The following is a 576,716-nucleotide window of genomic DNA, read 5'->3' on the forward strand; positions in this document are numbered from 1 at the left end:
GATCTCTCAGTGCTCAGCATAGAGATCTCTCAGTGCCAAGTATGGTGATCTCTCCGTACCCCAGCATGGTGATCTCTCAGTGCCCAGCGTCGTGATCTCTCAGTGTCCCAGAATGGTGACCTCTCAGTGACCAGCATAGAGGCATCTCAGTGCCAAGCAAAGAGATCTCTCAATGTCCCAGCATGGTGATCTCTCAGTGCACAGCATAGAGATCTCTCAGTGTCCCAGCATGGTGATCTCTCAGTGTCCCAGCATTGTGATCTTGCAGGATCCCAGCAATGTGATCTCTCAGTGCCCAGCATGGTGATCTCTCAGTGCCCAGCATGGTGATCTCTCAGTGTACCAGCATAGAGATCTCTCAGTACCAAGTATGGTGATCTCTCAGTGCCCCAGCATGGTGATCTCTCAGTGTCCCAGCATGGTGATCTCTCCATGCCCCAGCATGGTGATCTCTCAGTGTCCCAGCATGGTGATCTCTGTGTCCCAGCGTCGTGATCTCTCAGTGTCCCAGTATGGTGATCTCTCCGTGCCCCAGCATGGTGATCTCTCAGTGTCGCAGCGTCGTGATCTCTCAGTGTCCCAGCATGGAGATCTCTCAGTGTCCCAGCATGGTGATCTCTCAGTGTCCCAGCATGGTGATCTCTCAGTGTCCCAGCATGGAGACATCTCAGTACCAAGCAAAGAGATCTCTCAATGTCCCAGCATGGTGATCTCTCAGTGCCCAGCATAGAGAGCTTTCAGTGCCCAGCATGGTCATCTCTCAGTGCCCAGCATGGTGATCTCTCAGTGCCCAGCATGGTGATCTTTCAGTGTCCCAGCATGGTGATCTCTCAGTGTCCCCACATGGCGATCTCTCAGTGTCCCAGCATGGTGATCTCTCAGTGCCCCCGGCATGGTGATCTCTCAGTGTTCCAGCATGGTGAACTCTCAGTTTCCCAGTATGGTGATATCTCAGTGTCCCAGAGTCGTGATCTCTCAGTGTCCCGGTATGGTGATCTCTCAGTGTCCCAGCGCGGTGATCTCTCAGTGCCCAGCATAGAGATCTCACAGTGCCAAGTATGGTGATCTCTCAGTGCCCAGCATGGTGATCTCTCATTGTCCCAGCATGGTGATCTCTCATTGCCCAGCATAGAGATCTCACAGTGCCAAGTATGGTGATCTCCCATTGTCCCAGCACTGTGATCTCTCAGTGCTCAGCATAGAGGTCTCTCAGTGCCAAGTATGGTGATCTCCCAGTGCCCAGCGTTGTGATCTCTCAGTGACCCAGCATGGTGATCTCTCAGTATCCCAGCAAGGTGATCTCTCAGTGTCCCAGCATGGTGATTTCTCAATATCCTAGCATGGTGATCTCTCAGTGACCCAGCACAGTGATCTCTCAGTGCACAGCATAGAGATCTAACAGTGCCAAGTATGGTGATCTCTCATTGCGCAGCGTGGTGATCTCTCATTGTCCCACCACGGTGATCTCTCAGTGTCCCAGCATAGAGATCTCTCAGTGCCCCAGCATGGTGATCTCTCGGTGTCACAGCATGGTGATCCCTCGGTGTCACAGCATGGTGATCTCTCGGTGTCACAGCATGGTGATTTCACAATGTCCTAGCATGGTGATCGCTCAGTGTCCCAGCATGGTGATTTCTCAATGTCCTAGTATGGTGATCTCTCAGTGTCCTAGTATGGTGATCTCTCAGTGCGCAGAGTGGAGATCTCTCAGTGTCCCAGCATGGTGATCTTTCAGTGCCCAGCACCGTGATCTGTCAGTGTCCCATATGGTGATCTCTCAGTGTCCCAGCGTCGTGATCTCTCAGTGTCCCAGCATGGTGATATCTCAGTGTCCCAGCATGGTGATCTCTCGGTGTCCCAGCGTCGTGATGTCTCAGGGTCCCAGCATGGTGATCTCTCAGTGTCCCAGCATGGTGATCTCTCAGTGTCCCAGTATGGTGATCTCTCAGTGCTAAGTATGGTGATCTCTCAGTGTCCCAGCATGGTGATCTCTCAGTGCTAAGTATGGTGATCTCTCAGTGTCCCAGCATGGTGATCTCTCAGTGCTAAGTATGGTGATCTCTCAGTGTCCCAGCATGGTGATCTCTCCGTCCTAAGTATGGTGATCTCTCAGTGTCCCAGCATGGTGATCTCTCAGTGTCCTAGCACGGTGATCTCTCGGTGTCCCAGCATGGTGATCTCTCAGTGTCCCAGCATGGTGATCTCTCGGTGTCCCAGCATGGTGATCTCTCAGTGTCCCAGCATGGTGATCTCTCAGTGCTAAGTATGGTGATCTCTCAGTGTCCCAGCATGGTGATCTCTCCCTGCTAAGTATGGTGATCTCTCAGTGTCCCAGCATGGTGATCTCTCAGTGTTCCAGCACGGTGATCTCTCAGTGTCCCAGCATGGTGATCTCTCAGTGCTAAGCATGGTGATCTCTCAGTGCCCAGCATTGTGATCTTTCAGTGCCCAGCATAGAGATCCCTCAGTGTCCCACATGGTGATCTCTCAGTGCCCAGTGCAGTGATCTCTCAGTGCCCTGCATAGAGATCTCTCAGTGCCCACCATGGTGATCTCGCAATGCCCAGCATGGTGATCTCTCAGTGTCCTAGCATAGAGGTCTCTCAGTGCCCAGTGTCATGATCTCTCAGTGCTCAGCATAGAGATCTCTCAGTGCCCAGCATGGTGATCTCTCAGTGCCCAGCATGGTGATCTCTCAGTGTCCTAGCATAGAGATCTCTCAGTGCCCAGTGTCATGATCTCTCAGTGCTCAGCATAGAGATCTCTCAGTGCCCAGCATGGTGATCTCTCAGTGCCCAGCATGTTGATCTCTCAGTGCCCAGAATAGTGATCTCTCAGTGGCCAGCATGGTGATCTCTCAGTGTCCAGCACAGAGACCTCTCAGTGCCAAGCAGAGAGATATCTCAGTGCCAAGCAAAGCGATCTCTGAATGTCCCAGCATGGTGATCTCTCAGTGCCCAGCATAGAGATCTTTCAGTGCCCAGCATGGTAAACTCTCAGTTTCCCAGCATGGTGATCTCTCGGTGTCCCAGCATGGTGATCTCTCAGTGTCCCAGCATGGTGATCTCTCAGTGTCCCAGCGTCGAGATCTCTCAGTGTCCCAGCATGGTGATCTCTCAGTGTCCCAGCATGGTGATCTCTCGGTGTCCCAGCATGGTGATCTCTCAGTGTCCCAGCATGGTGATCTCTCTGTGTCCCAGCGTCGTGATCTCTCAGTGTCCCAGCATGGTGATCTCTCAGTGTCCCAGCATGGTGATCTCTCGGTGTCCCAGCGTCGTGATCTCTCAGTGTCCCAGCTGGTGATCTCGCAGTGTCCCAGCATGGTGATCTCTCCGTGCTAAGTATGGTGATCTCTCAGTGTCCCAGGATGGTGATCTCTCAGTGTCCCAGCACGGTGATCTCTCGGTGTCCCAGCATGGTGATCTCTCAGTGTCCCAGAATGGTGATCTCTCAGTGTCCCAGCATGGTGATCTCTCGGTGTCCCAGCGTCATGATCTCTCGGTGTCCCAGCATGGTGATCTCTCAGTGTCCCAGCATGGTGATCTCTCCGTGCCCCAGCATGGTGATCTCTCAGTGCCCAGTACGGTCATCTCTCAGTGCTCAGCATAAAGGTTTCTCAGTGCCAAGTATGGTGATCTCTCGGTGTCCCAGCATGGTGATCTCTCAGTGTCCCAGCATGGTGATCTCTCGGTGTCCCAGCGTCGTGATGTCTCAGTGTCCCAGCATGGTGATCTCTCAGTATCGCAGCATGGTGATCTCTCAGTGTCCCAGCATGGTGATCTCTCCGTGCTAAGTATGGTGATCTCTCAGTGTCCCAGCATGGTGATCTCTCAGTGTCCCAGCACGGTGATCTCTCGGTGTCCCAGCATGGTGATCTCTCAGTGTCCCAGAATGGTGATCTCTCAGTGTCCCAGCGTGGTGATCTCTCAGTGTCCCAGCACGGTGATCTCTCGGTGTCCCAGCATGGTGATCTCTCAGTGTCCCAGCATGGTGATCTCTCAGTGTCCCAGCACGGTGATCTCTCGGTGTCCCAGAATGGTGATCTCTCGGTGTCCCAGCGTCGTGATCTCTCGGTGTCCCAGCATGGTGATCTCTCCATGCCCCAGCATGGTGATCTCTCAGTGCCCAGTACGGTCATCTCTCAGTGCCCAGCATAGAGGTTTCTCAGTGCCAAGTACGGTGATCTCTCCGTGCCCCAGCATGGTGATCTCTCGGTGCCCCAGCATGGTGATCTCTCCGTGCCCCAGCATGGTGATCTCTCAGTGTCCGAGCATGGTGATCTCTCAGTGTCCCAGCATAGAGATCTCTCAGTGCCCAGTGTGGTGATCTCTCAGTATCCCAGCATAGAGATCTCTCAGTGCCCAGCGTCATGATCTCTCAGTGTCCCAGCATGGTGATCTCTCAGTGTCCCAGCATAGAGGCATCTCAGTGCCAAGCAAAGAGATCTCTCAATGTCCCAGCATGGTGATCTCTAAGTGCACAGCATAGAGATCTTTCCGTGCCCAGCATGGTCATCTCTCAGTGCCCAGCATGGTGATCTCTCAGTGCCCAGCATAGAGATCTCTCAGTGTCCCAGCATGGTGATCTCTCAGTGTCCCAGCGTCGTGATCTTGCAGGGTCCCAGCATGGTGATCTCTCAGTGTCCCAGCCTCGTGATCTTGCAGGGTCCCAGCATTGTGATCTCTCAATGCCCAGCATGGTGATCTCTCAGTGCCCAGCATAGAGATCTCTCAGTGCCCAGTACGGTCATCTCTCAGTGCTCAGCATAGAGGTTTCTCAGTGCCAAGTATGGTGATCTCTCCGTGCCCCAGCATGGTGATCTCTCCGTGCCCCAGCATGGTGATCTCTCAGTGCCCTGTACGGTGATCTCTCAGTGCTCAGCATAGAGGTTTCTCAGTGCTAAGTATGGTGATCTCTCAGTGTCCCAGCATGGTGATCTCGCAGTGTCCCAGCATGGTGATCTCACAGTGCCAAGTATGTTGATCTCTCAGTGCGCAGCGTTGTGATCTCTCATTGTCCCAGCACGGTGACCTCTCAGTGCCCAGCATAGAGATCTTTCAGTGCCCACCATGGTGCTCTCACAGTGTACCAGCATGGTGATCTCACTGTGTCCCAGCATGGTGATCTCTCAGTGCCCAGCATGGCGATATCTCAGTGCCCAGCGTCGTGGTCTCTCAGTGCCCACCTTGGTGATCTCTCAGTGTTCCAGCGTGGTGATCTCTCAGTGTCCCAGCATGGTGATCTCTCAGTGCCCAGCGTCGTGATCTCTCAGTGTTCCAGCGTGGTGATCTCTCAGTGTCCGAGCATGGTGATCTCTCAGTGTCCCAGCATAGAGATCTCTCAGTGCCCAGTGTGGTGATCTCTCAGTATCCCAGCATAGAGATCTCTCAGTGCCCAGCGTCATGATCTCTCAGTGTCCCAGCATGGTGATCTCTCAGTGTCCCAGCATAGAGGCATCTCAGTGCCAAGCAAAGAGATCTCTCAATGTCCCAGCATGGTGATCTCTAAGTGCACAGCATAGAGATCTTTCCGTGCCCAGCATGGTCATCTCTCAGTGCCCAGCATGGTGATCTCTCAGTGCCCAGCATAGAGATCTCTCAGTGTCCCAGCATGGTGATCTCTCAGTGTCCCAGCGTCGTGATCTTGCAGGGTCCCAGCATGGTGATCTCTCAGTGTCCCAGCCTCGTGATCTTGCAGGGTCCCAGCATTGTGATCTCTCAATGCCCAGCATGGTGATCTCTCAGTGCCCAGCATAGAGATCTCTCAGTGTCCCAGCATGGTGATCTCTCAGTGTCCCAGCATAGAGATCTCTCAGTGCCCAGCCTGGTCATCTCTCAGTGCCCAGCATGGTGATCTCTCAGTGCCCAGCATAGAGATCTCTCAGTGTCCCAGCATGGTGATCTCTTAGTGTCCCAGCATAGAGATCTCTCAGTGCCCAGCCTGGTCATCTCTCGGTGTCCCAGCATGGTGATCTCTCAGTGTTCTAGCATGGTGATCTCTCAGTGTTCCTGCATGGTGATCTCTCAGTGCCCAGCGTGGTGATCTCTCAGTGTCCCAGCGCGGTGATCTATCAGTGCACAGCATAGAGATCTCACAGTGCCAAGTATGGTGATCTCTCAGTGCTCAGCATAGAGGTTTCTCAGTGCCAAGTATGGTGATCTCTCAGTGCCCAGCATAGAGATCTAACAGTGCCAAGTATGGTGATCTGTCAGTGCCCAGCGTCGTGATCTCTCAGTGTCCCAGCACGATGATCTCTCATTGCCCAGCATAGAGGTTTCTCAGTGCCAATTATGGTGATCTCTCCGTGCCCAGCGTTGTGATCTCTCAGTGTCCCAGCATGGTGATCTCTCAGTGTCCCAGCATGGTGATCTCTCAGTGCTCAGCGTTGTGATCTCTATGTGTCCCAGTATGGTGATCTCTCAGTGTCCCAGCATGGTGATCTCTCTGTGTCCCAGCGTCGTGATCTCTCTGTGTCCCTGTATGGTGATCTCTCAGTGTCCCAGCATAGAGATCTCTCAGTGCCCAGTGTGGTGATCTCTCAGTATCCCAGCATAGAGATCTCTCAGTGCCCAGCGTCATGATCTCTCAGTGTCCCAGCATGGTGATCTCTCAGTGTCCCAGCATAGAGGCATCTCAGTGCCAAGCAAAGAGATCTCTCAATGTCCCAGCATGGTGATCTCTAAGTGCACAGCATAGAGATCTTTCCGTGCCCAGCATGGTCATCTCTCAGTGCCCAGCATGTTGATCTCTCAGTGCCCAGCATAGAGATCTCTCAGTGTCCCAGCATGGTGATCTCTCAGTGTCCCAGCGTCGTGATCTTGCAGGGTCCCAGCATGGTGATCTCTCAGTGTCCCAGCCTCGTGATCTTGCAGGGTCCCAGCATTGTGATCTCTCAATGCCCAGCATGGTGATCTCTCAGTGCCCAGCATAGAGATCTCTCAGTGTCCCAGCATGGTGATCTCTCAGTGTCCCAGCATAGAGATCTCTCAGTGCCCAGCCTGGTCATCTCTCAGTGCCCAGCATGGTGATCTCTCAGTGCCCAGCATAGAGATCTCTCAGTGTCCCAGCATGGTGATCTCTTAGTGTCCCAGCATAGAGATCTCTCAGTGCCCAGCCTGGTCATCTCTCGGTGTCCCAGCATGGTGATCTCTCAGTGTTCTAGCATGGTGATCTCTCAGTGTTCCTGCATGGTGATCTCTCAGTGCCCAGCGTGGTGATCTCTCAGTGTCCCAGCGCGGTGATCTATCAGTGCACAGCATAGAGATCTCACAGTGCCAAGTATGGTGATCTCTCAGTGCTCAGCATAGAGGTTTCTCAGTGCCAAGTATGGTGATCTCTCAGTGCCCAGCATAGAGATCTAACAGTGCCAAGTATGGTGATCTGTCAGTGCCCAGCGTCGTGATCTCTCAGTGTCCCAGCACGATGATCTCTCATTGCCCAGCATAGAGGTTTCTCAGTGCCAATTATGGTGATCTCTCCGTGCCCAGCGTTGTGATCTCTCAGTGTCCCAGCATGGTGATCTCTCAGTGTCCCAGCATGGTGATCTCTCAGTGCTCAGCGTCGTGATCTCTATGTGTCCCAGTATGGTGATCTCTCTGTGTCCCAGCATGGTGATCTCTCTGTGTCCCAGCGTCGTGATTTCTCTGTGTCCCTGTATGGTGATCTCTCAGTGTCCCAAGGTCGTGATCTCTCAGTGTCCCAGTATGGTGATCTCTCAGTGCCCCAGCATGGAGATCTCTCAGTGTCCCAGCGTGGTGATCTCTCAGTGTCCCAGCATGGTGATCTTTCAGTGCCAAGCATCGTGATCTCTCAGTGCCCAGCGTCGTGGTCTCTCAGTGCCCACCATGGTGATCTCTCAGTGTTCCAGCGTGGTGATCTCTCAGTGTCCCAGCATGGTGATCTCTCAGTGCCCAGCGTCGTGATCTCTCAGTATCCAGCACGGTGATATCTCAGTGTCCGAGCATGGTGATCTCTCAGTGCCCAACATGGTGATCTCTCAGTGTCCCAGCATGGTGATCTTTCAGTGCCAAGCATCGTGATCTCTCAGTGCCCAGCGTCGTGGTCTCTCAGTGCCCAGCATGGTGATCTCTCAGTGTTCCAGCATGGTGATCTCTCAGTGCCCAGCGTCGTGATCGCTCAGTATCCAGCATGGTGATCTCTCAGTGTCCCAGCATAGAGATCTCTCAGTGTCCCAGCATGGTGATCTCTCAGTGCACAGCATAGAGATCTTTCAATGCCCAGCATGGTCATCTCTCAGTGCCCAGCATGGTGATCTCTCAGTGCCCAGCATGGTGATCTCTCAGTGTCCCAGCATGGTGATCTCTCCGTGCCCCATCATGGTGATCTTTCAGTGTCCCAGCATGGTGATCTCTCAGTGTCCCCACATTGCGATCTCTCAGTGTCCCAGCATGGTGATCTCTCAGTGTTCCAGCATGGTGATCTTTCAGTGCCCCGGCATGGTGATCTCTCAGTGACCCAGTATGGTGATCTCTCAGTGTCCCAGCGCGGTGATCTCTCAATGCCCAGCATAGAGATCTCACAGTGCCAAGTATGGTGATCTCTCAGTGCCCAGCATGGTGATCTCTCATTGTCCCAGCATGGTGATCTCTCATTGCCCAGCATAGAGATCTCACAGTGCCAAGTATGGTGATCTCTCAGTGCTCACTGTGGTGATCTCCCAATGTCCCAGCACCGTGATCTCTCAGTGCTCAGCATAGAGGTCTCTCAGTGCCAAGTATGGTGATCTCCCAGTGCCCAGCATGGTGATTTCTCAATGTCCTAGCATGGTGATCTCTCAGTGTCCCAGCACAGTGATCTCTCAGTGCCCAGCATAGAGATCTAACAGTGCCAGGTATGGTGATCTCTCAGTGCCCAACGTGGTGATCCCTCATTGTCCCAGCATGATGATCTCTCAGTGTCCCAGCAAGGTGATCTCTCATTGTCCCAGCACGGTGATCTCTCAGTGCTCAGCATAGAGGTCTCTCAGTGCCAAGTATGCTGATCTCTCAGTGCCCAGAGTGGTGATCTCTCCGTTCCCCAGCATGGTGATCTCTCAGTGTCCCAGAGTCGTGATCTCTCAGTGTCCCAGCATCGTGATCTCGCAGTGTCCCAGCATCGTGATCTCTCAGTGTCCCAGCGCGGTGATCTCTCAGTGCCCAGCATAGAGATTTCACAGTGCCAAGTATGTTGATCTCTCAGTGCGCAGCGTGGTGATTTCTCATTGTCCCAGCATCGTGATCTCTCAGTGTCCCAGCATAGAGATCTCTCAGTGCCCCAGCATGGTGATCTCTCAGTGTCCCAGCATGGTGATTTCTCAATGTCCTAGCATGGTGATCTCTCAGTGTCCCAGCATAGAGATCTCTCAGTTCCCAGCATGGTGATCTCTCAGTGCCCAGCATAGAGATCTCTCAGTGCCCAGAATGGTCATCTCTCAGTGTCCCAGCATGGTGATCTCTCAGTGCCCAGTACGGTGATCTCTCCGTGCCCCAGCATGGTGATCTCTCAGTGCCCAGTACGGTGATCTCTCAGTGCTCAGTACGGTGATCTCTCAGTGCTCAGCATAGAGGTTTCTCAGTGCCAAGTATGGTGATCTCTCAGTGCCCCAGCATGGTGATCTCTCAGTGTCCCAGCATCGTGATCTCTCCGTGCCCCAGCATGGTGATCTCTCAGTGCCCAGTACGGTGATCTCTCAGTGTCCCAGTATGGAGACATCTCAGTACCAAGCAAAGAGATCTCACAATGTCCCAGCATGGTGATCTCTCAGTGCACAGCATAGAGATCTTTCAATGCCCAGCATGGTCATCTCTCAGTGCCCAGCATGGTGATCTCTCAGTGCCCAGCATGGTGATCTTTCAGTGTCCCAGCATGGTGATCTCTCAGTGTCCCCACATGGCGATCTCTCAGTGTCCCAGCATGGTGATCTCTCATTGCCCAGCATGGTGATCTCTCATTGCCCAGCATGGTGATATCTCAGTGTCCCAGAGTCGTGATCTCTCAGTGCCCCGGCATGGTGATATCTCAGTGTTCCAGAGTCGTGATCTCTCAGTGACCCAGCATGGTGATCTCTCAATGCCCAGCATAGAGATCTCACAGTGCCAAGTATGGTGATCTCTCAGTGCCCAGCATGGTGATCTCTCATTGTCCCAGCATGGTGATCTCTCATTGCCCAGCATAGAGATCTCACAGTGCCAGGTATGGTGATCTCTCAGTGCTCACCGTGGTGATCTCCCATTGTCCCAGCACCGTGATCTCACAGTGCTCAGCATAGAGGTCTCTCAGTGCCAAGTATGGTGATCTCCCAGTGCCCAGCATAGTGATTTCTCAATGTCCTAGCATGGTGATCTCTCAGTGTCCCAGCACAGTGATCTCTCAGTGCCCAGCATAGAGATCTAACAGTGCCAGGTATGGTGATCTCTCAGTGCCCAACGTGGTGATCCCTCATTGTCCCAGCATGATGATCTCTCAGTGTCCCAGCAAGGTGATCTCTCATTGTCCCAGCACGGTGATCTCTCAGTGTCCCAGCATGGTGATCTCTCCGTGCTAAGTATGGTGATCTCTCAGTGTCCCAGCATGGTGATCTCTCAGTGTCCCAGCACGGTGATCTCTCAGTGTCCCAGCATGGTGATCTCTCCGTGCTAAGTATGGTGATCTCTCAGTGTCCCAGCATGGTGATCTCTCAGTGTCCCAGCACGGTGATCTCTCGGTGTCCCAGCATGGTGATCTCTCAGTGTCCCAGCGCGGTGATCTCTCCGTGCCCCAGCATGGTGATCTCTCAGTGCCCAGTACGGTGATCTCTCAGTGCCCAGTACGGTCATCTCTCAGTGCTCAGCATAGAGGTTTCTCAGTGCCAAGTATGGTGATCTCTCTGTGCCCCAGCATGGTGATCTCTCAGTGTCCCAGCATGGTGATCTCTCAGTGCCCAGTACGGTGATCTCTCAGTGCCCAGTACGGTGATCTCTCAGTGCCCAGTACGGTCATCTCTCAGTGCTCAGCATAGAGGTTTCTCAGTGCCAAGTATGGTGATCTCTCTGTGCCCCAGCATGGTGATCTCTCAGTGTCCCAGCATGGTGATCTCTCCGTGCCCCAGCATGGTGATCTCTCAGTGCCCTTTACGGTGATCTCTCAGTGCTCAGCATAGAGGTTTCTCAGTGCTACGTATGGTGATCTCTCAGTGTCCCAGCATGGTGATCTCTCAGTGTTCCAGCATGATGATCTCTCAGTGCCCAGCATGGTGATCTCTCAGTGTCCCAGCGCGGTGATCTCTCAGTGCACAGCATAGAGATCTCACAGTGCCAGGTATGGTGATCTCTCAGTGCGCAGCGTTGTGATCTCTCAATGTCCCAGCACGGTGACCTCTCAGTGCCCAGCATAGAGATCTCTCAGTGCCCAGCATGGCGATATCTCAGTGCCCAGAGTCGTGGTCTCTCAGTGCCCACCATGGTGATCTCTCAGTGTTCCAGCGTGGTGATCTCTCAGTGTCCCAGTATGGTGATCTCTCAGCGTCCCAGCATGGTGATCTCTCAGTGTCCCAGCATGGTGATCTCTCAGTGCCCAGCGTCGTGATCTCTCAGTGTCCAGCACGGTGATATCTCCGTGTCCGAGCATGGTGATCTCTCAGTGTCCCAGCATAGAGATCTCTCAGTGCCCAGTCTGGTGATCTCTCAGTATCCCAGCATAGAGATCTCTCAGTGCCCAGTCTGGTGATCTCTCAGTATCCCAGCATAGAGATCTCTCAGTGCCCAGCGTCATGATTTCTCAGTGCTCAGCATGGAGATCTCTCAGTGCCAAGTATGGTGATCTCTCCGTACCCCAGCATGGTGATCTCTCAGTGCCCAGCATCGTGATCTCTCAGTGTCCCAGAATGGTGACCTCTCAGTGCCCAGCATAGAGGCATCTCAGTGCCAAGCAAAGAGATCTCTCAATGTCCCAGCATGGTGATCTCTAAGTGCACAGCATAGAGATCTTTCCGTGCCCAGCATGGTCATCTCTCAGTGCGCAGCATGGTGATCTCTCAGTGCCTAGCATAGAGATCTCTCAGTGTCCCAGCATGGTGATCTCTCAGTGTCCCAGCGTCGTGATCTTGCAGGGCCCCAGCATTGTGATCTCTCAGTGTCCCAGCATGGTGATCTCTCCGTGCTAAGTATGGTGATCTCTCAGTGTCCCAGCATGGTCATCTCTCAGTGCCCAGCATGGTGATCTCTCAGTGTTCCAGCGTAGTGATCTCTCAGTGTCCCAGTATGGTGATCTCTCAGTGCCCAGCGTCGTGATCTCTCAGTGTCCAGCACGGTGATATCTCCGTGTCCGAGCATGGTGATCTCTCAGTGTCCCAGCATAGAGATCTCTCAGTGCCCAGTCTGGTGATCTCTCAGTATCCCAGCATAGAGATCTCTCAGTGCCCAGTCTGGTGATCTCTCAGTATCCCAGCATAGAGATCTCTCAGTGCCCAGCGTCATGATTTCTCAGTGCTCAGCATGGAGATCTCTCAGTGCCAAGTATGGTGATCTCTCCGTACCCCAGCATGGTGATCTCTCAGTGCCCAGCATCGTGATCTCTCAGTGTCCCAGAATGGTGACCTCTCAGTGCCCAGCATAGAGGCATCTCAGTGCCAAGCAAAGAGATCTCTCAATGTCCCAGCATGGTCATCTCTCAGTGCACAGCATAGAGATCTTTCCGTGCCCAGCATGGTCATCTCTCAGTGCCCAGCATGGTGATCTCTCAGTGCCTAGCATAGAGATCTCTCAGTGTCCCAGCATGGTGATCTCTCAGTGTCCCAGCGTCGTGATCTTGCAGGGTCCCAGCATTGTGATCTCTCAGTGTCCCAGCATGGTGATCTCTCCGTGCTAAGTATGGTGATCTCTCAGTGTCCCAGCATGGTCATCTCTCAGTGCCCAGCATGGTGATCTCTCAGTGCCCAGCATAGAGATCTCTCAGTGCCCAGAATGGTCATCTCTCAGTGCCCAGCACAGAGATCTCTCAGTGTCCCAGTATGGTGATCTCTCAGTGTCCCAGCATGGTGATCTCTCAGTGCCCAGTACGGTGATCTCTCAGTGCTCAGTACGGTGATCTCTCAGTGCTCAGCATAGAGGTTTCTCAGTGCCAAGTATGGTGATCTCTCAGTGTCCCAGCATGGTGATCTCTCAGTGCCCAGTACGGTGATCTCTCAGTGCTCAGTACGGTGATCTCTCAGTGCTCAGCATAGAGGTTTCTCAGTGCCAAGTATGGTGATCTCTCAGTGCCCCAGTATGGTGATCTCTCCGTGCCCCAGCATGGTGATCTCTCAGTGTCCCAGCGTCGTGATCTCACTGTGCCCCAGCATGGTGATCTCTCAGTGCCCAGTACGGTGATCTCTCAGTGCTAAGTATGGTGATCTCTCAGTGTCCCAGCATGGTGATCTCTCAGTGCCCCAGCATGGTGATCTCTCAGTGCCCCAGCATGGTGATCTCTCAGTGTCCCAGCATGGTGATCTCTCCGTCCTAAGTATGGTGATCTCTCAGTGTCCCAGCATGGTGATCTCTCAGTGTCCCAGCACGGTGATCTCTCGGTGTCCCAGCATGGTGATCTCTCAGTGTCCCAGCATGGTGATCTCTCGGTGTCCCAGCATGGTGATCTCTCAGTGTCCCAGCATGGTGATCTCTCAGTGCTAAGTATGGTGATCTCTCGGTGTCCCAGCATGGTGATCTCTCAGTGCTAAGTATGGTGATCTCTCAGTGTCCCAGCATGGTGATCTCTCCGTACTAAGTATGGTGATCTCTCGGTGTCCCAGCATGGTGATCTCTCAGTGCTAAGTATGGTGATCTCTCAGTGTCCCAGCATGGTGATCTCTCCGTGTCCCAGCATGGTGATCTCTCAGTGTTCCAGCACGGTGATCTCTCAGTGTCCCAGCATGGTGATCTCTCAGTGCTAAGTATGGTGATCTCTCAGTGTCCCAGCATGGTGATCTCTCCGTGCTAAGTATGGTGATCTCTCAGTGCCCAGCATCGTGATCTTTCAGTGCCCAGCATAGAGATCCCTCAGTGTCCCACATGGTGATCTCTCAGTGCCCAGTGCAGTGATCTCTCAGTGCCCTGCATAGAGATCTCTCAGTGCCCACCACGGTGATCTCGCAATGCCCAGCATGGTGATCTCTCAGTGTCCTAGCATAGAGATCTCAGTGCCCCGTGTCATGATCTCTCAGTGCTCAGCATAGAGATCTCTCAGTGCCCAGCATGGTGATCTCTCAGTGCCCAGCATGGTGATCTCTCAGTGCCCAGCTCGGTGATATCTCAGTGTACCAGCATAGAAATCACTCAGTGCCCAGCATGTTGATCTCTCAGTGCCCAGAATAGTGATCTCTCAGTGGCTAGCATGGTGATCTCTCAGTGTCCAGCATAGAGACCTCTCAGTGCCAAGCAGAGAGATATCTCAGTGCCAAGCAAAGCGATCACTCAATGTCCCAGCATGGTATTCTCTCAGTGCCCAGCATAGAGATCTTTCAGTGCCCAGTATGGTAAACTCTCAGTTTCCCAGCATGGTGATCTCTCGGTGTCCCAGTATGGTGATCTCTCAGTGTCCCAGCATGGTGATCTCTCTGTGTCCCAGCGTCGTGATCTCTCAGTGTCCCAGCATGGTGATCTCTCAGTGTCCCAGCATGGTGATCTCTCGGTGTCCCAGCGTCGTGATCTCTCAGTGTCCCAGCATGGTGATCTCTCAGTGTCCCAGCATGGTGATCTCTCCGTGCTAAGTATGGTGATCTCTCAGTGTCCCAGCATGGTGATCTCTCAGTGTCCCAGCACGGTGATCTCTCGGTGTCCCAGAATGGTGATCTCTCAGTGTCCCAGAATGGTGATCTCTCAGTGTCCCAGCATGGTGATCTCTCGGTGTCCCAGCGTCATGATCTCTCGGTGTCCCAGCATGGTGATCTCTCAGTGTCCCAGCATGGTGATCTCTCCGTGCCCCAGCATGGTGATCTCTCAGTGCCCAGTACGGTGATCTCTCAGTGCCCAGTACGGTCATCTGTCAGTGCTCAGCATAGAGGTTTCTCAGTGTCCCAGCACGGTGATCTCTCGGTGTCCCAGAATGGTGATCTCTCAGTGTCCCAGCATGGTGATCTCTCAGTGCTCAGTACGGTGATCTCTCAGTGCTCAGCATAGAGGTTTCTCAGTGCCAAGTATGGTGATCTCTCAGTGCCCCAGTATGGTGATCTCTCCGTGCCCCAGCATGGTGATCTCTCAGTGTCCCAGCGTCGTGATCTCACTGTGCCCCAGCATGGTGATCTCTCAGTGCCCAGTACGGTGATCTCTCAGTGCTAAGTATGGTGATCTCTCAGTGTCCCAGCATGGTGATCTCTCAGTGCCCCAGCATGGTGATCTCTCAGTGCCCAGCATGGTGATCTCTCAGTGTCCCAGCATGGTGATCTCTCCGTCCTAAGTATGGTGATCTCTCAGTGTCCCAGCATGGTGATCTCTCGGTGTCCCAGCATGGTGATCTCTCAGTGTCCCAGCATGGTGATCTCTCGGTGTCCCAGCATGGTGATCTCTCAGTGTCCCAGCATGGTGATCTCTCAGTGCTAAGTATGGTGATCTCTCGGTGTCCCAGCATGGTGATCTCTCAGTGCTAAGTATGGTGATCTCTCAGTGTCCCAGCATGGTGATCTCTCCGTACTAAGTATGGTGATCTCTCGGTGTCCCAGCATGGTGATCTCTCAGTGCTAAGTATGGTGATCTCTCAGTGTCCCAGCATGGTGATCTCTCCGTGCTAAGTATGGTGATCTCTCAGTGTCCCAGCATGGTGATCTCTCAGTGTTCCAGCACGGTGATCTCTCAGTGTCCCAGCATGGTGATCTCTCAGTGCTAAGTATGGTGATCTCTCAGTGTCCCAGCATGGTGATCTCTCCGTGCTAAGTATGGTGATCTCTCAGTGCCCAGCATCGTGATCTTTCAGTGCCCAGCATAGAGATCCCTCAGTGTCCCACATGGTGATCTCTCAGTGCCCAGTGCAGTGATCTCTCAGTGCCCTGCATAGAGATCTCTCAGTGCCCACCACGGTGATCTCGCAATGCCCAGCATGGTGATCTCTCAGTGTCCTAGCATAGAGATCTCTCAGTGCCCAGTGTCATGATCTCTCAGTGCTCAGCATAGAGATCTCTCAGTGCCCAGCATGGTGATCTCTCAGTGCCCAGCATGGTGATCTCTCAGTGCCCAGCTCGGTGATATCTCAGTGTACCAGCATAGAAATCACTCAGTGCCCAGCATGTTGATCTCTCAGTGCCCAGAATAGTGATCTCTCAGTGGCTAGCATGGTGATCTCTCAGTGTCCAGCATAGAGACCTCTCAGTGCCAAGCAGAGAGATATCTCAGTGCCAAGCAAAGCGATCTCTCAATGTCCCAGCATGGTATTCTCTCAGTGCCCAGCATAGAGATCTTTCAGTGCCCAGTATGGTAAACTCTCAGTTTCCCAGCATGGTGATCTCTCGGTGTCCCAGTATGGTGATCTCTCAGTGTCCCAGCATGGTGATCTCTCTGTGTCCCAGCGTCGTGATCTCTCAGTGTCCCAGCATGGTGATCTCTCAGTGTCCCAGCATGGTGATCTCTCGGTGTCCCAGCGTCGTGATCTCTCAGTGTCCCAGCATGGTGATCTCTCAGTGTCCCAGCATGGTGATCTCTCCGTGCTAAGTATGGTGATCTCTCAGTGTCCCAGCATGGTGATCTCTCGGTGTCCCAGCGTCATGATCTCTCGGTGTCCCAGCATGGTGATCTCTCAATGTCCCAGCATGGTGATCTCTCTGTGTCCCCAGCGTCGTGATCTCTCAGTGTCCCAGCATGGTGATCTCTCATTGTCCCAGCATGGTGATCTCTCGGTGTCCCAGCGTCGTGATCTCTCAGTGTCCCAGCATGGTGATCTCTCAGTGTCCCAGCATGGTGATCTCTCCGTGCTAAGTATGGTGATCTCTCAGTGTCCCAGCATGGTGATCTCTCAGTGTCCCAGCACGGTGATCTCTCGGTGTCCCAGAATGGTGATCTCTCAGTGTCCCAGAATGGTGATCTCTCAGTGTCCCAGCATGGTGATCTCTCGGTGTCCCAGCGTCATGATCTCTCGGTGTCCCAGCATGGTGATCTCTCAGTGTCCCAGCATGGTGATCTCTCGGTGTCCCAGCATGGTGATCTCTCAGTGTCCCAACATGGTGATCTCTCCGTGCCCCAGCATGGTGATCTCTCAGTGCCCAGTACGGTCATCTCTCAGTGCTCAGCATAGAGGTTTCTCAGTGCCAAGTATGGTGTTCTCTCCGTGCCACAGCATGGTGATCTCTCGGTGTCCCAGCATGGTGATCTCTCAGTGTCCCAGCATGGTGATCTCTCGGTGTCCCAGTATGGTGACCTCTCAGTGTCCCAGCATGGTGATCTCTCAGTGCTAAGTATGGTGATCTCTCAGTGTCCCAATATGGTGATCTCTCCGTGCTAAGTATGGTGATCTCTCAGTGTCCCAGCATGGTGATCTCTCCGTGCTAAGTATGGTGATCTCTCAGTGTCCCAGCATGGTGATCTCTCCGTGCTAAGTATGGTGATCTCTCAGTGTCCCAGCATGGTGATCTCTCAGTGTCCCAGCACGGTGATCTCTCGGTGTCCCAGCATGGTGATCTCTCAGTGTCCCAGCATGGTGATCTCTCGGTGTCCCAGCGTCGTGATCTCTCGGTGTCCCAGCATGGTGATCTCTCAGTGTCCCAGTATGGTGATCTCTCGGTGTCCCAGCATGGTGATCTCTCAGTGTCCCAGCATGGTGATCTCTCGGTGTCCCAGCATGGTGATCTCTCAGTGTCCCAGCATGGTGATCTCTCGGTGTCCCAGCATGGTGATCTCTCAGTGTCCCAGCATGGTGATCTCTCGGTGTCCCAGCGTCGTGATCTCTCGGTGTCCCAATATGGTGATCTCTCCGTGCCCCAGCATGGTGATCTCTCAGTGTCCCAGCATGGTGATCTCTCCGTGCCCCAGCATGGTGATCTCTCAGTGCCCAGTACGGTGATCGCTCAGTGCTCAGCATAGAGGTTTCTCAGTGCTAAGTATGGTGATCTCTCAGTGCCCAGCATGGTGATCTCTCAGTGTTCCAGCATGGTGATCTCTCAGTGTCCCAGCGCGGTGATCTCTCAGTGCGCAGCGTTGTGATCTCTCATTGTCCCAGCACGGTGACCTCTCAGTGCCCAGCATAGAGATCGCTCAGTGCCCACCATGGTGATCTCACAGTGTACCAGCATGGTGATCTCTCAGTGCCCAGCATGGCGATATCTCAGTGCCCAGCGTCGTGGTCTCTCAGTGCCCACCATGGTGATCTCTCAGTGTTCCAGCATGGTGATCTCTCAGCGCCCAGCGTCGTGATCTCTCAGTGTCCAGCACGGTGATATCTCAGTGTCCGAGCATGGTGATCTCTCAGTGTCCCAGCATAGAGATCTCTCAGTGCCCAGTGTGGTGATCTCTCAGTATCCCAGCATAGAGATCTCTCAGTGCCCAGCGTCATGATTTCTCAGTGCTCAGCATAGAGATCTCTCAGTGCCAAGTATGGTGATCTCTCCGTACCCCAGCATGGTGATCTCTCAGTGCCCAGCGTCGTGATCTCTCAGTGTCCCAGAATGGTGACCTCTCAGTGCCCAGCATAGAGGCATCTCAGTGCCAAGCAAAGAGATCTCTCAATGTCCCAGCATGGTGATCTCTAAGTGCACAGCATAGAGATCTTTCCGTGCCCAGCATGGTCATCTCTCAGTGCCCAGCATGGTGATCTCTCAGTGCCCAGCATAGAGATCTCTCAATGTCCCAGCATGGTGATCTCTCAGTGTCCCAGCATCGTGATCTTGCAGGGTCCCAGCATTGTGATCTCTCAGTGTCCCAGCATGGTGATCTCTCAGTGTCCCAGCATAGAGATCTCTCAGTTCCCAGCATGGTCATCCCTCAGTGCCCAGCATGGTGATCTCTCAGTGCCCAGCATAGAGATCTCTCAGTGTCCCAGTATGGTGATCTCTCAGTGTCCCAGTATGGTGATCTCTCAGTGCCCAGCATAGAGATCTCTCAGTGTCCCAGTATGGTGATCTCTCAGTGCCCAGTACGGTGATCTCTCAGTGCTCAGTATGGTGATCTCTCAGTGCTCAGCATAGAGGTTTCTCAGTGCCAAGTATGGTGATCTCTCAGTGCCCAGCATAGAGATCTCTCAGTGTCCCAGTATGGTGATCTCTCAGTGTCCCAGCATGGTGATCTCTCAGTGTCCAGCATAGAGATCTCTCAGTGTCCCAGTATGGTGATCTCTCAGTGTCCCAGTATGGTGATCTCTCAGTGCCCAGCATAGAGATCTCTCAGTGTCCCAGTATGGTGATCTCTCAGTGCCCAGTACGGTGATCTCTCAGTGCTCAGTACGGTGGTCTCTCAGTGCTCAGCATAGAGGTTTCTCAGTGCCAAGTATGGTGATCTCTCAGTGCCCCAGTATGGTGATCTCTCAGTGCCCCAGCATGGTGATCTCTCAGTGTTCCAGCATGGTGATCTCTCCGTGCCCCAGCATGGTGATCTCTCCGTGCCCCAGCATGGTGATCTCTCAGTGTCCCAGCGTCGTGATCTCTCAGTGTCCCAGTATGGTGATCTCTCCGTGCCCCAGCATGGTGATCTCTCCGTGCCCCAGCATGGTGATCTCTCTGTGTCCCAGCGTCGTGATCTCTCAGTGTCCCAGTATGGTGATCTCTCGGTGTCCCAGCATGGTGATCTCTCCGTGCCCCAGCATGGTGATCTCTCTGTGTCCCAGCGTCGTGATCTCTCAGTGTCCCAGCATGGAGATCTCTCAGTGTCCCTGCGTGGTGATCTCTCAGTGTCCCAGCATGGTGATCTTTCAGTGCCAGCATCGTGATCTCTCAGTGTCCCAGAATGGTGACCTCTCAGTGCTAAGTATGGTGATCTCTCAGTGTCCCAGCATGGTGATCTCTCCGTACTAAGTATGGTGATCTCTCGGTGTCCCAGCATGGTGATCTCTCAGTGCTAAGTATGGTGATCTCTCAGTGTCCCAGCATGGTGATCTCTAAGTGCACAGCATAGAGATCTTTCCGTGCCCAGCATGGTCATCTCTCAGTGCCCAGCATGGTGATCTCTCAGTGCCCAGCATAGAGATCTCTCAATGTCCCAGCATGGTGATCTCTCAGTGTCCCAGCATCGTGATCTTGCAGGGTCCCAGCATTGTGATCTCTCAGTGTCCCAGCATGGTGATCTCTCAGTGTCCCAGCATAGAGATCTCTCAGTGTCCCAGTATGGTGATCTCTCAGTGTCCCAGTATGGTGATCTCTCAGTGCCCAGCATAGAGATCTCTCAGTGTCCCAGTATGGTGATCTCTCAGTGCCCAGTACGGTGATCTCTCAGTGCTCAGTATGGTGATCTCTCAGTGCTCAGCATAGAGGTTTCTCAGTGCCAAGTATGGTGATCTCTCAGTGCCCAGCATAGAGATCTCTCAGTGTCCCAGTATGGTGATCTCTCAGTGTCCCAGCATGGTGATCTCTCAGTGTCCAGCATAGAGATCTCTCAGTGTCCCAGTATGGTGATCTCTCAGTGTCCCAGTATGGTGATCTCTCAGTGCCCAGCATAGAGATCTCTCAGTGTCCCAGTATGGTGATCTCTCAGTGCCCAGTACGGTGATCTCTCAGTGCTCAGTACGGTGGTCTCTCAGTGCTCAGCATAGAGGTTTCTCAGTGCCAAGTATGGTGATCTCTCAGTGCCCCAGTATGGTGATCTCTCAGTGCCCCAGCATGGTGATCTCTCAGTGTTCCAGCATGGTGATCTCTCCGTGCCCCAGCATGGTGATCTCTCCGTGCCCCAGCATGGTGATCTCTCAGTGTCCCAGCGTCGTGATCTCTCAGTGTCCCAGTATGGTGATCTCTCCGTGCCCCAGCATGGTGATCTCTCCGTGCCCCAGCATGGTGATCTCTCTGTGTCCCAGCGTCGTGATCTCTCAGTGTCCCAGCATGGAGATCTCTCAGTGTCCCAGCGTGGTGATCTCTCAGTGTCCCAGCATGGTGATCTTTCAGTGCCAGCATCGTGATCTCTCAGTGTCCCAGAATGGTGACCTCTCAGTGCTAAGTATGGTGATCTCTCAGTGCCCCAGCATGGTGATCTCTCAGTGTCCCAGCATGGTGATCTCTCAGTGTCCCAGCATGGAGACATCTCAGTACCAAGCAAAGAGATCTCTCAGTGTCCCAGCATGGTGATCTCTCAGTGTCCCAGCATGGAGACATCTCAGTACCAAGCAAAGAGATCTCTCAGTGTCCCAGCATGGTGATCTCTCAGTGCACAGCATAGAGATCTTTCAATGCCCAGCATGGTCATCTCTCAGTGCCCAGCATGGTGATCTCTCAGTGCCCAGCATGGTGATCTCTCAGTGTCCCAGCATGGTGATCTCTCAGTGCACAGCATAGAGATCTTTCAATGCCCAGCATGGTCATCTCTCAGTGCCCAGCATGGTGATCTCTCAGTGCCCAGCATGGTGATCTCTCAGTGTCCCAGCATGGTGATCTCTCCGTGCCCCAGCATGGTGATCTTTCAGTGTCCCAGCATGGTGATCTCTCAGTGTCCCCACATCGCGATCTCTCAGTGTCCCAGCATGGTGATCTCTCAGTGTTCCAGCATGGTGATCTTTCAGTGCCCCGGCATGGTGATCTCTCAGTGACCCAGTATGGTGATCTCTCAGTGTCCCAGCGCGGTGATCTCTCAATGCCCAGCATAGAGATCTCACAGTGCCAAGTATGGTGATCTCTCAGTGCCCAGCATGGTGATCTCTCATTGTCCCAGCATGGTGATCTCTCATTGCCCAGCATAGAGATCTCACAGTGCCAAGTATGGTGATCTCTCAGTGCTCACTGTGGTGATCTCCCAATGTCCCAGCACCGTGATCTCTCAGTGCTCAGCATAGAGGTCTCTCAGTGCCAAGTATGGTGATCTCCCAGTGCCCAGCATGGTGATTTCTCAATGTCCTAGCATGGTGATCTCTCAGTGTCCCAGCACAGTGATCTCTCAGTGCCCAGCATAGAGATCTAACAGTGCCAGGTATGGTGATCTCTCAGTGCCCAACGTGGTGATCCCTCATTGTCCCAGCATGATGATCTCTCAGTGTCCCAGCAAGGTGATCTCTCAATGCCCAGCATAGAGATCTCACAGTGCCAAGTATGGTGATCTCTCAGTGCCCAGCATGGTGATCTCTCATTGTCCCAGCATGGTGATCTCTCATTGCCCAGCATAGAGATCTCACAGTGCCAAGTATGGTGATCTCTCAGTGCTCACTGTGGTGATCTCCCAATGTCCCAGCACCGTGATCTCTCAGTGCTCAGCATAGAGGTCTCTCAGTGCCAAGTATGGTGATCTCCCAGTGCCCAGCATGGTGATTTCTCAATGTCCTAGCATGGTGATCTCTCAGTGTCCCAGCACAGTGATCTCTCAGTGCCCAGCATAGAGATCTAACAGTGCCAGGTATGGTGATCTCTCAGTGCCCAACGTGGTGATCCCTCATTGTCCCAGCATGATGATCTCTCAGTGTCCCAGCAAGGTGATCTCTCATTGTCCCAGCACGGTGATCTCTCAGTGCTCAGCATAGAGGTCTCTCAGTGCCAAGTATGCTGATCTCTCAGTGCCCAGAGTGGTGATCTCTCCGTTCCCCAGCATGGTGATCTCTCAGTGTCCCAGAGTCGTGATCTCTCAGTGTCCCAGCATCGTGATCTCGCAGTGTCCCAGCATCGTGATCTCTCAGTGTCCCAGCGCGGTGATCTCTCAGTGCCCAGCATAGAGATTTCACAGTGCCAAGTATGTTGATCTCTCAGTGCGCAGCGTGGTGATTTCTCAATGTCCCAGCATCGTGATCTCTCAGTGTCCCAGCATAGAGATCTCTCAGTGCCCCAGCATGGTGATCTCCCAGTGTCCCAGCATGGTGATTTCTCAATGTCCTAGCATGGTGATCTCTCAGTGTCCCAGCATGGTGATTTCTCAATGTCCCAGCATGGTGATTTCTCAATGTCCTAGCATGGTGATCTCTCAGTGTCCCAGCATAGAGATCTCTCAGTTCCCAGCATGGTGATCTCTCAGTGCCCAGCATAGAGATCTCTCAGTGCCCAGAATGGTCATCTCTCAGTGTCCCAGCATGGTGATCTCTCAGTGCCCAGTACGGTGATCTCTCAGTGCTCAGTACGGTGATCTCTCAGTGCTCAGCATAGAGGTTTCTCAGTGCCAAGTAAGGTGATCTCTCAGTGCCCCGGCATGGTGATCTCTCAGTGTCCCAGCATCGTGATCTCTCCGTGCCCCAGCATGGTGATCTCTCAGTGCCCAGTACGGTGATCTCTCAGTGCTCAGTACGGTGATCTCTCAGTGCTCAGCATAGAGGTTTCTCAGTGCCAAGTATGGTGATCTCTCAGTACCCCAGCATGGTGATCTCTCAGTGTCCCAGCATCGTGATCTCTCCGTGCCCCAGCATGGTGATCTCTCAGTGCCCAGTACGGTGATCTCTCAGTGTCCCAGTATGGAGACATCTCAGTACCAAGCAAAGAGATCTCACAATGTCCCAGCATGGTGATCTCTCAGTGCACAGCATAGAGATCTTTCAATGCCCAGCATGGTCATCTCTCAGTGCCCAGCATGGTGATCTCTCAGTGCCCAGCATGGTGATCTTTCAGTGTCCCAGCATGGTGATCTCTCAGTGTCCCCACATGGCGATCTCTCAGTGTCCCAGCATGGTGATCTCTCATTGCCCAGCATGGTGATCTCTCATTGCCCAGCATGGTGATATCTCAGTGTCCCAGAGTCGTGATCTCTCAGTGCCCCGGCATGGTGATATCTCAGTGTTCCAGAGTCGTGATCTCTCAGTGACCCAGCATGGTGATCTCTCAATGCCCAGCATAGAGATCTCACAGTGCCAAGTATGGTGATCTCTCAGTGCCCAGCATGGTGATCTCTCATTGTCCCAGCATGGTGATCTCTCATTGCCCAGCATAGAGATCTCACAGTGCCAAGTATGGTGATCTCTCAGTGCTCACCGTGGTGATCTCCCATTGTCCCAGCACCGTGATCTCACAGTGCTCAGCATAGAGGTCTCTCAGTGCCAAGTATGGTGATCTCCCAGTGCCCAGCATAGTGATTTCTCAATGTCCTAGCATGGTGATCTCTCAGTGTCCCAGCACAGTGATCTCTCAGTGCCCAGCATAGAGATCTAACAGTGCCAGGTATGGTGATCTCTCAGTGCCCAACGTGGTGATCCCTCATTGTCCCAGCATGATGATCTCTCAGTGTCCCAGCAAGGTGATCTCTCATTGTCCCAGCACGGTGATCTCTCAGTGCTCAGCATAGAGGTCTCTCAGTGCCAAGTGTGCTGATCTCTCAGTGCCCAGAGTGGTGATCTCTCCATTCCCCAGCATAGAGATCTCTCAGTGCCCCAGCATGGTGAACTCTCGGTGTCCCAGCATGGTGATTTCTCAATGTCCTAGCATGGTGATCTCTCAGTGTCCCAGCATGGTGATTTCTCAATGTCCCAGCATGGGGATTTCTCAATGTCCTAGCATGGTGATCTCTCAGTGTCCCAGCGCGGTAATATCTCAGTGTCCCAGCGCGGTGATCTCTCAATGCCCAGCATGGTGATCTCTCAGTGTCCCAGCACAGTGATCTCTCAGAGCCCACTGTGGTGATATCTCATTGTCCCAGCACGATGAACTCTCATTGGCCAGCATAGAGATCTCACAGTGCCAAGTATGGTGATCTCTCAGTGCCCAATGTGGTGATCTCTCATTGTCCCAGCACGGTGATCTCTCAGTGCCCAGCATAGAGATTTCATAGTGCCAAGTATGGTGATCTCTCAGTGCCCAACGTGGTGATCTCTCATTGTCCCAGCACGGTCATCTCTCAGTGCTCAGCATAGAGGTCTCTCAGTGCCAAGTATGGTGATCTCTCAGTGCGCAGAGTGGTGATCTCTCCGTGCCCCAGCATGGTGATCTCTCAGTGCTCAGCGTCGTGATCTCTCAGTGTCCCAGCATGGTGATCTCCCAGTGCCCAGCACCGTGATCTGTCAGTGTCCCAGTATGGTGATCTCTCAGTGTCCCAGCATGGAGATCTCTCAGTGTCCCAGCGTCGTGATCTCTCAGTGTCCCAGCATGGTGATCTCTCAGTGTCCCAGCATTGTGGTCTCTCAATGTCCCAGCATGGTGATCTCTCAATGTCCCAGCATGGTGATCTCTCAATGTCCCAGTATGGTGATCTCTCAGTGTTCCAGCGTCGTGATCTCTTAGTGTCCCAGCGTCATGATCTCTCAGTGCCCAGTACGGTGATCTCTCAGTACTCAGCATAGAGGTTTCTCAGTGCCAAGTATGGTGATCTCTCAGTGCCCAGCGTCGTGATCTCTCAGTATCCCAGCATCGTGATCTGTCAGTGTCCCAGCATGGTGACCTCTCGGTGTCCCAGCATGGTGGTCTCTCGGTGTCCCAGCATGGTGATCTCTCGGTGTCCCAGCATGGTGGTCTCTCGGTGTCCCAGCATGGTGATCTCTCGGTGTCCCAGCATGGTGATCTCTCAGTGTCCCAGCATGGTGATCTCTCCGTGCTAAGTATGGTGATCTCTCAGTGTCCCAGCATGGTGATCTCTCAGTGTCCCAGCATGGTGATCTCTCAGTGCTAAGTATGGTGATCTCTCAGTGTCCCAGCATGGTGATCTCTCCGTGCTAAGTATGGTGATCTCTCAGTGTCCCAGCATGGTGATCTCTCAGTGTCCCAGCACGGTGATCTCTCAGTGTCCCAGCATGGTGATCTCTCAGTGCTAAGTATGGTGATCTCTCAGTGCCCAGCATCGTGATCTTTCAGTGCCCAGCATAGAGATCCCTCAGTGTCCCACATGGTGATCTCTCAGTGCCCAGCGCAGTGATCTCTCAGTGCCCAGCATGGTGATCTGGCATTGCCCAGCATGGTGATCTCTCAGTGTCCTAGCATAGAGATCTCTCAGTGCCCAGTGTCATTATCTCTCAGTGCTCAGCATAGAGATCTCTCAGTGTCCCAGCACGGTGATCCCTCAGTGTCCCAGCATGGTGATCTCTCAGTGTCCTAGCATTGAGATCTCTCAGTGCCCAGCATCGTGATCTTTCAGTGCCCAGCATAGAGATCCCTCAGTGTCCCACATGGTGATCTCTCAGTGCCCAGCTCGGTGATATCTCAGTGTACCAGCATAGAAATCTCTCAGTGCCCAGCATGGTGATCTCTCAGTGCCCAGAATAGTGATCTCTCAGTGGCCAGCATGGTGAACTCTCAGTGTCCAGCATAGAGATCTCTCAGTGCCAAGCAGAGAGATATCTCAGTGCCAAGCAAAGCGATCTCTCAATGTCCCAGCATGGTGATCTCTCATTGTCCCAGCACGGTCATCTCTCAGTGCTCAGCATAGAGGTCTCTCAGTGCCAAGTATGGTGATCTCTCAGTGCGCAGAGTGGTGATCTCTCCGTGCCCCAGCATGGTGATCTCTCAGTGCCCAGCGTCGTGATCTCTCAGTGTCCCAGCATGGTGATCTCCCAGTGCCCAGCACCGTGATCTGTCAGTGTCCCAGTATGGTGATCTCTCAGTGTCCCAGCATGGAGATCTCTCAGTGTCCCAGCGTCGTGATCTCTCAGTGTCCCAGCACGGTGATCTCTCAGTGCCCAGCATAGAGATTTCATAGTGCCAAGTATGGTGATCTCTCAGTGCCCAACGTGGTGATCTCTCATTGTCCCAGCACGGTCATCTCTCAGTGCTCAGCATAGAGGTCTCTCAGTGCCAAGTATGGTGATCTCTCAGTGCGCAGAGTGGTGATCTCTCCATTCCCCAGCATAGAGATCTCTCAGTGCCCCAGCATGGTGAACTCTCGGTGTCCCAGCATGGTGATTTCTCAATGTCCTAGCATGGTGATCTCTCAGTGTCCCAGCATGGTGATTTCTCAATGTCCCAGCATGGGGATTTCTCAATGTCCTAGCATGGTGATCTCTCAGTGTCCCAGCGCGGTAATATCTCAGTGTCCCAGCGCGGTGATCTCTCAATGCCCAGCATGGTGATCTCTCAGTGTCCCAGCACAGTGATCTCTCAGAGCCCACTGTGGTGATATCTCATTGTCCCAGCACGATGAACTCTCATTGGCCAGCATAGAGATCTCACAGTGCCAAGTATGGTGATCTCTCAGTGCCCAATGTGGTGATCTCTCATTGTCCCAGCACGGTGATCTCTCAGTGCCCAGCATAGAGATTTCATAGTGCCAAGTATGGTGATCTCTCAGTGCCCAACGTGGTGATCTCTCATTGTCCCAGCACGGTCATCTCTCAGTGCTCAGCATAGAGGTCTCTCAGTGCCAAGTATGGTGATCTCTCAGTGCGCAGAGTGGTGATCTCTCCGTGCCCCAGCATGGTGATCTCTCAGTGCCCAGCGTCGTGATCTCTCAGTGTCCCAGCATGGTGATCTCCCAGTGCCCAGCACCGTGATCTGTCAGTGTCCCAGTATGGTGATCTCTCAGTGTCCCACATGGTGATCTCTCAGTGCCCAGCGCAGTGATCTCTCAGTGCCCAGCATGGTGATCTGGCATTGCCCAGCATGGTGATCTCTCAGTGTCCTAGCATAGAGATCTCTCAGTGCCCAGTGTCATTATCTCTCAGTGCTCAGCATAGAGATCTCTCAGTGTCCCAGCACGGTGATCCCTCAGTGTCCCAGCATGGTGATCTCTCAGTGTCCTAGCATTGAGATCTCTCAGTGCCCAGCATCGTGATCTTTCAGTGCCCAGCATAGAGATCCCTCAGTGTCCCACATGGTGATCTCTCAGTGCCCAGCTCGGTGATATCTCAGTGTACCAGCATAGAAATCTCTCAGTGCCCAGCATGGTGATCTCTCAGTGCCCAGAATAGTGATCTCTCAGTGGCCAGCATGGTGAACTCTCAGTGTCCAGCATAGAGATCTCTCAGTGCCAAGCAGAGAGATATCTCAGTGCCAAGCAAAGCGATCTCTCAATGTCCCAGCATGGTGATCTCTCATTGTCCCAGCACGGTCATCTCTCAGTGCTCAGCATAGAGGTCTCTCAGTGCCAAGTATGGTGATCTCTCAGTGCGCAGAGTGGTGATCTCTCCGTGCCCCAGCATGGTGATCTCTCAGTGCCCAGCGTCGTGATCTCTCAGTGTCCCAGCATGGTGATCTCCCAGTGCCCAGCACCGTGATCTGTCAGTGTCCCAGTATGGTGATCTCTCAGTGTCCCAGCATGGAGATCTCTCAGTGTCCCAGCGTCGTGATCTCTCAGTGTCCCAGCACGGTGATCTCTCAGTGCCCAGCATAGAGATTTCATAGTGCCAAGTATGGTGATCTCTCAGTGCCCAACGTGGTGATCTCTCATTGTCCCAGCACGGTCATCTCTCAGTGCTCAGCATAGAGGTCTCTCAGTGCCAAGTATGGTGATCTCTCAGTGCGCAGAGTGGTGATCTCTCCATTCCCCAGCATAGAGATCTCTCAGTGCCCCAGCATGGTGAACTCTCGGTGTCCCAGCATGGTGATTTCTCAATGTCCTAGCATGGTGATCTCTCAGTGTCCCAGCATGGTGATTTCTCAATGTCCCAGCATGGGGATTTCTCAATGTCCTAGCATGGTGATCTCTCAGTGTCCCAGCGCGGTAATATCTCAGTGTCCCAGCGCGGTGATCTCTCAATGCCCAGCATGGTGATCTCTCAGTGTCCCAGCACAGTGATCTCTCAGAGCCCACTGTGGTGATATCTCATTGTCCCAGCACGATGAACTCTCATTGGCCAGCATAGAGATCTCACAGTGCCAAGTATGGTGATCTCTCAGTGCCCAATGTGGTGATCTCTCATTGTCCCAGCACGGTGATCTCTCAGTGCCCAGCATAGAGATTTCATAGTGCCAAGTATGGTGATCTCTCAGTGCCCAACGTGGTGATCTCTCATTGTCCCAGCACGGTCATCTCTCAGTGCTCAGCATAGAGGTCTCTCAGTGCCAAGTATGGTGATCTCTCAGTGCGCAGAGTGGTGATCTCTCCGTGCCCCAGCATGGTGATCTCTCAGTGCCCAGCGTCGTGATCTCTCAGTGTCCCAGCATGGTGATCTCCCAGTGCCCAGCACCGTGATCTGTCAGTGTCCCAGTATGGTGATCTCTCAGTGTCCCAGCATGGAGATCTCTCAGTGTCCCAGCGTCGTGATCTCTCAGTGTCCCAGCATGGTGATCTCTCAGTGTCCCAGCATTGTGGTCTCTCAATGTCCCAGCATGGTGATCTCTCAATGTCCCAGCATGGTGATCTCTCAATGTCCCAGTATGGTGATCTCTCAGTGTTCCAGCGTCGTGATCTCTTAGTGTCCCAGCGTCATGATCTCTCAGTGCCCAGTACGGTGATCTCTCAGTACTCAGCATAGAGGTTTCTCAGTGCCAAGTATGGTGATCTCTCAGTGCCCAGCGTCGTGATCTCTCAGTATCCCAGCATCGTGATCTGTCAGTGTCCCAGCATGGTGACCTCTCGGTGTCCCAGCATGGTGGTCTCTCGGTGTCCCAGCATGGTGATCTCTCGGTGTCCCAGCATGGTGGTCTCTCGGTGTCCCAGCATGGTGATCTCTCGGTGTCCCAGCATGGTGATCTCTCAGTGTCCCAGCATGGTGATCTCTTGGTGTTCCAGCATGATGATCTCTCAGTGTCCCAGCATGGTGATCTCTTGGTGTCCCAGCATGGTGATCTCTCGGTGTCCCAGCGTCGCAATGTCTCAGTGTCCCAGCATGGTGATCTCTCAGTGTCCCAGCATGGTGATCTCTCAGTGCTAAGTATGGTGATCTCTCAGTGTCCCAGCATGGTGATCTCTCCGTGCTAAGTATGGTGATCTCTCAGTGTCCCAGCATGGTGATCTCTCAGTGTCCCAGCACGGTGATCTCTCAGTGTCCCAGCATGGTGATCTCTCAGTGCTAAGTATGGTGATCTCTCAGTGCCCAGCATCGTGATCTTTCAGTGCCCAGCATAGAGATCCCTCAGTGTCCCACATGGTGATCTCTCAGTGCCCAGCGCAGTGATCTCTTAGTGCCCAGCATGGTGATCTGGCATTGCCCAGCATGGTGATCTCTCAGTGTCCTAGCATAGAGATCTCTCAGTGCCCAGTGTCATTATCTCTCAGTGCTCAGCATAGAGATCTCTCAGTGTCCCAGCACGGTGATCCCTCAGTGTCCCAGCATGGTGATCTCTCAGTGTCCTAGCATTGAGATCTCTCAGTGCCCAGCATCGTGATCTTTCAGTGCCCAGCATAGAGATCCCTCAGTGTCCCACATGGTGATCTCTCAGTGCCCAGCTCGGTGATATCTCAGTGTACCAGCATAGAAATCTCTCAGTGCCCAGCATGGTGATCTCTCAGTGCCCAGAATAGTGATCTCTCAGTGGCCAGCATGGTGAACTCTCAGTGTCCAGCATAGAGATCTCTCAGTGCCAAGCAGAGAGATATCTCAGTGCCAAGCAAAGCGATCTCTCAATGTCCCAGCATGGTGATCTCTCAGTGCCCAGCATAGAGATCTTTCAGTGCCCAGCATGGTGATCTCTCAGTGTCCCAGCATGGTGATCTCTCGGTGTCCCAGTATGGTGATCTCTCAGTGTCCCAGCATGGTGATCTCTCAGTGTCCCAGCATGGTGGTCTCTCGGTGTCCCAGTGTCGTGATGTCTCAGTGTCCCAGCATGGTGATCTCTCAGTGTCCCAGCATGGTGATCTCTCAGTGCTAAGTATGGTGATCTCTCAGTGTCCCAGCATGGTGATCTCTCCGTGCTAAGTATGGTGATCTCTCAGTGTCCCAGCATGGTGATCTCTCAGTGTCCCAGCACGGTGATCTCTCAGTGTCCCAGCACGGTGATCTCTCGGTGTCCCAGCACGGTGATCTCTCCGTGCCCCAGCACGGTGATCTCTCGGTGTCCCAGCGTCGTGATTTCTCGGTGTCCCAGCATAGTGATCTCTCAGTGTCCCAGCATGATGATCTCTCAGTATCCGAGCATAGAGATCTCTCAGTGCCCAGTGTGGTGATATCTCAGTGCCCAGAATAGAGATTCTCAAGTGCCCAGCACGGTGATCTCTGAGTGTCCCAGCATAGAGATTTCTCAGTGCCCAGCCTGGTCATCTCTCAGTGCCCAGCACGGTGATCTCTCAGTGCCCAGCGTTGTGATCTTTCAGTGCCCAGCATAGAGATCCCTCAGTGTCCCACATGGTGATCTCTCAGTGTCCAGCATAGAAATCTCTCAGTGCCCAGCATGGTGATCTCTCAGTGCCCAGCATGGTGATCTCTCAGTGCCCAGAATAGTGATCTCTCAGTGGCCAGCATGGTGATCTCTCAGTGTCCAGCATAGAGACCTCTCAGTGCCAAGCATAGAGATATCTCAGTGCCAAGCAAAGCGATCTCTCAATGTCCCAGCACGGTGAACTCTCAGTGTCCCAGCATAGAGATTTCTCAGTGCCCAGCATGGTGAACTCACAGTGTCCCAGCACGGTGATCTCTCAGTGCCCAGCGTCGTGATCTTTCAGTGCCCAGCATAGAGATCCCTCAGTGTCCCACATGGTGATCTCTCAGTGTCCAGCATAGAAATCTCTCAGTGCCCAGCATGGTGAACTCTCAGTGTCCCAGCGTCGTGATCTCGCAGTGTCCCAGCATGGTGATCTTTCAGTGCCCAGCATAGAGATCTTTCAGTGCCCAGCATGGTGATCTCTCAGTGCCCAGCATAGAGATCTCTCAGTGTCCCAGCATGGTGATCTCTCAGTGTCCCAGCGTCGTGATCTCGCAGTGTCCCAGCATGGTGATCTTTCAGTGTCCCAGCATGGTGATCTCTCAGTGCTAAGTATGGTGATCTCTCAGTGCCCAGCATCGTGATCTTTCAGTGCCCAGCATAGAGATCCCTCAGTGTCCCACATGGTGATCTCTCAGTGCCCAGCGCAGTGATCTCTCAGTGCCCAGCATGGTGATCTCGCATTGCCCAGCATGGTGATCTCTCAGTGTCCTAGCATAGAGATCTCTCAGTGCCCAGTGTCATGATCTCTCAGTGCTCAGCATAGAGATCTCTCAGTGCCCAGCATGGTGATCTCTCAGTGTCCCAGCATGTTGATCTCTCAGTGCCCAGCATTGTGATCTCTCAGTGCCCAGCTCGGTGATATCTCAGTGTACCAACATAGAAATCTCTCAGTGCCCAGCATGGTGATCTCTCAGTGCCCAGAACAGTGATCTCTCAGTGGCCAGCATGGTGATCTCTCAGTGTCCAGCATAGAGACCTCTCAGTGCCAAGCATAGAGATATCTCAGTGCCAAGCAAAGCGATCTCTCAATGTCCCAGCATAGAGATCTCTCAGTGTCCCAGCATGGTGATCTCTCAGTGTCCCAGCGTCGTGATCTCGCAGTGTCCCAGCATGGTGATCTTTCAGTGCCCAGCATAGAGATCTTTCAGTGCCCAGCATGGTGATCTCTCAGTGCCCAGCATAGTGATCTCTCAGTGTCCCAGCATAGAGATCTCTCAGTGTCCCAGCGTACAGATCTCTCAGTGTCCCAGCATGGTGATCTCTCAGTGTTCCAGCGTCGTGATCTCGCAGTGTCCCAGCATGGTGATCTTTCAGTGCCCAGCATAGAGATCTCTCAGTGTCCCAGCATGGTGATCTTTCAGTGCCCAGCATAGAGATCTCACAGTGTCCCAGCATGGTGATCTCTCAGTGCCCAGCGTCGTGATCTTTCAGTGCCCAGCATAGAGATCCCTCAGTGTCCCACATGGTGATCTCTAAGTGTCCAGCTTAGAAATCTCTCAGTGCCCAGCATGGTGATCTCTCAGTGCCCAGCATGGTGATCTCTCAGTGCCCAGCTCGGTGATATCTCAGTGTCCAGCATAGAAATCTCTCAGTGCCCAGCATGGTGATCTCTCAGTGCCCAGAATAGTGATCTCTCAGTGGCCAGCATGGTGATCTCTCAGTGTCCAGCATAGATACCTCTCAGTGCCAAGCAAAGCGATCTCTCAATGTCCCAGCATGGTGATCTCTCAATGTCCCAGCATGGTGAACTCTCAGTGTCCCAGCGTCGTGATCTCGCAGTGTCCCAGCATGGTGATCTTTCAGTGCCCAGCATAGAGATTTTTCAATGCCCAGCATGGTGATCTCTCAGTGCCCAGCATAGAGATCTCTCAGTGTCCCAGCATAGAGATCTCTCAGTGTCCCAGCATAGAGATCTCTCAGTGTCCCAGCATGGTGATCTCTCAGTGTCCCAGCGTCGTGATCTCGCAGTGTCCCAGCATGGTGATCTTTCAGTGTCCCAGCATGGTGATCTCTCAGTGCTAAGTATGGTGATCTCTCAGTGCCCAGCATCGTGATCTTTCAGTGCCCAGCATAGAGATCCCTCAGTGTCCCACATGGTGATCTCTCAGTGCCCAGCGCAGTGATCTCTCAGTGCCCAGCATGGTGATCTCGCATTGCCCAGCATGGTGATCTCTCAGTGTCCTAGCACAGAGATCTCTCAGTGCCCAGTGTCATGATCTCTCAGTGCTCAGCATAGAGATCTCTCAGTGCCCAGCATGGTGATCTCTCAGTGTCCCAGCATGTTGATCTCTCAGTGCCCAGCATGGTGATCTCTCAGTGCCCAGCTCGGTGATATCTCAGTGTACCAACATAGAAATCTCTCAGTGCCCAGCATGGTGATCTCTCAGTGCCCAGAACAGTGATCTCTCAGTGGCCAGCATGGTGATCTCTCAGTGTCCAGCATAGAGACCTCTCAGTGCCAAGCATAGAGATATCTCAGTGCCAAGCAAAGCGATCTCTCAATGTCCCAGCATAGAGATCTCTCAGTGTCCCAGCATGGTGATCTCTCAGTGTCCCAGCGTCGTGATCTCGCAGTGTCCCAGCATGGTGATCTTTCAGTGCCCAGCATAGAGATCTTTCAGTGCCCAGCATGGTGATCTCTCAGTGTCCCAGCATAGAGATCTCTCAGTGTCCCAGCATAGAGATCTCTCAGTGTCCCAGCATGGTGATCTCTCAGTGTTCCAGCGTCGTGATCTCGCAGTGTCCCAGCATGGTGATCTTTCAGTGCCCAGCATAGAGATCTCTCAGTGTCCCAGCATGGTGATCTTTCAGTGCCCAGCATAGAGATCTCACAGTGTCCCAGCATGGTGATCTCTCAGTGCCCAGCGTCATGATCTTTCAGTGCCCAGCATAGAGATCCCTCAGTGTCCCACATGGTGATCTCTCAGTGTCCAGCATAGCAATCTCTCAGTGCCCAGCATGGTGATCTCTCAGTGCCCAGCATGGTGATCTCTCAGTGGCCAGCATGGTGATCTCTCAGTGTCCAGCATAGAGACCTCTCAGTGCCAAGCAAAGCGATCTCTCAGTATCCCAGCATAGAGATCTCTCAGTGTCCCAGCATAGAGATCTCTCAGTGTCCCAGCATGGTGATCTCTCAGTGCCCAGCATAGAGATCTTTCAGTGCCCAGCATGGTGATCTCTCAGTGTCCCAGCATAGAGATCTCTCAGTGTCCCAGCGTACAGATCTCTCAGTGTCCCAGCATGGTGATCTCTCAGTGTTCCAGCGTCGTGATCTCGCAGTGTCCCAGCATGGTGATCTTTCAGTGCCCAGCATAGAGATCTCTCAGTGTCCCAGCATGGTGATCTTTCAGTGCCCAGCATAGAGATCTCACAGTGTCCCAGCATGGTGATCTCTCAGTGCCCAGCATCGTGATCTTTCAGTGCCCAGCATAGAGATCCCTCAGTGTCCCACATGGTGATCTCTCAGTGTCCAGCATAGCAATCTCTCAGTGCCCAGCATGGTGATCTCTCAGTGCCCAGCATGGTGATCTCTCAGTGCCCAGCTCGGTGATATCTCAGTGTCCAGCATAGAAATCTCTCAGTGCCCAGCATGGTGATCTCTCAGTGCCCAGAATAGTGATCTCTCAGTGGCCAGCATGGTGATCTCTCAGTGTCCAGCATAGAGACCTCTCAGTGCCAAGCAAAGCGATCTCTCAGTATCCCAGCATAGAGATCTCTCAGTGTCCCAGCATAGAGATCTCTCAGTGTCCCAGCATGGTGATCTCTCAGTGTCCCAGCGTCGTGATCTCGCAGTGTCCCAGCATGGTGATCTTTCAGTGCCCAGCATGGTGATCTTTCAGTGCCCAGCATGGTGATCTCTCAGTGCCCAGCATAGTGATCTCTCAGTGTCCCAGCATAGAGATCTCTCAGTGTCCCAGCGTAGAGATCTCTCAGTGTCCCAGCATGGTGATCTCTCAGTGTTCCAGCGTCGTGATCTCGCAGTGTCCCAGCATGGTGATCTTTCAGTGCCCAGCATAGAGATCTCTCAATGTCCCAGCATGGTGATCTTTCAGTGCCCAGCATAGAGATCTCACAGTGTCCCAGCATGGTGATCTCTCAGTGCCCAGCATGGTGATCTCTCAGTGCCCAGCATGGTGATCTCTCAGTGTCCAGCATAGAGATCTTTCAGTGCCCAGCATGGTGATCTCTCAGTGTCTCAGCGTCGTGATCTCGCAGTGTCCCAGCATGGTGATCTTTCAGTGCCCAGCATGGTGATCTCTCAGTGCCCAGCATAGAGATCTCTCAGTGTCCCAGCATGGTGATCTCTCAGTGTCCAGCATGGTGATCTCTCAGTGTCTCAGCATGGTGATCTCGCAGTGTCCCAGCATGGTGATCTCTCAGTGTCCAGCATGGTGATCTCTCCGTGCCCCAGCATGGTGATCTCTCAGTGCCCAGTACAGTGATCTCTCAGTGCTCAGCATAGAGGTTTCTCAGTGCCAAGTATGGTGATCTCTCCGTGCCCAGCATCATGATCTCTCAGTGTCTCAGCGTCATGATCTCTTAGTGCCCAGCACCGTGATCTCTCCGTGTCTCAGCATGGTGATCTCTCAGTGCCCAGCGTCGTGATCTCTCAGTGTCTCAGCATGGCGATCTCTCAGTGCCCAGCACGGTGATCTCTCGGTGTCCCAGCATGGTGATCTCTCAGTGCCCAGCGTCGTGATCTCTCAGTGTCTCAGCATGGCGATCTCTCAGTGCCCAGCACCGTGATCTCTCCGTGTCTCAGCGTCGTGTTCTCTCAGTGCCCAGCGTCGTGATCTCTCAGTGTCTCAGCATGGCGATCTCTCAGTGCCCAGCACCGTGATCTCTCCGTGTCTCAGCGTCGTGATCTCTGTGTGTCTCAACGTCGTGATTGCTCAGTGTCCGTGCGCTGGTCTTTTGGTGGCATATTGTGGTTATCTTTCAGCGGTACATAGTAGTATTTCAGCGTGATGTGGCCTCAGCATGGACGTCTGATCTCTCAGGATGTGTCGATATTGGTGTCCCAGCCTCAGGAATCTACGGTGCTGGACTTTTTAGCTTTTGTATTTTTCTGAAGTTTTTTCCTGACAACTTCTACTGAAGAACTGTACCTCGGTACCTTGTGCCTTAAGATGGTGCTGTACGTGGGAACATATAAATCTTTCACTGTATTCACGAGTACATGTGACAATAAAGCTAATTCAGAATCACTGTGTAAAAGATGTCTCCGAATCTCCCCCAGCACTCAGGTTTTTTTTGCCAATTGCTTTGAACCTGTGTACTTTGGTAACTGACCCTACTACATCTGGAATAATTGCTCTCCATGTATCCTATCAAAACCCTTCATTATTTCAACAGCTTCATTAAACCTCCCTTGCTCATTTCAGCTCTAAGACAAAGAACCCCAGCTGCCTGGTGTCCCCATATTGTTGAATTCCCTCATACTGTGAAATGTCCAGTGTATTTTCTCCAAAAGCTTAATATCCTTCTCGAAGTATTTCATTCAGACACAAGCCCCTGGCGGAGGCCAAACCAGGATTTAATTTGCTGGGACTATTTTTCAATCTCTCATTACCTGAGGCTTCGTCTCCTGTTTAAATTGTTCTATTTTGTAATGAGCAGGCTTTTCAATTTCGTCGGGAATAAATGAAGTGGAATGATTTAACGTGTAATTGACTGCAGAGGGTAATCAACAGATTAGAATTCCCCATTCATAGTTACTCTCTTAAAATGCTGCGCTCTGTGTGCAACTGATATGAAAGACAGAGCTTTCCCTGCCCGTTTGGGTGGAGCAGGGTTCCACAGAATCCTGGTTTGCAGTTTACAGCTCCACTCATTTCAGGCAGCAGTATGGGAGGGATCTCCCTCGGACAGGGTCAGGGGGTGGTGTTGCATGTATGGGACTTAGGGTTGAATGGAGCTGACTGGGTGTCATATGTCGGGCCAGGATCCAATCCGCATTTCGGTGTGGGGGTGGGAGGGTGGAGGTGTGCTTGTTCTTCAAACTGTCCCCTTTACATCTGCACAGGATAAAGGTGGTCTCGGCCTGGCATGTGGAGGTCTTCTTTGTCTTTGGTGTCCAGGTATTCCAGCAGCCCAGTGTGGGGGTCTCGGCCCAGCCTGGCTGTTTTCACCAGCGGAGGCGTCTGGCCCAGTGTGGGGGTCTCGGCCAAGCCTGGCTGTTTTCTCTAGTGGAGGCTTCTGGCCCAGTGTGGGGGTCTCGGCCCAGCCTGGATGTTTTCTCTAGTGGAGGCGTCTGGCCCAGTGTGGGGGTCTCAGCCCAGCCTGGCTGTTTTCTCTAGTGGAGGCTTCTGGCCCAGTGTGAGGGTCTCGGCCCAGCCTGGCTGTTCTCTCTAGTGGAGGCTTCTCGCCCAGTGTGGCGGGTCTCAGCCCAGCCTGGCTGTTTTCTCTAGTGGAGGCTTCTGGCCCAGTGTGGCGGGTCTCAGCCCGGCCTGGCTGTTTTCTCTAGTGGGGCTTCTGGCCCAGTGTGAGGGTCTCAGCCCAGCCTGGTTGTTTTCTCTAGTGGAGGTTTCTGGCCCAGTGTGGGGGTCTCGGCCCAGCCTGGCTGTTTTCTCTAGTGGAGGCGTCTGGCCCAGTGTGAGGGTCTCAGCCCGGCCTGGCTGTTTTCTCTAGTGGGGGCTTCTGGCCTAGTATGGGGGTCTCGGCCCAGCCTGGCTGTTTTCTCTAGTGGAGGTTTCTGGCCCAGTGTGCGGGTCTCGGCCCAGCCTGGATGTTTTCTCTAGTGGAGGTTTCTGGCCCAGTGTGGGGGTCTCAGCCCAGCCTGGCTGTTTTCTCTAGTGGGGGCTTCTGGCCCAGTGTGAGGGTCTCAGCCCGGCCTGGCTGTTTTCTCTAGTGGGGATTCTGGCCCAGTGTGGGGGTCTCAGCCCAGCCTGGCAGTTTTCTCTAGTGGAGGCGTCTGGCCCAGTGTGAGGGTCTCAGCCCGGCCTGGCTGTTTTCTCTAGTGGGGCTTCTCGCCCAGTGTGAGGGTCTTGGCCCAGCCTGGCTGTTTTCTCTAGTGGAGGTTTCTGGCCCAGTGTGGGGGTGTCGACCCAACCTGGCTGTTTTCTCTAGTGGGGGTTCTGGCCCAGTGTGAGGGTCTCAGCCCAGCCTGGCTGTTTTCTCTAGTGGAGGCTTCTGTCCCAGTGTGGGGGTCTTGTTCCGGGCTGGTGGTCTTCTCCAGCAAAGGCTTCTGGCCCAGTGTGGAGGTCTCGGCCTGGCCTGGTGGACTCTTCTGGGCTCCTGTCCTCAAGGTATTCCATCATTTCTAAATCAGCTTTCCCTAAACCCAGTAGCCGTTAACTGAACTGTGATGAGCGCTGTCTTAATTTTACTTTTTTAAAATTGTTATGTATGACTTCTGGCATCGATGTAGGTGCCATTGATGGTGGGGGTGACTTATAAAACTTCTGTTTTTCATGTTAAAGTACACACGATAATAAATTTCTACTCTATTCTACTTGGTCCTATCTCCTCTCCCTCCCTCCCCCTTTCCCTGCACCACCTCAACAAGGTAACTGTTGTTGCAACACTGTAGCAGGGAATGAACCGATCCCACCACACCCATCCTCCCACTTCCCCAGTGGGATTAGACTTTGACATTGGTGGCAATGAGGAAATGTCTGAGTTGCCAGGCCCTTCCTTGACACAATTTGAATGTGAGAAAGTGAGGACTGCAGATGTTGGAGATCAGAGACAAGAGTGTGGTGCTGGAAAAGCACAGCAGGTCAGGCACCATCCGAGGACCAGGAGAATTGATGTTTCGGGCATAAGGTCTTCATCAGGAATGTGGGGAAGGGAGGAGGGAGCTAAGAGATAAATGGGAGAGGGTGTGGCTAGGGGGAAGGTAACTGGGAAGGCTATAGGTAGATGCAGGGGGGTGATGGTGATAGGTTGGAGCAGGGGATGGAGCGGATAGGTGGGAAGGAAGATGGACAGGTAGGACAGTCCAAGAGGATGGTGAAAGATTGGATCTGGGATAATGTGGGGGGAGGGGAGATGAGGAAACTGGTGAAATCAATGTTGATGCCGTGTGGTTGGAGGGTCCCAAGGTCGAAGATGAGGCGTTCTCCCTCCAGGCATCAGGTGGGTTGGATTTGGCGGTGGAGGAGACCCAGGACTTGTGTGTCTTTGGCGGAGTGGGAGAGGGAGTTGATGCGGTCAGTTATAGGGCAATGGGGCTGTTTAGTGTGTGCATCCCAGAGACGTTCCCTGAAACGTTCTGCGAATTGGCGTCCTGTCTCCCCGATGTAGAGGAGACCACATCGAGAGCAGCAGGTCCAGTGGAAGAGGTGTTTGGATGTGCAGGAAAATCTCTGCAGGCACATTAATGATTTGGGAATATGGGTTCAAATCCCACCCCAAACATTCATTCAATAAAATCTGGAGTTAAAAAAATCTCATGATACTTGTCATTAAAAACCACCTGGGAAACTAATGCCCTTTAAGGAGGAAAATCTGTTTCCCTTACCTGGGCCACTCCACAGCAACACGAATGACTTTTAACTGTCTTATAGAGTCATAGAGGTGTACAGCACGGAAACAGACCCTTCGGTCCAAACCGTCCATGCCGACCAGATATCCCAACCCAATCTAGTCCCACCTGCCAGCACCCGGACTATATCCCCCAAACCCTTCCTATTCATATACCCATCCAAATGCCTTTTAAATGCTGCAATTGTACCAGCCTCCACCACTTCCTCTGGCAGCTTATTCCATACATGTACCACCCTCTGCCTGAAAACGTTGCCCGTTAGATCCCTTTCATATCTTTCCTCTCTCACCCTAAACCTATGCCCTCTAGTTCTGGACATCCCATCCCAGGGAAGAGACTTAGTCTATTTATCCTATCCACGCTCCTCATGATTTTATAAACCTCTATAAGGTCACCCCTCAGCCTCCGACGCTCCAGTGAAAACAACCCCAGCCTGTTCAGCCTCTCCCTGTAGCTCAAATCCTCCAACCCTGGCAACCTCCTTGTAAATCTTTTCTGAACCCTTTCAAGTCTCATAACCTTCTGATAGGAAGGAGACCTGAATTGCACGTAATATTCCAAAAGTGGCTTAATCCTGTACAGCCACAACATGACCTCCCAACTCCTGTAACTCAATACTCTGACCAATAAAGGAAAGCATACCAAACACCTTCTTCACTATCCTATCTACCTGAGACTCTACTTTCAAGGAACTATATCTTCCTCCAACAACTCTCCACTGTTAATGAGCTGTCAGAATGTTCATGTGGCTGCATATTTCTGAGGGAGCCCTGAACAGAATCTTTTCTCAAAAATGCAGTATTCTCTTCCTATGTAATAAAATTGGTGATTCTAGACCTATGTTTCAAGTGTATGTTTCAGCACTGTGTTCAACGTAAGGACTTTATTGAATTGAAGTTTAAGATGGCTGCCTCGGAGGGTGTGAAATCATAGTTAGAAGCCAAATGACAATAGTAAACTAGGACAGAAACTTGTACATGATTGCCTTTCATTCCAAACAGAATGTGGAATATTGGGCAAGGCAAGCTGTGAGAAGATGCATTACATGTTAAGATTAGATTAGATTCCCTACCGTGTGGAAACAGGCCCTTCGGCCCAACAAGCCCACACCGACCCGCCGAAGAGCAACCCACCCAGACCCATTCCCCTACATTTACCCCTTCATCTAACACTATGGGCAATTTAGCACAGCCAATTCACCTGACCTGCACATCTTTGGACTGTGGGAGGAAACCGGAGCACCCGGAGGAAACCCACGCAGACACGGGGAGAATGTGCAAACTCCACACAGTCAGTTGCCTGAGGCGGGAATTGAACATGGGTCGCTGACGCTGCGAGGCAGCAGTGCTAGCCACTGAGCCACCGTTAACCTTCTTACTGTTGGCCACAACTTCAAGGGAGCGTTCAAAAACCTCAGAGCCTGCACTTGCCCCCTCCTTCACAGTTTCCCAGGTTACAGTCTCTTTCTGCATGACTGCTATCTCCAGCTTCACCCACAGGACTGGTGTTACCTACACATGATCTGTGCCCTCTGCTGATGTGTGTCCGACCATTGCACAGTGTATTTAACGATGATTAAATGCTGGAATGGTTACTCTGTTTCCTTGCTGTACCGCTCGATGGCTCTGTAACAGTCAGCGTGAAGATGATGTGCAATCTGCATCACAATTAGGAGGTGAGTGTTCATTAATTCTCTTGGTCATTTTCAGGACCTATCTAATTTATCATGCGTCCTCACTATAGCTAATGGAAGTGGAGACAACTCATTCAAGGTGACTTTGTTGATGTCATGCATTATCAGAATCGAGTTGACTCATTTTATGGAAGTCAAAAGCATTATGTTGACAGATTACTTTAAACCTACTCCCAGATATTTTCGTTTCTGTGTAATATGTGACCCGTGGTTTTGTGACGCTTCTTGAAATCTTCAGATGAAGGAACTGGCTCTGGACCTGAGTGCCCACGCTCGAATTGTTTCTGATATTGGGCCTCACATTCCCTTTCTATGGAGTGGATGGGAAATGGAGACCAAGTTTCAAAGCATCTCACCAAGCAAAGCTTACTAGGGCTGTCAGGGGAGGGTACAAAGGAAGCTAACCGGGGTGGGCGTTTGGTGACAAGGGAGGGGCAGGGTCCGTAGCAGGTCAGGGGGAAATGTATCCTTTTAGTATAAGGATTTGGGAGGATCACCTCTTGTAAACTGAATTAATCTTGTGGTTCTCTTCTGACCCCTCTCACTAATAGTAATTCCACACATTAGTCAAAAGCAGACTTGTATACAGTAACTGAGTGCATGATTTCTCTGTTCCCCTTGTGTTACAAGACAGTTGCATTCCATGGGGTGAAATTGTGTGAGATTGCTGTTATCATTGTTAAAAGACCGATTCCATTGAAGAGAAGCTTATTCAGAGTTTGCTGACCTGCCTGATCCCTCATCCATGTGTGCGTGTACATTTCACTGCTTCCCTCTCAGAAGTACAAGCGTTGTGCGGCAGGGAACACAACACTATCAATTCTCTCTGGGATAAAACGGAGAGCACCCCAGTGAGTTGTTAACCTTTTAGACCGTTACTCCTGCTGTCAAATACTTGCTTTACAATCTCCTATTGGAATCCATTTTATTGGAAGCTCTCTGCTGAGGTCAAGGCGGGGAGTACAGTTTAAACAGATAACTTACATTTTATGAAGAACCAATTATGCAACTTATTGTCACTCTGGGAATGCTAGAGAATCTATCATTCTTTGAAGGTGCAGATATCACGGTGGCACAGTGGTTAACACTGCTGCCTCACAGCGCCAGAGACCCGGGTTCAATTCCCGCCTCAGGCGACTGACTGTGTGGAGTTTGCATGTTCTCCCCGTGTCTGCGTGGGTTTCCTCTGGTTTCCTCCCACAATCCAAAAGATGTGCAGGTAAGGTGAATTGGCCATGCTAAGTTGCCCGTAGTGTTAGGTAAGGGGTAAACGTGGGGGTATGGGTGGGTTACGCTTCGGCGGGTCGGTGTGGACTTGTTGGGCCGAAGGGCCTGTTTCCACACTGTAATGTAATGTAAAATATATCACAGTTGCTTTTTGGAATTTGTGGGAGTGTACAGTCATTCCTGATTAGTTGTCCCTTTCTATTGAACACTGTGAAATGTTGTACAGGAAGGATCATGTGGCTACTGTCAATCATGTTGCGCTCTTATAATGCCACAGTTATTGCAAATTCAGGAAGCTTGTAAGCCCCTCCTACTGGTATTTGTCATGGAGTAACCAAATAGACTCAGCCAATGGTGCAATTTGGAAATGTATTCCTTCATCAGTTTTGACCCACTTTCACTTCACCTTGGTCTCAGCAAAATAGCTCTGTCAATGCCAACGTACTTTTACCCAGTGGGAGCCTGTCCTTGTGGCTTTGGGTTTCCTTAGCGCTAGCCTGACCTAACAAGTTCAGTGTGGTGGTACATTCTAATGTTTTTATGCTGTTGAATGGATCAGTCATTTCAATGCCTCTCCCTCTTATACCATTTGTGAGTCCCCTCCAATGCCTAATTGTCAACTGCTGCAGTGAATTCTTGAAGTGATTCAGATGCAATGGTGAGCCTGCAATGAGTATTTTCAAAAGTCATCTGAACAAGAAAGTATGTGTGGATTTTTGGTCTTAGCTTCAGTAGTTTATACATGTAGCTGGGACTGTAGAAAATGTTTCCTTTGTGTTTAATCCTCCTCATTTAGCCTGGACTACAGCTTTATTGGAAATGACAACTGGGAGTGGAATCCTCCCAGCCCTGAAGCGAGTGGGTGTTGGTGAGAAGACTATTAGATTCCCTACAGTATGGAAACAGGCTCTTTGGCCCAACAAATCCACACTGACCCTCCAGAGACTAACCCACCCAGACCCATCCCGCCCCCCCATTTACCCCTAACTAATGTACCTAACACTATGGACAATCTGGCATGGCCGATTCACCTGACCTGCACATCGTTGGACTGTGGGAGGAAACAGACACAAGGAGAAACTCCACACGGACAGTCACCTGAGGCTGGAATTGAACCCGGGTCCCTGGTGCTGTGAAGGAGCAGTGCTAACCACTGTGCCACCCCCAATGGCATTAGGGAAATCACTTGTGAGGGCCAGTGAGTTTCTTGTTGATGATGAGAGTCCCATTTTCCAACTAAATCTTGAACAATGAGGTGAGATTCTTACTAATGAGCAGCAGGAGGTCTATTTACATCAAGATTTGAGAGGAGTTCTTATGGAGATTTATAAAATCATGAGGGGTACAGAAAGGGGAATGGCAGGTGTCTTTTCCTGAGGGTGGAGGATTTCAAGACTGGGGTCATATTTTTAAGGTGAGAGGAGAAAGGTTTAAAAAAGACTTGAAGGCAACTTTTTTACACAGAGAGTGGTTCGTGTGCGGAATGAACTGCCAGAGGAAGTGGCAGATGCGGGTATAGTTACAACATTTAAAAACATTTAGATAAATACATGAATAAGAAATGTTTGGAGCGATATGGGCCAAGTGAAGGCAGGTGGGATCAGTTGAGTTTGGGATTATGTTCAGTATGGACCCGTTGGGCTGAAGGGTCTATTTTTGTGCTGTAAAACCCGGTGACTCTAGTCCTTGTGGTCCAATGGGTAATCTCCCTGCCACTGAGCCGGAAAGTCAGGTTGGAGCCCCTCTTGTTACATTACATTACTTACAGTGTGGAAACAGGCCCTTCGGCCCAACAGGTCCACACCGACCCGCCAAAGCACAACCCACCCAGACCCTTAACCTAACACTACAGGCAATTTAGCCTTTGGCATTTAGCATGGCCAATTCACCTAACCTACACATTTTTGGACTGTGGGAGGAAACCGGAGCACCCGGAGGAAACCCACGCAGACACGGGGAGAATGTGCAAACTCCACACAGTCAGTCGCCTGAGGCAGGAATTGAACCCGGGTCTCTGGCACTGTGAGGCAGCAGTGCTAACCACTGTGCCACCCACAAAGTCTTGGAGCCCCACTCCAAGACTTGTTGACCAAGGAAGCTGTGTACATAACATGACCAAACAGGCTGATTTCCTCGTCTTGTATTCTTTCACAGAATGTGAATACAAGGCCAGCAATTATTGCCCATTCCTAGATGCCCTTGAACTGAGAGACGAGAAGACCATTTCAGAGGGCAGTAAACAGTCAAGCGCATTGCTGTGCATCTGGAGTCACACGTAAGCCAGCTCAGGTAAAGACAACAGATTTCTTTACCTAAAAGTGATGAGAAATCCTTATTGGGTTTTTATCATGGTTGTCATGGTCACCATGATTGAGACAAGCTTTCAATTCCTGATTTACTAATCAAGTTTAAATTCCATCAGCTCCATAAAAGTTTGAACCCACCTCCCCAGAACATTGGCCTAGGCCTTTGGATTACTTACCCACTGACATAACCATAAGGCCACCAATTCTGCTCATTTGGTAGCTGGGTCTAACCTGTCTAACCGCTGGTGGTAAGAACAGAGAGAGACTGCCAATGGGTCAACTACATTTAGAGTCATAGAAATGTACAGCACGGAAACAGACCCTTCAGTTCAACTCATCCATGTCAACCAGAGATCCTAACCCAATCTAGTCCCATTTGCCTGCACTTGCCCCATATCCTTCTAACCTTTCCTATTCATATACCCATCCAGATGTCTTTTAAATGCTATAATTGTACTAGCCTCCACCACTTCCTCTGGCAGCACATTCCATACACACACCACCCCCATGTGAAAAAGTTCTTTAGGTTCCTTTTATAAACTTATCCTCTCACCTTAAACCTGCACCCTCTAGTTCTGGACTCCCCCACCCCAGGGAAAATACCTTGTCTATTTATCCTATCCATGCTCATCATGATTTATAAACCTCAATAAGGTCACCCCCTCAGCCTCCGACGCTCAAGGGAAAACATCCGCAGCCTATTCAGCCTCTCCCAATAGCTCAAATCCTCCAACTCTGGCAACATCCTTGAAAATCTTTTCTGAGCCCTTTCAAGTTTCACAACATCCTTCTGATAGGCCTAGTCAATGTACTGTACAGCCGCAACATGACCTCCCAACTCCTATACTCTATATTCTGACCAATAAAGGAAAGCATACCAAACGCCTTCTTCACTATCCTATCTACCTGCGACTATTTTCAAGGAGCTATGAACCTGCACTCCAAGGTCTCTTTATTCAGCAACACTCCCCAGAACCTTACCATTAAGTGTATAAGTCCTGCTCTGATTTGCTTTCCCAAAATGCAGCACCTCGCATTTATCTAAATGAAACTCCATCTGCCACTTCTCAGCTCATTGGCTCATCTGATCAAGATCAAATTGTATTCTGAGGTAACCCTCTTCACTGTCTAATTTTGGTGTCATTTGCAAACTTACTAACTCTGCCTCTTATGCTCACATCCAAATCATTTATATAAATGATCAAAAGTAGTGGACCCAGCACCAATCCTTGTGACACTCCACTGGTCACAGGCCTCCAGGCTGAAAAGCAACCCTCCACCACCACCCTCTGTCTTCTATTTTCGAGTCAGTTCTGTATCCAAATGGCTAGACTTCCCTGTATTCCATGAGATCTAATCTTGCTAACCAGTCTTCCATGAGGAATCTTGTCAAATGCCTTACTGAAGTCTATATAGATCACATCTACCACTCTGCTCTCATCAATCCTCTTTGTTACTTCTTCAAAAATCTCAGTCAAGTTAGTGAGACATGATTTCTCACGCACAAAGCCATGCTGACTATTCCTAACTCTGCGTGTGTGTGTGTGTGGAACAAACTCACTCTGAAGAGGAATTTCAGGAGTTTGAACATAAGAACTGCTCAAAGTTTTCAGTTTGTATTCTTTCAAACACACAAAGCATCTCAACTATTGACTGTTAACTGAGGATTGAAAATATGAGATTTGACAATAAATTACTAAAAAGCTAAGAAAAACTTGGTGCAAAGGTTTCACAGAATTAGTCCTTGCCATTTCCAAATACATATCCCTCAGGATTCCCTGCAACAACCTGCCCGCCACTGATGTCAGGCTCACTGGTCTATAGTTCCCTGGCTTGTCTTTACCACCCTTCGTAAACAGTGGCACCACGTTAGCCAATATCCAGTCTTCCAGCACCTCACCTGTGACTATCGATGATACAAATATCTCAGTAAGATGCCCAGCAGTCATTTCTCTAGCTTCTCACAGAGTTCTAGGGTACACCCGATCAGGTCCTGGGGATTTATCCATTTTTGTATGTTTCAAGACATCCAGCACTTCCTCCTCTGCAACATGGACATTTTTCAAGATGTCACCATGTATTTCCCTACATTCTATATCCTCCATGTCCTTTTCCACAGTAAACACTGATGCAAATTACTCATTTAGTATCTCCCCTATCTCCTGTGACTCCACACATAGGCTACCTTACTGATCTTTGAGGGGCCCTATTCTTTCCCAAGTTACCCTTTTGTCCTTAATGTATTATAACAACCCTTTGGATTACCCTTAAACCTATTTGCCAAAGCTATCTCATGTCCCCTTTTTGCCTTCCTGATTTTCCTCAAGTATACTCCGACTGCCTTTATACTCTTCTAAGGATTCATTTGATTTCTCCTGGTTATACCTGACAAATGCTTCCTTCTTTTTCTTAACCAAAACCTCAATTTCTCTAGTCATCCAGCTTTCCCAATCAGAGAATTTTATTGTACAGACTTAACAAATTCCTCTCCATCTAAACCCTTAACACTATGGCAGTCTCAGTCTATGTTTGGAAAATTAAAATCCCCTACCATAACTACCCTTTTATTCTTACAGATAACTGAAATCTCCTTACAAATTTATTTCTCAATTTCTCGTTGATTATTTGGAGGTCTGTAATACAATTCCAACAAGGTGATCATCTCTTTCTTATTTCTCAGTTCCACCCAAATAACTTCCTTGAATGTATTCCAAGGAATATCATCCTTAATCACAGCTGTAATGCTATCAATTATCAAAAATGCCACTTCCCCTCCTCTCTTGCCTCCCTTTCTGTCCTTCCTGTAGCATTTGTCTCCTGGATGAAACATTAAGCTGCCAGTCCTGCCCATCCCTGAGCCATGTTTCTGTAATTGCTATGATATCCCAGTCCCATGTTCCTAACCATGTCCTGAATTCATCTGCCTTCCCTGTTAGGCCCCTTGTATTGAAGTAAATGCTGTTTAATTTATCAGTCGAGAGGGTGGTGCTGGAAAAGCACCGCAGGTCAGGCAGCATCTGAGGGGCAGGAGAATTAACGTTTCAGGCATAAGCCCTCCATCAGGGATGGACTGTTCTACATACTCGACAAAGAGGCAGGTATGGCTGGGTCCCATGCCAGTGCCCATGGCTAACCCTTTGGTTTGGGGGTGGTGGGAGGATTGGAAGAACAACTTTTTAAGGGTGAGGACCAGTTCAGCCAGTTGGACGGGGGTGTCAGTGGAAGGGTACTGGTTGTGACAGCGTGAGAGGAAGAAATGGAAGACTTGGAGACCTTTGTCGTGGCGGATCGATGTGTACAGGGACTGGATGTTCATGGTGCAGATGAGGCATTGGGGTCTGGGGAAATGAAAATCTTGGAGAGGTGAAGCGTGTGGATGGTGTTCTGAATGTAGTTGGCGATTTCCTGGACTAAGGAGGACAGGGGTCGACTGTTCCACGTACCCAACAAAAAGGCAGGCATAGCTGGCTCATTCCTGATGAAGAGCTTATGCCCGAAACGCCGATGTCCCTGGTCCTTGGATGCTGCCTGACCTGCTGTGCTTTTCCAGCACCACACCCTTGACTCTGATCTCCAGCAACTGCAGTCCTCATTTTCTCCTAGTATAATTTATCAGTCCTGCCTTGTTCTCTACTTTGTTCCTTCCTGCCCCTGCCCTGACTGTTTGACTCTCTCCTTTTCCCAACTGTACCAGTCTCAGATTGATCTCTTTCCTCACTATCTCTCTGGGTCCCTCTTCCCCACCTTAATAGTTTAAATCTTCCTGAGCAGATCTAGCAAATCTCCCCGCATATATTAGTCCCCTTCCAATTCAGGTGCAATCTGTCCTTCTTATACAGGTAACCTCTACACCAGAAGAGATTCCAATGATCCAAAAATGTGAATCCTTTTCCCCTGCACTAGCTCCTCAGCTACACATTCATCTGCTCTATCCTCCAATTTCTACCCTCACTAGCTCATAGTACTGGGAGTAATCCAGATATTACTATCCTCGAGGACCTCCTTTTTAAATTCCTGCCTAACTCCCTGTCATCTCCCTTCAGAATCTCAACCTTTTCCCTTCCTATGTCGTTGGTTCCAATGTGTACAATGACCTCCTGCTGGTCCCTCTCCCCTTTGAGACCATTCTGCACCCTCTCTGAGACATCCTTGATCCTGGCACCAGGGAAGCAACACACCAATCTGATTTTTCACTGCTGGCCACAGAAATAACTATCTGTGCCTCTGACTAGATAGTCCCCGATCACAACCGATTTCTTAAAACCCGACATACCCTCATTACGTTACAGCCAGTCTCGACACCAGAAACTTGGCTGTTCGTGCTACGTTCCCCTGAGAGTCCATCACCCCCTACATTTTCTAAAAACAGTATACTTGTTTGAAATAGGGATAGCCACAGAAGTCTCATGAACTACATGCCTACACCTCCTACCTTTCCTGGAGGTAACCCATCTATCTGACTATATCTGCAGCTTTTCTCCCTTCCTATAACTACCATCCATCACACTCCCTAGCTCTTGTAAATTCCTTAATGCCTCTAACTGCTGCTCCAAATGATCCATGCAATCTGATAGGCTTCGCAACCAAAGACACCTCCTGCAGACATAATCATCAGTAAAACAGAAACTACCTAAACTCTCACATTCAACAGGAAGAGCATATGCAGAGTAGCAGGCCTCAGGCTACAACCTCTAACTTCAGATGGATGATCTGTTCCAGCAAAAATGAACAAAGGACACAGAAGTAAATTGGTGATTTTTCTGCCTCATGTGACTTTAGATGTGAAGCAGAAAGTGAATTGTTAACTCTGTGTGTGTGTGTGCGCGTGTGTGTAACAAACTCACTCTGAAGAGGAATTTCAAGAGTTTGACATAAGAACTGCACCAAGTTTTCAGTTTGTATTCTTTCAAACACACAAAACATCTCAACTATTGACTGTTAACTGAGGATTGAAAATATGAGATTTGACCATAAATTAATAAAAAGCTAAGAAAAGGCAGAATAATAAACTTTATTATCATACAAGCTGAGGAACCCAAACGAAGATCATCTTGATGATTTAACAACATGTCCTGTAATTATTGATATCCCAGTACTCATTATTAATACTGCACCTTGGAAATGGGGAATCTCACCTAAACGTTAAAGGTCATAATGACTTTTCTGATAGAAAGTGTAATGATGGACCCATTAACAGTATTGATCTGAATGTGCATTAAATAAAATTGCTCCCTTTTAAACCTGCAGATATTGTTTTAAATATACATAACAGTATATTGTAAGGATCAGGAATAACTTGGTGCAAAGGTTTCACAGAATTTTCATCTCCATCCAGCAGCTGATGTGAACAAGCTCCTGTGAAACTGTTGTCGATATTAGGGGTACTTTATAGTGATATCTTGGGTGATATCAAGAGTGATATTAGCAGTTATATTTGGAGTTATATTAGCTGTGATATTAAGGATGATAATAGCTGTGATATTATGGTCATCTGTTGTAGTTGGACTTCTAGAAAGCATTCAACAAGATACCTCACAAACGTTAAGTCATGTGATAAGAGCTCAGGGTTTTGGGAGGTAGTATATTAGCACAGATAGAGAATTGGCTAATGGACAGGAAACAGCACGTGAGGACAAAGGGTTCTTTTTCAGATTGGCAGCCCATGACTAGTGGCATTCTACAGAGATCAATACTGGGAGCATAGCAGTTTACAGTGTATTATAATGACTTTGAGGAAGGAGGCAAATGTAATGTAGCAAACTTTACAAATGACACAAAAGTAGGTGGAAGGCAAGTTGCAAGAGGGTGCAAACAATTGACAAAGAGGTTAAGTAAGTGGGCAAAAAGTTGGCCAGTGGAGTTGTTCATTTTGGAGTTGTTCATTTTGGAACGGAGGTCAAAAGAACACTATTATTTAAATGGAGAAAATATGCAGAAAGCTGCAACACAAAGGGACTTCGATGTACTTGCGTATGAAACACAGAAAGCTAGCATACAAGGGCAGCAGGTAACCATGAAGGCTAGTGGAATTTTGACCTTGTTTGCAGGGGGTTGGAATATAAGAGAAGGGAAGGCTTCCTACAACTGAACAAAATACTGGTGAGACTGCATCTGAAGTACTGTGAGCAGGTTTGCTCCCCTTATTTAAGGAAATGCATTGTTTCATTGGAGGCAGTTCAGAGAAAGTTCACTAGGATGATCCCTGGGATAAAGGATATGGTTTTATGAGCAAAGGCTGAACAGGTTGGGACTCTATCCACTGGAGTTCAGAAGGATAAAAAATCATCTCATTGAAGCATCCAGGATTCTTAATGGGCTTGACAGGATAAACGCTGAGAGAATGTTTCTCTTCATGGGAGAGTCTAGGACCCAAAGACATAGTTTCAGATTAAAAGGCCATCAAGGTAAATGTAGGGGTATGGGTGGGTTGCGCTTCGGCGGGGCGGTATGGACTTGTTGGGCCGAAGGGCCTGTTTCCACACTATAAGTAATCTAATCTAATCAATTTAAGACTGAGATGAGGAGGATTTCTTTTTCTCCCAAAGGGTTATGAGTCTTTGGAGCTCATTGCAATCGAGAGCTATGGGGGCAGAGATCTTGTGTATATTTAAGGCTGAGTTAAGATGGATTCGTGATCATTAGAGGAGTCAATGGTTCTGGGAAAGTGGACATGAGGAATGTCAGATCAGCCATTTTCCTATTGAAAGGCAGAGTAGGTTTGAGGAGCCAAATGGCTTACTCCAGTTCCTATTTCTTGTGGTCTTATTAAGAATGATATGGGCGTTGACATTAACAGTGCTATTAGGGGTGATTCTGCAATCTGGTGCACCCTGCGAGAGTGGCATTCTTAGATACTACAACTTGGGAAACTGTAGACATCTCTAAAACCTCTAAAAGCAGCATATTGGAGATACTGGGAATTTGCAGTAAAAATCAGAAAGTGCTGAAGAAACTCAGCAAGTCTGGCAGCATCTGTGCGGGAAGAAACAAAGCTAAGGTTTCAAGTTGAATATCGTTTGATTTTGATATTCTTTGAGGAGTTAATGTTGGCCAGGGCACAGCGAGGAGAATTCTCATGCCCTTCCTCAAATATTCCAATGGGATCTTTCATGTCAGCTGCAGAACAGGTTGAAACATATAAGATTCTTGTCATGCTACAGTCTCCCTAATTTTACTTACTGCTGTACACTCCTCTGTGTGAGGCTGTGACTTCCAGAACCATTTGCATGTGTGGAACCTAGGTGCAGCTCCGTGACCACACGACTGCTCAGCGTAGAGGGAGTGCAGTTGGAGAGAGATGGTGGCGTAGTGTTAATGCCCTTGGACATCGAGAGGCGCCAGGACATATGATTCAATCCCACCATGTCAGCTGGTCGGATTTAAATTTAATTCATGAAAAGATACGGAATTGACAATTAGTTTCTGTAATGGTGACCGTGACAACAATTGCCAATCGTTGCTCAAACCTGTCTGGGTCAATCAGGAGCTTTAGGGAAGAAATCTGCTGTCATTTCCTGGTCTGGCCTACATGACTCCAGATCAACAGCAATATGCTTGACTCTTAAGAATGGCAGAGTAAGCCACTTGGGTGAAGGAATATTAGACATAGGAGGGCGACCTGGTGGCTTGTTGGTTAGCACTGCTGCCTCACAGTGCAGGGCTCTGGGCTCAATTTCACCTTCAGGTGACTGTATGTGTGGAGTTTGCACATTCTCCCCGTGTCTGCGTGGGTTTCCTCCGGGAATAAATAAATAAATAAATATTCTATGAATAAATGCTGGCCTTACTTGTGATGCACACATCCCATGAAAGAATTCAGAAATAAAAATTTCCTCACTCAAGTGACACATTGTCGGAACGAAAATCTCTCTGCACATTGAGCCACTGCTATCTCTCAAAGTTGAACAACTTTGCTTTCTCACACATTGATGAACATCCTGTCTGATTTTCCATTGTTATGCTGGCCCAGATCCCTATTTCATTCATCAGTTCTTGGGTCTGTGTTTTTTCCAAAGTTTGTTTGAAGAAATATCCAGAACTGCAGGTGGGATTATTGTAAAGAAAGTTTATTTGACTCTGTTACAGTATTTTGTGGGTGAAGGTAATCATTCAGTGTTTAAATGGTAGATTCTTTACTGAGAGGATCAGGAGGTTGCCTGGATAATTAACAATTGCACAAAATGTTCATTAATAATCAGAATGAGCATAATTCAAACAAAAAGTTCAGTCACTGATTAAAAACTGTAGTTAGAATCATTACAGTGCAAAAGCAGGCCATTCAGCCCACACCAAGCCTCCTAGGAGCATCCCACCCAGACCCAACCTTCTCTCTGTAACCCCTAATCCACACACCCCTGGACACTATGGGCAATTTAGCAAGGCCAATCCATCTAATCTGCATAAGTTTGGACTGTGGGAGGAAACCCATGCAGACATGGGGAGAAAATGCAAACTCTACACAGACAGTCATCCAAGGGTGGAATCAAACCTAGGTCCCTGGCGCTGTGAGGGAAGCAGTGCAAACCACTGAGCCACCATGCCACCCACCAATCAGACCTCCTTGCAAAACTCCCGAGACACTGTTAAATGGCACCAGGTTCAACCTGCTCCATCTCTGTCCTTGGTTTGATATGAACTTAGTGCTGCCCAGAATCTGAGCAACAGACTGTTTAGGAGTGAAGACAATGGAGGGAAGCAGTAACAAGGTAACGTGTGTGTAACATGTATGTATTTGGTCATGCACCAAACCCTTTGCCAATGTTTTTTTCCTTCAGTTTGTCCTAAAACATCCCCAACAACCAAAAACACCTGACATTAAAATCCATGTTTTATGGTTCATGATCACTTCAGTAATAGCAACCCACCTCCCCTCCGAGCTCACATTTATGACAATAGGTATTTGAATCAATCAGTGTGGTTTGCTGATATGTTTTGGCATATTGATCAATCTCATGCATGTTAGTTAATCGCCTAATTTCCACAGATGTTTCTGTTGAAGAGGACTACACTGCAGATAGATCCCCATGTAAAACAGACCTATTTAAAAAATACATCCTTTTTTAATTCACTCATGGGATGTGGACATCACTGGCCAGGTCAGTTCCTACTTGAGAATTCTAGCTGCCTTTGTAAAGGTGGTGATGAGCTGAACCACTGCAATCCATGTGCTGTAGGTTGACCCACAAAGCCATTAGGGAGGAAATTCCAAGACTCTGTCTATTGACACTGAAGGAACAGTGATAGCTTTCCAAGTCAAGGTGCTAAGTGGCTTGGAGGGGAACTTTCATTGGACCTTGTGATGTTCCCATCTACCCTAGCCCTTCTAAAAGGAAGTGGTCATGGGTTTGGAACATTTTGTCTAAGAAGCCTTGGAAATTGTTGGCCAACCCACTTCAGTTTCTGATCAATGACAATTCTAAGGATGTGGATAGTGGAGGATACTATCCACATCCTTAGATGGTAATGCTGTTGAATGTTAAGATGATTTGATTCTCTCTTATTGGAGATGGTCATTGCCTGGTACGAATGTTACTTGCCACTTTTCAGACCAAGCCTGGATATTGCCCAGATCATGTTGCATTTGAACATAAACTGCTTCAGTATCTGAGGAGAAATAATTATAAAGATTGCGCAATCATCGATGAAGATCCCCTTTTCTGATCTTATAATGAAGGGTAAGTCATTGATGAGGCAGCTGAAGATGATTGGGCTTAGGGAACTACTCCAAGGAACTCCTCCAGAGAGATCCTGGCGCTGAGATGACTGATCTCCAATAACCACAGCCATCTTCCTATGTGCCAGGTCTGACTCCAACCAGTGGAGAGCTTTCTCCCAATACACACCGATTCCAGTTCTGCTAGAGCTTCTTTTTGTCACAGTCAGTCAAATGCAGTCTTGATCAAGCACTCTCACTCTCGTCTCACCTCTGGAATTCAGCTCTTTTGTCCATGTGTGTTTGAACCAAGGCTGTAATGAGGTCAGGAGCTGAGTGACCCTGGCAGACCCCAAACTGGATTTCAGTGAGTAGGTTATTGCTGAGCAGGTGCTGCTTAACAACTTCCGTCATCGAGTGTCGACTGATGAAGCAGTAATTGGCCAGGTTGCGTTTTGTGTACACGACATACTTGGGCAATTTTCCATATTGTTGGGTAGACGCCAATGTTGTAACTGTACTGGAACAGTTTGGCTAGGGGAACGGCAACTTCTGGAGCACATTCTATTGCCAGAATGTTGTCAGGGCTCATAACCTTTACAGCATCCAGTACCTCCAGTCGTTTCTTGATATTGCATGGAGTGAATCAAATTGCTTGAAGACTGGTATCTATGATGTCATCTGTGAGGCCAAGATGAATCATCGACTTGGCAGTGCTGGCTGAAGATTGCTTCATCCCTATCTTTTGCACTGATGCAAAGAGCTTATCCATCATTGAGGATGGGGATATTTGTGGAGCCTCCTTCTCCAATGAGTTGTTTAATTGTCCACCACCATTCATGACTGGATATGGCAGGATTGCAGCGCTTAGATCTGATCCATTGGCTATGGGATTTATTAGCTCTGTCTAGCTTTTGCTGTTTGGTCTGCAAGTAGCCCTGTTTGGTGGCTTCACCAGGCTGACACCTCATCGTCAGGAATGCCTGGTGTTGCTCCTGGCATGCCCTCCTGCACTCTACATTGAACCAAGGTTGATCACCTGGCTTGATGGTAATGATTGAGTGGGGTATATGTCAGGCCATGAGGTTACAGATTGTGCTGGAGTACAATCCTACTGCTGCTGGTAGCTCACAACGCCTCATGGATGCCTAGTTTTGAATTGCTCAACCTGTTTGAAATCTATCCCATTGAGCATGGTGATAGTTCCACATGATAGAGGATATGCTCAATGTGAAAACAGGACTGTGTGGTAATCGTTGTTACCAATACTGTCAATGCAAGATCTGTCCCTGATGGAACAGAGATAGAGACAGACAGAGACCATGGGTAGAGGGAGCTGGGAGCAGCTGGAATGGTGAGTATGGACTCCTTACCCTCTCCATGTTTCTCCTTCCCTCACCCTTGTCTCTACCTCACTTTTCCCCTCGACCTCACTTTCCCTCTACCCCTCTCTTTCTCTCTCTGTCCCTTAGATGGAGAGGAATTTGTTAAGTGTGTACAAGACAATTTTCTGATTCAGTATGTGGATGTACCTACTAGAGAAGGTGCAAAACTTGACCTACTCTTGGGAAATAAGGCAGGGCAGGTGACTGAGGTGTCAGTGGGGGCCAACGACCATAATTCTATTCGTTTTAAAATAGTGATGGAAAAGATAGACCAGATCTAAAAGTTGAAGTTCTAAATTGGAGAAAGGCCAATTTTGACGGTATTAGGCAACAATTTTCTAAAGCTGATTGGGCGCAATGTTCACAGGTAAAGGGACGGCTGGAAAATGGGAAGCCTTCAGAAATGAGATAACGAGAGTCCCGAGAAAGTATATTCCTGTCAGGGTGAAAGGAAAGGCAGGTAGGTATAGGGAATGCTGGATGACTAAAGAAATTGAGGTTTTGGTTAAGAAAAAGAAGGAAGTATATGTCAGGTATAGACAAGATAGATCGAGTGAATCCTTAGAAGAGTATAAAGGCAGTAGGAGTATACTTAAGAGAGAAATCAGGAGGGCAAAAAGGGGACATGGGATAGCTTTGGCAAATAGAGTTAAGGAGAATCCAAAGGGTTTTTACAAATACATGAAGGACAAAATGGTAACTAGGGAGAGAATAGGGCCCCTCAAAGATCAGCAAGGCGGCCTTTGTGTGGAGCCACAGAAAATGGGGGAGATACTAAATGAGTATTTTGCATTAGTATTTACTGTGGGAAAGGATATGGAAGATATAGAATGTAGGGAAATAGATGGTGACATCTTGAAAAATGTCCATATTACAGAGGAGGAAGTGCTGGATGTCTTGAAATGCATAAAAATGGATAAATCCCCAGGACCTGGTCAGGTGTACCCCAGAACTCTATGGGAAACTAGTGAAGTGATTGCTGGGCATCTTACTGAGATATTTGTATCATTGATAGTCGCAGGTGAGGTGCCAGAAGACTGGAGGTTGGCAAACGTGGTGCCACTATTTAAAAAAGGAGGTAAGGACAGCCCAGGGAAGTATAGACCAGTGAGCCTGATGTAGGTGTTGGCAAGTTGTTGGAGGGAATCCTGAGGGACAGGATGTACATGTATTTGGAAAGGCAAGGACTGATTAGGGATAGTCAACATGGCTTTGTGTGTGGGAAATCATGTCTCACAAACTTGATTGAGTTTTTATGCTGGAGCTGAGTGTCACAGCATCGAAACAGACCCTTCAGTCCAACTAATCCACACCGACCATGTTCCCAAACTACACTAGTCCCACCTGCCTGTGTCTGACCACACCCCTCCAAACCTTTCCTATTCATGTACTAATCCAAATGTCTTTTCAATGTTGTAACTGCACCTGCATCCACCACCTCCTCTGGCAATTTGAAACACTCTCTGTATAAAAAAAATCGCCCCCATGTCCTTTTTAAAACTTTCTCCTCTTGCCTTAAAAATATGACCCCTCGTTTTGAACTTCCCACCCTATGTAAAAGATCTTTGCTATTCACCCATTTTGATTTTATAAACCTCTATAAGGTCACCCCTCGACCTTGAACGGTCCAATGGAAAATGTCCCTGCCCACCCAGCATCTTCTTATAACCCAAACCCACCAATCTTGGCAACGTCTTGGAAAATGTCCTGAAGCCTTTCCGATCCTTCCTGTTGCATTGTGACCAGAACTGGATACAGTGCTCCAGAAGAGGCCTCACCAACATCCTGTGTAACCTCAACATAACATCCCAACTCCTATATTCAAGGGTCTGAGCAATGAAGGCAAACTTGCTAACTGCCTTCTTAACCACCCAGTCTACCTGTGACGCAAGCTTCAACGAATTATGTACCTGAACCCCTAGGTCTATGCTCCCCACTGAGTTGTGACAGAACTAGGTTGGAACATAGATCAGCTTCATGATAGTACCTGGGGTGGCACAGTGGCTCAGTGGTTAGCACTGCTGCCTCACAGCATCAACGGTATGATTCCAGCCTCGGGTGGCTGTCTGTGTGGTGTTTGCACATTCTCCCTGTGTCTGCGTGGGTTTCTTCCAACAATCCAAAGATGTGCAGGTCAGGTGAATTGGCTGCGCTAAATTGTCCATAGTGTCCAGAGATGTGTAGGCTAAGTGCATTAGTCAGGGGTAAATGTAGGGTAGGGGGAATGGGTCTGGGTGGGTTACTCTTTGGAGGGTTGGTATGGACTGGATGGGCCGAAGGGCCTGTTTCCACAGTGTAGGGATTCTATGACAGCACCTCAGATGATGTTCTGAAGACCTTTGGATTAATTATTGCTGAGGAAACTAATAGGAAACTATTGATAACAAATGAAAGGTGATTCTGACGAGGGAGATCAGGGGAGGGGTGAACTTTCCAACTCAGTACACAGGAGGAGCATGGTTTGAAGATCACTGTCTGGTAAAACTGTTGAGTCCCAGTGCACGCAAGCCGAAAAGTTGCGCGTCACATGCGGTTTTAAAAAGAAGGCCCAATAAATATTTAACAGGTCCAGAGCCCCCTCATCGAGACACGAGCACACTCCCAGAAGTCCGAGCGGTAGAAGGGGGGGAGGGGGAGTTGGGTCACATGACTGTACACCGGTTCCGCCGCAGGGCTCCCTGGAAACGGATAGCAGCGTGCACGTGCCTGCAGCGCACGCACCCAACAGTCTTTAAGAGTTCGTTAAACAGCATGAGGATGTGCCAGTTATATTTGGCCGAGCACTCGATGTAGCCGCACTTCCACGTCTTCTTCACGAGGTTGGAAACGTTCCGCCTGGGAATAACGCGGCCCCTCTGCAAGTCCCGCTTGTTGCCGACGATGATGATGGGGATCTCGTTGGTCCCGATCATCCTGAGAGGAGAGAGTAGACAGAGAAGGTCAAAGAAACAAGTGAGTTTTGAGAAGATTTGTAGCTCAGGTTGAGGTTTTGGATGTAGGTTTGCTCGCTGAGCAGGAAAGTTCATTTCCAGACATTTTGTTACCCTACTAGGTAACATTTTCAGTGGGCCTCAGGCGAAGCAATGCTGAAAATTCCTGCTTTGTATTTACAGGTTTCTTTGGGTTGATGATGTCATTTCCTGTGGTGATGTTATTCCCTGTGGTGAAGTCACTTCCTGTTCGTTATCTCAGGGGGTAGTAGATGGGGTCTAACTCGATGTGTTTGTTGATAGAGTTCCGATTGGAATGCCATGTTTCTAGGAATTCTTGTGCGTGTCTTTGTTTGGCTTGTCCTAGGATGGATGTGTTGTCCCAGTCGAAGAGGTATCCTTCCTTATCTGTATGTAAGGATATTAGTGAGAGAGGGTCATGTCTTTTATGGCTAGTTGGTGTACATGTATCTTGGTGGCTAGTTTTCTGCCTGTTTGTAGTGTTTGTTACAGTTATTGCACGATATTTTGTAAATGACATTAGTTTTGCTCATTGTCTGTATAGAGTCTTTCAAGTTCATTAGCTGCTGTTTTAGTGTGTTGGTGGGTTTGTGGGCTACCATGATGCCAAGGGGTCTGAGTACATTGGACGAAGACATGCACGAGAATTCCTAGAAGCATGGCATTCCAACTGGAACTCTATCAACCAACACATCAAGTTAGACCCCATCTACCACCCCTTGAGATAAGGAACAGAAAGTGACTTCACCACAGGAAATGACATCATCAACCCAAAGAAACCCAAACATATAAATACAAAGCAGGAATTTTCAGCATTGCTTTGCCTGAGGCCCACTGAAGATGTTACCTAGTAGGGTAACGAAACATCTGGAAATGAACCTTCCTGCTCAGCGAGCAAACCTACATCCAAAAGAAATAAGTGGTTGAGTACACAAGATAGTGGGCTGCGCTTCCCAAAGCGGTTTCCCCATTGCCACCCCAAATGTCCTGATCCCTCTTCATCCCACCTTGCCCTATTCAGTGAAAACTAGACCATTGGCCTGAGGAGGGGTTGTGAGGGCTGGTGGGGTGGGGAGAAGACCCCATAGGGGTGTATGGGATGGAGAGCAGCCAGGACAGTGGATGGAATGGAGAGCACCCATAGAACAGAGGAAGGGGGGGTCTCAGATGATGTTGCTTTAGAACTGGAAATGACCAAATTTTGCAACACCATTTGGGATTATAACCCCCACTTCGGCCATCCTGATGTAAAATTTACAGAACAGAAACAGTCCATTCAGCCCAGCCTCTCAATGCTGTCCTTGACCTGTTCCATGGGGTCATCGCATCCTACTTTATCCAACCCTGCTACCCCAGCTTTCCATCTTTCTTCCTCATCTGGTTTTCTACATTCCTCTTAAATGCAGCTTAATTTCAACTATTGCTGGTAATACAGAAATCCACATTGTCACTATTTGAAAAAAGATGTTCAAATTTTTTCTTCAAATTTTTATGGGATTTACAAGTGATTTTTTTTGTATTTACAACTGTCCATTTTTACTCCCCCACCAAATGGCAACAACATAAGACCACAGGGTATAAGAGCAGAAGTAGACCATTTGCCCTTTGTGGTCTGCTCCACCATTTGATCATGGCTGATACTTTTCTCAACCCCATTCTCCTGCCTTCTCCCTGTAACCTTTGATCTCTTTATTCATCAATAACTTCTGTCTCAAATGACTCCGTGACTTGTCCTCCACAGCCCCTATGGCAGTGGGTTCCACAGATTCACCACCCTTTGGCTGAAGAAATTCCTCCTCATTTCAGTTCTAAAGTGTCGTCCCTTCACCCCGAGGCTGCGCCTTCAGATCCTAGTCTCTCCTACTCGTGAAAACATCTCCACGTTCACTCTATCCAGGCCTCTCAGTATTCTGTAAGTTTCAATGAGAGAGAATCATACAGCATGGAAACAGACCCTTTAGTCCAACTAGTCCACTCTGACCATTTTCTCAAACTAAACCATCCCACTTGCTTGTGTTTGGTCCATATCTCACCAAACTTTTCCTATTCATGTAGATTAGATTAGATTCCTTACAGTATGGAAACAGGCCCTTTGGCCCAACAAGTCCACACCGACCCTTCGAAGAGTAACCCACCCAGACCCATTCCCCTCCCCTATCTTTGCCCCTGACTAATGCACCGAACACTACGGGCAATTTAGCATGGCCAATTCACCTGACCTGCACATCTTTGGACTGTGGGAGGAAACCGGAGCACCTGGAGGAAACCCACGCAGACACGGGGAGAATGTGCAAACTCCACACAGTCAGTCGCTGAGGTGGAACTCGACCCCGAGTCCCTGGCACTGTGAGGTAGCAATGCTACCTCACTTATTTAAATGTCTTTTAAATGTTGTAATTGTACGCACATTCATACTTCCTCTATCAATTCATTCCACAATTGAACTATTCCCTGTTTAAACAAAAGTTACCCCTCAATACCTTTTTAAAATGTTCTCCTTTCATCTTAAAAATAGGTCCCCTAGTTTCTAACTCACCCACCCTCAGGAAAAGAGCTTTGCTATTCACCTTATCTTTGACCCTCATGATTTTATAAACCTCTGTAAGGTCACCCCTGAGCCTCCTATGCTCCAGTGAGAAAAGTCCCAGCCTATTTAACCTATTTTTATATCTCAATCCCTCCAATTGTGACACCATCCTGGTAAATATTTTCTGAACCTTTTCCAGCTTAATAATATCCTTCCTATCACAGGACAACCAGAACTGAACACAGTACTGCAGAAGAGGCCTCACCAGTGTCCATAAGACCATAAGACATAGGAGTGGAAGTAAGGCCATTCGGCCCATCGAGTTCACTCCGCCATTCAATCATGGCTGATGGGCATTTCAACTCCACTTACCCACATTCTCCCCGTAGCCCCTAATTCCTTGTGACATCAAGAATTTATCAATCTCTGCCTTGAAGACATTTAGCGTCCCGGCCTCTACTGCACTCCGCGGCAATGAATTCCACAGGCCCACCACTCTCTGGCTGAAGAAATGTCTCCGCATTTCTGTTCTGAATTTACCCCTCTAATTCTAAGGCTGTGTCCACGGGTCCTAGTCTCCTCGCCTAACGGAAACAATTTCCTAGCATCCACCCCCTCCAAGCCATGTATTATCTTGTAAGTTTCTATTAGATCTCCCCTTAATCTTCTAAACTCCAATGAATACAATCCCAGGATCCCCAGCCGTTCCTCATATGTTAGACCTACCATTCCAGGGATCATTCGTGTGAATCTCCACTGGACACGCTCCAGTGCCAGTATGTCCTTCCTGAAGTGTGGGGACCAAAACTGGACACAGTACTCCAAATGGGGCCTAACCAGATCTGTGCAGAGTCCTAACCAGAGTCCTGTACAATCTCAACATAACGTCCCAACTCCTACACTCAAAGGTTTGAGCAATTGAAGTCAAGCGTGCTAAATGCCTTCATAAGCACCCCGTCCACCTTGAGTAAGCCCAGCATGCAGACTCATGGCACTGACATCAGAGGCTAGACTGGGTTTCTGGTGGCTTCTGCATTGTCGAGGCAGTAGCAGAGCCAATCGATCATCAAGTTCATCCGACCTTCTTTTGGTGTTTTTGGGTGAGGAAGGAGGTTCCGGGAGGTTGCTGCAGCGGAGAATATGGTGTGGATCCGGCTGTTCCTCATGGCTGCTCCGGTGGTGGTTGGGCCCGGCATTTCAATGGTTTTCCCTGAGGCTTGTACAGTGTCTTTGCAGTACGGTGGGTCTGGTCTGGTCTAGGAGTTCTTTTAGCGACTTCGGTGGTGCGCTCGTTGGCATCGATCAGGGTCTCCTCCTGACGGCTTCAGTCAGTCTGTGATCCCATGCAGCATTTTCTTCAGCATCGTGGAGGGTCCAGTCAGGGTTCCACCAGCAAGCAGTGGGGGGGTGGGGTTGAGTCCTTGAGCCCAGAGGTATGAAACGGACTAAGTGGACTTGGTCTCAAACTCTCTTCTTTTTAAATTTATTTTTCTTTAATATCGTGGAGCATCAGTTATATATTTCTTTCTTTATTAGAATCCCTACAGTGTGGAAAAGGCCCTTCGGCCCAACAAGTCCACACCGAGCCTCTGGAGAGCCATTTCCCTAATCCTATATTTGCCCCTGACTAATGTACCTAACCTACACATCCCTGGACACTATGGACAATTTAGCACCGCCAATTTACCTAACCTGCAAATCTTTGGAGGAAACCGGAGCACCCGGAGGAAACCCACGCAGACACGGGGAGAATGTGTAAATATATTTAATATATTACCATGATTTCGTATGTTTGAAGGTCTGTAATGCTGGACTTTTATTTCCTTGTTTTTCTAACGTTTTTTCCTCAGAATTTGTACCAAGAATCTGTACCTTGGTATCTTTATACCTGAAGTGGTGCTGTAAGTGGTGATTGTAAACTTTTCACTGTGTTCATGTGAATACGTACAACAACAAAGCTAATTCAATTCAATTCAATACCTGTGACGCAAATTTCAAAGAATAATTTACCTGAACCACTGGTCTCTGTGTTCTACAGCACTATCCAGGGCCCTATCATTAACAGTAAAAGTCCTGCTCTTGATATGATATCCCCTCACCCTCCTAATCTCCATTGAATACAAACGCAGAGTCCTCAACCGCTCCTCATATGACGAGCCCTTCATTCCCGGATCATTCTTGTAAGCCTTCTCTGGACCCCCTCCAATGCCAGCACATCCTTCTTTCAATATGGGGCTAAAAACTTCTGGTAATATTCCAAATGCAGTCTGACCAGAGCCTTGTACAGCCACAGCAGTACATCTCTGCTCTTGCATTCTGCCCTCTTGAAATGAATGATAACATTGCATGTGCCTTCCAAACTACCAACTGAAACCTGCATGCTAAACATAAGAGAATCCTGAACTAGGACTCCAAAGTTCTTTTGTGTTTCAGACGTCTGAAGCCTTTCCCTATTTAGAAAATAGTGAATGCCTCTACTCTTGCTATGAAAGTGCCTAACACACACTTCCTTTATCCCATCTGCTACTTCTTTGACCTAACCCCTGTCTAAGTCCTCTGCCACCTCACCACCTCCTCAACACTACCTATCCCTCTACCTCTGTTTGGGTCACCTGCAAACTTAGTAATGATGCCCTCAGTTCCTTCTTCCAGACTGTTGATGTGTAATGTGAATAGTTGTGGTTCCAACGTGGCCCCTGTGGAACTCTACTAGTTACTGGCTACCATTTCAAAAAAGACCCCTTCATCCCTTCTTTCTGCCTTCTGCCAGTCAACCAAACTTCTATCCATACCTGTACCTTCCCCAATACCATGGGCTCTTATCTTATTTACAGCTTCCTGTGTTACACCTTTTCAAAGGCCTTCCAGAAATCCAAACAGATCATGTCCATTGGCTCTCCTTTGTCTACCTTGCTTGTTACCTCATTATCTTGTCAAGTTCACTTGACAAGAAAACGCTAAACATACTCAGCAGCTCTGCCAGCATCTATGGAGAGAGATTAAGAATTAACATCTCACAATTGTGACTATTCATCAGAAAGTTCTCAAAGTCTCCCACAACACCAATGTTCCCAAACCTGCTAAGAATTTACAGCATTTGCTATTCTCATTTCAGATTTCCGACATCCGCAACACTTTGCTCTTATAATAATATATTTTCATTTACCATGTCAAACTCCTTCATAAACTTATCAGGTCACCTCTTAGACTTTGCTGAAAGTTCTGACATGATTCTTACAAATCTATTTTGCACCTTCTGTAGTGTTTCCATTTAATTGGGGATCAGAGCTGTGATGGTTCCCTAAGATTTAAGATTAAGGTTTAACACTTAAAGTTTTGAAATTCTGCTTATCTAGAACCTGAACGTTTTGCTTACACTTGTGATGGCTCTGCCAATCTATTATCGCTACCCTTGAGCTGTTCAGGGAGAGGTGGGCACCGCAGAGAGTGGAGTGTTTTATTTTCCCCTCCAACTCTATTTTGATTTAATACCTGCCCTCTCCTTCACTGTTTGACCATGCAACTTGCCGTCTAAGAAGGGCACTGCTTGTCACTGGCCACTTGGGTGTTTCCTTTCTTCCTAATGATGGAAACTGAATAAAGATTTGTGCACCTTGTGTCTTTCACTGTGTCTCACACCTACATACACCATGGGTACTCAAAAGAAAAAAAAAATTATTGCTACTTCCAGTGACTCTACCGACCCAAGTTATTATGGTTAATGATTTGAGAATCTACAATTCTTTGTCCTTTAACTCTCAATATGAGCTTTGGGAAATGCTGAGCTCACTCAGAAGTTAGTCATTTATAAATGAAATGTGATGGGGTATATTTTACAAGGAAAAATGGAGATGTGGCAATATTAATGAGATAGTTGGCAATTTTAAAGCAGTGTGGAAATGATAGTTTCACTTCTTTCATGTGTAAATCACAAAACCTTTATTTTAAAAAGTTGCATTCTCGGGTTAGCTGTCAACAATGGTGATAGCTAGACAATATGTTGAAGGTGTTGGTCCCCTGTGTTCTCTGTCTATGCCATGATGTTTAGGTTGATTCTAATCTAAAAAAATTAAAGTGTCATGTATTAACGCAGCCTTAGAGGGAGATTGTGGAGATCTACTGCAGTGATTTCAGGGATTAGATTAGATTACATTACAGTATGGAAACAGGCCCTTTGGCCCAACAAGTCCACACCGCCCCGCCGAAGCACAACCCACCCATACCCCTACATTTACCCCTACATTTACCCCTTACTTAACACTACGGGCAATTTAGCATGGCCAATTCACCTGACCCGCACATCTTTGGACTGTGGGAGGAAACCGGAGCAAACCCATGCAGACACGGGGAGAACGTGCAAACTCCACACAGTCAGTCGCCTGAGGCGGGAATTGAACCTGGGTCTTCGGTGCTGTGAGGCAGCAGTGCTAACCACCGTGCCACCGTGCCGCCAGAGGAACTTCAATCTTGTTCAGAGACTGGGGTTAGAGCGGCGAAGGTTATTGGGATATTTAACGGATGTTCTCAAGATGACACAACATCTGTTTCCACTGGAAGAAGCATCATTAAGCAGAGGAGAAGATTTAAAACAATTAATAAAAAAAAACTTGGGAGGACACGAGGAATAAAATGGTGGATATGATCCAGAATGTCTGCCTGAGAAAACTTTGGAACTTTCAAAAGGAGTTGGGAGCATATTTAAAGAACATTTTTATAGGGCTATAGAGAAACAGACAGCATTTAGGGGCCACTAATTGAAAGCTCCTCCAATGAGCCAATAAGGCATGATGGGTTGCATGGTCCCCTTTTATGCTATAGGATGAAATAGAAGTCAGAAGTTCTCTGCTTATTTCAGAAAGGGAAGCCAAAAGTGGTGGTCCAATTTCCTTTGGCACTTCTGGGTTTTTCTTTTAGATTAGATTCCCAACAGGATGGAAACAGGCCCTTCGGCCCAACATCGACCGTCCAAAGAGTAACCCACCCAGACTCATTTCTTTCCTCTATATTTACCCCAAACTGATGCACATATAACAGTATGGCCAATTTACCTGATCTGCACATCTTTGGAGGTTTGAGGGGTACAGGAAGTGGTCGTGGTTAGAGTGCCTGCTCTGTTTTGTACCAGAACACCATGGTGTGCAGAAACGGTGAAAGATCGGGGGGGCAAGCTCATCTGACTCAGCTCCCCCTCCCCCAGATTCTGAGCACTTGCTGCCAAGCAGCAGCTGACAATCAACAGCCACCCACAAAACAAAGTTTGCATCGAAACCTATTCTGGCATCAGATGAAAGGAAAATTTTCACTTGGAGCAAACATCAGGAGGCAGCAGTAAATGCTTTATTAAATATACTCATTTGAAAGATAGAATGTGAATATCCTGTTTCATTTTGGCTCCAGTTTGATTATAAACAGGTTTTTTTTGGCATTGCAATGTTACTTCCTTCATGACGGTGAACTTTTCAATCTTCATGTCATGAAGGTTTTGATTAAGTCACGAAAATCATTTTTGCTTAAGCTAAGAACAAGGCATTTAGCTAATGACGAGCATCATTTGAACACAGCCTCCTGAGCTAGCTCTGGCAGTCAATTAGATTCCAGCCAATCCGTATCTGTCTCAATTTCATTTACATGTCATTGCTCCCCAAACCTCGAGCTCTTATGAAAGTACTCAGCCTTGAAAGTTCCATAGAGATTTGTGGGAAAGGGAGGTCCAGATTTCACAGCATTGTGGAACGGAAGGATGCTATTTGGCCCATTGTGCCCACACCAATGTGAAATTTCTTTCTTAATGTGAAAAAGTCCCTGTTGAATCTTAAGAGTCTGTCCCCATTTTCTTCAATCTCCAACTGGACAAAATATCTTCTCTAGTCTCCTCCTATTGGATCCATTCACCATTTCTTTAAACATCTCAATCCAACCACCTTACAATCTTCCACATCTAGAGACCACAAGGCTAATTTATGCAACCTGTCCTGATAATTTCACTCTGGTATTTTTCTGGTGACTCTGCTCCCCATTTTCTCTAAGAATTCTCCATCCTGAGGTGCTGGTGCTCAGAAGTGAAGCGTTAACTACCTCCCTTTACAATTCAGCTCCCTCACAATTAAGGCCAATATTACTTCCCCACTGGTTGCTTTTTACTCCTGACTGGTAGCTTTCAAATGTCAAGTGGCATATATATAATACGAATTTGAAAAGTGTGGTGCTGGAAAAGCACAGCAGATCAGGCAGCTTCTGAGGGGCAGGAGAGTCGACGTTTCGGGCATAAGCCCTTCATCAGGCATTGACGTTCCTGATGAAGGACTTATGCCCAAAACATTGACTCTGCTGCTCCTCGGACGCTGCCTGACCTGCTGCGCTTTTCCAGCACCACATTTTTCGACTCTGATCTCCAGCATCTACAGTCCTCACTTTCTCCTACATGTGTAGAAATACAAAGTATATTCATTAATCAGTTGTGCTGGGACCAAATCATGAGATTCAGTTCCAGAATGATAAATATCTGAGAAAGAATCACCACAGAATAGAAAAGAAAGTTTTAAGTCAGTGATGGTAAGTAAAGTAGACAGTAGCAACCTGAGTACAGATTGACTGATGGTAAACCGAGTAATGGGTATTTTCCAGGGAGGAGGAAGGTTTGGAGTGAAATTCCTCAGGGGTTGGTATTGGGATCCTTGCCTTTCCTGATCTATATTATCTATGTTGGTGTGCAGGAGGCAGGTACAACGTTTGCAGGTCACACAGAACTTGGAGAAATTATAAACATTCGGCCCATTGGGTTTATGCCTATCAAAAACTGCCACCTAATTATTCTAATCCCATTTTCTAGCAGTGTAGACCCCAAAAGGATATAGACAAGGTGGTGGAGTGGGTCCTGCTCCTCGGATGCTGCCTGACCTGCTGTGCTTTTCCAGCACCACTCTAATCTTGAGGTAGCAGGTGAGGTTTAATTCAGAAAAGTGTGAGGTGACACACTTTTGGTTGGGAGAAAAAGTAACATAAGATGGGGGCTACAATTCTAAAAGGGGGTGCACGAGCAGAGGGAAGTGCAGGGATGTGAGCATAGACCGGACAGGTAGAGAGAGCAGTAGGTAAAGCATACAGTGTCCACAGCATCATTATTAGCAGCTTAGACAACAAGAACAAGTTGTACAGGACGCTTGTAAGACCTCAGCTGGAGTATAGTGTATAGTTGAGGGCAGCACATTATAGGGAAGATGTGCTTGCATTGGAGAGAGTGCAGAATGGTTCCAGGAATAAGAAACCTTAGTTATGAGGATCAGATGAAGAAGGTGGGGCTGTTCTCCTTTGAGAACAAGGCTAACAGGAGCTTTTCAAAATCATGAGTGATTGTGTAGATGGGGAGAAACTGTTCCCGTTTGTAAAAGGATCACGAACCGATCCCAGTGACCACATGGAGAGTACAGAACAGGCAGGTCCTCAGATCGAACCTACGGCATTGGGAGCTGACCCACTTTCGTCGAGGGACAGGGTTCATGGGGCTGCGAGTTCAGCCAGGGCCTGTGAAGGGATTCTGCTGGATGGCATCCTGCTCGAAGACCAGTGGGAGTCCCAGACCCTAATAATATCCATTGACGCACTCACAAAACAGGAAGGAGAGTGATTTGAGCAGGCAATACAATTGTGTCTTTTTCTTTCCTCACAGCATTGAAGCAGAAAAGAGGAAGTGATGAACAAAACAGCAAATATGAAATGAGAAACAGAAAAGCTATTCTCTGATTTGAGTGGGCATTATTGTAATTAGTAATTAGCACAAACATCAATTTCCACTTTTTCTAGTCTAGAAGCCAACCCCAGCTCATGATATTTTTTAATCTAGCTGTTATGGGATGTGATTACATACCTCTGGATCAGGTGGAATTAAAACCTGGGCCTCCTGGGTCAGCAGTAGGGACATTACCACTGCATCACAAGAGTGCACTGACTGGCTGACTAGGTATTATATATGAAATTGACTAATGCAAAAGTCATTTTCTTGAGAGTGAGAATAGTCTGGAATCCAATCAAATGATTCCGTTAATTTAAATATAGAATAATCGATCCCTCTAAAGAGGTAAAGACTCAAATCTAATTGAACTGCTCTGATTGTGTACTTCCCTTAACAATTAAAGACCTTTCTCAATGTGTCCCACTGCAAGGAATCCGACGTCAGCAGGATAAGAAATTACTGCTGCCTCAAATACTCACTCATCTGTTAGGGATTTAATCAACCACCCAATTAATTTCATGGAAATCAAAAGGTAGCGATGAAAAGCAAAATAGCTTTAACAGGGAAAATGTCGAGCATCAAAAACCAGTAACCAAATCCCTCTAGTTCACGAATATATAATCATAGGAAAACTGGCCAATTACTAATTTATTAAGACTGTTTTTATCCACCATTTACCTTAGACAATTCTATATGACAAATATTTAATTATGGGTACATAATAAAAGAAGATCTTGAATGGATGCTTGTGTGCATGGGTCTGAAAGGGTTAATACCCAAGGTGCACCATGAGAACTACCCTCTACACTGATGTCACATGGGCAGAAAAACTTAGGTTCTCGTCTGGTCTTCCTCAAAATCTCTAATAGTCTCTATCCTATCGACGTAATCTGTCACTAACTGCTAACATCCAACAAACTATATCTTGTTGAATTTAGAAAATGAGAGCAGGAATAGGCCATTCGGCCCTTTGAGGCTGCTCTGTCATTCTACATGACCATTGTTGATCCTTTGTCGCTGCCGTTCTCTTGCATTCTCCCCAAACCCCTTGATGCTTTTAAGATCTAGAAATATCTGTCTTGTTTTTATACATATATTCAGTGGCTTGGTCTCCACAGCCTTGTGTAGTAAAGAAATCCATAGGATCACCATTCTTTGAGATAGAAAATGTTTTCCTTATTGCAGTTATAAATGACCTGCCCCATTTCCTGACTCTGTTCACTGATTCTAAACACTCTTCCATGTATCCAGCCTGTCCAACTCTGTTAAAATTTATACATCTCAATCAGATTCTCCGTCTTCCTTCTAAGCTCTTGTGAATATAGGCTCATTTGAATCAATCTCTCTTCACAAAACACTCTTGACATCCCTGATATTAGCTGAGTAAAGCTCTGCTGCACTCTGTCTATGATAAGTATATCCTTTCTTAGGCAGGGAGACCAAAATTGTATACAGTACTCCAGGTGTGGCCTCACCAACGCCCTGTTTAACTGCAGCAAGACATCTCTCCTTCTGAACTCACATCCTCTTTCAATAAAAGCCACCTTAATTAGTTGCTGCCCCTGCCTGTCTACTTTTATTGATTTGTGTACAAGAACACCCAGATTCCCTTGTACTCCCATTTAAATACTATGTTTTTTCACACTGAAGTGTGTAAATTTGTAGTTTAAACACTTTGTGCGGCATCTGCTATGGTTTGTCCAATCACACAATTTCTCAAAATCACTTTGAAGCCTCCTTGCTTTCTCCTCACAACTTACTATTCTGCACAGTTTTGTATTATTAGCAAACTTGGAAATGTTGACTTGTTATTGCTTACCACTTGGAAAAAGAGCCATTTATTCCCACTGTTTCATGTCTGTCAATTAATTCTGAATCCACCCCAATATATTAACCCCTAACCTGTGCAGTTTAATTTTTCCCATCAGCCACTTTTGTGAGACATTTATCCAAAGCCTTCTGAAAATGCAAACGTACCACATACAACTGGTTCTCCCTCAACTATGCTGCTATTGCATACTCAGAATTCTAGTAGATTCATTAAGCATGATTTATATCTCACAAATCCATGCTGGCTTTGTCCAATCCCATTAATGGGTGGCACGATGGCTTAGTGGTTAGCACTGCTGACTCTCAGTGCGAGGGACCCCAGGTTTGACTCCGCCCTCGGGCGACTGTCGGTGTGGAGTTTGTATATTCTCCCTATGTCTATGTGGGTTTCTGCCAGGTGCTCAGCTTTCCTCCCACAGTCCAAAGATGTGCAGGATAGGTGGATTGGCCATGCTAGGGGAATGCAAGGTTATAGAAATAGGATAGGCAGGTGGGTCTGGGTGTGATACTCCTCGCAGTTGAGTATGGACTTGATGGGCAAAATGCTTTCAACTGTAGCAATCCTATGATTCTTTCCAACTGCTCTGTTATCATGTCTTTTATGATAGTCTTCTGTGAAGTCTTCTGTCTTTAGTTCACACACTATGTGTTCAATTATTCTGCCATTTCTTTGTTCTCCATGATAATTTTCATTGCTTCTGACTGTAAAATACATACTAATTAGTCTTTGCTAATATTTTTTCTCTTGACACATTTTTTGAAGCTCTTACAGTCTGTTTTTATGTTCACTGCAATCTCATAACAAGTTTTATGCAATAACATAACCTCCATTTAACTATCGTAGCCTCTTCTAGTTAGACTAGAAAATGGTTTTCCTCTACCACACTAGATTAAGTAGGCCTGTTGTTTTCTACACTTAAAGGATGATGGCAGCAACATTGATCATAAACAGTAAGCAGCTCAGACAGTGTAGTGAGCTGGTATGCCTATGCAACAAATATTATTAAATATACCTTCATAACAGGTTTATTAAGTCTTCAAAGCTCCCAGTTAAATCTGTTATTTAATCTGAAAGCTTGGTTTTGACCTTGGGCTTTCACCTTAGTCCAACATGTCTCCAGATCCTGGAGGGCCCCTGTACATTGCACAAGTTACAGTTTCGATCCTGTGGAATCATAAGTTCTAGACTGCATTCAGCAGAGAAACAGACAACTCGAATGTCGGTGTTTTATTTTAAGGCAACAAAATAAAAGTCCTGAACCAGCAAGGACGTTTAGAATTAAGTATTCAGTGTCATTGAGAGTGCTTGACATCTGCTGATAGGATTGGATGGAAATGTGCAAGGCATATGATGCTGAATTAGTCACAGTGGCCAGAGGCAGTCAGCTAGACCTGGACTACAATGATTAATGTTTCCCCTTCTTTGGAAGTGGAAAATCTGTTACATCATGATTCCATGGTGGGAACCAAAAGTCAAAGATATCTTTGATAATAATGGAACTGTAGCTGAGAAAACAAAGCATCTTGAGAAACGTGGGAAGAATAAACAAACAAACAGAAGAACTGACATCTTGAGCAAGCACCGAAAATCATTGTAAATTGAGCATAAAATATTTTTATAAGCATTTAGGAATTAAAGTTACCAGACCATAGGGCTGCTCTTTTATGAGAGCTGGATGACCAGTGGTGGTTTAACCTGGAGGTCACCACACCTCAGGTAAAGGGAGAATACTTCATGGTAACTTCACTCTGTTGACATCATGCTACATTACAAGCTGGCTGTCTAGCCAACTTAACTAACTAGCTAAAAGCTGTTACTAGGTAGGTTTTTAAAACCCAAAGGCACCTAATGTCTCCTTGTCTCAAGGCATCAAATCTCATTTCTCCAAACGTTGCATGGCCTTGTGTAATCAATAAGAGAACAACACACAGTTCCACACTTAACTGTTGGGAAAAAAAGCAGTTATTTTCCTTTGCAACAGAACAGTGTCCAAACATTCATCTTCTCAGCTTTATTCCAAATGAAATATAAATAGTGCTTGCATGTCTCCACCTTTGAAGGAGATGAAATGATGTTTTTTTAATGTGTTACATCACAAGATAAACATGTCATAATCAATAAAACCCAAAGTTATATAGATTCATCCTCACCTGTTGTTTTGCAGAATTTATACAATTTCTCATTTATTTTATTTTCAAATTTACAACCTATTCTAGGAGCATTTCACTCTTGATAATGCGACTGCAATTTCATTAACTTTGCCCAAGATGAAAAGGATTCTTGCATTGTAAGATTGAATTAACAAGCTAAATCTTGCTGTTAACGATGTAAATCTCTCTATAAGGCTGTGCCCCAGGGCAGGTCTGAAGACCTCCTCGTGGGTCTGCTCCTGGGCCTGGCCAAACTGGCCATAAACAGGTCCAGGCAGGGGGCCGTGGAGGGGGTCATTAGGGCTGACTCCCTTCGGTTACGTTAGGGCCCGGGTGTCCTTGGAGAAGGAGCACGCGGTGTCGACCAACACCCTGGAGTTGTTCAGGGAGAGGTGGGTGCCGCAGGGAGTGGAGTGCATCATTTCCCCCTCCAACTCTATTTTGATTTAGTCCCTACCCTCCCCTTCACTGTTTGATTGCACAGCACTGCCCTTTGATGTGAGGGGCACTGCTTGTCACTGGCCACCCGGGTGTTTCCTTTCTTCCTGGTGGTGGAAACCGAATAAAGATTCGTACACCTTGTGTCTCTCACTGTGTCTCACACCTGCACACATTCAACATAGGTGTTGGGGGGAAAAAAATAAGCACTACCACAGTTAGGCGGTAGTGTGGGTGTTAAAAAGAAAGAAAAAATAGATAAACAGGAGTGTCAAAGGTCCTGTTCCCTCTGAGAGCTGGCTCTGAGGGAGCTGTAATCAGTGTGCGAAGGAGTCTCCTCTTGATTACTTCAGGAGAAGGCGGAACTGGCTGGCCCACAGGCAGTAAGAGAAAAGAAGAAAAAAAAAAGAAAAAAAAAATAAGGCTGTGCCCATGGGTCCTAGTCTCCCCACCTAATGGAAACAACTTCCAGCGTTCACCCTTTCTAAGCCATGCATTATCTTGTAAATTTATATTAGATCTCCCCTTAACCTTCTAAACTCCAATGAATAAAATGCCAGGATCCTCAGCCGTTCATCGTATGTTAGGCTTACCATTCCAGGGATCATCCAGATCATGCACTAGTGCCAGTATATCCTTCCTGAGGTGTGGGACCCAAACTTGGACACAGTATTCTAAATGGGGCCGAACAAGAGCTTTATAAAGTCTCAGTAGCACATCGCTGCTTTTGTATTCCGAAATGACAACATTACATTTGCTTTCTTAATCACTGACTCAACCAGCAAGTTGACCTTTAGAGAATCCTGTACTAGCACTCCTAGAACCCTTTGTATTTGGGCTTTATGAACTTTCTCACTGTTTAGAAAATAGTCCATGCCTGTATTTTTTTTTTCCAAACTGCGGGACTTCGCATTTGCTCACATTGAATTTCATCAGCCATTTCCTGGACCACTCTCCTAAACTGTCTAAATCTTTCAGGATTCGCAGTAAGGTTAAAATCAACTAGGCAAAAGCGAGGACTGCAGATGCTGGAAACCAGAGTTTCTGCAGCCTCCCCACCTCCTCAGTATGACCTGCCTGTCCACCTAACTGGGGGCATTCTGGTAAACTTCACCAGAATGCCTCCAGTCCCTTCATCCAGATCATTAATATATAAAGTGAACAGCTGCCCCAACACTGAAACCAGCAGGACACCACTTGTCGCCTGCTGCCATCCTGAAAAATAACCTTTAATCCCAACTCGTAACCTTCTGTTCGGCAGCCAATCCTCAATCCATGTCAGTAGCTCACCTCAAACACCATGGGCCCTCACCTTACTCAGCAGCCTCCTGTGAGGCCCCTTATCAAAGGCCTTTTGGAAGTCTAGATAAATAACATCCACTGGGTTTCCTTGGTCTAACCTACTTGTTACCTCTTCAAAGAATTCTAACAGGTTTGACAGGCACAACCTCCCCTTACTAGATCCATGCTGACTTGTTCTAATCTGACTCTACACTTCCAAGAATTTAGAAATCTCATCCTTAACAATGGATTCTAAATTTTACCAACCACCAAGGTCAGGCTAATTAGCCTGTAATTTTTGATCTTTTATCTTGATCCTTTCTTGAACAAGGGGGTTGCAATTGTGATTTTCCAATCATCTGGGACTTTCCCTGACTCCAGTGACTTTTGAAAGCTCTCAACCAACGCCTTCACTATTTCCTCAGCCATCTCCCTCAGAACTCCAGGATGTAGCCCATTGGGGCCAAGAGATTTATCAATTTTTTTGACTTTTAGCTTTTCTAGCACTTTCTCTTTTGTAGTGGCTACCATACTTAACTCTGCCCTCTGACTCTCCTTAATTGTTGGGATATTACTCATGTCTTCCACTGTGAAGACTGATACAAAGTACTTATTAAGTTCTGCAGCTATTTCCTTATCTCCCATCACTAGCCTTCCAGCATCAATTTGGAGCAGCTCAATGTCTACTTTTGCCTCTGATTTGTTTCTTATGTATTGAAATAACCTTCCTATCATTTCTAATATTACTGGCCAGCCTACCTTCATATTTGATTCTGGATTAGTGGTGCTGGAAGAGCACAGCAGTTCAGGCAGCATCCAAGGAGCTGGTCCTCGGATGCTGCCTGAACTGCTGTGCTCTTCCAGCAGCACTAATCCAGAATCTGGTTTCCAGCATCTGCAGTCATTCTTTTTACCTACCTTCATATTTGATCCTCTCCTTCCTTATTTCTCTCTTTGTTATCCTCTGTTTGTTGTTGTAGCCTTCTCAATCTTCTGATTTCCCAGTGCTCTTGGCCACCTCGTAGACTCTCTCTTTTTCTTTGATACATTTCCTGACTTCTTTTGTCAGTTATGGCTGTCTAATCAACACACACCCTTCCCCCTGGGATAATCTTTCATTTCTTTGGGATGAACCTCTGTACTGTGTCCTCAATTAAACCCAGAAACTCCTGCCATTGTTGCTCTACTGTCTTCCCCGCTAGGCTCTGCTTCCAATCAATGTTCATCAGTTCCTCTCTCATGCCCCTGTAATTTCCTTTATTTAACTGTAACACCGTTACATCTGATGTTGCCGTCTCTCTTTCAAACTGCAGGCTGAACTCTACCATATTATGATCACTGCCTCCTAAGTGTTCCCTTACTTTCAGAATTTTTATAAAGTCTGACTCATTACATAGCCATCCCATATTCCCAATTCCTTCGTTTACTACAAACCGACTGACTCCCACAGCTACCTAGATTACACCTCCTCCCACCCTGCCCCCTGTAAAAACGACATCCCATATTCCCAATTCCTTCGCCTCCGCCGCATCTATTTCCAGGAGGACCAATTCCACTTGCCCTGAACCTCATTACATAGCACTAAGTCCAGAATAGCCTGCTCCCTTGTGGGTTCCAGCACAAGCTGTTGCAAAACATTGTCCTGTAAGCATTCCGTGAATTCCCTATCTTTGGATCTACCGGCAATATTATTCAGCCAGTTCACCTGCATATTGAAGTCCCCCATGATCACCGTGACCTTGCCTTTCTGACATGTCCTATCTATTTCCTGCGTCCCTGGTCCTGACCACTGCTGAGAGGTCTGCACATAACTCCCATTATGGTTTTTTTGCCTTTGTCATTTAGTGCCATAGATTTAATTTCATTCTTAACTAACAAGGCAACTCTGCCCACCTCCCTGTCTTTTCAATTAGCTGTAAATCCTTGGATGTTCATCTGCCAGTACTGAACCCCATGTAAACACAGATTGCGCCATGATTTTCCATCTTGCAATAACATGAATGCACCCACAAGGCACTGGAAACAATTTACTATTTTAAAGGTTTAGGTTCTCATTCCTGAAACCATTCTTGTAAATCACTTTGCAACTGTCTCCAATGCATCTACATCTTTCCTATAACTTTGCCCACAAATGTATACTATATTCCACTTGAGTTCTAACAAGTACTTTGCATGTCCAACATCACTTCTTATGCTCTATGCCTCTGATGCTCTGTGCCCCTGATAATAAAGCCAATAAACGTTATGCTTTATTAACTGCTCTCTCCATCTGTCTTGCCACCTACAATGATCAGTGCACGTATGCACCCAGCATCCTCTGCTCCTGTAGCCCCTTTCAAACTGTGCCCCCTATTTCATACTGCCTTTCAATAAATGGGTAGATTCTATCTTGCTAGTGATGGTCATTGGCTTGTTTCTGTTTGTTTCTTATGAAATACTATATGTGTAATACAGTAATGAAATGTACAACCATTCAAGAAGATCTGCTCCCCCAAGCCTGGTCTCCATAGTAAGTGCTCACTGGGTCCCCGATTAACTGAGCAAGCAACATTGATTTGCATTTATCTGGTGTTTTATATATTCTGCGGAGCTCACAAAGGGTTTCAAATTCAATGGTCGTATCCTAAGAAAAAGGGGAAGAAGGCCATTCAGCCCGTCAAGTCTTTAATTGCCATTCAGATATATTTTGATTTTGATTGTGGCATTAACTCTACTTTACTGCCTATACCCACCAAACCTTTGACTCCCTTGGACATTGAAACTTTTCCCTAACCAGTCTACATTGCTCTCTGGGTTAGAGAATTCCCAAAATATGCCAGTGGGAGAAGTAATTCCTTTTCTTCTCCGTCTTAAATGTATCACCCCTATTTTTTACCTTGTGGTCTCTAGTTCTACATTTTCCCATGAGTAGAAATATCATCTCAGCACCCGCCACTATCAAGTCCTGCACAATCTTATATGTTTCAATAGAATCATCTCCCATTCTTCTAAATCCTAATGAACATAGCCCTGACCCAGCTCAATCTTTCTTCATAAGGCAAACTCTTCACTCTGAGAATCAGCCAAATAAAGCATCATTGAACTGCTTCCAATACAAGTATGTTCCTCAAGGAAACCAAAGCTGTACACAGTAATCCAGGTACGGAGTCATCAAAATGTGCTGTCTGGTTTTAACATTACCTCCCTACTTTTCTATTTCATCACCCTTGCGATTAAAGTCAAAGTTTCATTTGCCTTCCTAATCTCTGCCTTTATGCTAGAATCTGGAATTCATGTCATAGGACTTGCAGATCCCTCTGTACCACAGCATTCTGCAGTCTCCATTTAAATGATGTGCTGCTTCTCTATTCGTCATGCCAAAGTGGCCAGTTCACATTTCCCCACATTATATTCCATCTGCCAATTCCTTGCTCACTCGCTCTTGCTATCTGTATTCTTCAGGAAACTCTTTAGAACCTCCTCACAACTTATTTTCCTGCATACCTTTGTGTCATCAGCAAACATGGTTGGAAAATAGTCCGTCTCTTCTTTCAAGTCATTAATAATTGATTGCACACTGTTGAGCTCACAGCACTGATCCCTGTGGCACTCTACTTGATACAGTTTGCCAACAGGAAAATAATCATTTCACCAGACTATCTTTGCTGCAGGTTAGCCAATTGTGTATCCATCAACTCCAACATGATGAGCTCTTATCTTGCGCAGTGACTTCTACATCATCTTATCAAATGACTATTGAAAATCCAAATACAGTACACTGACTAGTTTTCCTTCATCCACTCTGCTTGCCACACCCTCAAGATATTCTAATTATTTTGTCAAACCACAGTGTTCCATTTACAAAACTATGTTAACTTTGTATTACATCATTACTATTTTCTGAATGCTCTGCTACTACCACCTTTAAGAGGGGGTCAATTAGCTCAGTTGTCTGGTTGGCTGGTTTGCAATATGGCGTGCTATCAGCATGCCAACAGCATGGGGACAATTCCTGTAACAATTGAAGTTACGTGAAGGACTCTCCTTCTCACCCTCCCCCCCCCCCCCCCCCCCTTGCCTGGGGCATGGTGACCCTCAGGTTAAACTGCCACTAGTCAGCTCACTGTCTCACTAATGAGAGAGCAGCCCTATGGTCCAGTGGGACTATGGCAACATTTCCTACTTCCTCCTTCATAATGAATTACAGCATTTTCACAATGAGTTAGGCTAAATGGACTACCATTCCTTGCTTCCTTTCTTTAATCTGTCTTGAATAACGAAGTATTTTCAATCCTCCGGGTTCTTTCCAGAATCTTGGAAATTTTGAAAGACTATAACCAGTGCATCCTTCATTCTGCATCCAATTCTTCAATGCAGATCATCAGGTCTAGGGGACAACTTTTAATCCCATTAGTTTTCCCAGTACTTCTTTTCTGGTGATCATGGTTAAGTTCTTCGCTCCCTTTTGATTCAACTTTCTACTCATCCTGAGATGCTTTTTGTCCCTTCCACTATAAACAGAGAATCAAAATCCTTGTTCAGTATCTGCCATTTCATTTTTTTTCCATTATTAATTCCCCAGTCTTGCTCCCCAGATGAGCAATGCTCATTTTGGCTACTCTCCTCCTTTTTAGGTGTCACACCTCCCAGTCAGTCAACTATCTATAAAGAGCTCATGGTAACTAATAGTTGTTGATAGTTTTGAGTGTTCAAAAATATCCTTTACAGGTATCAGTTTTTATGCAGACAGTTTCTAACAACAGTTACTCAAGAACAAATCCACCTACAATTTTTGTGCAATGTCACTATTTGATACTGCTTAAACACCATCTTTTTTTTTGCTGCAGTCTTAAAGGAGGACTCATACAGAAGGGTCCTAGAGTGATAGAGGTGTACAGCCTGGAAACAGTCCCTTCAGTCCAACTTGTCCATGTCGACCAGATATTCTGAATTAATCTAATGCAACATTTAAACTATATTGCTAAGGAGTTGACTGAACTTCACTGGTTCGTGTAGTTGGGTTTAATGAGACATTATAAGCAATTAGATAGCTCTGTGCAGTCAGAACTCAGGAAATAATTCACGGAGTCAGTAGCTAAGTAACAGTTGGAGTAAGGAATCAGGAGAAGGTATCTGTCACTAATAGTCAAGTGCAGCACAAGATGAGGCCTGAAAGCACACACTCAGTAAGTGATCCAATTGAGCAAGACTATAGCTCAGAAAAACAAAATCACAGGAAGTACTATCTTGCTGAAGTTACCTGCCAGTGGGAAAAACTGAGTTTGTGCCAATGAGTAACTTCTGGAGTAGTTTTCTGAATCCAGGGAGTGTCATCTCTGGAAAAGAAGGTGAACATCCTTTACAATGCTTTTGTGTTCCTGTCTTATAAGACCATAAGACATAGGAGTGGAAGTAAGGCTATTCGGCCCATCGAGTCCACTCCGCCATTCAATCATGGCTGATGGGCATTTCAACTCCACTTACCGGCATTTTCCCCGTAGCCCTTAATTCCTTGTGACATCAAGAATTTCTCAATTTCTGCCTTGAAGACATTTAGCGTCCCAGCCTCCACTGCACTCTGTGGCAATGAATTCCACAGGCCCACCACTCTCTGGCTGAAGAAATGTCTCTGCATTTCTGTTCTGAATTTACCCCCTCTAATTCTAAGGCTGTGTCCACGGGTCCTAGTCTCCTCACCTAACAGAAACATTTTCCTAGCGTCCACCCTCTCCAAGCCATGTATTATCTTGTAAGTTTCTATTAGATCTCCCCTTAATCTTCTAAACTCCAATGAATACAATCCCAGGATCCTCAGCCGTTCCTCATATGTTAGACCTACCATTCCAGGGATCATCATGTTCTCATTTATAAAATCTAGGTCTGCACAGAAGCATTTCCAAACCAACCATTATACCATCCGGCTTCAATTACCTGGAATATCCCACACCTGTGGTTGGAAAAAAGTAAAAGTAAGCAGAGAATAAAGGTAGCCTCATCCCAATTTGAGTTAAATAAAAGGATACGGTAAGTGTTCTCAAAGTGTGCTAAGGAATTAACTGCATTTTACAAATCTGATAACCTTGTAGTCCTGCAGTTTATTATATTAACTTAACTTTCCAATAAGATTATATTCTTGGAATTTTTCCGAGGTAACTATTCTATTTGCAACATAAAAAATATTATAATAGATCTCATTGATCTCATCAAAAAATATTTCTTCATACAAAAGGTGGTGAAATCTGGAATTCTAATCTCCAACTCAGGCCAGGTTAATTGAATTTCAAGAATTGAGATTAACAGATTTTGTTATGTACAAGTGTTAAGGGTTTGAGTCAGGAGAGGTTAATGGAGTTGCGATACAGATCAGCTAAGATTTATTTTGAATGGTCGATCAGTGTCAAGGAGCTGAACTGGCCTGATTCTATTTCCATCTTGTTTTTAGTAAAGGTAACATTTTTTAAATGGGATTGTTGACCGGAGCATGGATGGAACCTGATATTCAGTTCAACATTAGTTTAGTATCCAGTGCACCTACAGAGAACAAGCTGATTCAACACTGGGCATTGAAGATAATGGCGAGGATTTTCTGCAGATTTACTCTTGCATACCTACGTTTTACCACCTCTTTGGTGAAACTGTCTCATTTGAGCAAGAGTTACTCCAAAGACATCTTCAGTCAGAATGTGTAGGATGTAAATTTACAGATTAAAAGTTCTTCTGAAGGATATTAAAGGAACAGCTCTGGTTATTTAAGCAGAGCAAACTGTAGAGATGCCTTTTTTTTTAAACAGGAATCATGCACAACCAGCTGCATTTTCTATCAAGGAATACTGGACAAATCATAAAATAGGAAGCTTTAATGACAAGGTACATAGGAACTGCAGGAGACCATTCAGCCCCTTGAGCCTATTTCACAATCTAATTGGATCTTGCCTGATCTATACCCCAAAAATTACAATTCAACTTAAACATCTTATTTACAACACTGAGGCTGCACAACTTATTCAAACCATGTCATTCTCTATATCCCACATGAACCACCTTGACTCATCTTCATCTGATCCTATCAAAAAATCCTTTTATTCCTTTGACCTATATGTGATTACCTAGTTTCCCTTGAATGAATCGAAAATATTTGCCCCAATTATTCTCAGGGTGGGAGTTCCAAACTCTCACCATTCTTTGGGTAAAGACATTTCTCTTGAGTCTACTGAGGTATTTGTTTGAGACAATTTGATATTCCTGACCACTAGATCTGATACTGCCTGAAAGTGGTGATGAAAGGTGTACAATACATATTATAGCTGCTGTATTTTTGGAAGTTGGATTTCAAAATGGAAGTAGAGTGACTTTGGTTGATCCTGTGAAGGACTTTTTAAAACAGTCAGAAAGTCTTTCTTTCACAATGATCAAAAAGACATCATTGCCAAGAAAGCATGTGACTGTAGTCAGTGTCTGAGAGAACGCCTGTAGTGTTAATGGATGGAATGTTTATACTGCTGGATCTACGGCAAGCAGAGTAGACAGAACCAACCCCTCAGTTTTGCTTTGGTTTCAGCAGAAGAATCAAGTTTCACAATTCAGAAGAAACCAAGAGTGTAGATCATTTCAGGGAACTAAGTGCCTTTAGCAGAAATGTTTTCTAATCTGTTAAGTTTCCAAGCCAGGAGAGCTTGGCATTGAAACTTTCAAGTTGTCAGAAAAAACAACTGAACTGAAAAAGCTAAGGAGATCAGGATTATGAAAAGTTCATGCCACCAGATTCTGAAAGCAATCGTAAAATTCAAGAAGATGAAACTGGAAGCAGTTCGGTAAAAATACACTTTCACTGGACTTGAGCTTGTTTTCCAGATTATGTTGGGGGAATCTTTATTTTTAGGTTAAGATCTATTAAAACTGCTGTCTATAACAAGGGGTGGCATGGTGGCTCAGTTGGTAGCACTGCTACTTCACAGCACCTGGGTTCGATTCCACCCTTAGGTGACTGTCTGTGTGGAGTTTGCACATTTTACAGGTGTTTGTGTGGGTTTCCTCCAGGTACTCATGGAATAAATTTGCATTCTGTTTTTAAAGAATCTTTGTGAATATGCAGCGGTGATTAAACGCCAAGAAAAGTAAGCCAATAAAATGTTGGGATCATAATCTGGAAACATCTGCTTTGCATTTGACCTATCAAACTGTCTCCTAATATAGAAGGTGTCTATCTGATCATCAATTAATTCCCCTTTATGGACTTTGAGGGGAATTATTTTATAAATGGGGAAAGGCTGTGAAAATCTGAAAAACAAAGAGACTTGGGAGTCTTACTTTGGAATTCTCTTAAGACTAGCAAGCAAGTTCAGTTGGCAGTTAGGAAGGCAAATGCAGTGTTAGCATTCATTTTGAGAGGGCTAGAATACAAGAGCAGAGATGTACTGCTCAGGGTGTATAAAGCTCTGGTCAGACTGCATTTGGCACATTGTGAGCAATTTTGGGCCCAGTATCTAAGGAAGGATGTGCTGACTTTGGAGGAATCTAGGGGAGGTTTGCAAGAATGACTCCGGGGTGAAAAGCTTGTCATATGAGGAGCAGTTGAGGACTGTGGGTCTGTACGCCATGGAGTTTAGAAGGATGAAGAGGGATCTGATTGAAACTTACGGAATACTGAGAGGTCTGGATAGAGTGATGTGGAGAAGATGTTTGCATTAGTAGGAGAGACTAGGACCCAAAGGCACAGCCTCAGAGTGAAGGGATGACCCTTTAGAGCTGAGATGAAGAGGAATTTCTTCAGCCAGAGGTAGTGAATCCAAGGAACTCATTACCACAGAGGGCTGTGGAGGCCAAGTCATTGACTGTTTTATCAACAAGTTCTTGATTGGTAAAGGGATCAAAGGTTACATGGAGAAGGCAGGAGAATGGGTTTGAGATACATATCAGCCATGATCGAATGGTGGAGCAGACTTGGAGGGCTGAATAGCCCAATTCGGCTCCTTTATCTTGTGGTTTTACAGAAATCTTTAACAAAAACAGAAATTGTTGGAGAGAGAAAGCAGAGTCACCATTTTGGGTCCATTGACCTTTCCAGTGAACTAATCTCTGAAGAAGGGTCACTGGACCTGAAACATTAACTCCTGATAAATATAACCTTTCAGTTCTGGTGTCATATTGAAGAACAAATTTGTGGCTTTTCCAATACCACTCTGTAATTTTTGTTATAGTCATCATTCCAATCACTGGAATGTTGTCTGGGGCTATAATATCCAATACCTTCAAGCTGTTTCTTGATGTGAAATGGAATGAATTCATTTGGCTGAAGACTGGCATCTGTGATAATGGAGTCCACAGGAAGAAGCTGAGATGGATCATTCACTTGGCACTTCCGGCTGAAGGTATTTGCAATTTCTTCAGCCTTATCTTTGCATTGATGTGCTGGATATCCCAGTCAGTGGAATTTGTGAACACACATCCCCTTGTTATTTGTTAGATGTTTAGATTGTTCATTACCACTCACAACTTGAACTGGTGACTGCTGACCTTATAGCTGATCCGTTCATTGTGGGAGATGCTTAACTCTGTCTATCACTTGCTGTTTTTGCTGTTTGACACACAGGTTTGGTTGCTTCACCAGGTTGACATCTCATCTTCAGGTTTGCCTGGTGCTGTGCTGGCATGCCCTCCTGCACTCTCCAATGAACCAGGCTGACCTCCCAGTCTGACGGTCATTGTAAATTGGAGATTATTCCAGGCCAACAGGTTAAAGATTAAGGTTGGATACAAGGTTAAAGCTTTCTAAACTACATTGCTCCTTTTTTCAAGCTTATATCTGTTTCCTCAGATCCTTTTGTTCCTCTGTCCTTTTTAGACAGTTCATTTTCAAAGAGTCTTTGGCCTCCTTACTCTTTCTACCAAACGATACTGCCTTGCATTTTACTATATTTATTGAATTAAAAATCACACAACACCAGGTTATAGTCCAACAGGTTTAATTGGAAGCACACTAGCTTTCGGAGCAACGCTCCTTCATCAGATGATAGTCATGAAGGAGCGTTGCTCCGAAAGCTAGTGTGCTTCCAATTAAACCTGTTGGACTATAACCTGGTGTTGTGCGATTTTTAACTTTGTACACCCCAGTCCAACACCGGCATCTCCGAATCATGATTATATTTATTGAGGTTCACTTACCAATTACATGTCCGGTCTGCACTATTAATAATCTCTTGTATATTAAAATAAACAGGGAACTGTGGATGCTGGAAGTCTGAAACAAACAAAACAAAACTACTGGTGAAACTCAGCAGGTCTGGCAGCATCTGTGGAAAGATCTCTTCCCAAATATTGCCAGACCTGCTGAGTTTCTCCACCAATTTCTCCTCTTCTACATTACCACCTTTCTTCTCTGTATTAGTTTTACTTCCCAAATTGCTGCCAACAAAAACTAAGAAATTTGATTTTGATTTTGATTTACCTTATTGCATCCTTTTGTCATTTATCCTTTCCTCAATCAAAAGAGTGCAGACCTTGATTATGTAAACTACACTCCAAACTTAGCCTTTAAGCAAAGGCATTTTTCTACTGAATGGATGTTGTATCTCCTCCAATTTATCCTTCTGGAGTTGCAGTGCCGAGAGCTGTACACGGTATTTCAGAGGAGGTTTGACGAACGTTTAGCAGAATTTAAACAGAATTCCCTTCCATTGATTAGCAAGCCCTCAGTATTCCATTACCCTTTTTAGTTGCTGTTCGAAGCTGTCCACAAGCTTTAAAAAGTTGTGAACTAAGGACACCCAAATCTCTTTGCTCTGCCAGAGTTCCTGGGTTGTCACCATTTACAAAATAGAATAAAGAACAAGGAACAATACAGCACAGGAACAGGCCCTTCAGCCCTCTAGGGCTGGGCTGACACATTCTGCCCTTCCATATTAAAACTGTCTTCATTTATGGACCCATATCCCTCTATCCCTTCCACCTTTTGTCCAGGTACTTCTTGGATGCTGCTATTGTGTCTGCTTTCACCACCCCCTCTCCATTCTTTGTGTGAAAAACCTGCCTTGCATATCTCTTTTCAACTTTCTCCTTAGCAACTTGAACCTGTTTCCCCTAGTAATTGACCCCTCTACCCTGGGAGAAAGCCTCATACTTTCCACTCTATCCATGCTATTCCCAATCTTATAAACTTCTATCAGGTTGCTCCACAACTTTCTGTGTTCGAGTGAGTACAAGCCCAATCTATCCAACCTTTCTTCATAGCTAAAATCCTGGTAAACATTTTCTGTAACCTCTCCAAAGCATCCACATCCGTCTGATAGTGTGGTGACCAGAACAGTACGCAATATTCCAAGTGTGGCCTGACTACAGTTCTGTAAAGCTGCAGCATAACTTGTCTATCCTTATACTCATTGCCCTTCCAATGAAGGCAAGCAATCTTCAGTGATCTGTGGACCTGCACACCCAGGTTCCTCTGCATATCAATACTCCTAAGGGTTCTGCCATTTGCTGTATAATTTCCACTATTACCCTAACTTATCTTTCTTGTTTACAAACTGAATGGCCTTCTACACTGTTTGCCATCTGTCAATGTTTTACCCACTCCAAACTCCCAATTAGATTCATATTGGACATGAAATATTAACTCTATTTCTCTCTCCACTGACCTGCTGAGTTTCTTCAGCACTGTCTTTTTTTTGTTAAATCCAGGCTTTCATTTGGCATATGTTTTTGCCCTTTTATCAAAATAAATTTCACAGCTTTAATTATACATTATACAAGCTTGGCTGCAGGCCCAGAATTATAAAAGTATTATCTCAGCAGGGTTTCTGTTATGAGAACTAGAGAAAACTGTTGACTTTGTTTGATTGACAACTTTAAGTTGTTTTAATAAATGGTTCTTCTGTGACCTCTTTTTTTAATGTTTATATGCACAACAAAAGAGATATGAAGTGTTTGTAACCTCTGTTATTGATCATTCAATCATCTGTTTGACACTTATTGGGTTTGTAGGAAAAGCAGTTTTGCTTTTTAAAAGATTTATGAATGTTTTTTTTATTAAACAGCTCCATATGTTGTTATGTTTATTACAGGGTTCAATGACTCTGTGCTTAGTCTCTTCAATGACTATGTGAAGAGACATGGCAGGCAATGAATTGGCATAGATGTTCTGAGGAACCATGGAGGGTAGGGGGGGCAAATGCTTTACCATGAAAGATATGAAGGATGTAGAGAGTGGATGCAGGGTACAAGGGCTAGATGGCCTATCACCTTTATGACAACTGGAAGACAGTCCAAGAGAACCAGGGTGGGTCTTCTAACCGGTTCACTTTGTAAGTTGGTCACCCTTGTGGCTTCCTCCCATTTTCTCCCTGCGACATCAGAAGGAAAATTCCACCATATGTGGGACTTGTTACAGAGAAAGTCCAGTGAGTCAGGAGATTGTCCAACTTATCCATATGTCTCTCCATTGTTTCAAATCCAGGCCATAACATAACCCTGGCATCCCAAATCATCATAATGAGTGCTTTTCTGAAAGCAGATTCTTGGCTTCTTTCTGACTCCATCTTGTCATTTTCCAATAACTTGCTTATCTTTCCTTGAAACCTCTGCCTTTTCCTGACTCCATTCAGTGAATGGCTCTGATTGTTCTCTCTCCTCAGCCTTTTTTCATTTGTTAACTCTCCCTGTCCAGTTGATCTTTTCCATTTCCTTCCAAATGCCTCCTGTATGATGTTAGTGCCACGTAAACTATCAGTTTGATTTTTACTCATATCTAGCAACAGTCAAAATACATAGATTAGATTACTTACAGTGTGAAAACAGGCCCTTCGGCCCAACAAGTCCACACCGACCCGCCGAAGCGCACCCACCCAGACCCATTCCCCTACGTTTACCCCTGCACCTAACACTACGGGCAATTTAGCGTGGCCAATTCACCTAACCTGCACATTTTTGGACTGTGGGAGGAAACCAGAGCACCCGGAGGAAACCCACGCAGACACGGGGAGAATGAGGCAGGAATTGAACCCAGGTCTCTGGCGCTGTGAGGCAGCAGTGCTAACAACTGTGCCACCGGGCCACCCATAGGGCTGGTATTTGCTACCAAAACAATTGAATACTGGGGGTGGGGGTGACCACCAGAAAAATGCCCCTCCTGCCAATAGACAATAGACAATAGACAATAGGTGCAGGAGTAGGCCATTCAGCCCTTCGAGCCTGCACCGCCATTCAATATAATCATGGCTGATCATTCCTAATCAGTATCCTGTTCCTGCCTTATCTCCATAACCCTTGATTCCACTATCTTTGAGAGCTCTATCCAACTCCTTCTTAAATGAATCCAGAGAGTGGGCCTCCACTGCCCCCTGTGGCAGAGCATTCCACACAGCCACCACTCTCTGGGTGAAGAAGTTTCTCCTGAGCTCTGTCCTAAATGGTCTACCCCGTATTTTTAAGCTGTGTCCTCTGGTTCGGCACTCACCCATCAGTGGAAATATGTTTCCTACTGCCAGAGTGTCCAATCCTTTCATAATCTTATACGTCTCAATCAGATCCCCTCTCAATCTTCGAAACTCAAGGGTGTACAAGCCCAGTCGCTTCAGTCTTTCAGTGTAAGGTAATCCTGCCATTCCAGGAATTGACCTCGTGAACCTACGCTGCACTCCCTCAATAGCCAGAATGTCTTTTCTCAAATTTGGAGACCAGAACTGCACACAGTACTCCAGGTGTGGTCGCACCATGGCCCTGTACAGCTGCAGAAGCACCTCTTTGCTTCTATACTCAATTCCTCTTGTTATGAAGGCCAGCATGCTATTAGCCTTCTTCACTACCTGCTGTACCTGCATGCTTGCCTTCATTGACTGGTGTACAAGAACACCCAGATCCCTCTGTACTGCCCCTTTACATAAATTGATTCCATTGAGGTAGTAGTCTGCCTTCCTGTTCTTGCTACCAAAGTGGATAACCATACATTTATCCACATTAAACTGCATCTGCCATGCATCTGCCCACTCACCTAACTTGTCCAGGTCACCCTGTAATCTCCTAACATCCTCATCACTTTTCACCCTGCCACCCAGCTTTGTATCATCAGCAAATTTGCAAATGTTATTGCTGATACTATTTTCTATATCATTAACATATATTGTAAAAAGCTGTGGTCCCAGCACGGATCCCTGCGGTACCCCACTGGTCACTGCCTGCCATTCCGAAATGGAGCCGTTTATCACTACCCTTTGTTTCCTATTAGCCAACCAATTCTCAATCCAATCTAGTACTTTGCCCCCAATACCATGCACCCTAATTTTACTCACTAACCTCCTGTGTGGGACGTTATCAAAAGCTTTCTGAAAGTCCAGGTACACTACATCTACTGGATTTCCCTCGTCCAACTTCATAGTTACATCCTCAAAAAATTCAAGAAGATTAGTCAAGCATGATTTCCCCTTCATAAATCCATGCTGACTCTGTCCTATCCTGTTATTACTATCCAGATGTGCAGAATTTCATCCTTTATAATAGACTCCAGCATCTTTCCCACCACTGAGGTCAGACTAACTGGTCTATAATTACCTGCTTTCTCTCGCCCACCCTTCTTAAAAAGTGGTATAACATTTGCCACCCTCCAATCCTCAGGAACCGACCCCGAATCTATTGAACTCTGGAAAATAATCACCAACGCATCCACGATTTCCCGAGCCACCTCCTTCAGTACCCTGGGATGCAGACCATCAGGCCCCGGAGACTTATCAACCTTCAGACCTAACAGCTTCTCCAACACCAAATCCTGGCAAATATAAATTCCCTTAAGTTCAGGTCCTTCAGCCACTGTTACCTCAGGGAGATTGCTTGTGTCTTCCCAAGTGAACACAGATCTGAAGTACCCATTTAATTCCTCTGCCATTTCTTTGTTCCTAGTAATATATTCCCCTGTTTCTGTCTTCAAGGGCCCAATTTTTGTCCTAACCATTTTTTTGCCTTGTACATACCTAAAAAAGCTTTTACTATCCTCCTTAATATTCTTGGCCAGTTTACCTTCGTACCTCATTTTTCCTCTGCGTATTTCCTTCTTAGTAATCCTCTGTTGCTCTTTAAAAGCTTCCCAGTCCTCAGTTTTCCCACTTATCTTAGCTATGTTATACTTTTTCTCTTTTAACTTTATATGTTTCTTTACTTCCCTCGTCAGCCACGGCCGCCCATGCCTCCTCCTGGGATCTTTCTTCCTTTTAGGAATGAACTGATCCTGCAACTTCTGCATTATACACAGAAATATCCGCCATTGTTCCTCCACGGTCATCCCTGCTAAGGTATTGCACCATTGAACTTTGGCCAGCTCCTCCCTCATAGCTCCATAATTCCCTTTATTCAACAGAAGTACTGTCACTTCCGACTGTACCCTCTCCCTCTCAAATTGCAGATTGAAGCTTATTGTATTATGGTCACTACTTCCCAATGGCTCCTTCACTTCGAGGTCTCTGACCTATTCTGGTTCGTTGCACAATACCAGATCCAGAATTGCCTTCTCCCTGGTCGGCTCCAGCACCAGCTGCTCTAAGAATCCGTCTCTGAGGCACTCCACAAAGTCTCTTTCTTGTGGCCCAATACCATCCTGATTCTCCCAGTCTACCTGCATGTTAAAATCCCCCATAACAACTGTAGTGACATCTTTGCGACAGGCCAATTTCAGCTCCTGATTTAACTTACATCTGACATCCAGACTACTGTTTGGGGGCCTGTAGATGACTCCCAAAAGGGTCTTTTTACCCTTGGTATTTCGAAGCTCTATCCACACTGAACATGCACTGCCCTCTGGAACATGACACTGAGAAATTTTGAAGGGGCTACTGGTTCCATTAAGGGTCACTTCTGATCCATGTTTGCTGATAGGTTTACTAGTGAGTAGCAGAATAACAGCCTATGACTAGAGGAACATGAGAAGGCTAAGATGGGTGGTGAACATGTTTGGTGAGGCCAGGGTGGAGGAGGCAGGGAATATCGGGGGCAGTGCATGTGCCAGGTATGGAAGTGGGGGAAGCAGACAATTTGTTGGGTGAGGCAGGAGGTGAGTGCTTAGAAAGAGGAGGGGAAAATAAGTGGCTTCACAGAGGAAAGGGGGCAGGTGCAAGTGACTGCAAAAGTGGGGAGAGGTGATGGAAGGAAGCCAGTGACTGTGAAGAGGAGCGGATGTGGATGGAGAATCCAATAGCTACATAAGGAGAAAGAGAGCAGAGAGGGAGCCTGTCAACAAAGAATACCTTGCTAACTGGGAGTCAGGAAAACCTGCTGTCACAGATAGTTAATTCCTTGCAAATTAATGTGCTTTTTATAAAGTGTCTGTCAGATATTGATAAAAATCTTATTGCTAACTTATGGCTGTTGTCTTGTGCCAATTCAATTAATGAGGTTTTTATGAAATTTTAACATTCCTTGTGCTTTAAATTTAATGGAGAGTGCCTAATAATTGGGGATATTAATGACTTCCTTTAATTCTACTTTTGAGAGTCCAAATGATCCTAGAACACAGAGCCTAATTGATCCAGTATTTCTGTGATGGCTAATTGAATTGTAGGAGGTTCACTTGGAGACATTCTCAATCTACCTCTCTTTTATTGTTTCTGTCATCTTCCAGTACACTTATCTCCTGACCCACTTGCTCTTCCTTACAATGATACTGTTTCAACAAACAAGGATCAAGGGTAGACCCCTTGGCCCTTCACACCCGCTCCGTCATTCAATAAGATCACGGCTGATCTGATTTTAGCCTCAATGCTACATTTCTGCATACCCCATAAGTCAGGCATCAATTCCAATATATCACCTCCTAATTGAAACCTACTAGTTGTATTCTTTCACTTGTGGACCTTTCAAATGTTTTTGTGCTATCCTACCTGCTTGTGTGAGGCTTCCTAGAAATGTGTTAATCTGATACAACATTGTGAATTCAACTTTTATTTCAAGAACTGCTCCCTAATCAATTTTAATGGACCTCTAATCTCATGATCCCATAGCCAATCCAATAGACTAAACTCTGTAGATGTCACACTGCAAATAATCAGAAATCTAAGCCTTTGTTCTAATCCTGTGGGTTTTTATGGCCGGGTGCTTTAATTATAGTTTTAAGAGTCTGATGGTATCTCTCCAAAACTCACTATTTTACAGACGATATTCAATTATTTCATACACAAACTGCTGATGCCCTGGAAAGCTTTAGAACATGATCAGATTTTGTCTCCACTGGTAGTCCACAATGACTAAAAGACTGAATTATTGTTTCCACCACGATCTTACCTGTAACCATTCTTTAAAGGAGGTATCTTCCCATTAGACAAAAATCCTTTTATATCTCTTATCTACCCTATGTACCTCATTCACAGCAGTAATTACTCCAGTTACTTACTTGTAGTTAAATTTGATCTGCAGCATTTTCCTTTTGATTTCGCTTTTCTGACTCATTCTTACTCCAGTATGTCTCCTGGAATTCCCTCACAGCCTCCAGCATTCTGAGTGAAGGTGTCCCCCTTGTTACTATGGAAACACTTCAGCCTTTGATTTTCACCTCACCTTCAGGACTTTCCCTTCAGTGACTTGGCCTCCATTACACTCAGTGGGAGAGAACTCAGTAGCCTTTTTGAGATTTATGTATTTCTTTTCATCTCAGTTCTAAATGGCCTATACCATATCCTGAGACTGGGACTCTTGGTTCTAGAATCCCCAACCAGGATAAATATCCTCCCTGCATCCAGTCCTGTCAGAATTTTATGTTTCAGTCAGATCCCCTCTCATTCTTCTAAATTCTATGAATACAAGCTCAGTCGAACCAATCTCCCCTCACAGGACTGTGCTTCCATTCCTGATATCAGCCGAGTAAACCTTCACTGCCATACCCCTCTGTGGCAGATACAACCTTCCTTGGATAGGGAGATCTATCCTGCACACAGTACTCCAGCTGTGGTCTCACCAAGGCCCTGTATAACTGGTTAATGCTACATTTTCCTTTCTCACTGCTTGATTCCTGATGAAGGGCTGATGCCCGAAACATCGATTCTCCTGCTTCTCAGATGCTGCCTGATCTGCTGTGCTTTTCCAGCACCACACTCTTGACTCTGATCTCCAGCATCTGCTGTCCTCACTTTCTCCTGTTTGCTGCATCTGCCTACTTAACATTGATAAATACGCAGGGACACCCAGATCTCTTTGTATATCCACACTTATTGATAACTCACCAATTAAATAATACTCTTCCTTTGTTTCACGCTGAAGAGGACAACTTCACATTTAGCCATGTTGTACTGCATCTGCCCTATGTTTTCTCCACTCACTCCACTTAGAGTCATAGAGACATACAGCATGGAAACAGACTCTTTGGTCCAACTCATCCATGCCAGCCACTAACCTCCTACAGAGTCATAGAGTCGTAGAGATGTACAGCACAGAAACAGACCCTTCGGTCCAACTCAATCATGCTGACCAGATATCCTAAATTTATCTAGTCCCATTTGCCAGCACTTGGCCCATATCCCTCTAAACCCTTCCTATTTATACACCCATCCAGATGCCTTTTAAATGTTGTAATTGTACCAGCCTCCATCACTTCATCTGGCAGCTCATTCCATACATGCACCATGCTCTGCGTGAAAACATTGCCCCTTAGATCCCTTTTAAATCTTTTCCCCCTTACCTTAAACTGATGCCCAGTAATTTTGGACACCCCTACCCTGGGAAAAGACTTTATCCATCTACCCTATCCATGTCCCTCATGATTTTATACACTCCAAGGAAAATAGCCCAAGCCTATTCAGCTTCTCCCTATAGCTCAAACCCTCCAACTTTGGAAACATACTTGTTTCAAGTTTCACAATGTCTTTCCTATAGCTGGGGGACTAGACGGTATTCCAAAAGTGGCCTCACCAATGTCCTGTATATAATATCCCAATATAACATCTGAATATAACATCCCAACTCCTATACTCAGTGTACTGACCAATAAAGGAGAGCATTCCAAACGCCTTCTTCACTATCCTATCTACCTGTGACTCCACTTTCAAAGAACGAGGAACCTCTGCACTCCAAGGTCTCTTTGCCTAAATCAACTTGAAGCCTAACACAGATACATAGAAAATTGGAGCAGGTTTAGGCCATTTGGCCCTTTGAATCTGCTCCATTATTCAATACAATTGTGGCTGATTATCAATAGCCTGTACCTGCTTTTCACTCATATCCCTTTAGCCCCATGAGCTATATCCAAATCCTCCTTGAAATCAAACAATGTTTTCACTTCCACTGCTTTCTGTGGCAGCAGATTGCACAGGTTCACCATGCTCTGAGTGAAGAAATTACTCCTCATCTCAGTCCTACATGGTTTTTCCTGTATCTTTAGGCTGTGATCTCTCATTCTGGGCTCCCGTGCCATTGGGAACATCTGCGTCTATCCTGTCTAGTCTTGTTATAATTTTATAGGTTTCGATGAGATTTCCATTAATCTTCTGAACTCCAGCAAATATAATCCTAACTGATAGAGCCTCTCCTCAAAGGTCAGTCCTGCTATCACAATAATCCGTCTACTAAACCTTTGATGCACTCTCATCTTTGTCAGATAGGAGACCAAATGTTCTTGGTGTAGAGTCACTAAGACCTTGTGTAATGACACCAAGGCATCCCCCCCATACTCAAATCCTCTCATTATGAAAGCGAACATACCATTTCCCTTCTTTACTGCCTGCTGCGCCCACCTACAGCTACAAAGACATCCAGGCCTCATTATACACAGCCCTCTCTCAATTTATAACCATTCAGATAATAATCTGCCTTCCTGTTTTTCTATGAAACCTCCTCACTTCCTCCCTCACGATGCATAATGCTCCCAGTTTCGTTGTTAGCAAATCTGGAAATGTTGCATTTGGTTCTCTCATCCAGGTCAATTCTGTATTTTGTGAATAGCTTGGGCCCAAGCACTGATCCTTGAGAGATCCCATTAATCATTGCCTGCTACCTGGGAAAAGGCCCATTTATTCCCAGTCCGTGTTCTGTCCGTCGAACAATTCTTGACCTACGCCAATACACCATCCCCAACCCATTTGCTTTACTTTTGCCCACTAACCTCTTAAGGAATCTAGAGTCATAGAGATGTGTCATTGTGGGCGGCACAGTGGCACAGTGGTTAGCACTGCTGCCTCACAGCGCCAGAGACCCGGGTTCAATTCCCGCCTCAGGTGACTGACTGTGTGGAGTTTGCACATTCTCCCCGTGTCTGCGTGGGTTTCCTTCAGGTGCTCTGGTTTCCTCCCACAGTCCGAAGATGTGCAGGTCAGGTAAATTGGCCATGCTAAATTGCCCGTAGTGTTAGGTAAGGGGTAAATGCAGGGGTATGGGTGGGTTGCGCTTCGGCGGGGCGGTGTGGACTTGTTGGGCCGAAGGGCCAACACTGTAAGTAACCTAATCTAACAGATGTACAGCACAGAAACAGACCCTTCAGTCCAACTCAAGCATGCTGACCAAATATCCTAAATTAATCAAGTCCCATTTGCCAGCACTTGGCCAGTATCCATCTAAACCCTTCCTATTCATATACCCATCCAGATGCCTTTTAAATGCTGTAATTGTACCATCCTCCACCACTTCCTCCGGCAGCTCATTCCATACATGCACCACCATTTGCATGAAAAAGTTGTCCCTTAGATCCCTTTTATATCTTTCTCCTCTCATTCTAAACCTATGCCCTCTACTTCTGGACTCCCCCACTCCAGGGAGAAGACCTTGCCAATTTACCCTATCCATGTGCCTCATGATTTTATAAACCTCGATTAGATCATCTCTCAGCCTCCAATGCTCCAGGGAAAACAGCCCCAGCCTGTTCAGCCTCTCCCAATAGCTCAAATCCTCCAACCCTAGCAACATCCTTGTAAATCTTTTCTGAACCTTTTCAGGTTTCACAACATTTTCCTATAGGAGGGAGACCAGAATTGTATGCAATATTCCAAAAGTGGCCAAACCAGTGTCTTGTACATTTGCAACATGACCTCTGAACTCCTGTACTCAATGCCCTGACCAATAAAGGAAAGCATACCAAATATCTTCTTCACTATCCTATCTACCTGCAATTCCACTTTCAAGGAGCTATGAACCTGCACAAAGCCTTTTGAAAACCAAATACACCAAAACCACTGGTTCTCCCTGATCTATTCCACTAATTACATCCTTAACAGACTCCAGTTGATTTGTTAAGCCTGATTTCTCTTTTATAAACCAATGCTGGCTCTATGCAATCCTATTAATGCTTTCCAAGTGTTCTATTATAGAGTCATAGCATCATGCAGCACGGAAACAGACCTTTCAGTCCAACCAGCCTATGCCGAATGTAATCCTAAACTAACCTAGTCCCACCTACCTGCTCCTGGCCCATATCCCTCCAAACCTTTCCTATTCATGTATCTATCCGAATGTTTTTTAAATGTTGTAATTGGACCCACCACTTCTTCAGGAAGTCCATTGAACACGCAAACCACCCACTTTACAAAAGATTTGCCTCTCATGTCTCTCCTCTCAACTTAAAAATGCTCCCTCAGTCTTGAAATCCCCCGCCCTAGGGAAAAGACATTCACCATTAACTCTATCTGTACCTTTTCATTATTTTATTAACTTCTGTCAGGTTGCCTCTCAACGTCTTACGCTCCAGTGAAAAAAGACCTAGCCTATCCAGCCTTTCTTTATAACCTTCCGTACCTGGCAACATCCTGGTAAATCTCTTCTGAACCCTCTCCAGCTTAATAATATCCTTTCTGTAACTGGATGACCAAATGGGGAGGCGATTACCTCATGGTATTATCACTGGACTGTTAATCCAGAGATGAAAATGTGTTGCTGGAACAGAAGAAGGGCTTATGCCCGAAACGTCGATTCTCCTGTTCCCTGGATGCTGCCTGACCTGCTGCGCTGTTCCAGCAACACATTTTCAGCTCTGATCTCCAGCATCTGCAGACCTCACTTTCTCCTGTTAATCCAGAGACCCAGGCAATGTTTTGGGGACCTGGGTTTGAATCCCACCATGGCAGATGGTTGAATTTGAATTCAACAAAAAAGCTGGAATTAAGGGTTGAATGATGACCATAAATCTATTGTCGAATGTTGGAAAAACCCATCTGGTTCACTAATGTCCTTACCTGGTCTGGCCTACATGTGACTCCAGACCCACAACAATGTGGTTGACTCTTAACTGCCCTCTGGGGAATTAGGGATGGGCAATAAATGTTGGCCCAGCCAATGATGCCCTCATCCCATGAATGAATAAAAAAAAACTGGACACAGTATTCCAGAAGAGGCCTCACCAATGTCCTGTACAACCTCAACATGACGTTCCAACTCCTATACTCAAAGGACTGAACAATAAAGGCAAGTGTGCTAAACGCCTTTTTAATCAACCTGTCTATACATGATACAAACTTCAAAGAATTATGTACCTGCACCCCTCGGTCCCTCTGTTATTCTGTCTTTTGTAGTAAACGTTAGCATTTTCCTGAGTACTGGTGTTCGGCTAATTCTTTTTACTTTCTCCCTCCTTTTTTAAACAGTGGGCTTGCATTAGCTACTCACCAATCCATAGGAACTGCTCCAGAGCCTATACAATTTTGGAAGATGATTCTCAATGCACCCATTATTCCCAGTCCACTTCCTTTAAGACTCAGCGTGTAGATTATCAGACTGTGGGCATTTGTCAGTGTTTAACCCCATTCATTTCCCCTATGCACCATTTTCTCACGAATACTGATTTCCTTCAATGTCTTAGCCCAAGATGGTGGGCATTCTCTGCTATTCATGCCTTACCTTGGTTAACTGCCTTCCTTTCACACTCCTGCTTTCTAATCCTTTCGAATTTATGGGGCTGACAGAAAAACGGCTCAGTTTTGTGGAGCAACTCATAATTGTCAGCCATTATTGCTTACCGTCTAGCAGTTGCCACCCTTGGTTCCTCAACATCAGTTCTTATTACAGATGGCAGTGAGGATTTTAAATACCTCTAAGAGAGTCATCTCTCTAAGGATTTTGTGTGTAGATTCAACAGATAATGCTCGTTTCCACCTGTTTAAAATTACTTTGCTTAACTCTTTCAAATTCAGTGCAGGTTTGCCAAGGCTGTTTCCTCACATTCTGAATTGATTGCTTCCGCTTCCAGCACTCATATGCAGCCAAATCTTTTGTAAGACACGTCATAATCCCTAGAAACCTCCTCTGCCATTGAAGCATAAATTTCCTGTGCTTTACCTGTCAACTTAGACTGGGAAATCTCTTTATACAATTATTTTGTCACGCCATTTTGTCAAAAGATATAAAAAAATGCCTTCACATCCTTTTTCTCAAATTTTGGCATGGAATATACAGACTTAAACATTTCTTACTGAACTTTCAATTATAGACTCAGATTCTTCTTATAATTTTAAGCTAAATAATTTTAAGCTAATTATAATTTTAAGCTAAACTTCCTTATAGCTGTTTACCTGCGATTATAATTTACTTATTTGCAATAAACAATAGATCTGGTTAAGCATGGAAACCTGGTTAATGTTTTCTGTTCACTTGGAGACTTTCCACTCTTTGGTTAAATCTTTACCTTTTGTGGTAAAGATCTCTTCCTTTTTCTCTGCATTATAATTTTCTTATCTTCATTCCCTGTCCTTTTAATTCAATCTTCTTAGTTTTTAATCTGCCTTTCCTTCATCCTCTTCCTTTTGGAATTCATCTCCAGCTTTTTTTAATCTCTAGTTGCTTTAATTTTTCCTCAGACTCCAATTGCTTCAACTGTAACTGAATATCACCTGATTTTGATGTTTCACTACCTGGTGTCTCTGGTATTTCTGCTTAGTCCAACTTCGATGCTAATACTTCAACTTTGTCTGTCTTCTTAGTTCTAGCCATCCCCAATATATGTATGTACCAATTGAAATTACATGATGTTTAGAAGTTCTTTAAGACTGTCAGGAGCACCTTAAGAAACCAAGACCTAGAAATAGAGAGGCGAGACATACCACCAGCGCTTCATCAGAGATTCTCACTGCTGATGTTAGCAAGTATGGTGACAAAACGTCTGAAAACAATTCTTCCGGCTCAGTGAGCTAACTTATATACTTATCATCAACCTGAGCTACAAATCTTCTTCAAAATCACTATTCGGAGCAGTTCAGCTACCTGCAGCAAGTCCTTTGTAATTTTGTATTCACACAACCAAACCAGGTATTTTCGCTATATTTATCAATGACTATTACCAACTCAAATTCTTGTCTCTTTCAAACTAATTCCAGATGGACCCTCAATTCCTTGTTCCCATTCATTTGACATCCATTCTCAAACCTTACGGTAGCTGGAATAACCACAAAAATTAAAGATTTAACCAAAGTATGCAAAGTCTCCAAGTGAACAGAAAACATTAACCAGGTTTCCATGCTTAACCAGATCTATTGTTTCTTGCAAACAAGTAAATTATAATCACAAGTAAACAGCTATAAACTATCAATGTACGGCTTTGTTGTATAAAATTCTAACCTCCTTTTAAATTCGCTACACACACATACAGGTCAATACAGACAAAGAAAATGGGTTGTCTGAGTGAAGGGAAAAATTATGGGAACCACAGTTCAATAGCTCCAGTCTACATAATTCGCAGAGATAATCTTTTGGCTTGCCAAGACTTTCTGTCCTTAAATCTCTTTCCTTCAGTTTCCTTCAATATTTTGTGGGAGGCATAGGATGAATGATACATTCATTGCAAAGTCTCTTATTTACTGGCTAAGAGTAACAGCTTAAAGCAATTGGTGGGAGAAAGTAATTGTCTTTTTCAGGTATTTTGCCATAAGGAGACACAGCACGTTCCTTTCCAGAGGTCCAAAGGCTTCTCACTGTATCATTCACACCCACAAACTGTTCTATCTCCCAGGAATCAGAGAATTGTTGTCAGGCTAATGGCCTTTTGGCATCCATAACTGATCACAATTGCACAAATCAATTAGCTGCTGATCTGTCTATATGGAAATCTATTTTCCACAGTTCTCTCTATATTTGCCTGACCAATTAATATCCCTGGGTAATATCTATGTTGCCTCCTATCTTTGTAACATTGACGAACTTGGATTTGTGGTGTTTCATCCCAGATCAAAATTGTTGGTAAGTGTAATGAACAGTTGAAGTCCCAACACAGATGCTAGCTTCTCACAACTTGTCAGGTGCAATTAGATTAATGAACCTTTATTCCTACTTGTCATCTCCAGCTGCTCAGTTAGTTTCCTAGCCAGGTCAGTAATTTATCTAAGGCTTCAAATTTATCTGACAGTCTTATCATAGAATCTTATATTCCCTACAGCGAGGAAGCAGGCCATTTAGCCAATCGAGTCTACACCAATCCTTCGATAGCATCCCATCCAGACCCACCCCATCCCTGTAACCCTGTATTTCCTATGGCTAATCCACCTAGTCCGCACATCTCTGGACACTGTGGACAATTTAGCATGGCCAATACCCCTAATTTGTACATCTTTGGAAGGAAAGCAGAGCATCTGGAAGAAACCCATGCAGAGACGAGGCAATGTGCAAACTCCACACAATCACCTGAGGGTGCAATTGAACCCTGGTCCCTGTACTGTGAGGCAGCAGTGCTAACCACTGAGCCACCGTGCCTGTGCAAATCCACACAAGAAACAGCCATCGATTCCTCTGTCTGCAACTTTGAACATCTCTTCAAAAAATTCAATCAGATTAATCAGACTTCCCTTTACAAATCCCAGCTGGTTCACTCTGATCGACTGAAAGTTTCAGATATTCTGTAATCCTGTCTTTAATTATTGACTTTCAGCAACAGATGTTAGACATACTGACCAATATTTTCCCAATCTTTCTCTCTCTCTCACACACATATTGCTGCGATTTGTGCTATTTTCCAATCCAAATGGATGGTTTCAGTACAGAACAGCTCCAAATGTAACAGAGCTTCAATGTTCTCAAATGTCGTTCTTAAAATTCTGGGAGAAAATTATTATTCCTTATTGCCAATATTCTCATCATTTCTGTTACTCGGGGCATACTCATTTTGAGGAGTCCATAGAGTCTCTCTGGGGCATTTCGGATACCACACTGCCCTTCGACTTGAACATGTCTGCCATTTCCTTCTGTTCATTGACAACATCATTGTTAGCAGTTTCCAAGGGGCCCCTGACCTTTCACCTATATATCTGTGTTGTCCTTCCTAGTTCTTGGCGTTATGTTCCATTTTACTCTGATCCACGCTTTTCCTCTTGCATTCTTGTACATTATTTTTTACGATATTCCTTGTCTTTTTTGTCATTCAGGGCTTTTTTTTTGGCAAGTGGTACTCTTTCCCCCCTTGAACATCTCCCTATGATCTTCTAAAATAAGACAGACATTGGGAGTCTGAAATAATACTCCAGGGTGCTTCTTTTGCTTTTTCAGTTCTAAAGAAGAGTCTTACTGGACTTGAAGCATTAACTCTATTTCCCTCTCTGCAGATGCTTTTCATTCAGCACTTTTCATCCCTCTGATTGGTTTGTTTTTTCCATTAACTGCTTTGACCAGTTTACAATTGACATTCCCTATCTCATTTCATTGAAGTCATCCTTTCCTTATGACAAAATGTCACCCTGATATGAGGCCGTGATGGAGTAGCAAAAGGGGAGCTGGCAGGTGTGGGGTAAAGGGTTAACCGCCAAACCTCAGGATTGATAATATCATGATGACTTGATGGTCACATGATGAGGAGACTCTAGCATGAGCAGGAATGTGAGCTTAAACCCAGCACCAAAATGGTGGGTTGGTGTGAATGAATAATGATTGAAGAAAGACCCAGGAGTATAGTTATATGTTTACCTTAGAGTGAGGTTTCACAACCATCATCCAGAATGCAACCCGATAACAGTAGTGAGCTGATTGGCTCACTGGCCTGAAACAGTTTGCCCTTGTGCGATTTTCCCACAGATGGAGGCAAAATAGTTAACCACCTGTAAGTGGCAGATCAGCAATTAAGGATGTAAAAGGAGATTTAAGGCTAATTATCACAGACTAGTTGGAATTTCCCACAGGCTGTGACTTCCCTTGCATGGCATCTGGGCACTAGGCCAAAGAAAGAGGCCTTTTCCATCAGGTCCTGGCTAAGTTATAATCCTGTCAGGTTCTGAGGCCTTTCTGGTTATACCTGGCCAGGGTCCAGCTATAATTTGCCTTGACAAGGGTTTCTGACTTCTATAATGATGGCTCGGTGACTGTGACCGTTGGTCCAACTCGTCCATACCAACCAGATATCCTAAATGAACCTCGTCCCATTTGCCAGCACTTGGCCCATATCTCTCTAAATCCTTCCTCTTCATATACCTATCCAGATGCCTTTTAAATATTGCAATTGTACCAGCCTCCACCACTTCTTCTGGCAGCTCACTCCATCCACATACCATCCTCTGTGTGATAGAGTTGTCCCTCAGGTCCCTTTTAGATCTTTCCCCTCTCACCATAAACCCTCTAGTTTTGGACTTCCGAACCCCAGGGAAAAAGACCTTGTCAAATTCACCCTATCTATGCTCCTCATGGTTTTATAAACTTCTATAATTCACCCTCAGCCTCCAAGGGAAAACAGCCCCAGTCTATTCTGCTTCTCCCTACAGCTTAAACCCTCAAACCCTGGCAACATCCTTCTAAATTTTTTCTGAACCCTTTCGAGTTTCACAACATCCTTTGTGTAGGAGGAAGACAAGAATTGCATGCAGTATTCCAAAAGTGGCACAGCTGCAACATGACCTCCCAACTCCTATACTCAATGCACTGACCAACAAAGACAAGCATACCAAATGCCTTCTTCACTATCCTGTCTAACCAGAACTCCACTTTCAATGTACCTGCACTACAAGGTCTCTTTGTTCAGCAACATTCCCCAGGGCTTCACCATTGGTGGCTCAGTGGTTAGCACTGCTACCTCACAATGTCAGGGACCCAGGTCGATCTCAGCGTTGGGTAACAGTATGTTTGCACATTCTCCCTCTGCCTGCTTAGGTTTCCTCCGGGTGCTCCGGTTTCCTCCCATGGGCCAAAGATGTGCAGGTTAGGTGAATTGGCCATGCTAAATTGTCCATATTGCTTTGGGATGTGTAGGTTAGGGGCATTAGTCATGGGTAAATGTAGAGGAATGGATCTGGGTGAGATACTGGTTGGATGGTTTTGGTGTGGACTTGTTGGGCTAAATGGCCTGTTTCCACACTGTAGGGATTCTATAATTAAGTCCTGCTCTGAATTGCCTTTCCAAAATGCAACATTTATTTAAATTAAACTCCATCTGCCACTGCTCGGCCCATTAGCCCATCCAATTAAGATCCCGTTGTACAAAGAACAAAGAACATTACAGCACAGGAAGAGGCCCTTCAGTCCTCCAAGCCTGCGCCGATTCATATTCTCCGTCTAAATCTGCTGCCTATTTTCTAAGGCTCTGCATCCCTTTCTTCCCTGCCCACTCATGTATCTGTATAGATGCATCTTAACTGATGCTATTATTCCCACCCCTACCATCTCTGCTGGCAATGTATTCCAGACACCCAACACCCTCTGCGTGAAGAACTTTCCCCTAAATTTTTCCCCTCTCACTTTGAACTTGTGACCCCTGGTAATTGAGTCCTCCGGTCTGGGAAAAAGCTTCTTGCTATCCACCCTGTCTACACCCCTCATGATTTTGTAGGCCTCAATCAGGTCCCCTTCTGTAATCGGAGGTAACCTTCTTCGCTGCCCACTACACCTCCAATTTTGGTGTCATCTGCAAATGCATACTGTGGTTTTTTTGTGGTTTGGGAGACCTTCTATTGATCCTCCAGCTTTAACAGCCTGCACTGAGCTCACCCTCTTGGACCATTCATTGGCCAATTCAAAGATAAGGGCTGCCTGGCACCTCCTGCCAACTCACTGAGAGGTTGGGGGTGGGCCCGATTGACTCCAATGTTAGGGTCCCCATCCAAAATCCAAAATACTGCTCTCAGTAGCTCCTTCACATTTCGCCTTTCAAACCCTACCTTGAACTCGACCATTTTGCAATCACTATTAGATGTGAATTCACACACTGGCGCAGCGTTAACTAGATCTGTCTAGTTGTTCATTACTAAATCTAATATCCCCTACCTCCTTCTTAGTTCTTCATATGCTGTCACAGAAAACCCTCCTTACAATATGCAGTCAGGGTGGCCCCATTTGCTGCAGGCTTTTCAAATTGGATTGAGATAATACAATCACCAACTGGTTTACCAAGAGTCCCAGGCTCAAGTCCCACCTGCTCCAGAGATGTGGAATAACATCTCTGAATGGGTTGATGAGAAACATAGGTTTTTTTTTTAAAAAAAGCAAACCCTTGGGGCCTTCTTGTGGTGCAGTGGTAGTGTCCCTACCCTGGACCAAGAAACTTAGGTTCAAGTCCACCTACTCCAGAGGTGTGTCATAACATCTCTGAACAGGTTGCTTAGAAAAACAGGTGAGAAAAATTGACAGCACCAGCTTTATTTAACTTATCGTGTGCCAGCGAGCAGCTGGAGAATTCCTCATTATTACTTATGGTACTCTCTGACTTGCTTCGTTATTGTCCTTCCTTTGAATGCCTACCTTCCTGCAATCCTGGCCTCTTACACCCCTGTTGTATTTGTCCTGTCATTGATGCTGTGCTTTCAAATGCAACGGGGCTAGATTCTAGGATTCTTGTCCAAAACCCTTCCTACTCCCTGTCTCCCTTCACTCTTTGAAGCCACTCCTCAAATCCCACCTCTGGTCGAGCATTTAATCGGCTGTTTCACTGCCCTGGATCTCCCTATGACCAGACAGTCGTTATTCCGAGGGAAATGGAAATTGCTTTTGCGGAATCTCCATCACAGCAGATTGAGAGAATCGCCAGGGAAACTGATGGTTCAGCAATTTCTCTCTGTCTGAAACCCCCTGAAAGTCTCCATTTAGCTCAGAGGGTTCAGATAAAATTAAGTACGTAGTTACTCAGACAAATTTAAATATAAAATACATAGTCAAACTCATGAGTTAGCTGATGCCACATTGCTAATTATACCTCCCTAGACCCTGACTCAGCACACAGCCTGCCTCCCCCCACCCCTGGGATCCTATCTGCTTCACCCTTCTCCGGATCTGACCCACTTTTAGCACTCTGCCCTTGAACACCCCCTTCCCCAGTGCTTGACACATTCCCTCCTTCTCCCAAATATTTGGACCCAAATGCTCACCGCCCACCCCAATAGACCAGATCCGACTACACTCCCCAATCAGCCTCTGGACCCATCCCCACCCCACTCTGCTGCAACTAGACCAGTACCAACGTTCCCACTACTGGACCCAAAGACCCCAGACTTGACACTGAACCTCCCCTGCCTCTGCTGGACCCTATTTCCCTCTCTGGCCTGACATATTCTGAACACTGCATTGCTTACATTCCAGCTCACACATTTGACATTCTATCTTCTTTCCACTTGGCATCCTATCCATCTGGTACTCAACCTCCTACCCAGGTAGATCTCTACCTACCTGGCACCTTGACACTCTACAACCTGGCACCCTAACCCCAGCAACATTCCAAGATGCCATCCTATCTATCTGGCATCCTAATTATCTGGGATTTTGCCACCTCACTCACCTGGCATACTAGTATCCTACCCAAACACATTTGGTATCTTAATACTGGTACCTTATCTACCTGGCATCTTGGCACTCTACCCACCCGGCACTCTCAGTTGACTAGACAGCTGGCATCTGATGCATAGTAATGCCACCAGCAGGTTCAATTCCTGTACCAGCTAAGGTTGCCCTAAAGGTTCCACCTTCTCATCTTTGCCCTCACCTGAGAATGTGGTGACCCTCAAGTTAAACCACCACCAGACCCCTCTCTCTGATGAAAGAGCAGGAGTATGACTATGGACTCAATGCCCTTACCCACTTGGCACCTTACCCCCTTACCCATCAGGTCCCCTACCCTCTCAGCATCCTGAGACCGCACTTACCTTATGGACTTGCTTTTTGACAGCAGCTGTCAAAGTGTCTGACTAGGATGTTAGACTTCAGAATACAAAGGTTGACTGCTGTGTAAAGGGGCAGGGAGGGTAGAGGATGGTGTGGGAGCAAATTACTGCAGATGCCGGAATCCATACTGAAAACAAAAAATGCTGGAGATCACAGTGAGCCAGATAGCACCAGGGCGACAGCAAGCTAATGTTTAGAGTCTAGATGACTCTTCATCAGAGCCGGTGCTGTATCTTGCCTTCCTCTGACAGTCCTGAGCCATGAAAGAGCTGTCAGAAGGGAAGCACAGCTCCATATTTCTGAGGGAGCCCTGAGCAGAATCTCCTCTCAGAAATGCTGAGCGTTCTCCTTTCATGACAAAGGAGTGAGGTTGAATCAGAAAATCCAGCCTCATGTCTTCACATATTCCTGTGTCAATTTTTTTCTGACACTTCTCTGTGAAGTACCCTACAAAGTTTTGTCACGTTCAAGCTGCTAGGTTATTCCTAGCCATCCCTGATTTAATATTTCACAAACAAATTGGGTTTATTGAAGATTCAGCAAACATTCTCAGAGTGTGAAAGCTACCAGAAGTCTTGGGTCATGGACAAAGATTCCTCCTCCTGTATCCCACCTGCATCCTCCCTCAGCTCATGTTCAGCCCTCCTCCATGTCGAACACTACCTGAAGGGCGTACCGAGGGTGGGAAAGGCTGGCCATGCTAGTGACAGTAACACGCCTGGAATGAACTAGTTATGTCTGTCATCACCTGCGGATTCTATCAACTTACGAACGGCCTATAACTGGACTAACATGGAGAAAGGGCTGGTTGAAGACAAAGAACAATACAGCACAGGAACAGGCCATTCGGCCCACCAAGACTGCACTGACACATGCTGTCTTTCTAAACTAAAAACCTCTTGCCTCTCCGTATCCCTCCCTTCCCTGTCTATTCATATATCAATGGTAGCCATGATGTGGAGATGCTGGTGTTGGATTGTGGTGGACAGAGTCTGAAGTCACATGACACCAGTCAAACAGGTTAATTTAAAATCACAAGCTTTTTGGAGAACTGGTCCTTTGTCAGGTTTTGACTTCTGACTTTCTTCATGTATCAGTCAAAATGCCTTTTAAATGTTGTTACTGTATCTGCCTCCTTGTGGGTGGAGTCTGTCTCCATGTGGGTGGAGTCTGTCTCTATGTGGGTGGAGTCTGCCTCCATGTGGGTGGAGTCTGTCTCCATGTGGGCGGAGTCTGTCTCCATGTGGGCGAAGTCTGCCTCCATGTGGGCGGAGTCTGTCTCCATGTGGGTGGACTCTGTCTCCATGTGGGTGGAGTCTGTCTCGATGTGGGCAGAGTCTGTCGACATGTGGGTGGAGTCTGTCTCCATGTGGGTGGAGTCTGTCTCAATGTGGGCGGAGTCTGTCTCCATGTGGGCGGAGTTTGTCTCCATGTGGGTGGAGTCTGCCTCCATGTGGGTGGAGTCTGCCTCCATGTGGGTGGGGTCTGTCTCCATGTGGGCGGAGCCTGTCTCCATGTGGGTGGAGTCTGCCTCCATGTGGGTGGAGACTGTCTCCATGTGGGTGGACTCTGTCTCCATGTGGGTGGACTCTGTCTCCATGTGGGTGGAGTCTGTCTCCATGTGGGTGGGGTCTGTCTCCATGTGGGTGGAGCCTGTCTCCATGTGGGTGGAGTCTGCCTCCATGTGGGTGGAGCCTGTCTCCATGTGGGTGGAGCCTGTCTCCATGTGGGTGGAGTCTGCCTCCATGTGGGTGGAGACTGTCTCCATGTGGGTGGAGTCTGTCTCCATGTGGGTGGAGTCTGTCTCCATGTGGGTGGGGTCTGTCTCCATGTGGGTGGAGTCTGTCTCCATGTGGGTGGGGTCTGCCTCATGTGGGCGGAGTCTGTCTCCATGTGGGTGGAGTCTGCCTCCATGTGGGTGGAGTCTGTCTCCATGTGGGTGGAGTCTGTCTCCATGTGAGTGGAGACTGTCTTCATGTGGGTGGACTCTGTCTCCATGTGGGTAGAGTCTGCCTCCATGTGGGTGGAGTCTGTCTCCATGTGGGTGGAGTCTGTCTCCATGTGGGTGGAGTCTGCCTCCATGTGGGTGGGGTCTGTCTCCATGTGGGTGGAGTCTGCCTCCATGTGGGCGGAGTCTGCCTCCATGTGGGTGGGGTCTGCCTCCATGTGGGTAGAGTCTGCCTCCATGTGGGTGGAGTCTGTCTCCATGTGGGTGGAGTCTGTCTCCATGTGGGTGGAGTCTGCCTCCATGTGGGTGGGGTCTGTCTCCATGTGGGTGGAGTCTGTCTCCATGTGGGTGGAGTCTGCCTCCATGTGGGTGGAGTTTGCCTCCATGTGGGCGGAGTCTGTCTCCATGTGGGTGGACTCTGCCTCCATGTGGGCGGAGTTTGCCTCCATGTGGGCGGAGTCTGCCTCCATGTGGGTGGAGTCTGTCTCCATGTGGGTGGAGTCTGCCTCCATGTGGGTGGAATGGAGGCTCAGTGTAAAAGCTCATTAACCCAATCAGCTACTTGGATAGCATCCCACAGTGCTATTTGGAAGATGAGCCAGAGAGGTTCTTCACGGTATCCTGACCAGGATATTACTCTCTGACCAATATCACTAAAACCAGATTATTCTATCCTTACCACTTTGCTGTTTGTGGCATCTTGCTGCAGCGGTGACAACAGCATTTCAAAAGTCTTCACGGTCTGTAAAGAAACTTTGGATGTCCCTGTGATCACGAAAGGCATGAAATAATGTAGATCTGCAGTCAGTTACTCAGACAATTCCATTACAAATCCTTGTTTTCCCCACAGGCTAGTTAGACCTCGTGAAATTGTGTAACATCTGTCGAAGCTGGCTTCTATGTGAGATGTGTGAGGGATGAACAGTGCTCTCTCTTCATTCTTGTCACATGTCTCTAATCTCGAGATTTCCAAACAAAACCAAAACATGGGTTTCTCAGGGGCAGGAATGGTTGCTTGATGTTCCAGGGTTAAGAGCATTTAAAAAGAATAGGGAGGGGGGAAAAAGAGGAGGGGGTGTAGTACTACTAATCAGAGAGGGTATCACCGCTACAGAAGCTTCCATTGTCAAGGAAGATCTGCCTACCGAGTCAGTATGGGTGGAAATTAGGAACAGCAAGGGAGCAGTCACCTCGTTAGGGGTTTACTACAGGCCCCCCCAATAGCAGCAGGGAGATGGAAGAAAGCATAGGTCGGCAGATTTTGGAAAAGTGTGGACGTAGTAGGGTTGTTGTAATGGGTGACTTTAACTTTCCCAATATTGATTGGAACCTCCTTCGAGCAGAAGATTTGAATGGAGCTGTTTTTGTAAGGTGTGTTCAGGAGGGTTTCCTAACTCAGTACGTTGACAGGCTGACGAGGGGAGAGGCCATTCTAAACTTGGTGCTCAGAAACGAGCTGGGGCAGGTATCAGATCTTGTAGTGGGAGAGCATTTTGGTGATGGTGACCACAACTGCCTCACATTCTACATAGCTATGGAGAAGGAGAGGATTAGGCAAAATGGGAGGATATTTAATTGGGGAAGAGGAAACTATGATGTGATTAGACCTGAGTTAGGAAGCATGGATTGGGAGCAATTGGTCCATGGTAAAGACACTATAGACATGTGGAGACTGTTTAAGGAACAGTTGTTGCAAGTGATGAATAAATATGTCCCTCTGAGACAGGCAAGAAGTGGTAAGATAAAGGAACCTTGGATGACGAGAGCGGTGGAGCTTCTCGTCAAAAGGAAAAAGGTAGCTTACATAAGGTGGAGGAAGCTAGGGTCAAGCACAGCTCTACAGGATTACAGGCAGGCAAGGAAGGAGCTTAAAAATGGTCTGAGGAGAGCCAGGAGGGGGCACGAGAAAGGCTTGGCAGAACGGATTAGGGAGAACACAAAGGCATTTTACACTTATGTGAGGAATAAGAGAATGGTCAAAGAAAGAGTAGGGCTGTTGAAACTTTATTGCTGGAACAGCACAGCAGGTCAGGCAGCATCCAGGGAACAGGAGATTCGACGTTTCGGGCACAGGCCCTTCTTCAGGAAGGGCCTGTGCCCGAAACGTCGAATCTCCTGTTCCCTGGATGCTGCCTGACCTGCTGTGCTGTTCCAGCAATAAAGTTTCAACTTTGATCTCCAGCATCTGCAGACCTCACTTTCTCCTCAAAGAGTAGGGCTAATCAGGGATAGCATAGAGAATTTGTGTGTGAGTCTGAGGAGGTAGGGGAAGCCCTAAATGAGTTTTTTGCTTCTGTCTTTACGAAAGAAACAAACTTTGTAGTGAATGAAACCTTTGAAGAGCAGGTGTGCATGCTGGAATGGATAGAGATTGAGGAAGCTGATGTGCTGAAAATTTTATCAAACATTAAGATTGACAAGTCGCCAGGCCCAGACCAGATTTGTCCTCGGCTGCGTTGGGAAACGAGAAATACAATTGCTTCACCACTTGCGAAGATCTTTTCATCCTCGCTCTTCACTGGAGTCGTACCCGAGGACTGGAGAGAGGCAAATGTAATTCCTCTCTTCAAGAAAGGAAATAGGGAAATCCCCGGCAATTACAGACCAGTAAGTCTCACATCTGTCGTCTGCAAGGTGTTAGAAAGGATTCTGAGGGATAGGATTTATGGCCATCTGGAAGAGCATGGCTTGATTAAATTCAGTCAACACAGCTTTGTGAGGGGCAGGTCATGCCTCACAAACCTTATCAAGTTCTTTGAGGATGTGACTAGAAAAGTTGATGAGGGTCGAGCTGTGGATGTGGTGTATATGGACTTCAGCAAGGCAGTGGATAAGGTTCTCCATGGTAGGCTTATTCAGAAGGTCAGGAGGAATGGGATTCAGGGGAACATAGCTGTTGGATACAGAATTGGCTGGCCAACAGAAGACAGCGAGTGGTAGTAGAAGGAAAATGTTCTGCCTGGAAGTCAGTGGTGAGTGGTGTTCCACAGGGCTCTGTCCTTGGGCCTCAATTGTTTGTAATTTTTATTAATGACTTGGATGAGGGGATTGAAAGATGGGTCAGCAAGTTTGCAGATGACACAAAGGTTGGAGGTATCCTTGACAGTATAGAGGGCTGTTGTAGGCTGCAGCGGGACATTGACAGGATGCAGAGATGGGCTGAGAGGTGGCAGATGGAGTTCAACCTGGATAAATGCGAGGTGATGCATTTTGGAAGGTCGAATCTGAACGCTGAGTACAGGATTAAGGATAGGATTCTTGGCAGTGTGGAGGAACAGAGGGATCTTGGTGTGCAGGTACATAGATCCCTTAAAATGGCCACCCAAGTGAACAGGGTTGTTAAGAAAGCATATGCTGTTTTGGCTTTCATTAACAGGGGGATTGAGTTTAAGAGTCGTGAGATCTTGTTGCAGCTCTATAAAACTTTGGTTAGACCGCACTTGGAATGCTGCATCCAGTTCTGGTCGCCCTATTATAAGAAAGATGTGGATGCTTTGGAGAGGGTTCAGAGGAGGTTTACCAGGATGCTGTCTGGACTGGAGGGCTTATCTTATGAGGAGAGGTTGACTGACCTCGGACTTTTTTCATTGGAGAAAAGGAGGAGAAGAGGGGACCTAATTGAGGTATACAAGATAATGAGAGGCATAGATAGAGTTGATAGCCAGAGACTATTTCCCAGGGCAGAAATGACTAACACAAGGGGTCATAGTTTTAAGCTGGTTGGAGGAAAGTATAGAGGGGATGTCAGAGACGGGTTCTTTACACAGAGAGTTGTGAGAGCATGGAATGTGTTGCCAGCAGCAGTTGTGGAGGCAAGGTCAATGGGGACATTTAAGAGACTACTGGACATGCATTTGGTCACAGAAATTTGAGGGTGCATACATGAGGATCAGTGGTCGGCACAACATCGTGGGCTGAAGGGCCTGTTCTGTGCTCTACTGTTCTATGTCCTATGTTCTAGGGACAGGATGCATCCATATGTCAGAATCTAACTGTACATGAATCAAAAGAAGCTGGAGTTTTTCGATTGGCAAAAGGTTCAGGGAATATATTTGGTTCCCAGAGATCAACCACTCAACAGTGATCTTTTTCCCCATATGATTGAAAGTTGTAAAATCTTGAAAAGGAATGTGGAGATGCTTTACAAAGACAAGCCAGATGTTGCTCAATTTCACCAGGCTCTCACCTTCTGCTGTAATTGCCCTGTGGGGTTTTTATGCTAAAAGAAGTACTTCAGGAGTTGAGAGCAGCCCTGCAGAATATACCATTAAGATTACAAACAAAAGGGAATGTTTGCCACAAGGAGATACACTTAACAGATGACAAATTTCTGGTTTAGTGCAATCAGATTGGAATTTTGATAGAATCATTTTGCCAAAGACCATGCTACCGCTCTGTTTGAGTTATAGATTCATTCATTCCCTCCTGCCTTTTATATATATATATATATATATCCTCCCTGCTTTGTTCTTTATCTTTTATGATCCTCCCCAGGCTGAGAGCAGAGAATATTGTCAAGTGACTACATCTCCACTCTCTCAATGCACACCACACTACAACACTTGCATTGTGATTATCCATTCAGTGGGTTTCACTGGCTGGGCCAGCATTTATTGCCCATCACTAATTGCCCTTGGGGAAGGGGGTGGTGAGCTGTACCTATCCGACAATATGGAAAAATGGGTAGGTATGGCCTGGGCATGAAAGGCAGAAAAACCTCATTCATCTACTCTCAATCTTCAGCAAAGTAATGAAAGGAGTCTTCAACAGTACCGACAAATGGCATTTGCAAAGTAATACCCTGTTCAGTGATGCCCAGTTTGGGTTCTACCAGGACCACCCAGCTCCTGATCTTAGCACAGGCTTGGTTCAGACACGGACAAATGTGCTGAATTCCAGAGATGAGGTGAGAATGAGGCCATATTTGACTGAGTGTGGCACCAAGGAGACTGGGCAAAATTAGATTAGATTAATTATAGTGCGGAAACAGGCCTTTCGGCTCAACAAGTCCACACCGACCCTCTGATGAGCAATCCACCCAGACCCATTCTCCTATATTTACCCCTACACCTACGGGCAATTTAGCGTGGCCAATTCACCTGATCTGCACATTTTTGGACTGTGGGAGGAAACCGGAGCACCCGGAGGAAACCCACACAGACACGGGGAGAATGTGCAAACTCCACACAGTCAGTCGCCTGAGGCGGGTATTGAACCCGGGTCTCTGGCGCTGTGAGGCAGCACCGCTAACCACTGTGCCACCGTGCCGCCCTTAAAGTGTGGGAACCAGATGAAAAGTTGCCGGTGATTGGAATCATGCACAGGTCATAAGAAAATGGTTGTTTTTGATGGAGGTAGGTCATCTCAGCTCCAGGATGGCTCTGCAAGAGTTCCTCAATGACCTGGAGTGTTGGATGGTGAAGGGTGACCTTATAGAGGTTTATAAAGTCAGGGGGGCATGGATTGGATGAAGGGCCAAAGTCTTTTTCCCAGGGTAAGGGGATCCAAAACTAGAAGGGCATAGGTTTAAGATGAGGGAATAAAGATTTAAGAGGGACCTAAAGGGCAACTTTTTCCATACAGAAGGTGGTGTGTGTATGGAATGAGCTGCCAGAGGAAGTAGTGGAGGCTAGCACAATTACAGCATTTAAAAGGCATCCAGATGGCATGAATAGGAAGGGTTTAGAGGGATATGGGAGTTGAAAAATATGGTGCTGGAAAAACACAGCAGGCCAGGCAGCATCCGAGGAGCAGGAGAATCGACGTTTCCGGCATAAGCCCACCCGAAACGTCGATTCTCCTGCTCCTCGGATGCTGCCTGGCCTGCTGTGTTTTTCCAGCACCACATTTTTCTACTCTGGTGCTCCAGCATCTGCAGTCCTCACCTTCTCCTTTAGAGGGATATCGGCCAAGTGCTGGTAAATGTGACTAAATTAATTGAGGGTATCTGGTTGGCATGGACGAATTGGAATGAAGGGACTGTTTCCGTGCTGTACAGCTGTATAACACTGCTCACTATCATCCAGAACAAAGCATTGCATTTAATTGGCACCGCAAGCACCATCTTCAACAAGATGTCCTCTACTACCAATGGACAGTGGCAGCTATGTTCTATCTAGAAAATGCAGTGCAGTGAAGCACCTTCTACAGCACTTTCCAAATCTGGAACATCTACCATCTAGAAAAACCAAGGCAGCAGATGGCATGGGAACAATGCTACCTGCAAGTTCCTCTCCAAACCACACACCGACTTCATTTGGAAATATATCACCGTTTCTTTGCTGTCACTGGGTCAAAACCCTGGAACACTTTCCCTAACAGCACTGTGGGTGACCCTACACCAAATGGACTGCAGTACTTCAAGAAGACAGCCCATCACCACCACCTTCTCACGGTCCATTAGGGATGAGCAATGAATACTCATCCAATCAGTCTCAACCACATCCCATACTGGCTACAGGCAAGCATGCTCCTGGGTCAACGTGCCCTCCAATTTCCTCATTTTTCTTATAATGAAGCAGCTTGGTCCTGACAAGGGTCCCTCCCTCAGAAGTGAGATTATAAAACAAGATGTCTAAAGATGTGCAGATTGACCATGCTAAATTGCCCATCGTGTCCAGGACTGTGCTAGATAGGTGGGTTAGCCATGGGAAATGCAGATTTACAGGAATAGGGTTGGTAGTGGAGGGGTTGGGGGGGATCTAGATGAGGTGGGTCAGTGCGGACTCAATGGGCCGAATAGCCTGCTTCCACACTGGAGGGATTCCATGATTCTATGTGATTATAACTGAGATTCTTTGCAGCTAACACCCTGATAAATCAACTGGAAGTTATTTGTATAATGTACCTGTAGCTAATGAAGAACTGTTGCAGTTTGAGAGAGGCTGTTTGTGTACAAGCTGTTCTGGCTTCAGGCCTATCACGTTGAGTCTCCAGCTGGTACTGAGCCTTTATCTTCTGTTGAGTGTCAGCTCAGTTGGCATCCAGAAGGAGAAAGGATGCTAGACTTTGCTCAGATGAATGTTTCCAACAGGAGGCAGACTGAGTTCATTCCAACTGGGATAGTTAACACAGAAGCCCCACTATGTTTTCCTCGAGATGTAAAGTGCGCATTGTCTCCTCACAGAGGGCTTTATTTTAAGATGTTTTCTTGATGCATGATTTTACCCCATCAATGAGTGGCAGTTCCCTAGATGCATTCATCACGGATCACAGCAGCTCACTGTGAAACAACAACATTTCATAAAACGTCTTTAGATGCTTCGTAGCAAGATCACCAGGGAAAATGTGAGATGTTAGCACAGGTGTTAAGAGTTGAGTCAAGGAGTAACTCAAAAGAGGAGGGAGAAACAGAGCGGAAATATTCTATGGTAGGTTTTACAATCTTCTAATAGGAGATGCCCCACCCTGTGAACTGTTTTATCAATCCTGACTCACCTCCTCTCGACTGAGACTTGGGGGGGCAGGGGGGGGGGGGGTCCACACAACCCACTGAAGAATTAGGAACACAGCAGAGATAGACTAATCCCATGGAGCACCTTCTTCCAGGCTGGGAACCCTTGTACTAGTTATATGTTTTATGGAGACTTCTGGATTCCTTTCCATCTTAGCTGCCAACGTCCTTCCAAACAGTCTCTTCGCCTTCCTCATTTTCTTTATTCATTTCCCTTTGAAATGTTTCGCATTCAGCCTTGATCTCATTTGATTTATCGGTTAGATAGCTGTCGCACAGATCCCTGATCAGTTTCAAGTTATTCTTTCACTATTTTTGATCATTTTGTTTGTTACACCTTTTTAAAAAGGCAGCCTATGATAATGTTGTCAACTTGCCTGTCAATCATTAATTCTGTTCTTGTCATACCAAAAATTTACCATCCTCCAATTAATTAGCTTTCTGCTGGATTGCTCCTTTTATTTGGTGCAATGCCCAATCGTATAATATTGTAATTATTGCCCCCCAAGTCTTCCTCTATTGACTCTTGATTGAGCTAATTCTCCAGCACCAGATCCAGCAATTCTTCCTTCCTTGTTAGCCCAGAAACATGGGGTTGAATCGTATATTGGCTGAGTATCAATGGAGCCAGGGGCCCCTGGTTGTAGTAGGCCTGGAGCCGGGGACAGCTGGTTATCGGTGAACTGGCAGTGGCAGCAGAACCACAAGTTCCTGGTTTCGGGGCGAGGTTGGCCGAGTGATAAAGAGCTGGTGTCTGAAGAGTGGCAACTCCAACGTCGATTTCCCTGCTCCTCGGATGCTGCCTGACCTGCTGTGCTTTTCCAGCACCACTCTAATCTAGACTCTGATCCCCAGCATCTGCAGTCCTCGCTTTCGCCTTGCCAATCTTCCTTCCCACCTATCTACCCCACTCTCCACTCCGATCTATCACCTTCACCCCCACGCCCATCCACCTATTGCACTCTCAGCTACCTTCTCCCCAGCCCCACACCCTCCCATTTATCTCTCCACCCCGGAGGCTCCTAGCCTCATTCCTGATGAAGGGCTTTTGCCCGAAACGTGGATTTTCCTGTTCCTCGGATGCTGCCTGACCTGCTGTGCTTTTCTAGCACCACTCCAATCCAGTCTCCATTCACCCTCCCAAGCCAGATCACCATCCATTCCTTTGTCTGCCCAATTGTTCTTCTCTCTCTTGGGGCTCTATCCCCACCTACCATTTACTCCTTACCCCCTCTCCCTCCCGATCTTCTGCATATAAACCAACACTTTTCGAGCTATCATCAGTTCTGAGGAAGGGTCACTCGATCTGAAATGCTAACTCTGATTTCTCTCCACAGATGCTGCCAGACCTGCTGAGTTTCTTCAGCAATCTCTGTTTTTGTTTCTGATTTACAGCAGCTGCAGGTCTTTTGGTTTTTTTATGAAAGAATGTGGTGACAAAATAATAGGGCACTCATTTAAAACTGAGATACCAAGGAATTTCTTCTGTCAGAGGGTAGTGAATGTTTGGCATTCTCTACCCTAGACAGTTGTGGGGGCTTGGTCACTGGAAGTATTTAACAGGGAGGTAGATACATTTTAGAAATTGAGGAGTTGAGGGCCATCATGAGCTGGCACTAAAGAGGAATTGAGGTCTTGGGCACACCAGCCATGTCCTTATTGAATGGCAGAGCAAGCTGGTGGGGCTGAATGGTCTATTGATGCTCCTGTTTCTAATTTTGTCATGTTGTTATTGTGAACCTGATAGTTCTGGATGAGGAGCAAAGCACAAGGTAGCAAGGCAAGGGAAGGCAAGGATGTTGTAAGCACCCAGGTAGGCTGAACTGAGTTAGCACCAAGTCAGCAAGCAAACAGCTCTGAGATGTAGCATGGTCCACTTCATGAGCTGGGTGCTGGGTATATTTATTGGAGCCAGGAAGGACCAAGCAGCAAGGTGGGGTGTACAGGTACCCTCTGAGTTTCATATCCAGAGGGATCTTGGAGTCTAGCTTGCATCTAATGGGTGGAAAGATTTATACCTGCATTGTGATAAGCGAGATTACTGAGTAATGCAGGTGAAGGTGAGCGATATCCACATTAATAGGCCTCTCATTCTCCCAGTGAGAATCTAGTGTCAGCCTCCATAACTCTGGTGGAATATCTGACTGGTTGCTCTTGCCCCTCTGTCCCACCTGTCTCACAATAGACCAATTATTCAGATTCCATCCATTCTGATAGGAAGAATACTTTTGCATCTGTACAATTCCCCAGGAAATTTGCTCCGCTATGTATTGTAAATCGCAGCAAATGAGTCGATCCAACATTTAAAATGGCCCCTTTTGGTTAGCCCCAAAGTCACACCATTTGTATGATCTTTTGATCTCTCTGATTGTAAATTCACTGCCTGAGTACTTCATTTCACCTGATGAAGCGGCAATGCTCTGACAGCTTATGATTTCAAATAAAGTTACTGGACTACAACCAGGCATTATGTGATTTATGACCATAGGATTTTAAGGTGCGCCTACCCTCTGGGTTGGATCCTGATGACATTTCATGGCAATCACCCACACTCATACCAACAGCTCACTTTGATACTTGGCACATAATTCAACTCCATTTTGGAAGGCATTTTTAGAAAGCTTCAAATGTCAATTTGCATGCAAGTATCTATAGCATTCAGCATTAGCTGGTGGTCTGCCGAATACACTCAGTAGTGTAATGGTACCTGAAACAACTCCACAGAGATGAGTATCCCATCACCCAGTCATCCTTTACTTACATGTACTTGACATTGGTTTGACTTCCTCGGAGTTGTCTTCTAGAGTGAACAGAACCCCTGGTCCTCCTGCTTATATTTGTCAGCCAGGGCTCCCTGATTGAAACAGATTAATAGCCTCAATCAGGGAACTCATATTCTATGAGGTCCCCCTGCCTGACCTCGTTACAATCACTGCAGTTCAATCAGCTCTACTATAACATGATGAATGAATTCTTGTGCAACCCTGCATTATAGAAAAATTGTGCTTTAGAAATAGCACTTAAAGTGTTGGTGCTTTAATCACATTATAGCCAACACACATTTTAAAATATTTACCTTTTAGAAACTGCATCCTCAATTCATCAATCGCGTTACAGCGAAATCACGTGTTATAATAGAATGACCCGTACCTCTATGATTTGTCATAGTAATGTAAAATGTGGAGCATTCATTTTCAAATTCCACATTTGATTTTAAGCCTTTCACAGCTTTTAAAAGTGACCAAACACACTGACTTAAAATTGCTGGGGATATCACCTGACCACCTAGTGACCAAGTTTCAAAGCAGCTTAGATAAACTAGCAAACTCCACTGGGGAGCCCTGGGAAGACTTCAGACAATAGACAATAGGTGAGGAGTAGGCCATTCGGCCCATCGAGCCAGCACCACCATTCATTATAATCATGGCTGATCATCCACAATCAGTATCCTGTTGCTGTCTTATCCCCATAACCCTTGATTCCACTACCTCTAAGAGCTCTATCCATCTCTTTCTTGAAAGTATCCAGAGACTTGGCCTCCACTGTCTTCTGGGGCAGAGCATTCCATACACCCACCACTCTCTGGGTGAGGAAGTTTCTCCTCAACTCTGTTCTAAATGGCCTATCCCTTATTTTTAAACTGTGTCCTCTGGTTCTGGACTCACCCATCAGCAGAAACATGTTTCCTGCCTCCAGAGTGTCCAATCCATTAATAATTTTATATGTCTCAATCAGCTCCCCTCTTGTCCTTCCAAACTCAAGCATATACAAGCCCAGTTGCTCCAATCTTTCAACATATGATAGTCCTGCCATTCTGGGAATTGATCTCGTGAACCTACGCTGCACTCCCCTCAATAGCCAGAATGTCCTTCCTCAAATTTGGAGACCAAAACTGCACACAATATTCCAGGTGCGGTCTCACCATGGCCCTGTACAGCTGCAGAACGACCTCTTTCCGTCTATACTCAATTCCTCTTGTTATGAAGGCCAGCATGCCATTAGCCTTCTTCAATACCTGCGGTACCTGCATTCTTGCTTTCATTGACTCTTATCTCCTATTTTATTTTATTTATATTTTTATTTTATTTAAACCTACATTTCACATGTTGGAGAGGAATCCATCATCTGCATTTACCAAGCTTGGAGACAATGAACCCGGAAATATGCAAATAAGTTAGTAATTCAGTCAGCTGGGGCAGAAGTAAAAGGATTTTGTTTTGACTGCAGAACTTGAAAGACTGTGGAAATCTCTCTGTCTCACAAGAAGAAGAAAATTACCTGGTGACAATATGGATTAAGAAGAAATGCCAGAAAACGGAGCTCAAAGAATACCTGCAGTGGTCACCAGCTGGTGAATCAGGAAACTAACTAAACAATTGTGGTCTCTCATGAAAATGTTTCATTTCAGGGACACCCAAAGGACTTAAAGCTGTATATTCTCATTATCTTCCTTTTCTACTGGACAATGTCCAATTCAGTTTTGCTTTTGTGCGTTTGTGCTTGATGTTGTGACTTTTGAGGGGTTGGCAGGTAATAAAATTCTTCTTTCTTTCAGTACCTTGAAATTGATTCCTGATTGTTTCTGGTGAAAACATTTTAATTGGGGAAAGATATAAGCAATGTGCGAAAAAGAACTTCAATCTTTGTTGCAGCCAATGAGGAAGGTTAAGAAGAAGGGAAAGGATTCAGCCCTTATCATCTGGTCATAATATGTTCATAACTCTTGATTATGTCCCAGACCCCTTAAGAATATACTATTTCTCCACACTGAAAGTGGAGTCTCCAGTAGATAGAATCGTGAAGAAGGCGTTTAGTACGCTTTCCTTTATTGGTCAGTGCATTGAGTACAGGAGTTGGGAGATCATGTTGCAGCTGTATGGGACATTGGTTAAGCCACTTTTGGAATACTGTGTTCAGTTCTGATCTTCCTGCTATAGGAATGATGTTGAAAGGGTTCAGAAAAGATTTACAAGGATGTTACCGGTTTGAGCCATAGAGAGAGACTGAACAGGCTGGGGCTACTTTCTCTGGAGCATTGGAGGCTGAAGGGTGACCATATAGCGTTTTATAAAATCATGAGGGCATGGATGAAGAGAATAGCCAGATTCTTATTCCCGGAGCAGGGGAGTCGAAAACTAGAGGGCGTAGGTTTAAGGTGGGAGGGGAGAGGTTTTAAAGGGACCTAAGAGGCACCTTTTTATGCAGAGGGGGCTGCGTGTATGGAATGAAATTCCACAGGAAATGGTGGAGACTGGTACAATTACATTTAAAAGCCTCTGGATAGGTATATGAGCAGGAAGGGTTTAGAGGGATATAAACCAAATGCTGGCAAATGGGACTAAATTAGGATATCTGGTCGGCATGGATGAGCTGGACCGAAGGGTCTGTTTCCACACTATACATCTCTATGACACTGTTGTATTTTCCTTAATTAATATTACCACCTTTTCTCCTTACTCCCTTTGCCTGTGTTCCCTGGACACCTTTATGGGCGGCATGGTAGCACAGTGGTTAGCACTGTTGCTTCACAGCGCCAGAGACCCGGGTTCAATTCCCGCCTCAGGCGACTCTCTGTGTGGAGTTTGCACATTCTCCCCGTGTCTGCGTGGGTTTCCTCCGGGTGCTCCGGTTTCCTCCCACAATCCAAAAAAAAAATGTGCAGGGGTTAGGTGAATTGGCCATGCTAAATTGCCCGTAGTGTTAGGTGAAGGGGTAAATGTAGGAGAATGGGTCTGGGTGGGTTACGCTTCGGCGGGTCGGTGTGGACTTGTTGGGCCGAAGGGCCTGTTTCCACACTGTAAGTAATCTAATCTAATCTGAACCTTGTATGAGGTGCATTTCGAACCCAGGTCTGTCTGTTTTTTTGAACCAAGTCTTTGGTGTCATTGTGATCCATGTGACTCTTTGTGTCTATAATGCACCAACCTCTTGAATAACTCTGATATGATAGGGGTCATCACTTGGGCAAATTAATCCCCAGAGCTCTGTAGCCAGGTAGTTCGGTGGACATATAAGGGGCCAAATGGACTCGTCCTGTTCCTATTTTTAATGATCCAAACCGAGAGAATATTCTGCAGTGGGGCAATGGTTGGAGCAGAGTCAGACATGCTCACTGTCTCTAAGATTGATATAATCTCCAGCAAAATTAGGAATTGCCAGCACCATTGCCCCTGCAGGAATGGCCTGGCCAAGTACAAGGAGATTCTGTGGACCAGCATAAATGGAGAAAATGCCACTTGAATCCTATGTGACTCCAGCCTAGAGCTAGTTGATAGATACTTTATGAATCTTCAGATGGGACGATGCCTAGAATGAGCACTAGAATAGAATATGGAGGACACATCGAATACTAAGAGGAATAGTAGTACCGGACACAGTCACTGACAGAAAAATAAATGAGTTCAACTGCATTAATGTTAGCTCCAGAGAATCTATCTCAAAGGAGAGAGGCCTGTGGAGGAGAATAGGTTCTTGATAGACAAGGGAGATGAAGGGTATTGGGATAAATGAGAATAAGAAATTTGAAGGATTAACAGATCACAAACAGCAGAGCAGGTATAAGTGGTCAAATAGCCTACTTCTGCCACTAAGTTGTGCAGTAACTGAGGTATTTTGGAAAGTGTGTTAACATTCAGTTTTGCTCTCCAACGTATTGATCATGTGGCTGATTCATAATTGAACAAATGTGTCCTCTGTGGTTGTAGTTAGGGGGAGGAAAAAAGAAACTCCCAAAGCCAAGATCCAACATTAAAACAGAGTTCAAAGGATAAACTGAAAGGAAAGAAATTTAATGTAAATCTTGGGAGACCCCAGATAAAAAGCTAGAAAAGGAATCAATTCTGAAAGCAGAAAAAAAGTCTTTAGAAGACTCCAGAAGATTTATAGGGGATGAGTCAAACAGTGTCAAAACAGATTGTGGAACACCGAAGTGAAGGTACAAGGCTTTAAAACAGAATTTAAATTCGACTCAGGAGCAGGATTCCGACACTGGCAGACAGCTCACTGTGACTGAGGACTGTGAGGGTCAGACTAGGAAAATTAAAACTCCAAGAGGCACAGACCTTCAGTACCATAATCAAATCACTGCAAAGCTTAATCACAGAGAAGAGTCAGTGAAATACACTGAGGAATCAGAACACTTACACTGTTAAGCAGAAATACATGTAATAGAGAGTGGAAACGTACTTCAGAATGAAGACAGTAACGAATTTAAAGGCTTTAGCCAAATTGAAACAGGGAGTACCACATCACTCTGCAAGAAGTTGCTCAACTCTTCTGCTTTGCCCACCTTCAGGAAAATTCCTCACCCTTTTACAAGAAAGGCAAAATCTCAGTTCAATTGTATCATGGGTGACAGAATCAATGGGTGCTCAGGACTAGTAATTGCTCCCTACATGAATGGAGAACAAAGAGTGTGTGCGGATCTCATTCGGTCAAATAAAGGAGCTAGGTGAGACATCTACCCGACTTGACTCTACCAGAGAGCTCTTTTTGATAACTTACAACATATAAATGCAAACATTGGAGCATTACAGAGCATAAAGAGTTGAAAAGCCTTAGTAAGAAGCAGGAAGCAGCTTCAGCACCAAGCACCCACAGCTGAGATAGTTCAGACTTGTGCAGGGAGCAGGGTTGGCTTAAAACAAGCAGGCTGTAACATGAGCATTGCACCCACTCCCATTAGTTTCACATTGCCTCCCAATATTCTTGGGGTCAAAAGATTATGTTACTACCACCCAACGTCCACTCTCCCCACCTCAGTCTGTCCAAATCTGGACCTGAAGTGTCATTCAAAGATATTTTCAGAATCACCCTTCACTGACCACAGGTCTTATCCCATTACATGGTAGATAATTGCATGCACTGAACTGGAAACCTGGCTAAATGGGTAATTCAAGCAAATGTCCTCACTTACAAGGAGTTAACAGCTAAGGTAATTGATCTGTCAGAGGGACAGGACGTGGAAAGAAATAGCCTTGGACTTTCAATTTCAAGCTACCTCGGACAAAGATATTAATTTGTCTTCTATTATTGATGCAGTGTTGCGGAGGATCAGGTCAGAAGAATTCTGACAAGCCTTAATTCAAAAATGCAGAAAGGTGACAGGGACTGCTTCTAGCGCTGGGGGGATTGTTTAACAAAGCAGATGCTTGTGATTAATAAGGCTAACAGAACGTTGAAGCAAAACTCAATGTTATCAGCTTGGCCTGAGAAAGAGGATGCGTTTCAGCCTCTCCAGTCTGTTCTCCTGTGCATTCACATCATGACTACTGACCTAGGCCTCAACTCTCTTTATTTGCCTTTGATCCACTTCCCCTGCCAACCTTAACCAATGAAAATATATTCATCGCTGCCTTCTTAGCACTGATTGTCTCAATGACCAGGGGCTATTGGGGATTACAGCAATGCAAAAGTGATTCCTGATTCCCCTCCTGAATGGTCTGGTTCTAATCTTAAAATTTCATGCCTTCATTCTTGACATTCTAACTGTAGGAAATATTTCTCTGTGTCTAAATCCTTGTAACATTTAAAAGACTTTGATCAGATCACTCCTCAACCTTCTATCAGTGCAGAATGTAAGTCAGACTTTTTCATAAGTGAACCCTCCAGGTTGATGGTGGGTCTTGCTTTATTTCATTCATTCACAAAATGAGGGTTACCCTGACTAAGCCAGCATTTATTGCCCATCCCTAATCGTCCAGAGGGCAGTTAAGAGTCAATCACATTGTCAGTCACACATAAGCCAGAGCAGATAAGAATGGCAGTTTCCTTCCCTAGAGGATGTTAGTGAACCAGATGGGTTTTTCCTGACAATGGTCATCATTAGACTCTTCATTCCAGTTTTTAAAAAAAATTAAATTCAAATTCCATCATCTGCCATGGCAGGATGTAAACCTGGGTCCCCCAAACATCAGCTGGGTGTCTGTATTAAGAGGCCAGTGATAATACTGCCAGGCCATCGCCTCCTCAGTGTTTGTAGAACCAGGACCAATCTGCTGTTAGCTTCAGCAGAATGTCGAGGTAGACATTTCAGGAAGGAAGTGCTTCCTCTTGAAAATCAGAGGATGAACTGAGAGCCTGTCTGCCTGCTCAATTGTATGTGAAAGATATAATGGTACCAATTCCAAGGAAAGCAAAGAGCTCTCTCAATTTCCTACAGAGCTGACATGTCTCCATAATGAGAGTGGATTACCATACTTTCCACCTTCAGGGTAGCCTGAGGAAGTATTAAGGGATCCATCAAAAAGAGTTCATTTGTAGAAGGCGGTGATCAATTGCTGAATCAATTTGGACAGTCACAAGGCAGAATTAACTACATCTAGCAAGCATAAAGTTCTGCTGATTCACAGTTTCCGGGTGTCTGATAAAGATAGAGAAGGATTCTGAGGTATTTATAGCTTGTATCCCCTTCGGCAGTGTCAGCTGTTCAAGCTCTGGGAAAAGGCTGCTACTTTGATTTCAAATGTATGCTTTTGTGAGCAACAGTGAAGTAAATATGTCAGAATTTTGCCTGAGGAAACTCAGGGCAAGAGTCAAACTTCATTCCTGGAGGATCTATCAACTTTTCAATGTGAATGAAAAATGTTTCCTTTTCTTTGAAATGCTAACTGACACTCTTGACAGGCAAGTTTTTTTTAAAAAAATTCATTTACAGAATGACAGTGTTGCTGGCTCGGCCAGCATTTATTGCCCATCCCTAATAGCCCAGAGGGCAGTTAAAAGTCCACCACATTGCTGTGGGTCTGGAATCACATATAGGCCAGACTGGGTAAGGATGGCAGTTTCCTTCCCTAAAGGGCATTAGTGAATCAGATTAGTTTTTTCTAATAATTGGCAAAGGATTTATGGTCATCATTCGACTCTTAATTCCAAATATTAATTGAATTCAAATTCCACCATCTGCCGTGGTGGGATTCGAGCCCAAGGTGTTACTTGGGTCTCTGGAGTAACAATGCAGCACTAATATCACTTCCCCCTAAATCCAGAGTTTAGGATGAAAATCCAGTGCAGTACTGAGAGAATGTTGGTTTGTAGGAGGTGCTGTCTTCTTGGGTGGGTGTAAAACAATTGTAGACAAAATCTGAAATTCTCCTCAGTGGCCGGGTCAATATTTTTCCCTCAACTGACATTGCTGCAACTAGGCAAGATCTCATTGCTGGTTATGGGATCTTGCTGTGTGCATTTCCAGCAAAGACTGGGCTTCACACCAGATATATATTAGCTACAAAGCACTTTAGGCTGTCCTGAGATCGGAACAGGTGTGAGATAAATACAAGTCTTTATGTCTTTTTCAGCCAAAAATGAACATCTCCAGGTGAACTAGGGGAAGAGAGGATGTAACATACTGAAGATACCAATCACATGAGGTTCGCATGAAGTCTCCAGTGCCACGGACTTGTATGTGTTTCCTGTGATTGTGCCTTCACTTCAAAGAATGGGCCACCACCAGTTCTTTCTGGGGGGAGTCTCAGGAGAAGAGGAAATGAGCTGAGTAGGAATAAAAGCTCAGATGAAATGCTAAACATTTTTCAGTTCTTCCAATTCCCTTCAGCTAACCATTGGGAAAGCACAGCCACAGACTGCAGTCTGAATTTCACAGTCAGCTCTGTAAGTAAGTGCCTTGGATGGTCATTCCAGGGAAGAGGCTGGTGTTAATAGAAATCAAACATGGCCCAGTCATCCTCCCACTGGCATCAGGGCAAGGAGTGGCACAGGGGCTGCTGGGAGTGGAGCTAGGATGTCTATAAGACTAGCCTTGATGATCTGCAGATTGTATTAGGGGAGAGAGGACCAGTGAAATTTGGAAGAAAAGTCAAAACAGTAACTCTCTCCACAGATGCTGCCACATCTTTTGAGTTTCTCCGGCATTTTCTGTTTTTATTTCAGGTCTCCAATGTTTTGACTATTTTGCTTTTATTTCATGACATTTATCAAACTTCAACAAGTGAATCCCTCCTAAAAGTCACGCATTTGCATTTACTGTCCCATATCGAAACCTTTATAATCACTTGGAGCTGCCAATCAAACTAAGAAATGACAGGCAACCCCACTGTGACAATCAGTCATGCAGCACTGGTCCTGCATAGTGTCAGGCAATTCTTAGAGAAGGTGCAACAAAATCTTCACTAGAATGATTCCTGGGATGAAGAAATTGTCCTCTGAGGAGAGATTGATTAAGCTAGGCCTCTATTCCCTGAAGTTTAGAGGAATGATCTCATTGGACACATTGGGACCAGGAGCAGGTTATTTTACCCCCATTCAATAAGACCATTGCCAATTCAATAGTGACCTCAACTTCATTTTACCTGCCTGATCTCATAATCCTCAACTCTTTCATCAGTCACAGGTTGATCTACCTCGAGCTTAAAAAATGTTCAAGAGCCCTGCCTCCAACATTCTCTGGGAAAGAGAATTGTCCAGACTAATCAACCCCCAGGGTTCATCTCTGGTGGTCCTTAGCCTTTACCTGGTGTCATTCATTTTAATCTCATTTACATCTCTTAAGAAGCTTGACGGGGTGCATATTTCTAGATTAGAGTGGTGCTGGAAAAGCACAGCAGGTCAGGCAGCATCAAAGGAACATATTTCCCCTGGCTGGACAGTATAGAACGAAGGGTGACAATCTCAGGATGTGGGGCTCAGCAGTTTTTGACTGAGATGAGGAGAAATGTCGTCATTCAAAAAGTGGAACTGTCTAACTCAGAGGATTATGGCCGCTCCAGTTGCAATAATCCATTTATGGCTGCGATGAATAGACTTTTGGGCGTTAGGGAGATTAAGGGAGTATTCCTGGAACATCAGCCACAAATTTGTTTTAGTCCCCTGAACCGAGGAGATTTTAAATCCCCTGTTTATATATTTTTATATGTTCCTGTTATTCCCACATAACGTTTGCTTATTTTTCTGTTGTATGTGTATGTAGATGCAGGATGTCAGTGAAAACACCATGTGGAAATCATTTCATTCAATATTTCCACCACCAGGAAAAACACCCATGTGGCCAGGGCACCAGTAACAAGCAGAGCCGAACAAGGTCAATGATTACGTCAAGAAAGCGAAGGGGGAGGGTCAGGATTAAACCAAAATAGAATAGGAGGGGGAAATAAAACATTCCACACCCCTGCCACAGTGCCAATCTCTCCCGAAAGGTATTGAGAGTGTTAGTGGACACTGTGTGCTCCCTCTGCAAGGACCCCTAGGCTTGAATATATCCATGGAAAAATGAGTCCCTCCAAAGTCCACTGCCTAGTCCTGTTCATAGCCAACCTGGCCAGGCCCACTGCCTGGTCCTGTTCATAGCCAACCTGGCCAGGCCCACTGCCTGGTCCTGTTCATAGCCAACCTGGCCAGGCCCACTGCCTGGTCCTGTTCATAGCCTGGTGGCCAGGCCCAGGAGCAGACCCACGAGGAGATCCTTTGACCTGCCCATACCCCTCCGCACTGGATCCCAAAGATCAGGAGCATGGGGCTGAAGTGCAACCAAAACATAGCAACATGCTCTTTAGGTAAATAAATATTGAATGATGGGTGAGCTGTATGATCTGAAAGATGCAGTGGGAATGTACCGTTCCTGTCATTCTGATTTGACGCACACTCCAGCTCCTTCATTGCTGCTGGAAAATCAATGTGGAACTTCCTCCCTCAGAGAGAGAGAGCACTGTGGCATTTCTAACCATGCCGACTGCAGTCCTTCAAGAAGGTGCTAGTCAAAGGTAGCCCAAGAGGGTTTGCAAGAAATGCTTGACTTGTCTGAATGCGTAATGAAGTTTACAATGTCAGCAGCCAAGCAAGGTTGACCTTGGTTTAACGTTAAAATACAATCTGCACAGCAGCTCTATTTGCCAGCTGTAATAGTCATTCACTGTCATAGGGCAATGGTTTACAGCACAAATTAAATCACAAAGTTTGGCTTTGTACAAGTTGATCTAGTCCTGACTCCCGAGACACACATTGCAATGAGACACGTGCTTAGCAAACAGTTGATTTATAAGCCTACAGTACTCTGCTGAGCAAACAGGGAGTTATGTGATTGAGCAGCAAGGGCTGACTCTGTACAGAGAGCTAATTTACTGAGCCCGCTGCGCATTACCTTGAATTGCTTTAGTTCTGGTTGACCAATAACAGTTACACAGTAATTTTGCAGCATAAACGGAAAACAAGCAATGAAATGGGATTCATAGCAGTGACTGTGCAGATCAGCAGCAGAACTGTGCTCCAGCACAATCTGCAACCTCACGGCCTGGCATATCCCCTACTCAACCATTACCATCAAGCCAGGGGACCAACCCTGGTTCAATGGAGAGTGCAGGAGGGCATGCCAGGAGCAGCAGCAGGCACACTTAAAAATGAGGTGTCAACCTGGTGGAGCTATCAACCAGGACTACTTGCATACTAAGCAGCATTAGCAATAAGTGATAGATAGAGCCAAGTGATCCCACAACCAACAGATCAGATCCGAGCTCTGCAGTCCTTCCACACCCAGTTGTGAATGGTGGAGGACAATTAAATAACTCACTGGGGGAGTAGGCTCAAATACCCCCATCGTTTATGATGGAGGAGCCCAGCAGATTAGTGCAAAAGGTAAGACTGATGCATTCACAACAATCTTTAGTCAGAAGTGCTGAGTGGATGATCCATCTCGGGCTCCTCCAATGGTCCCCAGCATCACAGATACCAGTCTCCAGCCAATTCGATTCATTTCACGTGATATCAAGAAATGATGGAGGCACTGGATACTGCAAAGGCAATGGGCCCTGATAACATTCCGGCAATAATAGTGAAGATGTGTGCGCCAGAACCTGCCACTCCCCGAGCCAAGCTCTTCCAGTACAGTTACAACACTGGCAACTACTCGACAAATTGCCCAGGTATATCCTGTACACAAAAAGCAGGACAAATCCAACCCGGCCAATTACCGCCCCATCAGTCTACTCTCCATCATCAGTAAAGTGATGGAAGGGGTCATCAACAGTGCTACCAAGCAGCATCTGCTCAGCAATAACCTACTCAGTGACACCCAGTTTGGGTTCCGCCAGGGTCACTCAGCTCCTGACTTCATTACAGCCTTGGTTCAAACCTGGACAAAAGAGCTGAATTCCAGAGATGAGGTGAGTGTGGCCACATTTGACTGAGTATGGCATCAAGGAGCCCTGGCAAAAACTGGAATCAGTGGGTATCAGGGGACAAACACTCCCCTGGTTAGAGTCATACCTGGTACAAAGGAAGATGTTTGTGGTTGTGAAGGGTCAGTCATCTCAGCTCCAGGACATTTCTGCAGGAGTTCCTCAGGGTAGTGTTCTAGACCAAACCATTTTCAGTTGCTTCATCAATGGCCTGCCCTCCATCATAAGGTCAGAAATGGGGATGTTCGATGATTGCAAGGTTCAGCACCATTCATGCCTCCTCAGATACTGAAGCAGTCCATGCTCAAATGCAACAAGATCTGGACAATATCCAGGCTTGGGCCGACAAGTGGTAAGTAACATTTGCACCACACAAATGCAAGACAATGACCATCACCAATAACAGACACTCTAATCACTGCCCCTCGACATTCAACAGTATCACTATCACTGAAGCCCCCACTGTCAACATCCTTGGGGTTACCATTGACCAGAAACTCAACTGTGCTCACCACATAAACACAATGCTCCAAGAGCAGGTCAGAAGCTGGGGATACTGCAGTGAGTAATTCACCTCCTGACACCTCAAAGTCAATTCACCATCTGCAAGGCACAAGTCAGGAGTGTGACGGAATACTCCCCACTTGCTTGGATGGGTACAGCTCCAACAACACTCAAGAAGCTTGACAACATCCAAGACAAAGCAACTCGCTCGACTGGCAACACATCTATAAACATTCAATCCCTCCTCCACAGTGCTCAGTAGCAGCAGTGTGTACTGTCTACAAGATGCACTGCAGAAATTCACCACATAGATCCTTAGACAGCACCTTCCAAACCCACGACCACTTCCATCTAGAAGGACAAGCGCAGCAGATACTTGGGAATCCCACCACCTGCAAGTTCCCCTCCAAGCCACTCACTAGCCTGACTTGGAAATGTATACTGTTCCTTCAGAGTCATTGGGTCAAAATCCTGGAATTCCCTCCCTACTGGCATTGGGGGTCAACCATTGAATAAAAATCAATTTAACAAAGATACAGTCTGCCACCAATAACGTTGTACTAGGATCACTGAAGGAAATTCTTTCAACTCAGAGACAGATTTGTGGGTAATCTGGACTAATTGTATTCAAATATGGAGGAATTGAGGCCTGGGTTGTAAAGACCAGTTAAAACCTAAAGATCAGACCAGGGACAGGGCCTAGAGATTAAAACCATATGATCATAGGGGAGCAGAGTCGAGAGTGTATTGCTGGAAAAGCACAGCAGGTCAGGCAGCATCCGAGGAGCAGGGGAATCGATGTTTCGGGCTTTCTGATCAGGAATTCCTGATGAAGGTCTTATGCTCAAAACGTCAATTCTCCTGCCCCTCAGATGCTGCCTGACCTGCTGTGCTTTTCCAGCACCACACTCTCGACTCTGATCTCCAACATCTGCAGTCCTCACTTTCTCCTACATCATAGGAGAGCAGTAGGCCATTCAGCCCCTCAAGCCAACATTCAATTAGAACATAGCTGATCTGATTGTAATCTCTTTGAACAAAATAGTTACATTTTATTTTATTTTAAAATGGGACCATCACTGAATCAAGGGAGGTTGGAAACGTAAAAACCAATGTATCAACTAGCTCATTCGTGACTTCATCTCAGACACTAGGATAAAAAGCCTTGCACTTCTCAGCCTCCAGCTCCAGCTATTTACTCAGGGCCACTTCTCTGATGACTCGGAGTTCCGTCCTCCCTTCCCATTCCTGATTTATCACTGTTTCTGGGATGTTACTTGTATCCTTTATTGTGAAGACTGATGCATAATGCCTGCTTAACTAATCTACCATCTCCTTATTTTCTGTTATTTTTTTCCTCCAGTCTCTCTACGAATATACCCAGTGTTCACTTTGTCAATTCTTGTACTTTTTAAAAGATTTTATTATCTGTTTTTATTTTTCTGGTTAGCTTTCACTCAATTTTACCCTCATTAATTTCTTGGCCAATCTTTATTACTTTTTATAATCAGTCCAATCTTCTGACCTGTCACTGTACAATGATATGCTTTACCTTTAAGTTTCATGCCATCTTTCTAATTAACTATGGATGGTCAGTCTGTCCCTTGCAATTTTTCTTACTCATTGGAATTTATCTATTCTACCCATTCTGAAATATTCCTTTAAGTGTTGTCCCATAAGACCATAAAACACAGGAGCAGAAATTAGGCCATTCAGCCCATTGAGTCTGCTCTGCCATTCAATCATGGCTGATAGGTTTCTCAACCTCATTCTCCCCCTTTCCCCCTGTAACCCTTGAACCCCTTGATTCTCAAGAAACTATCTATCTCCGTCTTAAATATACTCAATGACCTGGCCTCCAAGCCTTCTGTGGCAATGAATTCCGTAGATTCACCACGCTCTGGCTGAAGAAGTTTCTCTGTCTCCATTTCAAAGGTTCTTCCCTTTACTCTAAGGCTGTGTCCTCAAGTCATAGTCTCTCCTACCAATGGAAATATCTTCCCAACATTCACTCTGTCCAGGCCATTCAGTATTCTGTATGTTTCAATTAGATCCCCCCTCATCCTTTTAAACTCCATCGAGTATAGACCCAGAGTTCTCAAACGTTAAGCTTTCTATTCCTGGACCCATTCTCGTGAACCTCCTCTGAACACGCTCCAAGGGCAGAATGTCCTTCCTGAGAAATGGTGCCCAAAACTGCTCACAATACTCCAAAAGTGGTCTGACCATATCCTTATAGAGCCTCAGAAGTATATCCTTGCTTTTATCTTCAAATTCTCTCAAAATAAATGCATTTGTCTTCCTAACTATTGACTCAACCTGTAACTTTACCTTGAGAGAATCTTCAAGTTTCTTTGCACTTCAGATTACTGAATTTTCTCCCCATTTAAAAAATAGTCCATGCCTCTATTCTTCCGACCAAAGTGCATGGCCTCACATTTTCCCACTGTGAGAAACAAAGCTCACTCACTTCAATAATTTCAGTCCGAGACAAGATCTGAATAAGTAGTGTCATTTATTTTACTCTTGCAAGAGGGTGCGATGTCCACTGTCTACAAGACAGGGACACACACACACTGAATTCAACGAATACACGATATTTATGTAATTTGGTTCCTTTTTTTTATCCCATTGCTCCTCCCACTTCTCTAAGACCGACACCCATTACTCCTGTTTATCTCTTGCCTTATCTGGCCTTGTCTATGACAAAATGCTTATTTCTGGCCTCACAAGGCCGTTTGACCACACCCTGCTATGGCCCATTGTTAGGTATTATCTACTCCCTCCATCTGTGCTTTCCCAAATCATACTGATCCTTATGACCTTCTAATTGGGATTTGTTCCTGTGTTTCTGTAAAAGTGGGAAACAGATGCTTATAACTACTGCTTGTACAAGCATATCTGGCTTAACCTACATCCTCACATCACCTTATCTATTTGTCTGTAACATTTGTCTGCAGTCATGTTTCATTCTTGCATACAATTTTAGCTAATACAAAAACAATTATGTATTTCCTCCACATAGTTTGCATTCTTGTTGACTCAGCTCTTAGTTGAAACAATTACACACTGGTGTGAGTTCAGTTACCTTGCATAAGTAATTATAATTGCAGAAGTAACACTACTTTACCTATATCCCACACCACGCTGTACTCCATCCGCCACTTCTTTGCCCACTCTCCTAAATTATCCAAATCCTTCGGCAGCCTCCTTACCTCCTCAAAGTTACCTGTCCCTTTACATACCTTTGTATCATCTGCAAATTTAGCCAGAATGCCCTCAGTTCCTGCAGCTAGATCATTAATGCATAAAATGAAAAGTTGTGGTCCCAACATCGAGCCTTGCGAAATACCAAATCTCATCCTTCACAGTGGATTCCAGGATCTTACCCATGACCGGGGTTAGTAATCAGTCTATAATTTTCCATCTTTTGCTTCACTCCATTTTTAAAAAGAGGTGTCACGTTAGCAATTTTCCAGCCCGCTGGGATCCTTCCTGACTCTAGTAATTCCTGAAAGGTCACCACTAACGCTTCCACTATCTCTTTAGCTATCTCCCTTAGAACTCTGGAGTGTAGTCCACCTGGTCCAGGTGATTTATCCACCTTCTCCTTAGTGATGGCTGCCATACTCATCTCTGCCCCAACACTTGCTTGAATTTTTGGAATATTACTCATGTCTTCCCTCATGAAGACCCACATGAAGTAATTATTCAGTTCCTCAGCCACTTCCTTGTTCCCCACAACTATCTTTCCAGTGTCATTTTCCAGTGGCTGAATAGCCACTTTTGCCTCTCTTTTGACCTTTATATATCTAAAGAAACTCTTAAGTCTTCCGTTATATTCCTGGCTATCTTACTTCCATATTTAATCTTCTCCCTCCTTTTTTTGTTGCCCTCTGTTGGTCTTTGTAAGCTTCCCAATCCTCTGGTTTCCCACTGCCCTTCACCACATTATATGCTTTCTCTGTCACTGTTATGCTATCCCTGACTTCCCTCGTCAGCCACGATTGCCTCATCCTCCCTGTACCATGCTTCTTTTTCCTCGAGATGAATCTCTGCTGTGTCTCCTGAATTACTCCCAGAAACTCCTGCCATTGTTGTTTCATTGTCTTTCCTACTGGGCTCCTCTCCCAGTCAATTCTACCCAGCTTCTCCCTCATGCCTCTGTAGTTGCCTTTATTCAGCTGTAATAACGTTACCTCTGATTTTATTGTCTCCCTCTCAAATTGCAGAGTAAATTCATTCATCACTGCCTCCTATGGGTTCCCTCACCTTAAACTCCCTTATCAAGTCTGCCTCATTGAACATCACTAAATCCAGTATTGCCTATTCTCTAGTGGGCTCTACCACAAGCTGCTCCAAAAAGCCATCTCATAGACATTCCACAAATTCCTTTCCTTGCAATCCACTACCAACCTGATTTTCCCAGTCCACCTGCAAATTGAAATCCCCCATGATCACTGTGTTTTTGCCTTTCCTACACATCTTTTCTATTCCTTGTGCCCCAGCTCCTGACTACTGTTTGGAGGCCTGTACATGACTCCAACTATGTTTTTTTTTACCTTTGTGGTTTCTCAATTCTACCCATACAGATTCTACACCATCTGACCCTACTTCATTTCTTACTATTGTTTTAATTTCATTTTTTACTAATAAGGCAACTCTACCCACTCTGCCCACATCTCTATCTTTTCAGTCGGATGTATTTCTTTGAATATTTAGCTCCCATTCCTGATCCCCTTGCAGCCATGTCTCTATGATGCCCACCACTTCATACCTCATGTCAATCTGCACCACAAACTCATTCTCCTTATTCCTTATATTGCATGCATTCAGATATAACACCTTCTGTCCTGTATTAACCGTCCCTCTTCTCATTATCACTCATTTATCCTGTATGATTGAAGTTTGAGTGTTAATCCTTAAATCTCTAAGCGAATTTGTGATATCAATTTAGCCAGCTTTATTTTCACGCCCTCAAAATAGTCTCAAACCCACTTTCTCTCCCTCAAACTAAACATAATATTTATTCATAATATGGTTGGTGTACCTTCACTATGAAGTTATTAATTAACCCAATCCTTTTGCACAATACCAACTCTAGTATATCCTGCTTTCAGATTGGCTCCAGAGCATGCTATTCTAAGAAACTATCCTGAAAATATTTTATGAACTCTTCAGCTAGGCTATTTTTCCAGTATTAAAATCACCCATAATTATTGCTGTGACTATCTGGCAAACTCCCATTAAGTTCCACCCTGTCATGTAGTTATTGTGAGGGATCTGTACAACACTCTTAAAGTGATTTCTCGCCTTTATCATTTCTCCCTTCCTCTCAAATCATTTACATGTTTTTATTTCCTGAACTTAAGTCATCCTTCTCTATTGTGCTAAGATTGTTATTAACTAACAGAGCCACCCCTCCACCTTTTCCTAGCTTTCTGTTATTCCTACATGTTCTGTATCCTTCAAAATTAAAGCCCCAATTCATGTCATCCTGCAACTATGTACCTGTAATGGCTTCTAGATCAAACTTATTCATATCTATTTGGGCTCCCAGTTCCTCAGTTTTGTTTCAAAAGCTATGAGCATTCAGATGTAGAGTCTTTAGTTTTATCCTTTTATTCTTTTTCTGGTTCTTATTCTGGTTATATCTTTTGGTTGACTCTTAGATTTGTGCTCTCCTGTCATGATCTGTTTATTGTTTCTCATATTAATATCTTCCACATTGGCCTTGACTTTAGGTCTTTGATTTATTATGTCTTTCCAAATTTGATCACTTGCCAGGAGTATTTAGTTTAAAATCCTCTCTACTTCTCAATTTTGCAATTGTTAAGAACGTTGGCCCAGCATGGTTTAGGTGGAGGCTATCCCATCAGCTCAGATCTCACTCTCCCCACTAATGATGCTCGTCCCCCACAAATCGAAACCTACTTCTCCTACAACAGTCTTTGAACTTTGTGTTCATCTCTCTAAGCTGATTTTCCCTGCCAATTTGCCCACTATTTAGATAATAATCCGGAGATTATGATTTGTGAAGTTTTGTTTTTCAGTTTGGCACCTAGCTCCTGAAACTGATTATCCAAAACGCTTTCTTTGTCCTGTCAATGTCATTTAGATTAGATTAGATTCCTTACAGTATGGAAACAGGCCCTTTGGCCCAACCAGTCCTAACAGATCCTCCGAAGAGTAACCCACCCAGTCCCATTTCCCTCTGACTAATGTACCTAACACTGAGGGCAATTTAGAATGGCCAATTCAACTGATCTGCACGTCTTTGGACTGTGGGAGGAAACCGGAGCACCCGGAGGAAACCCATGCAGACATGGGGAGAATGTGCAAACTCCACACAGACAGTTGGCTGAGGCTGGAATCAAACCTGGGACCCTGGTGCTGTGAGGCAGCAGTGCTAACCACTGAGCCACTGTGCTACCCCTAAGAACAAACCACACACTCATATGTTTATACATATGTGGACCACAATAACTGGATCCTTCCCCTCATACCGCAAGATCCTCTCCTGCCCTGAGTAGATGCCCCAAATCCTGGCACTGGGGGCAGGCAACACAGCTGTCTGGACCCATGCTCTTTGCTGCAGTGAACAGCGTCAATCCTTCTCATTGTACTGTTCCCTACTCCATTACATTCCTTTATACTCCCACCTGTACAATGGCTTCCTGTACACAGTGTAATAGTCAGATAATTCAGCCACTCTGCAGCCCTCACTCTCATTCAGATATTCTGAAAATACATTAAGCCTGCTGTGTAGCTGCAAAGGTTAAGGTTCCTGTGTTCCTGCCTTCTGGGTCCCTTTACCTGCCTCACTCTCAGTCAAATGTGCCTATCCTTGAACGATGACCGAATTAGACAGCCCAAACCTGAGAGCTGTGACTGCTTCCTGGTCCGAGGAATCCAGCTATCATTCCCCTTTCCTGTTGTACCACAGTATTTGTAGTTCAGCCTCCAGCTCACAAACTGACAGCCAAAACTGGCTGAACTACAAACACGTGCTGTAGATGTGTTTGCTCTGAACCAAACTGCCATTCTTAAACTTCAATATGCTGCAGTTATGACACATCACCTGCCCTGCTGTTCTTGATGTGTTGTAAGAAACTACTCAACTATCTTATTCAATTATATCTTTATTTATGTTTTATGTGTTTTATTGACCTTACCACTTAGTGCCATACAATATTGAACAATGGAAATTAAATAAATTAGATTTTCACCAAATAACTTTGTGTATAACAGAATAAGAATCAATTCCTGAGCCTAAAAGAGTTTAGATAAAGCAAAACCAACAGAATGTCTCTTTCTCTTCCTACCCCATCCTCCCTTAATCCCTTAAATCGGAAATTCAAATACCCTTCTGTCCCTTCCTGTTAGTCATTGTATGAATGTCTGCTTGTTTCTCTCCCATATTTCAGAACATATGGGAGCACATGAGAACACATGAGGGTGGCACAATGGTTAGCACTGCTGCCTCACAGCACCAGGAACCCGGGTTCAACTCCAACCTTTGGTGACTGTCTCTGTGGAGTTTGCACATCCTCCCCGTGTTTGCGTGGGTTTCCTCTGAGTGCTCTGGTTTCCTCCCATAGTCCAAAGATGTGCAGGTCAGGTGAACTGGCCATGCTAAATTTCCCGTAGTGTCCAGGGATGTGTAGATTAGGTGTATTAGTCAGGAGCGATAATTGGGTAGGGGAATGGGTCTGGGTAATCTTTGGAGAAATGGTGTGGACTTGTTGGACAGAAAGGCCTGTCCCCACACTGTAGGGATTCTATGTTACAAACTCCAGCGTACTATTGTAGGTCGCTCTCGAGTGCTAAGTCATACTAAGTTGGTGAGTTTTATTTTCTCCTAAAATAACAGGCCTTGGTGCCTCATTTATTCAGTTTTAGCTGCTTCTTAATTAAGCTGCCCTTTCTGTGGGGACCTTGTCAAAGCCCTGTTAAGCCTGGCAACTATAGAATTTAAACTGTATATTTCAAACCTAAATAAAAAGATACAGCCAGGGCCGACAGATTAAAATTCAGAGCGAGGGGCTGGAGTTGAAAATACAGGGAACAGAGAGTCAGAGCTCTCTCTCTCCCCCCCCCAAGTGTGTATCTATCTATACCTTTGTGTGTGTGTGTGAACAGTTCTGTACATATGTGTAAGTAAGGGTATATTTTTGGCTCTTTACAAATGTACAATTGTTTGTATATGTGCAAGGTCTGCCTAACTCCTTGCAAGTATGTAAGTTGTACCTTAGCAAGAGGACTCTTAACAAAGCAAGTGAAGCATCAAAGTGAGGAAAAAGGATGTACATTGTTCAGCTGCAAACAGTAGCTATTGCTATCGAATTAAGGTAAAACAAGACATTTATGCTAATGCTGCATTACAGAAGGCCAAGAATGCAGGTCACCTAGGCAACAACACCATTTTAAAGCCATCATCTCTGATCTACTGCCAGGATCAGATCAGACAGAACATTATTGGTTAAAATTACAAATGATTTCAGGATTCTTCTCTGAAAACCGGCAATCAACCAGTAATAATGAAGAGGCATTGGGCTGTAATTGAGGGCAGGCAATTTGATTAAAACACAAGTCCATTTGTATCGTCCTTCAATCAACTAAGCTGTCCTCTCCAGCACATTTATTATTCAATTGTAACACTGATAATGGAATAAACACAACTATGTAAGCATCAATAAGTAGACTTGTCTGGTCTCTGTGTCAGTCTGTCGTACCTGGTGCCATCCATATAAATTGTGACACTATTTATATCAGTGCACGTACTACATTTTATCCAGTCTTTTCTCTCAATGAGATTCATATGGTGGTTAGGAGATCATTTCAACATTTTCTCATTAAACTATACAATGAGCTATAGAGATAAGGATAATGCAGAAGTTAAATGTCTAAGCTTGGAGAAGGCCAATTTCAATATCATCAGATAGGATCTGGCAAACATAGACTGGGAGAAGCTCCTGGCAGGTAAGTCGACATTTGGAAAATGGGAATCTTTTAAAAGTAGTACAGTGAGAATTCAGGGCCAGCGTGTTCCTCTAAAGGTGACGGGCAAGTACAGCAAGTCCAGGAAAGCCTAGATGTCAAGGGACATCGAGTGGTTGATAAAGAAAAGAAGGCAGCATATGTCATGTACAGCACGTTAACAACAGGGGAGGCCCTTCCAAGCTATGTAGTGGGTGACACAGGTGGCACGGTGGCTCAGTGGTTAGCACTGCAGCCTCACAGTGCCAGGGACGTGGGTTCGATTCCTACCTTGGGTGACTAACTGTGTGGAGTTTGCACATTCTCTCCGGGTGCTCCGGTTTCCTCCCACAATCCAAAGATGTGCAGGTTAGGTGCCAAGCTAAATTGCCCATAACGTTCAGGGATGTGTAGGTTAGGTGCATTAGTCAGGGGTAAATATAGAGTATTAGAGTAGGGAAATGGGTCTGGGTGGATCACTCTTCAGAGGGTTGGTGTGAACTTGATGGACCAAAGGGCCTGTTTCCACATTGTAGGGAATCTATGATTAATCAATCCTTGGAAAGGCAGGAATTGATCAGGGAGAGTCAGCATGGATTTGTTAGAGGCAGCCCCTGTTTGACTAGTTTAATTGAGTTTTTTAAAAAGGTGACTAAATATATTGATGAGAGTTGGGCAGTTGACGTGGTTTACCTGGGCTTCAATAAGACCGTTGGCAAGGTCCCACATGAAAGGTTGGTGTCCAAAAGGTAAGAGCCCATGGGGTCCAAGGCAAGTTGACAAACTGGATCTAAAATTATCTTAGAAATAGGAGACAAAGGGTATTGGTGGAGGATTGTTTTTGGAATAGAAAGCCTATGACCAGTGCTGTACCAGCAAGGTGCTGGGACCCTTGCTGTTTGTTATGTATATTAATGACCTGGATGTGAATGTAGAAGGTAAAATTAGTGAATCAGCAGATGACACAAAAATTGATGGCACTGTTGATAGTGAGGAGGATGGTCTCAGGCTATAGTCTGATATCGATCAGCTGGTAAAGTGGGCAGAGCAATGGTAGATGGAATTAAATCCTGATAAATGTGAAGTGCTGCATTTTAGAAGTTCTAATGAGGGCCAGACATACATAATGATAGATCCCTAGGGAGTACTGAGAAACAAAGGGACCTTAGCGTTCAAGTTCCGTAGACTCCTGAAGGTGTCAGGTGTCAGATAGACAGTATGGTGAAGAAAGCAAACAGAGTGTTCGCATTTATTAGCTGGGTGTGAAATAAAAGAGCAGGGAAGGACCTTATGAAACACTGGGTAGGCCACAGATGGAATACTGTGTACAATTCTGGTCACCACACTATTGGAAGGATGTGATTGCATTGGAGAGGGTGCACAGGAGATATTGCGTGGGATGGAAAGTTTCAGGTATGAGGAGTGAATGAATAAGGTGAGTCTGTTTTCCCCGGGGCAGAGGAGGCTGAGGGGCGATCTGATTAAGGGATACAAAATTATGAGGTGCATAGACAGTACAACTCATGAGAATCTCTTCCCCATGGCAGACGTGTCTAAGATCCGAGGGCGTAAGTTTAAGGTGAGGAGCAAATGGCTTAGAGAAGATCTGAGGAAGCATTTTTTCCTTCTGACGCTGGTAGAAATATGGAAAGCACTGACTCTTGCAACATTGCAGAGTCTGAATAAGCAGTTAAAACACCAGGGTAAATAAACTATAGACCAAGGTACAGGGAAAATTGGATTAGTGTAGATTGGTTTTTGTTAGTCAGCATAAACATGCTGGGCCGAAGAGCCTGTTTCAATGCTGTGTGACTATATGGCTGTAATGTACAGTCCTCACCACCTAGAGGCAACCATGTTTAGATTAGATTGTTAGTTGAACTGAACAGATTAAAAGTCTGAACCATTAGCTGTTCATATTAAAGTCAATGGAGTGTTGCCATTTGTATGGTGCCCCATGTTCGGTTTATTTTGGGCAGGAACACTGGCGTCACTGACCTGTTCAAACCTGATTAAGACGCACTGAATGCAAAAACTACAGGGAAACAATAATCCAGACAGGAAGCACTGTTAGTGAACAGCAGCTTGCAATTTTGAAGCTCAATAGGAACAGCTATTAGGAACAGCACTTTACAGCTTTCGAGAGTCAACATGGAGTTCAACAATTTCAGACCATGAACATAGCCCCTATTTTGTTTCCTTCACCTTTGCGGAGTTCGGACTCACTCATATTTTCCTCTTCTTTTATTTTTTGCGTTGTAGCAGCAGCTGGCCATCATTCTGCCTCCTGGACTCCCACCCCAGTCCAACACCGGCACCTCCACACTCCTGGACTTTACCAGTTCCATTCCCATTGCATCTGGATTTCACCTCGTCATTTCATCCCTTCTGTCTTCCACCCTGTCACAGACTCTTCCTTTGTTCCTTTTGACACCTTCCCATTTTCACCACCTTAAGGCCTGACACATTTCTAACATTCCCCAGTTCTGAAACATTGGGCGGAGTGTTCCCAGGGCTTCAGCGCATGGGTAAGGTGTGAGAAAATATGAGGAGATTGTAAAATACTGGAACTCCTCGATGTTGATATTTCCTCTTAATGTTTCAATGACAAGTTCTGAACCTTGCTAAGAGGCAGTGATTAGCTTGTTTCTATGCATTTGTGTCTCATTATTAGCTGGTCTCCTCATGTTTATTTTGTATTTACTTTTATTGCCCACCCCTAATTGCCCATCAGAGCCAACCACATTTCTGTGGGTCTGGAGACACATGGAGGTCAGACCAAATAGGATAGCACTCACTTTCCCTAAAGGACAATAGTGAACCAGATGGGCTTTTCCTGACACTGATTCATGGTCATCATTAGACTCGTAATTCCAAACTTTTATTGAATTCAAATTCCACCATCGGTCATGGCAAGATTCAAACGTGGGTCCCGAGATTGTCACCTGGGTCTCTGGATTAAAAGTCCAACAATAATACCACTAGGCCATCAACTCCCCTTCAAAGGGAGAATATGCAACTTGCAATTCTTGCTTCCTCTCCAGAGAAAATAGATGGCTACAAGTCCTGTTTTGAGAGTCAGAGTGGTTCCCTGGATAATGCAGCTCACTGTTTGCTTCTCGAACCCTCCATTTTAACACCCCTCCACCAATGTGTCTTGAACACTCCATGGACAGTGTTATCATCCACATTTCATCAACACAATTTAGCATCAGCAAACCATCAGCCTCGGCACATTACCATGGGCTGGTCTTAGAGCAATTCAGAATCAACTTCAGCTCTTCAGGACTTCACTCTGGAGTTCGGGGATGCCTTTATCTTGTCAAGTTGTGACATTAGGACATCGCATGCATCTACACATTGGTCTTAACTTCATTTCTGAGCACTCACTCACTCCGCACTTACTGGAGGGTTGTCAACCTCTGTGGATTGCACAGCTTAGCCAAAAGGCGATGGTTAGCAGATAGCAGAGATGGTAGCTATGGAAGCTGAGGTTGGTGAGAGCCATTCAGTGGAGATATAGCATACGACAGTGACATTGGTCATCCATTAGTATTAGTGAGGTTTGCTTGCAGTGGCAGAGGTAAAGGGAGTCTGCAGTAACAGAGAGAAGATGGTGGAGAGTAGAAGGTCATAAAACTTTTCCTGTGTATTTTGTCTGACCTGGAGACAGCACTGACCTGGGCCACTATCTGTGTCCAGGCCGGCTGTGTGTGGTTAGATTAGAGTGGTGCTGGAAAGGCACAGCAGGTCAGGCAGCATCCGAGGAACAGGAAAATCGACGTTTCGGGCAAAAGCCCTTCATCCGGAATGAAGACAGGGAACTTCCAGGGTGGAGAGATAAATGGGAGGGGGGGGGGTGGGGGGTGGGGCTGGGGAGAAGATAGCCAAGAGTACAATAGATGGATGGAGGTGGGGATGAATCGATTTTACTCCCTGCTGGAGTGCAGCAAATTGTCCACTCTCTTCCTACACAGCATCCGGCTACTGTTATACACACCACGGGCACTGACCTGCAATGCAGCCTCACTCCAAACCTCACCGGACGCAATGGGAAGGCTTCCTGCTGCCATTCCTGATAAACTTCCTTGCCATGACAGCCTGGAGCAGATCCTGCAGTTAGTGGGGCCTCACTGAAACATGGGCCGTGGGGATGAGTCGACTTTCCTGCTCCTCGGATGCTGCCTGACCTGCTGTGCTTTTCCAGCACCACTCTGATCTCCAGCATCCACAGTCCTCACTGTTGCCTGGCTGTGTGTGGTGCTCTGCTAGATAGAGGATGGCTCTCCTCTTGACCACTCCATCCACCTCCAGGTCCCGATCTGAAAATGATGTGCCACTTTGCCTTTCTGGGACATTTCCATTTCCAAAGAGAATAAAGTATAAGGTTGTTCCTGGCTTGAAGCAACTGAACTGCAGCTGGGCTTTAAATGTGGTCCCAGCAGTTTGTATTCCGGATGGTCGCAGTGAACTGAGGGAAATTCACCTCTCCTGCTACATGATCACATGAGGGATGTCAAAGAGGCTGAATGCATAATTCTTTAGTTGAGGAACAGAAAATAGCTTAAGATGAGTAACAGTTAACTACAACCAGGTACCCATTGTGAAAATCCCTGAAAATAATATATAGCCTAAAAGAGAGAGAATCCACTTAATGCTATCTCTGTGACTGGGATCTTCCATTTTGAGAATTAGAATTAGGTTTATTGCCTCGTATCTTCAAGGTACAAAAGTACAGAAGTACTTTGAAAAGTGTACAATGTTGCCAACACACAGTTCCATCTTAGGGACATAGTGCTTAGGTACAAATCTTAGGTAGAAAAATAGGGGGAAATATAGAAGGAATGTACACTACATTACAGGTATACATAGTATAAGTAGGAAAATAAGAAATAAAGCTAAAAAGAATAGACGTTACAGTCTTTCTGTAAGGGCTTCCACATGGTCTGACCAGGCTCCACCCATTCCCAATCAGCAGCCATCTTTACTCGGGGGCCCACTGGCTGCCTCCTATCAGAGCCTCCTGGCATTGGATAAACAAGAGGTCCTCACTCCCACTGGGACTGGGCTCGGGATTTCTCACACAATCGATTGCTTTGCAGTTCATTTGTTTATCATAAATAAAGGCCATCCAGGTCACCACAAACCGAGCACACCACCCAGGTCATCCCCCTTCCGGAGCAGACAACAGCACAGGGCCCATGTTTCAGTGAGGCCTCACTAACTGCAGGATCTGCTCCAGACTGTCCTGGCAAGGAAGTTCATCGAGAATGGCAGCAGGAAGCCTTCCCATTGCACCTGGTGAGGTTTGGAGTGAGGCTGCATTGCAGGTCGGTGCCCATGGTGTGTATAACAGAAGCTGGATGCTGTGTAGGAAGAGGGTGAGCAATTTGCTGCACTCCAGCAGGGAGTAAATTGCACAGACCTCTCATTGCAGGTTCACCCTGGGAAAGGTATTTGTCTGTGCCCCTCATGGGCATAGCACATCAGGACACGAACTGCCAGCCTCAGCCTCACAGACATGATGTACAGCGAAGAACACACAGGACTCTTGTGCTGCCAACATTCTAACACTGCCCAGTGGTGGCATCCCATCATCACTTCCTGGGGAGAGCCTGGCACCTTGTGTAGGATTGAGCAAATCATCTAAAATAGTGGACCAAAACCCTAGACTATTCAAAAACTTTCAAAAGTAAAGGAGCAGCTGGGCTGAGCTCTGGGAAAAATACATGGCTGCTTGGAACCATTGTTCAGCCTGGATGAGGGGATTTTGCCTGAAACGTTGATTCTTCTGCTCCACGGATGCTGCCTGACCCGCTGTGCTTTTCCAGCACCACACTCTCGACTCAGATCTCCAGCATCTGCAGCCCTCACTTTCACCTCTTCCAATTTATGCCTTGATTCTCAGAGAACAATCAACCAAACTTAACACTCTAGACTGAGTTAAAATCATACAACACCAGGTTATAGTCTAACAGGTTTGTTTGGAAGCACTAGCTTTCGGAGCGACGCTCCTTCATCAGGTGGTGAAGGAGAAGTGCTCTGAAAGCTAGTGTTTCCAAATAAACCTGTTGGACTATAACCTGGTGTTGCGTGATTTTTAACTTCATCCACCCCAGTCCAACACTGGCTCCTTCAACTCTCGACTGAAACTAACTTTTACACCTCTGGTTACCCAACATAGACAGTGTGGAACCTGTACAGATACCAGACATTCAACTTCTATCAATATTCATTCACAGAAATATCAGACTTTCAACTTCAATCAAAATCCATTTCCACATGCTCTTAACTATTGAGAAGCCAACTGACTTCAAAGAGAGCACCAGCAGCACAACACCAAGTGTAGATTTGGCACAAAGATAAGATGCCCACAATTACTATAATTGCAAGCCCCAATCTCACCTGAAGGTGTTAACCCCAAAGCTATCTCCAGAAGAGGGATCTTAACCAGCTATCTCCCCACAAGCTATTCCCCTGGCAGCTAATCCCCCAGGAAGTGTTCCAAATTGCGATCCCCAGAAGAAGAATGCCAACAGTTAATTCCAGCGGCTATTTTCCAAGAGCTATTTCTGGAAGGGAGGATCCCAACAGCAATTCCCAAAACTACTGACACAGACCTGTCCTGTACTGGGGGAACCAACAGCAACTGACCACTACCAACAGACCTGAGAACTGACAACCTTAGAAAACTACTCATCTGACCGACACTGCAAGGCCTCAGACAGCTCCTGAGGTGAAAACCAGCCTGCAAAAACCCCCAGAAAGTCAGGAAAACCAAGGACTCACCCGATAAATCCAATACGCGTCCTACTGCATCAGCAGATTCAATCAAGGGCTTAAGGCCTACACAGTTGGAAGTCTTCGTTGAGGCACTGGGTACAGAAGCGGAAACAGCCAGCTGGTACTTCAAAATCATGATTGTTTTCCCTAGTGGTGAGCTGAAACTCCCGAGAGCCCGAAGTTTCCATCCCAGCTAGCAGGGAGGTGAAGGTGGGTGGTGACATTGCAGGGAACCCCAAGGGGAGGAAGCCCGATTAAAGTTTGTGATTAAAACTGCTATTTAGCTTCTAATAGTGTTTAACCTGTGTCTAATTTAATAACGTATTTAATTAGTATCCTCCTGTTTAGTTGATTGTGTCAATTTCACTGTTTAGTAGATTTGCCATAATTTCTTGTATTATACTTCCCCCTTGTATTTAAAAAATGCAAAGATTCTTTTGCCCTGAAACACCCGTCTACTGCTTTCTTCACTTCACATTCCTAAATAAATTCTGTCCAAACCAGAGTGTCCAAAGCTGAGGGTGACTCGAACACCTGAAAATCAGCAAATTACTGATCGCAAACCAGAAACCCAACACTTGTCTGGAAAGGAATATGCATCCTTTGCCATCACACTCAATCTTTCTCTTTCTCTCTCGGCAGGATAAGATGGTTCACAAGAGCAGGGGCAGGGTCCTCATCTGCGGAAGGGTGCCTGATATTCTCAGCCTCACCCCTTCTGAAGAACGGGTGGTGAAATTGCCAGGGAAGGACCTTAGCTATTCCTGTGCCAATAGGGAGATGACCATGATCCAAAAGCTCAGATGTGTGGTCAGTCCCACATTGGTCTATGTCCGAGGAGGAGGAGGACAGTCAACATTTCGGGTGTATGCCCATCACCAGGAATGAGGGCATTCCTGATGAAGAGCTTATGCCCAAAACGTCGATTCTCCTGCTCCTCGGATGCTGCTTGACCTGTTGTGCTTTTCCACAACAGGTCAAGCATTCTGATCTTCAGCATCTGCATTCCTCACTTTCTCCCATTGTCTATTTCACCAATTAACCAGCAGTTCATTCCTTCTCCTCCACTGCAGGGACCTGTGGCCACCAGATGCATCAGCACAGGGTTCACACACACATTACAGTGGAATGAATTGCCAGAAGGAGTGATGCATGCAGGTACAGTTACAATGTTTAAAAGATATTTAGATAATTACATGAATAGGAAAAGTTTGGAGGGAAATCGGCCAGGATCAGGCAGGTGGGACTAGTTTAGTTTGGGATTATGGTCAGCATGGACTGGTTGGACCGAAGGGTCTGTTTCCGTGCTGTTTGACTCTATGACTCCATCTCCACCGAACCACACGAACGCAACTTGGTTGTAGCAAGGTTTACATGGCGTAACGGGCTACAACGCGAAATCAAACAGAAACACGGGCAAACTCATCTCTAAACTCCGAGACCGAGGTCTCAGTTCCCCTCTCTATAACTGGACCCTCGACCTCCTGACTCGCAGACTGCACTCAGTAAGGACAGACAACAAAACCTCCTCCACCATAATCCTCAACACCAGTGCTCTGCAAGGCTGCAGACTCAGCCCACTCCTACACTCCTCATACACTCACCACTGTGCGGCCAAATTCCGGTCCGACTCCATTTACAAGTGTGCTGACGACACCACCATTGTAGGATCTCAAAGAACAACAAGACAAGATACAGGAAGGAGATGGGGTACTTAGTGGCGTGGTATAAAGATAACAATCTCTCCATCAATGTCAGTAAAATAAAGGAGCTGGTCACTGAATTCAGGAATTGTAGTGGAGGACATCAATGGTGCTGTCTGCATCAATGGTGCTGAGGTGGAGATGGTTGAGATTGTCAAGTTCCTGGGAGTGATGATCTTTAACAATCTGTCCTAGTCTATCCATATCAACATGGCGGTCAAGAAAGCACAACAATGCCTCTATTTCCTCAGGAGGCTAAGGAAATTCAGCATGTCCACAAAGAGTATTATCAGTTTTTATGGTGCAGCATAGAGAGCATTCTATCTGGATGCATCACAGCATAGTATGGCAACTCCTCTTCCCAAGCCCACAAGAAACTACAGAGAGTGGTGAACACAGCCCAGTCCATCACACAAAACAGCCTTCCATCCATTGCCTCCATCTATATTTCCTGATGCCTCAGGAAAGCAACCAATATAATCAAAGACCCTTCCCACCCTGGCTATATTCTCATTCAACCTCTTTCCTCGGGTGGAAGATATAAAAGTGTGAATACGTGTACGAACAGATTCAAGAACAGCTTCTTCCCCGCTGTTACCAGACTAATGAACAGACCTCTCAAATGTTAATGTTGATCTCTCTCTCTCCGCACCTTCTCTGCAGCTGTAACACTGTATTCTGCCCTCTGTTCTGCTATCCTGATGCACTCTGTATGGTATGATCTGCCTGTAGAGCATGCAAAACAACACTTTTCACTGTGTCTCAGAGGGTGTGACAACAATAAATCAAGCTCAAACTCAAACCCCAGTGACCCCATCACCTGCAGAAGCACAGGCCAAGGAAGGTGCATCGCTGTAAGACCCTGGCTTCAGGCTGGGGTCCTCTAAGCTCTAAACTCCAAGCCCCCAGAGGATGCTACCAGGGTGTACCAACCAGCAGGCTCCCTCCACCACAGTAGTAGGTATTAGGGTGGCACTTTGACACAGAGGAAGGTAAAGAAAACAAAAGCCTTTTGAAGACCTCTGGGTGGCATGGGCATTGAATCAACAAATGTAGTCTTCAGTTATGTAAGTCTATCATTACTTTCACTGCTCTAGCCTCTGCTGTGCTCTCAATGACCCATTAGATGCTGACACGACTGAAGTGAAAGGAATGGTATGTCATCCACATGAAGATGCTGCATGAAGTTATGGAATTCTCCTTAGCAAAAACAAGTCAATTCCTGATCTTTCTAACTGAAAGCAGGTTAATGATCTCCACTGCTTACTCTTCCACTCATAAAACTCTCCCACAATGCAAACAAATTCCCATTAATACCTCTGGAACTCACTCTGTCATACTGTATTTTTAAAAACCGTGGCTCGAGAAATACGGAGAAATTAATCAATAAATCCCCTCATACACATGGATCAAAGCATGCTTGTCACCAGTTAAAAATCCAAACTCTAAAACAATTATATTAATGTATAGATAAATCGACAGAGAGTGGCTCAGTGGTTAGCACATCTGCCTCACAGCACCAGGGTTTCAGGTTCAATTCCGCCCGCGGGTGACTGTCTGTGTGGAGTTTGCTTGTACTCCCTGTGTCTGAAAATGTTCAGGTTAGGTGGATTGACCATGCAAAATTACCTACACTGTAAAGGGATGTACAGGCTAGGTGGACTAATCATGGGAATTGCATGGCTATAGATAGAGGGATGGGTCTGTGTGGGATTCTGTTCAGAGGATTGGTGTGAATTCAAAGGGCTTACTTCCACACCGTAAAGATTCTAGATATGTAACATGGAAGAGATCAGCAAGAGTAAATCTGGGATGTTAGGAGGCAGAGTCAGGAGAAATAATGGTGTGGGTGAGATGTTAAACAAATGTTGCTAGTTTTCATGGCATAAGACACTTAGCAAGTTCTGGATTTAGTGGCAGGGATCAGAGATTTGGGAAAGTTAGTAGGTTAAAATTAATATTATTGCATAAAATGATGATGTAGAAATGAATGGGACTAAAACCTACAAAATCCCTTGGTCTGTCAGTCAACATTGTAAGATTATAAAAGAGGTAGTTTGATAAATCATGAATACATTGGCTTTGATGTTTCATAATTCCCTAGATCTAGAATTCTGTGAATTGGATACAGCAAGAATTATCCTCATACGCATGGAAGGAAGGAGATAGCAAACAGAGAATTGTAGGCCTGGTATTGTCTTCAGGAAAATATTAGCATCTTTTTAGGAACATAGCTTAGAAGATCATGACATATTGTGTGGAGTGAACAAGGATTCATGATTAGGGGAATTGAGCAACCTGTTAGAATCTTATGAGGATAAGGGTAATGTAGTGGATGTAGTGTATTTGCATTTTCCAAAAGCGTTTGATAATGTTGGATTGTGTGGTAAGGTATAGCTCAGATAGAAGATTAGTCATGTGACTTTGCAAATATGTGTATTAGGAGGAGGAGGAGGCCATTTGGCCCATTAAGCCTGCTCTACCATAAATAAGACCATGTATAATCTGTTAGTGTTTCAAACTCCATATTCTCATCTATCATTGGAGACCTTTGATGCCTTTGCCTAACAAGAAGTTATCTACTGAAATAAAATAAAGATACTGTAGATGCTGGAGATCTGAGGGAAAATGCTAGGTTTCAGAGTTAACTGCGAAACTAAGTTATTGTTTCAAGTCTTTCTTTGGAACCGAAGGTGGGGTGGACAATAAGAAGAGAAAGCAGTGCGGCTGCTGGAAGTCAGAAACAAAAACAGAAATTACTGGAAAAGCTCAGCAGGTCAGGCAACACCTGTGGAGAAAAATCATAGTTAACGCGTTGGGCCCAGTGACACTTCCTCAGAACCGGACAATGATGGATTTTATGCTATTGATACCATGTGAGAACAAGCGAGTGTAAAGATGATTAGGGTACCCAGAGCAAGAGACAAAGGGAGTGCTAATGGTAATAAGGGAGATGTTGAGATGCAAAATCGGTGTTAATTGTGAGTGTAAATAGTAGAAAATAGGTCAGCTCTGCTGAAAGCAAACCCATGCCAACAAGATATAGGGAGAAGGGAGGGCTGAGGATGTGTACTCAAAATAGAGGGCACTGTTGATGCTCTGAGGCTGGTGAACTCAGTGGTATGTCCTGAAAGCTGTGAAGTGTGTAATTGGAAAATGAGGTGCTGCTCCTCCAGCTGGCATGAAGCACTGCTGGAATACTGCACAGAAAGGTTAGCTTGAGAGCAAGGAAATGGCAAGCAGCTGGAAGCTCAGGGAGGAGATGTTTCGAAAAGTGCTCACCCATCTACGTTTGGCCTCACCACTGTAAAGAAAAACGTACTGTGAGCAATGAATACAGTGGACTCAACTAAAAGAAACATAAGTAATACGTTGCTTCATCTGGAATGTGTGTGTGGGGACTGAAACAGTGACGAAGGAGGAGAAGGTGTCCCTCCTGTGAATGCACTGTAAGCTTCCTTTGGGGAGTGAGGGAGTGTAGGAGTGTGAGAGAAGTGGGTCAAGAGTACGGGCCCTGTGGAAGCTGAAAATGGAGGTGACTGAAAGAGAACTCTACATAAACCACACTCAGGGAGCCTCTATCAGTATTGGGGTAGGGTAGACCCTGTCCTCACTCTCCACCCCAGCAGCTTCCACATTCAAATTATTCTTTTCCTAATAGCAACATGCCACCCACAAATACATCTTCCTGCCCCTTCCCTGACAGCGCTCCACAGGGATTCATTTCACTACAACAGACTGGCGTGCTCCTCAATCTAACAAACTACCTCCAACACACATCTTTTCTTGAATCATCACACATTATTCTAGATGTGGTTATAGAGTCAGACAGCATAGAAACAGGACCTTTGATCCACAGTGTCTATGCTGACCAACAAACCACCAAATCTCACTAATCCCATGTACCTGCCCTTGGTCCATTGCCTACTACAGCCTGGCATTTTAAGTATTCATCCAGATACTTCATAAAATTGGTGAGGGTACTTGCCTCCATTACCCTCTCAGGCAGCGGGTTCCATATTTATACCACCCTCTGGCTGAAATAAAAATTCCTCAGATCTCCCCTAAGCCACTTACTCCTCACCTTAACCTTGTGCCCTCTGGTCTTAGTCATGTCTGCCATAGGGAACAGATTCTCACAATCTATCCTGCTTGTTCCTCTCATAGTTTTGTATACCTCAATCAGATCCCACCCTGAGCCTCCTCTACCCCAGGAAAAAATAAACCCAGTCTCTCCTCATAACAGAGACTTTCCACACCAAGTTTCACAGTGCTTTGTATAACTGAAACATGACACCAAGTCCCCAAGGTGTGGAAACAGGGTTCTCTGCCCAACATGTTCACACAACCCTCCGAAGAGTAACCCACCCAGACCCATTTCCCTAACCTATATTTACCCCTGACTAATGCACCTAACCTACACATCCTTGAACACTATGGACAACTTAGCACAGCTAATTCACCTAACCTGCACATCTTTGGACTGTGGGAGGAAACTGGAGTACCTGGAGGAAACCCACGCAGAGAATGTGCAAACTCCACACAGACAGTCGCTCGAGGCTGGAATCGAACTCAAGTGTGGCACTGTGAGGCAGCAGTGATAAGCACTGAGCCACCATGCCTCCCTTCTGGATCATTACCATGACAGACAAGATTTTCATCAATGAATATATGGATAAATGGGTAAATTCCTGAAATATTAGAAATCTAATGTGATCTTAATACTTCACTAGTCATCATAGATTCTGACAACATTTATTAGTGAATCAGTTCAGCAAGCTCTTTACGCTGTGGATCGAAGGTCCTGTTTCTATGCTGTCTGACTCTATAACCACATCTAGAACAATGTGTGCTGATTCAAGAAAAGATGTATGTCAGAGGTAGTTTGTTAGATTGAGGAGTATACCAGACTGTTGTAGTGGAATGAATCCCTGTGGAGCGCTGTCAGGGAACGGGCAGGAAGATGTATTTGTGGGTGGCATGTAGCTATAAGGGGTGAAAATAGTAGGAAAAGACCATTTGAATGTGAAAGCTACTGGGGTGGAGAATGAGGACAGGGTGTAGTCTACCCCAATACTGATAGAGGCCCTCTGCGTGTGGGTTAGGTAGAGTTGTCCGATAAACCTTTCAGTCATATACAGCGGCATTAATATCACTTGGAAGACAACAATTTTAAGTCATATGCAAGTTTCAGGAAAGGTAGATGCGCAGGATTCTAACTGTCAGACCACATATCCATCTTGCCAGCAGCTTGAAGCTGTTTGGATCTTGTTACCTCTTTTGGTACAATTACCTAAAGGCTAATTACCATCTATGTACAGAAAAAATGTACAGTAATGTTGTGCTTATTTTTCTGGACTAGTAATCCGTGGGCCTGAATTTAATAACAGAATTTAATCAAAATGTCATGAGAATTTGAATTCAGTTTCAAAATTTGGTTAAAAAAAAGACATAACATACTTGTTTGACTAATATCCTTCAGTGAAGGAAATTTGAAATCCTTGCCTTATCTGGCCTGTATGCAACTGCTGACCAATTAAGGTGGCAACTAGGAGTTACTTTAACTAGCTGAACAATCCAATCAGCTGCATTAAATCACTCACCTTGAGATAGCTACCAGTACCTTGGGTTCAAATCCTCCTTGCTCCAGAGATTTGTAAAATGCTGAGGGTGTGCATGTATGGAATGTTATGAAGAGGAAGGGTTTAGAGGGATATGGGCTAAATGCTGGCAAACGGGTCTAGATTAATTTAGGATATCTGGCTGGCATGGACAAATTGGACCGAAGAATCTGTTTGCGTGCTGTACAGCTCTATGACTCTGCACCTGGGAATTCTGCAGTCATTCTCCATTTAATTAATTCTCTGCTATTACTATTACTTATTTTATTACTATTATTTATTTTCTTACATTATGCTTCATCTGCCACAGTTTTGCACAACACTCAATTTATCTATTTCCATCTACAAATTTGTTATAACATGTTGTCCTGTTTATGTTGTCATGATCGAATTGACCGGTGGAGCATACATGAGGGATTAATTTGTTGTTTAAATTTTGTTCATGGATGTGCGTAACACTGGTTGAACCAGCATTTTTTTGCCCATCTTGAACTGAGTGGCTTGTTCGGGCAATGTCAGAGGGACAGTTATGAGTTGAGCACGGAGCTGGAAGCCAGATCAGGAAATGATGACTGATCTCATACCCTAAATAATATTGGTGAACCAAATGGCACTTTACAACAATGGTTACAATTTGTTTTTGTTTTATATATTGAATTCTAATTCCACAATGTGGTGGGATTCAAACCCATGCCCCTCAAAGCATCAGCTTGGGTTTCTAAGATACTAGCCCAGTGACATTGCCAATGCACCACCATCTCCCACTAATGTGCTAATGTTCCTATTTCTTATGTTCCTATAAATATTATCTTCACTGGTTTTATACAGTTTTATACACTCCAAGAAATGGATTAGTGCTTGGAAAATTGCAGAATCTTTGCTGTTTAAGTGGAGCTCACCAGCTGCTTGAGGTTTATAATGCAAATAAAACCATTTACACGACTTCTGGCATTTATTTTTTGAATAGTTGCATGTGTGGAATCATGGATCAAGCAGAGTTCTCTAGATTCTAAATAAACTCACTGTATGGCCTGGGGAATTCTGAACTTGTATTTCACCCTGAATCACCAACAGTCTGATTAAGCTATTAGACTCGGGAATCATCTACCTTATGAAGCAACATTATTCCCAGTTAAAGAGAAGATCCTGCAAGAGATGGACAGTGATGCTGATTTGCTTGCCGTACAGAGTGTGAAGAAAGTCTCTTTGCTGGATGGAGCTAATCAGTTGAAAGATGTCGAGGACACGGACAATCAGCAGCTGATTGTCAGAAATGGAGAGTGTGATAGCCCTGGATGGAAGATAAGCATCCTCTCAGCAGTGTCACCATCATCAGAAACTGATAGGTAGCATCAGGAAGGCGGTGATTGCAATGCGAACTCAAAATGAAGAAGAGGGAGTTGGGAAATAGGATCTCCAGAGCAGCAAACAGATTTTGCTCATGGCAGCCCAGGTCTGTCCTGTGGTTCTCACGTTATGACATTGTGTGGAATATTTTTCAAATAACAAACCAGATTAGAAAGCCACAGAAAGTGTGGCCTAGTCTGGCATCTACACCACCTGCGAAAGTGGCCAGATTAGGACACTTGGATTTTGGTGGAGACATACAGATTTGGTACACAATTCTTTTACCAATTATGTCATTTTTATTGCAGATCTATTTTATTTTTCGAACTCTTTTCTCATTTGCCCTTGTTTTACTCTTTCTTTGACTTTGTGGTTTAATTGAAGCTGATTGCAATACACGCAGTGTTCAATATGAATCTGCAGCATTGTTACACACAAATAGAATGATGTCATCACAGCACCCCATGATTTGAGCAGACCACATTAGTCTTTTCAGATCTGACATTTACACCATTTACAGCAAGACTCCAAGGGGCAAAATCTGTGTTATGTTTTAGACTAAACTTCAGCTGAATTCAATTGCAAGGCATAGAGTTGAACACTTTTCCTCGGGCTGATAATTGAAACACATTTGTCACAATTAGTTCTGTGTCTTTGCCCAATTGCTTCTTGTTTTTACTCACAGGAGGATTTCTCACACTCTTAACATTATCTTATGCATCCATCTGATTGTTGTTTACTTTCCTGCTGTCCTATCAGTATCCATGGCTTCCCATTCCTCGGTTGTATAATGTTACAACCTCCCTTACTGACATGAAGTTTCCCTGGAGTGGGATGTTACATACGTTCTCATATGATCCCTTCATAGTCATGTTTTTGCCATTCTTTCTTCTGCTGTCCCTCAACATTGAGTCATACATCACGGAAACGGACGCTTTGGTCCAACCAGTCCATGCTGAACATAATCCCAAACTAAACTAGTCCCATCTGCCTGCTTCCGGCCCATGTGTCCCTCCAGACCTTTCCTACTCATGTATTTATCCAAATGTCTTTTAAATGTTGTAATTGTACCCACATCCACCAGCTCCTCCAGAAATTCATTCCACGCGCGAACCACCCTCTGTGGTCGCAGGTAGATAGGACAGTGAGGAAGGCATTTGGTATGCTTTCTTTGATTGGTCAGAATATTGAGTACAGGAGTTGGGTCATGTTGCAGATGTACAGGACATTGGTTAGGCCACTATTGGAATATTGCATGCAATTCTGGTCTCCTTCCTATCTGACAGATGTTGTGAAACTTGAAAGAATTCAGAAAAGATTTACAAGGATGTTGCCAGGGTTGGAGGATCTAGCTACAGGGAGAGGCTGAACAGGCTGGGTCTGTTTTCCCTGGAGCGTTGGAGGCTGAGGGGTGACGTTATGGAGATTTACAAAATTATGAGGGACATGGATAGGATAAATAGACAAAGTCTTTTCCTTGGGGTTGGGGAGTCCAGAACTAGAGGGCATAGGTTTAGGGTGAGAGGGGAAAGATATAAAAGAGACCTAAGGGGCAACTTTTTCACGCAGAGGGTGGTACGTGTATGGAATGAGCTGCCAGAGGATGTGGTGGAGGCTGGTACAATTGCAACATTTAAGAGGCATTTGGATGGGTATATGAATAGGAAGGGTTTGGAGGGATATGGGCCGGGTGCTGGCAGGTGGGACTCGATTGGATTGGGATATCTGGTCGGCATGGACGGGTTGGACCGAAGGGTCTGTTTCCATGCTGTAAATCTCCGTGACTCTATGACTCTATATCCAGCCCCTCTTTGTAATTCAAACCTTCCATACCCATCGATATTCTGGTACATCTCTTCTGAACCCTCTCCAGTTTAATAATATCCTTCCTATAACTGGGCAACTAGTTCTAGACACAGTATTCTAGAAGAGGCCTCATCAATGTCCTGTACATCCTCAACATGACTTCCCAACAAACATAATCACTGTAAGCTTTTAAACTGTATTATACTGAGGTTTTAGAAGGAAGACTTGCATTTATATAGTACCTTTCACAATCTCTAGGCATGTTGAAGTGCTTCAAACCAAACTGTTACTGTTCTATGCTGATCAATTTGCACACACCAAGGTCTCAAATGTAGGAACGAGTCAAATGACCGAACAATCTGTTTTGGATGTTATGAGTCAGGATGCTGCGAAAGCTCCCTTGTTCCATTGTGCCATGGAACCTGATACATAGCTCAAAGATGGAAGAAGAGTCGGATGGGGCCTTGCTTAGACATCACACCATGAAACAGCAACCTCTAGCAACAGGGTACTTCTTCAGCCCTGCTCTGAAGTTTGAGCTCAAGGCTTTGAGGCAGTCTCAAAGTCTCAACCTTCCAATAGAGCCAAGAGGGATGTCAGGCAAGCCTGGAGCACCACTATTGATTTCTAATGACCAGAATCCATTTGAAGAAAATTAATGTTATATCCATATATATCCTGGACTACGGGGTTTTATCTCTGGAATGAAGAAATATGAGAGTTGACCTAATAGATTTTTTCTTTTTACTGAAAGATAGCAACTCAATATATCTGATATCTCTGCTTATTGCTCCTGGGAAATGTTACATTGTGCCATGTCCTCCTACCCTTCCCCATTCCATGTAAGGTCACACACTCTAAAAGCTCCCGTATATTTGAAACAAACAATGAAATATCCATCAACTTAGGCTGTTCCTCTGGCTGTTCCTGGGGCTGAGCAAACTGTACACTTACATTGTGGGTTGCAAAAAGCTTCTGACCTGGTAATCTGCTAAAGCATTTGAAAGTGTTGGAAGTGTTCAGAGTTGATTGGAAAGTTGAGAGGATCATTGCGGACTATACATGGGGCAGACAGTTACAAACAGGATTGCATTTGGTGAAACTGAGACTGGTGTATGTGGGCGCAGGGTATGATAAGTATCTCCACTGACACCATCGTTTTTTATTCACAGTAAAAGAAACTTCATTGAAATACAGGAAAGTGTCAAAGTAGGAGATCAATTGAGGCAGGTTGTGTGATTTATAGACAACCAGATCAGAAGGACAAGCTCTGCAGAAGATCCACAAATACTAACAAACAGGGTGAGCGGTAAAAGCTTATGGAATGAAAATGAATGTTAGAAAATTGAAAGTTATGAAGATTGGAAGAAATGTGGCGAAAAAGTCAAATGATGGAGATAGCAATTTTAGTGGCAAGAATCATAGACCCTCTATAACGTGGGATCATTCAGCCCACTGGGTCCACACCAATCCACCAAAGAGCATTCTACCCACCTTATCCCCATAGCCCTACATTTACCATGGGTAATCCACCTATGCTGGACATCCCTGGGCAGTAGGGGCAATTTAGCATGGCCAGTCCACCTAAGTTGCACACCTTTGGACTGTGGGAGGAAACCCAAGCAGACACAGGGACAATGTACAAACTCCACACAAACAGCTGCTGAGGGTGGAAGCAAACTCAAGTCCTTGTTGCTATGAGGCAGCTGTGGTAACCACTGAGCCACTGTGCTACCCCAGACAGTAGGCCATTCAGCCCTTCCAAGTCCACTTTGCTACTCAATGAGACCATGGCTGTTCTTCAACAACAACATGATTTGCTCACATTATTCCATATCCCTTGATGTTTTCAATATGTAGAAATCTGTCGACCTCTGTCTTGAAAGGACTCAATAGTTGAGCCTCCGCAGCACGCTGGAGCAGAGAATTCCCAAGATTCACCACTTTTCGAGTGAAGAAATTCCTCATCAACTTATCCTTCAGTAAAAGCTCAGGATGATATCAGTTCGCTGCAAGATGATCATCTATAATTGGAAAATTGGTAGGACCAAAGTGTGTTGGCTTTAATTACCAAAGATTGCTGTGTCATGTTGTATTACCAACAAAAACAATCCTGTACTAGATAACTTTAAGTTCTGTAATCCAATTTTCCAATGGGTAACCACAGAAACTTAACTGGAAATTTGTCTTTTAAACAAATTTCAATTGGGAATCCACATTTAGCAGAATTGTTTTAATCATTCATAGGATTAGGGCATTGCTGGCTAGACCAGCACTTATTGCCCATCCCTTATTGCCCAGAGATAACATGCAAAATAAACACAGCCCTCAGATTTCTGAGGAGGAATCTTCAGTGTTTGCAACAAGACCACCAGCTCTCTATGGACATCAAAGATCCCATGGCAATATTCAAAGAAAAGCTGGAGCATTCTCTGAGTGACTTGCTCAACATGTGTAACTGAACTGACCACTAAAACAGATTCAGATGTCACCTGACACCAGGTTATAGTCCAACAGATTTATTTGATATCACAAGCTTTCAGAGCGCTGCTCCTTCATCAGATGAAGTCAGGACGAAAGCTTATGATTTCAAACAAACCTGTTGGATTACAACCCGGTGTCATTTGACTTCTGACTTTGTCCACCCCAGTCTAACACAAGCCCCTCCACATCATTACTAAAACAGGTGGCCTTCCATGACATTGTTGTTGTGAAACCTTACAGAGCACACATTGTACATTACAATATGATCGCACCTGACTGGTGTAAAACATTTGGGATGCTCTGTGATTACTATATATCATGTTTTCTGATTGTTGGCAAAACCAAGCTTTTTTGCCTTCTCTTCACAAGACAGAACCAAATCAATTAATCCCCAAAAGAAAACTGCATCATCAAAATGAGATGCAACTGGTATACAATTTATCAGCTTACATTCCTGTGATCAATATCTTTTAGATTGTCCCTGGCCTCACTGACTGCTGCCTCCATCACATGAACAATGGGTATAACCTTTGGGTTCCTCCATTGGTTGCAGGGAAGTACAGGTATAGCTACAGTGAAGGCCCTCGTTTACGAGAATCATAATAATCGCAGGCCATCTCTTCCTCTTTACTATTATGTGCAGCCTCTCAATGTTCTGTGAGAAGTGAACTCTCAGAATAAGAAACTGGATGATTGTTACCTCTTAAAAGTGCTGCGGAAGGTTACGGTTTGATGTTGGCCCTCATTAAAATTGGATTTACCCAGTCTCTGTCATTACATCATACAGCTGAAGGTTCTGAAATGAAGCTTAGAATTTGCCACAATCCGAGCAAGAATTAAGTTGTCTTGCAGGAGCAGATTGATTCTTCCTGTCTGTCTGTCAGTCTGTCTGTCTCTTTGTCAGTCATCAGGGCTAGGATACATGGGGAAGGCTTGAAGGAATGGATTGGACAGATACTGTATCTGACCATCTCCCACTCCTTCCGGCTTTACAGGGATTTGTACAGAGACAATGCCTTATATCGGAAATTACAAAATAAGGATAGAAACAACGTCAGGAGTAGCACTACTGCCTCAGTGCGCCCAGGTTCGATTCCAGCCTCGGGTGACTGTCTGTTGGAGTTTACACATTCTCCCCGTGTCTGTGTGGGTTTCCTCCCACAATCCAAAGATGTGCATGGTGGACTGGCCATGCTAGATTGTCCAGGGATGTGCAGCTTAGGTAGAATGGCCATGGGGAATGCAGGCTTACAGGGATTGGCTAGTGGAAAGGATCTGGGTGGGGATGCTCTTTGGAGGGTCAGTGTGGACTCAAGTGGCGTACTTCCACATGGTAAGGATTTTATGATCAGGTGTCCCAAAGCCTTTCCCACCAATAAGCCTCACCATCAAAGTGAGGTCTGATGGGAACACAGTTGCCAATCAGCGCACAGCAAGCTCTCACAAACAGAAGGAAGATAATGATCTGTTAGGGGGGACTTTTATGAAGAATGACCAGGAAGACTCCCCTGCTCTTTGAAATAATACATTGATTTTTTGTATCCGCCTCAGCAGGCGGAATGTCCCACTCAAAGTTCAACGCTGTCACCAGAGTAGCATCCCCACAGTGCCACATGGAGAGTCAGTCTGAACTTACTGACTGAGTTTGTGAAGGGTCGTTCAAACCCACAAAGCTGCTGGTGGAAGTGCTCCCAGAGATATGCACACACACAGGGTCAGGAATACAGTGGGTTAGAGTCCCAATTAATACTTAATTCATGTTAAACTCCTCTTACCTTGTGTCTAATATTTGTTGTCGGATTGTTTTGATGTATTCGAAGCTGTCAAAGCAGCAGATGTCGTAAACCAGTACGTAGGCATGAGCACTCCGTAGCCCCCGGCAACACGTGTCTGCCCATTCCTGGAAATGACAGGCAAGTCGGGATTAATCCATTACATTCTTAATTAGTCTTAACAATTAAAAATGGAACTTTTCTAAGGTTAGCGCCCAACAGGACGACTGCACCGAAAAAATTACAGGTCCAGTAAAACGTGATTACTCTCAGAGCACTCTGAAAGGGGTCTTTTATCTCTGATTTCCCCTTGAGAAAGGACGTACTGGAGGGGGTGCAGAGGTAGTTCACTGGGTTGATTCTGGAGTTGATGGGGTTGGCTTATGAGGAGAGTCTGAGTAGACTGGGATTATATTCATTGGAATTTAAAAGAATGAGGGGGGATCTTATCGAAACATATAAAATTATGAAGGGAATAGATAAGATAGAAGGAGGGAAGCTGTTTCCACTGGCATGTGAAACTATAAATAGGGGGTATCGTCTCAAAATAAGGGGGAGCAGATTTAGGACTGAGTTGAGGAGGAACTTCTTCACCCAGAGAGTTGGGAATCTATGGAATTCCCTGCCCTCCGAAGCAGTTGAGGCTACCTCTTTGAATGTTTTTAAGGCAAAGGTTGATTTTTGAACAGTAAAGGCATTAAGGGTTACGGTGAGCGGGTGGGTAAGTGGAGCTGAGTCCATGTAACGTTCAACCGCGATCTTACTGAATGGCGTAGCAGGCTCAACACGACAGATGGCCCACTCCTGCTTCTGTTTCTTGTGTTCTTATATTCTCCCATCACGTTGGTAAGTACGGAATCCTACGATTCTGATGGGGAAGGGACATTAAATATTGCAGGAAGACTCACAATTTCTGCTTTGGAGTCCTGCTTTTCTATTTGGTTGGTGTTAAGCATTTCAAATTTGCAGATAATCCACACTAGAATGGCACAGAAAAAGAAGCCAGTCTTTATGGAAATTGTACATTTTTTCAGGTTTCTTTCAGTTTGTGTATACCAAGACAATGCATTAAGACTGTACAGAATACACAATGAAGGAAAAGCTGTGTACAGTATGCATAATCTGGGCAAAATTGGATTGTCACTCAATGTACAATTAATCACACCACTGGGGGCAGCAATGCTAGCTTTATGGTGCCTGATTATTTTCCTGATTTTTTCTTATTTATTTTTACATCGGATATGGGCCATTTGTAGTTCATCCCTAATTGCTGTTGAACAGAGTGATTGCTGGGGGTATTTCAGGGTCAACTACTTCGCTCTGGCCTTGGAGTCACATACCAAGCATGAATGGCAGATTTTCTGCCTGAATAGGCAATTGGAGGCCAGATGAATCTTTCCAGCGATTGATGATAGCTGCCATCTGAGATTCGTATGAATTTAATTTCAATTCCACCAGTTGCCTTTTTTGGTCAGGTCTCCAATTTAACATTCACTTCAACCTCACCTGCTTTGCACTGCCACCCAGCTCTCACCTAATGGAACCAGGATAGTCACAAGATTCCCAACAAGTCAAACCAGTCAGGAAACCGAGGGACACAAGTGACAAAGACTAAACTGTAGGACATAGAACATGGAACATTACAGCGCAGTACAGACCCTTCAGCCCTCAATGTTGCGCCAATCTGTGGAACCAATCTGGAGCCCATCTAACCTACACTATTCCATTTTCATCCCTATGCCTATCCAATGACCATTTAAATGTCCTTAAACTTGCCAAGTCTACTACTATTGCAGGCAGTGCGTTCACATCTCTCTTACTCTCTGAGCAAAGAAACTACCTCTGACATCCTGTATCTATCACCCCTCAGTTTAAAGCTATGTCCCCTCATGCTAGCCATCGCCATCTGAGGAAAAAGGCTCTCCCTGTCCACCCTATCTAACCCTCTGATTATCTTATGTCTCAATTAAGTCACCTCTCAACCTTCTTCTCTCTCATGAACACAGCCTCAAGTCCCTCAGCCTTTCATCATAAGATCTTCCCTCTAAACTAGGCAACATCCTAGTAAATCACCTCTGAACCCTTTCCAAAGCTTCCACATCCTTCCTATAATGTGGTGACCAGAACTGTATTCAATACTCCAAATGTGACCATGCCAGAGTTTTGTATAGCTGCAACATGATTTCATGGTTTTGAAACTCAATCCCTCTACCAATAAAAGTTAACATATCATGCCTTATTAACAACCCTATCAACCTGGGTGGCAACTTTCAAGGATCTATGCACCTGGAAACCGAGATCTCTCTGCTCAGCTACACGACCAAGAATCTTACCATTAGCCCAGTATTCTGCATTCCTATTACTCCTTCCAAAGTGAATCATCTCACACTTTTCCACATAAAACTCCATTTGCCACCTCTCAGCTCAGCTTTGCAGCTTATCTATGTCTCTCTATAACCCACAACATCCTTCATCACTAACCACAACTCCACCGACCTTAGTGTCATCTGCAAATTTACTAACCCATCCTTCTATGGCCTCATACAGATCATTTATAGAATGACAAACAGTGGACCCAAAACAGATTCTTGTGGTACTCCAGTAGTAACTGAACTCCAGGATGAATATTTCCCATCAACCACCACCCTCTGTCTTCTTTCAGCTAGCCAATTTCTGATCCAAACCGCAAAGTCATCCTCAATCCCATGCCTCCGTATTTTGTGCAATAGCCTACCGTGAGGAACCTTATCAAACACCTTACTGAAATCCATATACATCACATCAACCACTTTACCCTCATCCACCTCTTTGGTCATCTTCTCAAAGAACTCAATAATGTTTGTGAGGCACGACCTACTCTTCACAAAACTGTGTTGACTATCGCTAATCAACTTATTCCTTTCTAGATGATTATTAATCCTATCTCTTATAACCTTTTCCAACACTTTACCAACAATTGAAGTAAGGCTCACAGGTCTATAATTACCAGGGTTGTCTCTACTCCCCTTCTTGAACAAGGGGACAACATTTGCTCTCCTCCAGTCTTCTGGCACTATTCCTGTAGACAATGACGAACATAAAGATCAAAGCCAAAGGTTCTGCAATCTCCTCCCTGGTGTCCCAGAGAATCCTTGGATAAATCCCATCCGGCCCAGGGGACTTATCTATTCTCATACTTTCCAGAATTACTTACACCTCCTCCTTATGCACCTCAATCCCATCTAGTCTAGTAGCCTGTTTCTCAGTATTCTCCTCGACCACATTGTCTTTTTCCAGTTGAATACTGACAAAAAGCATTAATTTAGCACTTCTTCATCTCCTCTAATTCCACGCACAACTTCTCACTACTATGCTTGATTTGTCCTAATCTTACTCTAGTCATTTTTTTATTCTTGATATATTTATAGAAAGCTTTAAGATTTTCCTTGATCATATCCGCCAACGACTTCTCATGTCCCTTCCTGGCTTTTCATAGCTCTCTCTTTAGGTCTTTCCCGGCTAACTTGTAACTCTCAAACACCCTAACTGAGCCATCACATCTCATCCTAACATAAACCTTCTTCTTCCTCTTGTCAAGAGATTCAACTTCATTAGTAAACCATGGCTCCTAAGCACAACACCTCCTCCCTGCCTGATCAGTATATACTTATCAAGGACCCACAGTAGCTGTTCCTTGAATAAGCTCCACATTTCAATTGTGCCCATCCCCTGCAGATTTATGCATCCTAAATCTTGCCTAACTGCATTGTAATTGACTTTCTCCCAGCTATAACTCTTGCCCTGCGGTATATACATATCCCTTTCCATCACTAAAGTAAACATAACCTAATTGTAGTCACCATCATCATAGTGCTTTGCACTTGATTTTACATTTGCAGAAACCAGGATTAGATCAGAGATGGGATCAGTGCATATTGTTGGGGAAGGGGGTTTATGGAGCCCATGACAGTGTGAAATCAGGTACAGTCAGTTCTGCTACAATGTGCGCTTCTGCAATGTGAATTAGCTATAATGTGATTGAAGGATTTAGACCATTATGTGTAGAACATGAACTTTCCTTACCTGTATTGGCTATAACATGATTGAAGTCCCATTGGTTTAAATGGTGCTGTTATTACACAATTTTCTTATAATGGGGGAATCACACAAGAATGAAACTATTGAATTATATCAAAACAGACTGCATGTTGGGTGACTGATTGAGGTGGAATGTGAAATTTTGATTTCCAATTGGGGGAGTGGGGGGGATTGCATTGCAAGGTACTGTTAATGGTGTGTGTTTCTTTTAACTCTCTCATTGGATGTGGGTGTTGTTGGTTGAGCCAGCATTTATTGCAATTGGAAAGGGGGTGGTGAGCTGCCTTCTTGAACCACTGCAGTCCATGTGCTGTCGGTAGATCAACAGTGCCATCAGGGAGGGAGTGCCAGGATTTTGACCCAGCGACAGTGAGGAAATTATTTCCAATATAATTCCAAGCTTGGATGGTGACTGGCTTGGAGGCAAACTTGAGGGTGATGGTGTTCCCATGTATTTGCAGCTCTAGTCCTTCGAGAGGTGGGTGGCTGAGTGTTTGGAAAGTGCTGTCTAAGGATCTTTGGTGAAGGGCATCTTATAGGTGCTGCTACCACTGAGCTTTGGTGATGGAAGAAGTAGGTGTTTGCGAATGTGGTGCTAATCATGCAGGCTGCTTTGTCCTGGATGGTGTTGAGCTTCTTGAGTGTTGTTGGAGCACCCATCCAGGCAAGTGGGGAGCATTTCGGCACACACTTGACTCTTGCCTTGAAGATGGTGGACAGGCTCTGGGGAGTCAGGAGGTGAGTTACTCACTGCAGCATTCCTAACCTCTGACCTGCTCTTGTTTCTGCCACATCAGGCCTCACAGCAACCCGTGATGGTAATATGCCTGCACGCCACGATTGCCCATTGGCAGGAAACCTTTTACAACTGCACCAGGCCTCCAAGATAAATTCAGCAGCGCTCACCTATCCTGCAGCACTGGTTCATGGAGGTTGTGGTAGAGAGTGGTGTGCATGTTAGCTTTGTGCAGTTGAGTGTGAGCTCACTGATGTTGCTAAGCTGGACACTGCAGTGTTAGGAAATACGGTGGGCAGGACAAGGGCAACTCGCTTGGAGGCTCAGGAGGGAATGGTTTAGTGACCTGGGTGCACTGGATGGGGCTTTAGTTGCAGAAAATAGACCAAGTTGAGATTCTCTCTGCTCATCAGTTCTGTGAAGTCAGTCCCTGGTGCAGCTCATTAGACTATCCACCTTCTCTCCACAGTTCAGTTGCTGGAGAATCCACGGTTATCATCCAATATCTCGCAACCTCCGGATAAAGAGAAGAGGCTGTAACAAAATCTCCAGCTACCCCACAGCATTGGTGGCAAAACCCATCACCAGGAGGCAGCAATGGGGGAACACTGCCACTCAGGGAAGGCTTGGTAGAAGGTGGGCACTGGTCTTTGGCAACAAAGTCATGGGCCCGATGTATGGTGTTCCTGTTGGTCCGTGAGGCTCTTTAAAACCCTTCAGGAACTGCAACGTTGACAGTTGATGGTGGGTTTCACCCTCTGGAAAGTCACCCCCTTCCCAGGCTCGCCCATGTTTCCCCAGCACTCTGCTGACACTAAACGTTTCATTCGGTATCATGTGGGAAGGGGGGGGAGGACGAGAGGGCAGAGGTGACACGTAGGAAACAGCACGTCACATTTACAATTCTGTCCATATGGCTGAATGTCCTGCAATAACACAAGAGGCAGCTCTCCTGGAAGTGAGCTGACTCTCGATCCCACTGCAGAGATCTCAGATAAGAACGGACAGCCACTGTGATCTGTTTTAAGATGGTTCCTCACCACAGCTCTTCATGGGGGAAAGCTCCACCTGGTGGACTTACTGCTGCCATCCTCTTTCCTGGTAACAATCCATATCACCTGCTTAAACAGGTGAGGCAGAAGCAAAAAAACTTGGTCATCTAACAAGAAAAGGCTCTTATCTTAACCAAGACATAGTCTGTTGCATGGTAGACTTTGTGTTACACTGGTAAGATTGATGAAGCATTACTGAGATTGTGAGGAGACCACCCAAGTCTTACTTCACTGAGATCCAAATCTATATCCTCCCAACCAAGTCCATGTGATATTATGATGTTTGGTGATGTATCTTGCATCGCCTTAAACTTTTCAGATTCTTACATCCTTCTACAACTCACCAGCCATCCAGAGTGGAGCAGGCAGTGGAATCATTGTACTGGAGTTTATAGCTGCAAATTTGGCTGACATCCCTTCCACCTCTCACCCATCACTCATTCATAAATTGGTGATAATTAGGTTGGCAATTCCACATCATCACGCCAGTTTCCGATATTACTGATGCCAAGTGGGCGTGCAAATGGGAAGCTTGCCCGCTGTTTTGAACTAACCAATCAAATGGCTCGTGAGATTGCTGAAGACGCAATCTCTCTCTCAGTTGCAGCGCATCACAGAGGTAACAGGCACCACCCATGGAGTAGGCACTGGGCCATTGGTGTCACCCCGTAGAAACGCAAAACCTCCAATTGTCACTGAACCTGATGTCTGCTGGTACCTGGCAAGGAGCGAATTTGATGAGCTTTTTTTGAAAAGTGACCTCCCATATCCAAAACTGGCTGGGTAGACTGTGAGGTATTGTGACCATCTTCTTGTGAAGATTTGTAGCACATTGTAATTTTTATTTGAGAAGTAAAGTGGAGGAAAATGGATTTTAAGTTTTAGAGTTCTGTGAAAATCTGATCTTTCTTAAAGCTCAGAAAGTCATTTTGAACATTGAGTTACAACAGCATTTCCAAAACATTGTGTGATTTCAGCTAAATGACCAGAATGTTAATTGTGTAAAGTGAATAGTTGTTCAAGTATTTGCTGACTTCGGTTTTATGACCCAGAGAGAAAGAGGAAGGGTCAGAAACAGATTTGTGCATGTTGAAGAAGCAGATAACAGCAGAAGTGTTGTTATAAGCAGTTTCCAAACCGTTAGGCTAAGGAACAAGTCCTGAGTGACTTAGAACTCAATGAGGTGATAGCTCAAGAAGTAGAAGACCATAGAGATGTCAGTGAGATCCAACAAGGCTGTGGAAGACATGAGCTGAAAATGTGTTGCTGGAAAAGCGCAGCAGGTCAGGCAGCATCCAGGGAACAGGAGAATCAACGTTTCGGGCATAAGCCCTTCTTCATTTTCACATTTTCAGCTCTGATCTCCAGCATCTGCAGACCTCACTTTCTCCTGTGAAGACATGAGTTCGCTTATGGTTGTGGAAATAGTGAGCTGAGTTAGCAGCTTGCTTTACAGGTCCCAGGGAGAGATAAAAGAGGGGAAGCAAATAGCATTGAGCAAGTACCCGAAGTGTACTTGTACAGTGTACCAGATAAGGAAGAAGAATGGAAACATGAGTGTCTCCTTTGACAATACTTTTGCCAAAAGGTAGCAGGTACAGGGGAACAGTACCTCCTGCAAGTTTCCCTCCAACACACGTTCCGGCTTGGAAATATATTGCCATTCCTTCACTGTCACTGGGTCAAAATCTGGGAGCTCCTTTCCTAACACCATTGTGAATTTACCAAAACCATGTGGATTAATACAACTCAAGTAGACAGCTCTTCACCACCTTCACACAGGTAATCACCGGTGGGTAATGAATGCTGGCCTGACCAGTGAGAGTCAAATTCTGTGAAAAGAAACGTTAAATTATTCTGTACCACTAGAGGCATGTACTCCAGATCGATTAACCGAACCTGAATACTGTGAGTGCTTTGAATCTGTCATAAAACAGTAAATACTGGAAAGAGGCCAGGCATTAAGTTGTGGAGAGTGACCTTGCTCCTCCCTCCATCCCTTCGCCCTTGATCTATTTGCTTAAAAACTGTTTGGTTATGGTGTCTTCCACCTCTGGGGAAAGGTCATTCACCTGATATATCTCCCTTTACAGATGCTCCTTGGCTCGTTAAATGCTTCAAGCATTTTCTATTTTTATTTCTCCTATATTGCCGTATGGCCACCAGAGACAGATACATAAACTAAGCTGGCAGCTCGTTCCAGTAAGTGACAAATCCACCTTATTATTCCATCTCGGCATTCCCTATCCATCTACACAGTATTTGATCTGAATAGTCAGCAACTTGCCTACTCTCCACCTACACAGAGGCTACCTCACACACAGCCACTTGGCCCAAAAGCTCTGTGCTGGCGCTACACTGCTGATGAGACTCATACAGTCATAGATGTCCACAGCATAGAAAAAGGCCCATTGGTCCATTGCATCCATGCCAGTCAAAAACAACAACATCACTATTCTAATCCCATTTTCCAGCACTTGGCCCATGTCCTTTGATGCCTTGACTCCTCCTGACCATCTTCACTGAACCTCATCAGCATAACCCTCCATTTCTTTCTCCTTAAATACCTCCAATTCTACCATCTTCATTCCTTGTCGTAACACCAGTATACACCAGTACATGTACACCAGTATAAAAATATAACCAAGACAACTACGCTGTGACTACAATAGGTGTGGAAGAAGGAGAGTTGAAGAGATCCCATCAGATTCTTGATTTGGAGATTTATCGCTGTTCCTTCATTGCTGTTTGTTCAAACTCTGCCCCTGCTGAAACTCTCGATGTAACAACATGATATACGCCAGATTCATTGCTGCAGTTCCATATATGTATCACAATCTTCCCGTGGGCAACGACAGATAGGAAGTGAGTGATGGATTGATCAGCAATGTCAAACTACCAGGAATGACTTTATATTATGATCATTCACCCAGGAAACAAACCATCTGTGAGCAGTTTCCTTGATATTCAGTCATGACTAAGCAGTATACACTTGTAACTTCTATCCTGACTCCCCACAGCCTGTCCACTGTCTACAAGGCATAGGTCAGGTGTCTGATGGACACCCCGCCCCTGGTGTCTGGATAGGTGCAGCTCCAGACTACACCTTCAGGGACTTGCACTGATGAAAATCAGACACTAGCTGGAGGCTGAAATCGTATAAACTCAAAATGGCAGCGAGGGGTAGGAGTGGGCTTCAGTGACAATGGACATGGCCACCTACCAGGACAGAGGTGGGGAGGTGAACTAGCTGCACAGAGGCTGGTATCCCGTCACCAAGTTACCCCTTATTTACATGTGAAAAGGCCTTGACCCTGATCCAGCTCCCTCAGAGCCAGCTGTCAGAGTGAACAGAACCTCTGACACTCCTGTTGATGTTTTTTCTTTCCTTTTTATTGTTTTTCTTTATTTCTCTCAGAGTGAACTGAACTACTCAACCTCCTGTTTATTTTGTTCTTTTTATTCTTTTTTTTCTTTTTCATTTTCTTTTTTTTATTTTACTCACACACTACCACCTAACTGCAGTAGTGCTTAGTTTTTCCCCAGCGTCTGGGGGGGGGTTGTTCTTCAGAGGCTCGGTGTGGACTTGTTGGGCCGAACGGCCTGTTTCCACACTGTAGGGAATCTAATCTAATCTAATCATTCACCCATGTTGAGTGTGTGCAGGCATCAGACACAGTGAAAGATACAAGGTGCATGAATCTTTATTCAATTTCCACCACCAGGAAGAAATGAAATACGCAAGTGGCCAGTGAGAAGCAGTGTCCTTCACATCAAAGGGCAATGCTGAGTGATTACTCCTGTTAACATGTGTCAGCCAAGGCTTCCTGACTGGATCATATTAACAGCCTCAAGCAGTGAATGTGGAAGCAGATCATTCAGCCTACTGAGTCCACATCAACCCTCTAAAACAGCATCCTCGCCATACCCAAACTACCCCTGCATTTCCAAGGCTAATCCACCTCGCCTGCACATTCCTCAGCCACCCTGCTGTCCCAACCAACGAGTCACTGTGCTGTCCCTATCACTGAAACACCGTGCTGTCTCTATCACTGAGCCACTGTGCAGTTGCTATCACTGAGTCACGGTGCTGTCCCTATCACTGAGACACCGTACTGTCGCTATCACTGAGTCACCGTGGTGTCCCTATCACTGAGTCAATGTGCTGTTGCTATACTTGAGTCACTGTGCTGTCCCTATCACTGACTCACTATGCTGTCCCTATCACTGAGACACCGTGCTGTCGCTATCACTGAGTCACCATGCTGTCTCTATCACTGAGTCACTGTGCAGTCTCTATCACTGAGTCACCGTGCTGTCCCTATCACTGAGACACCGTGCTGTCCCTATCACTGAGTCACTGTGCTGTCCCTATCACTGAGACACCGTGCTGTCACTATCACTGAGTCACCGTGCTGTCACTATCACTGAGTCACTGTGCTGTCCCTATCACTGAGCCACCATGCTGTCCCTATCACTGAGTCACCGTGCTGTCCCTATCACTGAGACACCGTGCTGTCACTATCACTGAGTCACCGTGCTGTCACTATCACTGAGCCACCATGCTGTCCCTATCACTGAGCCACCGTGCTGTCCCTATCACTGAGACACCGTGCTGTCCCTATCACTGAGTCACTGTGCTGTCCCTATCAGTGAGACACCGTGCTGTCCCTATCACTGAGTCACCGTGCTGTCCCTATCAGTGAGTCACTGTGCTGTCCCTATCACTGAATCACAGTGCTGTCCCTATCCCTGAGTCACTGTGCTGTCCCTATCACTGAGTCACCGTGCTGTCTCTATCACTGAGTCACTGTGCTGTCCCTATCACTGAGTCAGTGTGCTGTCCCTATCACTGAGACACCGTGCTGTCCCGATCACTGAGACACCGTGCTGTCCCGATCACTGAGTCACCGTGCTGTCCCTATCACTGAGTCACTGTGCTGTCCCTATCACTGAGTCACTGTGCTGTCCCTATCACTGAGTCACCGTGCTGCCTCTATCACTGAGTCACCGTGCTGTCCCTATCACTGAGACACGTGCTGTCCCTATCACTGAGACACCCTACTGTTGCTATCACTGAGACACCGTGCTGTCGCTATCACTGAGCCACCGTGCTGTTGCTATCACTGAGTCACCGTGCTGTCCCTATCACTGAGTCACTGTGCTGTCCCTATCACTGAGACACCGTGCTGTCCCTATCACTGAGTCACTGTGCTGTCCCTATCACTGAGTCACCGTGCTGTCCCTATCAGTGAGTCACTGTGCTGTCCCTATCACTGAGTCACTGTGCTGTCCCTATCACTGAGTCACCGTGCTGTCCCTATCACTGAGTCACTGTGCTGTCCCTATCACTGAGTCACTGTGCTGTCCCTATCACTAAGTCACCGTGCTGTCCCTATCACTGAGTCACTGTGCTGTCCCTATCACTGAGTCACCGTGCTGTCCCTATCAGTGAGTCACTGTGCTGTCCCTATCACTGAGTCACTGTGCTGTCCCTATCACTGAGTCACTGTGCTGTCCCTATCACAGAGTCACCGTGCTGTCCCTATCACTGAGACACCGTGCTGTCCCTATCACTGAGTCACTGTGCTGTCCCTATCACTAAGTCACCGTGCTGTCCCTATCACTGAGTCACTGTGCTGTCCCTATCACTGAGTCACCGTGCTGTCTCTATCACTGATTCACTGTGCTGTCCCTATCACTGAGACACGTGCTGTCCCTATCACTGAGACACCCTACTGTTGTTATCACTGAGACACCGTGCTGTCGCTATCACTGAGACACCGTGCTGTCCCTATCACTGAGCCACTGTGCTGTCCCTATCACTGAGTCACTGTGCTGTCCCTATCACTGAGTCACCGTGCTGTCTCTATCACTGATTCACTGTGCTGTCCCTATCACTGAGACACGTGCTGTCCCTATCACTGAGACACCCTACTGTTGTTATCACTGAGACACCGTGCTGTCGCTATCACTGAGACACCGTGCTGTCCGTATCACTGAGACACCGTGCTGTCCCTATCACTGAGACACGTGCTGTCCCTATCACTGAGACACCCTACTGTTGTTATCACTGAGACACCGTGCTGTCCCTATCACTGAGCCACTGTGCTGTCCCTATCACTGAGACACCCTACTGTTGTTATCACTGAGACACCGTGCTGTCCCTATCACTGAGCCACTGTGCTGTCCCTATCACTGAGTCACTGTGCTGTCCGTATCACTGAGTCACCGTGCTGTCCCTATCACTGAGACACGTGCTGTCCCTATCACTGAGACACCCTACTGTTGCTATCACTGAGACACCGTGCTGTCGCTATCACTGAGACACCGTGCTGTCCCTATCACTGAGCCACTGTGCTGTTGCTATCAGTGAGTCACTGTGCTGTCCCTATCACTGAGACACGTGCTGTCCCTATCACTGAGACACCCTACTGTTGTTATCACTGAGACACCGTGCTGTCGCTATCACTGAGACACCGTGCTGTCCGTATCACTGAGACACCGTGCTGTCCCTATCATTGAGTCACTGTGCTGTTGCTATCAGTGAGTCACTGTGCTGTCCCTATCACTGAGTCACTGTGCTGTCCCTATCACTGAGCCACCATGCTGTCCCTATCACTGCGTCACTGTGCTGTCCCTATCACTGAGCCACCGTGCTGTCCCTATTACTGAGACACCGTGCTGTCCCTATCACTGAGTCACTGTGCTGTCCCTATCACTGAGTCAGTGTGCAATCCCTATCACTGAGTCACTGTGCTGTCCCTATCACTGAGTCACTGTGCTGTCCCTATCACTGAGACACCGTGCTGTCCCTATCACTGAGTCACTGTGCTGTCCCTATCACTGAGTCACCGTGCTGTCGCTATCACTGAGTCACTGTGCTGTCCCTATCACTGAGTCACCGTGCAGTCCCTATCACTGAGGCACCGTGCTGTCTCTATCACTGAGTCACTGTGCTGTCACTATCACTGAGACACCGTGCTGCCCTATCACTGAGACACCGTGCTGTCCCTATCACTGAGACACTGTGCTGTCGCTTCACTGAGTCACCGTGCTGTCCCTATCACTGAGTCACCGTGCTGTCCCTATCACTGAGTCACTGTGCTGTCACTATCACTGAGTCACCGTGCTGTCCCTATCACTGAGACACCGTGCTGTCACTATCACTGAGACACCGTGCTGTCACTATCACTGAGACACCGTGCTGTGACTATCACTGAGTCACCGGACTGTCCCTATCACTGAGTCACTGTGCTGTCCCTATCACTGAGACACCGTGCTGCCTCTATCACTGAGTCACTGTGCTGTCCCTATCACTGAGTCACCGTGCTGCCCTATCACTGAGACACCGTGCTGCCCTATCACTGAGACACCGTGCTGTCCCTATCACTGAGTCACCGTGCTGTCCCTATCACTGAGTCAATGTGCTGCCGCTATCACTAAGTCACTGTGTTGTCTCTATCACTGAGTCACTGTGCTGTCCCTATCACTGAGACACCGTGCTGTCACTATCACTGAGACACCGTGCTGTCTCTATCACTGAGTCAATGTGCTGCCGCTATCACTAAGTCACTGTGTTGTCTCTATCACTGAGACACCGTGCTGTCCCTATCACTGAGTCACCGTGCTGTCCCTATCACTGAGACACCGTGCTGTCCCTATCACTGAGTCACTGTGCTGTCACTATCACTGAGACACCGTGCCGCTCTATCACTGAGTCACTGTGCAGTCCCTATCACTGAGTCAGTGTGCTGTCCCTATCACTGAGTCACTGTGCTGTCCCTATCACTGAGACACCGTGCTGTCCCTATCACTGAGACACCGTGCTGTCCCTATCACTGAGTCACTGTGCTGTCCCTATCACTGAGTCACTGTGCAATCCCTATCACTGAGACACCGTGCTGTCTTTATCAGTGAGTCACTGTGCAATCCCTATCACTGAGACACCGTGCTGTCCCTATCACTGAGTCACCGTGCTGTCCCTATCACTGAGTCACTGTGCAGTCCCTATCACTGCGTCACTGTGCTGTCCCTATCACTGAGTCACCGTGCTGTCCCTATCACTGAGACACCGTGCTGTCCCTATCACTGAGTCACTGTGCTGTCCCTATCACTAAGTCACCGTGCTGTCCCTATCACTGAGTCACCGTGCTGTCCCTATCACTGAGACACTGTGCTGTCTCTATCACTGAGTCACCGTGCTGTCCCTATCACTGAGACACGTGCTGTCCCTATCACTGAGACACCCTACTGTTGCTATCACTGAGCCACCGTGCTGTTGCTATCACTGAGTCACCGTGCTGTCCCTATCACTGAGACACCGTGCTGTCCCTATCACTGAGTCACTGTGCTGTCCCTATCACTGAGTCACTGTGCTGTCCCTATCACTAAGTCACCGTGCTGTCCCTATCACTGAGTCACTGTGCTGACCCTATCACTGAGTCACCGTGCTGTCCCTATCACTGAGCCACCGTGCTGTCCCTATCACTGAGCCACTGTGCTGTTGTTATCACTGAGCCACCGTGCTGTCCCTATCACTGAGCCACTGTGCTGTTGTTATCACTGCGTCACTGTGCTGTCCCTATCACTGAGTCACTGTGCTGCCCCTATCACTGAGACACCGTGCTGTCCCTATCACTGAGTCACTGTGCTGTCCCTATCACTGAGTCACCGTGCTGTCCCTATCACTGAGTCACCGTGCTGTCCCTATCACTGAGTCACTGTGCTGTCCCTATCACTGAGTCACCGTGCTGTCCCTATCACTGAGTCACTGTGCTGTCCCTATCACTGAGACACGTGCTGTCCCTATCACTGAGACACCCTACTGTTGTTATCACTGAGTCACCGTGCTGTCTCTATCACTGAGACACGTGCTGTCCCTATCACTGAGACACCGTGCTGTCCCTATCACTGAGACAACGTGCTGTCCGTATCACTGAGACACCGTGCTGTCGCTATCACTGAGACACCGTGCTGTCCGTATCACTGAGACACCGTGCTGTCCCTATCACTGAGACAACGTGCTGTCCGTATCACTGAGACACCGTGCTGTCCCTATCACTGAGACACCGTGCTGTCCGTATCACTGAGACACCGTGCTGTCCCTATCACTGAGACACCGTGCTGTCCGTATCACTGAGACACCGTGCTGTCCCTATCATTGAGTCACTGTGCTGTTGCTATCAGTGAGTCACTGGGCTGTCCCTATCACTGAGTCACTGTGCTGTCCCTATCACTGCGTCACTGTGCTGTCCCTATCACTGAGCCACCGTGCTGTCCCTATCACTGAGTCATTGTGCTGTCCCTATCACTAAGTCACCGTGCTGTCCCTATCACTGAGTCACTGTGCTGTCTCTATCACTGAGTCACCGTGCTGTCCCTATCACTGAGACACGTGCTGTCCCTATCACTGAGACACCGTGCTGTCCCTATCACTGAGACACCCTACTGTTGCTATCACTGAGACACCGTGCTGTCGCTATCACTGAGCCACCGTGCTGCCCCTATCACTGAGCCACTGTGCTGTCCCTATCACTGAGTCACTGTGCTGTCCCTATCACTGAGACAACGTGCTGTCCCTATCACTGAGACACCGTGCTGTCCCTATCACTGAGACACCGTGCTGTCCCTATCACTGAGACACCCTACTGTTGCTATCACTGAGACACCGTGCTGTCGCTATCACTGAGCCACCGTGCTGTCCCTATCACTGAGCCACTGTGCTGTCCCTATCACTGAGTCACTGTGCTGTCCCTATCACTGAGACAACGTGCTGTCCCTATCACTGAGACACCGTGCTGTCCCTATCACTGAGACACCGTGCTGTCGCTATCACTCAGACACCATGCTGTCCCTATCACTGAGACACCGTGCTGTCCCTATCATTGAGTCACTGTGCTGTCCCTATCACTGAGCCACTGTGCTGTCCCTATCACTGAGCCACCGTGCTGTCCCTATCACTGAGTCACCGTGCGGTCCCTATCACTGAGACACCGTGCTGTCCCTATCACTGAGTCACTGTGCTGTCCCTATCACTGAGACACCGTGCTGTCCCTATCACTGAGTCACTGTGCTGTCCCTATCACTGAGACACCGTGCTGTCCCTATCACTGAGTCACTGTGCTGTCCCTATCACTGAGACACCGTGCTGTCCCTATCACTGAGACACCGTGCTGTCGCTATCACTCAGACACCATGCTGTCCCTATCACTGAGACACCGTGCTGTCCCTATCACTGAGTCACCGTGCTGTCCCTATCATTGAGTCACTGTGCTGTCCCTATCACTGAGCCACTGTGCTGTCCCTATCACTGAGCCACCGTGCTGTCCCTATCACTGAGTCACTGTGCTGTCCCTATCACTGAGTCACTGTGCAATCCCTATCACTGAGACACCGTGCTGTCCCTATCACTGAGTCACCGTGCAATCCCTATCACTGAGACACCGTGCTGTCCCTATCACTGAGTCACTGTGCTGTCCCTATCACTGAGTCACCGTGCTGTCCCTATCACTGCGTCACTGTGCTGTCTCTATCACTGAGTCACTGTGCTGTCCCTATCACTGAGTCACCGTGCTGTCCCTATCACTGAGACACCGTGCTGTTGCTATCACTGAGTCACCGTGCTGTCCCTATCACTGAGACACCGTGCTGTCCCTATCACTGAGTCACCGTGCTGTCCCTATCACTGAGACACCGTGCTGTCCCTATCACTGCGTCACTGTGCTGTCCCTATCACTGAGTCACCGTGCTGTCCCTATCACTGAGACACCGTGCTGTCTCTATCACTGAGTCACCGTGCTGTCACTATCACTGAGACACCGTGCTGTCCCTATCACTGAGACACCGTGCTGTCCCTATCACTGAGTCACTGTGCTGTCCCTATCACTGAGACACGTGCTGTCCCTATCACTGAGACACCCTACTGTTGCTATCACTGAGTCACCGTGCTGTCCCTATCACTGAGACACCGTGCTGTCCCTATCACTAAGTCACCGTGCTGTCCCTATCACTGAGTCACTGTGCTGTCCCTATCACTGAGTCACCGTGCTGTCCCTATCACTAAGTCACCGTGCTGTCCCTATCACTGAGTCACTGTGCTGTCCCTATCACTAAGTCACCGTGCTGTCCCTATCACTGAGTCACTGTGCTGTCCCTATCACTGAGTCACTGTGCTGTCCCTATCACTGAGTCACTGTGCTGTCCCTATCACTAAGTCACCGTGCTGTCCCTATCACTGAGTCACTGTGCTGTCCCTATCACTGAGACACGTGCTGTCCCTATCACTGAGACACCCTACTGTTGCTATCACTGAGTCACCGTGCTGTCCCTATCACTGAGACACCGTGCTGTCCCTATCACTGAGTCACTGTGCTGTCCCTATCACTGAGTCACTGTGCTGTCCCTATCACTAAGTCACCGTGCTGTCCCTATCACTGAGTCACTGTGCTGTCCCTATCACTGAGTCACCGTGCTGTCCCTATCACTGAGCCACCGTGCTGTCCCTATCACTGAGCCACTGTGCTGTTGTTATCACTGCGTCACTGTGCTGTCCCTATCACTGAGTCACTGTGCTGCCCCTATCACTGAGACACCGTGCTGTCCCTATCACTGAGTCACTGTGCTGTCCCTATCACTAAGTCACCGTGCTGTCCCTATCACTGAGTCACTGTGCTGTCCCTATCACTGAGACACCGTGCTGTCCTTATCACTGAGACACGTGCTGTCCCTATCACTGAGACACCCTACTGTTGTTATCACTGAGACACCGTGCTGTCCCTATCACTGAGCCACTGTGCTGTCCCTATCACTGAGTCACTGTGCTGTCCCTATCACTGAGTCACCGTGCTGTCTCTATCACTGAGTCACCGTGCTGTCCCGATCACTGAGACACGTGCTGTCCCTATCACTGAGACACCCTACTGTTGTTATCACTGAGACACCGTGCTGTCGCTATCACTGAGACACCGTGCTGTCCGTATCACTGAGACACCGTGCTGTCCCTATCACTGAGACACCGTGCTGTCCGTATCACTGAGACACCGTGCTGTCCCTATCATTGAGTCACTGTGCTGTTGCTATCAGTGAGTCACTGGGCTGTCCCTATCACTGAGTCACTGTGCTGTCCCTATCACTGCGTCACTGTGCTGTCCCTATCACTGAGCCACCGTGCTGTCCCTATCACTGAGTCACTGTGCTGTCCCTATTACTGAGACACCGTGCTGTCCCTATCACTGAGTCATTGTGCTGTCCCTATCACTAAGTCACCGTGCTGTCCCTATCACTGAGTCACTGTGCTGTCTCTATCACTGAGTCACCGTGCTGTCCCTATCACTGAGACACGTGCTGTCCCTATCACTGAGACACCCTACTGTTGCTATCACTGAGACACCGTGCTGTCGCTATCACTGAGCCACCGTGCTGTCCCTATCACTGAGCCACTGTGCTGTCCCTATCACTGAGTCACTGTGCTGTCCCTATCACTGAGACAACGTGCTGTCCCTATCACTGAGACACCGTGCTGTCCCTATCACTGAGACACCGTGCTGTCGCTATCACTCAGACACCATGCTGTCCCTATCACTGAGACACCGTGCTGTCCCTATCACTGAGTCACCGTGCTGTCCCTATCATTGAGTCACTGTGCTGTCCCTATCACTGAGCCACTGTGCTGTCCCTATCACTGAGCCACCGTGCTGTCCCTATCACTGAGTCACCGTGCGGTCCCTATCACTGAGACACCGTGCTGTCCCTATCACTGAGTCACTGTGCTGTCCCTATCACTGAGACACCGTGCTGTCCCTATCACTGAGTCACTGTGCTGTCCCTATCATTGAGACACCGTGCTGTCCCTATCACTGAGTCACCATGCTGTTGCTATCAGTGGGTCACTGTGCTGTCCCTATCACTGAGTCACTGTGCTGTCCCTGTCACTGAGTCACTGTGCTGTCCCTATCACTGAGTCACTGTGCAGTCTGTATCACTGAGACACCATGCTGTCCCTATCACAGAGCCACTGTGCTGTCCCTATCACTGAGCCACCATGCTGTCCGTATCACTGAGCCACTGTGCTGTCCCTATCACTGAGACACTGTGCTGTCTCTGTCACTGAGCCACTGTGCTGTCCCTGTCACTGAGCCACCATGCTGTCCCTATCACTGAGTCACTGTGCTGTCTCTGTCACTGAGTCACTGTGCTGTCCCTATCATTGAGACACCGTGCTGTCCCTATCACTGAGTCACTGTGCTGTCCCTATCACTGAGTCACTGTGCTGTCCCTATCATTGAGACACCGTGCTGTCCCTATCACTGAGTCACTGTGCTGTCTCTATCACTGAGCCACTGTGCTGTCTCTGCCAATGAGTCACTGTGCTGTCCCTGTCACTGAGCCACCATGCTGTCCCTATCACTGAGACACCGTGCTGTCCCTGTCACTGAGCCACCATGCTGTCCCTATCACTGAGCCACTGTGCAGTCCCTATCACTGAGACACTGTGCTGTCCCTATCACTGAGTCACTGTGCTGTCCCTATCACTGAGTCACCGTGCTGTCCCTATCACTGAGCCACCGTGCTGTCCCTATCACTGAGCCACTGTGCTGTTGCTATCACTGAGTCACTGTGCTGTCCCTATCACTGAGACACCGTGCTGTCCCTATCACTGAGTCACTGTGCTGTCCCTATCACTAAGTCACCGTGCTGTCCCTATCACTGAGTCACTGTGCTGTCCCTATCACTGAGTCACCGTGCTGTCTCTATCACTGAGTCACCGTGCTGTCCCTATCACTGAGACACGTGCTGTCCCTATCACTGAGACACCCTACTGTTGTTATCAATGAGACACCGTGCTGTCCCTATCACTGAGTCACCGTGCTGTCCCTATCACTGAGCCACTGTGCTGTCCCTATCACTGAGTCACCGTGCTGTCTCTATCACTGAGTCACCGTGCTGTCCCTATCACTGAGACACGTGCTGTCCCTATCACTGAGACACCCTACTGTTGCTATCACTGAGACACCGTGCTGTCGCTATCACTGAGACACCGTGCTGTCCCTATCACTGAGCCACTGTGCTGTTGCTATCTGTGAGTCACTGTGCCGTCCCTATCACTGAGCCACTGTGCTGTTGCTATCTGTGAGTCACTGTGCTGTCCCTATCACTGAGTCACTGTGCTGTCCCTATCACTGAGTCACCGTGCTGTCTCTATCACTGAGTCACCGTGCTGTCCCTATCACTGAGACACGTGCTGTCCCTATCACTGAGACACCCTACTGTTGCTATCACTGAGACACCGTGCTGTCGCTATCACTGAGACACGTGCTGTCCCTATCACTGAGACACCCTACTGTTGTTATCACTGAGACACCGTGCTGTCGCTATCACTGAGACACCGTGCTGTCCGTATCACTGAGACACCGTGCTGTCCCTATCATTGAGTCACTGTGCTGTTGCTATCAGTGAGTCACTGTGCTGTCCCTATCACTGAGACACTGTGCTGTCCCTATCACTGAGCCACTGTGCTGTTGCTATCAGTGAGTCACTGTGCTGTCCCTATCACTGAGTCACTGTGCTGTCCCTATCACTGCGTCACTGTGCTGTCCCTATCACTGAGCCACCGTGCTGTCCCTATCACTGAGACACCGTGCTGTCCCTATCACTGAGTCATTGTGCAGTCCCTATCACTAAGTCACCGTGCTGTCCCTATCACTGAGTCACTGTGCTGTCTCTATCACTGAGTCACCGTGCTGTCCCTATCACTTTGACACGTGCTGTCCCTATCACTGAGACACCCTACTGTTGCTAGCACTGAGACACCGTGCTGTCGCTATCACTGAGCCACCGTGCTGTCCCTATCACTGAGCCACTGTGCTGTCCCTATCACTGAGTCACTGTGCTGTCCCTATCACTGAGACAACGTGCTGTCCCTATCACTGAGACACCGTGCTGTCCCTATCACTGAGACACCGTGCTGTCGCTATCACTCAGACACCATGCTGTCCCTATCACTGAGACACCGTGCTGTCCCTATCACTGAGTCACCGTGCTGTCCCTATCATTGAGTCACTGTGCTGTCCCTATCACTGAGCCACTGTGCTGTCCCTATCACTGAGCCACCGTGCTGTCCCTATCACTGAGTCACCGTGCTGTCCCTATCACTGAGACACCGTGCTGTCCCTATCACTGAGTCACCGTGCTGTCCCTATCACTGAGACACCGTGCTGTCCCTATTACTGAGTCACTGTGCTGTCCCTATCACTGAGACACCGTGCTGTCCCTATCACTGAGTCACTGTGCTGTCCCTATCAGTGAGACACCGTGCTGTCCCTATCACTGAGTCACCATGCTGTTGCTATCAGTGGGTCACTGTGCTGTCCCTATCACTAAGTCACTGTGCTGTCCCTGTCACTGAGTCACTGTGCTGTCCCTATCATTGAGTCACTGTGCAGTCTGTATCACTGAGACACCATGCTGTCCCTATCACTGAGCCACTGTGCTGTCCCTATCACTGAGCCACCATGCTGTCCGTATCACTGAGCCACTGTGCTGTCCCTATCACTGAGACACTGTGCTGTCTCTGTCACTGAGCCACTGTGCTGTCCCTATCACTGAGCCACTGTGCTGTCTCTGTCACTGAGTCACTGTGCTGTCTCTGTCACTGAGTCACTGTGCTGTCCCTATCATTGAGACACCGTGCTGTCCCTATCACTGAGTCACTGTGCTGTCCCTATCACTGAGTCACTGTGCTGTCCCTATCATTGAGACACCGTGCTATCCCTATCACTGAGTCACTGTGCTGTCTCTATCACTGAGCCACTGTGCTGTCTCTGCCACTGAGTCACTGTGCTGTCCCTGTCACTGAGTCACTGTGCTGTCCCTATCACTGAGTCACTGTGCAGTCCATATCACTGAGACACCATGCTGTCCCTATCACTGAGCCACTGTGCTGTCCCTATCACTGAGCCACCATGCTGTCCGTATCACTGAGCCACTGTGCTGTCCCTATCACTGAGTCACTGTGCTGTCCCTGTCACTGAGTCACTGTGCTGTCCCTATCACTGAGTCACTGTGCAGTCCATATCACTGAGACACCATGCTGTCCCTATCACTGAGCCACTGTGCTGTCCCTATCACTGAGCCACCATGCTGTCCGTATCACTGAGCCACTGTGCTGTCCCTATCACTGAGCCACTGTGCTGTCTCTGTCACTGAGCCACTGTGCTGTCCCTATCACTGAGCCACTGTGCTGTCTCTGTCACTGAGTCACTGTGCTGTCCCTGTCACTGAGCCACCATGCTGTCCCTATCACTGAGTCACTGTGCTGTCTCTGTCACTGAGTCACTGTGCTATCCCTATCATTGAGACACCGTGCTGTCCCTATCACTGAGTCACTGTGCTGTCCCTATCATTGAGACACCGTGCTGTCCCTATCACTGAGTCACTGTGCTGTCTCTATCACTGAGCCACTGTGCTGTCTCTGCCACTGAGTCACTGTGCTGTCCCTGTCACTGAGCCACCATGCTGTCCCTATCACTGAGACACCGTGCTGTCCCTGTCACTGAGCCACCATGCTGTCCCTATCACTGAGCCACTGTGCAGTCCCTATCACTGAGACACTGTGCTGTCCCTATCACTGAGACACCGTGCTGTCTCTATCAGTGAGTCACAGTGCTGTCGCTATCACTGAGTCACTGTGCTGTCACTATCACTGAGACACCGTGCTGCCCTATCACTGAGACACCGTGCTGTCCCTATCACTGAGTCACTGTGCTGTCCCTATCACTGAGTCACCGTGCTGTCGCTATCACTGAGTCACCGGACTGTCCCTATCACTGAGTCACCGTGCAGTCCCTATCACTGAGACACCGTGCTGTCTCTATCACTGAGTCACTGTGCTGTCACTATCACTGAGACACCGTGCTGCCCTATCACTGAGACACCGTGCTGTCCCTATCACTGAGACACCGTGCTGTCGCTATCACTGAGTCACTGTGCTGTCACTATCACTGAGACACCGTGCTGTCCCTATCACTGAGTCACTGTGCTGTCCCTATCACTGAGACACCGTGCTGCCCTATCACTGAGTCACTGTGCAGTCCCTATCACTGAGACACTGTGCTGTCCCTATCACTGAGTCACTGTGCTGTCCCTATCACTGAGTCACTGTGCTGTCCCTATCACTGAGTCACCGTGCTGTCCCTATCACTGAGTCACTGTACTGTCCCTATCACTGAGTCAGTGTGCTGTCGGTATCACTGAGTCACTGTGCTGTCCCTATCACTGAGACACCGTGCTGTCCCTATCACTGAGTCACTGTGCTGTCCCTATCACTGAGTCAGTGTGCAATCCCTATCACTGAGTCAGTGTGCTGTCCCTATCACTGAGTCACTGTGCTGTCCCTATCACTGAGTCACAGTGCTGGCCCTATCACTGAGACACCGTGCTGTCCCTATCACTGAGTCACTGTGCAGTCCCTATCACTGAGTCAGTGTGCAATCTCTATCACTGAGCCACCGTGCAGTCCCTATCACTGAGACACCGTACTGTCCCTATCACTGAGTCACTGTGCTGTCCCTATCACTGAGTCACTGTGCTGTCCCTATCACTGCGTCACTGTGCTGTCCCTATCACTGAGTCACCGTGCTGTCCCTATCACTGAGTCACTGTGCTGTCCCTATCACTGAGTCACCATGCTGTCTCTATCACTGAGTAACCGTGCTGTCCCGATCACTGAGACACGTGCTGTCCCTATCACTGAGACACCCTACTGTTGCTATCACTGAGACACCGTGCTGTCACTATCACTGAGCCACCGTGCTGTCCCTATCACTGAGTCACTGTGCTGTCCCTATCACTGAGTCACCGTGCTGTCCCGATCACTGAGACACGTGCTGTCCCTATCACTGAGACACCCTACTGTTGCTATCACTGAGACACCGTGCTGTCGCTATCACTGAGCCACCGTGCTGTCCCTATCACTGAGCCACTGTGCTGTTGCTGTCACTGAGTCACTGTGCTGTCCCTATCACTGAGTCACTGTGCTGTCCCTATCACTGAGACACCGTGCTGTCCCTATCACTGAGTCACTGTGCTGTCCCTATCACTAAGTCACCGTGCTGTCCCTATCACTGAGTCACTGTGCTGTCCCTATCACTGAGCCACTGTGCTGTCCCTATCACTGAGTCACCGTGCTGTCTCTATCACTGAGTCACCGTGCTGTCCCTATCACTGAGACACGTGCTGTCCCTATCACTGAGACACCCTACTGTTGTTATCAATGAGACACCGTGCTGTCCCTATCACTGAGCCACTGTGCTGTCCCTATCACTGAGTCACCGTGCTGTCTCTATCACTGAGTCACCGTGCTGTCCCTATCACTGAGACACGTGCTGTCCCTATCACTGAGCCACTGTGCTGTTGCTATCTGTGAGTCACTGTGCTGTCCCTATCACTGAGACACGTGCTGTCCCTATCACTGAGACACCCTACTGTTGTTATCACTGAGACACCGTGCTGTCGCTATCACTGAGACACCGTGCTGTCCGTATCACTGAGACACCGTGCTGTCCCTATCACTGAGCCACTGTGCTGTTGCTATCTGTGAGTCACTGTGCTGTCCCTATCACTGAGACACGTGCTGTCCCTATCACTGAGACACCCTACTGTTGCTATCACTGAGACACCGTGCTGTCGCTATCACTGAGACACCGTGCTGTCCCTATCACTGAGCCACTGTGCTGTTGCTATCTGTGAGTCACTGTGCTGTCCCTATCACTGAGACACGTGCTGTCCCTATCACTGAGACACCCTACTGTTGTTATCACTGAGACACCGTGCTGTCGCTATCACTGAGACACCGTGCTGTCCGTATCACTGAGACACCGTGCTGTCCCTATCATTGAGTCACTGTGCTGTTGCTATCAGTGAGTCACTGTGCTGTCCCTATCACTGAGACACTGTGCTGTCCCTATCACTGAGCCACTGTGCTGTTGCTATCAGTGAGTCACTGTGCTGTCCCTATCACTGAGTCACTGTGCTGTCCCTATCACTGCGTCACTGTGCTGTCCCTATCACTGAGCCACCGTGCTGTCCCTATCACTGAGTCACTGTGCTGTCCCTATCACTGAGACACTGTGCTGTCCCTATCACTGAGCCACTGTGCTGTTGCTATCAGTGAGTCACTGTGCTGTCCCTATCACTGAGTCACTGTGCTGTCCCTATCACTGCGTCACTGTGCTGCCCCTATCACTGAGACACCGTGCTGTCCCTATCACTGAGTCATTGTGCAGTCCCTATCACTAAGTCACCGTGCTGTCCCTATCACTGAGTCACTGTGCTGTCTCTATCACTGAGTCACCGTGCTGTCCCTATCACTTTGACACGTGCTGTCCCTATCACTGAGACACCCTACTGTTGCTATCACTGAGACACCGTGCTGTCGCTATCACTGAGCCACCGTGCTGTCCCTATCACTGAGCCACTGTGCTGTCCCTATCACTGAGTCACTGTGCTGTCCCTATCACTGAGACAACGTGCTGTCCCTATCACTGAGACACCGTGCTGTCGCTATCACTCAGACACCATGCTGTCCCTATCACTGAGACACCGTGCTGTCCCTATCACTGAGTCACCGTGCTGTCCCTATCATTGAGTCACTGTGCTGTCCCTATCACTGAGCCACTGTGCTGTCCCTATCACTGAGCCACCGTGCTGTCCCTATCACTGAGTCACCGTGCTGTCCCTATCACTGAGACACCGTGCTGTCCCTATCACTGAGTCACCGTGCTGTCCCTATCACTGAGACACCGTGCTGTCCCTATTACTGAGTCACTGTGCTGTCCCTATCACTGAGACACCGTGCTGTCCCTATCACTGAGTCACTGTGCTGTCCCTATCAGTGAGACACCGTGCTGTCCCTATCACTGAGTCACCATGCTGTTGCTATCAGTGGGTCACTGTGCTGTCCCTATCACTAAGTCACTGTGCTGTCCCTGTCACTGAGTCACTGTGCTGTCCCTATCATTGAGTCACTGTGCAGTCTGTATCACTGAGACACCATGCTGTCCCTATCACTGAGCCACTGTGCTGTCCCTATCACTGAGCCACCATGCTGTCCGTATCACTGAGCCACTGTGCTGTCCCTATCACTGAGACACTGTGCTGTCTCTGTCACTGAGCCACTGTGCTGTCCCTATCACTGAGCCACTGTGCTGTCTCTGTCACTGAGTCACTGTGCTGTCTCTGTCACTGAGTCACTGTGCTGTCCCTATCATTGAGACACCGTGCTGTCCCTATCACTGAGTCACTGTGCTGTCCCTATCACTGAGTCACTGTGCTGTCCCTATCATTGAGACACCGTGCTATCCCTATCACTGAGTCACTGTGCTGTCTCTATCACTGAGCCACTGTGCTGTCTCTGCCACTGAGTCACTGTGCTGTCCCTGTCACTGAGTCACTGTGCTGTCCCTATCACTGAGTCACTGTGCAGTCCATATCACTGAGACACCATGCTGTCCCTATCACTGAGCCACTGTGCTGTCCCTATCACTGAGCCACCATGCTGTCCGTATCACTGAGCCACTGTGCTGTCCCTATCACTGAGTCACTGTGCTGTCCCTGTCACTGAGTCACTGTGCTGTCCCTATCACTGAGTCACTGTGCAGTCCATATCACTGAGACACCATGCTGTCCCTATCACTGAGCCACTGTGCTGTCTCTATCACTGAGTCACCGTGCTGTCCCTATCACTGAGACACGTGCTGTCCCTATCACTGAGACACCCTACTGTTGCTATCACTGAGACACCGTGCTGTCGCTATCACTGAGCCACCGTGCTGTCCCTATCACTGAGCCACTGTGCTGTCCCTATCACTGAGTCACTGTGCTGTCCCTATCACTGAGACAACGTGCTGTCCCTATCACTGAGACACCGTGCTGTCCCTATCACTGAGACACCGTGCTGTCGCTATCACTCAGACACCATGCTGTCCCTATCACTGAGACACCGTGCTGTCCCTATCACTGAGTCACCGTGCTGTCCCTATCATTGAGTCACTGTGCTGTCCCTATCACTGAGCCACTGTGCTGTCCCTATCACTGAGCCACCGTGCTGTCCCTATCACTGAGTCACCGTGCTGTCCCTATCACTGAGACACCGTGCTGTCCCTATCACTGAGTCACCGTGCTGTCCCTATCACTGAGACACCGTGCTGTCCCTATTACTGAGTCACTGTGCTGTCCCTATCACTGAGACACCGTGCTGTCCCTATCACTGAGTCACTGTGCTGTCCCTATCAGTGAGACACCGTGCTGTCCCTATCACTGAGTCACCATGCTGTTGCTATCAGTGGGTCACTGTGCTGTCCCTATCACTAAGTCACTGTGCTGTCCCTGTCACTGAGTCACTGTGCTGTCCCTATCATTGAGTCACTGTGCAGTCTGTATCACTGAGACACCATGCTGTCCCTATCACTGAGCCACTGTGCTGTCCCTATCACTGAGCCACCATGCTGTCCGTATCACTGAGCCACTGTGCTGTCCCTATCACTGAGACACTGTGCTGTCTCTGTCACTGAGCCACTGTGCTGTCCCTATCACTGAGCCACTGTGCTGTCTCTGTCACTGAGTCACTGTGCTGTCTCTGTCACTGAGTCACTGTGCTGTCCCTATCATTGAGACACCGTGCTGTCCCTATCACTGAGTCACTGTGCTGTCCCTATCACTGAGTCACTGTGCTGTCCCTATCATTGAGACACCGTGCTATCCCTATCACTGAGTCACTGTGCTGTCTCTATCACTGAGCCACTGTGCTGTCTCTGCCACTGAGTCACTGTGCTGTCCCTGTCACTGAGTCACTGTGCTGTCCCTATCACTGAGTCACTGTGCAGTCCATATCACTGAGACACCATGCTGTCCCTATCACTGAGCCACTGTGCTGTCCCTATCACTGAGCCACCATGCTGTCCGTATCACTGAGCCACTGTGCTGTCCCTATCACTGAGTCACTGTGCTGTCCCTGTCACTGAGTCACTGTGCTGTCCCTATCACTGAGTCACTGTGCAGTCCATATCACTGAGACACCATGCTGTCCCTATCACTGAGCCACTGTGCTGTCCCTATCACTGAGCCACCATGCTGTCCGTATCACTGAGCCACTGTGCTGTCCCTATCACTGAGCCACTGTGCTGTCTCTGTCACTGAGCCACTGTGCTGTCCCTATCACTGAGCCACTGTGCTGTCTCTGTCACTGAGTCACTGTGCTGTCCCTGTCACTGAGCCAGCATGCTGTCCCTATCACTGAGTCACTGTGCTGTCTCTGTCACTGAGTCACTGTGCTATCCCTATCATTGAGACACCGTGCTGTCCCTATCACTGAGTCACTGTGCTGTCCCTATCATTGAGACACCGTGCTGTCCCTATCACTGAGTCACTGTGCTGTCTCTATCACTGAGCCACTGTGCTGTCTCTGCCACTGAGTCACTGTGCTGTCCCTGTCACTGAGCCACCATGCTGTCCCTATCACTGAGACACCGTGCTGTCCCTGTCACTGAGCCACCATGCTGTCCCTATCACTGAGCCACTGTGCAGTCCCTATCACTGAGACACTGTGCTGTCCCTATCACTGAGACACCGTGCTGTCTCTATCAGTGAGTCACAGTGCTGTCGCTATCACTGAGTCACTGTGCTGTCACTATCACTGAGACACCGTGCTGCCCTATCACTGAGACACCGTGCTGTCCCTATCACTGAGTCACTGTGCTGTCCCTATCACTGAGTCACCGTGCTGTCGCTATCACTGAGTCACCGGACTGTCCCTATCACTGAGTCACCGTGCAGTCCCTATCACTGAGACACCGTGCTGTCTCTATCACTGAGTCACTGTGCTGTCACTATCACTGAGACACCGTGCTGCCCTATCACTAAGACACCGTGCTGTCCCTATCACTGAGACACCGTGCTGTCGCTATCACTGAGTCACTGTGCTGTCACTATCACTGAGACACCGTGCTGTCCCTATCACTGAGTCACTGTGCTGTCCCTATCACTGAGACACCGTGCTGCCCTATCACTGAGTCACTGTGCAGTCCCTATCACTGAGACACTGTACTGTCCCTATCACTGAGTCACTGTGCTGTCCCTATCACTGAGTCACTGTGCTGTCCCTATCACTGAGTCACCGTGCTGTCCCTATCACTGAGTCACTGTACTGTCCCTATCACTGAGTCAGTGTGCTGTCGGTATCACTGAGTCACTGTGCTGTCCCTATCACTGAGACACCGTGCTGTCCCTATCACTGAGTCACTGTGCTGTCCCTATCACTGAGTCAGTGTGCAATCCCTATCACTGAGTCAGTGTGCTGTCCCTATCACTGAGTCACTGTGCTGTCCCTATCACTGAGTCACAGTGCTGGCCCTATCACTGAGACACCGTGCTGTCCCTATCACTGAGTCACTGTGCAGTCCCTATCACTGAGTCAGTGTGCAATCTCTATCACTGAGCCACCGTGCAGTCCCTATCACTGAGACACCGTACTGTCCCTATCACTGAGTTACCGTGCTGTCCCTATCAGTGAGTCACTGTGCTGTCCCTATCACTGAGTCACTGTGCTGTCCCTATCACTGCGTCACTGTGCTGTCCCTATCACTGAGTCACCGTGCTGTCCCTATCACTGAGTCACTGTGCTGTCCCTATCACTGAGTCACCATGCTGTCTCTATCACTGAGTCACCGTGCTGTCCCGATCACTGAGACACGTGCTGTCCCTATCACTGAGACACCCTACTGTTGCTATCACTGAGACACCGTGCTGTCACTATCACTGAGTCACTGTGCTGTCCCTATCACTGAGCCACTGTGCTGTTGCTGTCACTGAGTCACTGTGCTGTCCCTATCACTGAGTCACTGTGCTGTCCCTATCACTGAGACACCGTGCTGTCCCTATCACTGAGTCACTGTGCTGTCCCTATCACTAAGTCACCGTGCTGTCCCTATCACTGAGTCACTGTGCTGTCCCTATCACTGAGCCACTGTGCTGTCCCTATCACTGAGTCACCGTGCTGTCTCTATCACTGAGTCACCGTGCTGTCCCTATCACTGAGACACGTGCTGTCCCTATCACTGAGACACCCTACTGTTGTTATCAATGAGACACCGTGCTGTCCCTATCACTGAGCCACTGTGCTGTCCCTATCACTGAGTCACCGTGCTGTCTCTATCACTGAGTCACCGTGCTGTCCCTATCACTGAGACACGTGCTGTCCCTATCACTGAGACACCCTACTGTTGCTATCACTGAGACACCGTGCTGTCGCTATCACTGAGACACCGTGCTGTCCCTATCACTGAGCCACTGTGCTGTTGCTATCTGTGAGTCACTGTGCTGTCCCTATCACTGAGACACGTGCTGTCCCTATCACTGAGACACCCTACTGTTGTTATCACTGAGACACCGTGCTGTCGCTATCACTGAGACACCGTGCTGTCCGTATCACTGAGACACCGTGCTGTCCCTATCATTGAGTCACTGTGCTGTTGCTATCAGTGAGTCACTGTGCTGTCCCTATCACTGAGACACTGTGCTGTCCCTATCACTGAGCCACTGTGCTGTTGCTATCAGTGAGTCACTGTGCTGTCCCTATCACTGAGTCACTGTGCTGTCCCTATCACTGCGTCACTGTGCTGTCCCTATCACTGAGCCACCGTGCTGTCCCTATCACTGAGTCACTGTGCTGTCCCTATCACTGAGACACTGTGCTGTCCCTATCACTGAGCCACTGTGCTGTTGCTATCAGTGAGTCACTGTGCTGTCCCTATCACTGAGTCACTGTGCTGTCCCTATCACTGCGTCACTGTGCTGCCCCTATCACTGAGACACCGTGCTGTCCCTATCACTGAGTCATTGTGCAGTCCCTATCACTAAGTCACCGTGCTGTCCCTATCACTGAGTCATTGTGCTGTCCCTATCACTAAGTCACCGTGCTGTCCCTATCACTGAGTCACTGTGCTGTCTCTATCACTGAGTCACCGTGCTGTCCCTATCACTTTGACACGTGCTGTCCCTATCACTGAGACACCCTACTGTTGCTATCACTGAGACACCGTGCTGTCGCTATCACTGAGCCACCGTGCTGTCCCTATCACTGAGCCACTGTGCTGTCCCTATCACTGAGTCACTGTGCTGTCCCTATCACTGAGACAACGTGCTGTCCCTATCACTGAGACACCGTGCTGTCCCTATCACTGAGACACCGTGCTGTCGCTATCACTCAGACACCATGCTGTCCCTATCACTGAGACAACGTGCTGTCCCTATCACTGAGTCACCGTGCTGTCCCTATCATTGAGTCACTGTGCTGTCCCTATCACTGAGCCACTGTGCTGTCCCTATCACTGAGCCACCGTGCTGTCCCTATCACTGAGTCACCGTGCTGTCCCTATCACTGAGACACCGTGCTGTCCCTATCACTGAGTCACCGTGCTGTCCCTATCACTGAGACACCGTGCTGTCCCTATTACTGAGTCACTGTGCTGTCCCTATCACTGAGACACCGTGCTGTCCCTATCACTGAGTCACTGTGCTGTCCCTATCAGTGAGACACCGTGCTGTCCCTATCACTGAGTCACCATGCTGTTGCTATCAGTGGGTCACTGTGCTGTCCCTATCACTAAGTCACTGTGCTGTCCCTGTCACTGAGTCACTGTGCTGTCCCTATCATTGAGTCACTGTGCAGTCTGTATCACTGAGACACCATGCTGTCCCTATCACTGAGCCACTGTGCTGTCCCTATCACTGAGCCACCATGCTGTCCGTATCACTGAGCCACTGTGCTGTCCCTATCACTGAGACACTGTGCTGTCTCTGTCACTGAGCCACTGTGCTGTCCCTATCACTGAGCCACTGTGCTGTCTCTGTCACTGAGTCACTGTGCTGTCTCTGTCACTGAGTCACTGTGCTGTCCCTATCATTGAGACACCGTGCTGTCCCTATCACTGAGTCACTGTGCTGTCCCTATCACTGAGTCACTGTGCTGTCCCTATCATTGAGACACCGTGCTATCCCTATCACTGAGTCACTGTGCTGTCTCTATCACTGAGCCACTGTGCTGTCTCTGCCACTGAGTCACTGTGCTGTCCCTGTCACTGAGTCACTGTGCTGTCCCTATCACTGAGTCACTGTGCAGTCCATATCACTGAGACACCATGCTGTCCCTATCACTGAGCCACTGTGCTGTCCCTATCACTGAGCCACCATGCTGTCCGTATCACTGAGCCACTGTGCTGTCCCTATCACTGAGTCACTGTGCTGTCCCTGTCACTGAGTCACTGTGCTGTCCCTATCACTGAGTCACTGTGCAGTCCATATCACTGAGACACCATGCTGTCCCTATCACTGAGCCACTGTGCTGTCCCTATCATTGAGCCACCATGCTGTCCGTATCACTGAGCCACTGTGCTGTCCCTATCACTGAGCCACTGTGCTGTCTCTGTCACTGAGCCACTGTGCTGTCCCTATCACTGAGCCACTGTGCTGTCTCTGTCACTGAGCCACTGTGCTGTCCCTATCACTGAGTCACTGTGCTGTCTCTGTCACTGAGTCACTGTGCTATCCCTATCATTGAGACACCGTGCTGTCCCTATCACTGAGTCACTGTGCTGTCCCTATCATTGAGACACCGTGCTGTCCCTATCACTGAGTCACTGTGCTGTCTCTATCACTGAGCCACTGTGCTGTCTCTGCCACTGAGTCACTGTGCTGTCCCTGTCACTGAGCCACCATGCTGTCCCTATCACTGAGACACCGTGCTGTCCCTGTCACTGAGCCACCATGCTGTCCCTATCACTGAGCCACTGTGCAGTCCCTATCACTGAGACACTGTGCTGTCCCTATCACTGAGACACCGTGCTGTCTCTATCAGTGAGTCACAGTGCTGTCGCTATCACTGAGTCACTGTGCTGTCACTATCACTGAGACACCGTGCTGCCCTATCACTTAGACACCGTGCTGTCCCTATCACTGAGTCACTGTGCTGTCCCTATCACTGAGTCACCGTGCTGTCGCTATCACTGAGTCACCGGACTGTCCCTATCACTGAGTCACCGTGCAGTCCCTATCACTGAGACACCGTGCTGTCTCTATCACTGAGTCACTGTGCTGTCACTATCACTGAGACACCGTGCTGCCCTATCACTGAGACAACGTGCTGTCCCTATCACTGAGACACCGTGCTGTCGCTATCACTGAGTCACTGTGCTGTCACTATCACTGAGACACCGTGCTGTCCCTATCACTGAGTCACTGTGCTGTCCCTATCACTGAGACACCGTGCTGCCCTATCACTGAGTCACTGTGCAGTCCCTATCACTGAGACACTGTGCTGTCCCTATCACTGAGTCACTGTGCTGTCCCTATCACTGAGTCACCGTGCTGTCCCTATCACTGAGTCACTGTACTGTCCCTATCACTGAGTCAGTGTGCTGTCGGTATCACTGAGTCACTGTGCTGTCCCTATCACTGAGACACCGTGCTGTCCCTATCACTGAGTCACTGTGCTGTCCCTATCACTGAGTCAGTGTGCAATCCCTATCACTGAGTCAGTGTGCTGTCCCTATCACTGAGTCACTGTGCTGTCCCTATCACTGAGTCACAGTGCTGGCCCTATCACTGAGACACCGTGCTGTCCCTATCACTGAGTCACTGTGCTGACCCTATCACTGAGTCAGTGTGCAATCTCTATCACTGAGCCACCGTGCAGTCCCTATCACTGAGACACCGTACTGTCCCTATCACTGAGTCACCGTGCTGTCCCTATCAGTGAGTCACTGTGCTGTCCCTATCACTGAGTCACTGTGCTGTCCCTATCACTGCGTCACTGTGCTGTCCCTATCACTGAGTCACCGTGCTGTCCCTATCACTGAGACACCGTGCTGTCCCTATCACTGAGTCACTGTGCTGTCCCTATCACTAAGTCACCGTGCTGTCCCTATCACTGAGTCACTGTGCTGTCCCGATCACTGAGACACGTGCTGTCCCTATCACTGAGACACCCTACTGTTGCTATCACTGAGACACCGTGCTGTCACTATCACTGAGACACCGTGCTGTCCCTATCACTGAGTCACTGTGCTGTCCCTATCACTAAGTCACCGTGCTGTCCCTATCACTGAGTCACTGTGCTGTCCCGATCACTGAGACACGTGCTGTCCCTATCACTGAGACACCCTACTGTTGCTATCACTGAGACACCGTGCTGTCCCTATCACTGAGTCACTGTGCTGTCCCTATCACTGAGTCACCGTGCTGTCCCGATCACTGAGACACTGTGCTGTCCCTATCACTGAGACACGTGCTGTCCCTATCACTGAGACACTGTGCTGTCCCTATCACTGAGTCACTGTGCTGTCCCTATCACTGAGACACGTGCTGTCCCTATCACTGAGACACCCTACTGTTGCTATCACTGAGACACCGTGCTGTCGCTATCACTGAGACACCGTGCTGTCCCTATCACTGAGCCACTGTGCTGTTGCTGTCACTGAGTCACTGTGCTGTCCCTATCACTGAGTCACTGTGCTGTCCTATCACTGAGACACCGTGCTGTCCCTATCACTGAGTCACTGTGCTGTCCCTATCACTGAGTCACCGTGCTGTCTCTATCACTGAGTCACCGTGCTGTCCCTATCACTGAGACACGTGCTGTCCCTATCACTGAGACACCCTACTGTTGTTATCACTGAGACACCGTGCTGTCCCTATCACTGAGCCACTGTGCTGTCCCTATCACTGTGTCACCGTGCTGTCTCTATCACTGAGTCACCATGCTGTCCCTATCACTGAGTCACTGTGCTGTCTCTATCACTGAGACACCGTGCTGTCCCTATCACTGAGCCACTGTGCTGTTGCTATCAGTGAGTCACTGTGCTGTCCCTATCACTGAGTCACTGTGCTGTCTCTATCACTGAGTCACTGTGCTGTCCCTATCACTGAGTCACTGTGCTGTCCCTATCACTGCGTCACTGTGCTGTCCCTATCACTGAGACACCGTGCTGTCCCTATCACTGAGCCACTGTGCTGTCCCTATCACTGAGCCACCGTGCTGTCCCTATCACTGAGGCACCGTGCTGTCCCTATCACTGAGCCACCATGCTGTCCGTATCACTGAGCCACTGTGCTGTCCCTATCACTGAGTCACTGTGCTGTCCCTGTCACTGAGTCACTGTGCTGTCCCTATCACTGAGTCACTGTGCAGTCCATATCACTGAGACACCATGCTGTCCCTATCACTGAGCCACTGTGCTGTCCCTATCATTGAGCCACCATGCTGTCCGTATCACTGAGCCACTGTGCTGTCCCTATCACTGAGCCACTGTGCTGTCTCTGTCACTGAGCCACTGTGCTGTCCCTATCACTGAGCCACTGTGCTGTCTCTGTCACTGAGCCACTGTGCTGTCCCTATCACTGAGTCACTGTGCTGTCTCTGTCACTGAGTCACTGTGCTATCCCTATCATTGAGACACCGTGCTGTCCCTATCACTGAGTCACTGTGCTGTCCCTATCATTGAGACACCGTGCTGTCCCTATCACTGAGTCACTGTGCTGTCTCTATCACTGAGCCACTGTGCTGTCTCTGCCACTGAGTCACTGTGCTGTCCCTGTCACTGAGCCACCATGCTGTCCCTATCACTGAGACACCGTGCTGTCCCTGTCACTGAGCCACCATGCTGTCCCTATCACTGAGCCACTGTGCAGTCCCTATCACTGAGACACTGTGCTGTCCCTATCACTGAGACACCGTGCTGTCTCTATCAGTGAGTCACAGTGCTGTCGCTATCACTGAGTCACTGTGCTGTCACTATCACTGAGACACCGTGCTGCCCTATCACTTAGACACCGTGCTGTCCCTATCACTGAGTCACTGTGCTGTCCCTATCACTGAGTCACCGTGCTGTCGCTATCACTGAGTCACCGGACTGTCCCTATCACTGAGTCACCGTGCAGTCCCTATCACTGAGACACCGTGCTGTCTCTATCACTGAGTCACTGTGCTGTCACTATCACTGAGACACCGTGCTGCCCTATCACTGAGACAACGTGCTGTCCCTATCACTGAGACACCGTGCTGTCGCTATCACTGAGTCACTGTGCTGTCACTATCACTGAGACACCGTGCTGTCCCTATCACTGAGTCACTGTGCTGTCCCTATCACTGAGACACCGTGCTGCCCTATCACTGAGTCACTGTGCAGTCCCTATCACTGAGACACTGTGCTGTCCCTATCACTGAGTCACTGTGCTGTCCCTATCACTGAGTCACCGTGCTGTCCCTATCACTGAGTCACTGTACTGTCCCTATCACTGAGTCAGTGTGCTGTCGGTATCACTGAGTCACTGTGCTGTCCCTATCACTGAGACACCGTGCTGTCCCTATCACTGAGTCACTGTGCTGTCCCTATCACTGAGTCAGTGTGCAATCCCTATCACTGAGTCAGTGTGCTGTCCCTATCACTGAGTCACTGTGCTGTCCCTATCACTGAGTCACAGTGCTGGCCCTATCACTGAGACACCGTGCTGTCCCTATCACTGAGTCACTGTGCTGACCCTATCACTGAGTCAGTGTGCAATCTCTATCACTGAGCCACCGTGCAGTCCCTATCACTGAGACACCGTACTGTCCCTATCACTGAGTCACCGTGCTGTCCCTATCAGTGAGTCACTGTGCTGTCCCTATCACTGAGTCACTGTGCTGTCCCTATCACTGCGTCACTGTGCTGTCCCTATCACTGAGTCACCGTGCTGTCCCTATCACTGAGACACCGTGCTGTCCCTATCACTGAGTCACTGTGCTGTCCCTATCACTAAGTCACCGTGCTGTCCCTATCACTGAGTCACTGTGCTGTCCCGATCACTGAGACACGTGCTGTCCCTATCACTGAGACACCCTACTGTTGCTATCACTGAGACACCGTGCTGTCACTATCACTGAGACACCGTGCTGTCCCTATCACTGAGTCACTGTGCTGTCCCTATCACTAAGTCACCGTGCTGTCCCTATCACTGAGTCACTGTGCTGTCCCGATCACTGAGACACGTGCTGTCCCTATCACTGAGACACCCTACTGTTGCTATCACTGAGACACCGTGCTGTCCCTATCACTGAGTCACTGTGCTGTCCCTATCACTGAGTCACCGTGCTGTCCCGATCACTGAGACACTGTGCTGTCCCTATCACTGAGACACGTGCTGTCCCTATCACTGAGACACTGTGCTGTCCCTATCACTGAGTCACTGTGCTGTCCCTATCACTGAGACACGTGCTGTCCCTATCACTGAGACACCCTACTGTTGCTATCACTGAGACACCGTGCTGTCGCTATCACTGAGACACCGTGCTGTCCCTATCACTGAGCCTCTGTGCTGTTGCTGTCACTGAGTCACTGTGCTGTCCCTATCACTGAGTCACTGTGCTGTCCTATCACTGAGACACCGTGCTGTCCCTATCACTGAGTCACTGTGCTGTCCCTATCACTGAGTCACCGTGCTGTCTCTATCACTGAGTCACCGTGCTGTCCCTATCACTGAGACACGTGCTGTCCCTATCACTGAGACACCCTACTGTTGTTATCACTGAGACACCGTGCTGTCCCTATCACTGAGCCACTGTGCTGTCCCTATCACTGTGTCACCGTGCTGTCTCTATCACTGAGTCACCATGCTGTCCCTATCACTGAGTCACTGTGCTGTCTCTATCACTGAGACACCGTGCTGTCCCTATCACTGAGCCACTGTGCTGTTGCTATCAGTGAGTCACTGTGCTGTCCATATCACTGAGACATGTGCTGTCCCTATCACTGAGACACCCTACTGTTGTTATCACTGAGACACCGTGCTGTCGCTATCACTGAGACACCATGCTGTCCCTATCACTGAGACACCGTGCTGTCCCTATCACTGAGTCACCATGCTGTTGCTATCAGTGAGTCACTGTGCTGTCCCTATCACTGAGACACTGTGCTGTCCCTATCACTGAGCCACTGTGCTGTTGCTATCACTGAGTCACTGTGCTGTCTCTATCACTGAGTCACTGTGCTGTCCCTATCACTGAGTCACTGTGCTGTCCCTATCACTGCGTCACTGTGCTGTCCCTATCACTGAGACACCGTGCTGTCCCTATCACTGAGCCACTGTGCTGTCCCTATCACTGAGCCACCGTGCTGTCCCTATCACTGAGGCACCGTGCTGTCCCTATCACTGAGTCACCGTGCTGTCTCTATCACTGAGTCACCGTGCTGTCCCTATCACTGAGACACTGTGCTGTCCCTATCACTGAGCCACTGTGCTGTTGCTATCAGTGAGTCACTGTGCTGTCCCTATCACTGAGTCACTGTGCTGTCCCTATCACTGAGACACCGTGCTGTCGCTATCACTGAGCCACCGTGCTGTCCCTATCACTGAGTCACTGTGCTGTCCCTATCACTGAGACAACGTGCTGTCCCTAACACTGAGACAACGTGCTGTCCCTATCACTGAGACACCGTGCTGTCGCTATCACTCAAACACCATGCTGTCCCTATCACTGAGACACCGTGCTGTCCCTATCACTGAGCCACCGTGCTGTCCCTATCATTGAGTCACTGTGCTGTCCCTATCACTGAGCCACCGTGCTGTCCCTATCACTGAGTCACCGTGCTGTCCCTATCACTGAGTCACTGTGCTGTCCCTATCACTGAGACACCGTGCTGTCCCTATCACTGAGTCACTGTGCTGTCCCTATCAGTGATACACCGTGCTGTCCCTATCACTGAGTCACCATGCTGTTGCTATCAGTGAGTCACTGTGCTGTCCCTATCACTGAGTCACTGTGCTGTCCCTGTCACTGAGTCACTGTGCTGTCCCTATCACTGAGACACCATGCTGTCCATATCAGTGAGTCACCGTGCTGTCCCTATCACTGAGTCACTGTGCTGTCCCTATCACTGAGCCACCGTGCTGTCCCTATCACTGAGTCACTGTGCTGTCCCTATCATTGAGTCACTGTGCTGTCCCTATCACTGAGTCACTGAGCTGTCCCTATCACTGAGTCACCGTGCTGTCCCTATCACTGAGTCACTGTGCTGTCCCTATCACTGAGTCACCGGACTGTCCCTATCACTGAGTCACTGAGCTGTCCCAATCCCCAGTCACAGGGATTTTGTACTGGCACACTTTAAAGAGAGTGAAGTTGACTCATCATTTTTGAAAGGGCCCAGACGTTTCGCGAGCATTGTTGACAGCTGTGACCTGGAAATTAATCCTTAATTTTTAGAGAGTGCAGAGAAATCGAGGAGCATTGGTTAATCTTCTCTCACCAGCAGTCTTACAGCCAAGCGCTGTGTCTTCACTTAGACTTGTTGATTGAGAATAAACCAGGGCTGTGATCTGGTATATGTATGGTGTGTGAAGTGTAGACAAGCAGAGCATTAGGTAGCCCCATCTATTCACATGTTGACAGCAAGAGAGAGAAAAAAATCCTTCTGATTCTTTACAAGAATAAAAATTCTACTATTTAAGGGGTAAAAACTGAAAGAACTGCGGATGCTGTAAATCCAAAACAAAAGCAGAAACTGCTGGAAAAGTTCAGCGGGTCTGGCAGCATCTGTGGTTTTTAAAGAGACCCATTTAAGGAGTCTTGTGGTGCAGTGGTAATGTCCCTACCACTGAGCCAGGATGTCCAGGTTCAAGTGCCACCTGCTCGAGAACAGTATAATAACGTTCTTAAAAGGTGTGATTAGGAAAATGCCTAAAAACGTCACCACATGCCTCACTGACAGTGTCTGACCTACCTCTGGGGCTGATGAACAGATGGGGAGATGTGAAGTGTGAGGACTCTGAGGTGTAAAAAGTCAATATTGGAGACAATGGCAGAACAAGATCTTTTTGGAAGTTGAGTGGTACAGTTCAACTGATGCTGGAAAGGCACAGCTAGTCAGGCAGTGTCCGAGGAGCAGGAGAGTCGACGTTTCAAGCATAAGCTCTTCATCAGACATTTCTGATGAAGGGCTTATGCTCAAAATGTCAAATCTCCTGCTCCTCGGATGTTGCCTGACCAGCTGTGCTTTTCCAGCATCACACTTTTTGATTTCCAGCATTTACAGTCCTCACTTTGTTCTGGGTCAATTGATGGTTGTCATGGGGAGTTGCCAAATTGATGAGTGGTCAGAAGAGGCTGGAGGAACTGGGCACTTTACAAAACTCTCAGACTGATTCTGGAGGCTGAAGACTGAGGGACATGCTGAACCTGGGAGTGAAGGGGAAACAGTCAAACAGAGCTGAGGTAGAGCACCTCAAAATGGATCAGAGGGAGTGTCATGATTTCACTCTGAACTCCACTGACCCCACCATTGATTGTAGGGAGGATACATCAATCAGTTAATCACTGAAATGGGGCTTGAAATAAATTGAATAGCCAGGCAGCTTATCCAAAGTGGTCAGGTGATTTATACACAAATGCCTCTAGATTTGTATGAACATTTTAGCTGGAGGACTTAATCTCCATGATTATGACAGGGAAATAATTACACATTAATTATTCTGGCTTCAGGAAGGTTATTTGTGCTTGGTATATAAAATTGAAATATTGCCATCTATCTGTAATGTGTAACTCACTTCCAGATCAGACATTAGACCTCTGTTGTCGTTCGTCAATGCAGGTGGCTTCAATATCTCAATGTAGCTTTTGTTGAAGAGTGGCTAATGTTGCTTTTAAAATTGATTTTTATGTCTATGAGTTTGGCAGACTGGTTGATGAGAAGGCGTGTTCAATAATAATCTTCATACTCAGGCGTCTTTAAAACTCTATTTATTATGTTTTAATGCTAGAATCTGTTATACGTAGTATTCTGCGAAATATCAGGTTGTTATCTTATTGCTACACTATTGAAAGACTCTTCTCAGTGTGCACTTCTCACTAGTTCTCTCACGCACTCCCCTAATGAACACCACTCATGCCATACTGTTCATGCCCAGTTAGAAACAGTTCTGTTCCAGGATCCTAAAGCTCTCACACAAGAATTCTCACAATGTTGTTTCTTCAAATTACCAACATCAACAAGCGATTACTTCAGTCTTTCATCCCATTTACTCCCAATAAGATCTTGCTGTAAGCAAATTGGCAGCTGTATTGGTCTACATTACAACAATGGCTTCCAAACATAATTCAGATGGACACATTTGGGACATCTTGAAGATCTCACATTTTCTGCTCCCTTCACAGGGCAGCACAATGGCTCAGTGGTTAGCACTGCTGCCTCACAGCACCACGGATTGGGATTCAATTCCAGTCTTCGGCGACTGTCTGTGTGGAGTTTGCACATTCTACCCATGTCTGTGTGGGTTACCATTGGGTGCTCCGGTTTCCTTCCACAATCCAAAGATGTGCAGGTTAGATGGATGGGCCATGCTAAATTACAAATGGTGTTCAGGGATGTGTAGGTTAGGTGGACCAACCATGGGAAATGCAGGGATAGGGTAAGGGGATGGGATGCCCTTCAGAGAGTTGGTGTGAACTTGATGGGCTGAATGGTCTGCTTCTACAGTGTAGGGATTCTAGATGAAGTCCTGGACAGAAGCAAATGTTAACCTGACTTTTCTTCAATGATTCTTCACGACCTACCAACTTTGCCAGCATTTTCTGTTTTTATTTCAGGTTTCTAGCATTGATGTATACTCTTATTGCCTCATGCTGATTGGCCACAGAGAAAGGGAATAAAACTGGCCACTGATTCAGACATTAAGGGGAGCATGACAGAAAATTAGGCAGCATTGTAGATAGTGTGGATGACAGCATGCAATTACAAATGGATATTGATAGATTACATGAATGGGCAAATGAATAAGCAGGTATCAATTCTGGACCAATAAAGGATGGATTGGGGTACTTCCTACATGGTATGAAGTTAAATACAGTGGATGTCTAAAACGATTTGGAGGTTCAGATGAACAGATCTTTAAAATGCCATGAACAGATGCAGAAAATAATGAAGAAATCCAGTGGGATTAGAAGGATGCTGAAGTGGTGCTACAGTTCTACAAAATCCTGAGTAGGTCCCACTTGAAGATCTGGGCCTGAGGAAGCGTGTAGGAAGCCTTGGAGGGAGTACAATGTATGTTTACATGAATGATACCTGGACTTCAGGGGTTATGTTTAGAGGAAAGATTATCCAAGTTAACCCTGGTTTTCTCCAAAATTTAGAAAGTTAACGGATGATCAGATCAAAATCTTCAAGATATTAACAGGAAAAGACAAGGTAGATAAAGATAAATTATTTCCACTGGTTGGGGAGTCTAGAACTAGGGGCATAATCTGAGAATGAGGGCCTGGACAGATGTCAGGGAGCACTTTTACACACGAAGGGTGGGAGAGGTTTGGAACTGTCTTCCGCAAATGGCAGTGGATACTGGATTAGTTCTTAATTTTAAATCTGAGATAAACAACCTTTTGCTACACAAAGGTATTAAGAGATATGGGCCAAAGACAGGTATATGGAGTTAGGTCACTGATCAGCCATGATCTCATTGAATGGCAGAACAGGCTTGAGGGGCTGAATGGCCTACTGCTGGTCCTACGTTTCTATGGTTTCAGCTGTAATTACTGAAATACAAAGGATCAAGTCTGTTCATCTCTCTGGCGTCTCCAACTCTGGTCAGTGATGGCAGGGAATGGAGCCCTTGGTGGACACTGTTAACATGGGGCTTTACTTAGTCTCCAGGTGCCATCCGCCAGTCCCTCTCTGCCTCCTTTTATCCTCTGACACCACCACAGCCATTTTGCACCCATCCCTCATCAGGTGGAAACCCATCACAGTAACCTTTACCTCCAGCCATCCTCCCTGCCTCCTGCCTTATGACATTTGTCCTCTGTGCTCCCCCTGTTGTGGTCCTGGTTATAGTCACTACTAATAACACCCCTCTCTGTAACCTACCATACCTTCTGAAAAGCACCTTCATGGGATTCTGTGGGTGTGCAGGTACGTGCTAAGTAAGCAACCAGTAGGAGAGCAAGTAAGCAGTTTGATCTTATCTGTGAGCTGGGTGCCCATCCCTGAACACAAACTGCCCTGGCTGCAGCCTTTCAATGCTAGCTGTCTGTGCTCCCTGACGTTAACAAGGTATTTAAGAAGCATTAATCCACCTTGACCTCTTCTTCTTCCTCCTCACAGTACTCTGGCTGTGGTCAGCCAGCTCAGAGTCAGTCCCCTAAATTGAGAAGATTCTCATTTCCTGTTTTTTTTAACAAAATGTTTTAATAATCCCCCTTGATTTGCAACTCCACACTGCCTAATGATAAACTCACCACAGCATACAGAAAAGTATAAAAGGTGCAGTGAGTTGCTACCAGTGTCAGACACTGGTACAAATGTCACCATAGCCCACGTTATTCAGGCTGCTGAGAGATTTCATCATGTGCCCGTTGATAAATCCACTTTTTTTTTTAAAGGTCTCATCTATAACAAAAACTTTCAGTGGCTTATTAAATCCCCAATCCTACAAGTATTTGCATTCATAGTACTACATCAAAGACCTTTAGCCAGAGAATCCCTAAAGGGTGCAAGCAGGACATTCGGCCCATAGGTCCACACCGACCCACCCCACCCCCCAAGAACCACCCCACTCCTGTAACCCCGTATTTTCCATGGCTAATCCACCTAGCCTGCACAGCCCTAGACATGATAGGCATTTTAGCATGGCCAATCCACTAACTTGCAAATCTTTGGATTGTAGGAGAATACCGGAGCACCCAGAGGAAACCCATGCAGACACGGGGAGAATGTGCAAACTCTACAGAGACAGTCGCTCGAGGCTAGAGCCCAGCTCCCTGGCATTGTGAGGCAGCAGTGCTAACCACTGAGCTGCCTTGTAGTGCCAATCATGTCGACCTTTCAATCAAATTGTGAACTGACAGTCACCCCACTGTGACAACAATGTGTTGTAAAATCAGCCAAGCAGCGCCAATCCTATAATGAATTCCCTCAGACTTATATCAACAGACTGAAATAGGACACTTTTTAAACAACTTGTTTTCAATTTACAGGAAATATAAATGCTTTCTTGATGAAGGCCTTATGTCCAAAACATCGACTCTCCTATTCATTGGATGCGATCTGACCTGCTGTGCTTTTCCAGTGTCACACTTTTCGACTCTGATCTCCAGCATCTGCAGTCCTCATTTTCTCCTATAGGCAGGAACATGCTTTGGCAACTTAACAGTTTCAATGAATGTATCTATATTTCACGCACATTCATGTATACTTTAAACCACCTCAAAGAGCACTTGGTCCCTCCCTAAGGGAGCTTGCCTTGTCTGTAAGGGCTTCTTTCATTCTCAGATATGTTCTCGGACCTATCCAAAAGCCTAATTTACTGCTTCAAGCAACTCTGTTAACTTTAGTCCTCTTCCTGAAAAGTTGTGTCTTGGATATTCCACCATTGAAAATTGCATCTGTTTGAAAGAAACGGTACTTTTATATGTGTGATTACCTCTAAGGACCAGGAATGGGCAAAGTACAACCCAGGTGAAAGTGAGGACTGCAGATGCTGGAGATCAGAGTCAAGAGAGTGGTGCTGGAAAAGCACAGCAGGTCAGGCAGCATCTGAGGAGCAGGAAAATCAATGTTGCAGGAATAACAAAGTATAACTCACCCTATGCCCCCACGCTCCTACCCTCCCCTCAGCGACGATGGTGGATGCTGAGGTGGACTTCTGATCTAGTCCTCCAAATACCATTTTGGCCTCTTGACCATTGTAAACATTTAGTCCTGAGCATTTGGCTGGAGCCCTGATCATAGCTACAGCTATGACTTCAGAATATCATGTACTCTGAGAAATCAACTTCTAGTTAAATGGCTCCAAATCTTGGTCCTCAAATGATGAAACATACGAGTTGAAATTTTAAAAAAAGCACCAAGGTTAACCCCAACATTTTATTGAGGACAGCCCCGCACAGCTGATGTCCCATTCTTCAATGGGATGTGGGTATCGTTGGCGAGGCCAGTATTTGTTGCCCATCCTGAAACGCCCTCAACGTACCTGGGATTGTAAGGCCATGGGGGAAGAGTCAACAATGGGACCTGGAATCACATGTGGGCCAGACTAGGCAGATCGCTTCCCTAAACGGGCAGATGTGTGTGTGAATACGGTCCCCAATAGCTTCACGGTCACCATTATAAAGATTGGCTTTCAAATCTGGATTGAGATTTCCCCAGCTACTGCATTAAGATTTGAACACAAATTCCCGGAGTATTAAACCAGGAGTCTCTGATATACTCATTCAGCATCAGCAACACTACACAGGCCTGTCCCCCAAACTGACTTGACATATTGGATTCCTGAGCCTCTACAGTGAGAAATTACACATGGCAGTTATAAATTTCACAGAAAGATGTTATAAACTCCTCCGGGTTGAGTGTACTGAGTTGTGAAATCATTTCTGAACTGTGGAATAGTTGTGGCATCAGTTTAAAGCAGCATGCCCTCCTCTCCTCGCTGAGCCTATTGATAGGTTTATCATAGAATTCCAATAGTGTGCAAGCAGGCCATTCAGCCCATTGCATTCACACTGACCCTCCAAAGAGCATGCCACCCAGACCTACCCCTCTACCTTATCCCTGTGACTCTGCATTCCCCATGGCTAATCCATCTAGCCCTCACATCCCTGGACACTATGAGCAATTTAGCATGGCCAATCCACCTAACCTTGAGCAAATACTTGCATTAAGCAAACTTAATCCAACTTTCCTACTTCAGCAAATATTTTTACACTCCTTGACCTCCTTTTTCTACTTGGCGAGGCTGGGAGGAGGTCGAGGGAGTAGATCTTCCTTATCAAGATCACGATTTGGAAATCCACACTTCTCCTATTTAGGAATATGTAGAACCTGAGAGATGTGACAACCATCAGAGTCATATTCACCCTGTAGTTTTAGTCCCTCATGGTATATGGGCAATTCTGGTAAGGCTAGCATTTACTGTCCATCTCCTATAGCCCTAGAACTTAGGGCCATTGTTGAGCCATTTCAAAGAGCAGTTGGTCATGAGTGACATGTAGGCCAGGCTAGGCCATGATGGCAGATTTCCTTCCCGAAAAACATTAGAGAACCAGATGGATTTTTACAACAGTTCCTCATGATTACACAGAGCAATTAGGGTGGCTTTTAAGTCCAGATTTTTGTTGAATTTAAATTTTTAACCCGAGAGGCAGTATGGATTCGATGGGCTTAATGGCCTGCTTCCACACTATAGGGATTCTATAATTTTGATGTCCTCCCTCAGGTACAATGCTCAGAAATGGATACAGTGCTCTAGTTGAGACTGAATCAGTGTTTAATAAACATGCACTATACTTCCTTTTGTACTCTCTGCCTCTCTTTATAAAGTTTGAGATCCTATATGTCTTATTTTCTGCTTTCCAACTGGCCATGCCATATTCAACAATTAGTGCATATATGTCCTCGCTGCATTGCTCCTGCATTTAGAGCCATATCCTGTATTTATGATCCTGCTCCTTGTTCCTCCTGTTAAAATATTTAGCTGCCACAAGTCCCAGTCAAAAGGTTTGTTCACCGGCCCTCTGTCTCCTTCCTTGATTCAGTGGCAGACTTGGTCTGATAATGCTGTAAGTGCTTTGGTCTGATTTACTACGCTGGGGGAGAAATTGTTTCTTCTATTACACCATGCAGGCAATCAAACATTGTTAGCTTAAAAATGTATTGCTGGAAAAGCACAGCAGGTCAGGCAGCATCAAAGGAGCAGGAGAATCGACGTTTCGGGCATAAGCCCTTCTTCTTATGCCCGAAACGTCGATTCTCCTGCTCCTTTGATGCTGCCTGACCTGCTGCGCTTTTCCAGCAACACATTTTTAAGCTCTGATCCCCAGTATCTGCACTCCTCAATTTCTCCTGATCAAAAATTGTTAGACAAACACAACTCTTCCTATTAAATGATCCCTTGTTAATGTTCTACTAGCTTCACATTAAATATACCTGGAATAAAACAGCACTGAATAATTCTCGTGTTATTACAAACCCACAGGAGTTCCTCACATTTACCGCCTCTTCATTAAAATAAAACAACAGAGATGACTTTCAGCACAATATGCTGAGCGATGCTGTTGGGGGGGAGTATCTTAACGGACACAATAAATACATGTCATTACTTTCTTAGTTATACTTCAGAACGATGTACTTAATAAGAGTTGAATAGCAGCCCTGAGTTTGGGTTTGGATGCACCTTTTTCTCAAGTTCACAGGCATTTGGAACATACGTGGGAAATGCTGGATCATGGAGGGTTGGCGCAGACCCAATGGGCTGAAAGGCCTACTTCCACACTGTAGGGATTCTATCATTCAATACGTGGTTCTGAAATGAGAAGATATCTCTTCTGGTTTCCCCTGAGAGGAAGTACAACAACAAAACAAGATCCACGAGGAGTCTTTTTATTCACTCATGAGATATCATTTATAACCCTAATTATTACCCGAATTATTTATTTATTACTCTGATTGTTACCCTAATTATTTATTTATTACCCATCCCTAATTGCCCAGAGGATAGCTAAGAGTCAACTGCACATTATGGACAGTGGGACGAGAGTCACAGATAGTCTGGATTAGGTATAGAGGCAGTATCTTTCCCTAAATTGACGTTGATGAGCTTTTATGACAATTGTTACCTTTAGAGTTATAACATTGTGGTCATTACAGTAGTTGAGAGTGTAGTGCTGGAAAAGCACAGCAAGTCAGGCAACATCCGAGGAGCAGGAGTACCGACGTTTCGGGCATAAGCCCTTCATGAGGAACTCTAATCTCCAGCATCTGCAGTCCTCACTTTCTCCTAGGTCATTATAGTAGCTTTTTAATTCCAGATTTCAAAAAAAATTGAACATAAATTTCACCATCTACCATGGTGGGATTTGAACCATGTTCCAAAAGCAGTACTCTGGATTTCTAGCCCAATGGCATTGCCACTGCCTTCTGAAGTACTGCAGCTAACATGTGCTTCAGACTAACCAGGACACCACTCTCCTCACTCCCTCTACTCTCACCATCAACCTGAGTTAGAACAGAAAGTTTAACAAGTTCATCATCAACCTGTTTAACATGAGGCCTCTAATGCAGCTGATTGTGAAGGTCAATTGCTGTGAGGTTGGTTCCTTGATAAGGCCGGAGACAGCGAGGACTGCAGATGCTGGAGAGTCAGAGTCAGCGCTGGAAAAGCACAGCCGGTCAGGCAGTATCCGAGAAACAGGAGAATCGACGTTTCGGGCATAAGCTGTTCATCAGGAATGTATGGGGGGTGGGGAGCTTAGAGATAAATAGGAGGGTGGGGTGGGGTTGGGGGGAGGTAGCTGGGAAAGTGATAAGTAGATACAGGTGGGGGATAATGGTGATAGGTTGGTGGGGAGGATGGAGTGGATAGGTGGGAAGGAAGATGGACAGGAAAGACAGTTCAAGAGGGAGGTGCCGAGTTGGAAGGTTGGATCTGGGATATGGTGGGGGGAGGGGAGATGAGGAAACTGGTGAAATCGACATTGATCCCATGTGGTTGGAGGATTCCAAAGTGGAAGATGAGGCGCTCTTCCTCCAGACGTCAGGTGGCTAAGATTTGGCAGTGGAGGAGGCACAGGACTTGCATGTCCTTGGCGGAGTGGGAGGGGGAGTTGAAGTGGTTAGCCACAGGGTGGTGGGGTTGTTTAGTGCGTGTGTCCCAGAGATGTTCCCTGAACCATTCCACGAGTTGCCTTCCTGTCTACCGGATGTAGAGGAGACCACATCGAGACCAACGGACAGAGTAGATGAGGTGTTTGGAAAATCTCTGCTAGATGTGAAAAGATCCTTTAGGGCCTTGGACAGAGGTGAGGATGGAGGTGTGGGCACAGGGGTGGGGAGAGAAATATATCTCTGGTAGTGGGGGTTAACTGTAGATGGCAGAGGATGATGCATTGTATCCAAAGATTAGTGGGGTAGAAGGTGAGGACCAGGGGGTTATATCCTTGTTGCGGTTTGAGGGGTGGGGTTTAAGGGTGATAGTGTGGGAAGTGGAGGAGATGCGATGGAAGGCATTGTGGGAGGGCAATTATGGTCATGGAAATAGGAGGCCACCTGGGATGTCCTGGAGTGGAATTGCTCCTGCTGGGAGCAGGTATGGCGAAGGCAGAGGAATTAGGAATAAGAGGTAGTGCTTTTACAGGAGAGCGGGTGGGAGGAGGTGTAGTCTGGGTAGCTGTGGGAGTCGGTGGGTTTGTATTAGATGTCTGTACTGAGTTGGTCGCCAGAGATGGAGATGGAGATGGAGTGGTCCAGGAAGGGGAGGGAGGTGTTCGAGATGGTCTAGGTGAATTGATGGTCAGGGTGGAAGGTGTTTGTGAAGTTGATGAACAGTTCCACCTCCTCATGGTAGCCTTAGGTGGCGCTGATACAGTCATTGTTGTAGTGGAGGAAAAGGTGGGGAATGTGCCGGTGTAAATATGGAAGACGGACTGTTCTACATACCCAATGAAGAGGCAGGCATAGCTGGAGCCCATGTGGGTGCCCATGGCAACCTCTTTGATCTGAAGGAAGTGGGAGGATTCAAAAGAGAATTTGTTGAGGGAGAAGACCAGTTCCACCAATTGAGTTAGTGTGTCAGGGGAAGGGTACTGGCTGGGTCTGTGGGAGAGGAAGAAACAGATGGCTTGGAGGCCTTCACTATGGCAGATGGGTGTGTACAGGGACTGGGTGTCCCTGGTGAAGATGAAGCACTGGGCGCCGGGGAATTGAAAGTCATGGAGGAGGTGGAGGGTGTCCCGGATGTATGTGGGAAGTTTCTGGACCAAGGGGGACAGGACAGTGTCGAGATATGACGAGATAGGTTCAGTGGGGCAGGACCAGCCAGAGACGATGGGTCGACCAGGACAGACAGGTTTGTGGATTTAGGGTAAGAGGTAGAACGAAGCGGTGTGGGGTTTGCAGACGATAAGTTGGAGGATATGGATGGGAGGCCCCTGAGGTGATGAGGTTGTAGATGGTCTGGGAGATGATGGTTTGGTGATGGGAGGTGAGGTCATGGTTGAGGGAGCAGTAGGAGGAGGTGTCCGCGAGTTGGCACCTGGCTTCAGCGGTTCAGAGGTCAGTGCGCCAAACTACCGCTGCACCCCCCCCCCCTTGTCCACTGGTCTAATGGTGAGGTTGGATTAAAGCGGAGGGAGTGGAGGCCTGTACGTTGCGAGGGTGAGAGGTTGGAGTGGGTGAGGGGGGTGGACAGGTTGAGGCAGTCAATGTCACGGCAGTGGTTGGACATGAAAATATCGAGGGTGGGTAACAGACCAGCACGAGGTGTCCAAAAGGATGGAGTATGTTGAAGGCAGGAGAAGGGGTCCTTGGAGGGTGGGTGGGAGTCATGATTGAAAATGTAAGCAAGGAGGCGGAGGGAGAAAAGTTCGATCTCGCAGCGCAACTGGAATTCATCGACCCAGGAGCAAACTGGGATGAAGGCGAGGCCTTTACTGAGGACTGATTGTTCATCCTCAGTAAGGGGTAGGTTTGAGGGGATGGTGAAAATACGGCACAGCTGGGGGTTTAGGCCTGATGTCGAGCTGCAGTTGGGAAGGGGGGCAGAGACTGTCACTGGAGTGAGAGTGGTCATGTGATCATGGGTGACATCACCAGGGGAAGTGATGTAAACAGCAGTGTACGGTGGGAGAGGGGGGGAAAGTAGAGCATTCAGTAGCTCTGGAAGTGACACGTTGGCTGACATTCACGGCTGCAGAGGTGACATGGTCAGCGTGGCTTCGGTGCGGGGGTGGAAGTGAGGTAGCCAGCGGCAGTCATGGGGGCAGAAGTGACATGGTGGGCAGCGTTCATGGAGGTTTCAGCAACAGAGGTTTTGCCAACAATCATGGGGGCGGAGTCCTGGTGTCGATGGCAGAGGCAGTGGACTCAATATTGAGGGCACCTTCCCTCATGTCCTTACCCAACACACCCCACACCAGGGCTTGTTGTGACATGGTCGGCCATTACACACAACCTCATTGTTAGCCACTAACAGGCCCCATTAGTAACTATTAGCAGCTACTTCCAGGCTGATTATTACCCATTCCTTTGTCTGTCCAACTGTTTGTCTCTCTCTTTGGGCTCTATTCCCACCTAACATTTACTCCTTCGCCTCTCCCCCCACTCTATCTTCTGTATAAAAACCTACTTTGTCCTAGTTACCAACAGTTCTGAGAAAGGGTCACTTGAAACACTAACTCTGATTTCTCTCCACAGATGCTGCCAGACCTGCTGAGTTTTTCCAGCAATTTGTTACCAAACCACACTAATCCCATTCACCTGCACTTGTTCCATAGCCTATTACGCCCTTTTACGCAATTTAAGTACTCATCAAGGTGCTTCTGAAATGTTGTGAGAGAATCTGCTTCCATCACCCTCTCAGGCAGCACGGTCCACCACCCTCTGGGTGAAACAAACATTTCCTCAGATCTCCTCTAAAGTATTTACCCCTCATTTTAAACCTATGGCCTCTGGTCCTAGACCGATCTGCCAAGGGAAGAAGATTCCCATGATCTACTCTGCCCGTGCCTCTCATAATTTTATATACCTCAATCAGATCCCCCTCCGTTTCCTCTGCTGCAGGGAAAACAAACCCAACCTATCTGGTCTTTCCTCGTAACTGAGACTTTTCATCCTCGGCAGCATCCTTGGTAGGAACTTCTCTCTATTAGGAAGCTTGAGCTTCCACAATGTTCATAGAATCCCTACTGTGAGGAAACAGGCCATTTGACCCAACAAGTCAACACCAACCCTCCAAAGAGAAACCCACCCAGATCCATTCCCCTACCCTATTACTTTACATTTCCCCTGACTAATGCACCTAACCTACATGTCCCTGAATACTGTGGGGCAATTTAAGCAAAGCCGATTCACCTAACCTGCACATTGTGGGAGGAAACCCAACAGACACGGGGAGAATGTGCAAACACCACACAGACAGTTGCCAGAGGTTGGAATCGAACCCGGGTCCCTGGCACGGTGAGGCAGCAGTGCTGACCACTGAGCTACCGTGGATGATTTGCTGCTGATTTAATGATTTTTAATGAGCTCCACTGCAAGTAGCTTCTGCTGTTTTAAAATCAACAACCAAAACAATCCCCTCGTCATGTGATTTCCTCAATTTCAAAGGGTGGCTGCAATGAATGTGTTCACACCCATCTCACACACAATAAGTTCTGAAGATTTACTTTGTCCAAGGTGAAACGAAGACGGAGATTGGCTGGAATTCTATAATTCATTTGTTAATGATCCATCCTCAAAAAACAGAATGATGGATAGATCCATATGTCCATATTTAAGCAGATGTTTATTTGCACCTCAGGATTGCTGGGAATTCAATAGGTCAAAGATCACATGGCTTGCAGCAGCCATTTTAAGAGGCTGTTTTTGTCCAGATTTTACGAGTATTGACTGAAAGTTTGTAACACACAGGAACTTGAGAAAACAAAGGCCTTAACTAATACAATGTCATACACAGTCAGAACCAGAACACTGCCAATGACATGTAGTTTCAAAGGTCGGCATTATAGGAAATGTGGAAGACAGATTACTGCAGATTACTGTGTTCCCATGAAAAGAAATATGACAATGGCCAGATAGTCTGGCTTTTGTGAACTAGAAATTTTCTAGTTTAATAATATCCTTTTGTGAAGGGATATTTTAAACTAGAAAGTGTGCAGAAAAGATTTACCAGGATGCGACCTGAACTGGACGGTTTAAGTTATAAGGAAAGGTTGGATAGACTGGGACTTTTTTCCCTGGAGCGTAGGAGATTGAGGGGGTGATGCAGAGATCAGGTAGATAGCCAAAGGCTTTACCCCATGGTAGGAGAGTCTAAAATTGGAGAACATAGGTTTAAGGTGAGAGGGGAGAGATACAAAAGGGTCCAGAGGGGCAATTCTTTTCACACAGCAGGTGGTGAGTGTCTAGACTGAGCTGCCAGAGTTAGTGGTGGAGGCAAGTACAATTTTATCATGTAAGAAACATTCGGACAGGTATGTGGTTAGGATTGATATGGAGGGGGATGGACCAAACATAGGCAACTGAGACTAACCTAATTGTGAAAACTGGGTAGCATGAATAAGTTGGACTGAAAGGCCTGTTTACATGCTATAAATCCCGAAGACTCTAGCTGACCAGGGTACAGCCCACAGTGATGGAGCTGCCTTCCATTGTAAGTTGTTGCATCAGAGAGATGGTTGAGATGAGTGTGGGGAGAGGAGCTGAACATTTCAGTCAGCTCAGACCCCCGACCTCACAACACACACATGCATTGCTTCATTCAAAGCTGTCTCATTTCAGCTGCACACTGCTTAGACTTTTTATCTGTTCCAGCAAAAGCACATTCTTCATTGAAATGGCTGAACTGAGAATACTGGATGATCAGAATTTCTGTTCTTGTTACAAAGAAGTAGGCTGTATCTTGGCGCTGACTGCTGGATGTATTTCTGCCCACAGCACTGCTTTCGTATTCAAACACCAAGCTGGATATAATAGTTTTTAGATAGAAGAAACTCAAGAGGATTGCTAAATCCGAGGCCACTGATTAGATTGCAGAAAGTGCATATTATAAAAGTGTAATATAAAATTAGAATTGCTTTAAGTCTGTAGGGAAGCCTGAAATCATCTTTCAACTCCCTCTTTGATATGATAGTACAGATGCACCATTATTCATGTCGAATAATAATTTTGAGACTAATCTACTTGCTCAGAAACATTTGCACAAGTACATTGCCTTATAAGTAGGTCAAGTATTTATATACATATACTCCCTTTAAAATCCTATTTTTGTTTCTACAAATACAACAAAGATGGTACCACGCTGCCAAAGAGGGGACCAAGAAGCATCTTAGAATATTCTGTGCCATTTTTCCATGTAAGTATCTAACCTTGTGTTTTGAATCCTCATTATTTTAAGACCATAAGACAAAGAAGTGGAAGTAAGGCCATTCGACCCATCAAGTCCACTCCACCATTCAATCATGGCTGGTGGGTATTTCAACGCCACTTACCCACACTCTCCACCACACTATTTTGTGATGTGTATTCTCCGGGGACCTGAGATGGGATTTCTTTGGAGTGGAACCAGTAATATCTGCATGCCTGTAACGGGTAGGGCAGAGGGCTAACGTAAACATGATAGATCGAATGGCATTCCTTTCCACTATTACAATTCTGTGACTTGCTCAATTAAAGTTGGCACTGAGTGTTCTTTGTGATTCGCAAGTCCCCAGTGGTGGAAGCAAAGTGCTAAAGCTTGGCGCTTAACATGACATGGTTCACATCAACTTTAATACCACGCTGACCCATTGGTCAGATACTGAGTGATGTAGGAATGAGACATGCAAATCTGAGAGGTCTGTGAGAGATCTCTGACCACCATTGATAACAAGAGCCATAGAGTTGTACAGCACAGAAACAAACCCTTCCATCTAACTCGTCCATGCCGACCAGATATCCTAAATTAATCGAGTCTCATTTGCCAGCATTTGGCCCATTTCCCTCTAAACCCTTCCTAATCATATATCCATCCAGATGCCTTTTAAATGATGTAATTATACCAGCCTCCATCACTTCCTCTGGCAGCTCAGTCCATACACACACCACCCCCGCCGTGAAAAAGTTGCCCCTTAGGTCCATTTAAAACCTTTCCCCTCGCAATTTAAACCTTTGCCTTCCAGTTTTCGATTCCCCTACCCGAGGGAAAAGAGCTTACCCATTCACCTTACCCATGCCCCTCATGATTTTATAACCCGGAGCCTCCAACTCTCCAGGGAAAATAGCTCAGCCCTATTCAGCCTCTCCCAATTCAAACTCTCCATCCTTTCAAGTTTCACATCTTTCTTATAGCAGGGAGACCAGAATTGAGAGTCTGAGTGGGAGGACTGGCCTCAGTACCCCTGGGCTCTGGTGGTTTAAGAGTAAGTGAGAAGAGCAGCCCCAGTTGCTTTTGACATCATACTTGAATTACCCAATCAAACTGTATCTAACCAATGAGTCAACACCTTCCAGAGATGAGTACAGGAAAAAGACAAGAATGTTGACTATTCTAACTGTGAAGAGAAGGGATTCTATGTTTATTTTCACTTCAGCAGGTTGTCTGGTTCAGTTCAGGGATATGTAGGTTAGCTGCATTAGTCAGGGGTAGAGTGAATGGGTCTGGGTGGGTGACTCTTCGGAGGATTGGTGTGGACTTGTTGGGCCGAAGGACCTGTTTCCACACTATAGGGATTCTATGATTCTATGATTTGGATTCGCATTGTGTCCTTTAAGATATCCTAAAGTATCATCACTAGGATAAGCAGCTGTCAATGTTCACATGGCAAGCTCCCTCAAACAACAATCACCAGAGTCATAGAGATGTACAGCACGGAAACAGACCCTTCGGCCCAACCCGTCCATGCTGTCCCCGATATCCCAACCCAATCTAGTCCCACTTGCCAGCACCCAGCCCATATCCCTCCAAACCCTTCCTATTCATATACCCATCCAAATGCCTCTTAAATGTTGCAATTGTACAAGCCTCCACCACATCCTCTGGCAGCTCGAAACAAACACCAGATAATCATGTTTCTAATGTTGATGTTTATGTGATAAATATTTTTTGTTTTATTCATTCAATGATTCTGAACAGTTTTGAAGATGAGTCATACCAGGCCCAAATCTGCTTAACTGTGCTTCTCTCTTCACAGATACATGGGGACACCACCACCCGCAAGTTCCCCTCTAAGCTCCTCACCATCCTGCCTTGGAAATATACCCCCATTCCTTCACTGTCGCTGGGTCAGTATTCTAGAATTCCCTCCCTAAGGGCATTGTGTATCAACGGCAATTAGGGACAGGCAATAAATGCTGGCCAGCCAGTGACACCCCTGTCCCACAAAAGAATTTTAAAAATCCATCTATCCTGCTGAGTTTCTCCAGCAATTTTGTGTTGTTTGACTAACCACTCACCACCTGAAAAAGGGTAATTAAGGTTGAAATTCCTCCCCTCAATTGTAGGTGTCAGAATATGTCTTTCAAATGCTGGAATCTCCAGGACTAGGGACCAAATTCTAGACAGTGAGATCAGACTGGATGAACTGTTTCTCATGCTGGTCCAGAAACGATGGGCTGAATGTCCGCTGGCATAAACCTAAGTTTCTATCTGACAATGGAATAACCTGACATTGAAAATCTCCTGATGGATGACATTGGTATGCAATGAGTTACCATTAGAAACTGATATCCGCAAACTCCATGTTGTGAGCTGAAATGGTGATGATTAGCCTGTTCATGTTCCAATAATAGAATGTGCCTGGTGAAAGTGTTTGACATAAATTGTGTAAGACAGACAGGGATAATTTAATATCTCACCGCACTTCCAAGCACGGTCTCTGTACTTCACTCAGAGACTCTGCTCACAATATAAATCATATTAAAAATATAGAGTTATGGTGTGGTCTTGGGTTAACACACAGACCTTAGATGTGAATTCTGCCTCATCTTGCTCACTCTCCTAAAATTCTGTTAAGAAGCATAAATTCAAATGAATAAAGGGAAAGATTAGAATGTATTGTTATTTAACTAAAGCCTACTTGAACTTAGAATTCCTTCTGAGAGATACAGAACCTGTGTTGAGGAAGAAAGGACTTGCATTCATGTAGCACCTATCATGACCTAATACTATTTCAAAGCACTTTAGGTTCAAGAAGGCACTATTCAAGGAGTAGTTGTGATGCAACATAGAGACAAAAGCAGCCAATTTGCTCACAGTAAACTCCCATAAGCAGCAATGTGATAATAAGCAGGTAATAAATAAAAGGGTACTATTAAACCTAAAAGAAAGGGGAAGGTCCTCTTGTAGCACAGTGGTCATGTCTCAACTCCTGGACTGGGAGGGTTGGGTTCAAGTCCCACCTACTCCAGAAATGTGTAATAACATCCCTACACTGATTAGAAAAATAGGTGAAAAAAAGCAGGTAATATGTTTGGTTTAATGTTATTTGTTGAGGGATTAATATTAACCAGAGCTCTGCAGATAACACCTCTGCATTTCTTCAAACTCTTACCAGGGGTCTCTTTTAAATCTCCACCTGACTGGACAACCAGGACTCATTTCAATTTTTAATTTAATTTAATAATTGCTTTTAATTAATGACACCTAAGACAGCTGTACGTTTCTTCAGTCCTGAACAGGAGTATCAGGCTAGATTATGTGTTTTTTTTTCTGAAATAGGACATGAACGCACAATTTTTTGACTCACAGGTAAGTGCTGCTACTGAATCATTGTCAACAGATTTTAAAGGAGAAACAGACCATTAAGCCTTTAAAAGCTGTGAGTAAAAGTATGGAAATGGAATTTGTGATCCTAAATACAGAGATAGAGAGCCAATTGTTGTGATTAATCTCCTACATGAACCACAGGAGGACTCAGCACCAACTTCAGTGAGAATCTGTCTCACACTGGCTGAGCAGAAATTCATCTGATGCTCTGTGTGAGTCTGTCCCAGCTGTATCCAAAAAATAGAGAAAACCATCAACCTTTTTACTCCTGCAATCATGTACACATACATTCTTTACATTTAATTCTCCACAACAAGCAGAAATATTCTTGGATCTTTCCCTTAGCCTATCTACAGGAATTATTAAATACTCTCTAATCTGATTCAAGCCATAGAGTGTACAAGGTTGCTCTCCGGTCATTTCAGCTGAGGTTCAAGGGTCATGCCAGCTAAAATGTGATTTGGTTTATTGTAGTCAAGTATATTGAAAAGCTTTGTTTTGCGAGCAGTAAGATCATAAGGTGCTTAGACAGAGCGAAGCCTACAGGTTACACTGCATAGGAGGTGAACAAAACAGGGTCAATTACTTAGAATCCTTACAGTGTGGAAACAGGCCATTTGGCCCAACAAGTCCACACCAACCCTCCGAAGAGTAAGCCACCCAAACTCATTTCTGAATATTATAGGCAATTTAGCATAGCCAATTCACATAATCTGCACATCTTTGGATTGTGGGAATTAACTGGAGCAAGCCCACATAGACACAGGGAGACTGTGCAAACTCCACACAGGCAGTCACCCGAGGCTGGAATCGAACACAGGTCCCTGGTACTGTGAGGCAGCAGTGCTGACCACTGAGCCACCATGCCACCATCAAGACTAGCAAGATCAACATAATTTGAAGTTAGAGAGCCCATTCATCAGTCTGATCACAGCAGGGAAGGAGTTGTTCCTGAACCTGTGCCTTACCATACCAGCTTGTCGGGTGCTGTCCCACTCCTTTATATAAAATCTTATTTAATTCCTATTGCACCACCATTAAAGATAACCATGATTTGGGGGTGCCGGTGTTGGACTGGGGTGGACAAAGTTAAAAATAACACAACACCAGGTTATAGTCCAACAGGTTTATTTGGAAGCAATAGCTTTCGGCGGGCTGCTCCTTCATCAGGTGGTTAGTGGAGCTGCTGTGATCCACTTATATATGCAGAGCTGTGTCTGCAACTGCAGCTAAACCAACAGATTCCCTCACGCTATAAGTGCTTTCACTGCTTCATTTATTCATTTTAAAAACTCACAATAGCTAGGTAATAAATACTTTGCTATGTTTTATTAATGTGTAACTTGTGCCCTGTGTTTTCAAGTCTAATTACAGAAATCACAGAAATGTTTTGTTTTTTTAAAAATTGCCATGGAGAAGGATCGTAACTTTAAAATTCTCTTCCTGGTCCTTGTTGTTGCAATTGAGTTGTGGGTTTGTCTGTTTATGCACCAATGATTCATGGTGGCAGGTTTTAATGGCAATTGCTCTGTTGACTACATGTATGGTAGGATAAGCATTAGTAAAATGGCAGTTTGAAACAAAGGTAAACGTGCACTTCATCTCATTTTGCACCCTCCTATTTAAAAATGGCAGCAAATTTAGCTACAGCGCATTGAGATAATTGGCAGGGTGATGGTCTGTGATTGACAATCATGGAAACCCTGGAAGATGTCTTGCTCTGGTTTTGCGCAGGTTTGCGAAGTGCTCCACCTAGTGGTAGCGGTGTCAACAAATGCATGGAAATGAGGATTGGCCAATTGTCTTTCAGAGAGTTGCCCAATCATGATTGAATTTCCTCAGCCACGTAAAATTCCATGTGTTTAGACAGTGTCCAAGCAGTAGGCCATGAGGCACATGCACAGTACCCAAAGCTCTTCATTATTCAGTGCAAGGTGTCTTATTTTCAGAACATTTTTACTTTAATTTCGAGTCACCGCCTCTGTGGTCTCTCCAATAAAACCAATCACATGTTACAGTCAGGATTTGTGCTTTATTGCCCAATATCTTCCTGCAAAAAAGTGTAACTTGAGCTGTGGTAATAAAGCTCTATGCTGAATTAACTAAATACTATCAAGTTGCACATTCATTAAAATGCTCTCGGGTCTTCCGATTGCAGTTTAATTAACAATTAGGTGCAACCAATTAATATTCACGAAGGTGGTTTAAATTGCAGATTGCATGTGACTGGACAGAGCAGTAAAACCTGATTCCTGTACCATTAAAGATGGCTAATGAGCCCATTAACTACCGAGAGCATGTTCTGTGTTTCTGACTTGTATTTATTCTCTTGCAAGAAACCTCTGTCCTTTGAATACTAATTTCCTTAGCAGTTCAAGCTGACCTGCTGTCCATGCCATGTGTCATCACCCTGATGCCTCCCTCTTGCCCTCTCCAGTGATTGGCCAGTAGGTGGACAATTCTGTTCCAAAGTCTCCTGCCTCAGTTGTGTTGTCTTCACAGTCTAACACCTGTACTCCGCCAACAATTACAGATGGGGTTCTGTGATGGTAATTGATGGAGAGTGAAGAATGGGGTAGAGGGATTGGAGAGTGTAAAAGGTGAGAAATGACAAGAAAAGAAGCAAAATGCTGTACAACATGGTCTACTGTCGAAAATAAGCTTGGGCAAGGAGTAGAGAATAGGGCTAAGAGCGAAGTACATCCATATAAGGAAACAGTTATTGAAGCTCAGTGCTTAGCACTGGTACCTCACAGTGCTCTTTGGAAGGTTGGTGTGAACTTGATGGGTTGAATGGCCTGCTTCCACACTGTCAGGGTCTTATGAAAGGGACAATGGAAAGGGAACAATTAACAGTTAATGGCAGGAGCAGCTGTTACTTGTGTTGGTCAAGAATGCCATGTTATATGACCCCTAGGTAACAGGTCACACAATCCCACCGAGAGCATGTTCTGTGTTTCTGACTTGTACTTATTCTCTTGCAAGAAACCTCTGTCCTTTGAATACTAATTTCCTTAGCAGTTCAAGCTGACTTGCTGTCCATACCATGTGTCATCACCCTGATGCCTCCCTCTCGCCCTCTCCAGTGATTGGCCAGTAGATGGACAATTCTGGAATGGTGGCTCAGTGGTTAACATTGCTACCTCACAGTGCCAAGAACCCTGGTTCGATTCCAGCCTCAGACAGACTGTCTGTGTGGAGTTTGCACAATCACCCTATGTCTACGCGGGTTTCCTCTGGATGCTCTGGTGTCCTCCCACAATGCAAGGATATGCAGGTCAGGCAAATTGACCATGCTAAATTGCCCATAGAGTTCAGGGATGTGAAGATTAGGTGCATTAGTTAGGGGTAAATATAGAGAAGTTGCGGAATAGGTCTGGGAGGGTTACTCTTTGGACGGTCAGTGTGGACTTGTTGGGCCAAATGGCCTGTTTCCACACTACAGGGATTCTAAGTAATTGTATAGCTTAAGACAGTCATGCAAGTATTAATCATAATGAAAAACCCGGGTGTTTCAGGAAAGGATATATATATAACTTGGAAGTGGAAGTCCTGTTGGAATTAAAGGACACAGCACCGTGCAAGAAAATAAGCTGCACTAGTTTTTGCAGTAAAGGGCTGACATATAGTTTATTTCAGTCCAATGTTGCATGTAACCATTGTGATGCCAAAATGTACAATATGTTAGTTTCAACTATAACTAGCGAAGTGCTTTTTTACCTTGACACCCAGATCTCTGCACGCTATACTGAAGCTGGAATAAAGCCCACTTTGTTACGATCTATTCAGACTGAAGATTCAATGTATGAAATTCCCTACAACAGGCAGATGTAGGGCAGGACACTTCTCTGCTCTCCTTCAACATATCTGTGCTGTCTACCTGAACAGGCAGGAAGGGGCTTGGTTTAATCCCCACTGCCTCCTTCAGTACCAGGAAAACCTCCTAAAACCAGCAGAAAATTCTCCTAAATGAGTAGAATTACCCCAATAATGGTACGTAAAATCATTGGAGTTTTAAAGCAATTGACAATGATCCCCAGAAAATCTGGAGAGCTGCTCTGGAAGCAAGTTTAAATGTGCATTGGGATTTTCACGGCATTAAGGATATCCTGATGTACTAAAGGAGTGCTTCTGTGAAGCAGCCACTCTTAAGGTAGGAAACAACGCTGACAAACCATGCACAGCAAGCTCCCATAAGCAACAAAACCCACAATAAGATGAGACGGGGGCAAGCGTCCCTGCAGTTGTTCAGATCGTGCCAGGGAAACAGCACTTACCCAAGAGAGCAGATAGAACCTTATGTGTCGTCTGACAGCTGTCACCTCTTGCACATAACGCAATAGTGATTGGAATGCCAGTCTAGAATTGGTGCTCTAAAGTAGATTTTGAACTAAAAGCCTCCAGATTTTTAGTGAGGCTGGCATCTTCATCTCCCCAGTCCCTTGTCTGATGGTGCTCTGAATGAAACAAATCCTGAGACAGCTAAACTGTTTATACCCAGATTCTTAAAAGAAGAATCAGAGATCCTGAAACATGACCACAAAACAGAATGAAACTGACACAGTACAGTATGATTATAGGACAAGTACAACGTAGAAGAAACTGCTCTATCAGTTTGCATTGATCTCAGTCACCTTCTTGTTTCAATCTGACATTGCCAATTCAGCAGTGAGGTTGGGGGTTTAGAAATGCATCCGTGGGACATGGACATCATTGACATTGCCACATTTATTGCTCTTCTTTAGTTGTCCAGGCACAGGGGGGTAATTGACATTCCTCTCATACAGCTGTACTCTGCCAGGTGAAAGAAATTCTTACAGTGCTGTTAGCTCCAGGATGTTGGCTTGACAACACTTAAGATATATTGATATATGGTCTGACAGTTTGCAATTTGGAAAACAACTTGGAGCTGATGCTGTTCTTCAAGATAGTGGGGATCACATGTTGGGAAGTGTTGTCAAAGCAACCTCGTGGCTACATATTCTGTGCATTACACACCTTGCATCTGCGGTGTGCAATGTTCTGAAAGCATTTTTTTTTGGTGAGCATGGCTCACCAAAATTTTCTCATTTGCTGCAATATCCATTCTTTGAAGATTATGGGGCATAACGGATAATTTGGAGGCTGGGAGAGCACAGCGAGCCAGGCAGCATCAGGGGGTGGAGAAGTCAACATTTCGGATGTAACCCTTCCTCAGGACTCAACCAATTTGTGGGTTACACCCGAAACGTCAACTTTACCACCTGATGCTTCCTGGCTTGCTGTGTTCTTCCAGCCTCCTGATTGTCTACCTGAGATTCCAGCATCTGCAGGTATTTTTGTCTCTAATAATGGATAATCAAGCCGTTTCAAAATAAAATGTCCCTTCATGATCTTTGCACAGAACAGCTTGGTTCCACTGAACAAAATAATGGGTTACATTTGTAGATTTCCTTGAATGTAGAAAACCATTCCAATATACTTTCTGGAGATGGGAAGAAATTGGATACCGAGAGAAAAGAAGAAACAAAATGGGAATAAATGGTGGAAACATTTCTTTAACATTGTGGTTTTGAATTGTCAAAATGAGTGTTAGTGGATTACCTGCTCATTACAGATCGTGCTCTCTATTCTATTTCATTACAATCAAAGGTATCAAATGTCAGGCTGGGTGTATTAAGCAGCTTATCAAATATGGCACCAGAGTCAATTCCTGCGTTTGATACAGGAAGGAGTTAGAGAGGGGCTGGCATTTAGAGATGGGATTCCAGAGCACTGAGCATGAAGGAACCATCACCACCAAATGTGAGGAAGGATAAGGAGGATGATACAAGGGGTGGAGTCAGAGGTAGAGGGGAGGATGACTGGAGGATGGGAAGACCTGTCAGAATTGTCAAGAGGCCAAGTCATGCTAAACCTCCAGCAAAACAAGAGCCAGTGATGGTCAGCAGGGATAGAGGGCGTGAGCAAAGGAGGACTGACAAGCTGCGGAACAAGTCAAGGGCAGCAGATCTCTGGATGAGTGGATTTTTATGGATGGGGAAATGAGTGCCTTGGAATCATTAAATTGGAGATGAGATATGGTTTCAATAGCAGATGGACTAAGGTGGACAACTGATAAACAAGTGGAAAGACTTCAAAAGTCATTTCACCAGATAATTAATCTGTCTTAGTTTCACTTATCAATTTATGATATAACTAATCGGGTTTACAGTTTATGATATATCTAAACTGTTATACAGAATAACGAATCTGTCTCAGCCAAACTAACCTGTTTTATGACTTAACTAATCTGTTTCATGATAGAGCTAACCTGTTTTGCAACATAACTAACCCGCTCTAAGCTGTAACTAATCTGTTGTTTGGTCTTACTAATCTCTCTCACAGAGCAGATTTCCACTGAGGTCCACAATGGAAACATTTAACCTCACTTTGTTTTTCAGAGACCAGTCAATCTACTGTGCGTTTTCATCAACCTCGAGTCTGATTCATGATTTGCTGCACAGAATTCACACAGAATAAAGCAATTGTGCTGTTACAATCTCGAGATGAGATTCAAGACGTGAGCTGAAAGACTGTGGAGAAGTAAAAAGCTCAACTTGTCTTTCAAGTTGGGATGGCTGTCTCGATGCTTTATTGCATTGTAAACTAAACCTGTCTTATCACTTTCTTCTTAAGAGTTTGACCATCTACTGTCATAATAGATCTGTGGGGATAGGACACTTTCAGGTACCTCACTCTACGATCATTGTCGAGCTTTAACCATGAGCGTTGGCAGTTACTCAACCCCAGACGGTATCGTACAAAAGGTCATGACTGAGCTCTTACTGGATTATGATGACTGACCGATTCTTCCAAACTCCAGCTGGTGGTGCCAAGAGCAATTACAGCATTTGAACGATATCCAAATTTATATCAATGCAAACTAGAGATTTAATCTTGGGGTTGGGGGCTAAATTGGATAGCTCCATTACTGAACACTCACTGTGTATGGTGGAGCAGGGTTTAATCAAACTCATACAGGCAGTACACAAATCTATATACCTCAGCCCAGGTTCGTGGAAGATAAGCACTATGTAAAGTTAAACACATGCCTGGGGAATTGTATTCTTTCTGCAACAGAGGCTGGCACTGCCCGAACAGCATTGGAAGATCTTCAGGAAGGCTTCAAATATACAATAGACAGGGGAGCATGGCCACAGTTTTTGGAGCTGCATTCGAGTCACTGTTACAGGAGGAGGTCTCCTCCCTAAGTGAGCTCGGCTGCCCTCCAGGCCCTAGATGAGATTGGAAGCAAGAGTTTAATGCTGTCAATGTCAACAGCCTTCTGCCAAAGATGTGGATGCATTGCCACAAGAACTTTAATGATGCCATTTGGGTCAATGCCCCCTTAACGTTTATTTTTTATTCTCATGTAGGATATGGACATCGCCCAGCCTTTGTTGCCCATCCCTAGTTGCCCTTGAGAAGTTGGTGGTGAGCTGCCTTCTTGAACCACTGCAGTCCACCTGATGATAAATGCAAACATGACAGTCCATCTACTATGATAAATATACCAACCACACCGCCAACCACACACATGACTCAATTCACCACCACGCCCTCACTCACATAGAAATATAATCTGTATCGATCATGATTCAAGCCTTTGAGTTATGGTTGCATCCCAAACACACTGACATAATACACTTACAGCTACCAACTTTAGCAGGCACAATACATTCACACACTTCCCCACCTCTTCTCCAGGACAGAGTGGCCCACAGGGACAGTAACATGATGCTTCCATAGATGGATCAGGAAATCTACAGGCTAGCACAAACATTCTGGTGATACAAGTCCAAATCCTAACATGGAAACTGAGGGATATTTAAATTCAGTTAGTTAAATAAATCTGGAAGACAAAGCTAGTATCAGTAATGGTGAAAATGGCAACTACCAGAATATCCTAATTGGTTCACTAATATCCAATATGGAAAGAAATCTGCCATACTGACCTGGTCTGGCCTACACGTGACTCCCTGCAACACTGCAATGTGGCTGACCCTTACCTCCCCTCTGAAATTGTTACTCAATGGTATTAAGCAGACACCAACAGACTGCAATATTCCAGACTGGTATCCCAGTGAAAAATTGATCAGTTAGCAATAACACACTCAGCCAACAGGAGGCAAATCCTGCCAGTCAACCCTGGAATTAGAGAACTGCCCTGCAGACTAGTCAAGCAGCAACCTAACATAATCACACTGACAGAACCATATCTCTGAGATGATATCCTTGACTCCTACACCACCATCCCCAGGTACAGTCTGTTGCATGGACAGCGCAAAGCCAGCAGAGGTGAGATACAATGGAAAACAAGAAACCCTGAGAGCCCTCAACATTGGTTCTGGACCCAATGATATCTCATGGCATCAGGACAAACATGGGCATCCAAACCTCCTGCTCATTACTACTTACCACTCCCCCACTGTTAATGAATCAAACCCCCCACCATGCCAAGCTACACTCTGAAGAAGTACTCTGGGTGAAAGAGTTCAATGTCCATCATCAAGATGGCTTGTTAGTACCTAAACAGGGTCAAACTGGGTCTGTAATGAGAGAGCCAAAAAGAGGGAAATCTTACCTGAATTCATCCTCACAAATCTACTTGCTACAGCCATATCTGTCCATGGCAGTGTCAGTAGGACTGATCACAGTCGAAGGTATGGTGCTGGAAAAGCACAGCCGGTCAGGCAGCATCCGAGGAGCAGGAGAGTCAATGCTTCGGGCATAAGCCCTTCATCAGGAATGAGACTTGTGGACCAAGGGGATTGAGAGATAAATGGGAGTGGGGTGAGGCTGGGGGCAAGGCAGCTGGGAATGCGATAGGTAGATGAAGATGGTGGAGAAGGTGATAGGTCAGAGAGGAGGGTGGAGCAACGAAGTGGGAAGGAAGATGGACAGGTAGGACAGTTCAAGAGGGCAGTGCCCAATCGGAGGGTTGGGACTGGGATAAGGTGGGGGGAGGGGAATGGGAAAACTGGTGAAATCAACATTGATCCCCTGTGGTTGGAGGGTCCCAAGGCAGAAGATGAGGCGTTCTTCCTCCAGGCTTCGGGTGGTTAGGGAGTGGCAATGGAGGAGGCCCAGGACCTGCATGTCCTTGGTAGAGTGGGAGAGGGAATTGAAGTGTTCGGCTACGGGATGGTGGGGTTCATTAGTGCGGGTTCCCGGAGATGTTCTCTGAAATGATCCACAAGTTGACATCCTGTCTCCTCTATGTAGAGGAGACCACATCGGGTGCAATGGATACAGTAGATGACATATGTGGAAGTACAGGTAAATTTCTGTCGGATGTGGAAGGATCATTTGGAGCCTTGGACAAAGGTGAAGGGAAGGCATGAGCGCAGGTTTTGCACTTCTTGCAGTGACAGGGGAAGTTGCTGGGATTGGTGTGTGAGCTGATGGAGAGTGTGGATCTGACGAGGGAGTAGCAAAGGGAATGGTCTCTCCAAAGTGCTGTTGGGGTAGGGAGGGAAATATATCTCTAGTGGTAGGGTCTGTTTGTAGGCTGAGGAAGTAGCAGAGCTGGAAATGTGTTGCTGGAAAAGCGCAGCAGGTCAGGCAGCATCCAGGGAACAGGAGAATCGATGTTTCGGGCATAAGCCCTTCTTCAGGAATGGATGATATGATGTATCGAGAGGTTGGTGTGGTGGAAGGTGAGGACCAGGCGGAGTCTATCCTTGCTGTGATTGGAGGGATGGCGTTCAAAGGCAGAGGTGCGGGAAGTGGAGGAGATACGCCGGAGAGCATCATCAACCATGTAGAAGAGGAAATGGAGGTCTTTGAAGAAGGAGGCCATCTGGGATGTTCTATGGTGGAATTGGTCCTTCTGGGAATAGATGCGGCGGAGGCAGAGGAATTGGGAATACGGGATAGTGTTTAGGACTGATGACAGCATGATCCTTGTGAAAATAAAATACTATCTTCACACTCCATCATGTGTGGTCCAACCACTTTTACTAAATGAAATAGATACAGAACAGACCAATCAAATGAAAACTGGACATCTATGAGGTGCTAAGGCCATCATCAAGGGGAGAATTTAATTTGTTAATCTGTATCCCTGACTCTCAGATTACTGGGGGACAAACCCTGGATCGGTGAAGAGTGCAGGAGGGTGTGTCAGCACCATGATTCATGGTAAATAACAACATAACTCTGACATCAGTACAAGAGGACATGTTTTTCTAGATTAAACATACGAGAGAGATGTTTGGGGCACGACATTTGAGAAATGTATTCAATCATTTACTCTGTCAGTAAAGGAGGGCTGCGATACATGAACCCAATATTGAGGTCAGGAGCAAACAGTTTCAGGGACTGAAATGCAGACACCAACAAACTGCAATATCCAGACTAGTGTCCCAATGTGCAGTTAGTAGCACTGCCTTAAAGCGCAAAAAATAATCAACCCCTCACCTAGAAGGACAAGAGACGCAGATGCATGTGAATGTCACTACCTGCACATTTCCCTCCATGCTAGATACCATCTTGACTTGAAATTATATCACTGTGCATTCACTGGGTGGAAATTCCAGGCACTCCCTCTCAAGCAGCACCTCTGGAGCTACCTCCACCACATGGACAGCAGCAGCTCAAAAGGGTGGTTCAACACCATCCAAGACAGGTTGGAATGGATAGTAAAGGCTTGCCTTTCCAATGATGCTCACATTCCATTGATTAATAAAAATAAACAGCAGCTACAACTGGCAAGTTGGCACCACTTCCCATGTCAGATCATCATGGTGCCAGGGATAAGCACAGCATCCATCCTCAAGGCAATGGCCACTAGCATCATTGAAACTGTTGAGAATGATGGCCCTGTTCATTTGTCAAATCCCACTTCACCCTCAACACACAATCTGTTACGATCTGCAAACTGCAGATGGTGGAAATGTTGCTCCTCTTGTTTTCCTCCTTCCTGTTTCCCTTCAATTCCAACCTTCTCACTGAGCATTTATACTTTTGTTTGGTTTTATTCATCCCTGGGAAGTAGGCATCACCAGCTGGGCTTGAGAGGTTGGGGATGAGCTGTCTTCTTGAAACATTGCAACTACTTGGTCTAGGTAGACTCTCAATGCTGTTAGGTGGGCATTTCCGGGAGTTTGACCCAGTCACTGTGAAGAACCAGCGAGATGGTTCCAAGTCAGAATGGTGCATGGTTTGGAGGGGACCGCCCATGTATCTGCTGGTGAGTTAGGAAGGTGCTTTTGAAGGAGTCTTGGTGAATTTCTGTTGTGCATCTTGTAGATGGTACACACTGCTGCTACTGAGCATTGGCGGTGGAGCTTACGTTTGTGGATGCAGTGCTAATTAAGTGGGTTGCCTTGTCCTGGATAGTGTCAAGCTTCTTGAGTGTTGTTGGGGCTGCACTGATCCAGGCAAATGGAAATATTCCATCACACTCCTGACTTGTGCCTTGTAGATGGTGGACAGGTTTTTGGGAGCCAGGAGGGTGTGTTACTTGCTGCAGTACTCCTAACCTCTGACCTGCTCTCGTAGCCATTGTGTTCATAGACATTTTCTCATCAACCTGTTCAGAAATAATATTAGACATCAGTGGAGGAGATGGGAATTGAACTCAGGTCTCCTGAGACACTACCATTGCATCATCAACAGTGTTTATATAACGTGTCAGTTGCTGAAAATGTGTTGCTGGAAAAGCGCAGCAGGTCAGGCAGCATCCAAGGAGCAGGAGAATCGACGTTTCGGGCATGAGCCCTTCTTCAGGAAAAGGGCTCATGCCCGAAACGTCGATTCTTCTGCTCCTTGGATGCTGCCTGACCTGCTGCACTTTTCCAGCAACACATTTTCAGCTCTGATCTCCAGCATCTGCAGTCCTCACTTCCTCCATAACTTGTCAGTTGGTCAGTAATTGTAACTCCAGAATATCAGTAGTGGGGAATTTGGCCCATCGAGTCCACACTGACCTCTGAAGAGCATCCCACCCAGCCTCATCACCTTGTCCCTGTAACTCTGCATTTCCCATGGTTAATCCACCTAACTTACACTTAATTGGACAAAGTTAAAAATCACACAACACTAGGTTGCAGTCCAACAGGTCCATTTGGAAGTACAAGCTTTGAGAACACCCCTCCACATCACATCTTTGGACTGTGGGAGGAACCGGTGCACCCGGAGGAAACCCACACAGATATGATGAAAACGCTAACTCCACACAGACAGTCGCCCAAGGATGGAATTGAACCCGGGGTCCCTGGTGCTGTGAGGTGGCAGTGCTAACCACTGAGCCACCTGGTCACTTGTCAGCCCAAGTTTGGATACTGTCTAGATCTTGCTGCACTTGAAGGTGGATTGCTTCAGTACGTGAGGAGTCTCTAATGGTGCTGAGCATTGCACAATCATCAGCGGACATCCTCACCTCTGACCTTATGCTGGAGGGAGGCTCAGTGATGAAGCAGCTGAAGATGGTTGGACCTTCATATGCCTGAAAGCCGACACTTGGTTTGTCTGACGGTTTAGAGGGTCAGGCAGAATGAAGAGGAAGACACACTGTCACGTGAAACTCTTGTGTGCCAGCTTAGATGACAGCACACTACACACTTTAGAGGGTTGCACAGTCGGAGACATCTGCACATAGCCAGTAACGGCATAGCTGTTTTTATTTTTCCATGGGATCATGATCTGATAGCCTTATAGGATTCTACCAGAGACTTTTCCATAATCTTCAATCATTTGTTGCCATTGTATATTATTCACAGCAAATTTTTGTCAAACCTGCTGAGGCAGATAAAACCCAAATTTATTGAAACACAGAGTCATAGAGTTATAGAGATATACAGCACGGTAACAGACTCTTCAGTTCAACTCATCTATACTAACCAGATATCCTGAATTAATCCAGTCCCATGTGTCAGCATTTGGGCTATATCCCTCTAAACCTTTCCTATTCATATATCCATCTGGATGTCTATTAAATATTGTACTTGTACCAGTCTCCACCATTTCCTCTGGCAGCTCATTCTATACATGCATCACCCTCTGTGTGAAAACGTTGCCCCTTAGGTCCCTTTTAAATCTTTCCCCTCTCACCATAAATCAATGGCTTCTAGTTTTGGACTCCCCAACCCTAGGAAAAAGACTTTGACGATTCACCCTAACCATGCCCCTCATGATTTTACGAACTTCAATAAGCTCACCCCTCAGTCTCCAATGGTCCAGGGAAAACAGTCCCAGCCTATTCAGCCTCTCCCTCTGGATCAAAACCTCCACCCCGTCGTAAATCTTTTCTTAACCCATTCAAGATTAATAGTAGCGACACCAGAATTGCACACAGTATTCCAAAAGTGGCCTAACCCACATCCTCTACAACTGCAACATGACCTCCCAACTCCTGTACTCAATGCACTGACCAAAAAAGGGAAGCATACCAAATGCCTTCTTCACTATCCTATCTACCTGAGAATCCACTTTCAAGGAGCTATGAACCTGGACTCTAAGGTCCCTTTGTTCAGCAACACTCCCCAGGACCTTACCATTAAGTGTGTAAGTCCTGCTCTGATTAGCCTTACCAAAGTGTAGCACTGCACATTGATCTAAATTAAACTCCATCTGCCACCCCCTGGCCCATTGGCCCATCTGATCAAGGTCCTGTTGTACTTTGGCATAACTTTCTTCACTGTCCATTACTCACCAATTTTGTTGTCATCTGCAAACTTATTAACCACTACATTCACATCCAAATCATTTATATATATGACAAAAAGCAGTGGACCCACAAGTGGCACACCACAGGTCACAGCCGTCCATTCTAAAAAGCAACCCTCCATCACTACCCTCTGTCTTCTACCTTCAAGTCAATTTTGGATCTAAATGGCTAGTTTTCCCTGTGTTCCATATGATCTAACCTTGTTAACCAGCCTACAATGCAGGATCTTGTCAAACACCTTACTGAAGTCCATATAGACAATGTCCATTGCTCTGCCCTCATCAATCCTTTTCGTTACTTTTTCAAAAAAACTCAGTTAAATTAGTGAGACATGATTTCCCATGCACAAAGCCATATTGTCTGTGCCTAATCAGTCCTTGCCTTTCCAAATCCATGTAAATCTTATCCCTCAGGATTCCAAAATGTGCCCACCACCGATGTCAAGCTCACTTGTGTATAGATTCCTGGCTTTTGTTTACCACCTTTCTTAAATAATGGCACGATGTTAGCCACCTTCCAGTCTTCCGGCACCTCACCTGTGGCTATCAATGATACAAATATCTCAGCAAGGGGCCCAGCAATCACTTCCCTGACTTCCCACGGAGTTCAAGGGATACCTGATCAGGTCCTGAGATTTGTCCACCTTTATGCGTTTAAAAAGTATATTCCTCCTCTGTAATATGGACATTTTTCAAAATGTCACCATCTATTTCCCCACATTCTATACCTTCCATGTACTCTTCCACAGTAAACACTCGTTTAGTATCTCCCCATCTCCTGCAGTTCCACACGTGGGCTGCCTGGCTCATCTCCGAGACACCCGCACCAATCAACCAAATCGCCCAGTGGCTCAACATTTCAAATCCCCCTCCCACTCTGCCGAGGATATGGAGGTGCTGGGCCTCCTCCACCGCCACTCCCTCACCAACAGACGCCTGGAGGAAGAACGCCTCATCTTCTGCCTCGGGACACTTCAACCCCAGGGCATCAATGTGGATTTCAACAGTTTCCTCATTTCCCCTTCCCCCACCTCATCCTAGCTTCTAACCTCCAGCAACTCGATCCCCTGACCTGTCCGGACTTGTCCGACCTGCCCAGCTCCTTTTCCACCTATCCACTCCACCCTCTCCTCCCTGACCTATCACCTTCATCTCCTTCCCCACTGACCTATTGTACTCTATGCCACTCTCTCCCCACCCCCACCCTCCTCTAGCTTATCTCTCCACGCTTCAGGCTCTCTGCCTTTATTCCTGATGAAGGGCTTTTGCCCGAAACGTCGATTTTGCCTGTCCTCGGATGCTGCCTGAATTGCTGTGCTCTTCCAGCACCACTGATCCAGAATCTGATCTTTGAGGGGTCCTATTCTCTTCCTACTTATTCTTTTATCCTTATTGTATTTGTAAAAACCCTTTGGATTCTTCTTATGCCTATTTGCCAAAGCTATTTCATGTACCTTTTTGCCCTCCTGACTTCTCTCTTAAGTAAATTCCCACTGCCCTTATACTCCTCCAGGGATTCACTCGATCCCTGCTGTCTATACCTGTCGTATGCTTCCTTCTTTTTCTTCACCAAAAGCTCAATTCCTCTAGTCATCCAATGTTCCCTACACCTACCAGCCTTGCCCTTCACCCTAAAAGGAACATACTGTGTGTGGACTCTCATTATCTCATTTTTGAATGCTTTCCACTTTACAACCACCCCTTTACCTGCGAAATTCCACCCCCCCCCCATCAACTTTTAATACTGTGAAAATTATCCTTTCTCCAATTTGGAACTTTAACTTTTATATCAAGACTATCCTTTTCCATAATTATTTAAAACGTATTATCACTTGCCCCAAAGTGTTCCCCAGTGACACCTCAGTCACCTGCCCTGCCTTATTTAGTTGGTACATCCACATACTAAATAAGAAAATCTTCTTACACACACTTAGCAAATTCTGCTCTATCCAATCCATTAATACTATATTCCTAGAGAGAGAGAGAGAGAGAGAGGTCATGTGACATGGCATCACTTCCTATAATGATGCACACTGTAGCAAATTAGCATGTCACAAATTTAAAATCAACTCAGACACTGGAACACCTTTTGATAGCCACTGGCAGTGCCATCCTCACTCTGCCACAGAGATTCCAGGCCATGTTCCAAAAGCTGGCAGAGTTCAGAGGCCACATCCTCAGTGAGGGGCAATTACCAGTGATACTCCTTTTTTGCAGAGGGTGGGGTTGCTCAGGTCTTATAGAAGCACTCAAAGTGTCAACGTCCTCGCTATATACAGCCACACTCATTGCAGATCTGAGCAAACTCCTCCATTTGTACAGACTTCACACATTGCGGCACGGTGGCACAGTGGTTAGCACTGCTGCCTCACAGCGCCGGAGACCCGGGTTCGATTCCCGCCTCAGGCGACTGACTGTGTGGAGTTTGCACGTTCTCCCCGTGTCTGCGTGGGTTTCCTCCAGATGCTCCGGTTTCCTCCCACAGTCCAAAAGATGAATTGGCCATGCTAAAATTGTCCGTAGTGTTAGGTAAGGGGTAAATGTAGGGGGATGGGTGGGTTATGCTTTGGCGGGTCGGTGTGGACTTGTTGGGCCGAAGGGCCTGTTTCCACACTGTAATGTAATCTAATTGCATCAAAAGCAACGATCGTCAAACGCAACTAATTTGCAAATTGGAATGGTGAGGCCTTAAAAAGTGCTTAGGTTTAAGGGATATGTACTGCTGAATTCATGGTCACCATGCCTATTTAAGAAAGGGTTAACTGCAGTGGTAAGGGCAAAAATGATAGGCTAGGCAACATTAGATACTGACATCAAAACTTGCTAACTCAGCATTCAGTCATGCAGCACCCATACTAAAGCATTGTAACTATTATGTGTTCAGCGCAGATTAAACAACAACGGTCAGTAAAGCTAACACTTTTTATCATATGAACTGCCATAAATGTTGGCATAATGGTTGAAAAGTGTGGTGCTGGAAAAGCACAGCAGGTCAGGCAGCATTTCAGGAGCAGGAGAATCGGCCTATTGGGCATAACCCTTTCATCAGGGTTGGGGAGGGGGGGGTGTGGGGGAGGGGAGGACGAGGCTGAGAGTTAAATACGAGGGTGGGGGCGGTGCTGAGGGAAGGTAGCTGGGAAGTTGGTTGGTAGATGCAGGTGGGGGTGGTGAGCATGGTAAGTCAGAGGGAGGATGGAGTGGATAGGTGGGAGGGAAGATAGACAGGTAGGACAGTTCGAGAGAGTGGTGCCAAGTTGGAGGGTTGGATCTGGGTTTAAGGTGGGGGGGGGGGATGAGGAAATTGACATTGATGCTGTGTGGTTCGAGCATCCCAAGGCGGAAGATGAGGTGCCCTTCCTCCAGCAGTGGAGGAGGCCCAGGACTTGCATGTTCTTGGCGGAGTGGGAGCGGGAGTTGATGTAGTCAGCCACAGGCAGTGGGGTTGTTTAGTGCATGTGTCCCAGAGATGTTCGCTGAAATATTCTGCAAGTTGGTGTCCTTTCTCCCCAATGTAGCGGAGACCACATCGAAAGCAACGGACACAGTAGATGAGGTGTTTGGAGGTGCAGGAAAATCTCTGCTGGATGTGGAAGGATCTTTTGGGGGCTTAGATGAAGGTGGTATGGGTGCAGGTTTTACACTTCTTATGGTAGCAAGGAAGGTGCCGGGAGTGAAAGGTGGGTTGGTAGGGGACATAGACCTAACGAGGGACTGACGGAGGGAATAGTCTCTACAGAATGCTGATAGGGATGGCGAGGGTGAATATCTCTGGTGGTGGGGTCTGTTTGTTGGTGGTAGGAATGGTGAAGGATGATGCACTGATACCAGGGATTAGTGGGGTGGAAGGTCAGGAACCGGGACGGTGGGGAGATTCTACCCTCGTTGCGGTTAGAGGGGTGGGGTTCAAGGGCAGAGGTACATGAAATGGATGAGATGCGCTGGAGGGCATTGTCGACCATTTGGGAGGGGAGATTGGGGTCATTGAAGTAGGAGGCCATCTGGCATGTCCTGGAGTGCAATTGCTCCTCTTGGGAGCAGATACAGCAGAGGTGGAGGAATTGGGAGTAAGGGATAAGGTCTCCACAGTGGGGTTGGAAGTAGGTGTAATCCAGGTAGTTGTGGGAGTCAGTGGGTTTGAAGCAGATGTCCGTGTTGAGTTGCTCGCCGGAGATGGAGACAGAGAGGTCCAGGAAAGAAGTGTAAAACCTACACCCACGTCTCCCCCCTCACCTCCACCAAAGGATCCTTCCACATCCGACAGTGATTTTCCTGCACTTCCAAACACCTCATCTACTGTGTCCGTTGCTCTCGATGTGGTCTCCTCTACGTCAGGGAGACAGGACACCAACTTGCGGAACATTTCAGGGAACATCTCTGGTACACGTGCACCAAACAACCCCACTGCCCTGTGGCCGACCACTTCAACTCTCCCTCCAACTCTATCAAGGACATGCAAGCCCAGGGCCTCCTCCAGTGGCAAATCCAACTCACCCGATGCCTGGAGGGAGAACACCTCATCTTGGGACCCTCCAACCACATGGCATCAACGTCGATTTCACCAGTTTCCTCATCTCCCCTCCCCCCACCTTATCCCAGATCCAATCCTCCAATTCAGCACTATCCTTGTACCTGTCTACCTTCCTTTCCACCTATCCACTTCATCCTAACCTCCTACCTATCACCATCACCATCACCCCCTACCTGTATCTACCTATCGCCTTCCCAGCTACTGTCCACCAGCCCCACCCTCACCCTCCTATTTATCTCTCAGTCCCCTTTCCCCTCTCCCCACATTCCTGATGATGCCTGAAACATCATTTCTCCTGCTTCTCGATTGCTGCCCGACCTGCTGTGCTTTTCAAGCGCTACACTTTTCTCACTTACTCCCTGTAAGTGAGACGCCTCACTTACTCCCTGTTGGCACAATGAGGCTGAATTTAAGTTTGGAAACTTTCTAATCTGTGCTGATACTTTTGAGTGTTTCATTTTGTCTTTGAGCTAAGAGGACTGCGCGTCTCTCGACCTAACATGATTGCATATAATAGGAAGACTTGCATTTATGTAGCACCTTCTGCATGAATGCATTGTTGTAAAGTAGGAAACAGTAACCAATTTCCCTCAGCAAATCCCACATCCAAACAATTTTGTTCTTTCAATGCTCCTTAAGGGATAAATGTTAGCCAGGACACCCAGGAGAACACTTCTCCTCTTTTTATTTTGGAAATAGGGATATTTTCTGTCCACTTGAGATGGCAGGTAGTGTAATGGTTCAATATCCATTATAAGTTTGCAGATGACACCAAACTTGGAGGTGGAGTGGACAGCGAAGAGGGTTACCTCAGTTTACACCAGGATCTGGACCAGATGGGCCAATGGACTGAGGAGTGGCAAATGGAGTTTAATTTAGATAAATACAAGGTGCTACATTTTGGGAAAGCAAATCTAAGCAGGACTTATACACTTAATGGTAAGGAGTGTTGCTGAACAAAGAGACCTTGGAGTGCAGGTTCATAGTTCCTTGAATGTGGAGTCGCAGGTAGATAGGATAGTGAAGAAGGTGTTTGGTATGCTTTCCCTTATTGGTCAGAGTATTGAGTACAGGAGTTGGGAGGTCATGTTGCAGCTGTGCAGGACATTGGTTAGGCCACTGATGGAATATTGCGTGCAATTCTGGTCTCCTTCCTATCGGAAAGATGTTGTGAAACTTGAAAGGGTTCAGAAAAGATTTACAAGGATGTTGCCATGGTTAGAGGATTTGAGCTAAAGGGAGAAGCTGAACAGGCTGGGGTTGTTTTCCCTGGAGCATCGGAGGCTGAGGGATGACCTTATAAAGGTTTACAAAATTATGAGGGGCATAGATGGGGTAATTAGGCAAAGTCTTTCCTCTGGGGTCAGGGAGTCCAGAACTAGAGGGCATAGGTTTAGGGTGAGAGGGGAAAGATATAAAAGAGACCTAAGGGGCAACTTTTTCACACGTGTATGGAATGAGCTGCCAGAGGAAGTGGTGGAGGCTGGTACAATTGCAACACTTAAAAGGCATTTGGATGGGTACATGAATAGGAAGGGTTTGGAAGGATATGGGCTGGGTGCTGGCAGTTGGGACTAGGTTGGGTTGGGATATCTGGTCGGCATGGATGGGTTGGACCGAAGAGTCTGTTTCCATGCTGTACATCTCTATGACTCTATCCCATCTAAAAGATGGCATTTCCCATACTGTAGCACTGGTGCTGCAGTACTGCACTGGTGCATCAAGCAAGATGACAATACCCTGGAGTGTGACTTGAATCTACAACTCTCGGACTCTGCTGTGCTACACACTAAATCAAAGGTGTCTTTACAGAACACAGCATAAAATATATCTTCATGGAACAATCGTCCATGAACTACTATAATTCTTCACCAAGAATCACTTTGATTTCAAATTTTGAAAAAACACATTTAATACAAAGAAGGTTTCAGTGGTAAAATAGGGATTTTGTTTGTACTATGGAAGTTCAGTTGCCTGTTTTCCTTTGAGGAATGTGGCCGTCATTTTAAAATCAGCCAGAGAAGCGTTCGAATTGTAATTCCGAGTCCTGTATGTGCTAATGACTGTGTCACAACACCAGAACATAATGAGTGTCAATGTGAGTAATATGTCTAGATTAGAGATCAGAAGTGTAAAACTTGGCCAGATCATCCTTGGAAATAAATCACTCCAGATAAATAACCTTGAAACACACTGTGGTTCCTGTGTGTGGCTCAGACCTCCCAGTTCCTGAATAGCAATGCTTCCCCAAATGCATGGACTCATCTGTCCTCTTCATGTTTTACAAGGTGAATGAAGCTGTAATAACAGGGATTTGACAATATTTAGGGGAAGCAGAGAGAGGGATTCTCCAGGCTGTAACCATGACAGCAGTATTATTGGAGAGCTAGGAAATATTGTAGCACCAGCCTGTGAGTAGTGAGCATATACCAAGTAGATCAAGAAAGAAAGAAAAAAGGCCATTCATCCCAACAAATCCATGCTGGTCTTCATCCTCAACTTAAGACTTCAATCCTTCTTCATCCAATTTTATCAAAGTGGCTCTCTTGCCTTTTCTCTGCCAAATGCTTATTTAACCTCCCCTTAAATGTATTTTTGCAATCTATGTTATCTACATTATCAAAGCAATCTACATTAATGACTCCCTGTTTCAGCAACTTGCACATTCTCAGAGTGGAAGAGGTTTCTTCTGAATTCCTTGTTGGACTTCTTGATGATTATCTTGTATTAGGTTAGATTGCATACAGAGTGAAAACAGGCCCTTCGGCCCAACAAGTCCACACCGACCCCCGAAGTGCCCGTACCCATTCCCCTACATTTATCCCTTCACCTAACACTACGGGCAATTTAGCACTATGGCCAATTCACCTGACCTGCACATTTTTGGACTGTGGGAGGAACCCAGAGCACCCGGAGGAAACCCACGCAGACACGGGGAGAATGTGCAAAACTCCACACAGTCAGTCACCTGAGGTGGGAATTGAACCCGGGTCTCTGGCGCTGTGAGGTAGCAGTGCTAACCACTGTTCTACCGTGCCGCCCATGTTGTCAGTGTCAAGTTTTGCTATTCCCCATAAGTGGAAACAATTTCTCTGAAACCATCCTATAAAGGGTTTCCATCATTTTGAAGGCCACTGTTATGTCTCTCCTCAGTTTTTCCATGTTCAACTGAAATGAGACCTAGTTTGTTCAACATTCCCTGATAGGTCTGAGCTCACATTTATATTATCATTGAATTGAGACTTGTTTGCATGGTCTCCAGTAACTCTGCAACCTTATTATAAGCAAAAGAGCTCGGCAAGTGCATAACCAATGAATCAGAACAAAGTTCCGCACTCCTGCATCATCCAGTCACAAATGCAAATGTTTATAAGATGTCTATGCTCTGAATTGACTCTCCTAATTTAATATTAAATGGAGAACATGAACTTCTATTAATTATGCCAAATCCATATGACCTAGTTACCAGGGAGACTGGGGAAGATGGTCAATTCTCATTTAGAGTAAAATGTTAACTTTCACACACGAACACAACAGTAGAAGCAGTTGGTCTTGTAATTGGCAGTCTTTCCCTCTCAATAACTTTGGAAAAAGAGAGAGAGATGCTGCTGTGTACTGCAGGGGAAATGTCCATCATCTATACAATAGAACACATGCTCTCGGGTCAAAGAAACAAAATTGGTGGAAATTTAAGGGCAGTGGAGACCCTATTGCTGGAAGTCGGGTCAAGGATTCTCAGGCAACTGAGGGAAACGTCTTTCAATGGACAGCGGAATGTGGAGAAGTGAGAAGCTTGGAGTAACTTTGGGATGATTCCTGTCAAGACTATATTTGCAGAGAGTCTACCATTAAGGTACAATTATTGCATGCTGTCATTGATTCTGTTAAGAAATGAGTAAGGAATAATTGTTCTACAGCTTTAAGTATTACTTGCCTACCTAATAAAATTTAGTCCATGCTGATTTTCGTTTCTTTGTCACACTACAAATCTTAAGCTTCAAATCTTTTAATGTGATTGGAACAGCAAATCTCTTTGGTTCTACAAGGATCAGGACGATGATGATGGACAATTAAATAGCCAGCATAAAGAGGAAACTCAATAATTGCACCTAACCTCTGTAAGGTGGAACCCAGCACATCAGTACAAAAGACTGAAGTATTTGCAACAATCTTCAACTGTAAGTGTCAAGTTCATAATCCCCCACCTTGACACCTGATGAAATCTTCTCCAACGTGGATGCAAATCTTCAATTTGATTTATTCCGCACGATACCAAGAAAAGGTTGAGTTCACTGGTAGCATTCCCAGTTACCTATCCCCAACCCCACCCCCACTCTCATTTATCTCTCGTCCCGCTTGGCCCACAAGCCTTAGTCCTGATGAAGGACTTATGCCCAAAACATCGACTCTCCTGCTCCTCGGATGCTGCCTGACCTGCTGTGCTTTTCCAGCACCACACTCTTCGACTCTGATCTCCAGTATCTGTAGTCCTCACCTTCTCGTCCTTCACTGGGTACTGCAAAGGCTATTGCCTCTGACAACCACCTGGTGATATTTTTGAAGATGTAGGCTCCAGTAATGGCCATGTCTCTAACCAAGATGTTCTGGTACATCTACAACACTGAAATCTACCGAACAGTTGCCCAGTACAAGCACAATTCACCCATTTATTGCTTTATCAGTCTACTGTTATCCATCAGCATACTAATGGAAGCTGCCAACAACCAATGATGCTAAGGAGGACTTTGATATTTGGTGACATTGACTCAGCAATAACTGATCTTTAATTTGCCAGGGACACTTGGCTCTAGATCTTATTACATCCTTCTTCCAAACTTAGATAAAAGACCTGACTCCAGAGGGAAGCAAAAAAGGACAGCCACTTGATATATTGGGTAAATATGACCAAGTTTGGCATCAAATGCCTGAGCAAAAATAATGGCATTTCCATAGTGATATTGGGACTACACTAGTAATGATAATGGCTAATGCTCTAAGGATGTGGATTCAAGTCCCAGCACAACAGATGGTGAAACTTGAATCCAATTAATAAATTTGAAATTAAAAGCTTGCTGGATGGTGAGCATGAAACCACTGTTGCGAAACTCATCTGCTTCACTAATGTGCTTTAGGGGAAGATAAATCTGTCGTCCTGTGACCTACATCAGATTCAGGATCCACAAAAATGTGGCTGACTCTTAAATGGTCTCTGAATTGCCCAAGTAAAGCTCTCAGCTGTAACTACAAAGTTTTGAAAAAGGCAATGAAACTTGACAGGATCACATGGCATCAACCAAGCTACCAGAAATGACAATGGCAAGCAACGACCTCCTCACTATCATAGGATCATTGAAACCCTGTGGTGTGGAAGCAGGCCATTCAGTCCATTGAGTCTACACCAACCCTCCCACAAGTATCCCCGTCCTCGGTGAAGAGGAAGCCCATGACAATGCAAAAGATAAAGCTGAAGTATTCGCAACAATCTTCAGCCAGAAATGCCAATTTGATCATCCAATTTGGCCTCATCCTGAGGTCCCCACAATAACAGAAGCCAGTTTCCGATTCACTTCAGGTGACACCACGAAACGGCTGCAGGCTGAAGGCATTGCTCAGATAATGAAGCAGTTCATGTCCAAATGCAATGAGACTTGGACACTGTCCGGGCTCGGACTGACAAAGTGGTGAGTAAGGTTCATGTCACACAAGTGCCGGGCAATGTCCACCTCCAATAAGAGAGAAATCAATGATCATCCCAGAAATCAGTGGCATTCCCATTGCTGAATTCTCTGTTATCAAGACCTGAAACTAAAATGGACTGGCCATATAAATACTACAGCTACAAGAGCAGGTCAGAGGCTTGGAATTCTGTGCTGAGTAATTCACCTTTGTCTATCATCTACAAGGCGCAAGTCAGGAGTGCGATGGAATAGTCTCCACTTGCATGCATTAGTGTAGCTCCAAAACCACTCAAGAAGCTTGACACCATCCAGGACAAAGCAGCATCTGAGTGGCACCACATCACCATCTTCACTCTTTCCTCCACCAAGGCATAGTGGCAGCAGTGTGTACCATCTACAAGACGTACTGAAATAACTCCCCAAGGCTTCTTAGACATCACGTCACCAAAGCTACAACCTCTACAATCTAAACGTAAGAACACAAGAACTAGGAGCAGGAGTGGGCCATCTGACCCCTTCGTCCCGTGCTCTGCCACGGCTGATCTTTTCACGGACTCAGCTCCAGCTACCTGCCCTCTCACCATAACCCTTAATTCCTTTATTGTTCAAAATTCTGTCTATCTTTGCCTTAAAAAACATTCAACAAGGCAGCCTCAACTACAAGAACAAGGGCAGCAGGTAGCTGGGCACAGCACCACCCTCATGCCATCCTGACTTAAAATTACATTGCTGTTGCAAAGTCAAAGTCATGGAACTCCCTCCTTAACAATGCTGTGTGCTGCAATGGATCAAGAAAGCAGCTAACCACCACCTTCTCAGGGAATCTTAGGTATGCCTAGGTAATGTTGGCCTTTCCAACATGTCCCACATTCCGTGAATAAATAAAAAATTTTAAGTCAGTGGGTGACAGGAATAATCTCTCCACTGTCTGGAATCATACACGGTACAAACAGCGATAATTGTTATATGCCAATAATTTCATCCCCAGGACATTGCTGCAGGAATGTGTCTACATGATTATGTCAGAGGGTAGGTATTCTGCAGTCGGAGTAGTGCATCTCCTAATTCCTCAATGGCTGGCCACAATCGACAAGGCCAAATCTCCACTTGCTTAGATGGAAGCAGTTTCCAACAACACTCAAGAACTTTGATCCCATCCAAAACAAAGCAGCCCATTTGCATGGCCCCCCCATCCAACATGTTCAACACTGGTTTCGGGTGTCAACAGTATATACAAGGTGTATATACAAGGTGTACTTCAGCAATTCGCTTTCAGCACTTTCCAAAACTGCATACTTAAAGAAAAAGGGCAAGAGGTACGTAGGAACACTAACCCTGTTCCCTATCATGTCACGTACAATCCTAACTTGGAACTATGTGCCTTCACCTGATGAAGGAGCAGTGCTCTGAAAGCTTATGATTTCAGATAAACCTGTTGGGACTATAACCTGGTGTCATGTAATTTCTGACTTTGTCCACCCCCCCGTCCAACACCGGCACGTCCACATGATGGAACTGTGTAGCTGCTTCTTCACTGTTGCTCGGTCTTGGAACTGCCTTCCCCACAGCATCTTTGTTCGACCTACCATCATATAAGCTGCACCCCGTGAAGAAAATACCTCACTACCACTTCAGTGACAGTTTGAAATGAGCAATAAATGTTGGCTGTGATAACAATACATGGGGCTGCACTGTGGCTCAGTAGTTAGCACTGCTACCTCACAACGTCAGGGACCCGGGTTTGATTCTAGCCTAAGGCAACTGTCTGCGTGAGTTTCCTCCCACAATCTGAAGATGTGCAGGTTAGATGAATTGACCATGCTAAATTGCCTATAGTGTTCAGGGGTGTGTTGGTTAGGTGCATTCGTTAGAAGTAAATACAGATTAACAGGGTAGGGGAATGGTTCTGGGTGGGTTACTCTTCGGCGGGTCGGTGTGGACTTGTTGGGCCAAATGGCCTATTCCCACACTGTAGGGATGAATGCAGTCATCAGAACTGTACATAGGCCTCCAAACATGATTGAATTAAGATTTAATTTAATATTAATAAAATTTCTTGACTTTTCAATTCTACATCTCTCTAAGGATAAAATGTAATATTCGATTTGCTTTAATTCTTTTGGTGGTTTCTGTATTTGTTTTCACAGAGCCCTTTTCTCCTCTACCTCATTTAGATTCTTATTTTCCAAATTATATGCACCTTCCTTACTTTTCCTACTAAAATATATTGCCTTCCACTTATCTGTGTTAAAATTCATTCACTAATTACATGTACATTCTACAAGTTTAAAAATGAGTGGATACAACTTATTGGACCTCAGTATTGACTATTCGCACAAACGTATTTCCCTTGAAAATAAAGAAACTGTAGCTTGCGACTCACCTATGCAAGTTGCAAACAGCAGATCTGTACTGATTCTTGTGGAAGCCCTTCCACTAGTTTCTTTCAATCCTTCACTTTGACTCTCTGTTCCCTGCTATCTCTCCTTAGTTCTGCATGATCTGACCTTATTCATTGCTCTATTATGTGGCATTTTATTAAAAGCCATATTGGAATTCTAGTTAATTTATATCTACCATATTACACACTCTATTGTCACTTTATAGAATTTAATGAGGTTAGCCAAGCAAGGCTTTACTTTTTGAAATCCATCCTGATTATTCATTATTATGTTATTAGTTGCTACATGATTTTCTGGTTTCTCCTTTCATAATGATTCCATTTCTTCTCCTGCTCTCTGAGCAGTTTCTATCCCTGTTCTCATTTTTAGATATAAAATTAACAACCTGCCAATCCTCTGGTGCTGCATATTTTGCTGATAAATTATGTAGATATTACACAAAAAAACATGTATTAGTGCCTCCATTAGTTCTTCTCTAGATTGCATTTTAACGCACGGATGTAATCCAATAGACCTGAAGTTTTATCCTCTTTGAGCTTTATTAGTTTACTTAATTCTTCACCTTTTCAAAAATAAACTTTATTGTGGTTATATTATTTCTAGTGACATTAGTTAATGCCAGGCCCACTAAATCTTGCTGGTGCACATCAAAGGACAATAATGTTTTAATATTTCTGTCATTCTATTATTACTGCTTTGTGTAGTCCTGTTCCTATCTTGACCTTTTTAAAATAAATCAGCAGAATGTTTTATTATTTTGTTCACTGTTTTGTTTTATGTCCTTTGGAAAACAATTTCAGAGATCATTATTGCCTTTCAAATTATTTATTGACATTTTCCTAATCCCTTTACATGTTTCACTGTGGTGCTGTCCATGTTTTCATTTTTTTAAACTTCATTATTTGTCAACACTAATTCTTTTCCCCCCCGATTCTGTTCTCGGCTTTTCAAAAGCAGATTTTCTGACATTTATCGGTCTGGCTTTTGACATGCTAATGTCCTTCTCAATCATCTCCTTAAAGTGGTCACTATTTTATGATTACTACTGCTTAGTTGCTCCCCCGTTTCCACTTCAACATTCCATTAGCCATCTCTTCTCATGCTGAAACCAAAAGAGAAAATGCTGGAAATTCTCAGTAGGTCTGGCAGCATCTGTAAGGAGAGAAACGAGCTGACGTTTCGAGTCTAACTGACCCTTTGTCAAAACTACACTCGAAACGTCAGCTCTTTTCTCTCCTTACAGATGCTGCCAGACCTGCTGAGAATTTCCAGCATTTTCTCTTTTGGCTTCAGATTCCAGCATCCGCAGTAATTTGCTTTTATCTTCTCATGCTGAGATTGTCCAGGACGTTGGTGGTGACACTTTTGGAGTGCTGTTGTGGTTGCCCTGGTAGAGGAAGGATATCATTAAATTTGGAGATGGTTCAGAAAGGATTTACCAGGATGGTGTTGTGATTGGAGGATTTGAGTTATAAGGACAGGTTGGATAGGTTGGGACATGTTTCCTGAAATGTAAGAGGATGAGGGGTAACCTTATAGAGGTTTATAAAAGTATGAAGGGAATAGATGAGGTGAATAACAAAAGTCTTTTACCTAAGGTGAGGGAGTTCAAAACCAGGGGGCATATTTTTATGGTGAAAAGGGAAAGGTTTAATAGGGACTTGAGGGGCAACTTTTTCACAAAGAGGCTGGTTAGTATGTAGAATGAAATGCCAGAGAAAGTGGTAGATGCAGGTATGGTTACAACATTTTAAACATTGGATAAGTACATAAATAGGAAAAATTTAAAGCAATATGGGCCAAATGCTGTCAAGTGGGGCTGGTTTAAGTTAGGGAACTTGTTCGGCATGGATGAGTTGGATCGAAAGGTCTGTTTCTGTGCTGCATGATTCTATGGCTCGTATTTTTGATCACTTGATTCAGTAATGAATTCTCCCTTATTAGGTTCCTTACATATTGAGTTAAATGGAATTCTGTACAAATTGTAGCAATTCTGTTCCTTTCTCTTTTTTCCATACAGAATGACAGATTTGTTACAACGCAGTAGGAGATCATTAAGCCCATTGTGTCTGGACTGGTCATCTGAGCATTTTAACTGAGTGCCAATCACTTGCATTCCCCCCATAAGCCAGCACGTTGTTTATATTTAATCTGCCTCAGTTTGGCCTTCCTCTGTCACACCTCCAGGCAGTGCACTCCACTCGTTGAATGAAAACATTTTGCTCACCATGCATTCAGTTCTTTTGAAAAATACTTTAAATGTGTGCCATTTTGATCCATTTACAAGTGAGAACAGCTCTCCCTACCTACTCTGCCCAGCTCCTCAATGATTTAGAAAACTTCCATCAAATTTCCTCTTAGCCTTCTTCTCTCCAAGGAAAACAGTCCTGACTTCTCCAGCCTTTTGTCAGAATTTATCCCTGAAGCTTTTCTCACAAACTTCTTCTGTATGTCAGTCCTATTATAGTGGCGCCCAGAACTGTGCGCAACACTCCAGCTGAGGTTGGATCAGCTTCTGACAAAACATCATTCCAAATGTGCTGCTCTTGCATTCCGTGCTTCTGTTAATGAAGTCCAGACACTGTGTTTTATTAAGAGCTCTCTCTACTTATCCAGACACCTTTAATAACTTAGGTCTCTCTGCTCCTGAACAGCCATTTTGAATAGTACCCTTTATTTTATACTGTTTAAGGATGATAGAAGTCAGGGATATGAATTTCTGCCATGGGGAGAGTAAGGACTGCAGATCAGAGTCAAGACTAGAGTGGTGCTGGAAAAGCACAGCAGGTCAGGCAGCATCTGAGGAGCAGGCAAATCAATGTTTCAGGCAAAAGCCCTTCATCAGGAATGAAGGCTGATGAAGGGCTATTGCCCGAAACATCAATTTGCCTGCTCCTCAGATGCTGTCTGACCTGCTGTGCTTTTCCAGCACCACTCTGATCTTGATTCTGCCATGGGGATTCAGTTCATTGAGCAGGATAACTTTCAACTCAGATCCAGCATGGCAGTGGGTGGCACGGTGACTCAGTGGTTAGCACTGCTGCCCCACAGCACCAGGGACCCGGGTTTGATTCCAACCTTGGGTGACTGTCTGTGCGGAGTCTGTACATTCACCCTGTGACTGCGTTGGTCTCCTCTGAGTGCTCCAGTTTCCTCCCACAGTCCAAAGATGCACCAGGTTAAAATTCACACAACACCAGGTTATCATTCATCGGGCTTATTCGAAAATACAAGCTTTTGGAGTGGTGCTCCTTCGTCAGGTAGCTAGTCAAAGATGTGCAGATTAGATGGATTGGCCATGCTGAATTGTCCATATTGTTCAGGGATGTGTAGGTTAGGTGGATTAGCCATGCTGAATTGCCCATAATGTTCAGGGATGTGTAGGTTAGGTGGATTAGCCATGCTGAATTGCCCATAATGTTCAGGGATGTGTAGGTTAGGTGGATTAGCCATGCTGAATTGCCCATAACGTTCAGGGATGTGTGGGCTAGGTGGATTAGCCATGGGACATGCAGGGTTACAGGAATAGGATAGGGTGGTGGGTCGAGGTGGGATCCTCTTCAGAGGGCTGGTGTTGACTCAATGGGTCGACTGGCCTGTTTCCACACTGTATGAATTCTATGATCCTTGGATACAATGGGCAGGACATCCTCTGAAGTAGTGTGACTCAGAGTACAGGATTTTCATCCTTTTCTTTCCTCCTCTGTCATTGCTCTGCCACATTAAAGTGTTTGGATGACAGAGCGTGATGCAAAGAGATGTAGCCATTGTCAATGATTGGCAGCAAGCACCTCTTAGTAATTTGTGTTTAATGCTGTCATTTTCATGTTCCAAGGGGAGATTTGACGTGTTTGCTTTTTCTTCGCCCGGAATGCCAGTCTTTTGAGTTTTGAGAAAACAGGGCCTGGTAAGAGAGATGCATGAAACAAAAACAGAAACTCAGCAGGTCTGGCAGCACCTGGAGAGAGGAAGCAGAGTCAATGTTTCAGGTCTGGTGACTGTTCATCTGAGGTAAAAACAATGACTGCAGATGCTGGAAACCAGATTCTGGATTAGTGGTGCTGGAATAGCACGGCAGTTCAGGCAGCATCCAAGGAGCTTCGAAATCGACGTTTCGGGCAAAAGTCCTTCATCAGGAATAAAGGCAGTGAGCCTGGAGCGTGCAGAGATAAGCTAGAGGAGGGTGGGGGTGGGGAGAGAGTAGCATAGAGTACAATGGGTGAGTGGGGGAGGGGATGAAGGTGATAGGTCAGGGAGGAGAGGGTGGAGTGGATAGGTGGAAAAGGAGATAGGCAGGTAGGACAAGTTCAGACAAGTCATGGGGACAGTGCTGAGCTGGAAGTTTGGAACTAGGGTGAGGTGGGGGAAGGGGAAATGAGGAAGCTGTTGAAGTCCACATTGATGCCCTGGAGTTGAAGTGTTCCGAGGCGGAAGATGAGGCGTTCTTCCTCCAGGCATCGGGTGGTGAGGGAGCGGCGGTGAAGGAGGCCCAGGACCTCCATGTCCTCGGCAGAGTGGGAGGGGGAGTTGAAATGTTGGGCCATGGGGCGGTGTGGTTGATTGGTGCGGGTGTCTCGGAGATGTTCCCTAAAGCGCTCAGCTAGGAGGTGCCCAGTCTCCCCAATGTAGAGGAGACCGCATCGGGAGCAACGGATACAATAAATGATATTAGTGGATGTGCAAGTAAAACTTTGATGGATGTGGAAGGCTCCTTTAGGGCCTTGGATAGAGGTTAGGGAGGAGATGTGGGCGCAGGTTTTACAGTTCCTGCGTTGGCAGGGGAAAGTGCTAGGATGGGAGGGTGGGTTGTAGGGGGGGCGTGGACCTGACCTAGTAGTCAAGGAGGGAACGGTCTTTGCGGAAGGTGGAAAGGGGTGGGGAGGGAAATATATTCCTGGCGGTGGGGTCTGTTTGGAGGTGGCAGAAATGTCAGCGGATGATTTGGTTTATACGAAGGTTTGTAGGGTGGAAGGTGAGCACCAGGGGCGTTCTGTCCTTGTTGCGGTTGGAGGGGTGGGGTCTGAGGGCGGAGGTGCGGGATGTGGACAAGATGCGGTGGAGGGCATCTTTAACCACGTGGGAAGGGAAATTGCGGTCTCTAAAGAAGGAGGCCATCTGGTGTGTTCTGTGGTGGAACTGGTCCTCCTGGGAGCAGATCCAGAGGAGGCGGAGGGATTGGGAATACGGGATGGCATTTTTGCAAGAGGTAGGGTGGGAAGAGGTGTAATCCAGGTAGCTGTGGGAGTCGGTGGGTTTGTAGAAAATGTCAGTGTCAAGTCGGTCGTCACTAATGGAGATGGACAGGTCCAGGAAGGGGAGGGAGGTGTCAGAGATGGTCCAGGTAAATTTAAGGTCAGGGTGGAATGTGTTGGTGAAGTTGATGGATTGCTCAACCTCCTCGCGGGAGCACGAGGTGGCGCCAATGCAGTCATCAATGTAGCGGAGGAAGAGGTGGGGAATGGTGCCGGTGTAATTACGGAAAATCAACTGCTCTATGTAGCCAACAAAGAGACAGGCGTAGCTGGGGTCCATACGTGTGCCCATGGCTACCCCTTTGGTCTGGAGGAAGTGGGAGGATTCAAAGGAGAAATTGTTAAGGGTGAGGACCAGTTCGGCCAAACGAATGAGAGTGTCAGTGGAAGGGTACTGTTGGGGACGTCTGGAGAGGAAAAAATGGAGGTCTTGGAGGCCCTGGTCATGGCGGATGGAGGTGTAGAGGGATTGGATATCCATGGTGAAGATGAGGCGTTGGGGGCCGGGGAAACGGAAGTATTGGAGGAGGTGCAGGGCTTGGGTGGTGTCTTGAATGTATGTGGGAGTTCCTGGACTAGGGGGGATAGGACAGTGTCGAGGTAGGTAGAGATGAGTTCACTGGGACAGGAGCATGCTGAGACAATAGGTCGGCCAGGGTGGTCAGGCTTGTGGATCTTGGGAAGGAGGTAGAACCGGGCAGTGCGGGGTTCCCGGACTATGAGGTTGGAAGCTGTGGGTGGGAGATCTCCTGAGGTGATGAGGTTCTGTATAGTCTGGGAGATGATGGTTTGGTGATAGGGGGTGGGGTCATGGTCGAGGGGACAGTAGGAAGAGGTGTCCTCGAGTTGGCCTTTGGCTTCAGCGGTGTAGAGGTCAGTGCTGTTCTGTTCATCTGAACTGATAGCAGCTGGGAGGAAGCAGTACTTATGCTGAAGATGACATTGGGGGTGGGTGGGGGAGAGCATAGATGAAGAGAGAGCCCAGACAGAGGGAGTTATGAAATAGATGGGCAGATTATTGATAGTAGGCCAGGACAGAAGAGAAGCTGAATAAGTGATGACGACAGAAAGTAGGAGAGAATGGGTCAGCTGTGCTGAAAGCAACCCATGTCATGACAGGAGAAAGTGAGGACATACAGATACTGGAGATGAGCGTGAAATTATTGCATTCCCAGCTACCTTCCCCTTCCCCAGCCCCACCCCCCTCCCATTTATCTTATAGCCCCCCCCAGCCCACAAACCTCATTCCCAATGAAGGGTTTATGCCCAAAATGTCAGTTCTCCTGTTCCTCAGATGCTGCCTGACCCACTGTGCTTTTCCAGCATCCCACTCTTGACACGTCATGACAGGACCAGGGTGTAGCAGTGGGTAAAAAATGTGGAAGGATAGAATCAGTCTCTAAAGCTGAGTCCTAGAGGCTACAGGCTCCCTGTATGAAATGCTGCTCTTTGAGTTTTCACTGAGGCTTGCTGGAACACCGCAGCAGGCCTGTGACAGAAATGGTGTGAGAATACATGGTATGTTGAAGTGGCAGGCAACTGGAAGCTCGGGGTCATTTTTACAGACACAACGATTTACAAAATGGTTAGCCAGTCTGCATTTCATCTCCCCAGTGTAGAAGAGGTTACACTATATACAACGAATACAGTGTGCTAGACTGGATGAACTGCAGCTAAATCGCTGCTTCACCTGGAAAGGCTGTCTGGGACCTGAATAGTGAGGAAGGAGGAAGTTACAGGCAGGAGTTACTCCTTTTGCAGTTGCATTGGGACGGTGTTGTGTAAGTGTGGGGAGGTATTGGGAATGGAGGAGTGGACCAGGGTGTCCAGAAGGGAATGGTCCTCGCAGAATACAGACCAGAAGAGGGAAGGTGAAAATGTGTCTAGGGGTCAAGGCATCCCTCGAAAGGTGACTGATTTGGTGGCTTACAATCCTTTCAGTATGGAGGCTGGTGGGGTGGTAAGTGAGGACCAAGGGCACCATAACATTGAGGTGGGATGGAATGGAAGGGGTGAGGGCAGATGTACGGGAGATGGAATGGACATGGCTAAGGGCCCTGTCGGCCAAGCTAGCAAGGTTTCCTTGGTTGAAATATATGCTAAGAGCTAATGTACTAGCATAGATTAATGACAGGATAACAGGCAGAAAACGGAGAGGAGGAATAAATGGGTCATTCTTGCCTTAGTAGGCTGTGACCCGTGGTGTACCACAAGGATCAGTTACTTGTTCACAATCTGCACCAATGATATAGGGACCAAAGTGTAATAATTCTAGGTCTGCAGCTGATGCAGGTTAGGCAAGAATGTGTATTGTGGGGAAGATGTAAAATACTTACAGGAGGGTTTGGACAGGCTTCGTGAATGGGTAAGAATAAGGCAGATGGAATATAATGTGGAAAAATGTGAGGTCATCCACTTTGGTAGAAAGAACATACATGCAGAATGATGGTGAGGAGTTGGAAAGAGTAGAAGGCACACAGCATTCTTGTCTTGGTAAAGGCATTCAGCATCCTTGCCTTTATCAGTTGGGGCATTGAGTATAAAAGTCATGTTGGCAAGTCAGCTTGAGGCTGCATATGACTTTATTTAGGCCACCTTTAGAGTATTGTGTGCAGTTCTGGTTGCCACACTATAGGAAGGGTGTGGAGGCTATGGAGATGGTACAAAAGAGATTGACCAGGATGATGCCTGAACAGAGCCATGGTAATAGGGGACTCCATCGTGAGAGGAACTGACCGGGGTTTTCGTGGCAGCAGACGGGATTTAAGGATGGTGTGTTGCTTTCCTGGTGCTAGAGTGAAAGACATCACGGACAGAGTGCCGGAAATCCTCAAGGATGAGGGTGAAGAGCCAGAGGTAGTGGTACATGTCAGCACAAATGATGTCGGGAAGAAGAGGAGGAACATACTACAGCGAGACTTCGGAGAACTAGGAAGAAGGCTGAAAAGCAGGACGTCCAAGCAGGATCTCCGGTTTGCTTCCAGTTCCTCGGGCTAGTGTGGCCAGAAACAGGGAGATAATGGACTTGAACGTGTGGTTGGGGAACTGGGTGCAGGAAGCAAGGATTTAAGTTCTTGGATCACTGGGGTATATTTTGTGGTAAACATAAATTCTACAAGAGAGACGGCTTGCACCTTAATAGGTTAGGGACCAGTATTCTGGCAGGCAGGTTTTCTACTGCAACACCGCTACATTTAAACTAAGTAGCGGGGGGGAGGGGACAAGCTGGATGTTTAAACAGGAAATTGAAGGGAAAGTTAGAACAAGAGAAGTCAAGAAAGACAACTGTATTAATGAGGCAGGAAACTCGGAAAGGCATCATGCTGTAAGGTTGAGTGAAATAAGGGTTGATGGGAAGGGTGAGAGCAGTAACTAATTAAAAATACTATACGTGAATGCACGAAGCATTAGACATAAGATGGATGAGCTTGAGGCTCTTTTGGAAATTGGCAGATACGATATTGTGGGGATAACTGAGACGTGGCTTCAAGTGGACAGGGCCTGGGAAATGAATATTCAAGGATACACGTGTTATCGTAAGGACAGACTGACGGGCAGAGGGGGTGGGGTGGCCTTTTTGGTAAGGGACGATATTCAGTCCCTTGCGCGGGGGGACCTAGAGTCAGGAGATGTAGAGTCAGTGTGGATAGAGCTTCGAAATACCAGGGGTAAAAAGACCCTCTTGGGAGTCATCTACAGGCCCCCAAACAGTAGTCTGGATGTCGGATGTAAATTGAATCAGGAGCTGAAATTGGCCTGTCGCAAAGATGTCACTACAGTTGTTATGGGGGATTTTAACATGCAGGTAGACTGGGAGAATCAGGATGGTATTGGGCCACAAGAAAGAGACTTTGTGGAGTGCCTCAGAGATGGATTCTTAGAGCAGCTGGTGCTGGAGCCGACCAGGGAGAAGGCAATTCTGGATCTGGTATTGTGGAACGAACCAGAATTGGTCAGAGACCTCGAAGTGAAGGAGCCATTGGGAAGTAGTGACCATAATACAATAAGCTTCAATCTGCAATTTGAGAGGGAGAGGGTACAGTCGGAAGTGACAGTACTTCTGTTGAATAAAGGGAATTATGGAGCTATGAGGGAGGAGCTGGCCAAAGTTCAATGGTGCAATACCTTAGCAGGGATGACCGTGGAGGAACAATGGCAGATATTTCTGTGTATAATGCAGAAGTTGCAGGATCAGTTCATTCCTAAAAGGAAGAAAGATCCCAGGAGGAGGCATGGGCGGCCGTGGCTGACGAGGGAAGTAAAGAAACATATAAAGTTAAAAGAGAAAAAGTATATCATAGCTAAGATAAGTGGGAAAACTGAGGACTGGGAAGCTTTTAAAGAGCAACAGAGGATTACTAAGAAGGAAATACGCAGAGGAAAAATGAGGTACGAAGGTAAACTGGCCAAGAATATTAAGGAGGATAGTAAAAGCTTTTTTAGGTATGTGCAAGGCAAAAAAATGGTTAGGACAAAAATTGGGCCCTTGAAGACAGAAACAGGGGAATATATTACTAGGAACAAAGAAATGGCAGAGGAATTAAATGGGTACTTCAGATCTGTGTTCACTTGGGAAGACACAAGCAATCTCCCTGAGGTAACAGTGGCTGAAGGACCTGAACATAAGGGAATTTATATTTGCCAGGATTTGGTGTTGGAGAGGCTGTTAGGTCTGAAGGTTGATAAGTCTCCGGGGCCTGATGGTACTGAAGGAGGTGGCTCGGGAAATCGTGGATGCGTTGATGATTATTTTCCAGAGTTCAATAGATTCGGGGTCGGTTCCTGAGGATTGGAGGGTGGCTAATGTTATACCACTTTTTAAGAAGGGTGGGCGAGAGAAAGCAGGTAATTATAGACCAGTTAGTCTGACCTCAGTGGTGGGAAAGATGCTGGAGTCTATTATAAAGGATGAAATTACTGCACATCTGGTTAGTAGTAACAGGATAGGACAAAGTCAGCATGGATTTATGAAGGGGAAATCATGCTTGACTAATCTTCTTGAAGTTTTTGAGGATGTAACTATGAAGTTGGACGAGGGAAATCCAATAGATGTAGTGTACCTGGACTTTCAGAAAGCTTTTGATAAAGTCCCACACAGGAGGTTAGTGAGTAAAATTAGGGTGCATGGTATTGGGGGCAAAGTACTAGATTGGATTGAAAATTGGTTGGCTAATAGGAAACAAAGAGTAGTGATAAACGGCTCCATTTCGGAATGGCAGGCAGTGACCAGTGGGGTACCGCAGGGATCCGTGCTGGGACCACAGCTTTTTACAATATATGTTAATGATATAGAAGATGGTATCAGCAATAACATTAGCAAATTTGCTGATGATACAAAGCTGGGTGGCAGGGTGAAAAGTGATGAGGATGTTAGGAGATTACAGGGTGACCTGGACAAGTTAGGTGAGTGGGCAGATGCAGTTTAATGTGGATAAATGTATGGTTATCCACTTTGGTAGCAAGAACAGGAAGGCAGACTACTACCTCAATGGAATCAATTTATGTAAAGGGGCAGTACAGAAAGATCTGGGTGTTCTTGTACACCAGTCAATGAAGGCAAGCATGCAGGTACAGCAGGTAGTGAAGAAGGCTAATAGCATGCTGGCCTTCATAACAAGAGGAATTGAGTATAGAAGCAAAGAGGTGCTTCTGCAGCTGTACAGGGCCATGGTGAGACCACACCTGGAGTACTGTGTGCAGTTCTGGTCTCCAAATTTGAGAAAAGACATTCTGGCTATTGAGGGAGTGCAGCGTAGGTTCACGAGGTCAATTCCTGGAATGGCAGGATTACCTTACACTGAAAGACTGAAGCGACTGGGCTTGTATACCCTTGAGTTTAGAAGATTGAGAGGGGATCTGATTGAGACGTATAAGATTATGAAAGGATTGGACACTCTGGCAGTAGGAAACATATTTCCACTGATGGGTGAGTGCCGAACCAGAGGACACAGCTTAAAAATACGGGGTAGACCATTTAGGACAGAGCTCAGGAGAAACTTCTTCACCCAGAGAGTGGTGGCTGTGTGGAATGCTCTGCCCCAGAGGGCAGTGGAGGCCCACTCTCTGGATTCATTTAAGAAGGAGTTGGATAGAGCTCTCAAAGATAGTGGAATCAAGGGTTATGGAGATAAGGCAGGAACAGAATACTGATTAGGAATGATCAGCCATGATTATATTGAATGGCGGTGCAGGCTCGAAGGGCTGAATGGCCTACTCCTGCACCTATTGTCTATTGTCTATTGTCTATTGAATTGGAGTGTATTAGCTGGAAGGAGAGATTGGACAAACTTGGATTGCTTTCACCAGAGGATTGGAGGTTGAGGGGTGACTTGTTAGAAGTTGATGAAATTGTGAGAGGCATGGATAGAGTCATAGAGTCACAGCGATGTACAGCACGGACGCAGACCCTTCAGTCCAACCTGTCTATGCTGACCAGATATCCCAACCCAATCTAGTTCCACCTGCCAGAACCCGGCCCATTTCCCTCCAAACCCTTCCTATTCATATACCCATCCAAATGCCACTTAAATGTTGCAATTGTACCAGCCTCCACCACTTCCTCTGGCAGCTCATTTCATACACGTACTGCCCTCTGTGTGAAAAAGTTGCCCCTTAGGTCTCTTTTATATCTTTCCCCTCTCACCTTAAACCTATGCCCTCTAGTTCTGGACTCCCCGACCCCAGGGAAAAGACTTTGTCTAATTATCCTATCCATGCCCTTCATGATTTTGTAAACCTCTATAAGGTCACCCCTCAGCCTCCAACACTCCAGGGAAAACAGCCCCAGCCTATTCAGCCTCTCCCTGTAGCTCAAATCCTCCAACCCTGGCAACATCCTTGTAAATCTTTTCTGAACCCATTCAAGTTTCACAACATCTTTCCGATAGGAAGGAGACCAGAATTGCACGCTATATTCCAACAGTGGCCTAACCAATGTCCTGTACAGCCGCAACATGACCTCCCAACTCCTGTACTCAATACACTGACCTATAAAAGAAAGCATACCAAACGCCTTCTTCACTATCCTATCCACCTGCGACTCCACTTTCAAGGAGTTATGAACCTGCACTCCAAGGTCTCTTTGTTCAGCAACACTCCCCAGGACCTTACCATTAAGTGTATTAAGTCCTGCTAAGATTTGCTTTCCCAAAATGCAGCACCTCACATTTATCTGAATTAAACTCCATCTGCCACTTCTCAGCCCATTGGCCCATCTGGTCCAGATCCTGTTGTAATCTGAGGTAACCTTCTTCGTTGCCCACTACACCTCAAATTTTGGTGTAATCTGCAAACTTACTAACTGTACCTCTTATGCTCACATCCAAATAATTTATGTAAATGACAAAAAGTAGAAGACCCAGCACCGATCCTTGTGGCACTCCATTGGTCACAGCCCTCTAGTCTGAAAAACAACCCTCCTCCACCACCCTCTGTCTTCTACTTTTGAGCCTGTTCTGTATCCAAATGGCTAGTTCTCCCTGCATTCCGTGAGATCTAACTTTGCTAACCATGGGGAACCTTGTTGAATGCCTTTCTGAAGTCTTTATAGATCACATCTACCGCTCTGCCCTCATTAATCTTCTTTGTTACTAGAATAATCAGAGTCCTTTCTTTTTTCCCAGGATTGAAATGTCAAATGCTGGGAGGTACAGGTTTAAGGTGAGAGGGGAAAAATTTTAAAGGGATCTGAGAGGAAAGGTTTTTTTACACAGAGAGTGTTAGGTGCCTGGAATGTGCTGCCAGAGGAGGTGGTAGAAGCAGATACATTAGAGTTTGAGGCATTTAGACAGCTACATGAATAGGCTAGGAATAGAGAGATATGGACAATGTACAGACAGATGGGATTAATTTAAAATAGCATCATGGTCAGAACAGATATGATGGGCCGAAGGACCTTTTCCTATGCTGTACTGTTGTATGTAAATGCACAAAAGGACTTGGGTAGTCTTTGTTATAAGTCACTCAAAGCTAACAAGGCTATTGTATGAGGAAGGCTAATGGAAAGTTAATCTTTATTGCAAGAGGATTTGAGTACAGGAATAGTGAAGTCTTGTTTCAGTTGTGTAAGAGCTTGGCTCGACCGTATCTGGAGTATTGTGTGCTGTTCAGGTCCCTTATCTCAGGAAAGATGTTGCCATCAAAGCAGTGAAAGGAAGGTTCACAGGATGGCGGGACAATCCTACAAAGAGAGATTGGGCAAATAGGGCATGGACTCTCCAGAGTTTAGAAAAATGAGAGATGATCATATTGAAGGTGGGACAGAGTTGAGATGCTGAATGGCCTATTGCTGTTCCTATGTTCTTAAAGGCAATGAAGTGTTTGATTAGCCATGACCACATTAAATGGTGGAGCAGGCTTGATGGACTGAATGGCCTAATCCTGTTCGTATATTTGTAGAGCTGGCTACGAGAAGGACATCAGTGTTTGTTTGATGGTCCTCCTGTTCAAACCAGAGGATGGGGATGAGGCAGTGGTGGAACTTTGCTAGTGCCCTTATACAACACTGATATATAAACCAAATCTCACTGTAGATAGGAGTGTAATAATAACAACTGCTCTGCTTACTGGAAAGTTTGTTGACTTGCAGAGATCTTTGGTGTCAAACACTGAACTGCCATTGATTAGATTCCCTACAGTGTGGAAACAGGCCTTTCGGCCCAACCAGCCCACACCGACCCTCCAAAGAGTAACCCACCCAGACCCATTTCTCTCTGATTAATGCACCTAACACTATGGGCAATTTAGCATGGCCAATTCACCTGACCTACACATCTTTGTGATTGTGGAAGGAAACCGGAGCACCCGGAGGAAACCCACACAGAATGTGCAAACTCCACACAGACAGTCGCCTGAGGCTGGAATCGAACCTGGGAGCCTGGTGCTGTGAGGCAGCAGTGCTAACCACTGAGCCACCGTGCCACCCTTGTTCATAGAAGCCTCTTCTAGTCAATTAATTTTTGGTTAGTTCAAGTTGATCAAGTTCACATCCCATATCAATTATCATTCTACACTTTCATCCATTTCACTAACTTGTTTCATTCATAGATTTCATATTTCTTCATTGATCTCTCTTCCACTGTAGATGGATGTCCTTATTATCATTTATCATTATTTACCTGGATTCATTGTCTGTTTCTCTAATGGTTGTCACCTTCCTCTACCGCTATTTTATTACCTTTCAGAAGTTCTGCTCTGCACCTCCTTTTTCATCTTCCTTTCTTAGTCAGAAGTTCTATACCCTGCAAATTAACTCTCAGATCTGATGTTTCTGTAGCCATGTCTCAGTAACTGCAACTCTAACTGGTTCCTCACAATATACCGTTACCTTCAGTTTTCCTGTTTTATTACAGACACAGCGTGGATTGCTGTACAGACAGTTTCACTCAACTTTGACCACAATCCTTTACATTTTACTTTCAAGGCTATTTTTTAAAATTTCTGTTCAATGACTCTCTATCCATTTATGTTTCCCCTTTCAAGTCTGCCTTCTTCTCATCTTTCCTGTTTCATCCAGATATAGGTTTATTTAATTTTCCCACACCTTGCTAGTTTCCAGTCTTTGTCACCTGTACATTTACCCTTTTCTCTAGGACCCTGACCCCACTTTAATTAAGGTGGATCCCTTCCCATTGGTACATCCTTTTCTTGTTCCAGAATTGTTGCCAGATTCCCTGTAAAGGAACACCGCTTTCATGCAGCAGGCCTTTAGTCACATATCGTTCTGTCTCAATGCCAATTTGCACATGGTCTGGACATCAATCCAGAGATTATTATCCTCAAAGTCCTTCCTAAATTAGGCCTTAAAAAGGTAGAGGTGGGAATCCGCAAAATATTTATTAACTATTTAGAAATGACACAATATACAAAGGCCACAGGCCAAGTTGCTGAGAAATGGGATTTGGATAGATGGATTTTTGATGACCAGCATGGATACAATGGGCCAAAGGGCCACTCTCCATGCTGCAAAATCTCTATGATTCTCTATAGAATATAGTTGATAGATTGGGTCTGCAGCAGGTGGTGAGGCAACCAGCAAGACAGAAAAATATATTTGAGCTCATCCTTGCCAATCTGCCAGCTGCAGATGCATCTGTTCATGACAGTATCAGTAAGTGTGACCACCACACAGTCCTTACTGAGGTGGAGTCCTCTGTTCACATTGAGAAAAACCTCCATCATGTTGTGTTGCACTATCACCATGCTAAAAAGGATAGATTTTGAACAGGTCTTGCAGCTCCAGACTTGACATCCATGAGGCATTGTTTCAACAGCAGCAGAATCATATTCCACACAATCTCCAATTTCATGGCTAGGAGATGAACAGTGCAGGAAGACATGCCAGGAGCAGCACCAGGCTTACCTAAAAATGAGGTGTCAGCCTGGTGAAGCTACCAAACAGGACTACTTGCATGCTAAACAGCATGAGCAGCAAGTGATAGAGGGAGTTTAGCAATCCCACAACCAATGGGGTCAGAACTAAGCGTTGCTGTCCTGTCACATCCAGTCGTGAATGGTAGTGGACAATTAAACAATTCACTGGTGAGGAGACTCCACAAGTATCCCCATCCTCAATGATAGAGGTACCAACACACCAGTGCAAAAGTTAAGGCTGAAGCATTTGCAATAATCTTCAGCCAGAATTGCCTATTCGATGCACGTGATATTAAGAAACGGTTGGAGGCACTGGATATTGTAAAGGCAATGGAGTCCGACAACTTTCTGGCACTAGTACTAAAGACTTGTGCTCCAGAAGTTGCTGCTCCCCTAGCCAAGTTTTTCCAGTACAGTTACAACGCTGGCATCTACCCGACAATGTGGAAAATTGCCCAGCTATGTCCTGTACACAAAAAGCAGGACAAATCCAACCCGGCCAATTACTGCCCCACCCGTCACCTCGTAATCATCAGTAAAGTGATGGAAAACATCATCAATAGTGCCTGAAGCAGCTCTTCCTCAGAGATAACCTGCTCAGTGATGCCCAGTTTGGCTTCTGCCAGGGCTACTCAGCTTCTGACTGCTTTACAACTTTGGGAGATGAAAGCGACTGTCTTTGAAATCAAGGCCACATTTGGCTGAGTGCAGCATCAAGAGCACTAGCAAAATTAGACTCTTTAGGGGGCAAGGAAATATTGGCCACTGGTCAAAACAAAGAGAATATGGTTGTGGTTGTTGAAAGTCAGCCATCTCATCTCCAGACTTTCTCTGCAGGGGTTCCTCAGGGTAGTGTCCTAGACCTAAATGTTCAGCTGCTTCATCAATGACCTCACCTCCATCTTAAGGTCAGAGGTGGAGATAAAGCGGGATGGCACGGTGGCTCAGTGTTTAGCACTGCTGCCTCACAGCGCGAGGAACCCGGGTTTGATTCCAGCCTTGGGCAACTGTCTGTGTGGAGTTTGCACATTCTCCCCGTGTCTGCTTGGGTTCCCTCCGAGTGCTCGGATTTCCTCCCCCAGTCCAAAGATGTGCAGGTTAGGTGAATTGGCCATGCTATATTACCCATACAGTTAGGTGCATTATCAGGGGTGAATATAGGGGAATGGGTCTGGGTGGGTTGTTCTTTAGAGGGTCAGTATGGACTTGTTGGGCCGAAGGGCCTGTTCCCACACTGTGGGGAATCTAAATTTAAAAAAAATAAAATGTTCACTGCTGATTGTATAATGCTCAGCACCATTTGTGACTCCTTAGAGACTGATGCAATCCATTTCCAAATGCAGCAAGATGTGTACAGTATCCAGGCTTGGAATGACAAGTGGTAAGTCATTACAGCTTTGATCTAAACATGGGCAAAAGAGCTGAATTCCTGAGGGGGAGGTGAGGTTGACATCCCTTGACGTCAAGGCTGCATCTGAGTATGGTATCAAGGAGTCCCAGCAAACTTGGAATCAATGGGTATTGGGGGGGGGGGGGGAACTCTCCACAGGTTGGAGTCATACATGGCACATGGGAAGATGGTCGTGGTTGTTGGGGGGTCAGTCATCTCAACTCCAGGACATATCTGCAGGAATTCCTCAGGGTAGTGTCCTCGGCCCAGCTGTCTTCAGCTGCTTCATCAATGACCTTTCCTCCACCAGAAGGTCAGGAATGGGGATGTTTGCCAATTTCGCAGTGTTCAGCACTATTCATGACTCATCAGACATTGATGCAGTCCGTGCTCAAATGCAACAAGATCTGGACAATATCCAGGCTTGGGCTGACAAATGGCAAGAAACGTTTACGCCACACAAATCCAGGCAATGATCATCACCAACAAGAAACAATCTAACCACCACTCCTTGGCATTCAATGCCGTTACCAACACTGAATCCCCACCATCAACGTCTTAGGGGGTTATCATTGACCAGAAACTCAACTGGACTTACCACATAAACAGTGGCTACAAGAGCAGGTCAGAGGCTGGCAATACTGCAGCAAGTAACTCACCTCCTGACTGCAAAGCCTGTCCCGCATCTACAAGGCACTAGTCAGGAGTGTGACGGAATACTCCCCACTTGCCTGGATGGGGGCAGCTCCAACAACACTCAAGAAGCTTGATACCATCCAGGACAAAGCAGCCCACTTGATTGGCACTATGTTCACAAGCATCCACTCCCTCCACCATCAATGCTCAGTCGCTACAGTGTGTATCATCTACAAGATGCAGAAATTCACCAAAGATCCTCAGACAGCACCTTCCAAATCCAGAACCACTTCCATCTCGAAGGACAAGGGCAGCAAATACATGGGAACAACACTACCTTCAAGTTCCCTCCAAGCCACTCACTATCCTGACTTAGAAATATACCACCATTCCTTCACTGTTGCTGGATCAAATCCAGGAATTCCCTCCCTCATGGTATTGTGGGTCTATCTATAACATATGGATTGCAATGGTTCAAGAAGGCAGCTCACCTTCTCCTGAACAATTATGGATTAGGAATAAATGCCGAGCCAGAGAAGCCCACATGCCGTGAATAAAATTTTAAAAGGTAGCAAAATAACTCCATGAAGGCTGGTATATCGTCAACACGTCACTCTTTATTTACACATGTATAGTACAAGGCACTGACACAGCTAGCAAAAGGCCGGGTCCTACAGTGAGCACATCCCCTGACTCTCTTCTTTTATATCTGTCAGCCAGGGCTCCCAGATTGGATCAGGTTAAGAACACTAATCAGGAATGTCTTAATTCTATGAGCTCCTCCTGGCTGACATTGCTCCAATCCCTGCAAGTAGTTATCTTTTAATCTATTTTAACGTTTTCTAAATTTGTCACTTTTTCAAAGACAAGCTTACATTAAATGCTAGAACATGGAACAAAAATAGTTAAAACACCTTTCACACCCACCAGTATAACTTCTGAAATCAGTAAAAAGGACCCCTTTCCCGCACTGCATTGATTTCCTACTCAAACTGAACTCTAAATTGCCCATTCTCTTCATGAAGCCATCAGTTAACATTGTGATCTGTGGCTCGGCTGTCTTTTCAGACAGTGTCTTCCAAATTGTAATAATTCACAGTTTAAAACAAATTTGCATCCTCTGCTGACTCTTTAAACAACTTCATATATCCTCCTGCCAGTGGAAATAATTCCTCCCTGCTTCTTTTATTCTTCATTCATTGCTCTTGAGAAGCTGCCTTCTTGAGTAGTTCACATCACGAAGATACACCCACAGTTTCTTTTTCCTGAGCTTTTTCATATAACTGAATGGCTGGCTGGGCAGTGAAGAATCATAGAGCATGGAAATAGACCCTTTGTTCCAACCAGTACACGCCGCATATAATCCCAAACTGAACTAGTCCCATCTGACTGCTTCTGACCCATATCCCTCCAAACTTTTCCTATTTGGGGGAATATTTATCCAAAAGTCATTTAAACATTGTAATTTTTATTCCACAAACGAACTATTCTCTGTGTAAAAAAATTTCCTCCCATGTCTTCTTTAAATCTCTCTCCTCTAACCTTAGTCTTGAAATCCCCCATCCAGGGAAAAGACAACTACCATTAACTCTATCTATAGCCCTTATTATTTTATAAACTTCTGTAAGGTCACCTCTCAACCTCCTATGCTCCAGTGAAAGGCCTATCCAGCCTTTCTCTATAATTTAAACCTTCCATACTGGCAACATCCTGGTAAATTTCAACAATGTTTGTATGAGTCTGGGACCATTTGTAGGCCAGGCTTTGCAAAGAAGGCAAATTTTGTGACAATCTCATGTTATTGACAAGATTAGTATTTTGTTTTTGAGATTTGGTTTATGAATTGGATTTGAATTATGAATTGGTAGGAATTGAACTCACACCTATGGCACACCAGACCCCAGTGCAGTCAGGGATGGTTTGCAATCAGGGGCACATTTTGTCATTGTGTATGGTCGCACAATGTCTGATGTGCGATAGGTTGATCAGAGTTCCTGTGCTGGGCAAAAGGGAAAGCTTAAACCCTGAAACAAAAAGCAGAAACTACAAAAAATATAAAAGAAATTTTTAAAAAACTAGATCTGAGTAAACATTTCTAATAAAATTAGTCAACCCTGCAGAGTATCGTGTACTTCCATTACCTCCTATATAGCAAGGTGCTTTTAAAACTAATTGCTTTCTTTATAGCTTCCCTTCCGGTAATGGCTATGGGTGATAAAGCAGTCTGTTGCCAGTGCTATGTCAAAGGCCGCTGCCAGACATCTGCCAGATGCAGGGGTCTGCCAATGTGTCTTCAGAGCAGTCCGTGGCATTACCTTTCCTCACATAAAGATTAGGAGCTTTTGGATGATTCATCTTTCAGTTTGCATCCGACTATTGGAAGAGCTGCTGTCAGCTGCTGCTGAGGTTAAGAGCTGACCAAGTCAGGAACTGGAAACATGAGGCTTGATTCTACCACCCTTGGCATAACTTATCACAACATTCATACATTCCGTCAACACACTTCAGTTGCAAACCCCTCTTGTCAATCCACAGCCTTGCTGTTCATTTCCCTGCATGCAGTTGGGGAAGTAATGAGGACCTTTCACTGAAAGATCAAACATGAAAATGACTCGCTGAGGAGCTCTGTGATTTGACAGCATTACTTGCAGCACTGAACAAAATACAGAGACTTCAATTTTAACAGGCACAATCCCTGTGGAAAAATGTGCTCTGAAAATATTCTTGGCCAAACTACAACGATTGATAGAAATTCAGCCATGCAGCATCTAGATATCCAGGTCTATATGAGGGAACGGGAAATGTGTGGTTCCAATGGTTCAGAAGCCTATCACCTCCACACTGAACCATCCCCAGGACTGCATTAGGGGATACTAGCTATGGGAAACATGGACAGTATTGTCTCCATTTTCAGACACACAGTCTATTAGCCTTGCAAATAACACCCACCATTAGAAAATAAAACCAGAGAGTTGGGCCAAAGTAACAAACCTGGTTATGGATCATTCATTTTCACTACCCTGATGAAAATGTCAGCTATCCAACAGTGTAAGGTATCTCTCTCAGTAATTGCTGCTGACAAGATGTTTTGTGAAACAAGTCAATAGGCTCTCAGGGGATTACTGTTATGATCCTTGCTGTAGAATTGCCCCAGTGCTTGCCAAGATTGGTGCTGCATCACCATTTATATGATCAACATGAAAATAGTTTATTTTACAGTCTTTATGATTGTGAGCAAAAGGCCAGTTAAAACCTGATTGTTTTATGAAGCTCAGCAGCGCTGTCAGATGGAGTTGCTGACTCAACACTGCAGCTCAGAGAATGGGTCACTGGTCCCAGGCTATCACCTAGTTTGACAAGCAACAGATTTTCAGATTCAGATCCCCCTTTAGATTTTCTCCGTATGAGGCAGTGTCCAGTGACATGGGTGAAATGTTGCCCAGACCCCGTGGATTCCTGGTTACAGAAAAAAAACCTGCAGCTGCCGGAATCCAAAATAGAAAAACTGGAGCCTGGAAAGCACAGTGAGCATCAGGAGGTGGAGACGCCAACGTTTCCGGTGTAACCCTTCTTCAGGATTCTTGGTTCTGGATGCCGACAGACAAATGCAGTTGCTGTCCAGAACAGACATTTTATCACAGGATGCAGGCTGTTATCAGATTTATGCTTTTGTATCCGGTAATAGTTCTGAAGGGAATGGCACTCATGTTACATTGGCTGCACCTAGTCTATTCATGTCACACACAGCCTTTGGTTGAAGATAGATGTTCTATCCCAATGTTCAGAGGGAGAAGGTCTATCAGCACAGTGGCTCAGTGCTTAGCTCTGCTGCCTCACAGCGTCAGAAACCCAGGTTCAATTTCCAACTTCGGGCATTCTTCTGTGTGGAGTTTGCACATTCTCCCTGTGTCTATGTGGGTTTCCTAAAGGCATGCAGGCTCGGTGGTTTGGACATGCTAAATTGCCTATAGTGTTCAGGGATTTGTAGGTTAGTGCATTTGTCAGGGGAAGTGTCGAATAATAGGTGGGGGAATGGGTCTGGGTGGGATACTCTTCAGAGGATCGGTTTGGACTTGTTGGGCCAAATGGCCTGTTTCCACACTGGAGGGATCCTTATGAGTACCAGCTCCCTTATGTCCTAGCAATTATTTCTGACCAATTGTCTTTGCACTTCTTGCTGTGGTGCAATACAGCTTCTTGTTATCTAATAACAGTTCCTCCTTTGTAGATACTTACGGTGATATCTATCACTAATCAATAGATACTTACATTGGTATCTATCACTCATCAATTGATACTTTCAGTGGTATCTATCACTAATCAATAGATACTTACATTGGTATCTATCACTCATCAATTGATACTTTCAGTGGTATCTATCACTAATCAATAGATACTTACATTGGTATCTATCACTCATCAATTGATACTTTCAGTGGTATCTATCACTAATCAATAGATACCTACATTGGTATCTATCACTCATCAATTGATACTTTCAGTGGTATCTATCACTAATCAATAGATACTTACATTGGTATCTATTACTCATCAATTGATACTTTCAGTGGTATCTATCACTAATCAATAGATAAGCCCAAGACAAAAGAAAAGAAATGGGTTGGTGGCAGTGGATAACATTCTCCAGCACCAGATATTGGCAGGAGTTAGCAATAGCACAAGGTACCAGCAGCAGTCATCTGGGAAAATATCATATCTACAACTCTATCACTTCATAAATTCTAGGAACAACAGCACAATCCAATAATGTTTAAATATAAGAAGATTGAATTTTTATATGACACAAAGCTGGGTGGAATGGTGAGCTGTGAGGAGGATGTGGAGAAGTTGCAGTGTAATTTGGACAGTGTACTGGCAAATGCATGGCAGATGCAGTGTAATGTGGACAAATGTCAGGTTATCCACTTTGGTAGCAAAAAAGGAAGGCAGATTATTATGTGGAAGGGTGTAAATTGAGAGAGGGGAATGTTCAATGAGACCTGGGTGTCTCTGTGCACCAGTCGCTGAAAGTAAGCATGCTGGCAAGAAGACAAACTACATGGCAGCTTTCATAGCAAGAGGTTTGAGTACAGGAACAAGGAGGTCTTGCTGCAGTTATACAGGGCTCTTGTTGAGGCCACACTTGGAATGTAATGTGCAGTTGTGGCCTCCTTATCTGAGGAAGGATGTGCTTGCTACAGACAGAATGCAGCAAAATTCCTGGGATGGCAGTATTGATGTATGAGGAGAGATTGAGTTAGTTGGGATTGTATTCACAGGCGGTTAGAACCATGAGGGAAGATCTCATAGAAACCTATAAACCTCTAACAGGACTAGACAGGTTAGAAGAAAGAAGGATTTTCCTGACGCTCAGGGAGTCCAGAACCTGGGTCATAGTTTAAAGATTTTGGGAAATCTTTTAGGATTGAGATGAGGAGAAATGTCTTCTGCCAGAGATGGTCAACCACCACAGAAAGTAGTTGAGTTCAAATTATTATGTGCTTTCAAGAAAGAGTTGATACACTGTCATGGCAAAAGAGATCAAAGGGAGGGGGGGGAGGGATTAGGGCATTGAGCTCTGTGATCAGCCCTGATCAAACTGAATGGTGCAGCAGGCTTGAAGGGCTGAATGGCCTACTCCTGCTTCTATCTTCTGTTTTTAATATTGGCAGCAATCGCAGATCTGGGACAGGAAGTTGTGAGTTTGCACTGCATGCTGAGACTTAAGGACATAATCGAGGCTGATAGACATAGAGTCAGAGAGGTCTACAGCACAGAATTTGGCCCTTCAGCCCATCGAGTCTGTGCCAGCCAAAAACAGCCACTGAAATATTCTATTTCCCAGCACTTTGCCCATAGCCATGTATGCCTTGGCATCACAAATGTACATCAGAAAACTTCTTAAATGTTATGACGGTTTCTATAAGCACAAAGAACAGTACACCACAGGAACAGGCCCTTCAGCCCTCCAACTCTGCGCTGACACATGTTGCCCTTCTGTACTAAAACTGTCTTCACTTACAGGATCCTTTCTATTCATGTATTACAGGCTGCGAGGTCCAGATTCCCACCACCCTCTGTGCACCATCCTCGAAAGTATTTTCCCTTGCCTCTGAACTTTGCACCCCTTACTGTAAATCTATGCCCTTGATCACTGATGCCTCTATCCAGGAAAAACATTTCTTCCTATCTACCCTGTCTATGTCCCTCAGAATTTTATCCATCTCAATCATGTTCTCCTCAGTCCCCTCTGCTCAAAGGAAAACAACTTATTTTCATAATTAAATCTCTCCAACCCAGACAACATCCTGGTAAATCTTCTCTGCACCCTCCCCAGTGCTTCCAAATGCCTCCTATAATGTGGATTCCAGAACAGCACACAATTCTCTAGCTGTGGCCAAACCAACATTTTATACAGCTCCAGCATCATCTCTGTACTCTTAAACTCAGTGCCTCAGCTAACTAAAGCAAATGTCTTTGTCCTGTCTTCTTTACCACTGTCGCTACCTGTTCCAGAATCATAAAGGACACGTACACTGAGGTCTGCATAATCCTTGGTGGTTCCAGGGTCCTACCATGCCTCATGCATCCCACGCCTTGTTTGTCCTGTCTGAGTGTATCACCTCATATTTATCTGGATTGAATTCCATTTGCATCTGACCAGCCTCTATAGTCCAGTTTGTTATTCTGGAAATGCAGTATTAGCTTTGAATCAAACTTTAAACTGAAGGATAGTCTACCCTCGGAGCTGATGTAAAAGAAAATCTCCAGAGGACTGTTTCATAGGAACACAGGGCAACTCAACCTGGGTATCTGACAGACATTTTATCTTTCAAACCCGATCAGCAAAAATAAGTCATTGTCCATTTATTGCTTATGGGAGCTTGTGAGTTGGCTGCCACTTCTCTCAGTTTTAACAACAGTGACCACACTTCAGCATGGTACTTAACTGGCTGTAAAATGCTTCAAGAGGGCCTGAGGGTATGAAAGATGCAGCGTAAAGGCAAATCTTTCTTTCTGTTAGTTAATAAGATCAGTGAGAGCTTTGTATTGTTAGAGAAGACAACTTGCAGTGTATTCAGAGGGTGAAAATGGGGTGAAAATACATACTGTAATGAAATCACCAGGAAAACCTTACGCTTTAATAACAGAATTCAATGTCCATGGGTCACCTTATAACTTGACAGCACCGAATCTCTGACTGTTTATTCTCTCGTTGCTGTGTAACATGCAGTATTTACTCTGTGTGTCGAGTTGCTGTTAACATGCAGTATTTACTCTGTGGGTCGAGTTGCTGTGTAACATGCAGTATTTACTCTGTGGGTCGAGTTGCTGTGTAACATGCAGTATTTACTCTGTGGGTCGAGTTGCTGTGTAACATGCAGTATTTACTCTGTGTGTCGAGTTGCTGTGTAACATGCAGTATTTACTCTGTGGGTCGAGTTGCTGTGTAACATGCAGTATTTACTCTGTGTGTCGAGTTGCTGTGTAACATGCAGTATTTACTCTGTGTGTCGAGTTGCTGTGTAACATGCAGTATTTACTCTGTGGGTCGAGTTGCTGTGTAACATGCAGTATTTACTCTGTGTGTCGAGTTGCTGTGTAACATGCAGTATTTACTCTGTGTGTCGAGTGGCTGTGTAACATGCAGTATTTAGTCTGTGTGTCGAGTTGCTGTGTAACATGCAGTATTTACTCTGTGGGTCGAGTTGCTGTGTAACATGCAGTATTTACTCTGTGTGTCGAGTTGCTGTGTAACATGCAGTATTTACTCTGTGTGTCGAGTTGCTGTGTAACATGACTGCCGTCAATCTCTGGTCAGCAACCTTGCACAATAAACTGAAAGATTTAAATTCAGACTGCAAGATCTCAATTAGCCTGATTCAGAGAAATAGACAGAAAAAAAGACTACTTTAAATCAACTTCTCCTATGGAACTGCAGATAAACTGATTGTGAAAAATACAGAGGACAGAAAAAAGGGCTCCACTGTAGTTTCGACTGTGGGTGCCATTGTGATACCAAAATGTCCACACATTTTCTGAGCGTTAGCAATGCACCCACGTGTAGACTCATTAACATTTTCACACACTATCACCAACAGAGATAATACCTGACTCCCTTGAAGTGGAGCTTATGTGCTTTCTTGTGCTGAGGAGTTTGCACATTCACCCCCTGACCAGGCCTCTGATGCCATTCACAGAGACACAATGATAGAATGTGCAGTGCCAGCATTGGAGTTGGTGGCTGTGAGTATGAAATTGTGTAATGGCATTTCTTTGTCATTGGTTTCTCATCCTGTCTCTCGCACTAACTGTTAACCAGGTGCCTGTTCCTGGATATCAGAAAAGGGTAGGATTGGGTCAGGGAACAGGGAATACCAAGAGGCGCATGCTTACACCATCTTGCAGCTTGTGGTCTGAAGAGGTTGTAGGATAAGCAGGAGGTGGGATGTGAGAAGGACAATTCCACAGGAATGTGCTATCATTCGGCACAGCTTCAAACACACTGCAGGCCACATTGCTGAAACCACGAAACTGTCTACTCTATGATCCATGCTCCCTCCACCACCCCACCCGCCAAGTGAAGTGCTGCCATTTCACATTATCGACCTTACCCTGTAAGAGAGAGGGCATTGAGCCAGTGATTATGGTGATGCCCCTACCACCGTTGAGTAGCTGGTACAGTGTGCCTGCTGCGAGATGTGTGTGTGAGGCCTGTAGTGGTGTTTAGTGTATGGGGAATGAGATGAGGCAATGAATTGTTGAATATGAGTCATGATTGGCAGAGGTTGGTGATAGGTGAGTGATGACAGTATCGTGAATGGAGCAGCCTGTGTGTATCTGTGTGTGTAAGTGTGTCTGTGTATGTATGTGTGTGTGTGTGTGTGTGTGTGTATATGTGTGTGTCTGTATGTATCTGTGTGTGTATGTGCGTGTGTATGTGTCTGTGTGTGTGTATGTGTCTGTGTATGTGTCTGTGTGTGTGTATGTGTGTGTGTATGTGGCTGTGTGTGTGTGTATGTGTCTGTGTGTGTATGTGGGTGTGCGTATGTGTCTGTGTGTGTGTCTGTGTGTGTATGTGTGTGTATGTGTCTGAGTGTGTGTATGTATCTGTGTGTGTGTATGTGCCTGTGTGTGTATGTGTGTCTGTGTGTGTGTATGTGTCTGTGTGTGTGTATGTGTGTATGTGTCTGTGTGTGTATGTGTGTGTATGTGTGTCTGTGTGTGCGTGTATGCGTCTGTGTGTGTGTATGTGTGTATATGTGTCTGTGTGTGTATGTGTCTGTGTGTATGTATGTGTCTGTGTGTGTATGTGTGTGTATGTGTCTGTGTGTATGTATGTGTCTGTGTGTGTATGTGTGTGTCTGTGTGTGTATGTGTCTGTGTGTATGTGTCTGTGTGCGTGCACGTGTGTGAATGTGTCTGTGTGTGTATGTCTGTGTGTGTGTATGTGTCTGTGTGTGTGTCTGTGTGTGTGTATGTGTGTCTGTGTGCGTGTATGTGTGTGAATGTGTCTGTGTGTGTATGTGTGTGTATGTTTGTGTGTATGTGTCTGTGTGTGCATGTGTGTATGTGTCTCTGTGTGTATATGTGCCTGTCTCTGTGTGTGTATGTGTGTGTATGTGTCTGTGTGTATGTATGTGTCTGTGTGTGTATGTGTGTGTCTGTGTGTGTATGTGTCTGTGTGTATGTGTCTGTGTGCGTGCACGTGTGTGAATGTGTCTGTGTGTGTATGTGTGTGTCTGTGTGTGTGTATGTGTCTGTGTGTGTGTCTGTGTGTGTGTATGTGTCTGTGTGCGTGCACGTGTGTGAATGTGTCTGTGTGTGTATGTGTGTGTATGTTTGTGTGTATGTGTCTGTGTGTGCATGTGTGTATGTGTCTCTGTGTGTATATGTGCCTGTCTCTGTGTGTGTATGTGTATGTGTGTGTCTGTGTGTATGTGTGTGTGTGTATGTGTCTGTGTCTGTGTGTGTATGTGTATGTGTCTGTGTGTATGTGTGTGTCTGTGTGTATGTGTCTGTGTATGTGTCTGTGTGTCTGTGTGTCTGTGTGTATGTGTGTGTGTGTGTGTGTGTGTGTGTGTCTGTGTCTGTGTGTGTGTGTGTGTGTGTGTGTGTGAGACCAACAGCTAATCTGTAGGAATATGGCCCATGTGAATGTGTACTCAATAACCTTGACCACTCCATGAGGACAATGAACGTTTGTGGAACTGCATCTGGATCCTCAGTGGAAACTGCAGGCATTGACCTCAGTGGTCATTTGCTGTCATTCCCTTGATAACTGTTAAATGGAAGGAAAGTCTATTCCGTGCTGAATGCCTGAGGGAAGTGGATATCCCTTCAGTTCCCTGCATGCACCCTCGTTTACTGAAGCAAGAACCTGAGGACAAACCCCCTCGACCATCGAGTCATTTCCACTCTTCCTTCACTTAGAAACCCTCACTGACCCAGTTTCAATCCCGACTGCATTTACAGGGTGCCTTCTGACTTGATGTTAGACAGGGGTTCCAGCTTTCAGTAAAGCTAGCTTTGTATGTCCCCCTGCCAACCCCTCACCTGCAGAGGCATGAAGCCACTGTGCAGCGCACTGAACGCTGTGCTGATTGTCACGATTGGCGACAACATTAGCATCCCCACAAACTGGTAAGAAGTGTTAATTGTGATGTTTATCTGATTACCAGCGAATTCTATATTGTTCCCAAGCAGAATTCTGTTACAATGACTCTTGGAGGAAAATGAGGATGAAATAAAAGTGGTGTTTTGATCTTGTCCCACCTTCTCTTCATTAATCTGAATCAATACACTGTCCTTGGTTTGTGAAAACTATTCTCGGTCTGTACACAGCCCTCCACTTATCCATAGATTTTCTGAGTCTGGTGCATGGTGGCACGGTGGCACAGTGGTTAGCACTGCTGCCTCACAGCGCCAGAGACCCGGGTTCAATTCCCGCCTCAGGCGACTGACATGTGTGGAGTTTGCACGTTCTCCCCGTGTCTGCGTGGGTTTCCTCCGGGTGCTCCGGTTTCCTCCCACAGTCCAAAGATGTGCAGGTCAGGTGAATTGGCCATGCTAAATTGCCTGTAGTGTTAGGTGCAGGGGTAAATGTAGGGGAATGGGTCTGGGTGGGTTGCGCTTCGGCGGGTCGGTGTGGACTTGTTGGGTCGAAGGGCCTGTTTCCACACTGTAAGTAATCTAATCTAATCACACATTCTCAGGGTGTTATCATTATTTTGAGTTTCCAATAGTTATTCTGGTTCTATACCTTGTACCCACTTTCCTATAGTCTCTCAGTCACAGACACTGATGTGCCACTTTCCAATGCTGAATGATAGGTAACAGCTGCATGCTCTTCTGGGCATTGACCCTCAAGTGGGAAATAAGTCTTCCCCATCATTGCCTCCTGTCGCTTTTCCAGTCTGCTGGATTTCCAATATTCACTGAGATTCCAAACTTCTAGACAGGGAGCTTCGGAGATAATAGCAACTGTCAGCTTTCCCTTTGGAATTCAACGCTAATTAGAACAGGCCAGACTCCTGCAGATAAAAATTGCAAGTATTTTCTTTTCTAAAATCAAGGTGGGTGAGGCGCAGCTTCACACAGAAACATAACCAGTTCTGAACTCAAAATGTTAACTCTGTTTTTCTCTCCACAGACACTGTCAGACCTGCACAATTCCTCCAGCATTCCCTGTGTTTGTTTCAGATTTCCAGCATCCACAATATTTCCCTGATTAATTGATCAGCTGATTGTGAATTGATGGCTCGTTTGGTATCTCATTCTCATTAAACTATCCTTAGTTGAGAAGGGATATAAAAGGAATTTGTGATCAACTGCTTTACCTAATTACATTCTGAACTGTCTAGTGCCCAACTTCAGCGTTACAGATCAAAACATCAAGAAAATCCTTTAACAGCTCAGTCTCGCAGTCTGGTGCAGTTTTAATGAGTTGTGCCCACATTGTGTTCTATCCCATTGTATCCTGTAAGAACAGTGGGCCATCTCCATAACTTATTAATCACCTATTGCCCCTTAACAGGTAAGCACTTGGCATTGTCCTCAAATTGCCATGTTCACATCATACAATAGTCTGTCAATGATATGTGCCCACTATGTCAATATACTACTGAAAAAAAATGCCAACATACTGTATATCCTTGATATGCCAATAGTAACCTATCCAGTCATTGCATTAATTTATTTTCAGAAAAATTAATTAAACACAACTTTGCTTTGTCCTGTTATACAGGAGTTAATGATACTATAATGTTGCAGCTACACCCTCAAGCCGTGCTCATGTGTAACAATACAGGGATCCCTAACTGAAGCTTGGAGATAGTGTCCTACTGGATGTTAATTTAGATGATTAGGATAATTTCTGAAGCACATTTGCATCAGACCAATCAATTCCAGGTATCAAGGGACAGGACATTGTTGGAATAAACTTAAGGTAAAGGGCCCCAGACGAGTTAAAAAAAAAGTGTGGCAGAAAGTCAGAGTTCAGAAGCCAAAATTGGGCTAACGAAGACTCAAGACTGAGGCCTCTTCCTCTTCCTGAATGTCATGGATATTCGAGATCAGGAAGTGAGTCAGGAAATCCACAATCTATGGTGCCTACTGATAACATTGATCTACGTGGTAGGGATCATGAAGACTCTTTGTATTAGAGGCTCTGGAGAAAAACACTTGAAGATGGGATCTCAGGATCAGTAGGCCGAACACATTAGCTTGACTGAAGTGAAAAACTTCCAGTGCCTGGAATTCATGGTGGCAGATTGTTTGGCAAATGGATTTGATTGGTCACAGCATTGCTATGACGAGTACACTTGTTAGATGATGACTGACAAATAAGTACTAAACTTATACAGTATAAATGTTGTCTTCTCTTTAAATCAGCATTTCTTTCAGCTTGACCAGTTGAGTGCAAGACAAAAAACTTCAACAAAATATGTGTTTCTTCAGCAATAACTGGATAGTAACAAGATGCAGGAGATGAAACAGATATTTGGAGTAACGAGAAAGGAGAAAATCAAGAAACCTCTTTCAAAGACAGTGGCCAAGAATAGAGAGAATTGTAAAGGTCGTGGGAAGAGAAGGAGAGGAAATGTAAGTGATGGTGATGGAACTTCCAAAAAAAAGGGTGGCAGGGTGGTTCAGTGATTAGCACTGCTGCCTTACAGCGCCAGGGTCGCAGGTTCGATTCCTCAGGTGACTGTGTGGAGTCTGCACATTCTCCCCGTGTCTGCGTGGGTTTCCTCCGGGTGCTCCAGTTTCCTCCCACACTCCAATGATGTGCAGGTTATGTAGGATAGCCATGGTTTCAGGAATGTGCAGGCTGTATGGTTTAGCCATGGGAAGTGTAGGGTTGAGCGGGGTGACTCTGAGTGGGATGCTCCATGGAGGATCGGTGTGGCTAAACGGCCTGTGTCCACGCTGTAGGGACTCTATAATTCTAAGGAGAAGAGCAGATGGAAAGTTGTGGTGGCGTTGGAAGAGGAGTGGGTGGCTCATGAGAAGATGACAAAGAGCAATCAAAATGTATTGTGGTAGTGCCAAGTAAAATAAGGAAAGTCACAGTAGAAGATGAAGATAATGGCTAAGGAACATTATGGGTTGAATAAGAGAAACTAGCTACAGCTTTCTCCCCGTGCCTGCGTGGATTTCCTCCGGGTGCTCCGGTTTCCTCCCACAGTCCAAAGATGTGCAGGTTAGGTGAATTGACCATGCTAAATTGCCCATAGTGTTAGGTATAGGGGAATGGGTCTGGGTGTGTTACTCTTCAGAGGGTCGGTGTGGACTTGTTGGGCCAAAGGGCCTGTTTCCACACTGTAAGGAATCTAATCTTTAAAAATTACTTGTCCTGTGGTTAAATTAAACACAGAATATTGCTTCAAAAATATTAGGCCAGTAAAACCTGAGGAAGTCAAGCAATGCAAAGTCAATTTGCATAAAGAAAAATTAGAATTTGCATTCACATTCCCTGAATTATTAAACCACCTGGGGCTTAAGTGAGGAAATTTAGTGGATAAGCAATTCAGAGGTCTAACATTACAAATTCAAACCTTGCTGCGACACCACTTGAGGTTAATTTAAAATATTAGGAAATATAAAGCTAATAAGTACAATTAAAAAGATCTTATAAATACACAACTGTTTTCAATAAGATCCTCAGATATGGAAACCAGCCATTCTATATAATCTGCAATCCAAAGTGAGCTAACAAGATCCTCAGTCAAATCAAGCCACCAGCTGCACAGAGAAGGTAAACCACAACTACCTCAGGAAGAATCGTAGAATTGAATCCCTACAGTTTGGAAACAGGCCATACGGCCCATAAAGTCCACACTGACTCTCCGAAGAGTAACCCATGGGCAATTATCATGGCCACTTCACCTGATCTGCACATCCTTTGTACTGTGGGATGAAACCGGACCACCCAGAGGAAACCTGCACAGATATGGAGAGAATGTGCAAACCCCACACAGGCAGTTGCCCAAGGCTGGAATCAAACTTGGGTCCTTGATGCTGTGGAGCAGCAGTGCTAGCCACTGAGCCACCATGCCAGCTGTCTGGGGAGATAAGGGATGGGCAAAAAGAATGCAGCCTTGCCAACAGCATCCACATCCTGAGAGTAAATTAAATTGCTCTGATGTTTGGGTTAATCTGCTAAGGCAAATGATAAAGGTATGGCATATGCAGGTCATTGCTGGGCTAGGGAATGAGGTGCAAACTTTTGATGATCCAAGTAACCTTTAATAAAAGAATTATAAAACTGGGTGACCAGACAGAGAGGAATTAAGAGGGACAAAGCAGAACTGTAGAAAGTAATGTAAGGTATATAAAACTATTGAAAGGGAACAAAGGTGTAAAAAAGGCAGAAAAATCTGTCACTACAAGCTGAGCTGTTTTAGGTTATTAGTCAGGCAATTGATTTTACCACTTGTCAACAGAATTGACTATTAATTGAACCTGCTTGCTACTAGCTTTGATAAGACAGCCTTCCATTCACCAAAAACATAGCCCCCATGACCCGAGGGGAACCGTGGAGATCAAAACGATTACCTGGAGAGTGTTGACTGGGAAGGATGGAATGGGTGGGAAGTCCATTATCTGTAGGTCGTGCACATGCTCGTTCATGACCACAGCGGGCAAGTAGACACGACGTGCTTTTGTGGGCCGATAGTGGTCACTGTAATCGTTGTAGAGAAACTGGTGCACAATTGCTGATTTCCCAACCCCCTGCGCTCCAAGGATTGCTATTTTGAAAGTTGTCACCATGCCGTTGCAGGACATGTGGTGTAGATGGCCGGCGGGCGTGCATATTCCAGGGACTGACGGTCAGATCATCGCGAGAACCATGGTCACATAGCTCCAATCAGTCTGCTCTTGAACAAAGGAAAGAAGCCATTAGGACCCATCCTTCAACACGCACGCACGCACAGATACACACTCACAGATACACATACACACAGATATACACACACACACCACACATATAGACACACACATTCAGACACACACATGTACACATAAATACACAAACACACAGACATACAGACTCATAAACACATACACATATGTACATGCACACACACACTCAGACAATACATGTACACACTCAGGCATTCACACTTGCACACTCAGACACACATTTGTACACAAAATACTCACAGATACGTACACATATATACTCATGCACATACACTCAGATGTATACACACACATATGCACATACACTCAGACATGAATACACACACAAATGCAGATACACTCAGACATGAATACACACACAAATGCAGATACACTCAGACATGTATACACACACAAATGCAGATACACTCAGACATGAATACACACACAAATGCAGATACACCCAGACATGAATACACACACAAATGAAGATACACTCAGACATGAATACACACACATGTGCACATACACTCAGACATGTATACACACACAAATGCAGATACACTCAGACATGAATACACACACAAATGCAGATACACCCAGACATGAATACACACACAAATGAAGATACACTCAGACATGAATACACACATGTGCACATACACTCAGACATGAATACACACACAAATGCAGATACACTCAGACATGAATACACACACAAATGCAGATACACTCAGACATGTATACACACACAAATGCAGATACACTCAGACATGAATACACACACAAATGCAGGTACACTCAGACATGAATACACACACAAATGAAGATACACTCAGACATGAATACACACACATGTGCACATACACTCAGACATGAATACACACACATGTGCACATACACTCAGACATGAATACACACACAAATGCAGATACACTCAGACATGAATACACACATATGAGCAGATACACTCAGACATGAATACACACATATGAGCAGATACACTCAGACATGTATACACACACATATGCACATACACTCAGACATGAATACACACACATGTGCAGATATACTCAGGCATGTATACACACACAAATGCAGATACACTCAGACATGAATACACACATATGAGCAGATACACTCAGACATGAATACACACATATGAGCAGATACACTCAGACATGAATACACACATATGAGCAGATACACTCAGACATGTATACACACACATATGCACATACACTCAGACATGAATACACACACATGTGCAGATATACTCAGGCATGTATACACACACAAATGCAGATACACTCAGACATGAATACACACACAAATGCAGATACACTCAGACATGAATACACACACATGTGCAGATACACTCAGGCATGTATACACACACAAATGCAGATACATGTAAAAACAGATATACACACTTAGACAGATACACACCACACACATAGACACACATACATGCATAGATACATAAACACAGACATACACACTCATACACACATATAGACACACACCCACTCAGAGAATAAATATACACACTCAGACATATACACTTGCACACTCAGACACATATGTGTACACACATATACACACAGATGGACACATATATACTCATGCACATACATTCAGACGTACACACACATGTATATACTCATGCACATATACTCAGACGTGAACACACACAGGCGCACAGTGTTCTTACACCTGCTTTTCAAATAAAAGTTATTTGGGTCATCACTGAGTAGCTGAACATTAGTTGTCATTGAATTGGAATGATAAAAAGAAATAAAACTTGACACTATAAAAGGCCATTTGGCCTACCATGCCTGTGCCAGCTGACAAGAGGCTAACCAGTCTAATCCTACCTTGTAGCTCGAAACCATTACTCTCAAATATACACACTGTACACATTTTTAAAAATGTTATTAGGGATTTTGTCTCTATTGTCTTTCAGGCAGCAAGTTCCAGATCTCAATCTCTCTCTGGGTGAAAATATTTCCCCCTGAATCCCATCAAACTGTCCTACTCCCAGTCTGTATCTATGAGTGGAATTGACACTATCCTCTGCATCAAAGAGTCAGTCTAGATGGCTGTATTGTCTGCCTAGAATTTCAATAGACAATAGGAGCAGGAGTAGGCCATTCTGCCCTTCAAGCCTGCACCACCATTCATTATGATCATCCTCAATCAGTATCCTGTTCCTGCCTTATCTCCATAACCCTTGATTCCAGTATCCTTGAGAGCTCTATCCAACTCTTTCTTAAACGAATCCAGAGACTGGGCCTCCACTGCCTTCTGGGGCAGAGCATTCCACACACCCACTACTCTCTGAGTGAAGAAGTTTCTCCTCATCTCTGTCCTAAATGGCCTACCCCTTATTTTTAAGCTGTGTCCTCTGGTTCAGGACTCACCCATCATCGGAAACATGTTTCCTGCCTCCAGAGTGTCCAATCCTTTAATAATCTAATATGTCTCAATCAGATCCCCTCTCAGTCTTCTAAACTCAAGGGTATACAAGCCCAGTCGCTCCAATCTTTCAACATAAGATAGTCCCGCCATTCAGGAATTGACCTCGTGAACCTACGCTGCACTCCCTCAATAGCCAGAATGTCTTTCCTCAAATTTGGAGACCAGAACTGCACATAATATTCCAGGTGCGGTCTCACCAGGGCCCTGTACAGCTGCAGAAGATGTTTCAGATATTTCAGCTCTTGATTGAACTTGCAGTTGGAAGGGGACGATCTATTGGTTGTGATCCATGTTGATACCCACAACGTGGTTAGAACTAGGAAGAATGTTCTGTTGTGGAAGTTTGAGAAGCTAAGTGCCAGATTACAAAGCAGAACCTTAAAGGTAATAATCTCTGAATTATTGCCTGAGCTACGTGCAATTTGGCAAAGGATGAATCAGATTAAAGAGTGGATGTGTGGCTCAAGGAGTGGTGTAGGAGAATTGGGTTCCTATTCATGGGGCACTGGCAAAAGCAATCAAGACTAAATGTTACAAAGTGAACATGCATAAGTCACAAAAGGTTAGTGTGCAAGCACATTACATAATCAGAAAGACAATAGGATGTTAGTCTGTATTACAAAAGAAATTGAACATAAAAAGGATGTTGGTGTTTTAGATATGATGTGGAGTCCCACTGGGGTGGACAAAGTTAAAAATCACATAACACCATGTTATAGTCCAACAGGTTTATTTGGAAGTACGGGCTTTTGGAGTGCTGCTCCTTCATCAGGTAGCTAGTGGGGCAGGATCATAGGACACAGAGGTAAAAACAATGACTGCAGATGCTGGAAACCAGATTCTGGATCAGTGGTGCTGGAAGAGCACAGCAATTCAGGCAGCATCCAAGGAGCAGCTTTTGCCTGAAACGTTGATTTTGCTGCTCATCAGATGCTGCCTGAATTGCTGTGCTCTTCCAGCACCACTGATCCAGAATCATAGGACACAGATCCTACTCCACCTGATGAAGGAGCAGTGCTCTTAGAGCTTGTACTTCCAAATAAACCTGTTGGACTATAACCTGGTGTCGTGTGATTTTTAATTGTATTTTAGATATGCAGGGCTCTTGTGAGACCATATCTTGAATACGATGCACAGTTTTGCTCTGCTTATTTGAGGAATGATGTAAACGGATCAGAAGTAGTTCAGAAGAGGTTTATGAGATTAATACCTTGAATGAGTAGATTATCTGATGAGGAAGATTTAGAAAGATTAGACTTGGTTTCACGAGAGTTCACAAAAGCGAAGGGGTGGATCTGACTGAAGCTTGTCAGATCCTGCACAGTTGTAACAAGGTGTATGTGGAAACAAGGTTTCTGCAGGTGGGTGAATCCAGAACAAGGTGGACACTGCTTTAAAATTAAGGGTCACCCTTTTAGGGAAGAGATGAAGTGACATTTTGTCTCTCAGAGGATTGTGTGACTTTGGAACTCTGTTTCAGAAGGTGACGGAGACAGGATCATTGAAGATTTTTAAAGGAGAGGTAATTGGATTTTTACTAGTCAAAGGTTGGTGGAAATAGGTGGGAATATGGAACTTGGAACTCAAATCAATCAACCATGACCTGATTGAGTGATATTAAACATCACACAACACTGATGTATAGTCCAACAGGTTTATTTGAAAATACAAGCTTTCAGAGCCCCACTTCTCCTTCAGATAGCAAGTGAGAGAGGATATATCAGACACAGGGTTTATAAGTAAAAGATCAAAGGGTCATACAACTGATGCAAATGTGCTGAACAAACCCAGATGGTTGTTAAGTCTTTAATCAGTTAAAACGGAGATGCAGGTTTCGATAGATCAATATGTAAATCCCAGAATTTCTTTCAAGTCACTGCCCTGAGATAACCAAAGGTTTTCTCAATATAAAAGAGGCGACATCTCAGGTCAGACAATGCATTTCAGGTGTGAAGCCTTGTTAGAGTCTGTGTCTTAACCTGGAGTCCGGGAGAAAGTGAGGACTGTAGATGCTGGCCATCAGAGTCAAAATGTGGGCGGCTGGAAACGCACAGTGGGTCAGACAGCATCTGAGGAGCAGGAGAGTCAATGTTCGGGCATAAGCCCTTCCTTCATCAGGAATGCCCTCAAATCAGTTGTATGACCTTTTGATCTTTTACTCATAAATTCTGTGTCTGATGTATCCTCAGAGGATTTGTGTAAGTGTGTGAGTGTGATTGTGTGAGAGAGTATGTATATGTGTGTGTGTCTGTGAAAGTGTGTGTGAGAGCGTATAGTGTAGTGGGGTCACCTGTAGTGTGACATGAACCCAAGACCCCAGTTGAGTCCCTCCTCATTGGGTACCGAACTTGGCTATCAGCCTCTGCTCGGCCATTCTACGTTGTTGTGAAGTCCGTCTTGGAGGATGGTCACCTGAAGGTATGGGCTGAGTGTGCTTGACGGCTGCAGTGGTTCCCCAGTGGTAGGGAACATCCTTGTCTGGTGATTGCTGCGCGGTGTCCATTCATCTATTGTCATTGCATCTTCATGGTTTCAGAATATACCATGCCTCAGGGCATCCTTGCCTGCAGTGTATGAGATAGACAACGTTGGTTGAGTCACATGAGTATCTGCCATGTAAGTAGTGGGGGATGTCCCCATGTAATGGTAGTATCCATGTCGACGCTCTGACATGTCTTTGAAGTTGTTACCAAGACAGGGTTGTATGGTGTTGTGGTCAATGTGGTCCTGAAGGCTGGGCAGTTTGCTGCAAACAATGATCTGTTTAAGGCTTGGCGGTTGTTTAAAGTCGAGAAGTGGAGGCGTAGGCAAGATCTTGGCGAGGTGCTCATCCTCATCGACAATGTATTGCAGGCTGTGAAGAACACAGTATTTCCCAGGAAGTACTGGATGACAAAGTGTACCCTATCGGCCGTGCCTGTCTTCTGAGGAGGTTGTTGTGGTTTGCCAATGTGGCGTGTCAGAACTGGCGATCGATGAGTTGAGCACCATATCCTGTTCTTATGAGAGCATCCTTCAGCACCATCGGGTGTCAGTCCCATTTCTCCTCATCTAAGCAGATCCTGTGTATACACAGGGCTTGTTTGTAGGTGGTTTTTAAAAAGATGTTCAGGGTAGAAGCTAGAGAGGTTCAGCATCGTGTGGTTATCTGTGGGCTTGTGACAGAGTGAAGTATTGAAGTGTCTGTCCTTGATGGAGGTGCGGGTGTCCAAGAATGAGGCTGATTCTCAAGAGAAGTCCATGTTGAGTTTGATGGTGGGATGAAACTTGTTGATATCACTGTGTAGTTGTTTCAGTGACTCCTCACCACAAGTCCAGAGGAAGTAAATGTTGTCAATATATCTGGTGTATCGCGCTGGGGGGAGGTCCTGCGCAGAAGAGAAGTCTTGCCCAAACGTGTGCATGAAAATATTGGCATATTGGTCCCCATGGCTGTTCCGTGTGTCTGGATGAAGATCTGGTTGTCGAAGGTGAAGATGTTTGGGTCAAGCATGAAGCAGATGAGTTGTAGGATGGTGCCAGGAGATTGGCAGTTGTTGGTATTGAGTACTGAGGCTGTTACTGTGATGCCATTATTGTGAGGCATGCAGGAGTAGAGTACCGAAACATCCATTGTGACAAGGAATGTTCCTGGTTCGGCTGGAACGTGGATGCTGAGTTTCTGTAAGATTCTGTAGTGTCGCGACAGAAGCTGGGGTTCCTTACACAGTGGGTTTCAAGATGCCCTCAACATAGCCAGAGAGGTTCTCACACAGGATCCCATTGTGTGACACGATGATACATTCAGGTATGTTGGCTTTACATATCTTCAGAAGGCAATAGAAGTTCCCCACGTGAGAAGTAGGTAGGATGAGAGAGTGTAGGGTACTCTGAAGGACTGGATCAGAAGTCTTGATCAGCCTGTTGATTCACGGGTGTGTTCTTTGGTCAGATCAGCAGGTAGTTTCCTGTAGTGTTCCTCAGTTATCGGTACACTTCCTTGCAGTGGTCCATTCTATTCTGAATGACGATGGCTCCTCCTTTGTCTGCTAGTTTGCTGATAATATTGCAATTGGTCTTGAGAGCATGAATGGTGTTGTGTTGTTCTCAGATGACATTTTGCTCTACCTTGTGGGTGTGACTGATGAATCTTGTGTTCATGCATTTCCTGACAGTTTGAGCGTGCATGTCATTGCCAGGGTAACAGCCCTCCAGAGGGGTCCACATCAACTCCTTCTTTGGCCGCTCCATCACGGATCTCTCTGTCAACTGTTGTGGATCATTGATTGTCTCACTGGGCTCGCTGTTGACATTGTGGAAGGATTACTAGAGTTTCATTCATCTGATAAATTCCTCTGTGCAAGACCAGTGGGGTCCATCTTGGTGGTAGAGCAGAAATTGAGCCCTCGGCTGAGAATTTCTATTTTGTCCAGTTGAAGGGTGTGGTCCGGTAAGTTGATGATTGATTTCCCTATGGTGGTGCCATTTTGAACTGTGATGCTTGGGGGGGGGTTGGTGGTGCGCTTGGCTACAGCTAGTGATGATGCCAAGTTGCTCCAGTTTCTTATTCTTGGTGTGCAAGTAGGTGGTGTAGTTTCATTGCCTGGTCTGCTTGGCAGTGTCTCATAACCGTACTGTTGTATCTTGAGCGCAAGCTGAGAACATGGACTGGATCTTGATTTCAAGGTTACGGCGCTGGCTGTACAAATGGTGTATGAGATGAGTGAGATGTTTACGAGAGTTGTGTATTGTAGGTCAACTTGAGTGGGTTTGTGATCTGAGCCCTTTTGTGATCTTTTCTACTTTCTTTCATTTCTGTAAAAACTTGATGCCTGTGTCGATATGCGCAATCTTCCCGGAGATCCTTTCCACTTTGAGCCAGTGGTGTCAATGGCAGTCATGGTGTGGAGGAGTCAGTGTTGGACCATTGAATGATGGAGCAGGCTTGAAGGGCTGAATGGTCTTCATTTGGTCCTATGTTCATGTTTATATGACTCATGCTTGCCCTATCAGTGGACCCTTCAACCAACAAACAAATACCTCAAGTACCTCAAAAAGCAAGGGGTCCAGTTCTGAGACAAACAGAACCGCACTAGAAACAGTCCAGTTACAAGAACATCCACTGGTCATTACTCTTTATATCCTGCCTTTTGGCCAAATTTGGATCCCACTTGGCCATTTGCCATGGATCGCATGGGTTCCTAACTTCGTGACCAGTTGCAATGTGAACCTTCCCTTTATGAAAAACCTTGTTAAATTCCATAGAGAGATCTAATACATCACCCGCATCAACCCTCTTTGTTATTTTCTCAAAAACCAAATCATCACCTTTGTCAGACACTTTCTCCCTTTTAAATATCCACGTTGGTTATCTTTTGTTAATGCAAACCTTTTTACATCTAGCTTTAGCCTGTTCCTCAGAAATGCATCCAGTAATTTTCCAACCATTGAGGTTAAGCTGACTATCCACATTTACCCTGGCCCTATGTAGGCAGTCATTGGGATTAGGATGTTAATGAGATGTCACATTGAAGCAATGAATCAGGATGTTAATTAACAATGACTTATGGACAGCAGTGTGTATCCATAATTCCCTACAATTTTTCCCCATGAACCTCATTCATTTTCTCTCATAATTTACTTTACTTCTGCAGATTTTCTGCTTTGCCATCCCAACTGAAATATTTATTAATATTTTATTACATGCACTTAACCATAGGATGTGTGAGGAAGCAGATGTTGTAGTGGTGGATGGGGTGGGGTGGGGGGGAGGTAAACAACCGACTGCATTGACCTAGATGACATTGCTCTTCTAGATGGTAAACAGTGACAATGGCATCAAATGTCAAGATTCTTCCCGGAACTGGTCTTTGTGTAATATGAATTCAACTTACCGCTATCAGCTCAAATCTGGATTTTTTTTTAGCTGTGGGTACAGGTTGCAGCTGAGTAGAGAAGGAGCTCAACACTGATCACCAGCTGGTATCCTCACTCCCCAACATTTGATACAGGGAGATGAAGCAGCAGATCATAGTTGGGCTGAATGGTGACTTGGGCAGCGGTTCATTGACCTCCAACAAACAAAACCTTTGTACTAACCGTGGCTGCAACCAGTGCAGAGTCACAGAGTGTGGTGCTGGAAAAGCACAGTCAGTCAGGCAGCATCCGAGGAGCAGGAGCGATGACGTTTCGGGCATAAGCCTTTCACGCCCGAAACGTCGAATCCCCTGCACCTCGGATGCTGCCTGACCTGTTGTGTTTTTCCAGCACCACACTCTTCGACTCTGATCTCCAGCATCTGCAGCCCTCACTCTCTCCCTGCAACCAGTGGAGAGTTTTCCCCCCGGAAATCAATGACCTCAGTTTTACGAAAGCTCTTCGATGCCATACGTAGCCAAATGCTACCAAGTATAGTCAATCTCACCTTCCCTCTGGAATTCAGCCCATCTGTCCATGTTTAGATCATGGCCGTAATGAGATATGGAGCTGAGTGGTCCTGGCAAAGCCTAAAATAAGTGCCAGTGAGTGGGTTATTGCTGGGTTAGTGCACTGTTGACAACCCCTTCCATCACTTTGCTGATGATCAAGAGGAGACTGATGAGGCTTTAATTGGTTGGATTCAATTCATTATGTTTTCCTGTGGACCAGACACATCTGGGCAGTTTTCCACATTATCAGGAAGATGCTAGTCTTGTAGTTATACTGGAACGACTTGGATAGAAGAGTGGCAAGTATGGAGCAAAAAAGCCTTCAGCACCACAGTCAGGCTGTAGACAGCACTCATACTGTTCAATGTAATTAGTGCCTTCAGCCATTCATTGATGTTATGTGGAACGAACTGAATTGATTGATGATTAACTTCTATCATGCTGGCGCACCTCAAGAGGGGGCCGAGATGGATGGTCCTTTCAGCAGAAGGTGGTTGCAAAATTCTTAGTTTTGTGCTGGGCTTCCCCACCATTGAGGGGGGTGTATATTGTGGAGCCTCCTATATCCCAATTGATTGTTTAATTGCCCAGGAACATTCATGATTGAATGCAGCAGCACACTGTCTGTTGCATGCTGCTTCCACTCTTTCACATGTATGTAACCCTGTGTTTGTAGCTTCATGGGGTTAGCACCTGGTTTCCAGATATTCCTGCTGCGGCCCATGACCTACTGCCTTGCACTTCTCTCTGAACCAGGGACAGTTCTCCAGCTTGATGGTCATAGTAGAGTCAGGGATATGACGTTACAAATGGTGGTGAAATTTTTGTCCAATGTTGAACTGTTGAATCTGCTTTTAATCCATCACGGCCTCCATACTGGTAATGTTCCAGAGTACTGGAGAAAATCTTAGAACCACAAGGACTTTATAACCACATGGACAATCTGATAGCCTTTCCTACCATGTACAAGAGATTGATAAAGACAAAACCAAGTTGATATTTCTCTCTTGTTAATTCTCTCACTACATTTTAGAGGCTCAGTCTGGCCTCTATGTCCTTTAGAATTTAGTTAGCTGAGTTAGAACAGTCTGTCATAGTGCCACCAAGCCACACATGGTGATCAACACTCAAGGTGTGGCACAGTGGCTTAGCATGACTGCCTTGCAGCGCCAGGGACCTAGGTCCAAATCCAGCTTTGGGTGACTGTGTGGAGCTTGCATGTTTGGCCTGGGTACTCCAGTTTCCTCCCATAGTCCATAGATGTGGTAAGTGGATTGGCCATGATAAATTGCCCATTGCGTCCAGGGATATGCAGGTGAGGTGGACTAGCCATGGTAAATGTGGGGTTATGAAGATAAGGTGGGGGAGAGGGGGGATGCTCTTCAGAGGGTCAGTGCAGACTCAATGAGTCGAATGGTCTCTACCTGCACTCTAGGGATTCTATGATTCTATGGTCCCCTGCCCAGAGGATGTTCTATGCATTTTGCCATGTTGCTGCAGACTGTGTTGGCAGTTTAAGAATGTTCCCTCTCTTGTGTTATTTCTTGTAACCTCTCCTTTACTTTCCACTCCGATGTTTGAATCCCTCGATCCACTGCCATAATTACAATTTTTAAAATCAAATTTATGCTTTTGGCTTATCTCACAACCAATCCAGATCTTGAACTTGCTTTCTTGTTCCTATTATGTATCATATATGACAGATTAAAATTATAAACAAACTGCCAACGTCAAACCGAAAATCGGAAGGTTTTGTCATAGTCTGTTGTCAGAATGTTTATTAGACTTAAAGAGAGAAAAATGGCCAAGAGTAAATTATGTCCCTAATACTAATTTCTTTCCATTTAAATGCAGTTCCCTTAAAGGCAACACTTTGCAACTTCAAACCAGTTACCAAACTAGGAAAACTTATTCTAAACTTTCTATTAATTTTACAATATTATAATGTAGCATTTTATCCAAGCCAAATCTACTGAACTCCCTTTATCGAGTGATTCAGTTACTGTATATCAAATGGTTCAATTAAGAGTGTTCCAGACATACATCCATTTAATTATTTAATCGCTGTATCTTTGCTGCTTCACAATTCTCTTAGGACATCTTTGATTCAAACTCCAAACCAGTCCAAATATTAATTGAAAACCTTAAACACTTTCAAGAAATTAGATCTCAGGAGGTTCCTGGGGAGCATGTTTTTACATCTGAGTTTCTAGTGATTGGAGATAGAGCTACTTCTGCATTCCCAAACATGAATAACACCACAGCCCGAGGGTGTGAGAGCTATTAGACATAGTTTAGGACACAGATTTAACAAACAGCATTAGTATCATAGCTCCTGGGGGCAAATGTACATGTAAACACAATAAACTCACCTGATAGAACATTGGGAAAAATTATTAAATTGTATCCAGGATAGTATGTTGCCTCCCTACTGTCATTGTCAATCATGAGACTTATTGCAGAGCACTCCGACAGGGCACCACCAGATGTGGTCCACATAGGCATGGATAACAAAGGTAGAAAGAGGAATTAAGACCTGCAGGCAGATTTTAGGCAGAAAAAAATATTAAGAAGCAGGACTTGAAGACTGAAATCACCAGAATTATTCCAGTGCCATTGTGCTACTGATTTTTGAAACAGAAAGGTGTGTCAGATCAAACATGGCTGGATGGATATTGTAAGAGAGAAGATTTTAAATTCTCGGAACATTCAGGCAGGTTTTTCTTTTGTCAGCTACAATCTGCACACACTATACAAGTTACTCTTAAACTGAACAGAGATCACCTTTATTGCTGTGTGGTTAGATGATGAAACAAATAGAAAGAAGGATAAAACCAGAAAAAAGATGAATGCGTGCCAACGATCACTTTGATAACACAAAGGAATACCAGGCTACTTGGAGAAATACAGAGGCAAAATGAAATTAAAGAAATGAGCAGTATTGAGAGAGTATGAGAAGAGGCTGCAGCTAACATCTAAAGTAATCCAAGAATCTTCTAAAGGATCAAATGATGAAAAGCTGACTGTATTTAAAGTTAGTAAGCCACTAAGACTAGGTACAATGCACCCAAGGATACTGAAGGAAAGAAAGGTGGACATTGCAGAGGTTACGGTCATAATTTTACAAATTTGGTAATAAATGGTACTGAGTTTCAAATGTTAAACCCTTATTCATAACAGCCAGCACAGAATATTTGTGGTCAATCATGATCAACCAATTTGATTGAGCTTTTCAATGAAGGAACAGAGAAGATTAATGAGGCTAATTTAATAGATAAGATATGCATTGACTTCTAAAAATTGTTTGAAAAATGGCCACATGACAGATTGGATATAATGCTGATTGGGGTGCTTGTGGTACAGTGGTAGTTTCCCCACCTCTGAGCCAGGAGACCTGGGTTCAAGTCCCACCTGCTCCAGAGGAATGTAATAACATCTCTCAAAAAATTGATTCAAAATAGTTGATTGAGTGACAGAAAACAGAATTGCAGTGATTGGTTGTTTCTATTACTGGCAGAGGGTATTATAAACAATGGGATTGTTCAGAAGTTGGTATTAGGCCAACTGCTTTTCATGATCATTATTAATAACCTCAATTTGGGAAAGAGCATAATTTCAAAGTTTACAATTAACACCAAACTTGGAGTTATTGTGAAATGTGACGAGGATAGTGATAAAATTCAAGAGGATATAAATAGGTGAGAGATATCTGGATAGTTGAATTATAAGACACATATTGGTAACACATAGTGACACATATTGGTAAATGGAAGCAAGACCATCTATTGGATGAGGAAGAGCAGAAATCATTCAAAAGTGGCAAGGCTACATGGGAAAACAGTTAGTAAGACATATGGGATGCCAGGCTTTATGAACGCTGGCATAGTGCTCAAAAGCAAGAAAGTTATGATGAACAGTTACAAAACACTCATTCATCATCAACTGGGAATTCTGAGCACGACCACAATTTAGGATGTAATGAAAGATTTTTGAGAAGGGATTAGATCAGATTCCCTACAGTGCGGAAACAGGCCCTTCAACCCAACAAGCCCACACCAACCCTCCTAAGAGTAACCCCACCCCTCTGACTAATGCATCTAACAACTATGGACAATTCACCTGACCTGCACATCTTTGGACTGTGGGAGGAAACCAGAGCACCCGGAGGAAACCCACACAGACACCGGGAGAATGTGCAAACTCCACACAGACAGTCGTCCAAGGCTGGAATTGAACCTGGGACCCTGGCGCTGTGAGGTAACAGTGCTAACCACTGAGCCACCGTGCCATCCCTGAGAGATGAGAGTGAGGTAGCCTTATATTCTCTTTGCAGAAAGAATTTTGAGAGACAATTTGTTAGAGCTGTGGAGAGAAACTGTCATTATTATTATGAGTGAAGAACAAGCTGGCAACAAGTTTGGCTAAATCAAAAGAGAACTTTGAGAATAAATGGTTGACATCTTTTTTTTAAATTCACAAGACATGGGCATCGCCGGTTGGCCAGCATTTATTGCCCATCCCTAGTTGACCTTTAGAAGGTGGTAGTGAGCTGAATTCTTGAACTGCTGCAGTCAATATGCTATAGGTTGACCCATAATGCACTTAAGGAGGGAGTTCCAGGATTTTGACCCAGAGATAGTGAAAGAATGGTGATAAATTTCCAAGTCAGGATGGTGAGTGGATTAGAAAGGAACTTGCAGGTGATGATGTTCCCATGTAGCTGCTGCCCTTGTCCTTCTGGATGGAAGTGGTCATGGGTTTGGAAGGTGCAGTCGGAGAATCTTTTGTGAATTTCTGGAATGCACTGCCTGTGAGTAATGGAGGCAATTTCAGTAGTGATTATCTTGAAAATAGAATGTACAGGGAGATGGAGAAAAAGCATATGAGCAGCTGAAAGTTCTTAGAGTGTTCTTACAAGGACATGATGGGCCAAATGGTCTTATTCTCTGTGATAACTATTCCGTGATTGTGTGATTCTATTATGCCAAATAACATACATTTTATGTATTGACAAAAACATGAATGAAAACGAATTCAAAGAATATAGTGATAGGATGAGTGGGAAGAGACTGACATGCAGTATTACTAACCTGTTGCACTTGATAGACTGCTTTTGTGATGTGAAATTCAAAGTCATAAAATATAGCTTTCAACATCAAATCAAATTTATGCTGTAAAGATATAGAACAGTTGGATTCTTTTTTTTAGAAACCTAAGAAAACAACCACAATAAACACTAAAGAAAACCAAAAATCAAAGAAGTCTGTCTGAAACAGGGGGAGAGAAAAAAGAAAACTCTCCTCCTTAGTAGAAAAACCAACAGCAGTGATAAACAGTTGGATTTTACACAATTAAAGACTATGATTGTATAATGAATTTCATTCATTGAGTCAAAATAAGGCAATGCTCATTAGTAACCACTTGATGTAGGTTACCGATATTTTAATGGTCCAATTTCATCACAAACACCTCTACAGCTGATATTAAACATAATTCCCACTCACTGGAGAAGCATGGGCTACTGTTGAAGAAGTTATTTCACCCAGCAACAATGCAACTCCAATTATCATTAGCAGCCCTGGACAAGCCCTTAATTGGCATTTATTAACAGTGGGCAATTAAGTAACAGCAGGTTGTTAGTGCTAATAAGGTCAATGTTAACAGGGCAGAAAATGCTTCTCAACAAAGCTCAGCGGATGTTGTTGTTGCTATTTTCTGCTCTATCCCATTTAACCCTCGCCTCTAACAGCAGGTAAACCACTCACAGAGCTGAAACAGCATAATTTAATGCAATTTTCTGCTCAGCACTAATTCCTAATATCCATGTGCCCTCCGTAATTTAAATAACAGATCGTTTTCATTCAGAATGCAAACCAGAATTACCAAAAAAAACAAATCCAAAGACAATGTTTATTCCCTCAAATAACCCCTCATATCCTGTCCCATTGTTATTGTTGTTTCCAGAAGCTTAAACAAATCGTCTGTTCTCAAACAATACTAAAAATAATCATGCAACGATATACTAGGCCAAAGATATTGCTTCAGTTTCAGATTTTAACCCTTTTCTCTCTATTCATATCCATCTGCCCAATTGTATCTTACCAATTAGATCACATGAGTGGTACTAACATGTAACACTTGAAATGCCTAGTAGACCAACATAAACAACCCACATGTATGCATTCAAACATATACATAAACCTGAACCTAAATTAACAAGCAGTGCAGCAAAGCATATATGAGAATAACAGCCATAGGAACTAAAAATAGGTCGGACTGCATGAGAACTGTGTAGTGGCTGCTGCTTGCAACTGGGTGTATTTTTATATCACCTATGTGCTAATTATAACAATGTGTAAAATTATGTGGAACACAGCTACACTATCTTGAATGGAGGAAAACCCAGTCTCATTTCCAGAGACAATATAACCAGGAAATTTCACCACAAGCTGCTCGAATAAATATTCTGTGTACTGCAGTACTTTTCTTTAATTCCCCAATATAAAATGACCTGCAACTGAATCAGTGTTTGATTCCCAATAAGATTCAGATCAATTTGCCAATGGTCTCTGATGCTTGACATTATAAATGAAAGTTTTCTACTCTCTTCCGAATTGACATTATTAATGAACAATTTATCAATAAATGTATTATTAACAGCAAGGTTGTTTAACTGACTGCTTGTGTCTATGTAATACCAAAGGCACAGGTTCAGTTGTGAAAAAGCGCAGATTTGGGATTTTCAATCGGAGACTTTGCGGCTTCAGAAAATCCAGAAGCAGCGCAAGGGCTCAAGGCTGGTCAGCACCACGGACAGCTCCACAGTCAGTCTTTAACCAGCACCACGGACAGCTCCACAGTCAGTCTTTAACCAGCACCACGGACAGCTCCACAATTAGTCTTTAATCAGCACCATGGTCAGCTCCACAGTCAGTCTTTAATCAGCACCATGGTCAGCTCCACAGTCAGTCTTTAATCGGCACCATGGTCAGCACCATGGTCAGCTTCACAGCGATCCCCTAATCAGCATCATGGTCAGGATACAGTCGTTACTTGTGTCAACATCGAGATCAGTTGAATGGTTTGTGAGTTAAACTGGCAGCGGCCTTCCGATGAGCCGCTCAGCTTTATAATTACAATCTACAGGAGGCACAGCGTTCTTTTCCTAACGGGCCATTCAAAATCTATGCTCAAAAACACCCATTACCAGACGTACTCAGCTATACACGGAAACACAGAGAGAAAAAAAATGCACAAATATGGACAAATGCAAAAATAAATATGGAAACACAGGCTGACAAAAATACAGCTAGAAACGCAGACAAGAGCATAAACAGCGACATAAAATCACACATGCAGAAGATCATAGATACAGACTTAATCTTACACAGTGAATAAAGGTACACATGCAGAGAAAACAGCAGAGATCGACCCATAGAGCATATGAATATGAACACAGACACAGTTACATACAGGGGAATACCACTATTTCACTGCATTTATTCTGTTAGTCTAAGGATTCTAAGGAACCGACAGAGGATTTTTTTTTTCTCTGTGCGAACATGACCATAGCGTTAACTGAAAAGTTTCTTTTGGCTGACAATACTCTGGGTTAAATACCTGCAAGCAATTTGATATGTGGACGGAATGTGCAGCCCATTTACCAGAAATGTACTAAATTGGCGTTCAGCTCTCAACGGCAGTCTCGCAAACCTCCCCATGGACCACAGGCATCTTCTGGAATCTGCTGAAGTTCTTACCTTCTCTTCTCAGTTACGGCTGGAGTTTGAGATCGGGAGGCGAGAGGCACCTGCTGGACAAAGGCAATACTCCCAGAACGAAGAACCTTTCCATGAGAACATAAGTCGCAGATCCTTGTGAACATCGATAAATAATTGCTTTAAAACCGTGGAACATTTGTTCGAATTCTTTAGCGGAACTGTCTTAGTGGAGGAAGAGTAATCTTCCCCTTTACCGTTCTGCCTTGAGTGAGAATGGCGCTCTAACGTTGTATTGGTGCCTTCCCGTCTCCTCTTCTACAACGCATGCTGTTTTCATCAGGCACTGATGATTCTCCGTGGTCCTAAAGACCATCAGCTTGACCTTCCAACAAATGTGGATTGAAACTATGCTACGGTTGCGTTTGTTATCTAGCCTCGCAGGGAGAGCGCGTTTTTATAACGGTCGGAGGATTTTATTTTTCAAACGGTAATTATTGTTGTTATTAAGGCAGAGTGGCTAAATTACACCAAAATAGTCCGAAATAAAAGCAGAAAATCCCAGACGAACCCCCGCAACTTTGGCAGCATCTGTGGAGAGAGAAACAGAGTTAATGTTTCTAGTCCAGCATAACTTCAAGACTGAAAGGAGATGGAAAGTGATTTTTTTATGATGTTGACAGGGGGGAAAGGGGACTGGGTAGAACAGATAGTCAGGGTTGCCAGACCAAAAGGCAAAGGGAATGCTAACAGTGGTAAAGGAGGGATATGGATGAAAAATGAGTGACAACAATAGGTTTGGAAAGGGAAAGATTGGCCCTCTCTGCTGAGTGCAAAGCTAATGAAACACAGACCAGTCAGGGCCAGAAATGGTCAGGGACAGGTGGTTTTTAGGGGTGATGAGTGGAAAAAAATATTTTGGGGGCAATTGGGTGAACTTCTTATGTTCCTTTAAGCCTCTGGCTTAAGTTTAACATCTGACTGATTGGGGTGGCATGATGGTTCAGTGCTTAACACTGCTGTCTCACAGTGCCAGGAATCCACCCTCAGGTGACTGTCTGGGTGGAGTTTGCACATTCTCCCCGTGTCTGCATGGGTTTCCTCCCACTGTCCAAAGATGTGCAGGCGGGTTAGCCCATAGTTTCCAGGGATGTACACTTTTAGTGGGTTAGTTGTGAAAAATGAAGAGTTAAAGGGGTAAGGGAGGGGGGGGGTCTAGGTGGGATGCTCTTCAGGGGGTCAGTCTGTCCTCAATGGGCTGAATGGCCTGCTTCCACACTGTAGGGACTCTCTGAAGCAGGAAGAAACTGTCTTGTCCTCATATCCCTTCAGTTCCTCAAACAGTGAAACATTCCCTCAGTACAGCACTGGATCATGAGCTCAGTCAATAGTAAACCAAAAGAGGCTGATTCATTATGAAAATTCCCAAAGAAAATTGAATCAATGTGTCGAAAGGAAAGAATATGTATGCTTGGGGCTGGAATTAAGGTCTAGGAGTATGGAATGGCTCTCTCAAACAGCTGGAGCAAGCAGGAGTGGGGTTAATCTATCATAATGCTAACATAGTCAGTACTAAATGATTGCTCAGACTATTTTTCCAATAGTGAAGTTCCCAGGCTGCAGTTTGTTGTCTGAGACTGCAGTCGTGGTTTGGTGCACAGTGCACCATTGTTTAGCTGAGCTGAGCTAACTGGGTAAGAAAGATTCTAGGTTCACTCTGTCATCTAGGTGAAGCTCAGTGATCACATGGGTGACAGTAACTGCTTAGCAGTTGGCTTTAATGCATTGACAAACCTTCCAGAACTATCTTGGAGACAGAAGGTGAATCTGCAGTTCTGAAAACAACATAGTTCTCAGTTTCTTTTCCTGTGTTATCCAAAAAAATAAAAATAAAAACAGGTTTGATTAGATTGGAAGCTTGGAAGTCACCCATATGAAACCATCAGGAAAATATTCAACTCGAGTTGTCATGTCTGATCTAGGCAAAGAAGATAGATACCAGCCAGGATAGGTCCTAATGATTGTCACAAGTGCAGCAACATTAATTGATGAAAAATCAATGCAGTCAGCTTGCAGCTCAACTGTGTTATGCTTCGAGTCAAATAGCCTGTCTGTACTCAGACCTGGGGGAGAGACTGCACAGATGATGTCTGTCGCACCCAAACTGGACTCTCTTCCCTTCAGCAGAGGGAAGGAAGGGAGGAAAGGAAGAGCAAGAGCCAAGGATTGGAAATAAAGAACTGGGCAGTAAAATTCTACTCAAATGAAAACTCCTGAGGAAACTTTGTAACATGCTTTGTCCACGTGACAGCAGTTTCTGTCTCTAAATCAGAAAATGCAGAATTCATTTCTCATTTCAGAAATTCTTCTTGGGTAGAGACTGAAGCATTGACTCTGAAATCTGAATTAACTTCCAACAGGATACCTCAGTCTGGTGGTATATATTAAGAACTCTCCCAACTGACTCAATGAATGACTGATTGCAGTGTCCACATGTTATAAGTGGACTCTGTCATGAACAAATCTGAGAGAAAAAAAGTATAGGACTATTCAAAATAAAACTCACTTCTTTGAATATTCATCTTAATTAGTTACGCACTTACAGGCAATGAGATAATAGAGCTTGTTGACTGGTTGGTGTACATAATCAGATGCTCAGAGAACAGGAGCTGATTATAATGAAAACTCTAGGAATTTCACCTCCCCTCCCCACCCCCAGTATTTGGCAAAATCTGGTTCCTAATGATGGTTCTGATTTCAAGCACATCTTAGTCATAATATATACACAGATATGTATGTATACACAAAATAGCTAGGTTTCTGGGACACCATCTTCAGAAAATATGCTTTCCGCATTCTCTACCAATTTTGATAAATATCAGTCAGGAGTTGGTTCAGATGAGGAAAATGTGGCACTTTGTTGGAATCCAGTGGATGTGAAATTGAAATTGAGAGGGAACAGGAGTCAAATGCTAACTCATGACTTGGCCATTAATATCAGTGGCTTCACCAGCACTGAAGGTTGTCATTTTATGGGCAGGAAATGCATTCATCAACTATTTTGTGTCCTCACCTGAGTCCAGCTTCACTTTCAACTGGACAAAGCCACCCCTCAAATCCCAATGCATAAAATTGCTTCCCTTGGGAATAATAATGATTAGGGGAATGAGACGCTCTTTAAACTGGAGAGTTAGTGAGGGGCAGGCAAGCTGCCCTCTTTAATAAGAACTAAATGCTGTGCTGTGACTGATAACTTGGTTGCCCGGTGAAGTGAAGACATATGAATGCTTCAATGAACTGTTTTAAATGAAAATAAATGAATAATTAGTTCATCCCTTTTGACTCTTGAGCTACCATATTGATAGGGAGTGTGGCAAGGTTGCAAGGATCAACTTCCAAAGTAATGTGTCGCCAAGTTATCTTTGAGCAGCCTAAATGTTTTGATTAATCCAAAGATTTAATACAATGAGTACAGAGGAAGAATGTCTTTTCGGATGAGGTAGCCTGTTGAGCTGACAGTTAGTGAACGGTACCAGTGTGTGTCAGTGCTATCACAGAGAGGAGAGGAGAGGAGAGGAGAGGAGAGGAGAGGAGAGGAGAGGAGAGGAGAGGAGAGGAGAGGAGAGGAGAGGAGAGGAGAGGAGAGGAGAGGGGAGGAGAGGAGAGGAGAGGAGAGGGGAGGAGAGGGAAAGCTAGGAGTAACTATTACCAATTCCCCCAATAGCTACATTTCATAATGTTCCAAGGTTACTTTTTACTGTGATAAATGTTCTCAGGATAATAACTCCTAACAATCTAATCAAGTTCCTATTCTAATACTACATCTGGTGAATTGATAAATCTAAGGCCTATCATCGTACTCAGGTAGATATTAAAGATCCTATAACACTATTGACAAGAGCATGCAGACTTGTTAGATGTCAAACTTCCTTCCACTAACTCTCTCAATTCAACAAAATCAGTCATGTCTGATAATCATTAACATACACTTAATGTTGAATTTCCTTCATCAAAATATTATGTGGTAATCAGAGCTTGGTTGGTAATGATCTTGCCTCTAATTCAGAGGATGTTAGGTTCAGGCCCCACTTCAAAACTTGAGATAAATAAAGCCAGATTGACAAACCTGTGCAGGACTGAGGGAGTGCTGTATGGTCAGATGTGCTGTTCTCTGGATGAGATGTTAAAACAGGAGTCTGCTTGCTTTCAAAAGGTCCAATGACACTATGTTGAGAAGAAGTTTGAGTGTTATTCCCAGAGTCTTGGTCAATAATTGGCCCTCAATCAACTTTACTAGGTGGCTCAGTGGTTAACACTGCTGCCTCACAGCGACAGGGACCCGGGTTTAATTCCCGCCTCAGGCAACTGCCTGTGGGGAGTTTGCACATTCTCCCCGTGTCTGCGTGGGTTTCCTCCGGGTGCTCCGGTTTCCTCCCACAGTCCAAAGATGTGCAGGTTAGGCGAATTGGCCATGCTAAATTACCCGTAGTGTTAGGTGCATGAGTCAGGGATGAATGCAGGGCAATGGATCTGGTTGGTTTGCTTTTTAGAGGGTTGGTGTGGACTTGTTGGGCTGAGGGGCCTGTTTCTACACTGTAGGGAATCTAATCTAATCTATTAAGTAAGAGATTATCTATTTATTCTCATTTGACTGTTTTTAGGAGTACAAATTGGCTGGTACATTTCCTATGTTATAAGAGTGACTATACTTCAAAAGTATTTGATTGGCCATAATACAGTTAAATAAGTTCAGTGGCTGTGAAAGGCATCATATATTTATGTGCTTCCTTTCTTGCCTATAAAGTCTTCAACTAATCATTACAGAGTAAAATTGAGTTACACTCTTGCAGCACAGTTCTGCCAGGAGTGAGGAACAATATAACGTAGTACACATTTTGTCTTGTTTTCAAAATATAGTAATCCATACAGAAGATAATATTTGAATCATACACACACACACACAAACATAGTACGCCCTTTTCAGTTCACATCTGACTGACAGTGTCTGCCTCACATCTCCCAGACTATTACACTCACACAGAAAATCAAGCAAAATGGTCTGGAGGTTTGATCTTTCATTCATGCCAGTTACACCCCTTGTGCTTAGTAGCATAGCAACCTATCTCTTTACTAATGGGTAACATAGCAACTGAGTATTTACTTTAAATTCTCATTGATGAAATTAAATAGAAATTCATTGGAAACTCTGTGCTCTGATGTGTAGTAGAACTCATTCCCTTTTTGGGTCAAAAGAGGAAATGGTGATTTTTAACCGCATATTTTCCCGATTGATTTCCTTTCCAATTCAGTACACTGCATATCAATACTTAACTTTTGTCAGGACAATTGTCCATCTTCATTAATAGAACAGTAAGACCCTGGCACAGGAGCAGTACCCAGCTGGTCACGCTTTTTTGGAGTTGGGTGGGAATGATGCTGCTCAGGCAGTTCCTCCTCCTTGAATAAAATCAAAACAATACAGATGTTGGAAAGCTGAAACAGTTACAGGGAATGCCAGAGAAAACTAAACATATTAGGCAGTGTCTGTAAAGAGAGAAAGAGAGTTAACGTTTTGAGTCCGGAATAACTCTTCTTCAGAGCTCAAAGAAGTCAGACTGGACTGCAAATGTTAATGTGTGTTTCTCTCTCCACAGATGCTGCCAGACCTGTTGGGTTTTGCCAGCATTCTCTGTGTTAGTCCTCTTCCTCAGTGAAGTCAGCAGGACCACTGCATGAAATAAAGATATGTGTTTGTATAGCAGCGTTTAGCACATACCAAAGTGCTTCACAGCCAGGGAAATGCCCTTGAATTGCAGCCATTGTTGTCATATCAGGTCAGCCAATTTGCAGACTGTAACCTCCTGTAAATAGCATTTTTGTATTGCCCAGATAATCTTATACAGTCATACAGCACAGAAAAAGACCCTTCGATCCAACTCGTCCATGCCGACCAAGTTCCCCAAACTAAACTAGTTCCATTCACCATTTGGCCCATATCCCGCTAAACCTTGTACTGAGGAAGGGTCACCAGTCCCGAAACATTATTTCTCTTCACCGTTGCTGCCAGACCTGTCGAGCTTTTCCAGCTATTGCTGTTTTTGTTTTCCCTCTAAACTTTTCCTATTCGCCTGTCCAAATGTCTTTTATATGGTGTAACTCTGCCTGCATTTGCCACTTCCTCTGGCTGTCCATTCCACACATGCCCACTGGCTCTCCTTTTTCTAACTTGCTTGTTATCCCATCAAAGAATTCTAACAGACTTATCAGGCATGCCCTCCCTGTCATGAAGCTATGCTGACTCAGCCCTATTTTACAAATACTCTGGAAACACATACTTAATAATGGACTCTAAAATCATACCAACGACCGAGGTCATACTAACTGGCCTACTGTTTCCTGAATTCTGCCTCCCTCCCTTCTTAAACAGGGAAGCTACATTAGCCATTTTACAGTCCTCTGGGATCCTCCCTGACTCCAGTGATTCCTGAATGATCACCAGCAATGCCTCCACAATCCCCACACCTATCTCTTTCAGAACTCTGAGGTATAGTCCATCTGGTCTGGGTGATTTATCCACCATATGACCTTTCAGCTTCCCCAGCACCTTCTCCTTAGTGATGGCCACTACCCTCACTCTTGAAGTTCTGTGATGTTCCGGGGGCTTCCACCATGTAGACTGATGCAAAGTACCTCTTCAGTTTCTTTGCCACTTCTGTGTTCCCCATTACTAATTCTCCAGCCTCATTTCCATGGCTCAATGTCCATTCTTGCCTCTTTCTTACCTTATAGATATCTAAAAAACCTTTTGCAATCTTCTTTCATATTACTAGCTAACTTACCCATATATTTCATTTCCTCCCCCATCATTTTTTTAACATTTATTCTTTGCTGGATTTAAAAGGCTTCCAAATCCTCTGGCTTCCCATTAATCTTCACTAAATTGTATGCTTTTTGCTTTGCTTTTATGCTGTCCCTGACTTCCCTTGTCAGCCATGTTTGCTTCATCCTCCTCCCAGTGTGTTTCTTCCTCTTTGGGATGAATCTCTGCTGTGCCCCCCAAATTATCCCCAATAACCCTTGCCATTGCTGGTCCCCTGTCTTCCAAGCAACTCTGGCCAGCTCCTCCTTCATGCCTTTGTAGTTATCTTTACTCAACTGTAATACCATTACATCTGATTGCAACCTCTCCCTGCAGGGTGAATTCTATCATATTGTCCTCACTGCCCCTCGAGGTTCCTTCATCTTCAGCTCTCTAATCAAGATTGCCTCATTACATGCACCAAATCTCAAATTGCCTGTTCCCTACTGGGCTCAACCACAAGTTGCACCAAAAACCATCTCGTAGATATTCACGATTTCTTTTTCTTGAGGTATGTTACCAGCCTGATTTTCCCAGTCCACCTGCATATTGAAGTCCCCCATGATTACTTTAATACTGTCTGTCTCTACCTTCTGATTTATTTTCTTGCCCCTACTCTTACCAGCTAGGAGGTCTGTTCATAACTTCGCCCAAGTCTTTTCTACTTTGTGGTTCCTCAACTCTATCCACACAGATTCGATGCCTTCCATACTATTTGCTTTTTTTTGCTATTGATTTAATTTCATTTCTTACTGACAAGGCAACCCCAGCCTTTCTGCCCATCTGCCTGCCCTTTCAATAGGATGTGTACACTTGGATACTTAATTCCTAGCCCTGATCCCCTTGCAGCCATGTCCCTGTGATGCCCACACCATACCCGCCGATTTCAATCCACATTACAAGCTCATTTACTGTACTTTGATTCCTTGTTCTTCAAGTACAACACCCTCAGTCTTGCATTGACTCCCCCCTTTACATAGGTGTCCCCTTATCTGCTGTGCCTGAAGTTAGATTCCTGACCTATCCCATACTCTCTGTTTTATTACTTGTTCTGGGAACTTTAATAACAGAATTTGAGGCACAGAAAGTTCTCCCATAATGTCTGTAACACGATTTGTGAATTTCTGACTTTTTAAAAATATAACAAACTCCTATTCGCTGTTACGAGGTTCTCATCCCCGGCATTAGGTGTTGTGGGGCGCGTCGGCATCACATGATCATTCAGTTCATGTGCTTTCTTGTGAAGAGCTTTGTGAAAGGTATTGTGAAATGTTCAAGCTAATGGACTTGGAAAAGCATCATAAAAATGTCTCCACGGCCTGAGGGCAAGAAGCTGGGAGCAACCTGTTAATTTAAAAACTTAAAGAGTTGCGATAAGAGTGCAATTTCACTGGAATTGACTAACAATAAATGTACAGTGTTGAGAAACAGTTTGGAATTGGCTTTGTCATTTGCATTAAGAGCGTTCCTTCTCTCTTTTTGTTTAAAAAATATATTTTGATGTTGAAGAATATTTGCTGACTCATGTGCATCTGTTTCAGTGACTAATCATTATGGTAACCAACTGCAAAAAAAAAATCAGGACAGGGGCTTGGACATGGTCAGTCTGGATGGTCAGAGTCAGGAAACTCTGCACATACTGGGTGAGGGAGAGAAAGGTGCGCGGTACACTGTTACTTTTGGTGCTTGGTTGGAGATCTCCTGAGGCAGTGAGTAGGCTTTGCAGAAGAGATTCAGAGTTAGCGAAGGTCAGATGTTAATGAGGATGAGAGTGAGGAAGATGTTGCAGGAAATGGTGGGTATATTAGAGATAGAGTGAGTGTGAGGTATCAACGAAAAGATGGTGGCACATTCACTGGCAGAGTGGAGATGGTCATTGTTCTTCTTCCTACATTCTGTGCATTCCTTCAGATGGCTGAGACTGCGCTGGTCTGGATGGTAACCTTGCTCCAGGTTGGCATGGTGCCGGTAGAATGGCATCCTCTGTTAGCCTGGGAAAAAAGGACATCCTGCCTTGGCGTCATGACAACCCCATTAGCAGCATCGCCGTGTCCCTGCCCACAAAGAGAGGTGCCAATTTTCCATTGTCTGCCACGTCCAGGGCCAACATCAGGAACCATGCAGGGCAGCTCCAGACTGACAGCTCTTGTCTGGATGCACGATATCTTTTAAAAGCTGGTGCTGCACCATGGATGTTGGTCAATTCTGGGATATCCAGGAACGGGTGAATTGTTTTGGAAATAGCACATGGTATGATGGTGCTAGAATGTATGAGAGGGGCACTAAAGGGTGGGGTAGGTAATAAATCAGGCAGGTTTTGTAAAAGAAGGTGATAGACATCCCCAAGCATCACGTTGTGAAACCCTCTGGGAAACTTCACAAAACTGACATTTAGTGAAAGAAATTATGATTCAGCTCTTGATCTATCAAGGCGGGTTAGATTCTGGGATCTGGCTTGTGCAGTGTTACCATTGGATGGGATCAAACGACTAGCTAGAATGTAGTGCAGCCAGCAGGTACAGATGCTAATTGTGAGTCATCAGCTGGGAATTCTGATGAATTGTACAACATCGTTCCATACAACAGGTCAGCTACAATAAGTCAAAGTTTACTTAGACTGTGCTATTGTTTGGGCTAGGCTAACTACTATTTTTGTTTCAATTTTTCCTGGTATTTTTGGTGGTTCGCCCATAGGCCCCATTATTTCTGTTGCATGATTTTCAATAACACACTTGGGAATGCAACTACAGCATTTTAGGAGAACTAGTGGTTAGTCTAAGGAATGTGAGTGCCCCCTGAAACACAGCATCCAGGTAACTCTCCCCCTCTCTGATGTATTACAGTGGCCGAAGCTCAGAGTCCAGTTGTTTAACTCTGAACCGGAGTTCCTCAAGCAACCAACACTTGTTACAGATGTGGTAACAATGAACCACAATAGGGTACACCAGTTCCAACATCATGCATGTACAATACATATCCAGGACCTGCATCACTATTTTGTTTACTTAGAGTCATAGGATCATGGAGCTGTACAGCACAGAAACAGACCCTTCGGTCCAACTCTTCCATGCCAACCAGATATCCTAAATTCATCTAGCCCATTTCCCTCCAAACCCTTCATATTCATATACCCATCCAGATGCCTTTTCAATGTTGCAATTGTACCAGCCTCCACCACTTCCTCTGGCAGCTCATTCCATACATGCACCACTCTCACGGGTAAAATGGTTGCCCCTTAGGTCTCTTTTATATCTTTCCCCTTTCACCTCAAACCCATGTCCTCTAATTTTGGACTCCCCTATCCTGGGGCAACAATCCTGTCTCTTCACATTATCCAAGCCCCTCATAATTTTATGAACTTTTATAAAGTCACCCCTCAGCCTCTGACGGTCCAGGGAAAATAGCCCCAGCCTATTCAGCCTCTCCCTATAGCTCAAACTCTGGCATCTTCCTTGTAAGTCATTTCTGAACCCTTTCAAGTTTCACAACATCTTTCCTACAGCAGGAAGACCAGAGTGGAATGCAGTATTCCAAAAGTGCCCTAACCAATGTCCTGTACAGCTGCAACATTTGATTTTGAAACGTTTTCTTGTGGTTTTTTAGTTTGTAACCTATAAAGATGCCCCCTATTTACCTTCAGTCTGAAAGTAACCATTAATAGATGGTCAAATTAGTACCTACCACTCACCATGAACTTATGGTTTCCCCATGATATCACGCTTTTGTCCAGGGTTCCTAATTCTGGCCTTAATTTATCCTGATAAATCTGTTTTAATTATATTAATTTAGGGATAAATATTGGATAGGACATTGGGGATGAATTCTCTATTCTTTTAAAAAGATCTTTTACATCTACCTAAAAGCATAAAGGGGAGCTCTGTTCAACAACTCACCTGAAAGACATCACCTCAAATAATGCAGTGTATCATAGGCAATACTCAAAAGAAGCTGACTTTGAATTGCCCAAGACAGGACAAGATGCAAGGAAGGCTTTAGAAATTTCTGTAAGATCAGTCCGTGTTTGATCAAACTCTCTGACAAGATAGAAGAGGGAAGTCTAATTTATAACGGACTGTTAATAAATGGCAGAAATAAATAAAAATCCAACCTAACAACCAAAGAGTCTTAACTAGAAAGACAAACAAAGAGAAGATGCTTGGACAAGGGCCAATATAATACAGTTTCAGTATTTAGAGAGGGGAAATAAGAATATTTAATGTTTCTGTCTGTTACTTAATTAGTCTCCATGTCTGAATAGGAGTGGAGTTAATTACTTCACAGCTGCTAATTACACATCTTTAGCTCCCTGGTTTTGTTTCCACTGGATAACACTTAAAGTAATTGGAGTTCATGAAACGACTTTTTTTCTTCTTCTTGTTTTGTGACTGTGCTTGTCACACTCCGGGAACCTCTGAACAGAGGAGGAGAGAATCTATCAGAATTGTTTTTTGACTCATGAAATGCAACAACTGATCTGGTCAGTGGGAGGTGCATCAGAGAATCACTGAGTGATTATATCTCTGGAAGATAAGCTTGTCCGAATTGGTATGTCATTCCATATTCCTCACACCTGGAAGTACAGGCTGGTGCTGAGAGAGGAGGTGCTGAATGATGAGACATCCCTGTGTCAAAGAGGCCACTCTTCATGTGGAAGCCTAGCTAGACTACTCACCATGGGATACAGCACGCAACTTCACATGGCATCCACAAAGATACAACTTAGCATAAAAATCATGCACTGAAACTCTGATCGAACTTTCTTACCCTGTGTTGTCTAGGGTTGCCACATTCAATCGTAGCATCCTCCCTTTACTTATGCCCCCCCCCCCCCCCCAGTAAAATTCATATCCAAAGCCATGTTATTTTAAAGTTGAGGGTCAACAATAGAAATGCTAAATGAGAAGGAAGGAGTTCACACTTGGAGTGGAATGTGTTTAGACCATACTTGGAATATTGTGTTCAGTTCTGGTCACCTCATTATGGAAGGATGTGGAAGCTTTAGAGAGGGTGCAGAGGAGATTTACCAGGATGTTGCCTGAACTGGGGTACAGGTCTTATGAAGAAAGGTTGAGGGAGCTAGGGCTTTTCTAATTGGAATGAAGAAAGATGAGAGGTGACTTGATAGACGTGTACAAGATGTTGAGAGACATAGATAGAGTGGATAGCCAGAGACTTTTTCCCATGGTAGAAACATTTATCACGAGGGGGCATAATTTTAAGATGATTGGAGGGAAGTTTAGGGGAAATGTCAGAGGTAGGTTCTTTACACAGAGAGTGGTGGGTGTATGGAATGCACTGCCCGCGGTGGTAGTAAAGTCAGATACATTGGGGACATTTAAGTGACTCTTGGATAGACATATGGAAGATAATACAATGAAGGGTATGTAGGTTAGTCTGAGCTTAGAGTAGAATAAAAGTCTAGCACAACATCGAGGGCTGAAGGGCCTGTACTGTTCTATGTTCTTTGTTCACAGCTTAGCACTTTCTCTGAATATCACAAAGAGTTTTCTAAGCAAAAGCTTAAGATTTAGGATTAAGATTTAAAAGTAATCATTTCCAATTTGCAAATCACAGGATCTCCAAATTACAAGTAGTTTAACTGAGTAATTATCTGATTTTGATTTGTTGGTTGAGTATTGGACAGATCAGTTAAACAATCGCACATTTATTTTTCCAGGATTTTGCCAGATGGATTTCTGACAAAGGATCCATCTAACAGCGAAGGCAGCATGGTGGCTCAGTGGTTAGCATTGCTGCCTCACAGCACCAGGGACCTGGGTTCAATTCCCACCTCGTCTGACTGTCTGTGCAGAGTTTGCGCATTCTCCCCGTGTCTGTGTGGGTTTCCTCTGGGTGCTCTGGTTTCTTCCCACAATCCAAAGATGTGCAGGTCAGATGGATTGATCATGCTAACTTGTCCAAGCGCTAGGTACATTAGTCAGGGGTAAATATAGGATAGGGGAATGGGTCTGGGTGGCTTACTTTTTGGAGAGTTGGGGCAGACCTGTTGGGCCGAAGGGCCTGTTTCCACAAGGTAGGGAAATCTAATCTAAAACCATGCAGACAGCATTGAAGTGAATCACCACAGGATCAAGACTCCCTTTTTCAGCAGGAGCCACCATATTCCAGTCAGTGTAATGTTCGAAGATCCCAAAAGCAGTTTTGCAGCTTGTAAGAGATGTTAAGGGTACTGGATAAATAGGAGAGGGGGGGTAAGGGAGGGGTGTCAGGTCGGTGAGGGAGTAAAGAAATCTGTTCTCAGCAGCTGGGAACTTGACTTTCAACTTTCTTAGGCCAAACTATCCAGTAACCAATATTAATAAACATCCTGTCAGTTAATACATAAAGAATAACAAGTGATCGAATGTCAAGAAAAATGTCAGGACTAAGCTGAGAGGCCCGTGGGGTGGAACTCATTCGATAACGTTTCAAAAGCCTTGGCCTAGGCATGGTGGGATGAATTTATTTTAGTGAGATTTGGAGACCTTAATGTTGCAGGTTTAGGTGCTCAGCTCTTAAAGACAGGAAGCTGGCTGGAGGGTTCCAGGGTTGACAACTGTGGCAGTCCTGATCCCTGAGGATAGGTGGACTGGGTTGAGATTAGAATTCAGGATTAGGAATGTGAGTTAGTGGAGATTGTGCAATAAAGAGGTATAAAAGGCCACAATGGTTAATTTTGATGTTGATAATCAGTTAATATTGATTCAGATGCCTGTTGAGACCCTACTGATTTTCATTCTTATCTGTCAATGGGAGAGATCTATAACGACTGCATAGTCCAATATCACCCTTTGACACTATCTACTAAATTCTAAATTACACGCAGTGTGAATTCTGTGCAGTTTCAGTCTGGTTCGATGGATGATTTCCAAGTATTATTTTGCTGACTTCATGTATTCGGAGGCTTCTATGGTGAAGGATAGAATACACGTTCTGCGTGCACTCCCAAATGTGGCATACAACAGCTGGGTAAAGAGCAAAGTCCTCTTTATCCTACTCCAGCAAATTCAGGAGACAGGCTCCCTGTACACCACAAACTGTTACATTTCCCACACTCATCATTCTTACTGCAACAGATTGGAAGTACTAATTAAGAGCAAACTACAGAATGTGCTTTGAGCTGGGAATTGGGTTGAGACGATATTTTCATACAGGCTTTTCATGGTTAGCAGCAAGAGATAATGTTCACCCTATCATTCTGGATTGGATGTGAACCCAGACTCTCGAGGTAAAACAACAGAGTGCCAAAAGTAACAAATTTGTACCCTTACAGGTACCTTACATTCATCTTTAGAAAATTCTTCGATAGCGATAACCTGAGATTAACATTCAGATCATTTTCCAACTTTGTACTCCTGCAGGGAACCTTTCCAAACAAAGGCACATACAGTACCAGAAATTCAGAGGTGTATAGCTCACTGTTTTATGGCCAAATGTGGCAAAATTGCAGGCAACGAGTAATTGTCTGAATTTTTAACCATCTCCTTGTCAGAAACACCAGTTTGGGAAATGGTTTGTAAAGGTGTTGCATTTGCAATATACAGACACACTGGCTCGAGGGTAGAAGACAGAGGGTGGGGGTGGAGGGTTGTTTTTCAGACTGGAGGCCTGTGACCAGTGGAGTGCCACAAGGATCGGTGCTGGGTCCACTACTTTTTGTCATTATATAAATGATTTTGTTGTGAACATAGGAGGTATAGTTAGTAAGTTTGCAGATGACACCAAAATTGGAGGTGTAGTGGACAGCAAAGAAAGTTACCTCAGATTACAATGAGATCTTGATCAGATTGACCAATGGGCTAAGAAGTGGCAGATGGAGTTTAATTTAGATAAATGCGACGTTCTGCATTTTGGGAAAGCAAATCTTAGCAGGTTTTATACACTTAATGGTAAGGTCCTGGGGAGTGTTGCTGAACAAAGAGACCTTGGAGTGCAAGTTCATAGCTCCTTGAAAATAGAGTCACAGGTAGATAGGATAGTGAAGAAGGCGTTTGGTATGCTTTCCTTTATTGGTCAGAGCATTGAGTATCGGAGTTGTGAGGTCATGTTGCGGCTGTACAGGACGTTGGTTAGACCACTGTTGGAATATTGCGTGCAATTCTGGTCTCTTTCCTATTGGAAGGATGTTATGAGACTTGAAAGGGTTCAGAAAATATTTACAAGGATGTTGCCAGGGTTGGAGGATCTGAGCTACAGGGAGAGGCTGAACAGGCTGGGGCTATTTTCCCTGGAGCGTCAGAGGCTGAGGGATGACCTTATAGAGGTTTACAAAATCATGAGGAGCATGGATAGGGTAAATAGACAAAGTCTTTTCCTTGGGGTGGGGTGTCCAGAACTAGAGGGCGTAGGTTTAAGGTGAGAGGGGAAAGATATAAAAGGGGCAATTTTTTCATGTATGTATGTAATGAGCTGCCAGAGGAAATGGTGGAGGCTGGTACAATTACAACATTTAAAAGGCATCTGGATGGGTATATGAATAGGAACGGTTTAAAAGGATATGGGTCAAGTGCTGGCAAATGGGTCTAGGTTGGCTTAGGATATCTGGTCGGCATGGACAGGTTGGACCAAAGGGTCTGTTTCTGTGCTGTACACTTCTATGACTCTATGACACGGGGGTCAATGCTGAGCCACAAACAGCACTTTCATTTGTATCCACCTCAAATATCAAAGCTGCACAAAGTACAAATGACTTGGAGGGGCCAGTGTTGGGCTGCGGCGGACAAAGTTAAAAATCACACAAAACCAGGTTATAGTCCAACAGGTTTTGGAAGCACTAGCTTTCAGAGCGCCGCTCCTTCATCAGGTGGTTGTGGAGAATGCTCACAGAATCAGAAACTTGATGGCTGGGTCGGAATGCGCGATCTCCTCGGAGATCCTCTCCACTTTGAGCCGGCAGTTCGTGGTGTCGATGGTCGCCATGACTTGGAGTTGTCGGTGTTGGACCAGTGTAGGCAAAGTTAATTGGAGCCACGGATTCATCAAGAGCCTGTGATAGAGAGTTGATCGGAAAGACTTTAGTCACTAGCTTGAGGGATTGTTGCAGGAGATTCATGAATGTCCAAATTATTCGAGGACACCTGAACTGAGAAGATAGCTGCTGCAATGCCCCTAGCTCTTGAATGTTTTATATCTGGAATTAATGGCATTTGCAGTGATGAACCAAAAGCTTATTAATATTAAATTAAATTGTACTGAACAAAAAGAGTTGACAGCAAAGATAGGTATAAAACATATGAATAATAATGGCAATTAATTGCATGAGTGTCAGGGTATTGTATCTGAGAAAACACATTAATGTCGAAACACAAAGTAGATTGACACACAATTGGTGAAAAAGAGAGCAGATGTGAGCTAGGAACTGGCTAATGTAAAGTTTGTGTTATAAAAGCCTGCAGATTACAGGTCTCTATAGTTCAGTGTTGAAAATGAATATTTGTGTCAGAGCTTTATGGTACAGTCTAAAGGGAAGACAAAAGAGTTTAGGTGATCACTAGATCAGCCAGGTCCCCAATCAGGGTCATCCAATTATTACTGAAATAATTCTGAGGATTTTGTCTCAGCTACCACACTTGGAAGTTCGTTTGATACACTGATCAATATTTTAAGGATGATCTTGATTTTAAATGCCCATTGTGTAAAAGGCAAGATGGACGGAATGGTGACCCATTGGTTAGCACAGCTACCTCACAGTGCTGGGGACCCAGGTTCGATTCCAGCCTCGACTGTCTGAGTGGAATTTGCACATTCTCCCCGTGTCTGTGTGGGTTTCCTCTGGGTGCTCTGGTTTACTCCCACAGTCCAAAGATGTGCAGGTTAGGTGAATCAGCCATGCTAAATTACCCATAGAGTTCAGGTTAGGATGTGTAGGTTAGTTGCATTAGTCATGGGAAATGCAGAGTAATGGGGTAGGGGAAATGGGTCTGGGTGGGTTGCTCTTTGGGTTGGCTGTGGACTTGCTGGGCCAAATGGCCTGTTTCTGCACTGTAGAGATTCTATGAATATCAGCTCAGCCCCTCAGTAAACATCTTAGTTTCATAGATTTCAGCAGAAATGAAAATCAAGCCAGTATTGTGTAAGTTTTAGTATTGGTAAAGAAAAAAATCACCATCCATCTGTTTGAAATTTGACCATTAAACTCTTGTCCTATGTTCACAGCACAGTTTGAAGCAACTTTCCAGGTATCATTGAATCACTGAATATTCGACACAGAGAAAGGTCTTTTGGACCACTGAGTTTGTACAGGCTTCTGTTGGAAAGTAATTCCATTAGTTCCAGTCCACTGCTTATTTCCAACATCACTGTAATATTTTATCCTTCAAATCAATGTCCAACTTGCTTTTGAAAGCTGCAGACAAATCTATTTTCACCACCTTTTCCTAGTGCCACCTAATCCATTCCAAACCCTAAATGCTCACTGTCTGAAATATTTTACTCATATCATCTCTGTTACTGGTCCTTCAACCACTGAAAGCTTTTTCAATCACTTTATGATCACTTTTTCAATCACAGAGTGTGGAGTTTGCACGTTCTCCCCGTGTCTGTTCCTCTGGGTGCTCCGGTTTCCTCCCACAGTCCAAAGATGTGCAGGTCAGGTGAATTGGCCGTGCTAAATTGCCCATCATGTTAGGTGCATTAGTCAGAGGGAAGTGGGTCTGGATGGGTTGCTCTTCAGACGGTCAGTGTGGACTGGTTGGGCCGAAGGCCTGTTTTCATACTGTAGGGAATCTATTCTAATCTTTATCTAAACCCATCAGGATTTTAAACACCTCTATCAAAACTCTCTTATCCTTTATTCTAAGGAGGACAATCCCAATTTCTCCAGTTTATCCACATAACAGTAAGCCCTCATCCCTGGAACTATTCCAGTAGATGTCTTCCATGTCTTTTTCAAACCCTTTACATCCAGTCTAAACTGTGGAGCCCAGAATTTGACACTGTACTCCAATTCGAGATAAGTTGGAGTTTATTAATGTTTATAAAAGTTTTACAGAGTTGAAGGAGTGGGATTTTCACAATGGAAACCTGTAACTATTAGAGTGCTGAAGTGTGTGGTGCTGGAAAAGCACAGCCGGTCGGGCAGTATCCATGGAGCAGGAGAGTCGACGTTTCAAGCATTAGCTCTTCATCAGGAATGGAGGGGTAGCCCAAAGGGGTTGAGAGATAAATGGGAGGGGGCTGGGCTGGGCTGGGGGGAAGGTAGCTGGGAATGCAATAGGTAGATGAAGGTGGGGGAGTGGTGCTGATAAGTTGGAGAGGAGGGTGGAGTGGATAGGTGGGAAGGAAGATGGACAGGTAGGACAGGTCATGAGAGCGGTGCTGAATTGGAGGGTTGGATCTGGGATAAAGTGGGGGGAGGGGAAATGGGGAAACTGGTGAAATGAACATTGATTCCGTGTGGTTGGAGGGTCCCAAGGCAGAAGATGAGGCGTTCTTCCTCCAGGCGTTGGGTGGTTAGGGAGTGGCGATAGAGGAGGCCCAGGACCTGCATGTCCTTGGTGGAGTGGGAGGAGGAGTTGAAGTGTTTGGCTACGGGGTGGTGGTGTTGTTTGGTGCGTGTATCCCAGAGAGGTTCTCTGAAACATTCCACAAGTTGGTGTCCTGTCTCTCCAATGTAGAGGCCACCACATTGAGAGCAACGACACAGTAGATGATGTGTGTAGTAGTGCAGGTAAATCTCTGTCGGATATGAAAGGATCCTTTGGGCCTTGGACGGAGGTGAGGGGGGGGAGGTGTGGGCACAGGTTTTGCACGGAGGCTGGTGCAATGTATCCGGGGGGGTTGTCCTCCAGCACATCTCCTCCAATTCCTGCACCTCCTCCCTTCAGCCCACCCCTCTAATTGCAACAAGGACAGAACCTCCCGGTCCTCACTTTCTACCCCACCAACCTCCAGTTACATCACATCATCATCCACCATTTCTGCCACCTCCAAACGCACCCCACCACCTGAGATATATTTCCCTCCCCACCCCTATCTGCGTTCCACAGAGACCATTCCCTCCGTGATTCCCTCATTAGGTCCATGCCCCCTACCAACCCACTGTCCACTTCACTTGCCACCACAAGGGGTGTAAAACCTGCCTCCACACCTCCCCCCCTCACCTCCATCCAAAGCCCCAAAGGATCCTTCCACATTCAGCAGAGATTTTCCTGCACATCCAAACACTTCATCTACTATGTCCATTGCTCTCGATGTGGTCTCCTCTACACTGGGGAGACAGGACGCCAACTCATGGAACATTCCAGAGAATATCTCTGGGACACATGCACCAAAAAACCCTACCGTCCCATGGCTGAACACTTCAATTCCCCCTCCCACTCTGCCAAGGTCCTGGGCCTCCCGGAGTGCCAAACCTAACCACCCAACACCTGGAGGAAGAATACCTCATCTTCTGCCTTGGAACCCTCCAACCACACAGAATCAATATTGATTTCACCAGGTTCCCCATCTCCCCTCCTCCCACCTTATCCCAGATCCAACCCTCCAACTCAGCGCCGCCCTCTTGACCTATCCTACCTGTCCATCTTCCTTCCTACCTATCTGCTCCACTCTCCTCTCTGACCTATCACCATCACCTCTCCACCTTCATCCACCTATCGCATTCTCAGCTACCTCCCCCCCAGACCCATTCCCCTCCCATTTATCTGTCTGCCCCCTTGAGCCACTCCCTCATTCCTGATGAAGGGCCTTTGCCCGAAACATCAATCCTCCTGCTCCTCAGATGCTGCCTGACCTGCTGCGCTTTTCCAGCACCACACTCTTCAACTCTGATCTCCAGCATCTGCAGACCTCACTTCCCACTGTTGGAGTGCTGCAGAGATCAGTGCTGGGGCCACAATGATTTACAATATATATTAATGACATGGCTAAGGAAAGTAAGTGTACTACAGCAGGTTTGCAGAAGATACAAGAATGGGTGGTAAGGTGAGTGGTGAGGATGACACAAAGAATCTGCTGACAGTTAAGTGAGTTAGCAAAAACCTGGCAGATGAAATATAATGTGGAAAAATGTGAGATTACGCACTTTGTCTGGAGTAGAGGAGCTGAATATTATCTAAATAGATTAGAGCGGTGCTGGAAAAGCACAGCAGTTCAGGCAGCATCCGAGGAGCAGGAAAATCGACGCTTCGGGCAAAAGCCCTTCATCAGGAATAGAGGCCTATTTTTTACCTATTATCTAAATAGGGAAAGCCTAGAGAAATCTACAGATCAGAGGGATTTGAAAGTCCTCAGACATGAATCACCAAAAACTAACATTGAAGTTTAGTGGGAAGGCAAATGGAACTTGGCCTTTTTCTCAAAAGGAATGGACTATGAAAAGAAGGCTTTGCTAAAACGATACTATGCACTAGTCAGACCACAGCTGGAATACTGTGAACAGGTTTGGCCCCTTATCTAAGGAGAGATATATTGACATTGGCGACAGTCCTGAGAAGATTTGTGCCGCTGATGTGGGGTATGGAGGAACTAATGAGGAGAGGTTGAGTAGATTGGGCCTGTGTTCATTGGGATATTGAGGAATGAGGGACAATCTTTTTGAAGCATGTAAGATTCTGAGGGGACTTGACAGTGTAGATGTGGAAAGGTTGCTTTTCCTTCTGGGAGAGTCTAGGACCAGAGGGCATCATCACAACTAAGGATCATGCAGTAAAGACAGAGCTAAGAAGGAATTTCTTCTCTCAGAAGGGATTGAATCTGTGGAATTCTTTAAAACAGAGGGTCGTCATGTCTGGGTTATTATGCATATTCAAAGCTGAGATGGATAGATTTTTAATCAGTAAGGGAATGAAGGGTTATGGGGAAAAGGCAAAAAGGTGGAGTTGGGGATTCTCAGATCAGCCATACTTGATAGCCTGAGTGGTCTACTTCTGCTCTGATATCTTATAGTCCTCTGATTTGATACGTGGGTGGCACAGCGACACGGTGGTTAGCACTGCTGCCTCACAGTGCCAGAGACCCGGGTTCAATTCCCGCCTCAGCCGACTGACTGTGTGGCGTTTGCACATCCTCCCCGTGTCTGCGTGGGCTTCCTCCGGGTGCTCCAGTTTCCTCCCACAGTCCAAAGATGTGCAGGTCAGGTGAATTGGCCATGCTAAATTGCTCGTAGGGTTAGGTGAAGAATGGGTCTGGGTGAGTTGCTCTTTGGAGGGTCGGTGTGGACTTGTTGGGCCGAAGGGCCTGTTTCCACACTGTAAGTAATCTAATCAAGATAACCCCTTAACTTTGTATACTATGCTGCTACTTATCTGGCCCGAGATTCCATTTGCTTGACAGTGTTTTTTGTTTTTACTAGTCCAGCTACTTTGGAAGATTTGTACACAGTCACTCCAAGTCTCTTTATACACATCTTTAAAAATTATCCATTTACTTTGTATTCTTTCAACATCCTTTCATTGAAATTATGCCATGTACCCCTCCACACTATCCCCAAGTTATTAATGTGCATCGAAACCGCAATAGTATGAATACTGAGTCTTAGGAAATCCAGTGTCTAAGTGCCCTTCAGTGTAGAAAACAACTATTCTCCACAATTCTGTTTTTAGCTCTTAGCTAGTCTTGAACACATGCTGTTACAGCCTCTTTTATCACCTGGGTTTAAATTTATTTTAACAAGCCCAATATGTGCCACTTCACCAAACACCTTTAAGAAATTCTGTACAGAAAACATAAACTGCATTTCTCTCAACCAGACTCTCTGCTACCTTACCAAAAAAAAACTCATTCAATCTAGGTCAAATGTCATTTGCCCTCAACAAATCTTGGTTAATCGAAATTTGAGCAAATGGCTGCCACTCTTCTCTTAGATGTTTATTTTTAAAAGCATTCCCCACCTCTGACATCTAATCACAAAATCACAGAGTTATTACAATGCAGGAGGCCATTTGGCACATTTTTTATAATTATTCTTTTCTCAAAAGCCTTGACCTTCATAACAACTTGCAATCATGAAATAACTTGAAGATAGAAAGTCTTTTGTCTTATCTTGGATTTCTGACTCAACAGATCAAACTTAGTCATGATTCTTTCGCACTTCTTTCAAATTCTGAAGGCCTTACTTATCGAGATTAGTCTGACCACCAACATTCAGCAGCTGGATTGACCAGAAAACAATACCATTTGATCGTGAATTTGGCTCCATTGTGATTCAACATTCAATTAACTTTATTGATTACATGGGCATGGACATGATTGGCTTAGCTACTTTGCAGTATCATCGATAGCTATTACAACTCATGCAGTACCTAGTTCCTCATTTTTCCTTCCAAATGCTGCACTGCATGTGCTTTTTCATATTAAACTTTATGTCCATTTTGCCCAGTTCATTTTAGGTACTTTCCAGGCTGCCCTCTCAGAATTAGTTACCTTCAATAATTTGACATCACCTGCACCTTGACTGACTAACATCGAGTTTCTCGATCTAAATGCTGACTTCCTATCCTTGAGCCCTGGACCCTCCTCCTCTTGCGCATTTGTGACTTCCTCAGTCCCTAATTTGGTGGTTGTGACTTCAATTGTCTCCAAATACCATAAAACCTCTCTACTTCTCCCTCCTCCTTTCTGTCAATATTAAAACTAATCTTTGGGTCACCTTTTTAACATTTCTCAGTATTGCATGGTGTCAGTATGCTCCTGTGAAGTAGATTGGAACGTTTCTTTCTGGAATGAAGGTGCTGTATAAATGTAGATTGTTGTTGTTAGTCAATATGAATTAATTATGGGGTAGCAATCACAAAATGCAACTGTTGGATAACCCACTCAATACCTTCTACCTCAAAGTTTTAAAAAAATTCTTGAATGGGATATAGACATCACTGGCAAGACTGGCATTTGTGGTCCATCTCCATAAGGGAAGGCCATTTCAGAGGAAGATAATGTCAACCGCTCTGTGCCTGGAGTCACATGTAGGCCAGACCAGGTAAGGATGGCAGATCGAGAGACCTCAGTAGTTTAGTGAATCAGATTAATTTTCGCAGCAATGGTGACATGACGTGACATCAGATGGAGTTTAATTTGGAAAAATGCAAGGTATTGCATTTTGGTAAAACAAAGATAGGACTTAAACAATTAAAAGTAGAGTCTTGGGTAGTGCTGTAAAACAGAGAGACCTAGCTTTCAGGAACATAATTCTTTGAAGTTTGCATCACATGTAAACAGGGTAGTTAAGAAGGCATTTAACACACTTGCCTTCATTGCTCAGACCTTTGTGTGGAGGAGTTGGGACGTCACAGTGAAGTTGTACAGGATGTTGGTGAGGCCTCTTCTGGGGTACTGTGTTAGTTTTAGTCGCCCTGTTTTAGGAAGGATATTATTCAGTTAAAGAGGGTTCAGAAAAGATTTACTGGAATGTTGCTGGGAATGGTGGATTAGAGTTATGAGGAAAGGCTGGATAGGCTGGGACTGTTTTCTTTGGAGCAAAGGAGATTGAGGGGTGACCTTATGGAGGTCTATAAAATCATGGACGCTTTGGATAGAGTTAACTGCAGGTGTCTTTTCCCTAGGGTGGGAATTTCAATACTAGAGGGCATATTTTTAAGGTGAGAGGAGAAAGATTTTAAATAGCCATGAGCAGCAACTTTTTTACAGAGAGTTATTTGTGTCTGGAATGAACTTCCAGAGGAAGTGATGGATACAGGAACAGTTACAACATTTAAAGGACATTTGGATAAGTACATGAATAAGAAATGTTTGGAGGGATATGGGCCAAGCACAGGCAGGTGGGACTAATTTATTTGGGAACACGGTCAACATGGTTGGACTGAAGGTCTGTTTGGGTCTTGGTGAGTTACAAATCCACATCCCCAAACCATTGTCCTTGGACTCTGGGTTACTAGTTCACTGACTTTACCACAGCATCACTGCCTAGCCCGAACTACCGAGCTTTTGTGTGGAGTTTCCAATGCTTTTTGTAATCCAGATTTAGGCCATTTCAAATCTATCGGTCCCTCTGTCATAATCATCTTCAAGGCCTTATAAATCTTATCCTTTGTGTTTTAAGGTTGTGGCATTTATTTGCTTTTCATCCTGTCATGAATCAACTGGAAAGCCTGCACTAATAATCATCCTCCACATTTCTGTTGTCCCAAAACGTACAAAGTCTCAATTAGACCACCGAGATGACCAATTCTCCTGACTGACTATCAGTCAAGACGAAAATAATTCACACAAGATTTTGTCATTAACAAAAAATGACTCTATTGTAACACCCTGAACCTTAACAAATAACTGAGAAAAAAAAGATTTCTAATCTACTAGCAACTTAGACAATACCCTTTCCAAGGCCCCCATAAGCTGCCTTCAAACATACATTCACAGTTAAGAGACAGAGGGTCTGATATAGATCCAGTACTATGAGTGGAAAGAGATTATAAACAGGGAACAAAAATCCACAAAGATCAAAAGTCTAGATTTCAAGGGTGGGTAAGTTGTTTCACCCAGTTCCTCCAGATTTTTGGAAATGGTGACACAATGTTGTTGCCAGTAAATCAATGGCTGTTCTCCGCTTTAATCCAGACGATCTTTTCTTTGTTTTAAGCTTTGTTGGTTTCTCTGCCTTTTTCGCCACAGAAAGAAGAGCAATGGAGAGTGGGACGTTTTCAGTTCGCAAGCTCTGAAGGTTTCCGCTGTCCTTGTAACAAACTGCAGCTCAACTGATCAGAGGACTGTTGTCGGGCAGCAGTTCCTTAACCCAAAACCTCTCAGTGACATTCAGTCTCAGAGTATCTCCCTCACCACAACAAAAAGCAGCATTGTTTCACACAGCCAAATATTTCCAATTTCACAGCTTTCTGTTTCCAAGTTACCAAACAGTCAAACTTCCATTTCAGTTTATACTCCCAAAAAAGGAAAATATGCAGTGTCTTGCAGTCCCTTTAAATATCCTCCTTGTTTATATTAAAAGTATTATTTTCTTTTTGGTTATTACTTCTCAGTTTGTGTAATGATTTGAAGGACGAACAAACAGTTTGAGTTTAATTTTTGTCTCCTTTGATAATACAGTTCTCACGATATCACTTGACAATCATTTCCTGGACAGACCACTGTAGATATGAGCTTGATTTAAACTTATAATAAAAGTCTTTTTGTTAATGATAAATGTTTCTTGTATTTATAAAAGGCCACATTTTAAATGAACTACCAGGAAACATAATCTCTACCAAATGTTAAATTTATTGGCTCAGACCTGACATGAAGAAAACTACTCAGTTTGACAGGGCCCATGGTTACCAAGGAGAAAAGGAGACAGTAACATGTGACATCTGCACCTGCACATTGTGAGATGGACATTCAGAAGTTGCTGACAAAGATATCCTGTTTCTCCACGGGCCACAGTGTAAAAGTCTTTAAACAAACAAAAACAGAAATAGCTGGAGAAACTCAGCAGGTCCAGTAGCATCAATGGAGAGAGAAACATAGTTAATATTTGAGGTCCAGTTACCCTTCTTCAGATTCATTTCTGCAGTTCTTTGTTTTGTTTCACTGTAAAAGTCCCAACTGATTGTCAAAATAGTGAAATATATATAACTGTGTGAACTTAGGGTCACTCCTCAATAATTGTCCAAATATAATGTTAGGGCTACTATGTTCAGGAGTAATTGAATTACTAACAATACAAGATAAATAATTACTGCCAAATAATCTCTCTGGCCCTGTAAAACATAATTTTACAAGTGTGGAGTGTCATTCTTTAGTACGATATATATTTAATAAAAATTTTTGTCTTTATTTTTTCTCTCTGTCACTTTCATTTCTCTTAATGCTATCTTTCCTTCTGAATCCTTATTCTGGTATATGTACATCATTTAAGTCTAATTTATATGTCCTACCTTGTAATTCCTGGTTTAGATTCCTTGAAGATTCATCAATTTGATTAACTAAAGTGCTTCACTGTTATTTTCCTTAATCAGATACCAGAGATTTTCTGCAGATGGTTTGTGCCAGATCAGATACTGGATATGAAGATGTTTCTGTTCAAACTCCAGCGAGGTGAACAGTGAATGTCAATCTTTTGCTGCTAACAACAAAGTCCAATCACTTTGTGTCTGTGAGCCAGAAGTGATATTAATGTCCTCAAGGATTCCAGATTGGAGGTTTAGTGTGTGCTGAGAGAAGTGAGGTTAGTTAGGTCAATGCTGGGAGGGCCACACTTGGCCTCAGTACAGCCACAACATGACAGCCTAACTCCACTACACAATGCACTGACCAATAAAGGCAAGTGTACCAACACCTTCTTCACTACCCTGTCAACTCCACTTTAAAGAATTATGGACTATGGAACTAAGCACTAAAACAACTTGAACTGAACTTGCAACACACTTAGAATCATAGAGATGTACACTGCAGAAACACACCCTTTGGTCCAACTCATCCATGCCGACCAGATATCCCAACCTAATCTTGTCCAACCTGCCAGATTGGCCCATATTCCCTCAAACCCTTTCTATTCATAAACCCATCCAGATGCCTTTTAAATGTTGCAATTGTACCAGCCTCCACCACTTCCTCTGACAGCTCATCCCATACACGTACCACCCTCTGCATGAGAAAGCTGCCCCTTAGGTCCCTTTTATATCTTTCTCCCCTCACTCTAAACTTATGCCCTCTGGTTCTGGACTCCGCCAACCCAGGGAAAAGGCTTTGTCTATTTATCCTATTCATGCTCCTTCATGATTTTATAAACCTCTATGAGGGCAACCCTCATGTTAGCTCATCCGAGGAACGGTCCTTTACATCCTGACTATTGAGCTTATCCTGTGTTAAACTTTCAGGAATGAACTGCTTCATGAAACAGCCTCTGTCCTGAGATTCCTGCTGGGATGTGTAAGGGTGTTGATGTGACTCATTCCTCACCTCTTCAACAGGAACACCCAATCCTCAATTACCTATGGTCCTCCACTTAGTCCTAGAAGGCTGCAATCTTTGATTAGATTAGATTAGATTCCCTACAGTGTGGAAACAGGCCCTTCGGCCCAACCCGTCCCTCCGAAGAATAACCCACCCAGACCCATTTCCCTCTGACTAATGCACCTAAGACTATGGGCAACTTGGCATGGCCAATTCATCTGGCCTGCACATCTTTGGATTGTGGGAGGAAACCGGCGCACCCGGAGGAAACCCACGCAGACATGGGGAGAATGTGCAAACTCCACACAGTCGCCCGAGGCTGGAATTGAACCAGGGACCCTGGTGCTGTGAGGCAGCAGTGCTAACCACTGAGCCACCGTGCCTCCCCCCACACATATTTTAGAGTTTTTAAAGGAAGGGTTGGAATGAAAGGAGAAAATTAACTTTGTCAATCTCCTGACCTTCTGTGAGCTATTGTACCAGCCTCCACCACTTCCTCTGACAGCTCATTCCATACACACACCACTCTCTGAATGAAAAAGCTGCCCCTTAGGTCCCTTTTATATCTTTCCCCCCTCACTCTAAACTTTCAGTTCACATCTGCCTTTGTTCCGGAAACTTCCAACTCGATGTTCCATTAGGGTTTCTTAGACTAAGCATAAACATTTGTTTGCATGGTCTCAGGCTCCTAACATATCATTTACAACTGAAGTACCATCCACAATTACTGTTGAGAACAGTACCTTTCACCTTGTACTAAGAGCATTTCCAAGTAATGCCAGCAATGAAATCCCAGAAATAAAAGGAAGAACTAATTTGATCAGTGACCATGTCACACATTGAGACCATTGCTAGATTCCTGGATACCTTTAATAAATTTGTGAAGAAATTGCATACATAGTTGAGTCAGGAATTTAATAGAATGATTAGATTAGATTACTTACAGTGTGGAAACAGGCCCTTCGGCCCAACAAGTCCGCACCGCCCCGCCGAAGAGCAACCCACCCATACCCCTACATTTACCCCTTACCTAACACTACGGGCAATTTATCATGGCCAATTCACCTGACCTGCACATCTTTGGACTGTGGGAGGAAACCGGAGCACCCGGAGGAAACCCACGCAGACACGGGGAGAACGTGCAAACTCCACACAGTCAGTCGCCTGAGGCGGGAATTGAACCCGGGTCTCTGGCGCTGTGAGGCAGCAGTGCTAACCACTGATGTTTTAAAATAAAAAATAAGAAGACATCAGCACAATTTCATTGAATCACTACAGTGTGGAAGCAGGCCATTCAGCCCATTAAGTCCACACTGACCCATTGAAGAGCATCCCACTCACCCCCAATCTTTACAACCCTGCACTTCCCATGGCTAATCCTCCTAATCTACATATCCCTCAACACTATGGGTAACATAGCATGGCCCATCTATCTGACCTGCACATCTTTGAATTGTGGGAGGAAACCTAAGCACCAAAGGAAACCCACACAGACAGTTGCCCAAAGCTGGAATTGGACTTGGGTCCCTGGCGCTGTGAGGCAGCCGTGCTAACCACCGAGCCACCGTACTGCCCCTAATTTGAAGATAATAGTTTAGTTTAGTTCACCATCCTTCATGGTGATTTTGAATCTCAGTTTATTTTGCCAATGGAAATCCTTTGTCATTAATCCCAGGTATAAAGTTTCATCATACAATCTCCTGCATCATCCTTGCACTTTTCCAACTAAATAACAAAAGCATTCAAAGAAGTTGAAAAAGGAAATATATTTTCTATTGTCCCTAGAATTTTGTTTTTCAAGTAAGAGAAGAATTTTTCAGTCTTAGAAAGTAATAGACATTATAGTCTCACGTTAGAGAGAGATGACTGGTGGGGAGTTTAACTAAAGGGTCTCCATACCTCAGGTGGGGTCTTCAAAGTGACCTCAGCCGGTACAGGAGTTACACACATACTGCTGGTTTTTTTATTCCCCAGCACCCATGTCGAGTGTGTGACACAGTAAAGAACAAATGCGTGCAGAAATCTTTATTTATTTTCCATCACCAGGAAGTGCCCTTACTCCTGATATCATTCTGCATTGCAGACAATCTGACTGACCCCCGGTTAATGAATTTAAACTCCCTTTTTATTAGCAAGAGTTAAGACATTTATGGAAATACATTGTTCAATGCTTCAGTTAATTGTCCTGTTGAGGATTCACAACGTATCTAACCACTCTGAGATGAATGCTTCCTACCTTGTGATTAAGTACTACAGCAGTAAATGTTCACATGGCTTAAAGGTTTCCACCAGTGAATGCTGTCAGGTAATGTTTTGATGCAGCTCATCACAGCACCTTTAATAGCCCTTTGAAATGGGGATGCAACCTATGGAAATAGCAATATGCTGGAATGAGATAACTGCGAACCATTAAATATATTGATTTGGAGTTTTATGTTCAAATTTTGCATGAATAATAATTTATCCAGGCTTTCAAATATTAATGACATTGTTACTCTGTCTGGAATGAAGTGTCAATGAAGTAAGAGTTTGAATTAGTGGAGTAACTCCCTTCAGTCCTCAGTCTCCACATCCCACCTCTGCCATAGCTACATAGCCCCCACCTGAGAACCATGTGGTTCCTTCCCTGAAACTGAATCCGAACCTTGTAACCCTCTTGTTAACAGCACTGTGGATGTACCTACTGCTATGAGAATGCAGCTCACCACCACCACCACAAGGGCAATTATGGATGGGTAATAAATGTTGGCCCATCCAGTGACTCCCATCTGCTGAGTTTTTCCAACAATTTCTACTTTTGCTGTTGTTAAAAATGGGAAGGCTTGGACTAATAAAATATGCCAGCCATAGTTGAGTTGGCAGCACAGTTCATGGTTCAAGTCCTACTCCAAAAATCCAGATTGACATTCCAAGGTAGTACTGCAGGAGTGCTGCAGTGTTAATGATGTTACTTTTAAATTTACAAAGAGGCTCCATCTAAGGTCAAATGTTTCAAAGATGAGCAGTGGAATTAACCCACTACCAATGTTTATTCATCAATCAACTTCACAAAAGACAGATTATCTGGTATTATCACATTGTGTTTTTTAATTTCAAAAATATACTTTCTTCATAAAACTTTGTATATATTCATAGTCGCAAACGCAGTTTAGTTCTGCATAGTAGCATATCAAAGAAATGAACAAACATTGGGGTTTGATTCTATCCAAACAAATCAAAGACATCTCTTACACGTACAAGACTATATTTACATATATTTGAGGCACTGGGGGATGGTGCGATAACTGAACAGACCCCCATTTAACTTCAGCACAAAGACATCAGACAGTGGTCTTCCTCCACCATGCTTTGGCAGCAGCTGCCCCAAGCTTCAATGCATCCCTCAGCAAATAGTCCTGGATGTTGGAATGTGCCAGTTTGCACCCGGTCAAGGTCAGCTCCTTGGTCTGGAAGAGCAACAAGTTTTGGGCAGACCGGAGAGCATCTTTCACCGAGTTGATGGTCCTCCAGGCACAGTCGGTGTTTGTTTCAGTGTGCATCCTAGGGAACAGACATAGAGTACACAGCCCTGCATCACATTGCTGCGTGTGGGAGCTTGCTATGTGTGCATTGGCTACCATGTTCCCTGCATTCCACCGTGCACCATTAACAGTAAAGCCCTTTAAGTTCATTGTGACAGATGTTATTCAAATACAAGTCTTCTTTTCAATGTAGGGATGAGAACCATTCTAGAAAATGGTCTAGAAGGTCATAGAGCTGCCAGTTTTCATTGGATCAATACATCAGTTAGTGCTGCAGTGGGTCGTGCAGATATAGACATTTCAAACTGTTTGTCATGTCAGTGAGATATTAAGAGACACTTGACCAGAATTGAACATGAGGAGGATAAGTGCTTTCTGGATAGCTTCTGAAGAGCTGTGACAAGAAATGAATTATTCTTTAGCACCGTGTAAGTCCTTTTAAACTGATGGCAACAATTTATGACCAACTCAAAGCATTTTCTTGGGATACACTGTTTCAAACAGTGAAATACTAATTGGTCTGTTCATTGCATTCCTTAGAGATATTGGGTAAGTGAAAATATGAATGGAGCTTCGATCTTCAAGGGGGTAAACTATCCTTATAACATATTAGTTAGCTGGTACCTTTCATTTCTGTCCTTTAGTTATTATGATTGGAGATGCTCTTTACAGGAATTTGCAGAGAGGAATTGAAAGATCAATGCACTCAAACAATTTTTTAAATTATATAATTAATAAGTTGTATACAAGGTAAATTGATTTGTTTACACTTTGCTGTGCTTTGCTCCCTTACAAAGAATATTTTAACTTCTAATACTGTCTGGAAGGAGCATACAAACATTCAGGTTTTAAGACGTTTACAGTAATAAACAAGTTAAAAGCAACAATGACTAAACACTATTTACTTGCCTATTTATACTTTAAACTACATAAATGGTTTTCTAAGTTAACTTTTAAAATAACCAAATATCTTCCACCACAGTTATACTTTACATTATTCCTTAAGTAGACACTTCATTCTCCTAGAACTAGGGTGGCACAGTGGTTAGCACTGCTGCCTCACAGCGCTAGAGACCCGGGTTCAATTCCTACCTCAGACAACTGTCTATGTGGAGTTTGCACATTCTCCCCGTGTCTGCGTGGGTTTCCTCCCACAGTCCAAAAAATGTGCAGGTTAGGTGAATTGGCCATGTTAAATTGCCCGTAGCGCTAGGTATAGGGGTAAATGTAGGAGAATGGGTCTGGGTGGATTGTTCTTCAGAGGGTCGGTGTGGACTTGTTGGGCCGAAGGGCCTGTTTCCACACTGTAAATAATCTAATCTCAACCAAAGTCTCCACTCCTGATGGCCAACATTATTTTTCTGAACCAAATAACCTCTAATTCCACAACTTACCATTACTGTGAGAGTTAAGCTGGATATTCCTTCACTCTAGAACAGACTAGGCAAATATTCCACTCTACTTTAAATACTCAGGAATCAGTATCTTCAATCTGAGCATAAGCTCTTATCTGTCGTGAGCATTGGGTGAGCAATTTCCCTGTCTCAAGTACAAAATTGACTGGTTTGATCTTGTTCTCTTTCTGCCTTTCTCTCAGTTTCATGCAGAATTCCTCTGGTTGGTGATTTTCAGTCACATGTCGGGAAACTCTGTAACCCAACTGTACCATGGTTTGCCATGAACTCTTCCCTCCTCAAACTTAGTCTCAAAGACAATGTGAATCATGTAAGCCTTGCATCCTGCTGGATTAGTTATTCTCTATTCTCTAGTCAACCAATTCCATTCCATCTTGGGAATTAAACAGATAGTTTGTATTATATGTTTAACAAGCCTGACATTCCGAATATATCCGACGTGAGGCTTGAAAGCAGGTCAGCCAGATTCTCCTGCCATTGTGTGTGAATGTGAGCATCTGGCACTGCCTCAGAAAATTCATTCGATTTGGGACCCTCTAGTGTCCATAGGAACCAAGACTTACTCTGAGACAGAATTCAGGGCAGATTGCCCGATCCCCTCTCCTGGGGCTCGAATGGCCTACTCTTCTACCTATTTCCCTGTTTCTACTCATCTGACCTTAAATTAGAAAGAAAATCTCAAAAGAATAATAATCTTGTAACCTTCAGATTTGCCACAATATCATGTGACATTACATTAACTAATTCATTGTAGGGTGCCATTTTTCAGATTAGATTCCCTACAGGAAACAGGCCTTTCGGCCCAACAAGCCCACACTGACCCTCCAAAGAGCAACCCACCCAGACTCATTCCCTTACCCTATATTTACCCCTGGCTAATACACCTAACTCTACGGGCAATTTAGCATGGCCAATTCACCTGACCTGCGCATCTTTGAACTGTGGGAGGAAACCGGAGCACCCGATGGAAAGCCACGCAGACACGGGGAGAATGTGCAAACTCCACACAGACAGTCACCCGAGGCTGGAATCGAACCCTGGTCCTTGATGCTGTGAGGCAGCAGCGCTAACCACTGAGCCACCATGCTGCCCAAATGAGATGTGATGCTGAAGTACTATATTCCCTCAGATGACTATCAAAAAGAAGCAGGTGTTCTGATCACCACTTACCTTTCAAAAACCGAAACTAAAAACCAAAACAGATTATCTGGGTTTTTTTTTGTTGATTGTGGGATTGTGCTGTGTACAAAATTGGCTTCCATATTTCCTCCTTTGTACCAGTCTCTCCACTGCCATTGAAGAAATGAAGACAGCTGTAGTGAAAGGTGCAAAACGTAAGTGTGACGTTTACTAATTTGTAAACAAGTTGACAAACTTAATATTCCCCAGCAAGATGATTTTTGGACTGCAACTCACAGCGACTGTATCTGCGTTGTGCTAACCCTAACACAGCAGGAATGGAAGAATAGTTTTAATCTGTAAGTGACGTGTCTGCTCTGGGAAACTTCTCAATGAAAAGGTAATGAATACAACATTTTAAGAAATTGTAGACTAATGGCCTAAGATATTTAATATAAGACAGAATGTTAAATAGCATTCTTAAGGTCTGTTTGGTTTCTCTTTGGGAACCAGGAGAATTTTAAAAATATATTTTTCCAAAGATTAATTTAAAAATATCTTTCTCCAAAGATAAGTTGCATCTGATAGAATTTGTGATGAAGCAGACATACTTGTAACATCATACTTGATGGGCTGAACAGTCTTTTCCTTCGTTAAGGTTAAGACTGTAAGAGATAGGAGCAGATTTAGGCCATTCAGCCCATCGATCTGTTCCACCATTCGATCATGGCTGATATGTTTCTCAACCCCATTCTGGCTTCTCCCCACAAACCTCAATCCCTTACTAATTACGAACCTAGCTATTTCTATCGTGCATACACTCAACTTCTTGGCCGTACAGCCCTCTGTGGCAATGAGTTCCACAGATTCCCCTCCCTCCGGCTGAAGAAAGTCCTCCTCATCTCAGTTCTAAAGGGTCATCCCTTCACTCTGAGGCTGTGCCCTCTGGTCCAAGTCTATCCTACCAGTGGAAACATTGTCTCCACATCCACACTATCCAGACTAATGCAAAATATCTATTCAGATCCTCTGCAATTTGTTTGTTCCCTATTAGTACTACTCCAGCTTCATTCGGGTGATGATCATCCCAATGGAACAGCTACTCCTTCCCCAGTAGCGATGCCAATGTTCCATGAATTTGAACCTGTTTTTCCTACACATCATCTAATTTCAATACGGTGTGTGTTAGAGGAGTTTCTCAGTGTTGGGCAAAACCTTTTATTTTCTCTTAGCTTAAATCTACTTATCTTCCGTGGCCAAATCACACCAACGTGGGGGGCAGTGAGAGAGTGCGGGCCAGACCAAGCCTAGCACAGCCACAATAGAGGTCTCCCAGCATCTGCGATGGTGTTGAGTGCAGGCTGATCGGACCCAACAAGGAGAAGAATTGATCTCACTAGGAAGCAAGCCCAGCATGACTATACACTTACGAAAGAGAAAGTCAGGACTGCAGGTGCTGGAGATCAGAGCTGAGAGTGTGGTGCTGGGAAACACAACTTTGACCTGCTGTCCTTTTCCAGCACCCTTCTCTCGACTAAGGGGACATAAATTTAAGGTGAAGGGTGGAAGGTATAGGGGAGATGTCAGGGGTAGGTTCTTTACCCAGAGAGTGGTGGGGGCATGGAATGCGCTGCCTGTGGGAGTGGCAGAGTCAGAATCATTGGTGACCTTTAAGCGGCAATTGGATAGGTACATGGATGGGTGCTTAAGCTAGGACAAATGTTCGGCACAACATCGTGGGCCGAAGGGTCTGTTCTGTGCTGTATTGTTCTATGTTCTATGACTAAACACTTCAGAAAGGTTGTAATGTTGAACTTATAAATATATTTCCTTGTTTTTCTACTTTGTACCTCGGGATCTTTGTATCTAAGATGGTAGTGGGAATGGTGACTTTGCACACTTTTCCTGTAACCCTGTCCTTGAGTAGGTGTGACAATAAGCTCTAATTCTAATTCTAACATTTACTGTTAAGCTTATTGACCCTGCGCCAACTTGCTCGTGGCTGAGATAGTAATCCAGAGATTATTCCCTTTTAGATTCTGCTTTTTAATTTAGCTCCAGCTGCATATATTCCCTCAGCAGAACCTCTTTCCTCTTTCTACCGATGTTGCTGGTACCCACATGGACCATGATGACTGGATTTTTCCCCTTCCCACTCCAAGTTCCTCTGCAGCCCAGATGTGATATCCTGAATCCAGGCACCAGACAGGCAACACAGCCTTTGGCGTCTCTCAATCCTGGCCTGAGAACAGTGTCTATTCCCCTGACTATACTATTCCTGATTACAACTACATTTCTCTTCTCTTCCCCCTCCCTGTACCATGGTGCTCTGGTCAGTTTGCTCATCCTCCCGACAGCCCCCACTCTCATCCACACAGGGAACAAGAGTCTTAAACCTGTTAGACAGGCTCAAGGGCTGAGGATCCTTCAGCACTACCTCCTGGATCCCTCTACCTGCCTTGCGTGCCATCACACCCTCCTGTCCCTGATCACTGACCGAATTTGAAGTAGTCAATCGAAGGGGTGTCACTGCCTCCTGAAACACAGCGTCCAGGTAACTCTGCCCCTCCCTGATGTACCACATTGTTCAAAGCTCAGACTCCAGCTCATCAACTCTGAGTCGGAGTGCCTCAAGCAGCCAACACTTGGTACAGCTGTAATCACTACGAATCACGATGGGGTCTACCAGATCCCACATCATACAGTTGCCTGGCCTAGCATCTCAACCTTAATTACTTTATTCTCAATTTGATATGTAAAAAATTCCTACTGGTCTTTTAATCTGTAGCTGATAAATATTTCCCCTATTAACCTTCAATGTGAAAGTAACCTATAATAGATAGTCAAATTAGTAACTACCACCAACCAATGAATGTATGGTTTTCCTGTGATATCATCCTTTTGTGCTGGGGCCCTACCCTGAGCTTCAATTAAAGCTGTTTAAAAAAACCAAGCAAAAACGACAAGTAAAAAGCAATTCTTCCCCTCTGCACCAAATTCGCACATTGTTTCCAAATTCCCTTAATTATATATTCACTTAGGCTGTGTCTTACTCGATGTGATCTCTCCTTCATGCCCATGTGAATCTCACTGACTGTGTAATAGAGCTGAGGAGAAATACCAAAATTCTTAGATATTTCTAACGGTGATGTTGAAGCCTATTGACTGACATATGGTCTGAGTCTTTATTTTGAACGGAATTAAATTTTACCTACATAACCACAGTGACTACACTTCAGAAGTACTTAATTGGAGAAAATCTGATTTGGTTAATTCTTAGAATGTTACAGAAGCAATAAAAATGCAGATAATGTCTCTCTGTAAATAACATACGACCTTGCATCATAATCCAACTAACAGTAAAGGCAAGATGAACCACAAAAATATATAATCTATGAACAGAGATCTTCATTGTATTTTATAATCGATTGTTTGGAAAGTTTTGTATCAAATCCAAGATGACTGTCATCAATTGATCCAAAAGTTGCTCATGCCATGCAAACTTTAACAACAAATAAATCGTGAAAGTAAAAAAAAATGAAAAACATACAAGTTTGCTTATTTTGGAACTTGTATGAAACTCTATAGGAGGCATGATTAGTTAGTTTGCGGATCAAGCCAAAATTGGTGATACAGTGAACAGTGAAGAAAGTTACTTAAGATTACAAAGAAATCTTGATCAATTGGGTCAATGGCTGAAGAGTAGCAGATGGAGTTTAATTTGGATAAATGTGAGGTATTGCATTTTGGTAAAACAAACATGGGCAGGACTTAAACAGTTAAAAGTAGAGCCTGGGGTACTGTCATCAAACAGAGAGATCGAGGTGGTGGGGTGGTTTCAGGTCCACAATTCTTTGAAGTTTACATCATATACAGATAGAGTGGTTAAGAAGGCATTTAGCTTGCTTGCCTTCATTGCTCAGGTCTTTGAGTATAGGAGTTGGGACAGAGTTCAAAAGAGATTTACCAGGATGTTATTGGAAAAGGAGGATTTCAGATATAAGGAGAGGCTGGATAGGTTGGGACCTTTTTTTTCACTGGAGTTAGGGAAGTTGAGGGATAACTTTACAGAGGTTTATAAAAGAATGAGGGGTATAGATAAGGTGGATGGCAAGTCGTTTTTCCCCTAGAAATGGGGATTTCAAGACTAGAGGGCATATTTTTAAGGTGAGAGGAGAAAGATTTAAAAAAGACCTAAGGGGCAATTTTGTGACAGAGAGAGGTTCATGTGTGAAATGAACTTCCAGAGGAAGTGGTGGATGTGGGTATAGTTACTATACTTAAAAGACATTTAGATATGCACATGAATAAGAAATGTTTGAACAGATATGGGCCAAGTGCAGGCAGGTGGGAGTGGTTTAATTTGGGATTATGATTGGCATGGAATGGTTGGACCAAAGGGTCTGTTTCCATGCTGTGTGACTCTAAGAAAGCTAAGGTTGCATACAAACATATGTATCCCAGTTCTTTTTGCTGGGTAGGTGATTATATTTAAAAAAAGCTATATGGGGAAGAGAATGGACAGAGGAATATCAATACAAAGCGTTATATACCCATGCATGAGTGTCACCAATGGTTATTGCACTATTTTAATGTTGTTCAGGAAAGTAATTAGATATAACAATCCTGCTGAACATTCACCAGTATTCATGAATTATAATTTTTACCCGTGTTAGATTCAGTGTGGAGGCTAAAGGCAGGAATGACTCTGTGGGTTGCATCCAATACTTATAGCTCCTGTGCCCAGGTCTCAATCAGACCAATGGAATGTAACATTTACTCAAACTATGCTTATTAGATGCGGAGTGCTGGTGTTAGACTGGGTTGGATAAGGTCAAAAATCACATGACACAAGGTTATAGTCCAATGGGTTTATTTGAAAGCACTACCTTTCAGACCACTGCTCCTTCATCAGATGTTAGTGAGAGAGGAAGGCCTTCGACACAGAATTTATAAGGAAAAGATCAAAAACTCATGCACTTCATGTGAACGAATTGAACACACATAAGAGAGCTCTTAAATCTTTAATCAGTTAGAATGGAGATGCAGGTTTTGATTAATCAATGTGCAATTCCCAAAAATTCTTTCAAGCCCTGAGATAACTTATGGTGTTATCAATATAAAGGAGGTAACATCTCTGGTCAGACAATATATTTAGGTGTGAGGTCTTGTTTGTAGACTGTCTGTGTCTTTTATTTCCAAAGTAGAAGTTTATGAAATGAAGAGTTAATAAGATGAGCAGAGTCTGGACCAGGAAGTACCAATTGGAATACTGAATTCAAAATGCAAACCAAATACCAAGAGTAAAATAAAATGACTTGGGGGTGTGGGTGTTGGCTTGAGAAGGAACAATGGATTTATAGAGAGATAAATAAAACAGAAAGCAAACATTCAAATGGAAATAAATCTCCAACAATTATAACCTAACTCCAAGTTAGAGAAGTCCAATGGTTTGGTCCTTTACGCTTTAATTGAACTGACTGGACTTGGAAGAGTAATCCCATGCTTTGGATCTAGGATTGCTACTACCCTACTCTTGAACGTATTGTTTCTAGCATTTGTATCTACATCTATGATATATTGAATCTAATGCCCTGATGCCATCATTGTTGTATATAGTTTTGAAAGGGTTAATACTGAGGGACAGCACGGTGGCTCAGTGCATGGCACTGCTGCTTGACAGCACCAAGGACCTGGTTTCAACTGCAATCTTGGGCGACAGTCTGTGTGGAGTTTGCATGTTCGGCCCTTGTCTGTGTAGGTTCTCTCTGGGTGTTTTGGTTTCCTCCCACAGTTCAAAGATGTGCAGTTTGGGTGGATTGGCCATGCTAAATTGCCCATAGTGTTCAGGGATGTGCAGGTTAGGTGAATTAACCATGGGAAATTGGGGTTGCAGGGAGATAGGTCTGGTTGAGATGCTCTTTGGAAGGTCATTTTGGACTTGATGGGCTGAATTCTATGATGACTGCTCCAAGTGCTATTACTGTGATGATGTTATGTGGAATTTTTAGCAGAACAGATGAGCATCATGAATCTCAACATCTGAATCTCTGTAATAATGTCTATCCTAGCAATACAACTTGTAACTAGTTCCCGATAGGCAATAAACATGTTAACTACAGGAGACTCTTCAATTTAGACCAATAAGTGGTTTCCTCCTTCCAGACTAGGCTGAGTAGGCCCTGCCATTTCCTCCCCATGAACAGGATGGTGGCAGTTACCTTCACCGTGAACAATAGCTCCTTCCGTGTCATTTTATATTTTGGAAGAATCGAGCTCCCATCTCAAACTTAGCTGCCCACATCTTGACTCACCTGAATGAAGCAGCTATGAACAGGATTGAAGACTGGTTACTGTCTGTGAAATACCAGCAGCTATCTGTAACATGACATATGAAAGCTGCCATCATTTTAACAGCTGCCGGTGATGCAGAGGAAATAATCTCCAGGCTCCTCCACGTTCATAACTGTAGATCATTTCAGATTAATTTGTTAATGCTGGATCACACATGAGTTTAGTTACAGCCAAGTAATTCTTATGGGCTCTGCTCTATATTGCCTCCTCATTTTTATTGTAATCATTATCTTTCCCTCATTCTGCAGTTGCTGCTATCCATTGTTAGACCTGCTGCTATGTGAACCAATTCTCAATCAGTGAAGACTCTGCCTGATGATGATAATGAATATTTGGAAAACATTTATCTTACGAAGGATTACAATTCAGCTAAAAATACAAAGGAAGCAAATTTATGGAAAAAATCACTTGGGACTCTGTGATTAGCAGGACTATTATCACAGCAAAACTTGTCCACTGCTAAAGGCGGGAAGCAGCTTAATTAGTACTTCAGAAACCATAGGTTACAAATCTTTGGGCTTCTTTATCCCTGGTATTATTCACCTTCAGGGTCTCGTGGTTTACTTTCATTGTATGTAGCACTCTGATTAGATATGGGTATAAAGTATTGAAACATAAATAGCACTTCTTTCATTTGTAAAACAGTTGTTCTGCTTTTGTTACCAAACTCTGCATTTCTTAATGATTTGAAATGATTCTCTGTAGTTTTATCCAAATGACGTTTTAGATTGGAATTGATCGGAACCTAATACTTTTACGATTACATTCCAAAGGGAGATAGTTACCTGGGTTAGGACTATAGGAGAAAGAGAGGACTGCAGATGCTGGAGATCAGGTTCGAGAGTATAGTGCTGGAAAAGCACAGCAAGTCAGGCAGCATCTGAGGAGCAGGAGAATTGATATTTTGGGCATACGTCTTTCAGCAGGAATCATACCTGATGAAGGGCTTATGCCCGAAACATTGATTCTCCTGCTCCTCAAATGCTTCCTGACCTGCTCTGCTTTTCCAGCACTATACCCTTGAACCAGGTAACTACAGACCGATCAACTTAAAGTAAGTAATATAAATAGTAACAATCATTGCTAAACGGTTAGTTAACAAAGCATCTAGATATGTGGAATACAATAAAAAGTAATCAACATTGATTTCCATAAGTAATACCCTGTTGAATCAGCCTTACTGAATTCTTAGAAGAAATGGCAGAAGAGAAACATACTGGATGTAATGTATGTGGACTTTCAAATAGCCTTCACTAGCAAGAGTTATGACAAAGATCAGGACAAATGCAGACAAGGGCCAGACTCTAGAATGGATTTTATGATGCCTCAATAAAATGGAAATTAGATAGAACGTTAATTTGATCACATTTTGACTACACTATTGATACACGAGAGGAGGTACAGAAAAGATTTATGAGGAGCTTATTAGACTTGAGAGAATACAACTATCAGAAAAGACTGAACAAACATTGTTGGTAAAAGAAGACATAATAGAGAGCTTTAGTGATAAAATAATTTGGTTGGCTAGATATGAAAGAATACTGCTTGGTTGTGTGTAAGTCCCGAAAAAGGAAACAGAAAAGAAACTTAATTGCCTCTCGCCTCTTCAAACCAAGCTCTTGGTATCATCCTGATATGTGGCTCGGATCACATCCTGACAAGTCCAATAAAAGCACTGGCATAATTTACTTCAATAAAATTATCATACATTATTATTATTCCTAATTCTTAGGAATGTGGCCATTCTCATAATTGTGCTGTGTAGCTGTTAGGAAACATAGGACAGCAAATTCCTGACTGCTTCACATCCCATTTACAGCTCAGATGCAAGGATTGATTGTGAAACTGGACAGAGAATTTGTAACTTAGCAACGTCACAAGTTGTCCTAACACTGAGTTTCTGTAACCGTTCAGTTGAGAATTTGATCAAGTTGACTGTTAATACTGGAAAACAGAAAAAGAAAATTTATATATAATGAGAGTTGATGTGTGGCTCCTCATCTTTCTCATATACCACATAAGTATATGGCCCAGAAACAGAATTCTATTGCCTTCTAGGATATCTAACAATTTGAGGGTAGTGGATTTAAATCTAATAAAGAAGTTCAGTTTATAACAAACTATAAGAACAAAGTCCAATTGGTTTCGAACAAAGAATAATACAGCACAGGAACAGGCCCTTCAGCCCTCCAGGTATGGGCTGACACATTCTGCCCTTCCATATTAAAACTGTCTTCACTTACAGGATCCATATCCCTCTATCCCTTCCTATTGATGTATTTGTCCAGGTGCTTCTTGAATGATGCTATTGTGTCTGCTTCCACCATCTCCTCTGGCAGCGCATTCCACGTACACACCACGCTTGGTGTGAAAAACGTGCCTCACACATCTCATTTAAACTTCCCCCCTCACACTTTGAACCCGTGACCCTTGGTAATTGACCCCTCCATCCTGGGTGAAAGCCTCATACTTTTCACTGTATCCATGCCATTCATAATTTTATAAAATTCTATCAGGTTGTCCCTCACCATCCTGTGTTCCAGTGAAAACAAACCCAGTCTATCCAACCTTTCTTCAAAGCTAAAATTTCCCATAGCAGGCAACATCCTGTATCCCCTCCAAAGCATCCACATCCTTCTGGTAGTGTGGTGACCAGAGCTGTAGCAATGTTCCAGGTGTGGCCTAACTAAAGGTCTATAAAGCTACTGCGTAACCTGCCTATCCTTATAATCAATGCCCCTTCCAATGAAGGCAAGCATGCCATAGGCTTTCTTTACTCCCTTATCTACCTGCGCTGCCACCTTCAGTGATCTGTGGCCCTGCACACCCAAATCCCTCTGCATATCATTACTCCGAAGGATTCTGCCATTCACTGTATAATTCCCACTTATACTTGAACTTCCAAAATGCATTACTCCCATTTGACCGGATTAAACTTCGTCTGCCATTTTTCTGTCCATGCCTCCTATATCCTGCCGTATCCTCTGACAATCCTCCTCACTATTCACAACTTCACCAAACTTTTTATCATCCGCAAACTTACGAATTAGACCAGCCACGTTTCCTCCAAATTATTTATGTAGATCAAGAACAGCAGAGGTCCCTGCAATGATCCCTGTTTGACACCATTAGTCACAGCCCTCCATTCATCCTTCCATCGCTACCCTTTGTTTCTTATGACTAAGCCAGTTCTGTGTCCATCTTGCCACTCACCCGATACCATGTGACTTCACCTTTTGTACCAGTCTACCAGAAGGGATCTCATCAAAGGCTTTGCTAAAGTCCATGTAGACAACATCAACAGCTTTTCCCTCATCAATCACCTCAGTCACCTCCTCAAAATCCTCGATCAAGTTTGTGAGGCATGACCTCTACTGCACAAAGCTATAATGCCTATCACTAATAAATCCATTTGCGTCTACACGTTTATATATCCTGTCGCTGAGAATCTTTTCCAAAAATTTCCCTACCACTGACGTGAGGCTCACAGACCTGAAATTTCCAGGATTACCCCTGCTACCCTTCTTAAACATTGGGACAATATTGGCTATTCTCCAGTCCTCTGGGACCTCACTTGTGCCAAAGAGGATAAAAAGATGTTTGTCAATGCTCTAAAAATTTTATGTCTTATCTCTCTTAATATTCTGGGATAGATCCATCGGGATCCGGGAACTTATCTACCTTAATACTTTTTAAGACACACAAAACCTCTTCCTTTTTGATAGCAACTTGGCTTAGAAATTCAACACTTGACGCCTCCTGGCCGGGCACTGTGGCCTTCTGACGTGGCATAGTCTCCTCCAAGTCTGGCGCAGTGACCTTGTGGCGTGTTGCATTGACCTCCTGGTGTGGCGTAGTGACCTCGCATCGTGGTGCAGTGACCTCGCATCGTGGTGCAGTGACCTCCCAGTGTGGCGCAGTGACCTCCCATCGTGGTGCTGTGACCTCCCGGTGTGGCGCAGTGACCTCCCATCGTGGTGCTGTGACCTCCCGGTGTGGCGCAGTGACCTCCTGGTGTGGCGCAGTGACCTCCCAGTGTGGCACAGTGACCTCCCAGTGTGGTGCAGTGGCCTGCCATCGTGGCGCAGTGACCTCCCGTCGTGGTGCAGTGACCTCCCGTCGTGGTGCTGTGGCCTCCCATCATGGCGCAGTGGCCTCCCGTCATGGTGCAGTAACCTCCCATCGTGGCGTAGTGACCTCCCATGGTGGCACAGTGACCTCCCATCGTGGTGCTGTGACCTCCCATCATGGCGCAGTGACCTCCCAGTGTGGTGCAGTGACCTCCCAGTGTGGTGCAGTGACCTCCCATGGTGGCACAGTGACCTCCCATCATGGCGCAGTGGCCTCCTATCATGGTGCAGTGGCCTCCCATCATGGCGCAGTGACCTCCCAGTGTGGTGCAGTGACCTCCCATGGTGGCGCAGTGACCTCCCATGGTGGCGCAGTGACCTCCCATCGTGGTGCTGTGACCTCCCATCGTGGTGCTGTGACCTCCCATCATGGCGCAGTGGCCTCCCATCATGGCGCAGTGACCTCCCAGTGTGGTGCAGTGACCTCCCATGGTGGCACAGTGACCTCCCATCATGGCGCAGTGGCCTCCCATCATGGTGCAGTGACCTCCCGGCGTGGTGCAGTGACCTCCCATGGTGGCGCAGTGACCTCCCATCGTGGTGCTGTGACCTCCCATCGTGGTGCTGTGACCTCCCATCGTGGTGCTGTGACCTCCCATCGTGGCGCAGTGGCCTCCTATCATGGCACAGTGGCCTCCCATCATGGCGCAGTGACCTCCCAGTGTGGTGCAGTGACCTCCCGGCGTGGCGGAGTGACCTCCCATCGTGGTGCAGTGACCTCCCAGTGGGGCGCAGTGACATTGCATCATGGCACTGTGTCCTCCTGTCGTGGTGCAGTGATCTCACGGCAGGATGCAGTGACCTCCCGTCGTGGCACAGTGACCTCCCATCGTGGTGCAGTGACCTCCCAGCGTGGCACAGTGGCCTGCCATGGTGGTGCAGTGATCTCCCGGTGTGGCGCATTTACCTCCCGTCGTGGCGCATTGACCTCCCATCGTGGCGCAGTGGGGTGTGTCGCATGTGCGGTGTGGAGACAGCTTCCAGTCTGCACTGGGCCCTAAGTGCCAACATGGTCTGTTGTACTGAACTTGTTTCTTTAGTGCTGGACATTTTATTTCTGTATTGTCTAAAATATCGTAACAAAATAAGCTATGGCTAGATACTTCTGTATCTAAGTCGGTGCTGTAATTGGCGATTATAAAACGTTTCACTGTACTCATTGGGTCTATGTGACAATAAAGGCTATTCTATTCTATATGAAGAAAGGATTGACTAAAGCCGGTTCGGAATATAGGATAAAGATAAGGATGAGCAGTGGCAGACATATAACACATATAAGAAAATATTTTATAACACTTGTCAAACCTTTAGTCATGTCAAAAAGGTGGACTGTGTGTGAAGGATGAACAACCTTTAGTTGACAAACAGTTAAGAACAACATCCAGCAAAAAAACTTAGGCATACAAAGCAGCAAAAACCAGTGGTAAAACAGAGGATTGTTCTTTTTTAGGAACTAGGAGTAAATGAATAAAAATCTAATAAAGAGGGAGGAAATTCATTTTGAAAATAAATTGGCAAGAAACTTGACAGTGTTTGAAAGGTTTTACATGACTTGGATTTTAAGGAGAGACTAAATAGGCTGGGGCTATTTTCCTTGGAGTGTTGGAGGCTGAGGGGTGAGCATATAGAGGTTTATAAAATCATGAGGGGCATAGATAGGGTGAATAGCCAAGGTCTTTTCCCTGGGGTGGGGGAGTCCAGAACTAGTGGGCCTAGGTTTAAGGTGAGAGGGGAAAGATTTAAAAGGGATCTAAGCGGCAATTTTTTCACACAGAGGGTGGTACATGTGTGGAATGAGCTGCCAGAGGAAGTGGTGGAGGCTGGTACAATTGCAACATTTAAAAGGCATCTGGATGGGGATATGAATAGGAAGGGTTTACTGGGATATGGGCCAAGTGCTGGCAACTAGAACTAGATTGATTGAGGATATCTGATCAGCATGAACAAGTTGGACTGAAGAGTCTGTTTCTGTGCTGTACAGATCTATGACTGTCTGACTCTAAATAGAAAAACAAACAGCAGGAGCTTCCATGGGTATATAAAAAGAGGATAGCAAAGGTAAGGATGGGACACTTGGGAGAATGCAGCTGAGGAACTGATAATGGGGAACTGGAAAATGGTACATTTAAACCAATGTTTTTTATTAGTCTTCACAGTGGAGGACAGGATAATCATCCCAAAAATATCACAGAAAGAGAATAATGGGAGAACAAAGAGCAAAGAAAATTACAGCACAGGAAAGCCCTTTGGCCCTCCATGCCTGCTCCGATCCAGATCTAGTCCCACGTGAGGGGAGATGATAGTCTAGTGGTATTGTCACTGGATTGTTAATCCAGAATCCCAGGTAATGTTCAGGGGACACAGACCTGTAAGCAGTATTCCAAATGTGGCCAAACCAAAGTCCTATACAACTTTACATGACCTGCCAACTCTTGTACTCAACATACCGTCTGATGAAGGAAAGCATGCCGTGTGCCTTCTTGACCACTCTATTGACCTGCGTCGCCACCTCAGGGAACAATGGACCTGAACACCCAGATCTCTCTGAACATCACTTTTCTCCAGGGCTTTTCCATTTACCATAGTTCACTCTTGAATTGGAACTTCCAAAATGCATCACCTCACATTTGCCCGGACTGGCCTCCACCTGCCGTTCCTCCGGCCAGCTCTCCAATCTATCTATATTCTGCTGCATTCTCTGACAGTTCCCTTCACTATCTGCTACTCCACCAATCTTAGTGTCATCCACAAACTTGCTAATCAGACAACCTACACCTTCCTCCAAATCATTTCTGTATATCACAAACAACAGGGGTCCCAACACGGATCTCAATGGGACACCACTGGTCACAGTTCTCCATTTTCACTACTACTTTCTCCCTTCCACTACTACTCTGTCTCCTGCTGCCCAGCCAGTTCTTTATCCATCAACCTAGTACACCCTGGACCCCATGCGACCTCACTTTCTCCATCAGCCTACCATGGCGAAGCTTATCAAATGCCTTACTGAAGTCCATGTATTATCTACAGCCCTTCCCTCAATCAACTTTGTCACTTCTTCAAAGAATTCTATTAAGTTGGTAAGACATGACCTTCCCTGCACAAAAACATGTTGCCAATTACTGATAAGTCCATTTTCTTCCAAACATAAATAGATCCTCTCCCTCAATATCTTCTGCAGCTTCCCTACCACTGACGTCAGGCTCACCGGTCTACAATTACCTGGAGTATCTCTGCTGCCCTTCTTAAACAAGGGGACATTAGCAATTCTCCAGCCATCTAGGACCTTGCCTGCATTCAAGGATGCTGCAAAGATATCTGTTAAGGCCCCAGCTATTTCCTGTCTTGCTTCCCTCAGTAACCTGGGATAGACCCCATCCAGACCTGGGGACTTGCCCACTTAATGCCTTTTAGAATATCCAACATTTCCTCCATCCTTATGTCGACTTGACCTAGAGTGATCAAACAGCTGTCCCTAACCTCAATATTCATCATGTCTCTCTCTTCAGTGGATACCAATGCAAAGTACTTATTAAGAAGCTCACCCATTTTCTCTGACTCAATGTATAACTTTCCTCCTCTGTCCTTGAGTGGGCCAACCTTTTCTGTAGTTATCCTCTTGCTCCTTATATATGAATAAAAGGCTTTGGGATTTTCCTTAACCCTGTTTGCCAAAGATATTTCATGACCCCATTTAGCCCTCTTAATTCCTCACTTCAGATTGGTCCTACTTTCCCGATATTCTTCCAAAGCTTCATCTGTTTTCAGTCACCTTGTTCCTCTTAACTAGTCTCACAATTTCACCTGTCATCCATGGTTCCCTAATCTTGCCATTTCTGTCCCTCATTTTTACAGGGACATATCTGTCCTGCACTCTAATCAACCTCTCTTTAAAAGCCTCCCACATATCAAATGTGGATTTACCTTCGAACAGCTGCTCCCAATCCACATTCCCCAGCTCCTGTCGAATTTTGCTGTAGTTAGCCTTCCTCCAATTTAGCACTCTTCCTTTAGGACCACTCATCTTCGTCCATGAGTATTCTAAAACTCCCCCAGAGCCAGTCCCAATGTCCCAAAAATCTGAACCCCTCTCTCCTGCACCATCTCTCAAGCCACATGTTCATCTGCCTATTCTTTCATTTCTATTTTGAATAGCATTGGCACTAGTAGCAATCCTGAGATTACTACCTCTGAGCTCCTAACTTGGCTCCTAACTCCCCAAATTCTGCTTGTAGGACTTCATCCCTTTTTTTTAGCCTAGATCACTGGTGCCAAGATGCACCACAACAACTGGCTGTTCACCCTCCCCTTTCAGAATGTTCTGCAGCCGATCTGAGACATCCCTGGCCCGTGCACTTGAGAGGCAACATACTATCCGGGAGCCTTGTGTTCGACCACAGAACCGCCTATCTACTCCCCTTCCAATTGAATCCCCTATGACTATGGCCCTTCCATTCTTTTCCCTGCCCTGCTGTACAGTAGAGCCACTGTACCATGAACTTGGCTACTGCTGCCTTCCCCTAGTGAGCCATCTCCCCAAAAGTATCCGAAATAGTATACCTGTTTTGGAGGGAGATGACTGCAGGGGACACCTGCACTGCCGTCCTGCTCTTTCTCTGCCTTTTGGTCACCCATTCCCTTTTTCCCCTCAGCAATCCTAATCTGCGGTGTGATCAATTTGCTAAATGTGCTATCCACGACCTCCTCAGCATCGCGTATGCTCCAAAGTGAATCCATCCGCAGCGCCAGAGCCGTCATACGGTCTAACAAGAGCTGCAGCTGGACACACTTCCTGCACATGAAGGAGTCAGGGACATCAGCCGCGTCCCTGAGCTCCCAAATTGAGCAAGAGGAACATAACACGGGTCTGGATCTCCTGCCATCTTTTAATCTTAAGCTTAACTTAGACCAACTATAATATCAAACAACAGATACGTAAAAAAAGAAAAAAAGATTTATTTTTACCAATTACATGATAAAAAAAAGAGAAAAACCTTATCAACACACCAGGTTTTTTTTTTATTAGAGCAGGAGGGCGAGTGGGAGACATTACATGTGTAGTGTCTCGGGTTCAGCTGCTGCCTAAATATATCAGTTCACTCACCTTCCCAGAGCGCAAGTCGACTACTCCCTCTCGGCTCCTCGTTCTCACCATTAAGAGATCTTCTAGCGGTCCCAATCAATAGGAAGAGACTACTTGACAAATAAATGCAACTAAAGTCACCAGGACTTGACACCGGGCATCTCGAAAGGAAGTGACTGCAGAGATAGTGGAAGGATTGGTTGAACTAGAACACACTGGATTCCAGGAGTGTTCCAGCAGATTGAAACATCATGAATATAATACCCTTTTTCAAGAAGGGCCAGAGAAAGAAAGTTGGAAAGTATAGGCCAATTACCCAGCATACATTTATCCATTCTTAAGGAAGAATTGCAGGACATTTAGACAAGGTGAAAATGATCAGAATCAACATGGTTTTGTGAAAGGGAGATCATATTTGACAAATTCATAACTTTGAGAATAGCACGAAGTTGATAACAGGGAACTGATAGAGATGGTGCACTTGGATTCCAGAAGGCATTTGATAAATTGTCTCATGAACATTACTGCATAAGATAGGAGCTGATAATACTAGCATGGATTGAAGGTTGTATCTTCTGGATGTTAACCAGAGTTGGGATTAATGAGTATTTTTCCTGTTGGAAAGATTTACCTCGTGGAGCGCCACAAGGGTCAGTCCTAGAGCCTCAATTATTTACTATCTATATCATTGATTTGGAGGAGGAGATAAAGTATTCAAATTCGAAGATACAAAACTAAGTGGGAGAGCATGTTTTGATAAGGGTATAAGGAATTAGTGTAGAATTAGCTTAGGTTAAGTTATCAAAAAACTTGGCAGATGGAGCGCATGTAATAATGTGTGGGGTCATGGACTTTGGTGGGAAGAATCAAACAGCAGATTATCATTTAAATGTACAGAAAGCCCCGAAACATGTAGCACCAAGGGATCTGGCTGCATGAAACACAAAGTTGGCATGCAGGCCCAGCAAGTGATGAAGAACGCAAATGGAATTTTGGCCTTTATGGTAGGGGGTTGGAGTTTAAAAAGTCTTGCTACAACTGGGATGCTGCTCCTGGATACTGTATATAGTTTTGGACTCTGTATTAAAGAAGGATGTGTTAATATTGGAGGCAGTTCAAAGAAGATTCAATATGTGGATTCCAGGGGTTAAGGAGTTAACTCATTGAGAACACCTAAGCAAGTTTTCACCATGGTTTAGAAGAATGAGGAGTAATCTTATTGAATCACACAACATTCTGATGCACCTTGACAGGATAGATGTTGAGGGGTTCTTTTCACTAGTGGGGGAATCTAGAACTATGTGTCATAAATACAGAAGAAGGGAATGGCCACTTAAAACTGACATGTGAAAGCATTATAGAGAGTAGTAAATGACTGGAATTCTTTAGTCCTGCGAGTTGTGGAGACAAGATCACAGAAGGGGTTCAAAGAGGAGGTGGATAGAGTTTTGAAATATTAAGAATTTATGAGTGCTATGAAGAGCTGGCAAAGATGATGAATTGAGGCCTGGGATCTTGTTGAATAGTAGGGCAGGGTTGAGGAACTGAACGGCTTATCCCTGTCCCCATGTATTATTTCCTAGGAATCAGGGCAGGTAACAAACTGCAGAAAGGTTCCCAAGGGGTGGTGGATGGTTGGTAGGTTTCTAGTCAGTTGGAATAAAGAGACAATAGCAGAAGCATAAGTAGAATTCGTTTGGATCAGAACACAGGAGGTTGAAGAGTTTTGAGGTCAGATAAAATAGGAGGTGATTGAGAAGGGAAAGATTGGGAGGTTAAAAGGAAGCATATTGGTACAATACATTTCACATTCTCAGGATGTCCCACATTACACGTAACAAAATGGATTTAGAGGACAATCCCTTTGAGGCTAATTGCGGCAGATGAGGTCTAAAACAAGGGGAAATAATCTCAAAATTAGAGGTTGGAGGAGCCCTCTTCTGATGCAGTAGTGTTTCCACCTCTGGGCTGGGAGGCCCAGGTTCAAGTCCCACCTGCTCCAAGATTTGTAATAACATCTCTGAAAAGGTTGAATAGAAAAATAGGCTCATGAATTTTTAAAAATTTAGAAACTGGTCATTTTGAAGGAAGAATCTTTTTTCCATAAGTGTATTGCAAGATAGGACTTCTTCCTCTTCCCCATCCACTCATCTCTCTACCCAACCAAAACCTCTTGAGGATCAACGAGAATATCTGAAACGCAAACTACTCAACTTTTGTTTGGTGAAAATAATAAGGATTGTGGAATCAGGGTGGAATTGTTACCAATTAGCCATGTTCGAATTGAATGTTAAAAATAGGCTCAAGAATCTGTTCCCACTCGTGTTCTTATGTCTCATCCAAATGACAGTCCCTCCGGCAGTACTGCACAATGGTCAGTGCAGCTTTTATTCTCAAACCCTGGGGTGCAATCATTTCAAAAGCACTGACTGTCATCCTAATGCTTACAGGTCAGTCTTTAACTGTACGTTACAATGGTGTGTCCATCACTATGTCATATGGCAGAGTTACTCGGAAAAGAGCATCTTTAACTGAGCTTTCCAGGTTATTTTAAAGGCAAGTGACCACTTTCAATTTTGTTAAGCATGGGAAATACAGCACACATATGTCCAAGCGTCTACAGAGAGTAATAGGAGCGATGGATCTCTCCAATCAGACAGCAGAATGAAGAAGTGGATGAGACCTACTGAGAATGACCTTCACTCGAATAATGTCTTGTTGCTTGGCTGCTGCAAAAATATCCTATCTAGCGCATTTTAGAACGTAGCTGCTTGGACTAATGTAAAACTCAAAACAAAGGGTTGGGTAAAGCAGTGAATCATTATTACTGGCTCAGCCAATTTAAAATGGATACAAATTAAACGATTAAACTTGAACTAAGCCAGAAAATACAGGTTTAACATCTAGTGAAGTTGGGGTAACACACAAATTGCCAGCCATCCATTAATGCCTAGCAAGGGTGGATGATGATACTAAAATGGGAGTTCCATAAATGTTTACTCTGCCCCCAACCCAGAAGGAACCATTTCACTGTGACAGACCAAGCAGTGCAGATCATGAGAATCTGACAAAGCTCCAGCTGGAGGCAGACAAGCCAAGAGCCCCCTAGAGATGCCGCCTGGAAACTAATTCCTTGGTTTAAAGCTTGATGCTGTCTTCATACTTGAGCTAAGTGCTTAAATGCTGGTGCAGTGTTAAAGTATTAAAGATAAGCTTGATTAATTACATATAAATCTACTATCCAGATCCATAAATCCCTGGAATGGCTGCATCCTTACAATACTGAGATCAAACACTGCCCCAGGTATGCCATTTGAAACTATTCTCCAACATAAATAAAATTATCCCACTTTATACCTACATTTTCTCTTAGGCTTCTCCTGTTGGATCATGCGGTGCACCATGGTTAAGTTCACTATAACTCACTTTGTATGAAACCATTTGGGATATTGAAGAGATGTTGCCATCTAATATGTAACAGAATTCTTTCTTTGCACCTAACCCATTTAAGCCAGGAAGTGCTCAATTCTGACAGTGCATGCCCAGAGCTGATACTTCAGCCACAATAAACCATTAAAAAAATTCAGTTATTCCAATCCCTACCCCATTTTCAACATGTATTTAACCATGATAAGTCATTAACTCTCCCCTCATCCCCCCAACTCTGTGGAGTAACTGGTCAGTTCCATCGTGATAAACGTTGATAAACACAGCAAAAAAAAACACTTTGCGGGAAGCCAGACTTTAATGGGTATACACCAACTTTATCAAATCTGGTAACATTCACGACAGCATATTATCTATTCGTTTACTGGAAATCAGAATTCTAATATCTGAACATGTTAACAGTGAAATATTATGGATAAATTGGAAAATGATTTTAATACACACACCAGTACAACAAACAATACAATATATTTGGAATGCATTGAGAGAGGACAGAACCTCATTCAGTAGTCTCACAGGGAAAGGGGAAGTCTGCATCAACAACCTAACTAATCTGGAAGCTTTTTTTAATCCTTTGAAAAAAGATTCCATTGTGCTAAGCTCAACTTATGCACTTTTCACCCATATTCCATTTTTGTGGCCTGTCAGTGAGTTTAAAATTGATTTCTCTTTAAAAACCATTCACCAATCCTGTTTATGGGCTTCACAGGCACCTTACCCCAAGCCCACATTCCACTACATCCTCCATGAGGGTTGATTTGAGCCTCAGCTCTCCCCCACAATGCAAGACTCAGAACTAACGAATATCTTTCTTCTTGCGAGTGGCCAACTGAAACTCGTATACTAAAAGCCAGGGAAACAACTTTTAGTGCAGTGCACACGTCATTCAACAGAAGCCATATTTAGGTAGTGATGGAGAGCAGCAGCACCCTGGCATGAGATTATGGGTTAGCATGAAGTGAATTAAATAGTTCTCAAGAAGGGTCACTGGACTCAATGTTAATTCTGTTTTCTCTCCACAGATGCTGCCAGGCCTGCTGAATTTATCCAAGACTTTGTTTTTGTTCGTGAAGTTGAACTATTTCACCACATTAGCTCATTAAGATGCTCATTAACATAAAATGCATGTTATTTGCACAATGCTGATGACTACCAACTTTCGTCGCATCAATGTAAGTGGCTTACTGGGCCGCTTCAGAAGGTAGTCATGAGTCAAGAACAAGCCAGACTGCATTAGGACCCCAATTTTCTTTCTTTATAAATGAAATTAACTAACCATTTGGGGCATTTCTGACAAGACCAGCTTTCTGTTTCTAGACAGTTTGAAGAAATTTTCTGAAAAACTGAATTCTATGCCTCAAACTCATATTTTCTTGATTCTTCAAGCCCTCTAAACTGTTACACTAGTAACATAACCACAATGTTATGCTGGCTACATTCTGTAAAATATTGGTGGCCTGTTGTACAATTGTATTTTAAAGCATTGTGAAACTACTATTGGCTTGTTCAGTATAATTGCTTGGACACCATGCTAAATATTTGTTCGTCCTTTGATTGGAATGTAAGAAATACAAAATGCATTTTCTAAAACCCACCCAATTCTGCTCTTTTCGAAATGTAGAGACCTGATATAGTATAGTTCAAAATCGCTTGATTTCTGTTTCAGTTCATTTCTTCAGAAGAATCTAGACAGAGAGTATCTCAGATTTTCACAGTTGATCCTCATTTCAGTTGAGGGTCTTATATACAATATTAAAAATAAGTCATTGCATGTATTAGATGCTGGGTGAGTCCAGGAGAGCTGTTGACAATTTTGGAACCTCTACTGGTTCCATGGCTAAGACCAATTAACCAACTTGATACGTGAGATTTGAGCTTATGTAGCCACTGAGCTACTTGGAATATTTGTGAAGGATAAACCTTTACTTTCAAAAATAAAGGGATTCCCATTTAAGACAGAGATGAGCGTAAAGTATTTCTTAAAAGGACACTAGTCTGTGGAATTCTCTTTCTCAGAACAGTGGAGGTAAGGCCATTGAGTATAGTTAAGGCTGAATTAGATCGATTCTTGACTGACACAGAAGTCAAAAGAAGATTTCAGATATTATCAAATTACAGAGTAGGCTTGAGTCAATGTGACTACAGTGTTTTTAAGGTTGTTGGTCTCCGACCGGTGCCTGCGTAGTCACCTTTGTGATCGTTTGTATGTATTTTATCGATTACAAAGTAAGGTCGAACCGCCTCGTGGTTCCCCCCGGTAACGGCCTGTAGGGAGCAGCTTTAAACGGAGAGGCAATTTTAAGTTGTTTGGAGGTTGTATTAGTCCGGTTTTATCATTGGTTTTACCATCGATTTTATCTTTGGTTTTACCTTAGTTTTGACCGGTGCTATGCGCCACTGGCAATTTTATTGCTCTCACCCGTTGTTTGAGCAGTACTCGGACCAGGCCGGTGAATACGACCTCAGAAAATATATGAGATGGCTGGTGACCATTCGGTCAATAGTAGAAACCAAATTTGGCAGCGGCAATTATGGCCAATTCCAAAATTTCCGGTTGGGTGGGAGACCGGGAAAATAACCGCCCCGCACGGTTGTTATTGGCGGCACCGTGCACTAAGTGTATGAGCCAAAAACGGACTGGGCAATCCGTCTCGACACAGACGGATGAGACCTTAAGGATTACTCCGGCGAGGCTGTCCTCTGGCAGGCACGAGGAAGTCGTTAACATTGTCCAGAGTAATCAGGACATAATTTGAATAGAAAGACTAGTAGAGAAGGCCCCTCGACAGTCGGGTTCATTTAACAGCCAGATGATTTTTAATTCAAATTTTAATGGGCCTTTTGATTTGAGTCAATATAGAGAATCAGAGAGCAACGAGGAGAGGCATGAAGGTAGGATTATTCACCCGGTAATTAGGGAAACGGATAAATTACAGATAATAATAAAATACCCGATAGAAAATTTTAAATGTAATTATTGTAATAATAGTTACAACACCACAGGGATGTTTAGGAAGTATTTAAAGGTATGTAAGGGGATTAAATCAGTGAGAATTAGATATAGTAAGTGAGAGTGGGAAGGGAATTATCATGTGGTAGCGTGCCACTATCCTAAGTGTACTAAAAATGGTAATAATAATAACAATGAAAAATCATACCAGTGCGAAATACGTCCATTATAATTTATGACAGCCAGAGGATTGGGGCAACATGAGAGGCATGCACATCCTAATGTAAGGAATGAGAAAAGGAAAAGAGGGAAAATAGGGAGTAGGGATAAGTTGGAAAGTGGAGAAAGAAATGAGAGGGGATTATGGTCTAGTGATGAAATTGAAAAGTTGCAACAATTAGAATTAGAATTTAGTGGCTGTAAAAATATTAATAAAGTCATTGCGGAGAAAATAGGAACTAAAACAGCTAAACACATCTCTGATAAAAGGAGGTTACTAAACAAGAAGAGTAAAAATCGCGATAATGACAAGGGTATAGATCAAAAAGTGGTCCTTAATATTAGTGATAATGATGAAATGGAGGATAGTGACCAGGAGGTAGATATGGTAGTAAAGGAAAGAGGAACAGATGAGAAGAGTCATCAGGATAATAATAATAATACCTACAGAAAAGTTAGGTTATAATGGTAGGTCACTAATAGAATTAATTAAAATTATAGATGATGACATGGGGAGGAATAAAGGTACTATTAAGGACCACGACAATATTATGGGTATGATTAGATTAGATTAGATTCCCTACAGTGTGGAAACAGGCCCTTCGGCCCAACAAGTCCACACCGACCTGCCGAAGCGCAACCCACCCAGACCCATTCCCCTACACCTAACACTATGGGCAATTTATCATGGCCAACTCACCTGACATGCACATTTTTGGATTGTGGGAGGAAACCGGAGCACCCGGAGGAAACCCACGCAGACACGGGGAGAATGTGCAAATTCCACACAGTCAGTCCCCTGAGGCGGTTTTTGAATCCGGTTCTCGAATCCGGTTCTCTAGCGCTGTGAGGCAGCAGTGCTAACCACTGTGCTACCGTGCTGCCCTTGTGGACAGCACCAACATTGGCGGCATAGATTAGATTAGATTAGATTACTTACAGTGTGGAAACAGACCCTTCGGCCCAACAAGTCCACACCGACCCGCCGATGGTAACCCACCCAGACCCATTCTCCTACATTTACCCCTTCACCTAACACTAGGTGCAATTTAGTATGGCCAATTCACCTGACCTGCATATTTTTGGATTGTGGGAGGAAACCGGAGCACCCGGAGGAAACCCAAGCAGACACGGGGAGAACGTGCAAACTCCACACAGAGTGTCGCCTGAGGTGGGAATTGAACCCGGGTCTCTGGCGCTGTGAGGCAGCAGTGCTAACCACTGTGGGTTAATGATAATGGGTAAATTAGAAAAGAATAGTGAAGATGATAAGTTTAAGAAAATGAACTATGTTAAACGAGTAGGTTTTAAAAAAAAAGATAGTGGACAAAGAAGAAATAGGAAGAAAAGTAAAGCTAAAGGAAGACATAGTAGAAAGAAGAAAGTGAGGACTGCAGATGCTGGAGATCAGAGCTGAAAATGTGTTGCTGGAAAAGCGCAGCAGGTCAGGCAGCATCCAAGGAATAGGACAATCGACGTTTCGGGCATGAGCCCTTCTTCAGGAATGAAGGACTGTCTGAAGAAGGGCTTATGCCCGAAACGTCGATTCTTCTGCTCCTTGGATGCTGCCTGACCTGCTGCGCTTTTCCAGCAACACATTTTCAGCAGAGTAGAAAGAAAGGCAAATTTAAAGAAATACAGGTTTTATACAAAACTAAGAGGCAATACCTAGCGAGAACCCTAGTGCGAATGCCCCCTTAGTAAGGAAGAGTTAGAGGATTATGACAAAGAGAGAATATCTAACCCTAATGATAAAAATAACTTGAGAGGGTTTGCCAAATATAAAAGTCAAGGTGAGGGATCAGTAGGTGGAATTCTGACTGGTCCTGTAACGGTGGAGGACGTGAATCAAGCCGTAAAGGCGATGGACGTGAAAACCGCTGCAGGACCAGATAGGATAACGCTGAAAGAGATAATTAAGATATTCAATAAAGATAGCACATTATTTCCTAGATTATACACTATTTGGATAAAAACAGGCAAAATCCCAGATCAAATGAAGATAAGTAGGACGGTATTGATTCCTAAAGTGAGTGAGGAAGAAGGATTAAGAGACATTAATAATTGGAGGTCAATTACGATAGGCCCAATGATGCTTAGGTTATTCACAAAAATTATAGAGAATAGATTAAGTAAAGTGATAAATTTAAACAAAAGACAGAAAGGTTTTATGGCTGGTGTAGCAGGATGTGAGGAAAACATTAAAATCCTGGAAAATATTATTAATGGGGCTAAAAAGAATAAAAGAGATTTAGCGGTGGTTTTTGTGAATTTAGCAAAAGCCTTCGATACAGTAGGCCATAAACTAATTATAACTGCTCTTAAAAGACTCCAGCGCCCCTTAATATTTATTAAATTGATTACAAACTTATATGATAATAATTTTACTCAAGTAGAAGGTTTTAATTGTAAAATGGGAAAAATTAAAATTTTAAGAGGTGTCAAGCAAGGTGACGCACTGTCACCAATTCGTTTTAATATAATAATGGACCCCTTGATAAGTACCATCGAAGAGAGGAAGAAAGGAATATTTTTAGGATTAGATAGGGATAGTTATCACTGCGCAACGTTAGTGTTCGCAGATGAGATAGCTCTAATTAGTCAATCGTATGCTGGTATGGTTTATAATCTAAAACTTGTGGGAAACTTTTGTAACAGTACGGGAATGGAGGTTAATATAAATAAAACGAAAGGATTCTACTTTACTTATAAGAATAAGACATTCATATATAACGATAAAGCAAATTGGAAGCTAAATGAAGGGAATATACAGTTTATAGATCCGGGAAACACGGATAAATACCTAGGAGCTAAGATAGACCCGTGGATTGGCATAAGCCAATCAGACTGAGAAAGCCAATTAGACTTATGGATAGGAAATCTAAAAAGATCACCTTTAAAACCTGTGCAAAAATTAGAACTTTTAAAAACATATTTTATTCCGAGGCTGTATTATTATCTAATTTTATCAGAAGTTTCAATTAATTATCTTAATAAACTAGACAACATAATTAAAAGCGCAGTTAAAGAGATTTTACACCTCCCGCAATCCATCACGGATGGAGTGTTATATGCCAAGCCCCGTGATGGTGGCCTTGCATTAAACAGATTGTCAACCTTCATCCCAATTTCGATTTTGAGGAAGTATGGAACGTTACGTAAATCCGAGGACAAAATTTTGCATGCCTCGTTTCGGTTCGAGGGTGAGAGTGTGGCTGTGAAAATGTATAAATTTAGTAAATTAAAAGTGCTGGAAAAGATCTGGAACCCGAATATAAATCGGCAATTGGGTGAAGATGGTATTGTCGTGGAAGATAGTGAGGAGGAGATGGAAGACTTTAGCAGTACAAACTATGCAAATTGGAGATCCGTTGAATTACAGAGATGGATGGCCCTCCCTTGTCAAGGGGCCGGTGTCCATTATAAAAAAAACGATAATATATCGAACAATTGGTTGACGAAATTGCGATTTATGAAGACGTCCAAAGTTATTAATTCGATCTTGTTAAGAACAAATTTATTTTCAACATGGGCGTCATTGTCGTACGGAAGACCGTTCAATATCAAGAATTGCAAGAGGTGTAATGATACTTCGGAGACGTTTGCGCATATTTCTGGATGGTGCCTATATGTCAAAAACATGAGAATTAAAAGACATAATAAGATAGTAGAGGAATTAGTCAAGTTTGATAGGAAGAATGGGTGGATAATATATATAGCACCACGAATCAAAGATGATACCGGAAAACTTTAGATACCGGATTTAATTTTCAAGAAAGAACATCAGATTGTCGTGGTGGACGTTACTATTAGAACGGACCTACAGATTAACTCTCTTGAGTCGGCTTGGGAAGAAATGAAAAGCAAATATAAACATCTAGAAAAAGAGATAATGGACCTCACCGGAGGAGGAAATATATCTTTTTACAGTTTTGTGTTAGGAGCCAGAGGGAAGTGGTTCGAAAAGAATACTGAATTAATGAAAGACCTCGGTATCGTGAAATTTAAATCTTTCGCCCAGAATATCACAAACCTTGTTTTATCTTTGACTCTCGAGTTGCTACTGATTTTTATGGATTCTTAATATTCTCTATTGACAAAATTTAATAACTTTTTAGTGTTAAATTTTAAATATTTTAATAATGTTAATTAGTAATTTTAAATAGGTTTGATTTTAACTAGTATTTTAAATTTAACATAGTTTAATAATAAATTGTAGTATTTTAAGTCACATAGTAATGGTGATGGGTAATAGTGGTGATAAATAATTAAAGTACACGCTACACACAACAGGTAGTGAGCGGTAACATAGTCTAATGGTTGAAAAACCCAGCTCATCCTGCGCTTCGCTGAAATTCTGATTCACGTTGTTTTATACCGTCCTCTTAAGATCATCTGGCCGTGGTTTTGCTAGATAGGGGCATTCATTCGTCGACGAGCGACGTTAAAATCTTGAAAAGGACTTGATCCATCCTACCTCTGTTTCTAATTTGTACATCCGCACAAAGGAAATGGCTGAGGTGGTGTGTTTTTTTCCCCTGTCGGAACTGTCTGGCTTCTTTTTGTTCCTTTTGTCTGTGTGGGGCATGGTGCAATGGACTAACAGCTCACTGCTTTTTTCAAGCTTTCAACTTTAACTTGTGATCTCTCCAGAACTGCTTGATCGGCCGAATCCAACTCATCTACGTAACAAACTAGGCCTAAAACTGAAGATTACCAACTAGGAATTATTGAACACTTCAGACCACTCTGGGGAAACAGCATACATCTGTTAAATTGCCATATATGTATTAACGCTGATCAACACGCAGAAGTTACATTTTTGATTATATATCAGCACAGCACTCCTGAACAAATCCACAAACCCATTTAATTCAAGGTAACAAAACAAGGTTGAAGACAGGTAGGATGTGCATTCTCACACAGACAATGTTACATGATACCAATGGTTGTGTCTAAACATTCATGAAAGTTAGGGCAGTAAGTATTTAGTTTTGTTCATTTGGTACATAGAGTTGTACAGCATAGAAAGAGATGATGGGGAGGATTAAACAGAAGAGAAAACCGTTAGAGTTACACAGGAAGATACTTACCTTGTTGCTGACATTAACTTCTCCTGACTTTCCACTACAAAAGTCTACCTCTTTGGAGATCAGGAGAAGACTTCTGAAGCACTCTACATGGTGAAGTACACCAGCATTAAAACAGAGGTAAGCTCTGGAAACAAAGTGATACCGTGACTGTTCAGTCTAAATTTCTAAAATAACAAGGACACACTATAAAACTAAAACAGAAAATTGTTTGAAGAAACCACCATTGTGAAACATTTTGAAAAAAATAAGTCAAGTGCTGTAAAAGATAAACCTGCTGTGACGTTTTCCATTATGTGCTTTTCTGATTATTGAATACAGTGCATGTTGAAGGTAAGGTTCCAATTCAACACATGCTGCTGGTGATCAGAGATTACAATCACCCTGGGGGTTTCAAACTTGACTGTGTGAAATAGCTCATTCTTAGCAACAAACATTACGGATATACAAAAGCCTGTTAGCACCCAGTTATTAGGGATTAAGGTGCCATGAAACTACCTTAGCCTGAAAACAGTATATACATTCACTGAGGCTGAATCAAAAGAAATTCTATAAAATCTGATTTTCATTCTGGACTGTCAAAGCCCAGGCAATCACTTGGGACAGACACATGCCAAGCTACTTATCATTGACAACATAGCTGAAAACTAATCCGGTTGATACAGATGCAACAATCAGCTACAGTGACACACTTAAACACAAGATATGAACATGCAGAGTATTGTCTCTGAAAATAAATGTCAATTATGGCAGAGAGTGGCAATAATATGGGTCAGTGAATGCATCATCAACGAAATACAGCGAATAGCATTTCAGTGAAACATTGCCCTCTGCTTTACCACACCACTGTTATTATGTTGACAAACAGTTTATTGAGAACGTGATGGAGTTTAAAAAAAAAAACTGCAATGAGAGCAAATCATTTACAAAAATTGGAAACCTTGTATGAGGACAGTGTAGAATACCACATAATGCAGGATACCATTTACAACTGTAACTGCAAATAAACCTCTTAGAATTGGAGAACTTTTGAGGGTGTTCCCAAAGTAGGAAATTCCACAAGTTTCAGCAGTAATACAATATTCCCACCAAAAAAAACCTTTGAAAGGTCAGCAGTTTCAGCGAGAAATACCAGCCTCAAAGACAGTAGAATGTCCAATAAAAAATGAGCATGGGAGGCTGCCATTGGTAATTCGAGCTTCTCTATAGGAGCACCGACATGAAGCAGTTGAAAAACTTGCAAAGATTCTGCAGCGGAATTGAATGGACATCTGAAAGGACAGTCTGTAGAGATGCAAATAAGTGCAACTCTAACAACTGAAAAAAAAATCTTCAGCAGGGAAAGAACTTCAAGAGTTTACTTCAGGTCTCTGTATTTGCCCCTTAACATAACCCCTCCTCTAGTTAAGACGCCCCCTCAACATTTAATTTGTCCTACAGGGAACTATATGCTCGCCTGAATTTGATAGCCTAATTAATTGTATGTAGCGTTTAAAGCAATCATTAAAACAGAAAAAACTTGGCACACAACAAACATATCAGATGGAATAACATCGCCTTGAAATAGTGGTCTCAACAGTGGTTTTTGTTTAGGAAGAAAGTGAACAGAATACAAATGTCTGGCACCAAAAACAGACTGGTTGACAACTTTGATTAAACATATACAATTGTAAATTTCACCATTTAATCAGTACATTTCCATAAAAAAAAGTATATTTTGTTTACGATCCATTTCACATATGCACAGACCGTGGTACTTGCTGAATGGAGTGTAATAAGACATTTACTTCCATTATGTTGGGGGAGCTTGCTCCGATCTTCAGTTTTTAAGGAGTGTGTCATAGACTTGGTAGACGTAATGTGAAACCTCCGGTGCTCTGCACTTCAGAGACAGCTGGGGTGGGAAGTGGGGAAGAGGAAGGAAACAAAAATAATTCTTTAGTTTCAACAGCAATACCATACAGTGGGTACTGTTCAGACATGTCACAAAACTCCTTAGCAGGCATTGCGATACTAGAGAAATAAGAATGCAGGAAGCTGGAACCCAGAAATACATTACTAAGGAGAGTGTGAAATATTCACAGGAGGCTGGTCAGAACCTGCGAGAAAAAGATTAGTGTGATACTTTTCATTTGCAACCATTTCAGCTCATTGGAAACTGACTAGCCAAGAATGATTTTCGAGCAGATTACAACAGCAATATCCAAGTAGGCATTTTGGACTCAAACTGCTGTTTCCATCTCAACAGCCACTGCCAGAACTACTGAGATTTTAACAGTACTTTATTTTAATTCAGATTTGCAGCGGAGACAGTATTTTATTATTAATACAACAACAAATGACACCTTTAATGTAGGGAAATGTTGCAAGGTGCTTTGCAGCAGCATTGAAACCATCTGCCACAGAGTCGGTAGGGAGATGGAGGGCAGGTGACCAAAAGCTCAGACAAAGTGACGAAAGAAGCAGCGAGGTTTCAGAACTCAGGGCTGTAGCAATTGAAGCTACTTCCACCAATGGTGTATTGATAAAATCGGAGAACGCAAAAGGGATTGGGAATTGGAGAAGTGCAGTGATTGAAGACTTGTATGCTTGGAGGAGGTTACAGAGATGGGGAAGGTTGACAGAAGTTAAGAGAAATTTAAAAATTGAAGTATTGCTGAACTCAAGAGTCAATGATGGAGCCATTGGCAAACACCACGTGTTGGGAGTTCAGATAAAAACAGCAGAGTTTGTATGATCTAATGATTTTATTAGCCCAAATGACTATATAAGACATAGGAACAGAAGTAGGCCATGTGGTCCAGCAGTCCATTCAGAGATCATGGTTTATCTGATAATCTCAACTCCACTTACTTGCCTCACCTCCATAACCCTTAATTCCTTCATTGATTACAAAATCTATCTATCTCAACCTTCAAAATTCTCAAAAATCTACTCTCTGCAGCTGTTCTACAGAAATTCTACAAACTCACTACCCTCAGAGAAGAAATTCCTCCTCATCTGAGATTCCCTCTCTGGTTCTGGACTCTCCCACAGGGGAAACAACCTTTCAACATCTAATCCATCAAATCCCCTCAGAACCTTGTGTTATTCAAGAAGGTCACCTCTCATTCTTCCAAATTTCAGAAAGTAGAGGCCCAGTCGACTCAACCTCCTCGTAACAAAATCCCTTCATTCTTGGGATCCACCTATTAAGCCTTTTCTGGACTACCTCCAATGCCTCTATATTTTCCCTTAGTTACAGGGACCAAACCTGTACACAGTAATTTAGGTGTGGCCAAACTAGTGCTTCTATAGTTTGTCCTTATTTGTCTTTGAAATGAAGGCCGACATTCCAATTGTGTTCCTTACTACTTCCTGAACGTATCTGCTAACTTTTTGTGATTTATGCATGAGGTCTTCCAAATCCTTCTGTGCATGAGCTTCCTGCAGTCATTCTCAATTTAAGTAATAGTCAGCTCCTCTATTCCTCCTGCAAAAGTACACAACCTCACATTATATTCCACCTGCCAATTCCAGCCTACTCACTTAACCTATGTCTATCTCTCTATAGATTCTTTGTGTCATCTTCACCATTTGCCTTCCCAATTATTTTTGTGCTAACTGCAAACATGGCAATAGTTCCACTTCCCTCACCCAAGTCATTAATATACATCGAAAATAATTACGCCTCCTGCACTGATCCCTGAGGCACCCCAGTATTTACGGGTTGCCATCCTGAAAATACTCATATCCCAACACTCTGACTTCTGTTCATTAGCCAGTACCCAATCCACGCTAATGTACTCCATCCAGCACAATGGCTCTTATCTTAAATAGTTTTATGTAGTTTCTGATCAAAAGCCTTTTGGAACTCCAAAGGGCAAAATTACATATAAAATGTATTACATATTATGGTAGTAAATTTGTCATGATTTCCCCTTCATGACGCCACAGTCTTAACTGTGTTTTTTAAATGCTCTGTTATTACACACAATATAATAGATTCTAACTCTTTCCAAATGACAAATGTTAAGTTAACTGACCTACAAGTACTTTTTTTTGTCTCCTTTCCTTTTTGATTAAGAGTGTTACTTTGGCAGTTTTTTCAATCCGCTGGGACTTTTCCAGAATCTAAAGAGCCTTGGCAGATTACTACCAGCACATCCACTATCTCCTTTAAAATCTTAGCTTGCATTTCAACAGGTCCAGAGCACTTATTGGCCTTTTGCCTCAATAGTTTCCCTAGTACTTTTTTCTCCAGTGGTGGTTACTGGAATTTATTTCCTCTCTTCTTTTTGCCACTTGATTGGTCAGCGTTTTGGAATGCCATTAGTGTCTTCTACCATGCAGACTGATGCAAAATATTTATTCAACTCCCCATGCTACTTCCCCAGCCTCATGCTCCAAGGGGACTTTATTTTTTAAACAAGGATGCAAACTATCAATTGGACCAGGATAATACCAGGATCTATCCTACATATTCCAAAGGCACAGATGAGGTTTTGGCAGTGGAGCAATATCTATCACAAGCAATGATAAAAATGTGAAAGCAAGTAATCCTGATGAAGGATATGATACGAACTGGAAGCTCAGTTTTGTCAAATACAGTGCTAAACATTGGCAACAACATATACTCTAGCAATTGTCATAAACTCATCAGCACTTGTGTCCAGTTCTTAAAATACAGGCTGTATAGAACGTTTCCTCTCAAACTGAAATGGGAAAGCATGAACAGGTGCCTAGCATAACAGCAAGAAAGCTGCAATTATTAATGCACCATGTAAAATGCAGCTATAGACTTTCAAAACGCTGAACCTTATCCATAAGTCATTTTCTTTATTCCCATCCCCTGAAGAATCTCTCTCATTCCTGAGATCTTGTTCAGCAGATGCAAGAAATCTTCCAGTTCAGAAGCTCCAGCTCTCTTTAAACATGCTCTGGCTCTGCAGCTTCTGAGGTGCCCCTGGTTAAATCATCTCTTCAGGTGGTTCTCAGACTCTGCAAGTCGTAATACCAAAAGCTCAGGATGTTCCTTGCTGCCAACAGAGAGCCTTCAGGTCAATGCAGCAGGAAGGGATTTTGATGAGCACAGAGAATTGCTGAGCTTTTGCAGGATGAGGCTCCTCACATCAGGTAGATTCCTTTAGCTCTGTAATTACTTCCAGCAACACACAAGCTTGTAAATTTTAGCATGTGACTGTAAGATGACTGCCCATTTACTGTAAGTGAAATGTGTCAGTGCAATTTCAAAGCTTGCTACATTCTTAAATAGTATGATCTGAACTTTTCGAATACAAAACATCTAATATATAGCAGATTCAACTCACTTTATATCTGAGCAATTACATCCATCCACCTTACACTCAACCTATAGAAGGGAAATTGTGAACAATGGGGTACAACATAATAGTTAACGAGTGGAATGGAGCAAACTGTATTTGATTTTAAATTGCTCTTTTTAAATTTCATGGAAATTAACCATTGCCCTCCAAATAGGTTCAGTTTTTTGAGGGGTTTGATGGGCAACCAGAACTCAGATATCAGAATTTATACAAAAATCCAGGATTGGGTAAAATGCTACATGGAATGTACACACAGGATGCTACAGTCCCCTCAACCTGGTTCAAGGGAATTGGGTTCATCTCTCATCTCGGTGGATGCAGTGTCACACTTTTCTTTTTGTTGATCGGGTGACTGACAGCCTTAGAAAGAACTAAGCATACTCAGCAGTCCCCAAACTGAGGAATTCACAGGAAGACTATGTTTGTTTCATAGAATTCTTAAAAAATCTAACTTGCCCAGCTACAACTAAAATCACAATACTGTGAATGCTGGACATCTGAGATAAAACCAGAAAATATTGGAAACACAGGCAACATCTGTGCAAGGAGGTTTAGCTAATGCTTCAGATTGATGGAGGTGGAAGATGTATCAAGTGTCATGAGATCATGGAGGTAGGGAAAGATAGAGACTGCACAGTGTTTTTTGACAGAGAGCTTCCTGTTGCTTAGCTGTCAGGGCCTTCGATAGCGTTTGATGCAAAAGTGGAGATGTTGCTTCTGTACCACGACATACAGAACACTTATCAGTTAATAACTCTTGGATGATGAAACCTTGACTCTGCATTCTATAGCCTAATTTGAAAAATTAATCCATTGATCATATATTACTTCAGAGTACCCAGAGAATGATAGAAAGCTAAATTACTGCAAGTGTTTAGGAAGGTTAGTTATAATCTTAGCAATGACATATTAAGGTTTACACTACTTTCTTTTTCTGCTGTTGTCAGTGTGAACCACTCCTGATAAAAAGATATTGTGTAGTTAGATACAAACCATAACACCTTATGTACTGTCTCTGCAGGTGCGATATTTCTTCATTTCGCAGTGACATCCATGTGGTGTCAGAATGAAAATGCAATTTTATTTTCTGCAACGTGTCTAGTTTATTTCACATTTGCATATGCCATCGTAAATTCTCTCCTAAATCAAACCAGGCCCAATCACTGATTGTGTGGTGATGAAACACAATCTATTGAGACTTTACTACATCAAGACTACATACTGAATTTTTAACACCATAAGTGGAGTGCAGCATGACAATCTCTTTTTATACACACCACTCATAACTGCTTCATGTTCAATGCGCTTATTTATGTCTCTGGTTCTGGTATTTTACACTATGTGCTGTATTTGTATACTAAACAACTTTCATGATTAGCCCTTCTTGTAAACCAGAAAGGTGTGTACTTTGATGGTGAAAGGGCTTGTTCTTTCTATAAGCAATTCTCATCCTTCTGTGCTTCAGTTTTCAATCATTATACATCAAATCCAACATACATTGATGTGAACTGACAAGATAGAAAAAGATCTTTCAGTTCACCATTTTGTGCAAGCTCTTGGACACAGGAAATTCAAAATCACCACTGTTTTAATCTCTTATGCACAAATATTCATCCCATCTTCACACAAAATAGAATGGCCTACCTCAATCACTCCCTGTGACAAAGCAGTCCTTGTTCTAGTAACCATCTGTGCTAATTCCAAAACAAAATTCCCTTCTCATTAAATACTAAATAACAGAAGTAGTCATTCCTTAGCTTCCAAAATTCCTTATAATTTACCAAATTCTCCTCTTAGTTTTTACTGGTTGAACCAATTCCAGTACTTCATGTTTTTCCTTAAAATTATATTTTCTCTTCATGGCATCAGCATCTTGAAATTTTATTGTAAGCCACCGAGGACTTTAATGTCTTTTCCAAAAATGAATATATAATATTACACAATATTCTGTGAGACAGCAGTTGATTGCACAACTTGTACTCTGTGACCACTTATAAACCTTAACCTTCTACCAAACATATTGCTCAGTGGTTTGATGCACTGGTGTTTGCGTTTTCAGGGATTTATGGAATAGTAAATAATCTCCAAGCTAAAATAACTTAATCCCAACAAAACTCTCTGATGATACGTTGGCTAGGTTGCAAAGAGTGACTAGAGAAAAAAAAAGACAGACATTGGTTTCCATCAGGACAGGATTATCGAGTGCAGCTGAGGTTCTACAGAACTCTAAGTACAAGGTATTTAAACAGTGCAACTTGCTTACTCAGGCAACTACAGGCTCACCAGCCAAACATAACGTAAAATAATGAAACCTATTCCAAAAGAATAGACACATTCTGCCTCCCTGACGAAGGTCCTTGATGAGACTGAGGACAATTAGTAAACTAAGAATTGGAACTTTCAAAATTTCAAAAATCTTTTGGCAACGTTCTACAACACAGTCTCTTGACACAACATAATTCAAAATGACCATAGCACCATGGTACAGAGAGGCATTCAAGAGGGGGGAGAAAAGAGAAACGTCATTCTAATCGGGGATAGTACAGTCAGGGGAATAGATACTGTTCTCGGGCCAGGATCAAGAGTCCCGATGGTTGTGTTGCCTTCCTAGTGCCCCGGTTCAGGATATCTCACCTGGGCTTCAGAGGAACTTGGTTTGGGAGGGGCAAAGTCCAGTCATTGTGGTCCACATAGGTACCAACGATATCAGTAGGAGGAGGAAAGAGGTGCTACTGAGGGAAGATGAGTAGCCAGGGGCTTAATTAAAGCAAAACCAAAAATGGTAATATTCTCCAGATGACTACCTGAGTCACAGGGTAAATGCGTGGCTCAAAGATCGGTGTGGGACATATAGGTTTGAATTCATGCAACATTAGTGCCAGTACTAGGGAAGGAGGGAGCTGTTCCAATGAGAAAGACTCCACCTGAATCATGCTGGGACCAGAGACCTGGCAAATCACATAACTAGGACTGTGGATAGGGGTGTGGTGCGTGCATGCGTGTGTTACCATGATATCAAAGGGATGGAACAGCATATGTGAATGTCATATTGACTAAGGAACATAAAAATGTAGGGCAATTTGATAATAGAACAAACGTAAAGGCTTCATATCTTAATGCAAGAAGAGTTCAGAATAAGGTAGATGAACCAGTGGCACAAATTTAGGTTAATGGATATGGCCTTGTAGCCATTACGGAACCATTCAAAACAGGGAACTTAACATTCGGGAACGTGCGATCATTTGGAAAGACATGAGGGATGGAAAGGCAGTGGGGTAGCATTGTTAATAAGAGATGAAATGAAAATAGTTGTCAGAGATGATCTAGGCTTAGATGATGTGGAGTCCATTTGGTAAAAAAAAACAAGGGAAAGACGACATTGGTAAGAATAGTATACACACCTCCAAACAGTGGATACTCTGTAGGAAAGGTCACAAATCAACAAATAGTAGGAGCATATAAAAAGAATTATGGGTGACTATAAATTTTCATGTTGATTAGGTTAATTACATTGGAAAGGGTAGCTATGACAACGAATTCACAACGAGTATATTAGAAATAGTTTCCTCGAGCAATATGTTACAGAACCAACCAGGGAGCAGGCTCCATTGGATCTGGTAATGGGTAATGAGGCAAGTTTAATAAATTACTTCAGAACAAAATATTCAGTTTGAGAGCAAGAAACCTGGGTTGAAAACAAATGTGTAAATAAAGGGAAGTACAATGAATGAGGATAGTTAGCTAAAGTAAACTGGGTGGTTAGATTAGCAGGAATGACAATGAGCAACAGTGGGAGACATTTAAGGAGGAAATTCTTGACTCTCAGCAAAATATATTCCAGAAAGAAGAAAGATTCTGAGAGAGGGATGAACCAACAATAGCTAACCAAGGAAGTTAAGGAGGATATTAAATTGAAAGAAAAAAGGAGGACTATGAGGGCAAGCTAGCAAGGAATAAAAAAAACTGACAAGAGCTTTTTTAAATATATCAAAAAAGAGAGGGGTCAAAGTGAACATAGGCCCATCGGAAAATGAATCTGGGGAGATAATTTTGGGGAGCAAGGAAATGGCAGAGGAGTTAAACAGATATTTGGCACCAGTTTTTACAGTGGAAGATATTTAGAACATCTCATTAATTCTAAAGAATACAGGGAGAAATTAAGTGCCTTCCCCATTGCCGCAGAAGTAGTATTAGACAAACTAACGGGGCTAAAAGCAGATACGTCCTCTGGCACTGATTCTCGCATCTGAAAAGCCTAAATGAGGTTGCCACAGAAGTAGGTTCTGGATCAGTGGTGCTGGAAGAGCACAGCAATTCAGGCAGCATCCGAGGACAGGCAAAATCGACGTTTCGGGCAAAAGCCCTTCATCCAGAAGTAGTGGATTCATTAGTAGTAATTCACCAAAGAACGATTGAATTCTGTAGAAATATCAGTAGGTTGGAAAATTGCCAATATAACTCCCCTATTCAAAAAGTGAGGGAGACAATAAACAGCTAACTACAGGCTGGTTAGACTAACATTTATTGTTGGAAAAGTATTAGAATCCATTATTGAGGAAGTACTAGCAGAACATTTAGAAAATCATAATCTAATGAAGCAGAGTCAGCATAGTTTCATGAAAGGGAAGTCGTGTCTAACTAACTTATTAGAGATTTTCGAGGATGTCTTAACCAGAATGGATAGAGGGAAGCCTGTAGATACGTTGTATTTGGACTTCTCGCATGCATTTGACAAGGTACTTCACAAAAGGTTAAGTCATAAGATAACAGCCCAGGGTATTAGCTGTAGTATGTTGGCATGGATGGAGAATTGGCTCATGGGCAGGAAACAGCAGTGGGATAAGGTGTGCTTTTTCAGGTTGGATATCTGTAACCAGTGGGGTTCCACAGGTTTTGGTGGTGGGACCACAACTGTCGACAATATATATTAATGACCTGGAGGAAGAAAGCAAATATATTGCAGCCAAGTTTGCAGACAGCACAAAAACAGCAGAAAGACTGGTTACAAGAGGGCTACATACAATTTGCAGAAATACATTGATATGTTAAGTAAGCAGACAAAAAGTTGGCAAATGGAATAGGATGTGGAAAAATGTGAAGTTGTTTATTTTGGAAGGGAGAACAAAAGAACAGTGTATTCTTTCAATAGAGAAGAAAACAACAGAAAGCTGCAACACAAAGGGACTTGGAGCTATTTGTGCACGCAATACAGAGAGCTAGCATACAGGCACAGGCTCTTATTTCAAGGAGGTTAGAGTATAAGTATCTTGCAAGCGTGTTGATGAGACCATATCTGGAGAACTGTAAGCGGTAATAGTCCCCATTTTTAAGACTAGAGACAATTCAGAGAAGGTTCACTAGGATCATCCCTGTATGGAAGATTATTTTATGAGCAAAAGGTTAAACAGATTGGAGTTGAGAAGAATGAGAGGTGATTCCATTGAAACCCATAGGATTGTGAAGGGGCTTGACAAGGTAAATGCTGAGAGGATGTTTCCCATCATGGGTGAGTCCAGGACTAGAAAGCATAGTCTCAGAATAAAGGGGCACCAGAATAAGACTGAGGTGAGGAAGGATTTCATCTCTCAGAGGGTTGAATGCCTTTGGAACTCTTTGCCACAGAGACCTGTGGGGGCAGAGTGCTTGTGTATTTTTGAGGCTGAGATAGATAGATTTCTGATCAGTGGACGAATCAAGGGTTATAGGGAAAGGGCTAGAAAGTGGACATGAGGAGTGTCAGATCAGCTCTGATCTTATTGAATGGCAGAGGGGCCGAACAGCTTGCTCCTGTTCCTACCTCAAAAGAAATCTAAAAAATGACACTGTGCAAAATGATGGATTAACAAACACACAGCGTTTGAGAGGTGTAATATCAGACCAGTGGAAATTCTGGATTACTGAGAATATTTCTTACATGAAAAGTTACTTGCTTCCAAAATCAAATGTAAACTCAATAACCTTGTAGACACTAAAATAAGAAAACAGCATTAGCAGAATGTGTAGCTGAAGTTGTACATATAGAGTTATATTTGTTAAATAGATGAATGAATAAATGGAAAATTAAATTTAACAATAGAAAATGAAAAGCAAAGAATACTGAATGAAAAATTATGTGGCATTAACGATGATGAATAAAAAGACATGAAGTAATACAGGATGGGAAACCTTATGGTCAAGAGGTAGCTTGCTCAAAGGGTAAAAACTATTAAATGATACCAATTAGGGAAATGGGAACAACAGTTTTTGAAGCAGGCAGGCAACTAGAACTAGTGTACACAGAATTAAATTTATGAAAAGCCAATTTAAAACAGATAATCAAAGTTAGCGAGATACTCTGAATAATTTATGAAGCAAGAGTACTAAAGGCAAATTATTAAGCATACTCAATATGCAGATTTTCTCATCCTTGTGTTTTCTCAAGTGCGAACACACAGTACGTTAATGATTAATGGAATTCCTGATTTTTTTTTTATTTCTCAGGATTGGGAGTATGATGGAGCTGTGACTTTACAGGTAGATTATATCACTTGTATAGAAGTTGAATTGTTGGAGTTTTATTTTGATAATGTGTAAGTAGTAGGAAATACTGCCAGTCTTAGTAGCTCTACAATGTTGAAACTGAAAACACCAACATGACTAAAACAATCAGGAACAAAAATGTTTTCAATCACTATTAAAGTTAACAAAGTGTTTGCATTGCCTCAGAATACTAGCATTAGGAAAAATTCAAATCGCAGCCTAGTGGAATGTAGGCTATGAATTTGATGCCAATATCATATGAAAAATTAACTACTCTCCTGGGCTACAAACTTGATTTTGAGTTGAGGTAGCAGTAAAAGGTTACATAAAACCAGAATCAGAATTATTTACAAGACAATAAAAAATACAGATGAAGATTGAGACAAAGTTGAGGTAACTTAGATGACAGATTTTAAAAGGTCTTCAGCAACGGGTATATGTCTTGACTTTCAAATTCTCATCCTCTTCTTCAAAAGCCTTCATGATTTTGCTAGTCCCTATCTCTGCAATCTCCTCCAATCCTACAAGATACCAAAAATCTCTGTGTTGCTCTTCTCCTTCAGCTGACTGGGCTCGAGGTTCCAAAACTTATTCATTACATCTTTCTTTTTTCTGACCGCTTGATTTTTTTTTTTAACAATATCCCCAAAATTCTTTTAACATCTCTTTAGTAACAACACTGCACATTTACTTTCTCCCTCCTCAGTATCCAAAAGCCTAAACACACCTTCCAGGTGAAGCAGTGCTTTACTTGCACTTCACTCCATCAAGTCTACTGCATTCGCTGCTCACAGTGTGGTCACTTCTATGTTAAGGAAACAAAGTGTAGACTGAGTGACTGCTTCGCAGAACACCTACGCTCTGTTTGCAAAGAAGACCCTGAGCTTCCAGTTGCCTGCTACTTCAACACTCCACCTTGTTCCCTGGCCAACCTTTCTGTCAGAGGCTTGCTGCAGTGCTCCAGTGCAGCTCAGCCCAAGCTGGAATTTATAAATTCTGTGTGTTAGGATTGAACCCTCCACTACCACCTGAAGAAGGAGCGTCGCTCCGAAAGCTGGCGTGCTTCCAATTAAACCTGTTGGACTATAACCTGGAGTTGTGTGATTTTCAACTCTGATTAAACTGAATGGTGAAACAGGCTCAAAGGGGCACAATGGCCTCCTTCAGTTTCTAGGATAAAGGCAGTATACAAATGAAAATTGCTGTTAGCTGGATAAAGATAACTAGAGTTTTGTTACTTAACAATTCACAACCCCTGCAATTGTTTTGGTTGCTATACTTTTACTCCTGTGGAATGATAATGAACCAGATTTGCTGTGAAAATGCAGTGAGGCTATCTGTGCTCAACTTTATTTATATGCAAATTAGATAACCACTATGACAACCTCACATGTGCAATTAAACGTGGAAATCTGGATGCTGCTGTCTGAGATGCAATGTTGTATTGTACGCTTTCCAAAAATGGCATCATTCCATCTGATTGACCATTTAACGACCACGGAATAGTTTAAAGTTGCAGTATTTAAACCACAGAAAAAGATTAAATGCATTGGAAAGGCTCAGGGCTCATTTATTCCAGTTTGTGCACACATTTTGAAGTGTTGTAGGTCTCATTTACTACTAAAAAAAAACTTGCTGCTGCAGAAAATTAACTTTCTTTTTAAAAGTATGGAGACTCATTCCGACAGCCTTTAATAGTTGATAGAGATTTTAAAATTAAAACCCACTTAATGACCTTTCAATCTCTCATTTTGTGTTCTGGATTTGACTTAATACTGAATTGGGGCCGCATCATGAGTCTGTGGTTAGCACAGCTGCCGGGTAGAATTCCAGCCTTGGGTTTGTGTGGAATTTGCACATTCTCCCAGTTTCTACTTGGGTTTCCTATAGATGCTTTGGTTTCCTCCCACAGTCCAAAGATGTGCAGGTTAGGCTGACTGGCTATACTAAATTGCCCATAATGTGCAGGCTAGGTGGATTAGCTAGGGGAAATCCAGGGTTACAGGGATAGGATGGGGGTGGGGGGGGTTGCAGGAGAGTGGGTGTAGGGGAATGCTCTTTGGAGGGTCAGTGTGGATTCGATGGGCTGAATGGCCTGCTTCCATGTTGTAGTGATTCTATTACTCAATATTCCTAGTTGCATCCGCTTGTTCAAAGTCTGTACTGCTTGTTAACAATCCTCCAAAATGACTGCTTGAGATGATGACTTGCTTACTCTGACAGCTTCCAGGTGTTCTGTCGAGTGTGAAGGAATTTTGGGCCTTTGAATTATAACAATGTTCTCACACCAGAGAAGTCTATGGGCAAGGGCAAGTGTCAAACCCTCATCCAGTCACCCCTCAGTTAAAAATCCTGGTCCAATGTAATTTACAAGTACATTAAAATGATTATCTTCATGCTATTGGTCAGGGTTAGTCTACTTTCCCCTCATTTTGAAATATCAAATATTAAAGGAATAATTCTATCGTATGGGAGAGAGGTTGGACAGCGTCATTTCTACACAAACACTGGGTCTTTATGGTCACAAAGTGGCCCTGGATAGCTTTTTTCTATGAAGAGCTTTTTCCTACAATACTTCATTGACATTTTACTAAACTGATTTTTAAATCTCAAGTACTCGAACCGAGTATGAAATCGTATGAGTTGCCATGGAAACCAGCATCCTCTGGTTAGGCAACTACATTAGAGGCAACTTCTCTGCTTTGTTCTTTGAAAATGTTACTCACAAACAGGCACAAATGTTGCAATGATTTCTAAACAGTCAAACCAGGCTCAGAAAACATGAAAAATACATTTAAATATTTTCTGTTTAAAAGAAATAAGCCAAATTTCAAGACTGATTCCAGTTCACGTTATGATCTAGTGGGCAAAGACTGCCATGGCAATGAATTGTAGTTGGTGGGCTGAAGTGGGCCTTTGCTTCCCAAGCTTTGTAAGCTGGTGAATCAGCTGTGCTCTTACTCTAAATCCTTATCCAACAGCCTGTGCGGGCAGGGCTTCTGTGAGAACTGATTGGAGCTTGGCTCTATTGTCCTTCATGGTAGGATGACCAGCTGGCAGCCACTGTCCAAACTTTTACAGGGAATAGTTACCATCCAAAACATAATATAAGGCCCACAGTGCTGATGGGAACATCCTATGCCATGATGAATGTGCCAACGGCAGAACAGAAGCAAAGAAAATAATGCTGGCAATCAAAGCAATTACATCATTTTAACACCTTCAAAGAGAAGAGAAATTTCATAATGCACAGAGAGATGTTGGCTTGAATACAAGTGATAGAGGGGTGAGATGGAAGCTTTCAGGAAATGTTAAGAGCCTGTAGTCTGATTATTCACGCATTAAAGGCTGTGTCGAGAATTGGACAAAGAGCAGATGAAAAGGTGCAGAATCGGAGATGACCACTTGGATTCCAGCGAGGGATAAAGATGAGAAAAGGAATTGGCATTAAAACAACACTGCTTAGAGTTTAGATGGTATGTAAATGTTTGCTTACAGATTTTGAAGAAGCATGCAAATGGGTTGACTGGATCAAGCTCTTGATGGTACTGAAAGCTGTAGGAGTTGACTGGGAGGTAAAGAACTCATATGAAATCAAACTGCAAGCCAAAAGGGAATTAGCATCGTGTGCAATTGGAAGACAAATTCGTCAAGGGTGATGTTTATCACCAGTCGCCTTCCAAGTCTATGCAAAAGACATTATCAATAAGTTTCTGACCACAAGAAACCTAGTTGAGATTGGGGAGGTGAATGATAACATCAGCCAGATTTGCAGATGATAAAGCACTTGTAGCAAGCACAGGGGGAGGTTTATAAGAACTAGTAGTTAGATTAGTAACAGCAAGCATGAACCCTGGATGTAAGTGAACACTGACAAGACCAAAGATGCATATTTGTTAATTGCCAAGGAACATTCACATATTCATAGAAGGAAGAGAACTACAACAGGCACAAGAACTCAGTATTTGGGAAGCATAATATCCATAGATGGAAAATACAATGAAGAAATAAAAATGATACCTGACGGGAAAAGCTGTATTTCATCAGACGAGACAGCTGCCTACGAGAAAGTTGAATAAACAATTCAAGAACTTAGAAAAGAGCCTGATTTGGAGAGTTGTTTTAAATGGATGTCAGATTTGGACCTGATGGAAAGAGAAGATCAACTTGCTAAATAGCTAAGATGGATTTAGAGGAGAATGGAAATGAACAGCTAGACAGAAAAAGTAACAAATGAAGTGTTATGGACAGAGAGTAAACAAAGGAACTTGCTAAATGTAATTAGGAAAAGACAGAACCACGACTGGCGACGTCTGCAAAGGAAATAGACTAGTAAGAGTCATTACAGAGGTAGGAGAGGAATAGATGAATAATTGTTGAAAGCATGAAAATTGAAGCAAGTTACAAGATAATGAAGACTGGCACAGGGTAGAGAGACATGACAAAAGCTGTGATCTATGGATTTTTTTCAGCACACATGATGATGAAGTCAGCAGAGCAATTGTGGTTATACACAAACAGCAATCCTAAAAAAAAAGTGACAGGGCATATTGATACTATGGTTGATAAAAGCACATAGGTTACTTGAGGTTATAAACAAAAGGACTGATCATGCTAGAACATTTAAATCACTGGTCTGGACACCACACATCAGAAAAGATCTAAGTCCTCGAATGGCTACAGGGGAGGTTTTCCATGGATGAGGAATGATTTGGAGACGCTGGTGTTGGACTGGAGCTAGTGCTTCCGAATAAACCTGTTGGACTATAACCTGGTGTTGTGAAATTTTTAACTTTTTACACCCCAATCCAACACCAGCACCTCCAAATCGAGAAAAAGTAGGAACAGTTAGCACTAATCCTTTGGAACAGAAACAGTTAAACGGAGACATAATAGAAGTTTTCAAGATGATGACATGTCTTAATTGAGCAAAATGAAAACTACAATTTCCTCTTGCTGGGGGGGTAAACAACTAGAGGTCACAGATTCAAAATAATTGATAAAAGGTCTACAGGGGAGATGAGGAGACTATTTCTTACTCACCACTGTACCAGAAAAGTCAGAAGAGGTTAATCATCTCAGAGATATACTTTAGTTGAGATGATTAACCTTTAATGATTATAACCATCTTCCTTTGTACAAGGTATGACTGCATCCAAAGGCACATTTTTCCTTTGATTCTGACTGACTCCTGTTTTGTTGGGTCTACACGGTATTGCACTCATTATGAATGCTGCCTCGATACCAAGGGCATCACTCCACTTCATCTTTGGAGCTCAACTCTTTCAACCACATTTTGGCCCAGGCTGTAGCAAGGTCAGAAGCTGAATGACCCTGGCAGAAGTCAAATTGAGTGTCAGCGAGCTGCATATTGCTCAGCAAGTGTCACTTATTCGCTCTGTTAATCACCCCTTCCATTACACTTTGCTGACGATCAAATGTACAACGATGAGACAGTAATTATCCAGATTGGGTTTGTCCAGTTTCTGTACAGGATATGTTTGGATATTATAACCATTCTGGAACAGCTCCTTAACTGTAGTGACTAATTCTGCAGGACAAATCTTCAGTACTATTGATGCAATATTTCCAGGGCTCATAGCCTTCGCAGTAACCAGTACATTCGGCTTCTTCTTAGAATCACAGAATGGAAACAGGCCCTTCAGCCCAACCAGTCCATACCAACCTTCCGAAAAGTAACCCAATCAGATCCATTCCCCTACCCTATTATCCTATATTAAACCACGACTAATGTACCTAACCTGCAGATCCCTTTCACACTATGGGAAATTTAACATGGCCAATTCACCTAATCTGCACATCTTTGGACTGTCAGAGGAAACCGGAGCACCCAGAGGAATCCCTTGCAGACACGGGGAGAATGTGAAAGCTCAACACAGACAGTTGGTTGCCCAAGGCTGGAATCGAATCTGGATCTCTGGTGCTGTGAGGCAGCAGTGCTAACCACAGAGCCAACAAGCCACTGTTTGTAGACTGGCATCTATGATGCTGGGGACCTCAGGAGAAGGCCAAGATGAATCATTTACTCAGGATTTCTGACTGAATTTGGATGCAAACACTGCAGCATTATCTTTTGCACTGATGTGCTGCCACTCGCCCCCTGCTCCCCAATCACTGAGGATGGGGCTATTTGTGGATTTCCTTTTAATTGTTTACTTTTCATGACTGGACGCAGCAGGAAAAGTATGTTGCTAGAATGGGGTGAAGTTAGCTGGGAGGAGGATTGTGTGGAAGGTCAACACCCACACCGATTAGTTGGACCACACTGCTATATAATTACTACGTAAGTTGAATAAATGGGTGCTGGGTGTATTAATGGTGTATTCTGGTCTCCTGTGGACACATTCCAATGCAGCTGGATTCCAGAAGAATCCTAATCACATTGTCACTGTCTGAGGTTGGTTTACAATGGTTAGGTTTTGAACATACTCTTTGAATAAGGCTTCAGAACAAAACAGCTCGAGTAATTAGAATGTGAAATAATAATATCTCTAATGCATCAATACTCCCTACATCATTCTACTTTGCTACTAATGCCAAGACCTGCCAACTGTCAAAGGAAAGCTACCAAACACTATATAATTCCCAGCTATCCTGAGGTGAACAACAAAACATTTTATCATGAACGAATACAAAACATTTAAACCCATCTTGTGACACTCAAAACACTCAATCCTTTAGTTAGATATAACACTAACATTATTTCAGTACTTGAAAATAGATGCTTTAAAAATGAAGTACTGGAATCCCCAAATGTCAGAGGTCACAAGTTTGATCTGGTTAAATTATGTGATTGCAAAGGTATTGGTGCTACAATTAATCAAAGAGTACTTGGTCTAACAAGGGCAGGCAATCAGCCAGTGGTCCCGTCCTCAGTACTATCCAGAGACTCCTGCCAGACACTACAGTCAAGAGACATGATTAGGCTTGCCTCTTATGGTCCTTTTGAACAGTACGAAGACAAGTTCACATTCTGGGCAATGTAATGGACAATGAGCAATGTTCATGGTATTTTACCTCAACAATGGATGGAGGGGAAAGAAAAGATGAAAGCCTTCTAAATGGCATGATTGATATGGGATTACTCTGCATTGGCGTTCCCTTGCGTTCAACCTCTGATGGTCTTGGTCCACCAGAACGTCAGTGGCATCCTGGTGAAATGGCATCAACCACCACAGGATTGAATCAACTGTCAGTCACAAACTAAATCCTAACTAAACAGGACAGTGGAAAACTAAGCATCCTTTGTCTTTTCCTGTCTGTCTATGTGGCACCTTTTGGCACAACTCACCACATCATCCTCCTTCAACAATTATTCCTCATCATCTATCTGGAAATAGTTAGAAGATCACCTATTATGGTTTCTCTTCCCACTGTTATCACTGGTGTCCCCCACAAAGCTACCTTGGCATCCTCTAATTTCTTATCCACATTTCAATGACAATCATTTGTACTGTAAAGACATGAACATCAATAAATGATACGTTTGCATTTATACAGCGCATTTTACAAACACCAGACGTTTTAAAGTGTTGACTTCAGTACTGCATTCTGCGACCCATCTGCTGCTCCTACTTTACTAGATTGTTTGTCCAACACCAAATATTTATGAACAGCAATGTTCACCATTAGGAAGACTGACACTGTCTTCAGTCCCCACTACCATCTCTTCGCTGACAACTGTGTCTTAGACCATTCATGACCTTGGTGTTGTATCTGATCGCAAGCTGAGATTCTGACTGCAGAGGCAGATTATCACGAAACCCAATAACTTTCACCACATTAGCGGCCAACAATGCCCTCTCCAGTTCCTTTCCTGCCGAAAGGCTGGACCAGTTGAGGCAGTGGACTCGATCAGTCCAATAATCTCCTGATAGAGCTCCTATCTTCCACGCTTTTGCATTTAATGCATTCATAGAAAGGGTTGCAGGACCAGAGTTTTATTGCCCATTCCTAATTAGCAGTAAGCTGGCAGTGAGCCACTGCTGCAGTTTGTGGTGAAGATAATCTCAGAGCAGCTGGAGAGGGAATTCCAGGACTTTGGTCTTGTGGCAATGAGAGAATGGCAAAATATTTCCAAATACAGGTAATGTGCGGCTTTCCTGTGTGTCAGCTGTCCTTGTTCTTACTGAAGGTGGCCCCATGATTTCACTGGCCAAGGACCTAAACTCTAGAATTTCTTCCCTATCCCTCACCTTTTCTTGTATAAAACTCTTCTGACCAAAATATCTTTGTTTGATAATGCCTGAGAGGTGCCTTACAACATTTAACTATTTTTAAGGCACTAAATTTATGCTACCTGTTGTTTCAGTAAAAAGATACTAATGCTGTTTCTCTGTGGTTTCTATCAAACACACTGATAATTTATAGAATCCCTTGACAAATTCCAACCTGTCTTCATCTCAGCTTAGTGTATAAAGGGTTTTCTGCTTGTGTATTCATTTTAAAATTCAAATTGCTACAATGGACATAATTAAGCTAAAATTGTCATTAATCCTAACTTTAAATCAAAATTATATAACGTGCTGAAAAGTAAAATTATATAGCACTATAGCTCAATTGCTTATTATGCATTGAGCTTAGTGATGTATGACTGATGTGAATTTTATCTCTCTAATTTAAGACCATTTTAGAGAAAATAGCAAATTGAAGAACTTGACAACAGCAAATATATAGACCAGTTTTGCACACCGCAGCCTAATTAAATAACTTCATGACATGCTTTATTCTAAAAATACAGAACATTTACAAAGCCTAGCTCTGCAGTTTGTTTGACAAGCCCCATTAAGTATTCAGCATTATATACAAAATGGTAGAATTAAAGGTTGGTAGTTTTGCCTCAGCCCATCAGGTTCAACTGGACAGCTTTTTAATGCCTTTCAGAGATACAAAGCTGTAATTAAAATGCACTGTGCAGTCTGTGTCTTTACAGGAAGTCACAATTGATGCTTAACTGCAAGTAAACCTGATTTGCTGCTAACAGTATCTCTGCTACCATAGGACTGTCCTCTCTGACCGAAATTTGCATCCTCCCTCACCTGGATGGTTGTCTTTTTCTTAAAAGGAAACTGCTCTGTCTCCTTGTGTCATGTTAGCCTATTTTTGTTCTCTTCTATCATTGTTTTAAAGCACTGGGAAAGACATAAAAGAGACCTACGGGGCAACGTTTTCACACAGAGGGTGGTATGGAATGAGCTGCCAGAGGAAGTGGCGGAGGCTGGTACAATTGCAACATTTAAAAAGCATTTGGATGGGTGTATGAATAGGAAGGGTTTGGAGGGATATGGGCTGGGCGCTGGCAGGTGGGACTAGATTGGGTTGGGATATCTGGTCGGCATGGACAGGTTGGACCGAAGGGTCTGTTTCCATGCTGTACATCTCTATGACTCTATGCTCAAACATTAATCTAGTCAGGATGTGGCTGAAAAAATGCTAAATTCTGTCTGGGGAACTACCAATATAAATTCCAGGGATTCTTCATTTTTTTGTGTAACCTTTTGCATAAACCACAGATGGGTATGGTGACTGCTGCTGTGACCTACCTTATTTTTGGGCCAATGTAACAAGGCAAACTCCACTGTGCCTGTTGAATTCGATTGTCCTGCATGTTGCAGGATGTGCGAGATGATAGCAGTGTAGCAAGGGCAAAGGGGCTTGGTTAACGAATGGTGAACAATTTAACCACTGAGACATAGGGATTAAGAAAGAAACAGATAAATGACAAAGGAGGGTGAAATGGAGGCAAATCAGCTCTGGAAAACAAAACAAAGGAAAGAAAGATTAGATGGGGTGAAATTTGTTAAGTGCGTTCAGGAAGATTTCCTCAAGTAGTATACAGAGGGTCCTACTTGGGAAGTGGCAAAATTGGACCTGCAGGTCAAGACAGGTGACAGAGATGACAGTGGGGGAGCACTTTAGGATCAGTGACCATAGTTCTATTAATTTTTAAATAACTATGAAAAGGGACAACACTGGTCCACAGGTTCAAGTTCTAAATTGGACAAGGTGAATTTTGATGGAATTAGACAGGAGCTTGCAGAGGTTGATTGGAGTAGCTTGTTTGCAGGGAAAGGGATCTCGGGCAAGTGGGAGGCCTTTAAAAGTGAGATAGCTAGAGTTCATGGTCGATATGTACCTGTGAGGGTGAAGGGTAAGGTTAGCAGGAATAGAGAATTTGGATGACAAGAGATATTGAGGCTTTGACCAGAAAAAAGGTGTGGCTCAGGTACAGGCAGCTGAGATCAAAGGAATCCCTGAAGGTATATAGTGGATACAAGAGTTTACTGAAGAAGAAAATCAGGAGGGCAAACAGGGGGTATGAGATAGCTTTGGCTGAGAAGATTAGGGCAAATCCAAATAGATTCTTGAAGTATATTAAAGGAAAAAGAATAATTAGAGAGAGAGAGAGAATAGGAATCCACAGGACCAAAATGGACATGTATGTGTGGAACCGGAGGAGATGGGCGAGGGCCTCAATGAATATTTCTCCTCTGTGTTTGCTGTGGAGACAGACATGAAGACTTGGAAACTTGGGGAAGTTAGTGGTGATATCTTGGGGAAGTTAGTGGTGATATCTTGGGGACAGTCCATATCACAGTAGAGGTGGTGTTGGATGTATTAGAATGTGTGAAGGTGGATAAATCTCCTGGTCCTGACCAAATATAGCCAACAACACTGCAAAAGGCTAGAGAAGAAATTATGGGGACCCTGGCTGATTTATTTGCATCATTGTTAGCCATCGCTGTGGTCGTAGAAGAGTGGAGGATACCGAATGTTGTGCCCTTATTCAAGAAGGGCTCCAAAGAAAAACCTGGGAGCTATAGACCACTAAGCCTAACATCTGTGGTAGTTAAATTATTCTGAGGGATACTGTACATATGAATTTGGAAAGACAGGGTTTGCTTGGGAATAGTCAGCTTGGCTTTGTGCGTGGAAGATCATGCCTCACAAATTTATTAGAGTTCTTTGATGAAGTGACCAGGAAGGTTGATGAGGGGAGGGTGGTAGACATAGTCTATATGGATTTCAGTAAGGCCTTTGATAAGATTCCACACGATAAGCTGCTCTGGAAGGTTAACTGGCATGGAATCAAGAAAGAGCTGACAAATTGAATATACAGTTGGCTTGATGGTAGGAAGCAAAGGGTAATAGTTGAAGGATGCTTGTTGGACTGGAGGCCTGTGACTAGTGGTGTGACTAGGGGTCGATACTGGGCCCATTACTGTTTGTTATCTATATCAATGATTTGGATGAGAATGCATAAGGCATGATTAGTAAGTTTGCAGATAACACTAAAATAGGTGGTATCGTGGACAGTGAGGAAGGTTGTCAGAAATTGCAGCAGGACCTTGAACAGCTGGGGAAGTAGGCAGGGAAATGGCAAATGGAGTTTAATATAGATTAGTGTGAGGTCTTTCATTTTGAAAAGTCAAATCAAGGTAGGAGTTTCATGATGAATGGTAGGGCCTTAAGGAGTGTAGTGGAATAGAGGGACCTTGAGTTCAGGTGCACGGTTCTCTGAAAGTAGAGTCACAGGGAGACAGGGCAGTGAAGGCAGTTTTTGGCGCACTGGCCTTCATCAGTCAGGGAATTGAGTATAGAAGTTGGGAAGTTATGTTGCAGTTATACAGGACATTGGTGAGGCTGCACTTGGAGCATTGCGCTCGGTTTTGGTCACCTTGTTATTAGAAAGATGTCATTAAACTGGAAAGAATGCAGAAGAAATTTACAAGAATGTTGCCAGGACTCAAGGGTGAGAGTTATAGGGAGAGGTTGGACAAGCGAGGACATTTTTCTTTAGAGCTTGGGAGACGTTACAGAAGTGTATAAGATCATGGGAGGCATGGATAAGGTGAACGAACTTAGTCTTTTTCCCAGGGTTGGGGCATCGGGGACTAGAGGGCATCCGTTTAAGGCTAGAGGGGAAAGAATAAAAATGAACCTGAGGGGCAACTCTTTTACAGAGAGGTTGGTATGCATATGGAATGGGCTGCCAGTGGAAGTGGTTTAGGCGGGTATATTAACAACATTTAAAAGGCATTTGGACAAATATCCCGAAAGGAAAGGATTAGAAGGATATGGGCCAAGTGCAAGGAAATGGAGTTAGTGTGGATGGACATTTTGATCAACATCGACCAGTTTGGGCCTAAGGGCCTGTCTCCATGCTGTCGGACTCTACGATCCTTTGACTCTATTTGATCAGAAAAAAACAATAGGCAGGCAGAATACAAAAATAATATTTCTTATATAAAAGATGTCTAAACTTTCCACTGCTGTTCGTCATTTATATAAAATGATTTGGATGTGAACATAGGAGGTATAGTTAGTAAGTTTACAAACGACACCAAATTTGGGAGGTGTAGTGGACAGCAAAGAAGGTTACCTCAGAGAACAACGGGATCTTGATCAGATGGCCAACGGGCTGAGGAGTGGCAGATGGAATTTAACTTAGATAAATGCGAGGTGCTGCATTTTGGGAAAGCAAATCTTAGCAGGACTTATACACTTAATGGTAAGGTCCTGGGGAGTGTTGCTGAACAGAGACCTTGGAGTGCAGGTTTATAGTTGCTTGAAAGTAGAGTCGCAGGTAGACAGGATAGTGAACGCGACGTTTGGTATGCTTTCCTTTATTGGTCAGAGCATTGAGTATAGGAGTTGGGAGGCCATATTGCAGCTGTACAGGACTTTTGGAATACTGCATGCAATTCTGGTCTCTCTCCTGTCAGAAAGATGTTGTGAAACTTTAAAGGGTTCAGAAAAGATGTACAAGACTGTTGCCAGGGTTGGAGGCTTTGAGATATAGGGAGAGGCTGAAAAAGGCTGGGGCTGTTTTCCTTGGACCGTCGGAGGTTTATAAATCATGAGTGGCATGGATAGAATAAATAGCCAAAATCTTTTCCCTGGGGTTGTGGCAGTCCAGAACTAGAGGACCTAGGTTTTGGATGAGAGGGGAAGATATAAAAGAGACCTAAGGGGCAACCTTTTCACACAGAGGGTGGTGCGTGTATGGAATGAGCTGTCAGAGGAAGTGGTGGAGGCTGGTACAATTACAACATTTAAAAGGCATCAGGATGGGCATATGAACAGGAAGGGTTTAGAGGGATACGGGTCAACTGCTGGAAAATGGGACTAGATCAGAGTAGGATCTCTGGTCAGCCTGGACAAGTTGGACTGAAGGGTCTGTTTCCACGCTATACATCTCAATGCTCTATTCAACTTTGCAATAATGAGACTTAACAGTTCAGTGAATTTAATGTGCAAACCAACAAGTTCTTAAAAATAAGGGAAGGTTTCATGAAGCTAAGGTAGGTCTGAGGCAAAATCATCTAGCAACTTGTTGAGATTAATAATTCACAAGCTCCCTCTTCTTTACCACAAATTGCTGAATAAACGTATTAATAAGCAATATTAAACTTGCTGTTAGTTTGGCAACAAATTCTGGGCCATTAAATAGGGCAATTTTCTGGAGAGCCTGGAGATAAACTTGGTCTCAAACTCGCATCAACTTTTAATGATCTAATCATTTTAAATCTACGTCGGTGAAACATTTTCCCACAGAGTATTGAGAATGTAGGTCTAATTTAACATGATTAAAAGGATTTAATAAGGTAGATGGAGTGAAGCCTTTTTTTTCTGGATAATTCAGAATAAAAGTGTCATATAACCTTAAATTTAAAGTTGGATAATTCAACAATTGCATATTTAGGATTGCATAAAACATACAGCACAGAGACAGGCTATTTGGTCCAATTAATCTGTGTTCAATTCCAGCTTTACTTTCATCCATCCTTACTTAACTCCATCAGAATAACCTCCGATTCTTTTCTCCTTCATACTTACCCAGCTTTCCTGTAAATATATCTGTACAACTCACCTCAATTGCTCCCTATGGTAGCGATGTGTGCCACTCTTTGGGTGAAGAAAATTCTTCTGAATTTCCTATTAACTTTCTTAGTGACCCTCTTACATTGATAACCTCTAGTTGCTCTTTCCCACAAGTAGAAATTCTCTTTGCATTTACACTGACAAAACCATTCTGAAATTGTCAAGAGCTCTACTGCATCTACTTTCAGCTTTTTCTTTTCAAGAGAATGATCCAGCTTGCTCACCCTCTCCTGATAGGTCGCAATTCTGGTATTACTGTTATAAATCCTTTCCGCACCATTATCAGGACCTCAATATCCCTTATATAATATGGTGACTAGATTTTCTCACATTATTCCTATGTGGTCTAACAAAGGTTCGATATAATTTAGCATTATTTCTCTACCCTTCAATATTATCCTTCTAGAAATAAACCCTACTGGTTGGTTTGCATTTTTGTCAGGCCTCCCTTGCTAGAAAGGGCATCTGACTGTAAACATTAGCTGCCAAACTCAAGACTAATTGCTGACAGGAAGGTTATTAACCAGCATTGTGGTGACCCCATATAGCAAAAGCAAAAATTCAGAACAGAAGGCATTATTTAGTGATTGGCGTATTAGTAGCCCCAAATCTCTGCTCAACTAACTCATTTGGATTCTCATTATCCAGCGATATCAATCTTATCAAACACAGCACTTACTGGAGGTGAAAGTTATTTTCCTACTATAACCCAAAATCATGTCAGGAATGATGATGCATACGAAGTAATGGATTTCTGGAACTCTCTTCCTGCCCTATCGCCCACAAGCTATGAAGACTGGGGGTTAATTATAATCTTTAAACTTGGGAGATTTTGTTAGGGATAGGTGTTATGGTATATAGAACCATTGCAGGGAAATAGAGTGAAGAATAGATAAATCACAATCTAATAAAAAAAACAAGCTTGATCTACTCCTGTCTTTTTTAAAAACCATTTTATGCTAACATTTAAAGCAAATGGAGGAAATAATTTTAGGTCCCTGTCCAGATGACATCATGATCTGTGATGAGGATAACATTTTGATATTTTTGGCTACATTTTGACACTAAAAGCTAGGACTCTGGGAAACCCAAAGCAAATTGAAGGCCTCCCTACACAACCTTGTAACACAGGTCTCCTCCTCCTCCCCATCTACTCCTAAATCATTATTAACATAAACAAAGTAAGCACATCATTAACACTCAAAATTCCAAGACCAAGCCAGGAGCAAAACAGTGCCTTTATAATTTTAAAATCTCAATTCATCATCAACGTAAGCTTTCACCCCTGATCTGAACACATTAACCCAATGTTGGAGGTGCTAGGTATCCTTCAGTGCCTTAAAATAAGTGTCTGCAAACTATCAACAAAGCAAGCTGCATATCAATGACTTTTGTTTCTACAATTAGTGCTGGAATTAGCTCCTGCCTTCTGAGCAAACAGAACTCTTCATCTTTCTGCTTGATAACACCCATTTCTGTTTCCACATTTATCATGTGGTATGTGTTCCTTTATTGGTCAGAGTATTGAGTACAGGAGTTGGGAGGTCATGTTGCAGCTGTACAGGACATTGGTTAGGCCACTGTTGGAATATTGCGTGCAGTTCTGGTCTCCTTCCTATCGGGAAGATGTTGTGAAACTTGAAAGGGTTCAATAAAGATTTACAAGGATGTTGCCAGGGTTAGAGGATCTGAGCTACAGGGAGAGGCTGAACAGGCTGGAGCATCGGAGGCTGAGGGATGACCTTATAAAGGTTTACAAAATTATGAGGGGCATGGATAGGATAAATAGACAAAGTCGTTTCCCTGGGGTCGGGAGTCCAGAACTAGGGGGCACAGGTTTAGGGTGATAGGGGAAAGATGTAAAAAGAGACCTAAGGGGAAACTTCTTCACTCAGAGAGTGGTACGTGTATGGAATGAGCTGCCAGAGGAAGTGGTGGAGGCTGATACAATTGCAACATTTCAAAGGCAACTGGATGGGTATATGACTGGGAAGGATTTGGACGGATATGGGCCAAGTGCTGGCAGGTGGCACTAGACTGGGTTGGAATATCTGGTTGACATGGACGAGTTGGAGTGAAGGGTCTGCTTCTGTGCTGTACATCTCTATGACTCGATGGACTCTATGTGAACCTTCTTGGGTTGCTCGATCTCTGAATTAGCTTCAGATTTGCCATGACCTCAACTTAGCGCACTTCTGCAACCTGGAGAATTACCAGCTTCGTCAGAGTGAATTACACTGGACTCAATACTCTATTTCTCTCCCTCCATAGATGTTGCCAGACCTGCTGAGTTTCTTTGGCACTTTGTTTTCATTTCACTATTGAATTACCTTCAATTACACATCCCCAACAAAGATGGCAATGTAACAAAATGCTCAACATATTATACAGTATCCTGACCATGAAATATTTGTTAGCTCAGCATATATTATGGACAGGACATGGGAACTTCCTGCTTTGTATTCCCTGGCTATAGTGAGGACCACACGGGAAACCATTCAAATCATCTAAAATAGAGAGCAACTTTTCATAAATGAAGGTGTGTTCTGCCAGCTGAAGGATATTAGTGCAGAAAAAACTCAATTCTTCCCACTTCAACACCCTACTGTCAAAATCAATACAACCTGATGAACTGTAAATCTCCTTCTTTTCAACCTTCTTCGGGCACTTCAGAAGGGTGCTTCCCAATGCATCAACCTGACATTTCTTTCCACATTTCCCATTCTGCAGTTCTTTGGAGCGCTATTATCGATTAGTGACAGATTAGGGATCATTTAATGATACGGTCCCACGTGTGGAAGGAATTGGACCTCATCAACGAATTGGTGGAAAAATATGTCATCTGGATTAGACTAAACATAGGTTGAAGACTGGCTCTTTGACCTGTTGCATTCTCTCAATCCCTTTCTTTTTAAAAAAAATCAAAAGCACGTTGACCATTAAGCACAAATTGGTCAGCTGTTCAGCATTTTACCCAAATATTGACAATTACAGAGAAACAAAATGTGCTTTAGAATGAAGGAAGTACAAGAGGACACCAAGTACTTATGTCCAGCTGCACTCATTGTGGAATCATGCACACTGCTAGGCAGCTGCTGAAAATGGATTCCACACACTAAAGAATATTTGGTTTTAGTGTTAATACAGGTCAATATGAAGTTTCAAAAACCATATTTGAGCCTTTGAACAGAAGCCTAAAATGGACACTTTACACTGTTTTAGATTTAAGTTTGGATCAGTTTCCAAAGCATCTTTTGATATACTGGGGCACAAAGCCAATACAATTCACTCTACAATGCATTCAGTAAATTAAACATTTTTGTCAAATGAACCACCAGTATCCTTTATAGAGAAGGTATAGATAGGGGCACGTTCCCATTTACTGATTGAAGACCCTAATGATAAATCTGAAAGGATTTATTCTTTTCCCCTCACTTGGTTTCCAAGCATAGCAAGTCGTTTCCCATAGAGATAAAAGCCTGAGGTCTCTTCTGTGGCTCTCTCCCAGTTATAATTCCAGGAGATGCACAGAAATGATATCAGTGGCAAATCTTTAGTCCTTATTTTAAACTCCATGCAGGAGAACTCTAACACGGCACTCCCTTCTAATCATCAGGTAGCTAAGACAGATGAGGCAGTCTATTCAATTAATACTGCAACCAACACTAGTTCCTGTAGTTTCCCTCCACGTTTCCCAAATCCATCACTCACATTCCCCCTGCAAGGCATCTCAAATCTTATTATCATTGAACAACATTCATTATAATGATTTCCAGGAAAATGTACTTTTGGTTAAGTTCTGCAGTTTCATGCATAATGTATTTTCCACAAACTCTACTCATTAGAATTGTAAATGCATTTATTTAAACATTGCGAGATTTTTCTCTGGTTCTTAAAACTGGATATTTCAACTGACCCAGCATTGTGAGAAATAAATTTTGAGTGGAACGAGTGGGAGATGCTGTGGGGCCAGATGTCAAATCTGAGCATGGGTACAACAGTCAAAACAGCAGCAATGATTACAGTGTGAACATCAGTTAAAGTGACATCGCAAATACCATAAATTGGAAGATGATTCAGAGTGCGGCAGACTGAACAACAACCTGAAAAAACAGATATATTTTCCAAGCCTCCACTCTGTAAGAAAATAACTGTGCAAAATACAACCAAAGATCATCTTCACTACTTATGCTTAGTCCATCAATTAACTTCTGAAATCAAGATAGATATTTTCTAATACACCTGCTCAGGGATGTTAATGCATACTTTTGGAGCAGATAGAACGTGAACGCGGATCTCCTAGCCCAGAGGTAGAGGCATTACCACTGCATCAACAAAGTCACAAAAGAAATCAAGATATGCAAGAGTTTTAAATTTGCTTCTTGAGCTGTCCACATTATTTAGACAATTTTCATGGAATTCATGGTCAAACTTTGAACCAGGTACCGGCAGATAAAACAAATCTTAAACAAAGAGTTAGGGAACCAACATTTGGTTGAAAACAGAGACCTATTTGATTATACAGGATTGGTCTGCAACACGGCTCACAATTAATTACTCAGAGCTTGGACAAAAAGCTAACACTGCAGTTTTCCAAGCAAACACAGAAGCGTTGAAAACAGATGCAGGAGAAGGTCATTCAGCCCTTTGAGCCTGTACCACCATTCAATATGGTCACGGCTGATCATACAATCTCAGTATCCCACTCCCATTTTCTCTCCATACGCGTTGATCCCTTTAGCCGCAAGGGCAGTGTCTGCTCCCTCTTGAATAGATCTAATGGATTGGCCCAAACAGCTTTCTTTGGAAGAGAATTCCACAGGTTCACAACTGTCTGAGTGAAGAAATTCATCCCCATCTTCGTCTTGAATAGCTTACCCCTTATTCTTAGACAGTGAACCCCTAGTTCTGGACTTCCCCATCAGGAACATTCTTCCCACATCTTGCGTGTCCAGTCCCACCAGGATTTTATATGTTTCTATGAGATCCCCCTCGCTCTTCCATGTTAGAAGAAAGAAAAGTCTTTGCAGTCCCAGAAGATTGAACAGTTCGTACATGAGTAGCGAAGTAGTTAAGGTCCCAATGAAAAGCAATGAAGACTTAATTGGACATGATTTCCAAATGGATTATATAATCGTGCAAGCCACTTGTGATGCAGTGGTAGTGTCCCTACCTCTGATCAAGAGACCTGGGTTCAAACCCCACCTGTGCCAGAAGAACAGGTTGGGCTGAGAACAGTTTGGAAATCAAATGCACACTATGAGCTCTATTTGAACCTGTGAAATAAAATTTTGTGAAATGTCACAAATGGGATCCCATCTGTGTTACTGCATTATAATAAGTCATCCTTCAGAAAGTAATCAAAGCTGGGATAAACGTGTTTACACAGTTGCTGCTTTTCAATGGCATATTTTCCACTTCTCACTTGCAAAGTTCCAGATTCAATAATTTTCTCCATTTTCCAGGGAAAAGAATCTCTCCAATAATGGGACTGTAACCCACGTTGTTGAGAACTTCTGCCACTGAAGTCACGGAGGTAAATTTTCACTTGTTGCATTTTTACAATTACATCACATGATGGAATTTGCAATTTGCAGGACAGGAGGAAGAGGAACAGGGGTACTGTCTGACCAGATTAATTGTTGAATTATCTAATGAGTGCACTGACCCTGGTTTCAAAGCTTGCACTTTCTGAATCAGACCCTAATTGAGAGACAGCCTGAAACTTGAGGTTTCTGGGGAAACTGCAACCAGTTGAAACCAGATAATAGACAGAGAACCATCTGAGTTCAGATCACTCTGCTGAGTGGTAAGGTGAAAAAAAACAAAGACCGAATCCAAGAGCTGGCAGAAATAACGTTACTGCTTCGGTTACTTAACGGAATCGTCTGATCAAACTCAACTACACAGTGCACAAGATTATTAGAGGATTCTGAGAACATGCCATTGAGAAAGAATAGTGCTGTAGAGGTTCTGGAGAAGACAGCAATTTTAGTGAAGGCCAGGTTTGTGGAACTTGGGAGGGTTGGAGCTGCTGTTGGATGAAAATCATTGGCTATATCTTTGAAGTAAAAGAGCTTTAATTCCAGCTGTGAAAGTTTACAACTTTAAGAATTTTGTCACTAAAATTAGCTGAGGTGGTAGCGGTGTAGTGATACTGTCAGTGGAGTAATAAAACAAACCCTACCGTGGCAATTGTCTTATTCAATCTGGAATTGAAAACTGGTGCCCACAATGATGACCAAGAAATAATCATCAATTATCATTAAAAACTAATCACTTTAGGGAAGGAAATCTGCTGTTGTATTGAGGGTATTTATGGATCTTTACTGTGGTACTGGAAAATTCAATTATTATTAATTCCAGTCATCTTCCATTAGGTTCAAACGGAAAGCTTTTGATCTGAAATCAAATCGGATCTTTGTTTCTTTTTCCAAGTGCAGGCCTAGCCTTCTGAAGTTTTACCAGTTTTTTTGATCTTACATTAATGTTATCTGACAAGCAAATAGCTTTATCCTGTCCCATCAATCCTCCATTTTATCATACATTAAAACATAGTCCCAAACGTGACAATCTTATAAAACATAGCACTTAACCACCATTTTACTCCAAATTCCTTGATACTTTTACCAAACAAGAATCTATCATTCTCAGTCTTCAAAAATTCAATTGACAAGGGACCACTGGAAGCAAGTTCCAGATTTCCAACATATATTGCATACCTTCCAACTTGGCACTGCCTTCTTGATCTGTCCTACCTGTCCATCTTCCTTCCCACCTAACCGCTCTACCCTCCTCTCCGACCTATCACCTTCACACCCACCCTGGTCCATCTATCACATTCCTAGATACCTTCCCCCCCAGCCCCAGCCACACCTCCCTCCCATTTATCTCTCAGCCCCCTTGGGCCACCCAATCATTCCTGATGAAGAGCTTATGCTCGAAACGTCGACTCTGACCTGCTGTGATTTTCCAGCACCACACTCTTCGACTCTGATCTCCAGCATCTGCAGCCCTGATTATGAGAATCAGCAATGATTCTTGATTTCACTTCCAAATGGCCTGGTTCTAATGTTAAGATTGTGCTTCCCTGATGAGATCACCCCTCAACATTATAAACTCAAGGAATAAAAGCTAGCTTTCTACAATCTTCCCTCAATTTAATGCTTTGAAGCCCTGGTATAAATCTGGCAAATAACACTGCAACTCCTCTCAGACCAATACATCTTTCCTGATATTGCTACCCAAAACTGAATACAAACAAGTAGCCAAATAATATCTTTTGCAGGTGACGGGAAAGTCATGCAGTGCTGTTAATGTTGGGCAAAATCTATGTCAATATTTGCTGTGGGTGGGGGAGGAGATCAGATCTTTCTGCATTAGAAGCCATCCAGAGGCAGAAAACTTTTCTGACGGGCTTTGCACACTGTGGTCTGGAATTTGCATAATTCATTCAAGATCTGAACTTTATGGAGTGTGTGTTAGTTTGACAAGGTAGTCAGATGAGTCAAGCCTGCATGCACGGATAAAGAAAAGGCACTGCGCTGTGAAACGGCTGAAACTACAGATTGGCACTTTGCAAAAAGGCTTGAGTGCTGAGATATCAAACTATAGAACTTTGCATGTGTAACTTTTTAACAGTGACTTTTGACAATGTTCCCACTTAGTGATATGGAAATCAGTACATTTTGATCTCTACTTCCCAGGTGAACTCTCTCATATTCGGCCACATTGTGACCATTTTGATCCTTCCCTGAATGAGGAACCCGGTTAAATTGCTGAGGTTTAAGTAATACATAATGAACTCTGAAATATCTGTAAAGTTCCCCTGCTCAGGATAAACATTATGCTTAATACAAAGACAAAAAAGGCTGGGAAACACAACAGGCCAGGCAGCATTTGCAGATAGAAACAGAATTAATAGCTCTAATCGAATATGCTCCATGGGAACCTAATGGGAGTTGACTGGAATTAAGAATCACTGAATCTGCCAGTACTAAAATAAAGATCCATAAGTGCCCTCATCAGATCAGCCGGTACAACTTCCAGATTGTGCTGATATTCTGCGGCCGCAGTGCCAAGTTGATAATTTGGCAAGCCTTAATTTGACAATTACTGGTCATTACACATGGATCCACAGGATAGCTACTGTGAGAAATGGAAGAAGAATTGCATATTAATTGCTCCTTTCACAACCACAGAATGGCCCAATTACTTCACCAATCTAATACTTTCACTCATCACTGTTGTACTGCAGGGAAACAAGACAATCAATTTACACACAGTAAGGTTCTAAGAACAGCAATGTGACAGTGATCAGGCAATCTGTTTTAATTATGTTTGTTATGGACCAGACCAGACCAAACTCCCTCACAACACATCAAGGAGATAGCTTGGATCCTAACTTTCATCTGATTTAAAGTGCTGCCTTCTAGATGTGATGTGATTGGTTAAACTGTTAGGTTTTAAGCAAACACACTTCATTCTTATACCACAGTTATATTACAAACAAAAAAAAAAGGAATCCGAATACTTAACAGAATAATATTTTATTTAACCAATACTCATCAGCTGTTCCAGTATAGCAGCATCTCTTAAACATACCCTTGGCAAATGCAAATATAGCAAAACAGTTTCAATCTAATGGTGCTGTCTTCTCACTTTAGCAGCAGTGTGACAGAGAAAGAAAGAGAGAGAGAGAGAGAGACAGACAGAGACTTGCGGGGCTCTGCCTGGAACCGGGACTTAGGAAGGCACACACAACAAATCACCTGGTAGTGGGGTCAGGGCCAGAGACACAGAGGGAGAAGGAGAGGGAGACAGGGAGTGTGAGGGGGAAGATGAAGAGACAGACAGTGAGGGAGAGGGAGACAGAGACACAGAGAGAGAGAGAGAGACACACACACAGAAAGTGAGTGAGTGAGTGAGTGAGAGAGAGAGAAAAAAAAATTAAAAGGGTGGCACAGTGATTAGTTGCTCCCTCACAGCACCCCCAGGAACCCGGGTTCAATTTCACCCTTGGAGACTGTGTGGAGTATGCACATTCTCCCTGTGACTGTGTGGGTTTCCACCGGGTGCGTTGGTTTCCACCCAGAGTCCAAAGATGAGAAGGTTAGGTGAATTGGCCATGCTAAATTGCCAATAGTGTTCAGTTGCAGGTTAGGTGGGTCAGCCATGGAAAATGCAGGATTACGGGAATAGGGTAGAGGGATGGGTATGGGTGGGATGCTCTTCGGAGGGTTGGTTTGGACCAATTTGGCCGAATGGCCTTTTTCCACACTGTAAGAATTCTATAATTCTACAAAATTGAAAACCAACAGCACTTCACAGCTAATCTCCAAAGTACACTGCAATAACAGTTAAGCGAATGCAGTAATTAGAAAATAATGAACAAACTAGATACCTAGTCAATGCTTTGTCAGTATTTTGCAATGCAAATAAATTAATACAGCCATTCTCATTATTCCTGTAACAATGGCTGGGCTCATGTTCTCAACAGCCTTGAAGCTTGTGTTTCAGGACACCGTTACAACACAAGATAATCTATTATCAGTCAACTTCTTTCACCATTGAGACAGACAATCAGGCAAAGAGAAATGAATAAGTACACCTCCCTGAACTCTGCACATTATTCAACATGCATAACCACCATTCCACTGTCACCCTAACACCCTGCAATCCACCATAACTTGATTTTCCCTCAAGCTTCCCTTATGCTCAGTTCAGTAAATGAGAGTCATAGAAACGTACAGCACAGAAACAGACCCTTCGGTCCAACCTGTCCAAGCCAACCAGATATCCAAACCCAATCTAGTCCCACCTGCCAGCACCCGGCCCATATCCCTCCAAACCCTTCCTATTCATATACCCATCCAAATGCCTTCTAAATGTTGCAATTGTACCAGCCTCCACCACATCCTCTGGCAACTCTTTCCATACACGTACTACCCTCTGCGTGAAAAAGTTGCCCCTTAGGTCTCTTTTATATCTTTCCCCTCTCATCCTAAACCTATGCCCTCTAGTTCTGGACTCCCCGATCCCAGGGAAAAGACTTTGTCTATTTATCGTATCCATGCCCCTCATAATTTTGTAAACCTCTGTAAGGTCACCCCTCAGCCTCAGATGCTCCAGGGAAAACAGCCCCAGCCTGTTCAGCCTCTCCCTATAGCTCAGATCCTCCAACTCTGGCAACATCCTTGTAAATCTTTTCTGAACCCTTTCAAGTTTCACATCTTTCCGACAGGAAGACAAACAGAACTGCATACAATATTCCAACAGTGGCCTAACCAATGTCCTGTACAGCCACAACATGACCTCCCAACTCCTGTACTCAATACTCTGATCAATAAAAGAAAGCATACCAAACACCTTCTTCACTATCCTATCTACCTGTGACTCCATGTTCAAGGAGCTATGAACCTGCACTCCAAGGTCTCTTTGTTCAGCAACACTCTCTAGGATCTTACCATTAAATGTATAAGTCCTGCTAAGATTTGCTTTCCCAAAATGCAGCACCTCGCATTTATATGAATTAAACTCCATCTGTCATTTCTCAGCCCATTGGCCCATCTGATCAAGATCCTGCTATAACCTGAGGTAACCTTCTTCGCTGTCCACTACACCTCCAATTTTGATGTCATCTGCAAACTGTACCTCTTATGCTCGCATCCAAATCATTTATGCAAATGTCAAAAAGTAGAGACCCAGCACCGATCCTTGTGGCACTCCACTGGTCTCAGGCCTCCTGTCTGAAAAACAACCCTCCACCACCACCCTGTCTTCTACCTTTGAGCCAGTTCTGTATCCAAATGGCTAGTTCTCCCTTTATTCGGTGAGATCTAACCTTGCTAATCAGTCTCCCATGGGGAACCTTGTCGCACGCCTTACTGAAGTCCATATAGATCATATCTACTGCTCTGCCTTCATCAATCTTCTCTGTTACTTCTTCAAAAAGCTCAATCAAGTTTGTGAGACATGATTTCCCACACACAAAGCCATGTCGACTATCCCGAATTAGTCCTTGTCTTTCCAAATACATGTACATCCTGTCCCTCAGGATTCCCTCCAACAACTTGCCCACCACCGACGTCAGGCTCACTGGTCTATAGTTCCCTGGCTTGTCCTTACCACCCTTCTTAAAGAGTGGCACCACGTTAGCCAACCTCCAGTTTTCCGGCACCTCACCTGTGACTATCGATGATACAAATATCTCAGCAAGAGGCCCAGCAATCACTTCTCTAGCTTCCCACAGAGTTCTAGGGTACACCTGATTAGGTCCTGGGGATTTATCCACCTTTATGCGTTTCAAGACATCCAGCACTTCCTCCTCTATAATATGACATGTTGCAAGGTGTCACCATCTATTTTGCTACTTTCTATATCTTCCATATCCTTTTCCACAGTAAATATTGATGCAAAATACTCATTTAGTATCTCCCCCATTTTCTGCGGCTCCACAAAGACCACTTTGTTGATCTTTGAGGGGCCCTATTCTCTCCCTAGTTTCCCTTTCGTCCTTAATGTATTTGTAAAAACCCCTTGGATTCTCCTTAATTCTATTTGCCAAAGCTATCTCATGTCCCCTTTTTGCCCTCCTGAGTTCCCTCTTAAGTATATTCCTACTGCGTTTATACTCTTCTAAGCATTCACTCGATCTATCCTGTCAATACCATACATACGCTTCCTTCTTTTTCTTAACCAAACCCTCAATTTTCTTTAGTCATCCAGCATTCCCTATACCTACCAGCCTTTCCTTTCACCCTAACAGGAATATACCTTCTCTGAACTTCAACTTTTAGATCCAGTCTATCCTTTTCCATCACTATTTTAAATCTAATAGAATTATGGTCGTTGGCCCCAAAGTGCTCCCCCACTGACACCTCAGTCACCTGCCCTGCCTTATTTCCCAAGAGTAGGTCAAGTTTTGCACCTTCTCTAGTAGGTACATCCATATACTGAATCAGAACATTTTCTTGTACACACTTAACAGATTTCTCTCCATCTAAACCTTTAACACTATGGCAGTCCCAGTCTATGTTCGGAAAGTTAAAATCCCCGACCATAACTGCCCTATTATTCTTACAGATAGCTGAGATCTCCTTACAAGTATGTTTCTCAATCTCCCTCTGACTATTAGGGGGTCTATAATACAATCCCAATAAGGTGATCATCCCTTTCTTATTTCTCAGTTCCACTCAAATAACTTCTCTAGATGTATATACAGGAATATCCTCCCTCAGCACAGCTGTAATGCTATCCCTTATCAAAAATGCCACTTCCCCTCCTCTCTTGCTTCTCTTTCTGTCCTTCCTGTAGCATTTGTATCCTGGAACATTAAGCTGCCAGTCCTGCCCATCCCTGAGCCATGTTTCTGTAATTGCTATGATATCCCAGTCCCATGTTCTTAACCATGCCCTGAGTTCAACTGCCTTCCCCAGGGATAATGAAGATACGTTGTAGAGTCCTCAACGCCAGTTAAAGTACGCTAGGTTTCACTCAGATATTGGAGCTCTAATGCCAGTACATTATTATTTCATCGAAAACTCTTGACTTTTGGTGCATGATCTTACCGTATAGTTAGGGTTTCCAGGTTGAATGCGTAACTCTGCCAACATCCAGATTCCATTGGTTAGCTTCAAGGATTGGTACAACATGTCCTGGCCTTCCACATTCCTCTTTGCAATGGTAAACACATTGCTATTCTGCAATTTATTGGATACCATGTCTGTAAAGAAAAAATACCACGGTACTGGTGAGCAAAATACTGCTTACATCATTTCTTCAATTGGTTGCTACTTCTCGAGATCTCTCTATGGCTTGGTTATTTTCAAATGTCCTTTGGACTTCATTCCTTAATGAACTTTTATTGCTGTTTTTGATCATTACGTTCCTGGCCTGTTTGGTTGTATTTCAGAGGTCACACAAGCAAGTTAGATTCAAATAGGGTGCAGAGATTTGCACACAAGAGTGTACCGTGCAAACTGTCACTGGTAAAACATAAGGTTAGGTGCAGGTAATCGACTGTTAGAAAAATGACCGATGTTTAGTTGCTAACTTGGCTATTGGTCAGGTATTTCTGAGTAGTGGAATAAACAGCCAACTGTAGTGGATTATGGCTCCTGATGTCAAATAAAAGACGAGTGATCAATTGCAAATTCCACGTTCCAGGGCAATGACCCTCTGGTTTTGACTTTTATAAGAACGTTTGGTACCTATAGAATTCTAAAAGTGAATTTTAGAGTCTGGCAGGTGCAAGACTTGAAAAATCGAAGCTGCATGCCAAAATAAATTCCATGTTTACAGAAAATGCATTCTTTACTAGACTTCAGTAAGTGGCCTGCTTCTAAAAATGTCCAAGCTTTTGCACCATTCACTAAAAGTTGCAACAGAATAACATCACTAAAAGCTGGAGTAAGTCATTTTGGTCCTTGAACCTATTTAGCAATTCAACAAGATAATAACCCACAGCCTCAAGTTCACTTCCTTGCTTCTCTCATGACCATGGCAACCTTACTAATCAAAAATCTGCATAACTCAGTTGTGAAAACATTCAATGACCAGACTCAATAGCAGAAAGTTCCAGCACTGCATGATCTGGGGATCATCATGCAAGAATTATAATAAGTTTGCACCCAAGTGCAGCAGGGAATATGACAGGCAAATGCCAGTTAAAGTACGCTAGGTTTCACTCAGATATTGGAGCTCTATTCATTGGAGTTTAGAAGAGTGAGAGGCAACCAAGGTGAAACTTGACAAGGTAGATTTGAAGAGGCTGCTTCTCATTATGGGAGGGTCTAGGACAAGAATCCAGATGGCATAATCTCAGAGAAAGGGGTTGTCCATTTAGGACAGAGATGAAGTGGTGTGGGCAAAAGGCAGGAAAGTGGAATTGAGGATTATTATATTAGCCATGAACTTATTGAATAGTGAAGCAGATTTGATGAACCAAATGGCCTAAGTCTTATTGCCTCTATTACTTGTTGGCAAAGAGAATTCCAAAGATGAATGACACCCCCCAACCCTGAGAGAAGGAATCTCCACCTTAAATGGCAGCGCCTTATTTTTATACCATGTCAGTGGTTCTAGAATTGCAGAAGTGTGGAAACATTTTCTTGCCATCTATCTTACCAAGTCCCCTTAGAATCTTACATTTTAATAAGATCATCTCTGTATGGGTATATGAATAGTGCTGGCAAATGGGACTAGATTGGGTTAGGATATCTGGTCGGCATGGACAAGTTGGACCGAAGGGTCTGTTTCTGTGCGGTACATCTCTATGACTCCAAGAAGTATAGGCCCAATGCGCTCAATCTTTTCTTGAAGCCAACCTCTTCACCCTTGAATCAGCACAGTGAACTTGCTCCAAAAGGAAATCCTCCAGTTAGGAGACCAAAACTGCACTGAGTACTGCAAATGAAAGCCCCAGAGGGCCTTGGCCTGATCTTGTGTGAGAGAGAGATGACTGGTGATCCTTAGGCTCTGCTCACCACCCCATTGGTGAGTGGTGAGCTGGAGAAGGCAGGTCTTTGTGCTGACCTCAGCCAGTACAGGAACTGAACCCATGCTGTTGGCAACATTTTGTATCACAAACATTCAGCCAACAGAGCTACACAGTGCTTCAGGAGCCAGGTGTGGTCTCACTAAAGTCTAACATAGTTGGAGCAAGATTTCCCTATTTGCCTACTTCATTTCTCGTACAAAAGCAGCAAACATTCTATTTGCCTTTTTAATTATTTGCTGTGCCTGGGAGCTAACTATTTATGATTCATGTGCAAGAACGCCAAGATACCTCTGAGCTAGTCTCTCTGTTTAAATAAGATTCTGCTTTTCTACCCTTCCTGCCATAGTCAACAAGCTCACATTTTCCTACATTACATTTCATCTTTCAATTTCTTCCCCCACTGCCCCCCTCCCTCACTCACTCAACTAATATCCCTTGCAACCACACAGCTTGCTTTCCCATCTATCTTTGTAAATCATACAGTCTGTTCATTCACTCATGTCATGAATATAGATAGTTCAGGCTATTCAACCAGTTACAGTTTGCCAACCTGAAAGTTATGCATTTATGTCACCTCTCTTTGCAGTTTGTTAAGGAATCCCCTAATCATACAGCCTTGAAACAAATCCTTTGATCCAACTTGCTCAGCACAGACATCCCAATCTGACTTAGTCCCAATTACCAGTATTTGGCCTATATCCCTCTAAATCCTTCCTATTCATATACTCATCCAGATGCCTTTTAAATGCTGTAATTATACCCAACCCCACCACTTTCTCTGACAGCTCTTCCATACACGCACCACCTTCTGTGTGAAAAAGTTGCCCCTTAGGCATTTTTAAATTCCTGCCCTCTCACATTAAATCTAATTTTGGACTCCCCCATGCTGGGGAAAAGATCTTGGCTATTGACCTTATCTCCCTGATGATTTTCTAAATTTCTGTAAGGTCACCCCTCAGCTTCTGACTTTCCAGGACTAAAAGCCCCAGCCTAATCAGCCTCTCCCTTGAGCTCAAACCCACCAGCTCTGGCAACATCCTTGTATATCTTTGCTGTAACTCTCGGTTTAACAATTTTCCGATAGAAGAGTGACCAGAATTGTACACTCCAATGTCCACCAAGCTGCAATAATGACATCCCAAATCCCAAATATAATGTTCTGACCAATAAAGGCAAACATGCCAAACGCCTTCTTCACCACCCTGTCGACCTCCGACTCCACTTGGTCACTTTGTCTCAGAGCCCTACCATCAGTCCTGCCTCAGTTTGCCTTAGCTAATGCTAAAAGTCACACAACACCAGGTGATAGCCCAACAGGTTTATTTGGAAGTATGAGCTTTCAGAGCGCTGCTCCTTCATCAGCTACCCGACGAAGGAGCAGCGCTCTGAAAGCTCGTACTTCCAAATAAACCTGTTGGACTATCACCTGGTGTTGTGTGATTTTTAACTTTGTTCACCTCAGTCCAGCACCAGCAGCTCCATATCATGGTGACGTAAATGCAACACTTCACATTTACAATCACGCAATAGGAAATCCAACCCCGCAATTTTTTATTTTGTGCAGTAACTTTTTACGTGGCACATTTAAAATGCCTTTTCAAATGCCAAAATGTACATCATTTACTATTCCCCTTTATTCACCTTGCTTATCACATCCTCATGTCAAATATTATTTCTCTTTCACAAAACCATTTTGGCTCTAACTGACAGTCTGCTACTATCTCCTTATCTATGGGCTCTAGCAGTTTCCCAATGAATGATGTTTAATTAACTGGCATTTAGTTTCCAACTTTCTTTCTCCCTCTTGTCCTGAATAGAGCTGTTTATTTGTAAGTTTCCAAACTGTTTTGACACTTCTAGAACTGAGATAATTGTGGAAGATGACAACCAATATATCTGTAGTAGCCGTAGCTATCTGTAATGTAGTGCCACTTTTTATTTATTTTGTTACCTAGGTACTTTGTACTTAAGGTGGTGCTGTGTGTTGGTGACATTGTACACTTTTCATCGACAAACCTTCATTTACATCTCACCCTAGAGTGTAACTACTGTTGAGGGCCTATAGACCACTCCCACCAGTGACTTCTTTCCCTTAACTGAGAGAGTGACTGCCCTCAATATCAAGGGGCCTGAGCAAAACTGGAATAAGGGAGAATCAGGTGGAAAATTCTCCACTGGCTGGAGCCACGACACAAAAGATGATGATTGTGGTTGTTGTAGGTCAGTTATCTCAGATCCAGGGAGGGTAATGTCCTAAGCCCAAAATGTTTCAACGGCTCCACCAATGACCTTCCCTCTATCACAAGGTCAAGTGTGGGATATAATGCTGATGCTTGCATAATGCTCAGCAATGACTCGTCAGGTACGGAAACAGTCTATGTCCAAATACAAAATCTAGAGAACATCTTGGTTTGGCCTGGCAAGTGGCAAGAAAGGTTTGAACCACACAAACTCCAGTCAATAACTATCTCCAACATGCGAGAATCTAACCAGCACCCACTGACATTTAATGGCATTACCATCCCCGAATTCCCCACTATCAACATATTGGAGGATTATCATTGAGCCATATAAACACTATGGCTGCAAGAGGACGTCAGAGGCTAGGAATCTTGCAGTGAGGTACTCACTTTCTGACTATGTTCACCATCTATAATGCATAAGTCAGAAGCATGATAGAATACTCCCCACTTGCCTGAGGGAATGCAGCTCCCACTAACAATCAAGAAAGCTTGACACCATTCAGGAAAGAGCAGCTTGTTTGATTAGCATTACATTTACAAACATTCATTCCCCCACCACTGACACTCAGTATCAGTAGCTGTACCATCTGCAAGATGCTGCGTGAACTCATGAACACTCCTCAGATGGGAACCTTCCAAATCTATTACCAATACCATTTATAAAGGTCAAGAGCAGCAGATACATGAAAATCATAAGGCCGTAGAAGCCCTACACGTGGAATCTGGCCATTTGGCCTAACAAGTCCACATTGACTCTCCGAACATTAATCCACCCAGACCTATTCCCTAACCTATTAAATTACATTTACTTCTGACCAATGCAACTAACCCATACATCCGTGAACATTATGGGCAATTTAGCATGGCCAATTCACCTAACCGGCACATCTTTGGATTGTGGGAGGAAACCGGAGCACCCGGAGGAAACCCACGCAGACACGGGGAGAATGTGCAAACTCCACACAGACAGATGCCAGAGGCTGGATTTGAACCCGGATCCCTCACGCTGTGAGGCAGCAGTGCTAACCACTGAGACATCACCATGTGCAAACTTCCCTCCAAGTTGCTCACCATCTGGCCTGGAAAGATATCACCATTCCTTCAGTGTCACAGATTAAACTCCTGGAACACTTCCTTAACGGCATTGAGTGTCTTCCTGCGGAGTCTTTAGCGGTTTAAGAAACCAGCTCAACGCCATCTTTTCAAATGTGAGTAGGGTTGGTCAATAAATGCTGGCCTATCCAGCGACCCTCACTTCCTCTGAATGCAAGAAAATCTCCACATAAATTGATCTACATTTTGATTCTCTAATGCAAAATCAATTCTCAGTGAAACTATGAACATTACCAGTTATCTCAAAACACATATTATGGGTTGATTTAAGTGTCCAAAGGCATTTAAAATTCTCCCCTTCTATTGCTCTGAATTCTGATTAAATACAGACCGCTGCTGCTCAGTTGGTCTTCTCTGCACCTTTAAACACTCCAGCTCTCTCGCGATTGTCTGCAAATATGCTGCACATACATTAAACCTACTCAGTTATGTGCTGAGCCACTTCAACTTGACTCACTAAGTGAAGCTTTAAGCTATTCATTTCAAGGCAAGTATTCCCACTTTAACCAAGTTACTTATAGGTCTACTTCCATTTCAGTCAATTTATAGACCCATGTATATACAAAATCAGAGAGCAACCAAAATAGATGTTTTTGTCCCAGCAGGCAAGGCAGTCTTTTGCACATATTATAGTGAATTTATAGCTTTTACAAAATGAATGGCAGGCAAGCATTTTATTAGGAAAAAAGACAAATGCTCAAGACTTAGTTACAATACATTCTCATTTACAGGCACTTTAATCGTGTCCCTCCAGTAACCTTATTTCTTTTTGTTCACCAAGATCTATCTGCTATTTGTGACATGCCTTTCACAGGATGACTATTGTTTGTTTCCATCTTTAACTGTTAATATGGCAATAACACTTCCAGTAATTATATCGCTTTCCAAGAATCTATTCTTGTCCCTCTCATCAACATAAGAGCCATAGTGCATTGAAAACTTTAGCTCATCACTGAAATGACTCTACAGAGGCTGGTATCCCGTCACCAAGTCCCCCTTTATTTACAAACAAAAAGGCCTTGACCCTGATCCAGCTCCCTCAGAGCCAGCTCTCAGAGTGAGCAGAACCTCTGACACTCCTGTTTGTTTTTTTTTCCCCCAGACACTCCGGTTTGTATCAGACAGCCAGGGCTCCCTGATTGGATCAGATGAACAGCCCCAGTCAGTGAATTCATATTCTATGAGGTCCACCTGGCTGACCTCAATCACGACAACACCACTTTTCTCAATGCCATTATTTAAAGTATACAGGCTCTGCAGCAAATTAAGGATTAAAGAGCACTAGCTCATGGAATCACACTTCAAAACTTCTCTAGCACTTGAATTAACCCAGTTGCAGTCTCCTCTCAGACCAGAATTATAGGCACACCTAATATTTTGGGGGTCTTGATACAACTGATCTGGCACTATAATCCAGCATTTTGTTTGCTGATTGTTACTTCGCACTATCTAGACAGGGAATGGCAAATGAGCCTATAGCTCAGATTGTTTTGAAGTTCCTTCTCACCATAATTACATTGTTGGGTTCAAACTGAGAGAGTGAAGCTAGTTTTCAGAATTAATAAAAAAACACATCAACTGAATGTAGTCAGCACAGTGGGGTAACATAAAAGCATTTCAACTCAGCCAATTGGTTTGAACCAAACCCAGACTGATGTGATAAAGACTCTTCTCCCTCTCTCTGCTGTGTGGAAAAATTATGTGCGAAACAGATTTTGGTACTTTCCGTCCAGATGCTGGGTTCACAGTAGAAACAGCAAACAATTCAGCATTTAGCATCTTCACTCCAGAGACACACAGGGATAGCTAATATAAAACTGATAGATTCACATTGGCAAACCCTCCAGAAGGGTTAGTGAAAATAGGGAGAGCTTTCATTTTCGTATTCCATAGCTCAAGGCAATAGCAATTCTAGTCCAATTGAACAACGCAAAATTATTTCTTAATCCACTCGCATCACAAACCACCTGTAAATATCACAACCCTTGAAATTTGTTCAGACTATGAGCAGAGCTGATATTTCAGTGTGTCGGTGTGCGAGATATGCGGCTGTCCAGCCCCATCTCCGGCACTTTTATTTCCCTTCCCAGGAACAAAGACACGGAGGAGTCTGTCCAAAACTTTTCATTCAACTTTGCAAAGTTGGGTGCAATGCCTCGTGGTTACACACATTAATAATAATCTCCACACATTATATACACGTAAATGTGGGCTGGGTCTCCTACTGCTGTCTTGACCAATGAGTGCTAGGGTTCCCCACTGTTTTCCTTATTTGGGTTCTGGTGCCTGCGATTATTTTGTTACTCACTTGGCCAATCAGTGTTCGAGTTCCCCGTTCTTTCCTTATATGGATGATGTTGTACAACTGTGGTTAAGGGCGGTCTCTCAGCTATCGAGGAAAGCTGTTACAATTGTTTCATTCATAAAAACATGGGGGAGGTCCGGCACCGGTTTCGAGTGCCTGCTTGTGTTTACTATAAGGCGCTTGTGTTTACTATAAGGTAGAGAAGACTAAAATGCAGCTAACCGTTTAAAAATTACACTACCCCCTACATCGGTCACACACCAGGAAGGATACAAGTAAGGAATGTACCATACTTCTACAATTACGACTAAACAAAAGAGTTGACGTGTTTTAAAGTCCAGTCAAGCATAAGGCTTTTCCCACTCTGGAATTGCAGTTCTGCGAAAGTTAGATGGTTGAAGTCAGATCTTGATGAACTGCAGGATTCCTTTGAAGTGAAGCAGGCCCAGGCAATTGCTCTAACTGAAGACTCAGCTTCTTCACAGGTGAATTTGGAGCTTTTAGAAAACAGGCTAGGTGAAACTTTTCAGACTTAAGCCTTGCAGTTTTTGACAGGCAGAATGGCACAGCCTTTCACTGCAGCTATGGTATTGTTGATATTTTTCCACCAACTATCCAGTTTTTTCCGAGTAGTAAGATAAAAATATTTCAGAATTTAAGAACAGTTTGGATTGCATGACAAGTAGCAACTGATACACAACAAAAAGCAAATAGCAGCTTTCCTTTAGTAAATTAGTAGCCTCAGTCACATGGTCAATGACCTTGGATATTCAACAGAAGGTAGTCTTCAGACTTCAATTAAGGATATAGGGTAACTAGTCTCAAAAGCACTCCCTTGTTACTTTGCAGATCTGAAGTTATGAAGTTGAGGGGCCCATTGTCTCTGAGATTTGAAGTAAGCTTCACGTAAGTACAGATATGACATGTCGCTATCCAATGATTTACTGTTCGAAGATATGTGGCCAACAAAAGTTTTGGACTTAAAAGTGGAGAGTAATTACAAAGCAACTCAGATATGAGAAATTTAAGAGCCATTTAGAGCCTTCAAAGCTGTTTTATTAGATTGGAACAGGCATTCAGGGTTCTGGTAATGCTGTCATTTATTTTGCAGGTAAAAATTAAGTAGCAATTCATAACTGAGTTAAGTGCAGCAAGGTATTTGATGCTGCCTTCCCATGATCTTGATACTGTTCTCTCAAATAACTATAATCCTGCTTTCTACAAAATGAACAGGCCTCCTAATGGGAAAAGGCGAAGCAATGACAATCATGCAGTCTTTGTTGCCTTAGAATTTCAAGCATATTAAAAAGACCCTCTCAGAGATGAAGAGAGCCTGCTCGTGACCAGGCAGATATCTGGAAATACCGTTAGTGAGTGCAGGGACCATCACAAACGTGGGGGTGAACATCTGAAGCTAATCTGTTGCATTCAGAAGTTTCCAGTCCATAAAGTGCCCTGTTTATTGCTGAAAATACAGACAGATAAATGACAGCTACATCTCATTTATGTGATGGATTGGGAAGTGCACAGCGTGACGTGTTACCAAGCCCCACAGACCAAAAGGCTCAGAGTCTTGACTCGGAATTTGTATGGCGTTAAACTCAGATGTGTGGAGTTCAAAGCATTGCAATCAATCTCAGATCCTCTCTCTGCTCCAGAGATGGAGATCTGCCATTCCTACTTCTTTCTTCCCAGCACTTGTTAAAGTAGATTCAGCTCTCAGTCAGCAGGTTCCACATGCAGCCCAAAGCAACCCTTTCATGAAATATATGCTTTAGAACTGCACTACACCTGAAATATACCAGTTATAATTGGTAAATGCTTTACTGAATTGTATGAACTGCAAATATTCATAAAACTTCAGAGGTGGGGGCAAACTAAAGTGGTTCATGGAACTATTAGAGCACAGAAAGATGGCATTCTGCCTATCATGTCTGCATGAACAATTCACATAGTGCCAATCTTCCACCTTCTTCCCTGAGGTGCATTCTTACTTTGCAGATAGTAGTCAACTCCCCTTTGAAAGTTTTCGTTGAAACTGCCTCTTCCACACTGTCAGGCTTTGCACTGCAGACATCAACTGGTTGTGTGAAAAAGAATTTTTGCTTCCCTCGTAGTTTTTGCTTTTTTTGCCAAACTACTTGGTTGATAAGAAAATTGGTAACATATAAAAAAGGAGCAGGAGTGGGTCATTGAGTGCTTCAAGGGTTCACGATCATTCAACATGATCATGTTTAACACTCCATGCCATTTACCCCTTTCGCTCCATACATTCCTTGATCCCTTTAAGGTCTAAACATTTCTCTCTATTTTGGACATATTCAATGACTTGGCTTTCACAGCCTTTTGTGGCAGAGAATTCCACTGGTTCATCATTTTTTGAGTGAATAAACATTTCCTAATGGTCTCAGTTCTAAATGGTCTACCTCATACCCTGAGACTGTGTACCTCTAGTTCTACGCTTCCTAACCAGGGAAAATACTCTCCCTAATGAGTCTCTCAATTTATATGTTTCAATCACATCCCTCTCATCTTTTTAAAAAAAAATATTCATTTTTATGGGATGTGGTTGTTGCTGGCTGGGCCAGCATTCAATACCCTAGTTGCCCCTTGAGAAGGTGGTGGTGAGCTGCCTTCTTGAACTGCTGCAGTCTATCTGCTGGGGTTGACCCACAATGCCAATAGGGAGGGAATTACAAAATATTGACAGTGAAGGAATGGTGATATACTCCCAACTCAGGATAGCGAGTGGCTTGGAAGGAAACTTGCAAGTGTTGGTGTTCCCATATATCTACTGCCTTTGTCCTTCTAGATGCAAGTGATCATGGGTTTGTAAGGTTCTGTCCAAGGCTCTTTGGTGAATTTCTGCAGGGTATCTTGTAGATGGTACACACTGCTGCTACTGAGCGTCAGTGGAGGAGGACTGGATGTTGTGGATGTAGTGCCAATCAAGCCAGCTTTCTAAACTCAACCTTAAGACACAGCCTCCCTCCCAAACAAAAAGGTTGGAAAAAGTCAAGTATACTCCCTTGAAAGGTAAAGGTTGGACAAAAGTCCAGAGTTCCCTCAATGACAAAAAGGCAGATATTATGACAAAATAGGCAAATATGCTTATGACAGAAATATAATTGAGGACCAGGTTGAACACTGAAAGTTTAGGGAGGTGACAAAAGAATACAAGAGAAGTAAACAGGGAACATGAATTGAAACTGGCAGCTAACATAAAAAAAGAAACTGCAAAGCCATTTACAAACATATAAATAGTAAAAGATGGTTAAAAAAAAAAGGGAGCTGGGCCAATTCAAGCAAAAAAAAGCAGATTGATACATGAAGGCAGAGGACATAGCTAAATTATTAAATTAATACAGAGGAACCTCAATTATCCAAAGGACGTGGGCTGGGAGCATTTCGTTCCGATAATCAAATACCGGATAACATAGTTAGCCAAGCATCGGGACCTTGCAATCTTGCTTGGATAACCTGAAATTTGGTGAACCGAATGCCAGATAATCACGGTTCCTCTGTACTTCTGCATCTATTTTTCCTGTGAAAGTAAGTGTAACTGAGGCCATTTGTGACAAATAGAGAAAATTCAATTGTTAGAACAGTACTAATTCTTTTTCCCCCCAGAGATTCAGCAAGAACAGTCAAAGAGCTTAGCTCCTGATTCTTATTCAGAGACAGCGCATTACTCCCATCTTGCCGAAGGATGTCCAACAGGATGGCAACAGGTGACAGGGTAGTTTCTCCTTACCTATGAAACCACAAAAACTAAAAATGAGAAATATTTAACTATTTGGGCAAGAGGGTAAGGCAGGGTGAGGAGGACATGGAGAGATTGCATGTGGGGAAAAGGAGTAAATCTGTACCTAACGAGGAAGAGTTCCTCCGCGTGTATAAAATCCTCATGATTTTGAATACCAATGCACAGCAGGCAATTTACATGGTTGGAAATTGGAATTCATGGAATCTTGGAATTGACTATATGGAAAGATCTGTCAGTATTCTAGCTTTCCTACCGCTATCTAGTGGAGAGATATAGTATGCACATGGAATCCATGCACATGATATGACACCGGGACAGCACTGGGCCAAACTACAACACCCTTCATGATCAGACCCAGCCTGCCAACACTGGCATTGTAAACTCTTTTCAAGAGAATGGACATTTGCACAAAGTATTGAAGGATCTTTGGCTTAATCAGAAGTAGAAACATCACGTCATGGAGCTGGACATGCTCAGTTTTAAAGGCGAGTATTAGCAGTTTTTGTGAAGAACTATTTAAAGATTGAAAGATGTATTTATGCAACTTTACTTGGTGAAACAATGTTATCGCTCCCCCTTTTTCCGTGTCAACAAGTTGCTCACAACTCGCAGTGAGCTGAGAAAGGCTGCAGCAGTTCATTCAAGGTACTCTGATCAGGCATTGCTGCAGTGCTGCAAAAACAAAGGCTAGGTTAGTAACGTGTGACTGTCATGATAATGGCAACCTGCTGCCAACAATGGCCTTTAGCTGAGGAGAAGGGTGGGCTGCTCCAGCTGTGAATAAGATCTGCGACAAATCGTTTTTTCCCCGGAGGTTACTTGGGTCCCTCAGGCTTAACCATACTGACTTGAATGTTCAATTTTCCTTGTTGCGTGGTTACTATAGCTACAGCAAATTGTTTAACCGTAACCACATTTGGGGTCCTGAGTATTGCAAGAAAAGCCATCATACACTTAATTTTTCATCCACTCACTGGCTTGATATAAAACCTGTAAAAAAATCGTATTCTGTCACTGAAAATCAAGACAAATGATACGACATGAACTGCCAGTAATGTGAAGAGCTAGGGCACACTGCAACTGGCTCAAAGGAAAATGCCCAGAAACCAACTATACATCAACCAAAACTATCCAAAGCCCATTTTTAAAATGTGACAGAACATTTGCAAAGTCCCTTTTTTTTTGAAAAATGTAACACGCCAACTTGCTAAATATTTAGAACACATTTTGTATGAAGTTAACTGCCCATACATCATGACATTGCAAACTGCCACCTTTCCTTGCTCGCCGGGCTTGTGGAATTTTGGTCAGTGTACCCATCATTATACCTCAAACATTTTCTGTCTCACATCTCATTTGTGTTACAATTATAACTTCCAAACATACAGAACATACAATTATTAAAAGCCAAAGCACTTCACTGGAGCATAAAACTAAATATGACAGTAAGTCACATAGGAAGGAGAAAGTGAGGACTGCAGATGCTGGAGATCAGGGTCGAAGGGTATGGTGCTGGAAAAGCACAGCTGGTCAGGCAGCATCCGAGGAGCTGGAGAGTCGATGTTTCAGACAGAAGCCCTTCATCAGGAATGAGTAAGTCACATAACCTTTATTTATATAGCCCCTTTGAAATATAACATTCCCAAAGTGCTTCAAAAATCATTGGCAGCAAGATGACTAAGATGACTGAGAGCAGATGACACACAACATGAAGCAAATCTTTCAAAGCTGATGAGCTAGAGAAATAGACAACAAACATCTAGAGGCAGTGATACCCTGCACCACCTTAAATTAGTAAAAGGTAGAGCCTGTCAATTTATGCTTGTTTTGTTTGACTTTCTTCAAATGCATTGTGCTTTTGTATTCTTTTTTCACCTACAAAACTTTCACTTTGCACTAATTACACTATGAATCACTGTGTGGCTTTTAATCTAATCTCTTTTTGCCAAGATATGGCAAATGGAGTTTAATACAGTTAAGTGTGAGGTCTAACATTTTGGAAACTGAAATCAATGTAGGAGTTTCATGGTGAATGGTAGGGCCTTAAGAAGTATAGTGGAATAGAGGGACCTTGGAGTTCAAGTTCACAGTTTTCTGAAAGTGAACTATGTAGACAGGGCAGTGAAGGAGGCTTGTGGCACACTGGCCTTTACCAATCAGGGCATTGAGTATAGAAGCTGGGAAGTTATGTTGCAGTTATATAAGACGTTGACTTCACTTGGGAGTATGGTGTTCAGTTTTGGTCACTTTGCTATAGGAAAAATGTTATTAAACTGGAAGGACTGTAGAAAAGATTTACAAGGATGTTGCCTGGACTGAGTGGTCAGAGTTATAGGGAGAAGTTGGACAAATTAGGACTTTTTTTTAAAGAGCATAGGAGACTGAGGGGGGAACATGCTAGAGGTGTATAAGATCACGAGAGGCACGGGTAGGGTGAATGCATTCAGTCTTTTTTCAGGGTTGGCAAATAGAGGATTAGAGGTTTCAGTTTACGGTTAGAGGGGAAAGAATAAAAAGGAATCTGAGGGGCAACTTTTTTTTTACACAGAGGCTGGTACGCATAAGGAATGAGCTGCCAGTGGAAGTGATTGAGGCGGGTGCATTAAAAACAATTAAAAGGCATTTGGACAAATATATGGATAGGAAAGGATTAGTAGGATATGGGTCAAGTGCAGGGAAATGGGGTTAGTGTGGATGGACATTTTGGTTGGCATGGGCCAGTTTGGACCAAAGAGTCTGTCTCTGTGCTGAAGGACTCTGACTCTATTCTCTCTCCTTTTACTTTCCAAGTAATTCCCTTCTTTATTCTCCATTTCCCACCCCACCCCTATCAATTTCACCTACCCCCTCCTCCTCCTCCTCCACTCGTACATTTTTCTTCCTGCTTGAATGGCACCTCTCCAGTTTCCTTTGTTTATTCCTCTGGCCCACATGTTCCCAGCTGTGTGAATGTACCTTCTCTCCTGCAGCACTTAGCCTCTCTGCTGGATATAAGCCAAGGGTTTGATTGTGGTGAAATACAATGTTTTAGGTCCAAGTCTGCACTACTAGATACAGGGCTGCACTTCAGATAAAACCAGATAAACCACTTAAGCACATGACAAGATATAAATTAATTTTTAGTATTTTAGGTCACATGGAATACAGGGACAATTTGTGATATGGATAAAGAAATGTTCAAAGTTTGTGAGAAGATTTGTAGCTTGGGTGCTCATTGTTGAAACAACACAGAAGTGCTTCACAGGAGGCTCCCAAGCACTGAGGATGTCACCTAGACAGGGGACGAAACGTCTGCAACACGGATAAAGAAATGGCTCGAAGGTAGACGATAGAGGGTGTGCTGAGAGTTGCTTTTCAGACTGGAGACCTGTGACCAGCGGTGTGCCACAAGGAGCAGTGCTGAGTCCATTGCTTTTCCTCACTTATATAAATGATTTGGATGTGAACATAGAAGGAATAGTTAGTAAGTTTAGAGATGGTACCAAAATTGGAGGGTGTAGTGGACAGTGAAGAAGGTCACTGCAGAGTAAACGGAATCTTGATCAGATGGGCCAATGGATTGGGGAATGGCAGATGGAGTTTAATTTAGATAAATGCGAGGTGCAGCATTTTGGGAAAGCAAACCTTAGCAGGATTTAATGGCAAGACACTGGGAAGTTGCTAAACAAAGAGACCTTGGAATGCAGGTTCATAGCTCCTTGAAAGTGGAGTCATAGGTAGATTGGATAGTGAACGTAGCTTTTGGTATGCTTTCCTTTATTGATCTGAGCATCCAGTATAGGAGTTGGCAGGTCATGCTATGGTTGTGTTGGACATTGGTTAGGCCACTTTTGGAGGCTGGGACAACTACAGCATTTAAAAGGCATCTGGGTGGGTACATGAATAGGAAGGACATGGGCCAAGAGATTAGATCAATTTAGGACATCTGGTCAGCATGGACCAGTTTGACCGAAGGGTCTGCTTCCATGCTGTATATCTCTATGACTCTAATCCACAACTGGAATGAGGATTTGGGTGTCATATTCAGACGCACTCAGTTTGAATGGCTGATATTGAATTTTTGTAGCATCCCAAAATACTTTATAGAGTCAAGGGAAAATTTGATAGAGGATTTTGAGGAAAAAAAAGGATATGACCATTATGGAACTCATGAAAAAAAATGACCACAGCTTGGTTGGCAGATGATGTGTTTAGAAGGTTTTTAAAATGTAGTGAATTGCTGGGAGTCAGTTGGCCAAATTTGAAGAAGGAATGACACCAATCGAGGAAACACAAGTCAGGCTATCTCCACTTCCAACAGGCAGGATTTAAAAACACTTCACTTTTGAATTCTATGGTATAAAAATCAATTTGTAATCTATATTAGAACATGATATGAGAGAACTTTCAACAATAAAGAAAATAACTTCAGTAAAGAAACCTTCTTATATTGTCAGTGACTCTGTTGTTTGTTATGAAAGACCCAAGTGTCCAAATACAATTCAGAATGATGCAAAAACAGACCCCATGTAGGATTCCTTCAGATACAGCTTTTGCTTCCTGACTTGTTCCATTTTCAAATCTCTCCTGTCTTCCGAAATAGCAGCTCCTTCATCTTTTGTTTCTAAACCTTCCCTTCCCATTTGCCCTGTCTTGGTATTTGCTTTAAATCTCTTCCATCTCTACCCTTAGCGAGTTCTCATGGAAAGGTCACTGATCTGAAACATGATTCTTTTTCGCTCTCCACAGATGCTGCTTGCCCTGTTAAGTTATTTCCAGCATTTTCCGTTCTTAATTCAAATTTTCAGCATCTGAGGTATTTTTCACTTTGTTTTCGGATTTAAGTTTCATTTGTGCTCCAACATATAGGCCATAAGTTTATTTTTTCTATAAATGTTTAGCATACCCCTGTTAGTTCAAAGCACTCAATTAGAGTCAGAATGAGAGAAAGTGAGGGCTGCAGATGCTGGAGATCAGAGCTGAAAATGTGTTGCTGGAAAAGCGCAGCAGGTCAGGCAGCATCCAAGGAACAGGTGTATCGACGTTTTGGGCATAAGCCCTTCTTCAGGATTCCTGAAGAAGGGCTTATGCCCGAAAAGTCGATTCTCCTGTTCCTTGGATGCTGCCTGACCTGCTGCGCTTTTCCAGCAACACATTTTCAGCTGGAGTCAGAATGAGTAAGAAGGTAGCTTGCCTTTCCACACAGCTAGTTGAGGCCTTTGCTATCTGTACTAGATGTAATGACACTTGAGTTCAGACAAAGTTTTGAAAGTGTCATGCTTCACTCACTGAAGGTACCTGTGAAGATTGAGAGATGCTGGTTGGCCACGTTGGGAAAAAACCTGGTCCTGTTGCAACTAGAAACTTCCCGACAACAAACAGAGGTTAGATTCCAGTTGCAATATAATACTTTGCAGATTGTGTAGAAGTGACAGCAAACTACAACATGGTCTGGTTAAAGGGATCGATGCCGAAGCTCCCAAGGATCGTGGCCTGCCTCAAACTACAAGGCACGGTCTGGACAAAGTTGACGCCACCTGTGAAGCAAATTCAGTCAGCCCTCATGTTCAGCCTTTACTGTCTATTTGAGAAATAAGTCAACACACCTGTGCAAATTTTAAAGGAGTAGCCTTATCCTGGCAATGCAAGCAGCCAACATGAACGATAGAGCCAAACTTGAACACAGACCCTAACACCACACAGTAATACTTACAGATATAGGACCTCGAGCTAAACCAATATAAAATAGTCACGGTTTTCCATTTTATGGTATGGGAGATGCGTTCGCCCATCATGTGGCTGCCAGTCAACAAGGAGCTATCCAGCCCAAACCAATTTCCTACTTTTGGTCCATAGCCTTGCAGTTTGTGGGAACTTAGGTACATTTCCAAATACCTTTATCTGGAACATTGTTAGGTTTACTCCATATCTGCATCCTTTCATGTGGTAGATAACAGGAATTGTACACCTTAAAAATGATCTTCTTCAGCAACCCTTTCCTCTGATGAACTACCTGCTTTTATATGCAGCAGCTTCTTCAATCGCTTCATCAAATTGTTAAACAAAACCTAAGCATCTCAGAACTTTGAGGCAGGCAACCAAACGACTGGTCAGAGGAGTTAGTTTTAAACTGCATATAGGAAGAGGAAAGACAAAGAGAGCTAGGGAGGTTTAGGGAGGTACATAAAGGAATTTAAAGTTCAGGGAGTAGATAGTATAGATGCAAAATTAGAAAGTGATGGAAACTAGAGTTGTGCAATAGTTAGAACTGGAGAAGTGTAAGATTGCAAACAGTAATAGGATGAAAGGACCTTATAAAGATACGGAGGCAAGAAAGGATGCGAATGCAAGGAGGAACATCTCAAATTTGAGGCGTTGTCAGACTGAAAACCAAGGTAGGCCAACAAGCATCAAGATGAACATGATTTGGTACATTAGGGCATTGATGGATCATAGAATCTCAACAGTGTGGAAGCAGGCCATTTGACCTTTCGAGTCCACACTGACCCTCTGAACAGCATCCCACCCAGACCCACCCTGCATTTCCAATGACTAATTCACTTAACCTACACATCCCTGGAAACGATGGACAATTTAGCATGGCCAATCCACCTTAACCTGCACAGTTTTGGACTGTGTGAGGAAGACAGAGCAACCAAAGGAAGTGTGTAGATGCAAACTCCACACAGACAATCACCCGAGGCAGGTATCGAACACAGGTCCCTGGCACGGAGGCAGTAGTGCTAACTACTGAGCCACCATGCTGCATATGGTTCATGTATGAAGCTACATTGAAAGTATAATTTTGCAAAACTCGGTGTGGCAATGATTTGGCAAATCCGTTTAATTATGAATCACCTTAATTCCAATTTAAATTTTCATTTAGCAAAATGACAGAACTTTGGATACATGCCTCATTTAACTTAGTGCTAATTAGGCTAAACTCAGTTGCCTTGTATTGTCAAATGGAGCTAAATTTGTTGCTTTCTTTAACCTATGAGCTACAATACTAACACAGTGCATCAACTTAAGTAATCACCAGTGAACTTAAAGCTTTCAGACTACATGGCCATCAAGCTCAGACCAGGATTGAAAGGGATGGCAATCTCATACTCATATAGAGTCATAGAGATGTACAGCACGGAAAAAGACCCTTCGGTCCAACCCGGCCATGCCGACCAGATATCCCAACCCAATCTAGTCCCACCTGCCAGCACCCGGCCCATATCCCTCCAAACCCTTCCTATTCATATACCCATCCAAATGCCTTTTAAATATTGCAATTGTACCAGCCTCCACCACATCCTCTGGCAGCTCATTTCATACACGTACCACCCTCTGTGCAAAACAGTTGCCCCTTAGATCCCTTTTATAACTTTCCCCTCTCACCTTAAACCTATGCCCTCTAGTTCTGGACTCCCCGATTCCAGGGAAGAGAGTTTGTCTATTTATCCTATCCATGTCCCCCATAATTTTGTAAACCTCTATAAGGTCACCCCTCAGCTTCCAACAGTCCAGGGAAAACAGCCCCAGCCTGTTCAGCCTCTCCCCATAGCCCAAATCCTCCAACCCTGGCAACATCCTTGTAAATCTTTTCTGAACCCTTTCAAGTTTCACAACATCTTTCCGACAGGAAGGAGACCAGAATTGCATGCAATATTCCAAAAGTGGCCTAACCAATGTCTTGTAGAGCTGCAACATGACTTCCCAACTCCTGTGGGGCGGCATGGTGGCTCAGTGGTTAGCACTGCTGCCTCACAGGACCAGGGAGCTGGGTTCGATTCCTGACTTGAGCGACTGTGTGGAGTTTGCATATTCTCCCTGTGTCTGCGTGGGTTTCCTCTAGGTGCTCTGGTTTCCTCCCACAATCCAAAGATGTGCAGGTCAGGTGCATTAGTCAGGAGTAAATATATGGTAGGGGAATGGGTCTGGGTGGGTTACTCTTTGGAGGGTTGGTGTGGACGTGTTGAGCCAAAGGGCCTGTTTCCACACTGTAGAGAATCTAACCTCGCAAAGCAGACTTGAAAACAAACCAAAGGTTTTGTTACTTCTAGACTGGGCCATTCCAATGCAATCCCAGCCAGTGTCCACATTCCATCCTCTGTAATCTCGATATCATTTAAAATTCCATGGCCCACATCCTAACTTGTCGTGAAAATGAAAGTCGTCACAGTCCCTTAGAATTGTAGGCTGCCCTCCATTTACAGAGAAGCAACTACTGCTGAGTTTAACTTTTGCAAAACTCAGTGTGGCAATGATTTGGCAAATCCGTTTAATTATGAATCTCCTTCATAGTGAACTACTATTACTGGCATCACTGTGTATTGCAAACCAGAGGTACAGCAACTGAAGCTAACTGACCCCCGTCGTAATTTACACAAAGTCCTGTTCATCCATCATCGTTGTGCTTGGTGACCTATATCACATTAGCAATGGTCCCAATTTTGAAATTCTCAAAACTGATTGCTTACAAATTCTCACATGACCTCGTCCTTCCCGGTCTGTGATTTCCTCCAGAGCTAGAATCCATCAGGATACCTGCACTCCTCAAATCCTGGCTCTTGAGCATTCCTGATATTAATCACTCATCCTAGCCCTGAGCACTGAATTTCCCTCCCGAAAACTCTGACTCTGTACGCTCCTTAATACCTCCTGGCTTCAGCAAGCTGATATCACCGATATCCCCTTTCGTGCCTCAGTGTCAAATTTTGTTTGATAACACTCCTGTGAAGTAGCTTGGAAGCTTAATATTTTAAGAGTGCTAAATAAATACATGGTATTTTTGTTGTATATTGACAACACTATTTTGAAAAATCTGTTGTGGCAGGGAGAAATGTTTTTTTCCCAGGCACACTCTACACAATGCCAAATATGAAATGACAAGCAATTGGGTTTACGGCTTCATTAACGGACATCAGACATTGGCTTCAATGATGAAAGTGCAATGGATTATCATGTAGTAACCTGCAAATCTGGGCTGCAAAGCCAATTAACACCTCTCCCATCAACCAATATAGAAAATTCATTAAAAAGTTATTGAATTGGAAATCCACAGCTGTCTAATCCAGACTTCACTCAGCTACTGTTCTGCAGTCTGCACACAACTTGATTGCTCTCTGGGCACAGAGTCAGCAAGCCTTATTTATTCCACTGACATTTATTCTGCAGGGAGGAAAATGCTGCATAACTCAGTGAAATACCCAGTAGTGCAGGAAAGCAAAGGTAGATTATACAATCTAAGTCGTCTGCAAAATGGGAAAACTGTCCCCTAAGAATACAAGTGATAAGAGCAAAAAAAGTGAAGCTCTTAGCAAGCCTCCGTTAGAAATGAGGTGAAGACTCAACACCAAAAGGCGTAACAAATTTTGCACATTTCTGGCATCAGATACACGAATAGATCGAACTGTAATATGTGAATCACAATACTGACAATATTTTTGTGAAAAATGGGATTGCCAAGAACAATGTGTTTGGATTCTTGGCAACATTCCTGGATTTCATAATTAAAAAAAATAAAAAAATGTGACTTCTATAAAATTATAAATCTTACATCAGTGTTAAGATTTCTCACGGGTGTAATGATAAAGGAAAATAAACAGCGTCAGCTAATAAAACAAAAAGCACAGAGACTGCAGACATCAAACTTCTGTCACTGCTATTTTTTTGTAGTTTTGCCTCCTAAGGGCAGCCACTGTATTTCATTCCAGTGAAACATTTTCAACTAAGAGGAAATGCAGTTTTGAATCTAGTCTTGGCAAATTGTCAATGACCAGAATTGGAAGCTTACTTGTGTGTTAATCAGATGATGGTTGTAAAAACCAGCAACATATCAGAGAAGTATGCAAGTTAAGGTTCAACGATTTATGTATTTTATTACCTTTGATCTGTTTTAAAAGCACATACATATATTCAGGTTCACTGACTGCTATGGAATGAGCTGCTACAGTCTCCAAGCATTGCTTAAAGGAATGAATGTTTCATTAATTTTCTGTTTAAGGATGCAGGTACAAAGATCAATTGCTCTGGTACAAGCAGTACCATGCGTACTAATGCTTTGGAAAGTAACACCAGCAGTTTGGTTAATTAGGTCACACCTGCACAATAAATGCAGGCACATTTTGTCAAAAGACTTTGTACAACTCTGGGGTCAGGACCAGAATGAAGTGACTGACGTCCTACTCTCTCCAGACGGGGCCATAATAATGTTGCCAGTTCAGTTTAAGCAGGATCAAAATGAATGCAGCTCTTTCCAAATACCTTGCAAAATATCATCCTTTTTAAAAATTCATTCATTAGCTGTGGGAAAGACCAGCATTTATTTAATTGTTGAGGGCAGTTAAGCGTTATCCACATTACTGTGGGCCTGGACTCACTTGTAGGGCAGGCAGCATCCAAGAAGCAGGAGAGTCGACATTTCAGGCAAAAGCCCTTCATCCCCATTCCTGATGAAGGGCTTTTGCCTGAAACATCAACTTTCCTGCTCCTCGGATGCTGCTTAACCTGCTATGCTTTTCCAGCACCACACTCTTGACTCTAATCTCCAGCAACTGCAGCCCTCACTTTCGCCTCACTTGTAGGACAGAGCAGGTAAGATGGCAAACTTCCTTCCCTGAAGGACAGCAGTGAACCAGATGGGATTTCACAACAATTGCAGTGGTTACAAGGTCACTATTAGACCAACGTTTTACTTCAGAACGTTTTAAAAATTCAAATGTCATGCCAGGATCGGAACCCACATTCTCAGAGCATGAAGTTCCATTCTACCACTATGCCATGACCTCACCTGAACCCTAACTTTCATTTTAAAAAGGAAAATTCTATCAATATATTACTCCAGTGGCCAAAGGCAGGTGTGCAAACTGGCATGTTTACAGATGACATCAAATCTGACAGCAGCATGCAATCAACCAATTCCAACAAATGCTTGATCACGTCTTGTTTATCCTCATAACCTTCAATCACATCCAAATCAATTTTAATACAGCTCATTTTTGAATGTGTTAGTCAATACAGCAATGCCATTTTCTGTTCCTATTTGCATATTTGGTGGAGACTCATCTGAAACTTTTCTCATTCGACATAAACAGAGCAATCCCTGCTTGCTTTTATCTGTACTTCCTTTATGAAGTCATTTAGCCTTCTAATCATCTCTCTAACCAAGATCATCTTTTCATTTTGTACAACTCTTTCATGTTGCTATTGCTGTTTTCACATGAGGGAGCAAGATTAATAAGCCTGACCATTATTATCGGAGCTAAAACCTTCACAAAATTACTTGTCAGTTTTAAAATGCCCACATTGCTTTTGATCACCCTTTCTTTCATAATATGACTGTAAAAGCATCTTGTTCTGATGTTGCTACCCCCCGCAAATTTATTTTCAATCTCAATCTTTGTATCTTTTCCTTTCTGTTTTGTACTCTTGTTGTTCCTTGTAACTTTTCAAATTTGCAGGGTCCATGCTACTTTTTGCATTTTTTTTTATACAGCTTCAGAGATTCATTAGAAAGAAAAAAAAATTTTGCAAATGCACAGCAAAATAAAACATTTGAGATGGTCACAGAATATCTTCAAATACTTTCACGAAGAGGACAAGCAGATTTGCCAAAACAAAACAAGACACAATCAATAAGGTTTTGCACAACATTTTAATCTGGAAAGGTGCTCTATTCTGGCAAAATAGTTTTTGGACAAGTTATGAAAGCACCACAACTGGCACCATTGGCCCCGGCACAGAGAGAGAGAGAGAGATAATAAGCTGCTTGGAAAGGAAAAATCACCGTAATGCAAAAGAACAGGGGAGTTGAATAAGTGAGACAGCTGGTTCAAAGAGTCCATTCAGGTATAATGGGTTGATTGGCCTCTATATACACTTTATGATTCTAACAGCTGGTTTTCAAGCTCCAAATTGTTAGTTAGTCACTTCTGCTGGAAAGAATATGTACACGATGATCAATTAAAGGCATGATTTTGCTCAATGGAGCAAAAGATAGCAATGCTCAAATGGCATTGAAATGGGATTGAGGAAGAGATCAGGTAAATGCATTGAACACACTGAATTGTCCTAATGTTTCTAAATCTGCTCCTTTCCCCATCTCACCACTCACTCAACACAGCTCTTCCCCTTCTCTATACCGCCCCCTCACCCACAAACAAAATGCATGACTGAAGTTTGAAGCTGAGAAAATGCAATCACTAGTGATTTTGAAAGCCAAGGTAGATCAAATATAGAGTGCAGGTTGAGAGAAAAATAAGCTAAGCAATTTAAATTGAGATGATGTGACGGTGAAGGGCTAGCACCTCACAAGTAGTTTGCTATGTACTGCAGCAAGGTATGAGCTTTGTACTTGTTACTCTGTATAAGATGTTTTCTGGATTGGTTTGAGTACTCTTGGATATGTGTGTATTCTAGGAACATGGTTATCAAAGAGGATAGCTCCAGCACTTCATTTATCAAGTTATGAAAATACATTTCTCACATTCTCGTATTACTGTTGACAAATATTAATGACAACTTCAAGAAACAGCATATTAAAAAAAGTGCTGAAGAAAACATATTGAGTGAAGGAACTTGCAAACTTTATCTTCCTGCTTTCCCAGAGAAAACTGAAATTTATTTCTGGAATATCAGGTAGATCTAATCACATTCAATATGTTCCACTTTTATGATTGAAATGGAGCAATTCCCACCTGCTCCAGAGATGTTTCAGCAAATCCAAAGAGGGTGATTTAAAAAAAAACCACAATCTAAAATGGTGCAAATGCCAACTCCTATAAAGGCTCTGATTCAGACTTGCAGACAACGTTGTCTGAGTAAGATACATAGTGAGGCAGTCCCTGAGAGTTTAAAACATTAATCCCTCGTCCAAAGCTTCTGCCGACAACTGGTGAGAATAATAGTGACATGTTGCACACAAATCCAATTCTTCAAGGACACACTGCACCCTATCTAAGCAGAGCTTCTGACAAAGCTGCAGGACTGCACCGAAAATTCAGTAAAACTCTTGCCCAGTATTTAACCAGAGAATAGAACAGAATAGAATACCCTTTATTGTCCAATGTACAAAGATTTTACAACGGCTGCCTCTAATGGTACCACCTTAGGTACAAGTACCTAGGTACAAATCTAGAATACAAAACAGAAATAAAAGGAAAAGTATCAGCATTACTTACAGTGTCTAAAAAATAAGTTAGAAATAAGGTAGTTATAACATAGTTAAAGGATTGACATGGACAGTTAGCTACCAAGGGATTTACCACGATGTGTAAATTAGGCCCATGGGATGTAATGATGGTTTAAGGCCAAACAACAACAAATAAAAATGCAGCCAAGTGGTAATATGAAGGAGCTTGATTTGCATGAATCCTGACATCAGGACACTAGTTCCAGAGCAAAAAGTATGTCATTAACATCCCCCCAGTTGTTAACATTAAAGGTCAATTTTCTTGTGGCCAAGCAAGAACTGATTTAATGAAGACATGACTACAGGGTAAATCTCGAGCATATTTGTCAGAAATCAAACGTTTCCCAGGCTAGAAAGTTGAACAGAGAAGGGAAAGGAAAGAAAGCAAGATAAAGAATTATTGCTGAATAATTTACCTCCCTCATATTCGTGATCTCAAGTTAAGTGAATGGAATTTGTTTGTGTTAAAGACAAGAACATGATTACCAAAATAGTTCAGGCTATTAAGAGTTAGTAGAGTTTCTCTCCCCTTTCCCAAAATGCTGGTGTAATGTGCTGATCATCTCTTCACACTTCCTCATTATAGTTCTTATTCTCAAACCTCTCAAACATTTAAAATTTAGAATGCTTGTATGTACTTCAACCTAGTATGTCACAACAGTTTTAATGACATTGCTGATGGTGGAGAGTAAGAAGGATACTGGGATTCAGAACTCAAGAAGGAGTATACACACATCTCCAAGCAGAGTCAGCAATGTGAATGCAGACTTGACTAATTTTTCAGATTGCCAGGTCAGAAGAGTATTGTTGCTAAATTTGGAGAATATGAAGAACTCCAGACACTGCTAACTCTGGCAAAATTACCTGCGAGTTTTAAACTCCTGATGAACAATTACCCAGTGTCGGAAATCCTACTAAAAAGCCCCAACTCTGAGTTGGAGTCAGAAACTTTGGACAGTTCTGGCTTACCTTACCCAAGTGGTTACCATGAAAAGGTTAGAGGAATTAAAACCTTTGCTGATCCTTGGGTAATGATAAAACGGACTCTCTCAGACCCATAATCACTTACACCGACCACCCAGTCATCCTAATACCCTTCCACGATCTAATTCGCCCCACCCGCAACCCGACTTTCCCTCCAATCACACTGTAGACAACCAACCCGATTCCCTTAATCTAGATTCACAACTCCCACTCGAGGCCCCTTACCCACCTAGCTACCACCCAGGCCCTTCACCTGACACACTCACCCCTCACCAGCTATCCTAGCTCCTCCCTATAGCTTGTCTTTGAGACTGTTAAATCCCTTTTTACAGTATCCAGTGCCATTAAAAAGGTTGCATATCTTTACCTCTACACTTACATCATTCTTCACCATGTGGGTTCTAATTGGTTCCCATGATGGATGGACGGAGGACAAGACAGGATAGGGTAGGCTTGGAACATGGGCTGTAAGAACTGCTGACAAGTGAGTGAGCAATCTTCAGTAAACATTTCTATTGGCTGGATCTGTTCTAACAGTAATCGCAAGATTTGGGCCAGTGTTTTCATTACTCATGGCAGTAAGTAAATCAATTTGTTTCTACATGGCTCCCACACATGAAATAAACAAATCCCCATTACAATAGAAGGGAAACACCCCCGTTATTTCTCAGTCAATCTGTTGAAGATGTGCGTTTTAATACAATGGATAAAATTTGAGAAAGGAATGAAATAATGCCAATGTTTTCAGTCGTAACAATGCAGTTTTAAGCAGGACATCTTAGTAACTTAAACAAACATTCACGTTCAACACTGCTATTCAGGTTTCCAGACCAGAATGCCTAGTGTCTCACCAAATTATAGGATCTAAGTAATGGATGAAACAATTCTTTTAAAAATATGCATCTTACCATTGTTAGATTAGATTAGATTACTTAGAGTGTGGAAACAGGCCCTTCGGCCCAACAAGTCCACACTGACCCTCCGAAGAGCAACCCACCCAGACCTATTCCCCTACATTTACCCCTTCACCTGACACTATGGGCAATTTAGCATGGCCAATTCACCTAACCTGCACATTTTTGGACTGTGGGAGGAATCCGGAGCACCCGGAGGAAACCCACGCAGACACAGGGAGAATGTGCAAACTCTACAGAGTTGCCTGAGGCAGGAATTGAACCCGGGTCTCTGGCGCTGAGAGGCAGCAGTGCTAACCACTGAGCCACCGTGCCGCCCACTATGCCACTGTGCCGCCCACCAAATCCTTGCCTTGAAAAGAAAAGGTCATGAGAATTCCCAACAGATACATTCATCTATATACCCTAAATCCATAAGCAAAGTCACCCCAGCCCCAAAGGAATTTAGGGCTACTTTCTCATCAGAGACAGGATCTCAGGTGAGGGGCAAGGTTGAGAAGGCAGACCCTTCATGGTGACCTCAGCTGGTGCAGGAATTGAACCTGTTACTGTTGGTGTCACTCAACACAGTAAACTAGCTGTCCAGCCAACTTAGTTAACCGACTGTCACTTTAAATTATAATCAGAGAAAAAGATCTTGCAGTAATTACGTTTAGAAAATTAAGAACAGCACTTCATGCTTGCTCAAGGCTGAGGCTCCTTGCCTGAACTACAAAGTCAGAAAATGACCCTTTTTCCTCAACTTCTGGAGATATGAGATTAGATACCCGGAGCAAACAACCAATAGTTGGTGAAAAATAAACTTGTACATGGAGCATATCGAATGTTGTTTACATGAGTTCAGATCCACATATAACATTGCTTCTCTGTAATTATTCTGGCAACATTCTCAATTATGCCTTTTAAAATAAAAATTCATTCACAGGATGAGGGCACCACTGGTTAGGCCAGCATTTCTTGCCATTCATTAATTGCCCAGAGGGCAGTTAAGAATCTTCCACAGTCTGGAGTCTGGAGAGTCTGGAGTCACATGTAGGGCCAGACCAGATAAGGATGGCAGTTTCCTTCCCTAAGGGTCATTAGTGAACCAGATGGGTTTTTCTCAACTTTTAATGGTCAGCATTAGACTCTTAATTTCAGATTTTTATTGATATCAAATTCCACCATCTGCGGGGGTAAGAGTAGCGCTGCTGCTTCACAACTCCAGGGACCCGGGTTCGATTCCTGCCTCGGGTGACTGTCTGTGTGGAGTTTGCACATTCTCCCTGGGTCTGCATGGGTTTCCTGCAGGCACTCCAGTTTCCTCCCACAGTCCAAAGATGTGCTGGTTCGGTGGATTATCTATGGGAAATGCAGGGTTACAGGGATAGGGTAGGGCGAGGGACTGGATGGGTTGCTCTCTGGAGGATCGGTGTGGACTAAATGCCTGCGCCCACACTGTAGGGGGATTGTATGATTCACACATGGGTTCCTGGATTAACAGACCAGGATAGTACCACAAGAACGTTACCTCTGCCTTGGAGGTAGTTTTCCAAGAACACATTAAATCAAGTTTTGCACCCAACACTATATAAGACTGCGGCAGCATTTGACTCAGTAGTTAGCACTGTTGCCTCACAGTGCCAGGGACCCGGGTTCAATTCCTGCCTCGGGTGACTGTCTGTGTGGAGTTTGCACATTCTCCCCTTGTCTGCGTGGGTTTCCTCCGGATGCTACGGTTTCCTCCCACAGTCCAAAGATGTGTGGGTCAGGCGAATTGGCCATAGTGTTAGGTGCATTAGTCAGGGGCAAATATAGGTCTGGGTGGGTCTTTCTTTGGAGGGTCAGTGTGGACTTGTTGGGCCGAAGGGCCTGTTTCCACACTGTAGGGAATCTAATCTAAAATATCCCTTACTATTCATATAAAACAATTGTTCATAATCTTTTTGAAGAGGCAGATTACTTTGCAGACTCCCTGGCACTGCCATTTCAAAGATTACTTCATTACACAAGACATAGTAACCCTCATTTCACCAGAGTAACTTATATACTGTTTGTAATTATATTGCTGCCAGTTTTAACAGAAAATAGAGATGCTAATGTCATCCCTTAATTATAAAATATAATCTTAAAGCAACAATAAATATCTTTATTACAAACAGGAATTTAAGGGTAATTAATTTAGCAGTAGCTGTCAAAGTTGCTGCTGTAATTGACCAATCAAGGGCTAAATCCTTGCCTTTCATTTGTAGATTCTTAATCTTTGTGCACTTCCAGAACACTTCAAACTCACTACAAAATGGGATTCTGACAGATAAACATAGCCAAAAAGGCACCACCTTTGATGAAAACGGCAATGCAGATATGATGTTCTAAAAGACTTCATATTCTGACAGCTGTTCCGTGAGCATAGTGGTGAATGTAACTGACATCTTTGTCACATGCTGATTTTTAAAAAAATATTAACTGTTCTTGGGATATGGACATTGCTGGCTAGGGCAGCATTAATTGCTCATCCTTAATTGCTCTTAAAGAGATGGTGTTGAGCTTTCTTCTTGCACCACTGCAGTCTGTTGCTCCATTTCAGGCATATGTTGCTGTTAGGAAGGGAGTTCTTGATTTTGACCCAGTGACATAATGAAGGAATGATTATAGTTCCAGGTTAAGACGGTATATAGCTCAGACTGGAAGCTGGTGGTGTGCCCATACATATGTTGCCTTTGACCTTCCAGGTGGTAGGCTGATGATTAGGAAAGGTGGGGTCAAAGGAGTCGAGGTAAGTTGCTGCAGTGCGTCTTGTAGATGGCGCGCTGCCGCCACTGTGCTTCGATGGAAGGAAATGAACACTGAAGGTGGTGGATAGGTGTCCATGAAGCTTTGCCCTAGAGCTTCATAGCGCTATTGGAGCTAAACCATCCAACGAAGTGGAGTGTATTCCATCATAGCCTGAATTATGTTTTGTAGAGGATGGGCAGGCTTTTTGGAGACAAGTGGTGAGCTACTCAACAAAGAACGCCCAATTCCTGATCTACTCTTGGTCTTGGTCATCAGTGTTTATATTTGGTCCATTATTCCACTCAATGTATAATTTCCTGAATTCCCACCCCAACTGTATGTTTGGCTTTAAAGTGCAGGCTCCTCCCTGAAACTGTTGATATGAATATTTACTTCACAAGCTTTTGACCTTCAGGGACAGCACAGTGGCTCAGTGGTTAGCTCTGCTGCCTCATGGCACCAGGGACCCAGTTCCAATTCCACCTTGGGTCACTGTCTGTGTGGAGTTTGCACATTCTCCCCATCTGTGTGGGTTTCCTCTGGATGCTCCGGTTTCCTCTGGATGCTCCGGTTTCCTCCGTCAGTCCAAAGATGTGCAGGTTAGATAGATTGGCTGTACTAAATTGCCCCATAGTATCCAGGGATGTGAAAGCTAGGTGGACTAGCCATGGGAGATGCAGGGTTACAGGGACAGGATTAGGGAGTTGGTCTTACTCAATGGGCAAATGGCCTCTTTCTGCACTGTAGAGATTCTATGACTCTGGTCCTACAATCACAGGACTGATACTTGATGCCAGCGCAAGTGACTATTAGTTAGGCTAGACACTCATCTGCAAGGGTCAACAGGCTATCCCATTGCTGGGAATTGATAGCCGACCGACCGGATGGACCTCTGCCAATTATCAGGCAGAAGTGAGTACTGTAGATGCTGGAGATTAGAGTCAAGATTAGAGTGTGATGCTGGAAAAGCACTTCAGAGCAGGCAGCTTCGGAGGAGTAGGAAAATCAATGTTTCGGGCAAAAGCCCTTCATGAGGAATCTAATCTTGACTCTTCCAATTATCAGGCATGAAATGCAACAGGAAATGGAAGTGGGGATTTTCTTGTTACCACAAGTGCTATGGAGAATGCTCTCACAAGAGCAGCAGCCCCCAATGCAACAGAACCACTCCCACAATTTTATAATAGAAAGGGGGAAGCTGATTCTTTTCCCAATACGAAAGTGTTGTTTGCATTACTTTAACAGCTGTGAATTTGAATTGGAAGTAAATCAACATCACAGATTATCAGGTCATTATCACATTAGTTGCCGGAACTCACTGTGCGCAAATGGCATGCCGTATTTTCCACAACAGTGACTACATTTCAAAAACACTTCATTGGTTGTAAAGTGCTTTGAGAAGTCCCGAGGTTGTGAAATGTGCTGCATAAATTCAAGTCTGTCTTTTCAAATATGGATTCACAGAAGAAAGAGAAAGATCGAAGATACAGAATAGTTCCTTTCAATGGAGTTCAACTTTCAGATTGGTTTAATTACTGTTCAACAAGTCTTCATCTTATGAAAGCAACCTAAACTTGAGATGGAGGTAAGCTTTTCATTGAGGCTCAACATTTAGAACGTCGATCAAAATACAAACTTAAAATTATGGTAGTTGGTGGGAGAAGCAATGGTCTAGTGGTATTACCATTGGACTGTTAGTCCAGAGATCTAGGTAACATTCTGGGGACCTGTGGTCAATTCTCAGTGGGACACTGTGAGAACCTCTCCAGCTATGTTGAGGGCATCTTGAACCCACTGTACAAGGAACCCCAAGCATCTGTCACAGCACGACAGACTTCTCACAGAAACTCAGCACCCACAGCCTAGCTGAACCAGGAACATTCCTCGTCACATTGGATGTTTCAGCACGCTACACCAGCAACCCCAATGACGACAGCATCACTGCAACAGCCTCAGTACCAACACTAACTGCTGCCACTCACCAGGCACCATCCTACAACTCAACCACTTCATTCTAGACTGCAACACGTTCACCTTCAACAACAGTTCTTCATCGAGACATACTGAGCAGCCATGGGGATCAAATCTGCACCTCAATATACCAACATTTTCACACACAAGTTCAAGCAAGATGTCTTTGCTGTGCAGGACCTTTGCCCAACGCGACACACCAGGAAGAAAATGCATGGAAGGCATTTTCTTCCATTGGACTCATGGCAAGGAATCAGCAAAATGACTACATAACGATATCAACATGTTCCATCTCACCATCAGATTTACCACGGACCAGGGGTGGCATGGTGATTCAGTGGTTAGCATTGCTGCCACACAGTGCTAGGGACCTGGGTTTGATTCCATCCTCTGACAACTGTCTGTGTGAAGTTTGCACATTCTCCCAGTGTCTGCTTGGGTTTCCTCTGGGTGCTCTGGTTTCCTCCCTCAGTCCAAAGATGTACAGGTTTGGTGAATTGGCCATGCTAAATTGTTTATAGTGTTGAGGGATGTGTACATTAGGTGCATTAGTCAGGGCTCAGTGTAATAGGGGAATGGGACTGGGTGGGATACTCTTCGGAGGTTCTGCATGGGCTTGCTGGGTTGTAGGGCCTGTTTCCACACTGTAGGGATTCTATCTTATTCTAAAATATACTCTTCAGAATCAGTTTCATTCTTGGACACACACATCTCCAGCAAGGATAGAAACCTTGGGTACTTTACTCTACCGCAAGCCCACGGATAGCCTCACGATGCTGCACTTCTCCAGCTTCCACCTTAAACATATTAAAGAAGCAACTCCTCCTACAAGCCCTGCGTATACGCAGGATCTACTCAGTTGAGGAGGAACGCAACAGACTCCTAAAGATTTTGAAGGACTCCTTCATAAGAATGGGATACAATTCTCAACTTATCGACCGCCAGTTCCAATGTACCACAGTGAGAAACCGCAACGACTTCCTCAAAAGACGGACACAGGATACAATAGATACAGGACTCTTCATCATCCAGTACTTCCCCACAACGGAGAAAGTACACTATGTTCTCTGCTGCCTTCAACATGTCATCGATGACGATGAGCATCTTGTAAAGATAATCCCTACACCTCCACTTCTCACCTTCAAAAAACCACCAAACCTTAAACAGACCATCATTTGCAGCAAACTAGCCAGCCTTCAGGACAACATCAACCACAACACCACAAAACCCTATCATGGCAACCTCTGCACGACATGTCAGATTATTGACATCGATACTACCATCACACACTGGAAGACCACCCACTATGTACACGGTAGACACTCATGGGACTCTGCCAATGTTGTCGATTTCATACACTGCAGGCAAGGATGGCCAAGACACAGTATATTGGTGAGACCACACAGACACTATAACAATGGATGAACGGTCAGCTCGCAACAGGTATGTTCACTTCTAGTCAGAGAACACTTCGACGGTCTTTGGATAAGCATTCTCCAGAGCAGCCTTCAAGATACACAGCAACGCAGAATTGCCGAGCAGAAACTGATCGCCAAGTTCCGTACCCATGAAGATGGCCTCAACCATGATCTTGGGTTCAGGTCGTGCTACATGTGACCCCACCGCACTGTTCTGTATCTGTAAAATCTTCCTTTCAGACTTGTTTTGACACCATCACCTTAATAAATTGTTATGATCTCTCTACCTTAATTAGTTTGTATAGTTTTGGATGACTTATTATTTTGGTTAGACCCTCAACATGTGACTCTTACATCTGTTATGCTATTCCAGTCATTTGGCTTGTATCCAGCACCACCTTATTTTTAATTTTTTGTAATTATCTCTCTACTTCATTTAATCAGATTAGAGGTCATCCCATCGCTTGTTATTCAGCTGTGGACACTGTACTCACACCACCTGACAGTCTTGAACACCTGCACAGACCTATCATTCCGCCTGTCAATACTCCGTTCACGCCATTTTGTATGATCTTTTGATCTCTCTGTCCAAAAATATCTGGAATTTAGTGTTTAATGGTGACCACAAATCTGTTGCAGATTGTTGGGAAAAACCCATGTAATGTCCTTCATGTGAGAGAAACTGTGGCCTACATACGACTCCAGACCCTGGGCAATGTGGTTGACTCTTAACTGCTCTGTGCGAAATCAGCAATTTGCAATGAATCTTGGCTTAGTGTGCAACACTCTCATCCTGTACAGACATTTTTAAAATGGGACGGTGGCTCAGTTGGTAGCACTGCTACCTCACAGCACCAAGGAGCCAGGTTCGATTCCAGTCTCAGGTGACAGTTTGTGTGGAGTTTGCACATTCGCCCAGTGTCTGTACAGGTTTCGTCCAGATGCTCCGGTTTCCTCCCACAATCCAAAGATGTGCAGGTTAGGTGAACTGGCCGTGTTAAATCGCCCATAGTGTTCAGGGATATGTAGGTTAGGTGCATTAGTCAGGGGTAAATGTAGGATCATAGGGTAGGGAACTGAGTCTGGGTGGGTTACTCTTTGGAGGGTCGATGTGGACCTGCTGGGCTGAAGGGCCTGTTTCAGTTTTGTAGGGATTCTATGGCCTTCTAAAGTTAGCGAAGAGATTGGGGGGGAAGCTGCAATATTTGAAGCATGCTTAATGTCACAAGTTTAGTACATCATTAAATATCCATAGCTCACTGAGGTTCATCTTAAGATGAATTACTCTGGGCAGATCTAAGAATGTTCTGTGTAAAGATGGAGGAGGTGAGTCATGGGGGAGGAGAAACAGGAGATAATTGCTCTTGATATCTGAACACAGGGCATTGGCAACATTGAGAGATATGGGACAATAATATCCTCCTCCACTGCAAAGGCATAAAAAGCCTGGAGAAACGAAACAGTGGGGATAAATGAGCAATATATTACATTAGGAAATACGATGATAAAAATTGCAAAGTCAAAATTAAGGTTAATATTTTACAACTCATTTTAATTTTTAAAAATATTTTAAAACCATTTTACAAAACGATTAACAAATCAGATGGTATTAATAAAAAAATTAAAACATGAAGCATAGTAACACAATCTGCATTTGAAAAAAGGCTGAAGTTTCAGAAACTAGCACTGCTATGCACATCAACGATTCCCTATCTTCAACATATGCACTTATCCATCCTACTCCTTTAGAAATTCTGGTACTGTGCATTTAGCAATAACATGCAGGCGTATACCATCAAATTAGACTCATAAGTAGTTCATGGACTTTTACTGCATTTAAAAAGTTATAGCCTTTTTATTATTCAAGGATATAACCTACAAAGCTAATTTTCTCACTTACAATGTTGCTGTTGGGTTTCCTGACTATAACCACATCAAAACTGGATCAATAAGCTCATCTTTACAGCTGTCCCATGTTCTGGTGATGCGTAACAGGCTTCAAACTGACAACTGGTCTATTTATTGATTATCAGTGATCCATCAGTTTGGCAGATAGAGAGACTAAATTCTCTTATTTATCTACACCTCAATCAGAATCATTGAAGTGTCGCAGCACAGAAGGTGGCCATTTGGCCCATCGTGCCTGCTTCAGAGAGATGCCACAAAACGAAGGACTTTAGTGAAACAGCAAGAAAAAGCTCAAAATTCAACTAAGCTGCAACACATTCTTCTGCCCTTATTCATTTTCACACTGTACTCCCATGCTGGCTACTTTTGCACATAGCCCAACTGACACAAACCTGCTCAAGTTTGAGTGTGGCATGCACCTACAGTTAACTTTCTATGTTCATGTTAAAAAGCAGGCTGGCAATGTGAAAGGAATATCGACTCTGACAGAGGCACAGGGTTCTGGCTTAAACATTTGAGGTACAAGCCACATATATTTGCTATTATCTGGTCACCTTGTAAAGCTGGGCTGCAGCTTGGTTCCACTTAATTCTGCAACATTCCTGTATACTGACTACATGAAGGTCAGAAACAGGCCTAATAGGGAATATAATTTAAGAAAGGGAAGGAAAATCTTATTGAAGGAAGAAATAAAACAAACAAATTTGTGTTTACATGATCTTCTAACAATACAAAAACGTTTGTTTCAGATGTACTCCCAAATGCAACTACATAGGACTTTAAGGACCTAATGTACTAGTCATCACGTTTAATTACAGTGAGATTACAATACAAGCATCCAACATGCTCTACAATATTTAGCAGGCTTCATAATTATACCACGATGATTACGGTTATAATTAAATTTTGCAAAATTTATGACATTAATTGCTTCCCAGAATTAATACACCATTTTTAAAATTCCATTCTTTATGACACACATGGTACAGTGCAGGAAGTATTAGTGGGCGGCACGGTGGCACAGTGGTTAGCACTGCTGCCTCACAGCGCCAGAGACCCGGGTTCAATTCCCGCCTCAGGCGACTGTCTGTGTGGAGTTTGCACGTTCTCCCCGTGTCTGCGTGGGTTTCCTCCGGGTGCTCCGGTTTCCTCCCACAATCCAAAGATGTGCAGGTCAGGTGAATTGGCCATGCTAAATTGCCCGTAGTGTTAGGTAAGGGGTAAATGTAGGGATATGGGTGGGTTACGCCTCGGCAGGTCGGTGTGGACTTGTTGGGCCGAAGGGCCTGTTTCCACACTGTAGTCTAATCTAATCTAATCTAATCTAATCTATTCACACGGGACAGAGCATTCAAAAGCAAACAGAAGTACAGCAAGACATCAACATATCGGCAGAATATACCACCTGCACATACAAGTGGAAAAATCCCCATCTTTGCAGTTCTGTTCAAGTTCCAGGCTGTGGTGAAGCCAAGGGACCTTGATAGCTTGATGGCTACGTAATAAATTTGTTTAAAAAAACCTAATCTTTTCCCTCAATGTTAAGGTCATTGAAATAATTTAGACAGGCAAGGTGCAAACCAAACTTCAGCCCACTTGATACAAACAATAATTTGAAAACACAACGTTGAGTTCAAATGAAATCATCAAATCCTTCAAAGAATCTGCAACATTGTGAATTCGAGACCAAAAGCATGGTGGCTCATTGATTCAGATTATGCCAATTATTTGTGGTTCAAGGTTATTTTTAGATTCCAAAATAAACTGCTCCAGTCTCCCGGAGTGAAAGCACCATCTATTTCAATTAATTCAGATCAATGGGTCAAGATTATGCTTTCAAGCTCTAATTAGATCCTCCATCTATTCAATGAGCCAAAAGTATTGCTTAATGAAGATGGAAAGTTGATTCAAAGCAACATGACTAACAACAAGAAGTGCTCCAGAACGGCAACTGGTCCCAGCAGCATGGTGAAATACAGGCCAACCGTCCACCTTCTCACCTCCCCAAACGGACTAGGGTATGGAAGGTGGTGTGGGAAATCCAGCTTCACCATAATGTCAGACAGTATTTATCACCAACTAAAGAGAACGAGGTAAAATTTACTGCCAAGGATAAAGCCGTACAGCTGACATTTGTATCCTCCTTTGACTAACACTATTAGCACTATCTTTTCTGGCTCACATATTTTGCTAGCTACCCCTTATAGGCATCTAAGCTAATCACCTTAACCACGTGACGACGTAGAGTTCCACATTCCAATCAGCCTTTAGCTATCTTACACTTATCACCATTGTTACTTATTCATTGAATGCAGAAATGTCAAACAGGTGTCAACATTTTAGTTTGATTATATCTCCTCTAACCTTTCATGGACATAAATATAACAAGACCTCACATTTAATTTTAAGTACAGAAAAGCATCTAAGGCTGCAACCAGTTCTTTAATGTCTGAACCACAGAGAAAAAAAGACCGCAAGTGAGCAATAGTACAGTGAAAATCTAGTTTGTGACTCAAATGCTTTAGAATATAACTTTGAACTTCATGAACATAACTAAAGATCAGAGTGTTAATGCAAGATAGATGCAAAATTTAATGAGAAACTGGTAATAATCCTGAAGTGAATGTGATTCAAATAAGCTGGGATTAATTACAGTTTAAAAAATCATTTTACAAGGTCAGAGGGAAAGGTGTAAACAGCTCAGCAGTGAATGACCCATTTTTGGTGAAGCAGTGTATCAATTAACAGCTTGTGGAACACAGTCAGCTGTCACAGAGGTATTTGTGATGAACCTCAAAAAAAGCACTGCATTTCTCTCCATACCTTTTTTGCAAAGGTAAATTCCACAAGGTGGTGATCAACAGTCTCTTCTGCACTACAGCCACTGAGGGCAACATGCAGAAAAGATGAGACTCTCGTATGTTGGAAAGATCTAATGGGAAAGGCCTTTCTCACTACTAGACAACTTACATCCTGATGCTTGTTTATAAATTCTGACGCTGATGTTATCTTCCAAATGATTTGGGAAGTCTGCTTGGGGAACCATCTGACAGGATCGACCATCTCCTTTTACTGCAGCACCTTGAGGACTTTGCAAGCTGATGACTGCCTGATATCAAGATGTTTTTAGGCATAAGCATTTCTATAATGGACCAGTGGTATGGCACAGTCTAACTATCTGGAGTATTCTGCAGCAATGAGGCTGGATCCACCCTTTGCAACACCAGGGACAAATAGAACCTGGTAAGACTTAGTGTTTGCGTAATGAGGGTCCACGCATATGAATACTGCCCACGTTTGACCTGCGGATGAAGTAGGAAATGGTTTGGGTGTTCAGGAGTTAGAATTGGCCAGACAGGCACCACAGGAACATTGACAGCACCTTCCACGTGATGGCAAGTTCTTACTGTAGTGGAGATGGACTGTCACTCCTTCATATGCAGTTTTTGTTCACTGGTGCTACTTGTTCCTTCTGTTTTTTTTAAAAAGAGGATACCATTGCCCTCAAACAAATTCCCAACATCTTCAGTTAATTTGACCTGATAGTGAAAGGGCACTCTATAATATCAGCTACCTTGCAGTAAGCTGCCATTCTAAAGTCTGTGAAGTTAGTGGGAGCTGCAAGCTCCTGTAAGCATGATGAATGGCAAATGCCTTTTTATTAACGCTGACTGCCAAGTCTAGGCCATGCACTCTCACGACAATAAGATGCACTTCTTCACAGGAAATGAGAGAACTAATCTTTCCTAATGATATGTTTCCTCTCGTAACACTTAGACAATTTAATTGGAGCTGGTACTGTAATGAAACCGGTAATGAAACCCAATTTCAGTGGATACAAATACAGGATATGACCTCCAGAGCAGACTGGTACCACCAGAACTGTGAAAGCACAAGGTATGTACACAGATAGAATATACATGCTTGTGATCATCATTCAAGCAGTAGATCTTCACAGCATACATGCGTTCATCCATTTGCGAGAAAGGCAAAACACAGCAGATGCTGGAAATATGTTAATGCTGTTTCTCTCTCCACAGATGCCGCCATACCTACTGAGTTTCTCCAGCATACTCTGCTTGACTCATCATGTTCTGATATTTTTTGTACTATGGATCCTACTTGCTCTATTACTGATTTGTATCAAGTACGTACTGTGCATTCTGCTGTAATATTTATCCGTGTTCACAAAATTATCGTCACATTTACTTAAACAAACAATCAATCCACTGAGGTTTTCCAGAAAGGCACCGAATAAACCTGGGAGAAAATGAGCATGCTGCCTGACCTGCTGTGCTTTCCCAGCAACATACTCTCAACTCCTCCTACTGCCCCCTTGATCACAACCTCAACTTCCATCACCAAACCATCATCTCCCACACCAGCCACAAACTCATCACCTCTGGGGATCTCCCATTCACAGCCTACAACCTCATTGTCCATAAACCCCACACTGCCTGATTCTACCTCCAACCGAAGATTCACAAACCTAACTGCCCCAGTCGACCCATTGTCTCAGCCTGTGCCTATCCCACCGAACTCAGCTCTTCCGACCTCGACATCGTCCTGTTCCTCCTCAGTCTAGGAACTCCTCACCTACGTTCGTGACACCACCCATGCCCTTCACCTCCTCCAAGGATTTTGTTTCCCCAGACCCCAACGCCTCATATTCACCATGGACATCCAGTCCCTGCACACATTGATCCGCCAAAGCTCTCCATTTAGATTAGATTAGATTAGATTACTTACAGTGTGGAAAAAGGCCCTTCAGCCCAACAAGTCCACACCACCCTGCCGAAGCACAACCCACCCATACCCCTACATTTACCCCTTACCTAACACTACGGGCAATTTAGCATGGCCAATTCACCTGACCTGCACATCTTTGGACTGTGGGAGGAAACCGGAGCACCCGGAGGAAACCCACGCAGACACGGGGAGAACCTGCAAACTCCACACAGTCAGCCTCTGATGCCACCCCAACCAGTACCCTTCTCGAGACACACTCATCCGCCTGTCTGAACTGGTCCTCACCCTCAACTATTTCTCCTTCCAATCCTCCCACTTCCTCCAAACCAAAACGGGTAGCCATGGGCACCCGCATGGCACCCAGCTATGCCTGCCTATTTGTCGGATATGCTACATCAATGACTGTATCGGCACGGCCTTGTGCTCCCACGAGGAGGTTGAACAGTTTATCAACTTTACCATCATCTTCCATCCCAACCTCAAAATTCACCTGGGCCATCTTGGACACCTCCCTCCCCTTCCTGGACCTCTCCATCACCTTCTCCTACGACTGACTAACCACAGACATCTACTACAAGCCCACAGACTCCCACAGCTACTAGACTACATCTCCTCCCACCCTACCTCCTGTAAAATGCCATTTCTTATTCCCAATTCCGCTGCCTCCGCCACATTTGATCCCAAGATGAACAATTCCACCTCAAAGTCCCAGCTGGCCTCCTCCTCCCACGAATGCAACTTCCCTTCCCACGTGCTTGATGACGCCTTCCAGCACATCTCCTCCACTTCATGCACCACCGCCTTGAACCCTACCCCTCCCAACACAACAAGGACAGAATCCCCGGTCCTCACCTTCCACCCCAGCAACCTCCGCATACATCGCATCATCCTCCGCCACATCCAAACGGACCCCACCAAAGATTTATTTCCCTCCCTATCCCTATCAGCATTCTGGAGAGACCGTTTCCTCCATGACTCCCTCGTCAGGTCCATAGCCCCCACCAGCCCACACCCCACCGCAAGAAGTGCAAAACCTATGCCCACACCACTCCTCTCACCTTGGTCCAAGGCCCCAAGGAATCCTTCCATATCTGTCATAAATTCACCTGTACCTCTACCAATGTCATCCACAACATCTGTTGCACACGGTTGGTCTCCTCTACATCGGGGAGACAGGACACCTTCTTGCAAATTGTTTTAAAGAATATCTCTGGGACACCCGCACCCTCCAACCCCATCGCCCTGTGGCTGAACACTTCCAATTATCCCTCCCACTCCGTCAAGGACATGCAGGTCCTGGGCTTCCTCCACCGCCAAACCATTAGCACCTGACACTTGGAGGAAGAACGCCTCATATTCTGCCTTGAGACCCTGCAACCACACAGGATAAATGTGGATTTCAACAGCTTCCTCGTTTCCCTCCCCTTACATTATCCCAGTCCCAAACCTCCAACTCAGCACTGCCCTCTGGACCCGTCCATCACTGCCCCCTCTGACCTACCACCTTCTCCCTCACTTTCATCCACCTAACCCTTTTCCAGCCACCTTCCCCACCCCCTTCCCATTTATCTCTCAGCCCCGAACCCACAAGCCTCATTCCTGATGAAGGACTTATGCCCAAAATGTCGATTTTCCTGCTCCTCGGATACTGCCTGATCTGCTGTGCTTTCCCAGCACCACACTCTCAAACCTAGTAAACCTGGATCCATCTTCACATATGCTTTAGCTTCACTTATAGCTGCTGTACCAAAAGTGGATTTCAAGTCTTTCAAAGCTATCAAGCAAAGCCATGCAACAGAAATGCAAATAATGAGCTGAGTTACTGGAACACTTATGAGATGGTGCAAATCAAAGTCTCTCAGACACTGTCATTCCAATCAGAGAAGAGGCTTGATATATTTAACTGTTCATATTACACACTGTAATAGAAATAACATGAACAGTTTCTTTTAGAAACCCATTTTAATAAAAGAGAACAGCTAATGTGTGCAATAGCTTATTTGGTTCCCCTTGTCCAATTCAATCCACATGCATCAATGTTCAGATTTGCTTACGCTGATTTGCTGTCAGTCAGCTACACTGCCAGTAAGCTGCAAACTGAACCAATGATTATTGAAGCTGACATCAGTCTTTGAGCCAAGATTAATGAAATAGCACATGGGACTATACAGACCTCACCACATCTATCGGCTCAGGTCTGTGACAAATGCCAAGACTGATTTTGGGCATCATCTCACTAGCATTTCTAAAATAAGGCAAAATCATTTCAAAACTTTGAACTATTTATTGTTGGTAAAAGCTTTGAGCGGCTTTTTAAAACAGAAGTAATCAGACTCCATCCTACGCCAAGTGCAAGCAGAGATTCTATAACTAGGTTCTCCCAGCTAGTGCAAAGCCGAAAGAACGCGTCTCAGTGGAATCAAGTCCACTTCACTGCATAATATCAAATGCACAAACCCTAAGCACAAAATCTCCAAGTCTTGCTGCGGCAGGTAACTAACTTTGCCTCTGTCCCTCATCAGCATTCAAAGCCGTGCTTCAATTTAATACTTTTAGTCTTTTATAATTCAGAGCCACTGAACAGGCAGAATACTGTAAGGTGAGAAAACAAAGTCTTCAATGTATTGGCACTGCAACCATGTTCGGTACTCTAATTTGCACATGATTCGCAATTTCATTTCAACAAAGCTATCAGAAAAGTATGTGTATTTTATATCTTTTAAATTATTTATTTTAAAGTCAGCCTTAGATAACAATATGCAAGTAGATTCAGTTAATTATTTCACTCTTCAAAAATACAGTCACCTTGTTGTAAAATCGACTTTAAAACTAATCAAAATGAGGGTAAATCTGTATCATGACTGATGGCTAAATAGAGTCACAGAGACGTTCAGCATGGAGTCACAGAGACCCTTCAGTCCAACTCGTCCATGCCGACCAGCTACCTTAATAAATCTAGACGCATTTGCAGCACTTGGCCCATATCCCTCTAAACTCTTCCTATTAGTATACCCATCCAGATGCCTTTTAAATGCTGCAAGAGTACCAGTCTCCACGACTTCCTCTGGCAGCTCATTCCATACACCATCCTCGTGAAAAGTTGTCCCACAGGTCCCTTTTAAATCTTTCCCTCCTCACTTTAAACCTATGCCCTCTACCTTGGAAAAAGAGCTTGGATATTTACCTTATCCATGCCCCTCATGATTTTGTAAACCTCTATTAGATCACTCCTCAACCTCCGACGCTCCAGCCTCTCCCTATAGCTCAAACCCTCCAACCTTGGCAACATCCTTGTAAATCTTTTCTGAACTCTTTCAAGTTTCGATAGCAAGACCAGAATTGCACGCAGTATTCCAACAGTAGCCTAACCAATGCCCTATATAGCAGCAACATGACCTCCCAACTCCTATACTCAGTGCTCTGACCAATAAAGGAAAGCATACCAAATGCCTTCTTCGCTATCCTGACTACCTGGAATTCCACTTTCAAGGAAATATGAACCTGCACACCCAGGTCTCTGTCGAGCAACACTCCCTAGGACCTTATCATTAAGTGTATAAGTCCTGCTCTGATTTGCTTTTCCAAAATGCAGCTCCTCGCATTTATCTTAATTAAACTCTATCTGCCACTCCTCAGCCCATTGGCGCATCTGATCAAAACCTTGTTATCCTCTATGGTACCCTACTTCACTGTTGAGTACACTTCCATTTTTGGTGACATCTGCAAACTTAATAACCATACATCCTACGTTCACATCCAAATCATTTATGTAAATGACAAAAAGCAGTGGACCCAACACTGATCCTTGTGGCACTCCACTGGTCACAGGCCTCCAGTCTGAAAAACAACTCTCCACCACCACCCTCTGTCTTCTACCTACAAGTGACTTCTGCATCGAAATAGCTAGTTCTCCCTCTATTCCATGTAATCTAACCTTGCTAACCAGTCTAACGTCTTACTGAAGTCCATATAGATCACATCTACTGCTCTGCCCTCATCAACCCTCTTTGTTACTTTCTCAAAAACTCAATCAAGTTTGCGAGAAATGATTTCCCGCGTACAAAGCCATGTTGACTATCCCAAATCAGTCCTTGCCTTTCCAAATACATGTAAATCCAACTCCACAGGCTTCCCTCCAACAACTTGCCCACCACCAATGTCAGGCTCACCAGTCCATAGTTCCCTAGCTTTTCCTTACTACCTTTCTTAAAATAGTGGCACCTCATTAGCCAACCTTCAATCTTCTGGTACACCACTGTGGTTATCGATGATACAAATATCTCAGCAAGGTCCCCAGCAATCACTTTCCTAGCTAAGGTACACCTGATCAGGTCCTGGGGATTTATCCACTTTATGCGTTTTAAGACATCCAGCACCACCTCCTCTGTAATATGGATATTTTTCAAGATGTTGCTACTTATTTCCTCACATTCTCTGTCTCCCATATCCTTCTCTACAGTAAATGCTGATGCAAAATATTTGTTCAGTATCTCTCCCATCTCCTGCGGCTCCATATATAGATGGCCTCGCTGATTTTTAAGGGGCTCTGTTCTCTCATCAATTACTCTTTTGTCCCTAATGTGTTTGTAGAATCCCCCTGGATACTCCTTAACCTTATTTGCCAAAGCTATTTCATGTCCCCTTTTTGAAAATGTACAAGTTTCTGCAGTACAATTTTATACAGGCCACAATTTCATAATATAAGCTGGTCAACTACTGAAGGTAAATCATAATTATCATATGAGAATTAAAAACAACTTTGAATCGCTTAAATAGAACATCACTGAGTTGCCTTATGAAACAAAGGCTTTCGGATGCACTGAGAATTAATTTCTCTTAACTGAATTGTCAGTAACTAAGGCAGAAAGATTTAAGGTGATTGGGTAAACAGTTTGAAGCAGTTTAAAAACTTTTTTTTAAACAGAATGTGTAATGATTTGCTATGCACTGCCTAAAAGGCTTGTAGAAGAGGTTTTAATAATAACTTCTGAAGGATAATTGCATTAATGTATGAGGGGAAATTTTTTCAGGGTTATGGGAAAGCACACAGTGGGATTGATAATCTAAACGGACTCTCCCTGTGTTGCACCATTTTGCATGCGCAATCATGTAGTATCTTACAAATAATCACTGAGGTGATGACAAAATTCAGCTGTTTTAATTTGCAGTTTAGGGTGTAGGTTTGCTCGCTGAGCTGTAGGTTTGATATCCAGACCTGGCCAGGTAATGAAACGTCTGGATATCAAACCTACAGCTCAGCGAGCAAACCTACACCCTAAACCTCAACCTGAGCTACAAACCTTTACAAACCTTGCATTAATCTGCAGTGTTTGCTTGTTTAGGGAATGAATTATGAGCCTTTGTTTACGAAGTAAGCTGGATTTATGCTGTTAGTTGCAGACCGAAATTATATTATGAACTTAAAAGAACTGTAACTTCACAATGCACCAGTGTGATTCTGGTAGGAACAGAAATCTAAGCATGCATAAATTTTCATACTTGGTCTAATTAAAATTTGAGAAACAGTCACTAACACAAATCTATTTTTGCAAACTTAGTTTGTCAGTAAAGACATTATTTTGAACATTTTTTTTCTCTTTATGGATTCATGAGATGAGGGCATCACTGGCTAGGCCACCATTTATTACCCATCCTTAAGTGTCCAGACAGCAGTGAAGAGTCAACCACATTGCTGTGGGTCTGGAGTCACGTGTAGGCCAGACCAGGTAAAGATGGCAATTTCCTTCCCTAAAGGACATTAGTGAACCAGATATTTTTTCTGACAATCGACAATGGATTCATGGTCACCATGAATTTTAATTCCAGATATTCTTTTTGACTGAATTCAAAGTCCACCGACTGCCATAGCAGGATTCGAACCTGAGTCCCCAGAACATTATCCGGTTCTAGAACATAGAACAGTACAGTGCAGTACAGGCCCTTTGTCCCTCAATATTGCGCCGAACTGTGGAACCGATCTGAAGCCCATCTAACCTATACTATTCCATTATCATCTATGTGTTTATCCAATGACCAATTAAACACCCTTAAATTGGTGAATCTATGACTGTTGCAGGCATGGCTTTCGACGCCCTTACTACTTTCCGAGTAAAGAACCTACCTCTGACGTCTGTCCTATATCTATCATCCCTCAGTTTAAAGCTATGTCCCCTCATGCTAGCCATCACCATCCGAGGAAAAAGGCTCTCACTGTCCACCCTATCTAACCCTCTGATCATCATGTAGGTTTCTACTAAGTCAACTCTTAACCTTCTTCTCTCTAGCGAAAACAGCCTCACGTCTCTCAGCCTTTCCTCATAAGACCTTCCCTCCATACCAGACAACATCCTGGTAAATCTCCGCTGCATCCTTTCTAATGCTTCCACATTCTTCCTATAATGCGGCGACCAGAACTGTACGCAATATTCCAAGTGCAGCTGCACCAGAGTTTTGTACAGCTGCAATGTGATCTCATGGCTCTGAAACTCGATCCCTCCACCAATAAAAGCTAACACATTGTACGCCTTCTTAACAACTCTATCAACCTGGGTGGCAACATTCAGGGATTTATGCACATAGACACTGAGATCTCTCTGCTCATCTACACTACCAAGAATCTAACCATTAGCCCAGTATTCAGTATTCCTGTTACTACTTCCAAAGTGAATCACCTCTCAGTTTTCCATATAAAATGCAATTTGCCACCTCTCAGCCCAGCTCTGCAGCTTATCTATGTCCCTCTGTAACCTGCAACATCCTTTAGCATTGTCCACAACTCTACCGACCTTAGTGTCATCTGCAAATTTACTAACCCATCCTTCTACACTCTCATCCCAGGTCATTTATAAAAATGACAAACAGCAGTGGCCTCAAAACAGATCCTTGTGGTACACCACTAGGAACCGAACTCCAGGATGAACATATCCCATCAACCACCACTCCGTCTTCTTTCAGCCAGTCAATTTCTGATCCAAATCGCTAAGTCACCCTCAATCCCATGCCTCCATATCTTGTGCAATAGCCTACTATGGGGAACCCTATCAAACGCTTTACTGAAATCCATATACACATCAACCACTTTACCCTCATCCATCTGTTTGGTCACCTTCTCAAAGAACTCAATAAGGTTTGTGAGGCATGACCAACCTTTCACAAACCCGTGCTGACTATTCCTAATCAAATTATTCCTTTCAAGATGATCATAATTCTTATCTCTTATAATCCTTTCCAACACTTTACCCAAAACTGACATAAGGTTCACTGGTTTATAATTAACAAGATTATCTCTACTCCCTCTTCTTGAACAAGGGGGCAACATTTGCCATCCTCCAGTCTTCTGGCACTATTCCTGTAGACAATGATGACATTAAGATCAAATCCAAAGGCTCTGCAATCTCCTCCCTAGCTTCCCAGAGAATTCTAGGATAAATCCCATCCGGCCCAGGGGACTTACCTATTTTCACACTTTCCAAAATTGCTAACACCTCCTCCTTGTGAACCATAATCCGATCTAGTCTAATAGCCTGTATCTCAGTATTCTCCTTGACAATATTGTCTTTTTCCTGCATGAATACTGACAAATAATATCCATTTAGCACCTCTCCTTCGGACTCCAGGCACAACTTCCCACTACTGTCCTTGACTGGCCCTAGTCTTACTCTAGTCATTCTTTTATTCCTGATATACCTATAGAAAGCTTTATGGTTTTCCTTGATCCTACCTGCCAAAGACTTCCCATGCTCCCTCCTGGCTCTTCTTAGCTCTCTCTTTAGGTCCTTCCCAGCTAACTTGTAACTCTCAAGCGCCCTAACTGAGCCTTCATGTCTCATCTTTACTTAAGCCTCCTTATGCCTCTAGACAAGAGCTTCAACTTCTTTAGTAAACCCCAGCTCCCTTGCTCAACTACTTCTACCCTGCCTGACAGGTACATACTTATCAAGGACACACAGTAGCTGTTCCTTGAATAAGCTCCACATTTCAATTATGCCCAACCCCTGCAATTTCCTTTCCCATCCTATGCATCCTAAATCTTACCTAGTCGCATCATAATTGCCTTTCCCCCAGCTACAGCTCTTGCCCTGTGGCATATGCCTGTCCCTTTCCACCACTAAAGTAAACTTAACGGAATCGTGGTCATTATCACCAAAGTGCTCACCTACCTCCAAATCCAACACCTGACCTGGTTCAATACCCAGTACCAAATCCAATGTGGCCTCGCCTCTTGCTGGCCTATCTACATACTGTGTCAGGAAACCCTGCTGCACACACTAGACAAAAACTGACTCACCTAAGGTACTCAAACTATAGCATTTCCAGTTAATATTCGGAAAGTTAAAGTCCCGCATAACAACTATCCTGTTATTTTCACTCCTATCCAGAATCATCTTTGCAATCCTTTTCTCTATACCTCTGGAGCTTTTCGGCGTTGTATAGAAAACTCCGAACAGGGTGATCTCTCCTTTCCTGTTTCTAACCTCAGCCCATACTACCTTAGTAGACGCGTCTTCATCAAATGTCCTTACTGCCACCATAATACTGTCCTTAACTAACAATGCCACACCTCCTCCTCTTTTACCACCTTCCCTGTTCTTACGGAAACATCTACACCCCGGAACGTGCAACATCCATTCTTGTCCCTGCTCTATCCATGTCTCTGAAATGGCCACAACATCGAACACATTGCTGCAAGCTCACCGACCTTATTCTGGATGCTCCTGGCTTTGAAGTAGACGCACTTCAAGCCACCTTTCTGCCTACTGATACATTCCTCCGACCTTGAAACCTTATTCATGACCTGACCACTCTCAGCCTCCTGAACACTGCAGCTACAATTTCGGTTCCTAACATCCTGTTAAATTAGTTTAAATCCTTCCGAAGAGCATTAGCAACATCCCCCCCACCCCATCATAAAGAATATTGGAACCCTTCTGGTTCAGGTGGAGACCATCCTGTTTGCAGAGGTCCCACCTACCACAGAATGAGCCCCAATTACCCAGGTATCTGAATCCCTCCCTCCTGCACCTTCCCTATAGCCATGTGTTCAACCGCTCTCTCTCTCCCTATTCCTTACCTTATTAGCACACGGCAAGGGTAACAAATCAGAGATAGCAACTTTGCTTGTTCTAGCTCTAACGAGTCTGAAAGAAGTTACAGGGAGGTAATCACACCTCAGGGACAGGAAGGAGGTAGATGATGTCCAGTCAAAGGATGGAAAGGGAATAGGCAGACAGTGCAGGGATCGTCTTTGGCTATTACCTCAATAACAAGTATATTGTTTTGAATACTGTTGTGGGTGGGTGGGGGGGGGGGGGGGGGGGGCAACCTACCAGTGGGTACAGGTGTCTGTCCCTGTTGGTTAGAAGGGAAGTAGGAAGAGGAGTAGAACATTAGTTTTTGGGACTCCATAGGTAGGGGGTCAGACAGGAGATTCTGTGGGAATGAGAAAGACTCGTGATTGGGGTGTTGCGTCCCAGGTGCCAGTGTCTGTGATGTCTAAGATCGTGGTTTCGGGATCCTCAAGGGGGAAGGGGAGCAGCCCCAAGTCCACCAACGACATAGATAGGAAAAGGGATGGGGTTGTAAGGCAGAAATTCAAGGAGCTAGGGTGATGTCTACATTAACAATCCAATGATAATGCCAGTAGACCACCACGTTCCCATAAGACTAGGACAGATGAAAGAGAACATAATTTATACTTATATGACATCACGGCATCCTAAAGCACTTTAAAAGCAATGATAGACTTATCTGAGTGTGTTCACTGTTGCAATATAGAAAACTTCAGCTGATCAGTATTTAATTTTAATTTTAAGTTTAATTTGTTGCTGATATGGTGATATGTTGGTTGAGGGATAAAAATTGGCTTGAACACAAGGAGTACTCCAATATTCTCTTCTGAATAATGGCTTGGGACCCTTCATTATCACCAAAATCAGGAAAGGGGCCAGAGTATAACATCTGAAAGATGGCACCTCTCCATTAGGACTGAACAGAGGTGTCGGCTAGATTATGTCCTCAAGACTTTCAGATACGAAGCTCAAACTTCTTAGAGTATTAGCACTGAGCCAAGGCTAAAAGCGGATTGCTATCAGGTATATAAATCAGCTGACCACAGACATTTATCATTATAGTTTGACAACTGAGTGTTCTGACCCATTCCTAGAGACTAGTGGAGTTAAACAAGGCTAGTTATTAGCATTAATCCTCTTCAGTGTGATATACTGCACCATGCTCTCAGACATTGACCAGGATGGCATCAAAATCAGACTTCACTTTGAGGGAAACTGCTCATTTTGAGATAATATCTGGCAAAAACCAAGGTATCAAAGACACACCTTATGATTTCCTATTCGCTGATGACTCTGCACTAGTTTTTAGTTTAGAGCTAGACATGAAATGTAGTACAAACCCGCTCTTACTGCACATGATAACTTTAGTGTTTATGGTCAGCTTGAAGAAAACTATCCTGCTATAAGCCTAAAGTTTTGGTCCACGACCAGAACTGACAGTAGCGGATGAATTCACTAATCTCGGCAACACACTCTCTTGAGCCATCTGTATTGAAAATGAGTCACAGGCAATTACCAAAGCAAGGAGAGTCTTCAGCAAGAGCTCAAACATCAGTCTAACAATCAAGAGAAGTATATCCACCTACCAACAAAGTCTATACAGCAATAATCCATCAACATTGCTGCCCTGCAAGACTTAGAAGCAAGTTCAGAGTACTTTGGTGCAGAGGGATGTAGGTGTGTATGAATTGCAGAAAACTAGTGGGTACAGCAAATAAAAGGAGAGCAAATAGAATTTTAGCATTTACTGCTGATTGAATAGTGTATACAAGTAGGGAAGTGTTGCTGCAACTGTACAAAGTAATAGTGAAACCGCACCTGCATACAATTTTTGTCCATTTATTTGAGGAGGCATGTAGTTGCACTGCAGGCAGTTCAGGGGAGCTTCACTGGATTGATTCTGGAGGTCAGAAGTTTGTCTAATGAAGAGAGACTAAGCAGTTTAGACCCATAACCTCTGGAGTTCAGAAGAATGAGAGAAGATCTAAACTTGGTTCAAAAGATGCTAAAGGTGACGCAGAAAATATGTTTCCTCATTTAGGGCAATTTAGAATGAAAAGTCATAGTTTTGGGATAAGGGGTAGCTAAAACAGTGGTTAGGAACAATTACTTCTGTCAAAGGGTCATGAATCTGTGGAATTCACTACTCTAAACTATGGAGGATGCGAGGACACTGAGTAAATTTGAGGAGATGGACAGACTTTTAATGAGTAATGGGTTGAAGGGTGATGAAGAGTGGGAGAAAGTGAGGACTGCAGATGCTGGAAATCAGTTGAAAAGTGTGGTGCTGGAAAAGCACAGCTGGTCAGGCAGCATCCAAGGAGCAGGAGACATTTCATGTATAAACCCTTCATCAGCAATGTAGGGGGAGGGAAGGAGGCTGTGGGATAAATAGGAGGGGAGGGGGTAAGCTGGAAGGTGATGGAGAGTGGACAGAAAAGTATATTTGAGGCTGAGATGAGATGAGCCATGATCATATTAAATGGCAGAGCAAGCTTGAGGGGCTGAATTGCCAACTCCTGCTCCTAGTTCTTATGTTCTTAGACTATGTATTAGTGTCATCCCAAGAAGCTCAATTACTTTCATTTTGATATCTTTGGAAGCTTTTGGCAATCAGGTTACAGGATAAAATACCAGATACCGAGCTGCTCACTTGATCTTGCATGTCAACCACTGATACCATATTAGTACAGGTGCCAGAATGACTGCCATTTACTTACCAAAGTAAATCTCCTGTGGAGAACCGGAGTCTGGAAGGTGTTCCCACAGTGATCTAAGAACGCACTCTGAAAGCACAGAATGCTTCACTCAAGAGCTTTGGGTTTAATTTCGAGTCCTGAAAAAGCTCGCCCAGGTCATTGCACCTTGGTCAATTAGTAAACTAAACAATGCATCCTTCCCTCTACCACCATTGGAAGAAAGTATAAATCAGAGACAGAGCAAAAAAAATGCAAGGAGAAGAAATTCCAAGTCTTCAATTCATTTCAAACTCAATACGCTGAGGTAGCCTGTGCAAAGAACTTGGCCTTTGTATTCACAGATATTTCTACAAAAATGATTAAACATCCTAGACAGTGAACATGGTCACATTTGCCTCAAAGTACAAACAAGATAGGAAGGAAAAGTTCTGAGGAAGGGTCACTGGACCTGAAACGTCAACTCTGATTTCTCTCCACAGATGCTGCCAGATCTGCTGAGCTTTTTGAGAAATTTTTCTTTTTGGTACAAATAATGTAGGTATTGTGAGAGCATACTGTAGGGATACACAAAGTGTATCTCACAGGAAATAAATCATATCCAAACGGACTTAACTCATTTGCTATTTTTCCGATTGAGTTCTGATATACTGCACTAAGTACATTCAATGATAACAATAAGTGCAGCATCAGTGCTAACACCCAAGACATCAAATGAGAACATTCATTATGCATAAGCAGCTGTGAAGTTATAATGAACTGACGTAATGCTCAGGAGGCATCAGAAATTATATATCCATAGTTATCTTCTCTGAAATTTGTACCTGAACAAAAAGCAGACCAACACTTGATATTTACAAATCATAGCCAAGGATTTTAATGCACATCTTAAGGTAGCTGTGCTCTGAACATAAAATAAGAAGTGTTGCTCAAAGATTCAGAAATTACAAAAGGTAAATAAAGAGTGCATCAAGAATTCTATAATTGGACTCATTACAATGTTAAATTAACACAGACACTTTGGGAATTTATTTGGCAGCTAATCCCTAACAATTAAATAACAGGTTGGTGCTCGTGATACTACTTTCTAGAATCCAAAGAATCCCTAGAGTGTGGATTGTACACCACCTCCAACCAGCTTTTGATACTTTTAGCACATTCAAATTATATCATACCTACTTTTTGGTTTGTCTTCTATTATAATCTGCATTTACAAATTAATTCCCGTTTGTCTTATCATCTATTTTCATTATAATATTCTTTAATAGTCTTGTATGGTAAGGGTTTCAGGAATATGCCAAAGAAAGAACGCTCATTTTTCACATCGCAGAAATGGTAGTGGGCCATTCAGCCCACTGTTTTACTGCTTTCACATCATAACTGATCTGTATTCCAACTCCAATTACTTGCTTTTGATCCATAATCTTTGATATCCTTACCTTTCAAAATTTTCTCTGCCTTGAAAGTTTTAAATTGATTCAGTAGCCACAGACTTTTTGGAGAAAGATCCTGATTTCAACCACACCGCGTACATAAATTGTTTCTTGATTTCATGCCTAAAACGTTAAGCTTTAATTTTCAGATTGTGTCCCATGCTCCAAATTTCGCCCATTAGGTGTGATTGCTAACCTGCATCTACTCTGTCAAACTCCTTTATCATTTCAAACACTTCAATTTGATCATCCCTCAACCTTCTAAACGCAGGAAGGTACAAATCAAATGCATGAATCTGCCTTCAATGTAACCAATGAAGAAATGACTACATTCTGGTGAATCTTCACAATGCCCCTTTCCAAATCCAAAAAAATCCTTCCCAAGATTTAGTGTCCAAAACTGACAATTGTACTCCAGGTGATATATGACCAAATAGAAATAGAACATGCTTTAAATACTCAGCAAAACTGACTGGATCTATAGAGAGAGAAACCATCAATCACTGAGTGAGGGCACTGTGGTTTCGTTGATTAAAGCGCCAGTATAGTAACTAGAGATCCTGGGTTCAAGTCTCGGTGATGTCTGGATTGTTATCTCACACATTAGGGTTTAAAATACCATCAATCATGGCGAGTGTACACAATTCTGGTGCAAACTTCAGTCTTGGGGAAATGCTGAAATCTTTATTATAGATGTACAGCACTTAGAAAATCTTAATGCCAATCAAGCAGTCAACTTGGTTTTATGAAAGGGAAATCATACTTGACTAACTCCTTGGAAATGTTTGAGGAAGTAACAAGCAAAGTGGATAAAGAGAAATCTTTAAATTTGCAGTACTTACATTTCCAGAAGAAGTTTGACAAGGTGTCACGTCAGAGGTTACTATGCAAAATAGGAGTTCCTGATGTGGGGGTTCCCATCATAACACTTGGGTAACCAACATGACACAAAAAGTAGGCAAAATGGGTCATTTACAGATTGGCACAGCACAAGTGGTATGCAATAAAGATCAGTACTGAGGCCTCAACTATCAACAAGGTATGTGAATGACTTGGATGATGGGAAACAAGTGTAATACTGCAAAATAACTGATAACACAAAGACAGATGACAGAACAAGAAGGTGACATAAGGAGTTTGCAAAGGAGGTTAAACGAGTGGGTATAAACTTGGTATATAAAGTGCAATAGAGGGATTTATCTACTTTGGCAGGAATGGAAAAGCATATTGCAGGGCAGTTTGAGGGATCTGAGTGTCCTGGTACATGAAACACGTATTAGTGTACAGGTAAAGTAGATGGAACATTGTACTTCATTGTAAGGTAAATGTAATATAATGTAGGGCTGGTGTGCTACTGGTAAGACTACATCTGATACACAATGCACTGCTTTGATTTCCTTATTTAAGGATATGAGTATGTTAGAAGCATTTTACAGGAGGTTGATGTGATTAATATTTGGATTACACTGTTGGAGGCATGTGGAGGAGGGTACCAAGTGGTCTGCTCATTCATAGAGCAAGTGCAGACATGACAGGCTGAATGGCCACTCTCTGGGCCGGAATAATTTTCTGAATCATTGTCTCTCTCTGTACAAATGTTGCCAGATCTGCTGAATATTTCCACCATCCACATTCCGCAATCTTTTGTTTTTGCACAAGGCGTGTCTAAGGTCCTTTCTAGCTGTAACATTGTTTCCTTCCCTTTATGCTCTAATCAGCTTGAGGTAAAGGCCAATAATCCATTTATTACGTACTGTATTATAAATTAGCTTTCATGATGTGCGTATTTGGACAACTAGATTGTTTAGCTTTGCCATAACTCATTGAGTATTAGTTTTTAGCATTAATAAAATGGACTTCTTGGCTCCACAGTGGTTGATGTTGCATATAATTATCATATATGAATAAACAAATTAGGCTATTCAGCACCTTGATAGATAAAGGCAAAGATAGATAAGTTTTTGAACAGTAAGAGAATTAAGGGTTATGGTGAGCAGGCAATTCAGCAGAGTTGAATCTACAAGATGATCAGCCATGATCTTATTAAATGGTGGAGCGGGCTGAATGGGTCAGATGACTTACTCCTGCTCCTATTTCTTATCCCCACTATTTAATAAAATCATGGTTGCTCTGACATCTTCAATCCAAAATCTCACCCATCCCAATAACATTTCACCCCCTGCTTAAAAATAAACTCTACCTCTTCCTTAAAATAAAAAAAATACTCAGAGCTGCTGCTTCATTCACCGCTTGGAAGAGAATACCAAAGAATCTCAACCCTCTGGGGGGGGAAAAAAAAATCACCTGATCTCTGCTTTAAATGGACAACCCTTTTTTAAAGAGGAACCCCTAATTCAAGATTCTTGAGGGGATTCATTCTCTCCACATCTTTCCTTAATAAGGCCCCTCAGGATATTGTGTGTTCAAACAAGCTGTTTTTAACTCTTCTGCATTCCAGAAAGATACAAGCCAAACCTGTCCAACCTTTCCTTATAAGATAACACACTTGTTCAAGGTATCACATTGGGAAATCCTCTCTGAATCACCTCCAAAAGGATTTAAATATCATATTGTGCACAATCCTCCAGGTACAGTCTCAACAGTGCCCTGTATAACTCAAGCAGAACTGCCCTATTTTGTATTCAATGCCCTGGTGATAAGCAATAACATTCCATTCGCTTCCCTAATCACGTGCTCCATACACACATCACACAAAAAGTTTTGACCATTTACTTTGTCTGTCCACATCTCTTTGCATCTTCCTTCCCCTTTCTACACAACCTCCTGTGCATCCTGACTTTATAATTTAAATATACAATTCTCAGTTCTCTCACCCAAGTAATTAACATCAATGAAGAAAATTGGAGGACTCAGCACTGAATTGTGATCACATCCCATCAATGAAAATGTTTCTTTTATTCCTACTCACTGTTTCCTACCCACAAAGTTACACTTAATATTGTAAAATGCAGGTCATGTAGACAAATGCAGTTGCCTTTCAACTTCAACGAATGACTGGCAAACTGACGCTGGAATATTTGATTTAGAGAACTGTTGACTTGTGCATGGAAAATGTCCCTGAAATTTGAATAATGTTGGCAGATGTTAACATACATCTGGAACAAGCAAATGGCACTTCAACTTAATGTAACACCCAGATCATGACACCTTCAAGAACACAGCATTACAATGTCAGCATGGATCCTGAGCTCAGCCCTAAATCTGCAACCTTCAAACTCAGAGATGGCAGTGTTACCAACACAGCCAAGCTGACATTCAGCAAAATGATAAGAGTCGATTCATTTTAAGTTGAAAAAGATCTTGCAATATTTACTCCGATTGGAATCCCACTTCATTTTATATTATTTATCATAAGAGACAGAAGAAATAAGCCACATGACTCCTCAGGCCTGTTCTGAAGTCCTCACTTCACTGCTGGCATATCCATAGTTACTAATATGGGTCAAAACAGCTCTGTAATACTCAAGTACTGGTGCAAATTTTTTGAATGACTTTTTAAAAGTTAAAATTATGGGATCGACTATTACTTGGAGACTACTTTTGAGGAGCTGAAATTCATGCCTGGCTAAACTCATACCATATCATTAGCAGATGTCCAATTGATCTCTAAACAAATAAAGAAAAAAAAGCAACAAGTCATGGTAATTCTGAAAACCCAGAGTGGAGTACAACAGCTGGCACACTGGCTCATGAATATCAACCTGTTAAGTATGAAGAACTAGGGTCGACTTTTAAATGAGATATATGGAAAATTCTAGACTTTTTAGCCAAAAATAGGGGGTCAACTTTTAAATGCAATTGATTATTACTCCAGTACATATGGTAATTCCTTTAAATTTAATAGCCCAATCTTGCATGCAAACACACAAAATAGGAGAGAAGTGGACCATTCAGCGTCTCGAGCCTGCTCAATAAGATCATGGTTGATCTGCTTGTGTTTTGAATTCCATATTCCCATCTACATTTAATATCATTGATTCACCCAGCTTACCAAGAATCTATCCACCTGCCTCGGTGGGGGGCAGCATGGTGGCTCAGCGGTTAGCATGGCTGCCTCACAGCACCAGGAACCTGGGTTCGATTCCAGTCTCAGGTGACTGTCTGTGTGGAGTTTGCACATTCTCCTCGTGTCTGCGTGGGTTTCCTCTGGGTGCTCTAGTTTTCTCCCACAGTCCAAAGATGTGCAGGTCAGTTGAATTGGCCATGCTAAATTGCCCATAGTGTTCAGGGATGTGTAGGTTAGGTGTATTAGTCAGGGGTAAATATAGAACAACAGGGGAATGGGTCTGTGTGGACTTGCTGAAGGGTCTGTTTCCACACTATAGGGATTCTATAAAAAAGTTCAAATCTATAAATTCTATATTAAAAAAAAAATCCAATCATCTTGCCTCCACCATCTTCTGAGGAACTGGTTCCAAATTGACACAACCCCCAGCAAAAGAATTCTTATCTCTGTCCTAAAAAGGAATCCCCCAACATTTGAACGTGCCCTTAGACCTGGAGTCATCTACAAGAGCAAATATCTTTTCCACGTCCATCTCATCGTGACCATTCAAGAGCTTAGTCACTTTAACCAGGTCATTCTCATGTTTCTAAACTTCACTGGATTATGCCTGAAGCGTTGATTCTACTGCTCTTCGGATGCTGCTTGACCAGCTATGCTTTTCCAGCTCTTCAGTGGAAACAAGCCCATTTTGTCTAACCAATCCTGATAAAACAACCTGTATGTTCCAAGTACCCATCCAGTAAATCCCCTTTGATCTGCCTTCAACGCATTAATATTCTTCATTAAATAAGAAGAACAAAGCTGCACACAGTAATCAAGATCAATTTTGTTAATACCCTGTGAAATTGAAAAATAACACCCTGATTGTTTTGTTCAATTTCTCTCTTAATGAAGGACAGCATTCTGTTAGTCTGCTTGATTGTATGCTATGCCTGTTTAGTAATTTTGCGTGACTCATGCATCAAAGCACCTAAACATCTTTGCATCTCAAATTTGTACAGATGTCCTGAGTTTAATTCATGCTCTACTTTCTCAATCTTGCTGCTGAAAGTGCAGAACTTCTCATGTTCCCACATTATATTCCAATTTACTCACTCATTCATCACATCTATATCCTTCAGTAAACATGTTTTATTCACAACATATTTTTCTCCCTATGCAGGTGTTAGCTGTGAACTTAGCTAACATGCCTTTATTGTCCCTTAACTATGTTACTGATATAAATCCAAAAGCCTCAGGAAAGCCCTTTGTGGAACTTGGGTGAAATGGCCATGCTAATGTCTGACAATCAGACAAAGACCCATATATTGTGTTTCCTACCAGTCAGCTAATCTTCTATCCATACTCCTATGTGCTTTAATTTTCTGCAACAACCTTTAACATGGTACCTTTTCATCTTTTGCCCTAGTTAGCAACACAGTTGACAAGAACACTTGTGGATCCATTTTTGAAAATCAGAGAAGATTTGGTGTACTGAAATTAAACGTTTACATCAACATAGTGTAAATGCAGTATTTCCTCAAGAAATTATCCACGCACCTGCATTTAGATGGCAGTCTTTAACTTGAAATTGAAGCTCATTTTCATTGGGGATGTCTTTCCAAGTGGCAAGAAAGACCTGGCGCTCTAGAAAAGGGACAGAAAGTAACAGATGAAAATTTAATATTCAGCAGCACCAAGTACAACTTCAAAATTAACAGAAAAGTTTACATTTATTCTTGGATTTAAAGTGAAGGAGAGCCATGTTGGAGAAGTGACAAAGATTATTTTCATTTTTAATATGCAAGGCTTGAAATAAACATCCCTGCTATAGAGCTGTAAAAGAAAGTTTTGTCCAAATCTGCCAACAGTGTGGGATCAAACCCAGTTTTAGAGGAGCTGTCTATTTTTTGGTACATGGCATTCTAATGAGGTCAGACAGAGAAACTGGTGTCGGCTTTTGAGTGAAAATAAAAACATGCTGGAGATCACAGCGGGTCAGGCAGCATCCATGGAGAGAGAGCAAGCCAATGTTTCAAGTCTAGATGACTCTTCATCAACTCATGTTGGATTTTCTTTCACCGTACAATGTCATCCACAAAGAAATCAAGCAAGATACTCCAAAAATTCTTATTTCTCATGTTTAAGAGGAACTTCTTGCTAAGGAAGCTTGATTCACTCTGATTCAATTAAAAAATGTGGTATATAATATTACTATGCAACTCACTTCCCCTATCCTTAAGTTAAAACTAAACCTTGTTTCAATTCTTCTTAAACAGTCAGATTTAATTAGAAGTACATCCCTGAAGTATTTTTCTGTTAAACCCTGTGGACAGGCATAACCTTTAGAAACTAGATCTTGAAAGGTCATTAAGTTTGATGAATGAGGAAACTGAATTAACACAATTAAAAATGAAGCATGTGAAACATCACTTCTAACAATTAAACTGCTCCTGGTTTCTGGATTTTTTTAAACAACATTTTCAGATAACATTCCACTGGAACAGGTGGGATATGAACCCAGGCCATCTGGCCCAGAGGAAAGGACATCACCATTGCCCATTCCTGGTTTCTACAATATCAGCAATCACTCAGTGATTTAAAAAAATGAAATCAACACAAATAATGGCAAACTTAAATGGGCACTGATGCTAATCAAAGCTTAGTACAGATTGGTCTTCAAACAGTTTCCAGATGGCAAGTATCTCTGAATGACAGATCGTTATAACAGTTTAATTTGTTATTGTGGAACGGTCAACAAAATTTTCTCTCCAACTATATTTTATGCACCCCAGCGAGGTGAGTGCATTAACAAGTATAGAACAAAGGTTCAACCTCAGCTGGAGTTGCCTAGTTCAGGGCACCACACTTTCAGAAAATTATGAAGATATTGGGGACAGTGCAGAAAAGATTTGTGTGATGGTTCCAGGGATGACCAACTTCAATTATTTCAACTTAGTGGATATGTTGGTACTATTTTCCTTGACGAGGAGAGATTAAGAGGAGACTTGGTAGAGATTTAAGAGGGGTCTGAAGAGAGTAGATAGGGAAAGATATTTCCATTGGTGAAATGACAACAGTTCACAGACTTGCAAAAGTAAGAAGTAACATTTCACACAGCCATAAGTCATTCTGATCCCAAGTGCAGTGGAGGCAGGTTCCATTGAAGCATTTGAAAGGAAACGGTTAGCTAAAAGGAACAATGTGCAAGGTTACATGGAGAAGTTGGGAGAATGGCATCAGGCGAATTGCCCCTTCAGATAGCCAGCACAGACACACAAGCTGAGTAGCTTCCCTCTGCGTCCTAAACATGCTGTGATTCTGAGTAGAGTGGGAAGTTGATAAAGATATTAAATATTACTTTGTTCTATATTGTATTCCTAATACGGAGGAAGATTTGTTGGAGAACCATCGTTATGTTGCACTGAAAGGAACATTCTGGTATTGAGCTGGAAAGTGAGAGAAACAGATTTTCATTGACAGCTTGTCAGGAAACATACATGAGTGAAATGTCAGGAGAATTGATAAGACCAATATTAAGATTAATTGCTCAGGGAACCATTAAATAGATATAGTTGGGTTGCAATATCCTTCTAACTATGGTGCATTAATTGTCTAATAAAGCAGGTAAATGTCATTGCATCAATGGATGCACTTACAAAGCTACAGAAATATTCTGGTCATGAATTTATCAGCCCTTAAACTGGATTAAAAGTGATCAGTGGCTTAAGTGTAAAGTTAAACCAAATTTGACACTTAGAGGTCTCTACCAATAATAAAAGACCACCAGGAACTATGGTCGATCAACAGTACTCAGTAATTCTAAGGTGTAGAGGTTTTACTCAAATGATTGATACTCAGATTTCTGAAGCTCAAGAGTACTGAATGAATTCAGGAAGCTTCTTGCAAAATCTGCTCCTTTGTAAAGACATCATTTTTTTTTGAGAAAACAAACAAGAGGTTTGCAAAGCTTTTATGTGCTTAAAAACCTGAAACAACAAATGCTAATCCTGTTAAATATTTGAGCTACATGAATCATTGTTACTCTTCCCTTCTGCAAAAACTTTATGATGGAGTCAGTTCTTTGAACCAAGTTATTTTGAAGTTTTATTTACAACTTTCATATGGGATGTACGGTTGACAGCGTCAAGTGTTCATTGTCCTTCCCTAGTTGCCCTCGAGAAAGTGGTGGTGAACTGCTGCAGTCCGTGTGGTGTAGATTAATGCTGCAGTCCATATGGTGCAGATTTATGCTGCAGTCCATGTGGTATAGCTTCAGTAATTCCTGTTTAATAGTGCAATATTTTAATTTGTTGAACTTTAATCCTGGTCAGTTAATGGGACTTGAATTCTCATTGGCATCATGAGTCCAATATTAAAGTCTTTTCATGCTGGTTTGACACAGGGACATAAGACTCGATTGAGCCCACCCTCTCCAGCTCCCTAATCCATCCACTTGTTGCCAACTTGCCAATTTGCAACTGCCCCTGCTCCCTTTGACTCCATCTCTCACTGATCCGTGCTCCCTCTAAACTGACCAATCCCTCTCTTGAATTCTCGTTGTATGCAATGGCTTTGGAAATGAGTATCCAGAGCATCTCTGATTGTCAAAGGGTCTTCCCAAGGGTAATTAGGGATGGCCTACAAATGCTGGCCCAGCCAGTGATGCTCACACCCCATGAACAAAAAATAAATGGAGGAAGTGAAATGCTTGTTAAGCAATACTAAGTCCCTAACTTGCTCTTGTAGCTACAGTATTTATACAGCTAGTTCAGTTAAGATCTCTGGTCAATGTTAACCCCAGGGATGCTAAGAAGTTCTAAACTGTCATGCATACAAGCAATAGTAGGACTAAAGAGCACAACTGTTACTAAAAGGCTGATTCTCCTCCACCTCAGAAACTTTAGTAGCATGAAATAGGAACAAAATGCAATCAACATCTAAGAGAAAAGTTTATGACAAAATTTAACGAGTTTTGAGAAGATTTGAAACTCGGATTGAGGTTCTGAATGTAGGTTTGCTCGCTGAGCTGGAAGGTTCATTTTCAGACGTTTCGTCACCATACTAGGTAACATCTTCAGTGAGCCTCCAGATGAAGCACTGGTGGTGTAGCTCTCTTTCTATTTATATATTTGGGTTTCTTTGGGTTGGTGATTTCATTTCCAGAACAAAATTTAAATTTTAATAAGGACTCGCATTTTCACTGACATCTGTAATTTTTTGCTTTTATTTCAGATTTCCAGCAAATCCTTTTCTATATAAATGTTAACGCATTGCTAATTTTTTTGTGTATCGATACCAACTTCCAAAAACCAAATTTAAATCGGACTAGATGTCACCTATAACAATTATTCATAAATGTTGAATGTGAAGGGTATAAATTGTACATCCTGATTAAGGTTTACTGAAAAAGAGCAGATTACTTTCTATCTGAACAAAAGGAAATACACAATAGAAAAACAGTGTCACAGTTTAAGAGTTGCATGGTTATGGGAAGCCAGGCAGATCGTAAACCATCAAATGTGCCGAAGAGCAGTGAAATGAGCTTTGGGAGGTTTTCACAATTTGAATATCTGTCATTACTACCAAACACATCTCAATCCTAGTTGGGCACAGTATGGTTAGAGGTCAAGATCCATTGACTCTGTCCAGGAAACCTCAGCAGAGCAATGGTTGCTGCACCCAGCATGACATTCATCAGTTTCCAAATTATTTTTAAAATTCATTTGTGGGCATTGCCAACCGGCCAGCATTTATTGCCTGTCCCTAGTTGCCCTTGAGAAGCTGGTGGTGAACTGACTTCTTGAATCGCTGCAGTCCATATGCGGTGGGTTGACTTATAATACCATTAGGGAGAGAACGCCAGGATTTTGACCCAATGACAGTGAAGGAACAGCTTTATATTTCTAAGTCAGAATGATGAGTGGCCTGGAAGGGAACTTGCAGGTGGCAATGTTCCCATGTACCTACTGCCCTTGTCCTTCTAGATGAAAGTGGATGTGGTTGTCAGTTCCAGCTGCCCGCTGCAGTGGCCGGTATATTGGGTCCAGTGCCACCCACTGATTCAATCACTAAGCACATCAACCTGGACCCAATATACCGACCACTGCAGCGGGCAGCTGGAACTGACAACCGGAAGCGGCAGATTCAAACCACTACAAATGCCGGAGGAAAGATCACAGAAGCGCTTCACAGGAGGCTCCCAAGCACTGAGGATGTCACCTAGACAGGGGATGAAACGTCTGCAACACAAATTCCCAGCTCAGCGAACAGAACCACAACAATGAGCTAATATATGGCCCTGAAACTATTCTTAAATATTATTATCCTTCGTAGGATAATAATTAATCCATAATTAATCCGCAAATTACTCCATAAATTACTGAGTTTAGATAGGGGAGACAAAATAACCATGTGATTATCCCCCATTCAGGGAATTCCAGGAGGTGTAGTTAAGGTCCATAAGTCCAGGGGAAATGTAGAGTATTAGGGGAAAGGGTCTGGGTGGGCTCGTGGTGGGTGTGGATTTGCTGGGTCGAAGGGCCTGTTTCCACACTGAAGGAATTCTAGCCCTAATTCTAACTTTTATGGATATTTCACAGTCCTGGTCTTAAACCAATGGGAATACTCTCTTTTTCTCTATGCCAGAAGTTGCAACGCCTGCTCCAAAGAACCGAACACAATTTAGACTGGTATTCTTCCATTCGGAGCCCTTATCAATGATGAAGAGCAACATTTATTTTCGAACAAACTTTAAATCAAGGCCAAATCTGCTGTCTCGGGTGGTCACAAACGATCCTATTATACTATCTGAAGTTTGATAGTGCAACTGGCCTCAAAATCCTTGGACTAAAAGGGAAAGTTCAGGAAGATTCCTATTCCAGGTTATCAATTAGGCACTTAGAAAATGGCAAACTGGTTGAAGCTGGGGCAGCTCAGCTATGATGCTACTGTTGTAAAATAGTCGATCACAATGCACCATTTAACCTTAAACACAGAACGGTCAAATGGGGGATGGACCGAAGAGTACCTGGCAACAGTACTCAGAGTCAAAACCTTGAGGAAAGAGACTAAGGAAACTGCCAAAGAAAAGATTGATTATAAATATATAAACGAAAAGGATTCTGAGAACAGAATTCTTGTACTTCAACTGGCAAATTAATTTGTATAATTATGCACAGCCAGCAGGTGGATTAAAGAAAACAAGCAAACAAATCAGCTTGGGGACGAAGGCCTCAGATTTTTGTAAACAGCCATTACTGCCAAGAGGTGCACAGCAGATTCAATGTAATCCTACCTGAGTCACAAATCAGCTTCTGCCTGTTTACAGAATTCATCAGAAAAGTTTTCGTTATTGTTGAGAGTTTCTCAATCTTTTAATGAACATCTCCCAGACATAATTGGAAGACTCAAGCTGATTATAAGGAGCCAATTCAACTCTTGGTGCTTTTAATTAACACAGCCTAACTATCTGAGCAAGAAACATCAGCAACATCTTCATTATAAAGGGAACAACCTTGCAAACCGACCTTTCCAAATAAATACTATTCCAGTGTGTATGAATAAGGAACAAGTACAGAGGCTATACGTGATAATGAAGATTTGTGTAAAAATGCAACATTAGTGTTTCCTTGTTAGTCTATTTAAGGAATTAAAAGATAATGTGACAAATCACAAGGTTACAACAGTGCACCAAGAAAAGACATGACAGCTAACCAGAAACTACAGCTTCCTTTATAATGTCATAATTACAGCGCATTAAGCAGGGAAGGTTGTCATCTTAAAATAGAGCTGAAGTAGAATTGGTTATTTTCTAATACCAAAAAATTAAGAGTCATCAGAGCAGATGCTCTCACACGTTTAACACAAAGATTTCAGATTTAAAAAATAGATTCCCCAGGGATAACATCTTTAAAGAAAAAAGGGAAGCACAAAACTTTAAGGTAATTTTGCAACTAAACTGCCAAGTTCCCATAAAATAGATCCGTGTTACTGCACATCATGTGACTAGGGCAGAGGAAATTGTGTAGATAAATCTGGACATTATCGTCACAATGGCTGGTTTTAGGATCCTGCAAAGAGCTCAGCTGAACAATGTTAGACTTGACTATTAAGGGACGCCACTACTGAAGACTGAAATTTCCTGTTGGAGACAGGAAGTCTTGTTAAAATTGTATTGTTCGAATACATTTGCATTTTTGATTCGGGCATCACAGGCTAGGTCAACATTCAGTGCTTATTCACAGTAGTGAACTGCCTTCTTGAAAAACTGCTGTCCATTGCTGTTGGGACGGCTGTTTCAGGATTTTGACCAAGTGACTCTGAAGGAAAGGCTATATATTTCCAAGTCAAGAGGTTAAAGTTACAGGTTAAACTATATTTTAGAAGACTGAATCATGGATGTTAGATTTGCCTTTTAAAAAGCATGGCTTTGACTCACTATCCTCAGCAAAAGATGGATTTTTAGAAGGAAAATTCCTAACCCTTACTGAATTGCACATTGGAAATGGGTAAGTGCAAGAAATCTAGATGAATGATAAATCCTAGCTGTCTTTTCAGCTGCCATAGTGTAAAAATGGACAGCACAATTAAAGTCATAGAGTCAGAGAGGTGTACAGCACAGAAACAGACCCTTCGGTCCAACCCGTACATGCCGACCAGATATCCCAACCCATTCTAGTCCCACCTGCCAGCACCCGGCCTGTATCCCTCCAAACCCTTCCTCTGTTCAAATACCCATCCAAATGGCTTTTGGATGTTGCAATTGTACCAGCCTCCACCACTTCTTCTGGCAGCTCATTCCATCATTCTGCTCAATGCACCTATCATGTTCAGCTCAGCTATTGTTCAAAGTTCTGGAACATTGCTTTTGACTTTTGTATGAAAAAAAAACACTATTACAGAGCTGCCCCTACAATTTTCACTGATGCTACTTTTCCCTGGGAAGCACAAAGCAAAGTCCAGGTAAATTAAATTCGTAGGAATGTGACTGAAATTCTGATGGGCTGTTCAAAGGTGGATTTTACTTCTTTTGGTTTCCATTGATTTTGAGAAAATTATCAAGTGTTCCACCTAGAACAACTCATCAGGAGCTGGTGCAATGACAGAAGTTGCACAAAATGCGTGGAAGATTACCTTGGAACAGTCAACTTGAGAGTTCACTCTTTCAGAAAAGAAACTTCCCAAACCAGAAAACACCATAAACCGGCAGTTAATCTGTAACACGTCCCCTACTTATAACAGGAAGTGCAAAGGTGGCAGAAACACACATACAAATTAAAATTCTTTTACAGAGGAGGCTAAGAGAAGATTTGATGGAGGTGTTCAAAATCATGAGGGATTTAGGGAGAAGCATGTTCCCATTGGCAGAAGGTTTGAGAACCACAGGACAGTAGGAAAACTCTTTGAATCAGACCTCAGCTGGGAAGCCTAAAGACCTAGATGTCAGGGATCAGTTTTCAAAAGAATAGGAATCTGAAGCACAGATGTCATTCATTGCAAGTAGAAATAGTTGAGCTGTAAAGAGCACATTTCTGGGAAGGCACTGCAGGAAGTTTTTCATGATTTGGAGATTCCGACAGCAACAAGAGGCCAGAAGCAGTGGATTTGGAATCAGTATTTGAATGGATGCTTTGAGAGTCAGTCTGAACACAACACGTGCCGAAGATTACTCAGATTGTTCCTTTCAAAACGATAAAAGCTTGCTAATATAAATTTATGATAGTGTCTGAACAATATCTACTGGTTAGTTCAAGCAACAATCTTACTGAATTACGTTTTGTGACTTCTTTCAATCAGGTAACTTGTTTTCTCTTTCATTTCCAGAATCTTTAGGTTTTGTCAACAGCTGAAAAACCAAAACTCATTGCATTTCCCTTCCTGCAGCGAGAACAGGATTGACTGTCTGCATGCTGTGTGGGGACAGATTGCATGAGCTAATTCAGACTGTTGCTCGCTTCACATCAGTGCACAAGAAGAGCTTGTGAGATTATTTGTGCTCCACTTTGAACAAGGTGCCAGAGCATTTCACCATCAAAAGAAGCCTGGTTTTTATTGAAGATGCAGTTTGAGGCTTAATATTCCTTTCCCAAAAATCAATTCTTCAGTTTGATGAAAACATTTTTAACCACATTGAGAACTAGTACATGCCCTGAATTATTTAAGCAACTGAGGCACTTAAAAATTCTTATTTGTATAAAAATGCAAACTTTGTGCAACATGCCATTTAAAGGAGTAAGTAATACTAATGGGGGCAGTCTGGATTTGGAAACATTGGTTGCAATTCAAGTTAATTCGGTTTGCACATCAAAAACGTCAACTTTAGATTTTTAATCCCATAAAAGCAGAAAACTATGCCAATCACCAATAATATGTACAACATATTTTAATACTTAAGATAACAGAAATTTAAAGGCAAGTATTTTTAATGTCAAGCACATCTTAAAATAATGATCTTTAAATGCAGTTAAGAGTTCCTTTGTAGATTTAAGATAATTTGCATACTGATGCAACAGGAGTACAGAAAAGGTCCAATTTAAAAAAACAAATAATCTGTCTAGACACATTTTGACAACTCTGTGGCCACCTCATCCTAAGGTGGGACTTAAATCCAATCTTTCTAGGCCAAAGCTCAGGACACTACACTTTAAAGACTCTAAACTCTCAGCCAACAGACTACTTGATAATTTGACATTACTTACAATAGCTTATTGCCAAATTTACCAAGCCATTCCTTTTTTTCATTAAACTGAAGCCATATAGTTATGAAATCCTTACCTCTTTAAAAATGACCTAGTAAATAGCAACTGTTGTTCACCAATTAAATGATAAATATCTTTTTCTTTCTAACAATTGGATTGCAATTTGTATAAAGCTACATACTTTGGCAAAATGCTCAATCTAAGTGCCTCTTATTTCAATAAATGTTATAAATAAACATACAAATGAGGAGCAGAAGTGGGTTATTCAGCAACGTTCTCTCTGAGCTGTGGGATTGCTGGGAAGATACATGCATGTGAATCAACATGCCAACACATGACTTCTGCTTCCCAAAGTTGCCACTGTACATGGACCTTGAGGGTTTGTGGAGCAGCAAAGAGAGTCTCAAACCATCCGACAAAAGAATTTGCCTCTCTCAAAAAATGCTTTCTAGGAAGTTATAAATCTGTACACTAGCTCTCAAGAACAAGAATTGACGCTATGTTCTAAAACTGTTCTTAATAGATTTTGTCAGACTTTTCAAGGCTGAGTTAGACAGTAAGAGAATCAATGGTAATGAGGAAAAAAACAGGAAAATAGTTCAGGATTGTCAGATCAGCCATAATCTCAATGAATAGCAGAGCACACTTGATGGGCTGAATAACCTCCTTCTGCTCCAACGTCTGTGCTCTAAGTACAATTTATGTAATAAAGTTTTTAACTTAAATCTGTGCGCAAATTTCATCTCAGACTAACTTTACAAAATTGTGCATAATTGTATACAAAGGAAAAGCCTATTCACTTTAATTGGTGGGGTCTTGCAGCTTTGGGAATGGTAGTCTGGGTCAGATGGCATACATGCATGCAGCTTTATTTTCCCGCATGATCTAGTTGTTGTTTAGACTCCGATAAGGCTTTGGCAATGTTCCTTTCTGAGAGGGAAAAATGTCAGCAACAACTTCCAATTCATTCACATTTAGCCTAAGATATATTTAATTAATAGCTGCAACTTCAGTCATCATTTAAGTCAATTAATGTTTTGCCCAGCTGCCAGAGAAGGCTGGTTTAAAAGGCATCTGAATGGATACATGAATAGGAAGAGTTTAGAGGGATATGGGCCAAATACTGGCAAATAGGAATAGATTAATTTGGGATGTCTGATCAGCATGGACGAGTTGGATGAGAAGGTCTGCTTCCGACCTGTACAACTGTATGATTCTATCAAAGGCTCTACATTGAGCTGCACTGCTTGAGGGATTGTTTTACAATAATACTTGGAAGATCATTGAACAAATCTCCTAAACATTCATTGACTTCCCAGCCGAAACCTGCTACTCATTTCAACCGCATCTCCCGGGGCAACAAATTTAACAGTCCAAAATGATCAAAATTGGAACAATCAGATTGGTTGATTCAATATAACACAGGGTCTTGCATTTCTCAAAGTAATCTCTTGAACTGCATTTGGAAAAGACATGAAAAGATATTGGGGGCATTCTGGCGAAGTTTGCCGATGATTCGAAGTTAGGTGGACAGACAGGTAGTACTGAGGAGGAGGGGAGGCTGCAGAAAGATTTAGATAGTTTAGGACAGTGGTCCAGGAAATGGCTGATGAAATTCCACATGAGCAAATGTGAGGTCTTGCACTTTGGAAAAAAGAATATAGACATGGACTATTTTCCAAACAGTGAGAAAATTCATAAAGCCAAAGTACAAAGGGAATACTAGTCAAGGATTCTCCTAAAGATTAACTTACAGGTTGAGTCCATGATAAAGAAAGCAAATGTAATGTTGTCATTTATCTCAAGAGGTTTGGAATATAAAAGCAGCAATGTGCTTCTGAGACTTTATAAAGCTCTAGGTAGGCCCCATTTAGAATTGTGTGTCCAGTTTTGGACCCTACACCTCAGGAAGGACATACTGGCATTGGAGCGTGTCCAGCGGAGATTCACACGGATGATCCCTGGAATGGTAGGCCTAACATATGATGAATGGCTGAGGATCCTGGGATTGTATTCATTCGAGTTTAGAAGGTTGAGGGGAGATCTAATAGAAATTTACAAGATAATGCATGGCACCTGACAAATGCCTCAAAATAGCATTCATCATGTCCACACCAGTTTCTACAAACACAAACAACAAACTAAATCACCCGAACAGAGAGAAAGGCACCAGGTTAATGCCTTTCCAATGAATGGTATATCTGAAAATGCTGCACTACTTCAGTGCGACACTGGTCTGTCAGCCTACGTAGTGTTCAAATCCTTGAGTAAAGTTGAAACCCACAACCTTCTGACCTAGAAATGAATCTGCTACCAAAAAAAAGCAATGCTGGGAATAAAATGTTCATTTGGTAACCACCAGAGAACAGATGGCACCCTTTTAACACCAGCGAACTGCTGTTAATTGTGGTGTCCTGCTAAAAATAAAATCACCTTCATCAGCTTGACTAATTAAGCAAGTATTTTTAAGAGTGGAATAATAATTGATAGCTAAGAAACTATTCCTTCCTTATTGGATATGCCACCACTCTCAGTGGTTGTCTATGTTGACCCAAGTCAATTAAATTTGGGACCTATACCAAATCACATTTTCAGCAGAGAGTGCCTTGTAATAGAATGTGGAACATGGTTTAAACTAATTAAATCTAACATGAAATTTAAATTGTTTACCAACGTGGAGTAACTGAGACAAATAGCAAGGAACAGCTAGGTAAGTACAAAGCAGGGCAGCACAGTGGCTAACACTGCTACCTCATAGCGCCAGGGACCCGGGTTCGATTCCAGCCTCGGCTGACTGTCTGTATGGAGTTTGCATATTCTCCTTGTGTCTGTGTGGGATTCCTCCAGGTGTTCCAGTTTCCTCCCATAAGCACAAAGCTGTGCAGGTTAGGTGAATTGGCCATGCTAAATTGCCCATAATGTTTAGGGATGTGTACGTTAAATGCATTAGTCAAGGGTAAATGCAGATAATAGGCAGAGGAATGGGTCTTGGTGGTTACTCTTCAGAGGGTCACTGTGGACTTGGTGGGCTGAAGGGCCTATTTCCACACTGTAGGGATTCTCGGAAGGATAGTGGAAACTTTCTATTGTCAAACAGAGGAGGATCATATATAGCAAAGCTACTGGCATAAACCAGTTGAACTGAATGGCCTGTGTCTGTGTTGTAAATTCTATGGAATATATATATCTTTCTGAACAAACGGCAATTGAAAATATTGGGCGGCACGGTGGCACAGTGGTTAGTTAGCACTGCTGCCTCACAGCACCAGAGACCCGGGTACAATTCCCGCCTCAGGTGACTGACTGTGTGGAGTTTGCACATTCTCCCGTGTCTGCGTGGGTTTCCTCTGGTTTCCTCCCACAGTCCAAAAATGTGCAGGTTAGGTGAATTGGCCATGCTAAATTGCCCATAGCGTTAGGTGCAGCAGTAAATGTAGGGGAATGGGTCTGGGTGGGTGCGCTTCGGTGGATCGGTGTGGACTTGTTGGGTCGAAGGGCCTGTTTCCACCCTGTAAGTAATCTAATCTAATCTAATCTGCAACTTTCAGCACAGTAGAGGAAGCTGACGATTTAATCTCTCTAAACGCATAGTTACTGCCAGCACTCACCCATTTTCCCATCCTCCACAAACAGCACATTGAGTGGAACCAGACAACTGAAATAGAAGACGTCAATGTTGTTTTTCACAGCAACCTGAAATAACAATAAAACTGGGTTAAGCCCCACTGGAAAGAATGAACACATTAATAAAGCAGTCCAAATGCATGGTGAATAACAGTACTCAGACTTAACCAAAGGTCTGTTAATTTTCAACTGCAATTCAATGCTTTTAACTTTGACAGCAACACAGCTTTTCATCAAGAGAAGGTAACATTTGAGAGCTACATCCAAAAATAACATCATCCATCAGAGCAGATTGCTCATTCTTCATCCATCAGATTATCTTTCAGCAGTTTTGCAATTTGGCTTTTAAGGAAATTTACATCTCTGCTCAGTTTCTGTAGCTGGGTTTATGCAGTTGCATCAATCAGCAAAATAAAATACTATTACAATAATTTGTTTGAAGAATAGGATAATTCTCCTCTTCCGCTGATCAACATCGATTCCATACCTAATATCCAAAAACAGTTCACTGTTATATTGCTGTTTCTGGGAGCTTGCTGTGTGTAAATTGGTTGCCTGGTTGTCTGTATTACAATAGTATCTATATTTTAAAAGCACTGAACTGACTAAAATGTCTTGTGATGATTTAAGGTCAGGGAAAGCAATTTCTGTATTCTTCTTGTTCTTCACACCAATGCACAATGTACATTTAAATCATCAATTATATATAGAGATACTTGACCATTATACCAATGGTCGTATACTCTCACACATTGGACTCTGTTGTTTTTCAAATCTATGCCCATAATATCCATGGATCCAAGCTTGAAACTTTCTTGCATCCTTTCTGAACATGGTAAAAGCACATTTTGTTCCCCTCCAAGATCTCTCCCTCTGATATCCTACTCTGAGGATGGATGGATGGCTATCGAACAGCCACATTGTAGTTTGAGCCTCTGAAGAAGTGGTTACTCTCAGCATCCACAATGTCTAAAGACATTGGATCAAATTCCACGTATATGCTGACCAATTCAGCACCGAACTCTACACCTCCCCACATAAGAATCCCCAGAGTGTGGAAGCATACCATTCGGTCAATAAGTCCACACAAACCTTCGAAGAGCATCTCCACCCAGACGAAACCCCACCCCATAACCCTCTTTCCACACTGCACAAGAACAAGCCACTTCAAATACCAGTTAATAGCTTCATTGTAAAAACAACTTGATTGAAAATGAATACAATTAGATTTGCTTCTCTCTTTCTAGAACTTGATTGCAGGTATTTTTACAACACTAGCTGAAATGGATTTCAATGAAGCTGCAGCACTCAGTTGGAACGAGAAACCTAGTTTATTCTCATATACCATAATTAGTTTATAGTTTTATTCCTTGCAGGCTGCTTTCCACATGCAACCATCTGTAACCAACACAAATCAATGATATAATTCATGGAAGAGTTTATAATGCATTTCAAGTGGTAACTGGATTTTTGAAATAATAAGTAGCATACCATTATTAATGATCTTTAATGTTCTGAAGAGCTACCTTGCATCATTTCTGTAACCCTTATGAGACTAAACTAAAAGCAATGAGGTTAAAGAAAAAAATACAAGAGAAAAATAATGGAAATGAAGTTAAAAAAAGGCAGAAGAGTGAAAGCCCTGAGGCAAACCAGTGTGAACTCCACTTACATGGTTTCTCATGCCCTCAGGCCATCATACAGCACTTAATTGTTAACGAAATAGTTTCAAAGTGTCATAGAGCTGTGTAGCATGGAAACAGACCTTTCAGTCCAACACGTCCATGCCAACTGGATATCCTAGATTAAACTAGTCTCATTGGCCCATGTCCCTCTGAACCCTTCCTATTCATATACCTATCCAAATGACTTAAATGTAATTGTACCAGCCTCCACCTAGCATCTCATTCCATACACACACCACTCTCTGTATGAAAAAGCTGCCACTTAGGTCCCTTTTAAACCTTTCCCCTCTCAACCTAAACCTATGATCTCTAATTTTGGACTCCACTACCCTGGGGAAAAGACCTTGGGTATTCTACCTATCTATGTCCCTAATGCTTTATAAACTGCTATAAGGCCACCCCTCAGCAAAGTGCTGTTGCTACTGGTAATGTAAGAATCATGACAGTCATTCTAGACAAAGCAAGGTCCCACAAACAACAAAAAGGAAGCATCCCGATTTTTTTTTTGTGACGTTATTTGAGGGATTAATACTGGGTATAATTCCACAATCTTTCTTTAAATAAAGCCAATTAAGTTCATAGAAGAGGAGGAGGAGGAGGAGGACAGGGTCAGCTTGTTGTTTCATTTGAAAGGTGACATACCTGTCAGTGCCATGTTTCCTCATGCTGCTTTGGAATACCAATTCATGCTCAAGTCTATGCAATGGGACCTAAATACACACCGCTTTCATCCAGAAGCAAAAGTGTGAACAACTGAGCTGCAGCTGATACTCCGGGAGGCTGGTATAACTACATAATAAACCTCAGAGGAGCATACGTTTAAATTGTACTTTCTGAAAGTATAGTCAGGGAAGATTTCTTCCATGCTCTGCATTTTTAATGTGGCGCACACAGCCACAAAGACCATCTCCCAAGCTTGATTAAAATTCTAATGAAACCTTTTAAGGTATTCATGTTACAAGCAATTCCCCAACAAATGACAGTTCAAGCCATGTTTGTGTATTAAAAACTAATTCAGAGATTTACTGTGAAAATGTTAGGCAGCTTTCAACATATTAGTTCATAATATTGAGAATTAATATTTAGAAAAAAGATTTTATCTTGGCAGGATCTGTTTTATTCTTCAAACGCAGTGCATCCCCCACACACTATAGGCGTATGGGCTGGTTGTATGGAGATCCATGCAGCAATAATGGTCATGGCAGTGCAAATACTCATCATATTATTTGAAGATCTGGGTACTGAACCACTGAAATAGTTATATTTTCATCTGAAAATAACTGACCTCAAATGCCTACTCCCAAATATGATGCCATAATAATGCCTGGGATTGTCAGGTGGGAGTAGGGTGTGTGGTGATACATATTATTTGAAGAGTAAAGATGATTAATTATACAGTTCCACTTGGGAAGTTGCAGTAATTATTAGTTTCCTGTGGTGCAAAAAGACCAAAGCAAGCAGTTGCTAAGCAGTGGATGCTGAACTGGATGTAGACTATCACTGCTCTTCATGTTCCATACCCAATAACAAAATAGTTTCAGATTTAGAAGGGGCAGGAGCCATAAAGCCTGCTGACAGGAATGATCTGCCAATGGCATTGCCATGTACCACTATTTAATCCCAACAGCGAAGCTGACTAAACATGTCATGTGGCAATTTTCTACAAACACTCAACCAGAATCTGGAGATAACCATTGAATGGATAGCACGGCTTTTAATCCGCTCCTACATTTCTTCCTGTAAAATGGTATCAGTGAAGGATGTGCTTAAACTTTTATTTAGTACTTCCTGTTGGTTTCAACTCTGATAACTCTAGTTGAATAACTCCACTTTAGTCATTACCACTTTCACAGTTACATCTTGCCTCTGACAGATGTACTCAGCCAGCATTTTATATAGATTTATTTTTACCTATAGTCTACAGCAATGCAACAAGCAATTTGACTTTATTCATCCTGCCAATCTCCCAATCCTACTCATCAAACCTTATCAATATATCCCATTCTCCTTTTGTGTTTCTCTTCACTTTATATGCATCTGTCTTGTTTGTCTCAATTAATCTTGTCGATTACAAGTACAGCATTCTACTACTTTTTTGGAAAAGTCCTTGTTGCTTGTGGCCTTGTGTCAAAATAAAATTTTCAGTATTAGCAGTAAACAGGGGCAATTTCATTCAAGCTTCTTGCATGGTTTTGACTGCTGAGCATGGATCATATCATCAAGTATTAACAGTGTAGAAGACGTGGCCTTAATGAGGAATTCATTTGCATCCAAGTAAGTCGACACAGGTTGAAACAATGGTTGTGGAGTTGGGAGGTGTCTATGTGTAATGTATAAATTAATGCCTTTAAAAGCATGCAATGATTGACTTCAGTTCTACCTTCTTCAGCTGGCTTTCTGCAGTCTAACAACCAGGTCAGTAGTAGGTAAAACAACAATCTATGCTACTTTCTCCCCACCCCCACCCTCCTCGAGCTTATCTCTCCACCCTTCAGGCTCTCTGCCTTTATTTCTGATGAAGGGCTTTTGCCCCGAAACGTCGATTTTGCTGCTCCTTGGATGCTGCCGGAACTGCTGTGCTCTTCCAGCACCACTAATCCAGAAGCTATATGAAGGGTTGACTAATGCAGAGCAAAAGATCCTAAGGTCATTCCCAGTCTGTGTAGAGGAGACAGTGGAGGACTGCGACTAAATTATTGTATGTGTTATGCAGCGTGGCTGGTACAGCTGAGACAAGCATCTGTTTAGTACTCCCACCATAATGGCAGCAACATGTGAATTGATATGTGTTCTGTTCTCCAAACTGTACCACCTTCTACTTGTCATTCAGAACAGGGCTAATACTCTTGGACATGACTTTAATGGTCATATAACTCCTTCATGACTTTAGCAATGTAAAACACATGTATTACAATTAAGTATATCTCATTTTCTGCTGGCAAGGCCAAAAAAGCTCCTGTAGCATAGGTCAAGTTGTACAAATCCTCTGTCAAGAGTTCAGACAAAGTGTCATTGGGTTTGAAATGTTAACTTTTTTTCTCTCTGCACAGGTGCTGCCAGAGATGTTGAGTTTCTGCAGCATTTTGCTTTTGTTTCAGATATGAGACCAGATGAGCCAAACAGCTGCCTGCTTTGCCATACATTCAGTGCAATTCTGTACAATTCACTGAGAAGAAACTGATGCTAACACCTACATCAGTTATCATTAAAACTGGTTAGCACTGCTGCCTCACAGCGCCGGAGACCCGGGTTCAATTCCCATCTCAGGCGACTGTCTGTGTGGAGTTTGCACATTCTCCCCGTTTCTGCGTGGGTTTCGTCTGGGTGCTCCGGTTTCCTCCCACAGTCCAAAGATGTGCAGGTCAGGTGAATTGGCCATGCTAAATTGCCCGTAGTGTTAGGTAAAGAGGTAAATGTAGGGGAATGGGTTGGTTGCACTTCGGCGGGTCGGTGTGGACTTGTTGGGCCGAAGGGCCTGTTTCCACACTGTAATGTAATCTAAATCTAATCTAATCTAAAACTATTGGTATGTTTAACATACTGTCCTGGTTTCTAAAGTTGGAAACCATTCTCTGAATTGTCAATTACATTTCCGCAGAATGGCACCTTTAAATATCTTAGGGGTTTTATCTCCAAGACTGACCTCCTATGAAGTCATTCATAGCAATATCAGAAACCGGTTCAGAAACATTATTTTTGTTTTTATTATTCAGCTATCATAGCGCAAGAACAAGCCTGACCTTTCTGAAATGCCTGATAAACTACTGAAGCCATTAGGAACAACTGAAGGAAATCTATATGCCTTTCTTACTCTCTGATTTGTAGATCTGCAAAATTTTAACAGATAACTTATTCTGTCATATATTTATGATACTCTCAATCAATAAAACAGCTGTTCACTTGCATATTGTGAAGTCTGTAATATATTTCATCCACTATAATTATAACAGATTACCAAAACATTGTTCCATTTTCGTCATTGTTATTGCATATTTGCTTTTCCAGGACTGTCACGTTCATCAATAAATTACTGCACTGGCGAGGTGCATGAACTTTCCACAAATGGACCCCCATATGTCTTTGCAACATTCTACTGGAATGATCGGGGCATTTTCTGGTGTGCAGAGTATACAGCCAGAATATCCAGCATTCCAGTTCAGAAGCATGGAAACTGACTGGGAGTAAGCACTTCTCGAGTGGGAAATCTATGCTGATTAACATAAATCATGTACTTCAGAGATTTCATTCCTTGCAAGTCTTTTAATGAATAGAAATGCCTTTGCTTTGACTTCGATGGAACTCGTCGTGGTAATTTATTTCATTATTCAATGCCTTCCACCTGCTAGCATATGAAAGTGCTAATCACAGAAATATGAACATTTGGATTGTTTTTTTGACACCAATATGTATCAGTGGCTGCTCATTGCCAGCTGGATGCCATTCACAGGCAATATCCTGGCTGCTTATTAATATAACATGACCTTTAAATCAAAGAGAATAGTGGCAAAACTGCTGCTCACTGGGATGTGGACAATCGTCATTTCTACATTCAAATGGAAGCTGCAGTTATCAAATAAATTATAAATTTAGACTACCTGCAGTAAATATTGTTTTTTTTCAGATAGTTGCCTCTGCTTATTTGCATATCATGTAAATTCATTACAACTATAACCCTACTGTAATAGAGCAGCCAATCACGAGGGTACCTCAACAAAACAGGAAACGCTCCAACAACAGAAGTTGGCATTTAGTCACATTTATACATAAACAACTGTGCAGACTGTCCTGTCACATGTATGACTGACACATATTGAAGATAACAAATTGCTTCTGTTGAAAGGAAAACAATTGCCCCTCCGTTACAGCTAATATTAACCATCTGAGGTTACGGAAAACACTGCAGCCAGAACTGCATTTACAATTCTGCAGAGTGACACCAATTCACTTCATTTCAAGATAAAATGCTTGAGGTTAATTTTTAGCATCATAAGTGTGACAAACAAACTAAAATAATGTCAGTAATGATTTAAATACAGGCCAGTTTGTTGCGTGATCAAATCTGAAGTTCTTTTGTGTTTCTAAGTGGAAGCCTTTCCTTTGGTAGTTTTTTTAAAAAATAAATGTACTGACAGGAGTCTAGTTTTTATTTTTGACAAAAGCTCCAGAGAGATTCAGAGTTGCCACAGTTTATGCTACACTGTGCAACCATAGACTGACACGCTGTTTTCACTGCACTCTAAGCCTTCATTCATGGTTCACCAAGTTGTAAGATGCAACCAGAGCTGTGTTTAGCACTGCTCTCCTTTCTTCTTTTATTGCCAAGTGAGGCAAAGCAAGGTAGTGCTAACATAATACAATGGCCCTGTTCAGTAAAGCATTGTATTCCCAGTTGTCAAGGACACAAGTGGGGGGGGGGGGGGGGGGGGGGGTTAAAGAATGACATCCTAGGAAGTAGGAAACTATATTTAAAAGACTTCTGCTGGTCATTTTGTCAACATCAATCCCACATGGTTTGAGAATCAATATAGAAGATTAAATCCAAGTAAAAGATGTTTGAAAAGATAATTTCAATGAAATTTGGAAAGACTTTTTACAAACCAATGCAAGCTAGGGTTAGACAAAGGCCTTGCACTTCATTCAATTTATGAAATCTAAACTCTGCGTTTTGAACAGTCTGGACCAAACTAAACACCCAACACCGAGATGATGCCTATTTTCTCTGTTCTTTCCAAGTATCAACATATATGGAAGTCATACCATGCTTAGCATGCCTAAAGAAAGTTGCATGCGATAACAAAGGCACAACTACACCAGTTACAGCAGCATACTCTTGGCCACAACATACTCATTAATATCCTGCCTTCCTCCTGTATTTACACAGCCACTCTTTTAAAATAATGTGTTTAAACTAATAAATTTCAGTCTCTTTCTACCTCTTCTGATGCTCCCACTCCCTGACAGAGTCCTCATGAAGGCCTGGTTTGGCTATTCCTCCCCAATAGGTCAGCCATGTACAGGATCTAGGCTAAACTACTGAAATTGCCCCAGATAGTTTACTGTTTATTTGATATAGGGCAATAATTCATCAACATGACTACGTACAGCATCTGCAATGTGCTTAATAGTTTGCGTTCCAATTTTCACAAACTTACTATAAGGCTGCAAGGATCATAATACCAAAGAGAGAATTCAAACTGCTTCCCCTATCACCATCAGTACAGAACACAAGAGTCTCACCTGAAGGTTATTCAGTGGCTCCATTTTCATCACTGGCCCAATGGTATTCAGTGGTAAGGAGACCTCAATGCTCTGATTTGGCATCAATGGAGTGTGAATTGGAAGTGGAGTTGTGGGGATCACACCAAAGCTAGAGAAAAAAAACAGGTGAATAAGACAGGTCCATATTTTCCCAACATCCTCTTGTGCTCGAGATACTCAGTATCTGGTGGAACATCACTGAGAAGTCAACCTCACTAGTTAGGTTGCGTTGGATGAGAACAAAAGCCCACTCCCACTCAGAGATCATTAACACTTTGCCTCTGAGATATCAAATAAGCTACAGGTAACATCTCTCAGTTGATTGGATACATAATCACCACCAGACTGGTGGATCTGTTAACCAGCTGCAAATCTCTCTAATTTCTCTTTTGACACCATTACTGAACTAATACTGGCTAGAATGGGAAGTTAGGCTCAACTGAATCTCTGAGTAATTCTTAAAGCTCTCTCTTTCTAATCAGAAATAAAATACCTGGCTAATTTCTTATCACAGCACTATCATGAAGCAATGACATTCCAAGAAGTTGAAACCTATTTAAAAGCCTTCTGCTGGTCATTTCTGTCAACATCAATGGTATGCCCGCTTGCTTTACAGCTTAGGTCTGCCTCCTGAATCTAGAGATTCACAGGAAATCATGAAATGAAGGCACGGTAGGGAACAAACAGTCTAAGTAAATTAGATTTTTTGGTTTTCCTGGTAAAGGCAGTGTGTGCTCTCTCTTCTCCCCCCACTCCTCATCTTAAAAAAAAGTGTGTTCTTGGCAGTGAGACTCAGATTTGACAAAGTGGTCAACACAATCGACAATGGGATGGAGAGATGTCACAGGTCACACTTCATTTAAGAACCAATGCAGATAAACAAAACTCAGGATCCACAGACGTGAAGGAAAATATTAAATAAGACTACCAGGGGATTAACCTCAGCATTCTGTCTGTGAGAAGACTTATTTGACGGATGGTTAGTTTAGATAGTTGAACAGATGATGAAGGAAGAGGGGGATTCAAACTAATGGCCCAATGGGATGACTTCTAGACAGAAAGGAAGGATGCACAATTTAAAACGGCCTTCACATAAACTGAGGAAGCACATTCATTTGGGATAAGGGAATTGAGGAGCATTTCATCAAGGAAAGTAGATAAGGAGAAAGTACAGTTTAAACTATTTTATTAGGAAAGATAGTTGCCAATACAGAAAAGGATGGAAAAGAATAATCCAAGGTGCGCTTATATACTGGTATGAGCATAGGAAATAAAGTGCAGTATTGTGTTTGAACTAAGAAACAGTTTGATTTAGTGAGATAGGCAAAGAGACAATCAAAGGGAGAACAAATCTTTCATGCTATGTTGTGTCAAGGATTGATGCAGTGATTAATGTAGGTGAATACATGGTTAAGCGGAAGAAAATAGGAATGGATAGAGCATCACTTTGATTGCATCTGAAGGACAGGAATAGAAAAGGACAGTAGCAGGGTATCTCTAGATGGGCACTGAATACAGTAATATGCTGGATGCACTGCTAATTGAGGTTAGAGAAAAGATGAACAATGTCTTTCTTGTAACCATAAGAGACTTGTGGTCTTCCTGACACAGACTAGGACTTAATAGTAGAGAAGAGAGAATAGTAAAGAGAGTTTACCAAAATACTTAAAACTCTTAAGAAATTTAGGGAATCCACAGAAGCAGGCTTTACTGAATTGGCTCCTATTGGGTAGGGTCAAGCGAAGTCACGGTAGGTAACGATTTGGATTACGACAGTTTTTTGAGGGAATTAAATTTTGCGCAAGCTAAGAACATGGCAAAAATTACTTAAAAGGGAAGGTTTTAACAAGATATTGATTATTACAGGAGTTGGTTATCTCAGGGTTGGGGAGAATGGGGGAAGCAAAGATGAAGCCAACTGAGGAGGAAAGAGGCATTAGGGAAAAAAGACATGGGGAGCTGTAAAACTTCAGAGGAAGAAAAAAACAAGAGGGAGATAGAAAAAGTGAAAAGGTAGAAAATACAAAATTAATTCTGCTCAAATTTAACCAAAAAGGCATGAAGAAATTCAGAACAATGCAAGGGCCTTATATTAATTATCACTAGTTACAAGATGAAAGACAGGCAGTGACAAAATTATTAGGTCATGTTTTGACTATTTTCTCTGCTGGGCTCGTGATAATGGGAGAACAGATAGCTGAGCTGAGAACTCAGTATGACAGAAGCTCTCAGTATCATGAGAAGAGCTATTGCAGAAAGGTTAGGAGCATTTAGGTAAACAAAGCTTTGGAAATTAAACTGATCATTTCAACTGCAAGATGTGACTGGAACTGGCAAATTGATGATAAATCCATTCACAAATGTTACAAAACTTATTGGGTTGAAGTTGCATCCTGATCATTTGTAATGTATACAAAACATCTTCAAACAAAAAGGGGGCAGAAAGAACAGATTTGTGAAACTTGCATCCATTGACAGAAGCAGGTTTGATACTTTGATTAAGGGTAGCTTCATCAAGGGACCATCTGAAAGTGCAGCATGTAAGTACACAGTGCTGGACAAAAATTAATTCAGAATGAAATATCTCCAGTGAAACGGATGTCTTGAAGGTCTTAAATTTGATATCTGTAACCGAAGTTGTGGTTGTTAATGATCCAAATTTCAGAAAAGCATTGGACAATGTCCCATACAGCATGTTGATGCACTGGGTATATGAGAGAAGAGATGGTTTAATGTTGGACCAATGTCCAAATGGAAAGTAGTCAACAAAGGGTGACATGGAACAGGAAGATATGAGTGAAAACAAGTTCTCGTGGTGTCCACAGGGATCAGCGTTATACCCATTAATTATTAACATTTCTAAAATTGATTTAGAGTAAAGAATACTGACATGTGTGTCTAAAGTAAATTACTCTGGGTTGGGTGCAATGACCAATGTGAAATAGTCTGAAAGGAGCCCAGACAGGTTAGCATAGGGTGCAAAAGTTAGGAAATGAAATGCAATATAGTTAAGTGTACAGGCATGAAACTATGTTATTGAGAGAATGTGGAGTGGACATTTTATGGTAACACACGAGACAATACTGTTCACTAGATAACAGAGACAAGATATCAAATAAAATGCACAGCAAAAAGGGAGACTCTTATATCAAAGGCACCATTTTTGAAGTTGCAACAGGCATTGTTGAGGTTTGGAAAAGCGAAAGGCTTTGGATAGTGGAATGCTGAAGCAAAAACAGAGAATGCTGGGAAATCTCAGCAGGTCAGGCAGCATCTGTGGAGAAAGAAAAAGAGTTAACATGTCAGCTCAATAGGTTGTTTGTATGGAGTACTGGATTTGGAATTATAAGACAAGTTAAAGCTAAGGGTGATAAAGGAGATAGGAAATTGATACAACAGTTTTTGAGAGTGCAATGCAATTTGTAGAATTGTTCACCAACAATTGGGCGGCATGGTGGCACAGTGGTTAGCACTGCTGCCTCACAGCGCCTGAGACCCGGGTTCACTTCCCGCCTCAGGCGACTGACTGTGTGGAGTTTGCACGTTCTCCCCGTGTCTGCGTGGGTTTCCTCCGGGTGCTCCGGTTTCCTCCCACAGTCCAAAGATGTGCAGGGTCAGGTGAATTGGCCATGCTAAATTGCCCGTAGTGTTAGGTAACGGGTAAATGTAGGGGTATGGGTGGGTTTCGCTTCGGCGGGTCGGTGTGGACTTGTTGGGCCGAAGGGCCTGTTTCCACACTGTAATGTAATCTAATCTCATCAGATTACTGGAACAGAAAATGATGGCAGGTTACTTAAACAAAAAACTGGGCAAACTCCTATTGGTAAAGGAATTACTGGGCAATTTGACGACAATTGAAATAAGGAAGCCGATAGCAAATTTGAACGAGTAAGCAGAATAGATCCAAGATATTCTTTGTTAGGTGCTTTCACAGGCAATCTCTGGTATAAACATTACTGGCTATTATTCATGTATAACCATAGACCTGGAAATACGGAAAATTGTTTGACTGCTCTGGTGGACGGTATTCTGACAGGTGACCAGCATCAATTTTATATTTCCCTAAACTCTTCCCATCGAAGCTAATTACAGCTCTCCTACCAATTCCAAGTTTACCAAAGCGAATTGTAGTTCTATCAATGCTTAAATCAGGTTCATCAAAACTAATGATAGTTTGCCTGCTCAGTCTTCATAGTAGATTCATCAAACTCATTATACTTATCTAACCCTCCCACAAATGAAGGATTAAAACTTGGATATTCTTGGCTGTGGAACTATTCATATCTGAATCAATCATGGGGGTAGGCCCCCATTATTCTATACAGACAACCCCTTTTATCCTAATATCTTCATGAATAAAACCACCAGCAAATGAACAACAAACATAAACAAGGATTTCCATTGAAACAGCTCAGTTTTAAAGCTACTTTCGACAATATTTGTTCAGTAATATTTATTTTGCTGAAAAAAATCCGCAGTCAAAAGAACCATATTAAGAACATTCAGTCAAATCAAAGTTGATCTAGTCATCCATGAGAGATTTAACATATTTAGATTTGTCACAATTATTAATTTAACATTAATTTCTTTGAAACTTTAAGTTGCTATGCTCCTTAGGTGGCAGCAATCTGCAGCAAATGTTATTGGAGGAGTAATGAGGCTGCTCCCAGGCATAACTGTTCTGGCAGTGACTAACATAAGTATCCAAACTAAAATGGTTCAATTGCCTGAAGTAAGACATATTACAAAAAAAATCAGTATTTGACTTATGACCACTAAGAGACTCTTCTTTTGAAGTGTTCAACATTCAGTTATTACCACAGTGTCAGCGTGCAATGCTAAAACATGGAGAACAGAATGGTCTGATGGTCACTCCCGGGATTGGATCACTGCTCTCAAATAGGTCAGAAGGAGGAGTTCTGCAATTGGTGTAACACTGAGGGTGATGAAAGAGTGAAAGTCCAGTCACACTTTCATCAGGAAGAGGGATTAGTTGCCACATTGTTAAAAATGAGGTACTGTAGATCAATTCACATATTGGCCATAGTGCACTTTCCTAGTTTAGAAAATAATTCAAAAATCTCAAGTTAAACCTTGGTTGGATACAAGTACATGCTGGACATTTTCCAAAATATTAGAAATGTACATGCTTAAGGTGGGCAGATGAGAATTTACACTCAACATTTGTCAACCTTAGGTCAATGGCAGCATTCTCCAAGTTGGAAAACTTGATCGAGGTATACAAGCAGGACAACCTAATCTAAAACAAAAAAAGTTTCCCACTGTACCTGATCTACTTGCCTTGTAATATCAATCTGAACTGTCATGGGAGTAACTCCATCAAGTGCTCAAATAGGATTCACACCAGCTTTGATTTTGATGAATAGCAGAAACTGCTTTGCAACAATGCTCAACAAGAATCTAACTGCACCTTAAAACTTTGAAATATTTGGTATTAAGTGCTCAATTGACATCAAAATCAGGCTTAGATGGACATCAATGTCTCCACCTTTGTAAATCTTGAGTGCAGATCAGGCTAGCTTCAGTCCTGAGTACTTAGAACATTGAATCCCAACAGTGTGGAAAAAGCCATATGGTCCAATAAGTCCACACCAACCCTTCAAAGAGTAACACACAGAGACCCATTCCCCTGCTCTACATTTACCCCTGACTAATGCATTTAACTACACATCCCTGAACATTATGGGCAATTTAACATAACCAATTCACCTAACCTGCACATCTTTGGATTGTGGGAGGAAACTGGAGCACCTAGTGGAAACCACGGGGAGAATGTGCAAACTCTACACAGACAGTTGCACAAGGTTGGAATCGAATCCAGGTCCCTGGCGTTGTGAGCCACCATATCGCCCAACCACTTCGCTGGCATCAAGCTTAGAATTAAATAGCCCTCAGCTTTACATTGGCATTTTTGCTCGAATCAGAAGATACAGGGACTAAACCTTATTGGACAGTTGCCATAAAGAGAGAGCGGAGCTCTGGTTCCACATTGTGACATCTGCAGATCTTGCTTCCAGTTGAATAAGTATAACTTGGGATTCAGCACCAAACCCTCACTCTGCAGCTAGTTCAGTATATGAGTTGAGGGAATCCATAAAACACAATCCTTTTACAGGACAAGCATCAAGTCGACAAAGTTAAAAAGCTAGTCACAGCGATGGAAGAAGTGTTTGATATCACAACTCAGCAGCCTGAAAACACTTCCACTAATGTGTACTTATTCGCCAAGGAAGAGCATGGAAACATGAAAACAAAAAACATTTTAAGAAACAACCACTTTTTCAAAAAAAAATTGCTATCATGGCAGCAACAAATTTGACACAAAACCAAATATTGCAGACACTAGAAATCTGAAAGAAAGAGAAAATTCTGAAGACATTTGTCAGGTCTGGAAGCATTTGAGGAGATAAACAGAGTTAACATTTCAAATTTGTGACCTGCCATGGAGTCTGAAATGTTAACTCTGTTTCTCCTCCACAGACGCTGTCAGAACTGAGTACTTCCAGCATTGTTAGTATCTTTCCAATTCTGATATTGGCAAGAAATAGCATTTCAATATAAATTCAGATCAATTGAACATTCTGTTAATTACAATTTTTGTGTGCATTTAAACAGATAGCTATTTGAACATCTGTTAAAATTAAATCCACACAATTGAAATCTTTGAAGATCCTTGACTTACAGTAAATGGTTACGTCTATTCAAATAGAGGCCAGTCGTATCGGAAAGAACTCAGCCCGGAACAAAATTAACGTTCAGTGTCAAGCTGCATTTTAGTATCTAAATAGTCTGTGACAAGTGGTAGTCACAGACAGATCATGCAAGGGAAATGGGACAGCTTATGAATTTACTAACACTCGAAGGACAGAATCCATGAAGTCAGGCAGAACACTATGGACAGGGTGCCGTCAAATGTCAGCTTATCCGACCAATGGAAAAATTCTGCTTTTTCTTCAGTGTCCATAGATTCAAAATTGATAAATCAGTGAGCAATCAATCACAAAAAAAAAGTGGATGAGCTAAACTGAGATCTTTAATCAAATGATAAAAGGCTTTAAAAATCAAATCCCATTGCATTAGTCTAACTGAAATAGATAGTCTGTAGTCTAAACCTCATTTTTTGCATTTAAAAAATAAATTTAGATACATTGCATACCCTGCCGGGAGCTGTGCTGTTGAATGAGATGTATGTTTCCACATACCATTAGATACTTGTCCATGCTTAACTGCATCCTGGAAAGTGACTTGCAAAACCTGTCCATAAAATCAACATCACAATACTGCACAAGCACACCTGAATTTCAGTTGCAGCTTGCCGTGGGACTGCAGGGCATGTGAATGGTGTTAATATTATCTTTGACCTGAGAAGCTCTAATGATTTTTTTTTGTAAATTCTTAACTAAAGTAAAACAAACCCAGAAAGGCCTGAGGGGATGATGGGAATGATCGAGCTGCGTGAAGGATGGCCATCATTTCAAGAGCGATGACCACAGGAGACAAACAACCTTTCATTTGGATGTCCCTCGCACAATGCTGCACCATGTCAAAATCATAAACATTTAGGAGTTCTACCAGAGAGGTTCTCTGCTGGTAAAAGAGTTCCATAAAAGACACATATTAAACACAGAGTCATAGAGACAGCATGGAAATAGAACCTTCAGTCCAACTCATCCATGCCGACCAGATATCCTAAATTAAGGTAGTCCCATTTGCCAGCAGTTGGCCCATATCCTGTGAGCTTAACAGCTGGAAACAGAATTGGCTTAATGGCAGGAGACAGAGAATGGTGGTGGAGGATTGTTTGTACGGACAACCCTCCACCATACATTAATATGCATACACTGAACTCAGAACGGTAACTCTGCTTTCTCTCCACAGATGCTGCCCGACCTGTTGAGTTTCTCCAGCATTTTGCTTTATACTTCAGATTTCCAGCACCCACAGTATTTTACTTTTAGATCTTCTAACACCTTGTACTTAAACATATCATTAGAACATTTCTGGGGTCCCTTTTCTGCTCATATTCTTTGTCCACTAGGGAAGTAGAAAGGATTAGACTAAACTCACTCTCAACACAATGTCTCAAGTAACATCCGTATATTTGATCTCTAGTAAGTTGAAACTTTATTGCTGGAACAGCACAGCAGGTCAGGCAGCATCCAGGGAACAGGAGATTCGACGTTTCGGGCACAGGCCCTTCTTCAGGAATGAGCAGAGAGTGTTCAGCAGGAGAAGATAAAAGGTAGGGAGGAGGGACTTGGAGGAGGGGCGTTGGAAATGTGATAGGTGGAAAGAGGTCAAGGTGAGGGTGATAGGTCGGAGTAGGATGGAGGCGGAGAGGTCAAGAAGAAGACTGCAGGTCAGGAAGGTGGTGCCGGGCTGGAGGGATTCGGCTGAGACAAGGTGGGGGGAGGGGGGATGAAGAAACTGGTGAAGTCCAAGTTCATCCCCTGTGGTTGGAGGGTTCCCAGTCGGAAGATAAGACGCTCCTCCTCCGACCGTCGCGTTGTTGTGGTTTGGCGGTGGATGAGTCCAATGACCTGCATATCCTCGGTGGAGTGGGAGGGGGAGTTGAAATGCTGTGCTACAGGGTGGTTGGGTTGGTTCGTCCGGGTGGCCCAGAGGTGCTCTCTGAATCGCTCCGCAAGTAGGCGGCCTGTCTCCCCAATATAGAGGAGGCCACACCGGCTGCAGCGGATGCAGTAGATGATGTGGGTGGAGGTGCAGGCGAATCTGTGGCGGATATGGAAGTTTCCTTTGGGGCCTTGGAGAGAAGTGAGGGGGGAGGTGTGGGCGCAAGTGTTGCACCTCCTGCGGTTGCAAGGGAAGGTGCCGGGAGTGGAGGTTGGGTCGGTGGGGGGTGTGGATCTGACAAGGGAGTCGCGGAGGGAGTGGTCTCTACAGAAAGCTGATAGGGGAGGGGAGGGAAATATATCCTTGGTGCTGGGGTCTGTTTGGAGGTGGCGGAAGTGACGGCGGATGATGCGCTGTACATGGAGATTGGTGGGGTGGTAGGTGAGGACCAGTGGGGTTCTGTCCTGGTGGCGGTTGGAGGGGCGGGGCTCAAGGGCGGAGGAGCAGGAAGTGGAGGAGATGCAGTGGAGGGCACCGTCGACCACGTCGGGGGGGAAATTGCGGTCCTTGAAGAAGGAGGCCATCTGTGTTGTACGTATTTTGAACTGGTCCTCCTGGGAGCAGATGCGGCGGAGACGAAGGAATTGGGAGAATGGGATGGCGTTTTTACAGGGGGCAGGATGGGAGGAGGTGTGCCCGAAACGTCGAATCTCCTGTTCCCTGGATGCTGCCTGACCTGCTGTGCTGTTCCAGCAATAAAGTTTCAACTTTGATCTCCAGCATCTGCAGACCTCACTTTCTCCTCGTTGATCTCTAGTAAGCCTGAACTGGAAAAGTGTTAGAATTGAATTCCAGGCTTCCACTGATTTGGACTTTGTAGCTGTAAGGACAGTGAAACTGACAGCCTTCAGCATTACTGGTTTGAAACTGACAGCAATTTCTTCAATGCACAGCTTCAGTTATACATCAAAATCTAGAATTTTCTGTTACACTATTTGCTAAGTTCCAGTGAATGATGACCAAGTAGGAATTACTGAACGAAAAGGAACTTGCACTTCTTTCATTAGTTTCAACTCAAAATCCCTTGAAAATGTTTTACTTTGTTGATTGAGGTGTAACAGGATTTTTAAGTGGCACACAGAGTAAGTACCTACTGAAAAGCCTTTTGTGGTCCATGAAAATTAATTTCATATTACGTACATTATGACAAAAAAACATCCAAAAGTACACTCTTGAATGTTTGCTTTTTCAGATTTCATGTTAATTCCATGACTATGTCCCATTTGTTTCATTCCCTGCAAAATTATATAAGTGAAAATTTTAGTCCATTTTATGTACCACGTTCCTGCCGGTGACGATACTTCACTACGATTAGCTACCTTACCCTGTTCGATAGTATCACTATTGAGGGACACTGAACAGATCCCTCTGACTTGGCATGAGATTAATAGACTAGACTATTAATCCAGTGACTGAGGTCCGGGGAGTCTGGGTTCAAATCCTGTCATGGCAGATGGTGGGAATTGAATTTTAAGAAATATGGAATTAAGAGTCTAATGACAACCATGAAACCATTGCTGATTATCAGAAAAAAATCCTGTTAAATGTGTAACTTAGGAAAGAAAACGGCCATCCTTACCTGATCTTGCTTATTTGTGACCCCAGCCACACATTGAGTTAATCAATGCTTGTCACAGGAAGGTCATGCATAACAAATCTAATTGAATTTTTGAGGAGGCAACCAAGTGTTTAGATGAGGGTAGGCGAGTTGATGGGGTTTATATGGATACTAGGAAGGCTTTTGATAAGGTCCCACATGGGAGACTGACAAAGATGGCAAAAGCACAAAAGATCCAGGGTAACTTGGCAAGTTGGATCCAAAGTTTGCTTAGTAACAGGAGACAGAGGGCAGTGGGAGACCTATGTGTGTGACTGGAGCCTGGTGTTCCACAGGGATCAGTTCTTGGTCCCTTATTGTTTGTGACATTCAATAATGATGTATATACGAAGGTGGGAGGGATGATAAGCAAGTTTGCAGAATGCACAAAGATTGACGGGGTGGTTGACAGTGAGAAGTTGTTAGTTTACAGGAGGATATAGATGGATTGGTCTGATGGGGCAGATCAGTGATAGATGGAATTTAACCCTGTTAAATGTGAGTCAATGCACGTTGGAAGGAGGAATAAGACAAGGGAGTACTTGGCAAGACCCTGGAAGCTCAGGGGAAGAGGGGGATCTGGGGGTGATTGTACATGAATCTCTGAAGGTGGCAGGATAAATGAATAGGGTAGTTAAGGTACGTGGGACATTTGTCTTTATCAGTTAAGGGTATAGATTATAAGAGCAGGTTGTCATGTTGGAGCTGTACAGTACTTAATTTAGGCCACAATGGAGTACTGTATGCAGCTCCAGTCAACACACTATCAGAATGATGTGATTGCACCAGAAGCGTTGGAAAGGAGATTTACCAGGATGTTGCCTGAGATGAAGCATTTCAGCTACGAAGAGAAGCTTGACTGATTCCCGTCTCAGCCCACTCCCTGTATCTGCATGGGTTTCCTCCAGGTGCTCTGGTTTCCTCCCACAGACCAAAGATGGGCAGATCAGGAGAATTGGCCATGCTAAATTGCCCATAGTGATAGGTCCATTCGTCATGGGTAATTGTAGGGTAATAGGGTAGGGGAATGGGTCTGGGTGGGTTACTCTTTGGAGGGTGGACTTGTTGCGCCAAATGGCCTGTTTCCATACTGTAGGGAATCTAATCTAATGGTTAGCCTGGGCTATTTTCTTCAGAGTAGAGAAGGTTAAGGGGTATCTGATGGTGATGTACAAAATTATGAGGGGGCATACACAGGGTCAGTAGAAAGCAGCAGTTTCCCCAAGTAGACAGGTCAAAACAAAGGGTGCAATTTTTAAGTGAAAGGCAGGAGATTTACAGGGGATTCAAGGAAAAGTTTTGTCACTCTGAGGATGGTGGGGGTCTGGAATTCACTGTCTGGGAGGGAAACTAAGGCGGGAGACCTCACAAACTTTAAAAGGTACTTGGATGTGCACGTGAGGTGTCATAACATTCAAAGCTATAGGTCTAATGCAGGGAAGTAGGATATTTGTAGGTACTAGTAGGCAGTACAGGCTTGATGGGCCAAAGTGCCTCTTCTGTACTGTATGATTCCATCAATGTGGTTAACTTGGAATTGCCTTCTGGGCAATTAAGAATGGGCACCAAATGCTGGCGTGGCCAGCAACACACTCATGCTGTGAATGGATTTTTAAAAATCCAGGACATTAACTCTGCTACATTAGGAGTATTAATTGTAAAGCTCTTAGACCGGAGAAGGTCAGCAAACTCAGCACAGAATTACTGTCATCCAGGTCTATCCAATTAAGTATGAAGACAACAATATATTATAATTTCATATTGTATAAATTAAGAAATCATTAGTTTGCAAGAAGCAAAGTGGATTTTTGTAACTTCCTCTTGCTTAACTCTCACTGCTCAGTACCTCTGGCCTTCTGAATTATTTACACACCTAAGACATTCCAATGTAAATTAGGGGACTACCTATAGTTAATTATGACAAATGCAGCATTCCTAAAAATGACTAGAACATAGACACCGGCAGCTGATGTAGAATAAATGTTTTTACAGGCAAGAAGGTACAAGGTTTGGTTTGAGGCATGTTCCTTGCTAGCTGATTTTGGCCAGGACTGTATTTCAGAAACAGCTATTGTGTTCAGTTCACCAGCCAATGGGAGGCAGCAGTCTGCCAAATCCCCAATTCTTGGTTGCTATTCAGAGGTCTCTATTGGCAAGTGTGCACAGGAACAATGGGTGAGGACTGGGTTAGTAACACCCAACATGGAACAAGGCTGATTAATCAATCTTTTGGCCCACATTTGAAGAATGATGCTGTAAAAAAATATGCCAGAGCGTGGTCATTGCAGCAGATAACCATCCCCGACAGTCAAGGGAGAAAAAAAAACAACCAAAAGGAAAGAAAACAGATTATTTTTCCAATAACTAAATGATTCTTCATTCTTACCTATTCTTATTGAACTGAATGGCGAAGTCAACCATGTGTTGTAGAGCCTTGTTTGTGAAGTTCATTTCCATGTAAATGTGACCCTGCCGTCGGGAAAAGGTGCCAGCAATCTCCAAACCTTTAGCTTTCACTGCAGGTAACCATACCTGGAAAAGAAAGGAGCATTAGCTTCCACTTAAGGACAGTGAGGTTGCTAAATCGAGTTTATCAAACACAATATTATTGCTCTCCTCTATTCACATGAAGCATGATTGACGTGTCTATACCAAAAATAGCATTATTGTGCCTACCTTTCAACCATACACTGCTTTTAAAGTTAAAAATCACTCAACACCAAATTATAGTCCAACAGGTTTAATTGGAAGCAGTAGCTGAAGACAATCACCTGATGAAGGAGCGTTGCTCCAAAAGCTAGTGCTTCCAATTAAACCTGTTGGACTATAACCTGGTGTTGTGTGATTTTTAACTTTGTCCATTCCAGTCCAACACCAGCATCTCCAAATCATGACTACTTTTAAAGAGATCACTAGGATAGATTTTGAACTTTAAAATACAAATCCGTTTTAAATTTCTATTCACAATTTTAGGTTTATAATACCATAAGACATAGAAGCAGAAATTAGGCCATTCGGCCCATCAAGTCTGCTCCATCATTCAATCCGGGCCGATAGGTTTTTCAAACCCATTTGCTAACTTGCTCCCCGTAACCTTCGATCCCCATGGCAATCAAGAACATATCGATCTCTGTTTTAAATATACTCAATGAGTTATGTTGTCCACTTAAGAACAATTTCGTCGACTTGGATGTTACTTAGATCACAAGAACAAAGAAACTTTATAGCCCAGGAACAGGCCCTGCGGCCCACTAAGCCTGAGCCAATCCAAATCTACTGTCTAAACTTGTCGCCCAATTCCTAAGCATCTGTATCCCTCTGCTCCCCACGCATCTTAAATGAACCTACTGTGCCTGCCTCTACTACCTTTGCTGGCAACGCGTTTCAGACACCTACCACCCTCTGTATAAAGTACTTGCCGTGTGTATCCCCTTTAAACTTTTCACCTCTTACCTTGAAAGCGTGACCTCTCGTTATTGAATCCTTCACCCTGGGAAAAAACTTATCACTATCCACCCTGTCTATACCCTTCATGATTTTGTAAACCTCAATCAGGTCCCCACTCAATCTCCTTTCTTTAAATGAAAACAATCCTAAGCTACTCAACCTCTCTTCATAGCTAGCACCTTCCATACCAGGCAACTTCCTCTTAAACCTTCTCTGCAAAGCATCCACATCCTTTGGTAATGTGGCTACCAGATCTGTACAGAGTTTTCTGAATGCGGCAGAACCAACGTCATGTACAATTTTAACATGACCTGCCAGCTCTTATACTCAATACCCTGTCCGATAAAGGCAAGCATACCATACTCTATCCACCTGTGCAGCAACCTTCAGGGTACAATGGACCTAAACTCCCAGATCTCTCTGCTCATCAACCTTTCCCAAGACTCTTCTGTTCACTGTATAATTTGCTCTAGAATTAGACTTGCTGAAATGCATCACCTCACATTTGCCTGGATTGAACTCCATCTGCCACCTCTCTGCCCAACTCTCCAGTCTATCTATACTCTTCTGTATTCTTTGACAGTCCCCTATGTTTTCTGTTACTCCACCAAGCTTCGTGTCATCTGCAAATTTGCTCATCATACCAACAGTGCCCTCTTCCAAATCAGTTATGTATATTACAAACAACAGTGGCCCCAGCACTGATCCCAGTGGAACACCACTGGTCACCTTTCTCCATTTCGAGAAACTCCCTTCAACTACTACTCTCTGTCTGTCTCCTGTTGCTGCTCAACCAGTTCTTTATCCACCTAGCTAGGATACCCTGAACACCATGTGACTTCACTTTCTCTATTAGTTTACCATGGGGAACCTTATCAAATGCCTTACTGAAGTCCATGTATATGTCATCAACAGCCCTTCTTTCATCTATCAACTTGGTCATTTCCTCAAAGAACTCTATTAAGTTGGTAAGGCACGATCTCCCTCACACAAAACCATGTTACCTATCACAGATAAGCCCATTCTTTTTTCAATATAAATAGATCCTATCCCTCAGTACCTTCTCCTACCACTGACGTCAGACTCAGTGGTCTGACGTTTTTCAGAATATCCCTACTACCCTTCTTGTGCAGGGGGACAACATCAGCAACCCTCCAGTCCTCCGGCACCTCACCTGTATTTAAGGATACCACAAAGATATCTGTCAGGGCCCCAGCTATTTCCTCTCTCGCCTCCCTCAGCAACCTGGGATAGATCCCATCCGGTCCTGGTGATTTGTCCTCTAGCCTACCCAATACATCTTCCCTACTTATGACAACATAATCCAGACTAATTAAACTTCTATCTCTAATCTCAACATTCATCATGTTCCTCTCCTCAGTGAACACTGATGCAAATTAATCATTCAGAATCTCATCCATTCTCTCAGGTTCGACACACAGCCTTCCTTCATTATCCTTTAGTGGACCAATCCTTTCTCTAGTTACCTGCTTGCTTCTTATATAAGAATAAAAGATTTTGGGATTCTCCTTAATTTTGCTCGCTAAAGCTATTTCATCACCCCTTTTAGCCCGCTTGATTCCTCGTTTAGACTGGTCCTACTCTTCCAATATTCCTCCAGGACCCATTCTGTTCTTAGCTGCCTGGACCTTATGTATGCTTTCCTCTTCCTCTTGGCTAGTTGTACAATTTCTGCTGTCATCCACTGTTCACTAATCTTGCCTTTCCTACCCTTTGCTTTCAACAGGACATGCAGTATCTTTGAAAGCCTCTCAATGTGGACTTCCCTTCAAATAGCTGTGTCCAATACACATTTCCCAGCTCCTGCCTAATTTTGATATAATTGGCCTTGGCCCAGTTTAGTACTCTTCCCTTAGGACCACTCTCATCTTTGTCTACGAGCATTGTAAAACTTACAGAATTGTGGTCCCCGTTCCCAAAGAAATCCCCCACCGCAACCTCTACCACCTGGCCTGGCTCATTCCCCAACACCAGGTCCAATACGGCCCCTTCCCTCGTCGGACTATTGACATACTGCTCTAGAAAACTCTCCTGGGCGCTTCTTACAAATTCTATCCCATCCAAACCTCTGATGTTAAATGTATCCCAGTCAATGTTGGGAAAATTAAAATCTCCCATCACCACTATCCTATTGCCTCTACATCTTTCCATAGCTGAATATTGAATTTTGCACAATTTACAAACTATGTAGTGGGACAAGTACATATTAATCATATTTTCTCATTCCCAAAGCAACTATCATCATGGAATGGTGGAATGAACCTTCCAAATTGTGCTCAATTATCCAGTTAATCCAGGCAATGGATTTATACTCATGGCAATGGGTTGAAAATGAACTGAAGTTATGGCGCTTAACAGTTGTCTGGACTCAATTGTCTTTTAGCCATTTAAGATGAAAGACTTGCATTTATGTAAAGTCTTTTGCATCCTTAGGAGATCCCAAAGTGATCTGCATCCAGTGAACTAGTTCTGAAATATTACCACTAAGCTCATGCTCAACAAAGTCCCAGAAAGAAAAATCTGATTTTTGTGGTGTTTATTGAGAGATAAACATTGGACAGAAACTCAGAACTTTCTGGGCTCTTCATCTAACAGTGCCAAGGTATTAGTGTCGTCACAATCACCCGAAAGGTTTAATGTTTTATCTGAAAGGTTCCATCTCAGTTGGGGCAACGTTGGGGTGTCAGATAAAATTTTCTGTTTAACTTGCTATAGTAAGGCATAAACTCACAAGTGTATGATCCTGGGAAGGTTACATTGTTTTAGTCGCTGCTCAGTGACAGTGGGAATTTGAGAAAAATGTCCTATCTACTTCAAGATTGACCATTAGGCCATCTTGTCTATCCTTGCCATTTAAAACAAAGAGGCAACAATTTTTTTTCATTCACTAAAGGGATGTGGGCATTGCTGACTGGCCCAGCATTTATTCCCTGTCTCCAGTTGCCCTTGAGAAAATGGTGTTGAGCTGCCTCCTTGACCTACTGCAGACCCTGTGCTGTAGGCATACCCACACTATCATTAGAGGGGGAATTCCAGGATTTTGACCCAGCGACAGTGAAGGAATGGCGATACATTTCCAAGTCAAAGAGTGTGGTGCTGGGAAAGCACAGCTGGCCAGGCAGCATCCAAGGAGCAAGAGAATCAATGTTTCAGGTATAAGCCATTCATCCTGATAAAGGGCTTATGCCCAACAACGTCAGTTCTCCTGCTCCTTGGATGCTGCCTGACCGGCTGTGTTTTTCCAGTGCCATACTCTTCAACTCTGATCTCCAGCATCTGCAGTCCTCACTTTCTCCCGATACACTTCCAAGTCAGGATAATGAGTGGCTTGGAGGGGAACTCGCAGATGGTGTTCCCATGTATCTACTTCCATTGTTGCTCTACATGGAAGTGGTCAGAGTTTGGAAGGTGGTATCATAAGACCATAAGACATAGGAGTGGAAGTAAGACCATTCGGCCCATCGAGTTCAGTCCGCCATTCAATCATGGCTGATGGGCATTTCAACTCCACTTACCCGCATTCTCCCCGTAGCCCTTAATTCCTTGTGACATCAAGAATTTATCAATCCCTGCCTTGAAGACATTTAGCGTCCCTGCCTCCACTGCACTCCGCGGCAATGAATTCCACAGGCCCACCACTCTCTGGCTAAAGAAATGTCTCCGTATTTCTGTTCTGAATTTACCCCCTCTAATTCTAAGGCTGTGTCCATGGGTCCTAGTCTCCTCGCCTAACTGAAACAATTTACTAGCGTCCACCCTTTCCAAGCCAAGGGTATCCAAGGAGCCTTGGTGAATTTCTGCAGTGGAACTTGTAGATAGCACACACACACTATCGCTACTGCGCATCAATAATGGTGGGAACGGATGTTTGTGGATGTGGTACCAATCAAGTGTGCTGTTTTATCCTGGATAACATAAAGCTGGAGTGTTTTTGGAGCTGCATCTATCCAAACAAGTGGGGAGTGTTCCATCACTCTCTGACTTATACCTGATAGATGGTGCACAGGCTTTGGAGAGTCCAGAGGTGAATACTTTAGTGCAGGATTCCTACACTGGTTAGGCCACTTTTGGAATATTGCGTGCAATTCTTGTCTCCTTCCTATCAGAAGTTATGAAACTTGAAAGGGTTCAGAAAAGATTTACAAGGATGTTCCAGCGTTGGAGGTTTTGAGCTATAAAGAGAGGCTGAATAGGCTGGGGCTGTTTTCCCTGGAGTGTCAGAGGCTGAGGGGTGACCTTATACAGTTTTATAAAATCATGAGGGGCAAAGATAGGATAAATAAACATGGCCTTACCCCTGGGACAGGGGAGTCCAGAACTATTGGCATTGGTTCACGGTGAGAAGGGCAAGATATAAAGAGACCTAAGGGGCAACTTTTTCACGCATATGGTGGTTGCATGCATAGAATGAGCTTCCAGTGGAAGTAGAGTACGCTGCAGCATTTAAAAGGCATCTGGATGGGTATATGAATAGGAAGGGTCTAGGGGGATAAGGGCCAAGTGCTGGCAAATGGGACTAGGTTAAGTTAGGATATCTGGTTGGCATGGATGAGTTGGACCGAAAAGTCTGTTTCCATGTTGTAAATTTCTATGACTCTAAGTCAGGATGGTGTGTGACTTGGATGGCCAATTTACAGGTGGAGATATTCCCATGTCATCTGCTGCCATCTTTCTAGGTGGCAGGGGTCATGGACTTGGAACAGTGTTTTCAATGGAGCCTTGGTGAGTTCCTGCAGTGCATCCTGTGGATGGGACACATTGCTGCCACTGTGTCGGTGGTAGATGGAGTGCCAGTTATTTGGGCTCCTTTGTCCTAAATGGTGTTGAGTGCTCTTGATTGTTGTTCAAACTGCACCCAGCCTGGCTACTGACCTGAGCCTTGTAGATATGATTGGCCACTGGGGAGATTGCTCAGGTGTTAACTGGAACTGAATTCCTTGCCTGTGACCCACTCCTGTTGCTACCGTATAGAGCAATAATGGCCCAGCATGGATTGGTACTGCACAAGAACAGCTTGGCTAAGGGCACAGCTGGCTCTGGAGTGTACGTCTTCAGTATCATTGCCGAAATGCTGTCAGGGTGCACTAACTTTGCAGCATCCAGTCCTTCAGTCCTGTCTTGATATCACGTGGAGTATATCAAATTGGTTGAAGACCAGTATCTTTGATACTGGGAATCTGAGGAGAAGTGGATCATTCATATAGCACTTCTGGCTGAAGATACTTAGAAATGCTTCAGCCACATCGTTTCTACTACTTAGGTCAGGTGCATTAACCAGGGGTAAATGTAGGGTAATGGGGAATGGGTTTGGGTGGGACTCTCTTTGGAGGGTCGGTGTGGATTTGTTGGGCCGAAGGGCCTGTTTCCACACTGTAGGGATTCTGTGCTGGGTTGCTCCTTCATTGGGGATGGGGATATTTGAGAAGACTCCAGTTCCTGTTTGTTGCTTAATTATCCAACACCATTGGATATTAAAGAAACACAGAGCTTACATCTGATCTGTTAATTGAAAGATCACTGTGCCCAGTCTATTGCATATTTCTTCCAATGTTCAGCATTCAAGTAATACTGTGTATTGTTTCACCAGGTTGACACCTCATGCCTGGTTCTGCTCCTGACACTTCCTCCTGCACTCTTGAATTAACCTGGATGGAACCTCACCCAGAGTGCTTTTCCCAAGTGAAATTCAACATTGTGGAGTACTGATTCATCGGCTGAGGTAGTTTCCTTCCCCTGACCAATCGGATACCAAGTGATTTCATGGGTGTGCACTCAATGCTGAAGATTCTCAGGGCAACTCGCTTCTGACTGTATACCACTGTGTCACCACTTTTGGTGGACCTGTTCTGCTGGTGGAATAAGGCATACCCTGGATGGTCATTTGGTCTCTGAAAGCATGATTTCATGAGTATGGTCATGTCAAGCTTATAGCTGACTACTGAGAGATAACTCTCCAAATTTTAGCACAAGCCCCAATATGGATAATAACAACTTTGTAGCATTGACAAGACTGTCTGTTGATGTTAATTGGTCTTTCCAATTGGTGGTTTGCTCCAAGTGATTAGTTTGATTGGATTTTAAACGAAGTGTTCATGTACAATTTTCTGCATGTGCTGAAATGATCATTTAACAGCGATTGGCTATTCAGAGGACAGTTAAGACTAACCCACTTTGCAATGGGTCTGGAGTCACCAGGCCAGGAAAGGACAGATTTCCTTCCCTAAAAAGTCATTAAGTGAAAATAAATTGTAATGACAATTGATAACTGTTATGAATGGGCTAGTTTTAAATTCCACAGTTTAGTGAACAGAGACTTTCACTCTCTGCAATGGTAGTATTTGAATCTTTGTCATTATGAATCAAAGCAGGACTTTGGATTACTAGTCCAATGACATCACCATTATGCCACTATCTCCTCACAGGTCAGTCCCAGTGCCGAGTCGGGAAAGCCAACAATACCTCTGTCTTTCTCCAGATCTGTATTCAACTGATGAATTTGCTGATACAATTGGCTCCCCACTATATATACCTGTCCATTTCACACATTTACCTCTGTGCAATGCTATTATACTTAAACTGACATGCAGCAGTTACCATTTCACATAGGTTAATCTGCACAAGCACGCAGTCCAAGTGTTAAATCATGCAGGCTGTCAAGATGATCATTTAGGCACATGCAGAAAATTGCACAAGAACACTTTGTTTAAAATCCAAATATTACAAAGTATTCCAGATCATAAAAAGATTAAGGAAAATCATATTGAACATGTTTAGAACAGAATAAACGAACCACTGGAGACCATGATACTTTCCAACATAGTTGTTTGGTGTTCAGTGGAGCAGCTTGGACAGTCAGAGTGGCAGACAAACCATCTGAGGGAATGTGCAATTGGAGTACAGTATGTCTCAAGTTTCTATCAAGATTTTTAATTTAAAAACCATCAAGCTGCCAGAACACTTTAATTACAGCAATATTTTGGCAGAAGATCAGCACTGGGCCATTTAATCGACTCTTGCAAAGCTCCCCCTAGGGTTTCTTTTCGGGAGTTAAATGTGAAGATCGCTGTCCTCATTTTGTGCTGCAACACTTCACTTGCAAAGTACTTTTCTATTCGCCCACAAGCGCTGTTATGTCAGGAGTTCCAGGACTTGAAGCTGTTGCCAGTACTAGATGGCAATATATTTCCAAGTCGAGATTCTGAGAGACTTTGACAGAAACTTACAAATGTTGGGCACTCCCTTGTGAGAGGCCCTTGCAGCGGTTGTTGTTTCTGCAAAAATCATATGGCTGAGTCATGGGGGGGGTGGGGGGGGGGGGGTTTATGTTAAGCTAGATACACTTGCAAGCAGTTACAAGTAACTGTATCTTGCTTCTGCAAAAATCGCAAGGCGGAATCATGAGAGTATATACCAAGAAATAACTAATCGAAAAGGGAGGTGGTCGAAACAGATGTATTGACATTACCGTTGCAATTGTCACGCACATAGGGAGTTAGTATGAATAAGATAACCAAATAAGACCCAGTGTTGCGTCAGCAAATGTAATAAGGCCCACTATCAAAGTGGGAGGGGTTTGCACACCAACAACAGGCCACAGATAGATGTGGTAAGCCAATTAGATTAGCAACTGCATAGAGCAATACAACTATCAGATATGAAGTAAAAGGGGGAGTACCAAGGGACTCAATTTAACTGTATAGATTGTAATGTAACCTCCTGATCGGTGCGCCTCCTTTAATGGTCAACCGGCTTGCAAGACCGTATGAGTAAAGACTGCTTCAGAATTTGACTCGGAGTGAAATTATTGAACAGTGAGCTTCGTTTCTCACACCCTGCATCTGTTGCTCTTGTTCTTCACGATGTTACAGTTGTATCTCGTCAGTTGTGGATTACCTCAAAATGCATGAATGCTTGCTTCATAACCATGCATTTGCTTCAAAACCAAAATTTGCTCAAACAAGCTGTGTTTTCCATATTAAGTAATTTAAAGAAGCCATTCAAATTGCATCTTATTTATTCCAGAATCAGAGCCAACAGCAAGCTTACATTTTGAGTAAAACAGAGGTAACTATGTCATGCCCAGTGAAGAGATATTCTATGCAACTTTACATTCAGACTCTTTGAGCAGACAGAAATTTCTGAAACAAGAGTCAGGTGACCATTGCTTATTTAACACAGACTCTCTCAAACTTCTGGAAAAGTTCTAATTGAATTACTCCGGGTAGGGAGCTCCCCCTGAAATGTGCATATGCAGACAAATGTGATCAGTAGAATTCAGACCTGCTAATGTTTGAACTTCAAACATAGAATCAATAGACTTCCAGACTTTTTGTCTCCCAGATCAATGCTTCACAGAAGAAAACTAAAGAGATCTGTTGTCTATGAAGTAAGTGCAAAAGACCACCATTTATCTCTTGTGCAGAGATGCCCTTAGATTTTTAAGCCATTCTGGTGAGACAAGCAGTATTCGGCGTGAAACCTGGAGATAAGTTTTGATCTAAAAGACCTGGCAATCTGCAAGAGAACACCAAAGACTGCTGAACTGCACTAACAAGGCGGCCACGCCATCATTGTTTTTGAAGATTTGGGAGCCTTTAAAATCTTCTCAGCCTGACTCAAACTCCAAATCCACCTGTAAAGAAATCTGACATCCTGAAATAAAAAGTTTAAGCCCCGAGCTTCACAACAACTGAACATTTATCACTTCAAAGAAATCCTGCAACAATACAGATACCTGACTTCAGCCATCCAAATTAATCTGAACTACAACTCAAAAATGGAAATAAACTCTATTTCACCGGATCCGTATGGCCTGACCTCTTCCAACAGCCAAATAAGAAAAATATTAACCATTTGTTTTGATTTAAAACTTATAAAAGTGCACAATCTCCAATTGTATCTCTCTTGAGTATGTGGTGTGACTAACACAGTGTTTAGATTCCAGGAGAATATTTATTCTCAGAATAAATAACCTCCCTTATTTTTAAACACAAACAAAAGTCAGTTGCCGGTTCTTTAAAGACATTTGCAAATGAACATAGAGAAACACATACCTTTCATCTAAAACAACCATATTGACTGGGGACAGCCAGAGAAGGAAGTCAATTGGGAGTTTTGATTCATTTCATCTGATGTCTATAACTGTATATGTTTGAAAACAATAATACTAGAGATTCTTGGAAAGATAGATTCTCATAGCACCGAGGTGTGTGCCTTTAACAATGAATCTGCTTAATATTTACTTGAGAGAGCACTATCTTTCTTGGATTCTAATCTCTGGAGATTAGTTATAACCTAGATTCAAAATACATAGCAATTACATTTCTGAGGAAATAGTGGAATCTTTTCAATACAAACGACAGAGTTATTTCTGAGATCTTTGATCATGTTTGAAAGAATCAATTGGAAATATGTTTTGAAAAATGACAGAACTTGTTAATCTCTCAGAGAAAGTTCATGGACTGCAATCAAAACTTAATTATTATTTTACTGTACAAGTCTTCTACCAGAATAGAATCATAAAATTGAGCCTTTGTACTTATTCAACATTTGCAAAGAGCTATTCAATTTGTCCTACTTTCCAATTAATCCAGCAACTGTGCTCTTCCCTCATAGTTATGCAAATATATCAATTTCAATAATACACAATGATTCCCTTTCAGGTGTTATTAAATATACCTCCATCATCTACGAGACACATTCCTCCACATAACTACACATCTGTGAGAACAAACAGAACAAGCCTAAAGGGAAACAATGAGAAGGGACAACCAGAACAGCAGGAGGACATGAGGCATCACATGAGCAGCCCAATCATTAAAACAGAAGTTAGGAAAAACAGTATGGGGCAAGATGAAACAAATAAATAGCAGAATGGATAGTTGACTTCAATACAGCAAGCCAGGGAACAGGTGCTAAACGGTAGCTCCTCACAGGGCTAAATGCAAAACACAGTCCAATGAGAATCACTGGTTGTTCATAAATGTATATTAATGACGTGGGACTGTAGAATCAAAGTCTTAATTTCCATATTTGAGGACTGGATGATCTTAAATTGAAGCTATGATGGAAACTAAACAATACTGAGAAGAATTGCAACAATTTACAAGAAAACATGAATAAACCTTCAGAAGAGTCAAAGAATTAACCATATAATAGGCAAATTAATTTTACCATAGATAAATGAGGTGTTACATTCCAACAAAATCAAGATGGCACATATTACTTAGAAACTGAGGAGCTGCATGAATTAGAGGAGCAGTGGGGAAAGGGAATACAAATAAACAAATCACTTCCCTCCTGAACTTTTATAGGCCATTTTAATTAAATAACAAAATAAACACCAGGGTTTATTTCTAGAGGGATTATAGCTAACAGGTACAGAGGCTACGTCAAACTTGTACTGAATCTTAAGGTGACACTTAAGAGTAATGTGTAAAATTCTGGTTGCCACAATAAAGAATTTGGATGCACTGGAGAGGACAAAAAACGTTTTATAAAGTTGATAACCTCAGCACTCAGTTTATACCCATCATAAAAGGGCAAACAGCCTTGATCCTGAAGACAGAAGACGATGGATGATCTAATAGAAAGCTTCAAAATTATGCAGAAGTTAGGTGAGAATTTATGCAGCAAGTTTCTGCCCAAAATAAACAAGGAATCCAGAAGAAAATTCTTTACTCAAAGAGTAGTGAGAATGTAGAAATCATAACCATGCAAAATAATTGAGGCAAATTGCCCTAACGGACTTTCAGGGGAGGTTACAGAAGTATATGAGGGAGAAGGGAACAGAGGGTTATTTTCAGATAGGATAGGATTAAATGAGGAAGGATAAGATGAGGCTTGGGTGGAGCCTAATCTTCAGCATGGATTAATTGGGCCAAACAGGCTGTTTCTGTGCTAAAGCTGTTGGTGGGGAAATCCTGAAAAATAATCCAACACAGAATTGTCAAATGGCAAACTAGGTTAGTAAATGGCATTTAACATGGATTTGGTGAAGCCAAATTTCAAAGAGTTTATAATAATGGACATGTTGGTAAAGATAAAGCCCATGAGAATAAGGGGATACTGACAGCATAGGTGAGGCTGGCAAACAGAAAGCAGAGAATAGCTGTGAACTGATATGAAAATTACAAGTATGCAGTGAAAATTACAAGTATGCAGGATTTTGTAATAGGTCCACTGTTCTTTCTGATCTGTAGAGATGGTTTGGTCATGGCTATACAGTGCATAATAGACAAGTTTCAGAGACTGAACTTGGAAATACAGTCCACAGTGAAAAAGATAGTGAAGACTTCAGGAGAAAACAGATAGCTGAACTGGACAAGTGCAGTTTAAATGACACATTCCGGGACTATTTGAAGCTCTGCAAGGACAAAGGGTGTACGATCACAAATCACTGAAGGTGGCAGGACAAGTTGAGAAGACTGTTCAAACGGCATATGGAATGCTTGTCTTTATAAACAAAAGTTTTAGGTTCGAAAGCAAGTTATGTTCAAAGCAACTTTGTAAGTCTCTGAATCAGTTCCGACTACAGTATTACGCTCAACTCTGAGCTCCTTGCTTTCAGGAAAGATGTCACAGCCTGCAATAGGCTGTAGAGGTTTTACTACAATTGCATCAGGGATATGGGTCTTCACCTTCCTGAAGTGGTTGTTTTTGCAGCAAGGAAGGTTAAGGGAGATTGAAGTGTTCAAAATCAAAAGGACTTTGATAGAGTGACTAAGAAGAAACTGTTTCAATAATGTCAGATTAATCAGCATCAGTACCAATGGTCTTCTGTATGCATCATTCTGCGATTCTATCTTCTGCAGCACAGTTCACAGTTAGTTGAGCACACTAAGAGCAGGAGCATTAAAATGCGCAAGAATTATTCTGCTGCTAAGATGGAGCTGTGTGCGGCCTGCTGTGTTGCTGAAAGGTCAGGAAGTCTAATCATTATTACTTCCCAAGATCAATTAAAAGGCTTATTTGTTATTTGCAGTCCAATTATAGGGCAGAATGAAATAAGCAGAAAATTACTGGTTCTCTTCCTCTGGATAAAAAAATTGGTGTGACAGTAAGAAAAATCAACAGACAACTCAAAATGTTGTCACTCTGCTAAGCTGTAGCTACATATCCCTTTAAGGTCAAAAAGAATAAATGCTCAGTCCTGCTCAGGTCAGTTAAGAGGTCAATTGTTGAAGGTAGGCTTGTTTTGTTTTTGAAAACATATGATAATATTAATTTGAAACCTTCATTACATTTATTAACAGCAAGAAGTTATTGGGAGATACAGGTTAATTGGAGGTCAAACAGGCTTTGGAAAAAAGTGTGCACAGAATTGCACCAATACAGTATTCCCATACAAACAATGAGACCCCTGATAAGAGAAAAAGGAGATGCAGTGAAAAACAGTAAAAACAGCATGTTATTATGGCCATATTAAAGGAGAATTTTCTTCAGCCTGAGGGTAGTTAATCTGTGGAACCCACTGCTACAGAGGCCAAGTAATTGAGTATATTTAAGCCAGAGATAAATGGGTCCTTGATTAGTAAGGGGATCAAGACTTGAGAGAATGCAGGAGAGTGGGATTGAGAAACCTAACGACCATGATGGAATGGCAGAGCAGACTTGATGGGCTGAAAGCCCTAATGCTGCTCCTATATTTTATGGCCTTATGGTATATGAAAAGAAAGTGCAATATCAAATAAACCTGCATTTAGTAGCACCGGCCTTCTGTAATCTTCCAGGCCTCAGCAGTTATTGCATGAATGAAGACAAAAGTCATGTAAGAGAAAATAATTTACCATGAATGGTTCCAGTTACATTAGGAAGCCAACTATTTTTCTTTGTGCCATTAAGATCAGCAATGTCACTTACAGCTTTGGGAGCCACATAGCCGCCGGCTGCCATTCCAATTCCAGTTGAGAGTTCAAACAGATCACTCAGGCCGCTGCTCGGCACAGCAGGGGTTGGTGAGGGCCCAAATGTAGTTGGCACTGAAGATGGTATAAAGCTTTGACCGACCTGTAACAAAAACATATGAACATTTAACGATGGGAGCAATCGAGTACAAAACAATACATACCAGTACTCAATCACTCCAACTGGTCCACTTTAGAAATGAAGAGAACAAATTGGTTGGATAAACACATCTTTAAATAGACATTTTATTTACATACCTTTGCATTTATGATAGTACTTCAAGCTAAATTACATTTGTCTCTGATTTGCTTGGAATAGTTCTAAGGGAAAATTGTTATACACGATACTGAATTTGTCCAACAGTGACGATGATGGCAAAAACAAGCTGCTGAGGGCTTTGAAGAAGTAGATATCGATAAGAGGCTAGTGCTTTACTCCTGTTCATCATATGATGTGAAACTTTGCAGAAACTTACATCTCCCTTGCTCACTCTTAACGTTTGTAAATTCCATACATTGCTGAAACTAAGTAAGCACGAAAAGGTAAAGCTGCTGATTGGGTTAGATGAAGGAGGGTGGTGGGTGGCTTCCATATACAATAAACACCAGCATTCACTGGTTAGGCCGAATGGCCTGTTACTATGTTGTACATTCAATGTAATACGAATGACTTCATATTAAAGGAATTTTTCCCTAACCAATATTTGGGACTTGTTATGCCAGGCCAAGGGGGTGAATAGGATACTAGCAAATCAACACCAAATGTTAGGATGTGTGAGGGGTAGAGTGCCCAGCAAGATTCCTACTCTTTACTATTATCCACACACCACTATTGAAAGATGCATGCAACACAGGATGCGACTCCAATGTGATAACACCCACAGTGACAAGCCTGCTATCACTCACTGACTGGGTTCAGACACTAAAACTGGATAGCTGGGTAAACTGCCAGTGGAATGGGGTGGAGATGCTCACAGAAAAAGTCAGCATCTTGACGAGGGAAAATTGTAAAAACAAATAAAGCCCTTACAATCTTCAATTGTGATCTGTACGTGACTATAGGAGAAAGACTCACCGCTGGACTCCCACCAGTAGGCCCGCCAAGATCGCCCCCAAGCTGAAAGATACAGAATACAGAGAATCAATGGAAGCAGACGGCATACACAGCAAGAGGGCATAAAAGCAGGAGGGCATACACAGCAAGAAGGAAAAAATGCATTTATGAGTTAATTAAAAAAACAGCTTCCATATCTTCACCAATTACAATTTATTTCAGATTGAAGCAAGCTGTCACTCGTTTATTAGCGTGGTTTCTGATATGCTGAGAGAGAGAGAATTGTAGGTGACAGATAATTTAGTTTAGCCTCCATTGTCAAGGCAAACGTTTAAAGATAGCCAAGCAGGAAATAATCAAAAGGAAAAAGATGGTGAACAGTTCAGATTCCAGCTGTATTCATTTCCAGCAAACCAGACAATGGCATTGACCAGAGCATTGAAGACAATTAAAGCAATTCGGGGGAAAAGCACAACAGAACAAAAAGATTTCAAAAAGCTCAATGTTTGGAAAGTTCTAAATTTAATTTGTTGAATCCAAATGATCAACTGTGTGCTCACTTCTTAAATGCTGACATACAAAATAATGTACAGGGAGCTCATGCTGCATTTGCTTCCTCTGCAATTCTCTCATCAAAATTTGGAAAATTGCTAAGCTCAGTGACCATTTTATTTATTAAAATAACCTAGATAATGTGAGCCAATGAGGAAGTGTGGAACTCCATCATGACATTCAAAGTCTGGGATATTTACATTTTCCATCACGCTCAGCAGAACAAAGATGTTATGTTGCTAGATCAGTCACAAATATGTTTTAAGTTTAGACTGCCATACTTGTCACTAGTCAATTGTGAACCACTTAAGAAGAATTCCGGTTGATCCCATAAAGTTTCAATGGAAAGCGTGTAGAGGTCCTGCCACGCAGGAACAGGGACTCAGTATGATTTCCATCACCAAGTTCAGTTATTCCAATGCTCCACATCTTTCACACCAAGTCTCAGCTCAACCAAAACTCTGCTGCTCTTGTACCAAGGTCCATTCACCCTCTGATTCATATTGACTCAAGGTCAAAGAATGCGTTGAATTTAAAATTCTATCCTTATGTTCAAATTTCAATATGCTCTGAACCTTCTCTATATCTGCAAATTACTTCAGCCCTCCAACTCCCCAACCCAGCTTTGCTCCTCTATTTCGGGTTTCCTGTGCATCTAATGTTTCTTCAACCTCTCACTGCTAGCTGTGCCTTCAGTATCGGATATTACTCCTGTGCTTTGCAACATTGATGACAGTAAATATTTGCTGTTGATACTACCGAAAATCCCAAATGGATATCTGGAATGACTAATTTAGCCAGTCTCATTGTGGGTGTATTTGTGACATTGCATTCAATCTCTGCAGGAGCAAGAGTTGAACCTTAGTCCATGTTTAGCCATATTCACTGACCTCTACCCATCAAATATCTGGCATGTGAAAAACTCCCATAGCAAGTATATTAACAGTGTGACGACAAATTGATTCAATGCATGATGCCCTTCAAAATTGATATGCTTACTGTCTGGAATAACCACTCTAGCAAGATACTTGAGGAATAGAGGTGTCTTTGGGATTAGAGCTAGCCTATTCCACCACCTTCAGGAGGGGAGATACAAAATTAGGGGAAAAAACTGAATACCACATAAACTTTGAAAACTGCAACATAATGCACAGCCAATAGTATTAAACAAACAGAATCAGATGCCTAGTAAATATTTTTGTGAGGGCATTAATGGTTTCATGATAAATGGAAATCTAACTCATTTTACATTGAAACAATATAAAATTCTGTTCTACAGGAAGTCTCAAAACTTAAAGTACAGAACAGCCATTTGATCCAGTGTTAATGTTGCACACTAACCTTTTCCTATCCTGCCTCAGTGAACATCATCAGCATTTCCCTCGACTTCTTTCTCCCAAGTGATTATCAAGTTTCCCCCTAAAGCTATCTCTAGAGGCTTAGTTCACTCTGTTTCCTGTCTGTTAAGTTGGTAATATCCAGAATCAGGCTGCATTCACATTACAACTGTGGTCTTTATCTAAAGGCTTTTGTGTATGCGTAAAGCACCTTAATGGAGATGTAATGTACACAGACATAATGAGCCCACAATTGTTAATGAGGAAAAAAACAAGACAATACACATTTTCTCTGCATTCAATAAGCTAACAAAGTCTCAAATGCCACATTTTGATTTAATTAACAGATGGTCAGGTAAAACCGGTATTCAATGGATTCTGGGTACAATCTCATAAACTATGATCTATGTCTAATGTATATTACACTCAAGAGTCAACTGGTGAATAATAAAGTGCTGAAGTGGATGTGCCAGAACATTGGAAGGTGTTTGAGGCTTTCAGACAGGGTGTACAGAAATAAAACAAGGTCATATCTCATCAAACAAAATTCAAACCACATAAAATGGTCTGCTTTCAGTCAATTCACAGGATGAACACTGATTAGAAAGAGGATCCAACTGGAACAAACAGGAAGACAATTTCTCAGATGACAATACCATCTTGTTCTGACATTACTGATCTCTGGTCTACATAGTAAGGTTTCAAAAATTAAATATGGGGCTCATTTTACAAGTGATGTGGATTTAGTTCACTTAAAGCAGCTGCACAAGCTAGCAATAATAACACAACAGTGTAACTGTGGTATTTATGATATTCAATGCCAGTAATACACTTATTGCAAAGGAAATTAAATATTAAAATAGGAGGTTATATTTGTTACAAAGGGCACAGGTGACACCACAGTGGGAGTTACTGTACAAAACTGGTCAAGGACTCTCATGGCACCATAGTAGTATCCAGACCTGTGAGACAGTAGGCCTAGATTTAAGTCCAATCCTCTCCAGAGGTGTATCATAACATTTCTAAACTGGATGACTGAAAATATCTACAGTACTGGTCAACTTAATTGAGGATGTAAAGGCTTAGAAAGCAGCTCAGAGAGAACTTACTCGACTAATACATAGAATGGGTAGGTGTCTTGTAAGCTAGGACAGACTCGGTTTGTGTCCAGTGAAGCTCAGAAAAGTAAAAGATGACCTTATTGAAACATACAAGATCCTGAGGGACCTTGACATATTGGATGTGCAAAGTATGTTCCATTTTATGTGATAATCTAGAACTAGAGGTCACTGTCTCAGAGGAACAGGTCACAGAAATGAGGTAAAATTTTAGAATAATGACGAGATGAAATTTTCTCTCAGAAGACTGAGTTTTTCAAAAGATTGTTCATGGCGTGTGAGATAGCTGGCTGGGCCAGCATTTACTGTCCATCCCTAACTGCATAGAGGACAGTTAAGAGTCACATTGCTGTGGGTCTGGAGTCACATGTAGAAGAGACGAGCAAGAACAGCAGATATCCTTCCTGAAGGTACACTGGCAAACCAGATGATCGGCAGTGCTTACGCAATCACCATTAGACCAGCTTTTCATTCAAGATTTTTCATGAATTCAGATTTCACCATCTGCCACAGTGGGTTCAAACCCATTGCCGCAGAACTTCAGCCTGGGCTTTGAATAACTAGTCCATTGCCTCACCTTCAGAAGTGATTTTCCTGAAAAGGTGGTGAAAGCAGAGTCTTTGAATTTTTTTTTAAGACAAAGGTGGATACAAATAGATAGATGGTAAGCCAGTGGGTGGAAGGTTTTCAAGAGTGGGTAGGAATTTGTGAATTTGAGGTTACAATCAGATCAGCTATGATCCTTATTAAATGGTAGAGCAAGCTTAGAGGCAGGAGGGCTCACTCCTGCTGTCTGATTATAAACACTTGAATTTCTACAACTAATTCAGTAACAAAAATACAGAATCTACCAGCTGGGGAATCACAATAACGTTAGGGCATCCAACAACCTTCAGTTACACAGAAATTTGAAAGCTTAGCCTGGCTACAAATGGTGGAACAACATAAAAACTGCAGGAGTCCAGACTTGGAAGGGGTACAGATCTCGGCAAATTGCAGCACTTGAAGGATGTTTTACAGTTGCAGAGGAGTGAGACCATTGAGAGACTTGAAAACTTGCATGGGAATTTTTCCTGGGGTCGGGGCGTCCAGAACCTATCCAGGGCATAGGTTTAGGGTGAGAGGGGAAAGATATAAAAGAGACCTAAGGGGCATCTTTTTCACACAGAGGGTGGCACGCGTATGGAATGAGCTGCCAGAAGAAGTGGTGGAGGCTGGTATAATTGCAACATTTAAGAGGCATTTGGATGTGTAGATGAATAGGAAGGGTTTGGAGGGATATGGGCCGGGTGCTGGCAGGTGGGACTAGATTGGGTTGGGATATCTGGTCGGCGTGCACAGGTTGAACTGCAGGGTCTGTTTCCGTGCTGTACATCTCCATGACTCTAAGAGTCGATTCACTTACAAAGCACAACTGCGAATGGGATTTCAATGAGCTCAGGTTTATGGAGGGCGAAAGAGATAGACTGAATAGTGTTGGAAGGCAACATAGTCTTGGATAAGGGTTTCAGCAGCAAATAAGTTGAAGCGAAACAAAGAAGAGCAATGTTGTAGAGGTAGAGGTAGGTGATTTCAGTAATGGACAGGATTACTGTCTATTATCATCTTCTGCCATTGAAAATTACTACCCTTTATTCCCACACTCTGTTAGTTCCTTGAAGCCAGATGGAAACACGTTTTTGAGTCTCAAGACCAAAATGAATTCTGAGACAGGACAAGCAGAGATTAAAGATAAACTGGAGAAGGATGTATGCTCAGGATTAGGGCATGGGATAGGATTTTCCATCGGGGTGGTGGTGGGGGGGGAGGAGAGGAAGGGAAGTGAGAGAATGGAGCAGTGGAAGAACACATTCTTCCGGGTTATCCCTGCAGAAATGAACAGCCAGGAGGGGTGCAGAATTAATCACGAGACAGGAAAACTATGGCAATTTTGATTGTCACAAGATTGAGGTAAAAAAATGGACTTCAGTCAAGAACAGCAAATTGTTGACATGAATTCCATACAGTAGCTAAACAAAAGTTGATAAAACGGAAGAACTATTACAAGCTCAGCAGGTGACAGCAGCTGTCGGGTAATGGGTTGTAAGATAGACAAAATTAACTCTAAACACTAAGTCATTCAACAACAGATTGGAGCAACAGCAGTCAGGTCCTACAGTACAGCAGATCCTTTTAATGCTCAGAACGCAATAGGATGCTACAATGGGGAGACAGGATTTTACAGAGCCTCATTTTGAAGGGCACGTGGTCGTTCAATGTATCTGAGCATTTAAGATGTGAAACATTGTAGTGAGGATAATAGGGGACAGCAAAACACCATTTTGAGTTTCAAGAGTTTTTAACAAATATGGGAACAGATTAACTTTATCATACAATAGTAAAGAAACTTTATATAAAAGGTATCAGGAGCTTGGGCATCAATAGCTATTCATGCCGGTAGCACACAAGAAATGCAACCATATCCATCAAGCTGCAGCACTCCCAAATTTAAAAAAAAATGTGGCAATTATACTTATGACATAAGCTGCCATTTACTAGGATTTATGAAGGAACAAACAAAGAACAGGCCCACAGTTTTCATGAGTAATGCCATTTTTTGATGTTCTCATCGAAACCCTACAGTATTGAACGAGGCCATTTGGCCATTGAGTCCACACTGACCTTCAGAACAGAATCCTGTGCTATCGCCATAACCCCGTAATTACCATGGCTAATCCAGCTAGCTTGCACATCCCCGGACTGTATGGGGCAATATAGCACAGCCAATCTAAATAACCTGCACATATTTGGACTGTGGGAGGAAACCGGCGGAAGTGCAAGCAGACACTAGGAAGTCAAAGATCAAGTGTGAAAGGCAGAGGCGGATGGATTATTGTCAAGCTGGGCGGTTATCTGGGATAGGTAGGAATTTGGATTTGAGGTTGTAATCTGATCAGTGATTATGTATTTGCATGTGTAAGCAGGGGCTGAATAGCCTACTCCTGCCCTTGTTTGTATCTCATAGAGTCATACAGCATGGAAACAGACTTTCTGTCCAACCAGTCCATGCTGACCATAATCCCAAACTAAATTAGGCCCACCTACCTGCGCTTGGCCCATTTCCCTCCAAATATTTCTCATTCATGTACTTATCCAAATGCCTTTTTAAACATTGTAACTGTACCCACACCCTCTGGAAGTTCATCCCACACACGAACCACACACTGTAGAGAAAAATTGACCCACATGACTTTTTCAAATCTTTCTCCTCGCACCTTAAAAATATCTTATTCATATAGCAATTACTACAGGGCCCTTAGTACACTAGGGCTTAGGAAACAAAAGATGTATAGGTTAGGTGGATTAGCCATGCTAAATTTCCCCTAGTGTCTAGGGATATGCACGCTAGGTGGATTAGCTATGGAAAATGCAGGGTTACAGGGAGAGAGTACGGGGTTGGGTCAGGGTGGGATGCTCTTCGGAGCGTAGGTGTAGACCCACGCTGCAGGGATTCTATGATTCTAAGAGACATCATGTCAAGTTTTATAGTGATGCCGGGCTCTCATGGGTTCCACACTGATGCAAATGCTACTGTACATCACACCACATTAAAGCCTGCCAATCATTTTTCAGGTTACAGCTACATTAAAAATATTCCAATACATATACATAGAATAGAATCAGTTTACTTTTTAATTAATTAGTTTGAGATAAACCATTTTGATTCCTATATTTTACCACGTCTGTTCAGTCAGGCCCTTATTGCCTTGCTAACTTCTAGTGGGAACCATTTACTTCCATTGCTTCATCAAAAAATACACTTCTGCACTTCAATTAAAGTACAAGCAGCAACAATTTTCCACACCATCATGCAACTAACATGACCAGAGTAGGAAACAGTAAGAGCAATTAGACAATGATAAAATACTGATGCAGAACAGGAAAGTACGCTGGTGTCAAAACAGCTCCAATTTCTGAATACTGTTGAAGAGTAGGCTGCTTCAGCAGATCCTTACTTAAATGCAACAGTATTGAATGCAACAGTAGAAGATTCATATAACCAAGCATCAAATGCAAGATAACATTTTCTTCAAAATAAGACCGAGCACAGTATCTAGCAAGGGCAAAGGTAAATGGGGGCGAAGGAGGAAGAAATCAAGAAAGGAAGAATGAGGTGTGAAACAGAAGCAGACAAAAGAGGAGGAAGATTAGGGAAATGACTGAGGTTGTGAGGAGGAGAAGGGGGATGGCAATACTTGCACAAATTTATCCAACTTTGGCTGCCTTCAAAGCCCAGTGTGTGAAGTTGAACTGATCTATCAACTACATTTATAAGAAATTAAAATAATTCATTGCAACGTACTTTAAACCCAAAGAAAATGAATGGGGGTGTGTGAGAGAGAGAGATGGGCGAGAAGTGAAAGGGGAGAGGGGGAGGAGATAGACAGGGGCAAGTGGGGAACAAGAGGGGGAAATAGAAAGGGTGAACAGAGGAAAAAGGAGGGTGAAGAGGGGGAGGGGGGGGTAGAAAGAGTGAGTGGAAAAGAATTATCCATCAGGACTTAGAGTCACAGAGTCAGAGAGATGTGCAGCACGGAAACAGACCCTTCGGTCCAACCTGTTCACGCCGACCAGATATCCCAACCCAATATAGTCCCACTTGCCAGCAGCCGGCCCATATCCCTCCAAACCCTTCCTGTTCATATACCCATCCAAATGCCTTCTAAATGTTGCAATTGTACCAGCCTCCACCACTTCCTCTGGCAGCTCATTCCATACACGTACCACCCTCTGCGTGAAAAGGTTACCCCTTAGGTCTCTTTTATATCTTTCCCCTCTCACCCTAAACCTATGCCCTCTAGTTCTGGACTCCCCAACCCCAGGGAAAAGACTTTACCTATTTATCCTAACCATGCCCCTCATAATTTTGTAAACCTCTATAAGGTCACCCCTCAGCCTCCGATGTTCCAGGGAAAACAGCCCCAACCTGTTCAGCCTCTCCCTGCAGCTCCAACCCTGGCAACATCTTTGTAAATCTTTTCTGAACCCTTTCAAGTTTCACAACATCTTTCCTATAGGAAGGAGACCAGAATTGCACGCAACATTCCAACAGTGGCCTAACCAATGTCCTGTACCGCCGCAACATGACCTCCCAACTCCTGTACTCAATACTCTGAACAATAAAGGAAAGCATACCAAACGCCTTCTTCATTATCCTATTTACCTGCGACTCCACTTTCAAGGAGCTATGAACCTGCACTCCAAGGTCTCTTTGTTCAGCAACACTCCTTAGGACCTTACCATTAAGTGTATTAAGTCCTGCTAAGATTTGCTTTCCCAAAATGCAGCACCTCGCATTGATCTGAATTAAACTCCATCTGCCACTTCTCAGCCCATCTGGTCAAGATCCTGTAGTAATCTGAGGTAACCCTCTTCGCTGTCCACTACACCTCCAATTTTGGTGTCATCTGCAAACTTACTAACTGTATCTCTTCTGCTCGCATCCAAATCATTTATGTAAATGACAAAAAGTAGAGGGCCCAGCACCGATCCTTGTGGCACTCCACTGGTCACAGGCCTCCAGTCTGACAAACAACCCTCCACCACCACCCTCTGTCTTCTACCTTTGAGCCAGTTCTGTATCCAAATGGCTAGTTCTCCCTGTATTCCATGAGATCTAACCTTGCTGATCAGTCTCCCTTAGGGAACCTTGTCAAACGCCTTACTGAAGTCCATATAGATCACATCTACTGCTCTGCACTCATCAATCTTCTTTGTTACTTCTTCAAAAAACTCAATCAAGTTTGTGAGGCATGATTTCCCACGCACAAAGCTATGCTGACTATCCCGAATCAGTCCTTGCCCTTCCAAATACATGTACATCCTGTCCCTCAGGATTCCCTCCAACAACTTGCCCACCACCGAGGTCAGGCTCACTGGTCTGTAGTTCCCTGGCTTGTCCTTACCACCCTTCTTAAACAGTGGCATCACGTTTGCCAACCTCCAGTCTTCCGGCACCTCACCTGTGACTATCGATGATATAAATATCTCAGCAAGAGGTCCAGCAATCATTGCTCTAGCTTCTCACAGAGTTCTAGGGTACACCTGATCAGGTCCTGGGGATTTATCCACCTTTAACTGTTTCAAGACATCCAGCACTTCCTCCTCTGTAATATGGACATTTTGCAAGATGTCACCATCTATTTCCCTACAGTCTATATCTTCCATATCCTTTTCCACAGTAAATACTGATGCAAAATATTCATTTAGTATCTCCCCCATTTTCTGTGACTCCACACAAAGGCCGCCTTGCTGATCTTTGAGGGGCCCTATTCTCTCCCTAGTTACCCTTTTGTCCTTAATATATTTGTAAAACCCCTTTGGATTCTCCTTAATTCTATTTGCCAAACTATCTCATGACCCCATTTTGCCCTCCTGATTTCCCTCTTAAGTATACTCCTACTTTCTTTATACTCTTTCTAAGGATTCACTCGATCTATCCTGTCTATACCTGACATATGCTTCCTTCTTTTTCTTAACCAAACCCTCAATTTCTTTAGTCATCCAGCATTCCCTATAGTTACCAGCCTTCCCTTTCACCCTGACAGGAATATACTTTCTCTGGATACTTGTTATCTCATTTCTGAAGGCTTCCCATTTTCCAGCTGTCCCTTTACCTGCGAACATCTGCCTCCAATCAGCTTTTGAAAGTTCTTGCCTAATACCGTCAAAATTGGCCTTTCTCCAATTTAGAACTTCAACTTTTAGATCTGGTCTATCCTTTTCCATCACTATTTTAAAACGAATAGAATTTATGGTCGCTGGCCCCAAAGTGCTCCCCCACAGACACCTCAGTCACCTGCCCTGCCTTATTTCCCAAGAGTAGGTGAAGTTTTGCACCTTCTCTAGTAGGTACATCCACATACTGAATCATAAAATTGTCTTGCACACACTTAAGAAATTCCTCTCCATCTAAACCTTTAACACTAGGGCAGTCCCAGTCTATGTTTGGAAAGTTAAAATCCCTGACCATAACCATCCTATTATTCTTACAGATAGCTGAGATCTCCTTACAAATTTGTTTCTCAATCTCCCTCTGACTATTGGGGGTCTATAATACAATCCCAATAAGGTGATCATCCCTTTCTTATTTCTCAGTTCCACCCAAATAACATCCCTGGATGTATTTCCGGGAATATCCTCCCTTAGCACAGCTGTAATGCTATCCCTCATCAAAAATGCCACTCCCCCTCCTCTTTTGCCTCCCTTTCTGTCCTTCCTGTAGCATTTGTATCCTGGAACATTAAGCTGCCAGCCCTGCCCATCCTTGAGCCATGTTTCTGTAATTGCTATGACATCCCAGTCCCATGTTCCTAACCATGCCCTAAGTTCATCTGCCTTCCCTGTTAGGCCCCTTGCATTGAAATAAATGCAGTTTAATTTATTAGTCCTACCTTGTCCCTGCCTGCCCTGACTGTTTGACTCACTTCTATTCTCAGCTGTACCCATAAGACCATAAGACATAGGAGCGGAAGTAAGGTCATTCGGCCCATCGAGTCCACTCCGCCATTCAATCATGGCTGATGGGCATTTCAACTCCACTTACCCGCATTCTCCCCACAGCCCTTAATTCCTTGTGACATCAAGAATTTATCAATTTCTGCCTTGAAGACATTTAGCGTCCCGGCCTCCACTGCACTCTGTGGCAATGAATTCCACAGGCCCACCACTCTCAGATTGATCTCTTTCCTCACTATCTTCCTGGGTCCCACCCCCCCCACCTTACTAGTTTAAATCCTCCCAAGCAAATTTCCCTGCCAGTATATTAGTCCCCTTCTAATTTAGGTGCAATCCGTCCTTTGTGTACAGGTCACATCTACCCAAATAGAGATTCCAATGATCCAAAAATGTGAATCCTTCTCCCATACACCAGCTCCTCAGCCATGCATTCATCTGCTCTATCCTCCTATTCCTGCCCTCACTCGCTCGTAGCACTGGGAGAAATCCAGATATTACTAACCTTGAGGACCTCCTTTTTAAAATTCTACCTCTCTGAAATCCTCCTTCAGAGTCTCAACCTTTTCCCTTCCAATGTCATTGGTTCCAATGTGGACAATGACCTCCTGCTGGCCCCTCTCCCCCATGAGAACATTCTGCACCTTCTCTGAGACATCCTTGATCCTGGCACCAGGGAAACAACACACCATTCTGCCTTTTCTCTGCTGGCCACAGAAACGTCTGCCTGTACCTCGGACTACAGAATCCCCTAACACACTTGATCTCTTGGAAGCCGACGTACCCCTCGTTGCATTAGAGCCAGTCTCAATACCAGAAACTTGGCTGTTTGTGCTACGTTCCCCTGAGAATCCATCACCCCCTACGCTGTTTGAAATGGGTATATCCACAAAAGACTCCTGCACTAGCTGCCTATCTCTCTTACCCTTCCTGGAGTTAACCCATCTATGTGACTGTATCTGAGACTTTCCCCCTTCCTATAACTGCCATCCATCACATACTGTAGCTGTTGCAAATCCCTCATCGCTTCTATTTGTCTCTCCAACCGATCCACTCGATCTGATAAGATTTGCATCCAACAGCATCTATGGCAGATATAATCCGCAGTGACCCTTAAATTCCTTTTAAACTCTCACATCTGACAAGAAGTACATACCACTGCAAAGGCCATTTTTGCTCCTTCACAATCTACAGACCCAGAAAATAACACCGTCTTATTCCCCTACAAACACTGACGCAGGTTAAATTAATAGCTATGGCTTATATTTTAAGTTTAATCAAGAACCGCACTTCATAGAACCGCAAAGCAAATTGTACAAAGGATGTCTGTCAAAAGTCTAAAAGCATTTTATTTTTAAATCAATTATATATTCCACCAAGTTCAATATGCACCAACTTGGCCAGTCCCAGCAGACCAGCAGCACTCGGGGACCTGCAACTGGTTTCAATATCTTTCAGGCTGGAGACAGAAATAAGAAAACTCATTTCCCAACCTTGATGCTTATCCAGTGAACTGTGAAGTTTGTGTATTCAATGGGAACAAGAGAGGAACAGAGTATTAAAATGAGGACAGGTTTCACAGACTTTTATAGAGGAGCAAAAGGTAATGTAATGAAAAAGTTAGAGGTGACAAACTCGTGTTTCTAGCAGGGGAGTCTGGAACAAGTAATCATCACCTTCAGAAATCAGAGCTTGGCTCTTCAGGGTGATATTAGGAGACACTATTACATTCAAGAATTAATGGAAATGAAGAACTCTCACCCCAAAATGCTGTTGAGGCTGTGCTGAGTCAGCTAGAAATTTTAAAACTGTGCGATTGTTGGATTTTTGTTAGGCAAAAGTATATTGGTTAAAGAATTGAATGGGTAAGTGGAGTTAACCTACCAATCAAGCATAATATACTGAATGACAGAAAATGCTAAGGGATGATTGGCTTAAAACTGGAACGAAGATTGGTCTGGTCTATTTGGTCCTACCACATGGCACCCTGCTAAAGTATTATCAACACTCAGATGTGGGAATTATCAATGAGAAAAATTGCAAATGCGAAGTATTTGCATTGACTCAATGTGAGCCGAGTGACCAACCAATAGAGCATTGCTGAAGTGATGAATGGTGACAGTGATGGAAAGCATTGATGTAACAGATTGAAATGCATTACCCGTTCTGCGTCTCCCATCTCAATTCAGAGAAGTAATATGTTAGTTATGAGCAAGGAAGGAATAGAAGAAAGGAGAAAAAAAAAGCAACGTTAGGACAAAAGATAGAGACAATGCATTTTACCAAATTAGTAAACAGAAAATTATATATTAAAGCCACAAAGCACCAATAATCCAAGCAAATACAGGTCTCCAAAGCAGGTTTTATAGGGCTTAAACTATGCACTTAATCTTAAATGTCATGCACGTTTGATTTGATTTATTATTGTCACATGTATCTAGGTACAGTGAAAAGTTTAGTTTTCCATGCAATACACGCAAATCATACCATACAAAGATCACTGAATGACAGAACGGAGCAAAGAATACCAAGTTATGGCTGCAAGAAGGTACACAAAAAGCAAGATCTATATTAGATTTGGAATTCGAGAGGTCCGTTCAGAAGACTAATAACAGCGGGGTTCTTTAACTTGTTGGTACACGTGGTTAAGCGTTTGATTCTTCTGCCTGACAGAAAAGGTTGTAAGAGAGTATAACCGGGGTGGGAGGGGCCTTTGATGATGTTGATGGCCTTTCCACAGCAACGAGAAGTGTAGATGGAGACAATGGATGGAAGGTTGGCTTGCGTGATAGACTGAGCTGTGTTCACAACTTTCTGTAGTTTTTTTTAATGGTCCTGCACAACAGCAGCCACTGTACCAAGCTGTAAGCATCCAGATAGAATGCTTTCCATAATGCATCTATAAAAATTGTTAAGGGTCCTTATGGATTGTCTTAGCCATCAAACAAAGCAGTGCCATATGCCTGATTCATATGCTAAATTACACAATAGACATAATTGCCATTTGCTCACTACGGCCAACTCATTGTTGACAGTATTCTCAGTGAGCTTCTTTCTTTATATACCAATTACTTTGGATGAAGGAGACTCTCTTGAGCTCCTTGTCCCTGAAACCTACCATCTTCCATTTGAATTAGAATAAGAATTAGATTTATTGTCACATGTACTCATGAATGCACTAAAAAGTTTACAAAGTTGCCACTCAGGGCGCCATTTTAGGTACAAAAGAACCCAAGACCAGGATCTTAGGAATAAATTTTTAAAATAAAAAGTTCAGCATTACAGAACTTTGATATTAGTCCATTAGTACAAGGGACCCGGATATAAAACTTCAGGAATAAATTAGGAAAAAAATAAGAAGTTCAGCATTACAGTCCTTCAGTAGTGGGTCTCGCCAGCTGTCTACGCTGGGATCTCACCTCCACGGTCCATCAAGTCCCCACTGTGAGCACCAAGCTGTTTGATTCTTCTGCCTGACAGAAAAGGTTGTAAGAGAGTATAACCGGGGTGGGAGGGGCCTTTGATGATGTTGATGGCCTTTCCACAGCAACGAGAAGTGTAGATGGAGACAATGGATGGAAGGTTGGCTTGCGTGATAGACTGAGCTGTGATAGTTTCAGATGGCAAATACAAGTTCCTTCCAGATGTTAATCATTCTGTATAAAAGAAATTCTCCCAAATCTGTTCTAAACTTGTTCTTTACAGAATAAAATCTGTCTGCTCTCCCCATATCCTTTGCATGTTATAATATATACCATAATGTCACCTTGAGTCAACTGTTGTCTCAGCCAAAAAGTCCAAATCTATCATTGGTTTCTCACAGCCAGGGAATGGGTGGTACCAGAGATTAGCAACTCCAAAGGCCCCAGGAAGAGTTACCACACATTCATCAACTCCATGTAGCCAACATCTAATGTTTGTCATCATGAACTAACATCCAAATCGTAAATAACAATTGAGAATACATGTCCTAGACCAGAAGTAAAAATTAGAGGCTACAATGGAATAACTGATACCAACAGAAATAAAATTACTTTTTACCAACATCTTTATTCATTGCTCACTACCTAAAGCTGGAATTAGCTTTCCTCTACATGATGCTTATCGAGCGCCTAAATATGTCAAAGACCAGGTAAGCTCATAAACCAAGTGGAACACAGTTCAATTTCACAACAGCTTGTGAAGATTTGAATTCAACTAAACTGTCAAAATGATGTTCATTTTGGTTATCATCACCATTCACTGTCTGGATACAGTGAATGGCATATATTTCCCAGACTAAACTTCTTTCCATTTTCATTGTCCAATAAATCACTATTATTGACATTGAACATTATTTACATTGTCTGATGTCAGTGCGTCCGGATTTATTTGAGATTATCTAGTTCTAATTGTCATCGTACCCTCTTGTTCTGGATTCCCCGCATTCCTGAAGAAGGGCTCATACCCAACACGTCGATTCTCCTGCTCCTTGGATGCTGCCTGACCTGCTGCGCTTTTTCAGCAACACATTTTCAGCTCATTCCCCACATTAATCCATCCCACTGAACTCATTATTTTAAACACCTTGGTTAAATACCTTGCAGATTTCTAAATTCAAGGAAACAAACTAAGTTTGCAATCTGGGCACATCTCAGAATGCTTTCAGCCCAGTATTCTGGTAGTCTCATCCTGGTTGTGTCTCCATCGCGACTTCATCAGCTTTCCCCGAGCCCCGAAGCCATTAACTGAACTTTGTCTGAATTTTACTTATTATTATGTATAACTTCTGTCATTGATGTAGGGACCATGGTTGGACGACTTATAAAACATCAAGGTACACAAGAAGAGTTTCTGTTCTATTCTGTTGTATCCCTGGTATGATATTGGTGAACCTATACGGCACATCCTCCAAGTTCCATTATCCTTCTGAAAGCCGGATTCCCAGTGAAAATGGTCTTCCAGGTTTTGCCAGAGTACAGAAGCATCACTGCTCCCTTTGTGTATAGCAACCCCCTTGATTCTTTTCAATTTTTATTGTATTATTCATTCATTGGAAGTGGGCATTGCTGGCTGGACCAGCATTTATTGCCAGTCTCTAGTTACCCTTTTGAAGGTGATGGTGAGCTGCCTCCTTGAACCGCTGCCGTCCATTTGGTGTAAGGAAATACAGTAAAGGACAGTTCCAGGATTTCGACCATGATTTACTTGATGGAGACTCAGGCTTCATGAAAATTAAACCTAGGCCAACAGTCTTGTCTTCAGCGGTGAACCAAAGATTCAGTGGAAAAAAAACCACTCAAACGTTCACAATTTGTCAGTACTCCTTTTACTTAGGTTTCTGTTCCAAAATTTGCCTATTACTGATTGAAAAACCTGTTATAAATCCTCGCACTTTCTATCAACTGGGATCTGAGAATCAGGTGGAGATTTTTGCATATTTCGGTTGAAAATTTTAAACTTTTGTGATGACTCTGGGACGGGCCTGCCTTGATTCCAGCATACTATCCCAATGAGCTGTGACACTATATTTTGCCATGCTGGAAATGACCTACTTATCCCAACTCAGTTTCCTTTTAGTTTGTCAACCCTTTACCCATGCGTTGGGAGAGATCCTCAGTGTTGTAGAAGTTTGGGATAACCACATTCATAGCGCATTTCTGCAACCTCTTGGGCACAAAATGCTGGCTTCTTTCTAATCCCACAACAATGCTGAATTGGCACCCTCCTAATTGGCACTCAACTCTTGCAGCAACAACACATTGATAGCCCATCAGTAAAACCAATGCAAGGTAGGCAGTTGCCAAAAAAAGGGAGAGTGAAACATTGCAGTAATAGAGGATTCCATTGTCAGGGGATTTAATGTGCCATTGAAGCAAAATGTTGCTTAAGTTAGAAGTCTAAAATTAAGCAAAAATGCTAGAAATAATCAACATACTAGGCAATAATATGGAGAGAGAAAAACAGATTAACATTTTAAGTCACTGGTCTTCCATGAGAACAGCTTGTTATTTTGCTTGATTCGTATTACAAATTAACTTAAAAATGACACTAAGGAGTCAATGCCATGGACTAAGGAATATTGATTTGATTTCAAATAAAGGCATTAAAATTCTAGAATTTACTCTCTCTCAGGTCAGATAGCCCTCTGGGTCAAGGACTGGCAGGGAGAGTTTAATTCAGATAAATGTGAGGACCGACAAGGTTCCCCATGGGAGACTGGTTCGCAAGATTAGATCTTATGGAATACAGGGAGAACTAGCCATTTGGATACAGAACTAGCTCAAAGGTAGAAGACAGAGGGTGATGATGGAGGATTGCTTTTCAGACTGGAGGCCTGTGACCAGTGGAGTGTCACAAGGTTTGGTGCTGGGTCCACTGCTTTTCATCATTTATGTAAATGATTGGATGTGAACACAGGAGGTATGCCCGAAACGTCGACACTCCTGCTCCTTGGATGCTGCCTCACCTGCTGCGCTTTTCCAGCAACACATTTTCAGCAACATAGGAGGTACAGCTAGTAAGTTTGCAGATAACACCAAAATTGGAGGTGTAGTGGACAGTGAAGAAGGTTACCTCAGAGTACACCAGGATCTTGACCAGATGGGCCAATGGGCTGACGATTGGCAAATGGAGTTTAATTTAGATAAATGTGAGATGCTGCATTTTGGAAAGGCAAATCAGTGCAGGACTTATAAACTTAATGGTAAGACCCTGGGGAGTGTTGCTGAACTAAGAGACCTTGGAGTGCACGTTCATAGATCCTTGAAAGTGGAGTCGCAGGTAGATAGGATAGTGAAGGAGGAGTTTGGTATGCTTTCCTTTATTGGTCAGAGCATCGAGTATAGGAGTTGGGAGGTCATGTTGCAGCTGTACAGGACATTGGTTAGGCCACTTCAAGAATAGTGGTCTCCCTCCTAAAGAAGGATGTCGCCAGGGTTGGAGGATTTGAACTACAGGGACAGGCTGTATAGGCTGGGGTTGTTTTCCCTGGAGCATCGGAGGCTGAAGGGTGACCTTTGAGAGGTTTATAAAATCATGAGGGGCATGGATAGAGTAAATAGACAAGGTCTTTTCCCTGGGGTGGGGGAAGTCCAGAATGATTTGGATGTGAGCATAAGAGGTACAGTTAGTAAGTTTGCAGATGACACCAAAATTGGAGGTATAGTGGACAGCGAAGAGGGTTACCTCAGATTACAACAGGATCTGGACCAGATGGGCCAATGGGCTGAGAGGTGGCAGATGGAGTTTAATTCAGATAAATGCGAAGTGCTGTGTTTTGGGAAAGCAAATCTTAGCAGGACTTAATACAGTGCTTGGGAGCCTCCTGTGAAGCGCTTCTGTGGTGTTTCCTCCGGCATTTATAGTGGTCTGTCCCTGCCGCTTCCGGTTGTCAGTTTCAGCTGTCCACTGTAGTGGCCGGTATATTGGGTCCAGATCGATGTGTTTGTTGATGGAGTTTGTGGATGAGTGCCATGCTTCTAGGAATTCCCTGGCTGTTCTTTGTTTGGCTTGCCCTATAATGGTAGTGTTGTCCCAGTCAAATTCATGTTGCTTGTCGTCTGCGTGTGTGGCTACTAAGGATAGCTGGTCGTGGCGTTTCGTGGCTAGTTGATGTTCATGGATGCGGATCGTTAGCTGTCTTCCTGTTTGTCCTATATAGTGTTTTGTGCAGTCCTTGCATGGGATATTGTACACTACATTAGTTTTGCTCATGCTGGGTATCGGGTCCTTCGTTCTGGTGAGTTGTTGTCTGAGGATGGCTGTTAGTTTGTGTGCTGTTATAAGTCCTAGTGGTCGCAGTAGTCTGGCTGTCAGTTCTGAAATGCTCCTGATGTATGGTAATGTGGTTAGTCCTTTGGGTTCAGAACTGACAGCCAGACTACTACGACCACTAGGATTTAAAACAGCACACAAACCAACAGCCACTCTCAGACAACAATTCACCAGAACAATTCGCCGATACCCAGCATGAGCAAAACTAATGTAGTGTACAAAATCCCATGCAAGGACTGCACAAAACACTATATAGGACAAACAGGAAGACAGCTAACGATCCACATCCATGAACACCAACTAGCCACGAAACGACATGACCAGCTATCCTTAGTAGCCACATACGCAGACGACAAACAACATGAATTCGACTGGGACAACACTACCATTATAGGGCAAGCCAAACAGAGAACAGCCAGGGAATTCCTAGAAGCATGGCACTCATCCACAAACTCCATCAACAAACACATAGACCTGGACCTAATATACCGGCCACTACAGCGGACAGCTGAAACTGACAACCGGAAGCGGTAGGGACAGGCCACTATAAATGCCGGAGGAAACACCACAGAAGCACTTCACAGGAGGCTCCCAAGTACTGAGGATGTCGCCTAGACAGGGGACGAGACGTTTGCAACAAAAATTTCCAGCTTGGTGAACAGAACCACAACAACGAGCACCCGAGCTACGAATCTTCACCCAAACTTTGAGGACTTAATACACTTAATGGTAAGGTCCTAGGGAGTGTTGCTGAACAAAGAGACCTTAGAGTGCAGGTTCATAGCTCCTTGAAAGTGGAATCGCAGGTAGATAGAATAGTGAAGAAGGCATTTGTTATGCTTTCCTTTACTGGTCAGAGCATTGAGTACAGGAGTTGGGAGGGCATGTTGCGGCGGTACAGATATTGGTTAGGCCAATGTTGGAATATTGCGTGCAATTCTGGTCTCCTTCCTATCGGAAAGATGTTGTGAAACCTGAAAGGGTTCAGAAAGGATTTACAAGGATGTTGCCAGGGTTGGAGGATCTGATCTACAGGGAGAGGCTGAACAGGCTGGGGCTGTTTTCCCTGGAGTGTTGGAGGCTGAGGGGTGACCTTATAGAGGTTTACAAAATTATGAGGGGCATGGATAGGATAAATAGACAAAGTCTTTCCCCTGAGGTTGGGGAGTCCAGAACTAGAGGGCATAGGTTTAGGGTGAGAGGGGAAAGATACAAAAGAGACCTAAGGGGCTACTTTTTCACGCAGAGGGTGGTACATGTATGGAATGAGCTGCCAGAGGATGTGGTGGAAGCTGGTACAATTGCAACATTTAAAAGGCATTTGGATGGGTATATGAACAGGAAGGGTTTGGAGGGATATGGGCTGGCTGCTGGCAGGTGGGACTAGATTGGGTTGGGATATCTGGTCGGCATGGATGGATTGGACCGAAGGGTCTGTTTCCATGCTGTACATCTCTATGACTCTATAACTGGAGGGCATAAGTTTAAGGTGAGACGGGAAAAATTTAAAAGGGACCTAAGGGGCAACTTTTTCACACAAAATGGTGAATGTATGGAATGAGCTGCAAGAGGAACTGGTGGAGGGGGGTACAATTACAACATTTAAAAAGCATCTTGATGGGTATATGAATAGGAAGGGTTTACAGGGAAATGGGCTGGAAATGTGTTGCTGGAAAGGCGCAGCAGGTCAGGCAGCATCCAGGGAACAGGAGAATCGACGTTTCGGGCATAAGCCCTTCTTCAGGATTCCTGAAGAAGGGCTTATGCCCGAAACGTCGATTCTCCTGTTCCCTGGATACTGCCTGACCTGCTGCGCTTTTCCAGCAACACATTTCCAGCTCTGATCTCCAGCATCTGCAGACCTCACTTTCTCCTGGGGTGTATTGCTGAGCAAAGGGACTGCAGGTGTATAGTTCCTTGAAAGTGGAATTGCAGCTACACAGAATGGTGAAGGTGGCATTTGGCACACTAGCTTTCAGTGTACCAAGTATAAGAGCTGGGATGTCACGTAGCGATTTTACAGGAGACTGGTGAAGCCACTTTTGGAATACTGTGTTCAATTTGGTTTGTGCTGTTATAGAAAGGACGTTGTTAAACTAGAGAGGTTGTAGGAAAGATTTACAAAGATGTTGCTGGATCTGGAGGATTTGAACTTTAGGTAAAGGCTGAATAGGCTGGGGCTGGAGTCCTGAAGAAGGTTACGCCTGAAATATTGACTGCAGCACCTCCTGATGCTGGCTGGCTTGCTGTGTTCTTCCAGCCTCCTACCTGTCTACGCCCCTAGAGTATTGGCAGCTGAGAAGTGACCTTGTAGAGGTTTATAAAATCATGCACAGCATGGATAAGCAAGGTATTTTTCTGAGGGTGAGGTGGTATTTCCAAAACTAGAGGGTGTAGGCTTAAGGAGGGAACGGAGCAATTGAAAAAGGACATAAGAGGGAGACTTTTTCACGCAGAGGCTGTGGTGTGTATGGAATGAGCTGTCAAAGGCTGTGGTAGAAGCTGGTACAATTATAACATTTAAAAGGCATCTGGATGGGTACATGACTAGGAATAGGGATATGGGCCACATGCTGGCAAATGGAACAAGATCACATTAGGATATCTGGTCAGCACAGATGAGTTGGATCAAAGGGTCTTTTTCCATGCTGTGCAGCTCTGATGACCAGGCAAACTTTCAGAATATAGCTTCTTCCTTAAATTTGATATTAAAAATATTTGTGATGTAGTAATATAGGAATATATTATGAATGCAACTGAAAAATGCTCTAACAACAAAAAATACGTTTTGGATTTAGTCTTCAATCTACTGTTTTTGAGTAACTCAAATTTAAAAAGTGACTTTAAAAACTGTTTGAAACCATTTACAAACTACACTTGGACAGACCAGACAGTTTTCAGCAAGCTTACACAATTTCTAAAATGTATCTACTGCTATCCTGCATTTGAAAGAATTTAATTTTGAAGGCCTCAGCACAGGTTTGCAATTCAGCACAATTAGAAACAGCAAATCTTCCAACAATAATTTGGACAGGTGGTATGGCCAGTTTCAGCATCAATTTATAAGCTGCTGTTTCTTTTAAACCAGAGTAGAAGATAGCAGATTCGGTACCAAATGTTCCGGCTCAAAATTCCTTGATCTTTTACATTGATCTGGGGTGAGAGGTGCTGGAAGCGAACAGTGAAACTTGAACTTTTAATTAAACCTTTACATATTTGGCTGAACCTTCCAGTGGTCTTCAGATTTAAAAACTATAAGCTGACCTATAACTAGTGAAGCTTTATCTTGAAATTGTGACACAAGAGGATTTTATTATTCAGCATCAATGGATAGCAGTCTACACTGTCCTATAGCTTCGTACAAATTCCATGTACAGACTACAACGTATCAGAAGGTACACGTTAGAAGGGTAAGTAAGCCAAAGTAAATCCCTGAAGGGCTTATTCCCGAAATGTCTACTTTCCTACTCCTTGGATGCTGTCTGACCCGCTGTGTATTTCCAGCGCCACATCTTTCGAAAGTAAATGAACAGCTTTAAGACTCTATCAAGTTGTTGTTCCCTAGGTTTAAATCTCAAATCAAGTGAGAGACTGAACTTATATACATGATTTAAAATGTCTCACATCCAGAATGCATAACCAAGATTTCTCCTGCTCAGTCTAGGCGTCCTTCGACATTAAGTGGGAGTATAGTGAACTGTATAAAGCTACAGGTGATGGGCAACAATTACACACCTCATGAATCCCCAGTATTAGCAATACCATCCATGAAATAGAGTGCTGGCCCCATTGAGTAGGGGGGCTAACTGGAATTGCAGTTGTGGTTTTACAGGGTTAAGCATTTTCCAAACTAGCTTCAATGCACAGTCCACAGAAATGAGTAGATAAAAAAGGAAACAAACTGCCTCTACAGCAAAAGCTACTTATACTGTATATCATAAACAACAGAAACAACAAAATAAATTCTACTCATGTAATGACCACTTTGAATCAAACCTAGATATTTTCTAATTAACTTGCTCACAGAGGTTGAGATACAATTGTTGCTCCACAGCCATCCTAAAATAGCAGGTCTTTGTGACTGAAACTTCTTGTGTGATACCATTAGAGATTCAATTAGCACAAGAATGAACAATCAACTTTATTAACGCAGGGTGCATCTGGTCATTCAACTCCTGCAGTTGCTAGGTGCATAATTAAATGGGCTAGTCAATATGGGTTCTGTTGATATATATTACATTGATTGCTCTATCAGTATCTGGTCTTAACTGGTGTTTCTCAAAGAAATAACAAGCCATTCTCTAACCGTGCCTCTGATCTTTATCTATTTTCTAGTTTCTCATGTAGAACCACAAAGTCCAAGTACAAACTCTTTAGGTGAAAAAGTTACCGTTTACATCTTAAAAGCATGGCAAGGGTGGGTAAATACTGCAATAAGGATATGGGAGAGGGACAGCAAGGAGGACAGAGAGAAAGAGAAGGGAGGGGAGGAAGAGGCTGCAGGAAGAGGGGGAGGGAAGGGGATAGAAGAGGTGGGATGGGGTGGGGGAGGGAGGAGAAGAGGGAAGTTGGAGGATACATGGAGGGGGAAACAGGGATGCAAGGGAAGGAGCAAGAGAGGCGGGGGGGGGTTGATAGAGAAGGGGGTGCGAGAGGTAGAGAGCGCGGAAAATCCGAGAGGAGTGTCACAGTGAGATGAGTAAAAATGGAAATTGATCCGGAGGGGTACAGAGTTGACATGTGGATGGAGAACTGAAAGACTGTGGGCAGAGCTTCCTGTCTCCTGTCTTACTTCACTTAGAAACAGAGAATGTATCCTGCCTGGACCAGATGAATTCGTAATATCAAATATCGTCAATCTATTTAGCACAACCATTCTATTTATTTTTTATCCTACATAATATCTCCAATGTTTCTATTTCTAGCATAAGATAAACTTCATCTACACTGTTTTCACAAACGAGAGGTACTTACTCAATAACTCAGTCATTGCCTTTGCCTGCACAAGAGGATTTGCTTCTTTGCCCAGACTTGGCCCCACAATTCCTTGATTATCTTTCTCTTCTTGTTTTTAAAAACATTTCAGATTTCTTTCAATGTTACCCTTCTGACATCCTTTATCAATTTACTCTGGCATTCTGTTACATACCTGCAATCCTAGTGAATAACCTCCTTTTCTCATTTAATGTTCATCTTTCTTTCCTTTGGCATCTCCAGAAATATTGCTTCAGGATACCTATCTTTAATCCTTCAGAAGCATGTTTGGCTTATGCTGAAAATCTACGGTGTGCCATTGCTCAGTTACTGCTCATCTGGCCAATTTTTGTTTCCAGTTCACTTCTACTAAATTATTTTAGCAGAACCGCTCTCTTCCAGTTAGGTACATTCACCATTGATCTTTGTCCCTTTCTAAAACTGCATTAAACCGCGATACATCATAATCATGTTTATGCAGATGTTCTCCATCCCAAATGCCTTCAGCATTTGAAAGAATCTTGTAAACTAGAGGTGGACATCTATAATCATCTGGATTGTCCATAGAATACATTATCGAAAAATGCAGCACTGGAAAAGCACAGCAAATCAGGCAGAATCCGAGGAGCAGGACAGTCAATGTTTCAGGCATAAGCTCTTCATCAGGAAATCACAGAGTGCACTGGCCAGGTTTTATTTGCTCCAGAGATGTGAATATCTTTGGCTGGAGCAGCATTAATTGCCCATTCATAATTGTCTTAAGAGTCAGAGTTACTGAGCATGAAAACAGACCCTTTAATCCAACTTGTCCATGCTGACCAGATATCCTGAACTGATCTCATCCCATTTGCCAGCACATGGCCAATTTCCCTCTAAATCCTTCCTATTCATATACCCATCCAGTTGCCTTTTAAATGTTGCAATTATACCAGCCTTCACCACTTCCTCTGCTAGCTCATTCCATACACGTACCACCCTCAGTGTGAACAGGTTGCCCCTTAGGTCTTTTTCAATCTTTCCCTCCTCACCTTAAACCTACGCCCTTTAGTTTTGGATTCCCCTACCTTCGAAAAAGACCTTGGATATTCACTCTATCCATGCTCTTCATGATTTTATAAACTTCTATAAGATCACCACTCAGCCTCTGACACCCCAAGGCAAAAAAATAAGTCTATTCAGCCTCTTCCCTGTAGCACAAGCCTATCAAGCTTGGCAACATCATTGTAATTTTTTCGGAACCCTTTCAAGTTTAACAGCATCATTTCTATAGCAGAGTGACCAGAACTGAACTCATTATGCCAGAGGTGGCCTAACCAATGTCCTGTACGGCCACACCATACCTCCCAACTCCCAAACTCAATGTTATAACTAATGACAGCAAGTGTACCAAACACTTCCTTCACCACCCTGCCTACCTGCAACTTCAAGGAACTCTTTGTTCAGTGGCATTCCCGAGAGCCCAACTTTGAGGTTTATAAAAGCACTGCCCTGATTTGCCTTACCAAAATGCAACACCTCACATTTATCTAAATTAAACTGCAAATTTACCAACCATATCTCCTACATTCACATTCAAGTCTTTTATGTAAATAATGAAAAGCAGTGGAGCTAGCACTGATACGTGCGGCACACCACAGGTCACACCACCCTCTATTTCCTATTTACAAGCCAATTTTGTATTCGTTGGCTCGCTCTCCCTGCATTCCATGTGATCTAACCTTCCTAGCCAATCTATCACGTGGAACCATGTCACATGTCTTTCTGAAGTCTGTATTTACAGCACCGATTGTTCTGCCTTCAACTTTCTTTATCACTTCTTCAAAAAAAAACTCTACCATGTTAGTGAGACATGATTTCCCACACACACAATGCCATGTTGACTATCCCTAATCAGTTCTTGCCTCTCCAAATATATCTAAACCCTGCCCCTCAGAATCCCCTCCAACAAACTGCCTACCACTGATGTTACGTTCACTGATCTATAGTTCCCTGACTTTTTCTTACCACCTTTCTTAAATAATGGCACCATATTAGCCACCCTCCAGTATTCTGGCATCTCACCCATGACTATCGTTTTTACAAATATCTCAGCAAGAGGCCCAGCCATTACTTCCCCAGCTTCCCACAGAGTTCTGGGATAAACCTGATCCGGTCTCAGGGATTCATCCACCTTTATGCATTTTAAGATATCCAGCACCTCCTCTTCTGTAATATGGACACTTTTCAAGCTATCATTCTTTATTTGCCTAAGCAGCTTCCATGTCTTTCTCCATGATAAATACTGATGTGAAATACTTGTTTAGTATCTTACACTGTTGTTCCACACATAATTCAGAGATGCCGGTGTTGGACTGGGGTGTACAAAGTTAAAAATCACACAACACCAGGTTATAGTCTAACAGGCTTAATTGGAAGCACACTAGCTTTCAGATGAAGGAGCGTCGCTCCGAAAGCTAGTGTGCTTCCAATTAAACCTGTTGGACTATAACCTGGTGTTGTGTGATTTTTAACTTTGTTCCACACATAGACTGCCTCGCTGATCTTTAAGGGCAAACGAGTAACGAAGGAGGGAGTAAGGCACCTTTATAGAATCTCTTTGGATTCTCCTCAATCCTATTTGCCAAAGCTATTTCATGTCCCTTTCCTGCCCTCCTGATATCCTTAAGTATACTCCTACTGCCCTTATATCCCTCTAGGGATTCGCTCAATCCCAGCGGTCTATACCTGACATATGCCTCCTTCTTTTTCTTGACTAGAACTTCAATATCTGTAGTCATCCAGCACTCCCAAAAGCTTCCAGCCTTGTCTTTCGCATTAATAGAAACAAACTGCCTCTGACTCCTCCAACCACAAGGGATGAACTCGGATTTCTCCAGTTTCCTCATTTCCCCTCCCCCACCTTGTCTCAGTCAAATCCATCGAACTCAGCACCGCCTTCCTAACCTGCAATCTTCTTCCCGACCTCTCCGCCCCCTACCCCAGTCTGACCTATCACCCTCACCTTGACCTCTTTCCACCTATCACATTTCCGACACCCCTCCCCCAAGTCCCTCTTCCCTACCTTTTATCTTAGCCTGCTGGACACATTTTCCTTATTCCTGAAGAAGGGCTTATGCCCAAAACGTCAATTCTCCTGTTCCCTGGATGCTGCCTGACCTGCTGCGCTTTTCCAGCAACACATTTTCAGCTCTGAATTCTCTACCTCATTTTTGAAAGGCTCCCACTTTCTAACTGTTCCTTTACCTGAGAAAAGCCTCTCCCAATCAACTTCTGAAAGCTCCTGCCTAATACCATCAAAATTGGCCTGATGTTAATTAAGAACTTTAATTTTTAGATCACATCTATCCTTTTCCATCACTATTTTCAAAGTAAGAATGATGTGCGATTTGGAAGAGAACTTTCAGGTGATATTTCCTTGCACCTGCTGTCCTTGCCCTTCAATTACAGAGATGATGGTCAATAGTAGTCATGTCATAGTTTGGGAAAATGCCTTGGTGAATTACTGCAGTGCATCTCATAGATGGTATACCATTACAGCCAATGTGTAAGTGGTGAAGGGAGTGGATGTTGAAAGTGGTGGGTTGAAGAGTGGTTGAAAGTACTCAAATAGGCTGCTTTGTCCCGGATGAATTCAAGATGCTTGAAAGCTTCAAACATTGGCATCTCCAGATCCAAGTGGAGAATACTCCATCACACACCAGACCTGTCGCTAAAAGACAGGCATTGAGGAGACAGGAGGTGAATTACCTTCTACAGAATTGCTAGTTTCTGACCAACTCTTGGAGGCACAATATTTATATGGCTGGTCTTGGTCAGGTTCATGCCAATGATAATCCCTAAGATGTTGATAGCAGGGTATTCAGAAATGTGTCATGCTACAAGATCAAGAGGCGATGGTTCTTTCTGGGGCATGTTCATTGCCTTAAAAGCACAGATCAGAACACCAGATAATTATTATTTAGGCTCCATACTGGATACTACCAGGCAGAAGTGCCATAGTGATATCAATTCACACAAATGCCTTCAAGTAACTAGAGCCATAGCAGCTTCTAATCCTAAACAGGGATTAGAACTTGATATATATTTTGCTTTTACTGGCTTAGAATACCTGAGCTGTGCATTCTCACAGTTATGAGTTCAATCAATTCTTTGAGCAAAACCATACACTCTAAAATTGATTCCTCAGAGAAAACAAAATTCAACACACTCTTGAAAGAAAATGGTTTGCACAAAGGAGAGAAGTATTTGAACTTGTCAGCAAACCCTTCTGAAGCTTTTTCTTCATCTCTTTTCATTTTCTTCATATGCTTGGAATCTGGCTTCGAAAACATTCTGCATCTTTCTTTAGCTGGTGCACGTGATTTGAAGAACCAAAAACAGACCTGCCCCATCATGTCATGCATGCTTCAGACAAAGTAATTAACACAAAAATCAAAGTTATGCTTTATACTCAACATTTCAGTTAAAAAGCTAAGCACTATAAGCAATAAATTAGCATTAAAAATTGAATATGAGAGAGTCTAATCCTGATCATTCTATTCCAGTCATTTTCATGGTCCCAAACATTTTCCAACAAAAATACAAGACAACACTTTATCAGCACTACACTTGGAACGCGTCCAATAGAAACTGGCAATGAACATATGTGTGAAGGGTAGTACTCAAATTGCCAGTATTCACCAAAGTCCAAAAGCTACAATATTTGAGGCAGAGTTAAAACCTGTACAACCCTCAGAAATTAATTGTTCTCATTTCTGTCCTGAAAGAGTGAGTTCTAATTTTAATACAGTGCCCTCTTATTATGGATTGACCTACAAGAGGTCACATTTACCTTATCAAGACTTGGAGGTGCCGGTGTTGGACTGGGGTAGTCAAAGTTAAAAATCACACAACACCAGGTTATAGTCCGAAAGGTTTATTTGGAAGCACTAGCTTTTGGAGCGATGCTCCTTCAACCACCTGATGAAGGACTGGTTCTCCGAAAGCTAGTAAACCTGTTGGACTATAACCTGGTATTGTGTGATTTTTAACTTTGTCTACCTTATCAAGACCATCTGGGTTCTTATGTATTCCAACCAAGTCAGCCCCCACACTAAACTCCAGTGGAACCAAGCCCAGCCTCTCCAACCTTTCCTCATTAGATAGTCCACTCAGTTCTGGTATCAATCCAGTAATCCTCCCTTGAATACCCTCCTTAATTGAGGGGTCGAAAGCTATTTACAGGATTTGAGCTGTGGTCTCATAAATGGCCCGTATAACTGAACAACAGCACCCTTACCGATATGTTCAATTCTTCAGGGCATAAATGAAAGTGTCCCATTCATCTTCTCAATGTTGTGAAGTCAGTTTGTTAAATGAATGGGCAAATACATGGCAAATGGAATTTTATGTGGAAAAATGTGAACTCATGCACTTTGGCAGGAAGAACTGAAAGACTATAGAAAGTTGCAGCAGCACATAGGGATTGGGCTGGGCCTTATACATGAACCCCAAAAGTACTGAAGTTCTTTGGGTAATAGGGAGGGCAGATGGACTGTTAACGTTTATTTCAAAGAGAATGGAGTATAAAAATAGAGAGGTTTTGCTAAAACAATACAAGGCATAGCTGGAATACCATGAACCTTGGTCCCCGCATCCGAGGAAAATTATTCTACATTGCATACAATCCAGAGAAGGTTCATTGACCCAATTCCAGATGTGGAGGAATTTCTGAATGCCTCTCTGCACAGTGATAGGAACATAGGAACAGGAGTGGGCCATTCAGCCCCTTTGAGCCCTTTGCACAATTCAGCGAGATCATGGCTGATGAGAGGCCTAACGCTGTATTCCTGCCTTTGGGCCATATCCCTCACTACCCTTGCTTAACGAAAAAGTGTCTATCTCAGATTTAAAATGAACAACTGATCCAATATCTACTGCTGTTTGTGGAAGAGAGTTTGAAATATCTACCTGATTGCCAATTGCTCACCTTTACTTTAATAACGGCATTTAAGTTGTTAATTTCACCCTCTCTCCCAGCTACAATTCTTTTCAACTGCTTTTACTCAAGCTCAGGATCACAGGGCAGTCAATCCCAGAGCTGAGAACCCTTGGCAATGAGTGTGATGCAGTGCCTGGCTCACTGTGATGAAGTTGAGGCAGGGTAAGGTTCTGTGATGGAGGCAAGCATGGGTGGGTCTGCCTGCAGTGTGTGGTGAAGGGTAGAACTGGAGTCAATGTTTTCATTTTTGTGGGCTGTTAAATAGAGATACGTGCTATCAGGGTCCACATCAGCAACTATCACCAAGTTCAACCTGTTCTGATTTGTTAACAGTAGGTATAAAATCCCAGTCAAATCCCAGCAACCCCATAAAACTAAAATAACTAACATACAAACAATGTGACTCCCTGCAATGATAAGGCACAACTTTGTGGTGGGTGTCATTCCTTCCCTGTAGGGATGTATTAAAGCCCCTATACATATGATCCACTTAAATGCCATGTGGAGGAGTAATGCCACTGCTAATTAATACACATATATGTTGGTACTTTTCGATTCATCTGTTTCTTTTCAATTTGTGTCCAAGAATTATTACATTTTTGATTGTCTTAAAAATTGACCCAATGTTTTACATCAATTTATTTCTTTTTGTCATCTGGAACTCCTTTTATGACCACTATACTATTTCCTCCTCCGAGCTGTGTCATTATTTCCCATTTAGCTCTCTGCTGGGACATCTGTGGTGAATTAATCTGACAGCAATATGTCTGGGCAGAGAGTTGGTCCAACACCACATATGGAATTAACCCTGGACAGAAACACTGACCAAGAGGAAGCTGGCACTGGGACTGTTTAAAAAGAAAACACTTAATCAGGACCAATGGTAGAGGATTCTGTAGCCACAAGGCTGCAACACACTCATTAATCAATGATAGAAATGAGTGACTGGAATTTGACCGCCACATTTTTGTTTCTAAAATCTAGATTTTATACTGTTTTTTTCTGACATTGGAGAATGTTTCAAGGTAAGAAAGACTGGAAATCTCCACTGAGTTTTTCCCTGCAGCACTTAAAAGTCATAAAGTTGGACTCTCACAGCACGGAAACAGACCCTTTGGTTCAACCACTCCATGCTGACCATAATCCCAACCTCAACTCATCCCCCCTGCCTGCGTTAAACTATTTCCCTCCAAACGTTTCATATTCATTACCTTATCCAAACGTTCTAACTGTACCTGCATCCACCACTTTTCCTGGAAATTCATTCCACACACGAACCGTGCTCAGTGTAAAAAAAGTTGTCCCTTGCCTTTTTTAAAATCTTTCTCCTCTCACCTTACAAATATGCCCACTAGCCTTGAAATCCCCCAACCTAGGGAAAAAGATACCTTGTGCCAAAATTACAGTAGTGGAGCAGGAGTTGCTTTACAATTATTGGCCAAGGTTTTTAGATTTCCTTCTATCACTTTCTCCCTCTCTCCTGCATTTCCCTCTAATCCTGGACACAGTTACACAGAGTCGAGAGTGTGGTGCTAGAAAAGCACAGCAGATCAGGCAGCATCCGAGGAGCAGGAGAATCGACATTCCTGACGAAGGGTTCTTGCCTGAAACATCGACTCTCCTGCTCCTCGGATACTGCCTGACCTGCTCTGCTTTTCCAGTGCCACACTCTCAACTCTGATCTCCAGCATCTGCAGTCCTCACTTTCTCCAACAGCTACACAGATACCAGTCTCTCAGTGATCATTCTTTATATGCCAACTTGCACAGTGCTGGCATTTGATTTGACAATATATTAAAAGCCAGCAAAGGCAAAAACATGCTTTTCTTATTATTCCTTCATACAATATGGGTGTTGCTGACAAGGTTAGCATTTATTTTTCCTAACAGATGAAGCTCAGCATAATTTTATGAATACCAGATCGCCCATTTGATAGGCAGAAGTCACTTATCACATGGAAATCTGTGGGGGGAAAAATACCCAAGAACTAGGTCTTATTTCCTGAAAATTAGAATTTAAAAATAGGAAAGTTAAGCTAAACAAAACTGAATCTTGCTTTGACCACACTTGTAATAAGGCATGCAATTCTGGTCATCATATTACATAAAGATATAGAGGAGCTGGAGAAGTTGCAGAAATACCTGGGTCTAGACATTAGGAAATGATTAAATGGTTAAAGGTCTTTTGTCTTGTAACAGATTGAGGGGTGACCTAACAGACGTCTTAAAATTATGGAAGGCTTGGATAGAGTGGATAAAAAAACAAAAAAAAGACTTTCCTCTTGCGTGAATGAATGTAAACTAGAGATAGTCAACATAAGACAGTCACCAATCAGGAATTCAGAAGAAGCTTGAAGAACAACAAAGGCTCTTATGGTGCATGATTTGGAGATGCTGGTGTTGGACTGGGATATACAAAGTTAAAAATCACACAACACCAGGTTATAGTCCAACAGGTTTAACTGGAAGCACTAGCTTTCGGTGATGAAGGAGCGTCGCTCTGAAGGCTAGTGTGCTTCCAATTAATCTTACGGTGCAGTGATAGTGTTCCTATCTCTGATCCAGGAGGCCCAGATTTAGGACTCCATCCCACCTGCTCCAGAGTTGTGCAACAATATCTTTGAACAGATTGATTAAAAATTATCAGTGAGGGAGAAGGGAGTTGATGGTTACAATGTTAGAATTAGGTGAGGAAAGTTGAAAGGCAAATCAAGTGAAGCAGAATTACTTGCAGGAACTGTTTAGGTGAAATGCTCTGTTTCTTTGTTGTATGTCCAATCAAATTCATGTAAAACTATCCTTGAGAAGCTGGTGGTTGAGTTGCTTCCTGAAACTGCAGTAGGTCACATCATCTAAATATGCTCAAAATGCGACAAGGGAGGGAGCTCCATGATTTTGATCCAGCAACAATGACAGAACATTGAGATTTACCAAGTCAGGATGATGTGCAACTTGGAGGAGAACGTATTGGTTATAGTGTTTCCTTGCTGCCCTATGTTTCTAGGTGGTAGAGATCACGGGTTTGGAAGATTCCATTGCAGGAGATTTGATGAGTTGCTGCAGTGCATTTTGTATGTGCTACATATTGCTGCCACAGTGCACTAGTGGCAATGTTAAACGTGGTGCACAGGGTATGGACAAAATGCAATGTATTGTCCTGGATAGCCTTGAGCATAAGCATCAGTGAAGTGGCAATCAGCCAGTGAAATTAAAGAGCATTCTATTGCACTCATAACTTTTGCATTGTAGATATAAAGGATAGAATTTGGCAAATAAAAAGGTAACTTATCCATTGCAGGATTCCAAGCCTCTTGATCTGCTCTTGTAGCCACGCTATTTAGTGACTGGCTCGTTTGAGTTTCAGACCGATTACTGACCCCAGGATCACGGTGATGGGAAATTCAACAATGATAATGCTGTTCAATGTCAACAGGAAGTGATTAGATACTTTCTTGATGGGAATGGCCACTTATCACCAAATGCCTGAATGCTGTCCAGGTCTGTCTACACACTCTCAGAATGCTTTAGTGAGGAATTGCAAATAGAATTGAACATTGTGCAGTCAGTCGCAGACATCATCATTTCTAACTTTACGATGGAGAGTAGGTCATTAATGGAGCAGCTGAAGGTGGTTCAGCCTGGGACACTGTCCTGAAGAACACCTGAAGCAACATACTGGGGTTGAGATGATATCTTTGCTTAAATTAGTCATTTAGACACCAAAAACAAAATCATAGGACAATTTAATTTCTCCAGCTCCTCTACCGACGATGTGAGAAACCAAACAAAAACTGGAACTGAGACTTTGACACTACCTACAAACAATTTAAAACCTCTTAACAAATCAAAATTATTTGACTGAATTACTTTACCCTAACACATCAAATCAAACTTGGAAATTATTTTTTTCTCTCAAAATCAGAACTAGCATTTCAGGGCAAATAAAAAGTCACTCCAGCAAGTTCTTATTGGGAGCAACACTGAATTGGACATTAAACTAATCTCCAAATTAAAAGACTCACAGAAGAAATTTGATGAATTCAATAAGGTACAACTTACGATACCAAAGTCAAGACCTCTGATTGCTCAGTGTACTTGTGCTATACTGTACTCACTGAAGTCATACTGGTTACACACATATGCCCTATGATGTCAGCTCTCATAATAAGATAGCCCTTATTTTTCCACAGTTTCCCAAGGTATACGTAGAAAATGAAGGTATTTTGATCAATTACTTTTCTGTGTATGCAATTTTATGCTGTCTGCACCAGCACAGAGTCATTCAACATTCAGGAACAGACAGTTAAGGGTTACCATATTCAAGTCACCCTGCTAATTTGACTGCTCCAAATAAAAGTTACATTTAATATTGACGAGGGACAAAGGCAGGATTGGTCACAAGGTTTTCATTAGGCCATCCGTAACAGTTCAAGGATCACTGAAGAGTGCTTCTGGGGTCACAGTTACTTGGAGAAGATGACAGATAGGAAGAAATGTAAACTGTATGCAAAAATAACAGTTTGGCTGGACTGCAAATAGAACTAAACTATGCAGAGTCTACACATTTAGGGACTCAGAATTCAAGAGCAGATAGATATCTATGGTCTATTAGAACTCAGGAACAAGTTATCAGAGTTAGTAGGCAGCTAGGTCAGGACTCAGGAAAAGTCCTTGGAGCTGAGAGGTCTCAGAAGAAGCCGGGTGCTACTAACAGTTCATAGTTAAAAATCACACAACACCAGCCAGCCACCTGACAAAGGAACAGCACACTGAAAGCTTGTACTTCCAATTAAACCAGTCGGACTATAACCTGGTGCTGTGTGATTTTTAACTTTGTTCACCCTTGTCCAACACCAGCTCCTTCACATCATAACAGTTCACAGCAGCCATGATGAAGATTGAAGGAAATTCATAAGCATTTCTGCAACCAAGCTAGATTAGAGGACAGGACACATAGTGGCGTGGTGAAGTTTGCTGTTGGGAAAAGAAATTAACTTATACCTGAGAGATGACTTGTGCAATGAAGGTTCCAGAATTCATGGGAACAGTCATAGGAATGTGAACAACTAGAATACAAGCAGTCACTGAGCCCATGATAGAGCAGCTTTTTTGGGAATGTCAAGTGTAGGCTGCAAGTGAAGCAACATAATCCCTTGTGAAGAGCTAACGAGATTTGGTTACCCAAAGAAATCTGTCTGAGTTGTTCCAAAGACTAAACCAGATATGGTCCACAATACAAATACATTAAACTGGCAACTCTGCTGAAATTTAAGATTACAGAAATGGATGGAGAAATTCAGGTCAGGCAGTATCTGTGAAGATAAGCACAGTTAACATTTCAAGATCCAGTGACCCTTCTTCTGAACTCTGGTCGCTGGACCCGAAACATCAACTCTGCTTTCTCTCGACAGATGTTGCCAGAGCTGAGTTTCTCCAGCCATTTCTATTTTTTGCTTCTGATTTCCAACATCTGCAATTGCTTTTTTTTTTGTTTAAATTTAAAATTAGTTGTGAAGATTGGAGATGTGGGGCTAGAAATGAACAAAGAAATGGCAGAAGAATCAAGCACTAATTTTAATGCTGTCTTCACAAAAGAGGGCACAAATAACCTCACAGAAACATTAGGGAACTGACAGTCTCATGAGATGGCGGAATCAGTATTAATAAGAAAATGGCGCTGGGAATGTTCACGGGGTTAAAGGCTCACAATCACTAGGGCAGATGCTGCATCCCAGAGTACTGGAGGAAGTTGCCTTGGAAATACGGGATGCATAGGTGTTCATGTTCCAAAATTCTATCGATTCTGAAGCAGTGCCTACAGACTGGAAAGTGGCAAATGTAACCTCGCTATACAGTATATAAAAGAGGGAGAGAAAAATCTGAGAATTACAGACCAGTTGGCCTAACATCATAGCAGTAGGGAAAGTGTTAGATGCTACATTTTCTCTATTCAGAGTTATTACCACATACCTGTGAAACAGGTGGGACTTGAACCTAAGTCTCCTGGTAGGGACACTAACATTGTGCCGCAAGAGCCCAAAATGCAAGAGTCTATTATAAGTGACAGGACGACAGAACACAGGGAAAGCACTAACAGAGGTGGACAAAGCAAGCATGGGTTTACGAAAGGCAAATCATGCTTAACAAATCTCCTGGAGCTTTGGGAGGATATAACTAATAGAAAAGGGAGAACCAGTGAGTGTGGTATATTTGGATTTTTAGAAGGCTTTTGATAAAGTCCCTCATAAGAGGTTCGTGGGCAAAGTTAAAGCACATGGAATGGGGATAATATATTGGCATGGACTGAGAATTAGCTAACAGACAGAAAACAGAGTGGGCATGAATGAGCCTTTTTCTGAGTTCCAGGCAGTGTCTAGTGGTGCACCGCAAGGATTAATGCTCGGGCTCCAGCTTATATTATATATATATATATATATATGTGTGTGTGTGTGTGTGTATGTATGTATATATAAAAAACTGGCTTTGATGAGTGAATCAAATGAAATAATTCTAAGTTTGCTAATGACATGAAGTTGGGTGGGACTGAGAGGTGAGAGATGGATGCAAGGAGGCTGCTAGGTGATTTAATTGAATGAACGTGTAAACACACAGCAGTTGCGGCACAATGTGGCTAACTATGAAGTTATGCACTTTGATGTGAAAAGCAGAAAGGAAGAGTGGTATTTAAATCCGTAATATATGGGAGGTGAGGATGTACAAAGGGGTCTGGGGGTTCTTGTACAGAAGTCAATGGCAGTAGGCAGGGAAAGTACAACAAATTAGGGTAGGAAATGGCATATTGGCCTTCAGTACAATGCTGTATTGTGTACAAGTTTGGTATCCCTGCATAAGAAAGGATATACCTATCATAGAGGTTCACTGGGCTAATACTGGGGATGGCAGGACTGTCCCATGTGGAAAGATTGTATCAACTGGACTTGTATTCACTAGAGGAGAAAGTGAGGACTGCAGATGCTGGAGATCAGAGCTGAAAATGTGTTGCTGGAAAAGCGCAGCAGGTCAGGCAGCATCCAAGGAACAGGAGAATCGACGTTTCGGGCATAAGCCCTTCTTCAGGAATTGTCGATTCGGTCACCCAAGATAGAAATGGAAAGGTCTAGGAAGGGGAGGGAGGAGTCTGAGACGGTCCAGGTGAATTTGAGGTCGAGGTGGAAGGTGTTGGTAAAGTGTTGTCGATTCACCAGAGTTTAGAAGGATGACAGAAGATGTGATTGAAACATATAAAATACAAACTAGACTGGATGCAGGGAAAATGTTTCCTCTAGCTAGGGAGTCTAGAACCAGGGGATACAATCTCAAGATATGGGATAGATTATTTAAGACTGAGATAAGGAACAATTACTATACTCAATAAGGGTAGTGAGCCTGCGGAATTTCCTACTACAGAAGACTGTGGAAGCCAAATCACTCAATACATCCAAGAAACAGACAGATTATTTTTGGACTTTAAAGGCACAAGAGGTATGGGACAATGCAAGACAACGGTAATAAGATGGAGGATCCGTTCTGATGATAGTGAATGGTGGAGCACGCTTAAAGAGCCAAATAGCTCACTCCTGCTCCTGGTTTGTGTTTCTATGGTGCAATCCCTCAAACCTCAATAGCCTTGACAAAATATGACCAGAAATGTGTTCTACACAGCGCTACAGTATTTAGTGTATTAACCCTAGCAAGAATTTGTAGTTCTATGAACTCAAAACAGCTACAATGCTTAATGCAGGGAGGCAAATGGCAGGAAAACATGGGTAAGATTCTCAAGGGTATGCCCAACGCTTCCAAAATCATAAATCTTCATAAACTGGAAAAAGACTCATGACTGAAATGCCTTTTCTTCTCCCCCTTTCAAGTTTAACTAACTTTTATTCAAGGATGTACACCACTTAACGTCTTAAAATGTCAAGAAAATCTGCATTTTCCTTCTCCTTTAAGTGTTTGGCTTGTCCACTATCAGCACTAATCTGCCTCACTGTAATTTCAGTAGAGTTGGAAGCATCTAATTGTTTCTCAACTGCACACATTTTGTCTCAGGATATCACTTTCTCACATGTTAAACATTCTAACTGAAAATCTGTATTTTTCAAGAGTAAACATAATGTTGCTTATTTTTCACTTTGTAATATTTAAAGGACACAATCATTTAACTGACTAGCTCTGCAGCTCCTTTGTGAAATGAGTGCCCAGGGTTCAACATATCGATCATGAGTTTGTTTTCTCCAAAATTTGGATCAAATCAAAACAAAAAAAAAATCACAAATCACATACCAGACTGTCTAATCCACCTCCCAAAAGATCCACAGCTCCCATCTGCATTGAAGACATCTGTGGCACATTGACAGGGGGACCCAGGTCAAGGTTCAGCAGGTCACCCAGAAGGTCACCTTGGGATGGAATAACTTGAGGCTGTTGCTCCAAAGTCAAGTTTGCTGCAGGGGCTGGCCCAACTGGACTATCAGGCTCAATTCTAAAGGAGAGAGAAATGTAGCATTAAAGATTGGTGCCTATAAAGTACAAGGAATAATTTCAAATGAGGAGCACTAGCAGACATTTGCGAAATAATTGACAGTAGAATGCAATGCATCCGTCACTGATTCACTTATCATATATCTGTACATATGGTTTGGAAAATGATGGTCATTTGGATAACATTTAGGCATTTGAGATACAGACCCTCCAACAATTGCAGTTTGCCTTATCTTTAGATATACTACAGACGGTGGTGCTTATAAGTTATAGATGTTAATGAAAATGTACAAAAGCCAACAGTGAAACAGATGCATATCAGCGGTAACAGTGCAAATTGAGAGTGAATTGAGGGTATTGACCAAACTTTTATGGAATGAGTTACTATTATAATCAAAGGCAGTGAAACTCAGTCACTCATCAGCTGTCTGGTCACATTTTACAGAGCAACCGGTTATCCACATCACAGCAGTATGCTCCCTCATTGTACCAGCTATTAAATCAGTTGAAAATTGAAATTTCCACAGATGCTCAGCAACTGTGTTTCTGGGCAACAGTTCAAGCCTCTTCACTCAGGTACTGACAATCACACTCCTGCATCTCAGCACTGTACAGAGTGAGATAATAATAAAGACACAAACTACAACTCCAGACAAGACTGCTCGCCAGTGAAAACTTTAATGACTTTGATAACTTCAAAGAAAGAAGGGTTTAGGTGAAGACAGCTTTAGAAGTTTAAGTGAGAAGCAGAAGTCAAGATGACAGAATAGCATGTGTGAAGAAAGTTAAAAATCACACAACACCAGGTTATAGTCCAAAAGGTTTAATTGGAAGCACACTAGCTTTCGGAGCACTGCTCCTTCATCAGGTGATAGTGGAGGGCACAATTCTAAGGCACAGAATTTATAGCAAAAAGTTACAGTGATGTAACTGAAATTATACATTGAAAAATACCTTGATTATCTGTTGAGCCTTTCATCTGTTCGAATACCATGATAGTTTCACTTCTTTCATGGGTAAATCACAAAACCCTTTTTTTTAAAAAGTTGCATTCTCAGGTTAGCTGTAACAATGAGTGTTAGATAGACAATATGTTGAAAGTGTTAGCCCCCTGTTTTCTCTGTCTATGCCATGATGTTTAGACTGATTCTAATCTGAAAAGTGAGAGAAGAGTTTTACATGAATTCATGCAGTTTTTGAGCAAAGTACAATGTAACTCTGCAAATACAAATTCATCCCACAAAATATATGCGTGCATGTGGGTCTTTGCCTGTTTGTGTGTGTGCGTCTATCTGGATTGGGGGTTGAGAGTGTGAGAGAGAGAGTGTGAGAGAGAGAGTGTGAGAGACAGAGTGTGTGAGAGAGAGAGAGAATGTGTGTGTGTGAGTGAGTGTGTCTTAAGTCTGTGAGGGGTGCACATGAGAGTGTGGGAGTGTGTGAGAGTGTCTGGGGTGGGGGGTTGTGAGTGTCTGAAAGAGAGTCTCGCCAAGACCTTCCCCATACGTCCACTACTTGCCTTTAAACAAACGCCAAATCTCAAATACTTCAGTGGTCCAGGACATTCGACCTCGGGCCTTCGGGTGACCATCCTCCAAGGAGGACTTCGGGACAGGCAGCAGCGAACAGTGGCCGAGCAGAGGCTGATAACTAAATTTGGTACCCATAGGGAGGGCCTCAACCGGGACCTTGGGTCCATGTCACATTACAGGTGACCACCATTGCACTATATACACACACACACAGACACTCCTACACACACACACACACTTCAATACACACACATACACACTGGCACACGTGTACATAGACACGCACACCCTTACAGACACACACACTCCCCACATTCTCACAGGCATCCTCTCAGAGACTTAGACCACTCTACACTCATGCACACACATACACACTCTTTCAGACACTCACAAACCCCCACCCCAGACACGCACACACACTCCCACACTCTCACATGCACCCCTCACAGACTTAAGACACTCTACACTCACTACACACACACATCTACACTCTCTCTCACACTCACAACCTCCAACCCAGATACACACACAAACAGACAAAGACCCACATGCACACATATATTTTGTGGGGTGAATTTGTACTTACAGAGTTACATTGTACTTAGCTCAAAAACTGCATGAATTCATGTAAAACTCTTTTCTCACTTTTCAGATTAGAATCAATCTCAGCATCATGGCATTGACAGAGAACATAGGGGGCTAACACCTTCAACGTATCGTCTAGCTATCACCCATTGTTACAGCTAACCTGAGAATGCAACTTTTAAAAAAAGGGTTTTGTGATTTACACATGAAAGAAGTGAAACTATCATGGTATTCGAACAGATGAAAGACTCAACAGACAATCAAGGTATTTTTCAATGTATATTTTCAGTTACAACACTATAAATTTTTGCTATAAATTCTGTGCCTTAGAATTGTGCCCTCCATTATCACCTGATGAAGGAGCGGTGCTCCGAAAGCTAGTGCTTCCAATTAAACCTGTTGGACTATAACCTGGTGTTGTGTGATTTTTAACTTTGTACACCCCAGTGCAACACCAACATCTCCAAATTACGTGTGAAGAAAAGCAGATTTGGACAGGTCTGGACAAACTTAAATGGGAACACTGCTGGAGCAAATAACATCCATTTGAATAAAATTATAGGCTCTTTATTACAAATGCTTCACATATAAAAAGATAGTGAACTGTTAGAGAGTGGCTGAATAGGCTGGGGCTGTTTTCCCTGGAGTTTGGGTGGCTGAGGGATGACCTTATAGAGGGTTATAAAATCATGAGGAGCATGGATGGGATAAATAGACAAAGTCTCTTCCCTGTGGGGTGGGGTGGGGTGGGGTGGGGGAGATAGGTTGGGGGTGGGGTAGTTGAAAAATGTGATGCCAGACAGCATCTGAGGAGCAGGAGAATCGTCGTTTTGGGCATAAGCCCTTCTTCAGGAATCAGGGGTGGAGGAGGTGGGTTGGGGGGGTGGGGCAAAGCGTCCAGAACTAGAGGGCATAAGTTTCAGGTAGGGGGAAAGATTTACAAAGGATGGTTCGCGTATGGAATGAGCTGCCAGAGGCAGTGGTAGAGGCTGGTACAATTACAACATTTAAAAGGCATCTGGATGTGTACATGAATAGGAAGGATTTAGAGGGATATGGGCCAACTGCTGGCAAATGAGACTAAATTAATTTGGGATATCTGATCGGCATGGACGACATGGACCAGGCTGTACATCTCTATGTCTCTCATGGCACAGAGGCATAAATGATTTAGATCAGGTCTTTCCAAAGTGGGAGTCAGGATCCCAAGCTGAATGTTTGGAGTTGTCATGAAGCTCTGATCAAATTATAACAGGCCTCTAGACACAGTGATTACAAAAATCCCCCACCCGCTTCCCCAAATCTTGCATTTCTCAACAAGGAGCCACGAAAACTTTCAAGTCTCGAAATCAGGGCAGTGGGAGAAAATTTGAAATCTAATTTAGATCTAATCACCATTAAAGACATTATTATAAGGTGATCAAGATTGGAAAATTTATTATACAAAAGTACTTAGCACTTTGAAAAAACTGACAGAATGGAAACAAAGAGCATTGCCTTGATAGTGAGAAAGGATCTTGGCTCAGAAGTTGAGGAAGTTGAATCAATATGATAGACTTTGGGAAGAGCAAGGGTCAGAAAAAGAATAGCTTATAGATACACTAATAGCTGATGGTCTGTCCAATTATTTAAGGAATGACTTGAGCTTGTAACAAAGGCAACTTCAGAGTTTTAGGATACGTTAACCTTCATGCGGACTAGGCCAATCAAATTTGTGAAAGGGAAGCACAAATTAAATTTGGTAAAAACGTTTGTGACAGTTTCCAAATGGAGTAAACCTTTTTTAGATTGCACAATAATCAATAGGGCAGAGTTTATTAGCAATCTCATAGCAAAAGATTACCTGGGAAAGCACAACACATCTGAATTCTACATTAGCTCAAATATTTTGGTCAGCAACAGAGTGAGTCTATAACCTGTTTAAAACTGTACCCTTGTCTGTTTACACTGGAGCCTTTGGACTGTCCCTCACTGGTTCCAGCCTCAGATCCATTGATGAACAGAGTGAGCGGGCCTTGTGGAAAATGCAAGACCAGTGAAGTCAATCCCCCTTTTTTCATAATGAACTCAAAGCACACCTCTTCAGATTTATCTTCGGTTCACTGATTTGCTGTGTCTTTAAAATGTCCTGGATCTGAGGAGTTGTATGGTCTACCAATGCTCCTATTTCTCATGTTCTTATGACTAAAACTTTAATGAAAAGTCCATCATAGACTTTTATTCTGATTTTTAAGTGGCAGGGAGATGCATTGATTGAGTGTCTGGAGGAGTCTGTGTGAAGATACAATATTCTTGAACTGGAAATATTGTTTACAATATGCAATTGGTCATTACAAAAAACATTCAACCTTTCCAGAATTTACTGAAAGTTAAATACTTCTTTGGAGATTCAAACAGCGAAGTCATATTGTCAGTTCAATTATGCTGGTCCAGAATTAAAAAATATTAAACTTGCTTTGTTTGTCATTACAGCACAGAGAACAGAAGGTTTAAGATACAAGAGGAAACAGATTCCAGTGGTGAATATGTTCATTCCATTACCTCAACACGAACAATGACTAATATTCTGGGATAGAATTGCAGTAAGGTACAGAAATAAACATTTACAAAAAAGGAAATAAAGAATTTAGAACAGAGGGTGCTACACAACCTACACTAAGCCTCAGCTCATTGACAAAATGTGTTTATCTAGTGGCTTTCATCCATTAGTGGTTAAAAGTAAAAATATAAACAACTTCTATTATAAATTATGTCTATATTTGGGCAGCACGGTTGCTCATTAGTTAGCACTGCTGCCTCAGTACCAGAGCTGAAAATGTGTTGCTGGAAAAGCGCAGCAGGTCAGGCAGCATCCAGGGAACAGGAGAATCGACGTTTCGGGCAAGCTTATGCCCGAAACGTCGATTCTCCTGTTCCCTGGATGCTGCCTGACCTGCTGCGCTTTTCCAGCAACACATTTTCAGCTCTGATCTCCAGCATCTGCAGTCCTCACTTTCGCCTCAGTACCAGAGACCAGGGTTCAATTCTATCCTCGGGCGACTGTCTATGTGGCATTTGCACACTCATTCTGTGTCGGGGTGTGGGTTTCCTTCGGGAGCTCCAGTTTACTCCCACAGTTCAAAGATGGGCAGTTTGGTGGATTGGCCATGCTAAATTGCCCACAGTGCATCTGCAGGATTAGCCATGGAAATCCAGGGTTACAGGGACATGGTGGGGTGGTCTGTGTGGAATGCTTTACGGAGGATCAGTGTGGACTCAATGGGCCAAATGGTATGCTTGCACACTGTAGGGATTCTATGATTTTATTGATTTAAACATGACCACTAATAATTTGAAGTTGTTTGACTTGTGCTGGCATAGCTGGTATCTATAAATTTTAAATGTTCAAGCAATTCTAAACCGTGAGAATTAAACACACTCCTCTCAAATTGATCAGACTGTCAAAATGTTATGACTCACAACTTAACACTCAGTGTCACTTCAATTTTGCTTAAATTGGGAAATCAAGTGAGAGAATCACTTCCCATTATGCAGAGACTAACAAGACCAAGAAGAAAAGATGCAAGGTAAATTGGGAAGAAAAATCAAGCTTCTGTTTTAAAGTACTGAAACTGTAAGGGAAAAACAAGGTGAGGGTTTTCACTGGATGAGAACTAATGAGAATATAAGGCTGTATGAGAAATCGAGATATCATTAAACTATAGTGTCTACAAAGGAGACAAAGAAACTCGAAAGCACTGCACAAAAACAACTTCCTTATGAAAGGTACCTAGGAGAAGGATCTCCTCTTCAGAATTAGTCACTACAGTGCAGGAACTTTGGAAATTGTATATACTAAGGGTGGGTGACTTGAAAGAAATTGATGAGAGGAATTATCAACCAGACCTTATAATGCTGTCTGGTTGGGAGTAAACGTTGCATGGAAAGCTACAAGGTAATTCAGTCCACTCCTTACAAAAGGTCAACTATAACTTACCTCCACTTTTGGGGACAGGGGACACTGAGAAACATGGAGGATTGTAGCTAGGGAAATGAAATATGTTCTATTAAATCCCCTGGTGGCACAGACTGTACAGTGTGGGGGAGAAATGATTTTCAATGGACAAAATAATATTGCTGAATTTTATATTTGACACATTAAAGTAAAGGCCAATCTGATTCTGAGCATTAGTCACAAATCATTTTGCCTTGTCGTCAAAAATAGTGAACATAATTCTAGCAGTCAGACTGTTAAAAAAAAAATTTAATTCATCTTTTTTCATTAAAAGTGCCAAAGAAAGAACTTGAACCAAGACTGCGCAGAAAACTGTTTGGCTCAGGAAGGATTAGAAAATCTTATCAATTAAAAAACAGATGCCAATCAAAAGCAGTTCATGCAGTTTTGGCCAATGTGTTGAAAAGGAGTAGAATAAGTTTCACATGATGAATTTCTGAGACAAAATTCTGTTTACATTTAACTGTCAATGCTTGGTTACTTTTACTTGGTGAAATTAACCAAGCACTGACAGTTAAATATAAACAGAATTTTCTAACAGTATTTCTAACCTTGCTGCAAACCAAAGCTCTTGCTAGCTTGGTAAGGTTAATACCATAGAATGTTCACCTGGCTCACCTCAATCAAGTCATTAAACAAGCTGGACAAAACTACACCCTTACAAATTGGTACCAACTACTGAAAAACAGGCACATTGAACCAAACAATCTTCACTTTTTCAAGCTTTGAGTCCCAACATGTCTTTATTAACAGGTTGTGGCCTGTTGCCAAAACATTATATTGTCCCAAGGTGAATTATTCATTCAAGTAATAAATCTCCATGAAGGCATCATGCTCTGCTAACGCAGTGATTAGCAAGCAGGGTGAGAAAGACGTAAAACCAATTCCTCTAAACTCATTTGCACTACTGCATCAGATCAAGCTGCAGCTGAAACAACAAGTTAACATATGCTTTGGGCACACCAGGTTGCCAGTTCGGGGTCTCAGAATTTTGCGTTTGTAGGCCTCAGGTTTGAGGAGGTCATCTGCACTTGCTTAATATCACAGTGCTCACTCATGTTGAACTCAAATTCTGTGACACTGAATTTAAGAAACCAGTAATACTAGCATTCTATCAAATGGAAATTTTCCTCATTAGCCTACCAATAAAGAAACTTCTTGCTCCAAGGTTTGTAATTTTTGATGATCTATAGACAAGAGTGCCAAGCAAAACAACATCGTGCAATGAAAGGCTAATGTGCACTCCAGGGAAAATTGTTGCTATCTAGTACAAAATCATATCTCTTTTTCCTGAATGAGGTGGATCATCAGGCATCAGCGATTAGAGATTTCCATATCATTCAATATCAAGTCTATCTTCTTCCACTAAGCACAAAATGTCTGTCAAATTCATTTACATTATAGCCTTTCACACATTGGTACTAACCCTCCAAGTTGCATTGGCAGGTGCTTGCGATGGATCCCGTGGCTACCCTCCACAAATGCATTTGGAGGTTTGTGGTAAACAGATGCCAATGACCCGATGTGACAGATGAGCTCATCCAGCAGGGTCGGTTCTATCAAATCAGTCTCTTCAGAAATTAGTGGCTTTTCAGACAACACTACTTCTTTTGCAGCCACAGGGTCAGTGGACAGCAAGCGCCAGTATATATAACCACGGTCACGGAGATCAGGATTATCAGAATCCTAGAGACATACAGAAAGGAAAGAAATATTAGCATTTCTATAGCTTTTGCCAGGTAGCACATCAGTCCAGTTTATTCTTGATTCAATTATTGGAACTCACCAGAAAATAAAATCATGTCTTTTTAACGCACCGTAATACTGATTGCAAATACTCAGCAAAATCCACGAATGTCATTTGAATATTCTCTTCCACTGAAATGAATTTTAAAAAGACCTGATATATCACCACCTGGAACTACAAGAATTCAGACTCTCACAGGCTGAGGGTTGCTGCAGCTCTTTGATGAGCTAGCCAGCAACTTGAACGCAGAACACGCTGTACATATGCAATCCATAACTAACCTGTGTGCCGTGCACAAAGTCCCATGGACTGAAGACAATTTTCTAAATATACAGATAACCTCTAACATCACAAAAAAAGTGCCAGGGTGAAGTCATTTGACAAAAACAAAACATTATAAATGCTGTGAAACCAAAATAAAAATGAAGTGCTCAAAAGGTTCAGCAGATACAGTTGCACTTGTGGAGAAAGAAAGAGAGTGAATGTCCCGAGTCAAATGTGACTTCTTTTAAACTGAAGGGAGATTGAAGTGCAGCATGTTTTATGCTGTTGAAAGGGGAAAGGGAGAAAGAAGGGAAGGTTCAAGAGTAAACTGCGGTCCTTGCATCCGTTTCAGACATCAAGGGATAAAGCACAACTTTATATTCACAGAAACTGAGCTGCAGCTGTGGTTGAAATAAAAATTCACACACTGGCACTTCTTTATTTGTGGTAGGATTTTACTCCACTAAAGAATTCCAATTACTCCCAGAAACTCTGGTGAACAAACAAAACATCAAGGTCAGAAAGAGCGATCTGAATGTTTGCATTTTGTTTAGATCCAGCACCTTTATGCTTGAATGTCAGTATTTGGTTTTCCTTTCCCTCCAATAAAATCCACACTGATGTCAACACCAGCTTCATAATATGTCGGCAAACAAGACACGCATAAAATATCACACACTAAATCTCCTTTCCTTATAAAAGCTCCACAGGCCCATTTATTCAGGCTCAGTGTGCAGCAGGTCAAAGACCACCCAAAGGAAGAAAATGTTTCTTCTTAGGCAATGCCATGGGGCTGTGCAGGATTTGTTTCTACACTAAAAAAGAGTTCTCAAGCGACTGAAGAGTCCAACGCATGATCTTCAGATTGTGCCACAAGCAGGGCAGCTGGTGGTTAGAGGGAAATGGGAAGATGGGATGCCCGGATTGTCATGTACTCCATTTACAATGGGAGTCTAAGTGCAAATTTGTTCCCAGATGCTTTCCCTTCACTTCAGGGAGTCTTGTGCCAGGATTCCCCAGAATTCAGTGGGGATGTCGCATATTATAGACATCAACTTTGAGACTGTCCTCTGCTATCCTGGGGCTTACATGCCAAGTTAAAGCTCCGAGCAGAGTGTTTGATTTGGAGTATTATGTCAGGCATGCAGATGATGGAGCTCATCCAATGGAGCTGATCAAGCCTAGTTAATGCTTCAATGCTGGGGATATTGTGCTGAGTGAGAACACATTAGCATGCTGATCTTACCAATGGATACACAGGATTTTACAGAGGCCTGCTGTATAGAGTCCATATCTCTGAGTCATATAAGAGGGACCAAACTGCTCTGATTGCCAGTATTTAAATTTTCTTTTCGCCTCCCCCCAACAATATCCACACCGACTTCACAATACTTTCAAAGACGACTGTCGGTAATATATCACACATCAAACATTTTCCTTTTAAAAGTTCCACATACTCATAAATCTAATATATTTGTTTTTTTTCAATCCAGTGAGCATCAGATTAAAGGTCACAAAAAAAGGAAAAGAGTCAAGATGCAGTTCACAGTTACAAACACAAACACAAATGGACTGGATAATCTGCTGTCTACCTTCTGCATGCATGAGCCTTCTCTATCACTTTTGGTTTAACAGCATAAAGGCAAAGAACATCTGCATTGATAAATGGCATTTAGCATTTAACCATCCATGAAAACCAAGTTGTGTAGATTATTTTAGCATGCTTCACTCAACTCAGCTCAAGCTATCCATTTTGTTCAATTCTATCCAAAAAGGGCCAATATATTGCGGATCCATTTTGTGTACTTGACTCAGCTCAATTTATTTGAATTGAAAAAACCCTCATTGCTCAGATCTTTGAGTATAGGAGTTGGACGTTATGTTACTGTTGTACAAGACACTGGTGAGGCCTCTTCTGGAATATCGTGTCCAGGTCTGGTTGCCCCGTTACAGGAAAGATATGATTAAATTGAAGAGGGTTCAGAAAAGGTTTACCAGGATGGTGCTGGGAATCTAAGGTTTGATTATCAAGATAGGCTGGGTCTTTTTTCATATCAGTGTAGGAGGTTGAGGAATGAGGTTTATAAAATTATGAGTGGCATAGATAAAGTGAATAGTAAGGGCCTTTACCCTAGGGAGGGGGATCCCAAAACTAGGGGCATATTTTAAGGTGAGAGGAGAAAGATTTAAAAAGGACACGAGGGGCAACGTTTTTAAAAAAACATAGAGTGGTTTGTGTGTGGAATGAACTGCCAGACCAAGTAGTGGATGCGGGTACAGTTACATTTAAAAGACATTTGGATAAGTACATAAATAGGAAAGGTTTGGAGGGATATGTGCCAAACATAAGTGGGACTAGTTTGGTTAGGAACATAGTCAGTGTGGACTAGTTGGACTGCAGAGGCTATTTCCATACTGTATGGCTACGACTCTAAATAAGGCAAAAGCCACCTTACAAGGAACCAAGGCCGAACAGCACAAAGAGATAAATCTTGCTTTTTTAGGTAATGCCAAGATAGGTCATGAAGAGCCTTTTTGCAGGATGAAAGAAAAATCAGGGGATGAAGGATTGTCCCAAAGATTAAAAAAAGGTTTTTGGATTACAGAAGTCCACATTATAAGCAGAACATTAGTTGCAACATTATTGCTTCTAGGATTTTAATTCCTGCCTTAGTTATATCGTGTTTAGATACTAAATGGCATATAGTACAATTTCACCACGAAGATGAAACTATTAGTTAAACTGTATCATTTCCAATGCTTTGCCATTTCATTAGAGTTTGATATTCAATTCGATTCCACACATTTTAATGACTTTACCTCATATCAGTAAAGCTCAATTCGTTCCAAATGCAACTCATTTCACGTGGCCCTTTGTACTAAATAACAAAGAATTTTAACTTTTCCTGATGTGAAGGAAGGGGTTTGTTTTGGGAGTGTAGGATTCCACAGTTAAGCACCTCACTCAGTTGGCTACAGCCCTAGAAACATCGCTGGTTTATTCAGTTGCAAATAGCATTACAGCCAAATCCAATCTTGCACTTGTCCAACATTTATATGGAGACCAAGGACAGCGTAAATCAGGCCCATTCCACCAGTACCTACCTAAACAATCTCAGGTGCACCAATGCAAAATACAGCCCCTTCCAATGGCCCAAGTAATAATACACCTAACTCAACACAGACAAGGGAATTGAACTTGGGAGCCTCCCAGCTTGCATTCCTTCCCATAATCCCACAGTTCCCTGTTACTATGACTTAAATACAGTGGCATAATTCAGAAGTTTGCAGCTGATACAAAAATTGGCTTCCTACACTTTACAGATTTCTTTGCATTATCAATAGGCTGCTCAGGTGGCAAATGGAATTTACTCTGGAGAAATGAGAGGTAACTGTGTCATGGCAAGACAAATGGTGTGATATCGAGAAGCATCGCGGAATCGCACTAAGGCTGGCAAGAAAATTAAATCAGGTAGTTAAGCTGACATGCTAGATACTTTCCTTAGACAAGGCATAAAAGTATCAGAGCACAGGGATTACACTGGAAATTTTGAAAGCACTTAGGCCATAGTTCAAGTACTGTGTACAGTTCTGGTTATTATGCAACATTGTTTTACAAGGGAAATTTCTGTCCAAGAGGACAATTTTTTTTTTCAAATGCTTAAAGTGTAATTAAAATTGAAGATAAAATAATTGGAAACAACTTAATTACGATTGTTATTTCTCACGTGAAAATGGTATTAAAATCTGTAATAAATCAAGCAGGTAACAGCTAGTTTGACATGATTCAGATGAAGCGCGCTTGAGGATTATCAGATTAGTGATGATCTTATTGAATGGTAGAGCAGAGTTGATGGGCTGAATGTACTACTGTTGCTCCTATATGATATGGTCCTATTACTTTGCCAAATCTCTTTAGTATCAATAGCCAGGGATCAGACAGAAGCTGCAGAGTACCTTGATCACACTCTGCCTGGAACATATCATAGAATAATGATCACTGAAATACAAATGTCCTTTCAGGTTACAAAGCAAACCCCTGTGTCAGGAGAGCTATAGGATACCACACGATCAACTAGAATTCCTCAGCCTTATGCTGTCACTTTCAGAGGTTATTTTGCCCTGGTTTTTTTTTGAAGAGAGATTATAAGTCAGCCATTTTGAGGTAGCCAGTTAAGATCACTTGAGTAAACAGCTTGGAAGGCTCTGTTTTTTTTTAAAAACAGCCTGAATGGGTGCAGCCAGCTCTCACATTAGGATTTGTGTTTTGGTTTTTTTTAGTAGCAATAGAAGCTTTTGGGCTCTGAACAGAGTTGGAAGCTTCAGTGAATGCCTCCTGGATTCTACTCTCCCGAATCTTATGTTTTTTTCGTCCTGGATTGGAGAACTGCATGTGAGAATGTTTCTGAATTTGCCTTCTTGCCAAGGGGTGTGTTTATAGGGTATTACTATATTAGAACAGTTAGTTACTAATAGTTACTGTACCTATTATTCTGTTAAGTTTTCAAATAGAGTTGTTATTTTAAATTCCTCTTTCTTGGCTATGTAGTGTTTCAAATAAATTGTGTTTTGCTTCATATCGAATAGTTTTACCAGTCTAATTGCATCTGGAACAGACACTTCACTTTTGACTTTAAAAATAAGGAAAACTTTAGGATCTAGGCGACCTTCTTAAAATATTTTGAGGTGGGCTGGTCTGGTCCATAACACTATGAAGACGGAAACATCACCGAGCTACATAAATGTTAAGCTGGATAGAGAATGTTTTTATCAAACACTTAAATAGGACAAGATAACAAGTGGACATAGGAGTTCCACACTGCAGACAGAGAGTAAGATATCCGGACTTTTATTTCAAAAACAAAAAAGCTTCAGTGTTAAACATGGTGGTGAGGTCAGAACTTTAAACCCATTTAAGGAACAGTGGAACACTGATCAGGAGGCAACATGATTGGTCAAAAGATTTGGGTTAGCATCTTCGGAATGATCCTGGTCACAGTCATAAGCAATCCAAGAATATGTTCACACAGTCTAAATACTCAACCGTACATGAGAGTTACCCAGAGATTTGACAACATGTCCTCATTACCAGAGTTGCTTATCGATGCAATGTATGTGTTTTTTTATATCTTTCGACGGAGCCTGAGGAACATCAGTGAGATAAAGTTCATACGAATCAATAGCAGTAAAAATAAACTGACATTTTCTACACTCAATCTCACTTCTCTCCTCACAAGATTAAAGAATAAGTACATGCTGTCCTTTTCAGAAAAATGATCAGCTTGGTTTCGGCATAGCCTTTCTTCACAATTCCAAAAATTCATTAACTTTACAGCTTCCAACTCTAGAGCCCAGACCGATATCTTACAACCTCATTTCTAAAACCAGCTTCAATGACTCTTTTCACCCCATCTTCTCGGAACAAACACAGGATTGACAAGTACCTCCCCATTGAGGAATTTGGCAGCAGCTTTGTCAAGCTCTCTCTTTGCCGGAGGTTATTTTCTCTGCAGACTCTTCACCCAAGGAGTACATGAATAGAAACATGGTTTATACATCCACCAGCACATTTATCCAACACACCCTGGTTCAGATTCTTCATCTGACTCATCTCCCAGGTTCGGAGGACTATGAATCATTCACAAAGTACATTTAACCTAACAGTGGCAATAGCAAGAAATTGCAATATAGACTCGCACAGAGATATAACAATGCTGTGAAATGCCATGTGATCAGACATCCAAAGGGTTTCTACAATCCATCAAACATGTGCTGGTCAAAAATCTGGCAGCATCCGGCAAAACCTGCCAAGCACAAATGTTGTTTTGGTATAAATACAGGCATTATCTCAGCAAATTGCAAGCATTGCCCTGGCCTTCCTACCTGGGTTGCCAGACTGAGGACCTGCTGGACCAGCTCCTGAGTGTCGGTAGGCTTCTTCAAGAACAATTTCACAATTGCCGTAAGCAGGGTCAATTGCACCTGTTAGAGGGAAATCACAAAAATTCTTATTCCTCTCAAATGTCAAATTATTCAGTTTGCTTGATAGGTACGTGTGCCAATTCATGGAATTTATTGCAGGCTATTACAAGGAAAGGCCCAAGTATTCCTTAGCCTTTTCATGTTAACTCCCTTAAACCACGAAACCCTGCGTTTCACATCCTTGTTATTCACTTCATGATCAGGTTTTAATTCATGATCAGGTTTTGCTCTGCATCCTTTCCTTCTATAACCCTCTACCACAAATTATCTGGCTAAGGCAGAAGCAGGTGACCCAAATTCAGAGGGGCAAATTTAAGAGCATTTATTCATCAGTATTTCTTCCCTGGAGCTCCACTTTCTTCAATTACTCCCAAGTCAGGAGGTCGTGGAATAAATCACAGGGAGATTATTCTCATTCACTGAGCAGGTCCATTGGCCCTACCTGGGTACTTTCATCATGGAAGCCATCCAGAAAGCTTTCTAACAGTTCATCAGCATTGTCAATCCGCTCTGCGTATTCACCCACAATCCAGATCATGGCTGCCCGCGCATCTGGTTCATCAAGAGAATCTAAATTTTCACACAAGGTTGCAATGATGCTCTCATACCTGGCAAGTCAAAGTCACCACATTAATTACATCAACATAATATTAAATACCAAAGACTCTTATCTTCACTGACACTGCCAATCAAGTTTGTTTAAAGTTCAAAATATATTACGTTGACATTCTTTCTTAGCTTCCTTTTGGTAAATGAAGAGCATTCCATTGGAGGACACATTTTAATTCTTGGCACATCAGTGTTATGGTCTGTTTTAGCCATTTCATAACATGGAGATGCCAGTGTTGGATTGGGGTGGACAAAGCCAGAAGTCACACGACACCAGGTCACCTCACCTGATGAAGAAGCAGCGCTCCGAAAGCTTTTGATTTCAAATTAAATCCGTTGGACAATCTAGTGCCGTGAGACTTCTGGCTTTACCCACTTCAGTTTCCAGTCAGGGACAAGGTTTGCTCTGACTGCAATACATTCTTAATCACTATAGATTTGCTTTGATTACTCCACTTGTGGCTTGCGATTAATTCCCTGATTATTTCTAATAGCATCTATGTAACAATTCTATTCTCCAAATTTGTCATAGCTAACCTTGAAGAAAACAGATCTGAGTATTTTGAATAAATTAGAACTACACTGTATAGGATATTGACTATGAGCATGACGAAAGTAGAACGATTCAAAATAAGATGGATTGTCCTCTGTCCTGCTCACAAAATATACCTTAAAATATGTGAAACTGAGAGGAAAGATGAATGTGCAACTGCTATTCCTGTTTTTCTCATTTATTGCACCAACTTTGATCCAATTATGTACATAAATGTAAATTTCTTTTCAGTCAGGAGAGGGAAAGGGAATAGGCAGACAGTGCAGGGAGCCCCTGTGGCTATTCCCCTCAATAAGTACAGAACAACCTCGCTTATCCAACGAGACGGGTAGGGGTTACTTTGTTCGGATAACTGATCATTCAGATAATATATCTGTTGTAATTAATGAGTGCTGGCTATCCAAACATGCCTTGGTTATCTGGCAATACATGCCATAATGCCATTTAGCTCAATGCTGAGTTGCCTAATGCTGTTGCATGACCTTGTGATCTTGCTCAGATTATCCGAAAGTCGGATAATTGACGTTCAGATAATTGAAGTTGCACTGTAGACCGTTTTGGACAACGGTGGGGGGACCATTAGGAACCTTTTTCCCACGGTGACAATGTCGATCACGAGGCGGCATCATTTGAAGGTAACTGGAGGAAGGTTATGGGGAGATGTCAGAGGTACGTTCTTTGCTCAGAGTGGTGGGAGCGTGGAACGCACTGCCAGCTGTGGTAGTAGAGTCAGATACATTAGGGATATTTAAGCAACTCTTGGATAGGCACATGAAAGTTAGTAAAATGAAAGGTATGTAGGTTAGTCTGACCTTAGAGTCAGATAGAAGGCCAGTACAACATCGAGGGCCAAAGGGTCTGGACTATGCTATACTGTTCCATGTTCTACATTATATGTAAATGAGAATGTTGAATATTTCTTAAAAGTGCTAAAAGTTAATTAGAAGCAGATGGTTCCTGCACAACTTTTCTCTACTGCTTCCTGAACTATTTGGATACCACTTGCCTTGTTGATAAAGTGGCATTTTCACATAAGGTCTTAATTTTTGAATTTTTAAATAAAAACATTTTTTCTATTTTGGTGCTTGGCAGAGCTTTACATTTACCTTTTACATTTAACAATGGGAGCAGTGTCTTGGTTTTCCTACCCTTCTTTCTTTGGCAATGTGGTTTGTTTAATAGCTGTTTGCCCTGACCACCTTCAAATATGTCAATTCCAATTGTTTTCTGTTACTCTTCCCCTCCTGAAACAGATACGACAGCTCTTGAGACAGGGCAAAAGAGATTACCAGAATGATTCGAAGGACAAGGAATTTTAGCTGCAAGGTTAGTTTGGAGAAGCTGCGGTTGTTCTCCTTTGAACAAAGGAGATTGGTGGAAGGCTTGATAGATCATGGTATAGGTAATATAACATATAGATAAAATAGAGAAAAACAGCTGCTCTATTAACAGAGTCCATGAGCAGGAGAAACACATTTGGGCAAGAGATTCGGGAAAACATAGGAAAGTAGGAATTAGGAGCGGGAATAGGCAATTCAGCCCTTTGAGTCCTCTCTGCCATTTAACATGACCATGGCTGATCTTACCCTGGTCGGAAATCCACTTTCCTGCCTGCTCCTCATGGTTCTTTATCTCAGTTTTCATCAGAAACTTAGCTATTTTGTTCTTGAATCTGTTTGTTGATTCTGCCTCTACTTCAGTTTGGGGCAGAGAGCTCCACAGGTTTACAACCCTTTGAGAGAAATAATTTCACCTCATCTCCGTTTTGAACCGACGTCCTCTCCACATCTATGCCCTTTTGTTCAATGTTCACCTTGTTCACCCTTGAGCATTTTACATACTTCAATCAGATGCCGCCTCTTTCCTCTAAATTCCAGCAAATACAAACCTAAAATAATCAACCACCCCTCAAACAACAGCCTGGAGAAGCCCCTCTGCACTGCCTCCAGTGCCAGCACATTCTTTCTCAAGACAGACAACCAGAACTGGACACAATATTCAATCGTGGTCTCATCAACCCTTTATATAATTGTAACAAGACTTCTTTACTTTTATCACCCAATCTTTTTGCAATAAATGCCCAGATTCCGTTTGCCTTTCTTATTATATACTGCACCTGCACACCTACTTTCTGCGATTCATGCACAAAGACATACGGATCCCTCTGCGCTGACACACTTCGAATCTGCTTTCCATTTAACAATTTTCCCTTTTGTTGTTCCAACTAAAATGGACAACCTCACAGTTATCCTCATTCAATTCTATCTGACCCATTCTCCTAGTTTAGCAATATCCATCTGTAAAGTCTTTATTGCAACATCACAACCTACTTTCCGACCGATTTTAGTATCATCTTGAACTTTGTTATGTTACACTCTGTCCCTGCTTGCAGATCATTTCTACAGATTGCAAATAGTTGAGGTCAGAGAACTGAATCCTGTGGCATCCCACGAGTTACAGTCCGCCATCCAGGGAAGGACCTATTTATCCTGACCCTCTGCTTTCAGCTTGAAAAAACATGAAAAAAAAATCTTATGTTAAGTGATAATGGCCTTGCACTTAATACCTACTAGCGTGGTGAAAATTAAGCAGATCAATGATTTCAATAGAAATTTGGTGGGCACTTGAGCAAAATAAACTGCAGGAACAATGGCAATAGACCAAGAGAGCTGGATTGGTTAACAAAGAGCTAGCACGGAGTCAATGTGCTAAATGGCCTTTTTCTATGTTACGATGGCTACGACCATATGAAACAACCAGATTAGATTGGTTCATTGACACAGAGGTCAGATTCACAGCACAGAGCACTGCCAGGTAAGCTGCCAAGTCTCTTAGACAGCGCCTAGAGAAGAACTTTCACACTGTACTCCATAATATTTCCACACATGATCGACTTTCCTACTTACTTGTTGGGATATTTGCGGAAGATATCCCTTATGACCACAATAGCCTCCTGGACGACATAATTCACTTTTGTCTGGATGAGATCAAGCAGAGTGCTCACACAGCGTTCAGCAGATTGCTGCAATAGAGCAAATCGCATATCAGAGCTAATATTTTCAAAAAAATGAATCCAATCAATTCCATAATTCCAGACAGCCATGAATATTTAACAGGAAGTCAAATAAATAACATTTAAAAAGTGCAGATTTAGAAAATGGCAAGAAAAACAGCTTAAAATAATTAGCTTCCCTTTCATTGCCCTCCGGTACATCTACAAACAGGGTCAAATTTTCAGAGACAAATTGCACACGCAAGATGGGAATAGGTAAAATCAGAATAAGGGCTGCTGTGATGACCATTCTCAGATCAGTGAGGCTATGAAAGCCCATTGGTACCAGAATGTGTTGGAACCTTACAGAAAGAACAAACAACAAAGAAATTTTACAAAAGCTGAAGTTAATTAGCCTCCAACTGTTCTAAGTTGGAGGTCAGGTAATGGCCTAGTGGTATCACTGCTGGACAGTTAATTCAGACTCCCAGTTAATGTTCTAGGGACCTGGTTCGAATCCCACCACAGGGCAGATGGTGAAGCTGGAATTCAATAAAACAAAAAATCTGAATTAAGAGTCTAACGATGATCATGAATCAGCCATTGTTGATTGTCAGAATAACCCATCTGGTTCCCTGATATCATTTCGGGAAGGTAACTGCCATCCTTACCTGGTCTGGCCTACATGTGACTTCAGACCCACAGCAATGTGGGTGACTTTCAACTGCGCTCAGTACAATTAGAAATGGGCAATAAACGCTACCCTAGCTCGTGACGTCCTCATCCCGGGAGTGATAAAGAAAGAAACCCACCAGTGAATATCTGTCATTCAGAACTCACGGTGCAGAGTTTTAGTGCTTTATTTTAGTGGCTGTTTTCTGTTAAGATTGCTTATTTTGGCAAGATAATTTATGTTGCTTCATTTGCTAAGAATTAGTAAAAATCAGTAATGTCATTAGCATTCAACATTTAAATGAATACATTAGCATTCCTGATAAAGGCAAAGCCCTTCACCCCAAAAGCACTGTTCTTTGTTTTATTAAAATGCAAGTAGTGAAATAATTTGCAATATCTATGTGGCATTCAGAGTGTACTGCAGTCCGGTTCGGTTTCTTTGTCCCCAGTGCTTGTGGTTCAGAAAAAAATTTAAACACAGAAGGCTGAGGAGTGACCTTACAGAGATTTATAAAATCATGAAGGGCACAGATATGATGTATAGCCACGGTCTTTTCCCCAGGGTTGAGGAGTTCAAAACTAGTGGACATAGGTTTAAGGTAAGAGGAAAAAGATTTTAAAAAGATCTGTGGGGCAACACTGTCGCACAGAGGGTGGTACATTTATGGAATAAGCTATCGAGGAAAGTGATAGCAGCGAGTACAATTAAATATTCAAAAGACATTTGGACAGGTACATGGATAGGAAAGGTTTAGAGGGACATGGGCAAAACACAGGCAAATGGGACTAGCTCAGTTTTGGAAACTTGGTCGATATGTATAAGTTGGGCCAAAGAGCATGTTTCTATGCTGTATGATGGTGTTAATTAAATTGGAGAAGTTGATTTACAAGTATGTTACCAGGAGTGGAGCTTTTCAGTTAGAAGAGGAGGCTGGATTATAGGTGTTTTTTTTGCACTGGAGTTTAGGAGATTGAGGAGTGACCTTTCAGAGGTTTATAAAATCATGAGTGGCATAGTTAAGATGAATAGTAAAAAGTTGATTTCCTAGAGTAGGGGAGTCAAAAACTAGGGTGCATATTTTTAAGGTGAGAGGAGAAAGATTTAAAAGGAACCAGAGGGGCAAGTTTTTCACACAGAAAGTGGTGCGTGTGGACTGAACTGCCAGAAGAAGTGGCAGATGCAGGTACAGTTACAACACTTAAAAGACATTTGGACAGGTACATAAATAGGAGAGGTTTAGAGGGAAATGGGTCAAATAAAATAATTTAGTTTTGGAAAACTGGTCAGCATGGATAAGTTGGACTGAAGGGTCTGTTTCCATGATGTATGGAACAAAGAAAAAACTGAATAAATCTAAAATTTCTCACCTCAAGGGGATTAAGAAACATTTGTTTAGATTGCCCAACTTGAAAGTGGATGAAATCCTGTAACAATCTCCCCGGTATGACTCTGTGTGCCCCTTCACCCCAAAGACTGTAGCAGTTCACACTGCCTTCTCTAAGTCAATTACAGATACGCAAGAAATGCTGAATGCCCACATCCATAAAATATAAAAACTGTTTGGCAACATTGCAACCATGGTTCTTATTCAGCACCAGAGTTTTTCCACAGCATTAAGCTTACCTCAACTTTGATGGCACAGCGGCCAATGGCACGAACTGCTTTCCGCACAAAGTCAACATCAACTTCGGTGGCATATTCCTTCAGCTCTGCCAGGACCTGAGGGCAAAAAAAAAGACCTTCTTATAACGAAACATCTTAAACAACATCCAATTCTTTTCAACTGAAACTGCAACCAAACACAAAACTTGACATTTCCCTGACTCCACATACCCTTCTAGATCACGAGGTTTCCACAGCAATTAACAAGCTTTCCTGAAGGGCAGCAAAACAGCAGCTAACATTGATTCAAATTGTGTTGTTGTAAAAGTGGGAAAATTGCCAGTGTTCACTCCCTCTACAACTGCAAAACTGACAGCAACTTCTGCACACATGCAGTTAAAGAGAGAAATCCAGAATTTCATGTCAGTGCTTCTCCACTGGTTGGGTCCTTGCAATGGAAATCTTTAGAAATCACCATGTGATGTGAATTTCCACTTGTAACGCTATTAATCTGACTGTAAAAACACATGAAAGACATCTGCCATGGCAAATGAGGTAAAACTAGGTTTTAATTGCATACCAAGCCGTTATTGTTGAACCAGTTCTCTGGTCCTGAAAAACTGACCTTGCCATTGTTAAAAATGATGCAGATTTTTAAAATAAATTTGAGGGATATGAAATTTCAATTTCTACCCTTACTATACATATATTCTATAAACTGATTAAAACACAGATGGCAACCATTGCTTTTGTCTTCCTGGCAAGCTATCTGGGAGAGGTCTCTGCTGTTAGCAATTTAAGCAGTGGTCAAGAAAGGAAAGCAATGCCTCTACTTCCTCAGGAGGCTAAGGAAATACAGCATGGCCATAAAGACACTTACAAAGTTTTATTGATGCACCACAGAGAGCATCCTATCCGGATATATCACAGCGCAGCATGGCAACTGCTGTTCCCAAGACCTAAACGCAGCCCAATCCATCACACAAACCAGCCTCCCATCCACTGACTCCATCATACTTCCTGCTGCCTCGGGAAAGCAACCAACATCTCACCCCAGTTTAACTCACTTCCGTCAGGCAGATGATATAAAAGTTTCTAAGCACATACAAACCAATTCAAGAACAGCTTCTCTCCCGCTGTTACCAGATTTTTGAATGGACCTCCTTAATGTTAATGTTGATTGCTCTCTACACTTTTTCAGCAGCTGTAACAGTGTATCCTGCACTCCGTTCTGTTATCCTGATTCACCCGGATGGTATGATCTGCCTGTAAAGCACTTAAGACAAAACTTTTCACTTTACCTCCATACACGTGACAATAATAAATCAAATCAAAACTATTTAGGGCATCACTGCTACTGTATGTCTAAAGGGAACTCTGAAATTAAATTAATGCTAGTACTCACCAGCTGCTTGTAGTAAGATTTCTTCCAGGTTGGCAGCAAGTGCTATCATTCATTACTGGCTGCAAAACCCAGGCACCCAATCTTTCAAAGGCTGCTGTCGCAATCCTAAAATAACCACAGTTAAAAATCACACTACACCAGGTTATAGTCCAACAGGTTTAATTGGAAGCACACTAGCTTTCGGAGCGATCATCAGGAGCGTCGCTCTGAAAGCTAGTGTGCTTCCAATTAAACCTGTTGGACTATAACCTGGTGTTGTGTGATTTTTAACTTTGTACACCCCAGTCCAACACCGGCATCTCCGAATCATGACTAAAATAACCAGTGCTAGGTTGCAGCACCACTTTGGTGAGAATTAGTTTTCAGTCATTCATTCGGGTTTTCAAGACTAATTTCTAAGCTCCAATCTTCGATGGCTCATCCATGCACTGGCCTGTGTGTGGGGGACCAAGCTCACAAATAGTAACTCTTTTCTCTCCACATCTGCTGCCAGATGTGCCGAGTTTCTCCTGCAACTTCTGTTTTGTTTTCAGATTTCTAACATCTGCAATTCTATAATAAACTAACCTGTCCATATCAAAAATCCTTCAACGACGTTAGGAAGGATGTTGTGAAACGTGAAAGGGTTCAGAAAAGACTTACAAGGATGTTGCCAGGGTTGGAGGGTTTGAGCTACACGGAGAGGCTGAATAGGCTGGGGCTGTTTTCCCTGGAGCATCGGAGGCTGACAGGTGAACTTATTGAGGTTTATAAAATCATGAGGGACACAGATAGTGTTAACAGATAAGGTGTTTTCCCTGAGGTGGGGAGTCTAGAACTAGAGGGCATAGGCTTAGGGTGAGAGGGGAAAGATTTGAAAGGAATCTCAGGGGCAACTTGCTCACACACAAGAGTGGTGCGTGTATGGAACGAGCTGCCAGAGGAAGTGGTGGAGGCTGGCACAATTATAACATTCTAAAGTCATCAGGATGATTATATGAATAGAAAGGGTTTCGAGGGATATGGACCAAGTGCTGGAATATGGGACTAGATTAATTTAGGATATCTCGTCAGCTTGGACAAGTTGGACCAAAGGGTCTGTTTCCGTACAGCTCTATGACTTGGACAACTAGCTACTCAGTCTACTTAATAACTTTTAAGCTCATTCTGTATAAACTGGGGAACGGCCAAACAAATATGGGTAACATCAAATCAAAAGCACAGATGTGACCATTTGCTGCGATTTCAATAATTTCCTGAATTGGGAACACACCTTAGAGGCAAACCAATAACGAGGTGACAGTATCAGAGGCAACAAAATCCTGTTTGGGATGCAATTCCATTGAGTACATCTGAAGACAGTAATGTAACTGGCATCACTAAGAGAGGCATATTAAAAGTAACTGTTTATGCACTAATCTTGAAAGAATGAACAAACCTGCTTTGATATAGAGCCTTGTAGATTTTCATAAAGTGCTCTGCAGCTAAGTAATTCCTGTCCAGTCACTGTCCTCATTTTAAAGAAAATTACAGCCAAAGTGTGCACAAAGTCCCATAAACAATGAGATAATAGCTATATAATGTATTTTCATCTCGGTTGAGGGAAGAATATTAGTCAAAGTGACAAGAGAACACTCAGTTCTTCATCGAGTAATGTAATGGATCTTTAATGCCCACATAAATAGGCAATGACCCAATTTAACCCATCATCCAATAATGAAATATTCCTTAAGTATTTATGGGGATATCGAGCTGGATTCTGTGAAGTCCCTCGAGTGGGTTTTTTGCCTCAGTGATAAATCTATTATCACTAAATGAAGGTTAAGATTTGCTCAACAGCACATCTTCCAGGTCAAAGCTGACCATCACATTAATAAACAGGTACAGGTACTAACATCTGAACTATATGGACAGGGTCACATTCCACAACTGCTAGCAAAAGAATCTTACATGGTTTCTAAGTGCAGAAGTACTTGCCAAAATGACAACAATATATATTTGCATAGAGCCTTTAATATAATAACGAAGTTTCCTACACTTCCACAGGCCTTTCTAAAATCAGTTACAAATCTACCACGTGTATACATCAGAAATGATACTCAGATCAATGTCAAGATAAATTCTGAAGGATGGACTGCTTTAATGTTGACATTAAACAAAATAATCCTGCAGTTAAAAACGTTTTCCAACAACCTACATCATACTCCAAACTATAGTCTGCCCAAGGCATTATTACAGCAATGAGCCATTTATCTGCTTAATCTGAAGTAGCAGTACATTTAAACACTCAGCTTTGGGCCTTTTACTTTCTAAGACAAACTACATTACTCATGCTCAGCTAGAACAGCAGAAGTCTGTGTTTTCTTTGTTGGGATTTTGTTAGTCCCTGATACCCCTATTGTGCCCATTCGAGATGTCAACACAAAAGGAACCCCAAATCTGCTTAACCTAGTTTCAGGATCTACGAATAGGGATAAAGCATTTTCTAAATGAGTTACAACTTTGTAAGTGCACACAAAATTCTCTTTCTATCATAGTGATGGCACTAATTGCTACACTGTTGGCCTGATGAGTCAGACAAACACAGATGCTTCTACTTACATATTTTTAATCAATCTGTTCATGTTAGCCTACACCTGGAACACATGAAACTTGAACAAGAGCCATACTAAACTTACTGACACTCTTGCACTGTACAACACAAGTCCTATAACAGGCCATACGCTGACTTGTTGGGTGCAACTTCATTTCTGGCCAAATGTTTGCTCACAGGAGCAACAAAACAAAAAGTACATCAGGCTGGCTTAAAGGCAGCTCAATTTTGTTTTTAATTCATTCATGGGATGAGGACATTGCTGTGTGTCAGTATTTATTGCCCATCTCTAATTGTCCAGAGTGCAGCTAAGAGTCAACCAAATTGCTGTGGGTCTGGAATCACATGTATGCCAGACTAGGTAAGGGTGACAGTTTCCTTCCCTAAAGGGCATTCGAGAGCCAATGTTTTTCCTGTCAGTCAACAATGGATTCATGATTATCATTTGATTCTTAATTTCAGAATGCATTGAATTTATACTCCATGGCAGGATTCGAACCTGAAGTCCCCAGAACATTACCTGGGTCTGGATTTACAGTCCATTAATAATATCAGTAAGCCAGGGCCGCCCCAGCCAAACATCAATAGATATTTGCAAGTATAAGTCATCTGATCACAGTATGCAAATTTATCCACCTGTTCTACACTGGAAACATCAACTGAGGTTTTCACCTTAAAGTTTGTGGGATCTTTACTAATAACCATTAATTTAGTTCCTGAACATTCATTTTCATACTTACTTTTTAAAACTTAATTTAAGGTTCAAAGTTTGTGCGAAGATTTGTAGCTCGGGTGCTCGTTGCTGTGGTTCTGTTCGCCGAGCTGGAAGTTTTTGTTGCAAACGTTTCGTCCCCTGGCTAGGCAACCTCATCAGTGCTTGGGAGCCTCCTGCGAAGCGCTTCTTTGATGTTTCTTCCGGTGTTTATAGTGGTCTGTCCCTACCGCTTCCGGTTGTCAGTTTCAGCTGTCCGCTGTAGTGGTTGGTATATTGGGTCCAGGTCGATATGTTTGTTGATGGAGTTTGTGGATGAACGCCAAGCCTTTAGGAATTCCCTGGCTGTTCTCTGTCTGGCTTGCCCTATGATCGTAGTGTTGTCCCAGTCGAATTCATGTTGCTTGTTGTCTGCGTGTGTGGCTACCAAGGATAGCTGGTCGTGTCGTTTCGTGGCTAGTTGATGTTCATGTATGCGGATTGCTAGCTGTCTTCCTGTTTGTCCTATATAGTGTTTAGTGCAGTCCTTGCATGGTATTTTGTACAATACATTCGTCTTGCTCATGTTGGGTATCGGGTCCTTCGTTCTCACCAGGGACAGACCACTATAAACACTGGAGAAAACATCAAAGAAGCGCTTCGCAGGAGGCTCCCAAGCACGGATGATGTCACCTAGCCAGGGGATGAAACATTTGCAACAAAAACTTCCAGCTCGGCGAACAGAACCACAGCAGCTTAATTTAAGGATCCATCGCTTTAGCCTCAGTCAAGATATTGTCACTGGTGTATCTATGGCTGTTTTTCTTACCACTAAGTCCAGCACCATTCCTTTAAGGTGTTCACTTTTTCCGAATATCGCTTCAATATAGAAATCAATGAAGTGTGGTGGCAAAACACAATCCGGGATACACTTGATTTGTGTTTCATCAGCGTTGCCTTTTTTATTCTAATAAAACCTCCTTGGTTTCAGTAAAACGTTCTGAATCTTTGGTCCTTCTCAATTTTCATGATCAACATGTAATTTTTTTTCATAGTGTATGAAACATATGTATACATTGAAACAAGAGTAGGCCATTTAAATCTGCTCAACCATTTAACAAGATCATGGTCGATCTGCTTGTAATCTCAGCTCCACTTTCCCGCTGAGCATTCGACGTCTGATTTCCTTCTTAATCAAAAAATATGTTGAACTCAGATTTGAACAAAGTTAGAGACCAAACCTCTATTACCTTCTGGGGAAGATAATTCGCATGCAAAAACACTTTAACAGAAAACAAATTCTCATTTGTTTGAAAAGGAAGACCTCTTCATCTTAAACTTTGTCCTCTCGGGTCTCCACCACAAGATCATCATTTGGATACCCACCATATCCTGTCTCTTCAGTATCTTGTATGTTTCAATAAGGTCACCTCATTCTTCAATAAGGTCACCTGTTTAACCTTCCTTCATAAGCTAAGTCTTTCACCCTAACGATAAGTCGAGTGAACTGCTTCTAAAGAAATTATATACCTCTTTTCAAATAAGGAGATTACATCTATACACAGTACTCAAGTACTTATCAACACAAAACTTTCATCCTTTCATAGTCACATCTTTATCCATCTCCAAGTACTGCTCACAGATAAACATCACTTTCCTGGATCCTTTGTCAGACAAAACCACATTGTGCTTCAGTGGTAATAAAAGCATAAAGTGCTAGAGAAACTCAGAAGGTCCGGTGGGGACAGAGAGAGAGAAAGTTAACATTTCAAGTCCAACAAGATTTTTCTTCGGAGCTTCAGTTGTGTTCTGAGAAAAGTCTCTATTTCTTTCTCCACAGATACTACCAGACCTGCTGAGATTTTCCAGCTTTTTTTGTTTTTATTTCAAATTTCCAGCATCCACAGTATTTTACTTTTATTTGTGTTACAGTGGCTGCTTTTCAATTTTATTCTTGTCCCGTGAAGTATTATTTTCCTTTGGATTTTGAGAACGTGATTCATTATGATTTGATTTATTATTGTCACATGCACCAAGATGAAGTAAAAATATTATTTTGTGTGCTAGCCAGACAATTTATACCTTACAATGGGATAACAGAATAATGCAGAATGAAGTGTTCCAGTTACAGAGGAGGTGCAGAGAAAGATCCACTCTAATGTATGAGAGGTCCATTCATATGGCTGATAACATCAGTGGAAGCTCTTCTTGAATCCAATGGTACATGCTTTCAAACTTTTGTATCTTCTATCCGATGGAAGAGGGTTGAAAAGAGTATAACCGGGATGGGAGGGGTCCTTGATCATGTTGGCTGCTTTCCCGAGGCAGTGGGAAATATAGACAAAGTTATGAGACAAAATGTTAAGTAGATTGGCAACACAAAGAATTCTAAATGTCGCAAATGGGACGAGTTTAATTTAGGATATCTGGTAGGCATGAGCAAGTTGGACTGAGGGTCTGTTTCTGTGTATCTGTGTGTGTGTATTTATTTGTACTGGAAATAGCGTTGCATAGGCTTGTGATAGCTTTTAAATTTACTTTGATGAAAGCCCAAATCATGTTTGTGGATATTTCGTCAGTACTAGCTGCTTGCTTGGAGATAAACTGCTTTTTCCATTTCTAGCGTCAGCCAATCAAATTGTTAATTTCACCTGGTCAATTTGGCATCTTATGGCATCTTTTATTATTAAATTTCTTTCACTGATAACAAGAATTTGACTCATCCACTATTGTTTTCATGCATTTCCCTTTTTAGTATAGAACATAGAACATGACAGCGCAGTACAGGCCCTTCAGCCCTCAATGTTGCACCGACCTGTGGAATCAATCTGTGGCCTATTTATGCTACACTATTCTATTTTCACCCATAGTTTATCCAATGACCATTTAAAGGACCTTAAAGTAGGCGAGACTACCACTGTTGCAGGCAGTGCATTCCACGCCCCTATTTCTCTCTGAGTAAAGAAAATACCTCAGACATCTATCATAGTGACAGAGTCACAGATGTACAGCATGGAAACAGACCCTTCGGTCCAACCCGTCCATGCCGACCATATATCCCAACCTAATCTAGTCCCACTTACCAGCACCCGGCCCATACCCCTTCAAACCCTTCCTATTTATATACCAATCCAGATGCCCTTTAAATGTTGCAACTGTACAAACCTCCAACACTTCCTCTGGCAGTTCATTCCATACACACACCACCCTCTGCGTGAAAACATTTTTATATATTTCCCCTTTCACCTTAAACCTATGCCCTCTAGTTCTGGACTTCCCCACCCCAGGGAAAAGACTTTGTCTACTTATCCTATCCATGCCCCTCATGATTTCATAAACCTCTATAAGGTCACCCCTCAGCTTTCGACGCTCTAGGGAAATCAGCCCCAACCTAATCAACCTCTCCCTATAGCTCAAATCCTCCAACCCTGGCAACATCCTTGTAACATCTCAGTCCAGCTCTGCAGCTTATCTCTGTCTTTCTGTAACCTGCAACATCCTTTGCATTATCCACAACTCCACCGACCTTAGTGGCGTCGGCAAATTTACTAACCCATCTTTCCATGCTCTCAGCCAGGTCATTTATAAAACTGACAAACAGCAGTGGCCCCAAAACAGATCCCTGCAGTACATCACTAGTAAATGAACTCCAGGATGAACATTTCCCATCAACCACCACCCTCTATTTTCTTTCAGCTAACCAACATCTAGTCCAAATTGCTAAGTAACCCTCAATCCCATGTCTCCATATTTTGTGCAATAGCCTACTGTGGGGAACCCTACGAAACACCTCACTGAAATATGATATCCATTGCAGCTTTCGTCATGCTTTCTTTCAACTTCTTCTATTCACCTCCAATATTATGTTTGTCTCCTATCTTTGTACAGATTCAATGCCTAGCATGTCAAATATATTGCAAAACTCAATTCAGTTATTTACATACACACACAAACACAAAGCCCTCTTGTGAAAGATTGCAAATGAAAGTCTGCATATTTCACTGACATTTCTATTCTTTCAATGTAGAAAATAGGTATTTGTTCTACCTGCACAAGTCACTGAAAGGCACATTCTTCAATTTTGTCCATCCCATGCAGACCAAAGATTTTCCACGTCACAGATCAAAGAACAGAAAATTATTCCTTTCAGTTGATTCAATTAAGCGCTCATTTAAACTAAAATCCATAGTTGTACAACCTGCACTTCCAAGCATTTCAAGAGACTCAAAATCAATGATTAGTTGAAAGTCAAAGCTGTAAGCTACAAAAATAGAATATCACCTTAAACTGCACTTAAAAGGAACACGTACAGCGCTAAACTACTGAAACTAATTTGGCAGGGAGATGGGATCCAGTGTGGAGATACAGCAGAGAGTGATGCGCAGAGAAGTGTCGAAGAACCACTAAGCTGGTATAGAAGGCTGTGTCAATATGGTCAAGTTCAGGCACAAGGGAATTTGGCAAGGCTGGATGGCATTTATTTTAATGCAAGGAGTCTTGTCAGCAAGGCAGGTGAGTTGATGGTGTTGAGTAATAGATGAGGATGTGATATCATTGCTATCACAGAGACATGGTTGAGGGAGGGACTGCTCAATATTCTGGGGTATAGAATCTTCAGAAGAGTTGGGTGAGGGGGGTAAAGAAAGTGCAGGGGGTTGCTTATAAAAGTTAGGAGAATGAAGAGGGAGCCTGATAAATAAATAGTCGCAGCAACGATTACATAAGCCTCAATGTGTTTTATAAGTAAATTAGGAGCAAAAGAATAACCAGGGAAAAGAATAGAGCCCATTCGGGACAAAAGTGGCAATCAGTATGTGGAGGCAGAAGACATAGATGAGATTTTATAGATGTATTCACTATAGAAAAGGATGATGTAAATCCAGAAATCAGGAAGGTGGACTATGATATATTGAATGAATTAGCGTTAAGAGGGAGGCAATATTTGCAATTTTAGTAGGCTTGAAAGTTGATAAATTCCCAGGTCAGGCAAGATGCATCCCAAGCTTCTGTGGGAGGGAAAGGAGATGATTGCAGGAGCAGTTACATGATGTTTCAAACCATCTCCAATCACAGCAAAGGTGCCAGAGAACTGCTAATGTGATATCATTCTTCAGAAAGTCTGGTAGGGATAAACCAGAAAACTACAGGACAGTGAGTCTAACATCTGTGCAAGGGAAATGATAGGAAACATTTCTGAGGGACACAATTAATCTCCACTTGGAGAAGCAAGGATCAATCAAGGATAGTCAGCGTGGCTTTGCAAGGGGAAAAGCATGCCGATCAAATATGGCAGAATTTTACAACGTGGTGACTATGTGTGTAGATGAGAGTGATGCATTTGTTGTCAAATGGTTGAAGTGTGTGTGACTGGAAGCCTATGTTGAGAGGCATACTGCAGGTTTTCACACTGGGTATCTTGGTGGTTGTTGTGTATATTTATAATCTAAAATGTAGGAAGTGTGATCAGTCAGTCTATAGATGACAAAAACTGGAGGCAGGCTAAATAGCAAGGAGGAAAACCTTCAGCTACAGGACGATACTGACAGGCTGGTCAGATGGGCAGAAGAGTAGCAGATGGAATTGAATCCTAAAAGATGAGAGATGATGCATTTTGGAAGACCAACAAGGCAAGCAAGTACACAACGAATGGTAGGACCCTAGAAAGTATAAAGGATCAGAGGAACCTTGTGTGCATGCTCATATATCGATGAAAGAGGCAGGTCAAGTGGATAAGGTGGTTCACCAGGCCTTTGAGATACATGCCTTTCTTAGACAAGGTATCGAATACAACAGCAAGGAGTTTATGATCACACTGTATATAATGTTAGTTAGGTCAGAGGTGGAGTACTGTGTGCAGTTCTGGTCACCACAGGAAGGATGCGATTACACTACAGAGGGTGTGAGGATTCATAAGGATGTTGCAGGGGCTGGAGTGGTTCTACTATGAAGAGGGACTAGATAGGCTGGGGCTCATTTCTTTAGAGCAGAGACAGCAAAGGGGAGTGTGCAATGTTATGAGAGGCATAGACTGGATAAATTGAGAGTAACTGTATCCCTTGCATAGAGACTAATAACTAAGGCACAGTTTCGCAGGTAAGATGTAGGCGGCATAGAGGGGATGTGATGAAAGATGTTTTTGCCTAGACGGACGGAAGGAATCAGGACCTTACTGTATTGAAAGTATGCTTGTGGTTGCGTGTGCTTAAGAGAGGCAAGTAGTCTCAAGGCTTTGAAGGACTGTTTAGATGAACACTTTAAACTTCACTGAATACAAGGCTACCGGCCAAGAGCTGGAAAACGGGATGAGGAAGTGTGGACATTTGATGACCAGCATGGATGCAATGTGCTTCTTTCCGTTCTGTAAAAGCTCTATATGTTTATGACTATACTGGAGAAAAGAAAATTGGAGAAAATTTCTGGGCAAATGCACCTCAGGAAGAATGCTGGAGCAGAAACAGCAGAGGCTTAGCAAAATTATCCCAGGACTGAAGAGGTAACATTGTGAGGACTGGTTGCCATAATATCATATGTTGAGTCTGCTGCACCATTGGATCATGGTTGATGTTTCTTATCCCCATTCTCCTGCCTTCTCCCTGTAACCTCTAATCCCCTTCCTAACCAAGTACCTACCTCTGTCTTTAAGAGAGATATTCAATGCAGTGACAAGAGTTGTGTCCCCTTCAGTACAGGAGATTAAGCTAATCTCATTGAGATGGTTATGATGATTAAAAGGAGTTGATAGTTTGGAAAGAAGTGATATTCTTCAGTGGAGGAATCTAAGCAAGGCAACACGACCTGGAAATTACAGGCAAGGCGCGAGGCTTAATGGGATCAACTGATATGGGTGAGAATTTCAGTAGCAGATGGACTAAAGTAGACAAGAGGGAGGTAATATAAAGGAGGTGTTTGTCACGTAATAGAAACTCTGTGATGGTCACAAGGTCAATCAGGGTTGTATAAGGAATTCTCTTCTTTAGGTCAATTGAGAATGAAAAAATGGCCTGCTAGATTTCTATCAAGTGAGAATATTAAGAGCTACAGAAGCAATGCATGTAAACAGATCAGCCGTAACCTAACTGAACTACAGCACAGACTTGATGGACTGAGTGGTCTAGCTGTCTTTCATTACTGCAGGGATGGATGATCAGTGGTGTACCGCAGCTTTTTAAAATATATGTTAATGATATAGAAGATGGTATTAGCAATAACATTAGCAAATTTGCTGATGATACTAAGCTGGGTGGCAGGGTGAAATGTGATGAGGATGTTAGGAGATTACAGGGTGACCTGGACAAGTTAGGTGAGTGGTCAGATGCAGTTTAATGTGGATAAATGTATGTTTATCTACTTTGGTGGCAAGAACAGGAAGGCAGATTACTACCTAAATGGAATCAATTTAGGTAAAGGGGCAGTACAGAGAGATCTGGGTGTTCTTGTACACCAGTCAATGAAAGTAAGCATGCAGGTACAGCAGGTAGTGAAGAAGGCTAATAGCATGCTGGCCTTCATAACAAGAGGGATTGAATATAGAAGCAAAGAGGTTCTTCTGCAGCTGTACAGGGCCTTGGTGAGACCACACCTGGAGTACTGTGTGCAGTTCTGGTCTCCAAATTTGAGGAAAGACATTCTGGCTATTGAGGGAGTGCAGCGCAGGTTCACGAGGTCAATTCCTGGAATGGCAGGATTACCTTACACTGAAAGACTTGAGCAACTGGGCTTGTATACCCTTGAGTTTAGAAGACTGAGACATAAGAGATTATTAAAGGATTGGACACTCTGGCGGCAGGAAACATGTTTCTGCTGATGGGTGAGTGCCGAACCAGAGGACACTGCTTAAAAATACGAGGTAAACCATTTAGGACAGAGATGAGGAGAAACGTCTTCACTCAGAGAGTGGTGGCTGTGTGGAATGCTCGGCCCCAGAGGGCAGTGGAGGCCCAATCTCTGGTTTCATTTAAGAAAGAGTTGGATAGAGCTGTCAAGGATTGCGGAATCGAGGGTTATGGAGATAAGGCAGGAACAGGATACTGATTAAGGATGATCAGCCATGATCATATTGAATGGTGGTGCAGGCTCGAAGGGCAGAATGGCCTACTCCTGCACCTATTGTCTATTGTCCCTGAGTGGAGGTGAGCAGATACGTCTGAGGTGGCTGTGCAAAGCAAGTTGTCAAAAATAGCTGGGGATGGTCACCAGCCCTTCCTGCTGACCTGTGACTGCAAGTCTCACGGTTTCCTTCTTAGTGCAGAGATAAAGGTTGATACAAAAGAAAATGGAATTAAAAAAACACTAATAAAATACATAGCAAAAATGAAACTTCCTTAGCTGTTTATCCTCAGATAGCCATATTCTAGGCCGTTTCACATTCAGCTGTTCCCATCCCCCTCATCATCAACTGCAGATTTGGAAGCAAGTCAGTTATACATCCTGCAAGTGAGCAAGACCATACAATCACTGGCACCTTCGCTTGACAATAAATTCATTGAATTATCTTGGATACATTTGCGCATATAATTTAATCAAAACGCATTCATGTTTTATAACAATACTTAATTGCATTATAAATCCAAAATAATAGAGGACTTTCAGCCCATTTCCTCGCCCAGCTGATGAAAATCTTTTGTTTGTTACCACTCCAGGCTCAATTATTCCAATCTGCTCCCAGCTATCCAGGTCAATAAATTGCAGCATACTCCAAACTATGCTGTCCTAGTCTTAACGAGATCTATCCATCCATCACCCCTGTGCTCATTGACCTATACAGGCTTCCATGTAGGTAATGCCTCAATATTTAAATTTTCAATTTCACTTGGAAATTCCTGCAAGTTCATTCTCACCTCCCCCCACACCATCCCCAAACTCTAACATCATCAACCCTCTGAAACATCTACGTTCCTCCAAGAGCAGTTTCTTGCTTTGGTCTACCATTGGTAGCTGGGCTTTCACCTGTCCAAGACTCAAACTCTGAAAATCACTACCTAAATCTTTTTATGGCTTTCTCCTTTCAGGATGCACCATAAAATTGGTCTCATTTACATGAATACCTGATGTAATCAAGCAGGAGGCTGGAAGAGCACAGCAAGCCAGGCAGTATCAGGAGGTGAGGAAGTCGACATTTTGGGTATAACCCTTCTTCAGGAATCCTGATGCTGCCTGGTTTGCTGTGTTCTGCCAGCCTCCTGCTTGTTTAATTTGGATTCCAGTATCTGCAGGGTTTTGTTTTGTCTCTGAATACCTCATGTGGCTCAAACTTATTTTGCTTGATTGTGGTTCCGCAGAGAGCCCTGATGCTTTACTACGTTAAAGGTAAGACACAAATTCAAATTGCTCTTATTGTGCTCTAGTTTGGTGTCATTCAATTAACCAGACATTCTTCGCGGTTTATCGTGGACCTGAAAATCCTTCGAGGGCATATTCAAGTAGCCTTTCTGAACATTATTCTCATTTTTAGTTCCGGACTGATGTCCTAGATTATAACAGGTCACTGCAGAAAGAAAAAGCCTCCTCCATACCTCCATTTCTTCGATTAGAATCCTTAAAGTGTGAAAACAGGCCCTTCAGCCCAACAAGTCCACTCTGACACTCCAAAGAGTATTCCCCCCCCCCCCAGATCTATTTCCCTCTGACTAATGCACCCAACACACTGGGCAATTTAGCATGGCCAATTCACCTGACCTGCACATCTTTGGACTGTGGGAGGAAACCGGAGCACCATGCAGGCACAAGGAGAATGTGCAAACTGCACAGTTGCCAGAAGTTGGAATCGAACCCAGCTCCCTGGCGCTGTGAGATAGCAGTGCTAATCGCCGAGCCACCGTGATGTAATAATATGCTTTAGCACCGAAATACTTGCTTTAAAATTTGTCATAAAGGCTATAGGACAGGGAAAGTTTCTAGATGCAATACACTCCCCAGTCTGCAATAATGTACAGCTTATAACAAGGTATTCCTGAACTACCAAGAATTTTGTTAGTAAGCCCTCAATATGAGCAACCTTCTGCAAAATAAAAAATACAACTAATCCATGAAAAGAAATTGGCAGAGATGAACTGAAGCACCTTAGATATTTCCACATTAGCATTTAATTTACAAAGATGTAGAATGATCTTTCCACTGAAAGAATGTTTCATGTAGATTTTTAGTAATATTGTACAAGCCTATCACCAATTTTTCAATGCAAGTCTTATGTCGTGAATACAGCTAGAGCTTAAAGTGGATACAGACTTGGTCGTGATGTCTCCTGATACAGTCATTGCAAAGAAGAAACCCACAATTAACAAATACGAGTACACCAGCTTCAATGCAGAAATATTCCAAGGTGTTCACAGAGCTGTGATGAAAGGCTTAGCTAAAGATAGAGCTATTAACAATGATGAAGAAAGTAAAAGAGGTGGTTTTAAAGGAGCAAAAGGGAAATGCAGAGGGATGAGGAAAAGCAATCCAGACCGAAGGCAGTGTCACCAATGATGGAGTAAAAGGAAGAAAGGAGGTTGCACACGAAACTGGATTTGGACGAACAAAGAACTCTGTAACATTGTATTGCTACATTAAAAGGTGCTAGCTAAGTTGCTTTTGTGTTGTTGATAAGATGGTGGTTTGATCAGTGATGGGTTGGGGGGGGGGGGGGATGACCAGTGAGCCATTAAAGGATGTAAATGCTCTGCCACTACAAACTATGTTAATGAGAGTCAATGTTAGCCAGCAAAGATGAGTCAGCAGGACCTGCTGCAGAACAATACAGTGACAGCCTGGGAAGGCCATTTGAGCTCACATTTATCAAGACTGGAAGATAATGGGCTGATGAGGAGAGCATGGGCTGAAAATCACATGGATGAGATTTTCAGCGGCAGCCGGACAACAGTAATGCAGTGGGAGGTAATGTAAGGGAGCTGCTTGTCACTAGTCTATAATAGAAAGGACATGATATCAGAAGGTTAGTCAAGGTTTTATAAAGAAGCAAAGGTCATAAACAATAATGAGCCCAAGGAATGAGATGGAGCTAAATAACAACTGCTGATATGAAATTAACTCTGGGGCAAAGACAGAAACAAAATTACGTTGCTCTTCCTGATGTTTAACTGAGAAATTGCAGTTCATCTGCAACTTGACAACAGAGTTAGCAAAGAGATTGAGACAGGTAGGTGAAGAGACAATACTATATGTCATTGGCATTGATATGGAGGCTGACCCATGTCTTCCGATGTTAGTACAAAAGGTTAGCATGTCACTCAAAGTGCTCAAGGGGAAAAGCCATTAGAGGAGATGCTCTGGCTACAACTGAATGCAAATAGAACGAAGTACTGACATTGCTACAGAAGGGAATGTTTCAATGAATGTATTACAGGGAAATGATGTGGTTAACCATGTCAAAGAGAGCTAGAGGGAGGAGGGGGAAAAAATGTGTGATTTGTGACAAATAATTAACTCATATTACAATGACCAGAGTGCTTGCAATAAAATGGGGAAACCAGGAAAAATGCTTTTATGGAACGATTTATTGCAGGGATTACTGAGACATGACTGAAGAAAATGCAGGACAGTGAATTAAAAGTTACAGGGCATAACACATCTAGAAAACTTCATTAGGCCAATATCTGGACTGGGTGGGTTGTCTCAGAGAAGACCTAAGCTTGTAGCCAATGATGTGCAGGCTAGGTAGACTGGCCATACTAAATTGCCCAGAGTGTCTGGGGATGTGCAGACTAGGTGGGTGGGTTAGTCATTGGAAATGCAGGGTTATGGTGATAGGGAAGTGGTGGGATGCTCTTTGGAGGTTTGGTACAGACTCAATGGGACCAACTGGGTTAGAACTAAGTCCCACACATTTTGAATGAATATCTCCTTATACCCTTTCCTAGCCTCTTCTAGCCAATTAATTTGATGTTTTAGTTTATTTCCTGAATTTGTTTGCACATTTTTTTTTGTCCACCTACCTTTTACTATATCGTGGATTGTTCCCTTACTATCACATATCTCTGTCCACGTAGATTCTATTTTTAGTATTTTTTTTAGTATCTTTTTGTTATAAGTACCATTCCATCTCCCCTTTTTCCCTCTATTGTACCACCATACAAGTTAGGAACTTGTTTCCTCTACCTCTTAGTCCCTCAAGGTGAAAGTGAGGACTGCAGATGCTGGAGATCAGTGTTAAGATTGGTGTGCTGCTGTAAAGAGAAACTATGACATTAAATGACATTAGTGGGCGGCACGGTGGCACAGTGGTTAGCACTGCTGCCTCACAGCGCCAGAGACCCGGGTTCAATTCCCGCCTCAGGCGACTGACTGTGTGGAGTTTGCACGTTCTCCCCGTGTCTGCGTGGGTTTCCTCCGGATGCTCCGGTTTCCTCCCACAGTCCAAAGATGTGCAGGGTCAGGTGAATTGGCCATGCTAAATTGCCCGTAGTGTTAGGTAAGGGGTAAATGTAGGGTTATGGGTGGGTTTCGCTTCGGCGGGTCGGTGTGGACTTGTTGGGCCGAAGGGCCTGTTTCCACACTGTAACCTAATCTAATCTAATCTAAATGATTAAATAAAACAAACCAGTAAAATAATCTACAACCACGAATAATAAAAATAACAAGGATTGGATAGAAATAGGGCAACTAAGTAATGCTCAGTACAAAACTATAAGCAACAATAGCAAAATGGAAAAGATATTAAACAAACACTGCTTCATTATTTATTAGGGAGACGTGTCCCATTGACTCAACAACTGAAAGTGATATTAGAAAGGATAAATCGGAGCTAAAATAAAGGCAAAATATTGAATAATAGTCAAACCCATCCATAAAGAGTGAATCTGCAAATATTCAAAGGATACAGAGAAGAGATAGCAGATAGACTGTTGTACATATTTCATTATTTGTTAAATGTAAGGAAAGAGCTGGAGAAATGGACAGTAGCCGACTTTACACCTACATTTAAAGATGGGAGACAGTACATACCCAGGAATCTACAGAGGAGTCAGCTAAACATTAGTGACTGGACAAAAAAAATAACAGAACTTCCAAGAAAGGAGAAAATTGTGAAAATTATCTGGAAAACAAAAAATAAAAATCAGCTGATTTTAAAAGGAAAAGGCCTTCTTGATCAACATCACTATTTTCTTTGAAAGATAGCACAGCAAATAAAACAATACGTACAACTTAACACGATACCTAACAGGGGGTCCATGTAAAAGACTCATTGATAATGGTAATGCACATAGATTCAAGGAGCAGGTAGAAGGGAGATAGGACTGAGGAGCAGCAGAATGCAATTTGGCCTTGTGAGCCCATTCTGCCATTACTGTGCCTCATCTGGTCATACTCTCAACTTTACTTTCCTGTCTTCCCCTCATTGCCTTCGACTATCTCGTCAGTTGAAAATTTTGGAAAATCAAATTCAGATGTGAATTATTCAATAGCAGAACACTTCAGAACATTGACACACAGAGGGATCTGGATGTACAGGTCCACAGATCTCTGAAAGTAGCAACACAGGTGGATTAGATGGTCAAGAAGGCATACACAGCATGCTTGCCTTCATTGGCTGGGGCACTAAATATAAAAGTTGGCAAGTTATGTTTCAGCTGTACAAAACTTTAGTTAAGCCATGTTTGGAATATTGCATGCAGTTCTGGTCACCACACTACCAGAAGGACATGGATGCTTTGGAGAGCACGCAGAGAAGGTTTACCAGGCAATATCCTTATAACATAGTTAGGAGGAGAGGTTGTTTTCACTGGAAAGATGGAGACTGAGGAATAACCTGATAGAGGTCGACAAAATTATGAGAGGCAGAGATGGGGTGATAGTCAAGAGACTTTTTCACAGGGTGGAGAGGTCAAGAACAGGGCACAGGTTTGAGGTGAAATTTTTCAGAAAGAAGTGCAGGGAAGACTTTCCACGCAGAGGATGGTGTGTGCCTAGAACACAGTGCCAGTGGAAGTGCTGGAAGCAGCACATTAGCAACACTTAAGGCATATCTTGATAGATACGTGACGTGAGGCAAACGGAGGGATAGAGACAGCGCATGGACAATCAGTAGCGGGTCTAAATAAGGTCTGGAATCAGCTCAAGCTTGGTGGGCTGAAGAGCCTGTTCCTGTGCAGTGCTGCATTGAAAATCTAACTCAGCGTTGAATCAATCCAATGACCCAGCTTCTATTGCTTTTGAGGGAACAAAATCCCACAGATTAATGATCTTGAGTAGAAAAATCTTTCCTCACCACTGTTTTAAAAGAGACACTTCTGATTCTTAAAATTTTGTCCCCTATTTTTAGTCCAGTCCCTTGGAGATTTGGTGTTTCAATAAGATTATCTGTCATTCTTCTATACTCCAATGGGCATAAGCTCAAATTGTTCAACCTTTCATCATAAATTAAGCTCTTTCTCCCTGGAATGAGCTGAGTGAGCGCTGCCTGAATTGCTTCTAATGCAATTAATTTTCCTTTTGCAAATAAGGAGGCCAAAACTGGACTGCAGCGTAGCACAGTGGTTAGCACTGCTACCACACAGCACCAGCAACCAGGGTTTGATTCACGCCTTGGGCGACTGTCTGTGTGGAGCTTGCATGTTCACCTTGTGTTTTCATGGGTTCCCTCCAGCTGCTCCGGCTTTCTCCCACAGTTTAAAGATTTACAGGTTAGATGGATTGGCCATGCTAAATGGCCCTGTAGTGTCCAAGGATGTGCAGCCAAGTGAATTAGCCATGGTAAATGCAGAGTTATGAGGACAAGGTCAGTGACTAGGTCTGGATGGAATGCAGTTCAAAGGATCAGTGCAGACTTGATAGGCAGAATGGCCTCTGTCCATACTGTAGGAATTCAAATGATTCTAGGAAAGTTGTACACCAGTACTCCAAGTTTCAGTATAGAGCTGCAGTATAATTTCCCCACTTTTACATTCCATTTGTACAAACAATTTTCCATTCGCCTTTCTAATCACTTGCTGTACATGCATGCTGATTTCTTGGTACTAGAAGTCTCAGATTCCACTGTAGCACAGGTTTTTGCAATATCTCATTTAAACAGTATTCTGCTTTTCTATTATTCTGGCCACATCCACATTTTCTTTGCATTAAATTCCTCCTGCCAAATGTTTGGCTACTCAATTTTCTAATATTCATTTGCAGATTCTTTACCTTTAACATCATACTTTTCTACCTATTTGGTGTCTTTGGTGAAAATAGCTATTGCACATTCAGTCCCTTCACCCAAGATTAGATTAGATTACTTAGTGTGGAAACAGGCCCTTCGGCCCAACAAGCCCACACCGACCCACCGAAGCACAACCCACCCAGACCCATTCCCCTACATTTATCCCTTCACCTGACACCACGGACAATTTAGCACTATGGCCAATTCACCTAACCTGCACATTTTTTGGACTGTGGGAGGAAACCGGAGCACCCGGAGGAAACCCACGCAGACACGGGGAGAATGTGCAAACTCCACACAGTCAGTCGTCTGAGGCGGGAATTGAACCTGGGTCTCTGGCACTGTGAGGCAGCAGTGCTAACCACTGTGCCAAGTTATTCACATTATTTGTAAATAGTTGAGGAATAAGCCCTGGTCCTTCT

The 576,716-nt window shown here is 43.7% G+C and overlaps 2 protein-coding genes across 5 annotated transcripts in view; both read right to left on the minus strand.

Annotated features, from left to right (window-relative positions):
• Positions 1–56,230: 56,230 nt before the first annotated feature.
• On the minus strand, positions 56,231–293,956 carry rasl10b (RAS like family 10 member B). Of its 2 annotated transcripts, none has more exons than XM_043718028.2 (4): positions 293,597–293,956; positions 276,601–276,918; positions 160,415–160,539; positions 56,231–58,919 (listed from the first exon to the last, which is right to left on the minus strand). In XM_043718028.2, the coding sequence occupies exons 2-4, from the start codon at positions 276,829–276,831 to the stop codon at positions 58,649–58,651; spliced, it is 627 nt and encodes a 208-aa protein (XP_043573963.1). In that variant the 5' UTR covers positions 276,832–276,918; positions 293,597–293,956; the 3' UTR covers positions 56,231–58,648. The 2 variants fall into 2 exon arrangements, with proteins under 2 accessions (XP_043573963.1, XP_043573962.1); XM_043718027.2 differs by having other exon boundaries at positions 276,601–276,923.
• A 59,390-nt stretch (positions 293,957–353,346) lies between these two features.
• LOC122564151 (AP-2 complex subunit beta) overlaps positions 353,347–576,716 on the minus strand; it is a 318,942-nt gene continuing 95,572 nt past the window's right edge. For 2 of the 3 annotated variants that reach the window (XM_087977536.1, XM_087977537.1), the window contains 14 exons: positions 556,512–556,607; positions 554,127–554,242; positions 550,501–550,666; positions 549,960–550,058; positions 543,492–543,751; positions 535,760–535,958; positions 498,289–498,330; positions 497,170–497,316; positions 483,227–483,372; positions 470,568–470,697; positions 462,630–462,714; positions 449,882–449,968; positions 391,901–392,055; positions 353,347–355,477 (listed from right to left, as the gene is read on the minus strand). In XM_087977536.1, the coding sequence (XP_087833662.1) occupies positions 355,403–355,477; positions 391,901–392,055; positions 449,882–449,968; positions 462,630–462,714; positions 470,568–470,697; positions 483,227–483,372; positions 497,170–497,316; positions 498,289–498,330; positions 535,760–535,958; positions 543,492–543,751; positions 549,960–550,058; positions 550,501–550,666; positions 554,127–554,242; positions 556,512–556,607 (1,803 nt within the window). In that variant the 3' untranslated portion in view covers positions 353,347–355,402. The remainder of the gene's footprint in view (positions 355,478–391,900; positions 392,056–449,881; positions 449,969–462,629; positions 462,715–470,567; positions 470,698–483,226; positions 483,373–497,169; positions 497,317–498,288; positions 498,331–535,759; positions 535,959–543,491; positions 543,752–549,959; positions 550,059–550,500; positions 550,667–554,126; positions 554,243–556,511; positions 556,608–576,716) is intronic. The other variant, XM_087977539.1, reaches the window with a different exon arrangement.

Source organism: Chiloscyllium plagiosum, unplaced genomic scaffold (genome assembly GCF_037043375.1).
Source record: "Chiloscyllium plagiosum isolate Xiang-an unplaced genomic scaffold, Cpla_swu_hap1 HiC_scaffold_31, whole genome shotgun sequence".
NCBI classification, from domain to species: Eukaryota; Metazoa; Chordata; class Chondrichthyes; order Orectolobiformes; family Hemiscylliidae; genus Chiloscyllium; species Chiloscyllium plagiosum.

Coding starts and splice junctions, on each gene's coding strand:
- rasl10b (XM_043718028.2), bottom strand. CDS start 276,831: ATGTCCTGCAACGGCATGGTGACAACTTTCAAAATAGCAATCCTTGGA. Junction 160,540..276,600: donor TCCCAGTCAACACTCTCCAG/GTAATCGTTTTG, acceptor TGTCATTTCCAG/GAATGGGCAGACACGTGTTG. Junction 58,920..160,414: donor CAACAAATATTAGACACAAG/GTAAGAGGAGTT, acceptor CTCTCCTCTCAG/GATGATCGGGACCAACGAGA.